Source organism: Heliconius melpomene, chromosome 10, assembly GCF_056956725.1.
Source record: "Heliconius melpomene rosina isolate 202511_hmr_F chromosome 10, ASM5695672v1, whole genome shotgun sequence".
Taxonomy (NCBI): Eukaryota; Metazoa; Arthropoda; class Insecta; order Lepidoptera; family Nymphalidae; genus Heliconius; species Heliconius melpomene.
This window is the reverse complement of record NC_140398.1, coordinates 12,168,046-12,717,061: the sequence shown is the minus strand read 5'-3', so window position 1 is coordinate 12,717,061 and position 549,016 is coordinate 12,168,046. Positions and strand designations below refer to the sequence as shown.

Sequence of the window (549,016 nt, the reverse complement as noted above, 5' to 3'; positions counted from 1 at the left end):
TGTACCTCCTTACTCTAAAGAATCGTCTTAAGTATATAACGGTTTGTCTCTACATTAGATAAATGATAACAAACATGTTATTATTAGTGCTCTTTAAATGAATACGATGTAATTACCATTGTATAGTATTTAAAATATATCAAAGTATAATATAAGTTGTGACTATTTTGGTTGCTGGTAACCTTTGGGCTACAAATATTCAATAATATATATATAAAAAAAGGTAAGCCACAGTTTGAGTAAGAAAATGTGACAACTTAATCAACACAACTAAAAGAAAAATATAACACAATGACAGAACTTATTAAGTAAAAGAACTGCCATTTTTTCAACTCCTCTGCGAGACACTAAAAGGTTGCAAAAGAAAATAAGCAAATAAATCAAACAGCATTTAAGATTTTAAATGTTAAGGACAAGATTAAAATGTCCAACTAAGTAGTTCAAAACATTGCAACTAGTGCATCTTAAAAAATATCTCTGTAAATGTAATTTAAGCATTGTGTAAGTACTAAATGGTCGCCAATTTACAGATGTATCAATCATATGTCAGTAGAATAGGTAAGATTAATGAGTGCAGAATAGTATGAGATTTTTTTCAAAGGTCATTGACACTGAATTAGACGACTTTTGTGGTTTAGATGTGTACAGTGTATATTGACTGACGTTACGGTATTTCGATAATTAAATACATGACACCGTAAAACTTTGCAAAGAGATTTTAAAAGGAACAAAAGATTTAGGTTTTAAAAATATTAATTGAAGGTACAAATATGTTATATTTTTAACACTTGTACTTGTAACTGTTATGCCACACATAGGAAATATGAGTACTTTTTTAGAAAAAGTGCAAAAGAAATACGTTCTCATCAAAATACGTCGAAATTCTTTCTTGTAACAACTTATTTATGTTGTTAATATCTCTGTACGGAGATATTTACGAACTTCCGCTACCCAAAGATAATTGCTAAGAATGATCATTTAGCAAGAAAGATAGTTATTTATAGAATATTTTACGATGACAATATAATTACAATGTTTTTTTTCCCCCTCTCTAATAGTAGATACTAAAAGGCAGTGTTAAGTTCATCACTAAATACGGAATGTTGTTTACCTACGGTATTTTAGTCAGATTAAATGTTTAGATTTAAAATGTCAGATTTCATACTCGTACCCATGTTGATTATGCAAAATGCGACATTGGAGTTCCGCCTTTCAAAACAAAATGCCTTTATTTAGGCGGAAAGTGGGCAAAGTGATAGCTGTGTGTTTCTGAATAATTAATGCCATATTTTTCAATAACTTACCCACTAAATTAATCACATATAAGTTATTTGGTAAGAATATTTATTTTTGAACTACTATTTTCATAAGTATGCAATGGTCCATGGACACTGATTATTTTTTAAAAACTGAACAAACTGTTCCTATCTCGAGGTGAAATTTCGGTATAAAAATATTTACAAATATGATAGAAGACCATACAAATTTTCACGATGTAGAAAAAAAGAACTTAAAATTAAATTCTCCTGTTTTACCGTTTCCGTCCATTTGGGGATAGCCTCTTAGGTGACAAGTTAACCGCCGTGCCAGGCCATCAATCTATCTATTAGAAGTACTAAAGTACTATTTCCCGAAAAGGAAATCGATTTACATTTTATCAAATACATTCCATCAGGTTTACGATTACGGTTAAATAATAACAGAAGATTTTAAAATACAATTCCTTATTGTGTAGTTTTTTTTTTGACTGCTTAATCTCTATCGTATGATCTACATGCATCAGCTTAGTTATTTGACCTTTACTGGCACGTAAGGAAAGGTATACCTAAAAATTTTCTAAATTGTAAAATAATGACTAGCAAATAATATTTTTTAAAGTTTCACGCTGTACCGTGTACATACCAGGGTAAGCTAAGGGGACCTGAAGACACTTCCTTTTCCATGAAAAAGACCGGAGCGAAGAAACGAAAATAAATATTTCATTTCCTCGTATGGGAATCGAACCAACAATCTGTCGCATTTATAGTCGGATGTTTGTGCCCCTGTGCTACGACTGGCCACAATAATAATTATTTTAGAATTAAATGTAATCGCAAAATCAAGATGTCAAAGGGAAAAATAAGTTGTACCAAAACATTTGAAGTAACCTTTCAGGTAACATAAAAGCTTAACAAAAGAACTTTTAAAGCTTCAGATTATAAAGTGATTGACATTCAAATATAACATTAATTTGAAGCTTAATGGTTTCGCAATAAATGCAATATCATTTTCGTTTAGTTTCATTTATTTTAGTGTCTCATTTACATTCAATTGAGCCCGATGGCGCAGTGGTATATCTTTAAAACTGTAAAGACAATGGCCACGGGTTCGATCCCACTCGAGGGAATGTTTATACTTAAATTATTTTCATTTTCTCATTTTCACTCCAAAGTGAGACAAAACGTGATTCCACTCAACAATCCGACTTGAATTCGTAATTTCAATCAAATTAAAATACGCACATTATTCCTTACAAACATAAATATTTTATCGTACCTTTACATTAATAACATTTATTCTTAAAAATAATAATTTCTTAATGTTCCTAAATTACGTTTACGAGTATCTCGATTTAATACGCCGCGCTGTACAGAATAAGTAATATTTATGCCCTCACAATAAAATTATGGTTCATTGATCCAATGATATTGGAAAATATTACTTTGTTGTAGGTATAGTAAAATGAGTGTATTGTATTTACTAATAAGGAGTTAACATTGAAGACAGCACTTAATATTTATTATACAAAAATCTCGACATAATGATATAAAACGTTTTGTATCGCACAGTAAATGTCAGTTTAATAACAAAAAGAGAAAAAGCTGTGTTATCTTCCAACCTAATGTAGAGCGACAGTGTAAAAATATTATAAAGGCGCAAGATCAGGTAGCCAAAGCATTTTGCGAAGTGACTCCTTGTCGGTCGCACATCCTCGGAACGTGTTCGCGAATTAAGGCGCTTTTTTTTTGTTTACAGTGAATGCATTTCTTATTAATTACATAAAATGATATTAAAATCAAATTATAAATATGGGATTTTGTTTGTAAATGTACTTGTCGGCTTCAGGATTGTTTTCGCAGATGTACTTGGGACTGGACTTGCAGAAAAAAATGAAGTGTACAGCACTGATGATGCCGTGTTTATTAACGGTAAGTTTAATGTCATTAAAATAGCATAGATTAAAAAAATATTGCCAATGTTTTTTTTGTATAATTATTTTAATATGCGTATTTTATTTTTATAATTTTAATTTATTTTTCTTTACTTCGAGATTCAATATAAAAATATACGTTATTAATATTATTTTCTATAACTATTTTAGTTGTGTATATAAAAATAATATTGAAAATAAATTATAACACACTCTACATTTGAGGCTAGAGAGAGAAACTAATTTACCTAAAAATATGAGGAGATAAATGAAAAAGTTTAGTACATCATTTACATATTTAACACACGTGGGTCATTATTCGGAAGAGGCTGCGTATCAATTCAATGCAAATGCTCCTTCTCCCACGCGCACCCGTCATTATCAATCACTCATTGTCCTCAACCCGTTGCCTCTAAAGCTTGTTACATTTTTTGCTCGCATCGACGCCATTCGTTAGAACTAGAAGAACGTTGTGACGCTGTTGACATTTCCTACCATCGTACTGAACCCGGAATCCCGATAATAATAAATTGTTTTTATTGACAGTGAATTGAAATTCAATATAATTACATGCGACATTTTTAAATGCTAAGCCGGTAATTGATAGAGATAGTCAAATATAATGGTTTGGCATTTATGAATCAGTGTATTAGATAGCATAACAATAAAAGTCGTCTTAATCTTAATGTAGCGTTTTGGTAATGGTAATGAAGTACGGTAGTAATTATGTATTCCTACTTTATTTGTTTATGATTATTTAACAAAAAGGTGTGTCTAGTAAATAAATAATCTTCTTTTTTTACGTGCTTATCTTTGTCAATCAATTAAGGTACTAATAATAAAATATAAATCAATAAAATGTTATAAATAAATTTAATGGTTCTTAAGTGCAAAAAAATCAGTCAATGTTTTATTACAATATAAAGTTTATGATAAAAGGACTATTATTACCTTCACGTTCTTGTTTAAATAAAAATAAATAGAATAAAATTGCGTTTATCATTTAAATTAATTATTAAATTCGTAATTGTTATAATCTACTATTTACAAATCTAAGAACTAAGAAAGATTAGTTTGGGTTACGTGGTAAAAAATACCTTAAAAAGATACTCTTGGTTATTGCGTGAAAAAACAACAGGTAAGCTTTAATCTCAATCGTAAAAACAAAAAATCGTATCATAATAATTAACTTTTAGGCACAATATGGATTTATCGCACCTCAAATTTTTAAGAAATTATTTATATCTTCAAAGTTTGTTAACCTGTGAGTGATCATCACTTGTGTGTCACCTCATCACCTGTCTCTCTTTTTTTTCAATAAAAAATAGAGATGTGGTGAATCATGTCTTGTTTTCAATTAGGTAATTAAGATCATTTGTAATTTTGACCTTGTTTACAAAAAATATTGAATACTTACTTACATTATACTTATTCAGTCGATGGATAGATTAGACTTTAAAGTTTACTTTACAGCGTGAAGTTGAAAGTTGAACTTCACGCTGTATCCCGCCGACAGCAAGGTAGGCAGAGGGAACCTAGATAGAGACACTTACCGCCGAATCCTGGAAGCATTGCGTGCTAAATAGCGGAGCTCAACGCCGCGCTTTGTCTCAACACCATACCTAAGGAATGAAAATATAAATTTCAACAAATATTTGATTTTCTCGAGTGGGGATCGAACCCACAACCTGTACTCGCGACTGCGCCACGACTGGGCTCTACAGTATATAACAATAACATGTATATAATAATAACAACAATAGATATTATCTATATAACAACAATTTTAACGTGAATTTACATATATTTTTTATTTTAAATTATTTCTTACAGTGAACAAGCAGAAAAAACCTAGAATTAAGACACTGCGTTCTCTACTTTTCACCAGAAATCGAGACATTGCGTGATATTCAGAAAAAAAAACAGAAATAAAGAGATCTGTTCTAGAAATAAAGACATCTGTTTATAAAATAAAAGAATAGGCTATATTTCTCATTGCATCTGATAAGTATTTATTTATAGGTAGGTACACAAAATTATTCACATCCAAGCTTACCGTTCATACCATTAAAATCAAATCAAATTCCAGTACGTTGATACTGATCGAACACCGTTATGTACCCATCGTCACAAAATAACATGTTTGCACGTTGGGATTGATGCTTTTTCGACGTTAACTGAATAATAAATAAGGCTTATTACTCACTGTAGGTGCTATTACAAGGAAAACCAAAAAAATGAATTAATTTTTGGATAAAATATTATTATGTATTAAAGTATTCATTTAATCCCGAATTTTGTTATTGAACGAATCTAGACAATAATGCCTCTGATATACACATGTACATATAAAGTATTTAATGAATTAGATTAGGATTAACAACCAAAATGAAATGAAAACTCCGATTTTTTTGTCGCTTGAGTTAAGTGGCGGAACTCACCGTCTTGTCATTCCTTGTTATTCCTTCAAGTGAGAATTGAATCTACAACATTTACGCTGTGCTTCTGCTGCACCATGACCGCCTCATGTAATAATGTCTTGATTTGATTTCTCGAAATATGGCGTTTCGAGCGTGCCAGTTGAGCACAATTCATTTCGCCAATGTCACGTTGTATGGAAAACACACGAAGGAAATTAACCGGTAATAAAAAAGATAAATATACATAATTATAGAATACATGTAAAAAAAGAGATCCTGTGTTAGTACAGCCTTCACCTAAAACAAAACAAACACAAATTTACAATATATACACAACACATTAGATTAGTAATAAATAATATTTTACATGGGGGTTAATTTAAAGTTTTATTTTGTTAAGTTTAATATATTTACATAAAAATTTACATAAAGGACTAAACACAAACATTAACAAACACTGAACATTTAAAGGACGAGGGACTTTATGAGGGAGGACATCATATAAGGGACGAGTTAACTTAGGACAAGAGAAAAGGATGTGGGAAGGGGAGCCGTCGTCCAGGCCACATTCACACAGAGAGTGGTCCCTGACCCTGATCTTAGCTAGATGTACAGGAGTAGAAGCATGCCCAAGACGTAAGCGACAGATTGTTGTAATAATCCTCCGTTCAATAAACCTTTGAGAATAAAACCAAGGTCGCCTAGGAATATCAGGTTGAATAAGGGCGTAATACTTACCTTTATGGGATTTTGACTCACTCCAGGAATTATTCCAGGACTTATGCAGATGAATATCCGCAAGGGACATCAGATCTTGGGCGGAATTGGAGAAATGGTCTAATGTGCCACACTGAATAGCTGATTTAGCGCAGGAGTCTGCAGATTCATTCCCACTGATTCCAGAATGTCCTGGAATCCACACCAAAGTAACATCCAAACCCTTTAGATGACAAGAGTACAATTCTTTACGAATCCTTAAAACAATTGAAGATCTCAATCTACTATAAAATGGGCTTCCCTTTAAGGCCATTAAGCAGCTTAGTGAGTCAGTAAAAATAACTGTCTGTTTAAAATTGTGGGAATGTGTAAACAGGACTGCTTCTAACAAAGCAACAGCCTCGCCTGTGAACACAGATGATTCGGGAGGGCATTTAAATTGTAATATAATTTTGAATTTTGGTATCCAGCAAGCTGCACCAACACAGCTTTCTTTTGAAAGCTTTGATGCATCTGTAAAGATGAGGATGTGATTTGAAAAATTTTCATTTACTATGGATTGAAATTTTGTGTTGGTGCCAGGATCTCCCTTGGTTAGGCCAAGATTTGTGACGATACAAGGAGAATGAACTAGGGCGTTATACGGTGTAAGGAATAGTGGATTAGAAGGAAAACAAGTCAAAGGATTAGGAAGAGAGGTAAGTCTAAGGAAGCTATCAAGCAGGTATGGTAAAGGTTTGCCTTGAGGAATGAGATCAGCTAGCTTAGATAGCTTAGACCGTAGAGGATGGGAAGACAGCTGCAACATTTTACTCACAAATCGATCGGAAAGGAATTGTCGGCGGATAGGAAGTGGAGGATCTACACACTCCACCTGCAATGCATTGGTAGGAGTAGACTTCATCGCACCTAGGATAATCCGAAGACATTTATATTGTATTCGGTTTAATTTTTCAGTAGGTAATTTATTAAAGGGGTCTAACACAAATAATCCATAGTCAATATGACTGCGAATTATAGCATTGTACAGCAGTTTTTGAGTATAAGGGTGTGCGCCCCACCACACACCAGACACAGCTCTCAAAGCATTAATGCCTTTTTCACATTTCCTGCTGAGATATTCAGCATGAGCAACTCCGTTCAATCGCTTATCAAGTATTATGCCTAAAAATTTGACGTTTTCTGTTAGATGAATGGGAATATTATCACACAAAATTTGAAAATTTGGAATTACTCTCTTTTTTGTAAACACGACCGCTTGACATTTAGCTACCGACAATGCCAGGCCATGCTCAGAGAGCCACTGGTTAAGATAGTGCAAGGCAGTATTTAAGCGAAAAGTTATGTCCTCCATAGAATTTGAGCTGTAATAGAGGACGATGTCATCAGCATACTGAAGGATGTTACAGAAATTATTAACAGATAATTCAAGGTCATGTGTGTATACGTTATACAACAGCGGACTAAGAGCTGAACCTTGAGGAAGACCTTTCCAGACAAGTCTGGAAGGTATAGTAAGAAGCGGATGTCTTACAGATACCGATCTCCCGGTCAGCAGATTACATATGTAATGGGACATCCTCGGCGGAATACTCAGCTGACGCAATTTCTGCCTGAGCACCGGAAGAAGAACATTATCATATGCAGATGCGACATCTAAAAAGACACCAACCAAATACTCTCCTTTGGCAAAGGCTCGTCGAATATCTGTAGTAAGAATACTGAGACTATCAATAGTACTTAGCCCCTTTCTAAAGCCAAACTGAGAGGGCGCTAAGATATTCCTACTTTCCACTATCCATTCCAGTCGATTTTTCAAAAGCCGTTCAACAATCTTAGATATAGTAGATGCCAGGGCAATGGGTCTATAGGAATTAAAATCTGAAGGACATTTTCCAGGTTTGAGGATAGGGATAACAATTTGGGACTTCCATGAGTTGGGTATATTGCCTGATTGAAATATTTTATTTATCATGTTTAGAAAATGGTGTTTAGATTTATCATTTAATTTTGTAATAAAGGAGTAAGAAATACCATCCTCACCTGGACTGGTATCCTTTAAATCCGTTAAGACGTTTTTAAGTTCTTCAAAGGAAAAAGGAAGATCCATTTCCTCCGAAGATTCAACCGGCGTGGATATAAATAAATCTTGGGATGGGACAAAAGGAGGAGCCAATTTGTTTGCAAAATCGTTGAGCCAAACAGAAGGATTATTGGAATTGGGACTGCTGACATTGTTAAGAGATCGGCGAAATCTCTTAACATTTGTCCAAACAAGGGAAGGAGAGGAACGAGGACTAAGGGATTCACACAAACTTATCCAACCACGTTTTTTCCTTTTCCAAATGCAATTTCTAAACTTCGCATCCTTGCGTCTGTAGTCGATAAAATTTTCCATAGTCATACAGGCTGCGTATGACTCCTCGGCAGATGTTCGCCGAAGGACAGAATCAGAGCATTCCTGATCCCACCAGGGATTGAAATGCATCCAATTCTGAATGGAGCGGTATTTGGGGATATGTAGGTCAGCAGCAGACATAATAGCAGAGACAAACCCTTCATAGTAAACAAAGATACTCTCATAATTACCAGACTCAGAAAGATTGCACAACATGCAATCCACAGAGTCGGCGTACTCGTTCCAGTTGGCCTTTTTTAAATTAAATCTATGGGGAAGGGAAGGACTAGGAGTGGAAGGAAGTCTATTATTTAAGGACAGCAAAATCGGGAAATGATCACTACCATGGGTAGATGGAAGTACAGACCATGATAGTTGGGAAGCAAGAGAAGGAGAAGATAAGGAAAGATCAATAGCAGACCTAGGGTTCTGATTTGGATTAACCCTACGAGTCGGTGATCCATCATTGAGAATGCAGAGATCCACATCATCAATCATGTCCAACAACCAAGGCGAAAATCCATCACAGTAGTAACACCCCCACAAAGTGTGATGGGTGTTAAAATCACCCAGGACCACCACAGGGCTGGGAAGCGAAGAGATAATAGACTTAAGCTCTAGAAAGATGGAAGGGGAAGGATGAGGGATGTAAACAGAAAGGAAGGAAATACCAAGGGTCCTCACAGCAACAGCATTCAACTGTTGACTATGAGAAGGGAGAGGAATACGGGAATATGGAGAAGAGTGCTGGATGAGGATAGCACTACCTCCATACCCGTCATTTCTGTCCTCCCTCAAACAGGCGAAACCTGGCACCCTGAATCGGGAGTCAGGCACCAGCCACGTTTCTGAGAGGGCAATAATGACAGGATTATGCAGAGAAATAATATAAAGTAATTCATGCTTTTTAGCACGAATACTTTTACTATTCCACTGTAGGAAGGATAGTGGAGCCATTGTGAAGGATTTTAAAGATTTTGAGTAGGTTTTGGGCAACGTAGGACGGTAAAGGAAGTTCATCAGCAGTTGAGATTATGCTCACAAGAGTGTCAGTCAAAGCAATTAACAGATCCTTTGTAGATTCTGCTGAACTGTCAGAACCTTGACTAAGTGCACAACCATTAGGAAGGGATGAGGAACAATTGCTAATAATGGACTGGTGAGCTTGTCTATTGTATCCCTTTGCCATAGGAGCGTGGGGACGGGGAGCTTGGAAAACTGTTTTAGAATAAGATTTAGGGGAAGAAGCAGCAGGTCTGCTTTGTTGGGATTGGGAGTTTGTGAAAACAGGAGGTGAAAACATTTCCTTAGCAACATCAGCATAGGAACGTTGGACAGATGGAAACCGAGAGGATGCTTCCATATAGGAAATACACTCTTGCGACATAACCGACTTAATGTTCTGTTGTCTTACATACTCAGGGCACCCTTTTTCAGTTGCAAAATGTTTCGCTGTGCAATGGATGCAGGTTGAATTTTCCTGCCGGATGTCACATGCGTCACCAGTATGAGACTGGGAACACCTATAGCACCTTGGCTTTGACCTACACTGTGACTTAACATGACCAAAACGACAGCAATTAAGGCACTGGATTGTAGGATATTTATACAGTTCAATATTAAGGACAGATTTATAGGAGAATACTCTTTCAGGCAATTGTTGACCACGTATAGTAATTACAACAGTTTGAGTTGGGACCCATGTAACTACACCCTCACTTACATTCTTCCGGTTCATTCGTCTTGCTTTTATAACTTCTCCGCATGCAGTAGGGAATATCAGTGAGCCAACAAACTCTTCCAAAGACCATTCAACGGGAATTCCTTTTACAATACCCATTCTTGTAATATTAAATGTCGGGATTACACAAACATATTTACATAGACTAAGAACAGGATTAGCCAAAAATCTATTCGCTGCATCAGCAGACGTAAATTGGACACTGATTTTATTGCGACCAACATTTTTAACTCCATCATTAACTATATCACTAATTTTATTTGTATGGAGAAATTGACCAAATTTAATAGCTCTTATAGAGGTCCCTGCAGATGGGTCAGGAGATTCCCTTGACACATACACAATAAAGGGACCTTTATCCGTACTAATATAGGATTTTGGGGCTTCGGACATGGCAGGGTGGGTCCATACATTTTGGATGGAAGGAGTAGCGGTGGATGGGTCTATTATAGTTTTTTTAACTATATCCTGGTTTGAGGATGTTTCCTCACCTTGCCTTTTTCTATTTACAGCTTGAACTGTGGAATTTACATAACCCCCCCCAGGATCAGGGGGGTCAGGTGGAGGATCAGGATCCATCTTAAAATAAAATAACCTAACTATAAACTAAAACTAATCTAAACTATAAAACAGCACAACTACTTACTATTACCAATCACCTTATTAGTATGGATCTATTTACATTATTATATAATGTTTCCACTAAGTAAATAAGGAGTTTCACCACTAAAAAGAGATATTTTCACTAACACGTGTGTAAACCAAAACAAACGTCCTAATAATGTCTTATAGAAATATTTGTATTTAATTTCATCATGTTTCATCATATTAAGTGTAAAATATGCAATAAAACAATAATACAATCAATAAAATGATATTTAAATAGATCAAGCAGAAGTTACCTTGACATACAAGTAAAAATTTATTATTAAGATCCGTCGATATAAAGGTTACATTTACCTAATAATTATGTCGTCAATAATCCTGCAATAAAAACTTCTTTCCCTTTACCATTGTGTACTTACGATCTAGATTCATATTAGCGAAATAGAACCTAGAGACCCGCCTCTGGACGGGTTCATATCTGGCTACGTTCAATTGTTTATATGATTTCCAAAAAAATTTTAATCAATTCAAGAGCAGAAGAAAGAGAGAGCAAATTAGTAGGTAATAATTATGTGATATAACATTAAATATGCCAATTTGTTGCACAAACAATTCTCGCTCTAATGTACATAGCGTGGCGTTAATATTTGATATAATATACCTAGATAATTTTATCATCTATTATTATAAAAAAATCGAAACTAACTAAATGTTATATATAACCTCTCCTTCAATTACTATTTAACTCTATATCTATTTATATACCTATTTATATAGCAATACCTGTTTTAAAAAAGACGGTGCGATAATGGCGTTAATTATTTTTGAAAAATGCTATATGCTTACTTATTTTAAATATATGTCGATATTCACATGGATGGTACAGTTGGACAGTTGTAAGTTGATCATTTTCATTATTATTATTATATTCATTATTGTTTAAACTTTAAAAAAAATAAATAGAGTGCTTGTATTCAACTCAAGTTTCTCCATAAAATATTAGTCTGCATCTAGAAACTTGGCATCTTGGCTTGGCTTTTTATACATAACTACATTATAATCAGAAAAATTACTTTACATTATTGTTTGCTGAATTAAATTCAAATTCAATTAAAAAAAATCTATAAAAAAAACTTTATTGGTACTTTGAAATATGTAGCTTCTATTGCATGTATATTTTATGTAATATTTCTTTTAAAAGAATATGTAGTAGCTTTTGTTAAAGTCAACACGCATCTGTCATCTCTTTGTCTCGACATCAGAGCTAAAAAATATTAAGTATTTTATTTCCTAGAGTTCACTCTAGGAATCTACCTCCACCAGGCCACGATTGTGTGGCTGCGCCACGACTGGCCTCTTATTATTTTTATATTTTGTAAAGTAATATAACAATTATGAATGACGAATAATGAATAATTCTTATTTTCCTTGACACTTTTGTCAGTAGCGTAGTGGGGGAGGGGGAGGCAAGGGGCGCCAAATAGTCCTCAGAACTATTTAAACATACATATGAAATTATATAGTGTTAGCCTGGGGGGCGCTGTAAAAGTATTTTGCCCCGGGCGCGAGTAAAGCTCGCTACGCCACCGACTTTATTATAGGTGTTTTTAAAATAAGAAAAAGAGGAATGTAATGGATTTGTTTTGTGCCTTATTGCAGTGAACAACGAACGAGTAAAACGCGAATCGAACAGCACTCAAGAAAATGGAAAACAACTAGTGTTACAATCTAGACAAGTAAGTCTATTTTTATCCTCAAAGATAGTTTCATTTTTATTATAACCCACGTTGTTTTGAGACCAATTACTTAAGATTATTTATATTATATTTTTAAATTTATTTCTTCAATAAAATTAATTTACTATATAGATAAGTTATTAATCTTAGCAGCTGATAATGATAGAAAACTGTATTGGCACTTTAAAGCTTAGAAATTCGAAGTAGAGTTCTAGTGTCAAAGTGGAATAAAAGTTTTAATTTCATATTTTAATTAGAGTGACGAGTGCCAGAGAGAAACCGGCGAGAGAGGGATATGCACGAGCTTTCGAAAATGTTATCCTCGTTACAGACAGTACAATCCTGAAGAAGGGGAGAGAGTTCCATATAATTACTGCTATTTCACATATGACAATCAACAAGTAAGGAGCAATATTCTCTTCTCTCTTTCTTCTATTTTCTGACAGTGAGAAAAGATAATACATTTAAAATTTTACTACGCCAATGTGATTCAAAATTATACATACCTATCGCTTGAATTATCTTATGCATTCAATTGGAGCCTGTTTTTGATATCGACTTCATTATGTATGGACAAGTTTTTATTTGTGTATTTATTTGCCTTTAATGAAAAATTGCTCGATTTACACAGCTTATGATATTATAGAGCGCTTAAAGAAATTGTGGTGATTTCATCATGAAATAGGGAAACTGTTCACTAATAGGTATGTTACTTGAGACTACTGTATTGTATTTTATAAGCAAGTTCAATTTTTGAAATACTTAATTTGATGAACTGTCCCCACACTAAGTCTGTTGTAAAGCTCAAGTACTGAGAATAATGCACTGCAATAAAAACATACTGTTACATTCTATAGACTTCAATGAAAATGATTTCAACCACATTTTAAAAAGTAGAATTTTAATCCAAACTATAATATTTAATTGCAAAAACTGTATAAGCAAAAATATTTTCTTGTCAAAGGAAGGAAGAAAATAATCAAAAGTAAGAACAATCCTAAAACTAAATCTGGTACAGCTAAATTCAGAACGACCACGACTAGTCACCTATTTCCGGAGACATTTCATGATCGGTAGTTAGACTGGGAAACGAAACCTTTTAAATATGTCGAATGAAGATACGGACTTCAAAAATATTTAGATCACAACAAAAGAAATTGTTTCAAGTACTTCTTGACTTACCTAATTTTTTTATTTTTTTTTGTGTCAAAATTTCCGTATAAAAAGAAAAAATGCGGTCTGGAAGGAAGCGGAATAGTCAAAATGATGAATAAACGTGATGACTTTTTTGCACTATTTAGAAAATTATACTTCTTGCTGTCGGTTTTTTACTAAAAAAAATAAAATAGTCTGCGATAAAAATAATTACATCTTCGATATATCAACCTGATGTGACAAGTTCCAGTTTTTTAACTAGTTATAAAAAAAAGTGTATTGAATGTTTCCCTTAGTAACTTGTAGCTTGTTTGCCTTGTGAGGATACTGAACCGAGCGGCTCCTAGGAAACTTTGCATACCGTCTTGTAATGTAGAGATTAATGAATGTATTATTACGATTCATGCTTATATGTAAAGAACTTATTCATATTTACTCTATTTATATTTGTGCTAAAAATATTTTTTTATATGAAATTAATTATTTTTTTACATAAATCCTATAATCATATAAACCTTAATTCTATTTATGTACTTTTGTTACTAATGTATTAGAGCAGTTAATGAAAATAATAAAAGATATTAATATCACTCGATTTTAAGGATGAAGCTGAAGTACACTGACGAATTATATCCATGCATATATATTTTTTGTAAATTGTTGATATTTATTAATTTATAGGTTTTAGGCGTGTGCTGTATAGACCCGGCCGTTCTACGCTACCGACGGCAGTCACCATCATTCCCGGTGCCATTAACTAAGTTAGCATTTTGTATGAGTATTAATTACATAAACTGTCGTGGTTAGGTATAATTAAAATAGTATCAACTAAACAAAAAAGTTATCATTAGTCGCTAATAATTATCAATAAACAACAAATTTAGAAGACGTTAAAATCAGCTTCACGCTATACTCCACACAACAAGGTAGGCAGAAGGATCCGTTCCACATTTTCCGCCGACTTTTCGAGGCATTGCATGTTGAGTGGCGGAACTCAACGCCGGGCTTTTGCATTGTTGTCAGAGCGGAGAAATGAAAATATTAATAAATAATAATTGAATAGATAAGAAATGCATATTTTTATAACAGATTACAAATCCCTGCGGGCTTGCCACAATGGTACACCAACTTTTATCGTCAGATACCAGCGCAATGGCCGCCAACGTTACCGCCGATACCAACACATCCACCAGACCATACAGCGCCTACTCATCCACCATCATTGAGTAAGATCTGCGGAGATATTTTTTGTTTTTTTGTTAATATATTTTTATAAAAAAAAACCTTTTTTATTTTTATTAAAAAAAAACCGTTTTATTCCTAGTCGCAGGTGTAACAAGCCCAAAACCTGTTGAGGGACCTTCAAACACGCCTCCAACTACCACATGGGGAACAAAGCCTCCAGTCAGCACTACTAAGCAGGTACATTTGACATTTAATTAAATATTTTTATTTGCTCATTTGAGTTTTTACCGAAGAAAACATATACATACATATCTAGTTACATTTTTTTGTAGACACATACCTACATATATTTATGAAACAGGTACTAGTAACTACTTGTTATGTAGTGCTTGTACTAATATATATTTTGATAGTATGGCCACTTAACTCACTTATATTTTGTGTTAATATTTCCAACGTGTGGCAACTTAATTAATAATGAACAAATGATCAAATGCCATCTCGGCACAGTGGCTGATTGCAAGCGCAACCGTTGCGGGTTCGATACTCACTCGAGGGAATGAATTATTCTCTCCATTTCCTTACTAAGGTCAAGCGTAACGGTGTTCTGTAACTCAGCAGCATTTTTTGAACGCATGGTTTGAATAATTAGTATAGTAAATGAATAATATAGTAAAATACCATTATTATATTTGGTATACTAATATGTTTATAGACTTGGCCTCCTATTCACCCAACACAACCAACTAAGCCGACGGCGCCACCAGGCACAGATTCCTCATGTGGCATCAAAAATGGACCACAGGTATGGACTAAATAAAGCAAATCATAGTCTTATTAATTAATCTCTTATATTTGCCTACTTACTAAATGAAAATATATTTTTTGGTGCAAAATTAAAATATATTTTCTGTATTAAAATCCATCCACTTTATTCTGAATATGAAAATTAAAATTTAACTAATAGTACTTGAGTCCAGTCGGACGCGGGAACTAGTGTGCGACTGTAAACGCGGCAGGTTGTGGGTTCGATTCCCATTCGAGGAAATGATTAATATTTTTATTTGCTGGCTCTCATAACGAGACAAAGCGAGGTGAGTTCCGCCAACACCACTCAGTGCCTCCAAAACTCGGCGTAAAGTGGGGAACGCAAGTATCTCAATGGGAACAAAGTGTCTTATCACTAAATTCCCAACTCTTAAAAAACTAAAACTATCATATTCATATCAAAATTTATTAAATATAGACATATGGCAGCACATACGAGTCGAAGGATGAGGAACGTATAGTGGGCGGACACGACGCGGATCTGAACGAATGGCCCTGGATAGTCGCGCTGTTTAACAACGGCAGGCAATTCTGCGGCGCATCGCTGGTAGACGACAGCCATGTCTTGTCAGCCGCCCATTGCGTTGCACAGTACGATATTTTAATTTTATTTGCTAATTGTCATTTTTACAACATTTTCTGCTCGAATTTGCGTTGAAAGAGTAAAAATAACGGTCGATTTCCACTTTAAGCATATTATTATATTTATTATAAGGAAATATGTTTATAAAATTTTTTAAACTTATAAATATAATACTTAATTATAAAATTTTATTGTCTTGATCTTTGCTCATTTTCACACCAAAATCTGTAAACTTTTCTTCTACTATTAGTATTGATTTATCATTCAAACGTACAAAAGATAAAAATGCACTAAGTATATGCATTTTTACAACTCAGTATGAGATTGTAAACCATTGTGGGTTAGGACAATATTTCATTTCCCCCAGTGAGGAAATTAAATATTTATTTAATATTTTGTTAAACACGTAACGCTTCCAAAATTCGGCGCAAAGTGAAGAGGAGTGGATACTCCTTCCCTCCTCCTCCTCTTCACTTTGCCTTCTCCTCTACTCATACATACGAGATACAGCGTGAAATTCAATCAATATATGTTAAAAATAATTTCAGTATGACCTCGTGGGACGTAGCCCGCCTCACGGCTCGGCTCGGTGACCACAACATCCGTACAAACAGTGAGACACAACACGTGGAAAGAAAAATCAAGAGGGTTGTGCGCCACCGCGGCTTCGATATGCGTACTTTGGTACTTTTATTTAATAATTATATTAAATTGTTGGTTAGAGACCAGTCGTAGCGTAGGGGCACAAAGTTTGACTGTAAACGATTCCCACTCGAAGAAATTTAATATTTATTTATTTAAATTTATATTTCCATTTCTTCGCTCTGGTGTCGAGGCAAAAGCGCAGCTTTGAGTTCCGTTACTCAACACGCAATGCCTACAGAATTCGGCGGAAAGTGGGGAACGGAGTATCTTAACACTAGGTTCCCTCTGCCTACCCTGCTGTGTATTCCGCACATAACGTGAAGATAAAAAAAAGAAAAAAAAAATGGTTGAATAAATTAATTATTCGAATCATTTTAACTTTATACTCGTAAATCAATCCAAACTTTTATAAAACTCGTTTTTTTTTAAACAGAGAGTTTATTTAAACTACATTATTATTTTTCAGTATAACGACGTGGCAATTCTTACGCTGGACCAGCCGGTATCCTTCACCAAGAACATCCGGCCAGTATGTCTGCCGGGCGGCGGTCGCGCGTACTCCGGCCTCACTGCTACTGTCATCGGTTGGGGAAGCTTACGAGAGAGTCAGTATACAGTACTTAATTCTTATTTTTCGATTACTTTATATTATCATCATTTACTAATTTATCTGCGTTCTTAAATTTAAATATATTATATATATTGTATATAATATATTTAAATATATTATATACAATATATATAATATATTTAATTTAAATATATTATTTATATATATAAATTTATATATATTGTGAAATTTACATAACATTTCGAATGTTTACGATATTTTAAACCGTATGTTGAACATAACCTTTTATGTTGGGTCTATGATATTACTCTTTTGGGCGTACAATGCAAACGAAATACGGCGTTGAGCTCAGTATATTGATTTTTGATCAAGTGAGATATGTTTTAAGCATTCATATTTCCAGGTGGACCGCAGCCTTCCGTCCTACAAGAAGTATCGATTCCAATATGGACGAACGGTGAATGTCGATTAAAATACGGTTCAGCCGCACCAGGGGGTATAGTCGATCACATGCTCTGCGCTGGAAAAGCCAGTATGGATTCTTGCAGCGTGAGTACCCAATAGTGAAGTAAAAATAATTTAATAACTCTCGTCTATATTTCTAAATTATGTTTTCCACCTACACCCCCTTTTACACGACTTTGCTAACAATATACATATACATATATAAATAAATATCTAGGGCGATAGCGGCGGCCCGTTAATGGTGAACGAGGGTGGTCGCTGGACGCAAGTGGGCATCGTCTCTTGGGGCATCGGCTGCGGCAAGGGACAGTACCCCGGCGTCTACACGCGCGTCACAGCCTTCTTGCCGTGGATACAGAAAAACTCCAAATAAGCTTAATTCTTTTGAGAAAAACAACCCAATTCGAGTTCAATTTCTCAAATAATTGGCTTTTTGTGCGATCAAATAAAACGATAATAAAATATCATGTGATTTATTTTAATTAATATGAATGAATACACCACAGTTTTACAGTATTTGAATACACAAAGATTATATTATTAATATTTGGTACATAATTCATATTAAAATTAAACTAAGATATACATATAATAATATCACGTAATTGACTAAAACGCTATTTACTAATCGCTTCACATATCGAAGTTTGACACGTGGAGATGCTGCAAGATGTTACGAGCTGGAAATGAGTAAAATTAATTTTAATATGTGATAATTCCATTAACTTTAAGGTTTACAACATTTTCTATTTTAAAAATAAAATACGGGGTAGTTAAAAATAAATATTTAAATATATGAGATAACATACTAAGTACCTACACCAGGGAGTTAGGAATCCATTTAAGCAAATCAAATGTTAACTATGAACATTTAAGTACTATTCCGAGCTTGAGTTCCGTGTTAGTTTTATATATATCACGATTTTGATTAAATTTTGTAATGAATATTTTTCTTGACATTTCTAACAAAATAGTTTACAGACGCCAGTCGTAGCGCAGACGCACAAAGTGTGAACTCGAGGAAAAGAAATATTTATTTACAATTATATTTCCATTCTTTCGATTTGGTGCCGAGGCTAAGAAAACCCATAAAAATGTATTAACTTTTTGGAGGCGAAAACTTGGCGTTTAATATGTTAATAGAGTAACCTTGAAAATATCCAGTATCATAAATATCATCGAGGGTAGGCACGAAGGGCGGGTCGGCGCCCAGCAGATCGTCCCAGCGCACGGCGCGGAACAGCGGCATAGCGCGCACGGCAGCGGCGGCGGGACGCATGGGCGCCTCCGCTGTCAGCAGCGCCTCCACCGCCGACACCGCCTCCGGTGATAGCGCTTCGTCCGCCTCCGGCCATTCTATGTCTGCGCATACAGTGGAAGCTCATTAGGATCTCTAGGGACTAAGGTTTTTGTGCCATTTAAAGAGGTTTTTATTGTGTGTTAAGCGACAGAACTCAACGCCGCGCTTTCCCTCTTTACCCAGGAAAATGCCAAGGAAATAAAAATATTAAATATCTCTGGAATGGGAACTTCTGTCTTTATAATGATTTTCTATATCCCACTAATCTTATAAACGTGAAAGTTTATGAAAATGGATGTTTGTACCACTTTGACTCAAAAACTACTGAAGGAATTTAGATAACATTTTAGAGTAAAATATCTTATAATACTACAGAATAACACAGGCTACAACTTATGTAAAGATTGAATGAACTATAATATAACAATAACTTCAAGCAAAGCAAGACATAATAAAATGTAAAGTATTCTATAGCCATATGAAAAGATGTGCTCTATGTTAACAAAAGCAGTATGTGCTTTTGTCCAAAACTACTTACTTCTAGAAAGTATATTATTGAAGACCGCTTGAGGTGTGTCATCATTAAAAGGTGGCACTCCCGTCATAAACTCATAAAGACACACACCTAGAGCCCACCAATCCACAGGTGGTCCATGGCCTTGTCTGCAAATAATACAAAAAATCACGTCAACGTCAAAATCGTCATAATAATATAAAAAAATATAAACCTATCGAAATTATAATCTAATGTAGCATGACAGCTTATAAAAGTTAACTAACTTAAATTTGCGGGCGTATGCACTCACTTTGTATGATATGAATGGAATGTAAGTTTATGTTTTTTCTGTGATATATGTATGTATAAAATATAATTTACAGTTTTTTTTTATATATATATATTGCGATGATGGGTGCGAGCGTTAATTAATATTTAAAGGGGCCTAAACTTACACTGGGCCTTAAGTCCCAAACAATGCTCTGAGCTCCTCACTCTGCACCCTACTATTTAAAAAAAAAGAAAAAACCTTAATAGCAATTCCGGTGCAAGATAATCGGGTGTGCCGAGTATTCTCTGGTCGGACACTTGGTTCCCGCGTCTCACGCTCTTCGGTGTCCTGTAAGGCGTGTGGGCGGTCGCAAGCGGCGTCTTGCACACGTCCGTAGGCGATTTACTGTCTTCACTCTATAAAATATTATAATTTATTTATTGACACTTTATTGCACACAATCATTTAAATAAAGAAAATACAAGAAAAGAAATAATAAAACACATGTAATTGATGCACTAAAGGCGGTCTTATCGCTATTCAACGATTTCCTCCAGACAACCTTTGGGTTAACAAATTTGTATGATTATGTAAGGGATAACTATACAAGTATTTGTAGCGACACAGGGACACTTTAAATGTTTTGTTCACGGGTTTCATTCCCCCTCAGGGGAAAGTATTTTCATTTCCTCACTAAAGATTTTAAAAAAGATAAGACAAGTCGCGGCAAAACAAAACTTGACAGAGAGAGAGAGAACAGAGAATTGAAATCTAGTGTAGTTAAGTGGTTAACTTGAGCGGAATTCAATGACGCATTTTGTCTTACCAGAACCGCGGAAAGAGAAATAATAGGCATGGTGAGATTTTGAGAAACAACTCTAGATAATTGAGAAATATATTATACTAACAAAGTATATCATATATAAATATGCAGAACATAAATGTTTAATATTAATAAAAAATAGTTTTTTATTTTATAAGTATAAAACCAAGCTGAATCACGTCAAAGTGTGACGTCAAGTCTGAGTAATCTGCCAATACCATATATATAAAATGTTATTAAGCAGGTAAGAAGAGATAAAATATATGTAATACTTTACTTTGCTCAATCTTCTCGTAGGAAAAATTTCTAAGCTTGTAGATATGTGTTTTCCAAATGTGTAAGATTTTTCTTTGGAGCTTGAAACTGTATCATCAAAGGGCAAATTAAATCTTGTGGCCTTCTTTTTCAACTCGGGCGATTTGTCGGCCACTGGTGTTGAAAATATCACACCTACGTTGAAATGGTGACTATCGTTCTGTGATACCCATCTGAAAATATTACATTATAACATTTTTTTGATAGATCCTCCCTGCTATGAAGCTATTAGAGAGATGCAGCATAAATAAAAATATAACTATAAAGTCTATACAACATACCTCTTTTTGAGCACCCCTTTAAGTGGATTTTTTCGCCTTTCCGGTGTAGGATGTATAGATATACGTTTTGGTGTGTTTTGACTGACTTCTAGTTCTAATGCCATGATTTCTTGTGTGAGACCGCTGTGATTTTCTTTAGATTCAGCAAGACTAGTCACACCTGTTGGAGTGTCTCCATCACAATCTAATATTCTCTTTCTTTTCTTGGCACGGAAACTGAAAAGGTATTGTTTCTTTTTTATCTCCGTCACGTTGTATCCCACATATAGCAGGATAAGCAGAGGGAACCTAGTGTTAAGACACTCCATCCTCCACTTTCCGCCGAGCTCATTCCCATTATCAGAGCGAGAATATAAAAATAATAAATATTTTATTCTCCCGAGTCGGAATCGAACCGACAACCGTCGCGATTACAGTTGTACCCTTGTGCTCATGCGCCACGACTTATTGTATCTAAACGTAGGGTAATAATTATGTTTTAATTCATTTCGTTTCGCTTCTTTATTAAGACACAATTTTGCAATGTGTTATCTAAAATACAATGTGAAATGTGGGGAATGGACTAACTTAACTTCAGTTTTCTGTGTAGCTATAAGCATATAAATAAATAAATAAAATAAATCACTTTCACACTGTATCCCGGATACAGCATGGTAGGCAGAAGGAATCTGTTGTGTTCAGCATTGCATGCTAGTGAAGCTTAACGCTGCTCTTTGCCTCTACACCAGAGCGAAGAAAATGGAAATATAAATTTAAATAAATATTTAATTCCATCCCCACTCGAGGGATCGAACCCACAACCAGTCATGTTTAGTTACATGAATGGCCTTCAGAAAGAAATAACACTGTAATAATAATATCTTTACCTTGGTATCCTTTTTAAAGAATGACCTCTACATAATGGTGATGTAGATTGGTCATGCTGGGAATCAGTAAAAATATTTGAATCAAGGGACGAGCCATTAGTACTTATATCTGTTGATTTGTTACTTTTAGTATTTGTACTATTTTTTGAACTTTCACATGTATGGTAGGAACTTAGTGACTCAGACCCAGAATCGTGACTCTGAAATAGAATTAATCATTTAGCATATAGGAATATTAAAATCTAATTTATTATTTCTGTTTTCAAATAATCTCCCGATTATTTCAGTTAAAGCTTATATTTATATAAATAAAATAAAGAAAGAAATACTTGCAGCAACATCATCCAAATTTATACTTTCAGCACTCATAAAGGGGTGTATCCCAGACAACTGAGAGTGGTCAAGCAGTGGTGAACTGAGACGACCATTTCCAAACACACTTTTAAACCTTGCTGAAAATATATATTTTTTATGAATCTAGCGATCCTGCAGATTACCCTAAAATCATCACAATATGAATGATATTTAAAAATAATTAATATAACATTTTTGACTTATTATTGATTTTATTATAACTATCTGCTTATCACTTTGTCTTGCTATTAAGAGGAAGAAAATAAAAATAATCAATTCCTCCCAGTGGGAATCAAACTCACAACTGTTGCATTTTGTCAGAGGTAATTGAATAACTTTTCTGAATTCATTAATCATGATTTCTTAAAGTTTAAAGATTATAACAGTACAAACCGACTGCCACTTATCTCTGATCAAGTCTAATTGTATTTTTAAGCCATCCATAAGGCACCCATTGTGCAACATATACAAACAAAATTACATCTTTATCAGTCCAGCTACTTATGGAGATATAAAAGAATTATGGATTATGTAAAAGAAACTCCTACATAATATAATAACTTCTTCAATAATAAAACAATTACAAAGTAGTAAGTTAATGCTGCCTATTCTTTACGTTTTGAAAGTATTATTCCACACTATAAATAAAAAATATTTAAAAATACATAAAAATTTAAACATTTTCAAGTTATGTTATGTTTTCAAAAAATATTAATATGCTGTCGCTTTACATACTAGTCTCCATAATTTCATCAAGAAGATTCTCACAAGTTTCAGTTTCGGTGATAGAGTTCTGTACACTTTCTCCACCTCCAGAACCAAATGACAAATGAGAAGTTAGCGAGAGCAGTTGTCCCGGTGTACGCATGTTGAGACTGGGAGTGCAGTTGACAAAATCAGAAATTTCTAAATCTAAAATAGTTACAGGTTTTAATTAAAATACAAAATTGAGCACAGCATTTAACCATAATAGCATAGCAATGATTTTTGGTGTGAACAAAAAATAGTGTGAACTTCAGCCACTCAATATGTAATGTCTCAAAAATTGGAGAGAAAGTTGGGAATGGAAAGTCTTAACACTAGATATTATATAAGCTTCACACTTTATGCATGATAAACTAAACTATACTCAGTAAAAAAATGTTTAGTAAATGTTACAAATTTACCTCTGTGTATTTCAATTTTAGATAATCCAAAATCTGTAAGCTTTACATGACCAGTTTTAGAAATTAACATATTGTCAGGCTTTAAGTCCCTATGAACAATGTTATGTTTATGTAAATAATCTAAAGCCAATGTCACTTCAGCTATATAGAATACAGCCATGGCTTCTTCAAAAAATCCATATACTCCAAGCAATGATTTTAAATCACCACCAACCATATACTCCATTACCTTAAAAAAATAGTATCTTTATGAAATAAAAATAAATCATAATACGCTTAAAATATAATGTTTCATATACTAGTTTCTAAAAACGAATTTCTTTACCAAATACACAGAAGAAGCAGATTGAAGGGAATAATACAAATGCACACAAAATGGACTTCTTGACAATGCAAGTGCATTTCTCTCAGTAACCACTTGAGCAACCATATTTTTATTTATCATGTCTGATTTTTTCATCACTTTTATAGCATACACTTGTTCTTTATTATTTTTTTTATGTGCAAGAAAAACTTTACCGAAAGCACCACGGCTAATCGGTTTTACAATAGCAAAATCATTTATATCTGGAACCTAGAACAGAATAAAAACAAACATTGAAATAATAAACATATGAAAATACTTTTAAGATAATTTTCATTAAATAATAAACACCTTGTTCGTAGAAGCATCTTGACAGTCAGAATTAATTTTTTCTAATATTGTATGATTAGCACAAAGTTTTGAATCATTCGAGGTCATATTGTATTTTGCAGTTATTATATTTTACTTGTAAACGAATAAAGTCTGGTCATTTCAACATCTCGTTGTGTTAAATTTTTTAATAACAATACTGACTGACAGACTGACACAATTTAAGTTTCAATTCAAACACAACTGACAAAACCACAGATTATTTACAACGTTGATGAACCGAACGCTACCGATACGGTACCGAATAATATTTCATACACAATAGCAGGATAAACAGGTATATGAATGTCATGAATCATCATAAATTATAGGAAATTATCATAAAGTTTTTATTATTTTTATTATATTTATTTAAATTAATAAAAATTGGCTAAGTTTACTAAGAAACAATGTATAGAAACTTCTTTTCTATAAATAAATAATATAAAATTTTAAAATACATTTAATTTAGTTAAAAGATCATTGAGTTTCGGCGTACAACATAAACACTTGTACTAGAATAATATGGACGTTAGTGTAAGAATATTTAACAAAAAAAACTTCATTAAAAAAAGAAACATGTTTACTCTATATTTTTTCATTTGATCAAGATAATTTGTTAAAATGGGAAAAAACAAATATGTTTATGTCCAAGTTCATTCAAATTTTATTGCAGCAAAGCATCAATTTTGTATTATTTACTCTTGTTGACATAATGAAACATAGTTTTTAAATGCTTCAACAATACTAGAACAAACCAAAGTCTCACGAGGGTTTTCTTCATAACATTTCAAAATCTGTGGAATTTCAATAAGGAAAAAAGAATTAATTTTGAAATAATACTATAAAAAAGATTATTATATTTTGACACCATGCCATCATCTACTTATTGATTAGTATCAGTAGAGTGTAATGAATAATGATGACTCGTCACAAAATCAATTATATTGATCAATATGCTTAAGCATTTTAAAACAGTCTTAATAAGAATTAAAGCCATCTCGAGGAAGGTGGTTATTTAGAACTGCATTTACCTTACAGTGAAGATTTTAAATTAAACCGAACATACATTGATTCAAGGACAACACTTTACGTTGACATCTATTTCAAAGTTTTAGTTGAAATCGAATAAGTTTATCGACAAATACACATGTTAAACTTATATTAAGTACTTTCACGTACAAGTGTATGACTGTTAACGCGACTTATTTTGGGCTCAATCTCCACTCGAGGAAATGAAATATTTCTTTTTTTTTCTTTATGCGACTATAATATGGGACAGGTCGTGGGTTCGATTTCCACTGTAGGTAATTAAATCTATACTAATATAATAAAGCGGAAGAGTTTGTGTTTGTTTGTTTATTTAAATGATAAGATCTCTGAATCTACTAGCCGGATTTACTTTTTGTTCGTTTTATATGAAAGCTACATTCTTCAGGAGTGCTATAGGCTATATAACATTACACTTTAATTCTTAGTTAGTCTTAAATAATGGAATTACAATAATTAGGAACGCCATCGTGTTACTTTAGCCGCGTGCGCTGAAGAAATAGTTAAATAAGTATATAAAAGTACAATGTACTACAAAAACATTCAGTTTTATTTGTTTTAAAATAAAATCCGTGACACCTGTATCTATCTCTTATAAAAAAAGTCACAATAAGACTTTTTGTGACAGAAAATATTTGAAAATTGCAAGTTGATAATTCAACATTTTTGATTTGACAAAGATATTGAAAATTACGAGCGAAAATAATTCCATCATCAAGGAAATTTTATGATGAAAAGCTTTGGCTTTTATAGCATGTAATTTGGAAGTATACTTTTCGAGAAAATGTAAAATTACAATAATTCAACGCTCTGTTCACGGCCGCAAGCATAGGCTACTCCCGTGGGTGGTTTGCCTTCACAAAATTATGAAAAATGATTGAATGTTTAATGTATACAATCAATCTTATGGCAAATGCAGCATAATAAAATAATTATAGGTGGCATGCGGGCGAAACTGCGAGTGGGCCGCTAGTATTTAATATTTTCGTATCTTCCCTTTGATAACGAACCAGAGTATGTCCTTGATTCCCAAGACTCAACACACAATGTCTCTAGAATTTGAAAGAAAGTGAGGAATGGAAGTGTATAAATGAAAACGGAGTGTTTTGAAACTAGGTTTTTAGTTCCTCTGCCTACCCTATTATATAGGTATACTGAATACAGCGTTGAATTAAAAAAAACAATTATTAAAACCTTTGTTTGCCACTCGAAGCAAGGTTTTAGCTTTTTTATTTTCTCTTCAGTGATTTTTGGTGATTCAAATAATTTATTTGTATGTTCAATTGTGTTCTCATATTCTTTTTCAATAATCTTGTTGATTACATAGTGTTCATTTTTTAGATAATCTATTCTATCAGCCCAGTAATCTTCACTCTCATCTATACTTTTTGTATATAATTTTAATTCGGAGTCCTTAGATAAATTCTATAATAAAATAAATATGTAAAAATTAATAAAAAAATACGAATATGAGGTGACAATAAACATTTTCTACTTTTTTCAATTCAACTACTTAAAAAAACAAACCTCATTTTTTAAATTATTCTCAATATAACCGTCCTTCGTTTTTCGTAATAGAACTGGGCGTACAGTAAAATTATTCTCGAAACTGATCCGTCTTGAGTCCTTGCTTGTGATTGTACCCATGATTGTTTTAAAAATAATTATAAAAATTTAGGTTACTAAAGTTATTTTTAATAAAGAATAAATGTTATAATAAATTAATAAAGTAATTAAAAATGACAAATGTATTTTTTCATTTAATTATAAATTTTGCGAATGGCACAGTATATTACCAGAATGTTATATAGAAACTTGTTTTATATTTTTAATTGTATTAATTCTCACTTTTATTCTTTAACGAATACAACATTATAGAGTAAGAATTAATGTAACTCTACAGTAGGGTAAATTTATATACCGTACGATAATATATATGTTTTAAAAAATAAAGGCCTGGTATTGCTGTGCTATATATAGATACTAGCGGCCCGCTCGCGGTTACACCCGCGTGAACTATGTTATTATTAATTTCTGTCTCCATGACTACGTCCTAGTGACGTCTATGCAAAATTTGAGACTCCTAGCAGTTTCATACAAACTTTCGACCCCAAAAACAACCCCTTAGAAATCGAATATTGCAAATTCCCGTCTTAGCGAGCACCTACGTCCTATAAGTAACTCCTATGCAACATTTGAGATTCCTAGCACTTGTAGTTTCTGAGATTTCGTGATGAGTGAGTGACCTTTCGATTTTATATATATAGATATATGTAGACAATTTTATAAAGTATATAAAAAAATATATTTTAGTTTAATGACTTTTTTGACCTCTCGGTATTATCGTATTTCGTCCAATTCGAGGTTCGAGTTAACTCGAGCTACTAACTCGAGTTGATCTATAAAATTAACATTGACAGCTTCATATATCTATTATCTATGTACATTTCTTACTCTTGTCAAATCTTGTCTACTATAGAAAATAAACAGTATATAATATTTTGTAATTTGTATTTTAATTTTATATTATTATGGATATTTTCTCTATTACTATTATGAGCAAAAATCTTATTTAATTTCACATTATACAATTACGACCTTTGCAATATTATAATTTATATGTAAAATATAATTTTGCCGTAGAAAACCATTCCAAAAATACTATGTCTCTATACGATGATCTTGATACAATAAAAGCACGTACTACAGAAAAAGTAGCGGAATGGTCTTCAGGAATAAAACTTTTACAATCACAACTACAATTAAAAAAAGCTGCAGTCACTCAACCTAAAAGGGAAGCCTTGCGTAGGTCGAATCAGGTATATTATCAAGAAAATGTCTACCTAAACACTTTTGTAAAGCTCTTCTATTTTGTAAGTTTATGTTACTTTACATCTTTGTTTTTAAGGTTTTGACTCCTGTAATTGACTTGAAAAGTAAACAGAAAGATGATGATGAGGCTAATTCAAATAGTCCTAAAGTGCAGTCAAAGACATTTACATCTTCTTTAAATGTTCGCGACTTTGATTGGAATGTTGCAAATGAATATGACCCAATGTGGCCTAATGACTATGAAAAAGTTGCTAAAGGTATGATTAAGTTAGAGAAGAAAAGAAGAAAGAAATTATTGACATATTCTAATAGATTTTTTTTACTGTATTATAGAAATGCAGGCCAAAAGATTAAATCTAGATGGGAGTGATAGAAATGAAAGATCCGAAAGAAAGCGCAAATCAAGATTTGGTGATGATGATGAACTTATTCCAGAGAAGACACTGGTACCAATGGTAATTGCTACATATAATATTAATACTTTTTTTCACCTTTACACTTATACTGGATACTTACCCTGGATAGCAAGGTAGACATTTGATTTCGTACTTTCTGCCCAAATTATGAGACATTGTGTGAGTGGAGGAACTCAACACCATGCTTTGTCCAGAGCAGGCAAATGAAACTAAATTCAGTTTAATTTTCCCTTTAAGTGGGGATTCAATTCACAACTTTCAGGTTTACAGTCAGTTGCTGTTCCACTGCACCACAAGAACCTTAAAATCTTATTACTAAAATATAAACTATTGAAATTATTAATTTCTTATAATAATTATTTTGCAGCAACCTGAGGAAGAGGAAGCAGAAGAAATATCAAAAAGAGCCACCGGTGTTGCCATAGCCCCACCACCGTCTCTTACTGTGGAGTCTTTATCACCACCTCCACTTAATATTAATACACCTTCAAATACAGGCTTTTCAATTGGTGGATATGGTGCCAGTTCTGTAGCTGCTAAAATTATGGCAAAATATGGCTTTAAGGTATTTGTAACAGTAGATATGAAGATAATCTACTACAGTGATGTATTTATCACTTAATATTAATACACCTTTAAATTCAGATTTTTCAAGTGTGGCATTTCATCAATTTTTTCACACCAAAAAATTAGGAAAGAAGTCCTCTCTTGGAAACAGTCCAAGTAATCTGACAACTAAGCTATATGTTCTTATCTAGATCATTTATATGTTGGTTATAACTTATTCATGTCTTTTTCTGTTTGGAGATTTTTGTAAATTTTCCCTACTTTAATGTTAAAAATATTTCATAAGTAAATAGCACTACTACTAGTACTACTATATACCAAATTATAATTCTTATAACTTTGATAAACCAAAGACGTTTATCAAAATTTATGAAAATGTCCATACACAGCTGCTAACAGCATAAACAAATTGTAACAAGTATAAAATAAAGAGATCATAATAAATAATGTTACAGATATTATACTTTAATATTATGATGGTACAATAAATTATTTTTATTTATTAATAAAAAAAAAATTGAATTATATCTTCTGCCAAATTCTTGAGACAGTACCTGTTTAGTGATAGTAGTGTAGGCTGTAGAAATGAAAATATTAAATAATTCATTTCCCAAATGGGAATCAAACCTATAAATATAGTGTTTACAGTAACATATTGTGCCTGACATTTGTGTGCATTTTATGCATTTAGCTATCATTGCTATAATGACGGTCCTTAGGTAAAATATTGACAATGAAAAATTGCAAGTATCTTTCTTTTATTTCTCTTTCAAACTACTAACAAGGCTGTTAAGGCTTTCTATTGCTTACACATTAAAACACTTCTTAGTAGTTTAAAAGAGTGATAATAGATGAATATTTGCAATATTTCGCTTTCAATGCTTTACAGAGGGACCATCAATAAGTGTATTCTAAATCATATGCAAGTTACATATATACTTTCAGGAAGGTCAAGGATTAGGTAAAAAGGAACAAGGAATGTCAGTTGCCCTTCAAGTTGAAAAAACATCTAAAAGAGGTGGACGAATTATTCATGAAAAAGACAATAATATGCCACCACCAAGCTTTGCTATGCCAGCACCTCTAGGATCAGGTAAATAGGAGTTAAGAATCCTTACTTCATAAAATATGTCAAATATGAATTGTTCTTTATTTTAATTTAATATCAAACTGTTATTTTTCAGATTCCCCCAATGCTTCAAATTCTCCACAACTTTCAAAACATGAGCCTTCAATTACAGAAATTATGAAATCGCCAAGCAAAGTTGTTCTTTTAAGGGTAATTGATTTGAAATTAATTTCTATTTATGTAATTGTTTGTTTTTGTTATCTTTTTATAATTTAAAGTACCAAAATACGACATTTTGCACATACATACAATTTTAAAGATCATTAGCCCAGAGTTTGTTGATATGACAGTCGTAAGGTTAATTCACACTCGAACAACAAATTATATTCATAATTGCAGCATTGAATTCCACAACATTAAAATATCTTGAAAATTGGAAAGTGGGGAATGAAGTGTCCTAATATTGGGTTTTGTCTGATTACCCTGCTACATATACTAAATACAGCCTATGGTTAAATATATAACAAAGTATACAGTAAACTGTAAAATATCAGTACAAAATTTGTGCACACATAGTAACTTTTCTATCAATTTTTGTAAATATTTTTAGAACATGGTCGGCCCAGGTGATGTTGATGAAGAACTTGAACCTGAGGTAAAAGATGAATGTAATACAAAATATGGAGACGTCATTAAAGTGTTAATATTTGAGATGCCAAATGTTCCACATGATGAAGCAGTCCGGATTTTTGTAGAATTTAAAAGAATTGAAAGTGCTATAAAAGCAGTAGTAGATCTAAATGGTAGATTTTTTGGTGGTAGACAAGTTAAAGCTGGTTTTTATGATGTAGAAAAATTCAATACATTACAACTCACTGAATAAAATATCTGGTAATAAATATTTTATTCTCTAAAGTTTTTTTTTTCACTGTCCTGCAAAGAAAATCTAGTGTTAGTTCACTCTGTTCGTCACTTTTGGCTCTAATTTTAAAAAATATATGAGTGATATGCTTCCATCATAATAATTTTCATGCAAAGGGGAAAAGTTGTATTTTAAATAAACATTATGGATCGAAGCGGAAGGAAAGGAAGAAGCAGTATAGCGGTTAAATCTGCAGGTATCAGTTTTCTTAATTAAACTTATATTAATGAATAATACATGATTAGTAGAACAGATTACACTAGGGTTGCCTAGAAGAATCCTGCCGCAATCACCTTTAATTAATTTTTTTCGTAAATTGCACTCGTATGTTTTTTATATAAATCGCACATCATTTGAAAGAAAATCGCATAAGGAATTGGAAAATTAAGATAAAAAAGAACGCATAAAAAACACGAAGTTATAAACAGATGAATATGCTCTTTAATAATATTAGTTCTTATTATCAGCTAAAATAAGACTAATATTCTTAATAAATAGTATTATCCACAAACACGCGCCCCCAAACTGTCGCCAATTTGTATACATCTCAAGGAACATATACTAGATACATCTATAGTACCGAGTGCAATATTTCATTAATAGACAATTCGCTAGACTTGCTTAAGTCTCTCGAGCAGTCGAGGGAATATTGTACACAAGTTCAGTAATCTTAACTTCAAGGTAGCCATGACTCGTCAACCGTATTGTATATACGGTCCATTTTAACCCAAAACTGAATCATGATGAAAGGCAATAATTGTAATAAGAGAAAAATAGTTTTCGTCTATAATAAATAAAATGTCAATTTGTTTATGATATACAATTTACTATTACAATTTTGGATCCCCCTATCTAATTTAAATGTTAGACACAATTTTTTTTATCGATGATTTAGCCAAAAGCAATACTAGAGTTATTTAATCGAGTCTACAACCCTACAGTATAGCTAGTAAATGACGTTTCACGGGAATTGACAAATCCTGTCATAATGACAAATGATAAAACACGAATCTAATGAACTTTCAATTTCAATTCAAGTGTAGAATTCTAGATTATTTTCGTTTTTATAGTTTTATCGTTTTGTAACTAGAGTGAAAGGTGGAGAACATTTCATATTTTATAGCTCTGGTTTCAGAAGACATATCATTTAAAAGTAATGATATATTTAAGAAACAAATAAGATGGCTTTTTATTCATGTAATCGATATAGATTAATAGTTTTGATAATGTTAGCACTCATCATTTGGCAATGCATACGTTTACTATTACCTGATAAGCCTAATAGTCACCTGATGGAGGTACAGTCGAATTATATTTATATAACTATATGATAGATATATTTACTATATAATAATAACTGTTCCTTTTTAGAGTAGTATAGTGGAATTAGAAGATGATAAATATAACAAACATAAAGAAGATAAAATAAAAATAAGGGTTTATTATGAAGCTCTTTGTCCAGATTCAAAACATTTCTTTATGAAACACTTAAGACCTGTGACAGAAAAACTATCAGAATTTCTTGATGTAACTTTGGTTCCCTATGGAAAGGCTAGTGTAAGTATTTTTTTTTTTAATTTACTTTTGATATGATTTTGTTAATTTTTCTTTCTTTCTTGTCATATTTCTTTTAAGATATATTATGTACTGTAATAGCAATATACAAAGTGTATACGATTATTAAGTTTATATAAAATTTACTGTCATGTGTCTAAGTGGAAAGGTTGGCTCTGATGGTTATGGGTTCAATTATCACTCAGGGGAATTAATTAATATCATTTTCTGCTCTATTAACAAGACAAATTAAAAGACAAGTCTAAAATTGAGAGAAAAATGAGGACGTTGATTTTTTACAAATAAATTTCAATGTATGCTCCTTGGCAGGTGATGCATTTGTCCTAATGTTGATTCCATGATTTAAAGATTTTGTTTCCTTACATTTTTTGTTTTTGTGAAAATTTATGTACAATTTTTAATATATTTGTTGATATTTTAGACCAAAGAAGAAAATGGACATTATTATTTCAAGTGTCAACATGGTGAAGAAGAATGTTATGCAAATAAATTACATGCATGTGCCATTGAGGCTCTTAATAATATGACTTTGGCTGTGAAAATTACAGAATGCATGATAATAGACAACATGGATGCTAATAAAGCTTTATTAAGGGTAAATATACTATAAAAATTTAAATATAACTTCATGCTTTATCTCCAATAGCAGAGTAGCCAGAGAGCACCTATTGTTGAGACAACCTATTCTACACTTTGTGTCTAAATTATATTTGTGTAATATAGTATATATTGCACAAATGGTAATGGGATTTGAAGCATTTTCATTTCATACATTTTTAACAATACTTGCTGTAATACTTGATATTTAAAAATTATAAATCCAACTTGTTCTTTTAGCTTTATTTCTAGTAAAGTCCCATCAGACCCATAATTGGCAGACATTTTTTTTATTGATTATTTTTTTTATGTTTCAGTGTGCAAAGCAAATAAAAATTGACCCAGAACCGATCAGTGTATGTGCATTAAATGAACATGGATCTGCATTATTAAAAAAATATGGTGATGATACAAACATAATAAAACCTACTTTCATTCCAACTATTACTATTGATGGATCCAAAGATAACCAAGGGCCAATTCTGAAAAATTTCCTTTTAGAGGTTTGTAAAAAGATTGACATGCCTTTACCTCCACCCTGTTTGTGACCCACGAAATTGCATAGAAGAAAATTCAATCATGTTTTGCTTTATTTTAATAAATTTTTCATGTAAATGTGACTTGTAACTTATACTTCTCAGATTTTACTAATGTGTATGTAACCGTTAAAAAAATCAAATTTAAAAAAATATGTGTATATTTTATTTATTTATAGTATTCTAACACAATATTAAAATATAATTTATTTTTTTAAATATAATATAAATATATATGTACATAGTTTCAAATTACATTTTTTTAAGTGTTACATATACATTTGTAAAATCTGAGAAGTCCATTCACAAGTCGACTCTAACTACTAGTGTACTAGTAGAACATAAACTCCTTTAATGGCTCACCACTGAGTTGAATGTATATACATATGTTTGGAGACAACATGACCTATATTCAGCATTGGAAGAGGACAAGTGGTTTATGATGATGATGATGATCCTCGCAGTTATGAAAGTATTTTTATTAGCTTCACAATGTATTCCGCATATAGCAGGCTAGGCATCGTGATAGCATATATATGTCATTATAAATTAATATGTTTGGCATAAATAAGTTGATTTATATAAAAAAAATTGTTGTTAATTTTATTAAATTGAATGAAAAGTATTAATTATAAATTATATTGAAATGTATTTAGTGATTGTTACAGAGGCATTTTTTGTATGATTTATAAATTGTTTTATTTAAAGTTTACTATTTTTATACTTTTGCATTATTTCTGGCTAATCATTATGGTTGTGTTTTTGCATTTATCAAAATACATATAAGCATAATTGGTGTATATACTATATTTTAAAGAAATATTTTATAAGTTTTACTGAAGAAATAAAAATAAGTTGTAGTTAGTAAAAAAACTATCGATTGGGGTGAATATTTGACTGCTTTAGATAATAAGCAGCATAATCCAAAACCCATTATTTACATATAAGGACACTGGCACAATGTAATTTTTATTTGTAAAACATAGTTTTTATTTTTTCCTTTTGTTTTTTACATACATTTGAATTTGAAATTAAAAAGTTATGTATACATATGGATATGGTTGATATGCTGTTTTGTATAACAACACTACAAAGGCATTTTTGACATTTTTATGTTTTTAACGATTTATTCCGACAATATATTATATTTTTAGTTACAATAGATTCTTTACTATATATGTAATATATGTGTTTCCTAAACATTTTGTTTTATTTCAAGTGTTTTTTATTCTGCATAAAAATCTTTTATTTTTGGTATTAATATCAAAATGAGAGAATATTTCACTACAATTATAGTTTAACAATTTTTAAAGTGTTATTTGACACTAGGTAAAAATATATTTTGTAAAGTAACCTGTTAAAAGCGTGTTCGTTATAATGTCGACTTAGTTCGATAAGAACATATAACGTTCTATTTATGCTTTTGACATTGATAATAGGATGAAGAGGATGCATACATACATGCCGATATACTTAATACTAAACTATTAACTAAAATAGTTAAAATTTCACTAGAGCACACAGCGTGAACACAATCGTTCACGATTGACGCACTTATCATCGAGGTGATGCCCTTAAACGGCCATAATTGATTGTTTAATGCCATGAATTAGACTTTTATTCGATATCCGGCAGATTTTATGATGTTCGACCAAATATCAAGTACTTTTTTTGCTGAAACCCGCATACGAGCCTCGTATAGTAGGGAAGGCAGAGGGAACTTAGCGTTGCGACATTCAGTTTCCTACTTTTCGCCGAATTTTCGAAACATTGCGTGTTGAGTGGCGGAAATGAAAGCCGCTCGTTGCCTTGTAACGAGAGCAAAATTAAAAACAATAAAAACCCTGGTAATCGAACTCACAACTGACGCGCGCTTGTGCCACTGTTCCACGAAGCCTTCATGTAAGCAATATTTTTTTTGTAGTGATATTGAAATTAGGAAACTAAAACCATGCTATTATAGTTTAAAAGACCTTGATATACCTAATATATGCAGTTTTCTAATTTTCTACAACAACACAAACACACATAACAACCAAACTTCATTTTGTATTTGTAATATAATCTATGTAATAGTAATAGTTTAGTATTATATAAAGGATACGTATATTTAAATATTAGCACAACTTTTAATTAATAAATAAATAAGTTTGCCGAATACAATTTAAAACTGAGAACATCAATTTCCTAGCGTCTAAATGGCTACCTTTGCTCCGAAAACCATTTCAAACACAACAATAAATCTTCACTGAAATCACGGTCTAATTTCGTAAAAGCCCCGTCTCGCTTTGCTAATTAATATGAATGGCATTTGCATCCGGCTTTTTCTCGCGTAGACCATTTCCAACTATTGTTTTGCAAAGATCCTCACAATTTATTCCTATTTTTATCAGACTGCATCGCGGCGGAGGAATCATTGAGAACAATAAACCATCTTTTCGGTTACGTTGAAATGAAAAGCTTTTGTTCACTCTGGACGAATTACACTTATTTGTTCTATGTAATTAGGTAGGATTTCTTTTTTGCTTTTTTATCTATTGTGTTTCATAATTATTATATTATTTTAGTTGTGTAATTGTAATGATACTTGTTTTAACAGTTTCATTAGACGCTATTGTCTGTAAGCCATTACTTAGTCCTACGATAAACGACGAATTGATTTAGGTATTCAACATGTACTTATAATTTGAAGTTGATGAAATAAAACAATTAAAAATAAATAAGTAGGTACATAAATAGTAAGGAAAATTTAAAACTTTGTTGATTTTATCTTTCTTGTACACTTTTTTTTTAGTTAAGTCCTTAAGTTTTTAATTACTAAATTAGTTTGTTAAAAAAAAATCATAGATACAATATGTACTACTTATTAATACATTAATTTTTTAATTAATTCAATTAAATTTGTATAAAATATTTATGGATTACGATTACACTTAGAAAACAATGCTATGAAGTGTTTACAAAGTGGTTTTTCTTACTTACCTAGGTAAGAAACAAATTTTAAAATAGTATCTAAATATGTCTATAACATAATGTATAAAAAATCTAAAAATTAAATTCCATGTTTCATTTAATAAAATTAAAATGTACTACATATATGAAGCTAAGCATTTCGATTCTAATGTCCTAACCTATTAATTACTCATTATAATCATTATATTCATTATAATCATTATAATCGCGCTAGAAAACCTAATATAGTATACCTAGTAGCGTATTATGAAATAAATAATGCATATCGACATCAGAGATACGTCGAACGAGTAATGACAGTCACCGGTCAGCCTGCCGATGTTGATTGCTGATACCTCGCTATAAATCCGTTTACACATGACCAACGTAAACTTTCTGCTACGCGGTGCCTATATTTGTTAAATGAATAGTAAAACGCTGTAAACAAATGATTGTTTTTTACAAAATGTTCATAAGGTTTTAAATATAGATTTTATCCATTATAGCAATACCTTTCCCTTGCCAAATAAAAACCTAATAGATGTGTAGCTACGCCTACGCACTTTAGGGCGTAAAACAATGTATATTATGAAATTTTATTCGAAACACTCTATTTATTGTTTTATTTTCGCACATTTCACTTAGTATGGTAGGCAGATATTCTGCTCTTTAAAAATGCATTGCATTTAGAATCGAATTTGAAATTGGAAAGTGCCAAGTGGTGTCGTCCTATGTATACCTGGGAGCTTTAATCTCAAAGGGTGGAGGTGCGAGGAAGCGGTGTATGGCAATTACGAGGACTAGAAAAAAAATGTGGAAGAACCACAATATTATAAAAGTAACAAGATTTAGCTGGTACGCACACGCATTATGCCTATAGTTCTATATTAGATAAAGAAAAATTAGAAAGCTTTTCTTCTGCCATGACACTTCGTGGACGAATTTTCGTACCGATGTTTTCATATTATATGTGTGAGAAAGTCCAAATAAGTAAAGTCGCTAGTGGACGGATCTATCTATACACGAAGGCATAAGATGGCGGGATAACTTACACCTACCTCTACGAACTAAATAGCATGTTGACCACGACCACTCTGCCAAGAGTGATACGAATTAGAACAAAAAGTTGCCTAGATAGATAGTTTGCTTATTAAAAATACAACGCATAGCACTGAGAGCATCAAATTGAGTTACATCAGGTGGGGGAAATAGAAAAATTTTGAATACAACCATTTCCCTGCGGAGGTTCCCCACCAATATATGAAGGTACAGTTATATTTTTTCCAAATGCACTATGATGGAGTCGTCATCAGAGTTGTATTGCTTAGTTAAAAATATTTTTATAGATACAAGTAGCGTAGGATATTCACCCTCCACTTTAAAGCTCTTAGTAATTTAAGGTAGCGTAACCACTAACGGCAGCAGTCCATATAAAAAATAATATAATCTAAATTATTTTTTACATATTATATATTTTTTATAATAGACAGTTGTTTTTATGTAGGTATATATTCAAAAAATAAAAATATTGTTTCATCAATGTAATAAATTCTTGAAGGTACCTTCTCTATTTTTCGCTACAGCAACATAATTAAATTCTTTAACGTGAAAAATTTGTTTCGTGTCTCTTCGTAAATAATATAAAAATTTTAGAAAACCATAGATAAATACTAAAAGAATAGAAAAATCTAATAAAAAAAAAAGTTATGTCTAAGCGGATGGCTTTGTATAACAAACACTGTAAACCATGTGTACTTACTGTATACATAATATTTGTCGGTGGAGCGAAAACCATGTAGTCTCATTAAAACTTTCCTCAGACTGGGCTCGCACGTGTTTTTAATTTTTATCGAGAGCACTCGTCGTTAGCGGGCACGGGATGCATGCTGTGGCTTGATGCTTTGATTGCGGTAATGACGTCTCTCCCGTTCCAACTCTATTCCTCTCTCTCCACTATCTTTAAATTATTTCTTTACAAATTGAGGCATCTTTTTTAATTAAGCAACCTTATGTCCATAAAAACTTATGACATAAAATTGTTAGAGCAGTAACATATGGTCCACTGCTTTCCTACAGACAAGTAAAGTCTCTATAGAATATCTTTTCAAAAAAGTGCTGAATAAATCTTGTTATGTTATTGCAATGTGACATAAATTAATTACACTTAATGGTAGACGGTGTTTTTTTTTCTAGGCTTAATTATTTTTCTTATAAAGTAACAACATTTTAAATATTATTGAGGTGACGTGGTCTCTTATACTATAAAACCACTGCTGTCGATTTTGAAATAACTTCGCTTACAACAATAGTTTTTTAAAAAAAAAATTTCTTTACCTCGGTCTCCAATAACTTTTTTTAGGGGATGAACATATTTGTCTGTAAAAATAATTAACACTGGGTCAAGTTTTATGAAAAATAGAGAATGAACTGTCTTAAATCTAGTTTCAGTCTGCTAATTCTACTAAACTCGAGAGATGCGTGTAAATAAAAAAATATAATAAACAAGTAAGGATTAATTGAAAATCATAATGTACTTTACTACCATTTATTTACACTTGTTTCTTCATATATATTTTTTAACTTAAATTATACAGATTAATTACAAGTAACAATGTGAAATATGCGTCACAAACGAAATCTAACTGAGGCCGATCGTGCGTCTCTATCGCTTGTTCTGCGCTCTCGCTTGTACTGACGGCTCAGGCGGAACGTGACAATAATTTTCGTCATGCTTACCGTGCTTGCATCCTTCGATTTATAAGATGTCATCACATCAAAACACGAGTTACGTAAATTATAAATATTTGATGGTTTATAGGTTATAATTGATAACTTGACAAGTCTATTGTAATAAAATAAGGTAAGTGATGATGCATGTTCGTGTTTATCTGCATAGAGAATGGATGCGGATGCGGATGCAGCGGACAGGGATGCAACAAATCCGCTTAGCACGGTCACTGGCGCCGCCTATGCTGTTCGCTACTGACGCGAACGGCCTTAATGGATTTTTCATGTCGATTGCACTCTGCATAAGTGTGCGTGTGAGATTATCGAAAGGCTTCAATAGAAAATTTATCTTATAAATTTTTTGTTTGCCAGAAACTGTCTAGAATTAATTTATGCTATTTTTATGCAGTTTACGCTGTGCGTCTGGATTTTAGCATAGATGTGTCATCAATTTTAATGGCGATAAAATGAAAATTCATTATTTGCTTTTATTGTAATTGCTAGATATATTTCTAACATTTTATATACACTCAGCTTAAAATGTCCACGTGTTAATTACGTCCATTCTTACATTAAAATGTAAATTTAAAACAAGAAAGTAATTTGCAAACACTTTATAAGTTGCAATAACAGAGTTGAGTTCGATGTAAGCGCAGCGTGATTTTACAATCTGTCCACAGACCATTAATAATAATTAGGAGTGATATCCTTTTGACTTACTTGTAGGCGGCGACAGCTTTACCGCCGTATATTTTGACGTGAAATTTATAATTATTGTAAAGAACACAATAGGGGTTTTCTTCATTGTAATTTGCTAATTAGCTTTTAAAAATAGTGTATCACTTTTATACATTTATTAGACACAGTCAATTTATGTTTTTTTTAAATAATACACATTTTTATTAAATATTAAATGCACGTTTATATAAAATATAGAACAATAAACCTATTATAGGTTTAAAACGCAAGGATTATATAAATAAACTAGCGGACGCGCGCAGCTTCGCATGCCTGTCTTCAATGAAATATTTTTAAGAGTCTCAATTTCAAATCTTATAAAAATCAGTGGCGATTTAAAGATTTTTCCATACAATTATTCACCCCTTATTTACATCCCTAGGGGATGAATTAAAATAAACCACAAACATGTGTTCAATGATATATTTTTTTGAGTCTATGTTTGAAATTTTATAAAAATACGTGGCGATTTAAAGATTTTTCCATACGAATTTTCAACCCTTTATTTGCTTCCCTAGGGGATGAATTAAAACAAACCACGAAACATGTGTTCAATGAATTATTTTTAAGAGTCTAAATTTCAAATTTTATAAAAATCGGTGGCGATTTAAAGATTTTTCCATACAAACTTTCAACCCCTTATTGGCACCCTTAGGAGGTAAATTCTAAAAAACTGTGAAACACGTGTTCAATTAAATATCTTTAAGAGTCTGAATTTTCAATTTTATAAAAATCGGCGCCTATTTAATTTTTTTTCCATACAAACTTTCAACCCCTATTTCACCCCTTTAGGGTAAAAATTTTTCAAAATACCTTCTTAGTGGATGTCCAGATTATGAAAGTAAACATCTGTTCAAATTTCACGTTTCTACCGTCAGCGGTTACGACTGTGCGTGCGCCTTACCTCAGTCAGTGAGGACAAGTCCTTTTATATATATAGATATGGGGCTCGTATAGGCGCAGGGGTAGTGGGTTCTAAATATTTAATATGTTTATTTTTTCGAAGCCAAGTGGAGAGTTGAACCCGCCACTCAATTCGCAAAGCCTCCAGAAATAAACTTAGTCTCCCTCTACCTATCCTGCTACATGCAGGATACAGTGTGAAGCAAAAATATTATAATTGCCCAATTACTGTCGGCAACGAGTGCTCATACGTACATATTATAATATTTTTGCTAATTCACGCGTCTGTCAGTTATTTCTTTTAATTGCACAGTTTTACTATAATTGTACTTAATTTAACCTTAATGGGTTCTTACTTTATAATTGTACTACTGTGCCTAACAATTTATATTTAAGATTTCACAGTAACAGATTATTGCAGTCACTTTATATAAGGTAGTTGAAGAGCAATTTAGTTTAAGCAGAGAAACGCCATGCAATCGGCGGCGCTTCTTGCTGCAGTGTTCCTCGCTTTGATTACGTTTGGTTTTGGACAAAAGGAGAAGCCGGTAAGAATGAACTTATATATTAGGTAATTACGTAATTTTTATATTAGGTACAATAAGTAAAAAATTTCCCTGATTCTGATAAATAATAATACCTACATAGTATATTAGTATTCTAATCTAAAAGTTTTTCTGTCTAAGATTTTCAATTTTTTTAATACAATTCTTACTGGCATTATAACAAATAATAATGATAAGATAATCAAATCGTATCGCAAGATGCAGTTAGTAGGTACGATAATAATTATAGAAAGACAAATTAAGTAATTACGTTTATTGCATTGTGAAAATATTAGACGATTAATATTCCCGAGCACAATGGATTATTTTTGAAAATGTCAATTTTTCATGATCGTGGACGTGTCGTGAAGCTTATGAAGCGTAGGGAAGATCAGAGTTGATGGATGGGCGACGATGTTGGAATGCACGCTACACTATTGCTCAATGTCGCGTCGCCTGCGAATAAGTGACTGACGCCAAAGCGGCTTCGTTACTACTTTTTCCATTATCTACAAACGCACTTGTTCATAGAGGAATGTAGTTTGCGGGTTTTCATTCTTCAATTTTGCTGGCTCACGCGTAACGTTACATATATAAACTTTTTTAATTTACAATATACAGGTTGATTTCCTTAATATGGGTTACTTACTTAAATATATATGGGTACTTACTTGGTACATAGTGATATACAACATTTTATTTGGTGAATACGGAGTTTATGTAAATGCAGATAGGTATGCCAGTGGCGCAGGGGCACAAGGCTGTGACCGCGAACGCAATAGATTATGGGTTCTATCCTCACTCGAAGAAATTAAATATTTAATTATTTTCTTTTCTTCTCTCTGATGTCGAGGCTAAGTGTAGTGTTGAGTTACGCTCCTTAATGCCAAATGTGTCCAGAATTCGGCAGAAAAATGGGAAACGGGGTGTCTTAGTACTAGGCTCCCTCTGCCTACTTTGTTATGTGCTGGATACAGTTTGAAACTAAAAAACAAGGAGAAGAATATTTTTATTTTATAAAAAGGTAGTTCTTTACTAAGTAATAATGAAATAATCAATTGAATTATAAAATTTAAAATTAAATATTGCAGAGGGAAATATAATGGAAACGATTCAGTCTCGTCTAAATTAATATTTAACGTTATGATACAACTTGATGTGTACTGGGTTGGTCCCCATGGAATCTCGGCTTAGTAATTTTCTTTTTGAATGTTATGTCATTTTTAATATTGAAGTGACTTCTTTGACTTCTCATGTTTACAAAGGGATCACGAAAGTCTAAGAGATTATATAATGACACTATATAAATAATTCATACAAAATTATTTCTATCGTAGTTACAATAAATATGCAGAGCCGTACTGTCGTATGTGAAAGTCTCAATCTGATATATTGATTCGTACACAAAATAGTTATGACTAGTCTATTTAATACTTTCAAATATATCTAATAAAAGAATAATTATAATAAAATAATAATTTGTAATGTATATCTATTTACAGCAGTAGATATTTACTAAAATATAAACTTATTATAATAGACGTTCAGTAGATAATAATTAGATATAAAATTTACTTTAGCAAGGTTTTATTTAATTTAAAAAAAGCTAACATTAATAGAGAACTGTGTTCAACATTTAAATAATATAGTTTTGTTCATCAATGATCAACCATTTGTCATAGATAACATTTGACTACGGTGGAGTATTTCAAATATCAAATATTTTTTTAAATAGATTTATTGGTTCTATTAAATCCATAAATGCGATATCTGTATATTTCATATGTCATATTTAAGACTAAACAAAATAATATTAATAGTAAAATAAGTATTTTAAAAATACAATATGCTTTTGTAGAGCTTTAAATTATATTTGGTTGAGGTGATCAAATATAATAGAAATTATTTCTATTTCATTATTAATATACAATCAATTGAAAATTTATAAACTTAACAATCACCTTCAAATTTTTCTAATAAGACCAATCAAAATAGGTAAAGAAAAACTATTTATCGAGTATATACTTACGTAATTGTCGAATATGAATGTGGTTTATAAATGTTATTTTAAATGTATATTAATTAGTTCAAGAAATAAAGAGATAAATTCAATACCAAAAATTCTGGAAGTTATATGATAATTATTGTCGTACCTAATAGGTATATATTTAATATAATTTTATAACAAATAAATTATAAATTGTATTAAAAACTTAATAGGGCTCAGATATTTTACGAATAACGTAATAAGTATCTATAAAAAAACTTTTGCATAAAACTCCAGGTGTTATTATAAAAATCAAAAACAATATAAAGCTAAAACTATTATACCGACTATCGAATGTTGAATAACAGACTTTATATTTGCATATTTGTTTCACGTCAATTTTTACTTATTATGATTTCGGTGGTCCTTTGAAGCATTTCTGTATGTTACTAAGAACCATAAAGGCGATTGAAAATTGATTTCAACTAAATTGTATTTTCAGGAATTTAGTGAGGAAATCAAAGAAATAATACAACATGTTCACAACGAGTGCGTTGCTAAGACTGAAGTGACAGAGGGTGAGTAAAAGAAAAATTTATTTCCGTTACCTTTGTTCTCTATTCGTTTGTGTATTACGCGATATATTCCCCGCTAAGCTTATTCAAAGCTATAAAACTATCAGAAACGGCATTTCGTTGTTTAAGAATTGATTTTTACCATATATGTCATTTTTTTAAATAAGATTGGTATTATTATAGACACTGTTATTATTATAGACACTGTAGCTAGAAATTTAAAATATTCATACTTTTATAGAAATATACTAACTACCCCTAATACTACAAGATCTGTAACATGGTTCTCGTAGAAACAAAAGTCACGCACGTACATACTACATAGGTATTTAGAGCACTTTGTCTACGACTAAATTATTTAATGTTAATTATTAGGAAATATATAATGTATTATTTTAAATAATTTTACTGCTCACGAACAATTACTTTACTTTCATATTTATTATTCATTAATAAACAAGTGTCGTCGAAATATATGTTTTGTTTGAGTTTTTAACAGTCTTCATTCCTACTTGCCCCCAGAGGACATAGCGAATTGCGAAAACGGCATATTTAAGGAGGACATCAAATTGAAGTGCTACATGTTTTGCTTACTAGAAGAAGGGAGTCTCGTAAGTTATTTACTTGTCCTTTGTTTACAATTTCAATTTATTTGACGTAATAAGTTTTGTATTACCTGTAAGATTCCCTTATAGTAGGAGATTTATCCTCATAAGATATTTTTTGTCATTAATTTTAATGTCAATCTGCAAAATTCACTGTCTATTTTTAATTCAAATACTGCATATATAGAGCACTCACTACAAATTTGTATCCTATGGGAAGCGATGTCATGGAAGTACTGTCAATTACACAATGCAATCAATACTCGTCTCGCTAACCTTGTTATAAATATATTTTGTATGCAAACTTAGCAATTACATAATTATATCAAAAATAATAAACAGGGTAATGGTACCAGTAATCGACAAGCACCAATGGTTGAATTTTTTTTAACTTTCGAAAATAAGTATGTAAATTTCTTAAATTGTGAATACTAAACTAAATGCGAAACCCATTTTTCCTCCCTGATGACAAAAATGATTTATCCTTCCTGATGACATTTAGCACAGTATATTTTTTTCCCGCCATTTTATTTCAAAATGGCGGATGGACATATGGATAATTGCTGAAAGCAGTTAGGCGCAAGGTATAGATTATTATTTTTATACTTTGACAGCAATTTTTTTTTGATTTATTAATTATATAGATAGAAGATATAGGTAGATCTTTTGACCAAACGTAAGGTTAATTAATGTTTTGTGTCGACAACTTATCTATAAATAATTAAGTAAATATATTCTTTATAACAGGTTGACGAAAACGATAATGTGGATTATGATATGATGATTAGCTTGATTCCGGATCAGTACACCGACCGAGTTTCTAAGATGATCACCGCGTGTAAACATTTGGGTAAATTTAAAAAATCGACGTAAATATTTGTAGGTGCCTACCTATAGACCATACCGTATAGATATTATATTATCTATATGATGTCCGCATCCGCATGTATATTATCTATACGCACGCGTATGTATGAGAATGAATAAAAGAGACGAACGACGAGAGAATAAAAATATTTGTTGTATCCCGCATATCAGGGTAGGCAGATAAAACCCAGTGTCAAGATTGTCTGTTCCCCACTTTTCGCCCAATTTTCGAGGCTTAACGCTGCGTTTTGTCTTGTTACCAAAGCAAGGAAAAGAGAATATTATTGTATTAATTTCCGCTCGTGGGAATCAAACTCACAACTGTGTCTCTGCGCTATGATGGCTTTTAAATAATAAAAATATAAGAAATGTGCTACTGCATTTCATTTGTTTCAAAAGTACAGCTTCCGTAAAATAAATTAGATTTCCAATTTTATTTTTACCAATTTATATATTTCCAGATACTCCTGACAAAAACAAATGCCAAAGAGCGTTTGATGTTCACAAATGCTCCTACGATTCGGATCCTAAGGTGAATTTCTAATCTACTATTAAAATATGTGTAATGTCTTGAACCATGTATGGTATAATGTTTAAATTAGGCAATTTTTTAATACACCTAAAGGAAATAATTTTTTTAGGCTGAAAAACTAAAGAGAGATCTTTATAAGATAACAAACTTATGTGATAAGTAATACAAATGAATAATAAACACAGACATAACTCTAATGTCACGACTTTTAATGAAACCACCTTACAGGTGGGACCGCGGCCGCCTATAATCGGTTGTTGGTTTGATTTCCACTTGAGACAATAAATTCGTTTTATTTTCTCGCCCTGATATGAGAATGTGCGGCGTTATGTATATAGTAGTATCTTATTTTTTATTGTTTGGATTTGTCTAAACAATGAGAACAGGTGGATAATTGTTATTTTTTTGGGTGCTTTTTGCATATTATTGTAATTTTAGCGCTAATGTGTGAAGGTTAATATAATATTAGTGTAATCGTATTATGATACTAATATTCTAAACCACATAACAATGATATAATTTTTATTTAATTTCAGTTTTACTTCTTATTCTAATTTTGAGGAGCGCTGACTTTGGGGGAAGTAAATATGCTTTAATTTGTTTTAATAAAAATATATATTTGCAATTAGCGAATTTTTTTATTGACAGATTGTAGATAAGTAGAAACATATCTATTTTTTTAACTTGGTACATGTGTAACAAACTGTAACTTATATAATTTTTTTTGATAAAATTTTTAGGTAAGTAATGAATAGTCAGTATTTTATAATTTATTTAATGTTATGAGGCTGCGCGTCCAGATAATATCGCTACTTCCCGGTAAGACGCAAATACTTGTAAATAACGACGTAATTTGGCGTTAGCCGCAGGCTTTCCGTTCTTCTATTTTTTATGAAATCTTTTCCAAGTTTATTCAGATTTTGAAAGAAGTATAATGCCACAGAATTAATTTGCTTCACCAGAAATAATTTGTTAAAGAAAAAATAAATGAGTTCGAATCTTGTAAAACGTGTAATTGTGATCTTTAGTGGATTGAAATTCAAAAGAAATCTCTCGTTAAGAGCTAATTTTGAAAACGGACTTTTTCATAATGTAAAGTACTTATAAAGTCATAAGCAAACGTATTTAAATTTGTGACTAAAACTCCAGAGACGAAAATATTTTTTTGCCGTCTTGATTTATTTTAATAATTTATTTCAATTGTTGCTGTTATCCCTATTTGCTTTTCACAAAATTAAATACATTTTTATTAAAATTTTACCAAAGAAATATTTTTTAACAGTAACCTTAGTTGTGGGGTTGAAATAAGTAAATGATGATGTTTGTAAGTACTTATATTTGTATGGTCGTAATATATGATGTATGTGTAACGCTTATTACACATATATGGTAGTACCTATATATGTGCAATATGATTTCTGTGACAAGGTTCGAGACTGTTAGATTGAAAACAAGTTATTTCGATTTACATGATACAAATTATAATAATAGAGTACGTTATTTAACAGCAAAACGACATTCAAAAGACGGAAAAACCGAGGGTCGAAACATCTGCACATAAAGAGGCAATTTGGAGATTGCCGGGGGCGTGCCACCGCCACAGAGAATTGTACTCAAATGTATTCAAAATTAAAAAACGAAGAAAATATTTGTAGGAAAATTCATTGCGGCAAAATAAACATCAGTAGCTTGTTACTAGTACAGACTACATAGCACAGCGTGCGCCGCGGGTCTGCCAGAGCCGCGGAGGATCGACGCTACGTCGCACAACAGATATTCGTCACAATTTCGCATTTAAACACGACGATGATGAAAGAATTTATGAATAGCGTATTCATTCCATATTAACCAGCGACTGCGGTTGCTTCTTTTTATATTTGAATGGCATTTATAAATTTTATTTTGCCAATTATTATTTGAATATCTAATACTAGTTTACGTCAATTCACAGATACGGAAATATTTAGAAATTTCCTTTCAAATTTTACACTAGTTTCACTGTTTTGTATGCGCCTGGCAGAATATAATCGTTAAAAGGCATTTATTATAACGAGGAAATAGGTTGAATTAGTCGGCGAAGGAGAGCCAGGGTAGTGCAGCGGGTGAAGGCTGCGGATGTCGCAATTTGGCGCGGAGCCGCCGTAATGACGGCTGGACGGTGAGCGCCGCGGACGTACGTGCGCCGGGTAAACGAATCCACCGGTGCCTGCTGCCTTCGTTTCAATAATCATTTTATCAATAGAGCTGTGCCAGCGTTCTGCTCCGAATTTTATGAGCTTTATTTTCAGGAGAATTTTATTAGGGTGTTATTCATTGTTAGCATAACAGTGGTATTGATAACGAGATAATAAAATGTAATGTATAAAATTATTTAATTTTACAAAACGATATAATATTTTTTTCAGCTATACGCTTTATCCAGGAGCAACCGGGTGGTCAAAAAGAAGCTAGTGTTATAACACTCCATTGTCCAATTTCCACCCGAATTCCAGATATTATTAGGTAGAAATCGAACCCATAACAAATCAAATTCCATCCCACTACGCCTCTATGAGCTTTTGGATATTTTATTATTAACTTATATTTGTAAGCTGTTATATACTCGTAGTAATGAACACAGTATAGTTTTAACATGAAAACCAAAGTTTCCTTTCTCGATGTATGAGACATAATTTATATGTAAATATAAGGGGTGCTTCGGAAGCAGCGAAGAGCACTTTGTCGGTATCGGCCGATCCGGCGGACCTTCCTTAAATTATACTCTATTAGACTCTGATTCAATTTATTGGATTTAGATTTGAGAAATTGGAATTTAATCTCTTAAACCTATAATATTATTCTTATAAAATATTATATGAATATATTTTTTAATAAATATAAATCGATCCTACTTAAAACATATTTGTTTTTTTCAATGGTGTTAAATTAATAATAAAAGTTTTAATTGAAGTATTTTAAGAATTTTTAGTATTTTTACACTATTACTGGCGCCTAGACTGCCTAATACCTATAATAGACATTCTGTATCTCGGGGTTCTGTTTTGACAGTGATGAGTGCCGTTATTGTGCATTGACGATTCTTGATCGTTTCTCATCAAAAAGAACTTTATATTTAGAATCGATACAACAAAGATTACATTTTAAACCTAAAACTTTTAACCTCGCAGATTGTATAGGTTAAGTTAAGTGATATATTAAATTAATTTGATATAAGTCGAGTTTTCTACTATGTATGCGCACGTGCTTTGAGCTCATATATTACAGCATACAATTCATATTAAGATTGTTATGACATTGGCGTAATCTATTCAGCAACCTAACAATTTATTGGTGTAGAGCGCGCTCGTGAAACAAGCCAATTATCTAAATAAATTGAGTTAGCCCCCCGCGCCGGCGGGCCGTCACCCGCGTCATAGTCGCCTCAAAGGAAGCGCCGTGTGCTACGAGGAAAGGTGTTTGTTTCGGAGGCGCGCCGACAAATGAATATTGATGATTCCGCGGGACCGGAGATGATTTGCTGAAAAATTAGCTTCTTTTCATCGTTTTATTGCCGTGTTCGAAGCTAGCCTGATGAAGACTAATATAGGTGTTAATTTAACTTAGTTATTAAGGATAAAAGGTAAATTTATTACGCCATTGTATTTCATTTTAATATAAGTCGCGATTGAGATGTTAATGTTTATTTTTTGGATATAGAATGAGAGCGAATATAAGTAGTTTAAGTTTTAAAACAAAATTATAGTTGTTCTTGTTTATAATTATGCAATTTCAGTTGTATTATAAACTTTTGGTTGGGGACACATCATGGACGTGTGTCATCTTGGCGGGCTTTCTGACCGGAAGACAATTTATATGCAAATTGAACACAAGATACAAGCCAGTGATATGCCGCGTGGAGCGCGCCGGGTGTGGCTCGGAGCCCCGGCAGTTCGTACCTACCGTCTAACTCTTATATTAACACTTTTAAAGTTAGTTTTTCTAGTCTCCACACATCGGTAAGGATGCTTATGCTTAGCTTTTAGGATTTTGATTTTTTTCTATAAAATTGTTATATATTATTGAATTTTGAATTTTCTTCTTGTAGTAGAACCAAATAGTACAGTTTACGTAAAGTGGAGAACGTAATGAGTATTTATTTTACAATTAGAGAACGACCGAATAAACAGAACCGAATCAAGAAAAAGCTACATTAGCAGAATAGATAAGCCAACTAGAATCTCTGTAATTCGAAATACAAATAAATAATACCATCTATTAAAACGTTTATTGAATTTGAATGCCAGTACGAAATCTTTGAAACATTTATTACGGTAAGCGGGGGAGATTTTGAAAGAAAAAGCCCGACATAATTAATATTTTCATATTTCATATATTAAGAGGACAGTACCTTAACCAAATTGTAACTAATAAGTGTTTAAATAAAGATATTATTATTATTATTCGTAGAAAGAAATACGATGAGGAATATTTACTTTTATTTCAAGCTCATTTCGTCGCAGTAAACTTAAGTGTGTTTATTTAAATTTTCCTTTACTGTGTTCGCTTGAGGTGTGTACCTAGGTTAGCGACTGCCTCGCGGCGTCTCCGAAATTACCTGGCTCTTATTAAATTTGTTTCTTTTCTCTTTAATGTCATAAAAATTAAATAAAGTATAGTAAAATTTAATAAATACCTATTTATTCTCTTAAAAAGATTATAATCTTCATGTACTCATGTAGATGTCCACCTAGCCAATAGAATACCATACAAATTATTTATACACGAGTATCGCCATACTTTTTTTGTTTGTACTTTTATGGTACAAACTTTGTTTCTTTTAAATATCTAATATTTATTGTGCAATTCCACAATTTATTGTTATTAAACATTATTTTAGAATTTATTTTTCATTAAAAATAGGTTTACTACATATAGTGAATTTAAAATATTATTAGGTAAAATTTTTCATAGCTTAATGTTAAAAGTAGGAAAATTGTAAACATGTTTTTCGCAGATAATAATCCTAAAACCTAAATCTATGAAAAGTAAGCTTATATATTGTCGCAAGTCACGTGTCGACGCAGGAATCACCAAATGCTTTTCTTTTAATTATATTACTAAGCTTATGTGGATGAGGCATATTTTTAAATGAATAAATATTTAAATCGAATATAATTCTATATGTACTATAAATATTTATATCCGAGGTTGTAATCCATTTGCCTTATTTTTTTATTTGTAATCAACTGGGAAAGTGGCATAGTTAACGCATAATTATTTAAATCACACAGATAAATAAAGGGTATCGTCGGTAATCTAATTTTAAACATTTCTTATAAGAATGTATTTATTACCATTCATATTAAAGTAACGTAAAAGTAATTTAAAAAAACTTATTATTTTAAGGTTACAGGTATAAATTTTCTCAGTTTATTCAGCTTGCGACAATCCAAAATTAGTTTTATAACACAAACGAGACAAGTGCACAATAAAGGTGATCAAAGCTAGCTTTAAAAATATTCGAACAGTACGTGTGAAAAATAGTAGAAATACCGTATCCAGTCGAAATACTGTGCTTAGAATGTTTTGTTTATCGTGCGACGACGACCGCTGGCTAAGCCAATTAGTGTCCACTTGGGCAAACACCGGCTCGTTAGAGGACTTGTGTGTTTTATTCAATTCAATTTGCTAACTTCACTGCCGCTCATTGATGGGACCTGGTCTTCTTTGTCCACTCTTCGTTTATCTGTTATTTCGCAACTAGTAAGACATTTGAAATTTTCTTGATCTAGTTAAATTTGTTTTTTTTACTTACGATTGTTGCATTTTTATCTTCTTTTCTATAATAATTAATTATTGTGAAAATAAATTCAAATTTAATTTAAATTAGTTTATCAAATTCAGATGTTTAGGAACTGATTGTCATATAAATAAAAGGTAATAAAAATGAGAAGCTGATAGGTGCTTAAAAATATTCCTCTCAACCATAAATATTTACAAAGCACTCTAGAATGCTATACAAATTGAATGCTTTAACTTAAATAAGATCTGAAAAGGTAATAAGTTTGAGCATTTGTTCTTTGGACCGATCGGGAGCTCGCGACGTCTTGTGGTAATCTAGTCCGTGACTTGCAAGTGAAGAGGCGGTTTTATTACCGCGACTGCGTGGAACGGAACGGCGGCGCGGCGTTGCACTTCAAACAAGATAAGCATTTCACCTTCATTGCCTTCCATACTAAAATTATCGGGTTTGTTTTGTAAAATTGTGTTTTTTATTTCGTAATTTGAAATATTAATAGAGTTAATCACTGTCAAATAGGTAAATACATTTATTTATAAAAACAAGATTTGTTTTACTTTTATATATATTTTTACATTCACGCTGTTTCCTGAGCGGTAGGTATAGCCAGAAAGAACGACGCGCTAAACACCTACGATCTCTGCATGTCTCTTTCGCCTCATACACTCTTCATACATGGCCTGTGGCGAGATCTCATACTTGTCCCTCTGCTTCTCTTACTACTCGATCTTAATTATAATAATTAGCATTAAATATTTTATTATGCTTTTTCTACATACCGGATTGACGTAACTGCACTTCAATTATTAATACCATGATATAAATATTTCAAGGCAATACAATATAATAAATGGATTATGTTTATTTTTCGACACGGCACGACAACCGCTGCGTTCAGCACGTCCACGAGACGGGAGTGTCTTGACGCTAGTTTCTCTCTGACCTGCTGTATTATGTAGGTAACAAGACAAAGCGTAATCTCAAATAAATTATATATGGCGCTTCTTACTAGTGTCCGAAAAATAATTCCGAAGAGTAATTCTATACATCTTACAATTCTAAAAATAAATATAATTTTCCATTAATTAATAAGATAAGATTTTTGAAAAACTCAAATCCTTGCATGTTGTACTAAAGAGTAAATACACGATAAACGTAAACTTTTTGCTTTGACTCCATTCATGCTTTAGCTGCACAGTAAACGTAGCGTTTATTGAGTAGAAAATTATATGCAAAATCACGGTGGTAGCCAGGCCCTGGCTGCCAGGGTACACCGCAGGAGCGAGGGAGAAATAATTAATGTAGCCCCGGAAACTCAGAAATTCAGTTTTATAAAACGGAGCATACTTTTTCGAAATAGATTATTCTAATTTTATGTAACAATATTGTAGTAGGGGATTAATTTGGATCGTGGGTCATGCGCTATGGAAGCCCGTTTAAAAAACATGGCGCCGCCGTAATGATTGCTTGATGAGCGTCATGCTGCCCGCCCAACTTGTGCAATATAAACTAGATAGATTTGGCATCAGTTGGTGTTTAATTGTAATTATTTCATTAATCTTTAATATTGGACTTAATATGTTAGGAAAGTAATAATTGAAATAATATAATGTTATAGTATATTATAACTCCTTCAGGCAATGCACTAAGACTTAATATAATTTAATATTTAAAAAAATATTGTTTTCTAGAAATTATTAAAGAAATTCCCTGGAACTCTCCAAAATTTTTAAACTCGACTGCTGCTTACGTCGTTCAATTATTGTTAATAAAAAAACTGAAAATAAACAAACTCTTGTTCTTTGTTGTCACTATTAGACATCCAGAATTTCAACTCTCACCGTTGTTTTCATTATCAGACGAACGGTACCTTAATACATTTATTATCATCTGATCTATGTATAATAAATTTTAATTAAAGTTACAATTCAACTTAAACTAATATACACATATAAAAAAATCTAAAAAAGCATCCAAATATTTACAAATACAATTTCAAAATAACAAAAACAAAACAAAAAACCAAATGCCACTAAAAGTTAAAAGTTAGACTTTAGCTAACTCGATACTCAACAGAGTTTGTCTGTGTACACTAACGCGTGTAGGCGAAAATTAGAGAGTAAACTAACGAATACTTACCAGTTCAGTTCAGTCATAGGCACTAGAGGCACGAGAGCTGGAGACGAGTTGAGAATGTCCTAACAAGTAAACTGTCCGGACTCGCGGCGAATAATAATGTTGAAACGCGACGACTACAGCCTTTACTGCAAACCATAACGACACTCGGAACTTCCTCAGATATCTTTGAGTGCTGCGTGCTTGTAATACGCCGATCCTAAAGTGTTTGCGCTTTACGATATCCCTATTTTTATTTTTTATTACTAGTGATGCATATATTTTATTCTTTTTCTGGGACGACTTAGTATTTTTTTCGGTAGCGTTATTTGTGAGTTTTAACGACATCAATATATGTACAAAATATAAGCACTGAATATGTATTGAGAAAGATATGATTATATGTTTTTTTTTTCAGATTCCTGCATCCCATATCCTGCATGTAGTAGTAGGCAGAGACAGCCTACTTTTAAGACTTCATTTCCCACTTTCCGCCGAATTCTGCAGGCATTGGGTGTTGATTGGTAGAATTTAAGGCCGCGTTTTTGCCTCGAGTCCAGATCGAAAGAAAATAAAATAAAATATTTCATTTCTTCGAGTGGGAATCGAACCCACAACTTATGGCATTTACAGACTTGTGCCATATTTTATAACAATTAAACATTAATGGTAGGAGTACAATTCCTTTAGATCTATTCTGGAACAGGTCATTTTAATAAAAAATAAAATAAATCTATCATTATATCATCTTATTTAATTTAAATAAAAACAAAAAAATAGTAAGATCACATTGTTTTCGTATAGTTTCGAAATGCAGTGAAGAGGCAGGAGGAACGGGAACTTTATAAAAAGGTTCGTCGTCCCAATGATACAATACATACTTATTTTAGTTTGCCTTGCAAAAATTTATACATACAACAGTACAAGTTGAGCGGAGTTTTCAAAAGTTTTCTTCTTTACTTATTTGAGGACGGTCGGAGCGGGCGTCGAACTCTCTAACTCGTGTTATTGAATTTAATGTACCTCCAGCTCGTAGCTAGTTCTATTCTGCGTCGATAATATCACTTGGATCGGTTAGATGTCGTGAGTACAATGCTTACAATCATTTTAATAAGTTATTTTATAATAATTTTACATAATAGTTTATTGATTATATTTATTAAATTATCTACACTTTAAATTTGTAAAAACTATAAACAGTTTGAAACATTGTATTATTTATTTACCTATTCCTTGTTAATAAATATTACCAATTCTGAGGGGTTGGTATTCTATGCCCTAATACAGGTCCCATATCAGAAAAAAATTTACTAATTTATAGCTATGTTAAGTTTACCTGTATTTATAAAACTTTAAATTGTGATAAATAAAATTGATCATTATTAAAAATATATAAGTTTTAAATAAAAATGTTATTGTATAGTTAGTATACATTTATATAATTTATTTACAGTACTAATACTATGATAAAAGAGTAAAAAAAATTGTGTCTCTACATTCAATATCTATCCGGAAAAAAGAAAGGGAGTTGTAAAACACTCATAGAACATGAATTTATGATGTTACAAAATGTTCCGTCTGTTTATTTATTTGTATGTTTGTCGTTAATGAAAGTTTTTTTGTTGTTTACCCGCTTTTAGACGAAGGGGAATCTAGGCTATAATTAATTTTGAAGACTGTCAAATAGTTGACACCTGATGTAAGCTATAAAAAATAATGTAAGCTATAAATATATTTTTTAAACAGCCTTTTCCGTTGCCATATAGATCAATATTTGGAAATCTGATGAAGAACTGCTACAGTCCAGCAATATTATATATTAAGTTGTCGCTTTGCTTCATTACAAGAGCGAGGAAATGAAAATATAAAATATTTCATTCCCAAGAGTAGAAATCGAACCCAGAGCAAATTATTATAAGAGCCTGTACATGTATGTACTCGTATATGGTGATTATATAAATCACACGAATTTGCCACTCCATGTTTACAAATCTTGTGCTTATAAATAAATTGTCTTTCAAAATACTACATTAGCTGAGTTAAAGCAAACATGGAATAGCGCTAACGTGTAAATTTTTATTTGGGTCTCCCGCAAAAGGTTTTCTTAGACCAACATTTACATTTGACGTCGCGTCGCCTTCCTCCCGCCGACTGTTTGCGAGAAAAGCTGTTTAATCACAGAAAACAGGCGAAGGAGCGAAGAAGCTAAGTAATTTTCATATTGAAATTTAAGTTCAAATATCGTTTATTACATAAATAAACAGAGGTATGGGTGTAACTTAACGATAATTACTCGTATATTTGTTGATGTGTATGTAATATATTTCTAAAACAGGTATGAAGTGGTTGCAGTAAAACATCTTAGGACACTAAAGTGTCCGTGAATACCTGCACGTATTCAATTTTCCTGGCAATATTTCACCCTACTGGTATTTGACGCGCTTTACGTGGTTACACAAAAATCTATATACTGGTATTTCTGCTACGAAAATATCTTGTTCATACTTTCAATTAATAAAATATTTATATTAAGATATACCTAAATATAAAAAAAAAAACTATTATAACTATAAAATAAAAACAGCCAGTATTTGTTCCACTACAATATCCGGCTTAGTGAAAATCAAATTTGGTTTGTCAGATGAGGATTTATGCAACGCTCTCAATTTCCTGCGACGACAGCGGAACATCCGGTATGCAAGGCCCCTCTCGCCCCCAAAACCTCTGCAACAGCGGCCCAGCGGAAAATGGAGCGCGAGCATTTGCATAGCGGCCCTGGAACCGAGCAGACCGGCAAATTGTTGTCGCATCGATAACTCGATCAATATGTCGTATTTGCTCTCAGATATTGCACGTTTTCTTTTACTTGTTTGTTTGTTTGTATAGTTTTCCATTATTTTTAATATTTTTTTTATTAGATTCAATGGCAAGTATATATATTTTCAAAATTATTCTTTATCAAGTGGCAGAAGTGAATGGTAGAAATTAACACAAAACTTTTTTTCCGAAATTACTTTAAACAAAATAATAACTGCCGACTTAATTTTTTGTCAATTTTATTATAAACGTATTGGTTATATAGGAATACAATTACAATAAATAAATATAGTATGGTTTGAAACTTTACTTTTAAACAATACTTGATTTGAATTTGATTGATTGTATTGTTTAATTCACCATATTGGGGTTGTATATAATAATTTATATTTATAAATTGATGTAATATATCGTATTTAGGTTAATACTGAGTGTTTTAACATTAAATTCTCTCTTAATAAATCTTATAAATCTTAAAATTGTTTTTCATGGGTATGTGCACGGCACTTTATAAGTAGTTTAGTTTATAAGAGTTTTTTAAAAATGTACAATGATAAAATTATAAATATTTTATTGAAACCATAGATACCTTCGATAAAAAAGGTAGAAAGGTCAGTTTAAGTAGTTTTACGAAAATCCATTAAGAAAATAACGTAAGCAGAAATAAACTATAAACATTAGTCAGTTATCGGCCCGAAAATATCGATTTCGTTTTATTTTTTTGAAAAGGCGAGACAGCAGAGTAACAATTTTAAAAATATTGATAATGTGGGCATATCATATTTTCGTAAGCTAAACATGGATCAACAGATCCTTGCTAAGAACACACGTGTTCAATGTGGTTCGTTACGAGGCTCTCTACTAGCATTTAGGGTTGGGAAATAATAAATTTCCAGGCATGATTAGCCTGAAAATTTATCAAGTTACAAATGTCCATTAAAAAAAATAAGTGGTTTATACTATATTTATAATACTATATCTATTTGCTATGATTGTGAAAAAAATAATACATAATCCTAATATCTAATTGTACAGAGAAATTTTCTATATAATTACTTTTATTTTTATTGGGTGTCTTAGTTAATTTGTACTTTTAAGACTACTTTATCATTGAAAAGCGACACCCCTGCTATATTAAAAGTGGCTACAGATCGAAAGCACGGGGTTGATTTCGGTTCGTTTAAGTTTGACATCCATAACGCGACTGTTTGTGTAGCAGCTCCTCGGCATGTGGCACGATGACAGAATTTGCAATGAAAATTTCCTTAGTCAGCGTACATTGCAACTGTGAACCGACATCTGCCTTTTGATTGGTTAATATTAACGAATACAACGAGCAATCCCGTTTATAATTACAAAAAAGGTTTTCCTTATTTTTTTGACGGCGGTACAGCCCATTTTTCAAATCACTTTGTCGCTGATTTAAAATATGAATGGTAATTTGGATGAATACAAAATTTAAAAATTGTTTTTATAGCGGAGTTAATAAAAAAGACTGTTTGCTATTATAAACATTGCAAGCCGAAACTCCTTAAATATTTAAAGCGTAAAATCTGTTATATCGCCGGCGTGAAGGTATGTTTGCTCTGTGATCCTAAGCAAATAACAGGATTTAATGAGAACAGGATACCGACGCTCACCAGCTGCATTTTAGCAATATTTTTAGCATATTACAAAATTAAATCAAACATTGTTAGCCAATTTTATGTATAAATACTTAATATAAAAAAATAGTGCCAGTAAAATGAGGCCAGTCTTGGTGCAGGGGCATAGGTGTGTGTGTAGTTGTGGGTTCTAACGCCACTCGAAGAAATTAAATATTTATTATTTTAGTTTCTTTGCTCTGGTGTTGAGCTCTTCACCGCTCAACACGCAATGCTTCCAGATTTTGGCGGAAATCGGGAACAGAGTGTCTTAACACTATGTTCGATCACAATCTCTATATTAAAAAGATATACAAAAAAAATGTCAATTTACAATTTCTTGCCATAAAAAAATATATATTAGAGTCTAATATAAGTTTTTTGCTACTCTAAGAATATTTCAAGATGGTAAGCTTTCATTAAAAGGAGCGTAGATTCTGAATTTCAATGCACGTAGCATTCTATAAGTTTATATTAATTTACCTGTAAACTTTAGTATTGCTTGTGATTTATTAGTATTCATTACGCCGATACGTTTTCCGCAGCCAGCGTAGAGGTTGCGGTCACTCGATAGGGGACTTACTTACCATATAGATAGATTTTTCCGTGGCAACAGTATTGCATAAATATACATGATTTAGTATCTCTGCAAAAACTACTCGAGCAACCCTTTTTCGTTGATGCCATAAATTTGATAGCTTCAAGAGTTTTATATATCAGGCTTCAAGTAAAATCAACGTTGTCTTAAACTAACCCTCATGACCTCATAACGCAGGCTATCTTAGTGAACTTTAAATAAAGATTTCACAAAAACTATAAGTTAATCAAGAAAAAACGCAGGGATAAGAAATCCACGGACTGTCAAAGACTGTGTATTACTGAATAAATCAATATGTTAAATTGAAAATTATGAAAAAAAAGAAATGATTTAAAAAAATCAATATGTTAAAGTATATTATTTTATTAGGTGCGAAGTGAAATTAATATATCCAAAGGTTAATGGATAGGCAATAAATGCGGCAATTGGCAATTTTAATTAGCTGCAAGTACCGTTGAGAATGTTCATTTTTGTGGAATCGCGAGACAAACCGCGAGAAGCGGTGCGAACCCAATTAAAAGCAACGGAGTCTGCTATGTATTGAAAAGTCGGGAAGTGCACTTCGTTCGTAGCACACTAACGGCATATATTCTTAGGGTTACCAACTTCTAATTTTGTAAGAGAAAATATTTTATTTTATAAGTTTATATTAGCTAATTTGACCTATTGTTTTATTTAAAATCATAAACAGTTTTAAATTATTTTATATAATTTTAAAGTAGGGTTCAACCAGCGTTAAACAGCCTAAAATCCACAGACAGATATAAAATCCACAGAAAATATATAAATCAAAAATTAAAATTTAGATTTTTAATATATTTGGAATGATTTTATATTTTTTATAATATTTTTACATATTTAACATAATTATGTTCAATATAACATAAGTGATGGGATAATTTCTGCGAAACGTCACCCCTAGTCGTACTCGCAGCAGCAGCATTCATTTTTAATTCGATCCAGTCAAAGTTTGGCACAAAGCGCGTGCGCCTGCGACGTGCTGGGAATAGTCACATTCGTTCTTTATTTAGCTCGCTTCTTGTTGTGCATAAATGTTACGCGGCGCAAATTAGAGCAACGATCTATGCTGTTACAAATTAGCTGCTACTGCCAACATGAGGAGATCATGTTGACAATTTTTTGTTTTTTTATTCAGAAATATTATTATTTTTGTTATATATATATACTAGTGGACCCGAACGCGGCTACGCCTGCTTGAACTATACGAATATTTATTAAATATATTTATGAAATTATTTTCAGTTTTCAATAGAGAGATGCGTTAAGCAACCTCATTTTGGGTGACGTTTTCTAACAACAACATTCTTTGCAAATCGTTGCTTAGCAACGGTCGCTTAGCGACGGTTGTTATTAACATGGCAGAATAAATTGCATGTCAAATTAATAAGTATTTTAATATATTGATATATATCGATAATATTACAAATATGAGAAAAAAAGTATCCTATGTTCATCCCGAGATCCCCCAGTATCTCTATATGAGTATTTTATCACAATTAAATTAGCGATTTGGCCCTGATTGCGTAAAAGACAGACAGACAGATTTACTTTCGAATTTATAATGTAGGTATGGATATATAGAATATTTCACGAAACACCTTAACGTATCACCTCGTAATATCATAAAATAAGTCACTATTAGAAGATTTTTTTTCCAAATATTACAATAGATCGTCAAGCAGCTCTTGGGAATATTTTTTTTTTCATCATCAAATAAATTTGATTACGTGAAATTTTAAAATACGCGTAGATTTTCTTCGACAGTGTAATTCCCTTGTGTGTAGGTTTCCAATAGGTTGGCAGGTCAGTCGGGAGTCAATGAAAAGCGGTAAAGTGGTGCCGCCGCGCTGATTAAAGCCTGAAGCAATCGCCCCGGAAAGTATTTATAGGTACACCTGTTCGTTAGCGGCGCGAGTCTCGGCCAACTCCTTGATTAGGCGCCGTCGGGCGTTGCTTCTTCTCTACAACAAATAAAAGTATTTTTCTCTTTACGGCCAACTGAAGAAATCATGGTGGATTGAAAGGAAGTGCAAACTTTCCAGATAAACTTTAAATGTTTATTTTCGTACCAAGCTAACTTTTTTAATTGTGGGTAGTTACGTGATCGATACCTTTTATGTTGTGTAACATGAAAAAACTATTTGGGTTGTTTTTTTTTCAGCTTCACTTATCCCACATGCATTAGGGTAGAAAGAGGGGAGATACTCTTCCTAGTGTTAAGATATTCCGCTCCCCACTTTCCACCGAATTCTAGTGGCATTGCGTATTGAGTGGGACAACTCAACGCCGACTGCCTCGACACCAAAGCGTAGAAATGAAAGTATTAAATATTTCACTTTCTAGAGTTGGAATCGAACTCACAACCTGTCGTGTTTACAGTCACACGCTTGTGCCTCTGCGGAAGGACTGGACCATGTTTGATTTGAATATAATATGTATAATATGTTATTTAATGAAAAAAATCACTTTCATCTAACATCACACCTATACAAATAAATTCGAAGTTCGTACAAAATTGATCGGCGACGGCTTGAGAGATGCGACACATAGTTCCGTAAGTAGTTGATTTTGCATGTGAATGGGTTCGTATTCGCACCACGCGTGGTGGTGGTGCGTGCGCGCGGCACACCCACGGCTCATCTGAACCCCGGTCACGGACCTCGCTAATAACATCACGTTTGATGCGCCTCTATTATTATATTTTCATCTCGAGACGGTCCCACGACTGGGAGTTGGGGCGTAGGCAATATGCGAATGACTATATTTTTGATCTTTCGCTATGATTTAATATGCTATGGTTTTAGCATTTGATAATATTGTTTTAAAATTACTTTCTGTAGGTTTTATATTAGTAAATATTGTATTATCGTGTTCATTATAAGTTTTTTAAAATGAACCATTTTGAAATTACTCATTAAATTAAATTATAATAAGCAATTATTTTATATTATACACTATTTTCCTCTGCAGTGCGATCTAACTAACCTGGTTTCAGTACGATGAAGAAAGTGCTTTAATAAGTAGGCAGCTCACGTTTCATAGAGAAGACGCTTACCTGAAACTTTTCTCAGTCCTTAGCACATTAACCAACCAATTCTGAATTCAACTTCATGAAGCCTACATTGAACACTGGCTTTTTGAGTAAATTTTACGAAGTTGAACATGAGTTAGTATTTAATTTATATTATGTATTACAAGGAGGCCATCGTGGCGCAAGGGCACAAGTGTTTGACTGAAAAGCGATGGCTGTGGGTTTGTTTCTCACTCGGGGGAATAAATCATTATTTATTAATACTTTCATTTCTTCACTCTGGTACTAAAGCAAAAGCATGGCGTTGAGCTCCACTACTCAACACGCAATGCCTCGAAATTTCGGCGGAAAGTGGAGAACGGAGTGACTTAACACTAGGTTTCCACTGCCTGCTATATGCGGAATACAGCGTGAGACTGTAAGAAAAACAAAAAGTAAACAGGGCAAGTTTTCGAATCTCTTTTGATGCGTATTATTTCTAGACAAAACAACCAGAATATTTTTATTGTAACACAGATTATGAATTCCAGTTATATTTGATTTTATTATGTTAAAACATATTTGGATGTTTGGAACTTACTACTACATTAACTTACACATGTTGTGATAATGGAAAAATGAGAAATTATATATTCCTTTGTAAAAGTCTTTGAAAACTTTTAACTAATGGTATTTTAGCATTATCGTATTACTGGAGTTCTTATCACTTACAAAAAATTAAGAAATGTAAGAAAAGAAGGTAAATAATCAACATATTAGGAAAGGACTCGAACAAATCTAAATGTGTAAAAAAATAAATACGAGACATGTTATTAAATGATGTGGCTTCGAATAATTTCTGTTATATTACGTCGATGTATAATGTAAAACCTCCACGAGCCAAGAGCCCCGCTCGAGCCGAGGAGGCGCAGACAGCGAGTTCGTTACGTGCGCTCCGCTGGTTTCGCGAGTGACACCGGCGAATCTCTCGACGACCAAATCTCACCCGCAAAATGTATTAAATAAAAAAAAAAACACCTTTTTCAACTTTCTCAACGAGTTCGAGGAGGCAAAATATCATGATGACTTTTGTAGTTCTAAATAATAATGATCGTTGCTGCCAATTGAAATATGACAAAATAACTTTATTGCTGTAGAGCTTTATAGCATTAAATAAATTGTTATGACTTGAAGTTTTTGCTTACTCTTACTATTTACTCTTTTTTGTCCTAATCCTAGGGAATTGTAAGGAAACATTAAAATTTGATAAAAAAAAGATAAATATTTATAATAAATCAAATTATTCGGGTATTTTTTAAACTTTTATAATATCTCTAAGAAATATTAGTTTATTGTGAGTGAAAAATCACGGATTTATTGTTATGTATATTTTAAAACTACAAATCATGATTTTATTAATGTAAGCATTCCCCGCGTGGAATAGTAATGTGGTTTGATTTCCATTAAAAAAATAATTTTGCCCCAAATCAATCATAAATCTAATTTGCCCAACTTTTCCTATTAGAATTTTATAAATTTATTCAAAATTCTGTATGGAACTAAATCATTTTCAGTTTACATGGCGTTGTTTATGGACGTCTAAACACTTTTAATTATTTACATTTCTTTCCTCTGGTGTTGTAGCCAAGCGGAACAGGAAATGTCTCCAGAATTCGGTGGAAAGTGAGAAAGGGAGTGTTTTAACACTAGGTTCCCTCTGCCTACTCTCTGTCCTCTCTGGCAAGAGTGCGCACTTTTTTGAAGACTCACTGTGCAATATAATAGTGAAATTAGAGAAATAAAACTATTATTTCGAAATAAAAAGAAAATAATTAAATAAAAAGAAAATCAATATATTTCTTAGTTTTTTTGGAAACATTATGCGTATGTGTGTATTGTTAACAAAAAATATACACATATATACACTTTTTTAAATAAACGATTACTTATGCAAGTATGTAGGTCTATAATTATAGGTAGTAGGTATATGTTGATGATATCGACACAAGTTCAATACTAGTTGCCTGGTGTTATCTGGTGGTCGGCAGATAGAACCAGAGCTGATATTTAGCGTCCCGCTACGTCACGTCAGCTAATTCTCATTTTCAACAAAAACGCCCGGAAATTGGATATAAGGATCTGCGCGTTGGGATCCGGCTACGTGACGTTTGTCGAACACGTCACTTCACTATGTGGTAATTTCCGCTCTGTGCTCGCGGAAAATTACTTTAGCCGCATTAAATTTCCGATCGCATAAAAATAATAAAAAATAAAAAGGGGATGTATGTAGAGATATGATTTTCCATCAATTTGGTTTATATTTTATTTATGAAATCAATTCATATTTAGAATTTGATAAGTATATTATAATTTAATTATAAACGTACTGGTATTAACAGTCATATTATAACATTACTTTAAATATATATCGAATAATAAACGCATCTGCCGACAAACTACGACCCTTCACTGGCGAAGTGCTGTCGAAGGGCGAACTGCGAGCGTTACAAGTACGCACTCTAATGAGATTTTCTATCGTACTGTGGTATAACTGTGTGATTTGTTTTCCTCATATAAGATTGTTTCTATAGTGTGTAATGTAACATGCGATATACTGTGGGTTCGATTCCCCCTCGACGTCGAATATGAAAAAAAAAAATTTTTCATTTTTTCGCTCTGATGTCGAGGAAAAAGCGCGGTTCCGCCACTCAACACGCAATGCCTCTAGAATTCGGAGGAAAGTGGGGGGAAAGTGGATCGTCTTAAAACAAGACTCCTTCTGCCTACCCTGCGACATGCGGGATATAGAGTGAAGCTGTAATAAAAGAAATATTATAAAAATATATAAGAGTAATAAGTAACTACAATGTTTGCCAAATTTTAAAGTAAACATGCAACAAATAAAATTATTATTAAGGGCTTACTTGTCGATATTATACATGATTGCATTGCGCACAGCACGTCGGTAAACACGTCGTCGGTGACGTGACACGAGGAAATAGATTTTCTTGTATGTTATTTGGTGATCGCACTGCGCTTTTGCCTGTAAATTAATTTTCGCTGTTTCTGAAATTTTCAGATGTTTAAAAATTTTAAATAATAAAAGTAGTTTCGATTACTGCTGGTATTTTATTTAACTTTCCCAATACCTTGTGAGGTTTCCTGTATCTTAACAAAATAATAAAAATTATATGGCATATTAGTAATATATTTTAGAAAAAGCAAAATTATATAGAACAACTGAAATAAAACTGAAATAATGTTCGCGGTGACGATATATAAATTGTAAAAGTATAATTTATTGAACTACAGCGCTTGGACGTGTGATCTCTATATTAACCCATTTTAAATGAAAGGGGTTATGAGTTTGACATGTACGAGTAAAAGTGTTGGAATCAGCTAATATTTGAGTATGAAGATCTATTTAGGCTTCTAATTTCGTAAAAATAAGAATGTTTCCTTTCAGTAATTTTTTGAAAACTCTTTTTTTGTAATTTTTTCGTTGTACTGTAAAGAATTATTATTCTAGTAATTATTTTATGCTTATATTATTATTGTATTATAGTATTGGTGACAATATACAAACCTTTATTTTATGCAAATTCAGTTAGAGCAAAACGATGAGAGCCACGGATCAGGTTATTGAAGTTTGTGTATTAATATTAGTGAAACAGAACAGGTTTCCCAGATTACCATAATTTGCTTCAATGCATTTGGATAATGAGAACGTGTTTCGCCCTCTCTTCTATGTTTCTATATCTATCTATAACTAATACTGATATCTATCATCTAGTTCATTGATACGTAAAATACGTAAACGGGCCAATTTTTTTACGGAATTTGACGTTGGAAACATATTTAATTAATAAAGTAGCTTTACGCTTTTTTATACATAGCAGGTAGAGGCATAGTTAATTAACGCTAACGACTTTCGCTCAATTTTCGCAACAATGTTCGTTGAGCGGCGGATCATAACGCTGCGCTTTTCCTTATTATCAGAACGAGGGACAGAAAAAAAATAATTTCCTGGAATAGGAATTGAACCCACTACCACGTTTAAATTAAACCTCATTTTTTTAAAAAATCAACCATTGAATCAGCTTCGCATACAGCAAGGTAAACAGAGAAACCTGATGTTAAGTCACTCCGTTCCCCACTTTTAAGGAAAGAGAAAAGTAATTTTAGACATATATTAACTTAACATCAATCTTTTCAGTAAAATATCTTAATAAGCTTAATAAATCGTAGCCGAAAGCGAAGAGGTAGGGCACCACAGCAGGAAGGGGTTATTGTGATGTTGCGGTATTTCATATTGCCGAGGAGATTTACGAGTTGGATATCATGACCATGGCCGTTCCCTTCAAAATCACGACCCGGCTTGTAATTACTATTATTAATATAGGAGTCTATATAATTCTATATACATGTTGCAAAGATTTTTTCAGACACTACTATGCAAAATAAATGTCAATCATGGCGCAGGGGCTCGAGCGTGCGACTGTAGCCGCGAAAGGAGTTGTGGGTTCAATTCCGATCATTGACGCTATTCAACAAGCAATGCCTTTAGAATTCGGCGGAATATCTTAACACTGAGTTCCCAAGTCTAGCCTACCTCGCTAAGTGTGGGATACAGCGAGAAGCTAAAAAAAATGAAAATAATAATGGCAATAATAATGACACATGTATTTAATCACTATTGTTTAATAATTATAATAATATTTCTTGAATTTTTTTTTGATTGAAATATCTTCTGATAAATTTGTAGCAATACAACTATATATTTAACGTGCCATGTTAGTTGTGAAATTGAAGTGAAATCTTGCAAGCTCAATTTAACCCACTTCCTTATGGTCGATTGAGCTGAAATTTGGATTATGACTTCAGTTACCGTCTCCCGCAGGGTACTTATAGGTATGTTAGTATATGATATTAGGAAAGAGAAAATAGAGCGGATTTGTCCTGCACGCGTACTTACTAACTAGATGAATGTTAAATACCCCAACTTTTTTCTATTAAATACTATTTCCATACCATTTTTGCGAGTTGTTCGAGCCTTGCAGATATACTAAATATACTTAAATTTTATTACACAAATATTCCTATACTTCAAAACAGACAGACCGCGAGGAGGTCGCATAGTAGACAATGTATTTAGTTCAAAAAAACATTTATATAATTTTATTTGTCTGTAACAATATATAAAATTCTCAAAAAGTACGATTATGAAACCCAGTCTTCTTCCGTTCCCATGAGACCGAATCGGACTGTTTTCAGTACTCCTCAACACATCCTTAACAGCGACAAACCCCATGCCGAACTTCAGATTAGCGTAATCTATTTGTTACTCAGTCCCGAAATAGTTTTAGTCTACACAGAATGACATTTCAGTTTAGTCAAAAATTTTCTAATTACTTTCTTTACAATTATTTAATCCGAGACTGTATCAGTTCATTTCACAAAATATACCTATTTGAAGATAAAAAATATATTTTTTTCTTGATTAATATGTGCCACATGTATAGGAAAACCGTTACAGACATTATAATATAATTATGTAAATTGCGTTGGGGAATCCTTATATTCAATTATAAAAATTTCATTATTCTATTGTAGTTGTAAATTTTTATACAAATAATTTTTCTCAAATGTTTTAACTTGTTGTAGCAGAATAAAAATTAGTATCAAAATTTGAAACTGTGTTATTTCCTAGGCAACATGCTACGATATTTGGTTGGCAACTTCCTCGAATGTATAATTCTAACTAAAACCCGATCAGAATTCTATGTAAACAAGTTGGCGGATTTCTAAAGCAGATTCTCGTAATAAACATAAAATCCATAACGAGTTGCATAACTTTATCAATAACATTTGAAACTTCCGACTTTAGAACAGGCAGTACTGTATTAAAAAGAAATTCATTAAAACTTTTTTATTTTCTAGCTTCTAGCGCCAAAAAATGGTAATCGATGCAAAAATCACAAAATTATACAATAATGTGTGATATGGACGACTAAAATAAAGGTATTTTCAAAGATAAGTAAAATAATTAATTACACCCATTTTACAAAACAATGTTAAAAATGTGGTAAAAATATAGTTCTCTTTACGTTTACAGCGTGAAATTAATATCAAGAATTTTCTAATCTTAATAACAAATTTAAGAATTTTAAAAATAAATATACAATGAACAAAAATAATGCACAATTATTATGTAAGTAGTTTATTTCATTAGTATGAATTAATGTTGGTAGATAATTTATTATAGTCTTATACAAAGTAGCTTCTAACTTCTACATTAAATTGTCTTAGCGAAATAAATTTGCATCTTCCTTGTACATTAGATTGCATTTTTCAAAAATATACAAGCAAAATAAATATAAATGGAGATGCACAGCAATGCCTGCCTCCGAATAAAAGTTTAATTGCAAAAGTTATAGCATGCAGACGACTAGGCGACTGCTATCAGCCTGATCTTCCTAACTCTAAACACGCTCCGAGTTGACATCTGATTTGATTTGATTTATTATGCGAGTACTGTTAGTTTATTTGGAAATTGTTTTGTGGGGAGGAAATCTGTAAGGCGACATTTGTGGATCCCTTCCACTTTCCTTCTTTGAAATTATATATAACTAAGTTGAAGAAAGAGAAACTGGTGCAATGTTTTATGCATACATATATTATGGATGTGAAGAAGAGAAAGAAAAGCAAGAGAGAGAGAGAGTGAGAAGAGAAAATTGATCCAAATAATACGAGTTTATAGCTGTTGTTACACATAACAAATTGAGGTCTCTATAAGTAAATATGAAGGTTTTTTTTATTTTTTACTGATACTACCACTGGTGGCATAATTATTATTTATTTACAAATTTCTTTTGAAAATCATCTGCTATCTATTCAATGAGCAATTTTTGATTTTAAATAACATATTATTATAAGATTTTCTACAATATTTAATATAAATATAAAATAACGTGTTATCCAACGTTGTATAAAGTGAGGTTGGTTAGGAAAATGCGCAGATTTATACTGTAAGCGTTTTGTCTAGAACGAGGTGACCGGCTTTATCTTGTTTACGGTAACATCGGCGTCGCGACGTCTCGTACAATAAGGTGACCGTCACAGACATATATTTCAATTTTTGTAGTTTTTATACAAGATATCTACAAATTGCTGTGAAACTTCACATTTATTAAAATGATTCACTATATATACAGTGTACATATATCTCCATTGTTATGTCACACTGTTTTATTTGACATAACAATTTTATTAATTTAAGAAATTGTGATTTGCAGAGAGGCGATATAAATGTGACTGATTTATCCATGTGATGAGGCCAGCCGTGGCGCAAGAGCGAGCAAGCGTGTAAATGTGACAGGTTGTGAGTTCGATTCTCTCACGAAGGGATTACGAGGATGATGAAGCCGGAAGGTGGTCAAATAGACTTCTGAACTAAGAAAGGTAGATAGGTCGTGCTTGGGACACGTTCGATTTCTCTTGACGAGTACTTTAAATTAAAATTTGACTAGAAAAATACTATAGTGTTGTAACACAAAATAATGTTTTTTTTACAAGAGAAAATTAAAAAAAAAATCTTTTAAAAAACAAGCTTTTTTCAAAGGTCACTTGTACTAAAATTAAAATTATAATTGCTAAAGCTTGTAGCACACGTAAAATCAGAGAAATAAAACTAAATAAATTTCTTACGTATGCTCTGCTTCAAAATGTATCAATGAAAAAAAATTCAAAATGTATGTTAAAACGCTCTGATCCCTACTTTCCGCCCAATTATCGACACAAGTGTTGTGGCGGAACACGACGACAAACAACAACGAGGAAATGAAAATATATAATTCATAACCTCGAGTGGAAATCGAACCTACAACGCGTTTACAGTCACTCGTTGTTCGACCTCTACAAAATTCTCTTCAAATAATATTTAAAATAAAATTGAAAATTTTAAAAGTCAAAGTACCCGAAATATCAGATAACATAATACTAAACAAAATTAGCTTCCATTTCATAACGTGATAATTTGTTTTAAAATGCTTATATAAAGTTTGTCTAATAGTAATGTTGTAAGGTCCTATTACGATAATATTTATTTGCAACATGAAGCTTATCTAGTCTTCTCAAACGGCAGAAAATTGGTGGTTGCAAGGTAGTTAACCCTTGCGGGGGAGAGCGCCTGGGGGGGCCGCGGCGACCGTAAGCCCCGCAATAGATAAAACAGTGATAGAACATGCACCGCACCATTTCCATGAATAATTCATTAGTTTCAGCCACTTTTGTTAGTATCGGTGGCTTTTCAGCGCTTCACACCCGAAAATATGCGTCGGTCCCCATTATTATCGGATCATGCGTATTCTTTCCCCCATCATTCTGATTTTATACTTTATGCTAATTTATTTGTAATTTATAGAATTTCTTGTGTACAAGGAATTTGTTTCAGGTATTTTTTTTATTTATATGGAATTATATTTTGTTTTTATATTATAATTACATAATTATGTTAAAAAAGTCAATAGGGAATACTTTCGTTCAGCATTATGAATATTTATTACGTGCATAAATATATAATTAGGTATATAAGTTTAATTTTGACATAAATTATTTTCTTAATGTTATTTTCAATATTTTTTTATATAGGATAAAATCCAGGGAGTCAGTGCAGGGGGATAGTTGCCTCGATTATGATTACGTTGGTAGTACTCGCTAGTACTAATTGAGCTTCACTATAATTGTAAAATCACTTGCCACACACCTAAGTGCCAAGGTAGCCCCAACGAGCCCCAAGGGCACACATCATCCACAAGTAGACATTATTTTTATTTTCTTTTCATATTTTTGTACCTCTTGTGACATTGTGAATAAATTGGATAATTTCTAACCGTACCTATTATTTATTTTATTATTGGTTTTACTTGCGTTATTAGTTTTACTGTTCTGAAACTGTTTAGGACAATTAATACAAAAAATGTTTTTGTATTAAAAAAAAAACATTATAAAGAACCTTTCTCTGCAAGTATCCTCTGAAGCATTTTTAACGATAAACAACTATCTTTTCATCGAGAGGTCAATTAAAACACACTTAAAATGTTTCTATTCACGTTAACAAAGTTATGAAAGACCTATTTTTTCATATACGAGTATATGCTGCATTATTATTAATTAACACATTCGTTTCTATTATTATTAAACCGTGTATAATATTTTTTTTATTTAATATCAATTTAATAAATATAAGTTAAAACATATAAATCAAAAAAGTTGTAAACATATAAATCAAAAGGATCCCGTTCAAACATTATGCAGTGCCGTGTATTTATTCCGTTCATACAAGACATAATGGCGTGTCGAGGAAGCCAACACTTTGGACGCGAGATCCGTTACCGCCTTCAGAGCTCCCAAACGGATTCGCTCATAATTTACGATCATCCCAAAAAATCCCGGGATTATTTTTATTCGATAACAATAAAGGTGCCGTAGAGGGTTACCTTTATTATCACTCAGTAAGGGACGATTTTTTTATAGCTTAACACGTGTTATGATGGGCATAATGTTCATTTGTTGTACACATTCTTTTGTATGTTTACAATTTTTAAAACCTATGGCTAGCGGTCATTTTTAGTCTAAAGATTATATAACAACAAAATGAATTATTTTCCTAAAGTGGCCAAATTATTAGTATAGAATAGAGATCATGTTTTTGACTTTGTAGATTTATTTTGTGATTATATTGAATTCCGAATTCATATTTATACACATCAAATGCACGTCTTTCATTTTTAACCGACTTTCAAAAGAAGGAGGTTCTCAATTCGTTGAAAATCTTTTTTTTTATGTATGTTCACCGATTATTCGAAAACGCCTGAATCGATTTGATTGAATGATGATGAATGATTGATTTCAACTTCCATATTATACAATCTTTTTTTAATTATTTTTGTTTAACAAAATCAAATTACATTTTGCTTTATGTTAAGTATTTTTATTTTTTACTTTTTAATCTATTGAATTTGAAGTCGGATTATTTTTTGTTAAAAAATAATTTTAAACAAATTTCATTGTTTATTTAACTTCGAAAATTTCGCAAGTTCTAAATGCTAAGGTCAGGTTATTAGTAAATTCCACTCCACTCTTTAATGTTCTAGTTTTTTTTGGCTTAGATATGATGATCTTCTGCTTACTGGAGCTAGGTGGTCGGCTTATAGACGAATGAAAGTGATCCGTTATAATTTGAAGAGTGGACAGCAACGGCTGGTACGCACAGATTAGCCCCTTCGATAAACAATAGCATTAGTATGCGAGGACGCGCTGACCGGCGCCGATCAGCCCGCCCGTGCCCGGATTAATTTGCCTCTTGGAAATTATGGGTATTCTATGTGAACGAATAACAAAACTCTATCTATCACATTGCTATGTTTTCAATATTGTGATTTCAAATTATTCATGGAATTGCCGCTACCTAAATTTTAATAGCGAATGAAACCAGGAAATATAATATTTTTTTCGAAATACAGTATATTTATTGATATATTTTATAGCACATACTTTTTATACGTATTTAAGTTGTAGGTATATCGAATTTGTCAATATCTTCAACAGTCTTTCTTTAATGGAGGTCATCTATCTTCTATTAGCATAATTCTTCTGAAACTTTTGGGTATCATAAATGATTGATTTAGGTATTTTATTGAATTATATAAAAAAATACAAAATACTAAAAAAATGTAGTATAGATTTTATATATGTAGAAGATTTATAATCTTTTTTGGGGTATCATTTAAAATAGAGACTACATATTTCTTAACAATTTCATCAATTAAGTATTATTGAATTTATCACCCGAAAAGAAACTAAACAACTAAGTTTGAAAAAGTGAGGGTGAAGTTTAATTTATAAAAAATAATTTAAATTCCGTGGATTTATGAATAAATAAATGCATAATCATCAATTTCCTCTTAATAAAATAAAAGTTATACAATAAAGGGCTTTGAAATGAGTCCCTCTTTAAAATATCTAATATTTACGAGTACCTACCTATGTAAATTCTACTTACAAATAATTGCATAAAATTTATAGTAGCAAATTTAATTTCAATTGTTATATTACAAGTGAAATTAAATGTTTCGGTCTGTCTAGTAATAGAAGACACCTAATTATTACGAGGAGGCCAGTCACGCAGGATAGACCTGCTGTGTGCGGGATACAGCGTGAACTGATTTAACTGTATTATAAAATATTTATGGGATATATAGTACGTGAAAGTTTACCATACTGTATAGTCAAATTTTATTCATTATTACCATATTTTTTTAAATATAATTATTATAAGTAACAAATAAATGTTATCAAAGTGTATATTCAAAGTTCGTATTTACGTAATGCTGTTTTTGGCAATGCGTCAAAACCTGTGTGCTCGAGAGATCTACTTAGATATAATTGATATAAATACATAATAAATTTGTAAAACACATTTTAAATTTAAAAATATAAGTATAAAATTTTTAAATTCGGATAATCTAAAATATGGCAGCCAATATGACAGTAACACACTGTCAATGAAACAGTTTCAAGTTCCTGAGTAAGCACATTGCATAATATTTAACTTTATAAAATTTTGATTTTTTTAAAATAAAACTATGAGCAAGTCTGAGATGAGCATGAGATGAATATACAGAATAACACTGCTTACTGCTGAAAATTACAGAGAGTAGATTAGTTAAAAATAATGTCGCAAAAAGTTTTATCGTTGATTAAAATTCAATTGCGGTCAGTCGTGGCTCAAGAGCAGCGGAGTGTGTTAACACTAGGTTCCCTTTGCCTACCATGCTAAATGCGGGATGCGGCGTAGAGCAGGTGTAAAAAATAACTAAATAAAATTCAATTTGTTTTAATTGCAGCTTAGTAACTATTTTGGTTTTATTTTCGATCTGACACTCCGTTCACCACTTTCTGCCGGATTCCGAAGGCATTGCGTGTTGAGTGGCAGAATCTAACGCCGCGCTTTGCCACGACGGCAGAGCGAAGAAATGGAAATATAAACGTAAATAAATATTTCACTTCCTCGAGTGAGGATCGAACCCACAACCGTCACGTTACAGTAACACCCTTGTGCCGCTGTACCACGACGGCCTATATTTGTAATTGTTTTATAATCTGTACAAATAGTCAAAAAATAAAAAAATAAAAAATCTATTTGCAAGAAATGTATTTAAATCGAATGAAACTCATTATATGGGTATTGACAATAATGGTATTTAAATGTATAGTAAGCAATCACCATAATTTTTATTTGTTCATTTCACGATATCCGGTTGTGGTGGAAATACAAATACGGCTCCGATTACACCCTCTAAGTAATGAACGTATTGTTTGTAAAGTATGTTTTTTGTTGAAAGGATATTAAAGTACACAATTAAAAAATATCTCTATGTTGTTTGAAATAGAGATTAAGTAGAAAGTAGAGAGTAAAATACCATATAATATTACCCACGTGAACGTGGGTAACATTATATGGTATTTTATTTTAATTCTTTTCCCATTGCTATCGCTTTTTATGTAATTTACGGAATGCAAAAATTTCTACAGTTTTTTCAGTATTATCACTATGTTTAGTAATAGTTTTAGGTGTTTAGTTAACTATAGTAAAATTATTATTGATAATTAATTATAAATTCAATAAACATATGTATCTACTAATAGAGATGTATTACACACGTATCAGATTTTTAAAAATTATAATAAAATTATTAAAAAACAAGTAATAAGCAAATTTTCTATACAACTCAAAGCGACAGCTCGTCTCATAATATTATGATGTTGACATCAAAAACACATTTAGAAGAAGTTAGATTGGCTACTGCGAGTTGGCGGGTGGCCATACGTACTACGTAGACGGGAGTCATGTCGGCGACCTAAAGCCGGCCCTAATCTTTGAAGATCCGCCACAGATTGTTTGTAAGCATTTCGGTCCATCAAAGTGAGATGGATGTAAACTTTCTCTACTTAAATTTTGATTACAGCCAAAACAAGTCTGTATTAAAATAACAAGATTATTCAGATATTATATCTGGAAGCGATTTAAATAATCTGCTATATTGGTTTTTGTTTAGGAATTTCACATTAAAAGACTCATATAAAACAAGCTTTATTATTTATTTTCTACTCAAGATTAGTATAGTTACGTGTAGACACGCAAGTCTTTATTACATTCATATCGTAAAATGCACATTGTGAACAATTTAATAGATACATTTTGTCTTTTAAAACACATTTCTTTGCTTTAGCTTAATTATATTTACAATAATATGATCTATGCACTGTTTTGTTATAAATTAACAATTTGGCAACATGTTAACTTTAACTTTCACATATTAAACGTATCTTATGTATATTACATATATTAATTGACAGAAGAATGATTTTTAGTAATGAGGGTAAGTGAAATTAATATTTTCTTAAGTTAAAAACAGCATTTAAGTACTTATTTTATTATTAACATAAAATTTCAGTGGTAAACAAATGGTCTCAACTAACGACATTTTGGCATTTTTTGGCAAACATCTGATATATTATTTAATATATAATTTTAGTATATATTTAAATTATAAATTACCTAATTAAGTAAAATCATCCGTCAGACTATCATGGCACAGGGGCCACGTAAACGCGACGGTTGAGGGTTCGATTCCCAGTCGAAGGAATGATGTATTTAAAATTTGCATTTCCTCACTCTAGTATTGCAGCAAAGCGCGGCGTTGAGTTCTGCCATTAAATACGCAATGCCTCAAGAATACTAGATGTCTAGGTTCCCTCTGCCTAGGGGGCAGACTACGTAGGTGGATTCCCATGTATTAAAAACGTAATGAAACTAAAAAAGAATGTTAAAAAAAATAATAATTAGTATAGTCTAATAACATCTCAAAATCTTGACTAAATGTGCTGATCGGTATTATAATTTTGGAAAAAAATATAAAAATTGCACGTCTATCTTGACCCTAGACATAGAGAAGCATATTAGTTTTATTTTTATAGTTAACAATTTTGAGATGCCATAATAAATTATATTATCACAGCAAATATGAGGCTCATTTAAAACATATAGATATGGCAATAAATTAAATGGCTTCAATTTTAAATAAATGTTTAGATTATCAGTCTCAAAATATATATGAAATATAAATTTTATTAAAACAAATTTGTGATATCAATAAATAAATAATTAATAAATCAGGGTCTTTTATATTAAGTTTTGTGATGTGTTATAAAAAATCTTTTTATTTTCTGACATGCATATCAGCAAGGCAGAGCTATTACTTACTTTTTCTTTAAATAAAAAATATTATCATTTTAATACCAAGTATAAACAAGAAAACTGTTCACTGGAGATTATTTTCTCTTAATTTTCGATATCTGTTTAACTAAATCAGATAGTGGAAATTCTTGAATTCTTAAAGTCTTGCTATCAGACCTGTAGTTATTTTTATATGAAATAATTAATTTAGTATTTACTTTTCACAGAACTACTCTGTCAAGATGTGAGCGTAAAAAAATAAAAGTTTTTACAACGTTCTTAATTCGTGAGTTTTCTATTAAGGAACTTTATATAAATACTAATGAATTTATTATTAATTAAATAACAACATTTATACACAATATACATATACAAATATCGCTCAGTATGTTTAAAACACAAGTTTCATCTATGCGATTAAACATGATTCTATTCGATTATTAAAACTACGTTACCTGTTTTCGAGAAAAGTTTTAAATTAACATACTATTATTACGATAATGCTACTTATATCTGGCAACTTCATTTAATCTCCTGATTGAGGCTCCCTTCATAGAGCAAATATTCTAAGCCATATATTTCTAAAATATACTAATTATTTTCCTGGTGATATAGTATAGCTAAGCAGATATTGTGCAAAATTAAAATCGATCTAAATGATATACTCGTAAGTAGTAACATTTAATTCTATTTATAAGTGCGTACAAATGTATATTTGTAAAAGTGTTGCTTTCAAAAATCATTTACACCTTTATAATTGTATCTTATATAAGATTTAAATGTGTTCAAGCTAGTTGATATAAATACATAATATACAATATATAGTGGACAGTGTTCGTATTTGCGTTTTATTATATTAAGGTGCATTTAAAACAGTTGTAAAAAATATATTGGTATATACATTGAAAATAAAATCCATGGATGGCATCTTCTCCAGTTGGCTCCATCTGTGAAAAACATAATATTTTTATTATAAACATATTTGGAATGGTTAATAAGTTGTAATCGCTTCGGTGCTCATTTATATTTATAGGTTCGGCCATCGAAAACTACGATTGAAGCTTTTTCGAGCAACTGAGGAAACTAACAAGGAAATGCAAAACTCTTTTTAAAATTTCTCGATATTTAAAGTGGCACTAAAAGCTTTCTCAAAGGATATATAAAATAACTTTGCATACAATTAACATACAAGCGTATTTAAAGTTGTATATGATTTCGCTTACGTTCAGTACTAAAAAAAATAAACATAAAGCGTTCTAATAATATTAAAAAAAAATAATAATCCTAATTAGACAAATAATTAGTTCAAAATCAAATGAGTTCATCAGACTAAATTCTCTAAATTTAAGCAAACTTGTAAATTCTTGCGATTACATTACCATTTTCGTTGGGCAGCCAGAACTTAATGAAGGTATTTACCTGTGACCTGCGATGCACCACCCACCCAGTTGAGATGTGTCTTCCCACCACCCTCGTCAGACTTTTGCTTCCCCTTATCGATCTCGTTCAAGTTCGATTGATACTTCGTTCCTGAGGAGACACATGATTGAAAATAACTTAATTTAATTGAAAGTTTTGCTGTCTTTGTTTCATAAACGACTTTTTATTTGTTTATATTATTTAAATTTCGTTTCCATATGTTTTTACTTAATTGTAGCTTAAATGAATACAAAATGTCGAGAGATATTATAAATAAAAATAATAATCTGAAGATTATTATAAAATAATAGTCTCATGTAAATGTCACATAAAAGACACGACCGCAAGTAACAGTCATTAGGCAAAGGGAAAGCTTCAATATGGAGAGGCAACGGGCCGGCCGGTCGCCAGCTCGCCACCAGATATTGAAAACTTGCGCAATACCGTCGAGTGGCTGGCCTACCCGTAAATTCGTAATGAAAGCAAAAAATAAAACAGAACAGCGGTCGATGTCCTAACCGCTCTCCGTCGCCACTCGCCGCCGTGCAAAAACAACTCCCCTCAACTTACAATGGTCGTGTCTAAATGTATTTTCAAGTTCACGTTCAGTGAATTGTTTTTAATTTAAATTGTTATCTCGTCTTTATAATTTGTCATAATATGTAATGATCCCTATCTAACAACACAATTAGGTAAACAATTCTTTTACAATAAAACTAAAATTGAACATTCATCAAATGCTTAATTTTCCTACAAATTCATTTACATAATTACTTTAAAGGACCACAAAATTAATGAAAAAAATGTGAAAAAATATATATTATAGAAACAAAAACTAAAACAGAATAAAACCCCCGTAACGGAAGACACAAGTTGACACTCGTCTATAATAATGTGTTGTCGCGCAAGATGTCGTAGTCCGGCGACCCGGCAGCGGCAACATGTCCGGGGAAATGCCGAACTTCCCAATAACGGCGGAGTAATGACGCGCACCGAACAACTTATGAGCCCCGGTATTACGAGACCGTAATACGATTATACTAATATAGAACGTAACATAATAAAGTCGAAACTGCGCTTGCTCTTAATAAGCTTTACACTTTTGTGTTTTTATTAAATATAAAATAATTACGTGTTTGTAAGTGATATTAGAGTGATTGCGGTGTTGAGTTCCGCTCGACCACACGCAATGCCTCCAGAATTTGGCGGAAGGGGCGATCGAAGTGGTTTCCAGGTTCCCTATGCATACCCTGCTATGTGCAGGATATAGTGAACATAAAAAAATAATAGTAATTGTGAAATTTATAAGAGGCAAGTGAGTTGCTTTTATATGACATTATTTTTTAATATCTTTACGCTGTATCCCGACACAGAAGAGTAGGCAGAAGAAATCTAGTGTAAGTTAATACATGACATTATATTTTATGTAATTGAATACATATAGACCGGGCTTATCGTTAATATGAATATGTAAATAACCGGTCCAGGTCCAGTTAGCACAAAAACTAGGTAACAATCATTTTCATAGTGACAGAATTAATGTTTGGAGCATTTAGAAATATTTTGTGAAGACTAACGATAACAATTGTAAAACAAAAACTATTTTTTTTATTTTTTGGTATGGTATGGTTCTCTGATTATGGCGTTCCGAGCGTGCCAGTTGAGCACATATCACTTCGCCAATGTCTCGTTGCTCTAGACTAGATTACTTTGACATTTACAGTGACATTTTAAATTAATTCGCATACGGCATAAAGCTAATAACGAATTATTACAAGCTCGCACGACTGTTTTGACCGGGTTAATATTTTAAATAAATACTTTGTCCACAGACGATTTGTACGTGCAATAGAATACTATAACTTTCAAAACCAGTTAACAGCTTCACAACAAGCAAGGCGTCGTTATAGCTTACGAGCTATAAACGTATATAACGACCACTAATAATAACTGAAACAGCAGCAAACAATGAAAATAAACTGAACGATCTCTGGGGATACAACTCGTAAAGGTATTATTATCTCTTAATAAACGAAATCACTGGCATAAAAATCTTGTTTGGATGCATTTTATTGGCAACGATATCAGATATAAATGAACTCATTTTACCACCAATTTTATTGATACTCTGAAATTTATACATATTTGTTTACGACGCCGGTTTGCCTATAATATTGACATGGATAACAAATTAAGTAGATTTATGTAGATATTACACATGGCAAATAATGAACTACCCGTGTAATAATCGAATAATTATTTTCTTTTCATCTTACTTTACCTAAAAAAATCTTTTTATTGACGTTTTTAATAATATAGATCTAAAGTTGACAATTGCAGTGAAACTATTCTCCCTTTTCCCAATGATGAAGGCAGTGAAATGGGAGCAATATGACAAGGGCACAAAAATTACACAAAAAAATCCAAGTAACAAAAACTTCATAATAAAAAAATATTCTAAATAATATTATACCTTTATCTATAAGTGGCGTATCACGTCGCGGAGGTCGTGACGGAGGTGGAAGTGTCACCGCTTTTGGATCTGGAGTTGTAGTTGGAGGAGACGAGGCTGAAGATAAAAATAAAGTTAATAAAATATTCACCGGTCTTATAATTAAACCCATCTAAGAATACTTACTGTACAATCTTATAGTTCCATCGGACTCCCCTCTTGGATTTTTTGCCACACATTTATAAGTCCCGTAGTCTTCGGTCACAATATGTCTAATAAGTAATTTCATATGAGTCTTATAAGCCGGAGCTCCCACGGTATTTTCCATGTGATATTTAGGGCTCTCGTGTATCATGTGACCGTCATCGCGGGTCCAATAGTTGAGAGATGTAGGATGAGCCTCAGTAAAACATTCTAATGTTACGTTATAATACAGAGGTGCACCAACCAGTTGATGTGGTATCCACAGCATGGGGGGAACTGTTGATGTAAATTATCCGTATAGTTATATTAAAAGTTATTATCCATAATAATGAATTAATGACTTTACAAATGATATGCTTACAATCAACGCTAACTTTGACCCTTTTTGAAACTGTCGGCGGCACTCCATTACTGGCAATACATAAATATGCGCCCATATCTAAACGTGAGATCCGTGCCATTTCTAATACTTCTCCTTCCCATTCAGATACTAAAAACAATAAAAACGTATAATATAATATATCCTATACAATGTTAATAAAAAATATTATTTCAAAACTTGAAAAATACCTGAATGTCCTTTACTGATCGAAATTTTCGAATTGTCGTCCCGTTTCCACTTGATAGTTGGCTTAGGAGAGCCATTAGCACGGCACGTCAGAGTGACATTGGCGCCCTCTCGAACGATGACGTCGCTGGAACTCAATGAGTCGTCAATCGACGGAGGCACTGCAATCATTGAGGCATAATTATATTTTTTTATAATTTGTTTTAATTATTTTAATAATTTAATTAAAATAATGGAAATAAATTAGAATTGAGGTCAGTCGTGACGTAGGTGACTGTAAATGCTACTAATATTTACTAAAATTTATATTTTCATTTGTTCGCTCTGTAGAGGTTTTGTTGGTGTAGAGGCAAAGGGGGGCGTTGAGTTTCGCTACTGATAAATATAGTAAAATAAAAAAAAATAAGGAATTTTACTCAATTTCTGACATACCTACAACGTGTAAATATCCAAATTGCGTTTTGGCAGTGACTGTGTTAATCTGGCACATATAGCGGCCTCTGTCTTCCTCCCGAACGTCAGATATATGCAGGAACCAGGTGCGATGCTTATCGTGGGTAACACTGACTCGCGGATTGCGAGTGATCACGTGGTTGTGGACAGTCAGAATAGCAGACTGTTCAAAGTGCATCCATGCTACCTAAATGTTCAAAAAAGATATTAATAGTTTTTTTTTACCGACTTCTGTAAGAAAAGGAGGTTATCAATTCGACTGTATTTTTTTTATATTTGTTACCTCATAACTTTTGACTGGGTGAACCGATTTTGATATTTTTTTTTATTTTCTATATGTATATAACCTTATTCAATTAATGAGGGAACAGGAAATTCTTAATTTCTAAGGATTCCAATATGAGTTTGGACGCATCGTCGGAGCAGTGCCCGGGACTTGGGACTTCAGATTTAAGAGGCACTTTTGACTGTACATTAACGCTTATCTCCACTCTTCAAGCTCTTCCTATTATCTAACCAAATTCGAAATCATTTACTGAAGTAAAGTATATATTTATTCTTGTGACTTTCCCAGAATTTGTATGAATATCTTTTGGCGGCTCTTAGGTGTTTGAAGGAGCTCAAATGATATTATCTCAACCCAACACTAGTTTTGTCTATAAATAAAGTGTAAATAGGTCCGCCGAATACGTAAGCCCTTGCCAAAACTACATTGTTTTTATGACGTTTACATATAACAATGGCTTAGTTATTTAGAGGGCTTTATTGAGGAATTATTATTTAAACTTTATTAGTATAATTTTACCAAAGTATTAAATTATTACTTTAAAATTCTTTAAATTTATTTGTAATAGTCGTATGTTAGTTACACTTTATTGATTTCTTTAAATGCTCTAATATTCCCTATATTTTGTGCGTAAACTGTTCTCTCTATGTAAAGCTAAATAATTGATTAGAGAAAATTATTTAAAAAGGAAATTTTATTTTAAAAAAATATATTCTAATATTTGCAACTGACTGTTTTTTTATTACCTTTATTTATTTTCATTTTATTTAAGGATTTCATAAAATCAATATCGATTTTATAAGTATTTATTATACCAAAAATATCAAATATCCATTTGTGGGGTGTAAATCAGATCGTTTCTGGGGTGATATCCAATCAATACTAAATTAGATGAGTGACATAACGGAAATTAAAGAAACGTTTCTTTTTATACGATTTTATTTTCGACAAGAAAAGTAATTTATAAAAAAACATGATCGCGCCAATGAGATTTGTCATTTAACTTTCAACATGAAACGGTATTTATGGAAAAAGAATCGGATGATTTTTTAAGAATATTAACATAATATTTGTCTTATTTCATTTGGATTACAATTTTTATATTAGAGTGATTAGTAAATTTTACAAACGGATGAAAGATGAATTATAGTTAGTCTTAGTAAAGTTAAACAGTAGAACAACACGGAACAGGAACTTGAAGGATGAGAACCAACAACTATACTTGTGTGGCATATTCTGACAACATGGGACCGTCGAGTTTTTTAATTTTAATCTATATCTATATGTTTAGGTAATAAAAAGAGAGAAAAGCCAATTCTGAACATGCAAGATAAAAAAAACATTGGGTCGGTTATAAATGCACTCACCAGAATTTTTGACTATTTGTCTGTTTGTCTGTCCGCCTATTTGTTCGCAAATTATGCAAATACCTACTACTGGACTGGGAATAGCTAGGATTCTGGAGTTTACTTTTATATTTTTCTTAGGTGTTGTCCTGCTTTATAATCTAGCTTCCCAAAAAATATAAAAAATGATAAAGTCCAATAACTTGAAATACTGATACTTATGGAAATGAATGAATTGAATGAAAACAGCTTAAAGACTAAAGTAACTATTATTAAAGTTTCATCCTGGTGTTTCATGTAGTTTTCGTATGAAAAATTAAATATTTACGCAGATACGCATAATTTCTCGTATGTTTTGATTGGGTTTACCTAAGTAGTACCTAAAACCTTCATTTTTTTGTAATCCAAGGGCTGAAGCCATTTGAATATAAGATATTAATTTCAGATTGATACTCCTAGCGATCTTGAGATAAATAGTCCCAGACGGTCAACAAAGTGATCATATAAGGGTTTCGTTTTTTCTTTTGGAGTATGGGACCCCTAAAAACTATATTTATATAATATTCTTAGACATATAAAACAATCTCATCTCAAAATAAAAATAAAAAAAAAACTTCGAAAGGCTGTTGTGGGATGCCCAAGAAGACTTTAGACTAGGAAAAGAGTATATGGATCCCATATTTTCCTCTGCATGTTAGCGGAAAAAAATGTAAAAGTTAAAGTTTCAGTTAAAAAAATAAAAGTTTTCTATGGTTCTGTGGACTTCTGACTGAGCTTTCCAAAGCTTGTTTGAAAGTAAATCAGTGTATTAAATAAATAGTCGTACAGTTCAAACGAGCGAATACAAATTAAAATTATATGTGTAGGGATAAATAAATTCTTTATACAATATGGTAATAGGTTTTTAAAAACTTACGAATAAAAAAAAATAAGTAAAAAAAAAGTTAGGTTCTAGTTTTGCTAATTTCAACAAGTGAGTAGCAGAAATGTAAATGCGGGCTTATAAGCAAGGGGCGCCGAAATGATAGGCGCAGTGGCTTAGAGGAACAAATGAAACAACATTAATAGCAGGCAAAATTGAACGTTTACGGCTCGCTATTAGACGCGGTGTTGGCGCTCCTCGCGACATCTGTGTAATTGCAGGGAGCTGCCATCCCGTCCCCGCTTCACACCAATTTCCACGGCATTAACCGCTTGAAATGCATTTCACTGAGATTGTTATACTGGAAACAATCCAACCACTTTTAATTTTCAGCCAGTGGCCATTTTTGAAATGAACAGTACCTAGTAGGTTTTGCAAAAAAGTTGCTTACAAAATGAAATAAATGTATGCAGACGTGTTCTTATTGTACACGTTCTAATATTCTACGAGATATCAACAACATATTTGAAGTGACGATGATATTAATAGCATTAAAATTTTATATATGATCTATCTCCAAAATATTTTACATAGTACCGATGTACGATAGATGTCTACAAATCATACACAAAATATATTAAAATATAACAATGTCATATTTTAAATAATTAATGTATAAGTAGGTATAATTAAAAAAAACTTGCTTTATATAATATTTATTTGTGCTAAATTTATAAAGACCTTATAAAATTAAAATTATTATAGATATAAATTAGATTACCTTTTGAAATAGATTGAAATTAAATAACTTTTATGAGGATTCTCTCACAAAATTATTTATTGATATAGGTACAATCAAATTATATTATGATTTTTATTTAAGACTAAAAAAGGTCATCGTCCTTGCTGTTTGATATAAGGGTACCAATATATGAACGTCATTGTGAATATAGCTACATGTAACTTTTAACCCATTAGTAAAATTAAATTATATCTGGTATACACAGTAGCGAACTTGGAGTTTTAAAACTTGCTCACAGACTCGTTCATCTTTTAATCCAGCTTTAAGTTTGAATCATGGATAGTTCTTTTTATCAAGATTGCGGGGGCAATATAAGGGGAAGTTTGTTAGCTCAAATTCGTGCCGGGTCATATCTTACCTATCTTAAGTGCTACGGCTCTCAGCCGCTGTCTAATTTATATTGGACTTGAGGAAAGTTTGCCCATTTTATTATGCAATGGGACGGTAACCCCTCTAATGATGGCGGCCTGACTCCGTTCCGTAACCTGAAGCTTCCTAGTTATTAAAAACTTAATATTGTTAAATATTCGTGAAACAAGTTTAAAAGTCGGGTGGTCAGAGCTAATAAACTGTTAGTGTTTATTAAGGTCAGTTCCAATTTACGAGAGCGGCGGTTGCGAGAGCGGCGGCGGCGACGGATGTAAATCTGATCTGCGTAATTGTGGCCGACGTCTAATCTAATCACGTCGGTGTGTCTGTCTGCAGCGCTCATTGAATTAGGAGAGCCACGCCGCTACGCCATAAATGCAAGTCTTATCGCTACATCAATATTTTGTTTACATTAATTGGCAAGACTGCGTAATTAATATTATTATTAATATAATTGGCGGTAATTATATGTATATTATTTTAGCTAGTAATCTAGCATATTAGAGGTGGAAATATCCAGGAATAATTTAATTAACAAATCGTAATATGCAAGAGCCTTGTCCGATTATGAATATAGTATGTGTATTGTCTTAATGAAATAGAAGGATACTATGTGGCTGTCAAATTTCTGTCTGAATGTTTTTTATTTACTCCCTATTAATTTGTAATAGGTATACATAAATAATGAATTAAATATATTTCCTTTTCTTTAACCGGCTTTATAAAGGACAAAAATAAACAAAACAAAAATATAAACAAAATGTATGTCTTCTTTTCCATTTACTAGGAGTAAGCAGTTTCAGGTGCACTAACTAGTCTTTGACTTCAGATGGAGATTAAAAGTACAGATAAAAAGATAATTTAAGCTGTTTACAATATTAAATTTTATATTGTTGGCACCGACTTCAGACATCTTGATAGGTAGTACACTAATAGAAGTATTGTATTAATATTAAACATAGTTCGATTTGCATAAGAAGTATTCTAAATAAAATCTTTATTGAATTATTTTATGCTTTGTAGTTCTTGATGTAGGTTCTTTTTAACGTAGATTTTTTATGAAAAAAAATATATAAACTTATTTTTACTTAAAAAAATCAACTAAAATCAATAAATATATAAGGAAGAAATGTTGGTAGAAAATTAATTCCAATACTGCTCTAAACAGACAAAATATGTAATAAAGCTGGCAGCTGCAAATATGATATTTGAAATGACGGCAGCGGCTAACTAATTTCATTTGCCTGCGGATCCTAAACGAGTTAGGGACAAGCTCGGAGACACTTATCTAAAGGATGCTTGTCGGTTATACAAAACGCAGTTAGTAATGTTCAAATTGAAATTCTTTTTCAAAATCCTTTACAAAATCTGGTACCCATAATTGCTTTGAAATTTTAATATGCTCTTTAAATTGAATTCTTGTACTTTTTAATTAAAAATACTTATAAATATTTTAGTGAAAGAAATTTTTTTTTATACTTGTATGTTACCTTATCATTAGGTTTTCTAGTAAGCGTTTTTGTTAAATATTCTCATTTGCCAGGGATCACCTGTTTCAAAGTTTTAGTGTTAGGGAGGCCTATTAATTCGTTATCTCTTAACCACCTTGAATTCAGACCCTTCTTTCTTTTTATCTTAATTGTTGAGGCATTAAAGAGGCAAAGTTGAAGTTGCGAGACCTGGTAGAGCGACGCGTCCCTCAAGACATGCCTGGGAGGCGTCGTTTGATTTATAATGGACTCGTTGCAAACTTTAGCCATTCTGCCGCGCCGCAGCGAACCTCCTTAACGACGGACCCCATCGCCGGAGGAGATGATTCGTAGACGTGTTTAATAATATTACGACAGATTTAATTATGAAACGTTTAAGGAGTTTCATCTTACGCTATTATCTTTTGTTCTTTAGTTCAAGGTGTTTTCCGAATGTTTCATAAATTTTGCGGCAATTGACGCTCTCGGAGCTAAGTCAGCTATGCTTCTATTAAAGTTATTATATATTCTAAAATGTCTCGTATTAATAACTTATAGAAATAATATTTCTCCGTGTATGATTTAATTTTATGTTTCAAAAATCCGTGGAGAATAATTGATTTACTTAGTTTTGAGCGTTCTTTAAAACTTATTAAATTACCTATGCAGTTATAACTTACACAAAGTTTTAAAAACCCTTAATTGATTAACAAACATATTCAAAAAATGCAACAAAACTAAAATATAAAGTCTGGCGTCTTTTCAATATAGAACTAAAGTAAAAACAAAAATGTTTCCAATACCGTAATTCAAAGCACAAGTTATTAAAAGAGACATGTGTAGTCGCAGAAAGGCAGTGTGGCAAACCGATGGGCCACTAAGTAATGCAATCGCGCACATAGAAATAAGTGAACATCTTGCGCGAGACGGCTTAGCTTACTTCTACTAAAAGCCCACTTAGAGATCTCTTCGGCTACGGATTTGTGTCGAGGGTCCTCTAACTTTGCGCCAATCTTCAGCCAATAAGCTATTTTTGGAATTGATGTAAGTAGTAATGCAAGTTTTGATAAAATATTTACCTGATACTCGAGATTTCATAATAAAACACAAATTACGTAATAGGTTCTTTATTGACGTTTGTGTTTGTTAATGTATCTACATTATGCTTCATTTTATTGAATTAATTTTATTTTTGAAAATTAAATAAAATAGCCATAAAGCAGTATACACTTATTTAGTTGTAAAATTAACTATAATATAGCGTTTTCGGTACAGTTAGCTAGATACGGATATTAGAGTAAGAGAAATATGTCAGAATTTGAACAGGCGGTGCTCGTATGTGGCACGAGTGTAACATAGCTACGACTCGCTGCGGCATGTTATTGCAAACCCACATACGTGCAGCGCCGACTATCTGACATTTCATGCCGATGAACAGGGTACGTGCGCATACTTCCTAGCATTCTCTTAAAATGGGATATGCAGCTTGTTATTTTCCTATGAATACTGTGTTATATTAAAAGCAATATCAACTTACGATTTTGATTTTCTATCACAAAAATATCACGACCGAGCACATTTCAAATGCTATATATTTTTTAAAAAAATTTGACGCAGCATCCAGACTACTCTACGCTTTTATTTTATTTGTAAAAAAAAAAACGAAAACAGGAATAGAGCATTTTGTCGTTTCATCGCAATATTTCGCGTGACTCAATAATTCTGAAAAGACGGACGGAGAGGCAAATCTTTTTAACCGATGCGGAAAACTAATGGCCCAGGCGAGGCTTTCGGGAAAATCCGCTTCTTGTTGTCAATACAGGGCAACTGTGATGGCTCCCTCCGTTAAGCCTTTATTTCAAAAGTAAGAGCACACTATCTTGACGTTAAAACACCCGCTTTGAAGATGGCTTTAGGTACAGACTAAACAAATATAGGACATACATACTGAACGTCTCTTAATAAGTGGTAATTTTGAAATAAATGTAAACTGTTAAAATTTATCAACTTTTTAACCAATTTTACTTTTACATTATATTTCAGAGGGTTTTTTTATTATTTAAAAAAATAATTATAATAAAAACGGCTGGTTTGAAGAAATTGCATATTGTGGTACCGAATTTTGTCTACTAGACCTGTAATAAATTAATGAATTTAATCGAAATTAGGTATTATGCGTATAAAAATGGAACTCATATATTCGCGTACGAAGTTCAAGTCAAATATTATATGAAACGTTCTACATATAAGTTAAGACATGTATTTCCGTTAGCCCAAGGTAATTAACCTAGAAGCAATATAAGTAAGCTGATATTTATAGATATAGATTTGTAGATTTACATAGATATGTATATATATCGAGTCCAAAACAAAGAGTATATAATCTACATATAAAAAAGTTTTCCATCACTGAGTGACTGACAGAAAAAATTAGTAGACTTTGAATTTTGAAGTTGATATTTGGCATATAGGGTAATTTATTAGGGAGTGTAGCAAAGAAGAAGCACTAAGAGCACTTCTCGAAATTCATATGAGAACAGGAGAGAATGAGATTTTACATCTTAAAGTCGTCAACAAAGTTGCGGGCACCATTAGTGTAATATAAAAAATCTATATATATAAAATCGAAAGGTCACTCACTCATCACGAAATCTCAGAAACTACAAGTGCTAGGAATCTCAAATTTTACATAGGAGTTACTTATAGGACGTAGGTGCTCGCTAAGACAGGAATTTACAATATTCGACTTCTAAGGGGTTTTTTTGAGGTTGAAAGTTTGTATGAAACTTCGTTACTACAAATGCTAGGAGTCTCAAATTTTGCACGGACGTCACTTATATGACGTAGGTAGTCATGGAGACAGAAATTAATAATAACGTAGTTCACGCAGGCGAAGCCGCGGGAGGGCTGCTACTATATATATATTTATAAAGACATGTCTCATAATACGTTCCTTTGTTTTTTATTAACAGTTACAATGAGAGGCTGCTAGTTTCACTCCACTGTATTTTTTGTTCTGTGACTGATGATTTCACTTTGTGTGTTTTGTAAAAGGAATGTTAAATAAAAAACCTTTTCTAATTATATGAATTTGGTGTCTACGATGCATCGTATATTTAAATGTGTACTATTACTCAGTACAAATATTTAATTATTATTATGAAGAATTTAAGAATGTAATTTTTATGAACACTAGGAATAGGTACAGTCGTTTTGTACATTTTCATTATCCTTGTTTTGCTCTTTTTCATTTCATATGTAAGTTTGAATGGCTGCTTTCACCCGTGTAAATGTTACTTTTTTTTTGTTTCTTTGCTTAGGTAGGTACGGGAAGCGTCTTCTGAACATAAAAGTTTATGCAGTTTAATATTAGATATAAAAGATTTATTATATTCAAGACATCATTAAATTATAATCTAGCATCTGAATTGATTTCTAACTAAATATTTCATAATAAAGTAAATATTAAAATGTTAATAGAATAGAATAAGTTAATTACCTACCACCTGATTTAATACAATTTCGATAGACTAAAATAAGTATATAAATATAGAGTATATAAAAATAGGAAAACTTCAAGAAATGCTAATTATATTAATAGAAATTTTAAGTAAAATTTCAAGTAAACAATTATAAGTAAAAGTAATTTTCAAGCAGGAAACATTTCGCGAGAAAGGTAAAAAATCGGCATACGGTTGTAAATCATATTTTCCTCCATTTATATGGACACTTTATTACTGCGCGGTGTTCTAAATCAAATGATAAAATGCTTCTTATTTTATATTTCCTTTTGCTACTCGACGCGTATTGTCGCCTTGCCGACTGCTGGTGGCATCTACAACCTAAGTGGTTTGCTCGTCTGTTATCATTTTGTATTCTACCATCTATCACTAGCATATTCTAATTTTGCAAGTAAAATAAGATTATAATCTTCAAATTCTCATTTTTTAATTAATTGATTTATTTATTTTTATATCCGCTGGATTCAAAGGGCGCAGGACCAGACGGAGTGGCGAGAATTAGGGGAGGCCTATGTCCAGCAGTGGACGTTGAAAGGCTGATGGATGGATGGATGGATTTATTTTTAATATAATATTCGAATAATATACTTTGACGAATGTGATACTTCACCTTGTATGATCCAAGATTCTTCACAGAACAAGCAAGACGTACGCTGCGGCCGGCAGGCACAGTGACATTCTGAATTACATCCGTAAATTCTGGTTCTTCAACAACTGAAACAAAATAAAAATCAACGCTTAAAATATATTACGATATGAGGAGTACGAATCCACTCAAAAATATTAAATTTTGATAAATGATTCCTTTCGTCGTCCCCTAAGGCTTATCAAACTGGTAAGACATGGCAGTTATGGGGACATTTTTGTGTCAGGAGATACGATTTGTAATTTTCAAATTATCAAAGCAAAACGCTTTTAAACAAATTGAGTGGGCGATAAGGAATAATGTCGTCGTTTATCAAGCTGTGAGATAGATGGCTGCTGTTCTACTCTACCCATTTTAAACGCGTTTGTCTTCGACTTGCCAAATTGGCTTTCTTTGTTATTTTTGCAAATTCGCACGTTAACGTCCCCAGTAATGAGTTTATGGTTGGTCGGTCAAAATTAAGAACCTTTGTATGCGATGTACGGGGACAAACAGAGCGGAAGTCAATTGTATACTGGATAAATATTTGTCATCTTACAGCGGACGCGTGAACGAGCCGCGTCGACTCGATGATGTATAATTGGTCTGGCATAAAGTCCGCACACGAATATTTTACCGCAATATTTGTACAGAAAGTGAGTTATATCGCGTTAATTTTTACTTTTATATTTTATACATACTTATGATGATATTCCGTAAAAAATGTGTATTAATATATTAATTAATTAATTAATGTATTATTTTTTATCATAAAACTTTTTTTTTCTCTTTAGGCGTAAAGTACTTCATAGTGGAATAAGGGAGCGATCGCTACTATATAGGATACGATCGCTTCGTTCATGTCTAATAAATAATAGAATATATTATATATTAGGTACCTACCTATATATAATTTTTAATAAAACTTCGATATAATACATGCATCCTAGTTACGGTCGTTTCGAAAAGTTATAATGAAAAATCAGCATCATTTTGTTGAAACGTTATTAAACACGACAGGAGTAGTGCGCGAGACAGGATCCCGTCATTTTCACTTTTCGTCAGACGTGGCGTCAGAGCTGCGGCAGAAAGCTTCTATTTATTAGATTGGCTTACCTTTCTGATACATGTAATATAACACTACATAAAACCTTCATACATCACTAAAGTTTACCATAATATATCTATAAATAATAATAATAATATTTATTGAACATTTATCGATAGCTTCTACGATACTCCTAGCCCAGTGTTAGACACTCCGTTACCCACTTTCCGTGGAATTTTTCGAGACATTCCGTGTGGCGGGGCTCAAGGCCGGAGTTTTGCCTTAACCTCCGAGTGAATAAATGAAAATATTAATAAAAATAATAATTAATTTCCCCGAGTGGGAATCGGACCCACAACCATCGCATTATAGTCACACCCCTTTTGCTCCTGCGCTACGCCTCCTATTATTAATATAAATCCCATCAAAAACATAAATGTAAAAAGAAAGCCAAGTTCTGTAATAAAACGTATGCTTTCAGCGATAAAAGAAGTGAGATGTAAATGTATGCCAAGTTCAATGGTCAGTCCTGAAATTTATTTTTAACAATATAAAATATTTTATAACAACTGAAAATGCCCATTCTTCTTACAACTTGGAGACTTTATTTATGTGTAATATCTGACTTGGCTAGTTTTCATATAAATTTACAATAGAATCTGAATAGCATAGAATATAATTTGAATACATTCATTAATATCGATGTAAATTAATTTGAAAACTAGCCAAGTCAGATATTACACATAAATGAAGTCTCCAAGTTGTAAGAAGAATGGGCATTTTCAGTTGTTATAAAATATTTTATATTGTTAAAAATAAATTTCAGGACTGACCATTGAACTTGGCATACATTTACATCTCACTTCTTTTATCGCTGAAAGCATACGTTTTATTACAGAACTTGGCTTTCTTTTTACATTTATGTTTTTGATGGGATATCATTACTTTTTGTACAGAAATTATAAGTAGGAAGGTTCATAATGTTATCAAAATCAAAATATTCTTTATTCAATTTGGCCATTACAAGTACTTTTCCTATAGGAAGCTACTATAACAAGAAACTCAAGAGTTGCTCTTTTTAAAACATAGTTTAGAGTAAGCGCTTCATAGGACATTTCTCTTCGCCGAATAAACCAAGTAGGACACCATTGTGATAATACACTTCTATCTTAATATTGTACAAATCTACTGCAGCCTTTATTTCGGAAGTAGCTCCGTACGTAGTTAAGCAAAGCATGTCTTCTTTAGAAGAGTAAGGATTCCCGTTTCGAGCGCTAGTGTAGATACTTAAATCATTCCAGTTACGACATACGTACTCTACTATAGTCTCGCGCAATTTATTAGTTTGTTGTATATCAATACGCTCAAACAAAGAATATGCAAAAGCATGGAAGAGACAGCTCCCATCGGGAGGCATTGGAACAATTAGGTGTAAGGTTCTTGTTTCACCCACAAGCAATTCTATTGAACGACTCATTGTTCAACATGTCTTGGAAAAAATATAAACAATAAGTTTATTAAGTGCTGACGGTACCAATCTGAATTGATATGATCCCAAGGTTAACTTCGTTCTCTGCCGTTTTCACAAGTGTTCCTAAAACCAGTAAAATCATGAAACCCAGGCCAAAAAAACCATTAAAATATGAGCGCCTTCGTACAATAAAATGTATCTAATATAATTAGGTATTTACTTTTTTTATTATAGTCAATAATATTATGTTTTATTACTCTTAAGATGATATTTAATTATATATGAATTTAGATTATATTTATCTATGAATCTCGACTATAGTTTTTATTTTGTTGATTAAATGACAGTTGTCAGATTAGAAAGTAATTAATGTATGCTGCGTTTAGAAATCTGATAAATTTATTATTATTTTTTTCTAATTTTATTATTTTGTTGGAATAACTCAACACGCAATGCCTCCAGAGTTCGATGGAAAGAGGGGAACTGAGTGTCTTAACACTAGGTTCCCTCTGTCTACCCCGCTATGTGTGGGATACACCGTAAAGCGGATTTATTTATTGGAACGAAAATCCTTACGGCAGGCTTGGAAGGGATAGGGATTTCGCTGCGTGAACGAACTGAAAAAAATGTGATAGTAAAACCGTAAGAAAAATGCGTGGAATAAAACCGTTAAATGAGACGTGCGCAGGCGCGACAGTCGCATACACAGACGAGTAATGTATAATACCTTTCTCTTTCTCCCTCTTTCTTTTTTTAGTTGATAATTTGAATTACGATGTTTTTTTATTTTAAGTAATTTATTATTTCCTAAAATACTGAATTTTCTAAATACTTTTTTGTACTTAAATAAAAACAAATCAGCAAAATTTAAGAGAAAAATCAAGAAAACCTACATAAAATTGAGCACGACTTTTTTTGCAATTTGTGTCGATTCTACATTAGCCGAAGGACTCGTCGTTCGTCGAACTTCGTTCCTAACTGGTGTCCCACGACACCACATTTTGTTTTTTTTTATTATTTTGTTTAAGTAATTTTTAATTTTCTCTTTTTTTCTCTTATTTTTTTATTAACAATTACTTAAATTTTTACTGTTAATAATTACTTTATAATTACTTCTGTTAAGATAGCTGGTAGGCTGACAATGTTTCAAAATAAAAATCAAATCAGCTTCACTCTGTATCCCGCACACAGAAGAGTAGACAGAGAGAACCTAGTGTTAAAACACTCAGTAACTAGTAACCAGTAACCAGTCAGGTTTTACAGTCACACTTTATGCCCCTGTGCCACGACTGACCTTACAGATAGTATATTATTATTAAATTTTATATATATTTCTATCAATATAATTACTTTTTAAAAGCTTTTATTTGTATTTATTTTTTAGTGTATTTTTTTCTGTTTTAGGATTCTGTACCTCGAAAGCAATAAAACAGAACCCTTATAGGACTTAGTACTTAAATATTGTAATAATAATTTGTTATTTGTTATCATTGTGCCGATAGTGGTTTCAGTTAACGGTTTAATAGCGAAAAGCCTCGACCAACACCTTCGCTTATCGCTTAGCTGTTGGATCAAGAACCGGATACAGAAGGCAGTATTACTTGAGACGGCACGTATTGTGCGGAGGTTCCTCTCTCTGGAGCCCTAGCCACCGATGGCTTGGACCCTTGTCCCGCCCTCGGAAGAGTGGTTTTTTTATATTTTTAAATGTATCTTTTTTATAATAATTTATATTTAAAAATGTAAAAGTGATTCACTAATTTAATAAAAGTTCTTCAGGTATTTAATATCAAATACGTTAATCGACTATGCAAATGCTCTTAGTATAATAAGTACTAAAATGTTTAAATTATCTATATATATAAAAGGACTTGTCCTCACTGACTGAGATAAGACGCACGCACAGCCGTAACCGCTGATGGTAGAAACGTTAAATTTGGACAAAAGTTTACTTTCGTAATCTGGACATCCACTAAGAAGGGATTTCGAAAAATTTTAACCTTAAAGAGATGAAATAGCGGTTCAAAGTTTTTATGGAAAAAAATTTAAGTCGGCACCGATTTTTATAAAATTTGAAATTTAGATTTTTAAAGGTATTTAATTGAACACGTGTTTCATCGTTTTCTAGAATTCTCCCCTCTTATTATTTCCCCCCTAGAGAAAACCTTTAGGGGTGCAAATATTCATAAATATTCATAAAATTTGAAATTCAGACTCTTAAACGTATATAATTAAACATATGTTGTATGGTTTTCTAGAATTCACCCCCTAAGGGTGCAAATAAGGGGTTGAAAGTTTATATAGAAAAATTTTTAAAACGCCACCGATTATTATAAAATTTGAAATTTAGACTTAAAAATATTTCGTTGAACACATGTTTTATGGGTTATTAGAATTCACCCTTAAATAGGCAAGCGAAGCTGCGCGCGTCCGCTAGTAATAAATAATAATGAAGGATGTTAATCCATTTATTATATTTTTATATTTTTACGTAAAGCCCTTGAAGTCCACATGATGACAGGCTTTCTCAGGACATAAATTAGAGTCATTTTCAGCTACAAATGGAGACATATCTTATCTTAAAATATACTTGAAAGCATCGTGTTGTTTGAGATGGCTTACGTAAGTAATAGTGAAGTTAGTCTACAAAACAAATAAAATATTTACTAACGTGTGACATAAATAAAAGCAAATATATATAAATAATGCATTGCTCTTATTTTGTTGGCAGGCGCTATGCCTAAAAATCAGTTATCATTAACTTTGATTGCTATGCTTTCATTACAGGTGCTATAAGTAAATGTTCCTAATTGAATCTATTTATTGAAAAATTATAAGAAAATATTTAAAAAAATACTAGTTTCGGATTTTTCCCTTGACATACACCCAATTACTTAACCGGATGCTAAATTTCACCATTCTAGATCATCTGGAACTTGGTTAACATTAAGGTCTATAGGTCAGTCACCCCCCTAAAAATTTACGATTTTTGGACGTCATTATCTAAATAACTGTTTGAGCTGTGTTTATGAAATTTTATGCACGTATACAGGTAGGGGGTCTAAATATTTGAGCCAAATATGACAGCTTTAGGTAGAATAGTTTTTGAGTTACGAATAGGTAAAAAGTGGCTTCAAATGGTTCGTGTAAAATAACACACGGTGCTGCTCGCCAGTTCTGAAACCCAGAAACTTGGCACGCGCTCCGCGCGTTTTAAATATTTTATACACATACATAAGCATTTTAGATAAAAATTTCGAAATGTAGAAATGTTGGAAGATCTGAAAATTCTTAAGCCTTATTATTAGGAATCATCTGAGTGCAAGCGTAGCACAGAGATACCTGACTGAAGATGAAAGCTGAAGCATGTTTGCTCGCCTGATCGTATTAACTAAGCACGATGCTTCATTTTCTACCCCGCTGCCTTCACTCAACTGATGTAAATCGCGCATTTCCAACCATAACGCACCCTATTAAGCATATATGCTTTCATCGAGGAATGGCTATATTGATTTAGTACGAGGGTAGCAAGACGATCGTGAAAGGCAACAATGTGAGTGTTCTATGACATAATTGTATCAATATTTTCTTTATTAATTGTTTATATCATTATTTACTGGAATGTTTAATTGATTATTTTTCTTGTATGATTAAATAAATAATAAAAAATAAAAAAATATATAAATGTCATGTTCATAAAACATGTTCCAATGGAACTTTCTACAATATTAACCTTTTTTTTAGCTTCACACTGTTCCCGCACATAGAAGAGCAGCCAGAGGGAACCTGGAATTAGCATAGCAAATCTAGCATTATGATACTATGTCCATTAACCCATAAATAATCATATAATAACAGCTCATTAATAATAAACATAAATGTTTACATTACATTTTCTATATACAAGAGATAAAAGGTAAAACTGTCTTCTTAAATATTCCTAACAATGACTTCCAAGTAAACGTACTTTAAGTTAATGAGGGCGGTGAGACAAGAAGTTGTTTGTTTCAATAATAGCATATATTAAAATGAACCAGAGTACCGTTCGCAATAATCTTACACACCGCATGGCGGTGCGGCGTGCAAGGGTATTTAGGGGTTAATTAAGAAACCGCAGACAGGCACGAAGGGAGGTAATCCCTTTGTCACTGAGGCCAAGACAGTACTCAGTCGACTGCTTGTTCACGTCGAGCACGTATCTATCATTATTATAATTGTGATATTAAGTTATTTTCTACTTGCAATGCAAGATTATTAACATATATAAATTTAGAGAGGGTTAATTATATTGTTTAATTAACTTTAACCAGTTTCACTTAGAGAAAAAAATGTTTCTATATTTATTTATAAGCTAATAAGTTACGAATTTAAAACGTCAGAGCACTAACACGTACATAATCTCATATTAAAGCTGGACCCTTATGCAAATCAGAGGCGGTCATTCGGAAGTCATCAAGAGAGTACGGCACAAACCGCCCGCAAATTGACAGCCTCCCAGCCGCTAAATTGATTGTGGACACTCCACCTCGTTATAATTTCTATGACATTCTGATGATAAATAATGGATCTCTTTAAATATGCTTCGGGTCCCAAATTTCATATGCTTAGCAGACCACATACCGGTGAAAGCCAGCGGATATGTGATATTGTTTTTTAAAATTTAACATGACTTAAAAATATACATTAAAAATAATCAATGATAATAATCAATTTAACGTAAAGAAATTAGTCTAATGTCTAAAAGATAGACTAGAATTCATTACTTTAACCAATTTTATTTTTATTTTGGCTGTAGATCCGAAAATCTCCATACATGGACATACGTACCTAATCAATTAGGATCACGGATTTTATTACTCAACACACTCCATTCCAGTTTTCGTTTAGTAAAACGACGATGGGAGAAATCCAAATGCATGTTACCACACTCATATAAAGTGTATTGTATGTAGCATTTGCATCATCTCATTTGTGTAGGAATGTACCTATGTGTACTCCTTTGCGTCTTAAATGTCAAAAACTATCTTCAAGATTTTCATACATTTTATAAAAAAAAAACACTTAATTTCTTTAAATCTATTTCTTAATATTTTAGAATAATTTAGAATGATTCACCTTTGAATATTGTATTGTTACGTTACAAAGTAATAATGCCTTCGCTATTTTATTTTAAAGTTTGTAAATCATTATTTTCAAAATAAACCAAATACTTATTTAAGTTTATTCGTCCCTTGTCACAGATGTTGGTTGTAATATTCTCTCATATGCGATCAAATTCTTTTAAGAGATCCTCAGATAAAGAACATGGCGCGGGCTGTTTGGTTGGTTTCGGACTTTCACTTATTTGTATGCTTTACCCTTCGCGGGACGAGACGTGACTATTCGAGATACATAAACCTTGAGTGAATACAGAAAATAGAAATAAAGTAACATATTATCCCGTACTGGATGGATTGAGACCGAAATAACTATTTGTTTTTATTATGACTCCTAAAAAGTGTTTACAAAGAATTTGTGAAGTTAAATTAACATAATTAACATTACGTGAATAAATCAGTTAGTTTGATGACAAAAATTATAAGATAAAAAAAATACATAGTATAATTATGTAAATACATTTAGAATGAATTTAAAAAGAATAAGATGTAACGCGAAGGTAGAGTGTTCGATTCTCAGTAGGGAGAAAGAATTATTATTTATTAATAGCTTCATTTATTCATTCTGGTAATGATGCTATGATTGCCATGAGGCATAAGCGTGGCGTTGAGTTCTGCCACTCAATGTACAATGAAAATTCGGCAGAAAGTAGGGAATATAGTGTCTGAACACAAAGTTCCCTCTACCTATTAAAAACTAAAAAAAAAACAAATGAAACAATTAATATTTTTTAAAAACTTATAAAAAAATCGCGTAGATACGTAAAGTTAAAATATTGTGCGTAACATGACGGAATATTACCTTATACATACATACAAGGCTACTGTCATGGATAGTTAGGCAAGAGTGCGGAAGCAGATGTTGACAACCTGAGACGCCCCTACCGTCCTCCTGTCACTATCTTTTAAGGAACGCCTGTTCGATATCCGGTTTCGATTCAAAAGAAATGAATCATTGGAGGTGAAAGTTTTTATAGATTTGGAATATTTCTTTATTATAATGTTTACTTTAATTATTTTTTTAAAATCTATATAAATTTTTCATCTATTAAATGTACACTTTAAAAACATTCAAAATATAAACAAAATGTGCAAGCACGTTGTCCCGTTTGCCCGTTACCTAAATAATGTTTGTAGTTTGTGTAATTACCGTGGCGCATCAGTGCCATAAAATTAAATACTTTTATATTACATATAGATACTACTGTGACTGTAACGCGACGGTTTACAAACGACATTAGAGAAAGTTTAAGTTTCATTCGCTCATGCACAAGTCCAGAGTTAAGTTCCGCCACTTAACATGCAATGCCTCGAAAATTTCAGCGGAAAATGGGGAACGTAGTGTCTTAACACTAGTTTAATCCTGCTGTGTGCGGGCTGTGTGAAGCTAATATTATCAATATATTTGAATTTGGAGTAGTTATTATTCACACTACCATCTCTCTACCAATTAAACAATTGCAATACGAGTACAGTTTCTTAAGTCTGATCACAAATTGAACAAGTGTTTTGGAGCTTACGGGCGTAAGGCGTAAGTCGAGTGATCTAATTAAAGCACCTACCGCGGCGCGCCGCAGAGCCCCGGTCGGGGCCTATTATCACGCCTCCTCCTCCTATTAGCATTGTCTCCTCGAGGGCGATACTTATCTTTATTTAAATTCACTTCTTGGTAATTGGGTTGACGAGTCGACAACGTGATTTGCATTGATGAGAATTGGCCAGTATATCCGTATCCCCTAACTTTGAGGGCACTTATAATTTGTTTTATTGCTTTCATAAAATTGAAATCATTTATCTATAATACACTAGGTACTAACGCTGATAATGACGAAATAATTAGTTATTATTATTAATAATACATTGAGAATTTCTAAAAAAAATAACAACATAGTTCTCGAATTCACTCGCTCCATAAAAAAAATATCTGTGTGCTACAATTACGTTGTACATTTCGCACAATATTTTGTGTCGCTTTATACAGTGCGATATAGAAATGTGAAAATTTATGAAACGTAAAAATATAACGGGTTAATAATGTACCTACGCCCGCTGCCGTTACGGCTGTAGTTCGCATCTCGCACGTTCGATACAGCGCACAGCGTACACGAGCCGAGATGTTGGAGCACTTTTGATAGCAACCACGTACGAGTGCAGTCAAAGAGGATGCGCTTGGTTATTTTTCATTAAGGCACACGCGATAAAATCACACAGAGTCGTTGCCTCATTAAAATCTTCTGGTGCGCGCATCTGTAAGCCTTTTGTGAAGGCAGTAACGCGGCGCTCTCGACGCCTTTCACGTGTCATTTGGGGCACAATGCCGCGTGGTGAGGCGCCCCGCCTTACAATTTTTGCTGTGACATGACGTCGTGGCATACTTTTTATCAGCTTATTGATCATATCCATTTTTATTTGTATTATTATCTTGTAATTTAGATAAAAGATAATTAATAAAAGTTACCTTAAAAATCATATTTTTGTTATGTGACTTAAAGCGCGACAGGTTGTGGGTTCGATTGCCACTCGAGAAAATTTAATAATTTCAATACTTCTGGAGTTAATTTAAAAGCGCGGCGTTGGGTTCCGCCAATCAACACGTAACGCCTCCAGAACTCGACGAAAAGTAGAGTGTGAAATGTCTTAATATTCGGCTGCCTCTGCCTGTTCGGCTACATGCGAGATAGACTGTGAAACTGAAATAAATAAGAAATTTTAAAATGTTCTATATTTATTATGTAAGTAATCTTACAATTTTTTTGAAGTATTCATTAAATATTCATATAGTTAATTCATATATTTATCTACTTTAATAATAAACACCGTGAACACCACCAATCATTTAAGCATTAAAATTTAATAAACCTTATGATTTACGTGGAAAGATGAGAAAATTTTAGGTTCAAATTTAGGTACACGGTTGTCCAATATTTAACGTAGCTCACTTTGCATATTCACAAGGCGGTCGGGCGGGTTACCGCTAACCTACCGACTTGGAATGGTAATGTCTCCCATTAGCTGTGCAGCGTGCTGGGCGCCCAACAAGAGTCGAATGGTTACTTACTGTTTTTTAATTTAGTATATAATTAATTGTTAATAAAAATGGCTTACTGATAGGAAAAATATTAAATTAAATTTTTAAATATGTTAAGTATTTGTTTATTACGCATGTGTGATATATTGCACAATCTTGTTGAAACCAATGTCGACATTTTCATACACAACGGGGAAAACTACTCAGAAATCTTGTTTCTATAATGATTGCCTTTCTTGGCAGTTAATATCACTTGGATAAGTTCCTCACATAAACACAATTGCCCCATGACAAAAATAAACATCAGTCACCAATGCAGACCAGACAACAGCGACGAAACGATGATCAGGCTGCTAATGGCCTGATTATCGGATAGCAAACATGAAAAAAAACACGGCCAAAGGATAAAATAGCACTAAATTTAAATTCCTGGACATCCTATGTAATAAAACCCCAACAACATGGTACAGGCGCTATAAAGCACAAAATGTGCGAGTATGCAATAGATGCAGGTCACGAGCGCGACACTAGCGGGACACAGTTTGACACAGCATTGATATTTCTGATTTCTGGTTATCAGTATTATAAAAAAATGAGGAGCCTGTAGTTATTTTTGCACCGTAAATTATCTTTTTTTGTTCATTGTGTATATTAGTTCGCTATGTCAGCGCCCCCAATCAACCTACGTACGAGTGTATGCTCTACCTGGACGGCAGGCCACCCTCGTAGCACAATCATTACGGCTCAGATACAAATATTGACTGCGGCACTGCTGCCTGCTGCTGCTACATAATTACTGGGAGGGTAAGTTTGTTGGCAGAAAACCACTTAAATTGACACTCAAACAAACTGTTATTAGGGCATTACTTTTTAATCTGATTCTTTTATGTGTTGTAAAACAAATATGTCTTTAATATTTGTACGTCTGCAAAGAATAAGTGATAGCACTAAGTTGTCTTTATTACAATGTATTACTTTATAATGTAACAAAGATAACACCTACGTGCAAGTTATATCAACATATCACAGCCTCGCACATTGTACACACTAAGTAATGACAAACATAATTATTATATGTATATTATTTTGAATATTCCAAGTCTATGTTTACGATTAGTTCAACTCGACGAAAGCTACCGAGTGTTGTGGCTTCAGCCACCCACATTTTTTTAGAATAAAATAGCAAGTACTTTTCGTATTCCTACGAGCATTAATAAAACATACAAACCGCAAACGTGTAAAACGCTTTGTCATTCAAAGTATTAAATATCTCACATACACAAGAACAAGCGATAGCAGTATTCATATAAAGGAAGGAGAATCATGCCACCACAAGGCTGACGAAGCGATTTCGCTCCATGAAAGAAATCTGTTGTATTAGATACCTTTGATAAGTGACTACAGTACAACATGTATATGTAGATCGATGCTTAGTGAGTGCAGTTACGTATTACGTATACGTCTGTCGTCAGAAACGGATCGTTATCTGTTTCCACTAAAGGAAACTGGCTTTTCCACGAAAGAACCACCCGACATTTTACCTCCTCCCCCCTTTCCTCCTCCCGCTGCGACTTCTCCTTTTTGCGTTATTTCATTTTTCTTTGCCAACGTGCACCTGCTAGTTAGCTGCCGCGGGCTCTCATTGCTCGTGCAATGTTAACTGGACGTTCATTCATAAATAAGATATAAAATGGTAACTCGCAATTTATTTGCCTTTTAATAAAAAAATGCAGTCATTCCGTTATGAATCTAGCTTAAGTTTTTAACAAATTGAATTTATTTTATTGTTTTTTTTCGGCTTCCCGCTGTATTTCGAGCACAGCAGGGTAGGAAGAGGGAACCTAGTGTTAAGAGACTCCGTTCCAAGTAAGCCGGATTCTGTAGACATTGCGTGTTGAATAGTGGAACTCAACGCCGCACTTTGTCTCGACATCAGAGCGAAGAATTTAAAATACATAATTATCAATAATACCTAATAACATTTAAAAAAAAACAATTAATACAGATGTGCACAATGAGTACCCTATGACGAAAAAATTTAATCATTTATAGCAGAAATTGTTATTTTCCTTCAATACTTTATGAATTTTGTACTATATTTTAAAACCTTTGCTTGTAGCTTATACGACTAATTCACTTTATGGCAATAATAATTCACGAAATATAAAAGTGTATTGTACGCGTGTGATACCTACTCGCCTACAGTACTGTTGTATCGCAAAAAAATAAAGCTGGTGTAGCGTCACGCGTGCGAAATAAAATAACAACGACAACATGGTGCGGATGGGGCATGATACATATTTGAATACATTACTGAACACGCAGATAATACTAGCGACATGCCATAGGTATTCATGACGCCTACTCGCGCCGCGCCGACCTGGAATATAGATATTGTCAGACATATATCGATCAACAAGTTTTTATTTGTATTTATGTACGTTATTAGAATGGCAATGACTAATTTCTCTGCTTCCCTCTGTATCCCGCAGCAGGGTAGGCAGAAGGAGCCTAGTGTGGAGACATTGCGTGTTGAGTGGCGGGACTCAACGCCGCGCTTCGATCGCTCGATGTATCGAGAATACCAGAGCGAAGAAATGAAAACATTATATATTTCATTCCATCGAGTGGGGTTGCCCTTATGCCACGTCAACAAATGTTATTAATTATTATTATAAGACAACTAAAATAACAGAGGCCTAATAAATATAACATGGATATTTTTATTTTAAAACGTGGCTGCTCAACACATATAAGCATGTAATGCCAAGGAGATTTTATAAATATATGTAACCTATAATATATAATAACCCATATGTTCATATGTACCTATTATATTATTACAATAATGAATTTATCATGTAAAATATATTCAATGTGTGGCGAGCTGGATCGAAGCATTCTCTGATTTCTTGTAAACACGTACATTGTGTCCCAGACGTGTTGGCAGCGTTTATTTCTTTAATATAAGAAAAAGCTACGCGTGAAATGTTTGTTACATTTCTAAATGAACGAGCACAAATATGGTAGGTATCTCTTCTGTGTTAAATCTTGAAAAAAAATATGATAAATAATTAAAGAACATTAATTTCGAGGCTGTCGTGGTGAAGTGGCACTAGCGTGTGACTGTAAGTGTGACAGGTTGGGGGTTCGCTCTCAACTCGGGGAATTAAATATTTCATATTTTCATTTCTTCGCTCTGGTGGTAAGGCAAAAGCGCGGCGTTGAGTTCCGCCACTCAACACGCAATGCCTCCCGAATTCTGCAGAAAGTGAGTGTCTTAACGTGAGGTTCCCTCTACCTATCCTAATGTGTGCGGAATACAGCGTATAGCCGATTTGTTTTATTTTGATTTAAGTGTGTACAGGCTCTACAATAAACGTATGTGTAAGCACACATACGTTTATTGTATAGAATTTCATAATAAAGATTATATTATCGCCAAATCGAATATCATAAAGCCAATTGTACTACTAAAGTACTAATAATATAATATTATACTGTTAGTATTTAACTAGTAGTAAGGTATTTGAAAGATATGTCATATAAGTAGCACAAGATTTAGTTCGTCATACAAACGTTTTCGTTTTGCATTTTCAATTCGTCTCGGAAAAATATTTATATATATTAAAGTATATGGATTTTATTTTTATTTGTTATGCCAGGAGGAAGAGAAAAATAAAGTATTACATGGAATTCATATATCCGATTAAAGAAGATTCTACGTTGAATTCCGCAAAATTCTGTGAGAATTCGTAGATAAACGATTTTTTTATAATATATACCTATATTTTTTAAAACTGCTGCACGGTACTTATTTCTTTAACAACAGGATTAATACAGATTTTTAAAAAATATATTTTTAATAATAAAAATTATAGTGTTATTTATAAATCTTGCTACACATTATACCCTACGAAAATATTGATAAGAAAAGCTTGAAACTACAGAGATTAGACGGGACTTGTCACCTTACGAGGGAGCCCTCTTAGAGAAGTGCCTCTCGAGACAAGCCTCTCCTTGCCGGAACGACGTTTGTGAGCAAACATAATTCACTCAAAATATGTAGAACAACGCCTTCAAATTAACTTTAATAGATAAACACACAGCTCTACACCGCAAAATCATCATATATGATAACATACGGTGCTACCTGCAAAAAGCGACTATATTACAGCACAATTTGTCATATAATGAACCCAGTCGCCGCCGGTACAGGCATACGTATTTTAATATTACATTCCTTGTCAGCATCTTATACGTATGCAAATTAAGCGGTGTGTTCAAGGCGGAACCCAAAAACGGAATTCGTAAAATCCTTTGGACAAATCCGTATTACAGCGCCAACATTAGAATACTCGACATCGTTTCAATGCCAAATTATCTTTAACAAAATGTTTTATTTGTATTATATGCTTAATAATGATAAATTCCTAATATATTTAATTGTATTAAATTGAGAATTATTCTTTCCAATTTGTTTTAATGTAGTTATTAATAAATATTACTAACAGCATTTTTTTTAAATAAAAAAAAAACCAAATACAATTTTACGACTAGCAACATTCAATTTTTTTTTCTAATATATGCCAAATATAAAGATTCAAAGCAAGCGAATAATTAGAAATGTTCAGGCGCAGCATCCGCGAGTGATTGATGTAGTGGAAGTCGGTTACCGCTTACCGCCTCGCCCTCTATTGCCAAAGCGACAACTTGGAGACATTAAGAATATTTAAATTGTAAATTGCACTCCAGCACTGAATATCCATTTTCTAAAACTTCAACTTTCCAAATTGCTACATTTTATTTTAAAACATTTTAAATACATTCATCGGTAAGTTCCAAGATTCACATGTAAATTAACATTTATTTACTTAAATATAGGACGACATTGATATTACGTAAACATTTTTTATTGTTATTGATCGTATCTCATCACACCATATTTTTTTCTACTATTGACATTAAAAAAATATATATTATCTCTGGATGTAGTATAAATTTTATTATAACAAAGTTTTACAACGTTACATATAGCTATTATTATTTTTTCTAGCACATTTACTAGAGAGTCGAGACTAGAGACTCGAAGACATGAATAAATGACACAAAGACAACAAGTTTGCAACAATAAGACTCATAGATAACGAATATAACAAACTAAAGAGCTGGCCTGATTGAATCATCCGGCTGTTCTTTGTCATAAATCCGACAACGACCGGCCGTCCAACAATGCGTCCTGAAATTGTTCCATTTCTCATTTTGTTACTCTCCCCTTTAATCTCGCATCCGTAGAAAAGTGGATCAGCGTTGCAAAAGGGCATTGCAGTGGAGACTCGTCCTGATTAATGTATTGTGTAAGTAGGTAGCCGCAGTATCGACTGCGTTTACCCCACTTAATAACATACTTAAATAATATTTTTTATATGTTGTGAGAGAATCGATTTAAAAGAACGGACAAAGGTATCGAATGACATTTAAAATTGGAAATCAGTATTTTTTTTATTTTGAATATCATATAGGTACATGTTACCTTATACCAAACATCACAATTACATAACTGGAAAATCTCGTAGAGTTTCGACTGTAAAAATTTGTCTTTAAATTAATGAATTAAAATTTTAAAAAGGTGCAATATTCGAAAAAAATCTGATAACGTCCATAAATCAGGCCGAATTAGGCTTTCATAAAAATAAAACGAGTACCTACGTAATCTTATAATTCCTGCAAGTCAAAAGTCGAAAACAACCATGATTTGAGACGCTAACCAACTGATCCCAGGATAGAAGAAAACAGAATGTCTTATGAGCGTGATAATGTTAAATTTATTACAGTGTTAAAATGTTTACGGATATCGCGCGGCGCAACGCTGCGCGGGGGGCTGCGAGAGGGGGGCGAGGGAGGGCGGAGAGCTCCACTCACCCTTGTAAACACGTTTTATTGGCTTTATAATATGTTTTACGCGTGACGTTTAACAAACGATCCCAGAACAGCGTCGAATTATTTTTACGGCACGTACTCGCGGAGCACGGAACATTGGGATGTTTGGTACACGAGGGATTTTGTAATTACACCTCTTATATAAACAGTTTCATTCTTTGATGTTTAGCGAACGCGAATTTTATTATTTACTCTATTTAATTTTAAATAAATTTTAATGTTAAAAGTTGCGAGAAATTCTTAAATAGGTAATGAAAAATTTCTTTCTAAAAAAATTGCAATTCCGAGCTAATTTTGAAAATCAGTGAGTAAAATATGTGTTGTGTTTGCTCTGGAATGCAGCGTAACGAACAATTGTTCGCTCTAATACCAGTCAACCACTTGATGAAGGTCCAGTCCGCACCCTCTAGCCGCCTATTTCCTGTCAGCGTTACCACATAAATGGTTAGTAAATAGTGATATGTCCTGTTATGGACAATATAACACATTAATAATTGTATTCAATTATACATTTTTGAATTGCCAAAATATATGTAGGCATACATACATACATACATTAGTGAATCCGTTCGATTGTGTAATATATTCACACACATGTGTTTCGCGTAATAAAAAATAACAATGACAATGTAAATAAGTATATCTAATGTATCTAATCAAATCAGCTTCACGCGGTATCCCACAAACAGAAGAATAAGTAGAGGGAGCCTAGAGTTAAGACTCTCCGTTTCCCACTTTCCGCCAAATTCTGAAGGCATTGCGTGTTGAGTATATACTTAAACATAAAAAAATTAAAATAGAAATAGTCTGTCACCACGTTTATTAAAGGTAGGAGCTGTTTATATAAATGCAAAACAGATCGGCAGCTTGTCAGTTCGGCTCAATGCAGATTCTGTCGATCGAATATGGATTTAGAATTTTCCCCATTTCGTACGCTCCGGGACTCACCCTCGTATTCTATAGACGCGGTTGGACAGCCGAAAAATAATCTTTACGGAAGGTAATTTGGAAGTAGGAATTTATATTACATTTTTAGAAAATTTTAAGTCAATGTAATAAAGTAATTTTTAATATTAAAGCGACTACGAAAGGTGAAGATTTGTCATAATATAAATCTTTTTATAAACATAGCGTAATGATAATATTTGTCAATGAATCTTAATCGATTAAATATGGAATTAACATTGTATTATCAATTCTATAAAAACATTAAGATAAAAACTAAACATGTCTTTGATTTTTTTGTATAAATAAGATTTTACAGAAGCACGTAGTTTCCGAGAAAATAAGATTAAAGCGCCATAAACTCGCAAATGCCACGAGTAAATCTGCGGTAGTTTCTCAGGATTTACTAAAACTCGTAGACTCGACTCGAAATGGCGTAAAACGTAAAAGGTAATCCAGTGCGTCTTAGCCTGATCTTCGGATATTTGAATTTGTGTTCGATGTTAAAATATTTCCCTTCAATCTCCCCCTACCTCCGCCCGACTCCCGAGTTGCGGCTGGATCTAATCGGAGGGATATTAAAACTTTCCGCCCGCACTACATCTTTTGTGCTAACTGGAGACCACGACCCTACGAGACCCCTGCTTCATTTGTTTGTCTCTTTTTAGATTTATAAACATTTTGTATAGCGTTGTAAGGAGATATTTGAAGTTAAGTTATTGATAGAAACTATAATTTTATTATTATGCCAGTTACATAAAGAAAAAAAAAAAACTAGAAGTTATTCCATAAAAATAATATAAAAAAACAAAAACTCGACTGCATAAAACTATAATAAGATATAACGATTAAAAGTCGGGATTCATTTAAATTTTACAGGGCTCTGTGTGAAGATTTAATTGATTGAACAATACTTCTCATTTTTACAGTTTTTTGTTACGATTTATTAGCTTCGATGTAAGATTATAAGACGAAAATTTCTTGTATTTGGTCACACAAAAAAATAATAATGTAAACATAAAATATTATGTTTCAGTAAAAAACGTTGTTTTTCACATAATATAATAAATTAAACCATATGTATAATTATTATAAAAATTAAGATACAAAATGTTTATATCCAAATAAAAGAAACATTAAGTACAATGTTAATGGCCGTAACAATAATTAAGAGGTGTTCGTTTTGAAACCGCATTGTACTGGCGAGATTTAATTAGTGAAACGACAATTCCGGGGCGACGCCGGGATCTCAACATCTTTCCTCTTCACTCTAAAGGTACGTACAGATGAAAAATATTGAAAATGTTAATTTTTTTAAAGATTATGTTGTTACTTTTATTTATTAAATTGATTTAACGTTTTACGTATAATAATTAATCTTATATACAAATTTAAAATGAAATTTCTAATTATTAAGGGAAAAAAAAGGAAAATAATATTCGTTAAAGAAATAACACAAAATTTCAAGCTTGTATGTACTCCAGTAAAATATGAGAATTAAAAATAAACGATATTCACCTTTCGTATTTACGTTGCGCTCCGTACGTGTACACACTCGTATAAAGGTTGTCTGGTATTATAGCAAATGTGGGATGAATCTAAAACCAAGAGAATTTAATTACGAAGGCATTACAAGCGTAAACGGACATCGCTATGGATTATATTACTTAGTTTTCTTTAAAAATATATATTAGAAATATAATATATAAGGAAATTAAAGGATTATATAGTTTCCTTTTAATATATGTATATACCTACTAGTTACATAGTATATAAATAAAAAAAAATTGCTATAGTAGGAGAAGTCTTATAATAATATTTATTTGATATTTCAAGAACCCTATGTTTACTTTAATATAAAAAAAATCACTAAAGTCAATATATAAAAAAAATATAACGTTGCTACGAACAATGTGTCTTACTGTATAATAATATGCTTCACAAAAAGACTCCGATAATACGACACGTCTGGGACTACTGGCAAATCGGATTTCCCTATCTCCCCATATTTGTATTCGAAGCCCGATCCATCTAATATTTCCTTCCAACTTCGCCGCCGCTATCTACGTTCCTTCCTGACACTGAATCTAATCGGAATAGATATTAAAACTTGCTACAACGGGCTCCTTTTTTCCCGAATAAGGCAAAAGTAATTTTGGCAACAAACATTTTGGGATGCCAGTGGAATTATTGTAAAATTGTTTGACATATAAATTATTTGTTACAATTGTTTATATTATTTAAATATGATGTGAACAAACTCTATGTTATTGTTTAAACGTATATGTACCTATAGTAATCGAGCAAAAATTACTTAAGTGAGAACTGAGGGACTAATGACTAATGGAGTTTTATTTATTTGTTTTATCTTCATATATAATCAGTCTATTTCTACGTTACTATATTCTCCATTTTACGTTACATAATGAAAGATACTTTTAATCTAATACATCCTGAAAATCAACTATGCCACACATTTTGTATTTGAACCCACAACAATACGGTAGTTCGGTCTGAATTTGTCAAACTTAGCATATTTTATTTATTTATAGCTGCATTATATATTATGCTTTCTTAATCAAATTTGGAAAATATTTTAGATATTTAATGCTTCATTAATTAATCAATTTCAATTAGATATATAACTTAAGATTTTAAAAGAACATTGCAATTTTAATTGAAAAACAATAATACTCTTAAAGAAAATTCAAAAGAATTATTTGAAACAATCTTCAAATAATTTCGCCAAATAAGCATTCCAAAACCACGCAAAATTAAACCCCTGGGGTTCAAATTTAAATTAAATGTAGTATATTTTTTTACATTCTTCAATGCTTTTTTTTAGTTACAGTGCGCCAGGTATGCTTATAAGAAAAAAAAGAGAAAAAGTCTTTGATTCTGAGTCTATTCATGCAAAATAGCAAACCTTGTTACGAGATATGCTCTGAGACTGTTCGTCTGAAGATATAAGAACAAAAGAATTCATCTTTTAGCTTTTGAACTTTACCAATTTAATTTATGTTAAATAATTATAAATATGTATATTGTTGTTAACTGTACTTAAGTATGTACGCACAGGAAGTTTTATTAAAATAAAAATAAAAACTTTATATTTTTTTTTTATTTTTAAAATATTAATTACCATATATTTTAGAATATCTATGATTTCACTCATCGCCGATCTAGCACCACCCACGTTTATGTAATGTTAATGTTTCCGATGTAATCAATAAATATGCAAATATAATATCTATACATGCGACTATTCGCAGCTTCGCTTGCGTTGTAGCAAGTAAATTAGATTGAGCATCATTTTAAAAAGAGACTTATTTTGTGGTAACGTCGATTTTTATTTCAGTCGCCGTAGAAAGTAGCCGTTCCCCGCAAAATTCCAGCGGGCCTTTCTTTAACGGAGTTGCTTTCAACCTGACCCTCTCCTTTTTGTAATCCCCTTGCCTTATCAAAAGAACTCTACAAAAATTAAAGGACTTCCTTCGTAAGCCCGGATTAGTTACTGTTACAAAACCAGAGTTAATATGTATTATAATTGAATAAATATAAATAAAATAAAAAAAAATAAACTTAAATTACCATAGTGAAAAATACAAATAGCTGGAATGACTTTTAACTTTACATACACATCAACTAAAATAACCTTTACTTGTTACAGTGTTTCAAAACTCATAAAATATTTAACAAAAGATTCCCGACTGCGCTCATCTCCCGAGAGACGCTTCCAACTTCACTACTTAGCACCTAAGTAACCATTTTCGTTTAGATTCTATCGACTCAACGGATGTCTACATTTAATAATAAAACGACTAGTAAATGGAAAATTGTGAAATTTTCAAATGTCAATTGTTAATTTGTGTGTCAGATATATTTTCATTTCTTTCCTCTATTGGTGAAACAAAGCGCGGCGTTAAGTTCCACCTCTCAACACGCAATGCCTCCAGTATTCAGTGGGAAATGAGTACCGAAGAATCTTAACACTAGGTTCCCTCTGCTTACGCTATTGTGTAATACAGCAGGAACCTAAAAAAAATTACAAAACAAAAATACACACAGCATTAAAGGCTAATGTTTTGTTTATTTTTGTTATATGTAAAAACACACGTGAGAAGTGTTCAATTTCAGCTTGTGCGAATTTGTTTCAATTTAAAGGTTGAGAGGCGGAAGCGCGGTGCAGCCGAGCGAGTCAATGGCCATAGCTGTTGCTTTGTACGCTGCCACTGTTTGGTTGAGTGAACCGTTGCTGTCCTGTCTCATATCACTACAAATACTTGTATGGACTGTAAGGTTATATTTTCAAAAAATATTTAATAAAATGTAACATATAAATGATTTGGCTGACATTTCTAGTCTCTTACTTTAGCTAAAGTTTTAAAATCTACCGTTAAATCATTAAGCGATCGTAAAATTAAATTCTTCAAATCCAATATGATGAAGAATAAACTGTAAAGTGTAGTTATTGCGATGCTTGAACGATCAAGTTTTGTCGAGCACTCGCTCAACGTTCATCTGTCCTCCGCGATTGTTGCGCTAAGAATAAATTGCTATCTGTAGATATCGTTCTTGTTGTTAAACTTTGAGGACCATTTATATATTTATAGTACAACGTTAGAAGCATATCCTTCTTGTTTTATGACAAAAATAACTAAGTACGTTACTTATATTAGTAACTAGCGGCCCGCTCGCGGTTTCACCCGCGTGAACTATGTTATTATTAATTTCTGTCTCCATGATTACGTCCTAGTGACGTCTATGCAAAATTTGAGACTCCTAGCATTTGTAGTAACGAAGTTTCATACAAACTTTCGACCCCAAAAACAACCCCTTAGAAGTCGAATATTGCAAATTCCCGTCTTAGCGAGAATCTACGTCCTATAAGTAACTCCTGTGCAAAATTTGAGATTCCTAGCACATGTAGTTTCTGAGATTTCGTGATGAGTGAGTGACCTTTCGATTTTATATATATAGATTACCATACAAATTTAAAAATATATATATATATACAATTTTTTACTTACTTTATATACATACATATACACATTACATTGTTTTCCAAAAATATATCGAAATAATATATTCTGCCTTTATAGTGCAGATTATAGTTTCGTAATTCACAACGATCTTCATTGTTTGCCACGCATACGATGTTGTCATAATATAGAACGGAGTGTCTTAACACTGAGTTCTCTCTGGTCAACTTTACATAATATATAAGACGAATGAATAAAAAAAAATATGTACGTCCAATACAAATTGATTTATTGAATGTCTGATATCCTGGTCACATAGAAACTTTACTTACAATATCTTATTCAGGAAACTTTCGATTAATAATAAAGTGGCGAAGTTTGTTTCGTTACTCCATGTATTGAATGTCGCGGAGTGCTCGTCTATTCACCGATCAGCCCTGAACTTTTTAATTAGTTTAACAACAATAATAGGCAGCCATCTTGTTAAATTGAACTATCACTTCGAATTTGGATCTTTGATTTAACAAATCTTTGTTATAATAATTTAGAATTGTGTGTAAAATATCTATGATATATATAGGAATAAATTTATATATATATAATTATGGAAAGACTAGTAACGACCAGCGACCGGCGTCCGGCGTCCAGTGTTCAATGCATGGCCATCGGAAAGTCATCAGTTATGTAGGGCGTATCGTTGCGCGCCATGTGGCCGGTACTCTTCTGCGTAATTTTTCCGCAGGCTGTTCCACAATTTCCCAAACAACGTCCGCCTCGCTGCTCACTCACCACTTTAATTTAAAAAACCAAATGCTAACATTCATAACGAGGCGAAAAATTTGTACGCATAATATATTTGATTGTTGTGATAATTTCATTCTCTGCTATGAATAATGCAATAATACCCTCTCTGAATATGTTTTTTTGCGTACAAACCAGCAAATTTAACAAAGCACAGTTTTTATTAACAACAGAATATATTATAATATAATATATATAGTTGCTATCGACTATACTGTAGTCTGTAGTATTGACGTCATACCCCGTCAATCCTGCATATGAATAAAACCGCGGAAACTAATAGCAATAAAAGAGAGTGAGAGCTGAAGCACTCTGATACGTACAAAATTTAATGCAAATTGAACGAAAAACATTGATGTTCGAAGTATTCTATAAATATTTTTCAGATACAAAATAAAATGCACTTTATTTAAAGTCGCACAGCATTCAATTAATTGACGTTTTTAAAATAAGCTTTACATATAAAAGTCAATTCATTATTATTTATATTATAAACATTTGTTGAAATGTTGTTGAAATAATTTAACTGATTAATATTTCTGATTTTTTCTTTCTGTAGGGTTATTGCTTTTTACATTATATATCGTGTTTCTATAATAAAAATATTCGTCGTACACGACAGAGAAGCCCTCATAAAAAGTTATGCTCCATTTAGTTACAGCCAAGGCATATTTAGTTTTGGGAGCCGGTGCATCATATTGCTTACTTAATAAAGTTAATAAGAAAGCAAATGAAAATTTTGAGATATGGAGATATTAAAATGTTATATGTATATATTGTATTATTTATAATATATATATAGACTAGTGGACCCGAACGCGGCTTCGCCCGCTTGTACTATACGAACATTTATTAAATATATTTATGAAATTATTTTCAGCTTTCAATAGAGAGATGCGTTAAGCAAGCTCATTTTGAGTGACGTTTTCTAACAACAAACTTTGCAAATCGTTGCTTAGCAACGGTCGGTTGTTATTAACATGGCGGAATAAATTGCATGTAAAATTAATAAGTATTTTAATATATTGGTATATATCGAAAATATTACAAATATAAGAGAAAAAAGTATCATATGTTCATCCCGAGACCCTCAAGTATCTCTATATGAGTATTTTATCACAATTAAATTAGCGGTTGGGTCCTGATTGCGTAAAAGACAGACAGACAGACAGACGGACAGACAGAGTTACTTTCGAATTTATAATATAGGTATGGATATACATATATGACGAAGGACTTATTATGAAGGTTTTTGAGTTGAGAGTTTTTCAGTAAAGCTTGTTCATATGAATTTATTATTTTAGATTATATTTAACTGAAAAATAGGTAAAGAGAATAATAAGTGCCATATCGATATACGTCTAAATAACTTATATTATTACCATATAATTAATGTTAATAAATTAATCTCACGTTCAGAAGACAAATTAGACGCAGCCTGCTCGACTAACGACGGACTATTTGGATTAAATGGAGGGTTGATGTTTATGATTTACGGAGGCTTGTATAATTGTGGCGCCTGGCGGCCGCAACTGTCGTGCCATACGACGACGCTACTTGTTTTAACACCTCTACACTTTGTTCGGAAGACTTACTAGCATATTTCGAGCTCTTGTTACTGTTAAAATCAATATTCTTATTTATCTATACATGTATTTAAAATAACAACTGGCCAATCAATCAACAACTATAATCACTTCTGTTTAATTAGATACATTTTATAGAAACTGAGCATTGCTTGCTTATAAAGATATAAATAAGTAATTATTAAAAAGGTATCAAAATGTTTCATAACCTATATTCGTTATCTGCTAAGACAATTTCTACCAGACATAAAATTATTAAACTCAAACAAGTAAAAATTTACCACATTAACATATGATTTAAATTCAACAAAGCCTGTACAGGTGATTATAACAACATATACAATACACATACGCGTAAAAGCATTTTACTTAATAAACAATTAATTTTCGCTTAGCTCTCCATTATAGAAAAGTTATTCTAAATGCTCCCCTTCTCATAGTGTAGTGGAGCATGGTGAAAATAGACGACGATAGCGGTAATAAAACATGATAATCAAGTTCAAAACGTGGAAACAACGCGACGTAGCCGGCATGTTGACTATTCATTATAACATCTCGCCATAAGACAAACAATCCTCTGTTATGTTATTAGATTCCCTCTATAGTGGAGGTATTCTGCTGTCTGTACTTATGTACGAGTAGGTTACCTATGTATGTATGTAACTGTATATGTTGTTTTTTATGTTGTTGATTTTCTTTTACACTTATATCATTCATTTAGACTTTACAGACATTGATTGCTGTTGGTAGTAGGGTCAATGGAAACAAATGTCTCATTTTGTCAAATACACTAAGACCAAGAAGAGTTTTTTATTTTTTATTTCTGTAGTGTTAAACAATTTTTTTAATTTTTTTTTGAGTTGAGCTTGTCTTCTTACCAGTTTTTTCCATGTGTGTAAATATCGTGTCAATAACTATTTATACGATATTAAAATACAAACAAATAATTTTAAAAGTTCTGTCTGTCTTTCAGTTTGTCTTGGCCCAGCTCCGGAACAGGTAAACCGAGTTGGGGGTTGTTGAGCTACATAAAGGCTACTTTTTATTCTGGAATTCCCACAGGATCGGGATTTCCGCAGATAAATACCGCGATAGTCGAGCGTGTGGTAGATACATACGCCTACGTAGATAGATATGAAATGACTAATTATGAAATAATAACTATTTATTTATTGTAACATAACATCTGTTGCGAGCAAAATCAAATAAAAATCCATATGACTTAAAATATGAATAAATATTTAGGGCATAACCCCATAGATAACTTTTTGATAAATATAATTAATTAAATAATCGTATAGTTCCGCCGCCGCTTGTCCAGATATCATTCTGGATTAGCGGCCTTCCTCCTTTTAAATATTTTAAATATATATTATGTAGTCAACAATGTCAAAGTCAACAGTATAATTGTGTCAATACGAATTTCTTTAGTATGCTTTTTCATAATTATAATTTTTTTTAAAATAATTTTAACGGTAACAGGGTGAAGCACAAAGTAAAAAATAAAATGATCATTGTCGCTTACACACACACGCAGTGGCACTAGAGTTATGACTTGTTTGTCTTCGCAGACTAATTAAAAAGTTTGTTTCGTCGACTTTCGTGTAGATATGGCGCCGGCGTAAAGTTACTATTAATTTGTTAAAGGGATGACAAAAAAAATCAGCTTTACGCTGTATCCCGTATGAACCTATCAGGGTAAGCAGGGAGGCATTCAGAAGGCATTGCGTGTTGAGTGGCGGAACTCAACGCCTCGCTTTTACCTCGACACCATAGTGAAGAAATGAAAATATTAATTATTTCATTTACTCAAGTGGGAATCGAACCCACACCTTGCGTTTACAGTCATATTCTTGTGCCCCTGCGCCACGACGTCAAAGGCCAGGCCTCTAAATAGACAATATTTAGTAAAGAATCCTACCTATCTGAATATTTTTGGGCAAAAAATGTTCGTAAAGTCATTAATATAGTGATGTAGCAGACGTATGACTGGCTGAACCTCATATGAATATTTATGGGCGGGTTGGCACGATCCTACAGATAATGGAATATGCAGACGGTAGTAGATCCGATTAGTTTGCTGGCACAATTAGCGGACGCAGGATGTATGAAAATATTATGTTGTTTATTTATTGTCAATCAATAATGTTAAGAGAAATAATAACAATAATAATAATGTGTTTTATATTTTTAAATGTGTTTTTTTTATAATAATTTTATTAATTAGTGAATCAATTTTACATTTTTATTTAAAAATGTAAAATTGATTCACTAATTTAATAAAAGTATGTTCTCATAATGAGTTTTATATATTTGGAACGGAACGGAGTTACTTAACACTAGGTTCCTTCTGTCTACCCTGCTGTGTGCGGGATACAGTGTTAAGCTGATAAAAAAATATTTTGTTTGTTTTTTTTTTTGGTAACGAAATGGTGGCATTTTTGTTTAGTATGTATGTACAAGTTAAATCCTCGGTAGAAAATAAATATATTTTTTATATAAGTTATTATTTATAGCTTTTACTATAAAGACAAAAAACACAGGAAAAAAATTTAAACTATCGATAATATAATATTTTAGGAGAACATCGACGATGCAATGTATAAAGATTTATGGTTGTAAAGCCAGCTGAAAACGTGCGATAATACAATCCTCTCATAAGCACGAACCTTAATAATGTCAAGAATAGCAAATTCAATTATGTTTTTTAATTTTCTTGTTGGCATAAACAAATATAGTTTCATCTATATTTATATATTTATTAATAGATTTGTTATAAATAGAGCTGTTTTATTAATTAATGTGAAAAGGAAGGTAGTTAATTAATAATCAAAGCTATTATTGTATGATATTATATAGCATAGGTTGGCAACGTTTCCTAGCAATTTCTTAATGAAACGATACATCGCGAAGTAATTAGATAAATTATTTAAGTTGTTTGCACAGTTGGAAGGGAGCGACAGTAAGGCGAGCGTGGTGTGGCGCGTCGTGTACTACTTTGTTCTGAAAGAAAAGTTTGTTATGTTTAATGCAACCCCTAAATTATATATTCAAGAAAAATGAATTATTGCAAAATTTTTGTTTTAAAAATATTTAAAAGTTCTTAATAGGTTATCTCTGCCTCTTGTTTAATGAGATGCATGATGCTCAGAGCCTTATGAAAGATACAGTTATTAATAATTATTTATATGAATGATTTATTGTTATATATTTGTTAGTTTAATTTAATAATTAAGTAGCATCATGTTCTCAAAGGTCAGCGCTGGAGAGACACATGGGTGCGACGGCGACGCGGACGCTCCGGCGCGCCGGCACTAAGCCCGCCCGTACGCCCTAATAAATTGCGATTTAAGTTGTCTCTCGGATAACGCCAACTTTTCCGCGTTTGTTCCGCGCCCGACACTTTTTCCGTCTCTTCATTTCCTATCTCTTACTTTTGTATTTTCCGTTCTTTCTTCGCCGAGATAAACAGGCGAGAAACGTTGAAAGGGGCTTTACAAATTCAAATTGAACTTATCACACAACTTTTTACATTTGTTTCTGGTCTGGAGTTCGAGGGAAAAGAGCGAAGACGCATTTAATAGTACAATCTCAGGGAAGATTGATGATTTTGTATCACACCTCGCTTCGGGCGGCTCGTAACGAGGTGGATGGCTCTCGACGTGGGTTGCGCTGTCTTATCTGGAATGGAATGTCGCTTTATCTCAAATTACATATATTACCTCGATCGCTCTCGAATCGCTCACTTTTATGTTTCTATAACGACCATTTCTAAGTTTTATTTATGTGTAATCCTAGTATCACGTGAAAATTAAAGGGAAGCACAAAAGTGAAGCTTATTAAGGAATTCTAGTTCCTTTATTATCCTAGCAGGGTACCGGTAAGACGGTTCCGCCGCATACAGCAAACAGCGTTCACTTAATTGAAGGGCCACGTGAGGGCATAACCGCAGCATATTTATCCCATTATGCACGGCACGACGTCCGCTGCGGTGATGCGAGTCACGTCGTCTGAAACGAATCGCATGTGACATTATTTGTGAAGATCGTGCTCTATCTTCGTCGGCGACATGCTCGGGACGTGGAGGGATTACTCACAAAGAAGTACGATTTCAACGATACGATAAAGAAGCGAGAAGTAATTTTAGGTATTCTCCTAGGGATTGACGCACGGTTAAACTTTTTCGCTTTGTGGCGCTGGTACGTACGTACCTACCTACGTATATGTTTATTTAATTTGTAACAATATTATACCAACAACACGATGTTTACTTGTGAAACTTGGACACCTACATATACGAGTATGTAGTGCGGCGGTGAATTCTCTAAATGTACAGTGCGCGTCTATGATAACATAATTTGAATATCACAACAAATTACTCAATCACAAATCACATCTTACTCGATTGCATTTCAAATTATTACAATAAATATTTGGATGGATTGTATTATTATGTAAATACAACATTATACCTAGCATACATTTTATTATAGATTCATTGTTTAATTAATAAAAAAATAAAAGTAATTTGTGTTTTCAATTCAGTTTATTCAATTTATTTTGTGAAAATACGATAATTCTATATATTTTAGAAAATTCAACTTTTAATAAATTATCTGTGCCTATTTACAATTAAATTAGTCTACATTAGTAAACTTCCATACTTATAATATAATAAATCAAAAACAATATAATGTGGCGCTTAATTAAAAAGTTCAGTGGGTGGTAGAAGGAAGTAAAAAGATAAAGGGGCACATTAGTTAGAGGTATGTGACTCAGCACAATATTGGCCGAGGCCGGCGCTCCTGCTTGGTATTCGCCACGCAGCCTCGCTGTCCGGTCGGCGATACCCTCGCGACTCCCACTCACACCAGCATTATCTTCAATATTACTATACAATGTACACTTACATGTGTCTAGATATTTTCCTTTTAGATCTTGATTTTACTGCTTTTCTCTTTCTGCTCGAGTATTTCGTATTGAGTTCTATTCACGTATATATACAAAAATACTCGTATATGTGCATATTTCGAATGGGCTCGCAATTATTGCAAAATATCCATTCATTTTTCCGACGGTTCGCGGCGCGCTCAACCATGCGTGACTTTGTTTTTGTGCGTTTGTTCAGTGTCTGGTCGCGCTTTACTGTGGTTATTTTGTTATTTCGAAAACCATTTGTCGTGAAATAAAACAGTTTCCTGATATTTGATCAACAATTTGTAGCGCAGAAACATTACCGCACATATTTTATATAATTGTTTGTAGTGTCCATCGCGCTGTGCGGCGAAGCTGGCTTGTTTGATCAATCGACACAACAATGCTAATGACATTTTGCCTGTTTATTTGTGCCCGAATATTTGTGAATATTCCGATACAAACGAGGTGAAAAGATTCAATGGATTCGATAGAGCAGTCCCTAAGTCCCAAATTAAATCATGAAACATTTCTGCACCTGTCTGAAGCCTCGCGAGGCACATTTGCTTGCTCTGTCGTCTCATTCTTATATTATTTTCATGAAATCAAATAAGAGCAAATAAAAAATGAGATTCAGATAGACAAAAATCCAAGTATTAAAAAAAATGAATAATAATTTTATGACATGATCATTAACAAAAATTGAAAATAAAATATTAATTGCATAAATTTTGGTAATATTTCTCTCTCGATCGTTTTGGTATTATTTATACTAACACACGTATGTATCCTTTAAAATATATTGAGAAACTATCTGCAACTTCCGAATTCGTTGAGTGTTAAGGATTTAGCCGCCCATTCGTTTCAAGGAACTACTATCTCTATCTGGTCCATCGAATGTGAGAAAAAGCTGCGGTTTTAGCGGACAAATTCCTTCCGATTTAGTCACGTAGCTGTGCGATGGGCCTCTTAACAGATTTGGTGAGCGTATGCTTAGGATTGGGTGAGCTATTTATTGAAAGGGATTGAACAAGGATGTAGCACACATTTTTCGCAAAGATTTTCGGTGTTTATTTAGTGTTAGGCTTTAACAGTTTATATACGTTATATCATAAAAATTAAACAAAAGATACCAACAAATAACTAAATATTATAACAATTCTATAGCAACATAAAATGTGTAGACAAACTAAATTACTAGTTGTACGTCATTTGGCGTGTAATTACAATGCGCAGCTGACGCGTCGGCAGCCCGGCACGTGCTACGCCGCTACGCCGCTACGGCTACGATACCATCGATATTGTCGCATAGTGCACCCGTAGAAGCGTGGCATATTGAACAATATTGCATCAATATTCCTAGCCAAATGGTTTATGCGACACAATGAATGCTTACTAAATCCGATTTTATAAAATAATATTTATTTAGTTTCATTTAAAAATATTTAAGAATTAAAGATTATATAATATTTTATCTTTCTACAAACAGATTACATAAACAATATGAGCACTTTTACATGTAGATAAAATATATACCGCATCCTTACTGAAACTTGGCTAACGTATGTATGTTACCTACATTTTATTTTTAAAAAATGCAAAAAAACTTGACCACAGCTAATGTAGCTTTGGTCTACAATCATTCATTTTCACATTCTCATGTTCCAAACTACAAAGCCTTTACTACCGAACAATAGTACCGGAAGATTTTTAAATGAGCTCCAGCAGTTTTATACTTTGGCAAGAAACTAATTCTCTTTGCGAATGTATTCAGTAAACTGTTTAGAATTCAAGCTGTGCTAATAAAAAAATAAATTTATTCCAACATATGAAACTTTTAGACGTCGTGCAAACATGGATAATTAAGAAGCGTGAAACCGTTTTGAATATTTCATATGTATGAGGACATGGCTACTAGATGAATATTATGTTAATTTACGTTTCTAATGAATGTCTTTGTGATAAAAATTATAATTTTGTTATATGTTTAATAATTTATTCGTATTAACATTTATATTAAATCAAATAACAATTTCTTTATAATTTTTAAAATTATAATATTTGTTTATGGCAAAAAATCAAATAAAAAAAAAATAAGCGTCCATCATAAAACAAACAGCGGACGCCCCAGTTCCCCCGTGTCATTTACTAAACATACGTTCGGTGAGTGATCGCAACAAAACCATGATGCCGCCACATTGCGCGTGTAATTGCGAACGACGAGCCGCCATTAATCTCGCTAACACTCGATAAAACGCAAGTCACCGTATAATGTAATTCTCGCTCTTGATTTTATAACGCATATTCTAAAATCACTAGATATTATTAAATAAATTTTGAAATTTGCTGATTAAAGTGAGGTGGTTGCACTTAGTGCAAGTTTGGCACTGTGTCAAGTTACGGCTAAGCTCGATTCGCATATCGATTAGATTGCTGTCTTATTATGCTTGTTGGCATTACTGGTATTAACTCTAAGTTCATATATATACACCGCATATTTCGTGTATAATATTAAATATCACTGAAAAAATGTAAATTAATAAAATAGTAAAATATAAAGTAAAGTGAAATTAATTTGAGCATAATTGATACATACAATTTTTTTATTTATTAAGACAATTTACGTAGATGTTTTTGTTTATTTAATTAAGTATCCTTTAGGGTTCCGTACCCTAAAATTACGAAACTGTCCGTCTGTCAAGAGCTTTTATGTTGAGATCACGTGGATGTATCTATCTGAAATTAATATCAATTAAATATAAATATAATTTACGCCATTATTCCATAAATTATTTTTAATACTAATAATAATAGGTAACCTACCCATATATAATTAACAATTATGTAAATAAATAAATAATAAATAAATAAAGTAATTGCAGGAAATTAAATCAAAATATTGATTTTAATCGTGTTCCAAGGAGAAATGAGGCTTGGGAAACTAGCAGCCTAGAGAAAACACATTTGTCTTGTCCCGGCCCGTTAGCGTATATTACGCCGCGCTGAGACATCGCCTGCTGTGCTGCTTAACTTTTCTCTTACATTAAGGTATTGTACGTTTTTCATCATTATAGAGAACCAGTGTTCAATTATTATTTAAAAACTATTTGAGACTCAAAGTCCTTTATATTTGTTATGGGTATACGTATATAACATATATAAATAACTTATTTTCGCGTCCGTTCGCGGTCTGTAGCATTTGTCACAATAAAATTTGGAAAACGTCAGTCTATAGTCCACTTTTCATCTTCATATGCTGGATTGCAGAAGTATCTATTTTAAGCCATAGAAACATTTCTTAAAACATTTATTTAAAAAACCACAATTAGGGATAACCCAATGTCTAAGAGGTATGAAGATGTCACAATCAATTAAGTATTTTAAATATTATATCTAATAATAATCCTTAAAAAAAACTTCAGTGCATCTTTCTCAATTAATATTTTTTTGTATAATTTAGTTTTAGAATGGACGAGGCGAAAGAGGTATGCAGAGGCCGTAGCGTTTGGAGCTCCATCCTCCTGGCTACCCCGCTAGGAATACAGCGTGAGCATTTTAACATCATGTACTTTATATTCGAATATTTGCGATTTTCCAAAAAACACAATAACTTTTAGAAACAATTAAAAATTAAAATATACAATACAATAACAATTGAAAACATCTGGTATTCCAGTAGAATATCTGTAAATTTTATCTACTGTCTACTGTGTTACTAAAAGTCTTTTTTTATTATTCACGTACCGAGCCAAGTATTTACATTTCTTATCAGAGAGCCATATTCGAACAATGTTTAATAAGAATTATAAATAAGATACATTTAATGGTTTCCTGTAAGAGATCACTTGCAGTGATAAGGCCGCCATTGCACATGTTAATTTAAGTACCTATGTATCCTTCTTTTTCTTTTTCTTTTCTTTCTTTTTTTTTTTTTCTGTGTAAATTTTATATATATATATTTTCTTTTCATGTGCAATAAAGTATTATTATTATTATTATAAGATGTTATGTTATCGAGAAATTTCAAAATAGCATACACAATACTTGGCTTGGAGGCGTATTTAATTTATATTTTCATTTCTTCGCATTGGTGTCGGGGCAAAGCGCGGCGTTGAATTCCGCCACTCAGCCTACCCTGCCGTTTGCGGATACACCCTGATTAATGTGTATAACTTTCATTACATATTTTAAAAGTTCTTAGGATACGTAGATAATAATCCAATAAAATAAGTAAATAATTCACATTCCTTTAACGAATCTAATTAAAGTAAGTTCTACAAAACATCTTATAAAAGGTGTAAAAATAAAAATACAATATATACTCGTAAATGTCGTCGATGAGAAATGTTTTGTCGCTCGTTATCTTTCACGCATGTGTGATAGTTACGACAAAGAAAGTAGCAAAGCTGGCGCCAAAAAGTCTCCTCACTTCTGTCCCCTCTAAATCTTATAGCAGCACGGTGTCATAATGCAAGCAAGGCACAAACATGTCTTCCTACGCCAGCCTTGTTAAGTGGTTTGGAAGAAAAACATCAAGAAACTTTTTCTTATTATAGTAACCAATTTCAGGCATATGTAGGAAAATAGGCATATGACACAAATAAGACGCTCTTATGATGTGATCAACTTTAATTTTGCTAATTTCAGATTCGAATGAAACAGTTTGAAAAGAATCTGTTTAAATATCTTTAATCTACCAAGGATTTAATAAGTAAGGAACAGCAAAAACCGCCAGATAACGCCCCTCAGGAACTTTTCAAAACATCCCTCGTCCGCAATTTTTGTAAAACAGACTTCGTAATAATAACCTTTGTAATTTCTTCAAGTAACTTTACAAGTTTTTGAGTGTATACCTCAAAGCGAGGTTGCCATAATTCTTCATATATTATGTACAAATCTATTCTGTTGACTTCGTCTTTGTTTATTTGCGTTATTATTTAGGAACTGTTACAATTTGCTGAAATATTTAATTTACACTGTTTTATTTCGAAAAGTGGGTAGAATATGCCTAGAGGGCAAAAGAAATGAAAGTTTTTGTGAACAAATGTTTTTGTATTTCATTTATTTTCGGTGAATCTTTATGAAACTCAGAATATTAGACTAAATTCCCTTGATTGAAATAAAACCCACACCCGTCGTTATTCCTAAGGCACGTCTCAACACAATTGGATAACGGCTGGTATTGCCATGAACTGATAGACCAAGTATCATGTAATTTTATAACGATGCGTCTCTATGTGGTTGAAACATTAAATCATTTTTAAACTTTTAAAATTTAGTTTAAAGTTTTGCATTTTTAAAATTGACGCACTAGCACTAGCATATTGCTTACCCTAAGGAACACGCAGACGAGACTACGGACACCAGCTAGTGATATACGAGTTCAAAGATATAGAGGCATCCCGTTACGTAGAACTCTCGTTCTCTTTCTCATGCGATATGTTATAATTTTGAAAACTTTGTAGTGATTTGATTTAAGTCTTTCACTCTTTAATAGTAATAACTCATTTTTTTAATAAAAGGTTGTAAAATACCATTCTAAAATCTATATAAATCTGGTATATTTTATAAATTATCATTAGTAGACTATGAGAAAATTTCATTTTAATACGTACATAATATATATCATTATTTGTACTGGATCCGAAGACTAATAAGAATAATATAAATTATTGGCGAAGAATATCGAATATATTTAAATATATTAAGGAAAAATCGAGGCCGATATGGATGCTGTCGGTGACGTCTGTCTCTTGTGAATTCCACTGCTCGACTATATTTAAGCGACCGGCGTCCCCCGTGCCCGACCCTAACCTCTCTACGACGATTTTTTTCGTGGGGACATCATAATAATAGCTCTGTATTACTTCAGGAGAAATTCCAAGAAGTTTATAACTCGAGATGAGTTTCGTGTTCCTTGTCATAAATAATAAAGCGGTCGTCGACTACAACGTTGTGCAGATTTTAAGTGAAGTAAAAATTTAAGAAATAATTTTACATTTTTGGGACCCCGAGTCAAAAGGGAATTGTTAAAAGTTCTTTAAGTTAATGAATCTTTTGGTTAGATCACCCCGATGCTGACCCAATATATTAAATGGAACACTTTTAATGGAACATCTGATTGAGGTTGTCATTAAAAAATTTTTTTTTTTACCTATATAATCACATAAAAAAGTAAATAAGTTCATATCAATTTAATTTAACGCTTAAAGTATCTAACGTGGCTGGGAACTAGCTACAGGCACTATTCTCTTCTGTGCTGTCTACAGATTCTACTTAAGTTAATGGATAAGTTACGAAGGCACGGAGTTTACTTTGTGTTTTCAGGTAGACGGACTTGATCGTGAAGTTTTCTTCGTTAATTTGAACAAGTTGGGAGATTCACAAACCTGTCAGTAGAATTTAAGGAAAGATGTTCTACGGTGTCTATTTTAATTATATTACACAAAAATAGTATTTACTAAATATTTCCGATGAACCAACTTTTGCACCAAGAATATTCTTTTATATTTGAAGAATATTTGTTAAAACAATACCTGCTAGTTACAATTTCACAGCTTAATATATAAAAAATAAGTAGTGATTGATATAAAGGGACGAGAGTAATTTCAAGCAGCCTTCCGCAGAGTCTTCATTAAAGCTAACATTCATGGCACGCAACACCAAATTACAATAAAGTTAAAAGTTATTTCCAAAAAAGCAACTTGTCCAAAACTTCCCCCGCCTAAAGAATTATGAAGATTAGCATAACAAAGTAAGCTGGAACTGTGTTCAGAGAATGCGTCGCCCTTTGGAACTCACCGATGTTGGGCACAATTTATGTAGGTTGTAAAGCAGAAGAAAACGTTAAAACGGTGGAAGTTTCTGTGTTATGGTTTAAAATATTAAAGATATAATTTAGTATGAATGATTGTGCCACAACCCACAAGCAATTGGAACAGGACCTGTTATGAAGCTACACAGACTTGGCCAATCATCTTTACCAACTACTAACCAATTTCACTAATGGAATTTATACTATTTCAAACTCATATTCGTTCAATTAAATACGTAGCAACTCTAAAAAGATTCTTGAAATATAAACTTAACTACATTTCATTTTAAATTATATTAATTTATTATTATTATTATTACAAAAAAGTATATATTTGAATATATTATATATTTCATTATTAGGATAATAACGAGAAGTTTAGAAGCTTTAATTTGCAACGAATTATAAAAAGCCTAATCTGTAAAGGTTTTAGGAATCGTCTAAGTTTCTATATTAGAACTAAAAAAGAGCCTTGCAGCTTGTACGTGTTCTTTGTCTCAAGTTTTACGCTCACCTCTGAGGGAGCTTCCCCTCAGCAACTAATATTAGTCAATTAGGTATTCAGGACGCGCGTCGCACACCCCGCTCTACGTCTAGTGACTGTGGCCTATACGAGCTCCAGCTTCCCTGTCCTGTAATTCCGCGAGCCTAGTACGATATTTCGCTAGTAACTATCAATTACACTTTCGGAACGGCCCAATTGTATTAGATTGGAAATATATTAAACCAACAAACTGTACAAGATTCCAACGTATCGTAAATGAAATAGGATTTGTGAAGATCATTTCTTTCAAATAACTAAACATTTTTCTATCGAATATGAGAATTTTTCGAAGCAAAGTCTATTAAAATCTCGAAAGATTTAAATTACGACTTATTAAGTGTAGGGGAGGGCGGGGCTACAAGTTCCGATTTTTGATTAAACTCAAATATTGTTATTGTTTCAGTATGCTTACAAACATACAAGAATGAAATAACACAATTTTTCAAGTGTGATGTGAGAGACATTTTAAAATTGTAAAAAATATTTAATCCAATAGAAATGCTATTTTACCTCTCGCTAAATGATAATTCTAAGTAATTAATTATCTTTGGGTAGCAGAAAAATCTGCCTACAGAGATGCTTGCAACAATTTTAACATAGCCCGATGAGAACGTATGGCTTATGTTGTTTGGTCAGAGCGCTTGGACGGTTTTCAAGAAGCGCGGGTTCACATCTCGCTACGTTCGTTAATTTTTATGTTTTCTAAAAAATATTTTTCTTAACTATGATTGGAATAGGACTTAAAAAATGTAAAAAAAATGAAATATCATGTGTCAAAGAACTATAACTGAACAATACTGAAATTAGGCAAAGTAAGATACATTTTATAATTCCTACAATTCTTATTAAAATAGTAGCATTGCACACCACTAAAATATGAGATAAGCCTCTGTCTATTTAAGCAAAGATATCTTATCAATGCTTCCGAACATACAAGTACAGTAAAATCTCTTTTAGAGTACTCTTGAGTGTTACGACTTTTATCGCAGGAAATCCTTCTCCTTTTTGCATAATTCATCGCTATGAAGTTGAAACCGAACCAAAGTCGTAAAAGAAATCGCTCTATGATTTCATATCTTCAAAAACTTTATACTCGTCTGTCTTTGGAATCAATGACCGCCTTCAGGCGTACGAGAACAAGTGCCTTCTAACGCATCCAAGATCTAAACTTTACGTGACTTTTTAAATATTGAAACTATGTTATATTAGTTAAAATAATTAATATTTTGATGAAAAAAAAACAATAAATAAATGTGTATACTCATTTGAGCCACACAGGAAAGAAGATAATGAAATAAATACTTATTTACGATTTTTGATTTGATATAATTCTTTCTTAAACTAAAAAAATCTCAATCAGTTGGCAAGAATACCAAGAATAATATTATGAACTTGTTTTTACTTAGCAATTCCAAGGCGTCGTGGGAAGCTCTTTGCTCAAAAGTGAATTCCAAAATTCCGTTGTAGCAGTAATTTATAAAAATATCCTTTGTATATCGAATCGCCTTTATATACGAGTACCTACTGCACATTTTATTATATAGAGATATTTTATTACGTAGAGTATTTTTCCTCTACTTTAGGAATATTAAACTGACTTTAATGTGTTTTTATCTTTAGTCGTCGTGATGGTTAGGATTACGATAGTTGATACAATAAAATTTCATATTTGATATATTCTGAACAATATAGAATATTGATATTTTCATAACTGTACTTCTTCTGTACTGTGTTTACCTGTATCCCTCACATAGCAGGATCAGAGAGAACCTCGGAACCTAGTATAAAGACATTCTGTTCCCATTAAGACACTTCCATTCCCTACAATATCGCAATCTTATAAATGTATCATATCCTTTATATATAAGATAAATCCTATAACAACTCGATTAGCATTAGAATTTAAATAATACACATACAACCCATACCATAGTCATTATAGGTTTTTTTGAATGCAATGTTATTAGAATAAATAAAGCCAATCTGCCCACAATACGGACCATGTGTCCACATAATCCCATAATAAATCATCATTTGGAAGGAATAATGATCATAAACCGAACGCGAATGGCGAGTGGCGAGTGGCGAGTGGCAAGAACGGGACGCAGATCGACGACGGCCGATCGCACCCATACATCATGTTGCTATTACACGTATTAAATAAACATTACCGATTCCTATTGTATTTTTCCGGTTATATTGTGGCTAACCAAAAACCCAATCTGCCAATTGTTGTCACATATGGTTTCTTTTTTCGTTTGTGAAAGGTTTTTTATATCTTATATAGTGTTACAAGTTTTCTGAGAGGGCTTCTCCCACGTGGACTGCTTTGATATGCAATAATCTTTTAAATTATTCTGTCTGTTAATGAAACTGCATTAAAATGAATTAAATACATTTTATAAGTACTACGTAAAGATATTTCATATAACACAAAAAGGTAAAAGAACACATAATAAATATTTCTATTTATTAATAAGTAATATTTTTTAAATATTTTATTTTTTATTATTTGTTAAATATACAAAGCAGGTTGAGAAAGAATAATATGGTATTATACGGGAAGAGGAGGCCGCAAGGCCAGCCCGAAGCGTTGCCACTGCAGCCTGCACCGACGACGCCTACACTGCGATTAGGTATTCGACAAGGGTTCGAACAATGTCGCGCACACTTCTTGCATCGAACTAGAAGTCCGCGTGGGTGAGGGGTGAATATGATATTGCATCGTGGAATAATTTTACTTTTAAATTAGAAATATCAAAGCTTATAAAATACATAATATTATACCGTGGACATATAAAAATACACACTCGTATAGAAATAAATATTATATAAAATAGTAAATTACTTTAATATTGTAATTTAATTAATTATAATATAGTACTAATATTTATTTATTTCAACTTTAGTGTATAACATGTTATAACGATAACAATTGGAGCTATTGATAGAGTTTAATAAAAGCAAAAAACTAAATCAAATGAGCTTCACGCTGGTTCCTGCATTTAGCAGGGTACGCAGAGGGAACCTAGTGGGAAGACACTCCATTCCCCACTTTGCCCCGAATTTTTCGAGGCATTGCGTGTTGAGTGGCGGAACTCAACACCGGGTTTTTTGCCTTGGCGCCATATCGAAGAAATGAAAATATTAAGAAATAATAATTCATTCCCTCGAGTGGGGATCGAGCTCACAGCCGCCGCGTTACATTCACACTCTTGTGCTCCTGCACCAGACGGGTTAATAATAACTTCCAATGTTATTAATAACAGCTCATTGATAAGATTATAAATTATAAAATATATTTTATGTATTTTTATGTCCATTAGAAGCCATTTGTGATTCAGAGATACAAAGTGTGACTGTAAATGCCACTGGTTGTGAGTTCGATTTCCACTCGAAGAAATGAAATATTTATTTAAATTTATATTTCCATTTCGCTTTGGTGTCGAGGCAAAATGCAGGGTCAAGTTCTGCCACCGAACACGCAATGCTTCCAAAATTCGGCGGAAATTGGGGAAGGGAGTGTCTTAACACTAAGTTCCCCTTGCCTACCGTGCTGTGCGCGGGATACGGTATAACGCTTATATTTACATTTAAAATAAGCTTTAATAAATTCAATTTGTTGTTCTACGTCAACTTTTATGCTATAGAAAGTATCTCCTGTTACGCACCCCTAATGCTCGCAAATTAAAAAGGCACGTTCGTCCCAGAAGACTTTTATTTTGTGTCGGTAAAGATTTGTGTGGGGTCTCTCTGCTCTAGACCCTTGACAAGCTACAATCGATCATTAATTATATTTAGCATCGTAACAACATTTACACCACATGTTGCTTTAGCCTCTAAATTCTGCGATATTATGTATTTTGAGACAACATAATTTAATTATTTCATTATTAAGTGTATATTTTATTTTTTTTATATTTAGTTTCTCATCATTTGTGTAGCATCACTGAATCAGGTTCGATTCGCCACGAATGAAATAATTCAGTGTTTAATATTGTCATTTATTCGTTCTGGTAACTAGACAAAGCGCGTCGTTGAGTTCCACTACTCAACCCGTATTGTCTCGAAAATTTGACGAAAAATGGGAGAACGGATAAAGAAAAATATGAAACATACGAAAATGGAATTTTATTTTTATACTACCGATAAAATGATTATAAACTTACAATTTCCGTTCATTTCACACAAAAAAAAATAATACATTGAGACACATGACAGAGGGAACCTAGTGTAAGACACTCCGTTCCCTACTTTCCGCCGAAATCTGGAGGCGTAGCGAGTTACAGAACTCAACGCCGCACTTTGCCTCGACACTAACAATATCAGCAATATTAATATATTAAAAAAACCATATTACATAAGTAAATCCTAAAGATAAGATAAATATATCTATTAATTATACAAATAAACTGCTATTCAAAGGAGCACACGCTTCACGCTAATTCATCAATGGAAAACTACAAGCTGACAATAATTTCCTGCAATCACGTACTCGCAGCGGAGAAGTAGAATTGCCAGTGAGCGAGTGTAGATAAGCATCTGCTGAGTGGTCCCCTTGTGTTTTCCGATCGGCGCCCGCTCTGTGTTACTATTAATTTCTGAATTTGTGACAACAAAGCTAATACAGAAGCTTGGACATAATGTGATTATATTTGCAAGGGAAATTCGTATAGCGATATATTATCACACAAATATATTGCTCGCAGACGGTGTGTTTAGGTATGGTGTGTGTACGGCATATTTCCGATTTCACTATTATCTCCGTAAGCCAGAGATTAGGTACTTATTTGAGTGAAACTGTAATATATATATATACTAGTGGGCCCGGACGCGGCTACGCCCGCGAAAATATAAGCCTAAATCATTAAAATAAGTTAAAAAATAATAATAAGTGGAGATTTATTATTAGAAAAAATATCTGAGTAACCGAAATGAACAAACCAAAGAAGTAAAAGTAACTAAAGGAAATTCTTAATATTAGAAAAAAAAACCTAAAGTTTGCTGTGCGCGCGTACTAAACATTTTTCTATATTAAATAATTATTAATTTTTGCGAACAATATTAAATAAAATCTCAAATGATTAAAATTACGATATTTTAAGTGTATAACATCGGTATAGATAACCGAACTGAGATAAATTAATTATAAGCAGCAAATAATTACATAAAAAATAATAGTAATTCGAAAATCTATAAAAATTTACAAAATCATCAAAGTCATCCGCCCGTTCGCGTCGGTCATACTCATATTATGCCGCCCGAAGGTTAGGTCATTTGGAATCAGTCACATCTTAATTATTTATTAGAATGTTATACAGTAAACTATAATTTCCATCTAGATGAAATGCTAAAAGTGACTATTATATTTATTTTCATAAGGATGAATATCAAATTATAGAAATCATCTAATTTTTGTTAATGATTTGTATAAAGAGATTTGTATAAATCTATATCGGCGCGCACCATGTATGCATTAAGCAAACTCACTGTGGGCGACGTTTTCTTAAAACAGCAAACTTTGCAAGCCGTTGCTTAGCAACGCGTAGCGACGATTGTTATTAACATGGCGGAATAAATTCCTTGTCAAATTAATTATTTTAATATATTGGTATATAACGAAAATATTACAAATATGAGAAAAAAAAAGTATCCTATGTTCATCCCGGGACCCTCAAGTATCTCTATATGAGTATTTTGTCACAATTAAATTAGCGGTTTGGCCCTGATTGCGGAAAAGACAGACAGACAGACAGACAGACAGACAGAGTTACTTTCGAATTTATAATATAGGTATGGATATATATATAGAAATATTATTTATTATATATATATAGTGTGTAGGTACGCATGTCCACTACTTGTCTATACAACGCATTCCAACTCGATTTACAGTTATGACAACCGCAGAATTTGAATTATCCCAAGTAATAATGATATAACCGCGTCACTCATCGGTCGTTGCCATCTCACATATTTTAATTTAAAAAAATATTTAAAATAATTAAAAGTGCTTTTAATTATTTTAAATATTTTTAGGTATAATATTAGGTATGTATAAATATTTATATTTTTATGTTGTATTAAATATACAGTTTCTAGCGACATTTTTACCTAAGGCTACACACCTATATGTTTATACCTACTTTCTTCAGAATAGAAATTCAACCTTCAAATTTCAAAGGTTGCATATTTCCTTCAACATCATTGTCAGATTGTTTTAAGTATCTCAACCGAAATCTATAAATGATTTAATGATATTTACAGAGTAGTAGAAATCGTAAATATAACTTCCGTTTTACAAAAGCAAAGATAAATTATAATTTCTGACTGTATTAACAATAAACAAAAAACATTAAATGACCTATATTAAAAAAATCTATTTTAAAGTCGAAGAATTTTTTTGACTTAACGCGGTAAAAACAATGAGGTAGAAAGTCCATTCCATAACAACAGAAGTGGCGTAACAAATATATTGTAAAAATGGGAGATCTCAAGATGTTTCCGTGCGAGCGCTGCGTAAATGGTTAAAACTACGCAAAACTCATGTATGATGGAGTTGTCCCCTCTTGAACTTGTTACAAAATAGCAGCAAATATTGTAACAAAATTCACAGAAACAGACACAAGGGCGCCGTTTGAATGAAATTTGAAGTTTGAAAGGTAGTAGCCCAAAAAAGTAAAATTAGGGGAAACATTAATAAAAATTCCAGACTGAAACAACAAATTAAACGAAGCTGAGCCACTCGAAAAACCATAAGTATCTACTCGTCTCAATTGCCATCGATAAGAAATCCAAGCCGTGCCAATGTATTCTGAGCACGTTTCGGCTTACGGTTTTTTTTTCGCTATGCTTCTGTGGCCTTTAAAACAAATTGACTCTAAAATTCTTCAGAATGAAATGTTGTCGGAGTTTTATTAAATCGAGTGTAACCATTCCTAACATTACGCAAATGGCGGATCCTCCCCTACATCTGTCGCAGGGATGCACCCCCTTAATAAGTGTTAACGCTCGCCGGCTGCGATGAACACTCCGTCCCGGCTCAAGCTAAATCTCTACAAATTCTTGAAACAAATTAATGCCGCAGGAGTCCTCCGAGTAAGTCTTTTGTAATTTCATTTTACAATGCTAGTTGTTGTGCCCCGTTCATGAATAGCTTTATTATGAGGATAAGCCAGAATTGTCATTTACTATGCCAATAATAATCAATCAGTTAAACTATTGGGATAGGGGATTTTATTTTTGACTATAAGAATATTAATATCTTAACTGCCCAGTTCGCCTTTTCAAATATATACTAACAAAATTAATACCTACTGCTAACTACAATAACAGCATTAATAAATATGAAATTATGGTTTTCTTTATTTTAGTTTGGTGCAAACAGAAATGCAACGTTACAATAATTGATACGGATGTGCAAAATGGCCGTCGGCTTTAAATCGTTTACTCTTAAATGTTTAGGAAAAATATATAAATTGTAAGTTTGATGAATGATTATATCTAGGTTTAAACCTAGATATAATCATTTGGCATCCAGATTATTATATATTTTTTTATTTGTAAAGTTTATATGAATTGCATAAAACTGGTCTTATATTGTAATCAATTAAAATTATATTTATATATTTACAAAATTCAATTCGTATTTTTCATTTTGAGGTACATAATAAATTTATCATTTCTAATGTCCTATTATCACTTTTAAGTCACAGTGAATCCACATCCATATATGTCAACCATAGCAAAATGTTTAATAAATAATTTATTGGCCAATTATACATTTTTTAAATTTGGTTCATATATTTACTTAATTTAAGTATACATAATTTGAATGAACGAGAAAACATGTGACAAGAAGTCAAGTCTCTTACATCACAGACACGCCACATTGACATTGTAGATGTGGCGATTCATTTCCATTTTTCAGACCATTAAGCGTCGACTATAACACGGCAGCGAGGCGGGCGGTGTAAAATGAACGGCGGGCGAAATAGTTCGGAACTGGTATCATCGTTGCAAATGTAAATGAACAATTAAAACGTTCGCAGTGGCCAGGGACAATGATGATAATTATTTTAGTTTGCTGTCGACGCGGTTGTCACCCGCCCGCTCGCTGGAATGCTCCTCGAACCCCATTTTCGCCATTAAACAGCGACACTTCTGCTGTTCGTAAATTATTATCAGCTAGCGCTTTCATTACTTGGCTCCCTAACAAAGGAACTCTACAAATGTAGGCACGTCGTGATTTAACTTCTACAACTTTGATTCTACTACGCCTTCGCGTCTATTGTTCAACTCGAAATCATAGTCCATGTAAGGTGCGAGGTGAAATCTTGATTAATTAATTACAATGTTATAGATTCCGTTCCAGCCGAACAACTTCTGTTAAAAGCTACTGGGTTCTATGAAATAATCACATTGAAAGTTTGACATAAGATGTTAACTTTGCGCTTTTGAATTGTTATATGACCTAACTAGAAATGGATATAATATAATAGGGTAACACAAACACCAACTACAACTATGTCACCAGAATTTGCTGATTCAGTCAATTACGAGTGTAACGCTACCGTATTTATATACGTATACTAGCGGACGCGCGCAGCTTCGCTTGCGTATTTAGGGGTGTATTCTAACAACCCATGAAACATGTATTCGATGAAATATTTTTAAGAGTCTAAATTTCAAATTTTATAAAAATCGGTGGCGATTTAAAGATTTTTCCATACAAACTTTCAACCCCTTATTTGCCCCCTTAGGGGATGAATTCTAGAAAACCATGAAACATATGTTCAATTAAATATTTTTAAGAGTCTAAATATCAAATTTTATAAAAAATGGTGACAATTTAAAAAAAACCTATACAAACTTTCAACCCCTTATTTGCACCCTTAGGGGGAGAATTCTAGAAAACGATGAAACACGTGTTCAATTAAATACTTTTAAAAAATCTAAATTTCAAATTTTATAAAAATCGGTGCCGATTTAAATTTTTTTACCATACAAACTTTGAACCCCTATTTCACCCCTTTAGGGTTAAAATTTTTCAAAATCCCTTCTTAGTGGATGTCCAGATTACGAAAGCAAACATCTGTCCAAATTTCACGTTTCTACGCACAGCGGTTACGGCTGTGCGTGCGTCTTATCTCAGTCAATGAGGACAAGTCCTTTTATATATATAGATTATACTCGTAATTAATTAATATTATGGACCAATAGATGGTTAAACCAATGGCACTAATATTCTTTTTTTCTTATCTTAGATATACTATTACTTTTTAGGGTTCCGTATCCCAAAGGAAAAGACAAATCCTTATAAAATAGTCCATCTGTCCGCCTGTGGAGATATCGAGCTCAAATTAATATCAAATATTCAGATCTACGGTCTACTTTTTCATATTTATAGTTCATTTTATACTAAATGAATTCATACGCCCATAAAGTTCAGCTTGTCAACTTTCGTAAATTATACTTCCCACCACCTAAAAACACCTACAAACTTGAAATTGGTGGTACCCTCGGTGGGCGATTCCGACTCTTACGACACGGTACACTTGACCGGTGTTAAGTTAATATTTTAAATAATATTTATGAATATACAAAATAATATTGATGCGATAAATACATCGTGAATATAATTGCGTTGATTCAAAGCTCATTTGCGAAGTGCGTCGCATGCCTCTATATTGGTGAGCGCGCGAGAGTTGCAGGGGAATGAATGTTCGTATTCAGTACTCACGGAATGCTTTTAGCGCGCGTAATTCAGTTAAACGTGTAATTTATGACTAGCCAAATTACCGACATAACCATATATGACCTGGTTATATAAGAGAGATCCTATCAATGTAGATTTGTATTCAATTTTAACATTTGTATAGGTGTAGGCGTAGTTAAACAGTTACGTTATGTAAATGGCGACTAATGAATAATAAAACATTTTTTTATGTACAGTATTCAACTAATTGTTCATGTGATCTTAGTAATATAAAGTTAGTTAGTGTCGGCATTTTTTGTAGCTGGTAATACGGCAAAGGCGCGTCGTTGAGTTCCGCCACTGAATACGCAATGCTTCAAGAATCCGGCGGGAAGTAAGGAACAGATGTGTCTTAATAGGAACGAAATGTCAGGTTCCCTAGATTAATAAAATTAATAATCACATAAATTCTGATTATGTTCCTACTTTCTCTATTTATTTACAATTGTTTTAAATTAAAGAAATTATGGATTAATCCATTCAGTCACATTCCATTCAAGTAAACACTTCCAAATAACATCGCATTATTTGCACTTTACGCTATATTTTAATTTTTTATAATTTTTATTTAATTTTTTTTTTCAAATTTGTATTAGTAATATGTTCTGTTTGAGACTGTATGGCTTAGTGGTCAGAACGATTACACCGTTTTCTAGAGGTGATAAGTGAAAATTTTATACGCTTCTATATTTTTTTGTATTTCTTAAGTGTGGAATATTACTTTAAAAATGTTAAAAATAAATATTTCATTTCTCCGCTCTGGCACCAAGGCAAAACTAGGTTCAGCGGACTAGGAGATACAGTGTGAAGCTATTTTTTTTTCTTTAAATATATTATGAAAATGCAACAAAAAAATTGTAAATAATTTTCAATTAATCTACGAACTACATATACGTATATCAAACAGGTATCTGAATTACCTACCACTAGACCGTTTCATTTGTTAGGTATGCAATTATGCTTTAATGACTGCAGAGATTTTCACTCAAGTTTTTTGAAACCAACCGCTAATGAACCAAAGTCAGGTGGTAGTTGTTAACGTTCGTATTCTATGCTGTCTCTATAGCTTTATAAGATTATTTGGTATTTTATTCATTGGACAATTTCACATATGCCATAGCGTCTTCTTTTTATAATATTACGTGTGCAATGTTAAATTTATAATGTACAGACATTGTATATTTATTATCTATATTTTTTAAAAATCGAATTTTATATTTCTACATCATCCGTTTATGAAGCGTCTAATTACTATATAATATGTAATTACGACGATACAAAGATTAATTTGTACGATTTATATTTTATAAATATAAATAGGTATAGTCTAATATAAATATGGTATTTTTATAAAAATGTAAGTCGTATCTTATACTTAGACCTAGTATGACAGTATTGTTAATTCCTATGAATTATACTTAAGTACATTTTATATATAACTCTATATAGAAAAAAGAAGCGAATAAAATTTTCACTAAGCCCAAGCACATAAGATAAAAAAAACTTTTAAAAACCATGGCTACGGTTCAAATGTAACATGAGAATGATATATTTAAGGATTTTTTTTTATAAAATTTTAAAAGCGTGATAGGAGCGTCACGGTAAATATACATGTCGAGAGATATAAATTAGTGATGAAAACAAGGGACAGAAGTGCAAGCACATTTTTCTTTCTATCTTTTTCTCATAGACATTATAAAATAAAAAAAAAGAAATTGAAAAAGCAGAAAGAAGTTTTACTTCAGTCATGTGATCTAATAATGTTTTTTTTTTCTAATTTTAAGCCCAAGAAGCCAATTCTCCTATATTCAAGGTAAGTAGAGGTAGACTCTGCCGAAAAGGGCAACAACAGTTTTTTTTAAAAATGCAACTTAAAAGTCGATAGCCATTGTTTGTTGCAGGTCAACGACGGCCTTCAAACTATCAGACCTAGTAAATATTACGGACCATTTTATCGCCTAAGGATATGAACCTTATGCTATGAAAATATTGTATTCTCATCGAATCAAATCGAATCAGACTGAATGAAGTGCATCAAAATAGCACTGCGATATTCTTTTATATTTTATATTATATATATTGATTGATAGAATGATAAAAATATTGGATAGTCGAACACAGGTAAAGTTAATAAAAGAATGTTGAAGAGAAATATTATCCTCCGGGGTAGGGATCGAAGCCACTACAATCGTGTGTAGAATTAGATAATTTCTAACTGCTCCACATGCTTAAATCTATGATGTATAAAATATTTTATTATTTATAACAAAGATCGGCGAGAACATTCGGTAGGAGTTGTTCTGTTTCGTCACCGCCCACCATCTGACTCTTAATGAAATAACAGCAAATAATGGGGAATGATTAAATTTGTTGAGTAAAATAAATCTTTATATTTTATGTGCTATATTTGTAATAGTAATTAACAGGTGCATCAACGTATTATAAGAAATATTTTACATTTTATTATATAGTATCTATATGATTATATTATGAAATAATCATCAAGTAAAACTAGCTACCATTTATATCTGTGAAATTCTAAAATATGAATGTTAAGAAAAAAAATAGTAAAATATATTTTTTTAAAAGCTTATCTTAATTCGAGTTGCTAAAAAAGGAAGTCCAAAAAATAAAATAGAGCTGCTATTGAAAGTTAAAATGTATCGCTCAAAACATTTTTCAATATTTTTTTTTATAATTTGTATTTAAATTTTTACTAAATATCAATGAACAATTGCTCATCAAATATTAAAAATATTCCTATATTATTACGTATTAGCTATAAATAAAAGTACACTTTAAAGTAAAAACAATACTCAACATTAGCGGATATTTTTTTGAAATATTATTCTTTTTTAGGGACTTTACTAAATGAAATTAATATTATTTAGTAGATACTTATACAATCATCAAGCGCAGTACCTCAATATTAAATAATTACATAGTTCAATAAATATATTTTTTAATTAATTAAAAATGAAGGCTATACTTAAAGTTTATTATATGAAAATACAACAAATACTAAGTACAGTACAGTAAAACAAATATCAACTTATTCTGTATTATATCTACATTTAAATATTTAAGTAGTTTTCTACATATCAAATTGGAGGTAGATTTGTAGATACTAATAAAATCAATAACCAACACTGATCTCTACCATTGCATCTTTACAGTGGAGCTTATTAAAACATCGATAAAATATATAATTCTTAATTAAAGCTATAAATCTTTTTATGAAACCTTATAAAGTCTAACTCCAATTTATTCGTGTATTACCATTCTTTATATAAATATTTTATATGTTATAAAAAAATATTTTATAAATGAAAACCTACCAGAATTAGTCAGAGAATTATCGCCAAGACCTGTAGAAGTATCAACATCAGCGTGCGCATCCGCCCCGACGGCTGCAGTCAGCGCGCATGCCCACGCGCATACCGATACTAGCCGTCGCATACATAGCAAAATTTTCCAGCCCCGAAACGCTCCACGCTTAGCCATCGCACATCACAAAGTGACTTTAAAAAAGTATAATTTATAAAAAAAAGACACTAATTAATATATTTTAAAAATAATTTAGATATAAACGAAAAATAACTAATCTATAAATAAATAGTTTTGGCAACAAATAACATTCGATGAAAATTGTTATCGAAAGTTTGTGTATTCGCAACTCTCGACGAACGAGGGCGTCGATCGTCTATATTTAGTACTGGGTGACGACAGTATGGCAGCGTAGTCGCGGTAGCACTGTCCGCGGGTCCACATCGCGGCCACGACCGGCTCCTCCGGAGTCTCGTCACCTCACGCCGGGTGCTAGGAGGGCCACTGCGCGCGCACCACTCCCGCTAACCAATGGCACCGCAGGGGAGGGACCGCGCGTAAGACGCAACGAAGTATATGCGAAGGCCTATGTACAATGATGATAGCGGACAGGTGGTTTCGTGGCTGTAATTAAGAATCTGATAAGTTATTGCTAACCAAATAAATACGCTGTAATCGCTAAATGTTTAAGAAAACATTTCAAACCAGTTTCTGGCAAACTTTTTTAAAGTTCATTATTCGTCTGCGTTCTCTGTGTAGCTCGAAGAAAATTAGAAGAATTATTATAATGTAATTTCTTATATGTCCTGAAAGTTTCAGTCCTTAAAAAACTAGCTGTAGCAGTCGTCAATAATGTGACAGGGTCACTTGCAATTGTACCACGTTATTTGTTAGTTATTACTGTTGCCGATACATAGGTGTCTAAACTATTCTTAATGTAATTATATTTTAATCGACTTTTCGACACAACGTAGGCCTTATTTATATTATATGTATGCTACTTACCTAATTAAAAATTTATATTGTCATTAAGGCTATTCGTAGAATTTATTTTTTTTGGGTTCTCTTGCAAGTATTCCTAAGTTTCTTAAATTAAGATAGCTCTCATGATAACAAAAATATTAAACAAAACATCAAACTAAATAAAGAGCTTAATGAAACTCGTACATTTTCATGAAAATACTCTCTTAGCAAAAGTTTATTATTATGATTTTAAGAAACAAATTTTACAGAAACTGAACGTAAACTCTTATTAATTCGTATTTTTATGTTAGGGGAATTGTGCTCAAGATGGCATACTATGATAAGATGACACACTACCAATATTGATGAAACTAATAGCGCTAAGTTCGATCTTGTGACGTTTTAGAGAGTGTCTGTAGATGCAGCTAGTGCTTAAATTCAGTATGGGTGCAAATTAATGCAGATGGGCAAGTAATTCATGTTTTCGTTATTTTCAATTGCAACAAATTTTTCTTTCGCTTTTGCTTGATGGCGAAAAGACATGTAAGATAAAGATTTTCTATTTGAACTAATTATAAATGTAAAATAGGATTATTATATGACACAACTAACGCTAAAAGCGCATCCTAGCCTATAACCTTTTGTCACAACGGTTAAAATTAAATTCATATATCTATTGGGTAAGATGACATACAAAACGTGAGTATAAGATGGCATACTGTCTTACCCTTATAAATAGAATCGATGTATTTTTTTTGCTTTACCGACAAAATACCTGGCAATTACAAACGAATATATATTGGTCACAAGAAGACATGGATAAGGCTGCTAGAGCAAGGGCATTCAATAGCCGCATGTGGCAAAGCTTATTTCCCTTTTGGAAAAGGAAGTGACTGATAACGGAATCCAACCTCATAAAATTTGCAACATGTATGAATCTGGCCTTAAAGCCCCCCAGCAAAGAAGAAACTATTTATTTGTGAACTATGCTCGACAAATAATGATGGCATTTTTATGCCACATACTAAGTATGTCATTTTACCCTGTAGATATTTCGTCTTACACTAGTCGACATAAGTGCGATTTTTGTTTATTTTTATGATGTTTGAAAGATGATTGTTCTGAAACTAAAATAATTTCGTTGATTATGAAATATATAATAGTATACGCAATATGCTGTTCTCAGATCATTTTATTTATTTGAAATATTTGTCTTCAAACAAAAAGTATGTCATCTTAAGCACAATTCCCCTATATCATCTAAAAGGTATAAATATATAATATTTGTAAATTAATAATTTATATGTAAAATTAAAAGCTATTTTAAAAAAAAATTAATCAATATGTGATAGTATCACGCTTAACATCAAAAATTCTAACAATTTATGATGGTCTACCATCTGATTTATTTTTAACTTCAACTTTCTTACAAACAAATTAAACACCTATATAGGTAATTGAAATATTAAAAATATTTATCTATATAAAAGGCTTAAAAAATATATTTTAAAGAACTATTTACGTAAGAGAAATAAAATGAAATAGAAACTGTGTCCGTACTCTGTAGGTACACTAAATATTTAACGTAATCAATAAATAGTAACATGACACGAATCTATGCTTTTTTATATTGCCGCCTTCGCAAACATAATATAAATATCCATAGATCGGAGTATATGGTTTGAATTTGAACTCGATATCTCCAACATCTCCTGAGACAAGAGCTCTTATCAGGCAGGCAGACAGACAGGAAGACGGACGGACAATAAAGTGATCTTATAAGGTTTCCTTTTTTCCTTTAAAGATACGGAACAATAAAAATTATTTATTGTAGTAGGCAGTTTTCGTAGAAAAATAAAAATTATGCCATCAAATTGACTCCATCGTGGTGTAGAGCGATAGCATCTAACTTTAAATCGGATGGTCGTTAATTTAAGCTATGAGAAAAAGCTTTTCCGTGAAAACAAAGCGTGGTGCTGTGTTCCGGCACTCAACACAGTGTCTTAAATTTTGGCTCTTAACTTCAATGATAACAAGAAGTAAATCAAATTAGTATGGAAATCATTATAAAGTCCGCGGAAAGCAGGCGGCCACTAGTAGAAAATAATATTTATTATTTGTTGCTTCACATTATTTAGATAGGTACAAAAAAATTACGACAGAATATTTTAATTGTTTGTTTATTTCATCCACTTTATTAATATTAATGACATCGTTATTAATTTTCTAAAAATATGGAAATTATATTATATTTTTTTATTTTTTAACCGACTTCTGTAAGAAAAGGAGGTTATCAATTCGACTGTATTTTTTTTTTTATATTTATTACCTCATTACCTTTAATATTTTTTTAATATTTATTACCTCAACTTTTGACTGGGTGAACCGATTTTGATAAAAAAAAATATTTGAAAGATGAAGCTTCCCGAGTGGTCCCATTTTTTTTTGGTCCATGTCTGACAATGGTATCTATAAGAAAATCATATCAAATCGGTTTTTCTTTTTGTTAAAAAATAATTTATATGTATAAATAGACCTGACCTAGAATGGCGCAGTGCGAGAGTAGAGTGAATATTTAATATTCTCATTTCCTCGCTGAGGCGTTGAGTTCCGCCTCTCAACACGCAATGCATCCAGAATTCGGCAGAAAGTGGGGAACGGAAGTGTTTTAATGGGAATGAAGTTAATAACATTAGTAGGTTTCCAAGTTCTCTCTGCCTACTTTCTTATGCGAGATACAATGTGAAGATAAAAAATAATAAAATATACATGTCTGGCTGATCTTATATATAATGCTCATAACGAAACACCAAAAGAATCACTTAAAGAGTTTCCATGGCATTGCCTAAAGTCCAAATCATAACCTCTAGAGGGAAAATTATTTTTATGGGCTTTAAAAGCTTAAATATGTAACAATATTTTTATCATCTATATTCTTAATATAATAATTTCTTAAAATAATAAAAAGTAATAAATATTTTTAATACACAATTCAGAAACCAAAATAAACAATTTACTGAAACTTGGTTCGTTTTACCATCCAAGTCTTTGGTCTTCTCAATTAAATTTCGAAAACTATTTTCTCCTAGGGCTTAGAGCCGTAGTTAAAATAAAAACACACGATTACTTACTATATAAAATTGGATTTTTTTTTATTGTGTATTCAAATAAATATCACAAAAAAGAAACGCCCCTCATGCATGACAGCATCGAGACAAAACTTTCAATTAACGGGAGATGAGTTGCAAAAGTTAATTATTTTTTTTCTGTGGATTTGTAATATAACAATCTTAATCGATGTTTTATTTAACTTGGACTGTAATATTAAATCTTTTGTCTTCAGTTACTAAGATTTATTCATTTCAAACTTTCATTACAAGAGCTCCAAACTTTCACAATCCAAACAATCCCAGTTCAGCACAAATCCTATAACTTACTCAGGAAATAAGCGTATGTGAAGTTAATTTTTAAACAGTTAAAATTATTACCTAGTGAAGGTATTTCAATTTTTATCATTATATACGTGAGAAGGCTCTATATACTTAAGTGTAAAAATGTTCATTACGCTAAACAAAATTGCTACCATCTTTTACCAAATTGAGTACTTATAGGCAGAGTAAGAAATCTTAAAGTTCCGTATTAGACATTCCAAATCTTTGTCTCTTGTACCATTAAAAAGTAATCATCGAGCTAAACAACTTTTGTTAAAATTATTTTTTTTGTCTTTCAGACCTCATCTGGTGTTGTATACCATCATAGATAGGTAACTACTTTTACTTCTTCTTTCATAGCATATCCTAGTATACAGGATGGAAGTGTCAGCACTACAATAAATGAAACCACAATTTTAACTACTCTATAAGAACCTAATACAATTAAAACAAAAGAGATTTTGAAAAAAATTAGAGTTATTTTTTCAAACAACATAATTAATAAAATTATCGTTGTAAAATAAAACTCCATTTGTTAAGAACGACCCACGCAGGCATAACCTATCATAGGAACACCGCCGCACACGCCTCATTCACGAAATCGAGTCGTAGGTATTGGCGGCAAAGTTCAAAGTTGTTTAACCTTTAGAAGTATTTTTGTAGTGTTTACGTTATTGGTATCTACTATCTATGCATAACTGCGTCACACGTAATATAGTATAGATAAACATCGTGAAATGAAAAAAAAATCCTACATCTACACTGTTGATGTATCTTAATTATTTTTTTAGGTATGGGTTTGAAATATTTTTAATTATATGCTGCTCCCGTAAAAGGAGTACAGACGCTACCACCCTGTATAGGTATAGAGCCACACACAATCGCAGACAAACGCTACGCAGTGTCCCCGGAGGAGATGAGGTCTCAATATTTCTGTGGTCCAACTCGGCGCGAGAAGGCCGCAAATAAAATTCCAAAAGGGCATCAAGAGCTCTACCCAGCTCGGTCTGAGTCTCAAGGAAGACGGCCTTGCGACACTGTGTTCTCACTCTTCTAGCTCGCCTACCAGAGCCTGGTGGCACTGTAGAGGCCAGTAGGGCCAACAGCATACTGCTCATTCGAAAAGGTAGCTATATACGAGGATTTTTTTCATTTCAGAATTAGAACCTCATCTTCATTATTTAAAGAAGTAATTATTTGAAATATGTATTAAATTAAAATATATTTTAAAATATAAAAAAATATTTCAACAGTTTTAAAAATATTATTAATATTATCAATGTTTAGATATTGAATTTTTTTCATTGCATAATACACTTTATGAATAATTAATAAAAAACGAAAATTTCCATAGCATATTTTTATTTTTTACAAAACCTATTAATTACACATTTAGATTAACATTAAACTATTACAAGTAAATAAGTAAAGTTATCCTCCTTTTTTCCACTTTTCCCCAGGTGTGTACTCAGTCATAGGCTTGCCAGATATGCCACAAGTCCCTATACCAACTCGGCCAGTCAAATTGTCTGGAGAAGCAAATATACTCTTATTCCTGACACCAGGTTTCCTTGAAGCTTTAGTGTGAAATGTAAGCCATTTATTTTTCTCTGATTCTCGTTCTTCTTCAATCTGTTTAAACCTCTGTTGTTTTTTCTGCTTTTTCTTCTTCAAATATTCTCTATTATAGCCTTTTCCATGTCTGGAAATCAATATAAATATTATTAAAAAAATTTAAATGAGCATTATTGATGTTTACAACAATAATAAAACGCAATGATAATTTCTTCTTTGCAAAAGCAAAAAAAAGTATTTTTTCAAACTTAGAGTATTTAATTTAACACTCCATTTTCTACATTCTGCCCAACTTTCGAGACATTACATGTCTCAACACCTATCAAGGTGCGGTTCAACTGGCACACTCTGAACACCATAATTAAAGTACCATACCATACCATACCAAATTTAAAGTAGCATAACTTTTTCATTAACTGATATTTTTTATTTTTTATTTTACTTATTCTTTTATATTTAATAAATAGAAAATTCATAATAAGCAAAATAGAATGTCTTAAGAGTAGATTATATTTGTATACCTTACTATAGACAGGATACAATGTGAAAAAAATAAACTAAAAAATCAAATAGATCTTTTGAAGGTAATACTCACTTGCTTTCATCTCCACTTGATGGCCTTTTTGTCCCAGAATTCAAGGATTTCACATCCAATATTGAAACTGTTTCTAATGAAGAATATCCATTAAATTTAACTTTTAGACTATTTTCTCCCACCTCTTCAACAGTTGCTTCATAAAACCTAGATACACAAATAAACACATAAGTCAACATATGCATATTACAAATTTAATATAAGGTCATTGGTGCACAATAAAACAGTGTGTACTAATTTTAAATTCAATATTTGTGGGCTTGATCCTCTCAGTTAAGGGAAATAACTATAACAGATATAAAATAAAAAAAATATTTTCCTTTCCCTGTTCTAGGAGACTGCTCAAAACAAACTCTCAAGCTCATAAATCGTGGGAAAAGCAGGGCATCTAAGACACTAAAACCCCTCTGCCTGCCCTGACAAGTTTTGAACTTACCATGATGCTATTTTTTTTATTTGCATACCTCATTTTATAAATATAATTATTCTACAATAAATATACTTTAACATTTAGAAGTATGTGTCTATATCTGCTTTGACTTTTTTTTGCTTTAGTTTTGATTTTTATGTTTGTAATTTGGTTTATCATCTTTTGTGTGAATTTTGTTAACAAGTCATAACTATAAATCAGTTAATGGATTAAGAGATCTAAATATATAAGATGTATCAATTAATTATAAAAATTAAAGAACAGATCAGACATACATGCCATCCGCTTTCCATTTCGCCATACATTTTTCGCTTATCCGCCACTTGGGAGCAGACTCGGCAACACCTCCGATGTCGGTAGCCAGCAGCGAAGCTGTAACATCATCATCATTACTAGAACTATGAATATTACTTTTTGAATCACCTTCTTGAGATTTTATAAGATCGCGTGTCAATTCTATTACTTCTTCCAAATCCGCTTTTAGTTTTAATAATTCCTCATTTTCCTGATCCGTGAGCAGCGCCGCCTCAACCTTTAATTGAAATTAAGTTAAAAATGTTATGACTACATCTCCTAACTCAAGGGCGTTATAATAAGCAAAGGTAGCTTACCTGCTGCAGTTGTAATTTGTAGTTTCTTAAATCATCAGCCATGTTGTAATCGTATTTTTATTGTATCACATTCACATTAAGTTTATATAAGAACTTAAATATTATTTTGCTTTAAAGATATTGTTTACTTTTTCTAACAAAAGTAAAAAATTTCGTTACAAGCAAACCAATTCTTTTTCTATTTTGTCACAAATCACAATTCCGAATTCACAGCCATGACTTTACCCACAGATTATACAACAACAAATAACAATACAAGCATAGATAAAATATATTATATTAGTTGTCAAACATCATTTATAGATTTTTTTACCGTATTCATTTATGGATAATTATATTAATAAGTGGTATATCTTAAAAAGTAAAATTTATTAAGTAAGATTTATATGATTTTCGAATACATTTCGATAATTAAAAATATTTACTACTGCCCCAAGTTATTTTACAAAGGTTCTGTTATTTGAAAGAAATGAAAAGAGGACGGAATGCAAAGTCAGTGTGATGATATTAAAACAAGTGAAAAGAGTGGGTTAACAGAGCCTTAACAGTAAAGAGATACAGAGAATGGCAGGTACTAGCGAGGATGTCGCAGTAAGAATGTAGAAGAACGTGCTCAGCTGGCTTGGGCAAACGAAAATACAGTATCAAAGATACTCGAGGAAAGTCACGTAAAAAGCATGCGGATCCCCCGGAGGGCATGTACGAAGAGGTTGATGACAGTGGACGAGGCGAAAGAGGTATGTAGAGAGGTAAATACCGTAGCGTTTGGCGCTCCGTTCTCTCTGACTATCCCGCTAGGGATAAAGCGTGAAGCTATGTATAAGTAAGTTATTTTAGAGAAAATGAAATAATGTCTTTGATGTACCTTTATCATAGTTTAAGTTAAAAAAGAACTAAACAACATTTCGTTCATATTTTAATAAACAAGGTTGACTTACTGCATTAAATGGGGTGAATAGAAATATTTTTAGGCTAAATTATATTTTAAATTTAACAAAGCTAATAGATTTTTAATATAGAACAATATTATATTGAAATATAATTTAATACTGGTACTACATTCACAATACAAAAAAAAATTCTGTAAATTTTCCAAAGCACAAATTGACACAGTCAACCCAAAAAATAGTTGTTCGCAAGTAGTAGCAAGTTTGGCAAAGGGAGCCTAGTGTTAAGACACTCTGCTCTGCACTTTCCACCAAATTTTGAAGATAGTGCGTGTTGAGAACTTAAGAACTTGCAGAACTCAACATCCCGTTTCATTTCCATACCAGAGCGAAGAAATTAAAACATTAAATAGTATGCGGGACACATCGAGAAACAAAAAAAACCAGTCTCCAAAAGAATAAAACACATTAAATAGTTGCAGTATATTAATAAAAAATATAACTTAATCACGAATTAAAATTAGTACAATGCAAAGGGTGTAATGCATAGAAAATTACAAGTTACTTCCTTATTTAAATAGCCGTTAAAAATAATATGTATTAAGTATTGCATAAAATATTTTATATTACTTTAATATATAATGATAATTAAATATATTTTTTTTATTTAAATATCAGTCAAAGCACAATAAAGCCTTAGTAATAATATTTATACAAATTTAGGCCTTTTTGAAAAAATACATGAGTGAATATAATTAAAATCTATTATATGATAATATCATATTTGAGTTATAATATAATATATTATATTATATCTTTTTTCCTGAGGGTCTCGGGACGGGGCATTTATTAAAACCGACTAAATCGTGAAAAAGTTGAGAAAATTATAATGGGTTTACAATATAAATTAAAATAAATGATGGAATAATAAAATTATAAAGATTAAATGCATTATCAAAGAAAAACATAAGAAAATATAAAATTAAAGTATTCAATCTATATTAATTACACATATCATAAATTATAAAGTAAAATTAGGTAATATTAATAATATAATACAATATACAATCAAAATATTTATTTTCAAAATTTTTTGTCAAAAATTTGAAAGGCATGTTAAAAGCTTTTATAGCTCTACAATAACATTATGAATAATCGAAGGATTATTATATATATATACACAGAGACTACGTGTTCCATGACGATAAGAACAAAGTACAGTAGAGCGCGACGCGAATCCCGAATTTATAAATCACAAGATAAAAACGGCATTTCAAGATCGATCTCAGACTTTATAAAAACCATCGTAAGTGTTATTATCTGCGCTAGTTTGTATGTATACAATTTTAGAATTGGGCACTCGATGAGTTTGACTCGTGCCTATGCTCACAATATCCATAAAGTATTTGTCGAGCTGTATTTATTTCTAATAATATTCTTAAGTATCTACACTGACAAGGTGACTTTGTAGAGCTGTGGACTGATGGTATCGGCGTCTGGATGCAAAGTCTTCGTTGTCATCGTTCAGCCGTTCCTGTTCTACTGGTATGTCAGCGTGCACTGGCGTTACAACTAATTGTTCGTATTCTAATGGACGTTTACTGAAAATATTACATACAAAATATTATTTATTTAAATACAGGACGATCGACGAGTCGTGGTTGATCTGATGTTAGGTTTTCTAAACTTTCGCGCGATATTAAAAAAAAGCCATCTGCAACTGACTTTAGAGCGGCCAGGACTTGTCGACCATAATATAGACTTTTGGTTGCAAAGTCTAGTTATCGGAAGGCAGTTCTAGGTTAATATTCAAAATATTTTTTATTTCAATATATTTTTATAAGTGTTAACTATTTATGGACTAAAGACTACTATCCCTTTAGTCAAGATTAAGTGAGCCATTGTGAATACACTTTTTGGACATATATTTTTGCCATTGTATGTAATATAGTATTTTTCGTATCCTGAAACATGATGATAGTAAAATCTAATATTAACTCTTACCCAATAGCTTGAAGGAAAGCTATTTTCAGCCAATGGAAGAATCTGAATTCGGAAGCGCGTCCGGGTTTCACAGCCGGATTGGCAGCACCAATATATAACCATATTAACCAAAGAATAGATAGGCATCCTAAAGCATACATCCAGTGAACTAAAACCATTAGTAATAACTTGATAGCTACCTGGAAATATAAATATACGCATTGTTTCCATTATTTTACGAATATATTTATAAAGAGTTTAGAGTGATTTTAGAGTGATCATAAACTATTTTTTAGCTCAAAGCGCGGCATTGAGCCACTCAATAAGCAACATCTCGATTATTATTATTATTAGTTTATGCGGTATTACACGTATAACAAAATGAATTATATTTACCCCAACTAACGACAGCCATCTATTGCAAAGATGCGAGTACCAATTCTTATTTTTCGAGTGCACGTTCACATGCGGTCTTCGCTCTTCCTCGTTAGATGTACGCCCATTCATTATCGCAGAATCTGTAGGGGACGGAGTAAAATCCTGTAAATAAAAGTCAGGTATAACATCTTTGATTTTTTAATACATATTTCACTTACTAGAGTCAGGGGCGTCGTCGCAGTCAAGCATGTAACTATAAACGTTAAAGATTTTGGATTCGATTCCATTTCGAGTAAATGAAATATTAAAAATATTCTCATTTAATTGCTTTGGTGTCTGGGTAAAGCGTGTCGTTGTGTTCCTCCACTCAAGAAGCAATGCCTCCGAAAGTACAGAGTGTCTTAACACTAGGCTCTGTCTACCCTTCTACATGCGATTTACAGCTTGAAGTAAAAAAAACTGATATTAAATTTTATTAAAATTTTTATACTACAAATAACGTGATAAATAAAAAAAAACGTAATATATACCCCAACAGTTTTATGCCTTATTCTCTCTGGAAAAAGCAAATCCAAATCACTTCCAGTCGCTCCATATATTTGTGTATCTCGTTGAGAATGTCCTTGAAATCTAAGTAAAATGTTCAAGTTTTATTTTGAAAATTAAGTAAATTTTTATATATTTAAGTATTATTATGGGCCAAAATAAAAAAAAGTTAAGCAAGAAATGTATGAATGAATACTTTGCTTTGAACTTCTCAGTTCTGTTCTCAGTTCACATTTACGGTGAAAAAATATGGCGTCCTGAATTATTATATTTATATGTATTTAATATAAATATAATAAAATATATTGTGTTTTTCGCCTACATATGTAAACACATATGGTCGTGACTTCGCGAAGGCTAAGCTAGCTTTGTATTTGTGTTTCTTTTATATAGTGTAGGTGTAAACATGTAACATGATTTACTTGACCTAAAGCAGCAAGAGCTGACTTTAAACGGTATCACAAAAAAACCTTATAATGTCACATTGTGACCAAATAGAACGAAAAAAAATTGTAGATACAACTCCAATTGATATAAAGTTAGATTCATGTTTTATGTTCTAATTATGTTATTATTGTTTCTGACTCTACTTTTATAATTACTCACACAAAAGCAAAGCTCAGCTTAAGCCTCGCGAACTGTTATTTCATGTAATATTTGAAATCGGGAAATTTAAAACGTGGACAAATATTGTATCACAACAATACAAAGAAAAAATAAACATATAATAAAGTCATACCTCATCTCTCTTTTATGTTGCAAATCAAATGTTTGTGCAAGAGCAAAATAAGAATAATCAATGCTAGCATATGTAATAAGAAAAGGCATAGTGACGATTGGTGCAAGCTTGTTTATGTCTCCAATAATGATGAATGTTACTGTCACTACTGCAACTACTACCATTGAATAAATAGGCACTTTGTTTGGACCTCTCTGTGAAATAATGAAGAAACGACAGTTATAATAATATGAAAAAAATAATAAATAATTTGTCGACCTTTTAAATGCTCATTTTTTTTCTTTCAGTACAGGACTATTAACGTTAAACTTGTTGGTTCGAGTACCACTTGGAGGATTGAATTATATTCATTATGTCGCTCTTGTAATTAAATTTTTTTTTTACTCACCCCATGTCCAAGTGCTTCAAGACCTGGTATGACTTTCTCATTTGCTATACTCTGTAAAACCCTTGGAGTTCCATACATGGCGCCGAGGCACGAACTCATTGAACTAACGTACAGACCTGCCAGAAGTAATATTTTAACTGCAGAAATATCTGCTGTTATTGAGAAATTTGTCAAAAGTGCTTCCCTTGTAACTGTTGCTGCTAAAGTTATTATAAACATTAAATACAGGAAAGTTCTGAAAGAAAAAAATACTTAAAATTAATTTATTTATTTATTTATATTTTATTAGGGAAACAAACAGAAATATAAAATTCACAAACATTACAGATTATTGTCAATTTTAAATTGTATTTAAGTTAAAAAAATATATTATTTTGTTTAGTATTGTCTTAAAATATACATTTCTGCAAAATCAACATCACAATTTTATTTAAAATCCAGAATATATAATATGTTTAATTTTTGGAATATTAAATAAGTTGTTTGGCAGACATAGAAAGATAAAAGAAACTAAGCAAGACTATTTCATCAGTTAGTGATTGGGGTAACAAGACAAAGAGCGGTATTGAGATCGCTCTTTCAACAGGCAATATCTCGAAATTGGACAAAAATGGGGTCTTATATGGCAGGATACAGCTAAAACCATAAAATATATAAAATTATTTTATCATACCCGGTTCCTATAGCTGCTAAAGACCCATTTGGAATATTAACAGAAGGATTTTTTAAATCCCCACTCATATTGATACCAGCTAAAATTCCAGTTATTGTTGGGAAAAATACCCCAAAACATTTAAACCAAGTGTAATTATCTTGATAGTTTGTCCAAGTATTATTTGCCATTGTTCCACCAAGCCAACCTTTAAAGCTTACATCTGTAAAATAGAATTAGAGGTTTATTTACTGTTCATAAATATTATTCTGCATATAGCAATGAGTAAAGGAAATAAATGCAGTGAGTGCTTGTTACCAGAGCAAGGTAATGAATTTATTGTATGATTATAAATATGAGCCTAAATCATTTATGGACCTAAATAACATTTTGGTTTTGGACTTAAATGTCCATTGTCCATATGATTATAAGAAGTATATCCTCTTACTATGTTTGAATGATAGGAAAATTCAAAATTTATAAAAAAAGCTGTTGTTATTATAGATTACAGATTCTCATTTATTATAGAAAACAAAAAACTATAAAACTGAACATAAACATTCACTTTTTTTACTTAATGTAAATTTCTTAATTCTATTTACCAGGCACTGTGGTGAATGATCCAACAAAGAAGTCTAATGCTGCCATTAAAATGACTAATAGAAGTACAAACTGCAATTTGATCACCCACTTCACTCCAGCTATGTTTATAGTGCCTAATAAAAGAACGGCAGCTACGGCAAAGCCTCGAGCTGCCCATGTATTTTGTGTACCAACTAAATCAGCCATGGATTCACCAAATCCAAATACATTTAAGGCACATCCCACAGCCTGAAAGAATAATTTTTTTACATATGGTTTTTGTTGCACTTAATAATTTAAGTTGATACACAGTCAAGAATATTGTTACCAATGCAAACTTATTTCTAACATAGATTTGTTCCAAACCTTTCCATAGATGAGATTGTAAAGATTTTGCAGGCCTAAATTAAAAATGCAAGAGCAAGAATATGTATGTGTTTACAATGACCTCATAAATATTTTTTTTATATATAAATTATACAAATATATAAAAATATAAAGGCATATGAAAACATAACATGGGTGTGGTATATAATTCATTAAATATATACAACACCCATATAAAATATGTATATAAAGATAATAATACAGTAAAAGTACTTCAATGAACTAGTACAATAACATAATTCAATTTTTTTTTAGCTGTATTATGTATATAGCAGAGTATACAGATGAATACGCAGGGATTAGGTAACAAAGTGTCTTACTAGGTGTAAGGTAACAAAGTGTCTTACACCTAGTAAGACACTATGAAACAACCAACACATTGTTGCCATAATTAAAGCTTAATCACCAATTGATGAATCATTCATATGAGGAGAATAATTTAATAAAAAAAGTATCTCTAAGATTAAGTAGATAAATGATTATTTACCTGGCCAAAGCAATAAACCATTCCTAAAGCACCTCCAAGTCTTGAACCTAAAGTATGTGCTAATAAAAAATATACTCCACCACTTTCTATCCTACATCTTTCACATATTCCTACAGCAGACAATACTGAGATCAATGCTACAAATACTGTAACAAAAGAAAATTAATTATCACAAACAAAAATTATATGTATTATGCCATTAATAATTGACTAGAATTATTAAATTTAATATGAATGTGACACAACTTACTAAGTTGCTTACCCGTAAATATTACTATGAGCACAGCATTTACAAGACCAGCCTGTCCCACCATCCAACCAGATCTCAAAAACACAATAACTCCAAAGATGTTTATGAGGCATGATGTGAAAACGCCATCCCATGTTCCAAAGAGGACTGGCTGTGATATGAAAAAGTTTGACTTCCACCAAGGTGCATCTCCCTAGTATATAAAAGTGTGTATAAAATTCAATATCAATTAAAGTAAATGTTTCAGTATGGATCAGTTAACTGTTCAACAATACCTGTACGTCCGCAAAAATCTCATTAGCTCCAGAAGCTTGATGCCCACCCGTTCCATATTGTGATTCATTTCCCAAATCGACAAAGCCACCGGATTGTCTTCGCATTCGAGCCCTGTCATATCCCGGTTCATCATTACGAAAGCTATCTACGTCCAAATCGATTCTTCTTGATCTATTACTCTGATCCATTGTATTTAATTTATAACGGTCTAATTTATTTCATATTTTTATTATCTGATTTATCATTTAATCAGATTTCTTAGTTATTAAAGAAAACGTAAACTTTTGAGAAAACATGACGTTTGTCATGTCTAAGCTGTCAATGTCAAAACACGAAAACCATTACCCAATACAAGAAATGGATTTTTTTATGAACTGTAGTCTGTTGGTTTTGTTCATGACAGACTTTTTATCTGACAACTTAAGAGGAAGTTTGTATGTCGATCACGTAAAAAGTAGTAGAAAGAAATAAATAAATTTTATCTGATGTTACATCTAAAATTATTGTTTCTGAATGTTGTTTTAAATAAATATTTGAAATATAAGAATAGAAAAGTATTCTTGCCAAGTTTCTAGCTCTACATCCCTCAACTCTATGGACAAGCCTTAACTTAACAAGCTACCTATATTTATTATATACCTTAGTCAAAATATGATTATTTAAAAATGTATTTGGGAGGAGAAATAGTAATAAAACTTGAATCTAAACACATATTCTGAATTTCTAGACAAATATTAGTCTTGGGCAGGAGGTAGCGTATTAACTATAATTGATTTTGACGCATTTGACTTGATTAGCGTTATTCATTAAGATGTAAACATTTAAAATTTTCAACATCTGTTGAAGAACACCTGAGGTTCAACAAACCTATAAGAAACAATGAAATACCGCCCTAGCGAAAGTTGTTCATCATGATAGGAATTCTTGATTGACATGTAACAAATAAAAATCTAAAATATTGGATAAAAGATCACTATAATATTATTTTAAATATTATAGTGGTATCCTCTATACCAGCTAAAGTTGACAAATTAAAATAAATGCAAATTGAGGTCGTTGTGGCGCAGTAGTAGGTAGTAGGTAGTAGGCACGGAGTCTGACTGTTAACGAGATGGTTGGAAGATTTTTACATCCAGGGAAAACAAAGTGCAAATGGAGTTTCCACCGCACAAGCAATGCAGATAGAAAATGTAAATAGTATAGAAATGAAAAAGCAAACAAGTTGCGGGCGGCCACTAGTAAGCGGGTGGTAATTATCCAATCCAATATATCAACACTCGCCTTCACTGCTCCAGCCCAGTGTTAGTGCCTTAATAAATAGGTGTTAAACACATTTATAATTAAAATAACAATAAATTAATCAAATAAATAATTGGCTAACAATATGATATTAACAAAACTGAATCCCCTATAACAAACAGTACAAGCGTTATAGATATTGTTACATATTAAGATGCGACGCTGTTTGCTATATAATATTATCAAAACTGCTTTTCAAACATTATCATTTTCCATCAAAAACAAATAAAAAGCTTTGAGACGTGTATTTTTTATAAGCTCACATTCTAGCTAATGAGCTACAAAGGTTAGAAAGCCTCTCATTAGAAGAGGCTTGTGGCCTGTCATCTGCGCCCACTAATAGGCTGACACTACAGCTACTAAACATTGCCAATAAACGATATCGATTCCAAAACAATAGCATTAGAGTACAAACCTTATATTTTCTTATATGAAAACATGTACGGTGTGTTTAAATTTAAATTGTATATTTTATTTCATAACACTCAAGTAAATAGTTGTCAGCAAAAAAATATTTTAATAAAACTTTAATTTTTAAAAAGATAAATAACACGCTTATTGCACATGTCACGAATACACAAAGAGCGCCGCTTTTCTAAGCTTTGTGAAGTCTACGCGTTCATGTTTTCCGTAAATTAATCTTATTGCCTTTTTATTTTTTATTGTTCAGTAATTCCAGCAGGAAATGAAGCCCGAACATAATATATTGAATATTTAAATAACAAATGAATTTCTCATAGAATGAACTCAAGTAGGGGCCCGATGACCTGGATCGTAGGAGATGGCCAGCAATTAGAATTAGAGGTGTGCGGGCGGGCGCGGGGGCGAGGGCGGCGTTGGGCGGGCGGCGTCACTCCGCTCCCGGCACTCGGCGTCGGCAGCCAGCGCTCGAGAGCCGCGCGTCCGTGTACTGCTGCCGCTCGTCGCCCGTCGGCCGACGCACGCCGGCGGCTATTATGCCGGCGCCCCGGAGCCGCTCTACACGCGCCGCGCGCCCGCCGCAGCCGCGCCGCGCCGCCTCTACGCGTCCCGCTCGTAGCTCGTAACACCAGATTACGCATTTCTCGTCTATATAGCGGAATGTAAATATTTATGGATGTCAGTTTTCAGTTGTTTAGATTGGCTGTGAAATTCAAGGTATGTAACGTTTCAGTTTCATCACAACAAATCTATGTTAGTCATGTATTTAATTGATATTGCTGGATAACCTATATGTGATCAATTCGGTAAATGACAGCATGCCCTTTGTGTCGCACTATTTTGTATTTTTATGATATAAACAAATGCTAACAGTACATACTCACTTAATGGCGCACAAAGTGCTCTTCTATATTTGGATCGATAGTTTACCATTAAACGTGTTGGGTTCAACTGATTTTTTGCATTAATTTAATGTAACTAAAATATTAACGGCATGCCACAATTATCTATATCATAATATTTTAATCATTTAACAAGAAAATGACTATATGATTTTTTTGAGGATAACACTAAGAAATCCTTTTACAAACTTTTCTACTGCCTTATTTACACTTTAATACTATACAAGCTTATAACGCGTTCCTGTACAAAATACGTAGGTGTTCCCTCAAAATACGCCGCTCACAAGTAAAACAGAATTATATCGCTTTGAACTAAATAAACAAATAAATAAATATATCAATTTGTAGAGAGTTTAATTTCGTATCTTTTAAATCAATAAGCTCATATTTGAGACACAAAAGTTCCTTTATAAGACATATTCTTGAAAATTACATACCTACCCATTGATTGGCATAAAATGTTTAGGTGAAATGAATGCAACAACAAGGCGGGTTCGGGTACATGAAGATGCTATACGTCATAGGTAATACATTGCATTATTTAAACTTTTTCAATCGTAGTCATTTAGTAGAGAATTATTTTATCAAATTGTTTTTGTATTAAAATATTTTTTGTCATTTCCAACGTTTATTTATTTGCAATTTAGCTAGAAAAGAATAATATAAAATCAATTAGTATTCCTAAAAATAGTTTACAAGTAAACACTCTCTATTGGGTGAGTTAAATTCCTTTTAAACCAAGCCTGCCTACCTATCTCGTTTCAGAACTTTCAATGAACGTCCTTCCTAGTGAAATCTTGAATTTTAGTACACTTTAGATACACGTTTATAAATATCAACTACATTATTTTTCTAATATTATGTGTATGTTACTTAATTAAGATTCAAATCTTTTATATATTTTTTATAAGCGTCACGACACACACTATTAATAACTTCCTTCTACATTATTTACACGATGTACAAAGAGAAATTAGTTTATTTTAATTTATGCATTTAGATACGTAGCTTTTACATATCACTTTCTTTTCGAATTAAAATGAAAGAAAAGCAGGTCATCCATAAAAAAAACAAAAAGGACAAGAACTTAATAAAAATGTATAAGCATACTGTATTAACTACATTATTGATAAAATAAATGTATATATTCGTCTTACACACAACTTTTAACTGAATATATGTACTTACTATATATTTTCTACTACACATATATTTCCTGGTGAAATCGTAACGTAACGTCCCATACGTAAAAATATGTGGGATATAATAAGACAATTCAACGTTATTAAATGTTTCCATTTACTCAGATTACATAGTCTAATATTTATTACAAAGATATAAACATATATTAAGTATTTTTCACTCCTATGTGTGGAATAATCCTTTAAAAATGTTAAGAAATATTAAAAAATAAACATATTTGTTACTTATTAGAATTTTTTCTGAATAGAATACATATTTTCCACAAATCACTAATATTTGCCATACTTTGTGCGAATTTCTAGTTCCTATACGTAACTTGCAGTCTGCAGTTAAGGCCTATTGCTTCTAATATTTTATATTGAGTGTCAATGCTGCATTTAATAAAGGACCTTAGAACGCGCCGTTCTGTTTATTTCCGTATATTAATAAATAAAACAAGGAAATGGGAATATTAAACATCATTCCCCCGAGTGGAAATCGAAAGCGTCGCACGCTTGTGCCTCTGCGCTACGATGGCCTCAAATCGTAGGTACTTTTTGTATGAATGAACTACAAATATAAGCTAATAATGGTTACCTAGAACTAAACAGACGTACAGAAAATTCTCACGTAATTACGTATAAAGATAATTTATTCTCCAAACACTAAATGGAATCCATTAGTATATTTTTATATAGTATATTTACGTACGAAAATTTTTTTATCAGTATTTCTTTTAATATTTGCTATATATTTTAAAATTGGTGTACATAGCTGTATGCTTCATGGAAAGAGTACCCTATACACACATTTGATTACACGGCGAAAGTAATGGAAAATGCAGCTAAAGCGATCCATGAATGTTCAAAAAACGAGCATTGTGTTAAATTACAAGCTTGATTTTTTTCTGTACTCCAGGAACCTGAATAATTGATATAAATTTCAGATTCATGCCTCCACAGGATCTCGGGATAAATGATCTTGTTAAATTAACAATAAAGTTAAACTATAAGTGTTTCGCTTTTTCCTTTTGAGGTACAGAACCCTACACATATATATTCAAACATCGTGATAAAGTTAGTCACAGAAATCAACAAAAAATATTTGGTCAAAATGCTTTTTTTTGACGCTTAGCATAATATTAATATTTTCAGTTACCTAAAACTAATTTCAGCTACCTTGAACTGAGCTTTAAAATTAATAAAAATATAGATACAGTGTATGTTCATTAAATATCATCACCACTGAGGCGTCTGTCGTCTATCAATCAATCTGTTTGACTTACGTGACACCTGCAAGTTACTTATTTTATTAATATTTGTTGGCAAATGTAATCAACGACTTCGTGACTTAGTTGAAATGAGTTTGGCTGCTGGCGATAACTGTGGGTACAAATTGCAACGACTATGCGTCGGTTTATTTACCATCTGCATTCTGATAAATACATTCCTCACTTTTTCTTAATAACCCTAACGTATTACTACAGACATACATACATATATAGCTTCACGCTTTAGCGGGGTAGTCAGAGAGAACAGAGCGCCAATCGCTACGGTTTCTACATACATCTTTCGCCTCGTCCACTGTCATCAACCTCTTCATACATGCCCTCCGGGGGGTCCTCATGCTTTTTACGTGACCTTTCTCCAGTATCTTGGATACTGTGTTTTCGAAGGTCAACCGAGGTCTCCCCCTTCCTCTCTTACCAATACTATAGAACTATAGATATAACACTATAGAATTATCATAATATCACATTACACAACCCTTTTCAAAGAAATTATAAATACATAAACAAAATAAACTAAAAAGGTTTCCCCGCCATTCTTAAACAATTGAAAAAAACTCTTGTAATAAAAAAATATATTTCCATAGCCTTAACGAAACTTTCACGGAAACTCATTATTGAGTACATATCTAATACAAAATTTCATGTCAAGAGAATTAACTTTGATATGTTATATATATTCATAGAAGGCAGAATAATTAAAGGTAAAGCCAAGAAACTTTGATGTTGCTTAATCTTACACCTTGTTAACATTATTGAGATCGAGAAAACTGTTTATAAAATAATTATTTTATAACATACTTATGCATCTTATAACTGGAATAACACGTAAAGGCCTAGCTAACAGAATTTATAACTTATTTCAAAATTATAAAATTTATAATTCTTCGTACTGCAAATACTAACAGAAATTAATGTTTTAAGTGATGTTGCTGTCTTGACTGTATTGAACCCAGCACTATAAGAAAAGTAGCAAATTTTTCAGTGTTTTTCATCAATTTATACGCGCGTGCTTTTGCTGATGCATGTAATAAAAGCATCATCGCTACTTCAGTACAACAGCTTTTACATGTTTGAGTTAGTCATGTGTTGATAGTAAAATGTTAGAGAAGACGTTAAAGGAAGTAAACAAAGTTCTTTACGTATAAATAAGGTAATTATTTTTATAAGAATATATTTCAAGCATATACTGAGTGGTGCCTAGTAGATGTCAAAACAGGAGAATATCAGAAGTTTTATTAATTTCTTCGTGTTAAAGTGTATTTAATAGCTTGGAATTTTTTATAATATAGAATGTAGATAATAATTATGTATTACAGCCAGAAGGGTAAAGAACACACAATCGCTTTTTGCTTATATTATTCATAACATCAAGTCAGACAGTAAAGTAATAAATAAATACTAATAATAATGACTATACTATGACTTCACAAAATATAATGTTATAAAATATTAAATGTAATATTTATGATATGTGCATGTTTATGTTTAGTGCATGCTGACACAATAAACTTCTTAAAATAGATTATTAGATGTATAATATCTTTTTTATGAATATTTTGCCTATTGATAATACTATAATTTACTTACTTTTGTATATTATAATTTAGTTATGTAAATTAAGAGCGTTAGTATGACAAAGTTTTACTGACCTCCTAACTAGATTACATAACGAGCTGTATTAAGAACCGCCAACCGCCAAGCCCCTTAGGACTTAACATATATGCATAATTCATAGTAATATTTAAACATACATATAATAATAGGTACAATTTTAGGGTTCCGTACCTTTAAAGGAAAAAAGGAATCCTTATAAGATCACTTTGTTGTTCGTTTATCTGTCTGTCTGTCTGTCTATCAAGAGCACTTATCTTAGATTAGATCTTAGATTGATGATAAACTTAATAGACAAACTAAATTTGAGCATATATGTAAATGGTTTGAGTTTCAACAGAATATGTCTATGTGTTCCTGAGATAAAGGCTCTTGACAGACACACAGACGGACGGACAAGAAAGTGATCTTAGGGGAGAACAAAAATTCTTGAGGGGAAACCCTTAAAAGGTATGTAACCCCAAAAATTTAAAAATATATTCTAGGTACTTGTATAAATAGTCAAGGTACTTTCAGATTTCATTTTAATCTTCTAATCACTTTGTCTTTAATAATATTAAGTTAAAAAAGTAAGTAACATTATCATGGGAATAGGGGTCATAAGTAAATTATAGGGCACGTAAACGCTTCATCCATACAGAAAAGACATAATCACTACGAGTATTCCACCGCCGCGCCGTCTTGGTTCTGAATAGGACCTTTTATTTATGTTTGTTAGAGCTTAACTCCTTCGTCTTTTCGTATTAATTATTTTAATTTAAGCGTTTTAAGTCTATACATTTAATATAAAACTTTTGTTTAGTTTTATTAGTCCCAATTGCTGTCTGTTTATCTTGAAGTCTTTATCATACTTGCTGGTTTATTATTGAGCTGAAATTTCAAATATATCTATAATGTTGATGAATATACTACTATGTTTACTATCAAATAATATTTGATATTACACCTAGTAGGTACTATTTTTAGAGTACAATTATAAATAATATTTCGTCCATACATTCACAACCTTTTTTCATGGTTGCTTTACAACTGAAGTGAATTTATTCCCCTCTTACACATTTCTCAGGTTCTTTACGGAAACATCTGATGTAACTATTGTCCGATATTATATCTTCCTTTAAATTATACTTTTGCAATATCTGTATTTATTTTTCATAGGGATTTTGCATTTTACTTTCACATTTATTGAGCGACATTATGTTTTCTTGTTTGTATCGGTCAGAACTATAAATTTAGGCGAAGTACTTTGATGTTCCCAGTCAGTAATTTTAAGCGTAAATATTTTCTTAAGCTAAAATAGCGTTCGTTCCTTGCCAATATTTGACTTTATTATCAATGCTGATATCAAAACGTTTAATTTTTACATTAAGATTTGATATACTAATTTCTTTATAATTCAAACACTGCGTTCATACGACTCAAACTTTATAGGCTTTTTACTCCCGAAGGAGTTCTCGTTCCGTTTCTAGAATTAGAAACTTGTATAACATTTTATTTAATTTGAAATATATCATGCAAGATTAATCGTATAGAAGATGAATTAAGTATTAAATTTATAAATATGATAAAATAGTTATTAAAATGCAAAATAATTTATACTAAACTAAAATGAATAATAAAAACTAAAATAATGATTTGTACTAGAGGACAATATAATTTTATTTTTAAATGTAAAATAATGTACCTAACCAATGCGTGATTACGTAAGGTATAAGTATATGTTGTTCTATTTACCAGATATCTATTAATTGAATATTTTAGAGTAATAATAAATATGATGTTATTATTTTAAATAATTAATACTTAATTAATGTTCCTTATGTATATAGGTAGCTTTTACTCCCACAAAAGCATTTAAAGCAATAACAACATAAAACATTGTTTTTTTTTTCAACGCCTACATTTAAAAATACTCGACAAATGACAAACAAGACATGTAACAACTCACAAAACGTAATATTTTTGGACCACGCAACACGCTACGGTTTGTTTGTTTTAATGAAATGTTCCGTTTCGAAGTATTGTACCTACCTATTCTACGCATTAATGGTATGTAGAAAAATAACCTAATATTTTAATAACTTAAACTTAACAATAATTACTAAAATTATTAAAACAAAGATATAGCTTATATTGTACAGATATAATTATGTACCTGACATTAACTAACTTAACTATCTTGCTAACCATCAAATAATAAAAATAAAAATAGCAATAGCTGTAACACTTAAATTTAACTGAATCATGGCGGTTCTTTAATAAAAAGAAAACAACGTTGCACGAGAGCTGTTGTCGCTTCGTGAATTAGCTAGGTAGATAGTAGAAGTTGGCTCGGTTCTATTATGTAAGACCTCAAGTGGTGCTTCTTTAAATATAAACATGTTACAAAAGTAAGCAAATATTGTGTATAATATAAAGTGTAAACAGATTAAACGACGTGGAAATGACTCGGACAGAGCTCTCCTTTATATTGAATGGAAATCAGCACCGGATATTAGTATATTCTTATAAGGTGAATCGGGTGTGATTGGTTGCAGTGAGTGTAAGCGTGGCGGCGACCGGCTGGCGACGCCGCGGATGTCGCTGCTGGGCAAGCCGCTCAGCTACCGCGCCACGCGACGCGACGCGCGCTATCGACGCCTACAATCAAAGTTCTACAACTTCCTTGAACGGCCAAGGGGTGTAAAGGCCGTCCTATATCATATGATTGTGTGAGTCTCATCATTAACCTACTTTATGTTTATAAGCTTTTTAGATTTACAATAAATATATATTTAATTGTTGTCCGTTCTCACAGCAGAATACATTTAAAGTGCATTTATTATTCATTAATCGCTTTAGTAATATATTTGAGGCCATTTAAAATATTAATATCAATAATAACCCAACGACACATTTCTTAAGAAAACTAGAAATAATTCCTAATTTCTCAGAGCCATTGCAACAAAATAACCTCGTTTTATTCGATTGAAAGCAAACTAATCCTAAAATAAGAAATAATATAGTTAAATATTATCTATTGTGTATAGCTACATGAATTAAGAAAGTGAGTATAGTATACAGTTTTAATATTAGTTCGATGTTCCGAATAATAGGTTCCTGATGGTGTTCATGTGTCTGTCGCTATCGGTATTTTCAACAATTGAAGAATACGAGGCGAAGGCTGGGATTGTTCTTTTCTACATGGAAACAGTGGTTGTCGTATGGTTCGCCATTGAATTTTTTTTAAGGTAATAATATCTGTATTTTGTGAATTACGTGTTGTTAAAGTACGTACATTATATTTAAAATACTTGTATATTTCATTATTTTTATAAACATAAAATGAATACTCACAACAACCACTAACAATTCAAACAATATACGATATTTAAAAAATCAACAATGTGAGTATTGCAATACTCGTAATATAATGTTAGAAATATATATGTGAATGTTAGAAACATAAATGAAATGTTAGAGACATTATATTACGAGTACTACTAGGTATACGAAAATGTTAGCGAAAATATATTACGAAAATATAAAGTACTTTCTCAAAATAATGCCGAGCAAATCTTTTTAATAATGATTAATGATAAACTCTGTACGAGTAACCACTGGCTATTAAACCAAATGTAGATAAACGTTAAGAGCTTTCGCACGTCAGGTAATTTATCACACACGTAGTATGACGGTGCCCTTATGTAATATTAATAACTAAAACTATATATAATTTATAATACCTCCAATTACAACATTTCAATATGTTGCGCTTATAATACCTATTAAACATACAAAAGAATAAAGATAGCAATCACGAGAAAAAAATATACTGTTAAAGCACGTTAAGCTTGGGCACTGAGCAGAGCTAAATTCATTGGTGATTTTAAAAAATAATAAGATTTGTTTTCTAAATACTTAATTAAGGAAATTAATCAGCAATTTATATAATTATAATTTCCCTACAGGTTGTGGTCTTCAGGATGCAGGTCGCGGTATCAAGGATCAATGGGTCGCCTCAAATTTTTGAGGCGACCTTTTTGTATAATAGGTAAATATATAAATATAGAACAATAAATTAGCAAAATGTCAGTGATATAAAAAAATAATAAGTGGTAGTAAATACGAATGAAAATTCATGTCCTTCGAATATCTTGATGACCTTAACATTTTCCAAGTTTCCCCCACGAAAATGAGTTCGTGCTATGCTATTGCCATTCAAGTCTCTAGGGGGCGGACCGTCTTGAGACCGTAGCGTAACCGACAAACATTGCGACACGATTCACCCACTTACATTTCTAATATTTAATATTAAATTGTAATTGTACTAGATATTTTAACTAAAATAAATATGTGTAGATATGCCTCGTAGTGCCAGTGTTATCTACATAGAGATGGAATTTTGTACAGTAGTAAACAATAAAGTATTTCGTAAATGATTTTCATCTCACCTCTCGGGTTTTCTGAAACAGCGTAGCATTGGGTTTCGTGAGATATTCAAGTCTTAATATATATAATAACAGTTCTTTTTATATTTATTATATGCAATACAGGTATATTTTTAATGTTTTAGAGTATTTTTTGATTGCCTAGGGACCAATTATATTTTTTATTTCATCTACATAACGCAGATCTTATTTTAAACTTTTCTACATAGATGTAACTACAATATTAGCATCCATGGTGGTGCTAGGCATGGGTTCCTCGGGGCAAGTGTTCGCAGCATCAGCGCTACGGGGCTTGCGATTCTTCCAAATTTTGAGAATGGTACGGATGGACCGAAGAGGTGGTACTTGGAAGCTTCTCGGATCTGTTGTATACGCACACAGACAGGTAAAATAAATGTATATTACAAATATAATTCTTTCAAAAAGACCAACAATGGCGTCAGTATATAAAATATTAAAGTTAATATTACTGTAATTAAGACATTCTTTATATTTGTAATATATCCTAAAAATAACGCAACTCATATAATTTATAAGGAAGTTAGATGTCTAAATTCGTAATGAAATTAAGCTATAATATGGCAGACGAACGATTTCTATAAAACAAATAATATTTTTCTCCAACAACTTTCTAAACATTAGATAGAGCTAAGTGTGTTTTAAGAGACATTGACACTACATTTTGCCCTTATTTATCGTAGGCGTAGGAAGAGTGAGTGAGTGTCAACCCCAAATTAGTCTGGTGTCCACCGCAGAATTTTTACTAACGCAAAATTTGCCCCTATAATAAAAAAAAATAGCATTTACACGAACATATCTATGGCAAGCTAAAGTCCAGGCCACACCCATAAAATATATCTAGATACAAAAAATATACCTAGAATTACACATACTTTAGTTTTTCTTGAAACCATTACCAAATTACAAACACGAATGATCTGTAAAGTGTAAATGAACTTAACCTCTTAGAATAAATATAGGAGCGATAAAGGAAGTAGGACGCTCTAAAAGAGATATGCAAATGAGCACCACAATGGCGGTTACGGCACGAATACAATTCTTTATAATACTATGCCTATAAAGTAACACGCAAATTATTGTGGACAGTGATGGATACTGTGAAGCTCATCAAAATGAATCATTATCATTAATGTCTACGCAACGGCGCTACACGAAAACATTAGTTGCTTAATAATTATTCATTCACAATTTGTTTTATAACATTTCTTTTACATAGCTAATCAAAAGTATCTTTATTTATTTAGTAACACACGAACTACGTTTTATTAAAGATACAATAATAATGGTAATTGAACAAATGATCATATTAAAAAGAATAGAAAAAGAAATAAAAAGTTCCTACAAAAAGATTATTAAAGTTACAGCTTAAGTACCTGTTACCAAAGTTATCTAAAGACTTCTTGTTGCCAATGGACTTTTATTCGCAATCAATAAATGTAATCACTGATTGTATTATAACAAGTTAAGATAACACTCCACTCTAACTCTATAATATAATTTTGTGTCCATAACAAAGTTCAATAGATAGTTGTTTATTGAATTACTTCAAAAAATATTTGAACAAATATGATAAAAAGTTGCTTATCAACTTGACAAGGCTAAAAGAAGCAAATAAAATTATGGGAATTTTGGATATAGATATATAGAATTGTGAATCGAAATCCTATCTACACAAAGAATTTTGATATCGTTTTCATTGTTTCTGTTTTCACTTCACGCTTCTCCTCATACCCATAGCAGGTTTTCGTTATTATAACAGTTAATATTTGCAGAAGAACGTATAGAATAAATAACAAAAAATATCTAATATTTTTTTATTATAAGAAATCGAAAATCTCTATGACATGTGTTCAAATATTTATAGACCTCGCACTGCACTAAAGTTTTTTTTTAAATGGTATTAAACGAGGACGGAGATAGATCGATATAGTAGTATTTTTTTAATTAAAGCCTTTACCATACCGCAAGGTACGCATCAAATTAATTATAAACAAGATACAAAGATAGTAGCAATATTTTATTCTGGGATTGGTTACTTCCATGCGGGAAATCCCAAAGGTGTCATGAGGTGTAAAATCCAACTTCTGTAGAGCCAGGTTGTAATCAATATGTATGTATGTATGTATGTATGTATGTATGTATGTATGTATGAGTGAGATAGCTCCAACTAGGTATATCATATATTTTTAATTTATCAAAAATTTAAAAACATTATACTATTTTTACTACTACTGTAATATAAATACATATTCTAAACTAAAACAACATCAAATAATATTGAGTACATACAGCGCGTGTTAGTAAATATATTTAATCTCGAAGTGGATCATAATAGAAATATTGATACAATGCTTACGTAACCTAATTACTTGGTCAGGTAAATTTAAACAGACGTAATATGTGGTCGAATGAGTTATTCACGTTGTTCTTTTATTAGTAAGCTAGTACGGTAAACTATGAAATAAAAATAAAGAAGGCTTTATGCAATATTTATAAAATTGAAACGTGAGCTTCTATCGACTTACAATCAAGATGTTAGTCTTACAGTTTGGTAATCTTTTTTAGCTCTATAAAATATCAAGATTATGTAATTCTGTCTGTCTGTTTTATATTCTTCTAATGATGAATAATGATGAATAAGCAAATTGGAACTGTTAGCAATTTCCTATGCTACCCAAACAAATTCAAACACAAAACATGGCGAAACTCAATATCCAACTTACGATTGGCTCAGTTGTACTCGTATGATTGTAATGCTAAACATACGAGTATAAGCTGTAACCAGCCGTGGCATTTTCGTTATTCCCACTATATTGGCAAGTAAATTGGTATTTCAAAATTCTTACACTATAGTGTTATTTATTTATTTATTTATTTATAAGTATTATATTTTATAATAATGAACTAACGTTAAACGCTTACAAAGGTGTTTTTTTTTTTGCGTGCATTGCGTGTTGAGTGGCCGAACTCAACGCCGGGCTAGCCTATAGACAGAGCGAAGATTAATGAATAATAATTCATTATTATTTAATAAAAAATAATTCAGTATAATTTTAGGTCTTCAACACCTCTAAAGATAAATTTTAATATATTAAAGCTTTTAAAGAAATAAGAAATTTTAATTATATAGTTAAGAAGTCAATAACGCATTTAATGATATAGTTACGTATAGAAATGTACAACCTTAAAAAAATACGTTTTACACACAAATAGCTACTGAAATAAATATAAAACAAAAGAATTCTTATTCATTTGATGAAAAAAATAAACAAAATATCTTACATAATTTGTAACAACAAAGAATGATTCGAATAAATTCTTTTGTCCGTTTCTCGTGACAACGATCTGTGGGTTCCCATTTTATAAATCACTGCTTTTATTACTTTCAACTTGTGTAATGTCGTGGAATAATCCCTTACACAGAATTGTCAGACGTCAATTTCCTTAAAATATTATTTAACATTCCATTTTTTGTATAGAGTACCAATTTAGAATAAGTCAATGCTATTATTGTTTTACATAAGTATAACATGAATTAACAACCATCGAATTGAATTAATCATTACTAACTTCATTACGTAATTATACTTTTGGTCCACATCAGTCATAATTAAGCATAAAATAACGTGATGTAAATTAATATTATCAAAATATATTTGAAACATTGTAATAAAACTGAAGTAGCCTTAAGCTATTCAACAAAAGAGCACAAACTTTTTGAGAAGTGAAAAGATTCATAAATAGAAAACAATAACGATTTATTTAAGACGACAAAAAGTTTTTGATTGTTGTAATTTTTTCCTGTGAAATATGAAAGACTAGAATTAACGTAGTGTTATTGTTGGCATAGTTTTTTTAGAATAAAAGAAGATTGCGATTCGTTGCGGAAAAACTCCTCACACTACTATCAAAAACAGACTACGTGAGAACAAAAACACCATTTTAAAATCATTTAACAAATACTATGATGTTTTATGTACAAAAGTTAAATATTGCTTATAATATATTTGTTTTCTTTTCAGGAATTAATAACTACACTATACATAGGCTTCCTAGGATTAATTTTTGCATCGTTCTTAGTTTATTTGGCAGAAAAAGATGTAGCGGATACAAAATTCAAAAATTTTGCTGAAGCTCTTTGGTGGGGAGTTGTAAGTTTGATATATAATACATATAACAAAAGAAATTAATAAAATTATACAAAGTAGACTACAAATATTTATATGTTATAAAAATATTTTATACATTGCCTGTTTAAAATGTTTTGCATATTGTCCTTTAAAGTCAAAATTAGTTATGGCTATTAAAATAGATTTTCAATACCTATTTAGATCTTTTAAAATAAAATAGCTCATTGTGTCAGTCGTCGCAGCTCTATAGTTCGTTTTTATTTAATTATGTACATATTACAGATCACGCTGTGCACCGTGGGATACGGAGACATGGTCCCGCAAACCTGGCAAGGGAAATTCATAGCATCCTTTTGCGCACTCCTCGGAATATCGTTTTTTGCTCTCCCCGCTGTGAGTAGTGACTACTCTATTAGTTTGTTTATTTATTCTAGATGTATTTTAATGGAACTCTTTTTTGTGCGCAGAATAATTTTTGATAATTGCCATAACATAAAGTATTTTATCTTTTATCTGTGTAGTATTAAAATATAGTTTAAAAAAGGAATATGTTAAAAATATTACATATTTTAAATGAAACTATTTAACCGGAGTAATCGCGTATATTTAGTATTATACATTTTTGGAAACCCGACGTTTCGAACACTTGTGTGTTAGTTTATACGCTATAAAAATATTTTTTCTGTAATAGGGTATTTTAGGATCAGGTTTCGCTTTAAAAGTGCAACAACAGCAACGACAAAAACACATGATACGTAGACGACAGCCAGCCGCTACCCTTATCCAAGCGTTATGGAGATGCTACGCAGCCGACGAACATTCGATGAGTGTAGCTACGTGGAAAATTCATCAAGTGCCACTTCCCAGTCCACAAACGAGGTAAATATACAATAAGTATCAGATACTCAAAACAATTCTTGTTTTTATTATTTTTCTTTTGTAGAAACATTTATTTATATAAAGTGAACATTCATACAACTACAATGAATCTTCATTAAGTACTATTGGAAAAGCTTTTTAAGGATTTATTTATTCATAAAATCTAGATCATGCATTTTAAATAAAGCCTGATAAATACAAACATATAGCATAATTTATAATATTTAGAATTAAAACTACTTAAATTTCTCGAATTTATTTTTATAAATATTTTATTCTTTTCATAAACATTATATTACATTGAATGATTTACCTACTTTATCATAAATTGACATCAAAGGACGTTAATTGGTGCCTGTTGAAATAATATTTTAAAGTTTGCTGTAGCCGTCAAATCCCATTTTACAACTTGACTTACATTTACCGCAACGTAGAAAATTCAGTCAACGCTTCTCGAAAAATATACAGCTTTTATATCTACGTATAATATCCTCATGAATATGCTTCAGTCATCAACTCAGAACTTTTTGTATTAATGTGTTCCAACTCTTATTTTTCATTTAAGAAAGCCACAATTTGAATATCAAGTCAAGATATATTTTTTGTTTAAAAATATAATACATAACATGAAAAACTGATTGTAAAAATATTATGCATTAAGTTATTTTGTAATATTTTTTTTCATACTGGCTGTACTTCACCCTCGTAAGTCCCAATTGTCAGCGTTAACAGTAATCTGTGATGTCCCAAACTACCCACTTACATATAAACCGATCAATCTATACGAATGTCATTATCTTTTTGCAGAGCACTTTATGATTTCCATTATATTATCGAAAACAAATTTAGTATAACGTCCTTTGGATGCAAGGATTTATGATTCTGTCGAAAGTAAAACTCGGTAGTTTTTTTATATAAATTATTGGGTTTAGTACAAAAAAAGCTGCTTCACGCTTTTTTTAACAAATCTTGACAATTCCTAACGATTTCCTTTTGCATCTAACTGATAAGTTGAAGTATTCGTAGTTGCGTTATAAAGGATCTTCCAGTCCTTCAAATACAGTAACTTCCATTTGACATTGATGAGGACTCTTCTAGCCATATTTAATTTACTGAGTTAATAATTCATTCACAAGCCACAATTTCATTAGGAAAAATACAGGTACAAAAAGACATACGATCAAAGTCTATCGCATAAAAATACTCATAAATAAAAAAAAATTAAAGTAGTCGTAAGGTGTTTTTAAAACAATTTCTCTAAAAATGATTGATAGTTGTTTTTGTTGAACAGTCGAGTTATGAGCGCGTCATTCAAGAACAACGCGTCCTTTGTATCGCGACTGCCGACGATACGCCGTCACAAGAGTACCTCTCTGCACTCCCCCGCGCCGCACTCCAAGCCAGCGCATCGATACGACGTCAATGCTAGTGCAGAGAACCTTGGTAAGCTTTTAACGTTATTTTAATCAGTTACGACTGACGACAAACGTGTCCACTGATTCAAATAGATAACCATTATTAAGCTTACACAATTTTTTTAACAATATTTTACCGTCTTTCTAACATCTTCACATAAAACAATCAACTAAAATATTTTAAACCACTTATATCTACTTATACGCTTACTTCATAATTTTAATACTTAAAAGAATTTACTTTTAACTTATACAAATATTCTACGGGTTCTTATGTAGATAAGAGTAATTTTTGTGTTTGTATTTTTTTGTATTTGATTAATAATCACCGAAATACAGGAAGCATACTAAATTATGTTAAAATAATTAACCCAGTTTGTTATTATAATACGATTCAACGACCATTATCCAAATTTACATTTTTCTTTTATACAAACCTATGAAAAACAATGATACACGCGGCATAACCTATCCAATCAATCATACCTCTAAACAATAACACTACGACGATGTATTCCAGTGCTCTACTAATACTTTTCAATTGACGAAGGTAGACACGAACAGGAGCAACAGTTTCGCTCGCGATATAAACTACATACAGAGCTCTACAATTGTTTTTATTTTGTTACTGGAATAGAGCGTGATATAATATTGCCCTGTTTCATAGATAATCGTACGTCGAGCGGGGACCATGCGTGTTGTCTACTGCATTGTTGGAAAAGCTGCTTTCAAGGTTCTATTCTTCATCTTTTAGACGGCACTATGGCATGACAGTTACAGTCGATAAACTTTGCTGCGTTTCTTATTAATTCTTATTAGTAAAACCTTTTCAGAAATGTGAATACACGAAAAGCGAATATATTATCGACGTAGCTCCATTGATACCGGAGAAAATATTCGACTTCCGGCGATAATGGCTGCGTCTTTAGCTCAAGACACGATTGCTCATATTCTACCTTCTATTCCTTTCTTTTTTTCACTTTTTTTAAAATAAACCTGCACCCGCGTAGTTCAAATACCGCTTTGAATCTACAATAAGACTTGCAAAGAGAAGCTTCAGATACTTCGTTTATTTGACAGGTGGCTTCTAAAATCTCAATCGCTTCCGCGTAAATGCTAAGGGTAGTCCTGTCGTTAAGGTTTGGAATGCATAAACTGCATTCTTATAGTATAGTGCGCGGTCTACACATTCATTTTCTTAAATATACAAAGCGATTTAGTGTACCTTAAGTAACTGGAATGGCTTCCTTTTAAGCTTATATTTTTAGTTCGATAAGATTTATAAAATATAAAATTTGACTAAATATTGACACTGCTTTGCATTTGTTATGCATGCGTTTAGTTATATATAGGAGACATGTATAATAATTGACGATGTCAAAAAGATGATGATCATAAAAATATACCTAACTTTTTAATAAATAATTGAAATATCGTAAAATCATATTCTTTAAAAATAAAATGTCTGCTGTCTGCCTGTCTCTACAACGTCTATTATGTCTTATTTAATAAAACAGGCAAGCGGAGAATATATATTTATTTTTATACAAATTTAAATACTTCAAAAGTATATATATATCTCTCAAATTAAAAAGATATACCGTAGAGGGACAAAATTAGTAAATATTACAATTCTAGCGACCTAAACGCGGTTTCGCCCGACTGATTTTATAGGCAAATTATACAAAGCCTTTACATAAATATGTAGTCTATTTGTTATTCTGATATATAAACTGTATAACTGGAAAGTTTCTTCTAAATTCTTTCAGTAGTTTTTGAGTGAAATTATTTGACTAAGCAAAGACACTACACTGATAGAGTGTAGACCCTAAACATTATCAAACATGTAATTAAGGAAGAAATCTCTCAGCTTTATAATAGCTAATTGCTGCACGTGAACTATGGCACGAGAATTATAAACAATAGTATTGCTTAGAAAACTTTTAATTAATAACATTGTTATAATAAACATTTCAATTTGGATTTAGAAAACATATTTATGTTTACTACACTAAATAATTATATAAATAACTTAACTTAACTTCATGCTTTATCCCTAGGGGGGTAGTCAGAGAGAACAGAGCGCCAAACGCTACGGTCTCTACATACCTCTTTCGCCTCGTCCACTGTACAAGTATATAAATGTTCGTTTATTTGAATAATAAAAAAATATTTTAATGCATATAAAAAGTGGAGGCATAATATGAACCTTAAAGTTAACAAAATTAAATAAAAAAAAAAAAAAATTTATAACAATAACAACACAACACGGCTTTATCAGGTACGCCAACTACGTATATCACTTTATTGATAGTAAGTTATTACTTTAAAAAAACACCGGTCAAGTATGAATCGGACTCACTCACTTTTAGGATTGTAGGTCAACGAGAAGTACAACTTATAAAAGTTGACAAACTTAATTTTGCTGGCCTCATGACAATGAGGCAAAACATGATTTTTTTTTCCTTTTTTTGTACTATAAGTTCTCGCTTCTAAAAAATTTATATTTTTTGGTCACCGAGAAATGCCCTAATAGATTTTAATTACGTAGCAAATAAAGTTGACAAATTTAAATTTGCGGGCCCTATGTATGCCCCTATATTGTATGAAATGAACTACAAATAAGTTTGTAATATCTTTTTCTATGATAGATATTTTCTATTGTATAGTTAGTTATCTATAGTTTATTCATTTTGGCTTGAGATAAAAAAATATACAAAGAAAACAAAGTCTCTCAAACCTTTATTGATAATTTTACATTTTTGATATTTTCAAGTTGCTTAGTTAAGGTTCACTCATATTTTTAAGAACGAAAACGTCAATATAACAAAAACAAAACAACCAACAAATAACTAAACAAAACAAAAAACGTGTAGTCAGTGGCGTAGCTAGGGTATTTGCTGCCCGGTGCGGCTCGGGGGACATGATGCCCCTTTCCTGTTGATGACTTCTAAAAAAAAAAACGTAATCATCAACCTTAACTTCTAAAAAAAAAAAAACAAAATCATCGACGTTGAGTTCTAAAAAAAACGAAGCGATCGTCAATGTTGACTTCTAAAAAAAAAACGAAATCATCGACGTTGAGTTCTAAAAAAAACAAAGTGATCGTCGACTTTGATGCCCCTTTTATTTTGATGCCCGGTGCGGCTTAAAGGACTTGATGCCCTTTAAAATGGTATAAAGTCTAAAAAACAAAGAAAACACACACTAATCGTCGACTTTGATGCCCTTTTCCTGTTGATGCCCGGTGCGACCGCACCGCTCGCACCCCCCTAGCTACGCCACTGCGTGTAGTAATAAGTTAAGTAAAAAAATCAAGTGCAGTAAATAATAATACAAAAAATATAAATATTCAAGCTACTCTTTATTATATTATTCTTAGCTAAATATTTAGCTCATAAAATCGACTTCATTCATTTTCCAATTATTAGTTTTTATTCGGTGACTGTACGTTTCTTTGTCTATGTATATTTATTTACAGTCTAACTCCTCGCGCAACATGCACAAGTCTTGCAATGATTATACTCTACTACGTAAGCTTTAAGTGTGCCGTATTCTACTAGTCAAGCTCTTTCAATTGATATCAATATTAACGTGGTAAATATGAAATCCGCCATTTTGCAGCGGCCATCATCGTTATAGTGTAACCAGCCAGACCTTTCATTAAAAAGCCCACAACAAGGATGTTTTAAAAGTATATAAAATCTGCCATTTTGTAGCGGCGGCCATTTTGGATTTGTAATACCGTAAATTATATATTATTGTATTGTAACCAAAACTATAAGAATACATATATCAAACTTCAAGGCAATCGATCAACACGAAGGGTGTAAAATGTTAATTTCTAGATTTGACCTACGAAGAAATTAAGCTAAATAAAACAGTTTAATGATAAAATCGATCAAGTGCGACTCTAATGCACCAAAAACTGTCTTTTAATTGAATTGAATTAGAAGATTTTTTGTGCTCTAAGAGACCTTAAAAAGATATAAAAAAGAAAAGCTTCTTAAAGTTAAGTATTGACCTTACAGATACGGCTCTATAGGTTACATTCATAAATCTTACCACTACGGCCACATTTTATGTGCAGTCCGACATTAAGTACACTTCAAAGGATATTGCACAGTGCGCTGATATATTTTGTACTTATATTTTCAACAACTTAATTGTTTATTTTACAACTAGTTATTATCTTAATTGTTTATTTATATTTAGAACACTGCAAATTAAATACAAAATACATATTGCCGTTTACAGTCCAGGTATAAATGGCAGCCAGGCCAGCGTATATCCATTAATGAGAAATGATTCAATGAATGCAATATGTGCAAACCTTCTTATAAATTTACAACTTTAAAAACTTATTCACTTTACTCATTACGAGCACCTGTGAAAGAAAGAGATATCAAATCGATCGATAGTTTGCTTAGACATTAAGTGGCAACCACTGCATTGACCTCATTATTTAGGTGTTTCTTTACTGCAGTACGACGAAATAACAAAGGTGAAAGAAACAATGAATAATATGTACCAAAACAACTCTAGATATGATGACGATCCACCATCAAAATGAAAAAAATACATGTACTTACTTAATTCAATTTTCTTATCAATTTTATAACTATAGGGCTTAAGATGATAATGCGACATGAGATGAAGCTTTTATTAAAATTTAATAATTAAATAAATGGTAGTTTTTGTAGTGAAAAAAATTAAAGTTTACCAAGTTAGGTATTTCTAAAGTAATGTTATAATTTTATATTATATCTTGAACCAAATATTTGTATTCAAAATGAAAAGGCAGCTAGAAACTGTGTCAAAAGTCAGAACTAACATTTATTCGATGCATAATAGTACAAAGCGAACTGACAGGCAGACGGGCGATAGGATTTGTATTGTCAGGATGACGTTAATTTAGGAACACCAAGGTAAAGACCTACATTGTATCTCGGTTAACATTAGTGTCAGCCTATAAATTTGGAAAACGGACTGGGGTCATCAGTAGGTTGTTTTCATACAAAAATGGGCCCAGTGTTGAAGTGAGCGTGTGTGCGTTGGCAGGCGCTACGAGCGGCCGCTCTGGGCGCACTCGACCCATCAACCCTTCATACAGCGAGGACTCGGTGGCCGAAACGGCGCTCTCCAAGAGAAACTCTGACGGTAAGAGCAAGAGGCTAAAAATAACTGTCTTTCTATGAAAACAAAAATTTCTTCGTCTAATGACACTCTCTCTTTCGCTTACGTGTAGTGATTTAGTCATTAAATGTTAAGAGCTAAACGACATTAATGTAGCAACATATTTCATTTTATAAGATCTATACTTTCAGTCACCTAATTACATTATCGATTAAAATATTCACTAATATTGCTATTACTAATGAATTAACCATAATTGATTTATATCTGTTTAATTTAGTTTAGGCTGCATTAATGCTTCTCTAGGTATTTATTTACATCATTAGAATTTCATTAATAATTATTCTTCAGTCCTAATGCAAAAATATACAAGTATATCACGTAATAGCAATAATCAATGTAGCTGTGAGCTTTATAATTCGTTAATAACTAATTATCTACGTCCATATTATGTGTAACGTAGTTGTAATCAGTGTACAAATTATGCAAATTGTAATAGTAAATTATATAAAGATTATTAAGCCAATTCTTACATTCCACTCTCATTGATTAGCAAATAGCAATACACATCACTTTTGTTAAATTACTTATAGTAATTGAATAAAACTCTATTAAATTACTTGTAGTACATACTTCCAAATTAACTATTATTAAAAAATACATTTTTGAATTACTATTTGCCGCATATATAACCTATGTCTATATGCTATGTAACGACACTCTAATATGTCTCGGGACAAAATAAATTAGTTAAATGTATTGTAAATTATTATAATATTCCGCTTCATATCCGTGTTGATGTTGGTTCCTTGGGAAATATATAGAAACAAGAGAGTATTTCCGATATATTGGAATAATATGAATAACGATGAGAACATTTATTTTACAAAATATTTTATGTCATAAGATTTTGTTCAATTGAAGTGTGATGTGGCATCCATCTATAAGAAACCATCTATAATTTCTGCACATTTCCAAAATAAATATAATAATATTTATATATATATATATATATAATAATATTTATATATATATATATATATATATATATATATATATATATATATATGGATATTTGTATTTCAAGTACAAACTACACAGTGCCTACTTAGCAGTCAGGATCACTGACTTCTAAACCAACCAACCGACTTCTAAACTAGATCTAACAAATAAATATTGATAATATTATAAATATTGATAATTAAAAAATAGGTGATATAAAAGCTTTATTTATAACATCTGTTAAGGAACTGCAAAATGCACATTTCATTGCATAAAATGAAACCCGACTTCACTAAATAAAGCAAAGTAATATTTTTTTATTAGATGAGGGAACCTAGTATTAAGACACTAAATTCCCCATTAAAACACTTCCGTTACCCACTTTCAGCCGGATTCTTAAGGCATTGCGCGTTGAGTGGCGGAAATCAACGCCGCGTTTTGCTTTGATAGTAGAGCCTGGAAATTAAAATATTAAATAGTTCTCACGAAGTAGGTATCCAACTATGACACGCTACGAATGCGCTACGACGACGGCCTATATTTTTCTATAATTATTTTTATAAAGCCCGCCTGCCTTACTTTATTAAAAAGTTAAGATTTTTTTTATTTTAACATCTTTGAAAGTGTTTCAAATTGAATATTGTTTAAATCGGAAAGCATGTTATTGATTTTGCAAAGTTATACGAAGAATGAAATTACTGGCGATAAATGCAACAATTTTTTTTCAATAAAAAAATATGACCAAGTAGACTGGGATCCGGCCGTTGAATCCTGCATATACGAGTTTTCTTAATTAAACCTATATTGATGAATAATACATGATTAGTAGAACAGATTACACCTGGGTTGCCTGGAAGAATCCTGCCGCAATCACCTTTAATTACATTTTTTCGTAACTCGTTTTTGGAGAAAATTGCACCAATACGTTTTTTATATGAATCGCATATCATTTGAAAGATAATCCCATAAGGAATTGGAAAATTAAGGGTTGCCAGCTCTCAGTCTGCCGCAAGTCTAGGGTTGCCTGGTTTAAACATGTCACTAAATGTTAATAATTTGCACTCATGTGTTATTTTAATGAATTATATATCAAATTAAAGCTTATTTTTTTCTGAACACTATAAAACAGGGTTGCCTGGAAAATTCCTGCCGCAAACAGGGGTTGCCAGCGTTTGAAATATTTTATTCCGGTTCCGTTTGACTATGAGAATAGACGATGAAATGCGCAGTCTGCCTTATGTTTTAAAGTAAAATATTATATAATAGATGGTCAATCTTAAAATCAATGTTTATTCTAATTGTTCAACTGTTAAATGATGATTTTAATCATATTAAGTACACGCAGAAAACTATTTAAAGATGAAATCATTCTTATTTTTCAAGTAAAATAATAATCCATAATATTGAGTCTTCGCAAAATTTATTTTATAAATAATAATATTTAGTTAAATAAAAGGGTTATTTAAAACAACTAAATTATCTAATTAAATAAATGTTTACAAATATCGATCTACTATAAGGTATTAATTACAACATGTTTCCTTAATATAATAAGAGGTGACAATTATCGCGGATATTTTTTTTATTAATTAAGAAAATGTGGAAAATTACATTTCAATAAACAATCTCTCTCTCTCTCTTCGCCCTCTGCTTGTTTGATTTGACAACGCCGTCCGTATCCGTAGAAAGAACTATGGCGCCCATCTTTTTGGTACGACTATTTACGTTTTTGCAAAGTAAATGAAAACTATTCAACTAATAAAAACTATTAAAAAATATAGATAAAAAAATGTCGCTAGCAAGAACTTCTCCGTCTATGCTGATAGTTTTTAAGGTATTTAGGTCTGAAAGAATTGTTCTTATAATTATAATAAAGCGTAATCACTCACTAATGTCCCTAACTTAGTATAATCAAAACTGAGGCAACTCCCACGGCCACAATTGTCTACATTTTATTAAACTATATAATATTAAATATTAAAGTATACTTACGTTTTGCATTAGAAAATAATTAAAAAATACTTCTTTATATTTTTGTTTTAAAACAATGAACTTTTTGTAATACTGTAAATGATAACTGTGCATTGTGTCACTATTTAAAAAAATGTCACTGTATTTAAAATTCATTTTTTGGCGAAACAATAACATAATTTTACACTTTTGGAGAGATTCCTTGTTAAATTCTATCACATTTTCACTCCTGCCGCACAAAAAACACATCTTCATTTTTGTCAAGTAAAAACGTCTTTACTCCAAAACGAAAGGTAAGTAACTAAGTAATATGCTCAAAAACAACTCATTTGGCCATCTGCACTTTCATTGCATTTAGAAACAATACATCTTCGAAAATAATTTTATTGCATTTGGTTTGCTTTGTATCGCGCCGCAAAATGTTTATCTATAGTAAAAAATAGCCAACTAATTGATATTTGCCGACTCTTGGTCATAAACCGTAAATAGCGTTTATTAGTCGGCATTACTGTCGGATTTTCTTCGAATTTATTTTGCTAACTTAGTTTTGTTTATTATAATTCTATTATATATATTTCTTTCCTATGCAAATTATTAAAAACTGCGTGAGAAAAAAAAAATGCGGCAAGCCTTGTCAAATCAAACAAGTAGAGGACGAAGAGAGAGAGTTCATTGAAATGTTCAATATAATTAATAAAAAAAATATCCGCAATAATGGTCACCCTTCATTATATTAAGGGAACATGATGTATATGTATATATATTAATAGTTTATAGTAGATCAATATTTGTAAACATTTATTTAACTAGATAATTTAATTGTTTCAAAATGGTAATTTAAATTAATAAATAAATATTAGTATTTAGAAAATAGATTTTGCAAAGACTCAATATTATAGATTCATTATTTTACTTTAAAAATAAGGATGATTTCTTCTGCCCCATGATCTTTAAATAGTTTTCTGCGTGTACTTAATATGATTAAAATCATCATTTAACAGGTGAACAATTAGAATAAACATTGATTTTAAGATTGACCTTCTATTATATAATATTTTACTTTAAAACATGAGGCAGGCCGCGCATTTCATCGTCTATTCTCATAGTCAAACGGAACCGGAATAAAATATTTCAAACGCTGGCAACCCCTGTTTTGCGGCAGGAATTTTCCAGGCAACCCTGTTTTATAGTGTTCAGAAAAAAATAAGCTTTAATTTGATATATAATTCATTAAAAAAACACATGAGTGCAAATTATTAACATTTAGTGACATGTTTAAACCAGGCAACCCTAGACTTGCGGCAGACTGAGAGCTGGCAACCCTTAATTTTCCAATTCCTTATGGGATTATCTTTCAAATGATGTGCGATTCATATAAAAAACGTATTGGTGCAATTTTCTCCAAAAACGAGTTACGAAAAAATGTAATTAAAGGTGATTGCGGCAGGATTCTTCCAGGCAACCCAGGTGTAATCTGTTCTACTAATCATGTATTATTCATTAATATAGGTTTAATTAAGAAAACTGGTATATGCAGGATTCAACGGCCGGATCCCAGGGTAAAGCTTCTTCTATGTTTTAAAATGTCATTCTTTTAATAAGATCTTTGATTTTCGCGATTATTATATATTTTAAATGAAGCTATTTAACCGGATTAATCGCGTATATTTAGTATTATACATTTTTGGAAACCCAACATTTCGGAACACTACACGGACAGTAGCCCGTGGCCACGGCTAGACTGAGGTGGCATTCGTCTGTCAGTCGACATAATTAAGTTGTTGGCGATAGTTTGACATAATAATTATGTCAACTGACAGGCAAACGCCACCTCAATCTATCCGTAACCAAGGACTACTATAAAGTTGAAGGAATTATTTAGTTTTGCAAATTATATTGAATTAAATATAAAGCGCTAATTTTGGATCTCATATATTGAATACCTAAAAAATCGTCAATTAAAACTTAATAAATATATTTTTACTTTATTTTTGCATTCTTAAGAAAGTTTTATTAAGTGTTATATATTTGTCTTCATATAATATTTGTTGAAATCTGCAACATCCCTACTTTATAGGAATGAGTGGCTATGGAAGGAGCGAAGCGAGCGAGCGGAGTGAGTATGGAAGGAGCGAATATTTGAAAGATTAGTTAATAAATGCATAGAGTACAGTAACTGTTATTATTGGGCAATATTGCACATACTAAAAAAAATTGTACGTAGTAAATTAATAATGGAATATTTTTTTTGACAAATTTGAGTAGTAAGCTTAGTTTCTATTTGCTCATATAGATAAGATATTCTGAGTTTTTTATATAAATATTCCAATTAACTACAAATCGGTTTAGCATTTCTGAATACATTGTAGATTATCAAATATAAGTATACAAAGGTAATAAGTGAAATTAGATAATTATATAATGCCTATATAAATGCTGTTGCTATAGGTAAAATAATGATAAAAAGCTATTGACTAAGCTTTCAATTATATCATTAACCCTTCAATTGCAATTCACCATTGAATAAAAAAATTGTGTAGTGCTAATAATGCAATAAAGTTATATAAAGTTGAGTAAAGTTTTAACGAACATCTATATTACAAGAGTCCACAGGCACCCGCGCGCCATCCGTCCGCGCCGCTCCGTTCCAAGTCCATTATCTTGTTTCAGAACTTTAATTGAATATTACGTTTTGATGCAGACGAGGACGAGGAGCCGCGTTGCGTCACCTTGACACCGCGTCACAAATCTGCAATAAGATTTATAAGAAAGGTATGTACAGATTTTTATTCCCACATTTTTTTATATGTAAATGCAAAATGTGCAATTAGGTACTATGTACCACTATATTAGAGGAAAGGTGTGCGAGACGATCCCAACGTTAGATCTGCAAAGAATAAACTATATTTTACGAGTTTGCCAACAAGTGTTCAGATAAACTTACTATGATAAGCGCTTTCAAATCCATTATAATTTTAATATTGTATATAATATATAATTCTCCCCTAAACATCTCGCACACATTTCCCTCATTTATACTTTGATTTTTATATGTGTATGTATATAAATATTTAAGCGCGTATTTGTTAATATACGAGTATATATCTACATTTTTTTATGGATTAAACTACAGTACAATTAGTTATAAGAACTGATTTATTTGCAAAAATTATTAAGAAAAATGCACGAACGTAATAATCCCAAATATGCGGACTGAATTTACCTTGAAGAGGTTAAAAGGCGGTAAACTAAAAGTTCAATTAATAAAAAAATATTATGAAAAACTTAAGTTTACGTTATAACACAAAAAAAATAGTAAGTAATATTATAATAACTGTATTGCTTCAAGTTTGAAACAAATAACAGTAATATAAATAACACGTAACTTCTTGCTCATTTATACTTTTAATTCTTACTGGTACTTGCAATTAAATTTCTAATCGTATCGTTTTTTAATATAAAATTGTTCCGACTTTACGTCTCTTTAATATTTTGCTGATATTATCTATACAAATGTGTACGAACCTAAGCTTAAAAGCAATAAAAACTGCATTAAATTTTAATGTTCAACCAAATAAGATACTTATATATTCAGTAATGCAACTGATTTTCTTTTGTAATTGTTTCAAACAATAGCTGTAACTCCAGTAAAATCCAGTATTAAAAAGCCGGTTCTGGGGTAAAGAGAACCCAGTTCACCTCCTGACCTTTACATAATTGATTAGATGGGTGAAGGAGCAAAATGAAGCAGTCATCGAGTCGCCTTGAATTATTTAGCTGTTTACAATGTCCAAATTTTGTTTGACTTGACCTTGCTTTTCTTTACTTCAGCTGTTGGATTATGTGACAGCTTTCATATATCCACACACTTTTTACGCCTCATCTCGCGACCAGTATTGCGACTGTTTTCATTAGCGTTTTTACGCCAGATGTTTTAAAATTAGTTTACAGTTTTATCTAAACAATCCTGCATCTCTAAGACACTGTCGATAAACTATCCATCCAATGTGATCGTATTATAATTCTTTTCAGAAGTATTAATTAAGTATTTTTTTATTATCATTTAGATAAAATAAATATATTCATTTAAAAATAAATTCATTAATTTAGAATATAATCATCAATGGTAAAGAACATTGCATCGGTTACGGCAATGAACAACAATTGACTTAGATTTTGGAATTCTGACAGATGAAGTATTTTGTGGCTCGACGTAAATTTAAGGAAGCATTAAAACCCTACGACGTAAAGGATGTAATTGAACAATATTCCGCGGGGCACGTCGATCTGCTGGGGCGAGTGAAAAACGTCCAGACTAGGTAGTACAATCAAGGGTTCTCAGTATTTTATATCTGTACGTATATTCGACTAGTGTATGAAATCAATAACCTAATGCTCGTCACTAATAAACTCAATATAAAAAATATTACGTATCTATCTATATTATAACACTATTGATTTTAAAATACTATTTCGCTTATCCGTATAGATTTAGCCCCCTATCTGATCACTACCAGCAACCATACGCGACTTGGCACTTTGACTTTCCTATTTCTACTTACTTTTTTCTCGTCTGGACTATACACTTGTTCGTATCTTTTGTAGAGGATTTTGCTCAAATTCTGATTCTAAAACTTCAAAGTAGTTTATTGACGTAGAGTGTGACACCGCTGAAAATCTTCCTAGAAAATGCAAGTTCAAAAATCTCACATAATAATGAAATAATAATCCGAGCAGTGGTTTATTTTTCGGTAATAGAATATTTTCAGTGGCGTAAGTGCATAGTAATTCGTGTTTGTATAAAGGAATTTAAATAAATGTTTTTCATATAGGTAGAAATCATTTCTATGATCTTAATCATTTGTTATTTACATCGTGTTCATTGTTTTCCTGCGCATGGATATTACCTTGTTAAACTATACCTATTCAAAAAAAGTATTCTGAATTGTAAGTAGGCACAAACATAATATAATACTGAAATATGTTAATTTTTATGCGTGGCTTATATGTTAACGAGAAACGTAAATTTAAGGAAAAAATATTATATGTACTTTGATATAATATATACTTATGATGTTGAAAATTCACGCGATAAATTATTATAAGGAATTTCCGTATTTAGGATCACTCCCAACAACTAAATTCGATATGAGGATTTCTTATTCCTGTATAGCTCAAGTATTTTGTCGCACGCAAGAGATTTAGAGAAGCCTTGAAACCTTACGACGTGAAAGATGTGATAGAACAATACTCTTCGGGACACGCAGATCTACTAAACCGAACAAAGAACCTTCAGTACAGGTGAGATGATAAAACAAAGAAATGCAAACAATCAAATCTGAAGAGCTAATTGTGCATCTTCAATTTTTATATGATATTCAATTTTACTATAAAATTAAAACATAATTTAAAGATTATGCTCTCTGTAATTTACTTCTTCAGAACAATTAAACCTATTTTATTTTTATCTATCCAATTATAATATTGTATAATATAAATAAAACTTCAAAAATTACTAAAAATATATATTTATTTTTATAATCTTACAAAAAAAGGAAAACGTTTGTTTGTTGTTTGTTCCTACTTATGTTTTAAATTGTATAGGTATATCACTAATACAGTGTTCAGCAATATTTTCTTAAATTTTTCTAGTGCATATTTTTTCCTTTTAACTTTTTTAGTAAACGCAATTTCGTCATTACGCTTGTTCTATGTACAGCTTATAGACTTACAAACACGAGTTCACTACATTATAATTACACCTTCATTTATACTTTTATTTCTCTATCACATCTTCTTTTGGACGATTGTAATTATTAATATTTATTTATAATTTATTATTTATTTAGATTAAAAATAATATCTTATACTTTTATAAGTACGTGAAAATATTAACATTTTAGTTTTTGAGAAATAAAATTATTTTTGCTTACTGTGTAGAAAATATAGAAAAACACTCTAAATCGATCGTTACATATTATGTTATACCTACATCGAATTGTACTTTAAATTTATACAAAACTAAAATTTATTTCTAGATCTGTTGTTGTTTTCTTATTAGAGTGAAATCCGCTTTTCAAGGAGCTCTTGTTTTATGATTAGTTTTGGCATACGAACGTAAACTAAATGTTATTATTGGCAATATTTTCACGTTCACTCACTTCAAATTTCATAATTACTCAATTTAATACTGTTTTCTAAGCATTCCACATGTCATACTTAATAATTATTTAAGTTTACTATTGTTAATCTTCACAGGTTAGACCAAATTCTTGGCAAGCAAGGTTCAAAGGCTAAAGATGTTTACGCATCTAAAATTAGTCTTGCTTCCAGAGTAGTTAAAATTGAAAGACAAGTAAGTAAATAACATATGCTTTTAAATTTTAATCATTTTTATTTAAATTTATGTATAAGTTAAGTTCCAAGTATTGCGAGTGAGATTAATTTTTCACCACCTAGTCGTTACTCAATATACTATTCAATGTTGAGTTTTGTAAGTGCAAGGTTAATAATTAACAATTTTTTGTCCAATCAATCAATCGCAGAAAATAAAATAAAATGCCCCAAAACATTAACAAACTCTATTTTAAGATTTGGGTAGTCTAAACTACAAAGATGAACTACATGCTGCAAATAGCTTTAAATGAATCTTTTTGGCCCATGAGTGTGTGACTTAAAATAAAGCGAACAGTATATTTTGCACAAGACTTTATATACCAGTAAAATATAAGTATTTTTATAAAATTTCAACCTGGAACCTCAATCTTTATAATAATAATTTTTCAATAATTGTTTTATTACTTCTGCTTTTAATTTTTTTTTTGCAGGTAGATGATATAGAGAGTAAGTTGGACCATTTATTAGAAATGTACGAAGAAGACCGACGTTGTATGCGTAGAATCGATAACGGATATAGCGGGGGGGCAGAAAGCGGAGCATCAGGAACTCTACAACTGAGAGCACGCCCAGCATTGACTGAAAAACAATGCTCCGAACCAAATTCACCAGTTTCTCGAAGCTTTGAACAGCCTATCCCGGCATCAGCACAACCGATAACATTAAAACGGCCCATGAATCGAGGTTATTCGGATTTAGGCACTAGATTTATGCGAAAGAAAGTTATAGTCAAGTAAGAATTTATTAGCCTAGCCTATTAATCTAGCCAGTATAGACATTTGGATATAAATAAAATAATATAAATGTTTTTATAGCAAATTATTTAAGACATTGTTAGGAAAAAATATATTTTTCATTTGTTGTATATATGTATATAATATACACATTGGTCATTTGATGAATATTTATTTATTGCACTAACAATTTATTTTAGAACCTCCTCAAGTCGCTGTGGCGAGTCTCCTAGAGATGACGAGGTGGTTATAGTAGTACCAACCGATCGAGGAGATACACCACCACGCTTAGCGACAGACAGTTCAGGTATTTGCAACGTCTTGTGTAAAATTTGAGCTGCTTAAAACTCAACTATTCCTAGATATCTTACTCTCATGCTGAACATAATAGCTACTTGCATAAAACATAAAATGAATTGATTTCTCAAAGATAAACGCTTGTAGCCAAATCTTTAACATTATCTAATATAAATATAGATGCTTACAGTATAAGTTTTTTTACTATAGTAGGAGAGCCCACGATGCTAAATCGGGATTTACTCAAGCGTCATCGAGAGCTATTGGGTTACAAAGCTTGGATAATAAAAAGAAATAATATATATCGGTGAGGGGAGCGGATATAGATTTTCAAAAACGTAAAAAAAACTTTATAAACAATACAAACTATATTATATTATTTATATTATATATAATTATATACAGATACACTTGAGCGCCTCAGTAATTAGTATCATCCATATGTTGTTCTGATTGTTTCCATGATGGAAGTAGTCGTACGTAAGGGTTAAAATGAAAAAATTAAATGATATACACATAATCTGACGATTATCTGAAGGGACTTGCCTAATATAAGTATTCAATATTTTTTTTAACCATTGATCATAATCAATTGAAAAGCTCAAGAAAAAGCATGTAAATAGAAGAGTATGTTTGAAGTAAAATATTTGTATTTATAAGAAAATAATTATAAACAATATTTTTTCTTGAATATTTTTTTAATTATCATATTCGTCGATAAGTGAGAGAGTAATAGATAGAGAAAGAGTGAGGGAGGAATAGAATCAAGCAGAGAGGAATATAGGCAACTTTAGTAAATCCCGAAATCCCCGCTTGGGCTCACCTATCAATAAAATAATTATGTCATTTGTATATTTATATGAAATTTAAATTCTCTAATGTTTTAATAAATATGAAGTAATGATTTTATACAATTCTAGTATTATATGCGAACCATTCAATAATAAAACTCATCTACATTTTCAGTATTTCTTTTTATTGAGCCGAGTTCTACATTATTCTCATATTTCATAAGGTTATATTAAAATTCATGAAGCGACCCATTCTATTCATTACAGCATACGTTTGAAACATAGAGGCAGATAAATCGACGCTATTCATGTGAAAAAATCTATGCACATATTTTATCTGTATTTGATTAGTGTACTCATTAATTTATTAGAATCTTACGTATAATAATGATAAAAAAATATTTTGGCACTAATAAACTATTTATTAAGGATGTACATTATAATCCTGTATCTTTCCTTCGATATAAAAGTTTTATATAAAGATAACTGCATAGTATTTATATAATATTCAAATCATAATGTTTGTATTATACTAAGGTGTTATGATTAACAAGCGAAGAAATGTATTTAACCAATTAAACGTCATTGCCATAGGTATAAATATGCGAATATTACAAAATTGCAGCATCTTATGAAGACTATTCGTCGTCGACATCTCTCTGACTGACAACTTGGGACAGCCCTATTCTTATCGGCCGCCGCCGGCTGCGTGAGTCCCGTCATCCCGTTTTGATGTGTGGAATGTACTCGTATTATAGACTCTATACCCTATGTCCTCCCATTCTCTCCTGTCCCATGAATGCTCATAATGATGGTGTCGTATTTAGATTTGTCACATTTCGCATCTTGTCATTTCTTAGTATTTTGTATGATTTGTTTATTATATTCCTTAAATAAAAAAAAAAACAAGATTTTAATCGTTGTATTAGCTATGTAAAAGTCTCGTTTTTAAATAGAGCTGAACCTGATTTGTTATAATATTTATCCTAAATCCAAATTTGTGTTAGTGTTTAGTTGGTACCAATAACATCAAACATTGGTACTTTCAATATTTTTATTTAAGTTTTTTTTCTTTAAGCATGTTGAAAATTAATTAAAAAAGTACCTCCTTTTTTAATATAAACATATTTTCAAAAATATTAAAAATAATAAAGAATAGAAAATTTTTAATAAAGTTTCGTAGTTGCATGCGGAATATTATGTGTTGTTTAAGTAAAATGAATATTAATAATATTTAATTTGCAATATTTGTACCTGAGTAACTGACGGATGTACGAAATACTCTATTATTAATAACTCTTTCTCTTGATTTATTTAATGTATTTGTATTGATATTTTAATATACATATGTGTAGGTAGATAATGTTATTATACTTATATGAAATAATAACTATATGTATTTCATAATAATTTTTACAGTTCCTGGTTGGGTCATATTTTTTGAAATAATTTTGTATTGGGTGCCTAAAGATAAACAACAGTCTGTAGTAGCATATATTTTACAGAGGTATGTGCGAGCTGTTCTGTAGAAGTAGAGACGGAAGCAGAGGCAGGCGGGACGCGGTCGGGCAGCTCGGGGTCGCCGTCGTGGTGCGAGGGCGAGGCGGGTGACGAGCGCGGGTACTGCTCGGGCGACTCCCTCGCCGAGGACGCGGCGCTGCTGGGCGACGCCGCGGCCCCGGAGCGTGCCCCGCGCCTCGTACGTCCTCAGAGACGAGACGTCGCTGTCGACCTTCACTTACTCCGGCCCGATGTTTGAAACACTACATTTATTTGTCTTTTATATGACCATATTGTATTGAATGTCCTATTTTACAAAAATTGCACAAAACTACACTGTCATTTTCCATTACAAGTTGTTTTTATGTTTGATGCGCCTCTTTGTGAACATACCGACATGGCGCTGTGCGACTGTATTATTAATTGTACAACGATATAACTACTGTGGTAAAGTTAAGATAACAATTCCACTTGTTTAAGATATTGAATAAAGACCAAAGACTCGATATAGACATGATAAATAAGTTACAATTATATTATGTATAATAATATTTTTAAAAATAAGATAACTCCGCTACATAAAATGCTCTATTGCTTATAAATAGCTTACGATACCTGTAGATGAGGCTTTTAACTCTACAACTCTATATATAAGATGTACATATTAAGACAATCTATAATTATGTCAGTCTCGATCTTTGAAATGAGTATATCCTTATTCAACTCGCAGTTGCCTAAACCAGTTCAAAAAAAATGAAAATACCTTCCTTTTCTGTTATTTTGTATAGCAGAAATTTATTAATAGTTTCAGGTTAATAATATTTAATTTGTAATGTTCATTTTTCAAGTAAAAAAACCCTTATATAAAAAGGACGTCATCAAAATTAAATAAAAATCACAAATAATATATTATTGGAAAAAGGTTAAAAAGAAATTCTTATTTAGTAATGTTTATTTATTTAAGAAATAGCACAAACTTATTTATTTATATAAATAAACGAACTGTGATATGTTTCCATTTCAGTTTAACTGCAGTATTTTACCTTGTAAAATATAGTGATGTAAATCGGACTAAGTCTGTATGTCAAGTCATTAATGTAACTTTATTATAAAACTTTATGTTAATTAACGTATATGACTTATTATACATTGGATAATTGTTGTATATTACGCATATAAATTAAAGTATCAACGCATTTTCAGTACAAAAACTAAATTAAACTTTAATATTATGTTATTCAGTGATAACGAACATAAACGTTAGAGTTCAAAATTATTATCGTCTTAAAGATGGTGGTCTAAAATTGCTTTTGGTTAAAATATATTTATGAAGGACGTTTACAATTTTATACCCTATGTCACGAACAAAAATCGTAGTTTAAAAAGCCTCTTTAATTTTTTTTCACTTTTGCTAACAAAAAATGTAGACGACTTATAATTACTCTAGGCCAAATCAGCTAAAAATAAAAAAAGTACCGTGGCTTAAATTTTTATGCGATGTATATTTTACACATTGTATCGGAAATAAATTATCTGTAAAAAAAACTGCATTGTGTATGTTATACTATTAAAAAAACTTACAGGAAATCAGTTTCTATAGAAGAAAAGAAATTATGTGAATATTATTGATTCTGTCCGCTACTTTTTCTGTCGATAATAGTTTATCTATGACTTGTTTTTCTAGAAACTGTTTTATGTTAATTTATATATTTTTACTTTCACACAAACAGACTTAAGTTAGAATAATCAACTCTAGGCGTTGAATACATAAGATAACAAATTATAAGAAATACATATTAGTTAGATATTATTTATAGCGCTTATTATGCAAATGTTATTATACAATTATTACTAGAAAATTGTGTGAACAGTGCCTTCCACACTATAAGAGTTAATTTGTTATCATTTGTAAATAAACACAATCAGCTAAAAAGAAACTAAATATCTAGTAGGTACAGTGTGAAGAACTTTCACTTTTTTTAAAAAAAAAAGCAACATTAATTAAATAATTTAATTAGCAAATTATAATAAAGCAAACATTGGTGATAGCTATGAAATTGCTGGATATAGGTAACATAAAGGCTACACTAAGAGTGTGTTTTTTTGCTAGTTTTCACTTCTATTCGCCAAAGTGCACGTGCTATTGATGCATACAAACGCACCGTATTGCTAATTCATCATCGCCTTTTTTAAAAAAGTCAGGTATTTTTCTAGCAATACATTTGGAATACATTTCTCCTTAAAAATGACGTATATCTCATGTGTCCTGGCAAGCCTGTTTAGTTCCTCTCAATCAAGCTTCTTTACTTTGCTAATTTATTATACATCTACCTACCGATATTATTTTTTTGTCAATGTCGTATAGTAGGACTCACTCAGTCGTAGATTGAATATCACCTGCTTTACCTTTGAATCTTTAAGGTTTTTATTTATAAACCAATTGTAATTGATTTATTAATTTATTTATAAAACAACAAATGTAAAGCAACACTAAATGTAAATCGAAGCTTGCCAGAATCCGATATTGAAAACTTTATTTAAATCGGTTTAGCTGTTCCTGAGATTAATGTTAACAAACGCACAGATAAACAGACAAAAACCAAAAAACATTGTTTTGGGTAGGTATAGCATTTACAATAGTAAATGCACCCAGCATTTATTATTGTAATATAAACGCGCCCAGCATTTATTATTGTAATAGAATATTTATTAATTATTTCAATTACCTATAATTATTTTCATTTAGAATGCATTGCCAGTCATATGTAAATAACACGTCAGATGCGAATTTAGTGAAATAAAAGATAGTGTTTCTAAATATTTTAAACCACTACTTATTCAAAATGTATTATAAGCACCTACTTACCTACCTTAAAAACCTAAGAAAACTGATTTCCTGTATAAAATTTTATGATTTTTATTGTTATTAGATATTTATCTTTCTTATTAAATCATTGTAGCTTAACTTAGAAAATATCTACTATTATTCACATTTTTCTTATACGAGCTTAAATACTTTCTGGAATGGAACTCCTTACCATGAACCAATTTTAGAAGATTTTGGAAGACACATTTCTTAAAAAAGCAGGGTAAACATTTGCCTGACATTCAAAGTAATAGTTATTATAAGTAATTAATTTATATACCTAAGTAAAATATAGAGTTACATCACGCGGCCAGTTTTACTCTGGTGTCATAAATTTTAAGGCTTTTGCCTAGATCTAAAATGAACAGCTATAATGGGACCTAGTCCAGCCTACGTATGTATAGGCTGAATTGAGCTAAATGTTTATACTAGATATAAAGGAAAGCTTTTCGAAACTAGATAACAACTCAGTATCTACAATAGACTTACATGGTCCAATATATTGGAGACAAACTATGTCTTCGTTTTAAAATTATACATAATATGAACTCCAAAAATATGATTGGAGAACATTCTGTACAGTTTACAAATTAAATATAGAATAGTTTATCGTTTGAATATAACTTTATAATATATTTAAAATGTTTTCTTGTAATATTAGGAACACCGCAATACCTACTGACAAATAATTTTCGTACCTAGTCCTGATAAGCACTATTCTTCGAAGTAATATAGGTAGCTTGTATTAATTCCTATCTACACAATTGTTTTGTAACCAAGTTTATTAATAGTAATAATATGCCTACTGATATATGTATTACATAGTTCACGTTTAGAAGTCCATACCAACTAACACATTTGTCTACCTCTGTACGAAATGAGGAATTGGTTTTATATGCTTATAAGTGCTTAGTGACGAAATGACAACATTTACATATTAAAATGAACCTATAATATTTAATCAATTACTAGTGACCTACAATCATTAGTAATATTTATATTATATAATTATTTTTCCATTATTTTTCAACTTTAAGCCCAAAAACGCATTACAGCCTCGAGCATGTCAAGTTTTATTTATTTACAAATCGTGATTGTTATCTAATTTCAAATACTTCAGCTGTGCCTGATTTTAATCATGAATTAAAAAAATTACTAAGAGTCACTATGTTATTTCACCAAATTTAGCCTCGCTTTTTATATATAAGTATAACCATGGCCTTATATAGATAATTTATAAAGACTTCCAATTAGCATTTTGCTTTTAATTAATTTTAAGCAGCCTAACTATGTATTTGTTTATGTTCCTCACAGTTGCTAAGATAGTAATTATATGCGCAAAAGTGTTAAAGTTGTAAGTATCTAATTAATTTTAAAATTGATATTTATATATATAGCATAAATAATTTCTACTTTCTAAATTGCTGGCCTATTTGTTGTCTAGCTATTAATATTTTATTTTCTATTCTATGATCAAAGAATACAAAATAATTTGTTACTGTTTGTAGCACATAGCGAAAAATCACTTTAAAACGATATCCCGCTGTAAATATACTGGTAATGTACAAATAGGATTACCTACTCTTAAATATCAGCCTAGTACCATTAGGTACATAAAAGTTATTATAATTTACGACACGTTAAAGAGAATTCCTAACTATTAATCTATTTTCAATGCTTATTGAAATTTAGCTGCTTTACAACTTAAGACAATGTAGCGCGTAGATATATTATTTGTGTATAAAATTATATAATTTATTTTGTTTGTTATATTATTTATTATTGTTATTTAGTTAAGCATTTTATTAATTTTATGTTTGGAATTGTTATATATTCAGTATTTTAAAATAAAATTATTAATAGTCTCTAATACTTTATTACTCGAAGATACCTGCTAGTTAAATTAAGAAATAAATAAAGAGGAAGGAATACTTAATTAGAAATCTGTCGTGGTGCAAGGGCACAAGCTTCCGATGTCCATTCGAGGTAATGAAACAATATTTTCATTTTCTCGCTCTGGTAAAGAAGAAAAGCGCGGCGTTGAATTTCGCCAATCAACACATAATGGCTCCAAAATTCGGCGGAAAGTGGGGAACGGAGTGTCTTTGCAAGTGATTTTTGTTTCCATGTTATTTCCAAGATTATAAGCCCATACTTTTGAAATATTACATTACCTATTTAAAAGGCCTACTATTGAACTACATTGAGAAAAAATATCACGAGCGCAGACCCAACAGTCGGGATGCATTTGTAAATTTTCTTCAAGAAATCGATTTTTACCACAAAATCACATTCTCAAATATTTGCCGAACAACTGAAAATCGGCTATCATACATGAGGGTGAAATGTATAGGTACTGAGGTCCTCTACCCATAAACAGCCGTTGATCCGTCGATCCAGTATACACAGTCAACTTCAAGTAAAAATGATGTAGTTAGCTTCCTGGACAGCTTGAGAATGGGCTTTTTGAAGTTGATCGTCGCTGCGATCAGTTGATACAGGTAAGGGTGCTAATGGAAGGCATTACCACAAACTTAATTAGCGCCTATATCCCCAGTCATCCCTAGTCTATCAGTCCCTAGAGCAGACCTTCCAAACGCCCAAGGCACCGCTGGTTGGATGTCGTAATGCAGGACATGAGAGCCAATGGTCTAACCACATGTGGAAACATATGTTTAGTAGGTTATTGAAGTCTTTCATTATTTACCTTCTATTTTTGAGAATTGCTTGTAAAACATCAAAATGTAAAATTTTTAAAACATACATATTTCAATTATTCGCGATGTGGCAACATTGAACATAGAGTATAATTATTATAAATATGATAAACCTATCTAATGTCAACTGCCAAAGTGAAATGTTATACGTTTGTTTGTTAACTTAGTTAATATTATGAAAAATTCTATTTAAGAAATCAAAACTAATATTTTTCACATTAAAGTAAAAGTTTAGTATAACAGTTAAAGTTTAATACAATAATGCCAAGTCCATATGAAGAAGAACGTGTCTGGGAAGGACCAAATCACACACAATACGAAGTAATGAGTATATATACAAAATTATCGGTTTCTTGGTTACCGTACTTAATCAGCTTCACGCTGTATCCCGCACACAGCTGAGTAGGCAGAGGGTGCTTAGTGGGACACTCCGTTCCCCACTTCCGCTGAATTCTGGAGGCATTGCGTTGTATCGCGAGACTCACCGCCGCGCTTTGCCTCGCCATCAAAGCGAAGAACTAAAAATATAAATTCAAATAAATATTTCATTTCCTCGAGTGGAGATCGAACTCACTACCAGCCTCGTTTACAGTCACACACTTGTGCCCCTATGTAACTTCGTATTTTGTTTTTTTTTTATCTTAAAAAATAGAACTATTAATATTGTACATAATTTCAAAATAGGAAGAAGGCACAGAAGATGTTATTGATAATCCAGAAGAAGTGCTTCAAGAATGCCTTGAAAAATTTAAAACCCCTGACTATATTATGGAACCTGGTATTTTTGGCCAATTAAAAAGATATTTTCAAGCTGGAGGAAATCCAGAACAAGTGATTGAACAACTTTCTATTAATTACAATGCAGTTGCACAAATGGCTAACTTACTTGCAGAGTGGCTAATTCTTGGAGGTATATTTTTTAATTTTATATAATTCTAATTGATTTTATACTTGTTTTAAATTAAATTTAAATACTATGAATTTTATGCATATACATGTGTTTCAAAAAATTTTATTGGTATAATTTTTTATATTCTTACATGGATTAAGACAAAGGTAAAAATTATTCATTTAAATCAATTAAAACATGCTAGCACAGTTAACAAAATTCTTGTTGTAAATTTAAATGTCTCTTTATGTTATTAGTATGTAGACTTTTTAATAAAGTTCTGTATTATTTATTGTCCGAGTAATATTTTTGTAGAAAAAAAATATTTTTGCAGTTTTTATATTTAGTAGTAAGTGTTAAATTTTACATTTTCTCATAATAAGACATTTTATCTTCTCTAAAGGAGTTAAAGTTACTGAAGTTCAGGCTATGGTGGAAAATCATTTAAAGGACATGATATTAAAAACATTTGATCCAAAAAAAGCTGACACAATTTTTACAGAAGAGGGTGAAGTAAGTACAAAAATGACATACTAATACAATATAATAAATATGTAATAGTTTTTTTGATAAAATATACAGACATTGATATTCATAATATTCTTTTTCTAGACACCGGCTTGGCTTACAGAAATGATTGAACATCCAACATGGCGTTCACTGATTTACAGATTAGCAGAAGAATATCCTGACTGTCTAATGTTAAATTTTACTATTAAGGTTTTCATTTTCTCTTATCTAATATTTTGTTTTTAATTAAGAATTGTAATATTTTTTAGAAAAGTACCTATCAATGGTCCCTACGTAGAAATAGACACTTCAAAATAACAGGTTTTGTGGAAAACAAAATAAACATTATCTTACTCTTAAAAAAAATTAAATCAGATTATAAACATAATTGCATATACATTCATTTTATTGTATTTAAGAAATTACTAATATTTATGAAGAAATATTCTCTAAATGTTTAATTCAGATAGCATAACGGACTAATTGGCTATACTCATAGACCTCGGCCTAGGTTTTCGGTATTTTCTGACTGTTGTTGACTTGTAAAAAGCACAAATACTTAATTACTTGCAAAAAATATAATAAAAATAAATTCAATTTTCGTTAATGATTTTAAAGTATTATTCCACATTAGGAAAGAAAAATACATTTTAGAAAACATAAAAATTTTTACGTCTTGCACCCGCGCCTCTTGGATATCGTCCTATGTTGGGTTATTTCCAAGAGGGAACGGTTTCTAATTTCGCCACGTTCAGATGTTGTCACATTTTTTATGTTTCTTTAATGCTATCTGAATAAAACTTTGTGTTATTTTTATTCATGTTTATTTGTAGTTATTAAAATACTTACTTATTTTATTAATAAACTTACTGGTGATAAACGCAAACACTTAGGTAAATACCTAAGGATTATAATTGATTTAAAGGTAGTCAATTCTCCTAATGAGGATAACAATTTTTTACTGTTTCATTATTCAAGAATTTTAATTAAATTTTGTAAAGAATTTTTTCTTTCAGCTAGCCTTATGAAATTTTAATTTTCTTTTTTTCTTTTTAAGATTATTTTACATTAAATCCAGTAGTTTTTAAAATTACTCCTGGAAAAAATCACCAATATTTCTTTTTCATTAGAGCACCTGAAAGTTTTTGCTAAAATGCAACTTTAAAAACCTATTATTTTTCGGTTTTATTTAGTATGAATCACTGAAATTTGGTTAACATACATGGGGGTGAAATGGACAGGTCATGGGATAGGTCAATTCATTGATTGAATTACACCTGTATATTCAATTCTTTTGTGAATATGGAGTAAATACTTGATTTTTTTTCAGCTTATATCAGATGCTGGGTTCCAAGGAGAAATAACTAGTATATCCACAGCTGCTCAACAAATTGAAGTCTTCTCTAGAGTGCTAAAGTCATCAATAGTTGGATTTTTACAAAGCTCTGATGAATGGCAGGATAGTGTTACAGAATGTGCTGTGAGTGATATAATTGTATTTTTAGAAACCAGAAGTGGTAAATATTAAAAGTTAGGGGATTTACTATGTATAGTACCTTGTTTCTCATACATTTTAGATTTAAATTATTTATAATGATACATTAGTTTGCGAACCAGCTAACTCATATTTCGTGAACTTTACAAGAGATAACAAAAACATTCTGTTATTTTCCACAGACCACTTATAAAAAAATAAATAAAGTCTTTAAATTTAACTGCATATAAATAAACAAATGACTATAATATTTTTTTTTAGTAAATGATCTGCAATAAATTACAAAATCTTGCCAGTGTCTCTTATAAATTCAAATTCAAATAAGGTTTCGATAATTATCTTCGTTTCAAAATGGATTCAGATCAAAACAGACAATTAACTTTTGAGTAAAGGGCTCTTGTCAATACATTTTTAAACCAATTACTGTTTTTTGATAGTCACAGAAAACTTATGTTTGCAAATCTTGATAGGCCAAGAACTGCTAAGATTCTATATTTATCTAAATCTTTACAGTATTTTTAAAAGTAACTAACTTTTTTTACTTTTGACTCCACTCAACAAGACAAAGAGCAGAGTTAGGTTCTGCTACTCAACACACAGTGTGACTTTTTCTTAACACTAGGTTTTGTCTGCATACACGATACAGTATAAAAATAAAAAAATATATATATATATTTTTTCACATCAGAAAATGGTTTGTCATGGTGCTCATACATATGTGTACAGCCAAGTTATAGTTCACATATTGTCTCAAGAGCCTAGAGGTGGAGCAATAATGAAAAGGCTGAGTCAGGAAATTACACGATGTGCACAACAGAGGTATTAACTTTACTATAGAATATTTTTCGACATACAGTTCCAATTAGCTATTGACTATTATCGACGCAATGTCTCGAAAACTAATGAGAAGTGCAATGTCTTAATATTATTGGTCTAAGGTTGCTTACAATGCTATATGCGGGATTTAACATGAAGATTATTCAAACATATGATGATATATATAAGAGGACTTGTCCTCACTGACTGAGGTAAGACGCACGCACAGCCGTAACCGCTGATGGTAAAAACGTGAAATTTGGACAGATGTTTACTTTCGTAATCTGGACATCCACTAAGAAAGCATTTTGAAAAATTTTAACCCTAAAGGGGTGAAATAGGGGTTAAAAGTTTTTATGGATTTTTTTTTAAATCGACACCGATTCTTATAAAATTTGAAATTTAAATTTTTAAAAGTATTTAATTGAACACGTGTTTCATCATTTACTAGAATTCTCTCCCTAAAGGTGCAAATAAGGGGTTGAAAGTTTGTATGGAAAAAAGTGCCACCGATTTTTATAAAATTTCTAATTCAGACTCTTAAAAATATTTTATTGAACAAATGTTTCATGGTTTTCTAGAATTATCCCTCTAAGGGTGCAAATAAGGGGTTGAAAGTTTATATAGATTTTTTCTAAATCGGCACCAAATTTTATAAAATTTGAAATTCAGACTCTTAAAAGTATTTAATTGAACACATGTTTTATGGTTTTCTAGAATTCTTCCCCTAAAGGTGCAAATAAGGGGTTGAAAGTTTTATGAAAAATTCGTTAAATCGCCACCGATTTTTATAAAATTTGACATTTAGACTCTTAAAAATATTTAATTGAACATGTGTTTCATGGTTTTCTAGAATTCACCTCCTAAGGGTGCAAATAAAGGTTTGAAAGTTTGTATGGAAAAATCTTTAAACTGCAACCATTTTTATAAAATTTGAAGTTCAGACTTAAAAATATTTCATTGAACACGACGTGTTTTATGGTTTGTTATAATTCACCTCAAATTAATTAACAATTCAACCTAAAGTGTGTTGTAGGTTTGATTCCCACTCAGGTGAATTAATATATTTATTTACCCGCTCCAATATCTAGACAAAGCGTGGCGTATAGTTCCGTCACTCAACATGCAATGATTTGAAAATTTAAACAAAAGTGGGTAGCAGGGTGTCATAACGTTTCCCTCTGCCTACTCTTCTATACAACCGGGTACAGTGTGAAGTAAAAATAAACATTACTTAGAGAATTACAATTACTACTTAAATTATAAAATAACTGATAGATAAACTCCTGAATTAGCATAACTATTATATCTGCTGTGCACTTTATTACATTTCAGTGGGCATGATGTGACCCCTATCACACTAGCACTGACCCCGGGCGAGTCGTGGCGCAGTGCTCGCACGGCGCTGGCGGCCATGTTGTCTAGAGGAGCTTTGAATCCAGCAGATATATCTGTTTTGTTCAGAGCGTACACACAAGCTGAACCTCCGCCAGTTCATCTGCTAAGAATACCTCATTTTCTAGGTAATTTATATATTTAAAATATATGATATATTTTTTAAAGATCACACGATATCTTCCGCATACAGTAGGGTAGGCAGAAGACACCCAGTGCTAAGACACTTTGTTCCTTTCTGCCAATTTTTCAAGACATGAGTGTGAGGTGGAACTCAACGCCGCGCTTTGCCTTGTAGACGAAAGTAATAAAAATATTTGATTCCTCAGAATGAAAATTGAACCCACAACCGTCACATTTACAGTCAGCCACTGCCCCGCTTAAGCTAGGCGTAGACAATAGAACTAAATTTAGTTACTTGCTATGATGATTAAAAAATGTATATATTTATTATTTATTTCAGAACTTCTTGTGGATTCTCTTTTCAAATTAGGAAGTAAATTAAATCCAGAGCACAAGTCTAAATATATGTATCTGTTGGCGTACGCGGCGAGCGTGTGTGAGGGCGTGACCCCCGGCCGGCCCGTCAAGGACGAATTGAAGGCGACCGTGCAGGCTATAGAGAAAATACACGCTGTGTGCAGCAGCTCGGCCAGCTCCAGTGAACTGATTGCAGAGCTACCCTCGCTGTATCATTGTATAAGGTATTTATTATTATAAAAAAACCGACTTCACGTTTCTTCCCGCACTGCAGGGTCCCATTGTTAAGACTCTGAGTTCTCAATTTTCGAGACACTGTGTGTTGAGTGGCGGGACTCAAAGCCAAGCTTTATCTTGCTACTAAAGCAAAGAGATGAAAAAAATTTACTTCTCAGACTGAAAATTAAAAACAATTCCTTATTTATTACTAGCGATCCGCTCACGGCTACGCCCGCTTGACCTACACAATTATTTATTTACTTATCTGATTTTCAATAAAATAAACGCTTAATATTTACCAAAATAAACTAGTGAAATATACATTTAAATTAATTAAGCCGTTTTTGATATTGTGCATTTGTACACAATCAAAGAACGTAAAGACATAGTTCCTTGGATTGAGTGTCTTAACACTGGGTTCCATCTGCGATCTGCATCCTGCTGAGTGTGGGATACAATGAAGCTGATTTAATTTTTGTTTACTTTTTTTTAACAAATTATAGGTTTCCCGTTGTCGGAATGGGTGTGCTAGTGTGGGTGGAATGTGTAGTGACGGAAAAATCATATTTTAAATTATGTACAGAGCATTGTCCAGTACACTTGGCGTTACTTGACGAGGTTGCCTCTTGCCACCCATTACTACATCACAGACTGCTCAAGTTGTTAGTGCAGCTGTTCGAATCACCACAAGATGAATTGGAAATATTAGTGCAGGTAATTTTAGTTTTTTTAGCTTCACGCAGTATCCCGCATAAGCAGAGTAGGTAGAGAAAAGTGTTAAAATACTCAGTTTCCGACTTCCTGTACAATTTTGGAAACAAAATGTTTGTGTTGAGTGGACTAAACTCCGCTCTTTCTCTTGTTACTTCTTCCTCCTGGCATTAATCCCGGCTATTGCCAGGGTCTGCCCTCCTACTCAGTTACTACTTTCTCTTGTTACTATTGCAAAATAATTAATTTTCCTCATTGGAAATCGAACCCACAACCGTCGCATTTACAATCACTCCAAAACAATTAAGGTTATTTATTATCCATTATTGTTATTATTCCTTCTACCGTCCCTACGTTTTATACTTAATAGCTCCTTCATCATATAAAATTGTTAGAACTGATGCTATATTCATAAATATATTCATGTAATATCAATTTAATTTACAGTTGGAATTAAAAAAAATGCTTTTGGACCGGATGGTTAACTTATTAAGTCGTGGCTGCGTGGTGCCCGTGTTACAATACATAAAGTTGTGTGTTAAAAATGGCGACGTGGATATATCACTTATTAGATATTTCATCACTGAGGTAGTAAACGTTTTAAATTTTAGGTATTCTGTATAAAACATATCGTAGTTGAGCAGTGGGGTCAAGGTGGCAAAAAATTGTGGGTTTGATCTCCACTTGGGAAAAATAATTTTCTGTATACCCTGCTTTATGCGGGACACAGCGTGAAGCAAAAAAAACTATAGTATATACATATATTAAAATTTTAAATTAATTTGCAGGTATTAGATGCTATAGCTCCACCATATACACCAGAATTCGTTCAGTTAGTGTTGCCTATGGTTGAAAACGAAGAGATCACTGGCACCATGCGAGCTGAGGGTGAAAATGATCCAGTATCTGAATTTATTGGTAAATAATTAAATATAGTTTCTTTACTTATTTCAACTATGTGAGTATAGAGCTAAGACAAGTGCGCAATTTTAAATAAAGGTATAAGGCTTTATTTAAAACTTTCAACTTGTCTTAGCTCCATTTACATATCACTTTTTACAGTAATTTACGTCAGGTTTTACTAAATCTGGAACTGAAATTTATTCGGTAATTCATTTTTTAAATAATAAAACACTTGACATAATATTGTACAGTTAGCATATTTCTTATAATTCGTCCGTTCGTTCAGCTTCCCAACATTCCCCCAAATCCGTTCCCAACTTTCCACCGATTTTTTTTGACGTATTGCGTGTAAAGCGAAGAAATGAAAATATTAAGAAATAATCATTCATTCCCTCAAGTGGGGATCGAACCCACAACCGTCACGTAACAGTCACAACCCTTGTGTTGATGTTCTGTAAGTTGTAATATTCTGTAATGCATTTGAAATATTTAGGGAATAATAATCGTGACATATAATGACTAGAAACGTAACCTTTATGTATCTATTTTTTGTTTCAGTCCACTGCAAAGCACATTATGTAGTCTCATAAACTAGAAGAAAGCATTAATAAGATATGTTGAATTGTAAATAAAAAAATGTTATTATAAAATGTATTTATTATTTATACCTAATGCTGATTCTAAGAAAAAATCAAGTGATAAATCAATTGTGTCAGACCATTCCCCTATATCTTATAAAACAAAGTCGCATTTCGCCTCTGTCTGGCCTTTCTAACTCTTCTTCTAAATTACCCAACGGATTTTGATGGAGTTTTCACCATTAGGTCGAGTATTTCTCGCTGCTTTAATGGTAAGTATAATATAATAATAATAATAAAGCCTTTTATTTTCCTATAAACAATATTGTACATATTTAACAGAATTTACAAAATTAAAGTTATAATTAAAGTTTACAGTAACTTATACTACTTATTACTATATTCCTTATATATTTATTTGTTTTATTTATTTTACTTATTACTATATTCCTTATTTTTTTGTTTTGCTTGTATATATGTATATGTTTCTCTCTCTTTTATTTACTTGTATTTTAGCTTAGATTATAGGAACCTCTTGGTGAGTATAGGCCTCCTCCATTTTTCTCCATGTTTTCCTATTCTGTGCTAGTCTTAACCAGTTTTTCCCTGCAATGGACACTATGTCATCTGCCCATCGCTTTTGTGGTCTGCCCACTTTTCTTCCTTGTGGGCCGACCCATTTAGTGGCTTTGAGAGTCCATCGCTGGTCAGTGCATCTCGCGACGTGGCCAGCCCAGCCCCATTTTAATCTTAATGTTTTATGCAATGCATCGGTCACTTTTGTCTGTTTTCTTATATCTTCACTTTTAATCTTTTGAATTTTTCTTAGGTGTAACATGCTCCTTTCCATTGCTCGCTGACAAGTTTTTATTTTGTTCTTTGTTTTGCTTGTTACTGTCCACGTTTGGGAGCCATAGGTCAAGGAGGGGAGAATACAAGTGTCCATGATGATTCTTTTCATATTCAATTCATAGTTGCCTTTTAGTATTTCCTTATGGGCCCAGTACTTTTTCCAGGTGCATGTGATTCGTCTGTTGACCTCGTCTTCGTTATTTGTTTTAAGAAATGAAACTTGCTTTCCTAAGTATAAATATTGCTCTACATACTCCAGTTCGACCCCTTCTAGCGATATTTTACTTTTTGAACCATTAGTCATTATTTTTGTTTTGCTGAGGTTCATACTCAGTCCCACTAGTTTGCTCGCTTTGTTTAGTTGACATATCATATTTTCTACTTTCCTGGGAGTCTCAGCGAAAATTGCGATGTCGTCAGCAAATCTCAAATGGGTGAGGCGTTCGTTACTGATAGGGATGCCGTCAGATGTCCAGTTCAATTTCGAAAAAACGTCCTGCAGAACAGCTATGAACAGTTTTGGAGATAATGGATCTCCCTGCCTGACCCCTCGGGCTATTCTGATCTCTTCGCCTCGAGTTTCTAGTTTTACTCTGCTTACACTATTCTGATATATGCTTTTTATAGTTTTTATTATTCTTAGGTCTATATTACAGCTGTGTAGAGTTTGCCAGATAGAGCTATGATAGAGACTGTCGAATGCTTTTGTATAATCGATGAAACCTATATACAAATTCTTGTTGAATTCTGAGTGTTTCTCCATTACTTGCTCCAGCGTATGGATATGATCAATAGTCGAGAATCCAGGGCGGAATCCTGCTTGTTCTACCGGTTGCGTTTTGTCAATTATTGAGCTAATTTTGCTTAGAATTATAGATGTAAATAACTTGTACACACTTGATAGTAGGCTAATCGGGCGGTAGTTAGTGATTTCCAGTGGATCCCCTTTTTTGTATAACAGTATTATGTCTGAATTCAGCCATTGCTCCGGTATCATGCCTGTTCTTAGTACCAAGTTAAATATGTATGTGAGTAGTCCGGTGAGGAATTTTGCTCCTTCTATTAATACATCATTCTTTAAGCCGTCGGGTCCTGGGCTCTTCTCTCGTTTAAGCTTTTTAATGTTGTTTAAGACGTCTTTTTCCGATATAATAGTCGTTTCGTAGATGTTGGTTTGTGAACTATTTGAGTGTAAGTCTGTGAGCGTGGTAATGTCTTGTGGCTCGTGAGAATATAGGGTTCTGTAAAATTTTGTGGCGCAGGATATTAAGTCTTTTATTGATCTTGTTTCTTTTTGTTCGTTCTTAAAGCTCTTAATCCAGTCTGTATGAGTAATTAGTTGCTTGTAGGCTCTTTTTGCGCTTCTATAGCGTGCTATGTTATTTTCTATTGTACTCTGCCTGTGCTGCTTATAATCGTTTCTTATTGACTTGTTGGCTTGTTTGTAAAGGTTTGATAACTCTCTTTTCATCTTACGTGATTTGTTTTTAGTTTTTATAAGTTCAGTGCGCCGTTGGATCAAAGCTTTAGTTGTTTCACTGAAGAAATAGCAGGTATGTTCGTTTTTCTTGTCGACACTCTCTGATTTTAAGCTGTTTTTTAGGTATAGTTCGAATTTATTATAGGTTTTTTGTATGTCATCATCATCGAAGTTGGTTAAGTCTGTAATGTTCAATTCTAATTTGTGTAGGTATATTTTTATTTCTTCTTTTGATTTCAGTGACGACACTGAATTTCGATAGTTTCTTCTACACTTTTTGGGACTTTTTAAGTTTAATGTTGCTCTAACTATTCTATGGTCTGACGGGAAATCTACATTGCTTAAAACTTCTATGTTTGTAATATTTTGAGGGTTGTTAGATGTAATAAAATCTAGTTCGTTTTTCGTTTTTTCATCTGGCGAAATCCATGTCCATTTGCGATTGTCTTTCTTATTAAAATGGGTGTTCATGATGGATAGTTTATATTCCAGAGCATATTGTATTAGCCTTTCTCCTCTTATATTTCTTTTTCCGTATCCGTATTTACCCATGATAAGGCTTTCGTTACTTTTCGGCTTTCCTATTTTGGCGTTGAAATCGCCTATTACCATAATGTTGTCGTGATTTTTTAGTAAATTGTGAGCTTTTTGTAGCGTATGATAGAATTTTTCTAAGTCTTCGTCAGCTGAGTCTGCTGTCGGTGCGTGAACTTGAATAGTTGACAGATTTGTATCCCCGATATTTAGCTTAATGAGTGCGACCCTTTCCGATAGGCCGCAAAAGTTGATGATGTTTTTCTTGTATTCTTTCCTGATGAGGAATCCTACCCCATATTGACGTGGTGTTTCCCCTATGTAACATAGTACATGTGTATTGTATTCTTCTATTTTACATCCTGTTCTTCTTATTTCCGCTAGGCCAAGTATGTCTATGTTCACGTTCCGTATAGCATGCATGAGTTCCATGTACTTTTCAGTGTTCGAGAGTGTTCTGACGTTGTATGTTGCAATTTTTAAATAATTATTTTTATTTCTGGGATTTTTATTTTTTTGTTTTGGAGTATTTGGAGGGTTTTGGTCTTTATCTTCCTCGGTGACCAGCCGTCTTGGAAGATGGTTTTTGTTTCTTAAATATATTCCTTTAGATATTTTATCCGTGTGTGAGGAGGGCATTGATTGCTATAGGTTATCTTTGTTGTTACTATCGTTATCTTGTTTGTGCGTATTGTTGACATTTTTGTTAACTAGGAAGTTCAGGATTCCTGGTTTTAGGACTCCTTCTGAGATACTGTTTGATCTGCGTGTTACTGCATTAGACTGATGGTGTTGTTGTATTTTGTTCTTTTTTAAAGGTTTTGTATTGTTACTAGTATCACTTGATTTTTGAGGTATAGACATTATAGACATTTAGTGTACAAAGGTGGACTTATCTCTATAAGAGATCTCTTCCAGTCAACCAGTGGAAGTGGATGAGTGAGTAGCGAGCAAAACAAAGTACAATTTAAGAAATAAAAATTATATACTAGTAACAAAATACAGCTTTTATATATATATACGTACATATATAAGAGTAAACTATTATAATACATATATACATAAATACATACATATACACACATACATATAATACATAGATATAAATATATATATATAAAATATACATACACTATTATAATATATATATTAGAGATGAAAATGCGGTAATAAAGCTTAAAAATTGTTTAAGATCTACGTGCTTAGGGAAGCAAGAAAATGTTTTTTTAATTTGGATTTAAAGGAGATTATGGATGAGCTTCTCTGGATGGATTTTGGGAGTTGGTTCCATAAGGATACGGCATGGACTGAGAAGGATTTTTGCAGGAATTTGGTGTTGCTCTTCGGAATGGCAAGCATCGGTATGACACAAGACCTCCTAGAGCGTGTAGGAGTGGGAAGTACGGTAAAGCGGGAGCGTAGATAAGAAGGGAAATGTTGATAGTTAAGGATTTTAAACAAAAGTGAGAGGATGTGCATATCTCGGCGAAGTCGGATTGGGAGCCAATTAAGCTGAGCTCGAAATTGGGAAACGTGATCGTATTTACGTAGACCAAAGACAAAGCGTATAGTGAGGTTTTGAAGTCGCTCTAGCTTGTTAAGTAGCTCCTCCGTCACATACGTGACCTTTTATTGTTAGATTTGAATATAATTAGTTTATCGTACTTTATTACTGCTCTATTGCCTTTCTCGCGTTCTAGAATTGCCTGATTGTTTAGTTCTCTCCTTTTTTCTAAAATATGTTTTGGATAATCGTCATTTATATAATACGAAGTATTTTTCAAAAGCCTTTTCTGTTTACAAATATTATTTTTTATACCGAGAGTTGAGAAAGTTGCAATCAATGGGCGCGGCTTGTCTCCTTTTCTTCCCACTCTTTTAATCGCTTCAATGTCTCTGTTTTCTAAATTTGTGGAAAGATAATCGCTTATAAATTTAATTAAGTTGTTTTCTAAGCTGACATATGATGTTTCCTTCTCCTCTATACCAAAGAAGACAATATTCCTTTGCCGTGCTTGTCTTTCCATAAATTGAATTCTTCTTTCTTGGTTTTCCACCCTTGCATTCAAGACTTGGTATTTTTCTTCCCAAGTCGCGAATTTTTCCTCAAGGATTTTGTTAAAATTAAGTGATATTTGCTCCGTTACATTTTCGCCGCTTTTTCTTATCTCGATTTTCTGTTCATTCAATTCTTTTTGTATATTGAGTAGTGCATTCATGATATCTTCCATGGCTCTAATTGATTCAAGTGGTGCCCTCTTGTATCGATAGCCGTATTACTTCGAATCTTGATATGGATTTATGGATTTTTGGGGACCAAAAAAAAATTTAATACGGCCTCTAGTGACGAGTTGCTGTACTTGTATGGTTAGCAATTAGTTTAATTAGAATTAGCTTTTGCTATTTGTTCACAGATGGCGCTGATTTGTCCGACCGTTATTTTTCCCTTCGTTTTGAATATTGAATGTTATGTATATATTTTCTTTTTCGTAAATAATTGTTTTTCCACTGGTTATAACACCTTAAGTGTACTATTACTGACCTTCTGTTACCAGTGTTGATGCTATTTTATCCGCAGATTTTTGTAATCCTTTGTTTTTCAACTGTGGTAGTAGACCATATATTTTGCAAGTTTTCTCTTACAGCTCATGGATTTTCGATTCACAAACACTAATCCTGGTGTTTCTCACTTTTACTCACAACAAAACACAGTCTTTATTACGTTATATTAGTTAATATTATTTTTAATTCGCAAGATAACACGGAGCCGATGTCAATAGTGGCACGGTAGCGCCCTCTCTCCTTAATGGTAAGTACTACATACAATGTACTGGAGTATTGTTCCTCTTAATAAGATCTACAAAAAAAATACAGTCGAATTGATAACCTCCTTTTCTTACAGAAGTCGGTTAAAAAGTCAGCGACAGCATATCGTATCTTTTAAGAATAACGTGAAATGATCAATTTATGTCTAAAACTAGTAATTTCAATATATTTTTTATTGTGAGGGATATTTTTCCATAATGATATTAATCCTTATCTTTTAAAATACTTTATTAATTTTCTATGTTAAACGAAGATAAAATTTGCTTTTCACACTATATCGAAATTGCAAATAGTTTTAGAGAGAAACGCATTTAATTGTTGACACATCACGCCGTTACCACATTAGCTGTATCGCTTCAAGTTTCACTTATCCCTTACTCTTAGCATATAAATAAGTATATTAGTTACGTTGGCTAATTTAGATCAAAACTGTCTTTTACTGTCTTTCATTTTAATAACGGCTCGCCACTCGCCATCCGTCCCTCCGCGCCCCGTGACCTTTCATATTTTTTGTAGTAATTATTAGTAGTATATAATTTCTTTAGTTTATATTTTCTTTTGTTTAAGTTTTCTGTTGTTTGTGTTATTTATTTGTGTTTTTTTAAACAATTGGAAAATCCTTATTAGAACTATGAAAATGCGGGTTGCATTAGAGTTTAATTAATTTTCACATTATCTTAAGTGCTTTGCAAACATACATTATATGAATAATTCAGTAGTTAAAGCGGGTGAAGCCGCGAGTGGTTCGCTAGTAGAAATATATATTTGAAATATATTTATTTCTATGGCCAGCTGCCTGAGTACGCGCGACGGTTGTGGGTTTGGTTCCCATGCGGAGGAATGCATCAATGCACTCTGATAACAAGCCTTAACACGGGTTTCCCCTGCGTACTTGCTATATGCAGGATAGAGTGTGAAGCTAAAATTAAAAACAACAAAATTTACGAATTTCAATTGATGAATGCCACTCAATAATTAAATATCACATTTGACATAATTTTATTGCATTTTTGTGTAAAACAGGTTACATTTTATAAATAATTTAAGCACATCTTGTTGCTTTCCTTTCATAATATCGTTTCAAGGCTATCTCAAACACTTCTCCCACTGTTCTCTTTTTCCATATATCAATTTTCACCTTTGGCTTTTCTTGTGTAACTGTTGGTGGCGGCGTTTTTTGCTTTGGTGCCTCATCATTTGATGCACCACGTTTTGTTACTTCTTCAAGAGTTTTGTCAGGAACCGCAAGTTCTTTTTTTTTGTCATTACATTCTTCATCACTAGATGAATCATCAATAGAAAAATCAGAATCGGCATCGATATTTGTAATTTTAGATTTCTTAAATGATTTTATTTCGTCTAAATTTGCAAATTTAATTTCATCTTCAGAATCTTCAATTTCACCTTCAGATAATTTTTTATCATTTGAAGACTTTCTTTTTCTGTAATTTCTCTGTTTCGTTTGTGTATTGATTAATTTGTGTTTTTTAGGTTTCTTAAGTGTTATTTCCTTATTTGTTTCAATGCATTTTGTGTTATCTGTAACATCTTCTTGCTTTCCTTCTTCAATATTGTTAGTGTTATTTTTTTCTAAAACTTTGCTACTTTTATCTAATCCCAATTTTTGCTCATACAAATGCCTATAAAAGCCACCTGTAAAGTAAAAGTATGGATAAGTTAATTTTATAACTATAATCTTTATTTAATATCCTTTATTTCAAGAAAAACACACAGTTTGGTGTTTTTTTCGATTATGTTCAAATTTTATAATATTATGATATGATTCAACTAGTATAACTAAACTAGGTAACTAGGTATACATTGTAAAGTTAAGATGAGGATGTGAATTTGATCCTCATATTTAAACCTCTTTATGTCGTCGGGTCGTTTTGTACGGGGTCTCCATTCAACGAGACGTCTGCCCCAGCGGCCGTTGGCTCTACGACAGATATGCCCCGCCCATTGCCACTTCAGCTTAGCAATTCTACGACGACGACATAAAGAGGTTGGCGGGAAGCGGATGGGTCCGAAAAGCTGAGGATCGAGTGTGGTGGCGAGAATTGGGGAAGGCCTATGTCCAACAGTGGACAAAAGATGGCTGTTGATGATGATGATGATGATATTTAAAAAAATATTCTACTCAGGTTAAATAAAGTTTAGTATGCATATAGAACTTCGAAATTTGTGGAGAATGTAAATTCTCTTTACTCTATTACACTATGCAGAAAATACACCAAAAATATAGTAACCTAAATCATTCTGCCGAGTCACATCCCCAATACTTTCCAAGTAATCTTGATATTTTTCTTTTTCTTCTTCTATATGCATTTCTTCTAATTTTTTTTTATAAGCTGATGTGACAAAAACTTCTTTGTCTGCAAATTCATCACCTTCTTTTTCTCTTTCTTTTTGAACCTAAAGGTATAAAATTAAATTAAATAAATAAATTCTAGTTCAAAATGTTTGACTCATGCTTTTTAAATTGTTCTTTACATACCAGGTACATTTTATTTTTTAATTATATATGCTATTCTTTACTATGATTGAAATAAAAAAATATTACAACTAATTGATAAGACTAATTAGAATGTGGTGATGATACATATATAAACTACAAAATGTCTGAGGATGTTAGTTGTTCATCGTCCAGACTGGATGTTTTCTTATATGTACTTTAGAAGCCGAAAGTGTGTAGTACTGATAGAACTTCCAGTTCCCAACAATTTTCATGGTATAAGTAGGAGATAAGAGTTGTCTAGACCTAATAAAAATAGCCCTTTGCCAATTGACAATCAGATTTACAGACCTTAAGTAAATCACAAATAGTTTAAACTAAGTGAAAGTTAGAGTTTTAAATAATAGTTTTAGTAATTTATTTTAGGTTAAGTAAAAACAGTTTGTAAATGCTGAATAAAGGCTTTATTGTTAATATTATAAAAGTAATCGAGAAATAGTTCTAGACCACTTTTCCACATACAAATTCACATCAGTTCCATCCTAAATAAATCTTTGAAAGCAGTCTTTAAAGTAGATACTAGTAGAACTATTTTAAATATGGTTAGGTAGATAGAGGCGATATAACAGTTAGGACAAGTGTTTATAAGCATTTTATCTTAATTGTTATCCCTAACCCTTCTTCTTTCTTTTAATCCCTTATGCTAATTAGTTTACATCACTATGGTTATATACTGGTTATTATACTGGTATAGGTACATTACACATAAATTTAACACAGGTGAAGTCATATAAGAAAATGTTTATTGTAACACAAATTGATAGATATGTAACATACCTGACGTTCTACACGGCGTTCATTTTCTAATTTTCTTTTATTTGCAGTTTTTAACAAATTTTCTATATATTTTGGCTTCTTATCATGAGACGTTTTCACTTTTTTTATTTCTTTTTCTTTTGTCATTGAATCATATATCTCATCATATTGGTATACTGTAGGATCTTCTGTGATCGCTTTTTCTTGAGAAAGTTTTGACTATAATAAAATGTTAAAATAAATACAAGAAAAATCGTAGTAAGTTAAAGTTGTTCATCTATATGAATATATCTATATATAATTAGTAATACCTGTCTCCTAGAGTTAGCATTAGACTGTAACAAAATGTTCTTTTTTCCTGCATCATAATCAGATTCATCGTCACTACCAAAAACATTGCGAGACGCTTGGAAAGTCAATTCTGTATTTTGTTTTCCACGTACAATGAGCCCATATCTAGAAATAAATAGTTCGTATGAACATAAAACTCGATTATAACAATAAACTGAAAGTAAATAAAAAAACAGTTTACTTTTTTTCACTTGACATTACGTTGCGCGTAGGTTAACAACTTAAATTGATGTTAATTTACTATAAATAAAAAATAAGTGTACTTATTCAAAATGTACCGAATTATAAAAAAATGTCTTAAGCTCAGATCACGTATGATATGCGATTGCGATATACATAATATACAAACATATACCCAAAGGTAAGTATAAGTATATTATATATAGTATAGTATATAAAAGGAACACAAATACTAGGTATAGTATATTAGAATGTAGTCTGTGGTCTGTGCAGACTACAGTACAGTTGAACTTGAATAGTAATGTCAATTGTCAATTCCATAAATAATTGAAGACGTAGGTTAACAGATTTGACATATTAAAATATTTTTTACAAAAAATTGAGTTTATATAAGTTACTAGTGGACCCGGACGCGGCTACGCCTGCTTGAACTATAAGAATATTTATTAAATATTATATAATATATTTATTTTTATAAGGATGAACATCAAAATATAAATTCATTTTGGGTGACGTTTTCTTAAAGCAACAAAGAAACTGCAAATCGGTGCTTAGCAACGACGGTTGTTATTAACATAGCAGAATAAATTGCATGTCAAATTAGAAAGTATTTTAATTTATTAGTACATATATGTAATGTAATATTATATAGCCTATAGCACTTCTGAAGAATGCAGTTTTCATACAAAACAAAAACATAGTAAATCGGTCCAGTAGATTCAGAGATCTTAGCGTTCAAACAAACAAACAAACAAACAAACAAACAAACAAACTCTTCCGCTTTATTATATTAGTATAGATATATTATAACCCTTGCTCAACTGGCACGCTCGAAACCACAGAATACATATACCCAAGGGAAAGAATATTCACTTCATACAAATAATGGAAAAACGCCAAAATCAAAGAACCATACCATAGATAAAACCAACTATACAACCTATACTAATATGCACAAACTTATATAAAAACTAAAATGTAGAAAATAATATTTTAATTACGGTACGTTACCAAGGTAAAAAAAATTAAAAATAATAAGTAAAATTATTGATACTTATATACTTATTTACAATTTTTTTTAGCTCCACGCTGTACCCCACACATAGCAGGACATGCAGAAGGAATCTAGTGTTATGACACTCCGTTCCCCATTTTCCGCCAAATTTTGAAGACACCAGAGTAAAGAAATAAAAATATGAAATATTTCATTTGCTCGAGTGGGAATCTAATCCACACTATCCACAACCTGTCGTGCTTACACTTTTTAGTAGCACGCTTTTGCCCTTGTACCACGATTGGCCTTTACTACTGTTTACTATTTGAAATGCACGACTACATAACTGCAAACCCCGGTTGTGAGTTGTGAAATTAAGTATTTGAAATTTTCATTTCCTGATGAGAAGACAAAGCGCGGTGTTGAGTTCCTCGGACAATGCTTACAGGGTAAAAAACGATATAGCTGTGTTATTCAAGCATAGATTGTTAATGGCTTCAAACACCTGGGTGTTAGTTAATGCAAATTTTCGGAGGCTGTAGATTTTTTTTTATACATTCATTAATTTTATTAGTTGAACGTATGCATGCACGATACGCTACGTTACATAAATAACATATTGTTTTTTTTTTTTTAATTTTGGGGAAAAAAATTTTTATTATAATTTTAAGGATGTGTACCAGACTCATAGAACACATTTACTGACCAGACTATTCTAAGGTCACGCCCATAAACCTATGGCTTAGGTTAAAGCGTTTGGTCGGTGTCCAAAAGGTGCGGGTTTGAATCTATATAGTTGCAAAATTTGCAGTAACTGTGTTCTATGGAATTCATATTTAGTTGATGAACAGTCCTGGGGCTTTTTGGAAAATAAAATAAATTTTCGAAAAAAAAACTGCGCATGACATGTAAACTTACTAACTACCTGCTAGGTCAAGTTTAAATATAAATTTACAGTATAGTCTGGCAAATATGTTATTGATAATGGGAAGCACGCGCGGCAAATTGCGCAGTATACGCATGCGCAGAGAACGTTCAATCAGTGTTACCCTGTTATGTTGTTTTACCCCACGCTTAGCAAATCACATTTACCTATACGATAATTAAAATATCTGATCATGTTTATGTATATATGTTGTAGTAAATTATACAAAACGAAAATTTTATGAGGATATCTAAATGTTCCATACATTGTTGTCGAGAATAAAATCAAGACTAGCCCGAAAAGTATAATATTTTTGAGTCAATAAATAATTAATCAATTCTAAGCTTCTGCTTATATAACTAATGGCACATAACATTTACGTATATGTGTATATACTATATACACACTTATGTACAACATAAACATTCAGTATGCATAATACAAGCTTATATACTATGCAATATGAATATAGAAATATCTGGCAATATTTAAACATCTTAAAGATTATAATATTGGGTAAATTATTTCAATAAATTTTGAGGTACAAAAAATGAGAGTGCGGTATCCCTTTGCCATAGTTTGCCATTTGCCTCAGTGTGAGCGCTACGTCCTTACAGGAAATTCGCACCCACACATCTTTATAGGTACAATCGAGCTCACACTATATTGTTCAAACAAGAATATAATTAATTGTAAACAAAAATGCCTTTTTTTAATTATTTGCTTTATTATTTGTCAATTTTTATTTTTTACTTTCATGCATGCATTAATTAACGTTTTAAATAAAACGGTAATAAAGTTTTGATTGAATTGGAGATATTATTTATTAACATAATTTATTTGTTAAGACCTATATTTCCATTAATAAAAAAAAAATAAAAACTTACCCATAAGTTGATTTTGCATGTTGCCTAACGCCAAAATCTTGTATTTGTTTGCATGTTTTATATATTAAATTTACTTTTTAAATTTAACTTTTTTTATTGAATTTGGATTGAGAAGATTTGTATGTGGCCTCATTATAATAATTTAATTCAATTTTTTTATTTAATTTTTCAATTTGCTTATCCATATCTTCATTTTGTATGTTGCTTTGGTGTTTTTTACTAATTATTATACTACTATATTACTAGATAAATGCTCTACTACGCCATTCCGTATATATGATGCTATTATATGATATTTTATTCATATTTCATAGTAATGAACTGATAGCGTTGCGCTCGACTGTACCGTAGCCCGGTCACACCCCGCACCGATTCCCCGCGAGCCCTTACGGGGAATCGGTCCGGCGTGAGCGGGTGTCTATGTGCAGACATCAAAATACGCTTTCTGCGCAATTTGCCGCGCGTGCTTCCCATTATCAATAACATATTTGCCAGACTATAGTTGTAATTCAAAACAAAAAAATTAAATGTACCTACAACTCGCCTCCGTCATTTTACTTCACACGGTCACATCGGTCTCTAGACTCTAGAGTGAGTAAATGTGTTCTGTGCTCTAGAGAATTGTACTCCACTGGACTACTGACACGCCTAAAAGCCATAAAATAACATAGATATTTTGATCTTCAATTTATTATAATTTACGTTTAAAAAGGCACTTGAATTCTTTTGATATTTATTTTTCTATAAAAATGGACGATTATCGAAGAAGTTTGCCAAAAAGTGCCTTAGCATATTATATTCAAGTATATTGCAAAAAAAGAGAAGAAACCAAAGTAAAGGTATAAAGAATTTAATAGTTAAGTGCCTTGGTTTATTATTATATATTCCAGTATTTAAATAAATCTCTATAGTAGTAGCGTATAAAAATTGTTTATTAATAAAATAAATTATATATGATGATATAAATTGGTAAATTGCAATAGTAAAAATTTTTTGAATAAGTATTTCAATTTACAGAACAACAGGGTGCTAGCTGAAGCAGTAAAATCTTGGGCATCTTTAAGTAAAGATGAAAAACAATATTTTATTTTTAAATATCAGGAGCATAAAAAGTGTTATAGAAAAGCTATTGCTGAGCAACTAAAGAAAACAGAACCTTACTTATTAAAAAAAAAAAATACAGAAAATAAATCTGGATATAGGTAAATCTTTGTGTAAATGGAATTTATATAAATAGTGTATTGTCCATCCCATCCCATATATACTAAAATTGTAATTGTAATTTATCGCTTTTAGTTTCTGGAGTGAAAAATGTAAATATAAAATACATTTTAATATCACTAATTCTGCAGTTCGGTAGATCTAAATGTTTAATAATGTAGCACCAAATACTTGGGAACATCCAAGTAAAGGTACATAGGCAATTTTCATAGCAACATAAATCAAAGATTGTTTTAAAACATACTTTATAAGTATTTCAATAATTAGCATTAAGATCTTAGTTTTTTTTTAGTATATATTAACACCACACTTTCTCATCACAAGTGAGGATATGAAAATATGAACTATTCAATTTCTTCCAGTGGGAATCAAACCCAAAACCTGTCATGTTTATAGTCTTACACTTTTGTCCTTGCACAATGACTGGATTGGAAGATTAAAATTTATTTTATTAAATATCTATTAAAAATATCACTTTCTAAAGATTTAATTTACTATGCTATCTATTTGTTACTTTTTTTATTTAAAATTAAAAAACTGATTACTTTTCAGGGTACAGACCAAATATCTGTAACATTTGCTTTGTACTTAACTTCATACTTTATCCCTAACGGGGTAGTCAGAGAGAACGGAGCGCCAAATGCTTGCTTGGTTTGTAACCTGAAATTAATTTAATTACACATAAGATATTCTAAGTTTGTAAGGTTATTTTCCCAACAGGCACATACAGATAAAAGTAATTTATGTTAGGTATTTTAGCATAAATCTTTCCTCTATAAATGGACTATCCAACAGGCAAGGATTTTTTCTCCTTAAACCAGTAGTTCCTGTTGATTTGTGCATTCATGATCACTTTCAACCAAACACTCACTTTAGCTTTATAATATTAAAATATAGATTTAAACAAATGTAATATTTTTTCACATGCAAGAGTAATAAATAGTCCTAGTGATGTTGCTATTTAAAAAGTCTACCATTATTTTCAGTGCAGTAACTGCTCAAATAGATAATGACACAAATGATGACCAACAACAAGCAACAGATTGCAAATTGGATGAATCAGAAACAATTCCATTATGCAATAACCCTAGCAATGTTACACATATGTCTCTCTGTGATTCAATTGGAAGCCCTTCGTAAGTAAACAATAGTATATATCAGTGCTTTACTTAAATTGTTTACATACAAGCATAAGTTACATTTTTAAAGTAGAATTTATATTCTCCTTCTACACATGCATCTTAAACTTTAAGCCGTGGGCTTACTCAGTGAGATACTAGTTGATTGTAATGCAAAGTATATGACCGCACACTGGCAACCTTGCGGTGTCCCAAGTCAAAGAAGACACTGATTATAAGTCACCGAAGTTGAGCCCAGTCCAGCTTGCCTTGTCCAACCTTAATCAACTTCACAAGTTGTGTATTGGGCACTTTATTTAAAGTTACTGTTGTTTGTTATAATTTTTAAATATAAGCCTTGAATTTTAAACTCAGGTATCCAGTTGATAGTCATGGTTCAAAAGATATGCAAAATCATGAATTGCAGATTGTAGAACCTGCTCCTCCAAAGTTGTTGTAAGTTTTTGTAGTTTACATTTAGTCTTTTTCTTTTTAATGTAAACAAATATTATTTGAAATATGATAATACACCTAAGTAGTTTTTGTCTCTTTGTATAATGAAATATTTGTCTCTAGTATAAAATTAAACAAAAGGTTTAAAATTAAACTTTTTTAGGAGAATCAATGTTTATTGACTATCAAGAAATACATTATCTATCTTTTTTTTCAGATCAGGAAAAGATTTGTTTAATTTGATTAATGAAAATGATAATAATTTATGGAATACATTGCCAAAATTTGAAAGGCGGCGATATCACAATGCTGTTTGTACCATCAAAAACAAATATCTAAAGGATTATAAGAATTTTTTAGAGCAATTGCCATCAGAAAAATTGTTCCATTACCATAAAAACATTGTTAAACTACAAGAATAAACTCTTTTAAAAGGTTTTTTTGAAATAAGACAATGTTTATAATTAATTGTTTTATTGTGATTAGTAATATGAAGAAACACTTTTCAACATGTTTTTATTCACATATTTAATTGTTTTAATAATGGTAATCATATGTATTTATAACTAGAATATTAAAAATCCTAAATAAATTAAATATTTATAACAACTAAGAAAACATTTAATCACTAGTGAAATTCTAGAAGGATAATAGAATATTATGAGATGGTTACCTAAAAATTAAGAATGCAGAAAGATAACAATATCAAACAAACTATATTGTTATATGTATCTACTTTCCACAAATAAGACCTACTGCCATACCAGCAATGAAAGATGCTAAAAATACATGTGTTTCTGTAGCACGATATTGATCATCACCAATAAAATTGCCATACCAACGTTTGGCCTTGTATTCTTTCTTTTTTAATAATTCCTCAGCTTTGTCTAATTTACGGTCAACAAATCTCTCCACCTGTAAAAATAGACATAATATTGTCTAATATCATTAATAGTAATATATATATTTAAAATATAAAAAATGTAAAGAATTTTAAGTGTTGTTTCAAAAATCTTACATAATTTTGTTTTAAAGCCAACAACTAAAATTGCATTTGATGTTCATTTAAGAGGTTCACCTCCAATCCAAACGTTTATATTAAATACATGAACCTACATTTGTATCCATGAAAAAATAAGTAAAACTTTCATGTTTTGTAACAAATCTTATAACAAGTGAATCAAGTAAAGAACACACTTCTGTATTTGACCTTGTAACAATTTAAAATGCATTGAAGAGACTCACATTATAGAAGTAAAATTTTAATAAATTATGATGAAGCTATGCCAAAAAAGAAGCCTCCTGTAAAGCCAGCAGAATAATATGAATTATCTTTGACAAACAATAAAACCTGGAACAAAAACATTTCTTTGAAAATTGTGTGGCATATAGGTATTGAAAGCCCAAAAATTCATCCCTTGTATAAATCAAAATATCCAATAATATGTTATAAATAAAATTGGTCAAATACAGATGTGAAATAAGCAACAAAATTAAATAGGGAACACTTAAATTAATATTGCTTACTTTTTCAAACCAATCAGGAGATTTTCCAGTGGTCTCTTTCTCAATTTTATCTGATATTTTGTCCACTTTTTTATTAATTTTATCCCAGTTAATATCAATATAACCCTTTTGACTGGCAATATGTAACAAAATAACACCACCTCCAATTCCTACAGCAGCAAGTTTCCCAATTTTCATAGTCATAAAGCCAGTTATCCTAAAAAATAGCAACTGACAATGAACATATATAAAATAACATCTACATCAACACTTGTAAGCAAGATATAAAAGGTATATAATATCATCACAAAGAAATATGCGAATCTATGACTAAGAGTTCAACAAATTGAATACCATCCTGACGCAGTTCCTAAAATTAGCTGCTTTGTTGCTGATGTTTTTCCAATATCTGCAATCGCTTTTTCAATGAAATTTTTAGCATCATCTACTATCTTTTTCGCATCTTCAGATGTTTCATCCTTCTTCGGCTTAGCCATATTTTCTTATTATTTAGAGATATATTGTGGGATATGTTCCTGATTAAAATAAGATTATATAAAAGATAAATAATAACTTAGTTTACAAATAATATAAATAATAACTTTAGTTAAATTTAGGTAGCTATTAAAAAAATAGAAATTATAAGAATTAAAACGTAGTACGGGTTACAATAGTTGACAAAAATATTAGTCACTCGTAAGTTGAAAGTAAACTCAGATTAGGAATTGACAAAGAAGAAAATTCAATAAAATGAAAAATCATAATCAGTATTCAGTACCCATAGACACTTTCAAGTTTCACACCAATTAGTATAAATAGACACGAAAAAGTATAGATGCTTTGTTGTATCGAGTATATTGCCTTTCGATTCCGATACTTTTGTACTCGATAGTTTGTTGTTGTTGTTTTGATACTTGTACTTATCAAGTAGCGAATAAATTACCAATTTAACTCATACTAATGATAGCAACATGTCACTCACACGCACTCTTCCTTTGGAATCCTTTGTATGCGAGAATGGTAGATCATAATTACGGAATATTTTTTAAAATCTGAATTATCCTCGAATTACTATTTGATAAGAATTTTAATAATAATGAGTACTTAAATTAGTTACACTACTACTAAGTACTCGTAAAAAAACTCTGAAACACCTATCACCAAAACGGCTCGAAAAACTTTTATTATTGTGGTATGGTATGGTTCTTTAAATCTGGCGTTAAACTTTTATTATTAAGCGATTATAAGGACGAGTAACAGGATTTATAATATTTTATGTTTTTGATACTGCTGACATTGACTCTTGACGTATACGATTATTAGGATCTAACAAAAGTACTCAATATTTCGAAGTATTGATACTTTTTTTCCGATACTACTCTTGAGTACAGTATCGAAACTTTCTATTCGATACCGTGTCCCTAAGTATAAACCAAAGAATGAAGTAAAACATAGTGAAATAGATTACTTAATACTTATACAAAACTAATAAGTATAAATATAGAAAAATATCGATTTATAGCTATAGAAAGATATAAGTATTTTATCATGGATCATAGCAGGGTTTTGTAATTTTATTACGTGATCAAGAATAATAAACCAACTGTAAGTTTAAAACAGTCGAAAAAATATTTATTTATAAGGCAACATTAATGGTTAATGTCAACATATAGTTTAAATCAAGATTTACATTATATAAAATTTTGTTAAGAATAAGAATTAAGAAATAAAAATATTTACTATGTAAACATATTGTTTAGTTACGAAAAAAGAATTAACAAAATTTGACACATATACCTTAAAAACCATAACAATATATTTTTCTTCAAAAAATTAGAGCGGATCTGAAAATAAAAAAACCGCTTACTCAATATATTGATATAATTGTATGACCAGACTCATGTCTCATAGTTAATTTGTTACATTTATAAACAGTGCTCATATAAAAATTCTAACCACAAAAATAATTAAAGGACAAAAATATCTATTCAAGCACTGTAAATCATTTGACAAAAAGTAATGATAACAATTTTCATAGCATCCTAAAATGGTATTTTTAAAATTATATAAATATCCAACTGCCAAAGACAGACCTTTACTTATATGTATATTAAGTAGATATAAAACATCTTTGAATTTATGGGTCAGTATTGTTTGCTTAAATGTGTATATATTTTTGTCATACATTATCAATAATTTGATTTACTCATAATTTTTTGTGGCCGTGCTGTATCATTTATATAACAGGGTAGACTACATAATCCTAATGTGAAGGCACTCTTTGTTTTCTTCCCAAAGCAAGAAAAAAAGTCATTCTCATAACAGGGAATTGAACCCACAACTATCATGTGTAATTTACAGTTCAATGCTGTGTTTTAACACCACAACAGCTAACAAAGAATATATTGACTGGCTAATTATGTTTTTCCAGGACTATGATTTAGATACTGAAAGAAAATTAAAAATTGAAAAACATTGGGCTAATGAGGTTTTACATTATGATACAACCAAGGCAAAAAGCAAATTTTATGTATTACCTATGTTCCCATACCCATCAGGTAATCTACATATGGGTCATGTAAGAGTATATTCAATTTCAGATGCAATTGCGAGATTTCATAAATTAAAAGGAAAAGAGGTTATACACCCGATTGGATGGGATGCATTTGGCTTACCTGCTGAAAATGCAGCAATTGAACATAATACTTTACCTCATATATGGACAAATACTAATATATCAACTATGAAAAAGCAACTTTTGCAGTTAGGTTTCAATTTCAATTGGGATAGAGAATTTAGTACTTGTGACCCCAAATATTATAAATGGACACAATACATATTCCTAAAGTTGTTTGAAAATGGACTGGCTTACCAAAATAAGGTAATGTATGTTAATTTAAAATATATATTTTTTTTATTTAAAATACATTACATTACATTTTTTAAAATCAATATTACCTAATATGTTGTTCTTTACTGTAGACATTGTTAGATAATATATTTAGAACCATGTATGACAATGTGTGCAAATTATTAAATCAAAATAATATTAATAAAATACACTAACAAGTTATATTGTTTTAATTTTCCATATTATGTATATATGTGCCATTTCATTTTCCTATATTTTTTATTCCTTTTCCCTCATGTGATATATATTATACAAGTTTATATTTAATATTACAATTATTTGGTTTAACAGGCAAAAGTTAATTGGGATCCCATAGATGGTACTGTTTTGGCAGATGAACAAGTAGATGATAATGGATGTTCTTGGAGATCTGGAGCAAAAGTTGAAAGAAAAATCTTAACTCAGTGGTATATAAAAACAACTAAATATGCAAAAAGTCTATATGATGGTTTGAATACTAAAAAACTTGAAAACTGGAAAGATATTATAAATTTACAAAAACATTGGATTGGTGAATGTAATGGCATTATTGTTAACTTGACTATAAAGAAAGGAAAAAAGGAAAAAAATATTGATATTTGGTCATCAGAGCCATATAAATTTATTCATGGAACTTTTATAACCATAAGCACAAGTAACATAATATTACAAGAATTATCGGCAGAAGAAATTAATGAACTAAAGTGCTATAATCCAATTACTAACTCAGAGATGAATGTTTATGTTGCTGACCATGAAAACTATCCAGAAGGTAGAGATATATACATTGCTTGTCCTACTTATGATGAAGGAGATAGGAGATTGGGTTCATTGTTAAATATTAAAAATCTGTCAATTCAAAAGCAATTTCTTGATATAAATTCAGAAAATGAGAAAGCTATTAAAATTGCTCAGGATAAAAATTGTGGTGGTTATTATGTCAGTTCCAAACTGAAGGACTGGCTTATATCCAGACAAAGATATTGGGGTACACCAATACCAATTATCCATTGTCCTGAGTGTGGAACAGTACCTGTACCTTATGAAGATCTTCCAGTCCTTTTACCAGAAAAAACATCTGATAAAACTCAAACTTCTACATTATCAAATATGCTTTCATGGTTAAACTGCAAATGCCCCCAATGTAAAGGAGTTGCCCGAAGAGAGTCTGACACAATGGATACCTTTGTTGACTCTTCTTGGTATTATTACCGTTTTCTAGACCACAATAATGAGGAGAAGCCATTTGATAAAAAGAAATTAACTGGAATTACTCCAGTGGATTGTTATATAGGAGGCAAAGAACATGCAGTCCTACATTTGTATTATGCAAGATTTATGAGTTATTTTCTTCATTCCATTGGACTATCACCAACGGAAGAACCATTCAAAAAACTGTTAGTTCAAGGTTTGATTATGGGTCAATCTTATAAGGTTATATCATCAGGAAAGTACTTGCCTTCTGAAAAAGTTGATAAAGTTGGGAAAAACTATATTGAAAAAGGTACTGGTAAATCAGTTTTGGTACAATGGGAAAAAATGAGTAAATCTAAGTACAATGGGGAGAATCCTCATAGGTTATTAACAGAATATGGATGTGACACAACACGTTTATTAATATTGGCTGATGTTCCCCCGGAGACAAGTAGACATTGGTCAGATGTTAGTGAGTATATATATATATATATATATATATATATAGGATTCAATTGAATTACACAAACATTGTAGCTTGGTTGTGTTTTTTCACATAATTTTAATTAATTAACAAAAACTAAACAAATTAACTACAATTTTTTACAGCTTTACCAGGAGTACTAAATTGGCAACATAGATTGTGGATTACCATAAGAGAATTTCTAAAACAAAGATCTATTTATAATATAGAAAATGACAAGAAAATGACCCCTGAAGAATTTCAAAATATAGAATCTAAATTATGGAATTCAAAAAATTATTTTATTGCTACTGCATCTTATCATTTTAATTATACCCAAAAGCTCAGTGTAGGAATATCACGTTTACAAAGTTTAACTAATATATTAAGGGTATGTATATTAATCTATATAAATTTTTAATCCATATAATTTTTTCACATTTAAAATATAAAATTAGAAAAATTTATTAGGACGAAATATTATTAAGATTTGAGGCCGTCGTGGCGCAGCGGCACAAGGGTGTGGCTGTAACGTGACGGTTGTGAGTTCGATCCCCACTCGAGGAAGTGAAATATATATTTCCATTTCTTTGCTCTGGTGTCGAGGCAAAGCGCGGCGTTGAGTTCTGCCCCTCAACACGCAATGCCTCCAAAATTCGGCAAAAAGTGGGTAACAGAGTGTCTTAACACTAGGTTCGATCTGCCTACCCTGACGTGTGCGGAATACAGCGTGAAGCTGATTTATGATATAAGGAAGAAAAACACAAGTACCAACAAAGAATACCGTTGACTACTAAAAAAAGATCTAAAAAAAATATTTACTTTAGCTAGTATTACTATCTGGCTCGGAACCTTATTGTAAACAATGCGGTTGTGAGTGAGAGTGAACTAAACTTGTCATACATAATTCCAACTTACCCACTTGAATTCACTTTATTATTTAACAAAGCATGTACCTACATTTAAATCTACATAACAATCTTTGACAATTCATTACTTTATATATGACAATAAGCTAAACAAAAACCAAGTAAACAATATAATTTCAGAATAACATTCCATCTGAAGTAGTAGCGAAAAGTAAGGAGTATGAACATTCATTAGCCTGTTTGCTTATAATGCTTTCTCCTATTACTCCACATTTCTGTTCTGAACTCTGGGCTGGATTTCAATCCGCACCTAACAGAATATCTAGTAATGCAGGAATTAATTGGGATGAAGGAGTTTTTAAACAGAACTGGCCTACTGTAGATGAAAAGTTTCCTTTATCTTTTCAGTGCAAAGTGAGTTCTGGTTTTTTTTATTATTTCTTCAATTATTTATATTTAAAAATGTAATTTTAACACTTGACTGTAAACAATGATTAATTATCTGTAAATAATTTTCACCTTTTTCCTCACTCTGATAGGACAAGCCAACAAAGTATGTCCTCACTATCTGCTCCACTATGTGGGATAACCTATTTTGCTATTTGAAACTTACTTACATACTTTTTCATTATTTCAGGTGGATGGAGCTGACAGATGTGATTTAAAAATAGAAGCTCAAGAACTTCGCAACTTAAGTTCTGAGCAAGCTCTACATATGATGCTAAAAGAAAAAGCAGTAACCGATAGAATTAAGACAGATATAGTAAGAACAAAATACGAGCTTTATCCAGAATGTCGTGCGATATTACATATATATACAAATAGGAAATTGAAACAAAAACAAGTACAAACATTATAACTTTTTCTTAAAATGCCAATAAATGATTGAGTTAACAAAAGGAATAAATTACACATTTTGGACCATAAAATACATATTGTAGTATTTATGACTGTATTTTAATTTTGTTACAAAATCGTACAGAGCGTGAAGAATATTATATACTTATTTATAAACATCTAAACTTATAATAAAATCGTAAGTAGGTGTCGGTACGACTTAACCGACAGTAATGGAGCTTCCACTATTAGAATCTGGCAAGCTTCCATTAACATTTAGTATTTGTTTTATTACAATTGATTCATAAATAAACAAGTTATATCAATTTAAAAATAAATCAAATATCTCAGCTTCACGCTGTATCCCGCACACAGCAGGGTAGGCAGGGGCCACCTTGTGTTAAGACACTCCGTTCCCCACTTTCTGCCAAATTCCGGAGGCATTGCGTGTTGAGTGGCAGAACTCAACACCGCGCCTTGCCTCGACACCAGAGCATCGAAATGGAAATATAAGCGTAAGTAAATATTTTACTTCCTCGAGTGGAGATTGAACCCACAATCGTCGCGTTACAGTCACACCGTTGTGCCGCTGCGTCACGGCGGCCTCTAAAGAAATATTTTATACTTGAAATCCTATATACACGTAAAGTAAGGGAAAGGTTAAATAAACTAATCATTGTTGTATGAATATCATCGGTTAAACTGTGTTAATTTGTGATTCAGAAAAGTTGCTTATTTTTTTATATTATATTTATAAACGTCGTAATCAGTGATAAAAAACTTCTTTTACTCATAAGCAATGCCTCCAGAATTCGGCAGAAAGTAGGGAACGGAGTGTCTTAACACTAGGTTCCCTCTGCCTACCCTGCTGTGTGCGGGATACAGCATGAAGCTGTTTTTTTTTAAAAAATAAATATTAAAACAGTAGATTTTCTAAAGAAAATCATTAGATATTTCGGTGTAAAAAAACCTTCTTGGTTTTGTGTCTAATCACCCCGTGATTTATATTCCCATCGCTTTACCGATATCTTATTTCATGATCCAATGTAAGATTGAAGATGACAACACTTTTTTCAATGTCAAATGTCAATTGTTAATTATAAATATTAAAAGAGAAACAAATGGTAATGTTGATTGTTGATATCTCTCACTGTAATCTATACAAAATACATTTGAATATGTCAATAAGTTGTTAAACCAAAATAATAATTAGTAAATATATATATATATATTCATTTTAAAATATTTCGTGTTATATCTATTATATTCTAATAAATAAGTCAATTGAAAAATGTCAGCTGAAAGAAATCAATAGGAAGAAATGCAAGCGAAGAAACGCTATTTTTTTTTAGTTCTGTCCTGTTTCTGCATTATATACTGCGTTATAACAGGATATACCTTAAAACATGCTAAAACACAAAAATCTCGTAAAGATGAGTTACCGTCCTTTGCAAGCTACGAAGAATTAAATGAATCTCCATCTCGGCATAAGAGAAATCCTCAAACGGTTAAAAAACCATGCCGTATGCAAACATGTTTTGATTTCTCTAATTGTGGAAATGATCCGAAAGTTTATGTATATCCTACTGACGGACCTGTAAGCGCTACTTATCGTAAAGTTTTATCAGTAATTCGTGAATCAAGATATGCCACACATGATCCGACAGAAGCATGTTTGTTTATACCTGCTGTGGATACATTAGATGCTGACCCTTTATCTCCAGAACACATTCCAGATGTAGCTGCAAGGCTATCACACCTCCCATACTGGAAAAATGGCAGAAATCATTTAATTTTTAATTTATATAGTGGGACTTGGCCTGACTATGCAGAAGGGGCATTAGGCTTTGATCCTGGAGATGCTATTATTGCTAGAGCAAGTGCATCTGAAACAATTTTTCGAGATGGATTTGATATCTCTCTTCCCTTGTTTCACAAAGAACATCCAGAGCGTGGTGGTATTCCTCCTGCAGCTACAGGTAATCCTTTCCCAGCACCTCGTAAGCATTTACTAGCATTCAAAGGAAAAAGATATGTGCATGGAATAGGTAGTGAAACTAGAAACTCTTTGTGGCATTTACATGATGGTGATAATCTTATATTGGTGACTACCTGCAGACATGGCAAATCTTGGAAAGATTTAAGAGATGAAAGATGTGATGAAGATAACAAGGAATATGATAAGTATGAATTTTGAATTTGTTATTTTTTGCACAGTTGATCAATAATGTAATAAATTAAATTATTATAATTTATGATTGAAGTAGCTTAAGAAATTTTATGAACTATAAATAAAAATTATGTGTGATTTTCTAAGTATTTTTGACATAGATCTAACTGTAACACCTATATATAAATGTTAAATTTTGGTACAATGTCATGACATTATCATTTAACATTTTAAAATTAAATAATTAAGTTCCTTATAATATGGTCTTGTATTTTAAATAAAATTTAGCTTTTTTAATTTAAATAAAATTGTTTATATTGTCAAAACATTAAATTATACAGGTGGAAGCATTTATGCTCCTTTTATGGGAGCAGCATATAGGGTAAAATATTTTAAGATCTGTCAATAGTTGAGATATAGGATTATTATTATCATTTCATGATTTTTATCCTTACTGTATTACATGTGACGCAGTTATGAATAGATACCAATAACATAAACACCTACTACTACAAAAACACTACTAAACATTGCCAATCTGCCACTTTTCATTCTCAAATGACATACCCAAACAAAAATGGATATCTATCGTTTTAATTTACGCAATTACCTACAATAAACCTAAACAATGTTCAACTTACTCTTATCTACGACTCGATTTTGCTAATGAGGCGTGTGCGATGTTGTCGCTTTGATAGGTTAGTTTCTATATAAATGGCGTTTTATTTAAAAAAGGTAATTTTATTATTTATTTGTTTGAAAAAATAAGTTTTTCATTATTGGCAAAATTTCTTTTGTTTTAAATGTATTAAGCTTCTATAGAGTACTTAAAACTGTGCATTCATTTAAAGTGGTGAAGGTACAAACACTTTGGATATCTTTTTTTTTCTATTTTGGCTAAAGGCAAGAGTACAGTTATAAGTTGAAGTTGATAAATTGTTGTAAGTATTTAAAAACATAATATTTTGTTACAGATATGATTATGAGCAATTATTGGCAAATTCAACTTTTTGTCTTGTGGCTCGAGGGAGACGTCTGGGATCCTATCGTTTCTTGGAAGCCCTAGCAGCTGGCTGTGTTCCAGTGTTGCTAAGCAATGGCTGGAGATTACCATTTGATGAAAGAATAGATTGGCGGCGCGCTGTAATTTGGGCTGATGAGAGACTTTTACTACAGGTTTGAGAATGATAGGGTATTATACCAATCCCTAAAAAGCTTACCAACTAAACTCTGAGTTAAGTACCAATTAAACTTTGCATACCTAAACCTAAACAACGATCAACTTCACCGCCAATACCTACGACTCGATTTCGTGAATGAGGCATGTGTGGCGTTGTCGCTTTGATAGGTTTGTGTCTGTGTGTCATTCTTAACAAATGGCTATAATTTTATTAATTATTTTGTTTGAAAAACTGTGATACTTATTGCACACAAAAAATCGACTTTTCTTTTAATATTGAATGTTTAATCTAGGTTCCAGAGCTTGTTCGGTCTGTGCTTCCTGAGCGTGTTCTTGCTTTAAGGCAACAGACGCAACTATTGTGGGAACAATATTTTTCATCAATTGAGAAGATTGTTTTTACTACAATTGAGGTACTTTTGAGAATATTAAAAATATTTATTGTTACTAAAAAAATCCAGAAATTCTCTATTCCTTTTTTCATTTTCAACAATCAACATTAGTTTCAATTCTATTTTGGCAGATTATATTAGAGCGAATAACGGCCCATAGATCGTCGCGTCAACGTGAAGCATTGATATGGAACGCATCGCCGGGGGCGCTCGGCACGTTGTCGTCGTACGGTGACTCGCGCGCGCACCTGCCGATGGGCGCGGGGGCAGCGGGCGCGTGTCCGCCCGCGCCGTCCGCACCTGCGCCGCCGCCCGCGCCCCTCGCTGCGCCCGCGCCGCCCTCCGCCGCTCCGCCGCCCACGCCCGGGGACACCTTCACGGCGCTCTTGTACGTGCAGGCCACGTCGCCGGCTTTACACAAGCTACTTGCCAATATAGCTAGTAGCGAATTGTGTGAAAAGGTACATTATTCACATTAATTTGATTTCTACTTTACTAGTTGATTTTTCATTTACATTTACCCTCTTTTACACGAGCACGCTAACAATATATTGATATTATTTGTTATTCTCTGAGGTGGTACTGGTGTGGGATAGTGAGCGTGCCGCACCTTCCTTGAAATCGCTGGCAAGAATGGCCGGAGATCAGCGGGACCCTCTGCCTGTCGTGGTTATTGACGCCACTACTCATTATCCTGGGTAATAAATTCTATATAGTGCCAACTAGTTTTTGTCACTACTACCAAACATATTACTGCCAACTAGTTTTTGTCACTACTACCAAACATATTACTGCCAACTAGTTTTTGTCCGTGGCTCCGTTTTCGTCGTTTAGCGGTTTCGACTCTATCCAGAAATACTATAATCTTCAACATCTATTTCACATCCTGTAAGAATTCATTCAAATTATTACATATACATATATAGGACTTTAAAATAGTATTTTATCATAATCATAAAGGTGATATTCAAATTAAACATAGTTGAATTGTTAAACATTGATGTAAGTATATAAATATATGTATAGAGAGACTATAGCCTTACAAAACTATTTTTTTATTATAGTGAAGGTGTGTCGGCAAGATGGCAGCCGTTGTGGGCTATTCCCACTGCAGCGGTATTCTCTTTGGATGGAGATGCACCATTACTTGCAGAGGAATTGGACTTCGCGTTTCGTGTGTGGCAGCATTTCCCGGAACGAATTGTCGGTTATCCTGCGCGTAACCACTTCTGGGATGAATCGAAGGTATAAAAAATAACATAAGACATTTAACGATAGACATGTTGTATAATCTTATGTAGCTGTTTTAAATTGAGAATAAAATTAAATCAGCTTCACGCTGTATCTCGCACATAACAGGGTAGGCAGAGGGAAACTAGTATTAAGACACTCTGTTTTCCACTTTCTGCCGAATTCTGGAGGCATTGCGTGCTAAGTGGTGGAACTCAACGCCACGCTTTTGCCTTTTGCTTTTATTATAACTTAGATCAAATAAGCAATTTGAGCAATCGGTATTTTCTTCAAAGCATATAATGTTGTTGTGTGTGGGGCAGGGCGCGTGGGGCTACAGCAGCAGGTGGGGCGGCTCGTACTCGATGGTGCTGGCGGGCGCGGCGCTGGTGCACCGCGCGCTGCTGGCGCAGTATGGCGGCGCGGCGCCGGCGCTGCGGGCAGCCGTGCGGCGCGCGCGCAACTGCGAGGACATCCTGCTCAACTGTGTGGCCGCGCACCTTACGCGCCGCCCCCCGCTCAAGCTAGCGCAGCGCCGCCGCTACAAGCCGCAGCATCACAGGTATCTTGTGCCACTACGACACGACGATCTCGATATAGTTCATGTAAAGAAACAATAAAAAAAGCAAATACATCATTATAGCCAATATTTTATATATCTTCATATATATAAAATATTGGCTATAATATATAGTTGGTTGAAGAACCAAAGATGGTCTTATCGCTTCCTAGCAATTGCATCCAAACCATCTTAAGGATTTTTTATGTAATTTGTTTTCCATCCGTAGATCATCATGGAGCGATCCCGAGCATTTTGTTCAACGTCAATCGTGCCTCAACACATTCGCAGCAGCGTGGGGCTACATGCCCCTAGTGCGATCCGTATTACGTCTAGACCCCATATTATTTAAAGATCCAGTATCTACATTAAGAAAAAAATATAGAAAGATGGAATTAGTTACTTCGTAATTTTATAAAGACATAATATTTATAATTAAATCAAACTCTCTATAATACGTGTCTGACATATGTATATTGTGTTACAATTATAAGACTGTAGTATTGATTATAATCAATTCATAATTTATTTACGGTAGTGCACTGTAATATTCACTTATAATATATAGCTAGTTCACCGAAGAAAATTATATTAAATAATTACAGAGCAACTTATTAAATATTTTATTTGTTTTATTTATCCATTTGTACTCAAAAATAGAAAAAGCGCGTAGTTACAAAAAACAGGTCAAGTGCGAGTTGGATTCACATTATAAATTGTACTTATAAAAGTTGAAAAATGTAGGTTTGTTCATTTGATGATTCAAAAGTACTTCCAACAGTATATTTGAATAAAGAATAATTTTATTTTGTGGGCGTATGCACTGATTCAGTATGAAATCAAGTACAAATATAAGTTTGTAATGACTTTTTTAATAAGAAATACCTATAAATATTCACTTTCCGATTTTTTTTCCTTTATTTGTTTTGTAAGTTCTCCCTTCGTGCCAAATTTTATAACTGTTGGTTCACGAGAAGTATTCTATATTTTGGTTTTGAATATCACGAAAATTCATACATAAATCTTTACTGAACTTACAAATACAAAAAAACAAATAAAAAAAATTCCAAAAATGAAAAATATATACATACAAAAACTATCATTCATCCAACCAGTAGTTATGAAGATGGGTACTGTGCGTGTACAAATATACAAACACAGACAAAACTTATTAAAAACATAGATTCATATATTCTATTAGTAATTTTAAACCTTTCTATATTGTTATTTCGCAAATATACTCCCGTACAGACACCATTTATTTTGTTTTATTATAGTATACATGAAAATAGTTTTTAATCATCGTGCAGTTGGGAAGCGGCTGACTGTATATGCGATGATTGTTCAATCATTACTCAGGCAGAAAAATATAACTTAATAATGTACAAAAATATAATGTTTCTAAAATTGGCGGTAAGTACAGGACGGACCGGAGGCCTAAATTTTATTTGAGATATAGATACGAGTACGTATATACTTTAATTAATTTATTTGTATTGTACAACTCAAATTCGAATTAAAATGATTTCGATCACATGGCTTACATTAATTAATATTCATTATCCCTGGAATCGTTAATGGTATTCGAAATCATTTTTTTTGGATTGTATGACTATAATTGAGTAATTATTGCTCACATTGAATACAGTGTTAATTTCCAAGGCTTTAGATTCTTATAATAGATTATTAGTTAACTATTTCTTTATGGCCCATTATGCTAATGTGACCAGTAATGCACATACTCGTACATACTATGAAGTGTTATTAAGTACTGTTTATCTGTTAGAGGAGTAAGCTTGAAGTAAGTTGTTAAAAATAATTAAAGTAAAAATTATTTTGCTTTTGTGATTTTAACATTAATGTTCTCGATTGTACTACGAATACGACGACAGCCATTATTATCATAGTGAAAGTATATTACCTATTTTATTTCCGCGGAACCTGCAAACTACTATTTGTCATCAATATTACGTATTTTGATTGATGTGTGTCCTATCGATCCAACTTCCATGAGGTATTTCTCGTTTACTGATCATATTCAAGGAAATTAAATATTATTTATTTTGATTTATTGAAATTAGTTAGTTTATTTGAATAAATAGGTTATCATAATAATCAAAGTTTTTTAATACATAAATGAATATCGGTTTAGGGGCCTCAAATTAAGTTCAGGAGATGATCTTCTTTTGAAATAGTGTTTAAAATAGTCTCTAGTGTAATAGTAAAAATCTATATTATACTACTCAAATACGAAACTATTACAATAAAATATCTATTTCTCTTAAAATCAGTCTTTTATTATATGCATAATCTCCTTAAATATTAGATTCACTTTGTCGATGGGGTCATCTAAGTGCATTAAATTGGTAGGCGTTGCATAAGTAGAACGCGGCTGACATAACGAGTGCTTCGCAACTCGAGCGTCCTTGGCCTCGTAGTGTAGTGACTGTTCGAGTAAACACGAAACATCGCATAGTACAGCTGACTGTGCGGTGCGCGTGTAGCCGGTGCCCGACTCTAAACATTTGTAAAGATTTAAGATTAATGAAAATTGTGAATGTTCTTTATATTACAATATATAGTTGACAACAACAACACTGACTAACATCAATGTTGTAGGTATTTGGGTAAGTGGTACATTTAAATTTTAATCAAATGTTCTATTAATATTTTATTGCATTAAAATAGGTAACATTTTTTTATACAAATTAAAAATAATAATATTAAAACTTTCGTAATACATCCATATGTAAGACCATAGCTAACCAAGCCTTTCCACTTGTGACCTTACAGTGGCGCAAGAATTAATTAAGTGTAGGTTTTGGCATTTGTTTTAAAAATATACTTATATGTTTTTATTTCTTGTGTGACGACATTCATTAGAACAAACGTTCTTTACTATAAAATACATCAACGCAATCAACCTAAATATGTTGTTCGAATTACCAAGATCTACTTAAGAGTTAACTATTCATTTCATTGTAGGTACCTAATCTAATATAATATGATATAAGATATCAAATATTATTCAAATATTTGAAATTAGAAACATACACAGTAAAAATTTGCGTCGATTAATGAATCTACTGTGGTTTAATTTGTCAAATATATTTGCAAATAATATAATTATGTTTTGAATATTAATTTAAACTTACAAAATCAGAAATTATGTCTAACGTTTGCCATATTTTGAACTATTTATAAATTTATTTGTCTCAAGGTAATAAATTAATTTATTGTCTAATCATCATCATCATCATCAACAGCCATTTTTTGTCCACTGTTGGACATAGGCCTTCCCTAATTCTCGCCACCACACTCGATCCTCAGCTTTTCGGACCCATCCGCTTCCCGCCAACCTCTTTACGTCGTCGGCCCATCTGGCAGGGAGTCGTCCCACCGGTCGTTTTGTACGGGGTCTCCACTCTAAGACACGTCTGCCCCAGCGGCCGTCGGCTCTACGACAGATATGCTCCGCCCATTGCCACTTCAGCTTACCAATTCTTTGGGCTATGTCGGTAACCCTGATTCTCCTACGGATTTCATCGGTGATTTTATTGTCTAATACAGGGGTTCCCAACCTTTTTCATCTCGCGGCGCAGTTACAAGTTTGGTATTTTTTGACGGCGCCCTACCCAAGCTAGTTCGCTATTAGAAAAAGAAACAGTCGAAAGAAATAGATACCTACACCCAAATAGAATCAAAAATTAAAACATCCACAATATGAAATTGAGTTTTATTTATTTAAATGAGAAAATTACAATTATGACATAAGAATAATAAAGTACGACAGTTCTTAGTCAATTCAATGTGACGGTTGAGCTTGGTGGTCTCCGCACTGTTTCTCAAGAGATTTTGAGATTTCCGATTTCAGATTTAGGAACAACTCACGGCGCCCCTTTTTACTTTCTATGGCGCACTAGGGCGCCGCGGCGCACAGGTTGGGAACCCCTGGTCTAATACATTTAAATTTATTTTATACTAAGATAGATAATTATATAGTTATTATCTTATGTCTTAATCTAATCTATTTTTTAAATTATGTCTTAATCTAAATTTTACCTTTTTTTATCGAATCATTTTTTTTTGTTTTTTTAAATTATTTTTATGATGCGGAATATATAAGGAATCCTTTTCTAAGAGCTATGACGGAAGTTAAATAATATATTACTTCGCTACCCGTATAGGAATTGGTAGGTTTGCGTGAAAGCTACATGATAATACCAAAGATAAAAGAAGGCAGACAAGTTACTGGGAGCGCAAGTCGAGTTTTTATAAATATAACTAATTTTAAAACTAAATGATTTGAACATGAGCTTATGTTCGAACTCAAGTTCAAAGCAATTATAAACTTCATTTAAATTTATTGTAATTAAAATAGTGAAAAGACTAAACAGAAGCAAATGTTCGCGTCAAATGAATTAAAAAATAGAAAAGTGTCAAAGAATATTTCCCAAAATATAATAATATTCCTGCGTTAATATTCCTGAAATGCCGATCAGGCGTTTTTCATCGTATTGTTCTTATACCTTGAGTGAATATAACAAGGCTTCACATTATTTTTATAATTATTTTAGGCTGTCATAATATTATGGCTTAGATAATTCTTATGACGAAGTTGCTGACTAGAAATGACTGTTATAAAAAAATACGCATCTTTTAAATAAATAAAATTAATAGGTCCATTACCTACCGCAAATAATGGTAGGAAATTAAATTTTATAGTTATCGTCTACGTTTCTTTAAAGCATAATGTGAAAATTGTTTAGTCTTAAATTACGATAATTCTTGTTATTTAATTACTTTTTAGTTATGCCATAATAGCATATTGACACATTAGGTTGGTACATAATAAACTACTAGGTAAAATTATGATAAATACAAAAACAGAATTTTCCGCTTTAGATAGGCCAACAAAGTTACAAAATTGTTTTCAAAATTTCTCAGATGCGACTCGCAGTTACGATTGCGTTTGCGGTGTGATAAGCCTCAGAGAGCGAGTAAAACTGTTGGCTCTCCGCCTTCTCTAACTTCAATCATTAGAATATTTAGAGATATATTTTTGGGGGGTGAGGTCGTTCTGGACTTTAGCTTTGAACAGATATGTTCGTGTAAATGTTGATTTAATTTAATTTTTCGGGGCAAATGTTGTTGTAAGTAAAATTTCTGCGGTGGGCACCAGACTTTTCAGGGCTACGTTTGACTGATGCAATATTATGAGGCAGATCTTCAATACCAACATATAGTGCAGAGATTCAATTACATTAGCAAAATTTTATTTTAATAAAAAGAATGCAACAACATATCCGTTTAATTGTTTAAAATATAGATTCACCTATTGGCAGATTTCGTAGATCAAAGTAAAATATTTTTTAATTTTAAAATAATGTTTTGCTTATTTATTTAGGCTTCAGGAATTCAACACTTACGAGGAGAAGATGGAATTTAATTATAAACTTGTTTTATCCACATTGATCGTCGCTGCTGTCACACTCCTAGTCTCTGCACAACCAGTCAGTATACGTAATCGTTACATATTATGTGAACAATTTTCTTGCAATATCTTAATATTATATAAGAAGTTTATGAGAAGCAAAACAAAAACATATGTTAGGATATAATGATTTTGTTACTACTTACGAACTATCTATAAATATGCTTACCCATATAGGAAATCACCGAACTTCAGCAGTGTTTTCGGGACAACGTAGCTATACTTATATGGTTAGATATTCAAATAAAATAGTTCATATGTTTATATTAAAAGAGCAGAGGTAATATACTAGTCATATGTTTAACATTAAATATTATTTTATTTGATTGTAGCCCTTAGCCGACGATTCAATTGGAAAAGACAGAATTCTACGACAATCATTATTAAGAGCCGGTAAAAGTGTAGCAGTTAAGCCAAAATGGGGTTTTTTTGGTACAGTATTCAACCTTATACTAGAGGTAAAAAACTAAATTAAAGATATACCTATTACTTGTAGTTCAATAACTTGGAAGTTTAAAAGTATTTTATTTTTTAGCAAATTAACGACACAAAAAGTGCTTATGGACAAATATCTGATATGGTGAATAATCAGTTTTCCGATGATAATGTAAGTATGGATATTGGTTACTACCCGGCCAGATTTTTTTACCATGGACTTGAGGAGGATCAACAAATTTCTTAAAAGCCGGCATCAATAATTCCTCTGGTCTATAATTAGGTATCTTAACTGCAGGTGACCTACTAGCTCGTTTGCCCGGTCCGTAAATCTGGTAATTTAAAAAAAAATAGTTTTATAAAACATTATCAAAACGTAGTACGTATAGACTGAGAGGTCATGGAATCAGATTAAGCAAATTTTGTTAAGGTACTCTATATTTATTTTTTATAGTTTAGCTGGTCTGTTACATTTCCACATTAGATGGAATCGGATTTTATATGCTAATCAAGAATACTTATCAAACTGAACAAGTTTTGTTACAAAACCATATCTTTTATTCATATACCTTAGATGTCTATTATGCTGCTTCATGATGTATACCGCACACAGCAGGGTAGGCAGAGGGAACCTAGTGTTAAGACATTCTGATCCTCATTTCATTGGCTATGCGTGTTGAGTAGCGGAACTCAACGCCACGCTTTGCCTCGACATCAGAGCAAAAATATGAAAATATAAATTTAAATAAATATTTCATTTCCTCGAGTGGGCATTGACCCCATAACCATTCAAGTTTACAGTCACACACTTGTACTCCTGCGCCACAGATGATCTTTACGAATATACGTAATGTTTACATTATGATATCTCTGAAAAGCAACCACTAAGATTCAGCAATCGGCATACCAACTCATTTCACTTGTAGAGACATCACATTTCTAATCGGTACTATAACTGGCCATTTCTCTTACAGCTTTGTTTTCGGCAAACTAACTTATTTGATCTGCGTCTATATTATACTTCTTAGTCGGTACTATGATGATAACAATATAATAAATATTACCAAAATTAAAAATCAATTTCAATAGTACAAAAAAAATAGTATCTTAGAGGGTCATTCATTAAAGATTTTATGAGAAATACCATGACAACTTCACAAATGAATAGTTTAAAAAATACATTTTATTTAACAGGCTGTTCCTGCTACACCAGAAAAAGTAGACAATGGAACAACGCCAACACCAAAAATAACAAGATCTGAATTTTTAAAGATACTTGATCGAAATCTTCAGGGATTAGCTCGTCTCCGCAATGTGGAATGGCGTGAATCGAGAAAGGTTATTTTCGTTTTTACACTTGTATTCAAAATTGCCACTCTGCCCAATCTTTAGTATCTACCCCGCTTTAGTACTCCGCCACCGGCAGCCACTGTGTGCATGTCTAGCAGTCCAAACCGTTAAAATGGAGGACCCTAAGCGATTTTCTCTGTTCATATTTTATTTATATGTTAATGTTTTTACAGGATTCATGGACTAACATACAAGGATATTGGAATGAAATTTTTGGGGGAAAGAAATCAAACAGCTAATATATATATTTTTTTATCATTATTTTGTGGGAGGCTTAGATTTAAAATAAATTATATGTAAAGAACTTATAGAGCTTTGTTTTATTTATATACAATTGTAGGTATATCTCTATTTTATTTATATCGTTTTAATAATCTATTTGTATGAAACAAAGTCAGGTAATAATTTTCACTGAATCTATTAATCGTATATTATTTTCTTGCATGTCTATATAAATAAAAATAAAAAGAAATAAAAAGGTTCCATATAAATGGAAATAGCTTCTTTTTTGCTTCATGCCGTATTCCGCACATAGACGGTAGACGGAGGCAACATTGGAACCTAACATTAAGAACTCTCTCCATTAGGATCCTTCCGATCCCCACTTTCCACCAAATTCTCAAGGCATTGTGTGTCGAGTGGCGGAACTAAACGTTTTACCTCGGTACCAGAGCGAGGAAATGAAAATATTTCATAAGTTGGCGGGGGAAAATTAAATTTTGATTTGTTTTTGCTTATTCATCGTTTCTTGGTTGGTAATAAAAGTTGTAACCTTGCAATTGATTAAAAGTTCGCGCATGCGCAGTGCGATTTTTTTCTTTTTTTTAACAAACGTTTTCTTTTTGAGCGAACTAACAATATCTAATCAAAATTTTAAAAGAACATAAAAAACAGGCACACATTTAAGAGCCAGGTTAAGGTAAAAATTTTGAAAATGATTTATAAACAAACAATAAATTTGTTCGGACAATCAGTAAAAAAAAATCATTTTTTTTTTGCCCAGTGTGTAAGTGTACCATAAGACCTTCATTTTTTTATGATAATTATAAGAAAGTGCTAAAATATATACATTTTAAACGATTTTTATGTTCGTAACTAAAATTACTACGTGAACATCGAAAATCGCGAAATTAAAAATGTTGATAATTATTTTAGAAAAATTAATAATAATTTGGGTAGATATTTTTATTTTAACTTTATTTTCTTCATAAATCTAAAAGTAGTTGTATAATTTTTAATGAGTTATGGTATTTTACTGTTTTCTACCTTTTTTTGAAGTTCCATTTGCTTTCCTGAGGTTGGCAGCACTGTCTGTAAGCGTCTCATAATTTAATGATATTTCCGATTTTGTTCTCGGCCGCCATATTGTCTTCATTTCGTGTTCACGTTTATGTATCAAATATTTTGCTACCTACATAACCACATATTCCACATTTAAGTTATTGGAACGTAAGTATTGTATTATAAATATATCATTTTATTATATTTTGTAGAACTACACGTATGACATTTGTGATTATCCATATTGATGACGGCAAAGCCGGTGGATTATAGAAACTTACAAATTATAAAATAGAAAAAATCTTTATTTTTCCTTAATAGTAAACATTATCCTTATAACAACTAACGTCTATCATATAGATAGAAAATAAAAGTAATAATAATAATTAAAATAATTTAAAATCTTGTTTTATAATACAATCAATCTGGGTAACTTTGACAGACAAGCTATATTTTCCACTGTCTTAAAATTTACAGAACATTGCAAGTGTTTTTGTTTTATTAGTGCTCTCATAATACTTTTCACCCATAGACATTTACATAAACCTTTTATAATACATCAATATAAAAGAAAATCTGAATATTGCAGTTTTCCCTGTGCTGAGTCTTAAGTTTCTTCTTGTTTTTTAAATTAACATTTATTAATTAAAATAAATATGTTAAATAAAAATAGTCAATAGTATTGTATTATACAGAAAAATGATTGGTACTAGTTTGAGGTCCCAATATCAATGTTATCCGAAGAATCGAAGTTACCCAAATTGACTATATTTGTTATTAGCCAATTTATTGACATTGTAAAAAATTTTATTTTGCAACAGTAACACCAATTTTTCCAAAAACAGTAAAACAAACTAAACATGCACTAAATTATTAAGTTTGTTTCTAAAATTACTATGACTGGGCTTACGCTTAGACCTTGTTCAAATTGTGATAATGTCATTTTATATTTATAACAAACCACATGACAATATTTTTAATTTCTTTTGTTTTCAGTTTGCAAACAAACATTTACAGAAATATTTTTTTATATAGTTACAAGAAATGCATATACACTTGCAAAATACTTTTTTTCCTAATCAACATAATTTTTACATTTCACAAGATTATTATTCTTCTATTATCAATATAAATTATTTTTATATAACTGTGAAAGATAAATGTATGCTATGAAAGATTTGTCTTTTAAATTGTATTTTTTTGAGAACAGAACTCCCTAGTAATATTATGTTAACTGCTTTGTAATATAATTAAAAACATGTTTATCCTAATCTCTAACTTACTCATCATATTCAATTTTATTTGTAATAAGTACCACTGAATATTAAATAATTATTATTTTCTGAATTTATATTCAAGTATAACTATTTTTTTACTGCACTTACACTTTTTTTGCTGCTCTTATAGAATGGAAAACTGGTTGATACTTTTTTATTTTAGCACCTATTCCTAAATTGAACCGATGGTTACTAATTTACATATCATTCTGTAATAGGTAGTCTTATAATCTATGTAACCAAAAATTTTTGTACATAATAGATGTCGTCTCGTGGTCGCGGGTACGGCGGCAGAGGAAGTTACAATAGCCGGGGGAGTAGTTACAGAGGATCATATCGTGGTAATAACCGAGGTGGTTATGAAGGCGGGCGCGGAAGAGGCGGGGGATATTCGTCCTACAATAATGATTCCCGCTATAACAGCGGCAGCGGAAATAGATATGCTTCAAGTCGTGATAGAATAGATGATTCTTATAAAAAACCTTATCGATCAGTAAGTTCTGTTAAAATTTGTATATGCTATGAGTAGTTCCATTTTGATACATATTTTTTAATAAATGAAAAAGTACATGACTGAACTACAGTTGAACAAGAATATGGAAAGTATATGTGGCAATATGAAAATAGAAATTAAACTATCAATAATAATTAATCATACAGATCATAGAGCATATTATAATAAACCATATTTTAAAATATATTTGCCTTTAGCTCTGCCATCTATTTCTATAACTACTACTAAATGGTTTTCTCATAAATAATGGCTGGACAAACAAAGATGTGAAGTGTAAACATTGGACTTTCAGGAAAATTCTGGTAGTTATTCAAATCGTGACTATGGTGGTAGATCAGGCTCACCAGATCGCAAAAGGATGAGAATGGAGGTTAGTTAGTGAAATTTTCAGACAGAACAATATTCTACATTTCCTTGTGAATAGTAAGATTACCCATTAAAATAATAATTGGAGGTAGACATTAAAATGCACAAACATTAAGTGTGTTTTGAGCACAGATGATTTGGTTAAACTCGGAAACATAGTGCATGATTTCCTTAATATGAAAAGCGTCATGATATCTCATCTTATATCATATGACAATATTACATAAAAGGAATATATTTACAAAATAAATATTACATAAAATTAGAGAGATTATGGAGGTCGGAAATATGTATCTTATGATAACTTAACAAACACTTAAATATAAAGTAAATAAACTTGACTGAAATTTTATGTAAAAATTTAGAAAATATTGATTTTGAATCAAGACCAATGAATATGTGGATTTTATTATTTAAATTGGATAATACAATGGATGTAAAAAATAGATATGTTTCACCTACAAAGGGTAAAATCCTTATTGATCTGGCTATATCAATGTACCGTTAAATGGTTATTTCAAAATATCTTAATCAGTACTATAACCTACTGAAATAAATCCGTATTAAAACTAATAAAATGTATGCTTAAGATGGACAGTGTAATGTTGACGGTCATCAATTAAGGCCTCGCTTAGAAAAGGAAAAATAAACTTAATTCATTTTATTGTTAAGATTTAGAAAAATTGCAAAAGCAAGTTATGTACAGGGGTCGTCGGGCGATAGACGTAGTCACGACGGGGGCCATTACGGCGGGTCGTACGGCGGCAGGCCGGAGAGTTACGGAGAGCGCCGCTCGTTCGGCGGCGAGGAGCGTAGGCGCTCCCCGCCGCGCGAGACCGCCCACTACCGCAAGGCTGGCGGCATGGGCCCGCCGCGCGAGCCGCTGCGCCCGGCCCTGCGCCCGCGAGCGCCGCGCCGTGCTTTCCGCGGCCGCACGCTGCGCACGCGCGCCTCCTACCGGGGGGCGCCGCGCTCCAGAGGCTCGTTCGCTTCTAGACGATTCGCGGACCGCTCACTGGCATACGCCCGACCATTTAGAAGTGTAAAAGCCCGAAGGTAAACTGACGCAACTTAAATTCATTAGGTTTTATTGCTCTGGATATATAACAATGATGGCAGACAGCTTGTTAATGAGCATTCAGACTATTGGGAAATTGTTATGCTTATTATACACAAGAGATAATCAGTAAATTGAATATCCACATATCAGGTTTTAGAAATTATTGTATAACATAAAAGATACAAGTTGGGTATTTCAATGAAAAGGAAGTAGAAAAATATAAGAGAAATTGTTGAAAGTTTCGGCAATTGATAAGTAAAGATATAAAATTACAGTAATGGAATGCTCACCAAAACATGTATGAAATTATGTTACATCTCCAATTTAGATAAGCTGGCTAAAGGACACTAGAAAACCCAGGGCTAGAGCTCTTTTTAAAAGATTTATATGAGTTGCCTTAAGAAGTAATGATTATTAGACTGAATATCAGGTGAATCTGTGTAGCTCATATAATATAGCTATTAATTATTTTCATATGTATCTTAAAATATAATTTCAATTGCTGTAGGTTTGGTTTCTAAATAATAGCTTATATTCAAAATTGTACACTAGCTCAGTTAAATCAAAGGAGGAAGAGGCTTCTTCGACAGAAGAAGATTGGGAAGCTGATGAGAAAGAAGAAAGTGTAGAAGAAAAAAAAGAAGTCAAGGCTAAATCACCAAAAGTAAGTGATAGGGAAGTTACCATTAAATAACTTATTTTTTTTTTTCAACTCCACTCTCTGCCAAAGTCTGGAGGCATTGGGTGTTCAATGGTGGAACCTAACGCCTAAACGCCTAACGTGTTGTCCCTCGACACCAGAGCGAAGAAATGAAAGTATTAATTATTTCTCGAGTGGTAATCTCTAATCTAATTAATCATTAGTAAAATATTAATTATAATTGAAAATAACTTAATTATAACGTTGTGACACTAAGGCGGAGCCTGAGGCATCAGAAGGTGAAGCTGGCGATGGCGGTGACGACACTGATAAAGAACCAGACGCTGCCTCTGACGCAGCACCATCACAAACCTACGTCCACCTCTCTTGTGTGCATTGTAAGGAAAAATGCGCTACATTTGCTGTAAGTACTTAACATAGAAACATATTTAACTAAATAGTACACAGATATATAAGTTTCAGTTTACTTTATATTTGTGCCTATAGGGGTACGCGAAACACTTGCTGTCTAGCAAGCACCGCGCGGCGATGAGCGCCGTAGCGCGGCGGCACAAAGCGCAGCTGCTGCGAATGCGCGTGGCGCAGCGGGGCGCGCAGCGGGAGCTAGAGGCGGCGGCGGGCGCGGAGTTGGCGGCGCGCACCACGTTCTGCCTGGTGTGCCGCCTCAACCATCGCACCACGCGCCACGCACACAACCTCACCGACACGCACCGCGCCATGAAGCGCTTCCTCATGCCCTTCTGCCGCATCTGCCGCACCACCTTCCGCTCGCCCATGATCTACGAACATCACATTTGCTCCATCGACCATCTGAAGGTACGTCGTCCGCTTCGAGACCCTTCGAGCCGCTCAATGCGTAATCGTGTCGAAAATTGAGCGGGAAGTGGCCTACAGAGTATTAGTACATGTGTCGATATATAAAAAAACATCTTAATATATAATGCACATTACTTAAATGACACTGATTTCCCTGTTGCCATAGAAAAAGGCTAGCCAGACCGCACGACGCTCTAGCCCGAAAGCAGAGGCAAGTGGTGATGAGGGCATGGATGTGGACTTGGACAACTTTATGACATTGGATTCTGTGGGTGATGTAGATGGTAATTATACCTCAGTTTATTAATTTTCATTATTATTAACAAATTCAAATCCTAACTCGAATACTGATTATACCTTGTGTGTTCAAAATGTTATACTTCTATATATTATAAGCAAAGTGTAATTTTCAAATGATAAATTAAACTGTTAAATTTAGAAGTTGAAGATGATGACTCAGGTGGAGAAAAGAAAGAAGAATCTTCTCCAAAAAAAGTAAAAGTGGAAATTAATATTGGAAGTGAACATATCAAAAAGATGGAGGTAAAATGGCCATAAATTTAATAAAGTAATATTAACTTTAACATTAAAAACATAAGCACTATTTTATGAGTTATATAAAACAGCAAACATGTTTTATTTTAAAAATAAGAACAAATTCATACTAACTTAGCACTTTGAGTCTGATGACCCCCTTTGTGGATTGAATTATTTTTACCACCCACCTGTGATGCATTAAGTGCAATGTTGGTTTCTAAGCACAGTATCCTCGCTTTGAGTTAAATTTAAATGATAACCAGAGGTTTTTTAATATACTCGAATGATGGTCCCCTTGACATCCTTTTCTCCTCAACGTAAGTAAAAATAAAAAATCTTACTATAATATTGTTAAGCTAAAATACCTAAAAAGCAAAAATACTGGTGTAAAAACAGGTATGGTGGTGCGAGCTCTGCCGTGTGTACCTGCCGCGAGCGGAGACAGGCAGCTCTGAGGAGGCGGAGGCGCTGCGCCGTCACTGCCGCCTGCGCATCCACCTCGGCCGCTACGTGCAGCACCGCGACACGCGCACGCTACGCCGCCACGCCGAGCGCATTCACCGCCAGTTACACCAGCAAAAGGGTTAGTTCTCTTATTATTACTTTTGTTATTTCTTAATTTCAGACATTGAGACGCTGTATCCTCCCACATAACATGGTAGGCAGAGGGACCATGAGAACCTCCATCTAGTGTTAAGTTACTCCATTGTCATTAAGAGGCGCCACAGACTTGTTTTTCGTGCCTTTTTTATTCTTGATTGGTTAAAGTTGTTGTTTTAGGGTTTTTTTAATGTGAAGTGAACATTTATATTTGGAATGGTCTGCATTCCTTTTGTCAATATTCGAGTTTTGTAGTCGTCGGTCATGTTGATGCTGATTGCGGTGCAGTTAGTTGGTTTCGTAATATTTTATTGCCTCCTCATCTCTTTCCGAAATAGCCATAGCCAAGACATTTCCATTCCTCAGTTTCTGCTGAATTCCATCTCAAAGTTACCAGAGCGATGAAATGAAAATATTATTTTTTTCATTCCCCCAAGTGAGAATCGAAACCACAACCGTACAATCACTTGCTTGTGCCCCTGTGCCAAGATGGCCTCTAAAAGTTATTACAATTGTTAATTATTTCAAGATTATATACAATATGCATATAAGCGTGAAAAGAATATGTTTAGTTTTACTCTCAAAGTATGTGACATCACCTTGTCTTGTCTTGTGTTATTTTTCTCTTGAAAGCATATAACTTTATGCAATATTTCGTTCTAAATATGAAATTTGATTTTTTAGAAGATGAAAAAGAATCCATCACTGAGGATAATTCCGAGAAAAATAAAGAAAAAAATGAAGCTGTATCTGAAAAGAAGAACTTGGAAAATGGTACCGACAATGCTAATATATCTGGTATGAGATCATATACATATCTGATTATTACATTTCCTGCTATGTCAATCAAGAAATAATTATTACTTTCATTCATTCATTATGATTCCAGGTAGCGAAGACAAGTTGTGGGCAGATGTTGATAAGGATATAGGGGAATTGCTTCGAGAAGTTGATCCGCAAGGCAATGAACCTAGTGACGACGAAGAAGACCTTGGAAGGTAATTTATTTGTTTAAATATAATTAATAATAAAACTATATTTTCTTATAAATATTATTTCTTTAATTTTATTAAAGGTATGATAAGTTTCGTAAAAGTGATAAGAAATCAAAACCTGGTGATGGAGAAGAAATTTCTGCGAAAACGGAGGACGATGCTGACGAAAAAGTAAAAGTTGAAGAGACAACTTCTGCATAAATGCGATTTTCCAAATGTACTACATTTTTATGTCCCCCATTTATATATTGCTAAGATAATTAATTTTATATACTTAAATAAGATAATGTTACATAAAATATGACTCAATAAACTTTGATTTTAAAACGTTTTTATTTTATTCAATTGTGTCTGACCTTAGTTTTAAAAGGACACATTATAAACAAGGCAAATACAGATTGTCTTGTATCAAGTATTTTGTTAGAATATGAGCATTAAAATATTACATACATTACCATATTAGTGAAAGTTAGTGAAACCAATTAAAATAACAATTAGGACTTAGGAGCATATTCGATGCTCCTTAATTAGATATAATAATGTTAAATATAACCTATTGTTTGTTTATTTATTCTTAAATCTGATTATTTTAATAAAATTTTGAAATTATTTTATTGTACCATTTGATATAAGGATTTTTTAAAAATTTATCAACTTCAAATTCTTAAATATTTATAATTCATGTGAAAGTGTGAAATTTATTATTGTTTGTGCTATGTTTATTTTTAAATTATTGTTTGTTTTTTTTTACAAAATTGTTATTGCATGTAGAGCCCACTTGTAAATGATTGAGCAGTAAGAAATGATCTACTTTTTTCCTTCCTTTTAATTACTTGCATGTAATAATTGTGTCAATTTGTATTGGTAGGCCTTATAAATCAATAAATAACTCAAGACTCCATACTTCACTATCTACCTTGCGTGTTGAGTGGTACAGACCAACAAGAAACCCTATGTCCCAATGAAAGTCAAACGCCTCTTACTGCACCACAATGACCACTTTTTTTAATATAACGTTTACGGCGACGATTAATGGGTTAAGAATCGAGCCCCAAATGTTACGTCGGCCACTAAGTACTATGCCGAGATTCTTTAGTCTCGTCCACTATCATCAACCAGCAACCTTTTCATATATGCCCAAGCCACCTGAGCATTTCATTCTCAGTATGACATCCTCGCTAGTACTTCCCCACTGTCTCTTAATTCTAGACTCGGTCATATAAACTGACTCCAAATAACTCCTGAGTAGAAATCTCATCTCTACAGCGTTCATTTTTCATTCTTCTGTAATGTTGCATTGTGTGCGGCTAATCGGGCAGCTATGCTGACGTTTCGTTATCTCATCAATGCAGCCAAAGCACCGTTAATACTGTTACTGGCAGCAATACGTCTTAAATCCATTTCTTATCTACCAAACGTAGTTCCCGGATATGGCAATGGCCATGGCCAATGAATTATCTTTGATTCATAAAAATCAAAAATGATGTCACAAAACAAAAAACTCCTGATCCTTAAATATTTTATTAATAGTAGTAATCAAATCTCGATGATATAAACGATTATTCTATGGAGAAAATTACCTAAGTATTCAGCTAAACGACATGTAAATGAAATTTTTGAGATTTTACTTAAAATATATTTTAGTGAACAATTGATCAGATAGCATATTTATTATTTAGTGAATTTCGATGTGATTATTCTTTTTTTTTATTTTTGCCATTCAAAAATAAATTACCGTTAATGTTTGAATTTGAGAATTCAAAACCATTATTATTATTATAAGCTGTAGATTTAATTTCACTCATCTCTTGATTTGTAGAGTAGGCAAAAATCTATACTGGCCACTTTCCACTTATTTTAGATACCGAAAAACGCCATTATTCAAAACTAACATTTAAAATATGTTGATGTAGAATTTTAATAATAATAAGTGATGTGCTAGAGAGCAAAATATTGTTTAATGAAAAGTTTTTTTAAGATTTTACTTGTTTATTTTAGAAATTACTTCTTTTTAGCTTCCTTAACTGCAGACGGAGCTTTAGTGACATCATCTGGGTTTTCGGCTGCATCCTTCAATCTCTTAGCCCGGATTCCAACAAGTCTTGCAAGAGAACGAGCCTGTAATTAAATGTATTATGTTAAAAACATATTATATATATAGCAAAGAAAACCATAATAAGCTTTTATTTATCATAATAATTTGTGTTCTTTTTTAGAAAATAATCAAATAATATTTTGCTTGGTGTCACTGGTTAGAAGTTCAGTTCTATTTTTTTAAGTGATAATTTAAAGCATTTTATTTTACCATTACACTAATCAACGAGGTTTAGTGAATTAATGCATGGATAAGGAATAACATTGCTTTCTCATAAGAATAGGCTAGAAATCAAAATCACTATAATTATCTATTTCATGAAACCTATTAATCTTTAGTTTTTAAATCTTTTAATGTTATGTTTACGTTATACATTTCTTTTAAAGTAATTTTATTATTTATTACTTAATTATGTAGAAAAAATAAAACTACAAAATATTACAAGCCAATACAATAATATGTTGTAACACCAATCAGAGCGATTGATGTCACTTCTTAGTAAAATTTTGTATTATATGTTACCAGCAATTAGTATAATTCAGTATTTTAGTATTCTATACCATAAATTGACAATGTAAATGTCCCCATAAGATTATAAAAACCGTCAGTAGATAATTTTACGGATATTAGGATGGTATGGGAAATGATTAAAGTAATATCTTACTCCTCTGAGGTATTGGTATGCTTTGAAGTCCTTCTCCTCCTCAGTGATAACACGGGCAGAAGATTTAGGTGCTGGCTGTTCTACGGGCATGAGAGGTCCACGAAGTTGCGTTGCTACTTTACGTTCCTCCTCGGACGCTTCACCCTTCAGTACCTTAAATGTATTGTTAAAAACAATCTTAGCTAAATAATTTTATAATTTCATAAACATTCTTAACTTACATTAATATATTGGCAACAAACATATATGCTATTCAAAATTTGTTGTTTCTCTTTTTGAATAAAATCTCTATCTCATTTAATTAAGGTCTTCACAAGTATGCTAAATTAAGTATCAAGAATTCAGCTCAAAAATGGGGAATGGAAGTATCTTGATGGAGAATGGACACTATGTTCTCACATTACCTCTGTCTACCTGGCTATGTGATAAATACATATGAGTTTAAACTAAAACTACTGTCCATACTTCCAATAATTCATACAGTCCTTGTCAGGCTATACATATTTGCTTTATATTTCTAAAATGTACATACTTGATAGTAAGTAGCATAAAAGTGCAGTTAACAAACAATATCACTTACTTTTTTCTATATTGAATAGTTTTATTAAGGATGTGAACAATATAATCAAAATGCTAGAATCAAAAAACAAAGAGGTTTAGTGTGATTGTATTGAAAAATTTTGACATTTATTTTCCATAAAAGCTGGGCCAGAAGTTAAAACAGGTAGTATAGAAAAGAAAACAGTAATTACCTTCTTGCCCTTAGGGAAAAGAATGAGACGGGCACGATATTCCTTTAATCTTTGTACATTAATCTGTAGTGATTCCACAGACTTGTTGCGTCTTCTTGGGTCTACAGAAATTCCAACAGTCCTAGCAAAAGCAGGGTTCAGGCCGGCAGCCTGAAAGAGGAACATTAAAGGTAAAATGATAACAAAAATTTTAGCACACATTACAACATTATTTTGTTCTCTGTCTAGCGATAAAATTATTAAAGGTGATGAGAATTTACCCTAATCTCACGAAGAGTAAATCCGCGCCCGGCGCGAACTTTTGTATGGTATCGCACAGTTGGACAGCGAACAACTGGGCGCAGGGGTCCAGCTACAGGACGAGGTGCAATAGCCTTTGCTTTCTTAACTCTGTTTTGCCTCCTGCGGTGTTTCCGAGCAGGCTGATTGAACCAAGTTTTTACGAATCTTTGCCAATCCTTATGGAAATGGCCATTAGGAATCATATTATTTCCCTTCCCCATGATTGCGATAACCCCACTTCACCTAAAATGATTAATACCGAGTAAAATATTAAATGTTATATACAATTAAACTCTTTAGGAATAAATACAATTCACAATTTCACAAAATTAAATAGAGATAGTCAAGGAAATTTCAGATTAATAAAATAACTAACCACAGGGTTAAAACTTCAAGTCAAAAAGAAATATTTAGCACCGCATTCACAGACTATATAAAATGTCACTGTCAAATGGACTCAAATGCTTCCTAAGTTCGGTTTAGCATCCTAATTTTGTTTATGATTATTAAATATAATTTGACAATTCTAAAACTAAGGACAATTTTATTAACTTACTGTACTATTTGTTAACTTTACATATAGTATGTATATTTATTTAATAAGTATATAAATAATTTGTTTGTTTCAGTTATTTTCAGCTTTTAATATTCATACCTTTTAGTACACATATTTTTTAAATGTATTCCTTGAAACATTGGTAGATAGTAGTGGCAACAGTATTTGCAGCTGTTAAAAATGTTCGTGTACAATTTTTTTGCAAATGCTCTATCATATTTTTTCTGTAATCATACGTTATAACTTGAAAAGTTAGTATATGTTCTTTGTTGAAAAGGTTTTTAAACAATTTATCATAGCGGTGTCAGAGCTTAAGCACCACCTTAAAGGCCACCAACGCACCTGTATCTACTCTGGTGTTACACGGGTTGTGGGCGGCGGTGATTACTTACCATCAGGTCACCCGTTCACGCTAGTTTGTATTTTTCTCTAAAAAAATTTTTTTTTTTTTTTTATCATATCTAAAACATTACTGCAACACTTTTTATGGTATTACTAGTTACTGCCGCCGTATAAATACTACACACAGAAACCGTAAACTGTTTGACATAATCTAAATCTATCGAAACTCCTACTGATCCTATATATTCATATAAAATAAAAATTTTCTAGAGCTATGCTCAATGGATAGTGTATATGCACCTACCTCACTCCATCCTACCTCCATCTACCTACTTTAAATAATTTACTAAAATTGATAATTTTTGTAGTGGCAGGAGAAATTTTGACAACCCATTTATTATAAGAAAATATATTTTTTAGAAATATATTTTGGAATGTGGAAATAAAATAAAACAATATTTCAGGTTACAAGGAGAACTTATAGATGCTGTGATTATATTATTGTCACGGTTAGACCATGATAATGATATGATATTGTCATTATCATTGTCTAATGATAATTCATTATTAATTTACATATAAATATAAAAACTCATAAATTTACGTACATATATTACAATGTAAATAAAACATGCAGACAAAATATTTATCAATATTCATATAATTTATTCTGTTAATTAACTCTATAGTTCCAAATGATAATTGCTACATATTGTGAAAAATACAAAATTTTATGAATATCATTCATAATATTTACTCTATCACAAATGCTTTACTGGAGTACCAAACCAATTTTATTAGGGGTTATACTAGGACACCGCCAATTATATAAATAGTACTGTAAATTTCCATCACCAATTCCAAACTTAAGTGGTTCCAAAAATTCTTTATTCTCCATTAGATCTAAAGCATTGAACACATCAAATCCTGAATTTTTTGCTGTAATCAAAGCATCTAACATTAAATCAATCCATGGAGTTTTGGTTGAAACATTGTAGAATGAATAAGCAGCTTTTAAGGTTTTATGTACAGGATGATACACAACTGTCGATGGCAGGGTATAATAACTAACAAAGTCAGTAATAGAACCATCAGTTGCTTCTACAATGTAGCCATCAATTATACCAACTTGTGGGGTAAACCAATGTTTAAAATCCTCTTCTGAAAATATTGGCACCAAGTCAAATTTTTGTAAATAGTCATTTAATAACTTAACAACTTTTTCAGAATCTTTAGGCTCCATTTTGCGAAATCCTGGAGTTTTTGGTAAGTCAGGTAGTTTAAATAGCTTTAGAGTTCTTTGCATAGTCATATTGCGTGATAAATGACTAAATTTAATGTCAATCAATTTCTTCGGGTTAAGTGACCTGTGCCAGTAACGACAGGTACCAATAGGTTTTGGTAATACAATTCCAGCTGTATAAACACCTTGAAAAATTCCTGTCAAGTTCACTCTTCTGGTTATTTCTCTTATTAATACTGGCGCAACGCGTTTTGAACGAAGCTTCTTATGAACACACAAAAAATTAATTTCTACTACAGTTTGGACATGGTCATATATTCTGAGTGTAGCTGGTATAGCAGATATAAAACCAACCAATCTACCTGATTTCACTACACGCACTCCACAATGCCACTCCATTCTCCATCCGGGAGGTTGAAGGGCCCATTTTAAAAAATCGGTTTGGTAGTCAAAACGAAACATGCAATCGTCATCTTCAACATAATTTTCATTTAACAGAGTGTATAATTCTTTAAGAACCAAAGGTTCGTTTAAATTAAGCGTATCCCATTGAAATCCATCTGGTAAAGTATACGATTCTGATCGTATTTCATCACGAGATTTAGGTGGTTCTATTGATTCATTTGTGACAATTTTTTCATCCCATTTAGGAACTGGTTGTGTCGACCAAAACTGATAAGATTTATGCAAAGCTTCCTCAGTAGTTTTTGCGGGCTTTTGTTGTAAGTTAAGAACTTCCATCGCCATTTTCAAATCCTTAAAAGAAATGTTCTGATGAACATCTCCGGAATTAGGAATAGCAATTCCATCGCTAGAGACCGAACCGCGATTATCGCCATCTCCTCCACTACGTTTTTTTTTGTTCTTATTTTTTTTCTTAGGGTTTTTATCATCAACTGATTTTTCATACTCCAAAGATTGTGTTATTTTATTATCTTCCATTTTAATTTTTGGTTAAATTAAAAGATCGAGTTTTAAAACTGTCTCTCCTGCTTTTTGGGTAGGTAAATGGCCACAGACAGTAGGGGTGGACGATATACATAGATGTATTAAAAACACTCGATATAATGTATCGATGCATCGAATCCAACACTTATTCATGAAACTAAGTTATTTTTTAAGCATCGAGTAAGCATCGATCTAATAAATGCTGTTGCTTTTTATTCCACAGAAACCTGCGTTGAATGACTGCTAAGGTGCTAAGTAAAACAATATGGTGTTCAACAATATTATGCTATTAACTATTTATAGTAAGCGTGATAGCACGCACTTGATACAATTGATTTAAGTGACTTTCTTTTTAATAGGAACCTGTTTTTGTGTATCTCCTTCTCCGCCACGTAGATTCAACTTATAGAAAAAACAATAAATGTATGGAAAACATCGATATGTTTATTGATACACCGACCAACATCGAAGCAACCTTCCGATGCATTACATCGAAAAATACATCGATGCTTTTTTTCAATGTTCATCACTGACAGACAGACTATATAAATTATCAAATACTGTATTATTGAATATTGTGATCACAGACTATTAATATATGGTATAAGAATCACAGATTTTATATGAGAACGCAAACAAAAGTACCAAAGTTTATATTTATTTTTTCCCTAACTATGATATTTAGCAAAAGTGAGATCTTACAGTGAAAACAAAAATATACATATTAAAATTAGTATATAGGCAACTTTCGCTTTGCTAAGACATACAATAATGGATTTGGTACAGAATCGTCGCTGTGCGAGTCAATCTTCTTTTTGACGGATTTTTAAATAAATCTTTTATAAATATATTAGTTACCAATTTAATTTTTTGGAGATCTGTTTGTCACTGATTGTTCGCAATATATAGGATTTTTGCGTTATAGTTAGTGTCTAACCAAAACAAGGTTTCCAGCCGAAAACAAAGCTTCGGCTTTCGTCTCAGTTTCGGCCGGAACCAAGATCTACACTTTCTAATATACAGTATAATTAAGGCCATCGTGGCGCAGCGGTACAAGGGTGTGACTGTAACGCGGTTGTGGGTTCGATCCCCACTCTCTCATTCATCTAAAATGAAATATTTATTTACATTTATATTTCCCAGGTGCCAAAACGCAGTGCCTCTCGAATTCGGCAGAAAGTGGGGAACGGAGTGTCTTAACACTAGATTCCCTCTGCCTACCCTGCAGTGTGCGGGATACAGCGTGAAGCTGATTTATGATCAAAGACGAACTGAAACAGTCGATAGAGGCTCTTAATAAGAACGTATGGCTCAGTGGAGAAAACATTTAGAGGATCTGCAATTTGCGCGGGTTTGATTTCAGCTATGTTCTAATTCAAATTCAAAATATTCTTTATTCAAATAAACTTTATAAGCACTTTTGAATCGTCAAATTGATATTTAGAATTTCCTTCTAAAAATGTTTTTCTATCCTTACAACTTACATATAACACTTAAAACAATAAATATAATTCAAAACTTAAATTTTAAATTTATATCGTGTAGCGTATCACATAAATGTTATTAAAGCTCTCAAATTAATGTCTGAAGTGTTTTTGTTCAAAAAAAGGCAATAATTAACCACGCTCTTACCCTATCATCCCCGAAACTATTAAAGCTATCTTATAAAATGAACTAATTTTGTTCTTGTTTACCTAATTGCCGTTTTTGTTTGAATTAGTGGGATTTAATGGGAGGGAAGGGATGTGGATATATCGAGAACGATACAGCCAAAGTTTACAGAAACGGTGTCATATGGCGGTGAGTTAGTGATGTTATGGAGTGGCATATGTTTGGAAGCACGTACCGAGTTAGTGCTTATCGAAAATGGATATCTCACCGCACAACGATATGTAACCGAAGTCTTGGAACCACATGTAATGCTTTTACCCCATTTATAGGCCAAAATTTTAATTTTATGCTATGCGTCCCCGTACTGCAGGTACTGTGAGTAGGTACCTACATGAGGTTGGTAGCACTCAACATTCTGGGAATAAGAGTTCGACGGCGAAATCCAGCTCCCAGGAATGTTGAACAACTGAAACAGGCATTAGTGAAAGAGTGGGACAATTTGCAAATTCAAAATATTCTTTATTCAAATAGGCAATTGTTATAAGCACTTTTGAATCGTCGAATGAACATATGAATAAAAAGCTACCACCAGTTCGGAAGGCAGTTCTGCTGAGTTTCCCAACTCAACAGTTGCCTCAATAAATTGTCGAAAGCACGGCAATACGCATTCAAACTTTGCTAAGAACCCTAACCCTTATAAAAAATATATAATTTGAAATGTTAGTCGTATTGAAATGTTACATTACCTTATATGGCAAAATTTTATAATTTTGATTTATTTTCTAAAAAGTTTGAAAAGTTATCCTTTATTTATTCCTCTAATGATGCTAGTGTGTATTATAGATTCTTTAAGGGAGAAATAAAACAATAATGAGTATTGTGAATATTTCAGAATATAATGTGTAACAATAGTACATCTTATAATCAGTCATATTAGAGAGACCAAGTTTACAATACAAGGTATGCCCTTCACATAACTGATAAGAAAATAATAAGAAAGACAGATACCGCAAAAAACAAAATAAGCCAACTCCATGAAGGGAGAATAAAAGAAAAGATTAAAGACTAAACTTAAATTAAACTTCTTCAATCAAAGGTCAATATAGCAAGTCAAAATTGCTTACTAGCATAACTGTTTCATATATAGAAATGTTGATAGTTGCTATATTTTTGTTTGCAGATATGCACTCCCAATATTTATTATAAAAGTAGTATAAGTTGGATTAGTGCAATCCACATTTTTCTTTATTTTTCAATTTTTATTCATATATTTTTTTAAAAGACCGGGACTCTTATCAATATATATAAAGATGTTCAAAGCATAATATAAAGTATATATATAGCAAAAAAAGAACCCTCTGTCAATTTTATCAACTTAATCCTTCTTTGTGGCTTGCTGTTTAGCTTGGTGAGCTTGCAAAACAGCAACAGCCTCATCAACCTTTGCTTTAAGAGACTCTCCGTGCTCTAACATGTGAAGCAGTTCAGAGTTATCAATTTCTAAAAGCATTCCAGTTATTTTACCCGCCAAATCAGGATGCATTCTTTGAATAAGCGGGAAAAGGCGTTCTCCTAGCATCTGCTTCTGCTCCTGCAGAGGGGCTGCGGCTAACATGGTAGCCGTCAGTGGCTCCTGACCTTGGATGTGCACTGCAGGTTGAGGAGCCGGCGGATTGCGCATATTAGCAGTGTATTTATAACCAGCTGGACGTCCACTTGTAACAAGTGGTGCACGGATAGATGTCGCTGCAGCAACACCTTGTTGTCCAGTAATGGGCCTAGCTCCGAGAGATGTGCGTAGAGTTGTTTGAGTTGGGCCTCGAGGTGTCGGACGGAACTGTGGCTGCATGTTAGGATATGCAGAAGCAGCAGACTGGGCACTTGGTCTAACAGATGGTTGGGCAGTCCAGCGTGGAGCAGGTCTTATCTGAGTCATTTGGGCTGGCCCATAGTATCTTTGAGCTGGAGGAATAGTAGGTACGAAGTAGCCACCTGCACTTCCAGGTTGGAAAATTTGTCCCATTTGTTGCATTCTCATACTTGCCATTCTCTGCATATATTGAGATGTTAAGTGAGCTTTGCGATCTTCTTTGCGTTGAGCCAAAGCAACATATAAAGGTTTTGTTCCAACAATCCGTCCATTCATCTCAGTTACTGCTTTAGTAGCTTCTTCAGGGGATGAGAAACATACAAACCCGAAACCTTTACTGCGACCATCTTCTAACATAACCTGTAATAATAAAATTATTACATACATATACATATTACTAAATATTTTTAAAAATTACATGTCCATATAACTCAGTATAAATGTTAAAATATAAGATATTTTAGATATTTTGCCTTTACATATAAATATATTAAATTTAAAAAATTAAATGAAAAATGTCACATTCAGTAGGGTAGGCAGAGGGAAGCTAGTGTTAAGACACTCTGTTCCCCGTTTTTCCGCAGAATACTGATGGCATTGAGTGTTGAGTTGCGGAACTCAACGCCCCGCTTCACTTCGACACCAGAATAAAGTAATGGAAATATAAGTAAATATTTCATTGAATACACAACCAGTCGCGTTTACAGTCACACTTTGTGCCTGGCGCAGAGTTATACCTAAAATATAATGGAATGGCTTGAAGTTGTCATGCTGCAAGGGCACAAGTGTATGACTGTAACGCAATGGTCGAGTGTTCGATTCTCACCCAGAGGACTAAATTATTATTTGTTAATATTTTCATTTCTTTGCTCTGGTAACGTCAGAAAAATCGGCGGAAAGTGAGGAAAGGAGTGTCTTAACACTAGGCCTCTGCCAACCCTGCTATATAAAGAAAAAAAAGGAAAAATAATGGAAAATAGATAAAATATTAATGAAATTACCTTAGCAGAAGTAATAGTGCCGAATGGCGCAAATTCTTTGCGAAGTCTCTCATCATCAATAGTGTCATCTAAGTTCTTAACATACAAATTAACACCTTGGTAACGTGTCAAACGTTCAGATTTCAACTGCTCAAATTTACGTTTTAATTCCTTTTGACGTTCAGCCTTTTTCTGAGCACGTCCTACATATAAAGGTTTACCCTCTACAAGTTCTTTGCCATTAAGTTCCATACAGGCTCTTTCTGCAGCATCAGGATCCTCAAATGCTACAAATCCAAAACCTCTAGATGACCCATCATCCTTGTACATAACCTTATGGCTAGTTATTCTGCCATATTTTTCAAACATGTCTCTAAGCATTTCATCAGAGAATTCTTCGCCAAAGTTTTTAACGTATACATTCGTGAACAACTTGGCTTTCTCCCCAAGTTCCTTTTCACGTTCCTTACGGGGGATAAACCTGCCTACGTAAACTTTTTTACCATTCAAGAGCATGCCATTTACTTTTTCAATGGACTTATTTGCGGCTTCTTCTGTTTCAAAATGGACAAAACCATATCCTTTAGATGCTCCATTTTCATCTTGGGCTACTTTACAACTCAAAATATTACCAAAAGCTGTAAATGTGTCATACATAGCTTTGTTATCTATAGTTTTATCAAGGTTTTTAATAAACACATTGCCTACACCTGACTTGCGCAGGGATGGATCTCTTTGGGACCACATGATTCTTATAGGCCTGCCCTTAATCATATCAAAGTTCATGGAGTCTAATGCTCGCTCCGCTGAAACAAAAACCAAACATTTCAAAAACTATATTAAAGAATATATTTATATGGCTTCATTCAGTTTCTATAGTGCGATATTAAAATATTGTAATGATAAATTTAAAATAATCTCTGAAAGTATAGTTTTTATGGAAAATATTCAGACTAACTTTATTTCATTCATTTCATTTATTTCAAAGTGTTTCATAAATAAATCTATATAGATTACAATAACGAATGTAGATTATAATTTACTTCAAGGCCAGTCCCCACTATCTGTCTAGGTTTTAGAAAGTCGCCATTGCATTATATTACATTAGTAATCATTTTACGATAATTTATAATAAAATGTTAACTTTTCAACAATTTTCCTCAAAAAAGTAGATTTTTAAAATTATTGCTTTAAATGAATTAATCAAACGAAAATTTACATCAAAATTTTATTTTATAAAGATATAAAATACTTACCATCGGCAGGCTGCTGAAAATTTACGTAAGCATATCCCAAGGATCTGCGTGTTATCATATCTCGACAAACGCGAATGGAGAGAACCGCACCAGCGGTAGAAAATTTTTCAAACAACATGGCTTCAGTAATATCGGAGTGTAGATCTCCAACATACAGCGAAGCCATGGGATAGTTTGGCGGTCCAGGATTCATTTTATTATATTTATTGTGACCGATTAACAAAATTCATTAATTAATAAAAGCTGCTTCACTTTCTCTTTACGATTACCTATCGCATTCCTTGAGACCACGTTGCACGCTTACGTACACTAAAACTTAAAGGCGAGTGATTCCCGTTATTTTTTAAATATTTTACTATTTTTTTGGATTTTTATTAATTTTGTGATTTTTTTTTATATTTTACAAGAATAATTCACGAAATTCTGAGGATTGTGTGACCTATTTCCGTGACCACACAACCTCACGTGAACACACCTTGCTCACCAAAGGAAAGGTGACGTTTGGGATTTGTGACTTGTAAAAGACAAAAAACAAAATGGCGTCGCGTGTGTGGCCCATTAGTAAAACTAATAATGTCGAAATACTTTCATTATAAGGTTCTAAGAAACATTACAAAGGTATATTAAACATTTATTTAATAATGTTTCCAACCTAGCAAAATAAAATTAGTAAATACTTTTTAAATATGTAGGCATTGTTAATAATATTCACATGTTAATTCAAATTCCGCAGATAAAGCTATAAAAAATATATAGGTTATCTATGCATTGAATCATATTTTATTTTATATTGTTTTGTTAAAATAAAACATATTATATTTATGAAATGTTGTAATTAAGTAATATTTCAAAGAATTGAAAAGATCTTACATAAATTAAAATAAGTAAGAATGTTTTGTTACTTAATTATTCAAAAGTGTATGGTATGGTATGGCTCTAAATTTGGCGTTCCGAACGTGCCAATTGAGAACATATCACTTCGCCAATGTCACGTTGTGTGGAGAAGACACGAAGGAGGTTGTACGGAATCCGGAGACCGGGAGGTATGCGGAAGTGACACTTTGAATTAATAAAGTATTTCTCATTGTTTGTCAATCGTTGCTTGTCAATCATACATGTCGGTGCTCAGTACCTGTTATTACTATTTATTTAAAAACTTTGTTTGGCGAAGTGATTCGTGCTCAACTGGCACACTTGAAACGCCATAAATTAAGATCTGAACTGAACTGAAACTTTGTTATTGAGTCTGTTTACAATCTTCTTTACTATTTTGAAAGTTCTTGTTTTAAGTTGAATTCAACGCACATAAATATTGGTAAAGAAATAAAATAGGAAACCAATCTATTCGAAAACACACGACATATGGTAGTATAAATATTTTTTTTAGGTCATTCAATATCTTTTTAAATATTTGTATTAAGGACTGTACTGTAAATGGGGTCAATAAAACAAAATTAGGATTTTTTGTCGCATTTTTAAGCAGTTTCCGTATTTAAATATAGAAAAATATATATATTGAAATATAAGATTTTATTATAAGATGTAAAATCACATCTAATTTATATACTCCACAGTCAATAATGTTATAAACTCATAAATTATATAAAAATACGAAGAAAAATAGTAATTTCAATTTGGATTTTACGTGGGTTCAATGGATACGACGATTTTACATAATAAAGTCATAAGAAATTGTAAGACATTGATAAGAACTTACTTATTCTTTTTTGAATTAAATATAATTATTATCATTGATTTATTATTATTTTGTAAACTGTCTTTCGATAAATTAATATTTACTTGATCTCGTTAATTCAATTTTTGAATTAAAGCTGTAGCTTTTTTTAAACTCAAATTATACAACTTAATTTTAAGTAACAAAGTGTACATTTTTGGCGATCGTGTCTCTGTAACGCTTGCTCCGCGCTTTTGCTTGGCTCATGCGAAACTGACGTGATACATACATGATTTACTTATAAAATCATTTGATATTATGATATAAAACTTTTTTATTGTGTGTTTTTGATTTGTCTTGTATAGTTATTCATCTTTAACATTATTTATTATTAAAATATTTACTGTACTCAAATAATTATATAAAGCTTTCTTTGTGTAGTAGTAGTACAGGTTTTTCGAGCTAGTAGTAGAAATTGAAAAAAGAAATGCATGACTATTTTTATACGTACGACAAGCTCTCTTATATACTGCCGTAACCATAATTTAAATTTATACGGCAATATATTAATCCGAATGAAAATTTAAGCTATTTGACTTGTTTTTATCTTTACATTATGTAGAGTTTGACATTCAATTTTTATTTTAATCTGTATGAAATATAAGTTGTCAGCTTATCGTATTGTCAGAAAAATGTTATAAAATTGTTCTTAACTTTTATGTTGTGACTTGTGACTTAATTGTGAGTGATTTTCATAAACTACCGAAATATTTTTATTTTAAAAAAACATTACATACTGACTATAGTGGAAATTGTCATATTTACTACGTAATAATTTATTGCTTTTTATTTTAAAAAACTTAAAACTTATCTATCGTTAAACGATGGCGAAACAGATTTCCCTTTGCATACTCAAACTTTAATAGCAATTTATTCAAGAGTTAATTTCTAATTTCTTACAGAATTACCTCCGTTTAAAAAGATTAATGCTCGAAAGTGAAATGTAATTCGCCTCTGATTCTGCAACACCTCCACCGAGGTAGAATATTGCTGACGACTACATGTTAAAATTGGTATATGTGGTAAATTGGTATATACAATCGCAATATGTTCCTGTTTATTTTACGTTAAATTTTAATCAAATTATATAACTAATATATGAATGCATTATTGTTTGTGTATAATAATATTCTAGGTTAATTATATTTTAATTGTGAAAGAAAAATATTAACTAATTTCAGAAAAGAAAAAAATGGCAGATAAAGAGCAAGTAATACAAGCTTTGAGAGCTACATTAATTTCAGTGAAAGGAGCATTAACTATTAAACAATGTAACCGTAAGTATCTATATGCAGTAAGAAATGTATATAGCTATATACATTTCTTATTGTGAACATCCTTTCAGTTTCTTAAGTAGGATGCTACAGTAATTGTATTTTTGGAATATTATTCTGTCTTTCTAGAAATAAGATATATTTTTTTATTTATTCTATGAGAACTTCTAGTAAATTTAAATTAATTATTCCCTTTACTATATCATATCCATGTCATTATTGAATATTCTTTTTATAGGTGACTATAAAGAATTACAAGGAGAGTGGATTCCATATAAAAAATTAGGCTATGCAACCCTTGACAAATTATTTCAAGATGTCCCTGGTTTTAAAATTACTCAAGTAAATGGTGAATGGGTTGTTGATGCTATAGCAAGCCAAGACACTCAACATATAGCATCCATGGTGGCACGGCAAAAAACCAGCAAAAAGCAAACATTGAAGTTAAATTATTCTGTAAGTTAATAATTACATTGTATTGATTATGACAGTATGTCTGTATAATGTGCACATGAATCGAATTATCATAATATGATGTATGATTGAGTGTACTGTCACAAGCGTGTGACTGTTGACACAACAGTTGTGGGTTCAATCCTCATTTGGAGAATAAGATATTTAATATTTTCACTAGGTTTTTTTTTAACACTAGGTTTCCTCTGCTTACCCTGTTATATACAGGATACAGCATGAAGTTAAAAACAAAATGTATGATGTAGTTTTAAACATGACTTCCAGGTATATATGAAGTTGTTATAAAGTAGTTATAACAATAATAACCATCAAAGTTACTTAAACTGATATATTTTTTTATTCTGCAATTTTCAATATTTAGTACTTCATTGTATCACAATGTATTGTGTGTACACATTAAATTATATTATAATTTGAATATTGTAAGTCTAAAAATTTAAAAATTATATGCAGGGTGTCCCAGGAGTCAATGATAAGACGAAAACAGGTGATAAACCAAGTCGTGACAGTTATAAGAAAAATATTTAAAAAAAATCTTTGTCATGTATTTTTCATATTATATTGATTTTAAAAAATGTCAGAAAAACCGACACCCTGCGACGATTTTTCAAGTCCTAAGACTACAAATATTACTCTCTCTTCATTTTTTTTTCTGTAATGTAATCATGAGTAACCCTTCTGTAAATTACAGTTTAAGATTTAAACATACCTGCAGTTCAATAAAATAAAATCAGTTTTCAATAAAATGTGGTGTTTATGCCAAACAATAAATTCAAAATATTTACTACACCCAACTTTAACCGACTGCACTATAAAAAAAATGTACTACACTGTTTTTGCAAGTAACTTTAAAAGTTTGCGCATTTAATCTGGATTCCTAAATGGTACGATACTTGCTGGATTACTTTTTTGTTGAAGAGAGAAAAATCGAAATACACGATAATCGGGATGACGTTCAGCGTTTTGGTATCTTTTCCGATACATTCTAGCTGCAGCATTAGCATTACATAACCATTCTCCATGGATGAAATGCATATTGGCAATGTGTCAAAGACCGAGTATATGGCCTGCGACAGCCCGGACTCGAGCACTATCGTTATAGGTGCTGGGTCAGTGTTACAATATCGATTCTGTATACTTCCTATATGGCAAAAATGTAAAATGTCCTGGGCCAGCCACTAAGTCGGAAAAGTTCAGGTTTGGACGGTATCCTGCGATCACAGACCACACCAGTGATCTCCCGCCACTTAGTCCAGGCAACGCTTATCCGACCATGGAGATCGTGATCGATGCCTCCGGACTCGTGCTAAGATACCTGAACTTTTCCGACTTAGTGGCTGGCCCAGGACATTTTACATTTTTGCCATATAGGAAGTATACAGAATCGATATTGTAACATTAAAATAATAAATAACACTTAGTTTAGCTTTGCATTTAAATGAGGTGCAGTGTGAAGCATCCACCTACCTCTTGCTATAGTGGGGGTAAATAGACAGGGCCTAATGTGCATAGCATTCCACACTTTTCTCCTAATTTAAAATGATAGAATGAAATACTATGCTTTTCCTAGCAGAGTGAGGAAAATAAAATAATTCATTCCGCTGAGTAGGAATTGATCCCACAACCTTCATGTCAACAGAATTTAACCCCCATGGCCTCTATGTGTGGATACTCCTTCTTTGGAACTATTTAAATAATAATAAACTTAATATAGTTGTATAATATATTTTAGAATCGGTTTCCAAAGAAACAAGGCTCTTGGAGGAAGCCTGCACCATCTTCAAATTACCAATCTAACTACAATAAACAATATTCCAATCAGTATTACCAGGTAAATAGATAATTTAAATTAATAATTGTTTTAGTAATGTCTATTTCAATAAGGTAGCATAATTAAGATATATTAATGAGCGTAATCTTTATTATGTGTTTTTTTTTTTATTATAGTACAATAAGCAAAATAAATCTAATGACACAAGGACTTTGGCTTATACTGGAAAGACAGCATCAAAAATAATAGATTATCATGAAAAAGGAGGTATGAACATAACTAAAACTTTAAATACAACACAATTAATAAGGAACACATTACCTGATGAAGTTAGTATTTTTCATTTATTGGCATTATTTTTTATGTTTTGATTATTAACATTACTTAAATTTATTAAATTATGAATTAATAAAATAAATTTTCCTTACCAGAATAAACATTCCATAAATAAAGAGAAAGAGTCTGAAGGCAGGAGCATTGGAAAGGTTTCAGCATCTCAACGACTGTTGAATTTACGTGATAGACTTAATACTGTTGATTTAATACCATTGCAACTTCCAGCTCACAATGATTGCTTGGTATGAGTCTTTGAAATAATTTGAATACAAATAAATAAATTTGGTTATTTATTAATATGAATATTTTTTTCGTATTTCTGAAGTGGATAATGAAAGTGAAAGTTATAATATAAATAAATGTATTTTTAATAACTATCTAAAAAAACATATAACTTTATTTCCTGGTTTGAGTATTCATTTAATGTAAAAAAATTCTAAAGTTTGCTTTTCATTCTTCATATACACCTAGTATAAATATAGACACAAGTTACACACTGCCGTAAATATTAGTTTTGTATTAGTATAAGTTTTAATTCAATTTACTTGCGTAGATTAACAAATAAATTAAATAATGACTTGCTCCGAAACTAATTAAATATGAGTAATTCCTCCAGGAATAGAATTCACAACCATAGTGTTTACAATCAGACACTTCAACTGCACCAAGATGGCTTCAATTTTAATAATCATAATAATATGTTTAGGACACAAGTCAACTCATAACTAGCATGGTACCGGCACACAGCTTGGAGCCGCCGCCCGACTCCACCTCGTCCATAGAGAAGTTAGAGTGGACGTGCCGCAAGCTTGGCCTGCCGCAGCCCGTGTTCAAGTCGTGTGACTTGCGACCCAAACACGGCCCCGTCACCTACGACTGTAATGTGAAGGTTACTAGCTACTTACTCTTATATATATATATATATATATATATATATATATATATATATATATATATATATATATATATATATATATATATATATATATACTAGTTTCACTTCGCTCATCCCTTCGATTTCAATGATCAAAAAATAAAATCTCTATCGTCGAGGCAAAGCGCGACGATGGGTTCCGCCACTCAGCACGCTATGCCTTCAGAATTTGGCGGAAAGTTGGCAACGGAGTGTCTTAACACTAAGCTCCCTCTGCCTACCCTGCTGTGTGTGGGATACAGCATGATGCTGATTGTATATAGTTTAAATATGTATTCAGGACGCGTTGTGGCGTAGCGATGCATTGCTACAGCGTCTGACTGTAAACGATGGTTATAGGTTCGGTTGTTTTATTTTCCTCGTGCGGATATTGCAGGTGGGTAAGTACTCGGCGGGCTCATACCCAGCGTCGTCGGCAACGGAGGCGGGCGCGCGTGAGGTGGCGGCCGCCAAGCTGCTGGCCGTCATCGAGGGCTCGGACGCGGGCGGCCTGCCCACCTCGCCCGCCGAGCGCGCCCTGCGCGGCCTGCGCGACATCGTAGCCGACCACGAGGCGGGCATTTGGGCCAGCACTGTGCCCCATCTCTACAGGTATATCAATTTGTCTGTACCTGTAAGCTAGATTTCACTTTTTATAGAGGCTTTATGGACAGTTTTTAAGGTTTCGTACTTTTTAAGGAAAAAAGAAACCCTTATGAAATCACTCTGTTGTCCGTCTGTGTGTCTGTCAAGATCTTTTATCTCAGGAACGCTTGGGGATATCGGGTTAAAATGCAAACCATATACTCAGATCTACGGCTCCATTTCTTGATAAAAAACATATTTCTATATTCACTTAAAATGCGTATTTCGACACTATGAAGGGAATCAAAATTAATAGGGTACTTCCAAATAACCGACAATTATGAAATTTGGCAGCTGGTACCTATAGGTAGTACTCGAAATCATATGACTCATATAAAAACTATATAGGTCGAAATTCCACCGCTTAAATCTGCAGGGATCTGGTTTCTTAATTAAACTTATATTAATGAATAAAACATGATTAGTAGAACAGATTACACTTGGGTTGCCTAGAAAAATTCTGCCACAATCACCTTAAATTATTTTTTTTCATAACTCATTTGGAGAAAATTGCATTTATATGTTTTTTATCTGAATCGCACATCATAAAGGGTTGCCAGCTCTCAGTCTGCCGCAAGTCCAGGGTTGCCTGGTTTAAACAGGTCACTTAATGTTAATAATTTGCACTCATGTGTTTTTTTAATGAATTATATATCAAACTAGCGGCCCGCTCGCGGTTTCACCCGCGTGAACTATGTTATTACTAATTTCTGTCTCCATGACTACGTTCTAGTGACGTCTATGCAAAATTTGAGACTCCTAGCATTTGTAGTAACGAAGTTTCATACAAACTTTCGACTCCAAAAACAACCCCTTAGAAATCGAATATTGCAAATTCCCGTCTTAGCGAGCACCTACGTCCTATAAGTAACTCCTATGCAAAATTTGAGATTCCTAGCACTTGTAGCTTCAGAGATTTCGTGATGAGTGAATGACCTTTCGATTTTATATATATACTAGCAGCCCGCCCGCGGCTTCGCCTGTGTGAACTATGCCTGTCTGTCTCCATGAGTACCTACGTCCTATAAGTGACGTCCACGCAAAATTTGCGACTCCTAGCATTTGTAGTAACGAAGTTTCATACAAACTTTCAACCCCAAAAACAACCCCTTAGAAGTCGTATATTACAAATTCCCGTCTTAGCGAGCACCTACGTCCTATAAGTAACTCCTATGCAAAATTTCAGATACCTAGCACATGTAGTTTCTGAGATTTCGTGATGAGTGAGTGACTTTTCGATTTTATATATATAGATAGATAAATTAAAGCTTATTTTTTTCTGAACACTATAATACATGATTGCCTGGAAAATAACTGCCGTAAACAGGGGTTGCCATCGTTTGAAATATTTCTTTCCAGTTCCGTTTGACTATGAGAATAGACGATGAAATGCGCGGTCTGCCTTTTGTTTTAAAGTAAAATATTATATAATAGAAGGTCAATCTTAAAATCAATGTTTATTCTAATTGTTCACCTGTTAAATGGCGGAGTTAAATGATGAAAGGGGGCAAAGTTTGGTATTTTGCCATTTTTTAGGCTTTACAGCAAGTTAAGTATCAGAAATAGCTCGAAACCCTCAATTATTGTACGGAACCCTCCGAGCGAAGCGAGCCCGACTCGCCCTTGTCTGGTTTTTTTATATAAAAATAATGGATGCATGTTATTCTGTTTGATTAAATTTATTATTTTTAGATAGTTTTATAAATTTTAAATTATTTTTTCTATAAAATAATATTAAATTAGTATTGTTTCAATCTAACTGTGTAATGATGTAGTTTATGTTTCAAGACAATGATTAATATATATTAATTATTATAAATAATTTCAGAGTGAAATATGGAGAGAATTTACCAAATAACTGGTTGGAATTGGCAGAAAATTGTCCTCATATTGTGAAAGATAGAGTTGTGAATGGTCTTTTAGTACTGTTACCTAATAATGAGGTATTTTTTTTATCTACAGCATCATTATAATAAAATATAAATAAAAATTAATACTTTATTTTAATTTTTTTCAATTTATTTATAATTTTAGGAGGTGAAATTACCATTGATCGAGACCATAACACTTGATAATACAATTGAAAGTGAATTACCACCATTACAATTTCCAGAAAAAGACTTTTGGAATGTATTTATAACTGTGGCTAACTCCACCCTTGAAGTCTGGCTTAGAATAATAGGACCACAATATAGTGTAAGTGTTTATTTATAACAATATAAAGAGTAAAGTTCTGTAAATGCATGCAATGTCTCCAGAATTCGGCGGAAAGTGGGGAACAGAGAGTGTTAACACTGTGTTCCCTCTGTCTACTCGGCTGTGTGAAGCTGTAAAGTTGTATAAACTATTAAGAGTACTGTTCTTTATTTGTAAGTTAATTTAGAATTGTGTAAATAACAGATTTCCATTTTTTATCTCAGGATGCTTTTGAAGTCCTCTTGGCAGACATGGCCGCTTATTATGATCATGGTGGTACTTCAGTGCATAAATCTATGATTATAAAAAATGCATGGTAATTATATTTTTTAATAGTTCTTTTAATTAAATTATAATTTACGACATTTTGGTAAAATTTTTTTTTGGGAAATTAACAAAAAAAATTAAATAATTAATTTTCATTGTCTATTAATATAGTAATAAATTTAAATCTAAAATATTATTATATGAAAGTAACTTGTTTTACATATTGTCATAATAAGGTATGCCGTAAATTTGGACGACGGTGGATGGCAACGAGCGAAAATATTAGAAATCGACGACGAAAAAGCGACCGTGTTCCTCGGAGATCACGGAGACGACGACGGTGTCCCTTTCGCCAAGATCAAAATACTAGAGCCGCAGTTCCGCAAACTGGCGGCTCAGGCCATCCTGTGCCGCCTCGACGGCTGCGAGGAGCTGGCCGCCAGTGACGCCGGCGCCGCCCTGGCCTCGCGCCGTCTGCCCGGCGAGGTTCTGGTGGCCGCGCCCGGCCCGCGCGCCGACCCCACTGACCCCGCCGTGGCCGTGGTGCTCTATGACACCTCCACCTCGCGCGACCTCAATCTCAACACCGAGCTGCTGCACGACTTCTGCATCGCCGGCGCCTTCTCCGTTACGCAGAAGCCCTGCGAGGTTAAGGTGGGCTGCGTCACCGACGAGGGCCGCGTGTGGATAGCGCGCGCGGGCGGCGCCGATGCCGTGCGCGCCGCGCTAGCGCTACTTACGGCCGGTCCCTACCGCCGCCCGCTGCCGGCCGCGCCGCACGCGCCGCCCTCTGCGCCCGGAGCGCTCTACATCGTGCGCACGCTGGCGGGCGACTGGGTCCGCTGCGCCGTCATCAGCGGGCTGGACGGCGAGGGCACGGTGCGCACGCAGCTCGTGGACAGCGGCCTCATCCTGCGCGCGCCGCTGTCCTCGCTCGTGCCGCTGTCCAGCTTCTCGCCCGCGCTCAATGCCTACCCGCACCAGGCCATGCAGGTCCGGCTGGGCACGGCGGAGCGCGCGGCTGGCAGCATGGTGGCTCGCCTGCGCGAGATGCTGCTGGGCGTGCGCGTACTGTGCCGCGCGCAGCCCACCCCCGCTGGCGCTCCTGCTGCCGCTGCTGGCGCGCCCCACGTCGAGCTGTTCGTGCGCCTCGGGCCGCAGCACATCCTTACCTCTGTCAACAACTCCATACTCATGGAGTATGAATGCTTACAGCTGTTAGTATTCTATTTTTTTATATATAAAATATTTTTTTTATATATATAAACATTATAGAAGAGAAGCTTAATATATTACTTATTATATGATTCTTTTGTAATATGTCCTACTTTTTCTCATTCTTATAACTTTTTTTAAAAATAATAACTATATGTAGAGGCAAAAGCGCGGTGTTGAGTTCCGCCACTTGACACGCGATGCCTCCATAATTTGGCGGAAAGTGGGGAACGAACGTCGTGTCTTAACAGTAGGTTCCCCCTGACTACCCTGCTGTGTGTTTGTAATATAGGATCTAATCCCAAAGTAAGTGCATGTTGGCATATCGTATTATATTCTTGTAACCTACTTTTTAAAAGAAAATAAGCACGTTAGTGAAATCTATTTACAATTAATGTGTATTTGTTACGCATAGATTTGTATTCATGATTGGTTTCAATGCAACGGATTAAGTTTATTTAGAGCGTGACCGCGACTTTCACTGCGCCGGCGTGCAAGTGTGAACGGGGTCAATGAACTGACGACCAATGACCTCAAGTTGTTTGCTTTATTCTAATATTCGTTTATTACATAATTCTTAAAACTACAATTGAATTTGTCTTTTTATTTTATAGTTATACACAGTATAGTTACAGTGATTATGGGTTCAAATCACAATTATGGGAATAATAAATAATTAAATATATTTAATAAAATTCCACAATTGATTTTAGACTTGCAACTAGAACAATTCAAATAAAAGTAAAAATAATATTGATAATAGTGCGTGGAATTAATTGCTGTTAATATTAACTCGGGAAGCTAATGATAGTTGAAAAGAGCAACTGTTGAGTTTCTTGCCGGCTCTTCTCAGCAGAACTGATACTTCCTTAAAAAATATTTAGCTGAACCCGGTAGTCGTGGGACGCGATTTTAATCACTGAAATGGCATATTGCTTTGTTCGTATTTTTTACCGTATAGTTTTTACTGTATAGTTAAATGGGATAATAGTAAAAGATCATAAGAATCATCTCGTATTAGTAAGAATCCTTGAACAGAGGTTACAATGATGAGATGATGTGTTTGCTTACAGGACCGTATATCACATATGAACGTCGTCATGGAAGACGTTTTTTTTTTAGCTTCACTCTGTATCCCACACTAAGCATAATAGGCAGAGGGAAAGTGGGAACTTAGTGTTAAGACACTCCGTTGCCATCATGACTTCCGTTTTCCACTTTACGCCAAATTTTAGAGGCATAGTCTAGTCTAAGGTTTGCCTCGATACCAGTCCCCTGTCCCTGCGCCCTCTTCTCCTCTTCTCTCGTTATGAATTATTGATATCTCGTTATATATATATACCATATATGGCAACAGGGGCAAAGTCCAAGAGGAGGAAGGGGAGAGCGAGTCGTCAAAGCACCTGGAGGCGCTGCACAGGAAGAAGGAGCGCATCTTCCGCACGGCGTCGTCGGGTGCGGGAGGGGGCGCGGGAGCGGGCGTGGAGCGGGGGGAATTGCCGCCGCCGGCTCTTCCCGCGCCCTATGCCTGCCTCGACGTCTATGTCGCCATGGCCGCCAACCCATGGAACTTTGTTGTGACTATATTTACTTTTTAATTTTTATATTTTTAAAGTGCTTACTCCAAATCGATTTTTTAAAGAAACATAAAAATTTGAATGTAGCGATACTGCGCCTCTAGGAAACCATCAAAGCATTCTGACCACTCAGCTACATTCTGATTAAGCTACATCTATATTCTTTTACACTTATAACAATTATTACTTATTATTGATATTAGCATCTGTATATATTATACCCAAGATTTAGCAAGAAAAAATGCTATTCATTGAATATTTTACGAGGAAATGAAATATACCTAATTACATTATTTTCATTTCTCCCTCTCTAAAAAGGACACAGCACAGTGTTAAGTTTATCACATATGGAATGTCTTGAGCACAGACGGAAAATAGGGAACGGTCACTCTGTTTGTACTTAAATCTCACTCTATGCCCATTAGTTTAATAAATTTGTAGGCGCGCCTGTACGGTAATAAACATTGAGCTCGGTATAATGTAACTTTTACATAAATAATTAAACAAGAGTAACCCTACACCTACCATACACTTTAAGCAAAAGTAAAATAAACAATTTGTAAATAAATAAATAAATAAATAATCTTTGTATTTAAATCAATCATATATTGTGTTATAATCTTTTAGACTTATACGGTTGAATCGCACTATTTCGGCACAATTTGCAGACTGGACTACTGAATTATTGAAATATTGGAAAATACTGGATTTACTTAATAAAGCGATTCATGAAAAAAGATCATGTTTTGTTCTATAGTTTTTTTTTATAACTATGACATATCTCATTTTATTTAATTATATTTATAATTCAATGTTGTTACGATTTTTTAAACTTTTTATTTAAATTTTTTCCCTCATGTTACTAATAAACATATTCGACACTCGAAAATAAAGATTTCGATGTATCACAGTGCAAGATTAGTGACATTGTACTTATTGTAGAAAGGGAAATTAAACAAAATTAAAATAATTTCAATATATTTTTATTATAATTAGGTGCAACCAAATAACACGAGATACACTCTTCAAACAATGATGGCGTCGTTGCAAGTAGAGTGTCCCAAAATCCCAGAGTCGGAAGCTCCCACTAACCCGAGCAAGGGCGAGCTTTACACAGCATATTATGATAAAGATGACTCTTGGTACAGGTGAGTTGGGACGACAGTTGAGTAATATTTCATAACATATATATAGTGTTTTTAGATGACAGTCGTGCGACGATTCTACACGCAATGTCTCCAGAGTTCGGCGGGAAATGAGTAATGGAGTGTGTGAGAGAAATACAAGGTTCCCACTGCTCCAAAAATATTGACATATAAAAATTTATGTCTTTAGGGTTTTAAATTCGCACTTTTGAATTTCAATTACAGTGTTTGACTTTTAAATCTATTTTATACTTATTATCTCTTCAAAGTTTTATGCATAAAAATCATGCTTAAATAAAAAAGAATTAAAGCCGTTCAAGAAATATCTGCTTTACACTTGACCGTTTATTGCGGGCGCAAATTTTTGTCGGAATGCGAATGCCGTGCGGTTGTATTACGTGGGCTACATGTTTTCTACACTCGCCACGTTGATCATTACGTTATATCGTCTTAAACTATCGTCTAAGTTATTGGCCATTTAGGGATTTCAAATGCAATGTCAGACTAAAATATTTGCAGGGTGACGATCGCGGGCGCAGTGTCGGCAGAGATGGTGTCGGTGTACTTCTGCGACTACGGCGACTTGGCGCTCTTCGCCACCGTACAGCTGCGGCCCGTGCCCGCCGCCGCGCCGCTAGCGCGCTCTCTGCCACCGCAGGCCATCAAGGCGCGCCTGTACGGTACGTGCGTGCTTTTGTGTATCAATTGTTTTATTACATTTTTCCTTTATTTTTCTTATTTAAATATTTTAATATTACAATTTATTGTACACAGTAAAGAGTAAATAAATAAACCTATTGCATTTATAGTCGCACGCTGGTGCCCCTGTGCCTACGACCAGCTGATTGTTATAACATTATAATCATTTAATTGCTATCCTTTTAAAATAAAAAAAAAATGAAACTCCATTTGTTCAAAATTCTATTTTACAATATATTACCTACATCCACTTTATCTTATCTCTATCCAAAGCTTTATGTTCATTAAGAAATAGATTATTTTTTAAATTAATTTATTATAGAAAATTGCAATTGTTAGTCCCTATTTTAAAAATATATTTTTTTGTTCTATAAATATAGATGTTAAACCTCTTCATCAAGACTGGTCCGTAGAAGATTGTATAAGATTCCAAGAGCTGTGTGTTGAGCAACAATTTGTGGGTATATGCAAGGAAGTGGGCAAGGACCCTCTAAATCCCAGCGAGCCACTACTGACGCTTGACCTTATAGATACATCCACTGATGAGGATATATACCTTAATAAGCAGCTGGTGGCTGAAGGACGCGCACGTCTCGCCTCTACACCCACTTCTTAAACTGAGACCCCAATGCTTGTATTCTTTTCCTTTAGCATGAGAACATTTATCTTATTGTTGTTTTATATCCATTTGCTATGTTATTATTATTTATATTATTAGGACACACTTGTTATTTATTTATGAAGACAGTTCGGTAGTTATTGTTGATTTCCATTATAAAAATTTAAGGTTATGTTTTAATGTTTTTATTTGCCTAAATTTACGTGTTAATAAAAGTAATACTCATGGCTCACATTTGATTTTGTGAATTAAAAATATATATTAAAGTGCAAGGTTGTCTTATCGCTATCTTAAAGTGTAGCGAAACATGACAAATAATTGTAGTTTAAACACTTGTTGCATTTATTGTAAACTGTGAAATACTTTCAGTCAAATGTGATGAAAACAGGACTGAACAGATCTGATCTCACAATGACTTTATTTAGTAAATCAGTCATATTTTCAAAATTATTCCAGTGGCCAATAATATTATTTCTTAAAACTGTAAGTTTTGTGAACAGCTAAATAATTTTGTTATTGCTTAACATAGTTTTTAAGGTAATTGTACTAAATATATATTGTTATGTTTCTTCATGTTACTTGTGATATTATAAAATTCTGTAGTGACTATCTGATTTCTATTTTATATTAAAACTTTACCAATTTGTTAACCAAAAAACTAAAAAAAAAATAAATAAAAAAACTTCATATAAAGACAAGTATGGTAAGACTTATTTACTCTTTGAATACAGACAATGATATCATATTTAAACTTAAAATAGAGATAATAGGAAACATGAGTAGTTTGTAAAACCATATTTACACATTTACATTGGTGGTCATAGTAATTATTATCTGTATGTATTTCTCCTGCACTTAAAATAAAAATACAGTTTTATCATAAATTGTTTCATTTATCTCCAATAATTTTATTTATTCTCTAGATGTAAATATACACATTAAAGTGACATGATTATATGATACAAAATAAAATTAATTTTTGTTGAAAAAAAATCATCCATACACACTATACATCTACACATCATTTTTATAGAAGTGTACTGATATTGTAGTATTTAATTATTCAAATATATAAATGGTTTGGGATGTAAAAAATATAAGCAAGAAAATAGAAAACATTTATTTGTGAAGTTCATCAGTTGAAATACCATATTTTTTCTTAAGAGTGTCTAATTCTTCTTGTTTCTTTTCTATATCTATGCCCTTAAATGCTTTGTTTGATCTATAATATAATACTACTAAATATCTATTGCAAACATTAAATCCAGATAAATGGTCACAGGCATTTTTAGCATCAAATATGTCTTCATAAACAACAAACGCTGTTCCTCGTGTTTCAGGTGTATTTCCACTGAAAGCAATAATTACAATTATTTACTAGTCATATAATTGAAATAAATTATATTGTAATGTTTAGACAGAAATAATAGAGACCAACTACTTACACTCTTATTTGACGTATAGCTCCATATTTACCAAAAATATCATACATTTCTTCAGCTGAAATCTTGTAAGGTAAATTTCTGATATATAATATTCTATTGACCTCTGGCGGTAGTCTTACCTGTAATAAAGAGAATACTTAACAAATTGTTCCACACATGAGTCATTAATAACGTTTTTAATTAAACAAAACTTACATTTGCCCTTCTTTGCAGTGCTAGCGCCATTTCGCTTTGTATGTGCTATATTATTTATTTATTCATATATACAAAATTACCAACTGTTTTGATCAAATTACAAAATTCCCAAGATGCAACGAAAATTTTATTTTATTTAATAAATGCTAGTGACAATTGACAAATGACAACTAACAAGCAAAAGTAACTGCATAGCGGTACAGATTATAAATAGCTTACTAATGATAAGGACCGGTAGGGACTTTTAGATTTTACATCGATAAAAACCATTGATTCTATTACAAAAATAAAGCTATATACTTTATCCTTGGTAAATTTTTAAATAGATAAATATAAACAAATATTAAATAATATCCCTATCAGCAGTATTTTTTTGAAAATCTCGAAACTAAAATTATTATTAGTTTAAACATACTTTTTTTAAAACAAGGAGTCACTATATTTGTTACCTACATTGTCGACGGACAAACATAAAAACATGTAAATCGACGGATTCCTCTATTATTTTTGACCAATTTTGAAAACAATTTTTTTGAGTACATTCTTCCCATTGATTCCATTTACTACAGTGTGTTTCACAATTTCGAATTTTATTGCCACCTACTGTGTGTTTCATATAATATTCTCAAAAGCGCGGCGTTGTGTTCTGCCACTGAGCACGCAATGCCTCCAGAATTCGGCAGAAAGTGGGAAACGGAGTGTCTTAACACTAAATTCCTTCTGCCTACCCTGCTGTGTGCGGTGATTTTTATAATACTCTTTTGCGCCTTGACTACTAGAGTATACATGTAATTTTCAGCTAACAACATATTTGGCGACCAACAATTATAATATGACATGAAAATATTTTAGTTAAGGAAAATTTATAATAATATTTGATCTTGAATTTTTTTCACATGTGATTAATTTTCATTGTAATAATTTTTCAGCACACTACAGAAGGACTTTATATGATTGGTTTATTATATTGTAAAAAATAATAGACTCGTGTAAAATATGTATATAATTTATGTTATTAATATTGAATATGATAATTCAACTTCTATAATTTAGCAACATGAGAATCTATATGTAATGGTCGACGAGTGCGCCATTTATATATAATTACAATGCTAATAGCTAATAGTAAAAGGAGCATAACCGTAATTCCACACATCGCTAGTACTCCACCACGAAATCTGCTGTCACCTAAAAAAAGTTGTTATTAATAACATTTTACATCTTTATAAATATTTAGTGAACCACTCACGGCTGCCTGCTGGAAATACACAATTATTTATTTACTAATTTGAATTACTTTCGTGTTCTTATAACATTGCCATTTTAAAGACATTAACTATAAATTGATAACTAAAGTTTCAGTCAATTCAAAAAAATATATATGTTGTAGCAAGTTTATCCAACCAAACACTTTATATTGATATAACTTTTTATTTATTAAACAATTTAAATAAAACAAACACTAAATATTAAGGTTAGTTTGCCAAAATAAAATAGTGAATTTAAAGCACTCGAGCCGAATCTGAGTTTGACGTGAACAAACGCACAGACCAACAGATTAATAAACTAACAGACGAACAGAAGGACAGACTGACAGACGGACAGACGGACAGACAAACATTTTTCTTTTGGGTTCTATTACATTGATAAATGCTCTAGTAATAGATTTCCTCACATACCTATCTACCTACCATGATTAGTTACGATTTCGTTATATGTATCTATAGATTAAATAATCATAAATACAAAAACAAGAATATTGCAATTTAACCTACCATTTGGAGTAGTAATCTTTTCAGCTTGTTCATGGGACATTAGCTTATTAGATAGCCGAGGTAAATATTGAAGCCAAAACGCTACCTCTTTGACTTTTCTATCCACGTTACACTCCGAAAGTTGAGTATTGCATATTTCATGTATATATGAGTCACCCGCTATATACTTTGGCCATTGTAAGTTACTATCTGGTGACCTTTGGATATAAAACATCTTTAATTTAATGTATGCATGACATATAATATATTGTATTCCAAGAGCCTGACATTTACAAAAAACCACACGAGCAAGAAAAAAATATATTTATAAGCTCATTACAGATTGACATTTTATTATATTTACAATATCTCCATAATAAGATGGAAAGTTGAGAACGGAGGGCGACACTAAGTTTTCTTCTACCTACCCTGCTTTATGCGGGATACAGTATAAAGCTAAAAAATTAAACAAAAACAGTCTGTACCCAAATTTAACGAAATTTGTAAGATATTTTCTAAATTTCTTAGACATTTCTTTTTCATTTTGAGACATAGGCCGACGGGCAATTTGAAGCATTAAAGAATCGCCTAGTAAGGCAATTAGTTCAGCTCCATGCACTGCTCCTTTAAAAATAGAAAAATCACTTCTTTAAGATATGCTTTTTTTTTCTAATTAAAAAGATAATAAGTATTGAATCCTTTAAGTACCTGTAAAGTTTAATCTTCGACCATTCAAATCTACACTTGAGGCGAACGAATAATGATAAACGTATAACTGTGATACTTTTCGGGCGAGTCGAGCAGCAAGAAGCACTACTCCTGCTCCCCATTTTGCTGATGTTTCCATTCTTACAATAGCTTGGATTAAGTTGAAATTAGCATTTTCATTTGGTGTATATTTTTCAATTCCCAAGAATTCCCACTGAACTATTTGTGTAAGCTGGAAAGGTTTAAAAATTTGTTAGTAAATCATTTACCTATCACTAAGTTTGTGTACAAACTGGACGTAGAATAACAGTAGAAAACACATTTACAAGAGTGGAACTTTCTAATCGGTCAAGAGACAGCAATTTTAAAAGATTAGGAATAAGAATGGAAATAGTATAGTCGAAAATATTATCACGTTCTTCCTTTAGGAGCTCTTCATACTTGTACCCTGTAATAAAAAATACATATATATTTAATTTGGAGCAATAAACTTTTAGATATTTAAAAAAAAGAGATTCAGTTCGCTGTTCGTCACCTTGGTTAATTGCCTCTAAATCAGTCGTTCCTAAAAGAACATCGAGTGCGATTACTGACTTTGAAGAAGATAATGTTGATGATAAAGTATCCGGTAAATATTGTTCAGATTCTGGCAGAAAATAATCAGGAGTGGGTTGAAGACCATGGGTCCAATTGGCCTATAGCACAAAAATAACATACAATAAACTAAATCTGAAACTAAATAGATATATAAATAAATTATTAATTTTAATGTTTTATGGCTTTTAACAATATTGCGAAAAGAAAATCCAATCATCCTGTTTTGTACGACTGACATTATATATATATGTACAACATGGATAAAAATATGGCATCTTAGTTTCAGTCAGTCATCAGTTGTATGGTATATTAGTTTTTTTATGTTTTTTTTATGTATATACTATACTTTTAGACAATGTTAAAATATAAAGAATACCGTGTTTAATGCCATTATATCCGTGAGAGGCATCGTTTTCATACATTGAAGGATATCATTGTGGTTATTACTGGAACAACCCAGAAATTCCACTATTCTTTGTGATATCATTTCAACTGTAAAACTATTAGATGAAGTTTGTTTTCCAATTGCCTTCCAAATATTTTGTGGGGACATTATTACCGCTCGGTGGAATAAACCTAATGTCAAAAATTAACACGTTAAAAGACCATATTTTAATTTATATCCATAAAATTTTTGTTTACAAATTCAATTTATGACTATTAAAAAAACTTACCAATTGCTCTGGGTGACGCTATGTGAAGAAGAACACTATCTGCACCAGCGGAATGTCCCAGTAAAGTTATAGAATTAGGGTCACCTCCAAATGCTGCTATGTTTTCTCTTACCCAAATAAACGCCATATATTGATCTAAAAGTGCAAGATTTCCACGAGCTGTTAAAGTATTTAGCGTAAAAAATGATAGAATATTTAGCCTGTAAGCTATTGTTACAACTACAACACCCTCTGCAGCCAGCTCTTGACAAGGTAAATTAATGCCGTTTTGTAACCATGATTCACTATACAATATAATTACGACTGATAGCAATTTACTATCCGCTGTCTACCTAGAAAGAGTAAAATATAATAGTTATTACATAAATTTATTTAATAACCAATTTATTCGAAACCAATAAAATTTCTAACCCTAGGTGTCCATATATTCAGATATAGGCAGTCTTCGCTAACGTCAGTATCATTGCCAGAATACGGACAGCGTGGGCGCATTCGATGAGCAAATAAAGTTCGCCTCCAACCTTGGTGACGTTCTGGTGGCTGAAAATACAACATCATCTATTATTTAAAGAACAAAATATTTTTTGAATTAATTTTATTCACAGTACATTGTACTAGTTCAAGGTACTTACAGAAAAGCGCAGCCTTCCAAGTGGTGGCGCCGCGTATGGTATCCCAAAAAATGCCTCGATTGGTGTAAATGAGTTTTCAGTAAAAACTTTTATCTGAAATAAACTAAATTGCAAAATCAAGTCAGTGGTAAGTGCATAAATAAATTGTAGATTGTCCCTTACCCCGACAATGCGACCCTGAGGTAAATTTGCAAATGGATCCTGAGTGGTCACACAGCCTATAAGACAAATAACTAAATAAAAAACATCCATAACGATCATGGTTTTTTTTTAAATTATTATAATAAAAGTAGCAGAATCTAACAGTTTACAATGAACGTAAAAACATGCGAAAGTCAAAGCTACTGTATGCTAAATGTGTGGTTGGACATCTCTCTCAATGAAAACAGATCGGACAATGATTATGCTTTAGCGCATGACGAGTGGAATGTAACGGCAAGCGGACATATTGTTCTAAAATAACTAACATCCTTTCATAATTAGATAATAATCATCACTATTCGAATGATATCTAATATGGTTTTGTTATTGTGGGTTCAATTCTCACTAAAGACCATGGATTACCTATATTTATTTATCCACTCGGGCTTGAGCTGCTTGTTATTAAGCACGCAAATGAATTTGATCGAAAAGTGGAAAATAGATTTTCGTGATATTAGGTTTGCTCTGATTATGCTATGGTGGCTATACCTCACCTACCTCAATTTTTAAAACATTTATTTCTAAGCTTTGCTATTCTTTAAAATAAATAGAGAATGCATATGGCGCAGCCAATTAAGTACCTACGAGCTTCATTTGTAATTTAATTTCCAATCACTCCACTAAGCATCGCTGCTATAGTACCTAAACTATCCAATGAATGGCTAACTGATACTTTGGCTGAGATACATAAAATTTTTGATAAAGACATATACACCTATAGGTACCTACTATTTTTACAGCAATAGGTTTTGAACTTCATTTTCTTAGTGGGATACAATGAATATTATCTATATATAATTATACAACGACTGTTATAGGTATATAATTTTAGGCTATACTTTTTTTACGAAACGATTTTAGAAAATGGCTTGTCATTTTTGTTTAGAACTATTTTTTATTAAATGTTTTATTAAAATAATAATTGAATTAGTTTTAAAATTGTACATACTTTATTCCCAAAACAAACAAAGACTTAAAAAACATCACACTTTCACATTGTTTAACGCCATCTCCAGTTTCTTAAGTAAAATTTTATAATAATAGTTTATTGGTTGATTATTTGCAAATCCAATGGTGGCCAGCATTAGTCCGTAACCAAGAAGTATTGAAAGTAATTTATATTTAGCGAACCATTGTCGAACCCCGCCAGCTGTAAATCAGATAATTGCTGTAGATATTAACAATCAAGAACGCAATGATACTATTTGGCTTCATAGCTAGATTTTAAAGGAACCTGGTTATGAGTCGGTTACACTGGATAAGAAATTCGTTAATACAATAAGAGTCTGGCGTCTCATCATGGACGTGGATCGAAGTGTTTTAATGTTAATAGCTTCATTCCGCTGCACGGTCGACGTATATTATTCACTCAGGAAGAAAATAATAAAAAATAAGAAAAGTCAAATCAAAACTGTGCATCAGGCATCTAACATCTAACTTCAAGGAGGCTGCGAGTCGCCGACCGTACTATATACCTACAATTTATTTATATATACCTACAATTTATTTATCGGTATGCTTTACTGTAAGATTTTATACTTTAAATAAATTTTTACCTCCTCTTGCAGCACTAGTAGTAGGGAAGCGCATTGAAGTGGGTTGCTTAGCGTAAACGAGCAAGTAACGTAGGCGTATTAAATCGGCATTGGTAACAATATAATGTACAGCTCTACCGCCTAAATTTTGTTCTGACATATTTTTAGCCTCGTCATCTTTATAAACACCATCACCTTGTGAAATAAAGTTTAAAGCTTTACAATAACTGTTAGTAAGTATAAAATTTTAGATGTGCTCATCGCACGGTACATGTTAGGGGTCTCATCGTCTCTTCATTTTTATGTTTTGGATTTTTCGACTGTCCTTGTCAATAAATTAACTTCAGTTTACAATACAAAAATATAACATCAATATAAAACTTTTAATTTTATTATTATTAAAATTTTGCATTAAGTATGTCCGCGACAAATGGACGAATAACTCAATATCACGCCAACCGATTTTGCTGACTCTTTTTTTTGGAAAGGATACAATTCAAACAAATAACTTGCTCTCAAGGATTAAACCTCTTCCTAAAACGGCAGAACACCTTGTAAACTACCAAAGGAGATGCACAAAAAAGTAGTAGACAAGAAGACTAGATAAGATATTTAAAAGGCTTCGATGAGGCTTGTACGACATTAGCAGTGTAATAAATATATATATGACCTCTGAACATTTTAATAAGTAGGTACTCTTATACAAGATTCACTTACTTTTATCGATATAGATGCGTACTCGAGAATTTCCATTTACGATAATTTTCTTAATTTTAAGAGATAAGACTTAAATGTATCTTTTTTATGCTATTTTATGAGAGATTATTAAATTGTTGACGTTATAAATGCGTTGTTATTATTTTAATCCATATATTTTTTTAGGATGAATTGAACCTAAAGTGCTCTCCTAGACCACATTACGACGAAAGGATAGAAAAAAGATTTATGTAGAATGAATGTGTGTTACGAGAGGCAGAAGGACAAGGAAGGTTGACATTCGAGAGTACAGTATTGTCGATACTGAAAGAGGAATGCAGACACCGTAGCGTTTGGCAGTGGACTCTTTCTGTTTCTCGTAACCACGCTGGGGTAAAGCGTGAAGCCATAAACACTAACAAAATATTACTATTTGTAATAAACTGTGATTACCTTCATTAGTAATGGGTTTATGATAATTTATGCCTTCAGGAGCATCGATTACTTCACACATGGCTACACAAGAGAGATGACCTCCGATACAACTAGCTCCCCAGCCAAACCCTCCGTGACTATGTGAAAGGCTTATATTTAACTCAGGGGAAAGACAAACTCCTTTTCCCATTAGTGATGTCTAAGTAAGTAAAAATATAACATTAGCTCAGGGTGGCCACGACCGCCACGATTGATCGTACTGTAAATATACATGTTAATGCAAGAATCTTTTTAAAGTATTTGTCGCTATTTTTATAATTAATCTTAATACAACTTTAGAAAATGATACCTTATTTAAATGTACTTGTAAACCAAAATTTATCATTGCATAGAAATTTTCCAATCTATTTCCATGATATCCATAAAATACTTTATGATCTTTAGATAACTCCTTCCATTTCAATTCCGTGCCAGATTTATTAGAACTAACAACTTGAAAGATGTACTGAGGCTTAGGTGCTGGTAGTAGTGAGTGCGCGTTAATTAAAATTTCTTCATGCTAAAAAATATTTCTTTAAAATTAATTGATCTTACATTAAATTAATTTTATTATGAAAATAATAGAACATACTGCTTCTTGGGGTACAGTCTTTAGATTTGGTTCCTTTAACCTGACCAGTACGTAAAATAATAAATCAATAATGTCACTTATATTAACTAAATTGTCGAGATCATCTAGTTGTTGTAATACTAAGTCTAGAGCAGGAACGTCGGTTATAACGCTCAACTGAAATCAATTAAAATACAAAAGCTAAATATGTTTTAATAAATTAATGTAAATATTGTATTAAAATAAATATTAAGTAGATATATATACTAATTCATCCATGTTTTTAATTCCGTTCTTCATAAAAACTGGTGGAAATGGCCTCAGGCAGCTTTCATATCTGAAGCTAAACGCTGCTGCCACAAATAGGCTCCATTTTATATCTGCAGCCTTAAAATCTTTTTCTAAAATTAGCCTGTAATGAATCACCGCCACTATATTTTTAAATAAATCTTGTTGTCAAAACTAGTTTAGGTGTTTACAAAAGCCATTTAATCTGGGTAAACGGAGAATCCATCTTCTAGTACAGAAGTCCGCTTCACGCTGTATCCCGCATACAGCAGGATATGCAGAGGGAACCCAGTGTTTAGACACTCCTTTCTCCACTTTCCGCCGAAGATTCCAAAATACAAAGAAATTAGAACTTTAATCTGTCTATAAATAAATTCAACGATAAAAAATATATGTAAATATTTTAATTTTATTTGTTTCTATTATGATAACACTTCAACCATCCAAAAAGTACAGAAAAAGACGAAATATTATATTTTTTAAAAATATTTTTTATGTATTCATTACCTTAGATGAACGGCTTTTTTTTCTAAACAATCTAACTTGGCTTGGTAGTTGTCTGAAAGTGTTTCTGAAGTAGAGGCTAGATTACAATTTGTAGCTGTGTCAGATAATAGTTCAGACTCTCCGTCCATTGCTTTTTATAATTTTATACTCAGTAGCTTATGTAACAATCATAATTTTGAAAAGCAAAAAATGAGGTAGTCAAGATTATAGGAGTTATCCCTTTGTCAAAAATTTCAAACAATCGGGATAGGAAAATATAACCAGTAGTAAAACGTTATAAAAAGTATTTAATATGTTATATGTTTTACCGACATTGTAACATATATTTTACACCATTTACCGTTGTGGACAGTGTACTTTTTATATATGTTTTCCAAATTACTTTCCTAGACTAGACGAAAGCAATAGATATAGTAAGATGGAGTAAACCCACCAAAAGTAATGCTTTACCTTTAGGGAGACTATATATTCCGAGATACTTAACTGTAAGGTCTTAGTAAAATATTTTTCTCATGGCAATCTTAAAGATAAAAAATATAATCTGGCAAGTTTTTAAGATTCTGTGGTTGGCAAGACAATGTCATGTCATCTAATAAATGAAAAATGGCGCCTGTGTTGTGTTGAATAATTACTATAAACATACATAGTGTTTTATTAGTACAAAAATACGTTTATTGAGAAATTTGTCTTAAATTTTATTAAAGCCTAGGGTAAAAAATCGTGGACTGATGAGTTTATTGACCGATGTCTGCCGTGGCTCCCACTATCCCCGGTTAGTAATATTTTACTTGTTGCAGATTATTTGTCCCAAGGTTTTCATAAATGAAACATTTATATTTATTGTTTTTAACTTTAAGACTCAAGTATTTCACATGTCTTATATACATCCTAATTATGTAAGAAAGAGATTGATGGTGTTACCGACCTATTTTCTATTGACGTTGCTCTTGCGTTGCTCCGCGTGACGCGTTGTTAGCGAAATTTTACTACAAAACATTAACATCACTATAGTACCATACACATACAATATAAACTATACAAAAATAAATAATCATAATGTAATTCGAGTTTTTAGAAGACTGGCATAAATGTCAGTATTTTACTATTTAATATAAATGTTTCTTTTTTCGTTGTTACTTAATTTTTAATGTAAAGCTTACTACTTACGTGCACTATTGTATTCGTCTTGTGTATTAAGTTTAGCATACTAACTTTTGAAGAAATAATCAATACCTATAAATGTGACAACATATAGGTAATATCTATTTTATATAAACTTTTTAATTTATTACAACTTTTGTATTACTAAAGACTTATTATGAGCTTAAATGATCTATTATACAAAAAATTATGAAGTTATTTGCTTGTATTTTTCTGTTAATTTATTTTATATGATTTTATTTAAGGGGTTTAAAATATATCTTTTTATGTTTTAGGGGCTGACCCAACCAAGGACATACAAAAGCGTCGTGCTGGTAGTATTGGGTAATAATAAATAAAAAAATTGTGTAAAGCAATCTTATGTAAATGCAATAATGTTTTTAACAGTAGACAGTTTCAATTGATGTCAATACTGTGGTACTGTGGTACAATGGTACTGTGATTGAACTGTTTTATCATCCCAGCATTTATTTTTGCATGACTAGATAAAGGGATATTTCAAATAATCATATACAAAAAAATCTTTTTCAAAAATAACAAACACAAGGTCCTGCAATGACACTGACAATATATAGTTTAGATTTAATAAGAAATATATATTTATAATTTACATATTCCCATTTTCCAGTGCTGATAATAATAAAAGCGAGCTGAGTTTCAACACATAGTGTCTATAGCAGAGTAGCTATAGGCAGACTAAAGTTTGTAACTTAGAAATTAAATATAAATAATAATTATTAAAAATAAATTATGACAGATCCGATGAAGACGACGCAAGTGGGGGAAAATACACAAGGATGGAGGAGGATAATATTCAAGACAAGGAGAGATTTGCAAGGTAATATTTTTTATAATTATTGGTTACCAAGTTTGGATTTTAGGTTGCCAAGAAAAAATATATTGTAGTCATAAAGATCATAATAGAGTTGTGGTGCAACTACACAACATCTGTAGCGGGTTTGGTCCCCATACTAGGAAAGAGTTATGTTAATTTCCTTGCTCTTGTGACAACTCAAAGCACTGTGTTGAGTTTTATCGTTCAACAAATTCTCAAAATCAATTGAAGGTGGAGGACATAGTATCTATACTAATATAATAAAGCGGAAGAGTTTGTTTGTTTGTTTGTTTGTTTGAACGCTAAGATCTCTGGATCTACTGGTCTGATTTACTTTGTTTTTGTTTTGTATGAAAACTGCATTCTTCAGAAATGCTATAGGCTATATAACATTAAATTACACATATATACTAATAAATTAAAATACTTTCTAATTTGACATGCAATTTATTCTGCCATGTTAATAACAAACGTCGTTGCTAAGCACCGGTTTGCAAAGTTTCTTTGTTGTTTTAAGAAAACGTCACCCAAAATGAACTTATATTTTGATATTCATCCTTATAAAAATAAATATATAATATGATATTTCATAAATATTCTTATAGTTCAAGCAGGCGTAGCCGCGTCCGGGTTCACTAGTTTTAATATAACCAGTGCCACTATATTGAGTGGAATATAATAATAATAAAATAAAATATATTTGCTTATGGAAAATGTTATAGTAACATCATCTTCAAATGAAATTAAGTTTAAATTATATATTTAGTAAGATAGGTTAATATTAAAATAATATATTAGTATATCACCAAAGTTGATGTGGCACCTTAAAATGCTATTCATTTATTATATTTTTTGTAACAAATATTACAACAATTTTGTGTCTAAATATAAATAAATAAATCTACTACTGCTCTCATGAGGCCTCTACGATTTAGCGGAAAGTGCACCAAATGTCTTAATGTTTGACAGAGTGGCTCGACACTACATTACCAGTTTCCCTCGCCTACCTTGCTAAGTGGGGGATACAGAGTGAAGCTTTACTACTGCTAAATTCACAACGATAGAGCTTTGTTATTCTTGAAATTTAATTGCATCCAAAACTAATGTGTTCAAGACACTTTAGATAAATATTACATTGTCATAGGGAACTGAAAATATTAAAAAATATTGACAAATGTTATAGGAATGGAATTGAATGTCACTTAAAAACTCTAAATAACAAAATTATAAAGATAATTATTTACAAAATAAATTGAGTGAAAACATAACTGCATAATAATACTGTAACAATTGCAATTTAATACAAAAATGTAAAATTAAAAAAAGGAAAATGCCTTCAAAATTCAAAAAGTAAAATTTCATACCAAAACATATTCTTTAAGAAAGGCATTTTTTTAGTCATTTACTAATCACATACATACATTGCTTATTATTTTTTATTATAGCAATTTTACCATTTAGAAGATTTTTATAAAGTTACATTAAAGATTCTGTAGTAAAATTTTATTACTTTTGTCAATGTTAACATCTAAAATTTTCTCATATTGAGTAAAAAATATTAACACAACAATAGCTATTAATGATAGATGATTATATCCATAAGAAACATAATTCCCATAGCAATGACATCGATTCAGTAAGACAATATAGAATATTGTGATGAAAAACGTGACCTATCAATGTGTATTACGCTCACCTCATTATTGCTGATATTTAATAATATAAAATGAGATCCTTATTATGATATGATAATTTTATGATTTTTACTTGTAAATATAAAGTGTTAATTGAAATGTTATCAAAAATGAGTATGTGTGTACACTATGTACAGTTATTAATTTATTAACAGCATCTGTATCTATTATTGCTCGTTGGTGTATGCGAAATACATGTATTAGAGCATTCCTATTCCAGGTAAACTATAGATATCAGCCTATCACATAGATTGGATTGACGAGTTCAACTCAAGTTATCTTTTTAATAAATATAAGAAAGAAACTTCGAGTGGAAGCAAAGAGCCGAAGATCGAGCTGAGTGGCGTGTTTTTGTTGAGGCCTATGTCCAACAGTAGATTAAAACCGGCAGATGATGATGAAATATATAAACATATCATCTAATTTATTTAAGAATGTTTTTTTTTCTATTGTAGTCGCGAAAACCATTGTGAAATCGAGAGACGCCGAAGAAACAAGATGACAGCATATATCACGGAACTATCTGACATGGTTCCAACATGTTCCGCTCTTGCGAGGAAACCCGACAAGCTTACTATACTGCGTATGGCAGTAGCGCATATGAAAGCACTAAGAGGTAAATCATATTATATGTTTTTTAAAAATTACGATAATTAAATAAAGTTATTAAAGAAATCTCTTCTTGTAATAAAATTATATATAAAAATTATATGAGAAAATCTATTATTAGATTGGGGTCTATTATTAGATAACAACAAACAACGATTTTTAAAATTTATATCTGTTTGTCTGTGCGTTTGTTCACGCTAATCTCAGAATCACCTTAACCGATATAAGTGCAGTTTTCTTCAAATTTCCTTAACATTTAGTGTTTGTGTTCCATTTAAATCAGTACATAAAAAAATTATATCACTAAATCCAAATACTTTATATTTGGCTCAGCAAAATTGCGACAATCTTTTTATTGAATTGGTTGAAGCTTTCAGTTTTGATGTGTGAAGTTATAATAATATTATTAGAACACGAAATTTATTCAAATTAGCAGGTAATCTGCTAGAACTATAAATTATATAGTTCTAGCAGATTAAGCCGCGAGCGTATTGACAGTTAAAAAGTAATTTACGAAGTTTATAGTCATTTGTAGAAAGAACTAACAATATATTTCCATAAAATAAATACACTTTTCCAATACCCTATAAATCAGAATATTCACATTTATTTACGTTTATATTTCCGTTTCTTCGCTCTGGTGTCGAGGCAAAGCGCGGCGTTGAGTTCTGCCACTCAACACGCAATGCCTCCTGAATTCGGCAGAAAGTAGGAAACACAGGATACAGCGTGAAGCTGAAAATATTCACACATTGACACTTTTGATATAAACCATACAGCTCAGAATTTTGTTTTCACATATTTTTATACAGGTACTGGCAACACATCAACAGATGGAACTTATAAACCTTCGTTTTTAACTGATCAAGAGTTGAAACATTTAATTCTTGAGGCGGCAGATGGATTTTTATTCGTAGTCAGTTGCGACACTGGTCGAATTATCTATGTTAGTGATAGCATAGCCCCAGTTCTGAACTATTCTCAGGTAAGTGTTATTCAATATCAATATAACAAGTATTAATGGTGACAGACTGATTTATTGTTTTAACATTTTAGGGAGAATGGTACTCATCCTGTTTTTATGACCAAGTTCATCCAGATGATGTGGAGAAGGTGAGGGAACAGTTGAGTACACAGGAACCCCAAAACACTGGCCGTATTTTGGACTTAAAAACCGGGACCGTAAAGAAAGAAGGCCACCAATGTAAGTCAGAAAATTAGGAGAATATGTTTGATCATATTCTAGTGGATTTTTTTATCTTCATGCTGTATCCCGCACATAGCAGGGAAGGCAATTGGGAACCTAGTGTTAAGATACTGTTTACCGCTTTCTGTCGAATTCTGTAGGCAATACGTGTTATGTGGCGGAACTAACCGACGTGCTTTGCTTTGTTTTTGAGAGCGAAAAAATTAAAATATTAAATATTTAATTTTGTTGAGCACATAATATCGCGCTCTCTCTTGATACCAAAGCACGGAAATGAAAATAATCAATTCCCCTCCATCCCCGGTTGTTAATTCCCCCGTGGAAACTGAACTCACAACTGTCGCGCTTACAGTCAGACGCTGTCCCGCTGCGCCATGGCGACTTTTTTTATTACAATATGAAAATTAATTGTATTGAAATAAAAAAAAAGGTAGAGAATGTTTTTTTGCGTTTTTTATGTGAGTTTGATGTGGTTGCGCGCGCAGCGTCGATGCGGCAGGTGATGGGGTCGCGGCGCGGGTTCATCTGCCGCATGCGCGTGGGCGGCGCGGCGGAGAGCGCGCACCTGGGCCGCCTGCGCGCGCGCAACTCGCTTGGGCCCTCGCACGACGGGCACAACTATGCTGTCGTGCACTGCACCGGCTACATCAAGAACTGGCCGCCCACTGGTGAGTGTGCTGCTGTGGCTTGATGCTAAGAGGAAAAGTTCATATGTTTTTCTCAACATGAAATACATGATTTTATGTGTTTTGGGAAATCAGATTTGTTTCCAGGTATGCAGATGGATCGACCGGTGGAAGATGAGCTTCATGCGTCTCATTGTTGCCTCGTCGCCATAGGTAGATTACAGGTGAATATTATAATGATTATTAAAATAACATTTAAATTAAAATTATTTCATTTTCATTAAATTAAAATAATAATAATATTTGAAGACAGTCGTCGCGTAGGGACACAAATGTGGGACGATAAACGCGACAGATTGTGGGTTTGATCCCCACTCGAGGATATTATTAATATTTTTATTTCTTCGCTCTGGTGTCGAGGCAAAGCGCGGCGTTAAGTTTCGCCACTCAACACAACATGCCTCCAGAATTAGGCGAAAAGTAAGGAATGAAGAGTTTTAAAACTGGATTGCCTCTGCCTACCCTACTATGTCCTGGATACAACGTGTAGCTAAAAATAATAATATTAAGTTGTTCTCTTGTTATCACGAAGATAGTAAATAGGCATGTTTGGGTGTGCGTGTTTGCGCAGGTGACGTCAACGCCCAACAATGCGGAGGGCGCGCTGTGCGGCGGCGGCGTGGAGTTCGTGTCGCGACACTCGGCGGATGGGCGCTTCACGTTCGCGGACCAGCGCGCGGCGCAGGTGCTGGGCTACGCGCCCGCCGACCTGCTCGGCAAGCTCTGCTACGAGTTCTACCACCCCGAGGATCAGCAGCATATGCGGGATAACTTTGACCAAGGTGTGTAAAAGGGTGTTGATTTCCATCACACATTGATACCTTAATTAGAACTTTACAAGAGCCTCTGAAAACGTTATTTTTTGCAGGCCACTTATTATTTTTAAAAAAATCGGATAAGCGCGTTAGGTTCGTACATGATGAGTGTAACGATTATTAAAATAATATAAAAAATCAGCTTCATGCTGTAGCCTGCACACAGCAGGGTAAGCAGAGGGAACCTAGTGTTAAGACACTCCGTCCTCCACTTTCCGCCGAATTCTGGAGGCATTGCGTGTTTGACGCCGCACTTTCCTGGACACCAAAGTGAAGAAAAGGAAATATAAATTTAAGTAAATATTTCATTCCCCCGAGTGGGAATCGAACCCACAACCTGCACCACGACTGGCCTGAATTTCATGTTTGTATCTTTTGCGTCTTGTGATATAATTTAGCTTACCATATAACAAGCAAAATGCCTAACTTGGCATTTTACTTGTTTACAAAATTTAATTTATTACTGTTAGATAGATTTAAGAATAAAAATTTTGTTATTAAGTATAAACACTGTTAAAATATTATTCTAATATATATTTTATTCTATTTCAGTCCTAAAATTGAAGGGTCAGATTATTTCATTAATGTACCGGTTTCGCACAAAAAACAGAGAGTGGGTGTGGTTAAGAACTTCCGCCTTCGCCTTTTTAAATCCGTACAACGATGACGTGGAATATATTGTCTGCACAAACACACTAGCAAAGTAAGCGCTTAATGCTTTCTTTATTAATAATGATTATGATGGAAAGCAAAATTATTACAAAATATATAATTATATGACTAAACGCGACTGGTTGTGGGTTCGATCCCACTCAAGGAAATGAAATATTTATTTAAAGTTATATTTCTATTTCTTCGTTCGTGCGGGATGCAGCGTGAAGCTGATATTATATTATAAGTATCTTTCTATTAATCTTCCACATCATGCATTAGACTTTACTTCACTATATAACTATATTTTAATTTATGTTATGTACACTCGTAACAGCCGCACACTTGGAGGTAGCGGCGGCGAGCCCGTGGCGGAGGAGAACTACGACTACCACCTGCGCCAGCGCGACGTGTACCAGGCACCACCGGCCCTTCACCAGCAACATCATGCACCACCCGGTAACTTGAATTCCACAAATTGCTATAACTAAATAATAATTTTTAAGATTGTCCAGATTACGCGTTTTTCTCTCAAGTCAATAATATATGGACATGTTTAGAAGTGTAATAACGTTAATTTCAAACATTTTAAAGATTACTTCATTAATAAATTATTTACAATTTTTGCTGCAAGTTAATTGAATAAGTTATAGTAAACTACCAAGTTATTTCAAGGAAAATTTGTATGAGAAATCTGAGCACCATTTATCCTTTATTAACAGTTAATAATGTTCGAAAATGTTTGAAAAGTGTTAAAAGTAAAAGTTAAGTTTGAAAAGTCTTAAAGAGGACACTTTTGCAGTTGGCGCGGTAGGTGGCGTGGGCGGAGTGCGTTCGCCGGGCGAAGGAGGCGCGGCAGGCGTGCCGACGGGAGGCGCGGCGCCGGCGCCCTACGCGCACCCGCCGCACTATGCACCCGACTATTCGCCGCACCGCCCCGCCAACACGCCGCCGCACACCACCTGGACCACGCTGCGCCCGGTCAGTTTACCTTGTTACTACTTACTGTTAAGGATAGTGTACCGAAATATTGTAGTGAAAACGGTAATTAAATAGGTTTAACTATTTCTGAGATTAGAGAACACAAATGCGCAAATAAACACGAAAATTTTATAAATGACTTTGAATTTTATTAACTACATTGCTAAATATAATAGACGCTAAGTGCCTTAACAGTAAATAAAGCATTTTTATAGAGTACAGCAGGCACGACGAGCGGCAGCGCGGCGGCTGGCGGCGCGGCGAGCGAGGGCTATACGTACAGCGGCGAGGGCGCGCCCAGCCCCACGCGCTCGCCGCCCGCGCCCGCCTACCTGCCACCCGCGCACTACCACCACAATCACCACCCGCCGCACCCGGCGCCCCACCCCACGCATGCCACGCATCCCACTCACGGTATGTTTAATTAATTTCTAAACAACCAACGTAACCGATGATGACTGGTACATGCTATGGTCCTCACTCAGGAAAATGAATTAGTTCCATCGCTCAATATGTAATATCCCAAGTTCAATTGAAAAGAGGAGAATGCAGTGTCTTGGATACTAGATTTTCTATACCAACAACTAATCATGATATAGAGAAAATCGATCATTTAATTTTGACAAGCTGTCTATCCTTACTCTATGTTTTATTTTAAATTAATGTAAAATATACTTTTTGACCCAAAAAGTATATTCATGTACTCATTAATTATCAAAAATACATTGAATGTTCTTTTATGACAGCGGGGATGTGGTCGTGGCAGGGCGGGGCAAGCGCGACTGGTGGCACGGGCGCAGAGGGCCCGCACGCACCTCATGAGCTTTCCGAAATGCTCCAGATCTTGGACCAGGGCGGCGCGTCCACATTCGAAGACCTCAATATCAATATGTTCAACTCCAGTTTTGAATAGTGATTGCCACTTATTTAAAACCTACAGTGTAGTATCTATCTTAAACTGGTTAAAACATAAGGCACGTTTGTTATTGCTATGTGTAAGGTGGTGTTGACGTACTTATACTAGATTACGTGTTGATTGTGCATATTTGCCGGTATGGACTTCACTAAATTTAAGTGGGTAAAAACTGCGACATGTAAAGCAAAGCATCGAAATTATGACGTTATTAAAAATATGCCTATGGATTGATTAAATAAATTACCGTTATAGTTATGGTAAATGAAGTAAATAATAATTGTATACAGATATTTCAGAAGTAAAGCCTTGAAAATTAACTGTATATAATTTTTTTGTTTTAGAATATTAAACAAGTTGCAGTTTGAAATATTAGCCACCACAGCTTTCTTCATACATCTAATACATACTTTAATATTTTTTATTTGTAAATTCAGGTTGGCAATCAATTTTATTACACTGATATAAGAGCGGGCCTCATATCTTTAATGCCATTGAGGCCATAAGCATAAAGTTTATGTATATCCCTAATATTTAATATAAAAGAAATGTTTATGTTGATGTCTATAAAAAATACAAACCAATCTTAACTGTAAAGTTATAAAACATATACCTGCTATTGCAATATATTTTTGCATACTTAAACTGCCATATGAAAAAATATATATCATAAGTTGCAAATAAAAGTAAATATTGTGAAAAACTTAATACTATACAAAATTTTTAAAAATGTGTCTACAGTGATATGACACTAATTGAGCAATAAAGTGTAAACATCGAAAACTTACTCTGTTACTCTTTGTTATATCAAGTAAAAAGATATGTATGTAACTTATTGTTTCAATATTTTAGGATTCAACCTACAATTTATAATCTAAATACTTTTTTTTTTCAACTTTATTTTTAGTGCAATTATAGTAAAATTTATGCTGTCCCAATTTTTATACCTTTAATCAACTTTGAAAAAATTAGATCATTGGCGGCTATTTTTATATTTTTTATTTTCTTTTTAAATTGACGATTTAAGTATTATTATTAACATAACACATACATTTTAAATATTGCGTCATATAATTTCGACGTCCAATGTATAATAAACCTATCACGATAAAATTTCAAATATTATAATTTCTTAGTTGTTAGTGATATGATGAAATGTGCTATTAAGATTATTTTTAAGTGATTGATCGTTTATTTTTACATTTTATAATTATTATTAGAAGACATTTAGCTGCATAGTTATTGAAATTTATAAGCACTTTCTAATACATATTTTTCTATATAACATAAAATGGCTTTCACTCTGGTCACTTGTTTAGAGTTGAGAGCATATATTAATCGGAATGTTTTATTATTATCACGATTGTGGCAATTTCATTAAAAATTAACGTTCAGTCACGTCTACTTTACTAAGAACTTAACATAGCTTTTATTTATCATTCTTTATTGAAAGTTTTAAAATTAAATAATAAATGAACTGATTTGAATGGATTGGATGAAAATAAAAATAAATATTTTTTGTAAATTTGTGAAAAAAATTGTGATGTGATAAATTTTTGAATCTCATCATAAGATAAAAAAATTATGTGCAAATTTCTTAACATTCCGCCAATTATATGAATCCAAAGTCTGTAGTTAGATAATTCACTACACTATTTTAATAGTTCTTAAAGTATTAGAAAGTGATCTTAAGCAATCATTGTTGTTTTATATTGTGTATTAGTTTTCAATTTTAATTTTTATACAGAAAATTATTATGTATGTAAGTAATGCATTTAAGATTTTTCTTTATAATTACACTTATTTTTTTAATTCAAAATTAGGTATACCAAAATTTTGTAAAAGATTTTTTCATTAAATATAAGCAACATGCACTTTTGTTGTTCTTTATTATCTATTCAGTAGGGTTATGTATTTAATTAAGTTACATTATATGGGGAAGGTTTGAGTTGGTGTCGGAATCGGGGATTAATTATATTTAATTATTTTTTTGTTTCCCTGCTCTGGTAAGAAAAAGTGAGATTCACCATTTACAAAATACCCTATTATATGAGATAAATTAGTGTTTTTCGTTAAATAATAATATATTTCTTGTCGTAAGTATTCAACATTGTGTTAAGGATTTAAGTAAGTAGGTACTGTAAAATTCAACATTGCACGAATATATTGAAATTTTACGGAAGTAAATAAATCTTTACCCTTTAGGAGTTTTATAAATAGACAAATAGAAAGTACCGATAGCTAAATAAGTTTCCACTGTAGTAAAAAGTATCAGTCCACTGGACTTGCGAGTGTCGCGATTATCTTTTAAGCAAGTCTTAAAGAAACGGCGTCATCGGCAAAGCGAGACAGTACTTTACGCCAAAACATTGATTGCCCCTATATAGGGCCCAGGTTTGGCCTCGTGGAGTACGGTTCTCATCTCTGAGTTGGTGCACCCCTGTATTAGCTTGAACAATTTGATCGCATACAACGTAGAGCCGCGGGCGGCGGTAGTACGATCACTAACCCATCAAGTGAAACGATCGATTGAATTTTCTTTCATTTAAAAAAATAGGCAGAGTTGAAGAAAACACTATACTAACACTAATATAACAAGGCTTAAAAGTTTGTTTATTTATTTGTTTAAACGCTAAGATCTCTGGATCTACTGGTCCGATTTACTTTGTTTTTCTTTTGTATGAAAGCTACATTACAACTACTACAAGGAGTGCTATAGGCTATACAACATTAAGGTGTAAGTCTTAGTTAGCATTAAATAAGGAATGACAATAATGTAGTAATGAACGCCATAGCGCATGCATTGCAAAAATAGCTAAATATATGTCTTTATCGCAAAAATATTCTGTATATATTTTATTACTTCTAAGTCTAAGTAAATATTTTTCGAAAAAATGAAAAATTAAAATAATTCAACGACTGCTGGCTTTCAGCCCAGGTTCAAAATTCGTGAAGGGCGCCCTTGACGCTGATGACATGAAGCAGCCACGTAGTGAAATGAAAACAAATTGTTTATGATTGAATGAATCAATCTGTTGGCAAATGCAGCATAATAAAAATGTTAGGTATAGCGCGCACTAGTGATTTTCGTCACCGTAACTGTTGCGTCACTGTCCCCATGTACATTAGGGGTTGTCCATTAATCACGTGAGGCTTGAAAGGGGGGGGGAGGGGTTTGATAAAAATCACGAAAATAACACAGGGGGGGGGGGGGGTTTAGTAAGATATCTCGTGTATTTATTTTTTCGTCTAACGCGCGATGTTGATTTTCAACAAAGCACAGTGCCAACAACTGACCTGCAAGATGCTTATCCAGTTGTTAGTGTTGAAGAATGTCTTGCTAATCCGTGGTCCGAGGACAATATACATTAAATATATTTATGTACTAGTACAATACATGTTTTTCCTATGATTAAACTCTTCGTTTATTATTATTGTTATGGCAATAAAAAAAAACTTGCAACCTGGTGTAGACATTTTTATTATGGTCCTTAATTTCAGAATAAAATACGATTATAGTTTATACCTGTATTTAAATTAAGATAATATTCAGAAAATTTTAAGATTCGTTGTAGGTACTAAAAATACACGTGATGTTGAGAAGGGGGAGGGGTGGTGGTCTTAAACCTCACTACGTATCACCAATGAGGGAGGGGGGGTTAAAATATGCTAAAAAAAGATCACGTGATTAATGGACAACCCCTTACACTAAATGAAGGTGCGCGCATTTGGATACGTGACAATTGGGTGACTTTTTGTCCGCGGAGGACGGCAACACGCCGGTGACGCAACTGTCACCGCGTCCATAGATTTGATTGCCCGTGCGCGCATTAGCAACTAAATGTCACTTCGTTCCTCCTCCCCCTTGCGGTTTCCATACTAGTCGTCTTCCGCATAAACATGAAACAGCAGCGTGTTGCATTGCAGTACCGAATTTTAATTTCAAGAATGGCGTCAAGTTCATCATCAAGGCAAAACGTGTGTTTTCATGAAGATGAAATAGACAATGACAATACTAATTGAAGAAATTGAGTTGAGGCCATTGCTCTAAGACAAATCCCTAAAGGATTATTCAAATAGTAATTTGAAAGCCAATATTTTCTACGTTTGCTTTTTTTTCTATTTCTTAATATAAATGCACAGACTTTTTTTTCTATTTCTTAATATAAATGCTCTTCGAGATCCATTTTATCAAGTGTAAAAAATTTCGTCACTGTCATCGCAAGTGCGCGCAGTCGCGAAAAGTATGGTGACATGTCAGTGACAAAAAATTTATTGTCACCGTGACAAAAGTCACCATTGCGCGCTATCCCTTATAGGTGGTATTCGGGCAATGCCGCGAGTGGGTCGCCAGTACCTTTCTAAGCCTATTTACGTACAAAAAAAGCAAACTATTTAATTTTTAGGCAATGTTGAATTGCAAGCATGACAATATAGTAATTTGTAGCACTTCACGGCACCTACAATATATTATATAGTACTCTTTGAATTTATTTTGTGACCTCCGGTGAAGTTATAGAAGCCATCTCATATCAACTTGACAGCTTTAATAGCTCATCAGAAAAAAAAAACAATTGACATTTGAGAAAAGTGACATTTGTGTTTTGACAAGTGACATTTCTTATTCTAACAAATATCAATATTTATTATGTTTTTCCAGTAAATTTAGTTCCTGATTGATTGTAAAATCTAAATTTATTGAAGAAATATCCTATGTATCCTACTTAATTATTGAAATTCATATAAAAGCTTAATGTTGTGTGAAATAGAATATGCAGTAATATTATCTTGCTCGAACTCTACGTTTCCCATTTTGCAAAATGGCTAAGACTGCTCAAGAATTCATACAAAGTTCATTTTCTCCAATAATTGCTACGCTTTGCAGTACAAAAGTGGAGAATGTAGTGTCAAAAAATAATTTGACTCTACCTGAATTATTGCAACCATTTTCAAAGTTAGATTGGGAAGGTATTTTCTCATACATTGTTTATAGGTATATTCATTTAACAAAATAAAAAGCAGTAGTTTGTTACATATTAATTAAAAATTACAGGACAATTTCGTGACCCAGGAGGAAATTCTTGTACTGTAAAAAATTTTAATTTAGTCATAAGAGATGTAAACTGGAAACCTCTCCAGCCTACTGATGCTAGAAGACAATTGAATAATGCTGTATTGCATAATTATGATGAAAAAAATGTTCCACTTAATACAGGTTTAATTTATATTCACTTTATTTTAAAATTTAACTTGCTCTGGTGTACATGTTTGTATCAGAGACTATGTTTTTTACAGGAGGGCAGAAAATTGATATACCACAAGCCACACCATGGTTTGATGCTTGGAGAGAAACTTATCTAGAAGTGCAATTCCCTTCTGATCATGAATTTACTAAACATTTCTTAGCTTGTATTATTGTTGCAACAACATTGGATGACAATATAGTTGATATTTACAATAGCTTGAATCAACAATATGCTCAGCTCCAGAATGTGGCCCCACCCAAATTGCCAAAATGGTTTAATAGCTCAGTTCTTAAGTCTTATCTTCTTTTACATGATGTGTCAGCAGTACCTAAGGAGAAGTAAGTCAGTACAATATTAAAAAAAATATATTTAAAAACGACGTAGAGGTCCTCAATTCTGTGGCTCTTGAAAACTGTCCACCATTTACCTTATTACAACAGCATCTAGAGAATTTTCCAAATCTCTTCTACCCTAAGATTATGCTAAAAAAAATCATTCATTTGTAGACTGAGCATTCTTTTTTATTGATGTATATAAACAATAGTTATTACTAAGTTTATTTTGTTACCTGTAACAATTAAAATTATTCCTGAACAATAATTAGAATTTACTCTTATGATTTTATATTCATTAATGATTCTTTTTTTTTATAGAACCTAATGTTAAGACACTCTATTTACATTAAGACACTTCCATTCCCTTCTTTTTGGCAAATTCTGGTTTCTTGGTGATATCAATGTTGCGGTTTGCCTAGTTACCAGATTGAGGAAATGAAAATATTAAATATTTCATTCCCTGAGAGGGAATTGAATGCACAACCTGTCAAGTTTACAGTTGCACCATTGTGCCCATGCCCCACAACTAGCAGCATGATGCTTTGTTAAAACTTTATCTAAGCGTCAAGCAGCTGTCAACACGCAGGATAATCCATTGAATGCTAAGTAGTTTCTTCTCATATATGTAATATGCTATAGTATATATATAATAATATAGTAGTTAGTAGTTAGTTAGATAATACACCAGCAACTTGCTCTTCAATATGGCCTTGTAGAATTGGAGGTGCCTTACTACAGGTACAATCCCATGTCTGTTCTTGAAAATAGCTGTGCTTTGCTCTACTAGGATCGGTCTATTATTACTGACAGGTATATTGTTGCCAATAGACCTGATATAGTACTAGTAGACCGAGTGGCGCGCCGCGCAGTGATTGTTGACGTTACCATTCCACATGATGACGATCTCGTGAAGGCCGAAAAAGAAAAACAATCTAAATATTTGGACCTAGCCCATGAGATTACCGCCATGTGGGATGTCAATGCGACTATCATTGTGCCGATAGTGGTTTCGGTTAACGGTTTAATAGCGAAAAGCCTCGACCAACACCTTAAGAGGCTATCGCTTAGCTGTTGGATCAAGAACCGGATACAGAAGGCAGTATTACTTGAGACGGCACGTATTGTGCGGCGGTTCCTCTCTCTGGAGCCCTAGCCTCCGATGGCTTGGACCCTTGTCCCGCCCTCGGAAGAGTGGTTTTTTTTTATATTTTTAAATGTATCTTTTTTATAATAATTTATATTTAAAAATGTAAAATTGATTTACTAATTTAATAAAAGTATATTCTGTATTTAGTAGTTATATACTTTTTAACATCTTTCGCAGTGCAGAAAAAGCTTTTGATATCATAAAACAGACTTTTGGAGCTTCAAATTGTTTCATGTTATCCATTAATTCAAAGCAACCTTCAGATCCGAAACTACCAACTGATTACTGGAATCAATATCTAAAGAGGCCAACTGATTTACAGGTGCGCAGTACATATTATTATGAACATTTATACGGGTTTTTATTATTTTTATATTTAAAAACACCATCTTGTATATTTTATAAGAACTTCAGTATGTTGTTCACTTTTATTTCTATGTATATATAGTTTACGTTATACCACGTATATTAATAACTAGCCGCTGACCTGGGCAGCTTCGCCCGCATTAACTATACGAATATTTATTAAATATTTTTATGAAATTATATCCAGTTTAGGGAGGGAATTCTAATAAAACATGTAACACATGTTCAATGAAATGTTTTTAAGAGTCTAAATTTCAAATTTTATAAAAATTGATGCCTATTTAAAAAAAAAAACTTTCAACCCCTATTTCATTCCTTTAGGGTTAAAATTTTCGAAAATTCTTTCCTTTCCAAAATCCCAAATTTCACGTTTCTATGCACAGCATCCATGCATTCATATAAAAATAATATATTGAAGATATTTATTGTCTTCTGTGGAAATTCCAGTTTACTAACCCTGTTATGCGCAGGATAAATATATTAATATTATTTAGCTTCAACCCAGTTTCAAGACATTCTAATCTCAGTTTTCCCGCCTGAATTATCTTACACTGATACGAGATAATACGTGTTGGGTGACGTAATGAAAATAATTCATTCTCCACAGTAGGGATGATTTAAATCATTCAATCCATAACCTTCATGTTTAAACTCAGATGATATCCTACATCGCTCCACTGGCCTGAATAATTTCCATGTATAATTTTCGTTTTATTTATAAAATAGTAGTTTTTATGTAAAATATTTATAATGGTATTTTATTTTGTATTATTTTTATAGAGTGATTCACAGTCTCTCTCCGCTTTTTCGATACCACCCCTTGAATCACAAGTAGGATTTCAACCAGCAAATGTTACTACACCAGGTAATTATTCGTTATATTCTTAAATTATTCATTATTTATTATTGTTAGAGTCCAGTGTGACAAGTTGTGGGTTCGATTCCTACTCGACGAAATAAAATAAAACACTAGAGCGAAGAAATGAAAATATTAAATATTGAGCAAAGCGAGCAGAGCGCTCTACTGGAGACTTTTTACACGCTTTGTCACCAATAGGCTAATCCAGCAAGTATCGTACCATTTCGGAATCCAGATTAAATGCGCCAACTTTTAAAGTTACTTGCAAAAACAGTGTAGTACATTTTTTTTATAGTACAGTCGGTTAAAGTTGGGTGTACTAAATATTTTTAATTTAATGTTTGGCAAAAACACGGCATTTTATTGAAAACCGATGCAGGTATATTTCAATCTTAAACCTTAATTCACAGAAGGGTTACTCATGATTACATTACAGAAAAAAAAAATGAAAAAATAGTAATATTTGTAGTCTTAGGACTTGAAAAATCATCACAGGTGTCGGTTTTTCCGATATTTTATTAAATCAATATAATATGAAAAATACATGACACAGATTTTTTTTTATATTTTTCTCATAACTGTCACGACTTGGTCTATCACCTGTTTTCGTTTTATCGTTGACTCCTGGGACACCTGTATATGTACATATATGGTGTACAAATAAAATATAAAAAGTAATGATTAAATTATAAAAGAAATTTCAGACGAAAAGCAAAACACCCCAAGCACCATAAACCCTGAAGGTGGTCATCCGCTCACTACTGAGAATGATGTTTATGATAATGCTAACAGCTTGCAGGTATATTATATTTTAGTATTTTTACTGTAATTATAAAAACATAAATGTAAAGGCTGTAATATGAAGCGGTTGTGTTTTACTGTAAATGAAACGACTGTGGGTTCGATTGCTATTCTACAATTATCTAATTGATCAATATATGTATTTAAAAAAATAAATTGCTTGTTACACAATTGTTGAAAAATCCATTTCTATTGGATATGAAATATTGTTTATATTTCTTTACAGCCTTACTCATTCTCTGGTAGCTCAGAAAGTGTTAATGTGTATGGAAAACAATATGACAGTATGTCTGAAATACATGGAGCAGCATTAAATATGAAGGACATAGAGGCCATTAAAACATTCTTACAAGAATATGTTTCAAAGGCTCTTATTTTACACTTGGAAAAACTAATAGCACAATTATCTGAACTTGTAAGTATTTTTTTAGCTTCACGCTGTCCTGATATAGCAGGTTAATCAGAGGGAACTAAATGTCTTAACATGCCAGTGTTAAAACACTGGGCACCGTTCAGTTTTCGAGACATTGCCATAACGCCACGCTTGGTATCAGAGCGAGTAAATTGAAATAATTCATTCCTCTGATTATTCTGGAATATTTGTTATTAATTATAAAGTAAATAGATATATATTCATTAATTATTTAAAAATATATTTTTTTAAAATTGTTTTCAGTTTTCTGCTTTTCAAATAAGTAAGAAATAGAGAAGGCGTTGCTTCACATGTTTTTTTGTTACCTGTTTATAATTATATTGTTATAGGTCGCAAATAAAAAAGGTGTCAGTAGATCCTTGTTGTCAGCTACGAAAAGATGGTTTACAACTGGAAAGTCTGGGAATACAGCTGTCAATAACACTGTTATGTATGTACATGTTTGATTATTTTTCTCATGCATTATTATTTACTACATTAGTATATTTTATTATTTATCAGTTATCTGATTTATTATTATATTCATAACTAGAGATGTGAACAATTTGGCAGCAGTTTCACGCTTAGCAGGTTAGGCAATGAAAACGATTATACGTTACGTTACGTTTATAGTAATGCGCAAAAAGACAAAATCTGAAAATGATAAATTAAGGCCGCCGTGTCGTGACGCAGCAGCTCAGCGTTTGATTTTACACTCAACGGTTGTGGGTAAGATGCTCACGCGGGAGAACGAATTACTTTCTTAATTAAATTATTTAAAAAATTGGCCGGAAAATCGACAACGAAGCGTCTTGCCACTAGGTTCCTTGTGCCTACCCCGGTATATGCGGGATACAGTGTGATTAGGACAAAATTTCATGTGACTTCAGCTACTCCAGCGACTGTCCAGAGCTGCAGCTGCGCCGCCTGGGGGACGTGTACTTCATGTGCGGGCAGTGGCAACGCGCGTTCGACGCCTACCACACCGCCAAGCGCGAGTTCTACACGGATAGCGCGTGGCTGTGCTATGCTGGCGCGCTCGAGATGGCCGCCGTCAGCGCCTTCATGGCGGGCGACGCCACACGCAAAACCTTTGGATATATGGAAGAGAGTATTGTCACCTATCTTAATACGTGCAGGTTAGTTGGTTGGTCGTAATAGCTAATATTATATGTATAAATTTTATGAATTTTATAGATAATTTACATTTTTATATAACGAATACAGAGTCATGCAGAGATGCTAACAACATAAATAAGTTGAAACAAGCTAATAACAATTTCGACGTAGCTCGATGAGAACGTATGGCTTAGTTGATCATAGCGCTTGGACGGGGTCCAAAGATACGCGGGTTCAAATCTCTATTCGTTCAATTTTTATATGTTTTCTTAATAAGTATTTGTATATTATATTTTTTATAATAATTATGATTTCAGATAATTTAGGACCTTTCACACATCTTGTGATATAATGTCACTATTTCGACCCCCTCCCCTCTTAACGTATGATGTGATTAATAGTTGAATCATAACTTAAATAAATGCATATTATATGTTTAGGATGGTACAATACGCTGTACGTGCAACATTGCTTTCCGTACCGTGTTTAATCAACGCGGGCTTATACGGCGAAGCTGCTAAACAACTAATACGTATGACGTCTGAGGATAGCGACTTGCGTAGTGCCATGCTTCTAGAACAGGCAGCTTTGTGCTTTCTTAAAGGACCCAGTAACAAGATCATGTCAAGGAAGTACGCCTTTCACATGGTGCTCGCAGGTCATAGGTTCTCGAAGGCAGGCCAAAAGAAACATGCTTACAGATGCTATAAACAGGCATATCAGGTAATTTTATCTTTGAATCAAATCAATTTAATGTAGTGTAATTCTCGTAGCTTTCGCTAAATTGTCAATGATGCTTATGTCAATATAACAAAATTATAAAGTGCATAGTACACGTTCATTTATCTTTATATATTATGGTGCTCAATGAACATGTTTTTTACCATTTTAGCAATGAGTTACCGATAAAAAGAACGAAATAATTACATGAGCAGCCTTATATTATAATATTATAAGTGTATTACATTGATAAGTAGCTTTGTTCTCTTTCCCACATAGTTAGATAGGGCTCTATCTGTCTTCTCTAGGACCTAGTGCCAGACACTCGTCTTCACTTGCCACCTAAATTCGACACGTTTGCGTTTTGAGTGGCAGAACGTTGCTGTTTTTTTTAATAAATCCGTGAAATAATAATGTTGTACAATTGCCCCTGTGTTGATACAAAACTATGCAGTTGCGCCACGTCGGTCACTTTTTTCTTCATGCTATATTCTACTTAGAGTGGGGTAGTGTTATAACATTTCATTCCCCAATTTTCGTCCAATTTTCTTGACATAGCGTGTTGAGTCGAAGAACTTACGTAATGAGTATATAATACAGGTGTACAAAGACAGCGGCTGGCGGCTGTCGACGGACCACGTGCAGTTCGCGCTGGGACGGCTGGCGGGTGCGTTGCGAGCGCCGCGCGACGCCGCTGCCTGGTTGCGCGCGCCTCTCGCCCCCGCGCCTGCCGCCGCCGCCGCTCCGCAGCCCGCCGCCATGCAGGACGCCTTCCTACGCGAGTTCATGTTGGCGCACCAGGCAAGTTGCATGCCCTATTCTAACAGCCGGTCCAGATGACACTTGTTTACGCGAGTTAGTTGACTCGTGCGCAAGTCACCGTCATCTGGACATGCCCTAATACACACAGCCTGCTACGGTGACGTCACTTGGTGAGAATATATGTCGCAGAAATGATTTGTTATTGAATATCACAAGCTGATAAAACTTTCGTAATAAGAAAATGTTGATTTAAAGACCAATGGATCTCATATGCAAATATGTGTGATGTGAGTATTTTTTATATTTTGTAGAAATATAATAAAGATAATGTTTGGACTTTATATTGTACAACCTTTGATATGAATCATTAGTATAGCCTATTTCTTAAAATAAAAAATCAAATTATATTAAAACTATCCATATACTGAAATCTAAATTAGTAGGCACACAAGTAGAATTATCGAGTGTCATATCTTTCATATGCTTTATCTTTTTGTCAATTATTCGGTATAGCTGTTATAACGTGTTGTTTGTACTTGTGATCTTTTATATCTAACCAAATAATTGTAACAATTACATTGAATAGATATATTTCTTTTGTTTAATTTAGTTTATTATTAAACTATTTGTTAAGTCGTATACACTGTAATATTTATTTATATTACCTTTTTTTATTAAACTCCATTCAATAAAATTGATCTTATTGTATTTTCTATAATCATGTTTTAAAATAACTTGAAGACTAATTTGGTAATAATAAACAATACAAGTGGACGGACACGCAAGAATAAGTAACGTATCAGTATATTTTTATCAAGCATACCTTAATTAAATTCTAAATGTTGATATATTTGGCGGTGTACTGGTTACAGCAATGGGTAGAAACATCAGAAGAGTTTATAGAACGACTTCCAGTATTGCCGGTGCCTTTACTATGTATTGAGGATACGGCAGTACTTTGTGTGGGCCCCGCGCCCTTGTCGTCCCCGGGCAGGACGCCCGCCACCTCCCTGTCCCTACCACCGACTGATACAACTGAAGATGATCTGTATTGGCACAAAATGGAAGAAATATTATTACAAATAGCCCAAGGAACAGTACCAATGATCTTTAAACCAACAACGGACTTGTACACTAGGAAGACAGACGCCAACCCAATTGTCGCACAAGGAGGTGAGCACTATGCAGATAATTAATAATTATAACCCTATTCTATTCTTATACGTTGGTGACATATTAGTACAACATTATATTTTAGATTTATTCCATTCTAACAGATAACAAATTAATTTCAGAACCAATACAAATTTCCATCACATTGTTCAACCCGTTAAAAGTTTCGCTACTTTTGAAAGATGTAGAGTTATTATGGCAATTTACCCCCAGTGAAGGAGACGCAGTGACGCCTAGTGATGAAATATTAATCAACGAACCATCACTAGCTTCAGGCAGAAGTTTGGAGAATAATATAATAATAGGACAAAAGATCAAATCAATTCTCTTAGACGGTGATGGTAGAAAAGCATTGAGTTTTATCATAACACCTTTAAAAATTGGTCAATTGCTTGTACAAGGATTAGTTTTTAAGTAAATATTTGATATCATTGTTTTATAAATTATAATATTAATAAGTTTATTAAGTAAAAAAAAATTTTTGTAGATGAAAGATCTTCTAGTATATAAATTTTAACTATATAAATGTATTGTCATTTCAGGCTTATTAATATGGGTGAGGGTAAAGAAAACGAAAATGGCGTTGCAATTATTGGGAAGTTAAATTTACAAAGTGGCATCAGCAACTCTGATAAGCTTTTAAATATAACAGTCATTCCAGAGACACCTTGTATACAGGTTAATATTAATCTCGTTGAGATACTTATAAAGAAAGAAGATATTATAATTGAATTATTAAAATCTAAAATATATATTTCGATATAATATTTCAATTCAAACTGCAATAGTGTATATTCTTCTAAAGTTTTTAATTTTCTTTGTAGATGACTCTCTCGGAAGTTAGTGCCGACGTAATAAGTGGTGAAATTTTAACAGTGGATCTTGATTTCCGTAATGTTGGTCCAGTTCCTATGAAAAATTTATATATAGCAGTTTCTCATCCTGATTGTATGAGTGTGGTCAGTGCGATTGATAACAAAGATGACTTCAAAGTGCTCTATGAAGAAAAATATTTTGAACCACCTGATTACTCTGGTTAGTCAAAAAAAATCTGTTATAAATACTATGTTATATATTATTTGTACGAATGCGTTTTTTCTAAAAGTTATTTAGTAGTTGTACAGTGTATGTTTAGTTAGAATTAGAAGTGACCGCTTCGTTTAACCCGCACAGATGAGCGGGCGGCGCGAGCGGCGGCAAGGGCGCGCGCGGCGGCCCGGCGCGTGACGCGCGTTGGCGCCCGCGGCGCGTCCCTATTGCTGCGGCCGCAGGCGCGCACGCCACGCCTCTACCTGCTCGCCTACTACGAGACCGGCCAGCGCGCGAGGCCCCACCGCCTCTTGAGACACGTCTTCCGGTTCGATCCTACTGTTAGTATAACCTCATTTTATCCATTATGATAAGTTAATCGGTAATTACACGGCACGGCACATTTTGTAGTGTACTCCGCTAGTATTCTATTTAATAGGAGGTTTTTGTTTACACCTTTTCATTACATGTGAAGATCTAGGACCATGATACTTACACATATCTATAACCTTGTTAAACACATGGTACCTAAATCTTGTGACGCAGTGCACTAGACGTAGTGTGGTCGCTGCTATCGTTTATTTGATGTGTTATATTTATACAAGTGCTGACATACTTATTTATGCTAGTTACAAAATGGTGAAATGAGTCACACCAACACATAAAAAAATACTATAACAGTTACTACATTGTAAATATAATATAAAACAAAAAACATGTCTCATTCTTAAATAAAGTTTAATGTTTCTAACACTTTATTTCTTCTCTTTCACCATCCTCCAAGGAGCACAATTTTCACAAACAATAAAATAAATATTTATTAGTCGATGAATAAAGTATAACATAACATATTGAGACCACGAATTGGAACCACAACCAAAGATGAAGCAAAATTATTAAATATATAACAAAAATTTATTACATCATTAAAAAACCTATCATTATCTAAAAAATACTTCGCGATATTATATACCCCGACTATTGTAGTTATGTCTATATGAGTACTATTTATATTTCAAAATTGACTGAATGTCAAAAGCAAAGAATTATCATTATGGATATTTTTGAACCTGTAATATATCACTTATCTAATATCGATTGTGTTCTTAAAATTTTGTTAAAATAAATTAATTATTTAAAAAATTACGCCACTTCTTTTTCGTCCCATAATTTATGAATATATAAAGTAAGATGATTTTTATTATTTTTAAATTGGCTGGCACCAATCCATTTAAAATAAGTAATCCGTTACATATAATATACAAATGATATATACAGTCGAATTGGCGGTAGCTCTCCAGCAGAAAAATATATGTGCCGAACTTTTCGTAAGCATATTATTATTTATTAATTTTAGAAATATCAGTAACACATTTTTCTAATAAGACCTTATAAATGTATAATTTGAAAAGACTTATTTCTTTCTTATAATAATTTTAATTAATTTTAAATTAAAAAATTTTTCATTACAGGAATCAATTGAAATTGTAGCTACACCTCGACGTGGCATGAAAGTTGTTGGTGAAAACGTTTTAGAAAATATGCACTTATCAGTAGAGGTAAAGAACATATGCAACGAAAAAGAAGACGATATTAGTATAGAAATGTTGGAAACATCGTTATTGAGTCGACAATGGAAACTGACAGATCTCACTAGTCCATTACAAACGAATAATAGCCTCATTTCGCGTGAGAAAGTGCATTTTATTCTAAAGAGTGTCAGAATAATCGACACGTTACCTGAAGGCCACATTGAGTATTCTTGCCTCAAACTTGCTCAACATTTAGCGGAAAGCAAATTAAATATCGATAGTCCGCCCTATTCAAAATTTGTTACAGATGAAATATCTTCCCTGTTCGATACACCAGATCCCATATACGACACTGAAAAGAAAGCTGGCTTAATACAATCGATGTTTGTTTTGAGATGGAAAGCGTATAATAAAAAATCTGGACGTACGAGTATTGGTCAAAGTTGTCTTTGGCTTGATTGTTTCACTAAAACTATTTCTCGGCATAGGGAAAAGCTCCTTATGGATTTACCACATGCTATCCATATCGATGATGCAGCAGATGGCAGATTAGATTTGCACGAAAATAAAGGGAAGACTGAAAAGAACAATTTTATAATATTCAGACTGGAACATTCAAATTATATTGATCATAATTTTAATATTAACAAATTATGTATGATACCTGTTATAATTAACATCGTGAATTGCTATGGATGCCCTGTTTCAGTATTTATAGAGATATCGAAACAAAAAAACAGGTAGCTATGAACGCAGTTAAGAAAAAATATATAGTTATTATTTATATTCTGTTATAATTAAGATTTATATTTAAATATATTTTACAGAGACACTTCAGGAGAGCTTGGATGGGCCGGTGCTTTGAACAATGGATTAGATTTGGATTCCAAAGAAATAGGATTGAATGTTAATCTGGAAAAATTTGAATCCCGTCGCCTTCAAGTAAAATTATGAAACAATTGATTTAAAATTGCGTTGCCCTATAAATAAGACACTCTGTTGTCCATTTTCTATTCTAATTCTAGATATTTGCTTGGAAATAAAAAAATATATTCCCCCAAATGATAATAGCACCCTGAATGTTGCGTTTGCGAAATATTCTTTTATTCTTTATTTTTTTTATTTTTACGTGTGTCCCGCACATGGCCGAGTCGACAGAGGGAACCTAGGAAATTATTGTTACAACATTTCGTTCTCATTAAGACACTTCCGTTTCCGCCGAGTTCTCGAGGCATTGCGTATTGAGTAGCGGAACTCAACGCCTCGCTCTGGTTTATTATCAGAGCTAGGAAACAAAAGTGTTAAATATTTCATTCTCTCGAGTAAGAATTGAACCTACAACCGTCGTGTTTACAGGCTTATTCCCTTGCGCCCATTGACCTTTCAGTAATATTTAATATTAATAAAACTGCCAAATAAATAAAAAAAGTAATATTACAATAGGTAAGTTAACTGTTATTAAAGAAATTTCAATAAACAATAAAATTTGTGATTTCTTTTTATTATATATTTTTCAATTTATTTTTTATTGGTAGTGTATTATTTCTTTAATATTGGTATTTTCAATATAGGTTCGTGCTCTGTGCGCCGCCCCTGGTACATATTTGGTAGGTTCAGCTTTCTCCATAACTACAATTTGGGACATGAACAAAAAGGCCACTACGCAATTCCCTAATGGCACGTCATTGTTAATTGTAAAACAAATATAATGAAAACAAATATTTATGAACTATTACTATATTAAAAAATGTTGCATTATGACATTTTTATTTTTATTTCTTCAAACCAATTCCAATAAAATTACAGCCTTGCTTTGAAACACTGGTTTTTTATGTATATTTATTTATATGTATGTAGTTACAACTTGATTGAATGTACGCAAAATGAAGAGATTTAACGATTCCTGTACCAGTGTTTTACGATTGTTTCTTTTCTTACATATTTATTAAATATACATATCATTTAACAAAAATATCAATCGTTGATTATATGCAATCCTTAGAATTGGGCTAAATGTTTCTAATATATATATTCTTTAGTAAAATCCTATTGGGTAAGTTATTTTGTACAATATTGCACTAAAACTAATCATTATTATACTGAAAAATACGATTCCTTTCATCTTGACGCTATCCCTTGCAGCCCGTAGCAGGATAGGCAAAACTAGACCTAGTGTTAAGACACTCCGTCTCACCCTTTCCTCTGGATGAGGCATTACGTGTCGAGTGGTGGAACGCAACACCGTCTGGTGTCGAGGCAAAGCGCGGCTTTTAGTTCCGCCACTCAACACGCAATGCCTCCAGAATTCGGTGCATAATGGGGAACGGAGTTCACTAGGATCTCTCTGCTTACGCTGCCGTGTGCGGGATACCTTATGACGAAAAATAAATTAATTTTTAACAAAAAGAAAAACCGACTTCTAACAACGAACTAAAAAGTGAAAAATAAATATACAAAGATTTTATAATTTTGAAGTCTGTGCCAAGTAAAACAAACTGGCTTAGTAATTAGATATTGTAGTAAAGGTGTTGTAGCATTAGCTTGACACCGAAATATCTTTAATATTTTTCGTTTATTAAGTATACAAAACTAACCAAATGGTTAGTAAAAAAATAAAAGTAAAACGCATAAAACATTTACTACTCTACTTTGATTAATTAACAAAAAAACTAACTGTATAAAACTAAAAAGAAAACGAATCAAGCCCAACATTACATTATATTATTAGGATTAACATTCGTGACCTATTTTAAATTTAAAAGGGTCCTTGTAAAGAATATATTGTTTGAAGAATAGACTCGACTGTATCGACTTCCCCGATCCTAATGAACTTTTTTTTTAGTTTTATGTAGTAGTTTTATGTTTTGATTTATATAACATTTTTTTTAACTTTTTTGTATATAATTATTTGCTTCTAGTAAAGTAATGCCGTGGGAATTTCAACCCGCTGTCGCAGCCCAATATCAGTAGGCTATAAAGATAAACTAAAGAATTATTAAAATATAGGGGAAAAGTGTACAAGATGATCCCATTAACCCTCTTAATAGGATCATCTCGTACAGTGTGAAAAGTAAAGTTTCTTATTAATAATTTTATTTTTAGAATTTGGAATTAATAAATAGATTTTATTACTCGTGGACGACAATAATTAGCAGAGTCACATTTGACAAGTACTTAGTTTCGGCACGGCCGAAGGTTCAGCCCGTTTTTTGACCGAAACTATGATTTTTAGCTGAAACCGGCCGAAACTAAACCTTTAATCGATCACTAAAAATTACCTTGTTTCGTTTATCACTGTATAGCCCTAGTTAACTAGTCGGCTTGTAGGGAACACCTGAAGTCGGCATGAAAAAAGTATGTCTCAAAATTTACCTGCAATATGGTATCAGTACGTTTTTGCCACATCACCGATCCCTAATTAACCTTAAGTATGATATATACTAAATAAAAAAAATCATAAAAAGGGCTTATCAATAATTTTTGAATATTTGCTAATAATACTCCACTTGATATTTTTTATTATATTATTGTTTTATTTATATTTTTTATCATTTAATAATATTTGGCGCTTCTTTTCAAAGTTACCCTGATGCTAATGTGGCGCCACCCTAGATTAAGTTCAGTTCGTTTCTTAGGCTAACACACATACAATAATATTGTCAATACAATATTGACAATAATATTGATAAATATATGGCCCCGCATAATACGCGATATTGTTGACAATATTTTGTCGTAAAATCTGACAAAGTCGATCAGTAGTTCTATTAGTATGCGTGGATAGAAAGAAAAATACCGTTGCTTTAGTTATTGCATTTAGCTTACTTACAAAAAAAGGCAATAAATAAAGGTTGATTAAAGACCGGATGAGAAAAATAACTAATTTTAATAATTTCAATATTACCAATGAATTACAGCTAAAAGAGGCCATTCGTAGCTCAGGGGCACAAAGTGTGTAAATGCGACAGGTTGTAGGTTCGTTTCCCGCTCGGGGAAATTAAATATAATAAAAAACGTAAGTGCCCACACACGACAATATTATGTCAATAATACCCTGCCTTCCCCCGACATTGCCGTGGCAAAAATAGATTTTTTTAGAAATCTACAATAATATTGCACAATATCGAAAAACGCAATATTATTGACAATACGTACTTTATTGATAATGTGTTGACTATTGTACGTATGTGACCAGGCTTAGTTTACAACGTTTCGAGCGTGTCGCGTTGTTAGAAAACAAAAAAGAAGAGAAAATTAATAAAATAATATTTATTAATACAAATCGTTATTAATATAGTATAAATTTTTAGTTTTTATCCATTTTTGTGTTTTCTTTTTTTGTTGCACTATACTTCTACTAACTTTTATTTTAAAAGTCACAATCTGAAATAAAAAAAACCTAAATCTATTCCTTTTATTTACTCTATTCATAATTTTATCTATTTCGTGCTCTTTGCGCCTAAAATTATATTTACCTTTTTACTACAAATTGTAGCTGAGTATAACATTTTTTATTACAATATACAAGCATACTTATATACATTACATTACATATACATTATAAGGTTATTTATAAAATATATGTATATTTAATGAAGTGATTGATATTCAAAATAAGTTATATCATATAAAATTTATTATTATATAAATATACTGAGAAATGTTTAAATTATTTTATTTATTTTCTAACTATTTTACGTTTTGACCATAATCAAAATTTATATTTTTTTCTGTACAATGTCAAACAAACAACAAGTCGACAAAATGGTGTACCTATAGTAGGGGCGGGAGGGAGAGAGACCAAGACTAGAGCAATGGTAGATGGATGGATGGGCGTCCATCTTGAAATTTGCTGAATTTGTGCCGGTTGTGTGATAAAAGTGTAATTTGTATATTAGACCCCCAGTTAATTGTTATTTTTCAAGAAGTTTATGTATGCTTATACTATTTATTGTTTGAAATAGGATAATCTACAGGAATGTGTTAGGTATGAGAATGTGCCTGATTCATTTGATCATTTGACGAGTAATGGCGTGCGTTTTTCTCTGAAGACTTTCAAATTTTATAATAAGTCATTTTATAGCACACGCTATATTTCTTATTTAATTAGAAATACGGCATCATAAGTCTTTGAAAATTGTTAAGTAATCGTAATTACTGAATTAACCAGTCGCAGTTTGATTTCAAATGATTGAGTTGGATGTCGTTTTTAGGTTATACATCAATACAAGTGACTCGTAATCGTTCATAATCGCTAGTAATGAATCCCAGTGACGATTTCAACTATTTAAAATTACTATAGTCAAGTGTAATAGTGATAGTCTCAAAGTGACGTCGAAAAAATTTTTATTCACAGTATCATTACTCAAGACATATGCGATTTCCGGTAAGAGTGTCGTCGACAAGACCTTAGGTTGGCAAAGATATAATACGATGTCAGTACCTAGTAGAGCTCGTGTATATGCCGATGTTAACTCACAAAAGCCTAGAGAATATTGGGATTATGAGAGCTATGTAGTGGATTGGGGCAACCAGGAAAACTATCAGTTAGTTCGGAAGCTTGGGCGCGGAAAATACAGTGAAGTATTTGAAGCAATAAATGTCATAAACAATGAGAAATGTGTAGTTAAAATATTGAAGGTGAGTACTTCGATTTTAATATTATAACGTTATACTTATTATTTTAAAAGAAATTAAATCCTTTTAAAAATATTTTTGTTTACCCTCAAATGCAATATATTTATATAGTTAACATCGTGATCTCTGTTTATTATATTACCACATGTCAATAACTTTTAATCAACCCTTATTACAGCCTGTCAAAAAGAAGAAGATTAAACGAGAGATAAAAATATTAGAGAATCTAAGAGGAGGCACAAACATAATTACTTTACAAGCTGTTGTAAAAGATCCAGTATCTCGCACCCCAGCTTTAATTTTTGAACATGTGAATAATACTGATTTTAAGCAACTATATCAAACATTGTCAGATTATGATATAAGGTATATATATATATATATTCATTTTAATAATGCACATATTTGTTTCTAAATATATATCTTTTTTTTTATAAATTTCTAATAATTGTTTTAGATATTACTTGTATGAACTTTTGAAGGCTTTAGATTATTGTCACAGTATGGGTATAATGCACAGAGATGTTAAACCACATAATGTGATGATTGATCATGATAATAGAAAACTACGTCTTATTGACTGGGGTTTAGCTGAGTTTTATCATCCAGGACAAGAGTATAATGTCCGTGTTGCTTCTAGATACTTTAAGGTTAGTAAAAACTGAAATCATGTATTTGTGTTGTGCATAATGATTAAGCTATAAATACATTTTAAATAAATTTCCTTTCAGGGTCCTGAACTTTTAGTGGATTATCAAATGTATGATTATTCATTAGACATGTGGTCACTAGGATGTATGTTGGCTTCCATGATCTTTCGTAAAGAACCATTCTTTCATGGTCATGATAATTATGATCAGCTTGTACGTATTGCAAAAGTGCTGGGCACTGAAGAACTTTTTGAGTATTTGGATAAATATCGTATAGACTTAGATCCTCGGTTTAATGATATTCTTGGAAGGTATGTTATGACACATCAAAATTAAATCAAAATATGTGATTTTAATTTTACATATTGTTAAATCATATTTCCTGTACAGACATTCTCGCAAACGATGGGAGAGATTTGTGCACTCTGAAAATCAACATTTGGTTTCACCTGAAGCGTTAGATTTTCTTGATCGTCTTCTGCGCTATGACCACTATGAGCGTTATACGGCTCGCGAGGCAATGGATCACCCTTATTTTTGTAAGCAATATTTTTTTATATGTTAACTTATTCTGATGCCTTAGTGTAAACCTAATGCCCTAAATAACCACTCAGTGAAATGGGTTATTTCCATATTTCACTCTAGTCATAACAAATCCCAGTATTGACATCCACCACACAACATGCAATGTTTTGAAAATAGGGGAGAAATAGAGAATAAAATGTGTACACTCTAGGGTGCACACATTTCCCCTGTGTCTACTCATCTATTTTCTCCTGTAAACCTTCTCTTTTATGTATCATGGCCCATGGGTTATTTGAAAATAAAATGTGACGTAAGTCATATCTAAACCATGTGATAAAGAAAGTTATTAGCATGATGGGTTTATTTGATGAGATATAGAAATCATTGGTCAGGAATATCTAATAAGGAACTATGATAGATGACGATAAAAAAATTGGATAAGGCAATTTAACTTAAATATATTAGTACTGTTATAATATTCCCTTTCCGGACAGAATATTGTATTGCTAGTAATTACAAAAAAAAGGCCAAAATCGTTCTGTGGAAGATTGATTGATTGTGGGTTGAATCCTATGTTAAATTATATTAATTTCTCAGCTCTTGTAAAACAGTGGGGAGCTGAATTTCAACATTAGGAACACAATGTCTCATATTCTGGTATGATAATAGAGTATCTAGACACTAAAGTCTCTGTTGTCCCCATGTAAAGCAGTGATTTTTTCCTTACTTTATATAAATAGGGTTAGTATTCCATAAATAAACTATTTACTTTGATTATTTCAGACCCAATTGTAAAGGAACAAGGCCGGATGGTATCTTCTAATTCTCCTAGTCCTAATGCATTGGAAGGACCAATAAATGCAGCAGAATAATTGTTGTTAAATTCCATAATGCTCTTTATAACTATATTGAAGTATTTACCTATACAAGAATTCCTGTCAAAATAAAAGGAGCTGAGACAAACACCAAATACACTGTCTACCGCCAAGGCAGAAATAATACAGCTATAGGAGTAATTCTGTTCAATTTAAAACTAATGTATTTCCGATGTTCTACTAAATGGGAGTATCATTTGGAAAGACAATATAATTTAGTGTTTAATATTAGTAAAATCTGGTTTATTAATTGTTTTTAAAGTGTTTTATCTCTGGTACAAACCACCATGTCCATGAAAACCATTCATTATTGTTACTTATAAGTATATTATGAGTTTAAAATTTAAAAGATTTTAGATTCAACATCAATCTTTTATGTAAAGTTCAATATGAATTATTGAAATAACAAAACCTACCTGGAGTTTCATTGCACTTGATCTTTTGCATTTATTAACCTATGGTATTGATATTGTAATTACTTGTATAATATAATTGATAACACCTATACCACTTGCGAATACTGGTTAGCAAACATTTTGTTGATACTTCAATTAAAATTTTGTATTTATATTATAATAATAAAATGTAGATATGTGTGATAAATACAAAATTTTAAGATGTAACTGTTTTTTCATTACATCATTTGAAAATACCAGTAAAATTAACAATTAGTTATATAAAATAAAATATTGCTTCTGTTTAGTATATTTTTAGTATGTTGTGTTAATTTCCCATATAATTAAATGACGTTGGATCTTATACACTTAAACAATGGGCCTCATTGATTATAATTTATTATTTAATGTGATAACTTCAAGTTGTTGCATCAAAATTTTCTTAATAAACAGACTAACTTTGCCTGGATATCTTTTGAATTTTTATATTTAATCAATTTTATGTATAGTGTACATTTGGATAAAATCCTTTTCGAACTTACTATTATAATTGGACGTACAGTATTTTCACTTGTACTTTGCAATGTTTAAAAATTAATGCATTTCAATTTGCATTTTTGTAACAAATACAATATTTTTTGTATGAAAAAAATTTATATATTTTAAAAAATACTACAACATGATATAAGAAAAGTTTGCAACAATTGATCTGGTTCGGTATTTTGAAACTTTATAATCAGAAATATGAGTTATCAAGAAATTAAAATTTGACATGGTGAATTTTCATTCACTTTTCATACTAATTTTACAACAGCTTCGGCTGTTAAATTCTTTTCAAAGCAATTTTGTCATATTAAAAACAAGAAAATAATTTGTAACAAAAATAAGTAAATGGGTTCTGTAAGGGAATCTTTCTTTATAATATTAAGCACAATTAACACTATCCTGATATAAATGGTAAATTTAGTTTTTGAAATTGCCGTAAGCTTTAATTAAAGTATATCTCTCTCTCTTTACGGCAACGAGATGGTGAAAGTTAAAACTGGTGTTAAAAATAAATAAATACTGTACTTAAAAAAATGAAGTTAAATTAGTGCTTTATTCGGATCTACTAAAATTATATATTCGTTCATGCGCAACTTCGTCATATTAAGAATAATTATAAATGCGACATGCGTTACACTTCCATTGTTAAAACACTTCATTTCCCACTTTCCGCGAATTGCGATACTTTGCGTCTTGATTGGAAGTATGCGGTACTCAACGCCGGGCATTTAATTATTACCGGAGGTAATGAAAATATTAAATAAATCGTTCAGCCGAGATGGAACCCACAACCGTCGTGTTTACAGTCGCACGCTTGTGCCCCTGCGCCACAACGGCGGCAATGCATATTCAGGTTTACCTAACGGTTCGAGCTATGTCTAAAAAAAGGTTTAAGATCATTATCCAAAGGATGATAAAAAGTCAACCTTTGCTCTACATAAGGCTTTTATTGTACCCACTATGTCGCACATAAGCGGCATGGTACTTAAGTTCAACACTAATAAATTACTAAATAAGATTTATTGTAGATAAATTTACTTATGTCTATACTTAAATTATAACAGACTTCATGAAGGAATATATTTTCAATTCCATTCTATTTTTTCTCCTATGTATGTTACATGATTATTTCGCGAATTACCCATTTTCATCCGACTTACTTAATAATACAAATATTTAATATTTACATTTCTTCGCTCTGTTTACAAAGCATAGCGCGGTTGAGTTCCTCTCAACACACAATGCAAGTGTCGTAATGAGAACGGACTCTTAAAACTAGGTTCCCAGGTTTCATCTACCTACCCTGCTGAATGATACAGCGTGAAGCTGATAAAATTTTGTTTTTGGTCTTAATGTCCTAGCCCGATCAACGGCCGCGAGCCTAATTGGAATCGTCTAACAGCATTAACCTACAAGCTCGAAAAAAACTAGCGAATACAAGTGGAGAACAGTAAAAAGCCAACGTTGGGGACGGCTGGACTCTATACTGGATATTAAATTGAATTATCTCGAAATTTGTTTTTACCTAAATTCCTGGTTTCAAGAGATAAAGTAATAAGCCATCTTGAAACTAGATACCTTGATATAAAATATACTTATTCGAAATATATTTTTATTCCGTTTCCTATTCCTTTTACCCATCATTGAAATGTAACAAAATCTTACAATACGTACGTACGTACTTAAGTATCGCCGCGCTTGCCATCTGTACCCAAAGGGTAAAACGGAACCCTATTACTAAGACAGAAGACCGCTCTCTGCCTCCGCTATAACAAAAAATACTAAAATTGGTATAAAAATAAATTAAAGGGAGCTCCCATACATTCGTGCGCAAGTCTGATATTATTTTATCTAAATTAAAAGTTTCATTCAAATTCGTTGGACTGTTTTCGTATATTTGATTAACAAATATAGACACCAAACATACATATCTTTCAGCTGTTCTTTATGTGAATGCTCCAGTTGGTAGATTTGTAATAAGAAATTAAACCTATGAGGACATCTCTAAAGCCCTAAAGCCTACGATTGCCAGTGGAATGAGACCTAAATATATGAAATATTTTATTATAAGAATTTATTATATTTAAGTTATATAATTTATTACCACCAAGTCCGCGTTCACATATAGGTATACAGAAACACTAAGTTTCATTGTAGTCAAAGGTCCATTACGCAATAAACATTAAATTAAAATTTTACTGGCTTAAATAGTTTATTTAGTTTTTATTTATTACTTATTAATATTTATTTACAATTTTGTAACTCAGCATAATTTCGACTACAACAATAACACAAACTATCATATATAAATGGAAATATTGCATTAATTTCTTTATTATCAGATGCATTGTCCATATTACTCTCTTCTCCATATTTTTTGAAAGAAACTTTTTTGGAAAACATTGTAGCATCAACAGCACTTATATTAGGAGGATTGTTATCAATTGTACTCTGAAAAAAAGAAATTATAATTTAGTGATAAGGTATAAAATATATATTTTCTTTACAATCAGGAAAAGTATTAGTGCTCAAATAATTATTTTTTTAATTTTGGCCTTTACAAATTGTGTCAATTTTTTTTCAAAATGTTATAGCCTATTATAGTAGTACTGTAGACAGAGAGAACCTGAGAACCTATATGTGTTAGACACTCCATTCTTCACTTTCCTAGAATTCTGGAGGCATTGCATTTCTAGCAATGAAGGCAGATAATTATTTTTAATTCTCTTCCTGCAATACTTTCATAAAAAGGATACTTTTGGATATGACCTAGTATTAACTTAGTATGAAGATTCTCCATTGTCAATTCTCCTCCTGGATTAAAGACATTGTGTATGGAGTAGTGGAGTTTAAAGCTGCACTTTTTAACAGAGCCATTGCAATGCAGTAGCATAGCATTTCATTAAATACTGGCTGTGTATTCAACACGTTTTATTTGCTGCTCTGGTGACACAAAATGCCAGTATATGTTATGTTTTATTATATCTTAATGTTTTCCATGCTATTAAAATATATATATATTCAAATTACATTAAACTTTACCTTACATATAGCGCATTTTTTTGCATTTGCAATGTCACATGAGCTCATTTTATCAGCAGTTTTGCAAATTGTTGATATTGTAGCAGGATAGTTTCCTTGTAGATCCAGAACAAAATTCTGAATAATTGATTGCAAGCTGTTATCTTTTTCTTGTTTTGTATAAGGAGGATTTAAATTATTAATTCTTGTATAATGTTCTACCTCTTCATTACTTATATCTTTCATAGGTCTTAATATTTTCACATCCTTGTCACGAGTGTCTGCAAAGCCCTATAAGAAATATTATATAAATTATATTATATATATATAAATATTGTTGATGATTTTTTTTTATATACTGCTATTTTATATTTTTTTAGTTTATGCTGTATGTAGCAGTGTAGGTAGGGAATACCTTATGTCTTCAATACACTTATTTGCAAGATTCTGCATAAACTTAAGACATGTTCTCAATTTTTGTAATTTTTTTTATTTACAGATATTTAATGTTACTTACAGTGTCATGTTCCACTTGTGAACCCCGTCCGATAGCTATGTTAGATAATAATTTTTTAGCTAATGAAGTATTTGTTTCAGCTGTAAATATTATCTTACATTGCAATTCTTTAGCAATTTGAAAAAATATGGATCTTTTGATATTTTTCTGAATGTCATATTTTATGGTAGATGGATAATTAACGTTACTTGAACAGTTTGACTGATTATTATAAAGATTGTTAGTTTTTAGATATTCATTAATATTTATCACTTTAACACTAAAACCATAATTGTTGCAATGATCATTTATTTTTTTAATATTTACAGTTGTATCATCGTCTGTAAAATTCAAGATAAATTAATTCAAGTTTAATTTCAATTCATAATCGAATTTAATAAGATTATTGATAATGGTATTACTCACCAACAATATGTAAGAAAAAAGGAATTATTCTTAACTTTTTGTGGTTATTTAAAGAAATACCAATATGAACTAAGTCAAGCAAAACTATAGAATTCACATCTCCTGATACACAAACTAAAACTTTATCATTTGCTGATAATATTCTGTTTTTTCCAATACATGCTCGAAATTTGTGGTTAGTGTTAATGTTGAAGCAGTCATTACAATAACAATATTCTTTTCTTATTAATATTTTCCCGGGAGAACCACATTTTCTACAAATCATTTCAAATAAATATTTATTTTTTTCTCACTGAGGAATTGAGGATAGTTATCAATATCAAAATAAATATATGTTCCTTAGATTATAACGCGACTGTTATTTGTTAATGTTACTCCGATTACTCGTCAAAATCAAATGTCGTTATGTCAATGTCAATGATATGTCAGTTCTCTACAATTGTTATTTTTAACCATACTTATACCGTACAATCTCCTTTGTGTGTTTTCCATACAACGTGACATTGGCGAAGTGAATAGTGCTCAACTGGCACGCTCGAAGCGCCATAAATAAAGAACCGAACCGAACCATACTTAGAAAACGGAAGCGGTTAACGTTTTTAAAATAAACACGATAAAAATACATACCGTCTATGTTTTTAACGTACTCGGATAGAGGTTCCACGTAAATATAATAAGTGACATGTATCACTCCATAACAACACTACACACTAGATACCTTCCAATCAGGGCTTGAGCCTACAAGCAACTGTGTCCGTTTGACACAATTCCACTGCTTTTATTGTCTTTTTTTCACCTAAATCTACCCACTTTTACACTTGTACGCTAACAATACTATATATTTTTAAACATACCATAAATTAAGAACAGAACTGAGTTTTAACTAAAAAAAATTTCATTTTTAAAACCAGCGTGTACTGCTGAAATTTTGCTGCGAGATAGACGAATGAAGTACCCCTATTTATCTAAAAAATAGATTTCATAAAAAATGTGCTGATACGGACAATGACCATTAGTGTAGAACTATGATATAGAACAATGATATTTGAAGGAAAATGATGCTGTGATACCAACAATGATATATATATGTAAAGAATTGAAATTAAACAGTTTCTTACTTAGCGTCACTCTGTAACGCTGTATTACTAGCGGGAAAGTTAGAGAGAACGGAGCGCCAAACCAAGCCAAACTCTTTCATCTCGTCCACTGTCATCAACTTCTTCATATATGCCCTTCGGAGCGTCCTTATGCCTTGTGTTTTCGAAGGTCATTCGAGGTCTCTCCCTGCCTTTGTTACCGCTCACTTTTCCTTCATAAATATTTTTTGCTATTCCTTCATCGCCGATCCATTCGCACGGCCTCCGACATTCTCACCGTGAAAAGTATAATTGACTCATTCCTAATGGATCAGTATATTTAAGGTTAAGTTATGGACACGCTAGGAACATATCAATATGTAGTCGTTGCTACAATAAGGCGTCTGTTTTCATTTAGAAGTAGCCGCACGAGACGTCGAACGTGAGAACTTGCGATCGAATTATCGCATAGGAAAGCTGGATGTTTTAAGATCCATCGATTATTATATCACTTAATCATTAAACTTACCTAGACTACTTACTTGTTTATTATTTAGTGAAGTACTTATTTAATATGTTACTCATCTTCTTAAATCCTTTACTATTAATGAGTAAACATAAAGAAGAAATTTTTGTTTCGAAGAAATATCAGTCTACAAATTATAATCAGAGTTGCCAACAAAGTTTATTGTAAAGCAGTGATTTTAATAATAATATATCATAAAGTTGGGTGAGATAACAGACCTTTTTTGTTTGTATAGGCTCCCTATAAGAATCATAAAAATATAAATGTACCGAAAAATACAATATAAATAAAGGAAAAAACCCAATTTGTTTTTTTTAGGTTCACGCTGTATTTCGCAAATAACAGAGTAGACAGAGGGAATCTGGGAACCTAGTGTTAAGATACTCCGTTTCCGTAATACATTTCCGTTCCCTACTTTCCGCCGAATTCTGGAGGCCTTGAGTTTTGAGTGGCGGAACTCATCACCGCGCTTTTGCCTCGTTACCAAAGCGAGTAATTTGTTAGTTTCTCTATTGGGACTTGAGAGCCTGCACGTTAAATTATAGAGTAGTTAAAATCGTGGTTTCATTTAAAGTGATGCTGACAAAAAAACACAATATTTGTAATAAAACTTTTACTTGGAAAAAATAAGAGAATATCGTGGATTTTTAAGTTTATTAAAACAACTTTCTTATTCACATAGGCCCACTGTTACACTTTATTAAATGCAGCAATATCCACACTTTGTACCTGGAATAATAAAAAAAAATTGTAAATGTTAAGCAGCACTTACATATTCTATTAAGAAGGCACTACGCTTGGAATATACTATATAAAACTTTTGTAACATTTACCATTTTTTTATTTAAAAAAAGATAACCTGCTTTTTATTAAGTTGGTTAAAAATGTGTTAAAATGTAGGAAAATCTGTTTTATTATAAGAAATATGCATATATGCACCCTTGTATACGAGTTAGAAACTGTAATATCTCTATCATATATAAATTTTGTGTTATATTGTATGTCCTCGATGGACTTATAAACTACTGAACTGATTTTATTCAAATTTGCACATTGTGTGCGGGTTTGATCCAATTTGTAATATATGATAGCTTATATCTGAATTTATAATTGTAATATTACTATTTTATTACAAATTATTTGTTTATTATTGACATTAATGTGTAACAATCATTTTGGATTATTTGTTAGCTTCTAAACAGATGGTGCTGTCTGTTGACTGTATGAAAATAGGTAAGGATTCAATAGATGGTGCTATGTTAAAAGTACAATAGTTTCATATCACTATCAATACATAGTTACAACAAAGAATATTATATATTAAAACTCAAAACTTCAGTGTAATAAGTAAATAATTCAGTAGTTTAAGCGGGCGAAGCCGCGACGGGGTCAGTAGTTTATACATATATGTTATAATAACCTAAAATGGACGGATGTTGTGTCCAAGAAGATATTGATTGAAGATGATAATTGAATATCACAACATTTTCCTTCCATACTTAAAACATGGAATACATTAAAAGAATATAAAATATACTTACAAGGTCTTCAAATTTTTCAATTTCTTCTATCAGCCAATCAACTGATATTTTTTCATCTTCTACAACACTGGATATTTGGAGTTTTTTTATTCCAAAAGCTAGAGGTACCAGTTTGGCGGCACCCCATAAAAGACCATCATTACTGATACTCCTTACTGCATCTTCAACTGCTTTCATGTCAGTTTCATCATCCCAAGGTTTCACATCCAATATAATATTGGATTTTGCAATAAGTGCTGGCTCTATAATATTAAATGTATCAGGTTTACTCTTACATGTCAAAATTTAGTTCCATCAAAAATTATTTTATGTGCATATTTTTAAGCTTTATTGAAAATACAAACATAGAGATAAAAAAGATAATATGTAAATAACCTTTTTCCTTATAATAAAAATATATTAGAAACAAATTACAGTAGTGCGAGGTTAAAAAAGGTGGGTCACTCAGGATGAATGATGGCATATGAGCAACAACACTCAATACCTGGTTCTCAATGGCCGTATTTTTCTAGATAGCCATGCAGTTGCAGTTGCGCATGAAACTATCTAATAAACATTGAGAAAAAGAGATTCCTTATTTGACATTGAAGATCCAAACTATGTATGTAAATATGATAAGACTGTTGTGCCGCTGGGGCACAAGCATGTGACTGTAATGCCATGGTTGTGTGTTCAATTCCCAATAGAGGGAATAAATTGTTATTTATTAATATTTTTATTTCTTTGCTCTGGCACTAAGGCAAAAGCCCAGCATTGAGTTCCACCACTCAACATTCTGCTAAAAATTCTGCTGTATGTGGGATACAGCATTAAGTTCATTTATGTAAGAATGGTTTTTATTAAATATGTACGAAAAATCTGAACATTCATGTCCCCTAATAATTTTGGATAATGAACAAAAAAAAAAATCACTTTTGGATTTTTTGGCATTATATGCAGCAAGGCGTTCTTCTCTTATCTTAGCTGCCTCTGCACTTTCTTCTTCATCATCTGAACCGAATAAATCAACTCCATCATCTGAATCTTCTTGAGCTTGAGGCACTGGTGCCTGTAATATTGTAATATTTTAAATTTACCATATTTAAATTATAATTTTTATTTTACTTATAGTCTTAAGCCCGATTTGGCTTGTGTGACCACTGTACATTCCTAAGTACATTAGGTTAAAGAAAACATAAAAACTATACAAAGATACAAATATTTCTAACACAAAAAAATAATAATAATAGAACACATTCTTTAACACAACAATGAGAAATTAGTGTTAAGACAATATGTTTGCCAGCATCCATCAAAAGTAAAGACATGGCTTTTGGGAGAACTCAACTGTATTCTTTCTCTTGAATGAACAAAACAGTAGTTAAAATATTTTCATTATAACTATAACTTTTTTTTTCATACCCCAATTGAAATAAAACAAACACTTAATGGGCTAATTACCTTAGGGGCTTCAGCTTTATTTCCAGAATTAGCTGATTCAATTGACTCAACTCTGGCTTGTAGACTTATAACCATTTTCCGCAAATCATCAACAACTTTTTTTAATTCAAAATTTTCTTTTTCTAGGCTGTTTAACTTGTTGTTAATTTCAGTATTTGGAACACCAGCTAATGCCGAAACACTATCCATCTATAAAGGAGCAAAATATTTTATAATTTTTATATTTTAAATCTAAAACACATTGTTAATTAAATTTTCTTGTCTATAATTTTAAGAAATTTAATATGGGTATGTTTTCTATTAAGATAAAGGATAAATTACTTACACATTCCAGTGAGTTTTTAATGTGTTGTCTAGCTTTTGCAACTTCACTAGCTAATGATGAGCTAGCTATACCCGTTGCCTGTTTCTAACAAAAATAGAATATATTGTTAAGAAAAAAATGTTTATATTTAGTTTGACAAAAGGAAATGTTTACACATTATATTAAAAAAATCATTTAAAGTTCTTATTTCACTTACTTTTGATAGAGATTCGTAATAAGCTCGTTCGGCATCATTATAGACATTTTTGTCAACCCAAACTCTTTCGTGGACTAAGGCAGACATTTTCTGTAATAAATATGAGATTGTATATTTTTAAATAAATAATAGTTTTGCAATAATATATTTATAGTAATATAAAATTCACTGTATATAGTATTATCTTTAAAATATTTATTACTAATAATAAAAAAAAAATAAGATAAATTTGTACGATTTTTTTAAAAATTAGGTTAGGAATTCGTTATAAGACATAATATAAAAATAAGGCAAACCTTAAAATATCAATAAATGAAATATGAAACAACTGCACTTGTATGAAAATATTATAGAACTTTATAAATATAACCTATCTTACTTTAGTTTCTATAACATAACTTTCTTTAAAAAATTTAAATTTACCTTTCGAGCTAGAGAACCAGAGATAAAAAGAATTGTCTATAACTTTTTTGTACCACGTAGCTCTATTGTTGGTCAAAATGACAGCAACTTTTAAACAGATTATATAATCGTATCGTGCTATCCATAGACACAGTATAACTGTAGAAAACAATATGTATTGTCGTACTGAACCCGTGAACCGTCTCATTTGACCGTCTCACCCAAGAATATCTGTTTTTCGATTAATAAGTAATTGCAGACGAAATCTTTTATTAATTATTTTTTTCTTGAGTCTAGTGAACCGAGCGTTCGGTTTCGACCGAAAAATTTTATATATTTTTGGCTACAATTTTATAATAACAATAGTTAAAATACACATTTAATAATATTTATTTTATAATTCTCTGAGTTTTCATAAAATTCACTTATAAGAAGAAGATTAATGTGTAAATTATTTACAATTATTTATTAAGTGCGAATAAATCTTGCGTGGAGAGATTTTCATTATAGATTATCTTCGTCCTACAGATTGTTTAAATCTAATTTGTTTAAGTAAATGAAAACAGTTTTTTTAAAGTCTAGTCTGAGTAATTTCGTAAAGTATTACTCAGACTAAACTTTAAAAAAACTACTTTAACTAAAGTAGAGTGTAAATAATTTTTGTCTTCTAGTTTGATGATTGAAGATCCTACAGCAAATCCTTTCATTTGGATTGCCACGCGGTACAGATTCAACCCATTATTTTTTTTCTCTTTTATCACTCCCTCTCCCATATTCTAGACTCAGTTGTACGTTATATCAGGTCATTGAGTATACGCCCAAATTGTCAACAGTATGTTAACTATTTCGATTTCGCTATGGTTCCAGAACTTGTTCCTGGTAATCACCACTCTTCGATTTATTTCTTCAGTGTTTGTTTCTAATAGAAATCTATTTTTTTTACAAACTCATTGTTAGTTTCTAAGATTACAACTCCCTCGAGTTTGTAAAAAAATATTTTACTGCACTTTCACTGCGGTTAGCCATAACTTTCGTTTTTTCTAGGTTCATTACCCATCCAATTTTCCTACTGGCCTGGTTCAAGTCGTTTATCACTTAGTTTTTTTGGTAAAAGGTTCCTTAAACCAAAATTATATCATCAGCAAATCTGATAATAATTCTGAGATGACTTAAAAAGTTCCCATTCAAAATCAAAGTCAAATAATTTTATTAAAAATAAGAACTTACATGCTTAATTTATTGAACGTCAAGCAATGTACCACCAGTTCACTAAAGTTAATGCCTCAAACCCGAGAAGAACCGGCGCAAGATACTCAGCGGGACTTTTTTTAAAACCAATTTTATAAGTACTATTATAATATTGATATTTAATTCCTATGAAATTATCTGCATTTTTGGCTGCCACAGCTTCGGTAGTTCCTATTATACGAGTATATTGGACGAATTATTGAAAACTGAGATACTAAATACTGTTAATGTGATAACTAGACATCGGATTATATGCACTATCAAAATGCCAAAATATGCGTGCCAACATGCTGATTTGTTATTAGTGCATTAAAAAAGGGCGAAATATGCATAAAATATGCAAAATTAAAACAATATTTATTATTAGAGCTTACGTTTATTTTCGCAGTATATTTAAACAAAATTAATGTTAGAATTAGAATGACATATATTAACATATGATAAACGACAAATTATAAGAATTATACTAATCATAATAATAAGTGATAATATGCAACAACATATTTTTCCAGGTTTTTTGTAGTACCTAAGTTTGTGTTTGTCACATAATATTAATTTGGAGGCTGAAAATGATCTTTCAACGTCAATTGACGTACTTAACTGGATAGAATTCGGAATTTGGCGCGATTTCTGCATAACCTCTTCACAGACAGAGTTTATTCGATGCCGTTGATAAATACATCAATTTTCTTTATTCCTTCGTGGCAGAGTTTGCGGGGGGTTTTGCAACTCAGGGGGGCTTTTTTAAAAATCAATTTTATACAAATACATATTTAATTATTTATGACAATGATACCTTTGAAACAGACTGAAGCGAGCATTTCATTCCCGTGTTATCATTTACAAAATTATTAATTTGGCAATAACCTTTAACACACAAACGTTTTTTTTCACATTTTTTTAAAATCGTGATATAGAAAAATCTTTGACGTTTTCTGGGATCCCATTGTAAAAGCGTACATATTGTCCCATAAAAGAATTACGGTTTCGGTGCAATCGAGTTACAGGTGCAGTAAATTTTATTCTATTTCTGGTATTTATATTATGAATATCACCAATTTTGGTAAAATCATTAATGTTTTTCTTAACATACATAACATTTTCAAAAATGTATTGATATGCAACTGTCAATATATTAATTTATTTTTTGATCACTCATGATTAAAAGCCTTCAGATTAAACTTTTGTGTTTAGGGTCTAAGTTATAGATTGCACAAATAGCTCGCTTCTGCAGGACAAATATTATTTGATTACCGGCTGCATTACCCCAAAGTAAAATGACATAGGACATAATACTATGGAAGTAGCTGGAGTATACAAGTCTAGCCATTTCCACGTCTAATTGTTTTGACCGTGAAAGCTGCTGAGCTAAGTCTATTCGCCATTCCTTCCATATGAGGTCCTGTATCGGTATACATAGAATCGACAGGATTCACGGGTTCAACAGTACATCGGCTCTTACAATTTTCGTGTTAGGTGTTCTAAAAATCATCATTTCAGTATTTTTACTATTCAATAGTAAGTTATTAATACTGAAGTGAACCAATTTACTACTTTCGAGAGAGCATTGTTTACATCGTAATATACTATTTGTCTTTTTATTTTAATAATCAATGAAGTGTATCAGCAAACAGTACTATCTTATGGTTATTTTCGCCTAGATACGGTAAATCATTTATGTATATTAAAAAGAGACCTGATTGGGCATGTTTTAATGTAATAGTGATAATGATATTTAAAAATTGTGTCTGTTTGATTGTCAGTTGTTACTATTGTATTTTGACAAATTTTCCTTAACGTTAATAGTGTTAGTTTTACTTAAATCGGTTCATAAATAAAAAAGTTACGCATCCGACGATATTGCTACAAAATGTGTTTTCGATGTATGGATATTATCTTGATTTGTAAAATGATAAATTATTAGATAACGAAATTAATTTAGATGATAATTTTGTAGAACAAGCGGGTGAAGCCGAGAGCGGGTTGATAGTTATAAATATTTTAAATTGACCTTTAAAAATTATAGATCTGTAATATTCTATGAAACACCACAAAAGCCAGCCTTCCATCTCCAGTATGAATAATAAGGAAATGTCGCCGAATGAAAAGTTGTTCCGTAGAATTGTACAAAATATTTAAGCCATCGTGACGCAATGGACAGGGTTTGATTGTCATTACGATGATTAAGAGTTCGATCTCCTATCAGCTTAATAATTGTTAAATGGTTTTTATTAAGACTGTTTCGTGTGTTTCGTTGAGTTACTAACGTTTTAAGCAGAGTTTCTTGACACTATAATTTGAAAACAGATACGGTTTTATGTGTTTTATCAGGTATAAATATAAAATGTTTGACTATCAGGTGTATGTACCTAAGTATTGCTGAAATGAATATTTTTGAAAATGAATATTTTTCATATTTCAACAATTTTTATATTCAATATTTATAAAACAAATATTCACGTACTATTTAAATAATGCAAATTTCGATTTCGATGTCACAAGCACAATTTTTACTTATTTTAATGAGAAATAATTAGTTGTGGTACGGTGTATTAAGATTTCCAAATGCACAGAAGAGTGAACTGCAGTGCATGTTAAGCCATTCTCTAAAAAAAAAAATCAGCTTCACGCTGTATCTCGCACACAGCACGAGTACACGGGTACGCAGCGAGAACTTTCTGCCGAATTCTGGAAGCATAAGACTCTAATGTTTGCAAATTGGTACATTGGAATTCAACGCCGTTTTGTCTTATTGGACTGGAAATAATAAACTTTCTTTGGGAATTGAATCTTAAGCCGTCATATTACACCGAAAGTATTATAGCATAGGCATACTATTTACGTAAGAGCTAAATATGGCCTTCTTAGTTTTCCAAACAACTAAAAGTATTTTCTGAATTGCGTTAAAAAACTGCAAATTTTATAATGACTCATCAAAACGACGAATTAGTTGAAGAATGATTATAATAAGTTTTTATCACACGGGCATCCCGGGTAACGTCCTCATAGCCTCGGGTAGGAGGGCCAACATGCACGGAAGATAAATTCGTCGTTTTGGTGCGTGGTCTCGGCTGGAGCGCAGGCGGCGAGGGCGCGCGGGGAGGCGGCGGGCGGGCGCCGGCGCGCGGAGGCTGTCGCGCTCAGAGCACCTGCGCCCGCGCTCCGTAGCGCCGCTCGCCGCGTGCTCGAGTCCCCGCGCCGCGCCCGGCCCGCGCCGTCGAGACGCCGCCCACGGCACGGTACGTACGCTACGTGGCGCGTCGGGGTCGGTCGGCTGCGCGGTCACCACTGCGCCCGTGCGCCGCGCCGCCAGTGCCTCTCGCGGCGGCTCGGGCTGCCCGGCCGGTTTTGTAATTTTGCCGGGCGGGCCGTGACGTCACGAGACTAGTTTGACGCGCGTGCGTGACGGTCCGCGCCAGGACGCCCGCGCCCGCCGCCGCCCCCGACTGCCGCTCCAGTACAATGACGTGCTCGTTTACCTTTTTTCGGAAGTGATGAAAATAATATTAATGTACAACAGTGATATACGCTTTGACCGATTTAGGTGTATTTATTTCCTATGTTCCATCAAAGTACCGCAAACATATACGAACGAACAAAGTGAATAATTGTTACAAAGCTTTTAAAGTAAATATATAATTAACGATTCACTCATAGTAAGAGATAGTATACGATATATATTTGTATTTACTGAAGTGAGTGAATTACGTGTATTACTTCTTGTGTTCTTATATCGATATATCGAACGAGCCTCATGTGTCAATGTGTGTAAGTGTGTACACATTGACATCCCAGCTTCGCGGTGAAGCCTTTTTGTCATTTTATTTTTCCCTCTCCAACGCGGCAACAGAACCAAAAGATTATTGTTAATAGACCTAACTTAAGTATTTTCCCATTGTTTTACTTAATAAAATATTTATCAATCTACCCTCATTCTGCTTTCATTGTTTCTTTTGTTGTTTATTCTTTATTTACTAGTCAAAACAAATAGTTAATCTTTAATTGGTATAGGATTTCTAATACTGTTATTATAATCGGCATTTATATATTACAAGTTACGATGCGTTTGAACTAATTGATTTCTATATTTTTGAAACAAAGAACAAGCATAAAATAAGTATCTCTTAAGATATCGAATTCTTGTATGATCTGAACAACTTTATATCGATCCTGCTTGCACTTATAAGATGATATGTCCAAAGAATGTCTGTCTCTTTTATACGATCCTCTCAGCCTCCGCTACCTTAATGACTGCGTGAAAGCTTTAAAGTATGACAGGAAAACTTAAAGTTACTTTGGTATTTCGACGATAAAATGAAATCGATTATATCATGCAATCGTGGACTTCGTATTGACGTTAACTTTTAATACTAAAATAAATTATTAAATAGTTTAGTTAAAATGTTACTACGATAACTATAATTTATTGAGATTTATTAAAAGGAATATATTTTTTAATTACGTGTTTGTGATAATGTTTTTCGCGAGCAACCTCAGCGGGCACGTGAGTGTTACAATGTGTATCCAGTTTATACCGTTCGGTGGTGCTCTCTGTATACCCGCGTCTCAGCAGTGCAGTTCTTGAACAAGTTCGGGCACTTCTCGCCAATCAGGTGCCACTGGATACTTGTTATGTTCTAACTGGACTTGAATCAGCTGATACTATTGTTACCATCTTAGATATATTGTTATATAAAAGCTTACTAAATTCACCTAACACAAGGTCATAAGAATAATATTTATATACGGAACATTTTTCATAGATTTTCTTATAAGAAATATTATTTCATTACTTGTTTAACGAAGTTTAAGAAATTTAAAATTTTGTAGTTTAAGAAATTTAAAAAAAAACGAGCACGTCATTCAACTGGAACAAACTTATTAGCTTATAAATATATTCAAAATATGGAATGCTCTGAGGAATGTATATTTCAGTTAACAAAGTTGGGGTATTCAAGAGAAGAGCGGGGCGCTCTGTAGAGGCGCCTCCGCAATCCTGAAATCGTCACTGTGGGAGAGCAGTGCGGCGTCATGTCCGCGTCGCCTCAACCTACCGTGTGCGAGGAGCGCCCGCGCACCCCCAGAGCTGCCGCGTCGCCGCCCTCTGCGCCACGTTCGCCTGCGCCCGCTCATGCTGTTCTTGCTACGATGACCCCAGTTCAACCTGCACATGATTATTATCCACACAAAGTGGAGATGGATTCTGATGATGGATATCCACCGGAAGCGCACTCGTATCGCCACTCCCCTCATGAGCTTGCCGCTTATGCTCCTGATAATAAAGTCCCTGTACAACCGGATGTATACGATCAAGGAATGGAGTCTATTGATGAGAAAACTCCAATAGATCTTATTTATGAAGATGATAAAGAAACTGTCATATACACTACAACACCTGATCAGAAGAGAGTGGAGATGATAAGCGGCCAACTTGAAGATGGACAGTTAGTTAGCGGGGCGGGACAGTTAGTGGACGGAGGCGTTTCTGTGGTGGTGGGCGCCCCTGGACAGGGCACAGTTCTGGTGCTAGCTGATGAACTCGGACAAGTCATTACAATACCCAGGTAATAACTGTTTACATATTAATCTAACTATATTTTTAATCGTATGACAAAGTACCAATTCAATTTTAGACGAGTTCTTCACAGCAAACAAACTATAGTGCGGAATTATTTAAAGGTTATTAAAATATTTTTTAATCATTAAAGGTTTTAGAATATAACAATCGAAAAAACTTTGCATATTCCGTATAATTATCTTTTAAACAGAGCTTAGGTTACGCGTGAAGTGAGATATTCTAACTACCTATGTGTCGGAGGTCCATTCTGGCCGTGTTCGGTGTAACGGTTGCGGGCTCGCTAGGAGCGGCGCGTGTGGGTGGAGCGACGTGCTCACCTTGAACTTGCCGCGAGAGCGTGTCCGGCCAACTCCGGCAACTCTGCACTACACTCTGGTTACCATAGCCACCTTCAAATCATCGTTTTCAGCTATCATATTTAATTACGCGTATATTTTGTTATTATTTTTTGTTATAATAGTTCGTTTTCTTCATTAAAAGGACAATCTATAGCTATATTTTAAAATCGTAACGGTTTCTGTACGTGGAAATATATACAAAGTTGTTGGCGGCGGAATATAATGACGCAATAGAACCAAAAGCAATGATTTTTAAAATTTGTCGGTTTGTCTCTGCGTTTGTACACGCTAATCTCAGAAACGACTTAATCAACTAATTGCAGTTTTCACTATTGTATTTTGGAAAGCTTCCCTTAACATTTAGTGTTTGTTTCTAATCGGCTTATAAATAATAAAGTTATACTATTTTAAAAAATGTTATTCGACAAAATTGGTATAAATAATGGTTTTATTGAATTGGCTGAAACTTTACTTTTTAATATAGATACAAATGTTAATGCAGATAGATAAATAATTATATAGTTAGTATAGGTAGATTAATAATTATATAGTTTAAGCAGGCTAAACCGTTGTATTGCCGCCGCCAAATTGTAAACAATGCCTTTGATAATTAGCGACCCGCTCGCGCCCGCTTAAATTTATTGTTATATATATTATACCCAAATTTTACAAATGTAACACATATAGTGTCATTCTAATGTATAAGCTATATTAGTGTATGGTAACATTTAATTCCGTTCAATAGTTATTGCGTGAAAGACGTACATATATCCATCCATCCTCACAAGCTTTCACATTTATCACAATATTGTAGAATTGATTACTATATTTCATTTAATAATTCGAATAAATTTAAAAATTACTGCTAATGTTGTTAAATTTATATAAATATCTGTTGTTCAAAACTTTATTGTCAGTCTCTACTGGTAGATGGAAATTGCGCAAATTGTACGTACTATCTAGTTATAGTTCACGTGCACAAAGAGTAATTGTTTATTGTATTCATTTACGCCATCAATGAACGTATAAAATTATGTTTAATTAATATTTTAAATAATAAGTACAGGTAAAATGATAAACATGTTTTACATGTTTTACACTATCTAAATTCAAAATATCTCCATTAAATGATTATAATTACATAGATTACATCACTAAGAAAGTTACAGAACATCACTAATATAATATATTTAACAGTTAAAGAAGCAAGTTAATCCACGTCGTAGATTCCACGTGCTTGTCATTCATAATTTGAGGTTAATATCACTTACGACTACGCAAGGTAAATACAGAATAATGAACCACTCTTGACATTACTAAAAGGTTGTTATTGCATGGTAGATTTACAGCGCTCGCAAAATTTTTTGCTTTTACAAAATATATTTTAATTAATTGTATAGGTTTATATAATTTAGGTTTGTATAATAGTTTATGTAGGTTTATATAATTATTAATATGTAATACAATTAATGATTAGATTCTCTACTAAATAATAATCGAGGTATTTTCCTATCGTATCTGTTTCGTATTGTATTTATTCTAGTAGTCATATAAATCAGTTTCACGCTGTATCCCGCACACAGCAGGGTAGGCAGAGGGGACCTAGTGTTAAGACACTCTTTTCCCCATCTTCTGCCGAATTCTGGAGGCATTGCGTGTTGAGTGGCAGAACTCAACGCCGCGCCTTGACACCAGAGCGAAGAAATAAAAATATAAGCATAAATAAATATTTCACTTTCTCGAGTGGGGATCGAATCCACAACCGTTGCGATACAGTCACACCCTTGAGCCGCTGAGCCACGGCCGCCTCTGCCTAGTAGTCATTTTGTATTTAAAATCTGGAAATATATATACATATACTAGCGGCCCGCTCGCGGTTTCACCCGCGTGGACTATGTATTATTAATTTCTGTCTCCATGGCTACGTCCTAGTGACGTCTATGCAAAATTTGAGACTTCTAGCATTTGTAGTAACGAAGTTTCATACAACCCTTCTTCTTCTTTCGACTCCAAAAACAACCCCTTAGAAGTCGAATATTGTAAATTCCCGTCTTAGCGAGCACCTACGTCCTATAAATAACACATATGCAAAATTTGAGACTTCTAGCACTTGTAGTTTCTGAGATTTCGTGATGAGTGAGTGACCTTTCGATTATATATATATAGATGTAAGCATAGAGCGTGAACAAAAGACCAATTTCATAAAATAACCAACAACATATGTCAATATTTCTAAAAAACTGAACTCCGGTGAGGTTTCATTTACGTTAACGTGTCAGAGATACGCCAGAAATTAATTATGACATTGGTGCTAACTAACGCTTGAGTTTCTAAGTCATAACTTACCTACTTGGAGGCAAATTATTTTCTTTCTGCTTTCAGATATTTATTGTTATTATAATATATAATAATATATTAATATATAGACAATCTTTCCGATGCATATCAGAACCTAGGCTATTTAATAGAGAGCTAGTACCTAAGCTACAGAATATTATTAGTCAATTTTAATTAAATTCTAAAAGGACGTAATATTATAATTTTTCATATAACTAATATTTTTGTTGATGTTTTTGACAATATCGGATATTGGGTTATATAATATTTTAGTTAAAAGGATAAAAGGAAGCAAAAATTCTCTTTGTGTTTTTGGTGATATTTTTATACATACGTTGTCGAGAGATATAAAATTTGAACTTATATAAACAGTTACTTGTTTCATATTTTTGGTATAATTGGAATACCGTGTCGAATTTTCTTCCATTAAGATAGAGCAGAGCTATAACTGAGGTAAAGTTAAATTACTGAAGTCATAATTGGCATCCAACTAATAGTATTATACGGCGTGCAGGTATTAATGATAAGGATGTATAAAATAAAAAAAAGGTTCTTAGTAAAAATGTATAAATAAACTCGATATGGATTGGTAGGTAAGTGATAAAAAGTCGACTGAATCGTTTAGGACGCGGAGCGAGAGGCTGTGCTGCCTCACCCGCCGCGCCTCTGAGACTTTAATGATGAGTTTTTGTTCATCTGCGGCCCCAGCCACGAGATGTAAGCGGATATGAAACACACGCAGCTTTGTTTTATTAATGACATATATTTAAAAATATTAATAAAATAGATAAATATAAAATATGTAGGTATATTACATTGAATAGATTATTTTTCTTTCTATATCATTTTGGGTTTTAATATGAAAGTTCTATTCGCGTATAACTTAAGACGTGGTCCAGCAACAGCCCCCCGCTTCCCAACGGAGTCTTATTTTATTGCTCCGCACTCGCCGCAGCGAGCCCTCGAATTGAGTTTACTATCGGTTGCCTTCTCGGCCAGATCATTATTTAATGTAATTATTTAGTCCGTAAACTGCTTTTTTAGAAACTATAAACGTTATATAAATTTTGGTTTTATAATTCGATTTTGGAAAAATCTAATGGATTGATTACGTGTTAGTTGTCTATTGCGATTTAACAATTTATATGAGGACTAAAATCATTACTTACAAATAGGGCATAATGCGAGGTATGAAAACATTGAACAAAAGACATCAACGCGCTCGACTTATTCCCGAAGCCATCTGCAGGTTGCTACATTCGTAATTGTTTGGTTTAAGCCTAATACTTGCAATAAGGATTGTATAATTATAAAATATATATTATATGACTCTATCATGCAAAATAAAAAAAGAACCCATTTTAAAAGTATATGAGAGCTGATACTGACCGTGTGGGTAAACACAAAGTTCAGTGTGTCCTTTAAAAATTAACGATCATCCTTTCTACCTGATACCGCTGTCCGAGTGCAAATAAAAAAAACGGTTTCCCTCACGTAAAGGGTTCATTTCCCATCACATGCTCGAAGCTAAACACACATGCACATACACACACACACGTACATACACACGCACACACTATTAAGCACATATTGTAGGCAGCGAAGCGGCAGCGTCCGACAGATATCTCAACGGGGGATAAAATTTCTTTGGAACGTAAGAATAGTATGGATTAGCTTGAAATATAATGTAAAATTATAATTTTATTCAGGTTTATTCTTATAAGTTTTATATAAAGTATAATATTGTAAAATTTCAAGATAAATATAAAAATAAAGATGCTATTTAATATACCTACAAATTGCTATTGCTTCTTGCTATACATATTTTATATTCATAATATTAAAATATAATTCATAATGAGTATAACAAATAGACTTGTTAAATTATAAATGAATACTTACTATAAATATATAAATATTATTTTAACCATGTAGCTCTTACTACCAGGTTCTTACAAAAAATTGTAAATATGTAAATAAATAATTATTCCCTTAAAACATTTTTAATTGTACATAATGAAAACCGTATTTAATAAGAACCGCATAAGAACAACATATCCATTTTATTATCTTATATCGAAGCTTGGGATTGTAAGGCATCACCATTTTATAAAGGAGCCTCTTTGAAACATACGTTTGAAATTCATTTTTATGTCATACTACACTACGTTTTAAATTGCGTGAGCTTCGGCCAAACCTTATTAATTATTCATAGCGATATGCAACCTTTTTTATGTTTAGGTATCTCTCTGTGGTCAGAATCTCATGATAATCGGCGCCTTAGATTTTAATCCATTTGTCTATTATTTTATATAAATTCATGCAATGTTTAAAGAGAAACATTATTTACACTACGTAGTTTAGCATTTAAAATATAGCAGATATTTAAATTTTAATAACATTGATTCATTACTCAGTTTTATCAAATTTCCCACACGCTAAAAACGCAGACACTTTCCTTGATAGTTGTAAAAATTGTAGGATTTCCTTAACTGAATATATATTTTTTTATTAAGTAGTAAGTACTATCCTTATATTTACTATTTTATTGTGCTTTAAATCAAAGCGTGAGCTATTAAAGGAAAATTTACTTGAGAATTACTTTAATGAAATGTATAAGCCATGTTGGCATTATCATGTGTGCGCTACGTTTAGTAGAAATAGGATGCTGGAGGTCCAGAGTCCAGCCCAGTTCATCCAGATAAAGTATCAATAACAGAAAGAAAGCATAAATAAGTTTACAGCTTTAAATATACATAAATTGTTATAATATTGTTTCATACTTTTTTATACCTTTATGAATATGATTGTTATGTTTGGGCGAAAAGAAAATACATTTTAAAGTATACAAGTATATAAGAGATTAAATGCTATGCGTACGTCTCACAGATTTGTAAATATATTAAAAAAATATATGCTATGTTAAACAGCAACTTGTGAGATACTTTATAGCTAATTGAGAAAAATAATCTTACACGGGATATTTTGCTGTGCGAGGGAGTATTTTTTTATAATTTATTATAATTTTGTTATTTTGTAATATCACTTAATATTTCAAAATCATTAACCAACTTTGCATAGATAGGTATCTGTAATCATTGAATCGTAAAATCGGAGAAACTGTTTATTCATCGCATTGACATGACCGCACACTTACAAGCGTGTGAGAGTGTGCGTCTTATATATGTATATCGTGCTTATTAGTCAGACAAAGACAGAGAATACAGACGTAACGTGTGCGACTGAGACAAACTGTCGTCAACAAGGCTAGCTTAGCCATGTACATAAGTTTATTATAAAATTATGAATGTTCACTTTTATAATTCGATTCGTTATATTTACTGCACAACATTTTAATATTGAGTTCATTCGTTTTTACTCACATAATATATTTATATACGTAGGTATGAAGCTTATGTTGCCATGCACAGTAACTAACTGTAGATAAATATTTTAATATATCTGTCTACTTTATTTTTATAATTTTCCATAATTAAATAATGACGGATAGAAATTATGGCATTTTTAAATATTTTTTTACCTCGTTTTTACTTAATTAAATTCCTGCAATGTTAATTTAACGATAACAAAATAAGGAATAGTGAGATAAGAGACAAATGATTCATATTTAGTCGCTCACAAAAGATTGGTTTCTTAACGATTAAGCAATATTATTAGCATTTGGTTCGTGGTTTTTGTTAATATACTTTGAATTGATTATAGAATGATTTGAAATTCAAATGATAGTAAACTTCTTGATGAAGATAAACATTTTTATGTTATTCAACGATGTATTCTATTATCGGTTTTTTTACCAGGGAGGGCAAAAAAGATTATAGTTTTGAAATAAACAACTGAATTTTATTTTTTATTCTAATTATTTGCCACCGTCTATCATTGATTATGAGATTTTACATTTTAACTCAAAGTACCGTACAGGTATGGTATTTAATTTACAGCAAAATTAACTTCTAGATTTATATTGATTTAATTAAGGATATTGCAAAATTACACTACGAGTCTACATGTCAAAATTTTATAGTTACGTATCTACTAAAATATATAGGTACCTATCGTTTAATGCGTTTATGGACATAAAAGTTTACATACATTTGTTAGTGTTTCGTTAGAAACTATTTAGTTATGAAATAGTTTAGTTAATATAGTAAATGTCAACTATTTTAATAATGAAAATGTAACTAAATGTATCAAATGTAAATTTGTTCGTATATTTAAGGCATACCGGCATAATTATCTATAATAAACAGTTTTTTTAAAAAAAAACAAAAGGACTTTTTTGTTACATATAGTAAAAAATACGCTTAACAATTTTTGTGCATAAGGAAAGACACGTTTTCATGTACGTTTCTTATGTGAACTGCGTAATTTATGCGATATGGAAGGCGGCCGCTGCGCTGGTGTCATTACTCTGCACATTCACCAGCCTCGCAGGGTGCGTGGACGACTGGACGGGGGCCGAAAACGACGACATTGCGGCAAGGACTTACCGCCACAAGGGCGTGCCTCTCACTCACGTCGCACCAGTGTTTTCGGATGCCAATGTAATTATTGCACTTAATCGAATCCAACAACCTACTGCAGTTGCAATAACAATACTTTAATTAATGCTTTAATTATTTTTAAATCGATAAACGCATACAAATTTAGTTTTTCAAGACGGCTAGGAGCGAATATATTTTTATTTACTTCATTAAGTATATTATCGTAGTAGCGCTTTAATTGGTCGACTTACCTAGATGGTCAGGTTTACGCTTGATAAAAATAACTCTAACCTTTTATTGTTTCGAATGAAGGATTTTGGTGTACGTGGGATAAATAATATCTCGGCATCTCATAATTATCTTACGATTTTTTATCGAACGCTCTGCAACAGAATAAACAGTTTCTTTTAGTGTTCACTCGAAGAATTTACTGTTTATACTCATATTAAGAAAAAGCTCGTACGATATGGTATGTTTTTTTCGTGTCACAGTAAGTGCCGAGCGCGCCGCTGACTACATACAAGGAGTCGCAGTCCACCACGTCTGCTGCACTGCGATGTAAATGATCCCCTTGAATAATGTATCCCATTCTTGGTCAACTCTTCTACCATCATATAAGGCACAATGCAATTAACCGTTATTTCAACTTCTTTCTATCTGCATAAACTTGCAATGAATTACGTTAATTACCAAAGCCGTTGTATGGTTAATTATTATTATTATTACCTATTAATACTCCATTAATTGATATTGTAAATAATTAAAAAATATAACGTTGACACAATTATTAATATTCAGTTCTATAATAATCTGTGTACGAGTTACATACTATATTATATTTATATAGTATATTTATTTAAGCACAGTGGGTGATTTTAAATAAATTCTTGCAAATAAATGTAATAATTCTTAATTTAAATACTTATTATTCATATATTACATGACTAAAATATTAGCAAATTTAATAATTATGTTGGATAAATATTTAAAATTTAATAGTTAATTTTTAATTTTTTTAGATTATTTTGTATCCATTCATCGTTTCAAAGTTAGCTATTTCCAAAAAAATTAAAATTGTCAAAATAATACATATTAATATAAATAAATACAAGTACCACAAATAATAATAAGAAAATATAAATGGGATAATATGTATGTTGTACAAGTGGCCGCTCTTGGCGAAACTTAACGCTGCGCTGTATTTTGTTTAGCAAGTTTTTTTTTATAGGTTAGCTTAACTATTAGGGTTCTTGATAAAATTTTCCGGTTCTTCAATTTGTAGGTGTTTATGAAAAATGCTGTGCTTAACAACTTTCGTTGAAGTTCATTAAAGCAGTAGGTAGGTTTCATTATTCCTCATAATTTAACTGGAGTACTACGGGTTTACATTAGGTGTACCATACTTCAAAAGTACTTATAGTCTAGATCTTACTCAGGCGTATTAGTAGTACCACGAATAAATTTTATTTGAATCCATCTAGTAGTTCCAAAGATATACAAACAGGAAAATACACATAAAAAATTCAAAAAGTTAATTAAAAAATGAAAAATTCCATTATTTTTTTGTGTGCTGTCATTATATTTTCGCAAGAATCGTTGATCTACAACACAAGTATTTTACTGTTTTCTATAGCGTAGTAAATATATTATTTAAATTGTGATTTTTATACAAGATTCAAAATAAACAACATTGTATCTACTGTGTATGGAATTATTATATTTTAATGTTATACATATGTTTAACAAAAGTTACAATATTTTGATATGTAGGTACTAGGTAGGGTTCAAGAAATATTTTACTATCATGGAATTTGCATGAATTAAACTATATAAATGAACTATAAAATTAATATTTCTGCAAAGTTTCTATTTACAAGTCAACTATGATCTCAGAATATTGCTATTTGCAGTAAGCGTGCGGCGTAACAGTTTATATTTTATATTAAACTAGAGGTAGATACCCTACGAGCTGTTTATCGGAGCCATTGCAGTCCTGTGCTCGAATAATATAATCAAATCGCATCATATAAATGAACGCAAAGACTTTGAACGACGTTATTACATAGTACATAGCATAAGACAGTGTCAAAAGAGGTTACAAATGATAATGAACTCTAGAATCACTTAGCGTGGTGTGATATTTGCGTAATTGTGGTATTGTAGTACGCTAGCGGGTCACGACAGAGTCGCACGCGCGTTCGTGACCTTGCTTAGCGCGCCGAGGATAGGTCACACTCTTGAGGTGATGCGCATGCGCTCGCATATTAGACCAAACCTAAGAGTCTTGCTTCACTGATATTTACTAAATATTTTTTATGTTCACTTAATGTATATATATTTCATTTTTCTATAAGTAGCATTTTTAAAAATATTATTCGTTAAATAAAACGTAAAAGTAAATTATTTAATATACAATAAATTTATACTTTAAAATTATATTTATAAGAATCACTTTTATTTGTAAAATAAAGGGAAAAGTTTCTGAGGAATGAGAAACACCGCCATAACAGGGCGTTGCTGACTTTCTCTCGGAGACTCGCTCTTGGGCGCGGGCCTCAGTTACGAGTATCTTAGTCGAACCTTTAATAAAAGCATTTAATTAAAAATATAAGCTTTCTTGTCGTATTCACATTATTTATATTTTATATTATTGGTATAATATTTATAAGCAATAATTTTGAAATAATATTAATAAGCACTTACCTTAAAACATTACATATAAGTAATTTGTGAAGGTCTTACTATCCTTTACTTTTTCTAATTAGTCCAGGAAGGTAGGACACCTTTACCGTAAGGGCATATAGAGCAAATATAAATAATTTAATCTAAAGTGTAACTCTATAGTAAGGAAAGAAAAATATTTTTAGAAAATATATAAAATCTATACTTATAATAAAATCGTAATAGATCATCGTCTTAATATTGCATTTAATAACGTAACAGAATCAACAACTGTCTATACTTTTGTTCTCGCTAATCTCAGAAACAGCTTAACATAATATTTAATTGGAGTTTTTACTACTGTATTTAGCAAGATTTACTTAACGTTTAGAAAGTAATGCAAAAGAGTAAATTAAGAGTAATGGAGTTCAAACGGGCGAAGCCGCCAGCGGGTCGCTAGTTGAAAATAAATATGATGTAGTATGTACAAACGTACAAGAATTTCGACATAATGTGTAACTTATTTTTTTTTATTTATTTTAAGAACCTTAAATCTTTATTTTTTTATTATAAATAATAAATAATTTTAAATGTTTTATTTGGTATCTACTAATCAGTTTGCTTAGAAACTTAGTAAGGAGGTATAAAAGATTACATTTATTTCGAAATTTAAATAAAAATAAAAATGTGTCTCATTAGAACTGACAGATTCAAATACTTAAATTAACAAATTTTATACATATTATCTATACTATTATTTATTTATTACCATTATTTTGAAATGATTTTACTAATTAGAAATTTACTTCCTTAGTGATAATAAACTATTGAGTTTAATTGACCAATTAAGGGAGTTGATTTTAATGTCACATTTTTAATACATTTTATAGTATCAAATGAACATAATACTTATATATGTATATGGATAGTATTATTTTTATATGAATCTAACAAAAAATAAATATTGTTGTTAGTTTTAGCAAATATTAACACAGTTTTTAATTTAAGACACTGTGAGGATTATTAATATTCCAATTCCTGCTATCTTAGCATAGCGGATACTTCACAAAATTTGCCAGGAAGAGTACAACTGAGTATTTTGGTTTTAAATTTTTCTCTGCCTTAGCAGATTTGGCGCTAAATTGGAAAACACAAATAAATATTTTACTTCATATTTAGCAAGATATTAAAATTCATAGGATTGAATTGACGTTGAGTGGTTCGTAAAACGCAACTAATTCATCATCTGTCAGTGTGTAGATCTTAGATATAACATTAAAGGTTATGTATGTCAAATGTGGTCATCTATTATGCTAATTAGTGTAGTAGGTAGGTATGTATGGTAAATCTCGCTATAAACCATTCATTTATTTTATTATTAAAATAAAGTGCTTTATAGTTAAATTAAAACATAATATTAATCTCTAAATCTAGTTTTAGGTTAAAGGCCAGTCGTCGCGCTGGGGTACAAGGGTTTGAATGTAAACGTGACTGGTTGTGGGATCGATCCCCATTCAAGGAACTAAATTTTTATTTAAATTTATATTTTTATTTCTTCGCTTTGGTGTCGAGACAAAACGTGGCGTTGAGTTCTACTCAAATACTTCCAAAATTAGGTGAAAAATGAGGAACGCAGTGTCCTTACACTAGGTTCCCTCTGCCTACCCTGCTGTGTGTGGGATATAGCGTGTGAGTTTTACTTGTGTGTAGGAAATTTTACGTTTATTTTTAAATTATGTTTTTTCATAATTTATTTAATTTTTATATCCAAATAGTTTACTAGAATAATATGTTTACGTTTAGCAATGAACTTTAGATTAAAAAAAAAAACAATGGCTAGGATTATCGCGTGCTGTTAATAACAGTCGGTGTATTCTACATCAAAATTACATTAGGAACAAAATGATACACGTAATAAAAAAATTACGTAGATAGAGATCGTGAAAATAATGTAAATTACAAGATATGACAAATATATATATATTAAATATAATATATACAAATATATTAATTGTAAGTTTTTATAAAAGTACATGCTTATAACATATAAAAACTCATTAGTAATAACCAAGGAGCTAAGAAGCTGTTACAGCTAATGAGACGACAGTTATCCCTTAATAATTTTGATACCATTATATCGAGATTACATTTTGTTTAAAACAATAGGGGACGTGCCTGGCATAAAGCTCCGCGGGCGGTTATGGCTGCGCCTGTGCCTGCGACAATCCAGCTATGCTATTCTCGATGAACCTAAAAGATAATCATGTTATGTATTTCTAGCTATTATATATAACAATTTACATCAGTTCATATTCGTTGTATAGTCTATTTTATGTTTAAGAAGATTTAAAGAAGAAAGACTTAAATCTTATTGAGAAAAAAATATCAAAAGATGTCTCTGTCAAATTCACCAAGCAAGCAAGCGTTTGTCTTGGTCATTTCGTTTGTTGCTAACAGATGGCGTTAGCTTCTCTACATAACTTCCTGCGTTTTATTTTGTAACTAAAGTTTTATAAGAAAGTAACTTATAACGTTAGACAAATAAACTTCGAGGTGTGTTTTTAAATAATAAGAGGCTTTTTATTATTTTATTTATTAACGCTGGGGTCTGTTTTCATTTTAATTGCTTTGCAAGTTTGAAGTCTTTGAAAACTCTGATATCAAGATCCTTAAATTATTAAATTTCCTTTATATTTTTTATATTTCGCAGGCAAAAAATAAAAAAAAAACAATGTATTAATTGATGAACTTAAAAACACTCAGAAATCAACAAATCACAACGCTTTTCGAAATAAAAACTATACTTAAAAGAAAAAATAAATATTTGACTTAAATAATTGCATTTATCATAAAAAAAATTATGAACGACATTTAAAAAGGTAGTAACATAATTTTTGTTACATTCTTTACAATATATTTTTTGAGAACGCGTACAATTTTTTCGGGACCAAAACAAGCTCTTTAGAATATATACTTACATTACTTAGGTAATTTGATAAGCAGTCGGCGCCGACGTAATAACGGCTGTAAATATACTCAATTTTGCAGTCGCAGAATATTGGAAATTTTGTTATTTTTATAAAGCCTCATTGAAGACACTTTCGATTTGATAGTTGTTTTAAGATAATTTACATATGTATTGCATTGGCATTTACTTATCGTGTACGCCTGCAGTTAAGATACGAGGATGTATTTGCTTCTTTCTGAAAAGGGTAGTGGACAGTGGTGGACGCTCTTATAATAAAGCCAGTGAGATCGCTAGTGCAGTCACGTTCCCATTGTTCGAGCGGCTGATAAAAAGTTCACAGAGAACTAATAATTAGTTTCAGTGACTATAGAGTTGATTCGCGAAACAAGAAGTCTAATTAGGACTCATAAATTCTCATGCCATTGTTTTTACTGTAATAATGATACGATACGATATTTGAGTTAAGTTTAATATAAAAAAAAATCAAATATAATAATTTAATTCTTTATTTACTTCTACTACTTCATATAATAATTTAACTCTTTATTGAAGATTTTTTTAATTACTTTTTATTTAAAAGGGAAAAGTGTATAGGGATTCTTCTTAACACATATAAAAATTGATTGGTTAAAATAAATATTAGGATTTTAGTGTTAAGACACTTCTTTCCCATTAAGACACTTCTGAAATCTGGAGACATTGCCGATCTTTGCCACCTTTCATTTCTCCCAATCGATCCTACAACCTACGATGCGATTGGTTCCAAAATATACTATAAAAATACAGGGCACACGAGCAAGCGTGTTCTGTTAGGCTGCTCGCTTAAGATACTAAGAGATACCTACTAGCTCCGCCCTTCGCGCTAATTTATGTAGTAGATCGTAAATCTCGTTCACGTGGTTGTACTCTAATGTTATTCGTCACCGTTGTCCAGCTGCCATCTGAAAAACGAACGTGATTCGGTTATTATGGCGCACTAAACATACTGCTTAGATGCTTCATTATTGTAAATGTGCTTCGCTTAGTTGTGATTCGATGCGATTGTAAATCTCAGACCTGAATTGATAGTCGGGGTATGTCGCAAGTCTTAAAGAATAACTAGGACGATATTTTTTTTTGTTATAGATTCATTTTCTTGTATGAAATTAGAATAATAATATGATGGTCTCTATGTCGGTTGATACAATGGACTTCAAAATGAGGGCAAAGTATTTTTTGGGTTCAAGCGCCACAAAGTGCTCAGAAAATTATGAAACCAATCTCAAAAGACGCAGACGGAGACGGAGTCTTAACATTAGCTTATCTCTGCCTGCTATGGGAACAGAGCTGAAGCAGCAGCATGAAGCTGATATATAATTTTCTATATTTCCTATACAACATTTATTTATCTACTTTAATATGACAGTAACTGTAGATACCTTCAATTCGCTCACTATTTTAGTTTTATTACGCTCTCACGGTAGAAATTTTTAATGATCAACACATTCTTAATTTAGTTTAAAATAGAGCCTTCATAAATTTTATAGCGATGTCGAGGAAATTGGTGTTAGGTATAGGTATAAATAAATTAGTTGCTAGGTTGTTGACATCGACAACTAATTTCTATATATTTTATTGGCCACTATATAAATTTATGTGCTTTGATTAGTTCTTAATTAATTTTAGAAGTAATTGAAAAAAAAATATATTTTGCTTATTGGGGTTATGAAAACATAAAAAAATAATCTTTAGATGTGTGTAAGAGAGGCCGTTGTGGCGCAGCGGCACAATGGTGCGACTGTAAGGCGACGGTTGTGGGTTCGATCTTCACTCGGGGAAGTGAAATATTTATTTACTTTTATATTTCCATTTCTTCACTCAATACGAAATGCCTCCAGAATTCGGCAGAAAGTGGGGAGCGGAGTGTCTTAACACTAGGTTCCCTCTGCTTACCCTGCTGTCTGCGGGATACAGAGTGAAGCTGATTGTTATTTTTTTTAATTTTTAAATATGCAATATGATACAAACATTTTTGATTGAACCAGCACTATTTTTGAATAAGGAAAGTGCTAAAATATTAAAGTTTAAATTTAATTTGGCTAGGCTACTAACTAAAGCAGTTAGTCAATCTAAATAATTCATATTAAATCTTGAGTCAAAAATGAATGAATAAATAAATCATATTTTATTTAGTTTTTGTTACACAATAAAGGATTGTTATTATTCTAATTAACATGTTAAATATAAAGTCGTTAATAATAATTGTTAATGCTAATGTATAGGTATTAGGTTAATTATTTTTTGCAACACAAATAATTTTAAATGAGGCAAACTTTTCACTATTTTGTTCCGCCAAAGTTCTGAATACTATAATTATTAATTAATTGTTGATTTCCTTTTGGAATCCTATTGGAATTTAAGCATTTTTTTTATAAAACAACTACAAATTTCTTATATGATTATTATTTGTATAATTATAAGACAGAAATATCTACTTATTAATAATACAAAAGCTTTAATTACCTGTTTATAACACCTGCGAGAGCTTAAATTTCGCAATTTCTTTTAATCAGATAACATTTTAGACGATGAAGGTAAAGGTAAGCAATGAACAAAACATAACCGACGAATAGCAAAAGATATCTAGATTGATATCTCTTTATTCTCCCTCTGACTGGATGCAAATTTTGTATAGGAAATGATAGAAAAGATACTATAAAAATATAATAAAATATTTATTTTGTATCTATAGATTATATTGATTCATTATTTTATTAAATTTTATTGTTTTGTAACAATCCTTGTTTTGTTTATCCTCGTTTTTATTTCTTTAATTGACTACATTTAGATACTGCTTAGACATTCATAATAATTTACCGCAAAGATAAAGTACGGATTGAGTCATCGAAATTGACCAACTGGATCATTCGTGAGGTCGCTAACTGGAGCAATGTTTATGTACTTATACTTATATATTATTATAAGTATAAGCAGGTAAGGTTAGCTTGAAGCTTAAGCATAAACACTTAGTTTGTGCAGTTAAGAGTTTCCTTTGTTTCTTAGAATACTTAGATCTGTGATATTATTCAAATGTTACATTCCTTAAGTGTATCACAGGCTATTTTCTTTGACCCCGGCCTCAGTATCTTTCACGGATATAAATTATGTAGTAAAAAATATGTTTATATCGTTCTTACATCTTACCATATAATCCTGTTGGAGCCATTATGGATATACTATGCCATCTTCAAACTACCTCGTAAACGTGTTACACGGCTACTAGAAACGTAATTTAGCGGTACTAGGAAAGAGTGATGACTATCTTTAGATGAATGAGCTATATAGCATTGTTCTTACATTTTTTTTTTGTTAAAATGTGAAGAAAGTTTTCTTTTATGTTTGCATATAATTCTTATAAGATAAGAATATAGGTCTACTATTAGTTTTATTAACAAAATATGCAAGTGAGTAAAAGTGTACAACTGGTCGTGGTAGTTGAAGCCGCCGGTTATATATAATATTCTTAATATTTTAGATAATGTTTGTTATATAGATAATATCTGCAGTCCGCAGGTGTCTGTTTATTTATTTTTATTATAAAACTAGCGGACCCGGACGCGGCTACGCCTGCTTGAAATATAAGAATATAATATCGATAGAAATATAATATCAATCTAGATGAAATACTAAAAGTGACTATTATATTTATTTTCATAAGGATGAATATCAAAATGACGCGGTAACGAACGCGGTTGCGTAGCGACGACGGTTGTTATTAACATGGCAGAATAAATTCCATGTCAAATTAGAAAATATTTTAATTTATTAGTATATATGTGTAATGTAATGTTATATACCTAGCCTATATCACTTTTGAAGAATGCAGCTTTCATACAAAACAAAAACAATGAAAATCGGACCAGTAGATCCAGAGATCTTAGCGTTCAAACAAACAAACAAACAAACAAACAAACAAACAAACAAACAAACAAACAAACAAACAAACAAACAAACAAACAAACAAACAAACAAACAAACAAACAAACAAACAAACAAACAAACAAACAAACAAACAAACAAACAAACAAACAAACAAACAAACAAACAAACAAACAAACAAACAAACAAACAAACAAACAAACAAACAAACAAACAAACAAACAAACAAACAAACAAACAAACTCTTCCGCTTTATTATATTAGTATAGATTACTGCTCCTGCCGTTCCGCTGCGTGATACGCACAATTATAATATAATCAACCCATACTGATGTTATAGTATATACTTAGGCAAAGCCAAGGTACGGATCTAGTGAATAAATTAATAAAAACGTTACAAGTGTATAGAGCTTAAATTAATCAGAAGCAATAACGGCAATTTTATTTAATATCCTTTTCATATATTTTTATTTCAATAACAAATAAATAATAATTAAAATACGCAATCCGTGATAAAAATAGTAAAATTAAAGATTTAATTGGTCCACACGAGAGTGACATTCGAAGTTGTCAGATTTAAGTCGTGTTCAAGGTGATAGTGTCTCTCTCTCGAGTAGCGTTAAAATGGCGTCTGAATTGGCATTTAAATGCCATACATTTTTAAATTCACATTAAGTTAATAATTAACAATTCTATTTTGATTAGGTGCTACTAAGTAAAAACGTATGCCGGTGTACTCGTATTATGCGCGTAGCAGAGCTTGAAAACAACAGAACGTAATAACATATTTAATTGTTGTAATATTTATTCTAATATGACTAACTGATTTACTTAATAAAAAACCCGGAATCATACAATTTACTTTACTTTCGATAATGGTATAAATTGTAAAGATTACTGAAGTTGATTTACTTTGACGAAGCTCGAAGCTGGTTCTTATTACACTAATCCCGTTTTATATCAAATAACTTTTCAAGGCTTGTATAAATTGCAAATTATCAAAGTATTTTTGTCCATAGAAGTAAAACCAGTTTAAAGACTAGTTGTGCAACTTTTTCTTTCTTTCTTTAAACAAAAAGTTAATTTGTGAAAATAGTCAAAATCTTTCTGTATGGCCAGTTACACCACCTTAAGCTATCACAATTCAAGTTAGAAGGTAGAGTATACGACAAATAGACATGTTTGTCATTTTCGCTAGGCGCTAGGTGCATCGGGTCAATTTATCAATGCTTGTCAAATGACATGATTTACTGCGGCACGCTCGAGCCTGAGAGACCGTGTATAAAAGTATAATTATGTATGTTGTCTTATGGGCACACCCATCAAACGTTATTGATATTTTAACATAAACACAAAATGTGGATATCATTTCTAAATTAAATTTATTTTTCTTAAACGTTCTATTACAAAGTTTAACCCAGCAAATATAATAATTTAAATGAATTGTAGGCAGACTTTATATTTATTTATATTTATTTATATATTTTTGTATTTATTTATGTTGAATTATTCTTTAATTGCTGCGTAGCTAATTAAATAACTATTTTCTTCATAAATGATTTTATTAATCTATTTTTTTTTTTTTTTTTTTTTATTTTTCTTTTATTGAATAATCTATAAATAAATAATTTTTTTTATGTGCGCTAGACTCGTTATTAGGACTTATACTTTGTTGCAAATTGATATTAGAATTAGAAGAATTTATACAAATAAAATTATATAATACATTTATATCTTAAATAATTCTTCAATTATTAATTCTGACAAATTTGTACATTGAGAATTTTCTATATCCAAACCAACCATCCACGAATCCATAATAATGAGCAATTATTTTTTTAGCTTCAATTTTGTTCGTTATTTTCTCGATAAGGGTCAAATCAATTTGTCTGCGGCCTCAGGACAAATACGCAAATTACAGTTTACGCCTGTCGCAGGTTTTGGTATTTTTTATAAAAAAATATAAAAATGTTTATTCGTAAAACATATGCAATATTTTTTTCTATGGCAACATATTCTTTCATAGATATTAACATATTGTACGTATATGTGTCTATAAAGCCTTTTTGATAAATCGTTGAAAAGAAACAAAGGGCACATAAATTTATTGTCAAGGAGGCCTTATCATGATCATGATCGTTTCTACTTTCTCCAGTGTCGATAAACCTTCTGTTACCTATTAGCATTATGTCAAAGTTTACAGAGTTTTACACTGATATGTGCATGTGTGTGTTGTTTATGTGCATTCAATTTCTAACTAAATAAATGTTTGATTCGTAAGATAATTAAATAATGAATATGGATATACTCGTATGAATAAAAATAAAATTATATAACTATAACATTATTATTTTAATACTGTATTTGAATTCATTCATTTTATTCTATATTTATTTATTATACTAAAATATTAGCTTCACTTTATTTTGTATAACAATTTAAGATATAAAATTTAAGATTGTTAACATTTTGTGTTAACATACTTTCAAGGTTTGGTGGCATACTTCATGCAATAAAATATGATTTTTATTGATTTAGTTTTCTTGCTGAATATCAATATAGCGTACACACTGGTGTGGATTATGTTATACATATTTTATTTATCTGTCTGCCTTGCCTTTCATAGTAATTATAAGTCATTTAATTTAAAAATATACCTACATTTATAAAATCTAAAGGTTAAAAATAATGTTTAGGGAAAAATTACATACCTTTTTTACAGCCTTACAGATATAGCGGATACAGATGCGAATGCAATATTTTAAGGCAAATATCCGCGGATACGAATGCGATCGCGGATCTTAGTTTTACACTTAACAAAAATTTCTTAAAACAATTAATAATTTCTTAAGTATTTAATAGGTGGGACCATAATTGATACATTATATTTAATTTAAATTAGCATGAGAAATAAAAAATCGGTAAACTGTGAGTCCGATTCGTGCTTCGAGAGCTCCCGTATTAATTTCATAATCCTATAAAAATCACCTATTTTGTATGTAATTACTTACAATCGGTTTTTTTTCTATAAGCATGTAAATAAGAACCAATTATCTACAAGAATCCACAATGACTTAGATATCTGAAAAATAAACTAAGATACGCTAAGGCTATTGCGCAATAACGTAAGCATAAGCTATGCGCATTATATCATTTTAAAAATCTATAAAATATAAAATTAGATAACGTAATTCAAGTCCCCATAACACATATAGCCACACCTGTGAGATTGGCTCACACGGCGAATAACCGTTTTACTCTCTTCAAAGGGGTGTCATACATTTAAGTTGTGTCTTTAAAAACTTATGAAAAGCCAAAGGGGTTGTTTTTTGTGCAGTAGACAATATTCGAACAAAGCATTTGATGACCGCCGATGACCAATGCTAGGGATAGCTGACCAGTGTGGGAAGAAACTGTTTTGGAATAGCTCGAACCCATCGTTATAATATTATACATATTTTTTACTTTAGTAAAAGGGGGTCGATTTATACAATACGTTCGGTAGCATAAACATTTATCTTTTTTGCGCTTTGCAACGGTTAGGTAAAATAACAAAGATAAAAATCCTCGCCGGCAAATTTCCCATGAATTTATTTTTCTACCTATAATTAAGCGCACTCGGCATGGACTCGAGATATTTTCGTGCGCACGACGTGAAGGGCTTGCACAAGAACTGTTCAGGCATTTCGGAGAACAGTGATGTGATAAATCGGACCCTCCAATTATTATTTCATTCGGTACGCGAAAGTACTCGGTATACTTATGGTTATTATTGACCAAATTCGGTGCCTGTGCTCGTTATGCCAATCATAATATAGTCACAGTCTTCAAAAGGCTAATTTATAAATATGTATGTATGTACGTGTGTACATATCTGCTTTCTTGTATCAAATGTAATGTGAATATGTGCAACAGTTTGAAGCGTTCGCTTTTAATGTGTTCTTAATTCAAATATTCCATTAGACATTTTCATGACTTCAACGATAACGTATTTGATTTCTTAAAAAATAACATGACATATTATCTATGACAATTCATCTCGGTCAAATGCGCTTCTCTGATTTTCTTATTAGCCGCTTGTGAGTGGGCGAGGAACCGCAGGGTTGGCAAAAAAAACGTTGTTATTTTTTATTTAACTTTTGATAATATAATAAAATTTAATATAAAGTTTTGATTAAAACAAATAGTGTAAAAAAAATTAAAACTCAAAAATATGCTTTATATTTCAATTAAAAATGTAAAAAATAATGATCACCAACAGTAGGCAAAACACATTTTAATGATTATAAAAAGATAAAAAATAAAATAAACGACTTACAAATACAAAATAATGAAATGTTTATTTATATATTTTACAACCCTAGCCTAGTATATTCTTGGCATATAAGATATAATTTTGTAATTATGTAAAGCGGTAAAAAACAAGTTTAAATGGTTTGTTATCTGTAACGCAGTAAACATCAATAACTGTTATAATAAACCCTAATATTTTAATTTACTAGTTAAAAAAAGAATATAGGTGATGCAAAATATATTACTGCTTTAGTTTTATTTTATCTATCCTGTTTTAATTGCATCCTATTACTTTTTTCCATATCAATCTATAAATAAGTAAATTATCATAAGTAAGAAGTTTTAATTAAAGCAATCTATAATAAAACATGTAAGAATGTCATGTTCAACTTTCACTTGATATATATAATATGTAGAGGTACATGTTCATAAAATATCTGTAACTGAATATAATTCAGCGATCATTTTGATATTTTTTATAGAGGAGAGAGATTAATAAAATAGTGATATATATATATTTAAATACAATAAAGTTTTAAAAACGTTTAGAACTATAAAAAACACACGAAATAATAATGTCAATAAAGTGTCAGTGTATAGTGATTATATCCTTGTAAAAGGTCCTTCATACAATGATTTCTTTTATCTAACAATGTGCCCCCTTTCGACCATGGAACAATTAGATGAGCAGAATTGCTACCCTTCTCTGGGCTTACTAGCTGCCGTGTCTGATAGCGGGGTGCGGACAGTAGTGAGCTGCACCGCAACCGAATCGCACCGCCATCGGTATCCTACTGAACGATAGTACCGCGAGTTGTCGTGAACCTGTTTACTCCGGGACGCTCGGACAAAGGGCTGGGCCGGACATCCCCATTGTGAGCAACCCCATTTCGTTGACCGACGAGTGACCAGTTCGATAGCAACATGCAAAACGCCCTCGAATGCTAATTCGGGGTTACCGAGCTGCCCCTTCCGCGGCCGGTTCTTCTCAACCTGTTTCGCAAGTATTTTTCATTATTATTGTTTAACAGATGATCGACAAATACCTATATATTTGACAGTTGCAAAACTGTTTTAGTATAATTATAATTTAATTACATTTAATCTGTTTACTCTCAATCTGTTTACTTGACTTTAAGATATTCTATTTATATTAGCGTATATAAGTTTTTTCTCCTACGTATGTACTGTTTTCGAAAGTAATTATTTGTTAGAGACATTTGGAGATAAATGGTTAAAATATTTTACTGATAGAGATTAAAATTGAAGTAGTACTAACATCACGTTTCCGCGTTGTGGCTCAATCCACACACTTTGCGCTCGTTAACGAATTTATAGCGAGTTTGACCGTGAGACCTGAAGCGTAGCTATTTTTTGCTTAATGTGTTATTTATTAAAATGTGGACGTAAAAAATCGAACTTAACGTTGATATCATACCTACGTCATAAAGTAGCTCAAAAAATATAAATTAATGAATGTATAACAAGGTATATTTTTAATTTTATCTTTAACATACCTTCATGTTACCGTGTAAGACCGTATAAGAGGTTTTAAATGAGTTTAATTTCTGATAGTGCAATTATTTTTTTACACAGTCTGTGTGAATATTTTAGCAGGTGGTATGATTATTTAAACATAACAAAACATTATTATTTAAAATATCCGAATGTCGGAATATGCCGGTGCAGGTAGATGTGGTGGTCTGTTTTCCACGACACACATAGAATAGTATTTTAGAATATCAAATATTAGTAATGGCGGCGGTCGTTATGTAAACACGTTATGTTTATTCCTCTAAAAACGTTGACATCGGCTGCGGCCACTCACATTTTTTGTTTAGTTAATAATTATTTTTTGTTTACAGCCATATAGAATAGTAATAATGTCATACGTTTTCATTCATTTTAATAATATGTAAGTGATATTATTTGTTTATGATTTATATTTCCATTTCTTCGCTCTGGTGTCGAGGCAAAGTGCGGCGTTGAGTTCTGCTACTCAACACGCAATGCCTTCAGAATAAGGCAGAAAGTGAGGAACGGAGTGTCTTAACACTAGGGTCCCTTGCCTATCCTCTGCCTACCCTATATATTATTTGTTTAGTTTGATTATTTTTGTCTGATAATATCATGATGTAAATAATGTAAATTTAAAAGTTTTTACAATCACCGCAGAGAGCAATAAATAAAGCTTCGCCGAAGAACGGGAGCAATTAATGTGGGTGCGCCCGACTCACGTGAAAGTAGCCGACTTGTAGTCTACATGTGTACGTCGTGTGTGCACATGATTTATATGCTATACTTACCGTTCTTTTTAATAACAATTTAGTCTGTTTTATTCTTTAAAGTAATTTACTTTTTTAAAAGAAACGTAATTGTGCTAGTCTGCATTTCAAGCATTTCTTATTTTTTTCTATATACTCCAAATTGTTAGTATTTTTCAAATACCTGGTATATATGTAATATATGTATATGTATTTGTATGTAGATTTTGCATTACTGTTTATAAAATTCAATATCTATTTCCTACTTGTATCTACCTAATAATAAAATTGAAATTGTGTTAAAATGATTTGATTATAAAATGACTGAGTATCACATAAATGAAAAAATATAGTAATGAAATGGAAAACATATTTCTAAAATACCTTTAGACCAAAGTATACAAAAATATTCAGTTTTTTTTAAAATTGGAACTTAACATCTTTCTAAGAATCCAATGCTTGCCTTGTAAAGTTTTTTCAATTACGCGTGAGTGCGTTAGGAATGTGGTTCAGAAATCTACGCTTTGCCATATTATGTCTACGGTCCTCCTCTAAAATAAATTTCTTTAGCGATTAAAAATTTATACATAAAAAATTATATATAAACATGAGGAATCTACTAAACTAGAGTTATTTTGTAGCAAATCTCATAAATGCTTTTTACATATAAAATGCATAGTAGCTACGGGCTACGCGTCGTAGATCATAATCGAACGAGTATTATTTATTGGCGCTCAAGCTTTCTAAGGCTTGCCCTCTGGTTAAGAGTTTAAGACCGGTCGCCTGCAGGCTATGAGTGACACACGTGGAGGCTAGTGTGTTTTATTGTTTTCTCACAAGCACAGAATCAGTATTGTCATGTCAATGTCCATAATATCGACTATAGATTCATAATACTAAATTGTTCAGAGCCTTTAAATGACGTTCACTATAATACACGCCAGCTATAAATAATCAAAAACCAATTTTTCCTTTCCAATAAACACGTTCATTAGAATAAAGAAATATTTATCCTACTATACCTATATAAAAATTTTAATACATATATTGAGCGGGTTCAGTAGGTATAATTTAAATTGTAAACAGAACAAAAAACATTTCAATTTACATAAATATAAGGTAAATAATTAAAATAAATTCACACAAAAAATATATGACTATCATTATCGTCTGTTACGTATAAAAATAATCAAATTAATATATAGTAGGAGATAATTTCATCGTAATGGGAGATGGAGCTTGTGCAACTTGGAACTTGGAATGTTAATTTATGGCGTTCTGTTAACTTTTCTAAATGGCTTTCAATTCCGAAACACGGCGTCGGTTTTAAGCGGACCCACTAACATATGCCTGACCTTAAAGTTGTTAAACCTCCATCTTGCTTCAACGCACGGTTAACCATTGCTATATACTATACAGGCGTCGATTAATTAACGGTATAAATAAATCTCGACACAGACACCCATAAAATTAGGAGTCTTTATTATTTTTATTATTAAACAACTTTTTGACGTTATTAGTCAGTAATAATATATGCTAGTCATTTAAAACATTTTGTACAATAATAGTGCAAAAAAATATTAATTATAATATAGCTTTGTTATTCATAATAATAGAAAATACGAACACAATTTTTAATATAGCTATTAGCAATGAGCAGCTACAAATTGCAATTTGTAGCCACCATTCATTCGTTTCGTTTATCAAAATTGTTGAACAATTTATGTCCATTTACAAAAGAACCAACTAATAATAATCATATTATTAGCGATCGTCTTGCTCAAACGGTGCTGCGTGTAGCGCCGAGCGCGTCCGTCATGTAGCGGGACAAACAAATCTTGACACTTGCGTTTCTGATATTAGCTAATTTGATCTACCATGACATACTCCAAATAATGTTACATATATTATACACTCTTTTAAATAACGTTACTCGTATACTTTAAGGTATCATAAATAATTTATGTATCTAATTTTGTTCAGTGTGTCAGTTACGACACTGTTTACGATATAATGTGTTTTTATTTTTTAAAGTGCACCGTTATAATTATTTATGAAGCTGGCTGAATTTGTTTATTATACTTTTAGATGAGATTAAAACATTAGACAATTAATAACTATCTATTTTCTTTTATCTAAAATTGAATTAAAATAATTTGGAAATATTACAATTAAATTGCTTCCACAACATTCAAAATAGCTTATTGCTATTAATACAAAGCGCCAGGGTGAGCGCGGACGGGGATGTCGCTGTCGGTACCTGCCGGGCTCAGGAGCGTGTGAAGTCCGGCGCAGGCAGGGGTCCTCACAAAGGCATATTCAAATGCGCTCCTGGACGTGGCTCGCATGAATGTGCAACCCTATGACCATATTATTTTTAACATGTGAAGATAATGGCTCATCGGGTGATTCTTAATTTTTTGCCGCTTTCTTACACTCTACCCTTTATTAGGGTCCGCAATGATTAAGGGTCTTTATGCAGCCGGTGTCGTATGTTGTCATTAACGAATATTTATAATTATAAAAACAGTATGTAAAATTATTTTTACCGCAGGCGAATTTTAATAATGACGAGTTTGATTTGAATCTTTCTTACTAGGATACCTATATGATATTTACCTTTTTTATAAAGCGCTTTCTTAGATAGAGGCAAGTCATGGCACAACGGCACGAGCGTGCAAACGTAAACGCCACAGGTTGTGAGTTCGACTCCCACCATAGAAATGAATTTATATTACATCGCCTACCCTGTTATGTGCGGGATACAGTTGATTCTGAAAAAGACAATTGAATAATATTATATTAGCAACAATGTAACTTATTTTCTTATTACTGAAATATAATCAATATTTAGCAAATAAGAGTAGATAACTCTAAGTGTAATAATAATAATAAATATCTCTCTTTACAGTTAAAACACATGTTTATAACATTAACCCTCTAATTTGACAATTAACAGTCATAACCTCACCACCGAAATTTAACTCTATTGTAAGTAGCGGTGCTCGACTTCGCCCGCTGTGAGTTGTGACCAAGAACCTATAATTTTGCGGTCGTTTGCAGGTATTTATTACTCGCTAGTGCTCACCTTGATGTTATAATTTATTTAATATTTAAAAGCTTGTATTACATTTTACGGCATGGTATCAGACATTTTTTTGTAAGTTAACGCAAGGTTTCTTAGGGTAACGATATATACCTACTTGTTATTATGAAGATCTATTACTACAATGAAAAAATATACTCTTTATCTATATCAGATACGATTTTGTTTTTACTTTCTATATTAATTTAATATTTCACTTTTACTTTAGTATTACTTACAAAATTCGCTTTGAATAGGTCAAAAAGTGATGCTAGAGCACCTACAGATATTTTACGTAATGAACATATTTAGAATAGAATATGCAACCCTTATAGACGATGCTATTTCTGCACCCTTTCTCTTTCACGTAGTGTCCGTGAGCGTCGTACCGGCCTATATGATAATATCTCACAAGTTCAATAGGGAGATAGGTATTGTTTCGCAGACTCCGAGGGTCCTGCCGCGAATTTATACTCGCCTGTCATAACAGAATGAATTTACGCATTGTGATTCAATATTGTGATTTGATCTATAGCCAGCTATTGTTTCTGAGTGTCGAACTTGCACAACGTATTGGAATATTATTACAAAGAAAGAGAAGTATAACCCTTACTATTGTTAACGAAATTGAATCGCACGTATTTCGCCATTATCAATTAGCTCGTATATCAATTAGAATAAAAATTTAAATAGTTCAGTGTTTTTAAACAAAAAGATTTAAGGAATTGACATAATCACGCGGTTAGCTGCTATCAGTCCATGTTTGCCCTCAATACTGTAATTTCATAATTCAAGCGTTTAAATGCATAGCTTTCTGTAAGCGCACCAAAAAAATGCAGAGACTTGCTGAGGCGGCCATTACGGTCCTTAAAATAACATCGTACGTTTAAGTTAATGACAGACACACCGACAAAATGCACTTATAATTGCATATACAAAGAATTTCGTGAAAATTATTATGTACATGCTTTGGTAGTTTTGTTGCTGACATACGATTTTAATAGAATTAACATTTCTGAAAGATAAATGCGATATCTTTAAAGCATTATCTTCTTTTTTTATGTAAGTTGGTGAAAATGGGAAATGAGTATAAATTATTAAACGTGATCCTTATTTTAAATTAACCTTTTGGTTTTATCAATGACATAGAATTTGGTCGTTTTATTATAATTGATTAATCTTTAGTTAATACAGTAATAAATAATCGATTAATTCATTCATAATCGATTGAAAAAAATGTAAAGGCAATTTATAGTAACTTATTGAAAAAAAAATTGCTAGGGCTACTGCTACTGTGTATTAAAAGTAAAACTATAAATTCTTGCAACTAGTCTGTAGTTACTACGCCATAATCGTCGTTGTATATTTGCATAATTGTATCCACTAAGTGTTCATATCTACATAAAATTGCGAATTTTTATGAGTCTCCTATATTTAATCGTTATGAAAATCGATTACATTTAAGGTCATTTCATCTTTTGATTAATATCTATTAATAGACGACGCAACCAAAGGTAAGGTAGTCATGGTGTTTTGTTTATTGCCTAAAAATTATGATATGATATACATATATACCTATAGGTGCCTATGAATATAAAAACGTATGTCTGCACTTATCTAAAAATATAGACATCTAAATTTATTTAACATATTAACTCTTTGTATCTACATAATGTTAATCAATATTTACAATAATATTTTTTTTATATTCGATCGAATCATTTTACATTAAAATTGGCTGTTTTTATAATGTTTATTTGTTTATGTGAATGCCCACTAATTCATGAACCTAGTTCATTAGTTAATGCACAAAACATAGTTTTATTTAGTGATGATATTGGAAGGAATATGGGTTCAATTTTGAATTCTTGTTTACCGGGACAGTCAGCTGTTAGTTTTTGTTATCCGTCAGCATCCTTTGAAGTTCTCATGCAGAGAAGTTTAAGTTATAAATTTAATAAGTGTGACAAACTTGTTATATTATCAAGTAATAGGGGAAATTTAAACAAAAAACAGTTAAATGAGTATTGTAAGTCATTATTAAACTTAGATATAAGTAAAATAATTTTGTTTACATTTCCTTATTGTAAAAATCAGCCAGAAGCGGAAAATAATTACAGATATAAGCTAAACTCTACTCTGCACACAATAAGTACATATAATGACAAATTTCATTTAATTGACACTAACAAAATAGTTAGTAAAACTTTATTTTTGACTCAAAGTAAATATTATTTTGGTCATAGGTTTAAGAGACAGATAGCTTCTGTGCTATCCTATTATTTTGACTTATCAGCCAAGAACTTGGCTACTACTTCAACTGCTTCTATTGAGCAGACTGACATTCCAATTTATTCTGACATTATGTCTAATAATTTACACTCTGTTGACATTTCTCAACATTTAAATTAATTTCTCAGACAACAGAGGTAGCAACCTCTAGCTCTAATTTATTATTAAATATCCATTTGATCCAGCCAGCTTTACAATTAAATTACAATAATCACGCACATTGCACATCATCACAATATCCGTGCAAAAATAATAATAAAAATGTTAATTCTATTAGATTAGTTCATCAGAACATCTGTTGCTTGACGGGGGGCAAGCAGCTAGAGCTGGAATTATTCATGAACTCGGAGGAAATTAGTATTTTGTGTATTACTGAACATTGGTTAAAGGTGAACCAGCTCATGTTTAATTTCAGAAACCACCGGGTAGGAAGCTCATTCTGCAGAATCAACACAATACACGGGGGGTCGCTTATAATATTAAACAAGAACCTTAAGTTCAAGGAACGGAAAGATATTGTGTCCCTTTCTGTAGAATGTTCTATCGAATTAGCGTGTGTTCAATTAGAGCAATTCATTGTTATATGTGTATACAGACCTCCCTCCGCCAATTTAAAATTATTTTTAGAAGTAATGGATGAGGCCTTAAGCAAACTTACCAAGTCGGGTAAGCCTTTGTTAGTGTGTGGGGACTTTAATGTTAATATTTTGGAAAGTTTTAGTCCCACCATTAATTTATTAAGTCTTTTTAAGTCACACAATTTACTTAATTTATTTATGGAGCCAACCAGAATAACTCCTACGACTAGTACTTGTATAGATAACATATTTACTGACATTATTCCATGCTACAAAAGCATTATTAATAAATTGGATTCTGACCACTCTGGTCAGCTAGTAGAATTCTATAGTAAGAAAAAACAGGTGGCTAAGAAAAGAATTGCTGTTGTACCTGTCACAGCTAGTCGTTTGGAACGTATGAGAGTTAGTTTACTAACTAATTTACTAGTTTTAGATATAACTTTACCTCCCAATTCTTTGTACAATTCTTTTTTTTACTCTTTTATTAATAAATTTCATTCAATATTTACTCCCAAAGAGATTACAATTACTGATAGTCCTATCTTTGGAGACTGGGCCACAGCAGGTATTTATAAGAGTAGGGAGACACTGTATATGTTATATTATGAAAAACAGTTTAATAGTGGTGAAGAGTTTAAAGAGTACTTAAAATCTTACTCTAAAATTTTCAAAAGAGTTTGCAAAATTGCTAAATCTTTATTTATTAAAACAAAAATCAGAAATAGTAATAATAAAATTGAAGCCACTTGGAAGGTTGTTAATGCCGAGACTGGGAGAACTAGGGTGAAAGATTCTAATTTTAAACTTAGTATTGACGGTCACATTGTTGATTCCGATTTGGAAGTGGCCATTGCATTTGAAAAGTTTTTCTCTACTTTCCCAGTCAGTCTAACAAACGATTTAGGTTCTTCCACCACTATTGCAGAATCGTTAATTAAAGACAATGTTCCCGAATTTTATAATGGTTTCGTTTTCCGTCATGTAAATTATTCAGACATTAGTGTAGCTTTCAAATCAATTAGTATGAAAAAGACAGCCGACTTGTGGGGTGTCTCAGTTAATATCATAAATTCTTTAATTGATATTTTGATTCCTGATTTAGTTACAATTTTTAATAGATGTATTGATTGTGGAGTGTTTCCTGATTTGATGAAATATAGTAAAATAACTCCATTGTTTAAATCAGGTAGTACGCAAGACCCCACAAATTTCAGACCGATTTCAGTACTACCTACGTTTAGTAAAATTTTTGAAAAGCTGATACTCAGTCAGCTTCTTACTTATTTTAATAAAAATAAATTACTGCACACAGGTCAATTTGGTTTCACTCGTGGAAGGTCAACATCTGATGCTGGGGTCAAATTATTAGAGAGTGTATTCGCGGCTTGGGAGGAGTCACGTGATGCCTTTGGGGTGTTTTGTGACTTATCCAAAGCATTTGATTGTGTGCAGCATAAAACTCTTATCAGGAAGCTACACCACTATGGTATAAGAGGCATTGCTTTGGATCTTCTCACTTCTTATTTAAGTGATAGGATTCAAAAGGTAAATGTCAACGGGAAACTATCACACGGGTCACCTGTAGCATTGGGGGTGCCACAAGGCTCTATTCTGGGTCCGTTTTTGTTCCTTTTGTACATTAATGACTTACCTCACCTTATGAGAGATATCTGTGAAATGGTGTTGTTTGCAGATGATACATCTTTAGTTTTTAAGGTTAATAGACAGCAATTGGAAATTGACGATGTAAACAATGCTCTTTCTAGGATATTGCACTGGTTTAGTGCCAATAACTTGCTTTTAAATAGTAGTAAAACTAAATGTATCAGGTTCTTTACTAAGAATGTTCAACAAGTAGAAACCAGGGTTTTGATGAACAATAAGGAACTTAAAGTAGTTAATGAAACTGTTTTCTTAGGTATAACATTAGATGCTAAGTTACAATGGGGTCCGCATATAGAAACTTTATCTGGTAGACTTAGTTCGGCAGCGTATGCTATCCGCAAGATTCGTCAACTGACCGATGTTGACACCGCGCGTTTAGTATACTTCAGCTATTTTCATAGCATTATGTCTTACGGCCTATTACTTTGGGGTAGTGCCGCTGACATAGATACCATTTTTGTGCTCCAAAAACGGGCTGTCCGAGCAGTCTATAAAATGGGTTCACGGGAGTCACTAAGGAATAAATTTAAAGACTTTAACATCCTCACACTACACTCCCAATATATTTACGACAACTTAGTATATGTGCGTAAGAATATTAATAAATTTAATAAAAACAGTGACCTCCATCAATATAATTTAAGAAATAAAAATAAGCTTGCTGTGCCCTTCTCTAGGCTCCATAAAGTGTCTCACTCATTCGTAGGTCAAAGTATACACTTTTATAACAAACTTCCAAACGACGTGGTTAATTTATCACTGAACAAATTTAAAAAAGTGGTAAAGCACAGGCTCTGCCAAAAAGCTTATTACTCTGTTAAAGATTATGTTCGCGATAAAGATGTTTGGAAATGAGTTGCTCTATTTCTAAGTTAAAATTGTTAATTGTGATTTATAACAAATGTTGGCATTTAAAAAGAGTGGCCATGAGTTTCTTTGCCTGTATCTTCTCATGAGCTCAACCATTTGAACGGGCTTTTTTCAAGTCAAAATTGCACATTTTTTTTGGTTATTTTGTTTTCCATTTTTTTTTTTATCTTTTATGACATGTCCAAGTGAATGTTAAGCATTTTTATGGAATAAAGATATTTTGACTTTGACTTTGACTTTGCCCATATAATAAACAGAGTAGGGTTAGGTACCCCTTATAAAAAACTTTTTTCATTATTCAAAAACAATTTTAGAAAATGAAAATTACCCATAGGCAGCTTCACCGTTATTGGTACCAAGATAAAGTTACTAAGCCGAATAAATATTTATAATAAACAGAATTAAAATGTAAATTAATGTATAGAATTGTTAATGAAGGTTCGATCTACATTAAACGAGAATATGCTAACGTGTTTCCATTTGTATCGATTATACTAAGTAACATTATAATCCCTAGAAAATACACTCTTCTCTTTATAACTTTATGAACACCTAAAAGAAGAACGGAAATTCCGTCAATAAATTAAAAAAAAACACGTAGAGTGATTAAAATTTATTAAAACGATAAAAGTTTATATAAGATTAATAAAAAACATTCTATTATGTTTATGTAAAAAATAGAAAATTGTCCAATTAAATGTACAAGCATTTATAGTAACAACTTTTTCCATATACACCTAGAAATTATCCGATTAGATTCTTACTAGATTTAAAAAAGGCAATGAAGGTAATGAATAAACATTACCACATATAATATAAAAAATATGTATTTCTTATTTAAATTCAAACATAATATATACGCATATTACATTTTATGTACAATCCGTAGACACCAATATATTCGCAATAAAATTTTACACAATAACCTCATTTTTAATACCTGCATGTTTGTTTGCAAAGAGAAAATAATGGTATCCACTTTAAAAATAACCGACTATCTATTTCTCCATTCGAAGAAGTGATTACCTATATTTAAATTATTTTCGTTTCCCTGCTCTTGTAAGATAAACAGTCTTAATAGAGGTGTTTCAACCGTTTTAGTTTTGAAAGATATCCTTAATATATAATATAAGATAATTATATTAATTTATCTAATTAGAATATTATATTTAGATTAAAATATTCATAAACTAAGAAAAAAATTAAAATAAGCCTTTAAGGCCAAACAAGTACAATAACATTTTTTTTAGATTATGTCTATTTGAATTTAAAACACACAAAAAATCACACTTGTTAAATTTTAATCAATTTCAATTAAAAGATAAGGCAAAGATTGTGGACTCGATTCCCAATCGAGGAAATGAAATCTATATATATAAAATCGAAAGGTCACTCACTCATCACGAAATCTCAGAAACTACAAGTGCTAGGAATCTCAAATTTTGCATAGGAGTTACTTATAGGACGTAGGTACTCGCTAAGAATTTGCAATATCCGACTTCTAGGGGTTGTTTTTGGGGTCGAAAGTTTGTATGAAACTTCGTTACTATAAATGCTAGGAGTCTCAAATTTTGCATAGACGTAGTCATGGAGACAGAAATTAATAATAACATAGTTCACGCGGGTGTAACTGCGAGCGGGCCGCTAGTATTTTATATTTTCATTTCCTGGCTGTGGTAACGAGGCAAAACGCGACATTGAGTTCCGCCACTTAACATGCAATGCCTCCAGAATACGGGGGAAAGTGTACGGAGTGTCATTGCACTAGGTTCCCAGGTTCCCTCTGCTGATCCTGCTGCAGGATACAGGGTGAGGCAAAAAAGGTACTATATTAATATCGTGGAAAGTTATAAATGTATCTAAGTAGAAGATAATAGAAGACTTTCTAATAGAAGACCTCTAATTATAAAGGAAGAGAGAATTAATAATGATTATGTAAAATCCTATCAAGCGGTAAGGATCTTATAGCAATATTTTAAATTTAACATGAAAATATTATGAAAACAATAACAAAATATATTTTTCTACACCTATTATTTTACTCCTATGAACTTTAATGATTTGCTATAACAAGTTGCGTAGCGATGTGCACTACGTTGTTATTAATATACGTTCATTCATAATAACGACAAATTGCATTTGCATTTTATACAGCTGACTACCCCGCAAGGGATACAGTGTTAAGCGTTAAGTTAGTATTTTACACAAAAAAAAACAACACGTAAAAGTACCTAGTCTACATGGTTTTATTAAGTTATACGTGAGTGAATATAAATTTTTGGAGATGGCAACATTTATGGATGTACTAGTGGGCCCGGACGCGACTACGCCCGCGAAAATATAAGCTTAAATAATTAAAATAAGTTAAAAAATAATAATAAGTGGAGATTTATTATTAGAAAAACTATCTGAGTAACCGAAATGAACAAACAAAAGAAGTAAAAGTAACTAAAGGAAATTCTATATATTAGAGAAAGTACCTAAAGTTTGCCGTGCGAGCGTACTAAACATTTTTCTATATTAAATAATTATTAATTTTGCGAACAATATTAAATAAAATCCCAAATGATTAAAATTACAATATTTTAAGTGTATAACATCGGTATAGATAACCGAACTGAGATAAATTAATTAAGCAGCAAATAATTACATAAAAATTATAGTAATTCGAAAATATATAAAAAATTACAAAATCATCAAAGTCATCTGCCCGTTCGCGTCGGTCATACTATACCACTCGTAGGCTAGGTCATTTGGAATCAGTGACATCTTATTTATTAGAATGTTATACAGTAAACTATAATTTCAATCTAGATGAAATGCTAAAAGTGACTATTATATTTATTTTCATAAGGATGAACATCAAGTTATAGAAATCATCTAATTTTTGTTAATGTATACAAATCTATATCAGCGCGCGCCATGTGTGCATTAAGCAAACTCACTTTGAGTGACGTTTACTTAAAACAACACACTTTGCGAGCCGTTGCTTAGCAACGCGTAGCGACGATTGTTATTAACATGGCGGAATAAATTGCTTGTCAAATTAATTATATTGGTATATATGGAAAATATTACAAATATGAGAAAAAAAAAGTATCCTATGTTCATCCCGGGACCCTCAAGTATCTCTATATGAGTATTTTATCACAATTAAATTAGCGGTTTGGCCCTGATTGCGTAAAAGACAGACAGACAGACAGACAGAGTTACTTTCGAATTTATAATATAGGTATGGATGGATGGATTTAGATGATCTACATTCTGCTTAAACTAACAATAAAACAGTACAATTATTTAGGGTTGACAGTAGTACTAAATAGTGTCGGTGCGCGGCTCAAGGCGCGGCGGAAGGCTGATGGCGGCGCGCAGCTATTCAGGCTGCTCGTAAATTACAGACCTCCGCAATTAGCAGGCGCCGATTTGGCGCATTATACATCTGGGTACTATAAGATCTAATATTCGAATCTAAATTTATACAAATTGATTAATATTATTGGCTATATTTGTTAATTTTGTATTAATTAGTGTTAACCGTTTGAATTTCTATAATTCTGTTTTATTAATTTATTATTTGCGCTGTAACTTTCTATGTACTCGTGAGTTTCTCTGTTTTGATTACTTATCTAATGTTATTTTGTATAAAGAAAGCATAAAATGTTAGTGACTTCGAAAAAAAATATATAACTACAGCAAATTTTCATAAAAACCAGATATGCCCTTTGTAAGCTTCAAAATAAATATAAATGGAGTACATAATTATACAGTACATACTATAAGACAATATTTTTATATTAAAAAAATAAAATTCCTTTAAAATGTACACACAAGAAGGTATACTTTCTAGCCCTGAATAGGAAAATAAGTATACCTAATAACATACATGGCATAAGCCAGTAAACAGCATTAATATATGGTAGTATAAAATTACTAATTTGCAAGTTAAATATTGATGTAAATTTTATTATGAAGATAGGCATATATTATTAAATGGCTTTAATATAATGTTTCTGAATATTTTATTAAACAGAAATGAGACACACTGCCACGGTGCTTAATGTCGCCGTCAAACAAACGTTATCAGTTGCAGTGAATGAATGAACTAACATCAACGTATAAAACGAAGACTTATGCGGCCTTAATTGCGGTACCTACCTACATCCGTCAATACCTTCTACAATATGTAAATAGGCGACGGTAATTAAAAGTTATCTCGCGCCCTGCTATCGCAACATTGCCATCGCGGCATCGCTGATTGCTTCGTAAAATGATCGACATGCTATTTTAACTTCGAATCTTAATGGAAACGTACCCTACAGTGCGGCCGACGAGTTGTGGCTACCCTGAAGTTAGCTGTAAATGTAAGCAGTAGCAAATTGTATATTCTGATTTCTCTTACTTCTACTCTTACCCACCTAAAGTGAACCATGCGCAAAGCTTCAGAAAACCCAGCTTCACGCGGCCACGACTGGTTGACCGTACTGTAGTTAACATATACCGTATTTATTATTGACAATTACGATTTGCAAAGGAATAATTGATCGGGTTCTCACAATTGTCAAGTACGTTGACGAGTTGTTAGCAACTTTTGCGATATTAAAAGTTTGTTTTGTTGCAAAGCACCGCCTGCCGTCAGAGATACCAGTTACTTGTTCGTAAATGATGTCTTTTTGTTTTACACAACCGTTTTTCATAATATGGTTTTCTATGAATTATCTTAATACGACAAGTATTTATATAGTCTTGTAAATTTGTGTTTTTACATACATTTTGCGATGTCTTGGAAACATTCCGTAAATTTTATTAGTTCTTGCTTACAATAAGGACGGACCGAACGGTATTTAAGAATTGCGCGTGGACTAATGTATTTACTATTTATATATTTCAATAAAGACAATTAAAAGTGAAATATTTAATATTTTAAAAACAATTTTCTATTCTCAATTATTATGTATGTTTATCTTAGATTCCATTTTTAATCAAAGCGATATCACAGCTGGGTGTATTAAATCATTCTCGACTCGTAACCGTGGGCAGTGTCGCCAATCTTTCGGGCATACCTAATAGTCTCGATTTAATTATAGTCCCCGTAGTCCCGCATAATCGGCTATAAATCACACTATATAGATACCTGTCACACAACCTGTTTCAATTCGCACGGCACAGAACGTAGTAGAACCGCGTTGTGCTTTGTGCGAGCTTTGCTTCTAATTTATGCCTTCATGCTCATTTTCAGATACCATTCGAATGCTAAAATCAGAATTATATTTCTTTTTTTACTGCCCACCCTAAACGTCATTCGTTGATATTATTATTTTTGTATTCTATTATCTATATCTATCTATAAATAAAATTCTTTTTTACGAGCAACTATAATTTATATATTTCTTCGTAAAAAAGAATTTTACATTTTATATCATTTCAAATGTTGACGAAAATCCGTAGTTTAAGAGGAAAATATGTTTTTTTTTCTTCATTTATTATTTCAAATCTTTTGTTCTTATTAACCTTATTATATCATAACTAAAAAGTGATATTAGCGATGAAATTGTTATTTTGAGCAAATATATTAGTTACTTAAAATACGTACCATGGTACATATAAAGCCAAAGCCAAATGTTAAGTACAAATATCATTAAACTTATTACTAAAGCATTTTTTTTATGAATAAGGTATAATATCAATAATAATTTACTTCATAATCGCATATCCTAACGCTACTATTAGACTATAATACGTATTTTATATTTTTCGTTAAAAAGAAGCGCGTGGGCACCACGGACGTCCTGTTATTACTTTAGCTAAAAGCTAAATATAATAAAGCTTAACGTCCACAACATCGATCACATGTTTTTTGTAAGTTGTAAAGTTTCAAGTTTCATAGGCGCCCTAAACATGAAATATTAATATGTATAATATAATAACAGGAATAACTTTCAATAGCGTTTACTTCGGAAAACATATTTTGTGAGATGAGACGATAATATAAAATTAAAAAGGTAGCATTGGAGTTATAAAAATGAATTATATCCATTTAGTTTTTATTTAAAACAATGGGCAGCATATAAAAATATTTTATTTTAAAATGATCTATGATAAACGTCGCGAAGTTTTTGTCGATCTTACTCGCCGGAGTAATTGCAAGTACAATAAGCGTAAAGAACTCGGCACCGCCATTCAGTTTCCATCAATAGACATCGAATGACCTTCAATTATTATTTTTTTGTATTTCCTCTCCCTCGTTCAATATTGTTATCGACACGACGACAAGGGTTAATTTGTGGACTTAAAAGTGAACATTTTATTTAATTTTAATTTAATTTATTCTTTATTAATGGCGTTTAATACAATAAGTGTAATTATATGATTAAAATTGACATATGCTTATAAGGAAATATACAGTTCGAGACACCTTTTGGGTTTTGCATAGAATTATAAGAAATTTTACTGATGACAAGACATGAATTGGCAATTCTTTAACTTGTAAAGAGTGCGAAAACTTACCTGGATTAAGGACTTGAAAGATTCCACCGAGTGCATCGTCAAATGAAATTTTCTGAATAAAAATATATTAATAAATTTTATTGACATGATGTCAAGATTTCGAAGTGTCAATCAATGGTTTTATAATTGTGAAGGGAGCATCAATAGGTCCACGCGAATCTTATAGTTTACTTGTATTATATTTTATGACACACATTTATATCAAGATATATGTAACTTATATTCCATTTTGATTATGCCAGAGAAATTGAAGAAACTGATAGTCCTTTACAAATTTTACAACCTCTTGTCGTACTTACTGTATTACTTAATATTAAACATACGAGAAGATGTTGTTTGTAAAATGGAAGATTATGAATAAAAAAGTAATAATTGATATTTATAATGAACGTAAATTAATATTTTCATGCCAATGAATTATTTAATAGTCAGACATATATTCATTTGAGAACAGCTTTAAAACTTTATAATTACTTTTCATTTAACTATTTGAAAATAATAAAGATTTACTAGTTACGCAGACGGACGCGTGACTTATTTAGAGCCCAAGTAGCATTTCCATCTTTAATCTGCGTGGGCGCATATTTCCAAGAAGACATTTCTTGTCGTCCGTACATAATGCTGGCAAGAAAACAGAAGTAATAATGTTAGGTATACTTATACGGTGAAGATGTCCGTAAATGAATCATCTTATATGCGTTCCTCGTCATAGCACAAAAAATATTTGTCGAAAATGCCTTTCGCTTGGTTTGTCCTGTGCTCGATACTGTCACGGATGTACTCATCCCTTATTTATTTATACTGGCCAGAAGAATTTATTTTTTTGCTGGCTCTCAACTGCCCGAGTACAATGTAACCAACCTCATTTCTTAAAGCAAAATTCTTTTACTGCCTATACTAAAAGAATTGCTTCGGGTGCTTTCGGGTCGTTCTCATTTTAATGATTGACTCTATTAATTGATTTACTATGTAAAGAAATTGCATATAAAAATATCAAAATTCGTTGCTTATTGGCATATGACGCATTTTAATGGACATATGTATGTATATTAAATAATTACATTTATTAAATAATAAACATATAATGTTCACTAATGGTAAATTATTATACACAAAATGATTCAAGGGCCAAATCAGAGTATTACCATAGAGATGGTTGCTATAGATTAGTTTATAATTTCTTTATTTTAATAATAACATACAATTTTTTACTATATCCTAAAATTGTTTGTTATGAATACATTAAAAGATTAGATTTATTTAATATAATAACTCATTATTGAGATTGATTCTAGTCTCTTATCAAATGATAAAACGTAGATTTAACCGCTCCCAGTACTTTCCCTCGCGCCTGTTGCACCTGCCGTGCGTAACTGCTCAACCCGACAAAGCTGGTTCCTTACTAATGCGACAATTCAACTCAATAAACTTATATGCGACTTTCATTTAATAAATAGAATTAATACTACTTTGTTGGTTAGTTTAAAGATAGTTTAAGATTATATTAATCTTTAGATAGGTTTTATGTTAATAAAAGTAAAATGGCTTTTATTTATGTATTTTTTTGGAAGTTATTAACTGTTTTTTTTAACATACTGGAAGAGTAAATTCAATTTACAATTGAGGATTGGTTATGTTTAATATGTATCGAGACGGTGGTGGTTTTAATTAAAAGATTAATAATGAAGCAATCGAGTGGCGAGGCAACGACCGAAGGAGGATAAGCACGCCAGGCGGGCGCACGCAACCCTACGAGACATGCGTGTCGCTCCGTTACGACACCTACACCAAATTTTTCCACATGCCCGAACAGCCGAGATAAGCAACGGACAACGCCGACGTGTTATTTATTAACGAACCGAATGATCGATAGTTGGACGCGACACCGGACGTCGACGTGGACGACGGACGAGCGCCTTTCGAAACACCGCCGCCCCACTCCGCTCAGTCTCACTTCTTGTTGCGACCTCAGATAAAAATGACTCATGCTTCATTAAATTCAGAAATTGTTGTTTCACTTATTTATGAAAACATTAAAGGTAACAAATTATTGTCATTTACAATTCCGTATTTGTTTCTTCGTTCTTGCTCACTTAGTAAAGCATAAGAACACGAAAGACTGACTACATTTCCGTTTTATACCATTTTACAACAATTAAAATAAATAAATCAGCTTCATGCTGTAACCCGCACACAGTAGGGTAAGCAGAGGGAACCTAGTTTTAAGACACTCCTCACTTTCAACCGATTTCTGAAGGCATTCCGGGATCGAACCCATAACCAGTTTACCGTTTACAGTCACACTTTGTGTTCCTGCGCCACGGCTAGCCTCAATAATACTTAAATGATGGAAATTCATTGAAAGCTGAAAACAACATTTTTCCATACATGTACTGTAATGTAAGTATTGTCACTGTAATGTTAAGAAACGGTTTTAGATGAATGGTCGTAACGAATGCTTTGTAGACACTACGGTGATTCCCTCAACCCTTCGTTCAGAGCCATCCGTTCCGCTCTAACGTGCGTCACGTATTGGTGACAGCTGCGCGTCATACTTTCTAATCGCTTTATACAATAGTTAACCCAAACAAACACACGAGAAGGCAAATTGCGAAATCTAAATGGCATGAACAATTGACAATAAGAAAAAGATTGATCAATTATTTCATTTGGAGATTGGTACGAATCGAATATTTTATACTAGAAAAATATTTAAAAAAGTAATATTTTAATATACCTATCAGTATTCAAATTCAAGTATGCTTATGGCTTATCGGTTATAAGTAAATGTTATAGGAAACGATCGGAAATTTGAGGTTCATGTGCACAGGGCAGGTTAGACCAGTCCCGATGGCCTCGCAAGGACCCCAGCAAACCTGTTAGATTCGTTGCACGATTTTTACGTGCGCACCTACCGGAATCTCATTCACGTGGTGCAACCCGCCGCCCGCGCCCGCAGCCCCGCCGCCAGTTAACTCGTCAAATGACTCACGCTTTGCTTGGTTAAATACCAGAAGCTGGCTTTTCCAGTTTTCTGAACTAATTCGCATACTCTATTTTTATTTGACATTCTTGATTAATCAGCGGCATTTTAGTTATGCATCTTTGTTTCTAATAAAAGCTTTTTAAGCCTGTTGTCCAAATATCTCTGTCAAATAGTCTTGCGTCTTTATTAAGACGCGACGGCAGTAAAGACACATGTCTATCGCCGTAGTAGCGCAGTGTTAAAACATCTGACTATAAATGCACTGGTTGTGGGTTCCATTCTCATTCATGCAATTAATTATTTTTGTTTTCCCGAAGTCCGTCTTGTTCCCCACGGCGCGGCGTTGAGTATTGTCATTCAACACGCAATTTACTTTGTCTTGTTACTACTCGAGCAAAATCGAACTGACAACTCTCCGTGAATAACGTCATAATGTTTTATGAAATGTTTATTTTATTTTAATTACCATCCTTATATTATAAGAACATTGATTTATAAAAATTAAGTGCATTAATCAAATGTTGCAAAACATTTTATGTTAATAAATTGAGCTGTAAACTTATAAATAACTCGGTACTAGCCTAGTAAGTTTCAAAATTTATTATCAATTTCGTCCACTTAGTAATGAAATAACCTCAATTTGCACGAAAAAGCAAGTTTAGCTTGATTTGAGAAACAAATTTAGGTAAATGGGTAGTTAAATAGGTAGATATATAATAAATTAATTAGTAGTGTCGACCTTTTAAGATTTTCTATATTATGTTGGTACCGTATTATCGTATGCTTCTTTCTTAAAACAATGATAAATGAATAAATAATGACCTCCTCTGATATCAATAAACTACCAGGAACAGAAATCAGGTAGAACTACGATCCGGTAAAACTCGTCTGACGCGTGCTTCCAATATTTTTTATTTATTTGTCTGCATCGTCGGATACCGCTGGTTGTGACGTCAGACAACCTAAACTGGTTGGTAAGGGAACAGGGATTTGCCTCGTATCCTTCCGGTTCTGCAAGTGGTTTGGACCTGTTCTACATTCAGGTTGTGCAGAATCAAGTGGCCAAAGTCGTGTGACGTACGCCCATCCAAATATCTGTAATAGGTATGCAGCATCAGAGTTAGTCGCTCGCAGGGCCGTTATAGCAATCATTTAGACAGCCAGCCTGCCACCTGGTTTGCTGAATCACGTTTGTGTACAACAATTAGCGTACGTATTATATCGACATATTATACGATGACGACCGCAGATGAACACCATCAAAGGTCAGTATCCGTACCAAAATGGTCACGCCTAATAACTGGTTCGTAAGATGTAGTCGATCCAGTTGTAAAACTACAGGCTTGGGGTACCAGTATCTTACGTTTTCTTCATTGATACAACAAAGTCAATGAAAATTGACCTTTTATATCGCACGTCATAATTAAACATAGGTAACCAAGTATTGCGATCTCCAAATAAACGTCCTTTTTTGTTCGGAGTAATTTAATTTATAACTATTACAATAAATATGGCGAAAAAACGCTTTTTTTAAACGAAAAAATTAAAAAACTGTTATAATAAGATAATTGCTCTTTTCATGCTAATAAGTATATATTGTTTACAGGAGGCGCAAAGAAGTAATGGAAGTGAGTGGTGAGTCCTGGCGAGCTTACTACACCGGAGGTGCAGAGCATCCGTTGAGCGCAGCTACATCTGCTGTTCTAGGCGTCACAGACGACACTCAGCCTCAAGCTCTCGTCACCGAATACTACAAGTTGCCTCCTTTAGCGCAAGAGTCTCACCTTAACCTTCACAAGGAAGTTTGGCCGTAAGTTTAAAATGATGGTAGGCCTTGGTTAAATTATTATAGCTACCTTATTATTATAAGCGAGGAAAAATATTCACTAATAATAATAAATAATAAATAGCTATTACAATGCGGAAAATACAAATATATCAAGGTTAAAAAATCAACACCAAACGTAAATAAAATTTTATAAGTTTGATCATCATCCGAATCGTTGTCGATTCCCGAAAATCAATCATCGATTCTCACGGCCGTATTTTACGTCGAAGTTCGTGTATAGAGGCAATTATCATTATAATCGACGAATATCGAAGCACTGTGAATACGGAATGAATTCGCTTAAAATTTATTTGTAAACTATGATAATATTGGGTCTGTTATTTTTTATAAGAGTTCAGACGGGGTGCTATTTTAGCGAGTCTCACGGCCGAGTACCCAGAGACAGAGGCCGCGTGGCTTCCGCCCTAAAGAAAGGTGTAAGAATAACAAATAATAAAAATGTTAATGTTCCACTCAATAAATCATAGGTGCTCATTTGAATATGTATGGCGGGATTATCGAAATGAGAGTTCGCAACTGCAAGGAACGTCTTATCCTTTGCCCCCACTTCTGTACACCAACCAATATCATTTTTAAATTAGCATATATTTAGCATTTTGGTATAAATTTTTTTAACTTTGACTGATTTAAGATTATTTTATGGTTTTTTTTAAATTTAATTTAATTTTAAGATTATTCCAGAAATTCTACCTATCTATATAGGCGTTAGTAATATGAAAATTGTGAGTTAAATAATCCAATAACAACAAAAATCAGGGACCCATCTAGAGATATCTTTTAGGGTTGAACTTAAACTTTGAACATGTATATTACATAAATAAATAGTATGTATAGATACTTAAATATCTTACGAAAAGTGGAAAATAAATATACCTACACATTTTATATAATTTAAAATGTAAAAAAAGATAACAGTGTTAAACATATTTCGTAAATGAAATTCTTTTATTCATTATGCTTATCTTTTGCCGTTAAGAGTATAAGTTGAACCGTAGAAACGATATTCCCATAGAAATGTGACCCCGATCAAATTATACTCGCTCTTTGAAAGATGTTGTTAACAGCATCCTTTGAATGGTGGCGCAAAATGAACAAACGCTCTGTCACATGCTTGCTAGAAAGAATTTATATGTATAATGTAGGCAATGTTAACTTTTTATTTATTATTCTTTTATAAAAAAACATTGATAAATAGTCACGTGTTATAAATTAAAAGGCAACGGCTTCAATTAAAAGTTATGAATTAATTTGTTCAAATAAATTAATATATATTTTTTTAATTATTTTTTTTTATTTCAAAATATCATCCATCGCTTTTAAAATAAATTACCTACGCCATTTTTCATTTCTCTTAATGTTTATTTATAATAATGGATTCAGAGATAATTGTATAATAATTTTGAACTCGTCATGCCCGTCACTGTTTACGGGAGTGCATAAACACAAACACTGACAATAGACGGATGTGGCTGGAAGTCGCTCACATTGACAAGGACGCCCAGGACTTGTCTGCGTACATTGTCGACACGCGGCCCACGCGCCGCCGCGACGTGAGCAGCTACTTCTCATTCATACATTCAAAATTATAACGAATGCACCAACTCGCCCGCGCCCATCCGAGAGGCGAGAAGCGAGAGGCGAGAGCACTGTCGCCGCTCGCGTTTGTATGCTAATCCCATATGTAGTTCAGTGCCATAGCATCGTCAGTTTCTGAGCGCTGTGTTTGTCTAAATCGCTCGTAATATTTGAATTGAATGCTCGATAGATGTAGAAATTAACTAGTTCGGTCTCTATATTATGTTGCTTTCAATTCGTAGGCGTTAAAATATTTCGTAAACGCATTACGAGTGCGGCTGCGGGTGTCAGTCGCCATCTTTGTATAATCGTTGTGGACTCGTGGAAATTACTAGTATTTTAATTAAATATACACAGGCTATAACTGTTAATAGTGGTCAGATCCTTTTCAAGCAAGCTTTTAGATTAGCATAGAAATGCGTCAGGATGGCTTCATAGAGGGCCTCGACCTCGCGACTTTATCTACGCCTATGCTGCAAAGTAACGGGATAATTATTGCTCCTATCTTCTTTTAAAATTATTGCAAATTTTAATTCCATCGATAAAATTTTCATATATTCTTAATTTTCAATTGGTTATTAATTAGTGCTAGATTAATTAATATAACTATTTCATGCTAGAAGTTTTTAAATATACTGTCTAAATTTAAGACTTCTAAATAATTTGTGCGTAGCTAGCATCGTTTCAGCTTCACAAAGTTGCTTAGCAAAAACCGTGTGACCCATTTAGGACTAGAACCGGTTTCCTCTTGAAAATATATCTGCATTGTTAATGCCACAACAGTTAATACTATTCATTTTCTTTGAATACATCCGACCCTCTTATAAAAATAATGCATAAAAAGACAGTAACATCGTTACGTTCCTAAGCCTCGGCCATCGCATGGCGAAATATTAAATCGGGGCTTAATTCTTGACCATTCTTGACCATCCTTTATCTACAGCACATATCGTATTCAAATTTCAATTATTACCGTTATAATGGACGTTGCGAATTATTACTTTCAGCTGTCCCTTGCGTTATTTATAAGTACAGTTGTTTGATAAGGATTAGATTTTAATAAAAATAATTATGTGTTTGCCGTTGATGATGTACCTACGCAATCAGTATTTTAATGGCTGAGACAAATGGCGAAATCGCTTTCAATTAAAATGTTTGATAATGTATTAGTTCCGTGAGAAAAGTAGTAATAAACCTACATTTAGTCGAATGATATATTCAAATAGAATGGAATAACGTTTCTCACATCCGCTGCAAGCGCCTTCTTCATCTCGCTTTAATGCTCGATAGATTTTAATCTATTCGTCAAAAGATGTATAAACTGTCGTCGCCTTTGATATTAATCGCGATAAGGGCAACCAAAGTAACTTAACTGTGTATCTCATGCGTCTGTGGGATAAGAAATAACTATTTTTAAACGATGCTATCTTGTTATGATAACAGAATAAGTAAAGGTAGGAATACCTACAGCCGTGATTGCCGTATTGGATAGCGAATCCGAATGCCACCTTTGTGGTGTCAGAATGGGTAAACAAATATAATACGAATATTATCATTCCTCAATATACATATTTACAATGACTGGCATCAACTCTAACTGTAATTTGTGAAGAAATATATTTAATTTACATCATTTATATAAATTAATTGATATATACGAATTGAAAAATCTATGCATTAATTAATATTAGCAATAATTAATTCAATAAATCGTATTTTAATATTTATATATATTTTAAATATGACTCAACTTGATAATTTTTCGATCCACAGTATCAGTTCCTCAAGTACCTACCGCTTACCCCTCCGTTCAGTGCATTGTGAATGTCTCATCACGTGTGAAAGGGTGTTAAGTAAACATTGCAAATAATTACAATACGGTCGATGAAGGTAGATATTCAGAATGTGTACTGATTCTAATTTTTGCATTTAAATGCAAATATTTATTCGGAAGCTTAAAATGGTTTTTTTTTTTCAAACCATTAGGGGAATTGTGCTTAAGATGACATACTTTTTGTTTGAAGACAAATATTTCAAATAAATAAAGTCATCTGAGAACAGCATATTGCGTATACTATTATATATTTCATAATCAACGAAATTATTTTAGTTTCAGAACAATCATCTTTCAAACATCATAAAAACAAACAAAAATCGCACTTAGGTCGACCAGTGTAAGACGACATATCTACAGGGTAAAATGACATACTTAGCATAGCATTTATGTGGCATAAAAACGCCATCATTATATGTTGAGCATAGTTCACAAATAAATAGTTTCTTATTTGCTGGGGGGCTTTTAAACAGTATTAAGGCCAGATTCATACATGTTGCAAATTCTATGAGGTTGGATTCCGTTATCAGTCACTTCCTTTTCCAAAAAAGGAAATAAGCTTCGTCACTTGCGGCTATTGAATGCCCTTGCTCTAGCAGCCTTATCCATGTCTTCTTGTGACCAATATATATTCGTTTGTAATTGCCAGGCATGTTGTAGGTAAAGCAAAAAAAATACATCGATTCTATTTATAAGGGTAAGATAGTATGCCATCTTATACTCACGTTTTGTATGTCATCTTACCCAATAGATATATGCATTTAATTTTAACCGTTGTGACAGAAGTTTATAGGTTAGGATGCGCTTTTAGCGTTAGTTGTGTCATATAATAATTCTTTTTTACATTTATAATTAGTTCAAATAGAAAATCTTTATCTTACATGTCTTTTCACCATCAAGCAAAAGCGAAAGAAAAATTTGTTGCAATTGAAAATAACGAAAACATGAATTACTTGCCCATCTGCATTCACTTTCAGCCATACTGAATTTAAGCACTAGCTGCGTCTACAGACACTCTCTAAAACGTCACAAGATCGCACTTAGCGCTAATAGTTTCACCAATATTGGTAGTGTGTCATCTTATCATAGTATGCCATCTTGAGCACAATTCCCCTAATACTAACAGTGTTATGGTAATTTTGAGAAACATGATACTGATATAAGATTATAGATGCATATAAAAGCTGATTTGAAATTTATTCAACGCATTTTTGTACATTATAGGGAAAATATACAAAAGTTATTTATATCAGCTAAGAAATGTTTTCTTAGTCTTATGTTTTGTATTGCAAATATAGCGGAATAGACAGAAACATTCTTGAGCACTCGAGACACTCAATAGGTATTGAGTGGCGCAACTCAACGCCGCACTTTGTCTTAAATGAAATTAATTCCATTTCCACACGTCGTGCTTACAATCAGATCTAATTGTACTGCGCCACTATGGCCTGTAAAAAAACTGTTGATTTTATACAATATAATTCGTTTTTCTTAATCCAATTCTTGTTTAGTCATATAATCTAGCTTAACAAAAGCTGGAAGACGTAACTCATAGATACATTCCATCAAGTTGATAAAATTTGAAAGACGTATTTCATCGGAGCTATCGGTTAATCTATCGCTTAGCATAACGCGTTCACATACTCGTACGTACGTAACGCCGAGGGCGCAAACTACGAACAAACAATCGACATGTAAACAAAGCATTTGTATTACGATCACATGAATATCAACCGAACCTCGCCTCTGGCAGAATTTAGGTACCAACATTATTGCAAACTTAATTTACATATCTTCTTAGGATTGTCTATTGCAAATTTAATATAGTGGTTAAAAGAGATACTTTTTTCGGTACATGTTAGTTCCAATGTTCCCAAAATTCCGACATATACTTATTGATAAATAAATATACATTGATTTAAATGATGACGTCTATTCTTTTACATTACAATGTTACATACAACTTATCTAAGATTTTTGTCAAAAAGGCACATGAATAATACAACGACGTGAGCGTTGACGCTAAAAGCTCACGGGAGGTCGCGTATCATGACCGATTCAGACGCATGAAATAGTGCCAAGAGAGGTTCTTATCTAAAATAAACATCTGAACGCCAATGAAACATGTCTTCAATTATCATAAATCGGCGTATACTGACACCGAGCGATGAAAGCCGCGCCTCGCGCCACTTGCGGAGGTGGTTCTGTTCATTTGCACTTGAACAAATATTTCTTCTCCCATACATTTGTAATGTTTAAAACAATTCTTGCAAATACATGGGTATATTTTAAATCATTGAATAGCTTTTATATAATACATACACTACCACAACCGTGCTCTACCATTCATATAAATAAGAAATATACTTGTAATTTTGTATTTATATGTTGATATTTATAGATATTAGGTACAATTATTTATCCAATACTGGACATTTTTTCCAATTTTGCTATTGTTTTGTGTAAATTTGTAATATCTCTATATTTTTGTGTAGTTACCCTTATTATATTTAAAAACACTGATGATACAATCCTTATGAGGCAAGGTAGATGAAGCAATACTATAAGAATATTTTGGTCTGGAATATGAATGGCCTTTATGCTTACGTTTGAGATGTGGCCTGTATGTCTTGTTGGGCTACTCTACCAAGCTTACACTGTATGAAACCGTATACAAATATATAAAAGCTTAAAATATAATAACACAGTCGAAATACAAGTATAGATAGATAGATGCAAAACTATCTAGGACGTGCGTCAGCACACGCATATGAATAAATTAGACATAAATCACTTTGTTTTTGTGTATTGTGAATTGATTTAATACTCTATATTTAGCATATTTCGGTATTGAAATATTATATTAGCTATATTATACTGTATTGATGAATAATAAATATAAGATAGCGATATTATTTCTGAAATTCTTTTCTCGAACTTTCGGTACTCCACAAATAACATAACCTGCGTGGTCTCCAATTATAATTAATTATAATTTGTTAGCAAATTTGTCAAAAAAATAAAAATAAATATTTATTTAGAATACAAGCTATGTGCTAAATACATGTACAGGTATCTAAATGTTGTTGGATTATTTAATAAATGTGTCCCTTGTTTATATACAGTATCAGTAGAGTGAGAATGATAGTGTAGAGACATTGCGCGCGCGCAACGAGGTCGGTCGTAGAAATAGCAGCGCGCGCGCACTGTCGCCAATCACGTCCGTCTCCCCTCCGCAGGGCCGGCGCAGCACTGAAGGCGGCCAATGGCGCGCACGGGGCGGAGCTGGGCGAGCTCTCGGGGCTGCTGCACGCGGGGCTCGTGAAGCGCGAGCCCGAGGACCTGAGCCGCAAGGTGGTCGACGAGCCCGAGCCGCACGCGCTCAAGCCGCCGCGACACAAGGTGCGTCACACGTCCGTACGCCGCCGCCGCGCGCGCACGCACTTACACACTTTCCTTACCGGTTATCCATGTATCATTGATCGCAGTCAGCGTACGATGTGCCGAGCGCCTCGCTCGAGCCCCACTAACCGCGCCCGCCCGCGCCCTGGCACGGCCGGCCAGCGCTGCCCGCCCAGTGCATGTCGCAGGTGAACCGCAGGACTACACGGACAAACTGGATTTATTATTCTCGTATCGTGATTGTGTTATAGACCGACTTAGTGTATTCGAAACAGTTACTGTGTCTTGACGCGGTATGTACGCGTCGACTTTGCGAAGCGGACAACTGTCGTGGGAGAACGCGTGTAACAGACGCGTGTGTCCGCAGGTGGCGGTCGGCGAGCCTGGTGAAGCAGCATCGCCGTCTCCGGTACCATCACGGGCGTCCTCGGCTGGTTCGCTTCTGCCGGACGCGGCAATGTATGCAGCGCAAATGTTTGCACCTCCAGGCACACCCAGCCCCACACCCTATGGCGAGCAATATCCACGCCAGACGGGCTCCTTTGCCAGCGAGCCCTACTATCGTGAATACTTCGTTGGTGACAGCTACCAGCAGAGGGCTGCACCACCTTACAGTGACACCGAGTCAGCCTCAGCATCGGCTTTCGGGGATCGGTACTCGGCCCCTCGCTACCATAGCAAGAGTGTAATTGCTGCTGCTGGTCTAACTGTGGATCTGCCGTCTCCAGACAGCGGCATCGGAGCTGATGCTGTTACACCCCGTGATCACACCACCGTTCAGCAGGTCGGTCCAACGAGAGTAAAGGGCGCGGGCGGGCGGGCTTCACTTATAACACACATGCACACACACATTTTATTTAAAATTAGTACCAAATTTAACATAATGAAGGTTATAGGAACACTTCAAAACATATAGTGAAGACTATGATATCTCGTAGCTTTTAAGGCAGTTCCTTACTTATTTTCACAATAATTCATTACTATAGTATTATCAACACTTGTCAGGATCACTGTTGTCTATTTAGATATTTTCTATCTAAAATGTGGACTATCACAAAATGGTAGAGACTTAGCAACGAAGCCCTCCCGCGCTCTTATCTATTATCTGTTGAGTACATCTCTTCACATTTAACCTATATATATTAGTACATACATATAGTAGGTACTATACCAATACAATTTTTATGCAATTTCATATTATTTAGATTAAGAAGGAAAAGTAGAAATGTAAAATAAAATTAAATGATACTTTAAATATTAGCGACATACATATAATAAAACTAAGGTCTACTTTAGTGAATAGATGATTAGCATTAAGCTAATTGGATTGCATAGAAATAATGCTAATATAATAACAATTTGACTCTATTAGAACAAATGACGATGATTCAAATGATATATTACGTCAACATTATATAATTGTATAGATCTTCATTGATGCCATGCGAACACTTAGATACAAACAATAGACCTGACGTGACTAATATAAGACAACAAGGAACAGTTTTCATTTGTTTTCAAGCTATAACTTAGCATATTTTAAAATAACAAATTGACACAACTCCTGTATAATCAGTCTTAGAATTAAGTGCGCTTGAAGGACTTGCCATTTTAAGGTGTGGCACTCACGAGCTGGTAGCCGTTGTCAATCTAATTATTTTATCTTTCATTGTGTTGCAAATAAAATGAATATCTACGAACACAAGTACTGCGTAATTGGATATTTGTTCTATTGGAAACATGAAATCAACAAACGCTTTAAATATTAAATTCCTCTTAAAATTTTTATGTCTTTTATATACTTACATATAGGTATATTAAATGTTTAAATTAAATTAACGATAATAGCGATATTATTTTTACCTCGTGAACTAAGCGAGTTTGTAAAATTTGCTAAAACAATTTACATAAATTATAGGTAATTTATAGTTTTATTTATTATGTGTACAACTTAAAAAAATCATATTACAATATATAAAGAGGTATGTGGTAGGTACGTGAAACCACTAGTTTTATTAATTATCATGTGGGTAAGGAATTTAGTTAGGTTATTATTTATTAATTTATATATTTATGAATATTGTGGAATCAAAAATTTTAAAATATAATTATTAATAATTAAAAACTTATAAATTCTTATTATTTTGTAATAATAAATCCAATTGGAATTTGTCAAAGTATTTTTTATATTATAAAATATATTGCATGAAATAAAAGAATAGTATTACAAGACATCATCAATAACAAACTACCACTCTTGTCTATTTCTAAAAATTACGAAAAAGTAAATTACTTATATATAGTAAGAAGTAATAAATATATAACTTTAAACTTTGATCAGTTAACTTCCTCAGTTGTTACTAAACGGAGATCGTTTGTATATATTTATGGTATCCGTACCTCTATCAACCTGTTCAGATAATTATGCAAAGTTTGATACACGTGTCACGGTGATGATCTTTAGCTAAATTTAAATTGATATTGATATATATTTAGTTGGCTACTTGTATGTATATATTTCATTAGCTTTATTTTATAAAATAGTAATTATCTATGGCCATAGAACGAATGACACCGTGGATCGATCGAAAAAACGATAGGAACTAAAATATACCAAATATAATTTTAGAAATATAGCATTAATTTATTAATTTCAAATGAACATTACATGCACAATGAACCTTTGATTACATTCTAAGTTATGACAGTTAAATAAATAGGAACACACCTAGCGGTGTTTGTAAATTTATACAACTATATAATCATCTATATATCAATATTAGTAAGAAATGACATAAATTAAGTAAATCAAAAGCACAGTTGAAGAAATCATAAATATCATAACTGATGACTTATGCCTGTAATACCATATTAAACATATTGGAACATAAGATTAAGAAGATAATAAATAAAGAAAATAAGATTTCTTATAAAATTCCAATTATGCGGTCGTGAATGTTCGTAGATATTAATTTTATTCATAATGTTACACGGTATGAATGATATGGAAAACGATATTTCTTTAATGTTCTAAGCAGTCGTTCGAGTACACAGTAATATGCCAGCAACCTGGCGTCGGTGAGGATGGACGAGGCACCCCCTCGGCGCATCACTCCCCTGCACAACCACCTCGTACGCGCCCTTGGCACGACTTCGGCCGCCAGAATGATGCAGATAAAATTCAAATCGCTAAATTGTAAGTACCAATGACCAATCTTTACTGTATTACACACGAATTATACGATAAACAATTTTTTTTATAAAATATGATATACAAATAGATTAAAAGAATGAAAAGTCTGTTCAAATAAGAAAATTTCAAAACAAATAAACTATATTAACCTAACGGTAATATAAGTAATACTTCAACACATCCAAATATTTGTATTTAAACATTACTTTTCATATACTTCCAAATACAGCCATACCTATTCTCTCGCTATTCAATTCTAGCAGCTTGTTTGTATGGAAGGTGCTAAGTTAAATTTCGTGATAGTTGAATACAACAGAAAGTGTGTGTTAATTGACAATTTCCTTTTTCTAAAACTTAATTGCCTTGTAAAAAAACTATTTTTACTAGTTTTACAAGTACCTATACAGAATATTCGATTGATATAACATAAATTAATATGTAAGTACAAGCAATTGTTTTGATGAATTTACATCTAATATAGCTGTAATTATGAACGATTATTTACAATTTATTCTTTATAAATACATCAATGTTTTTCAAATTCTAGATTCTGATTTCTTATTCATATATATTTTACTTTTACGACTTCATTAATTAATTCTACTGCTACCGCGAAAGTTTTATCGTATGGCCTTAAACATACTATGACTGCTTCATTAATAGATTTTTGATTAAAATTTTTAACTTGACTAAAACTAGATTCCGCTAACCGTCAAGGTATTTTTATGTGACGTTTACTAAATTCTTATTCGAAAAACGTGTATTTCGATTTCTCAGAATACCCACTCTCGTATACCTACTGATATATTTGCTTAGAATTTCTCTCAATTGAGAAGGAATATTACTGTCTAGTGATTTAATATGCTATCGGAATCCAGTAACGATCGCTTTGCACGCACCTTATTTGGTAACTATTGAATAATGATAAATATTTTATTTCCACGTTGGCTCATACCAAGGAAGGCGTTATAAACTATGTAAGTATCACAGTTTAAATATATAATATTTTATATTAGACATGGTAAAAATATTAAATTGAATAATTTTAATATTTATTGTATTAGTTTAAGATTTATAAGTTTAAAATAAAAAAATGTATACTAAGTATTTTTGTTATAAAACTTATAAATTAAATTTTAGCATTACGTTTCGATACGAAAACGTCTTGTACGACTCACCGGAAACAGTCGTCAACATGATAAGTGCATTAGCATTACTATCTCGATAATTACTTGCTTGCATTTGGCCCAAAAAAACTCAAACGATTGTATGTATTATTTAGTTCTACAGAACTACTCGTATACTCTCACCACCTAAATGTTATATTAAGACATCATCTTTAAATGTGTTTGTCTTTTTACTTATCATTCAAACCGAGATGGTTGCTAGTAGCCCCTAAAATACAGTTAATGTTTACATTTGTAATTATCGGTACATACAACCATTAAACAAAGGCAATACAAACTTAATGAATACATTATTTACGTCTTCATCTAGAACCATTGGCTTGTTATGTTTTATAGAGGTAGACCTACTTTATAAATACCTTGTGTTCCGCTGTTCACGCTTTATCCCGCATGAGAACATTCCGTCCCCCACTTTCCGCGGAATTCTGGAGGCATTGCGTGTTCAGTGGCGGAAATCAACGCCGCGCTTTGCCTAGGCACCAGAGCAAAGAAATGAAAATATAAATTTAAGTAAATATTTTATTGGCTCGCCTGAGTATCGAACCCACAACCAGTCGCGTTTACAGTCACACTTTGCCACGGCCCCATATGTTATACACACACGCCACACATTATTGACCTTAATCTATTGGACTCTTCGTGTATCTGATCTTGATAAATTCTTAGCGCAAATTCTAATATAAGGCAATGGGAAGTACCCACTTACAATAACATGCACGCAATCATATCATTTGTAGTTCTAAATAGTTTTTTTTTTCAATCAATTGTAATCAAAAATATAAAATGGGAAAAATCGGGAAAAATTTAATGAAAACTGTAAAACTGAAAAAAAAAGATATAACGAAATACGTGTACTTTTTGTTTAAAGACTGTATGTGGCTCACGGAATATTTTATCATTATCGGTATCCGAGTCGAGGAGCACAATGGTCCTTCAATTTCCATCAGCGATTGATCCGATGGACGTGCACGCACTTTCCTCCATATAAAGAGTCTTAACATTTATTTTGTAAATTACCATAACATTATTGAAAATAGACTAATGTACTTTATCATTTGCAATTTTGTCATTATACAAAATACTTGTTAATATATTGAGGCAATGGCGCAAACGTACGACTGTAAATCAGATTGTGAGTTCGATTTCCACTCGGGGAATGAATTATTTTTATTACTTCGCTCCCGCAATACCTCGAAAATTCGGTGGTAAGTGGTGAACGCAAGGTTCTCATGCGGGATACAGTGTAAAGCTGAAAAAAAAGTGTATAGGCAGGCAGTTATTTATAATAATTATCATCATTTAATTTAGACATATCAATTAAAAGTTAAGATTGATAAAAGAAACAATTTAATTATTTTTCAATTTTATAATACAAATATTTTAATATAATTGATCAATAAATTGTATTAATGTTTAGCAACAAGAAAAACCTTAGTTTTAAATTATAATAAGGTATATCACTAATATCAAAGGTTAATAAAATATTTAAGTTCAGAAGTCGTTTACTAAATAAATAATAAGTAAAATATGTAAATTCCTATCAATTAATAACTGGCCATAGACGAGAAACAAGCATTAATCGTTTATATTATTTGACATTCTTAAAAATACGTAGGAAGTTAATATATTCAGTTAATAGTACGGTATCGTAAAACACATCTCTGGTAACAAGGTGTTTGTGGCACAAAGAATGGTGGTCAATAATAGTATTGTAAGCATAGAGGGTCAGATTTATGCGCATCTAATTTGGTGGCGCATCGCAGACTCCGCGGGACGTCGTACGTCGCCTTATCACGGCTCGCGTTTTTACTGCCGTCACTTTGTTGTCGCTACGTTCCAAGGCTTTTTGCGCACTCATCAATTTCCGCGCCTCAACGATTGATTTATTCATGAAAGGTCTCTCGTCTTCACGCAGGAAGTCCCTTTTTTCGGATGCTGTGCTGCTGAAATTTGTAATGAAGCTCATTCGAAAACAATACGTTATTTATTATTGAGAAAACATATAAATGTATTTCTTGGTAATATTATTTTTTAATATCGTATGAATTCAATTCAATTATTCAATGACTATTTTAAAAAAATTGTAACACTTCAGAGGAATTGATTACATTTTATGTTATTTAACCAATGTAAATTTACTGATATCGACCCTCGATATCGATCTTCGAAGACAAAATTATAGTACCTATGTATTCATAGATAAAAAAGTATAGTTGTAATTTATACTTCAGAATACGTAGTGCGTATTTATTATCATTTAAAATTACATAGGTACTGAGATATTTTAAAAAAGAAAATAACATTTGAAATAACTTGACTAAATCAGATAGGCGAGAACCGTTGCGGCCGATCCGTCAATGTCCGCTGAGTTTGCATTACGTCGACTTTATCAGCTCATGCTCGCTTCGAATCGCTAGCATCAGCAGAACTGTTTACCAAATTGTTTTCAATAGGCTTTAAGTAATAGTCGGTCTTCAAATCGAATATTAAGGCGAAATCAATTCTATCTACATTCCACAAAGAGATTTATTTGTGGATTAAATATTCTATAACGATTTATGGCTGTTTATCTCGTTACACAAGTAAAAGTCGTAAGTAAGAGTCGAAGTGAAGGCGTGCTACAATGGAGTGGTCTGATAATGACGTTTGCTATTTCCTGGTTTCGCTGTATATTTGCAGAGGTGCGTGAATTTGTCCGGGCGTGGGTCGAGATCGGCGACGACAAGATGTCGAGGTGCGCTTTGAATCGTGTCTCCGTGTCGCTAGAGTCACGCGCGGTTGTTAACGAGCCACAGCACGCAACGCATAAAGCTAAATTAGAGAGATTTTCCTTCCGTTGATCCCGAACGCAGGAAATCACTAGAAAACGTCGTTTTTTAATGTGCGCAACGAACTGGATTTCAACGCTTTTATGTAACGATGCTGGTGACAAGCTTCACTCACTATGCAATTAAGATTTCCACTTTTTGCACATTTTATTACTTTACTTCATGGAAAAATTCACTGTCGAGACTATATAGCTGTAGATAACATCAAAGAAGTTTGCCACTTTTGTAAATTGTTACAAATTACAAAGCATTTACACAGTTATACAATCTGCTCTACATGTTATCGTAATTAAATATACTCTTTTAAACATACATATTATATTAACTATATTAATATTAATTGTACACAAAGAAATACTAGAAAAATTTAATGATTTACATTTCTTTCATAGGTTTTCACCGTATGGATTCAAATATCACCTGGAAACGGCGAGTAGCAGTTCACAGAGACGTGAAGACGATCGTATAACGTATATCAATAAGGGCCAGTTCTATGGCATCACTCTGGAGTACGTCCATGATCCGGACAAACCACTTAAGAATCAAACTGTTAAGGTAAGTAAACGACCGGATGCATTTCTAACATGATTAATGTAATAGTCAAAATGATGTGTGTCTAAAGGTTCATTATTAAATATTTATAAAAGTATCAACGCATATATGTACGAGTACGTATATAACGACGTCCATATATTTCTCTGAACCGACATTTATATATATTAATCAATTTGGCCGTTGATAAATATATATTTATTATCATTACGCATCTTCTTTAGTTAGGTTAGTATTTAGATTCATCTTCTTTAGTAGATAGCAAATCCTAACGCCGTTCCTTGTATTACGGAACTCGGTTCATAGTGAAAAAAAATATAGTGATATCATCTAGTACAAAATTGAACACAAAACCTGATGGTAAATAAATCTAAAATGGTATTAGGCCAACTGAGCTACAATTAGATATTATATAAAGTATATTTATTTAAATGCAGCCGTTGAAATATTTATTATCTATTTACAATATGTTCACATTTCAAAATTTCTTGATTCATATAGGTAATGTTATTTAAAAGGAAATTCTATTATATACCTCAAAAAAATATTTTTAATAGGTTTTATACATATAAAACAGATTTTTCGCAAAGTTGTGTTAGACGAAATTAATTATTGGTAATCAACGGCGTTACCGGGGATTTGTATATGTTTGATTTAGCTGCAGCGCGCCGTAAGTTAACGGTTACTGACCGGATGTTTACTTCAGACCTTAGAAAGCTCAACCACGTACTTTAGAGACACGACCAATCGTAAAACACACACACATATATATGTTCCCATAACGACTCTATTTAATTTGTATTTCCTTTTAAATGCAAATAAAATATACAAGATTATTGCAATATGCACAAAGACATCGGAATCTATTTAATATTCTGTAATGTAATGAAAGTTGTATTTATTTAAAAATATATTGCTTTTGTTATTGCTATTGCCCAGTTCCAACAAGTTGGTGACCGCAAGATCCTCGTGTAGGTTTCATTGCACGCAACTCTCGGTTAATGTTTCATGTTCTCCTTCTAAAGCTTCATTTTTTATAGTATTTTTATTAATTTTCAAGGTGACAATTATCTCAGTATACAATTAATGAAATTTCGCTACCATATATGTTTTTCATTTTAATAAAAATATCGTTGTCTAAATATATCACATTCCATTAATGTAATAATGATGCTTGATTAGTAATAATAACTTCGCTTTGGTAGTATTGACATTTATGGATGATACATATCTAGCGTGATGGAAAACTATTATTTTCATAATCGTGGGGAAACAATTAAAAGTAGACAACAATAGACAAATCATTATGGTTAAACAACCTTCATATTTCTTGCTAAGTAAATCGGAAATCCCGTGGAATTGTACTTCCCTAGAAAAGTGATATAATAAATGAGATGATGGTACAATAAAATTGCATTAAATTAACAATTTATTAGAATATCTTGAGAAACTAGAAAAGCAGGCTTTTTCGATCAGGTTATTCCTGTTACATGAATAGTAAAAATTAAACATAGCATTGTTTAAAATGGAATTACCTAGGTTTTTCTAATGATGTGAACTTAGAATTAACTTGCACTAACCAGATACATTATTACCCCTTTTGTTTTCACTATGTTATTAATAAATAATACATCAGGAATATTATCTTATTTACGTCGCTTAGTTTTGTTTAGGTTGCAAGCAACATGGAAACATGGCTTATCTCTATTGAATAGGCTTAGATCGAAATAATCAGAAATACAATGCGACATACGTTTGAAGTTATTATTAAGGCAGTAAGTGGTCCGCGAGTCCGGCGCATTCAATACCACTTGGATAGATATAGAGCGCTTATCTCGCCGCGATCGGGTCCGCATTGTATGGCCGCACCCGATAATTAAGACGACGCTTTTGACATTCGCCATATAGGAACACAATGACCGCCGCTAGAGCTCGGATCGCTCTTTGGATACTAGTTTTCTATAAACAATAACCTTACTGTATTATGATAACATAATTTATGTTATGTTTAAATGAAACATACTAGATTTTTTGTTATTAACATATTTTTATATGAAAGTAAGTGATGGCCCGTTATATATGAGGCCAGTCGTGGCGGAAAGTGTGAAATACAGCGTTAAGCTGAAAAAAAAAATATGTACACAAGATTCGATAACCTGTATTTGCATTACCTAAATCATAACAACTATTGCCATGTCATATATAATGTTAGTTAAGATCACTTGTTATACTCCCTGGCTGACACCTTCAAATTTCCTACAAATATATTTTGCGTGCCACTAAGCGGTTGAGGATAATATGAATATGAGAAAAAAAAGAGAGATTTGGTTACCCGCGTTGTTGGTTAGCCGTGCAAGGCGAGACTGTAATTACGAGTTTGTACCGCCAGTGTCTGAATTTTACCTTCCCGAGATATCATCTATCTTGCGATTTCCGTCCATTCCATACTTGTATTGGAAATTTTGCACTTAATTAAGTATCATTTAACTGTATCAAGTACATTACATACATACTCTAAGTTCTTGTTGAGATGTTCGCACGCTATACTTGCTGGGAGAGCTATTTGCATTTGAATTTGGCATGACAAATATCATTTTAAAATATTCTCTTTGTTCGCTGCATAACGTCTTATGCACACAAGTACTTCTTTGTGTAGTAGATCAGTTTTGTAAAAAAAGATCTATCATAGAAATATGTGGCAATTAATCATCATCATCCGCCGCATCATCTCAGGTCCCTAGTGTGTTTTTAATTTTTAACCGTAACAGGGTACTATTATTACACACCAGCATATTGAATTGTATTTGCATAAAATTAAAATTATCCTCTTAATTAATTTATATACTTAATATTAAATAACCCCTCATATGGCATACAGTTATTGAAAGTATTTATAGTAATGTCATTTAAACGCAGAGGCACGCCATTGAATACCTTTAAAGTATCTTGTCAGCTCTTTTTGAATTTCGAATATTGTTTTTAGGTTGAATTTTATTAAATAAATATTGCGTTTTTTTATCTGTCTTCTTTTTCTATACCAATACGTGAGAGACATTAATAATTAAAATCGATTTTCTGTAAGTGTTCTGCTACATTTTTTTAAATTAATTAGGAATTTAAGATGTGTTAAACTAATAACAACATTAATAAAACCCAGGTGTAGCGTAGGTACAAATATTAGCGCTATTTTGCCTTTATTTTTCATAATGTACGTACACTACTCTTATTGTGTTGTTCACTTTCGTAAAAACAGGGACTCGTGTAACCAGCTCTGCCGTTGTTTTATTTATTTTTTTGCCATATTTTGCGATTTTAATGATTGCTCCGGTTAAACTTTTTAAGGCAATCGTTAATGATGCCTTTTACACTTAACATGTTACGCTTGATGAGGGATTATAACGGTCGACGTTCAGAACGAACATACCCTACCGATGTACCTACACGCGTCTCGGCCGACATCGTGGACGCCGGCAAGTGAAGGGCCGTCATATGAGACAGATCGAATATTTCTCACAGGGTGCATTCGTGTGGAATGTTTTTAATAAAAAGATTGACTAAATAATATAATACAATAAACTTTAACTTTAAAATTAGCATATATCATTCATTAATAATTAGAAGATGCCGATCATGTTAGCAATCAATCACATGTAGTAGTACGAGTATGTCTCAATTAAACTTGCACCCTTATCCGAATTGCGCTGCTCCGCTCGAGGTGCCCCCTGTTCCCTAGGCTAAGGTATGAAACTTATAATGATTATTAATTGATTATTTATACGTGACTTTAGTTATTTAACTTTTAATTTGCATATTTTTAGCAAGAATAGTTAAGAGGAAAAATAGCGAATAAATCATTTTGTAAATATAAAAAATGACTTACTTTGGTTTAAATTTAACGTTCATCGTAACTTCAGTAACTTAATAATGATATATAATAAAAAGTAACTTACTCACTATATAGAAACAGTGAGTAATGACTTGGTCCTCGCTGGATCTTGAATAATGCACTTTTTGTTACTTTCTTTATTTTGAAAGTAATTTAATTTTTTTAGACTCGGCTTACTTCGAAGTTGCAATTTTGTTGACAGACAAAAATGTAGAGACGGTTATCATATTTATATTGTTTTATAAAGATTTTCTTTTCATTTAATTGTATATGCTGCTATATGTTATCACCCATTTACACTATTACCTATATGTATGTACGCTCGCGTCGCTCGACGGAGCGTGAATTTTCCACATTCGATTTCAGGTTCGCGTAACGTTACTCGATAACTATTATGCTTTCGAAACATTACGTATTATTCGGTAATGTTAACGTAATGCTAAAATCACTCATTGAATTACGATCATAACAGTAATTTTCATACTTTATTTGTACTTACCATGTATGTGTATTTGTACGTACCAAATGAACATGTAAATGTATTAAAGATAAACTAAGTATATGAAATATTTAAATTAACTTTCACTCAGTTTTAATTCCATCAATGAGACACAGCTGGCTGGACGCAAATAGCGTTGCATAACACAAAGTTCGTCATTGTTTCGATATTGAAACTGTCACAGCCCGCGCGTATTTAGCGTCAATCTTCGATAGCATCGGTTACGGACAGAGGACCGTAATCAATGACATTAGGCGCTTTTGGTCCTATTGTGTAACAAAGTCGAAATCCATCTCTAAATATTGTTCTATAGGTACCAACCAAACTTTATCTTAGATTAATATTAATCTATATATACGAGGGACTTGTCCTCACTGACTGAGGTAAGACGCAAGCACAGCCGTAACCGCTGTGCGTAGAAACGTGAAATTTGGACAGATGTTTACTTTCGTAATCTGGACATCCACTAAGAAGGGATTTTGAAAAATTTTAACTCTAAAGGGGTGAAATAGGGGTTCAAAGTTTGTATGGAAAAAAATTTTAATCGGCACCAATTTTTATAAAATTTGAAATTTAGATTTTTAAAAGTATTTAATTGAACACGTCTTTCATCGTTTTCTAGAATTCTCCCCCTAAGGGTGCAAATAAGGGGTTGAATGTTTGTATGGAAAAATCTTTAAATCGCCACCGATTTTTATAAAATTTGAAAAATATTTCATTGAACACATGTTTCATGGGTTATTAGAATTCACTCCTAAATACGCAAGCGAAGCTGCGCGCGTCCGCTAGTATTATATATAGTCAAAGTATTTACTTTAATGCGCTTTTTCACATTTCTCTTGTTTATTATAAGCAGATTCTTTATCTTAATTTCATTACATTCTTGCGAAAAAGGAATTGCATTGACTACTACAGTGACTGTGGTTCTAAGCCGTCTCACCTCATCCTGAGCCCTGCACGTTTCAATCTGACATTTCCTCCCGACATTTAAGCAGATTAGTGCTACAACGTGACTTTGGATGTTAATCCGACACCGGGTGGATGCGAGAATCACTCCATTTAATCGAGGTTTTGTACTTACTGACTGCTACTGATAATGCAATCGAGTTAGCATGCGATATAATTATATATCAGCTGTTTCCCGCACACAGCAGGAGAGGCAAAGGGAACCTAGTGTCAAAACATTCTGTTCTCCATTTTCTGCCGATTTCTGGAGGTATTGCGTGTTGAGCGCTTTGCTATGTGCCCCTGCGCCCCAACTGGCGTGCTCCTAACTAATATTTAACGATACTAATTAGATCAACCTTCCTACAAATATTATGTAGATAAATATTTTTACAACTAAAAACCTTTATTATCATAATATATAACATCGACTCGTATAAGATAACTAAAGGCACTTCAGTTACACCCACTGCTGAGTTCAGAATTTGTGTTGAAACCGGCATTCACTGCAAGAACGTTCGAAGCAAATAACCGGGGTGTTAGAACAACTAGCACAAACAATTGGAGCACTTAACAAACGACATATCCGTATCAGATACAGCAAATCGAAACGAGGCATTACTTCTACGCTATCGATAAAGCTCAACGGCGAGTGAAATAGTTTAGGTACGCCGCGAACATAAATAATTGTCATAAAAGAGATAGGGCTGATGGATGAGAGACGAGGCCAGTCGTGGCGCAGGGGCAAAAATGTGAGATTGTGGGTTCGATCTCGACATAAGGAAAGGAAATAGTTATGTAAATTTATATTTAAATTTCTTCGCTCTGGTGTCGAGGTAAAGTAGAGTTCCACCACTCAAAACGCATTACCTCCAAAATTCGGCGGAAAATAGAGAACGGAGTGTCTCAACACTAGTTCCCTCTGTATAATATTCTCTGTGATACAGCATGACGACTGACGAGAGACTAGTGCTAACGAGGAAACTTCTAGTAACAAAAAGCGAACACAAAGAAATGTGCACTAGCGTTTTACGCTACTGCGTAACCTACCTATTATTCAATAAGTTATGCCTATTATGTGCATACACATTAGTTAGTAGATGATGCGATACGTAAAATTTCGTTCTGGTACAGTTGTTGTTAGATTATATAAAATACTTATAATGTATTAGGTATAGATTTAAAGCTGCAAATGCTCAACAATACGTCGTTATATACAATTAAGATTATAAATACGGTTGAAATAAATGGAAATATAAGCGTAATAAATATTTCACTTCCTCGATTGGGGATCGAACCCACAACCGTCGCGTTACAGTCACACCATTATGCCGCTCCGCCACGAGACGGCCTCACTCGTTGTATTTTACACAATAATATTGAAAAAAAAAAACAAACGGCATCTATTAATGATTGAGAGTAAAATTGTCCTAAATAATTATACCTAATATGGTTATTTATTTAAATTGAGTGATGAAATAGCTTTGGAGGCGGCTATAGCAAGTAGCAACCGAACTCGGGCACTCACGAGCACTCGGTCAGTCGTGTGCGACATACGCGCGGAGGCAAGAGAAAGCGTGCTTAATCAGATAAGTCAGATTGTCAACCGAAGTTGGGCTCCTGAAATCGGGTCGAATGTCGATACATTCGATTAATTAATTGACGTACCGAAAAGATGGAAGTAACTGGTCCGAAAATATTAAAACTGTTGTGAAACTTTCAAAATGTATTTATTATAAAATTATGTTATTGTACCTATATTTGAAATTTTACAACTAATAAATATAGTTATATGGTTAATATTTAAATTGTTTCAAAAATCAATAATTTTTTTTTTTTTTAAATAATAGGAATAATTGTTTTTACATTTGATAGCGACTTGTTTAAACCGAGGCTTGTGTAATTGTTGCCTAATTCAGACGTTTAAGATCGTTGATTGTAGTAATGTATCTCTGTCGGGCGACAATAGCGACATTGTTCATTATCAATCGCAACTTTAAAATAGATAGTAAATTACGTAAAGCATTACCAGTCTGGCTCTAAATTACTTGTCTAGTATTATGAATCATTTATTCGAGGTTGATATTTATATTATTCTACAAAGTTGTTTATATAATAATAATTACCTACCTAACTTAAACGTACTAAAAGAATGATATGGCAATAACCATAAAAATGATATTTTAATAACACAACAGAATAAGCGTCCGGCGGTATAGTATGTACAGTTATATATGCATTATGTATAATCCGAAATACTTGTATCTTAGGAATTCTTATAAAGCAGTAAATGTTTATATTTATTAATATCGACGCAATGTGTTTACGCAGAGGTGGGATACACCGTTATAATTTTACACTTGGAGTATCTATTAGTATGCGTGGTTCCGTTGAGTTTACGCGTTCCTCGATCTACGGAGAAAGCCCGTGTCCCCCTTATTGAAACGTAGAACTATTCGCCGGCACAAATTACTTATAAATTCATCCACTCACAGTAAAATATTGTGTTTATTGCCCGTTGCTAACACTGTAAGCACGGGTCCTTATGTATTTAATTGCAGCGAAAGATAATAAACGATTTGCATATCCCGATACCTACTCTATACAGCCGTGTATGTATATGTATATTTATGTTCTCTAATAGAACTTTTTTTTCGCAAAATATAAAGTTTGTATTGCATCATAATAAAAAGAATATTTCGTTTCGAATACGACATGTATTTATAATACTGTATTGTACGTAAATGGCTGTGGTGTAGAAGAGTAGGGTGCGGCCGACCGTCATCGAACAACGCACCGATACATCAATCAGAGACGGCGATCGAAGGTGCTTTCTCGTCGTTAGCCCTATATGGCCCGCCTGGCACCACGCCTGGCATAAACCATTTCTTTTTCACTTAATTTTCTAACCTGTCTGTAGAAATCGTTCTAACAGCATATTTCACCGAACATCTGTACAGAAATATATCACTCATTTGTATCTTATGTACATTTGTATATATTTAGTATTTTTTTTTGTTTAAAAAATCCTATGTAATAAGTTTAAAAGATGACAATAAATAAATTAAAACATTTCTAAAACGATCTTGATGAAGATTCCTCTTAGTTATAATATCACCATTTTATGCGGTTATCACAATTTTTATTTCTAATGTTAAAACAATTTCCAATTTTCTAAACTATAGGCCAAAAAATCTTTATTCGTAAATAATAATGAAAGTAGGTAGTGTCCATATATAAAATTTTATTTCTTAAATATGTAAAAAATATTATTTTATATTATACTTTTATTACTGTCAAATATTTTCTTCACTATATATATTTTAAACTTAAAGTATGTATACTATAGACTTATTATTTTTACAGAGCGTTGTAATGCTCATGTTCCGGGAAGAGAAATCACCAGAAGATGAAATAAAAGCATGGCAGTTCTGGCATGGAAGACAGCATTCTGTAAAGCAGAGGATACTTGATGCTGGTAAGTTATACTTATTATATTATTGTAATTCTCAAAGCGTTCATGTCATAAACGTTTAAATGTAAAAACGTGAAAGTATTCTTTAGTAAGTACATTATTTATTATACTGATAAATAATATGTAATTTTTATAATTATGTTTTAACTAGAAATATGCGTAAAGCAGTAGCTTATTAATATATGTATGGAAGTAAGTTATTTGTATAAAAGTAGTCGAGGCGACACGGCTGTAGTCGAGGTACAGGCAGGCAGAGGCAGGCAGAGGTTGCGTGCGGCGGGCTCGGAGGCGGCACGCAGGACCTAATTACCGTGCTGCAGGCAGATAGCCGGAGACGTAACTGCGCACCGCTACCCACTATTATATGTCGTTAGGACATTTGCATAAATAACGCACAACGCGCACATCCTCCACACCCTACGCCGACCTATCAATTCTCACGACTAAAAATAAAACCAGTGGCGCCGCACCTCTCGGTATATACGAGTATTTATACGTTTCTCCAATGGAGCCTTAAAAAACTTTTCATTATATCTAATTAAAATTAAAAAATAATGTTTTCATTTCCGAGTAAAGTTGGTAGGTAAAACGATATATAATAGAGATAGAGCCGAGTTTATGGACTTCAGAAGAGATTAACAGGAAATCATAAAAATTCGTGAGAAATCCTCATCTAGTAATGATGTTGAAGCACCTGTTGAAATTGTCGGCACAAATTTTTGTATATAAATATGACCGTTTGAAGACGTCCGTCAGTTTCATTGATTGCATGATATCTGCCGAGTTGTCTAAACCGAGGAGTCAAGATATAAGTAAGAGTACGATATAGACGCGCGCGGACATAATTACTGCGATGATATCTGGGAGCGTGTTCATTAGCATGTTAATTGCGCAGTGCGCCTCCCTGCCTCTCTGCCTCCCTGCCTCCCTGCGCCCGCGCACCTCTTGTAGCTACTACGATAATATTGTATGTAACTTAATTATTATCTTAATATTTAACTGTTTATTTCAGCGTATAATATACAACTATTTGTTTTATCACTATGCAAAAACTAACTTAAATTCCTACTGCTATAATAAAGTATGGCGTCATAGACGAATTATTAATCCCGAGACACTTATATTGAAATAAACAACGTTGATATATGACACCTAACAGAATCAAACATTACTTAACTGAGACTCGTAGCATTTGTAATGAGTGACTCTACGGCCACAAAGAGTGCCTATAAATTTAATCTCAAGGAAAATAAAAACATGGAAACCATTAATTCGCGCGGCCAGGCCAAGTTTAATGTCAAGGTTCCAAGCTTATCTCGATGTTAGTCAAGTTTTATTTTTTACTTTGTCGTGTTATTATTATGTAGAACGAAATAATATCTAAACACAAATATTTTTTTTAAAAGTCTCTTTTATTTACCCAATTTTGTGGGCAATGGTGATATATAAAAAGGTAAAAATTACAGGAGTGCTCAGTATAATGCTAATATTAATTAAAGTAAAGTTAAAACATACATTAATTCTAATTCATAAAAATGGATGCAGAACAAATGCAACGAACTTGGAATTGCGTCAAGGGCGATATCGGACACCTGTGCGCAGGCGTGTGAAAGCACGGAGACTCACAAGCTAAAGGCCCGGGGGTGAGGGGGGATGGGGGGAGGAGGTCCTGTGCCGCAACGCACCGCGCTCCTATACAATACCTTCTCCGGTTACGTTCATGTCTTCTTGTATCGCGTGTCCACTGGCCGTTTCGGTGCGGCGATGCTCCTTGGTTTACCCATTTGTTTTTTACTCAGTTTTCGTTACACCATGCTTCAATGATTACTGATTAGGCCCTCAGTGTACGCTATTTTGACACAAATAAAAAATAACGTTAAACGTCGGTTATTTAACTACTGACTTTGCATTATCAAGAGTTTATCCTCTCCTTTATTACTGTTGATAGAGCAATAGTAACTTTTTTGCTGTAGTGTTCGTCTAAATGCGGTCGGTTGTAATTGTTTTACATTTCCATTTTGTAGTTTCTCCTCAGTTGTTAATTTAATACAGTGCATGAGGGCGGGCGGCGGTCCTCCTGTGCTCGTAAACACGTCAGCGGGGCGCGCGCCCGCACAGATTGCACGGCGACTGATAGCGCGCCCACGCGGCGGCCGTACTCCGTCCATCGCTCCACACCAGCCCGCCCCACGCCACAATTACTCACTAGCCTCTAAACACCGCTGTCGCATGATCCAGCAGCCTTCGTTTTCTAAGTGTAACGAAATAGGAAATTAACATTATCACTTATTCAAGACGGCGCACTTATTACTCAGCACACCTGCAAAATCTAAATGTAATTTATTTTCTATTATACGAATGTTTTATGTTAATTTTATAATATAAAAGCATAATAAAAACGTAATAACGTGATCTGACTCATTTCAATAAATGAGTATGCAAAGTAGTTGTAACATTACTTCTTATTTTATTAAATAAACAACATAGGCGAAGCGTGTTTATTCCATTGAACATTTTTAATATAGAGGCTTGTCTGGAATCCATGTCCGGGCACACTGGCTGGAAACAGAAATGGCAGCAGCGATCGCCGATGAATCGGCTCTATCACATGATTATTCACGCCCCGCAAATAAATATCCGTCGTCGATGACGTATTGTGTGTTGATATCTTAATCGAAATCTCCGCAACCCATTAGTACGCAGTTACCCGAGGACAAGATTAATGAAGACTTGTGGTTTTGTTACAGACACTAAGAACAGCATCGGACTGGCGGGGTGCATCGAAGAAGTAGCTCACAACGCCATAGCTGTCTATTGGAATCCACTTGAGAGCGCTGCCAAGGTAAATCTATATATCTTTTAACTTCAATCTTTTTTCTTCATAACAGGGTAGGCAGAGGGAACCTAGCGAGAAATTGCTGTGTTCCTCACTTTAATTTGGAGACTTTGCGTAGCGACTTGCCAGGATAGGGAAATGAAAATAACATATGTATAATCAACACCATAAGCAGTAATAGAACCCACATCCGTCGCGCTTATAGTAGTTAGACGTTGTCCCACTGCACATAGACAGATTTGTTAAAAAACAAGTACTTTCATTATTCGAAAGTTATAAATTCGTCCTGGTAAAACACTTTGTAATTATTTTATTATTTTTATAAGAAAACAATTTCTTCTTAAACAATATTCCAAAGTTTCCTGAAATTAATTCGATTAAAGTAATCACCTGTGTTAAAAAAAATTGGATACAAAATGTGATTAGTATAATTCAATATATTATAGGTAGTATAGCTGTAAATAAAAATTATAGCTTTAAGGCGTGAAACGGAAATTGTATGTGCTCGTCGTGGCCAGTTTAAAAATTCTAAAATTGGTTTTGGTTCTACTTGGACACATTATTTAAGCGTGAATAATCGGTTATCGATACTAATAATTATTTACGATTGCCGAGAGTGCCTGTGCCTGTGTGCCTGTGTGCCTGTGTCTGTGCCTGTGCCTGTGTAGCGGATGCGAGTAGTTTGCGACATGTAATATGGGCACTGACAGTGATCGGTAGCGGCGTTGGCGGCTCGGAAAAACGCAAAGGGTCATTTGCATAGCGCGCGATAATGAGTAGGTTACCTGCGAGTATACGTACCACCGTGCTCCGTGCGTACTTATCAACTCTCATTTACTTTTTTACTATTATTTTTTATTAGTCATGTATGTAAAATTTTATATAGAAAACTATATAAAGTTATCTATGTAATTTTTAAAGTATTTAAAATGTTATTCGACGCTTAGGAGAAATAAATATTTTTTGGCACGGGTATAATTGCCGCTTCGTTCAAATTTTTATACGTTTTCTAAAAAAAATATTTATATTTATAGAATACTATCGTATTAAATTTTCTATTGTGTGAACTAACCCATTGTTCATTTTCCCTATATTTTCAAAAATGTTCTAATTCAATCAACTTACATTCGTCTTAAAATAATTACATACTATTAACAATTTTTTTAACAAGTTTTAATAAAATGACCTCTTAATTTCAGATTAATATAGCAGTACAGTGCTTGAGCACAGACTTCAGCAGCCAAAAGGGTGTTAAGGTTAGTATTTACTTAATAGAAGTATAGAGACAAGTTACTTCTCACAACTAATTTATAAAAATATTATATTCTATATATCATTGGTTGCAAACATAAAATATTTATAATGCAGAAGAATATTTGCGAATACATTAATGCTAATATGATGAAAATATGAGCTGTGTTAAAATTAATTTGTTTTTAAAACTATTGTAATTTCGAACTTTGAAAATGGATTATTACTTTTTTTTGTAAAACAAACAATTTTTCTCTGAATTGTACCATTTTAATTGAGTTTGCCGCACTGAAAGTACTTAAATTAAAGTTACTATACGTTGATGGCATCAAGACTCGAGGTCGGTAACCGCGTTGTCGCCTGAGACTACCCGATAACCAGTGGATGACGTAAGGGCGTGTGCCTCGTGGAAAATATTTAACTTGATGCGTACATATATGTTACTTGGTTAAGTTTTAACCCCCTATACTTAACCATAATAGTTTAGTTAAAAAACTAAACGAATATATTGTCTCCGTCCGCCGCCGTCTTCACATCGATGGCCTCGAATCGACGCAATTAAGACGTTTTATAGCAATTCGATGCAGACACGTGCATATTTTTTCCTTATTCGTGATTTTTTGTAATTATCCCTTATATACGTTTATTAAAATAGTTTTTTGCTCTAACACAGTTGGTCATAGATTTCATGCGTAAAATAGCTTTGGTAATTTGTTTGTTTTAGTATAACGAATGAAAGGTTTTAGACGCAAAAAAAAAAAAAATCTTCAGTCGTGCCATGAGAACATAATATTTTATGAATAAAAATAATTTCATATATACAATATGTATTTTTGCAGGGTTTGCCGCTTCATATTCAAATTGATACATTTGAAGATCCACGAGACACACAAGTCTATCATCGGGGATATTGTCAAATTAAAGTGTTTTGTGACAAGGTAAATTTATAATCATAATAAAGTTTTTTAAAGATAAAAGCTAAATGTTAAATAAAGAAAAGTGAAATATTTAAAATATATCAAATTATTTGAAGGGAGCAGAGAGAAAGACAAGAGACGAAGAAAGAAGAGCAGCAAAGAGAAAAATGTCAGCTACAAATAGAAAAAAATTAGATGAGATTTATCATCCTGTTACGGAAAGAAGTGAATTTTATTCTATGGCTGATCTAGCAAAACCACCAGTCTTATTTAGCCCCGCCGAGGACATCGATAAACTAGCAGGAATGGATATACAGGGATTCTACGGACACGACGAAGCAGCTCTAGCTGAAGCTCACCTAAAAGGAGCTTCACCTTTCCTTTTGCATGCTGCCAAACCACAGGCACCTGCTCTAAAGTTTCACAATCATTTTCCACCTGATGCCCCAGCGTAAGTATTATTACCGCCGCTTACGTTCAAATACATACTTGCAATTCATTTCATACACAATTAATTGTAATTTATAAATTATAACAGTACAATAAAGTCCAAGGCAGGCAGGACAAAAAACTAATAAAATGAATAAATAACTAAATAACATATTTAATTTTTTTCATATTTTTAAAATAGTTGTGCTTATTATAGATATCGATCGGACGTTGGAGGATTATCACCCTACAGCGACAGGAAGGATTCATTGGAGTTAGAAGGTGTGCTAGGGAAACGCGCGCGCACGTCCACGCCGCCCCTGAGCGAGCGCGTCATGCTGTACGTGCGCCAGGACACGGACGACGTGTACACGCCGCTGCACGTGGTGCCTCCCACCACGCAGGGCCTCCTGCACGCCGTAAGTCCTCACTCGCTACTCAGTAACATTGACGCGCCACCTTAACCACCAGTTAAAGTGACGCGTCAAGGAATTCGGTGAGCACTAGAATAACCTTGGTGATGTCGGCTAACCACAGATTGCGAGCGAGCGAGGTATGTCCCTCGTTTGCTCGCAATTCGATATTCGTTTATGGAGATATTCACTGATAACTATAAAATAACCTAAACGAAAGGAATCGAGACGCTTCGTCCGCGCCACGGGCGCCCGCCGCCGTACGGCCGGCGCCCGCGGCGCGCCGTAACCGAGGTGGCGCTTCATAACCCCGTCTAATCAACCCACACGATCATCATAACTGCATGTCGTAATTAACACCCGCGGTCTGCCACCGCCCCGGAGCCCGAACTCTCCGCACTTTCCGCGCGACTTACTTTTTTGTTCTTGTGAAACCACTAGACCGGTTACGTGCCATCGTTCGATCCGTTAGACGAGACGTCTCGGTTTAAAGACAAAAGGCCCATTGTAATTTGTTTTGTTTTCTCCTCATTTTCAGATTGAGAATAAGTACAAAATTTCAAGTTCGGCAATTAATAATCTTTATCGAAAGAACAAGAAAGGGTAAGTGGTTTTCATTGGCCTATAAAAATTTCAGTAGGCACTTACCGGGCGCCTCGCGTTGATTACTGCCTCGCTGGTTCAGAGGCCGTGCCACTAACTTCACTTGCTTGTAAAATAAAAGAAAATCGGAAGATTCCTCTGTTTGCTTATTAAATAATTTCATCACCTGTATCCCTGGCGAACCTAAAAACCCGTAATTCTTACAGGGCACTTTTAATATACCCTACATTAATTAAATATATACACCAGATATAATATTAATCCTTTAATTAATTATATTTAGTTTTTTTTTATTAATTTTATAACATAATAATAATAATATTATTTTTTAATTAACTATTCGAATATGTTATTTACGTCAAGTAACGAAATATATGTATTTTAGGATTACGGCCAAAATTGACGATGAAATGCTGGCATATTATTGCAACGAGGACCTGTTCCTTCTGGAGGTGCGACCGGCGGGCTCCAGTGAAGACGAACCACTCTATGACATAACCTTTGTCGAACTATCTCTTGAACATTAGCTAGTATATCTATTTTTATTCTCTCTTCGTAATGCAGCAGCAATCCCACGCAGATTAATATATAATTTATATTATTTACATTACGTACACAATCTGACAGAATTTGTAGAGTTAAATTTGTGTTTTATAAAATAAATTAATATTTTTTTCTGCGTTGGACGTTTCACCACGTTTTTTATAAACCTTTATCTTTAAGATAAGTGCTTGCATACAATTCTTATTTAATATCTTTCGTGGTGAATGCAAACAATCCGTGTCATAACATTCCATATTTTTTAGCGCTCAATATTTATAATTAAGGTTGTCTATGAAGTGTCGATCTCAGATTGAAATTTATTATTAGGGAAAACATGAACGTACATTTATTTTTCTATGAAATGTCACAAAAACGTTCGATCGTTTTATAAACAATGTTGTATATATCTCTTAGTGCCTTACGCAACATTCTGGTAGTTGGTGATGGCGAAGCTTGCCAGAGGACGTGACTCCTTTTAATGATGGTTGTAAAGAATGTCTTGCACTTTTTGAAGATTTTTCAAAAGTAAAATTGAAATATGTGTGCCATTAACTCGGTTATATATAATTTAGTTATCGTTTTAACAGGTACCTTTTAATCTTGCCATGATCATAAAGTAAGAAATTCTTGTCACAAATGTACTACTGTAGATTAATAGTATCTAACATATGAGAGTAATAAAGTGCCTTTATCGTAATTATTTTTTATATGTTAATGTAAGTGAGTTAAGTCATATGAAATGCCATCCAACTTGTTAAGTTTTATGTGGATAAGTTTGCTTTATAAGCTCGCTCAATTCATATATCTAGTAAAGTTGATATTAGTTTTAGGTCCAGTCACAATCGCATCATTGTGTAAAATTGTTTCATAAATGTCACATTTTATTAAAACTACCTTTCCACGGTTAGTTTTAGATATTTGAATCTTATAACAAATTTCAATTGATGTGGACTCTGCTCTTGGCTTCGAAACCTAAAATGGAAATGATTGATGTTAATGTTAAAAAAAACAATAAACGTGAACTAATTCTAATTGTAAATGAGATAAAATTCTTTATAATAAAAGCTATGTTAAATTAAAATCACCTCGTAAAGGAACAAATGAATTTATATTTTACATTATTTTATGAGTTTATAGTAATTTTAGATTTTCCATTATTGGTTTTGATTCATTATATTGTATGTTTTATACTAAGTTTTTTTCCATGACATTTTAGAATAATTCGAAATATATTCGTTTATATTCGTTCAACTTACATATATTGCATTATATGATTTTGAACTCGATCCGTTCCGACTTTTATGTAGGTACTTGTTAATGGACTGTAATTTGACAATATGTTAGGTTGTATCCACCGATTTTATAGCAAAATTCAGAACGAGGTTCTGGCCCTTAATAGGAATCATTTAGACAAAGTCGCCCAAGATTATTATAATTTTAAGTGCCTAGTGCGGACGGTTCGAATAACTGCCATATTAAGACATAATTTAGTTTATTTGAGTTTAGCGTAAGAAATTATAATATAAGTCATTTTTTGTCACAATACAAATAGGACTCGTTTTAATGTTAATGTAAAACCTTTTACGTAAAATATATATTTCTATTTACGTATATTATGTAATATGTTGTTTTTATTGTTTATTATAGAACGACCAGCGCTAGATTAGCGAGTCCTGTGCGTTATCGATATCTTCCATATAATGTTAATGTTTTTTACTCACTTGTTGATATCTTTCCACTTTATTTTAAGAAATTTGGAATCTCTATAAATGTTATAAGTGTAGAAAATTTCATTGCTCAAAGTCTGCATTTACCTTGGAGTGGGAGCGGACTCTAAGAACTTGTCTACATTGTACTTATACGTCTCGATGTAATGATATTTATTTATGTACTTATGGTATAAATTTTACAGCTTTAATTTTACTCACATTGATGTTAGATCGTGATTCTGAATCTCGTCATAAGTCACAAACGTCAGTAGCAATAAAATACGTAATTCAGTTTAGTAGTAAATAGGCGTGGTCTCGGTGGTCTCGGTGGTCTCCGTGGTCTCGGTGGTCTCCGTGGTCTCGGGAGGTCGCAGCCGGCGTGCGGCGTTGTTGTGCAATGCTTAAGTTTATCGAAATTACTAATAAATATGTGTATATTGAAATAGACGACGAGATGTAAATCGGCGTAGTAGTGTGGTACGCGTCTACGAATAATATCATGAATAAATAACTTGCTAAAAAAGAAACGTATGGTTTCTGTCAATATTTGTTATATATTTATTAGTCAAACATCTTTTCAGGCTTAAAATATTTTAAATATAAAATGTTATACAATTCGTGGTCGCTTACCCAGAGATAGAGTATACAGAAGGCGCGCCGGCGCCGGAGGACGCGGCCGAGCCGCCTCGTGAATATAGTCACATTAGTTATTATATGCATCCCGAAAGTGGTTACACATTTTCTTTATTAAATTTTAATCTACCTATGTTTAAATTGAATAGATGTTACGTTATTCTCTTATATTATTTGTAAGTTGTCATAAGAATATTATTAATATAATTATTTTTATCAAAGTTTATAATCTAAATAAAAATGTTTTTCTTCAAAACATTCGAATTGCATTTTATTAATCATCTATCTTATCCCAATTCCTATCTACATGTATTACAAAATATCTTTAAAATAGTTATTAGATTAAATAAATTATAAGAAATACTCGTGTAAGCCATTGAAGTACATACAAAAATAAGGGTTTAAGTACAGTATGGTCGACGAGTCGCCGCTCTGAAGTTATGCCTTCAGAACTTTAGCGCATTGTTCTTTCAGAAAGAAAATAATTAAAAGTAAGTCAAATCCAATCCATCAGCTCAACCATCTATAGCTAACTACTGTACTGTAGGATGCAGTAAGTCCATTGTGATAAAGTTTTAAATGATAGACTTAAATATTGACACAAATTCATTTATTATCTATATTATTGCATTTAGACACATATAAGCCACAAAAGCGTAAATTTGAAAAAGATTCGTAAGTTATACAAATACTACATAATGTCTAGTAGCGATTGAACCATTTACTTGGAAGAACATGTATTTAAAAGAGAAAATAAGAAAGTACGATAGGTACGCATGTTCTGTTATTCGCATCAAACATAGCATCTATTTTGAAGGTCAGTCGAATCATTTATATTTAACCACTAAACAACTCCTTACAATATACTTAAAAATTATAATAAAATGCTAGATATCGCAATAACAATTTGTAAATAATAAAGTACTTTTTCCGAAAATATCATTTAGCACATATAAGGGGTGAAAAATTGTGAAAATTAAGCGACAGGAATTAAATTTTTTATAACTATAATTTAAACTAATGTAAAAATTACCCGTAAAAGTTAACTAAACACGCATTAATTGAATACTATTCAGGCACTTGATTCATCAAAATATTATCTTGCTTATTGAAGATACTGAACTACAAAGGTAATAAATTTTGCCTCTACGGTCAAAGCAAAGCCATTTTCTTTAATTAAAGTTTTAATTATGTACTATTTTTAAGCACATACATAAATTTGTGAACGATAAAAGGGTCATTCTTAATGCGAACTTTAAGTGATTATAAATGGATTATTTTCCAAATGGGAGAAATGTACTTCCAGTATGTATTCCCAGATATTTAAAATATTTGTTCTTTTTTTAAGATGTCTAAAGAAAATTTTATTTTTTTAAGTGTTAAGTGAATGCACATCTAGGGGATACACCAATTGTAGTTTACTAAATATAAGGTAGAAGTTATCTGCTACAATTTATAAATAGAAGCCTTCGACAAGTAGAGACCATAAAAATATCGTAACTACTGTTTTATATTTTCCAATGTTGTATATTTTCCAATATTTTAGCCAATCAAGTTTTAAAAAATAATTCTCACCTATATTTATTTCTTATTGGATTTTTTGATATGGTTGTCAAAGAATGTTCTTTTCGTCTTTTTCACGGTATTTTTACTGTTTAATATTGAATAGAGCATACTTTTTATATTGGAATAAAATATAAAAGTCGAAATATCAAAGATACCGTAGCAATATATTTAATTTTTACTAATTCAGCAGTCACAAAAAAAGCGAACTAGCAATGGGTGCAAACAAGCAAATATTTAAAAAAACAATATCTACTACTATATGACCAGATTTTTATTTTTCTAATCTATGAGCACACATGTTGATTAAACTAATATCTGATGTACTTGACGACTTATCAAATATTGGCTCTATTTGTATATATAACTAATGTTAAGCATTAAAAAAGTAGAGCATATTACTACTTTACAGTAAAGCATTTTAGTACTTTATATGAAAATTTGAATTTTTGAGTAGGTTTTGTGGTATATTAAATTCTAATGATTGACCTTTTGAATAATTTCTAAATTATTAAAAGGTCAATTTTGTGGTATATTAAAAATATATAGAAATCGAAACATTATTAAACCATATTAATTTAGGTTATTGAAAATTATAGATAATATAGTGATAGGAAATTTGATTATATCATGACCTTAGTAGAAAGTTTATCGAAAGGAACATACATAAAAAAACATTTATTTTTAAATAAAAACCTTTCATACGCGTTTTAAAATCAGTTAATTTCTAATAATAATTAATTTATGTTCCTATCTATCATGAGCTGAAAATGATATTTTTTAACTTATAGACGTTATGATATTTTATAAATATTTATTATTATTTATTGCTGCAGTGTTCAAAATTCACATATACTTTGTGCAATATTTTTTTTTGTTTTAAGTTAAATTCCATTCCATATATTGTTTTATTTATTATCAAATTTATATTAAACTGTTGTTATATTCATCTATTAAGACATTGTCTTTATTTTAGATATCCATTGCATCATTACTGAATTTATTAATTTAATTTTGGGGTAACGACGTCATCAGACAATCCTCAATTTTAAAAACAAAATACATTATTAATTAAAATTTAAAAAAATGAAAGGCCATTAATAGACCTGTACGTAATAATAATAGCAGGTAAAGTTAAAATGTATTTGAATATTCATATTTGAATCTTGAACCGTTCACCCTCGGAACAGTTCGAGACTGATGGCTATTGTATGAGCGGAGAGCTCTGACTGTCGCTGAAGTCCAGGGTGTAGTACATGTCAGTGGTGTCAAGAGCAGGTGGGTGGAAGGCCGCAGGAGGAACTCGCTTGTCTTGCAACCAGTGATGTGGCGGGCCCGGCTCAGCGACTCGGGAAAGACGGGATAATATGCGCGAATAGGTTTTATTTACTCGACAATGACACGCTGTTACCTGAAAATTAAAATAAGAATATTTAATTGATTGTTTATATTGAACGGGAAATAATTAAATGCATTAGTATAATTTATTCCAAAGTATTTAACACCCGGTTAAGAATTATCGATTTTTATATCAAAGTTATTATTTCTTATTTAAAAAAGAAACTATAAAAAACAAAATCGAGAACTAGACTTGATCATTTTTATTTCAGCTTCTTACCACAATACCGACGATAGCGATGGCGGCTCCAAGAGTACCAGCTGCAATGTACACGTTGTGGAGACGGTCGTGGTAGAGGCCTAGAGGCAGACGCATTTCCCGTACAGACCCGCCTCCGCGAGAATCATCACTGCTCTCGCTTTCACTATCCACTACAGATTCAAGAATGAAATCTTCTGAAATAATTAAAATATACGACGATTTAAAAATAAATATTTTGAGTCTGGGCGGAAAGCAGATAACGCCACAAAGTTCTCTATACCGCTACTATCCATGAAAAAGCATATGATGTTGTTATTTCGAATAAAATATTTTATTCAAAAGCTAGGAACACCACACCACATTTACGGATGAGAACTACAACATATATTCTTTACTGTAATAATAAAGTAAAGACGATATTGAAACATTTTTTATTTTACACTAGGTTCCCTCTCCCTCCCTCCCTCTGCCTATCCTGCTACATGCGGGAAACAACGTGAAGCTAAAAACAAAAATTGTCAAAAAATTAGATTTTCTTACAGTTACTAGAAAAAAATCGAACCTTCGCAAAGTCTTCCTGTATATCCCGGCCGGCATGAGCAGTAGTAAGAATCTATGCCACTCCAACATGTTCCACCATGAGCACAGGGGTTGTTATCACATATCTGTAGAAAATAACTAGATAAATAAATTGAAAATTATAGTTAACACGGAGGATTCGTAGTCATATGTTATTTCAAAAGTCTTATTTATTTCCATTTGACCACATTGGCAAATCTGCAGTTAAAAGCTAGTCACTATGAGTATATAAATATAATATTTATTAACTAAATATAATCCACGTTGTATCTGTAAAGAGTTGTATACTCTCTATATAGAGTTTTATACGCATTTGCACTTTAGACAAGTCTTAATTTGTCAACACTAAGCAAACCACGAATAATATAATAAAAAAAATTCCAACGGTTACCTACTCAAAACGTTCTCTTAAAGTTTTAACAATGTTAACGTCAACTACGCGGCTTGCATGTAGCTAACAAATATTAACTAACTATACGGAAAAATCACCGAGATTTCTACTGACCCATTTATTTAATTTTTAATTGTGCATTGCGTAGTACATTTCACCCAAATATTATATGCTAATTAATTTATTTGATGTCTACAAGTGTATTTAACGTGTCGACAATAATACAAAAAAATTGCGCAAGTGTGGCCAGTCGTGGGTTGTGGGTTCTATTCCCACTCGACGAAATAAAAATAATAATATTTTCATCATTTGGTACCGGTACCAAGGCAAAACCGCAAGGCAAAAGTGTATTAACACTAGGTTCCTTCTGCCATATGCGGGATACAGCGTAAAGCTAAATAAATATTTATTTTGTATAATTTTAATAGTTTTAAATAATTTGAACTTACCGACGAAGCTGTAATGTGACATTCTTCCCCACCATAACCATTAGGACATTCACATGTGTACGTGTTTCCGTGATCCACGCAATACCGCGGTGTCTGACAGGGGTTAGACGAACAAAGGTCAACCTAAAAACCATTATTTAACCTCATGTAGGATCTCTTTTATCTCATAACTATTTCTAATCGAGTTATTAGTACAACTTTATTTTTGGCTTGTTTGTGTTGTTACTTGTGTACAAGTAACTTGTATTCTAGTTATTTATTTACCTTTGATTGACAAGTATTGCCCGTGTAGCCGCGTCCGCAGGAACATTCAAATCCACCAACCCTGTCGGTACAAGTGCCGCCGTTCACACAAGGTGACGATTCGCACTCGTTATACTCTAGTTCACATCGGTCTCCTGTATAACCTGTATTCAAATAGAAACAATCATAATAAGTTACAGGGTGTATTATCTTTAGGAAAATTCAACCTGAAAGGATAATATTAAAGAACTGATTTATTTATAGGTCTCTAAATAAGTCAATTCTAAATATATAATTCATAATTCAATATAATTCATAATTTCATTTAAAAGTACATTTTGAAAGATTGACGGTAACGATGCAAATTGCATATGTATTTATTTTTAAAACACACATAAATACCAATGCACTAAATGTAGCAAATCTCTTATATTTTCCGTGTTATAGAAGCTAGAGCATATATATATATACAATACATAGATAGGTATGCAAAATGGATCCCTCGAGACTCGATATGCTAGGTCTTGGGCAATTTCGCTTAATGCAAAGCTTATAAAGGCACCATGTTTACTCACATTACAAGAAAATAGAAAAGATTAAAACGGAAAACCGAAACTAAAATCTACTTATAAATATAAGTATTATTAATAAAATTACGCTAAGATATATATTTATTTAAATATGTATATAAAAAAAACTATGTAGTAGGATTTAAGCCCGCATACCGCTCTAGCCAATTAAGGTAAACGTTTAAAATTCTTATAGGCCTGTTACCATTTTGTTTTTGTTGATAGTCTCAACTAATAGATTTTTTTAAATTTCCGCTACCCGAAAAGTAACAACATAATAGGTAGGTATCTATTAACAATAATAATTTGCAATATTTATTGATAAATTATATAAAGTAATAAAGTTGAACATTATGGTAGCATAATGTATTCATCTATTCTTTTACAAGCTCAAACTTATGTAAATGAAAGCTTATAATATGGCGTTCTGCCAAAAACAAGATGAAAGCACAGTTTATTGATTAACTGAACAGAAGAAATATTGAACAACAATATTGGTTGAACTTGTATTTTCAAACATTTTGTATGTGACGACAACTTTTTACTTACACTTCTTATAATGTATATTTAATACAACAATGTATATGTATATTTAATATCGACTTAAAATTTATTAACTATATACTAAGAGTGCCTAATAATAGACACTGTTAATTTTATAAGAAAGCTACATTAGACCAGGTGTGAGAATTCAGAATTTGGTTCTGAAAACTAAACATTTTGCTTAAAAGTGAATAGAAAAGTACACGAACTAGTTAGATTTTTTTTAATTGAGTGTCACCATGATTGTGAAACAAATTATATTAGTGTTTATGTCGCGACTACCACATATATACACAGTAGAATTCTTAGAGCCAAGTAGGCTGGCATATGTAGGTTGCATTTCGCGCGCTCCTCCGATTAAGCTGACAACATACTCACTGACTCAACGCCACCCTTTGTCTCGTTATCAGAGCGAGGATATGAAAATATTAAATATTTTATTTCCTTGACTGGGGATCGAACTCACAATCTATCGACTGTATACGATAGTCACACGTTTTTGCCGCTGCGTCACGACTGACCTCATATATACAAAACCTATACGTATCATAAAAATAACATAAAGATGAATTATTCCCTAATGTAGCTACTATAGTATGCAGGTACTCGTATTTACGTGGGCGCGCAATAAAATGATTGCATTTGAAATACAAATGAGATCTCACGCAGATGAGAATACATATTACTTTGGCACATAACTTTTTTGTTTAATAGAAATACCTTTATTTATTTGTCTATTTTATATAGTACAACTTTCATACAATATATATTCCACAACTTTATAGTGCTGACTTTTTAGTATGACTGTATTGCAACTGGTTGTGGGTTCTATTCCCACTCCACTCCATTTTTTCGATTTTAATCTTGAAATAAACTTACCTGGTTCACAAAAGCAACGATATGCCTGGCCTTCTTCGTTATTTACTTCTTCAACACAAATTCCCTTAACACAGGGTTTAGCATCACACGCGCCCCCACTGGCCGCCACTTCGCAGTTAGTGCCAGTCCATCCCTCGACGCACGCGCAATGAAAAGTCGTCGAACCATTCAGTGCCATACTCATGCAAGAACCTCCGTTAGTACAAGGCTCCGAATAACAAGGATCTTTTTCACATTTTCTGCCCGTAAAGCCTGTGTACGATAATATTATTCTTATTAAATAATAGATTTAAAATATTGTGTACATTCTCACTGTGAATTCTGCAAAAGATCAATATAATGACTTATAGCCAACTTATAAAGACTTATAGTCACAGGGATTACATTTTTTTCATTTTTGACATTATCTCTATAAGACAATATCATAGAAAGTAGCGTAGAAAGTAAGCGCGAAAGTAGTGGTAGAACGCACGTAGAGACAGGTAGATCATTATTTGGTGTTTGTCTGTCATTAATAATAATTATATTTAAACAATTCTAATATGAGAGAAAGAAATAATGGCAAATAAAAATACATTAAATTCACTCATTCATTCATTCAATATAAGTTACTGAAAATTTACAAGTTGCATAATAGTATACGCATAATATTTCAGATTGCGTAACATTGAAGCGTTCATTTAGCCGCACTAGGGTTGTATGTTAACAGTAATATTTATTTTAAATGTTATTCTACCTCAGCTTTCTGGTCACTTATAATTGTCATTATAAAGGATGAAAGCCCGAAAAACTTAATGGATTCTATTGATTTATGTATAACCAGTTTTGGACCAGACACAGCAAAAAATTTAATTAAGACATAATGTGGTTTTACCCCATTATTAATTGTTTTCAGGGTGATCATTTCAATTTAATGTATGATATTAATATAATAAATAATAATTAAAGTAATAGTCCCAACAACACAGTACAAGTTAATATGTGAAATTTCATACCGTATGGACATAAACAATGATAGTTGACTCCGTTGAGAGGTTGCGTGAGGTCGACACATATGCCATTATTCAAGCACGGTGATGGACTGCACGCGACTTTATCTTCGCAATGGGGCCCAGCGTACCCATGACAGCACTGACACTCGTAACCTTCCTATGTTTAATATATTGTATTGGATTAATACTTTCTATTATCTTACAATTTATTGGTATGTTATTTTTATGAGAGATGTGTGTATGGCATTTATGTAGGGGGTGAATTTTTTATAAGCGCATTTTTGATATTAAGTTGTCTGTTCTATTATCCATAAATGTAAAAGTGAATAATGAATTAAATACATTTTTTAAATTCAGTAAAAATATAATGATAAACGAAGCTAAAATAATACAGTATTTTTAATTATTTTGTAATTATCAACGTACCATAGAAACATTTGTGTAGCATACGCCTTTTCCGGTGCAATCTTGAGAGTCTCCACAGTTATCAGATTTTACGGTTACTTTTAACCGGACGCACTGCGGCCCCCAGGCCACAGATACAACTGTAAACACACATTTTATTGGTATCGGCTATTATCCCACAACGTGTGCTACAAAAGTCGAAGCATTATATAAAATAATATTTGTGATATACAATATGAAAGACATGAATTAAAAGCCAAAGTAAGGATTACTAAACCGATACTGAAAAAATTGATAATGTAAACGTTAATCGTCTCCCTTTTACATTTTTATAAGTGCGCACGTATGTTAGAGCATTTATGTTGTTTATCAAGAATCAAAATACAAATTCATTTCCACTATCATTTAATAGAGAGCCGCCCCAACTCCCATATACCATATAATGTACGAAGTACGAACACAATAAAATTCCTGCTTCCGGCGAGAGTTGATGTACTCGTATACTGCTCATTTCTCACGCAATACCATTACCATTACCATTTCAAAACTTTTGTGATATACTAACAACATAACTATATTGTAATGTAGAGTGATTTCTCTATAAATAGACGAAATTGATGAAACTATTTTTAGTCCGGAAAAATTCAATAAAAAAATGCACAATATTGAGAAATATGACAATAATTCTATTTATAATTTAATTAAACAATATGTTCAAAAAATATTGAAATAGAAATATAAAATGAAATATTATATAACGAAAATAATAGACTAATAATAATAAGGACTGCTATAAGTACAAAATTGTACAATATACCTAACATAATTTTCTGAATGTACTATATAAACTTAAATATATAAAAGATGATCACCTATTAATAAATTTACGCCTTCAGTTAGATCTTTGTCGTAAAGTGTAAAAATTTTGGCCCCATTTTCGTCTAGCGGGGTGATATCAAGTAACATGCCGTCGGTGACATCACAATGCTCGTGACCCTGGCGCGTCACTTGATACACTGCTGGCTGAAGCGTGGCATGGTGTGGCCTGAAAATAAACCTTGTACAAACAATTATCTAATGAACCCTATGAAGAATGAGCAACTGCCATGGGTCAGTGAATAATCACCGGGGCTGACAATGTGAAAATGTCGTATAATAAGAGTTGACCTATATAAAAAGAGAGCCGAGCAACGAGGCCGTCATGGCGCTGGGGCACAAACGTGTGAATGTAACGCGATGGTTGTGGGTTCGATCCCCACTTGAGAGAATAAATTATTATTAATTTATTAATATTTTAATTTCTTCTCTCTGCTACCAAGGCATAAGCGCGGCATAGTCTTGCCACTCAACACGTAATGTCTTGAAAATTTTGTGGAAAAGAGGAATGGAGCGATCCCTCTGTCTAAATTGAAAAAAAAAACACCTATATTTAAATAATACATTAGGTTACCATACCGTATGTGGTAGTGGTAGTGGTACGGTACAGAAAATATATTATTTTATATTTGAGTTCTATATTTCATTTATACAATTTTTAGAGAACAATTTCATTTTGGGTTATTCCGCACACAATGTAAAGCAAGTAAAAAGTTTTATGATTTCTATTAACTCCTAACTGCTAGCTGCAAGTAATGTATTACTTACTATAAAATTTTATTGTCTTTTATCTATGGATTTACAAAAATTATGAATATGATACAACATATTTTTACCTTTCAGTTTGTGAGGATATATTCGTATTTGTAGTCTCGTTGGCTTCTGCATGAATAAAAGTATCTAATGATGAGTCTTCTATGCGGACGATAAGAATATCTCCGCTTTGAATGTCAGCAGACCCCTCCCACGACACGATGACCGGGGGGCAGTCCCCCCCGTCTCCTCTAGCCCCAACACACTCCTCCGATATCCACAGGGCAAAATAAGATGTATTAATTATTACAATTAAAGAACCTGCGCTCTTTAGAATAATCCTCAAATACATGTATGTAAGCGCGGGGTTGAGTGGTATTATGGGTACATGTCTAGAAAATTGCGAAAATTGAAAACGCATTTGTGAACGCTATGTTACCTCAGCTTATCCTGCTATGCGGGAAAAAGTAATAATATGTTAATTTCGTATTTAGCCTTAGATTCACTAAAATAACAAAATTTTATTATTTATGTTATGAAGCTGTTCCCATCCTCTATTCTCGATTTTCTGCTGATTTGCTATTATATGGAGATAATACGGACTAAATGGTTAAATCTAATGCCACCATAGAAAAGAAAAAAAAAAATTTAAAATAAAATATTGCCCCGAGTTAAATTCCTACTCACAACGTTGCACAGTACACAGTAATTTAACTAATTTTTCCGCAGTAATTTATAACATCAACTTTAAATACAGATTGATTACATTTTCTAGAATCAGATATATGATTTAGGACTTTGATTACTTTGTTTATAATTATTATGTATAGATTTAATTTTATGCATAACTAAAATTTAATATTTATTAGAACTAGATAGAATTAGCTCATGCATAAATTCCACTAATGAATACATATTTATGTAAAAGCATTATCATAACGGTAGATTTGTCTAGATAAAACCATTTTAATAGATGAAATGAGACGAACGTCGCTCAATTTTAGGGTATTTGCTAATAACAAAAACTTTTTATTAACCTACTTGAAGGCAAGAACACTTTTGACGATATTCAATTGGCCGATACTAAACTTATTAACATTTTTTAAATATTAGTTATAGCTTTCACTGTAGTAAATTTGTATATAAGTACTTATTAACAGTTTAAGCTTGGTTAAAACTTTGGTTACAAAAAAAACTAACTATACTTTACTTTAACCATATTGGCATGGTCTCGAAGGAGTTGTTATACATTTTTTTTTTATTTTCACTCTATATCCTGCACACACAGGTAGGCAGAGGGAATCTGGGAACCTAGTGTTAAAACGCTACTGTTCCCCATTTTCTGCCGAATTCTGAAACCAGTGCGCGTTAAATGGCGGAACTCACCGTCTCGCTTTACCAGTGCGAAATAAATATAGCGTTAAATATTTCAATTCCTTGAATAGAAATGATACGCACAACCTGTCGCGTTTACGTGACGCGACTGGCCCCGAAAACATCGACGGTCTTTGGATAAAGTATCGATAGTGAAAAATTACTAATTTCTTTTACTGCTGTTTTTAACCACATTGAATTGCATAGAAATACATAAATATATATATATATTTAATTTAAATTTTTTTATTAAATTGGCGATATTTAACTTTCGTTACTTTATCTAGGGACTATCGACATATTCGTATTATTTAATAATTAAAGGAAAGTTGTAAATACGAACTGAAAAAAAAATACATTTTCCAACAATACTTACTTAACTCTTTAATCTGAAAAGCGCTACAGTTTGTGTAACTGACTTAAACGCGGATCAGACATTTTCCTTTTATAAAAGTAATAAACAGAGCTGAACTACTAAAGCAGAAAACCTTTTCTCCCCTTCTTTTGCGCTAGGAGGATTTATGGTTTATGTATTTGACCTCGTTGTGTTGTGCTTTCGCGATTAATGTTATAGTAGAGAATAAATATAATAATATTTCTTATAAAAAATCTGTTCGTAACATCTCTTTTGTATTTAGAAAACCGGTTTTACATTGTATGTGCATGAAAGGTCATTGTTTTGCAAAATAAAAACTACTCACGAAAGCTCATGAAAACTAAAACTGTTAGTTGTCTAATGTTGTTTTTACATAGACGAAGACATTCACTAAACATTCACTAAACACAAAAATATATGAAGATTTAGATCTTATTCTATGATATAAATATGAAATCAGATTGTGTTATTTCATGTGTTTTCAGGTTTAAGCGCTCTAAAAAGAAGAAAATAAAGTTTTTCTTTTAACTTTAAACTATCTACTCATAACTTTATTATATACATTTTAGATGATCATAAAAGCTTGTGTTGAAAATTGTATTAGCCTTTTACAGTTATTACCTATATTGAAAAAATACTGCATAAGGTTTAAAACTTACCGTAACGGGTAAATGCAGTTCATGCGTTTCATTACCGCGCCACAAGCGCGACTCTCTCGGCAGCACAGGCAGGTCGCAGTCTATAGCACCCAGCCGGTCTTGTAGCCGCGTTGCGGAATGCACAGTACTCCCGGGTGCACCAGATGTAGTGTTTAACTTTTGCCTTCTTGCACTTTTCAGCAAGCTTTTTGTGCTCGTCGAGTACACTTGAGTGGTTGTTTTGCGAGTGGTGGTCGTGGAGTCTGTACTAACGTACCCTTTAGTTGTTTTAAAGGCTTTTTGTGTGGTTTGAGTAGCTTGGAGAGGCACTGTAGTTTGTAATGGCTTTGAGCTTTGAGACTTTGTCGTGTGCATAAAGTCTGTATTTGGTGTCTGCAGCGTAGATGACGGTTTGATCTCGTTCGTCTCATTATCGTGCAGTTCGCAAAAGCAAACTCCGACAACAGAAATTAACAAAAACGTTGGCACAAAATGCATGTTGTACATTTTTTTTTCTGATGATAGTTTAAAGCCTAATTTTATTTCATTTTTATAACTTGTACGTCCTTGATTTATTTGGCACTCGTTCAATAGCGAAACCTATTTCCTGCCAAAACAAAACATGGGTTTATATTCTTCACTCTAATGTACCTACATGTATGTATAATAAAATAATAAAGTGTGCTATCCTTAAAACATTTAAGGCCGTCGTGGCCCAGAGGCAAAAGGTTGTGACTGTAATGCGACGGTTGTGGGCTCGATCCTCACTCGAGGGAATGAATTATTATTTATTAATATATTCATTTCTTCGCTCTGCCACCAAGGCAAAACTTCGGCGTTGAGTTCAATCACTAAACACGTCATGCTTCGAAAAGTTCCACGGAAAGTGGAGGACGGTGTTTCTTAACACTGGGTTTCCTCTGCCTATCCTGCTGTGTGCGGTTTATACAACGTGAAGTTGATCCTTAAAACATAACATAAAACTTGTTTACTGAAAGGTGCTGTGCCAAGCAATAGACTGAAATAGTCCAAAGAGACGTATCTGGTGACAAGCACTCTTATCGTGAGATTTTAAAAGATGACCCAGGAGTTTTTATCTCCTATATCATAAGAGCTTCTTGATGAAAATATCTATAATTGGAAGGCTGCAGCCTTTCCTATAAGTGGCGACCCTCTTAATGTAAGTATTACTTGTGAATCTATGTTCCTCATTTTTTATGAAATGTGTTCAATTCGTCTAAACAATACGTGTATAAGGTATATTATAATGTTATATGTTAAATACTAGTTATAGTTTGTTGTTGTATAATATTTAGTTTTGATTTTGTCAAATATTTTTCATTTGATATTGTAAAATCGAAAAAACAAAACGTTTATCATTAAAAAACATAGGGCGGATATCAATATTTAAATATATGCTATCTACAGCTTAAAAGTTATAAAAGAAAAAAATATTATGTTAACAAAATAGCGAGCAGATCGCCTGTCTTATAATATACTGCAAAATCTTCAAAATTTAAACTTTACCAGTATTCGAGATATGAATAATTACTAGTAATTACATTACTCAAATTATTCCTTAATATAAGACATACAAACTTAAACTAAGCACAAATAAACATAAAAATAATAAATTAAATACATTTAATTCTACAAATTGATAAGCCTGATATTATCACTATCTCACTCACATTAGTTGCTCACTTTGTTTATCATGTATTAGTGTATGGTAATATTAAAATAACAATGAGATGATGTAGAATTGTTGTGAAAGGATGAGAGCGCGGCACAGGGCGGGCGGCGTCGCTGTCCGCAGCCTCCGTGGCACTGAGGGCGGACCGCCCGCGCCCTCCCGCGACCCCCCCTCCACCCGCTGCGTCCTCGCACCCCCGCTAAGGCTCTATCTTTACTTAATTCTACTCCATGCCCGTAATATCAACGATTTCTTTAACGTGACACGAGTCAAGGCCATGCTGCCACGCTTGAGTAGTCCCAAAGTTGATTTCAAACTTTGTTTGAGACTCCCGCTACGTCTTATACATAATTTATCTTACCCTACTTACGAATCCGCTTTGACTCTCAAAAAAAGTATTCCTGAAAAAAGAATATTAACGAACGTCGCGAAGGATTTAAATGAAACGTGCGTAGGTACTTGTTCTGCGAATTTTGTTCTATTATAAATGTATAATTTAATGTAACTCATGCCTTGGAATTTCGAAATGCCTAACTGCAATGTTGTGGTTTCGATCTCTACTGGAGGGTTTTTTTAGCATATCCCCTGCTCTGGCTGCCTTGCTAAATGCGAGACAAAGCAAATAAAATTGAAACATAAATTAAACTAGCACAGCCTCCTGTGAACCGAACCCTCTATTATTCCTACTATAATGCGTTTATAATATTAATAACAATATGACATCATATAAATTAATAATAAGTTATTAATCATATTAATAATTCAAGTCTACATAAATTACGCAAATCTACCCACAAATTAATTATTTAGTAAACGTAGATTATCCTTAATTAAATATTAATATTCAATGTTTATAAATGAAATATTATTAAAGTGAATAGTTTTAACAACTTATAGAGTTCCATTTACTATGGAACTCTGGGTATAAATCATAGGAATCTACCTTACCTACGCTTATATGTATAAGCGTAGGTTGGACGTGTATTACGTCATATGGATTCAGTTCGTCCACGACTATCAATAATGCTTGGCATATGTATCCTAACAGCAGAAGACTTTTTTAAAGGCTATTGACAAACAATAGATGTGCGCATAAAAGTAATCGTAAATTATGACGTATGAAAAACAAAAAAAAACGTATATTATGTAATTATATAAGTAAATGTTAAGTAGACGTAAGTGATTCATTTTATTTGAAAAGTTTTCAAAGTTTCAAAATCCATCCATCAGCCTTTCAGACCACTCAACTGCTGGATATAGGCCTCCCCTAATGGTCGCCACTCCGTCCGGTCCTGTGCCCATTTACACATAAATAAAATAATTTAAAAAATAATCTGTTTTGAAATTATTAAACTATTTTTAGTTGTTTTATCATTTACCTATAATGTCTTCAATTAGAATATAATAATTATAATGTACTGTAGAGTCCAGTGTGTTGTTGTAATTTATTGTAGTGTTGGAAAAATCGGATAAAAGTCATCAAATTATCAATATTTCTATGTAATCTGTGTTACGATTTTATTCTAATACCTCAGTCTAGCAAAAATAGATCGTTTATAAATTAAAATGAAATTAAAACGGATTTTATGGGTGCGGAACAATAAATTAGCGTAAAACTTCGTGACGTAATGTATCGTTTTTACAACGTTATGTAATTTGTTAAGCGTAGAGCAGGGTGCGGGGGTGCGGGAGTGGGGCTCTGACGGAAATTGGCCTAGCGCCAGCTGACAACCGACCACCCTTATCAAATCATGTATCCGCCTATATTTTTTTTGTAAAAATTAAGTTTTCTTCACTTGACTTATAATATCCCACGTGTTTGGCATATTTCCAATATAACAAGGACAACTCTCTATATCACTTGAAAATCTTCTCTTAAGTCAGCGAATCAGTCAGTTTATTTTATACAATAGTTTTTAAAATGGATATTTTTCATAGATTGATGACACAAACTACACATGCTTTTTTTAGCTGTACGTTATAGCCCGCAAGTCTCTGGCTAGGGGTGTCCTGGAAAGCTAATGTTAGGACACTTCTGTTTCCCGATTTTCTCCGAATTCTAGAGGCATTGTGTGTTGAATGGCGGAACTCAACACCCCGCTTTGCCTCGCTACCAGAGCGAGGAAATAAATATATTAAATGTTTCATTCTCCCGAGTGGAAATCGAAAATACAATCGTCGTTTAAAGTCACACGCTTGTGCCCTCGCGCCACAAAGGCGTCTCGTTGGTTTTTTTAAGACTATTAGTTTTTATATAAGTTTTCATCCATATTAATATTCAAAAAGTGAAAAACAAATAGAACTTAATTTTACAAATTTTAATGATTGAAATGTTTTTTTTGTTCGCAAATATATATTCTTTATTGCACTTTAAAAAAACATATAAGTAAAACAAAATTGAAAGATTAGTTAACAACGGTGGCCTTATTTCTAAAAGAAATTTCTTCCAGCCAACGAATGGAAATTATTAAATTATTTTTTTATTAATCCCCAACTCCTCATACGTGGTCGTGGCTGTACTTACGCTACTTAACTTAAGCATTGTTAGTGTCTCTTCTAGTGAATTACTATTGCAGATGTCTAATAACTTGTAACTCTAACAGAATTAGTTATTTTTATTGGCATTAACTCTTACTAATGTAATATTATATTTATAATGGAAATCTTACATCCAATATTTTTTTATTATATTTTGGGTTTTCTCCTTTCTATTTTCGATTTGACTTTTCAGGTTACTTTAGTTCTACGTCTAAATTAATTTTATCTTAAACATTAATTTGCTGGCACTATCCACAATCGCAGCCTATTTGGCGATCTAATATAATACCTAACTCGTTTATGATTTTGAAAGCTAGAAAGTAATTATAGAATGTTTCATATTAATGATGTGTACACTACCTACTATTATAGTTTTTATTATTATTTCACCTAATCACTCACATAACCCATATATATTTGTTAATTTTTTTAAATTATTACTTATATTTAGTGATTTTTCTTCTTCCTAAATTAATTAACTATTTCACACATAATTTTTCTTCTGCTTCCTAAGTTAATTAACTATTATAAATATACTATAACTATTTAGAAAACAAAGGTTTCATGCAATTTTATGTAAAAAAAAATTTTTCGTAAGCAATTAAAATGTTTTTTATGTGAAATTAATTTATTATCGTAATAATTTGACCAAAAATAAAAATATTACAATAATCATTCAGGACAATTTTGTAACTGTCAAATAATAAAATAATTATGATAAAAAGACAGTACAACGACGTTATATCGCTTCCACGTCGCTTTTAGAAGGAATCGGATCATTTTTAATGTAACCCTGTAACAAAATAAACAAAATCAATTAATTAACCTTATATTTATATCCTATATATTCTTAACGAACTGTAACACTTTTTTTGTGTATAAAAACAAATAAAATATTTAAGCGCGGGTTTAAATCCCATTATGTTAAAATGTTTATGTTATGTTTTTGTAAATAATATAATAAAGAAAATATTGGGTTATTAGTTACAAGTGGTAAACATTTTATTATAGTACGGGAGCCAACGATGCTAATTCGGGATTTGCTCGAGCGTCATAGAGACCTATTGGGTTGCGAAGCTTAGATGATAATAGTTAAAACAGAACACATAATAAAAAATAATAACAAAAGACCTGTTGCATGGTGGCGGTGTACCCGGAGTAGTGGCCCGCCATCTTGTCGGGGTGGCAACGCAGGCGGTGCGAGCGCAGCGTGGACGCGTACGAGAAGCGCTCGTCGCACCACTTACAGCTCAGCGGCTTGTCGCCCGTGTGCGTATACATGTGCACCTGGTGGTCATAAAATGTAACATAACCCTAAAATAATATAAATATAATATAACCATAACCCTAAAATAATATAAAAATAATATAAATATAATCGCGTCATAGTAAAATACCCATGGTTCTTTTGTTTGATGTTAATTAACCAACAGTTGAATTAATGTACAGTGGTAGTTTTAGCACTAAAAGCGGTCTCTAATAGTAACTTCCACCTTTTTCGGACAGAGGGAACCTAGTATTCAAAAACTCGGTTACCCACGCACGGGAAAATTTTCGAGACATATTTGGGTATATATTTTTCATAGACATCTATAAAAATATATAATTATTAGAAAATATTCTTTTATTACAATTTAACTTAGTAATTAAAAATTATAATTATATTGCCTTAAAGGAAAACGTTAAGGCATATTACATATTACATCCCAAATATAAGTACCATACCTTTAAAGTTTGCCGTCGTTTGAACGCCTTATTGCAGTACGAGCACACGTGCCGACACTTGTCCTCGTGGACCAGCAGGTGCTTGCGCAGTGTGCGCCGGCTGTTGAGCACGCGGTTGCACACGTAGCACGCGTACGACGTGTCCTCGTGGGTGTCCATGTGGGTTTTCAAGTTGGAATACGTTTTAAATCTGTTAAATATAATCATAATTTACATATCATAGAGAATCCGGTATAAAGTGCCTCGTTTTTATTTAGAGATATTATGCCTGATAAGCGGTGATAGACCAGCAATGCGCATCAAAGAAGTTACATATATTTATTTGCGTTGACTGGCGAAACTCAACGCCGTGATTTGACTCACTCCACTTACCAGAACGACGAAATGAAAATATGAAAACATATTTTATTCCCTCAAGTGGGAATCAAACTCACACCCCTATTTAGTAGTTTATACTGTAAAGTACACAGGTACTCACGGCTTGGAGCAGGTGCGGCACACGAAGGGCTTGTCGTCGCTGTGTATGGCGCGGTGCTGGCGCAGCTCGCCGTTGGTGCCGCACGCGTACCCGCATAGGTCGCACACATAGCTCTTGATCTTGTCGTGCACCACGCGCTTGTGCGACGACGCCGACGACCGTGTCGTGAACCTAAGCGGGAAAATTTAAATTATAATAAAAGTAAAATACATAATTATTGCCTGAGTGGACATCAAACTTACAATTAATTACCTTGATCACAGTTACACAATTCACCATCATATTTTATTACACATTCTATTTCAAAATAATAGCATCTGTATAAGAGTGCAGAACAGCAATATTTTAGTTTAACATATACTTTATTATTGCTGATTTATAGGATATTTTGTCTAAATTACAAAACTTACTTTAAATCACAAATTTCACAGCGATATATCTTCCTTTCTTCTATGGGTATATGCGATCGTTCGTGGGACTTTAATGTATCTTTAGAATTGAACACTTTATCACAAGAGGAACAGCAAAACTTTCTTTCTGACTTTGGTACATGTCTCATTTTGTGCTTGATCATTGCTGCCATTGTTTTCGTTATTCTTGGACATTTGTCACAACTGGAACAAACGATATATGCATATAATTTGTTTAGCTCAATTCTTTATCTAAATGTAAATTTTTCTCTTTCTACCCAAATTCTACAATACACTTTACACAATTTGGAACATTTACTTTTTTGTTAATATAATAATTGTTTATTTTTTTTCAGCCTCACGCTGTATCCAACACACAGCAGGGTAGGCAGAGGGACCTAGTGTTAAGACACTCCGTTCCCTACTTTCCGCCGAATTATGGAGTCATTGAGTGTTGAGTGGCAGAACTCAAGGCCGCGCTTTGCCTCGACACCAGATCGAAGAAATGAAAATATAAACGTAAATAAATATTTCACTTCCTCAAGTGGGGATCGGACCCACAACAGTCGCGTTAAAGTTTTAGTCCTAATTAGTTAGTATAATAATTCTTACCATATAACATTCGGATTTTTATGATCTTGCACATGTTTATATAAAACAGATTTAGATTTAAGGCTGATTCCACAAATGCAGCTGACAACCGGCATAACATTATGTTCCTCTTCACAGTGAGCTCTTAGACTGTACCAACTCTTGCATTGTTTCTGACAAATTGAACAAGCAAAACTGAAATAAAATAGTATTTACTTTTATTTTACAAAATTTTTACCAAATCGTGTTGGGAATTGATCTAAAATTTGTATAGTATTGAAATATCTAGAATAGATGTACACACATACATATGCTTTATTTTAAAAAAACATAATTACATTTGTATTCTACATGTATCTGTGAATATGGTACACACAGAGATACATTTGGAACAATATTATCTTGTATATTATTTATTTTTTATGAATTTGAGGGACACCTAGGATATACATTGCAAACTTCACATAACTAAACCGGACTGACAAAAACAATAAAAGATCATGGTTTCGGGTTCTATTACATTAACAATAAATTAATCTTCCATGTACAGTGATTACATGTATTGGTTACAATTTCATTATACATAGAGATTAACTCTACTGTTGGCATCACATGTATCAAATGTGATACATTAAGCAACTAAGAATATAGGATATATTCATATGTTATCACATTTTTAGTATATTGAATACTTTATGTATAAAATACTAAAAGCAATTTCATTTTATTGTTCTTGAAATTTGTTTGATGTTCTTCAATCAGTGTGTATAATTTTTTCTTGACTTTACAACAACTCTTTATAGCATCATAAAATGCAGTCCCTTCTGTAAACATAGTTTATATGTACTTGTAAGTTCGAAAGTGCAGGTTTAAGTCCTATTTCAATAAAATTTGTACATGGAGGTTTAATATTTTGTGCATATAACATATTATTTAACTTCAACATGGTAACCTCAAGAATTTTCCGGAATGTAGGGAACAGAAGTGTCTTAATGGGAATGGAGTTTCTAAACACTAGGTTCCCAGGTTCCCTCTGCCTACTCTGATATGTGCAGGATACAGCATGAAGCTAATAAAAAGGTAACATACTTGACAAAGTCCGTAACATTTAGACTTGAATATTTCTCATCATCTTGTTTGTCTGAATCGGAATCAACAGTCTTTTTAAGTTTCCTACTTTCCACTCTATGATCTGATACATGTTTGTAAAGAACACTTTTGGACCTTATAACAAAGCCACAGGCACAACTCAACATTGGTTTACATTTGTGAAATTTTGCATAATGGATCCTTAATCCACTCCATGTCTTAACACTTTCTCCACACAAGTCACACTGTAATCTAAAATAGGTTTTTTCATACTAAATAAAATATGTAAATAAAAAAAATATACCCATTTAATAATATCATGGAAAAAATAAAAATTAAACTATCAATATTTTAATTATTTATTGTTCAGTTCTGCCAATCAACATGCAATTCAGCAGAAAATCGGGAACAGAGTGTCTTAAAACTAGAAACCCGCTGCCTACCCTGCTGTGTGCAGGATACAGCATAAAGCTGATTTTAACTTTTAATTTAAGTTTCTGTAGAAATTATATACTTTATTTTATTTTATACTTTAGTCTAAAGTCTATAGACTAAAGTATTCAATCAGAAATAAATCATATACTCTACTTACTTTACAAAGTCTTTAACATTTAAATTAGATTTTTTTAATAATTTTTGGAATTCATCTTCTTCCTCTTCACTTAATACTTTTCGTTTCACTCTTTTGGCTTTAGTTTCCTTTAAAGTGGCTAATGTTACATCACTTAAGTCCCCATCACTGTCATGTTTATTATCACTGTTGTAATCATGACCTTCGAAACCGGACATAGATTCATCATTGTTTATAGCACCTGAGAATTTATGAAAGCAAAATGTATATATCTCGGAGCCATTGTGGCGCAGTGGTACAGCGTTCGATTGTCAATTATTTCAAGTAAATGTGAAGGGAGAATGAGTAATTTGTATCATATACATAAATGCTAAATTGTTATATAATGGGATTAAATTTAATAATATCAAAGTGTTTAACCAACTTTGAAAAGGTAGAAGTAGGTTAGTTTCATTGTATTTTATGATTTTTAATTGTATTTTGCCTTTTTATTGTTTTATGAAATTAACATTAATGGTTTCAACTACCTATTATCATACATTATCTACAATACATAAATAAAATACTCACTCACTATGTCTGCAGCTGTTAATTCATCTTTAACCTGAAAATTAGTTAGAAATAAAAATAAATATTAAGAGGACTCTAATGCAGTAAAATTTAAGTTGTAAAATCAAAGAATTATTTTTTACAGAAGTTATTAATTAGTTATATACTCCCATCTATTTTATTAATGTTATTATTTCTTTTAGGTCTTGTTATGATAGAAAAAGACAGGTAATTAAAATAAGTAATAATAAAATGAAGTTGTAATATATGGAATTTTACAAAATATTTACCTCTGACTTTACACCTGGTATTGTTACATCAAACTCAACCAAATCTTGTTCAATTTTAATGGGAAATTTATTACATGACTCTATATACATTTTTCTTAGTGTTTCTTGTACTTTCAGACATTCTAATACAAAAAGTTGAAATGATACCACTTTATCTTCACAATTCAAGCATACTTTTGAAGATAATTCTTCACTTTCTAGAACCTATATGTAACGGTAATAAAAGGTTAACATCACATTTTAAATCTCTTGTACATACAAAACTACGGTGCAGTATGAATATTTCGATATAAATAAATAAAAAACTATTTCAAGTCTTCTAAAGAACTAAAATTACCGGTATTTGTATAAATTCTTGTATCATTTTTAAGACATTTTTATTAGCTTCATCAACTAAATCCTTAGAAAATTCATCCTTTTTGGCACATAATCTACATAATTCTTTTATATTCAGAGCCATTTTTAATAAACACAGTAAAAAATCATCATGAAAAGCTCAAAATAAATTGATTAAAATCACATCAAAATGTAGACTTATCGATTCAAATACAGATATATTTTTTAGCCTTTAGGTATTCATAATTAATATTATTTTCTATACACAATTAACATTAGTTGAAAAGAAGTTGAAGTCAATGTTAATCAAAATTATTCAGATTTCAGATAAACAATGTCATAGATTCATAGAGTAGTGAAATTTAATAATGATGAAGTGATGTTGCCTTCAACCTTGCTAATACAGATACAGAATTAAATTAGTTTTATATTCCATAAGCTAAGGATACTCTACCATGCAGTATCCCAATGTACCTTTTATACCGCACCGTAGCCGCATCACATAAGCATTTCTATCGTTGCTAATGAATGATATTTTTTTAAACATTAAGCAAATCTATATGTATTATAAGATTTTTGCATTGTATGTGTATTTATAATATATTGTACGGTATTTCAACAATTAATGTCTATAAATAATGCAAAAACGGATTAATTCACATCTTTAAAATAAATTCTCGTTTGTATATTTTATTATAAATAATATACAATATATCCTTATGGATATATTATATATTATTAAAATTTATAAATTTCAAATAAAACTCATAATAACACATAATATTTTTTATTACTTTTACATTAATATCAACATAAATTCATAATGTTAAATATTTTTTCACTATCTTCTTCTATCTACTATCTACTTCTTTATTCTTATATTTTTAATTTATGAGTCTTATGATAAAGTGCTTGTCACGCAAATTATTATAATATAACTTAGTAAATTGAATTATTGCACTTTATTTTATTTCCTATTTCGAACATAAAAAAACACCAAGTTCAACTTTTATTATCTTTTTTTTTCATAGTGTACCGTCTATGGTCGTTTTCGTAATGATTCTGGCTTGTGCATAAATGTCAAGAGCAAATTTTGTAGCTTTAGTTGATGTTTGTAAAAGTCTAACGTAAATAATTGCTTAATATATACCTCTCACATTTAAAAAAATTGATAGATTTTTGTAATGACACGATTAAAGTTAGTTAACTGGCAAAATTAACTATTGAAATGACTCCTAGTTAATGAATTGTGCTAAACGTAAATTTTCGAAGGCTTTAAAGTTTCCTTTCAACCAACAATGGATATTCACCCAGAATTGAAGGAACCTCTTACTCCAAAGTTATCTTATGAAAATGCACATTATTGGAGATGCGAAGATAGTGGTTATCATACTTCCTTTACACCTGAATCGCTAGAATGCTCAGAAATATCTAATTCCACAAAATATACCCATAAGATTCGCTTTGATTACTATGGTATTTCAAACGAAATCACATATGGATCAGCATGTAAAGATGGGCATATTAGGCCGAATGATAATAAACTATCAGTACAAAACCGGAGAGGTATAAAACGAGCTTATCAAGAGGAACCAGAAGACATAAATGTTAATGATACTAATAAAACACCTACCTCGACAATTTCAAGTGCTATGCGCAAAATGAGATTTAAATCAATTGAAACCAATAAAATAACCAGTTTTAATTCAATAAAATTTGGCAGAGATGCCTATTATAGCAATGAAAATACCAACCACACCGAAATACCAACAACACCGATAAAAAAAATTTGCAATAACAGCCGCAAACCATGTAGTCCTGTAGATGTTAAGAAAAAACTTAATTTGGAGATGCATTCTTTGTTTTGTGACAGACAATCTTTGCAGCCTATAATTAAATGTTCTGAAGAAAATACCAAAAGATATAATTTTAAACCAACTCAAAAAATTGACATAATCAAGCTGTTATATACTAATAAAGTGGTGCCACCAATAATAGAAATATTTAATTATTTATTACCTCAAGATATTATAAATTTTAAATCAGTTAGTCCATATTGGAGAAAAATTTGGAATCATCTAAGTATTAAACAAAAAAAAGAGGAATATCTAAACTTTTTAGAAATTGTAAAAGAAAATCAAGAAAACAAGTCATCTACACCGAAAATTAACAATACAAATCACAGGAGGCCCCTCGTGGAAACAAATATTTCATATAATCTAAATCAAAAAAAATCTTTAAATAGTCCTCCTGGTACCCCAAGAACTACAAAATTTAAGAAATATGCTAAAGTAAGTAAATTTAAGTAAAAAATCTTTTTATTTTTATATACTACAAAAATTTATAAATAAATGTTTTATTATGAATATTTATAATTTTATCACATTTATGCATATACCAGCTTGTTTTGGTGAAATGAACAATGTCTAACTAAACAATGTTGTTCTTTGTCCTGTGATCACAAATATTAATTTCCTGTGGCATTCAGCTCTGCCACTTGATACACAAAATCTGTAATTCATGCAAAAAATCAGATTGGAATGCCTTTGCACTGGATTTTCTATGTCTAAAATTGGAAAAAAAATGTTTATAGCTTCACTAAGTATTATCACTGAAAATTTATGTATGTAATTAATTAATTATAATGAGGCATTGTCGTCATTGTTTAAAATATTATAAATTTACACAATAGTTATCTTATACACTACATACTATAAGGGGTACATTTTTGTTGTTTGTTTGTTAATTTTTTTATGGCTTTTAGGCATGCTAGTGTATATTTTTACAATAACTATCAAAATAAAGGAACAAGAGAGTGGAAGACTTGATTTCCTCAATTTCCATTTGATTTCTGAGACATGTCATAAACATGTTGTTTAGTGGTGGAAATTAATGTTCATCCTTTGTCTTGTTACCAGATAAAAGCAATGAAAATAATTCCCTCAAGTTGGAATTGTACCCACAACTGTCACATTTATAATTATATGCTGCCTCTATGCCCACAATAGCCTAAAGTGAGAATAATGTATCTATTTCTAAAATTTGAATAATAAGCCATTAATTAATTTCAGGCAGCATTGGTGGATTCCCGCAAGCAGTTGTCTTGTGTAAGATGTTGTCAACCGGCCAAAGTTACAGAAGAAAGTTCAGGGGAAGAGTGGGTGGAATGTACGAGTGAAACATGCTCTTACCAGTTTTGTAAGTTTTGTAAATGTGAACGTCATCCAGATAAGAAATGTGTTATATACGACTTAGATGGTCCAAGTCCTTCTAAAAGAAAGAAGAATTCATGTGTTGTTGGTTCCAAAAAGAGCAGGAGGAATTTAAAGAGACTTCTATGATGTAAAATTTTTAGAAGTTTTATTATATAATACCAGTGACTTATTTTAAGTCTAATGTTTACATTCCAAAGATATGATGGTTTTTAAAATCATCATGTATAGGAAGTTTGTCTGAGATAAATTAGTTGTCTCATAATTTAAGGCTTTTAAGATGTGCCATGTTATATGTGTAATCATTTTCATCTACTGAGATGCATTTTCAATTATTTTTTTTGCATTCCTGAATTTATATCATGTACTGATTATTTAAAAAAAAGCAATTTTTTCAACACAAATCAACAGCTTATATTATTCTTTTTTAATGTGTTTTAGGGTTTTATGACTTTAAAGAGATTCATTATGATTATTAATTAAAATATTCGTTTTTAAATATAATTTGAAAATTAAGACATAAAATGTACAATGTAAGCTCTCTTAGAATTTTTTTGGTGTGTGAAATATAGATTAATTGAAGATAGAATAGTACAACTGACTGATTTTTTTAGTATTTTAAACACAATTTATTATGCAGAATTTTTCATTTGTAACAAGGCTTTCACAATTAGCATAAACATTAATCAAAATAAGTACAAAGGATAAAAACTGTGATATACCTACTAATGTGCATGACAAAACTCACATACTACTTATAAATAACAAAATCAACTAAAGACTAGTAATAAAGCTCTGGTAAATTTTATAAGTAAATCTAATTTTACTATAGTAAATACAGCTCGCGATCCTTGAGCTGACCTTTGCATTTGTGTAATTCTTGTCAAATGGCATTTTATTTTACAACGATAATTTTATTATTTATTTTATTTGAATAAAACACTTTTTCATTTTTGGGAAAAAATATATAATTGTATTAGGCTTTTATAAAGTACTTAAAACTGTGGTTTCGTTTAAAGTGGTGCTGACAAAAACACTGTACACATTTTTCGATTCTTGTAGAGTGAATGTGCCAACTTTATCTTTCACTTTTAATAAATCGAGCACAGAAATAAAATTATAAGAATGTGACATTGCAATTGCATCAGTACAAGAGGGATAGGCTGATGACATGAAAGCAGTAGCAACTGGTTTAGGCCAAGTAAAGGATACCCCTTGCTTGACTTTACACCTATTTTTTATAATTTACGTACATAAACAAACACTCACACAAATGCAAAGCCCAGCTTAGACCTCGTGAACTGTATTACGATTGATTTTGATCAATGATTTTAGTAACATCACATTTTATACCTAAAACTGTAAGTTATATAGTTAGCGTTTTTAACGAAAACAAAAATAAAACTTTTGCCATCTCAAATAACGCCATATTTAAAAGACTTAACGAACGTTTTTGAAGATAATAATACTCTTTTTATTTTCTAGTCTAATATTTTTTTAAAAATTGTGCCGTATAAGTTAATATTATGATGATAATAAATAATTATAGATACTGCCACCTCATGTGTGTGTATGGAATGCATTTACTATAATGATAAATTTAATTGAAAAGGAAAAAAAACATAAGAAGCTGTTGTTTCAACGTTTCGGTAGGTATTGAAGCTTTAAGAATGGCAGAGAAACCAGCTTAATGGCTTGTGCTAATTTCCAGACAACATAGCATTCAAAACCTGTTCTTAAAACGGCAATACTTAACCAGTACAACGGTTTCTAATTATATTCAACAACTCAATCGAATATTTATGTAATCCATTTTAAATTTTTATTGCTTTAATAAATAATGTGTAATTAGGGAATATTTTTTTAACAATGATTGAATTATTTGGACAGTATTAATCTATCCATATACCTACTAGTACGCTAGTACGCATTGAATATTAAGTTTTTTACTATTATTGTAATACAATTTAGATGTTCAAAAACATACAATGGATTACACATAGGTAGATATAATGTTATAAAAAAAACATTTTTTTAATTTAAACTTCGATTTTTTTTAGTGTTTAACGATAGAGCATCTTACTTAACGTCCTTAACTTAACGATTACATTACATTAAAATTTCTTTGACAGTTGTCTGAAAAAGTATTTAAGGAAAAGGAAAAAGGTGTAGATAATATCCGAACCATACCCTAACTTATTTTTGATGTCAATGTTTATACATTTCAGAATAAAGGTAAATTATAATCAACTTGTTGTAAATACGATATGAAAGAATTCATCACACTGGATACTTAATAGTTATAGGAATGTCAAAGAGTTAAAACCTAGTTGTTAAGATTGCTGTCACAGAGCGATTTTAGGGGACCTTAAAATGTCTTCGTAGTTATACTATTCATTATTTTAAAGTGAAATTAGTATTGATGGAATGTCATTTAGTAATATTACATTAGTGCCTTTTAGACAGTATATGAGTAGTAGTAGTAAGCAAATAAAGCAATCTCCATTGAATATTTGGAATACAAAACATTTTCTGTAATAGTACTTGTAACTTTTGAACAAATAATATTGGACCACTGAAATTCCAATTGAAATAACCACTTAATACGACAGCACACGCGCCCAGTCAAAAATTACATGAGCACTCGCGTATAGAGTACTTTGCTCATATTTTGTACGGAGTAAAATTCTGCATAGCACACAAGTAATTACATATTTTGTGACTATTATAACAATCAGACATATTTAATAGTAATAATCTTATATAATCAAATAAATTGTTTATTTAAAAGTTCACAACATTTCTTATACTTGCTATTTTCAATAACAAACTAAATTTCTCATGGCGACACGTACTTTTGGTATAAACTAAAAATAATTAACTTAAAAAAGAAAGATATGACATGTCAACAATTTTCATCATATTCACGAGCTTTGCATCTACCACATGATGTTCGGTACATAAAAAAAAAATCAGAAAATATGTCTTTTTTGATCTTGCGACTTTTGCAGCTCGTTAAAACTCCATGTTTATTTGTGAATCTGTTAACAATTTGCTGAATAGGATATGACATCTTTGGCAGCCAGATTGGCATTTTGGCATTTGGCAACCAGACTGACTGTAATACTACTTAGTTAATTTGTTGGTATCTGCCTAATTAATACATATTGACTTGGGGGACGTAGAAAATTCAGCTAAAGTGGTGGGGTGCCGGCATGTATCGCTGCGTAGGCATATACTTTGCTAGAATTGCGCGAGTTTTAAATTCAATGTGAGGAAAATGCTCATGGCGCCGGTGCTCGCGGTTTAATTATGTAAAAACATCGAAAAAAATTGTAGATATTGTTGTTGAATTTAAATATTATAAATAGATATTGCTATATTTGCTTTCTATATGACTCAATAATTATTTGATGATCTATTGCGATGTGTACCGGACTTAATGAGTTTTGGTAACTTGCTCAATGAGTGAATATCGTATATAATAGTACTAGCTTAATATTAAGTTGTGAGGTGAAAAATAATGATATTTTTTTTTGTAAGTTATTATTATGGTAATCTCTACCTCATAATAACTTATTAGTATTTTTAATTTATTAATGAAAATTGACTATCTCAAGTTTTAGTTTTTTTAATTTATGTTAAGATTCTTATTTTAATGATTTGTCTTATAATTAATATGTGTATATACAATGATTGAATGTAATGAAAATGAGTCTCTAGAGAAGTTCCATGTCTCATTATTTTTAAATAAACAATGAAAATAAAACACATTTTTTATTTTTTATCATTTAATAAAATAAAAAAAATACTTACAGTAATTACATTAGACCTAACATATATTAAACAATTTACAGAATATATTTACAATAACCTAATAACGATTAGAAATTAATCAAACAAAATATATTTGACAGTAGATAATTTTATGTCTAACATTTTATTATTTTTTAGAACATTCAAATATTTTTTCTAATATGTGGTGAAAATTTTGGTTTGTAGAGTTTTTTTTAAATTATAAATCTCATGAATATCCGGTGGTGCAGGTTTAAATCTCGGCTCTTCTATAACTCCTGCCTATTCATCCGAGACCCATTACGAACTTTGGTATTTGGTAAGCCACTTGGGGTATTTGCATTAACATTGATACTCTGCAAAATAATATTGTGTTAGTAACGCTTTACATCATTTTCAAAAGGAAATAGTAAATAATACTATACCTATAGACATCTTAATAGTAAAGAGGTCAGGAATGTAAAGAAGCTAACAAATCTGAAATATATACATAATAAATATTAAACATGCACTAGGTATATTAGTTTCAAAATCTTTACCTATTTACTGTTAAATATTATTAAATAACATTAAGCGATATCCATCACCAACAATATTTAATGATTGCACAAAATTGTGTCCATAGGTTCTACTGCCCGATGCAATATACAAGTGGGCGATAAATAAAAAAAAAAGATTTATGTGCTACTTTTATACAATGGCATGGCCAAATGTTACTTTAGTCGTTTAATTTTTTTATACAGCTTCATGCTGTATCCCGAACACCGCAGGGTAGGCAGGGGGGAACTAGTGTTTTAACACTCCATTCCCCATTTTCCGCCGAGGCATTGTGTGTTGAGTGGCGGAACTCGCTGCGCTTTGCCTGGACGCCAGAACGAAGAAAAGAGTATATTAAATATTTGATTTTCCCGAGTGGGAATCGAACCTGCTACCTGTCGCGTTTATAATCACACACCTGTGAGTTGTGTCCTTGCGCCACGATACACGGCTAAATTTCTCAACAAATATAAAATGTACAATAAATTTTAAATTTTCTAAACCAAAAAATACTTGGCTACTACATGCTTGATTAGAAAAAAAAGCAAATAGCCTAAGGTGCACCAACCTTTATTCTCGAAGCATCTAAAAGAATTCCACCACCATTAAACTTGCTGTACAGAAGGTCTGTGAGGTATAAGATAGTATTATTATTTTAATAGGCTTATCTATTCATATATTTGACCTAAACGGCACAAAATATAAAATACACAGTGGACACAGTGTACATTATTTATTAAATACATAACTCTTAGAACGCGTAAAGATCTTGTTTTTTTCTTTCTGCTTTGTTGTAAACAAAGCATTAATGGCGGTAAGATTCAAGAATGTTATGACTTTTTTCTAACTGTGCAAAACTTAGAACACGGATAAATATTTATTCGTTTTACTGTTGCCTCGTTATAGTTTGTGTTACAAAGCTATAAGGTGTTTTTAAAGAAAGTTTATTGTAACAACTTCTTAATTTTTTGAATGGTCCAGGAATCAGGATTTCTAAACTGTTAAAGAGTTCAAGCTGTGTAAATGCGTAAGCGCATACAAGATGACTTATAGCAACTAACTTATAGTATTAGCATTAGCAGTACTTACGAGACAGAGAGGCCATTGTAGAGCCAGGCGCGCCACGTCTGCGGCGCGGGGGTCGCGCCGTCGATGCGCGCCTCGATGTGGCCGCACAGCGCGCGCCGGTCGTGGGAGCGACCTGATCTTGCGTCACAAATGAGCCGCTTCCGGCATTCCCCGTCGCATGTGCCTCGACGTGGACTGTTTTTCCAGTAGTTTCTGAATTATATTTAAAATTACATATATAATGAAGTTTGTACAATTTCTTTATATTAATCTAGTTCAAGAGCTTTCAAAATGAACAGAAAGTTTGCCCACTACGCTGCGAATGACGTATAAGGTTTTAAGCAAACACTAATATTTTTTTAGTGAGAAAGACATTGAAAATCTTACCAAGAACCATAAAAGACCAGCTTAATTTCGAGGAAATGGCTCATTAGCAAAAGCCACACGAGGGGGGATTATATTAATATTGATTACTTTTATTAATTTAGTGCTGATATAAAATTATGAAGAAAATTCCTTCTAAGCATTTGTAAAAAATGTAATATACTTGTGATATAAGTTGAACAGGTCTTCTTTAGAAGTCATGTCATCTATAAACTTGTCCCAGTCTTGCGGGCGAAGTGATGGCATCATGTAGGCAGAGCGCGCCGAATACAATTTATACCAAATAGGATAACCAAACAGATTTGCTTCTTTGAGGTTCATAATCCATGTTTCGTGGTCAACAACTAACTGGAAATTAAATTATGTAAAGGTTATTAAAAAGAAGGCTATTAACGATAAAGATGTTTTTTTAACTTCACACTACAACGTGCGCCGCGCATGGCGCATGTAGAGGGAATCTGGGAACTTAGTGTTAAGACACTTTGTCCCAAAGCGCGGCGTTACCAGAACGAGGAAAATGAAAATCTTAAATATTCAGTGAAATATTTAAGATTTTCATTTTGCTCGACGACAAGAAATGTCTTCGAGTCGGAATCGAACTCACAATCTTTCGCGTTTACAGTTTCACGCTTGTGCCCCTGCGCATATTCTGACAAACAATATGGTGAGTATTGTCAGAACTAATGTTTGTATTTTTAATCTTATTAGTTGACTTATTGGGTCAGCAACGTCTTTGAACTATTTGTAATTGATTAAATCATTGGCGACAATAACTTAAATTAAATAATTGATATTTTTATTTACTCACTCTAGTTGTAGCATCGTGATCTCCGTCTACATAATATATTCGATATCCCAAATTTAAATCATAATACGGAGAAACTGAGGGTCCAACATACGCTATGCTTGTTGCTCTTCCTGTAAAAATTAGCAACGTTAGTTATGCATTTAATAGAAAATCATATGTTATTCTCGGTTGCCTCATAATTTTTCAATATACTTAAGTATTATACGAGATTTATTACAAACCTAAATCATTTGGATCGTAAAACACCTCAAATTCATCAAAATGTGTATGCCCAAAAAATTGTGCTGTTATTGTAGATTCATAGCGATTGATTATAGCGTAGTAATTTCTACTCCAAACTTTAAGGCAATCGGAATGTCCTGGTGGAATGTGTCCAATAATATGAACTTTTTCGCCGCTGAACTCCGCCGACTGTAACTCGTAAATAAGCCACTGCAATTCTGTTGCGGGATCCGTGCTATTTAACAAAAGCCACCTGTACACGAAATACAAACACATCGTAATAATATTTAATTTAGTTAATTAAAAGGTGTTGTTAAAATCGTGAAACAATTGAAATAGCAATGAGGTACATTTTCAGAAATATTTATACGGGTTAACATACAATTTTATTGTCCAATATCTATTTTTTAATAGCACAGTAAAATGTTCGTAGTGTACCTAATAGCTTAATTACTTTCAAAACATGTACCTAAATAGATAACGTTTTAATTTATTCCTTTTAAGTATAGGTATAGATTAGATGATTCCTCTTTTCAAGTCTTCAAATTACTCTAATGTTTCTAAAATAGGCGAAGAGTAAAGAAATAGGCACAGTGCGTTCTTAATTTCATTTAAAAAGTAATAAGTTATTTAATTTCGCACATTTAAATACTTCTACATTGCTTTTAAACGACAAACATTATAAATAATACACGTAGCTATTACTGTTTAAGATAATATTAACCAACGTAGAGGCCTCGACCCGCGCAACCTCCTTGCTACATCGTAAACCTCGTGGGACTTACTTATAGCATTATAAATGATTTTAATGATCATTTTTTTAATGTTTATTGAGAAGTCTTACCAGTTTTTATTATTACAATAGTTCATATTAAGGGATATTATCCGAAAGCCTGGACGAACGAGGACGGAATAAAATGCACCGCGGCGGACAGTGTGAGATACGCCAGCGGGGAGCCACCGGCGCCACTGTGCGTCCAACTCGTTGTAAAGCCACGCAATGTTAGATTCAGGTGATGAGATGTATGGAGGTGGGAAACTGCAAAATAAACAAAACGGTGTCATGTTTTGGTAGTAATTTATTGAATATTTAATGTCAAAGTTCATGTATATTAGCGTAATGCTATTCTATGAATAAAAAAATCCTCCAAAAAATGTACCTACATATAAAAAACTAAACGTGAAATTTTAAAGTAACTTTTATATGTTATCAACATAATTTAATGTTTGAACATAAGATAGAAGAAAGACATTATAATTTATAGTATATTTTAATACTAAATTTCAAAATCATTTCACTTATACTTCGGACTATACAGCTGTATTTGCATAATTCTTGCGTTGGACAGGTTCTTACATACAAAATTATTTTAAGAGGGTATTTAATATCTAGTAACTTCTATTTTGCATCTTTTTAGCAGAAACACACAAAAACTATTACACACTGTTTAAGCGCTTAGCAATCTTTATTGCAAAATCTTTTCCGTAACAGGTCTAGTTATCGCCTTGTAAAACAAGCTTCCATCCAAGAAGAATTTTCAAACTTTCCGTGGATATCTCGCTATCGGCGCGCAATTGGAAATGTAGCGTTTACTATTTGTAGACTTTGCTTAGGCCACCCGTGTATCTCTTTATATTTTAGCTAGATATAAAGACATACACGGACTTAAGAATTAGTTTGATCAGAGTTGTGAGTGTGGTTTGGATGAAAGTTGTGTTTAATTGTCCGGAACTTAAACACTTTGTTTATGATCCTTCCAGCTAATTTTAAATGCGTATTAGCTTTATAGCCGATGATCCCAGGGACCCCAGATCTAGAATTATTTTGTTGTATACGTACGCATACCGTCTTATCTATATATTAGACTAATAATCCTCAAAATTTCAGCTTTGTTAAAATGACATAAGTCTGGAGGGCCTAGGATCTCAGTCTATTAGCTTTTAGACTAAAAAAACTTTAGACTAGGCATTAAGTTGTACTTATTTCTTTAATTATCGTTGCATATTTAATTTTAAGTATTGTTTGGCACATGTCGTCGCAAAATCAGGTCATTAAAAAAAAGAGAAAACAATTAAATGCATATTTATTTTTAAGATCTTATTGCCGTGACTGTTAACGCTTAACTATCATAAATTAGTGACGCTGATAGAGTTCAAAACTTTTTATGTGTTTTTTTATAAGGATGTCGCCACTGTCTACCGACCTTGTTATTATATTTCTCGTAGACTGAAATTACGTTTATATAGTTATGTACTTAAAAATATCTTTACTAGAGTACATTATAAACATAATTGGATTTACTAGGTTGCAAATTTTGAAAAAATACCAAAAATGATCCCATAACAATCTAATCCAACCTTATATTAAATAAGAAAATATTTTAAAATACGTCATCTTGAATCGAAATGCACTAGGTATCGGTATTTTTAACAAAATATGATATAATTTTTTATCATTTTATTGATTGATATTCTCATAAGTTTAGCTACTAGTAAAGAATTATAAAAGTACCTGTTCACCGGCGATGATTCGTGATTTCCGAGTGCAGGGAAGATAGGTACACCTGGAAACATGTCCGACATTTGGGCTACAGTTTCTTGGAGAACTTTCAGGTTTTCCTCTTTTGTTTGATTCCAAACATCATGTGGTGGCAAATCTCCTGTCCATAAAATATAGTCAATATCCTGAAAATAAAAAAATATATTGTAATTAATTTATAGTCCGTGATCTAATTTAGCTATACTCGTATATGTTATTATTTATACTAACGGTATGAGTATCTGCAATATGTTTCAGCATGTGATCGATGGTTCTTTTCGGTGTATCACATTTTCGGTAATCTCCCCATCGGCCCGCACCACCACCTGGGCTAATAACGGGGCCGCTAGATACGCGGCAGCAAAGGGGTTCATTACATTCAGCATTTGCCCCTAAAATTATATAATTATAAAAATTGGTATTATTTTCAATCTTTATTACATTATTCTATAACATATTCTACCTAAATAATGTATAACTGGCAGTTCTTATCAAGAACTGTTGAGCTAAAACTTCTTAAAGAGATGAAGCAGGAACTTCTTTGTTATTATAATAACATTTTATGAGCGTCCTTTATTAAGACATGTAAATGAACGGCTATTTTTTTACTAGTGACCCGCTCGCTGTTTCACCGGCTTTAACTACGCATTTATATAGTTTTACTTTATGTATAGATTTAGAATCAAGGGTTTTTGAAATAATGATATTTATATATCGTCCGACTGTTCTAATTATTTAAAATATTATAGTATATAGATAAAATATTTACAACAAATTCATCACCTTCTGCGTAGTAAGGATCAAAATGTGTATCAGATATTTGTAAAACTTTAAAAGATGGAGCTTTTTCTATAGGTGCATCAAGGGCACGCGCTGCTGGTTTTGGTACAGGTGGAAATGCTACTTCCCATTCGTGGTATGGATTATAAACGTCGCCGCAAGCATCACCAATCACAAAACTGCAAATTTCATCTGGACCAATTGTTATACGTTTCAGGACATATACCACTTCACTCTGAAACAAAGTAGAAGATAATAACATAATAATTATAAAAATTAAAATCAACATTGCTGTATTTAAATAGCACCTTACCCCGAAGAGTCGTGTTATGCCTTCGCAAACTCTAGCAGACTGAATATTTAATGAAACACAAAATTGGTAGATCATTTTATTTATCTCCTCTTTACTCTTTCCAAGTCTCATGTAGTGTTGCAAGAGACCAGCACCAGCTTTACACGCTGTACATGAAACTTTTGACATAACAGAATGTTCAACTTCATAATAAACCTGTTTTAAATTTAATAATTTTAGCGCCTTATCTACGAAGAGGGGTAAATTTGAACTTTTATCACTGTCCCATAATAATCGGGAGTAGTTTCTTTTTAAAGCAGCCATGTGTGCAATTAATTCTGTTTCATTGGCCGATGGAGGTAACTTATGAGTAAAATTTAAAGGCATGAAGAAAGGTTCATCATTGCGAGGTGTGTCATCCCAACTCCATGTATCCGTTTTGGGACTCCATTTTATTACTGGTTTAATATTTCTGCTAGATTGTTTCTGCAAAAACAACGGACTACCTACAAAACAAAAAAAAACAGTATTATTGTCATAATTCATTAAGCAAAGTATTATAGCAGATATTGCCAACATTTTTACGAGTTCACGACATAGATTTTAATGTTGAATTCAGTAATGAATTTCAGTTTACGTTTTCAAAGTAATTTTTTATATAAAAAAATACAGAAAAATGAAAATCAGAAAAGTATTATATTATAGATGAATATTATATTTGTTTTTAAATTAAAGAGGATTACAGTCGCAGTTTTATACCGTCCAGTTGACAGAACTTAAGCCACGTAAAGTGATAAAACCACTTTTGTACTAACCTGATGTCATAGTTATTGTAATTATTGCAACTATTTGAAGTAGCCATGGTATTCTTATAATCATAACTGGGAGCCACGGATATAGACTATCTGAAATAAATATATTTAATTTAATTCATAGTAACAAAATATTATGAGGCCGTCGTGGCGCAGCGGCATAAGGATGTGACTGTAACACGACGGTTGTGGGTTCGATTCTCACTGGATGAAGTGAAATATTTGCGGTACGGGATTGAGCGTGAAGCTTATTTTTTTTAATACTTCCGTTACTTTGTTACTTATATATATTTATACAGCTGGATGTATTTTTTTTGTAGTTTTTATATTCAACCCTTTTACAGTTTTAATTATATCTACAGATATTCTACCCACAAATATCTATTTCCACTTCGTAAACGGTACACGGCATATGTACGAATGGAAAAGATCGTTTCTCCAATTGTAATAAAATGTCTTTCACTTTAAGAATGCTTATTAAATAACCACTTGTAAAGACTAATAAATTGTACACCATAAAAAAATCATAAAATGCTTCATTTAAATAACACGTATGTTAATAAAAGTCTTTTAAGAGGCGCTTTTCTATGAAACTTTAAAAAGTTCATTTTATTTACTAATAAATGAAATAGTCCTAGAGAAAGTAGGTTAAACGGACAACGAGCTCGTAAATAAATATAAAAAAACAAATGTGAACATCTATGCGGGTACTTACTGCGTAATAACCATCTCGCATATGCGAGTAAAAATATCTTAAACTTTGTATTTAAAAACTATTTTATTAAAATAAAATACAATTATTATTAAAACTAGTTCTTAACTATAAGAGTGCTGGTAGTGGAATCGCCATATCCCTAAGGTTGGTCGGCTTTAATACAAATTCGGGTGTCCCCACCCCTTTGGCTCGTTTCCCACGATGCTTTGTTTCTCATGGAGTTATTATATGAAATTCCCTGGAAGTCGGAAATCAGCGAGCCTATTGTCATCGACATCCAAATGTTCATGTGCCCCAACATGTGCAGCAGGGTTCTCGTAATGCTTTTATAGAACTTTCTCTCGGAGTCATAAATCTACCATAGGCCCACATGCCGTCGAGCTCTTGTTTTATATTTATTATCTTTTATTTAAACCATTTGTTACAACAATGCTAGACTAGGTTGACTGTCCCCCTCCAAATTCGAAGTACATGTTTCGAACGAAACCTGGATCTGAGAATTTAAGATCAAATTAGGCATATCAATATAATAATAGTTATAATAGTTGTCAACCATATTATACTATGTCGTGATTTTCATAGTTAAATGTTGGAATTTCATTTATTCTCCATCTTCATCAGCTGTAATTCTTTTTTTTTTTAATATTTCCTTTGCATATTAATGTTTTAGTTCAGTATAATCTTCGACATCATATATTTCATTTCCATTGTATGCTATAATTACCGTTCGCATTATAGGATAGGGACAGGGAAGGTTGTATTGGATAAAAGGTACAATATTTCATATTTTCTATATACTACTTTACACAATTAAAAAATTGATATAAAAAATAAATCAATAAAAAATCAAATTAAGTTTACAATACAATCTAGTATTTACTAAAACAATTTTATTTTAATATGTTCTAAAATAATATGTATACTTTGATATCTGTGATTTACATCTTTCTAACTTATGTATAATAATTTTTATTTCTAACTTTTATATATTTATTGTATAGCACTTTCCTTCTAATATTCGAGTAGGTTTTACTACATTTTCCGAAGGGTCTAACTACTGGAACTTATATCCGAAAGAATAGAGGATTCTGAAACAATTAACTCCTCTACGTGATAAATTTTTCCATTGCTTATTTTATATTTATTATGCGGTTCTATACTTAAGATTTTGTATGGATCCAGAAATCTTGATTTCGTTTTGTGCCTATCTACCATTGAATTTTTTAAATAAACCTTATCATCTATTTTAAATAACTTTGGAGGCTTAATTCGTTTATTCAATCTATCATTCCTATAATTCTTTTGTTTCCTACATAATTCACAATTTACGATATATTTCTTAATAATCTTTCGCATATTTTCAAAATAATATTTTTTCCGTAATTGCTTATAAACACTTTTAAAACCTGCATGTTTATTATTTAATAAATGACACTCTTTAATTAAATGTAATTGTTCCTTTTTTTTATCTATCTCTATTAAAAACTTAGTATATCTTATTGGCTTAAACTTACTATGATCAAAATATTTCCTATATATTTCTGAAACTTTAAAATATAATTCTTCATTAGGAATTATAAACGCATATTTTTCTTTACTTAAATATTCTAACATAAAATTTTTAATAACTTTTTCCTCATTATTTGGTGGAATATAAAAATACCACATACTTTTTTCATATTTCGCGCTTTCGTTAGGTGCACTTTCAAACACTACACGTCTTAAACATTTCGGTGGATAATTGTTAATAATTGGTATGCCACTTTTTTTATTGGTATTACTTAATATTTTATTATCTGAAAGCAATGAATTGGACCCTGTATTTACAGTAGAGTCCGTTTTACATGGTGTATTGTCTAACGATATTTCCTCACCACAATGAGATTGTAATGAATCCGAACTTGTCTGGAATATTTCAATTATATTTAATGCATCTGCAACTTTATTTTCTTTACATTTCACATGTTCTATACTATGTGATTTTTTGTCGCGGTCGGCAACTTCGCGAAAATTTAAATTATTATTATCAAAATTATTTTCATGGTGGAATACTTCCTCAGCAACAATACCTTTCTCTAAACTGACCTGACCAGAACGCAATGGAGGGGCTGATTGCATTGAAACATCCCCCATTTCCTGCGGGATCCTATTTGTATTAGGATGATATTGGTTTCTTTTAAAATAACTATTCTGCGGCCTAGTAAAAAAAATATTTGCATTCGGAGTCCATTGATTTTTATTATGGTTGTAATTATTATTATTATAAAAATTATTATTATAATTATGTCGCATCGGAAAATTATTCGATTGCGATGTAGACGGATAAGCACGTCTCTGGTTATAATTAAAGTTCGAATTATATTGCGAATACGCATTTTGAAGTACATTACGCGGCAGCGGTAAAACGTTATAAAAATTTTGTTTAAAATTATCATATCTCCCTTCTGCTTCTAATTGCAATATTTTAGTTGCCGTTTCATTAAAATTACAGTTAGATACATATATTTGGTCATGATACGGTAAACTTTTTCTTAAAGTATTCTGGGCGGTATTTATGTACGGCTCCATTACCTCATCTACTAAAAGTTTTTCACTATATTTACCTAATAATTTATTTCTAATAAAAAATAACTTTTGTTTTAATTCGAATATTAAATCTTTATATAAACCTTTTCTCTTAACATTTCCTAACTCTATTAATAACGTATTTAAATTTCTATTATCTCCGCATTCTCTTTTTAATGCTAATTCTATATTATTCCATTTAAAATCATGCTCAATCATAGATATTGATATAGCAGCTTTAGATTCTAATTTACTTAATAATAACATAACATTTTGTGGTGTATCTCCACCCACTATTTGTAGCCATTGCTTAGCACAATTAATATAATTATATAAAGTAAATGCATCGCCATTATACGAAGGGACGAACGAAAGTAAGGTTTTTGGATCCATTGTTTAATGTAAACACGGGACTCTAAAATGGTAGGACGACTGACTCGCGCTACTTTCACTACTCTCACTATCAGAAGGAGAGTGAATAACACTACTAGTATTCCTATAGCTATTTTATACAAAAGTTGGGAGTTTCAGATGGGAAGGAATGGTGACAAAGATAATGCTACTTGGTACTTACAGAATGCTCACGACGGCAGCTTCCTTGATCGTTTTCTTCCACTGATAACAGTATTTTTACGTATTTATATGGTTTCGTTGCCTAGCCATAGTCTTAAGAGACTTCGCGAAACTTTTGCGGAATTACTTATGATTGCGCGTTTTGTTCACTTAGCTAGGCCCCACGTTGGGCGCCAGTAAAAATATCTTAAACTTTGTATTTAAAAACTATTTTATTAAAATAAAATACAATTATTATTAAAACTAGTTCTTAACTATAAGAGTGCTGGTAGTGGAATCGCCATATCCCTAAGGTTGGTCGGCTTTAATACAAATTCGGGTGTCCCCACCCCTTTGGCTCGTTTCCCACGATGCTTTGTTTCTCATGGAGTTATTATATGAAATTCCCTGGAAGTCGGAAATCAGCGAGCCTATTGTCATCGACATCCAAATGTTCATGTGCCCCAACATGTGCAGCAGGGTTCTCGTAATGCTTTTATAGAACTTTCTCTCGGAGTCATAAATCTACCATAGGCCCACATGCCGTCGAGCTCTTGTTTTATATTTATTATCTTTTATTTAAACCATTTGTTACAACAATGCTAGACTAGGTTGACTTGCGTTCAAACTTAATAACGACTGCTTAAATATGTAGGACATAAGTTAATAGTTATTGCACAGCCTTACTTGCCTCATGCTTATTCTATTATTATTCACCAAATATTTTATAACAATTGATCTAATCTAGTCTAATCGAAGTGCATGTTACTTGTTAATATTGCATAGAGTATACCTAATACTAAAGAATATGAAAATAAATGATTGCATAGCTTAGAAAGAAACTTCCTCTTTTACAATACTTTTAAGAATAGAATTAGAATGATTCTAGTCAAAAAGGCTTTTGAAATCCTCCATTTTAGAATCCTTCATCTTTCACTTTTTTACTTACTCTTCAAGGTTAAGAGTGTTTGAAATGTGCGAATCAATATAAATGAATTATTCAGGTTTAGGTCAGTGTTAGTAATTATTTTATTGCCTTGTTTATAGCACGATTATGGTGCTTATACTAGGTTCCGCCTGCCCACCCTGTATGTGCGGGATACAGCATGAGCCTGAAAAAATGTTCTATTGTTTATGGAAATATGGGTTCAAACTGTGCAAAAACATTTATTTCTTTTGAATATCCCAAACAAAAATACTTTAAATTCGTATTATACTGTAAATATTATATCAATAGCTCGTTTTTAATATGTTTCTATAAATTAATGAGTCAGCGGGTTTTACAATCACAGTGAGCAGTAAGCACGCGGACGTGGAGGTCGCCACTTTCTCTGCGCTTCATTGACTTTGTTGGAAAGAAAGTGACGGTGGTATTGCACACTGTATATTACTTACTAGCGACCCGCGCGCAGCTTCGCCCGTTTGAACTAATTAATTCAATTGATTAATTATGTATTTATTTTCTTACCTAAATTACTTTCGTAATCTAAAAACGTTATCACCTGAATGACAATTTTTAAAATAGAAAACTTTTGTAACAATTGTGTCGAAAAAAATATATTTCGATTTTAATAAAAAAAAAACAGACAAAAACTATAAAAATTATTGTGAGTTTTTTAGTTAAAAGTTAGAATTTTTTTTTTATTAAATAATATTTCATTATTAGTCTGGCGGATGAACCAATTTTAATTAAAATAATCATTAAAATATACCATTTGACTTGAATCATATTTATTTAAAGATATCGACTTGTGCAAGAACTAAAAAGGAAGTAAAGGATCACGCGGAAACCACTTTCATCCGGCATCTTGCCAGCTCTTATACAAAACCGTTTCATCTTATCCACTTTCACTAGATTGCGCGACGTCCTGTATGCCGAGAATTTTTGATTATTTCTCTCAGATGAATCATATATTTTTAAATATTTTAGCATAGTTATTTTGAATCAATGATACCAAATATAAGAATTCATTTAAAAGTTCAGTGAAAAATAATATAAAAAAAAATCATAGAGGATAGACAGAGGGAACCTAGTGTTAAGATACTCCGTTCCTCATTTTCCGCCGAATTCCGGAGGCGTTGAGTGACAGAACTCAACGCCGCGCTTTGCCTCGACACCAGAGCGAAGAAATGGAAATATAAATTAAAATAAATATTTTACTGCTTCGAGTGGGGATCGAACCCACAACCAGTCGCGTTTACCAATCACACTTTGTGCCCCTGAGCCACGACTGGCTAGAGGTCAGAGTGAGGAACTTAACACTAGGTCTCCTAGGTAGGCAGAGGGCCTAGGTCTCCTACCCTGCTGTATGCGGGATACAGCGTGAGGCTGAAATAAAGTATTAAACGGAAGGATAATAATGTCTACGCGAATGAAGTTAAGGGCTACACCTTGTTTCAATATAAAACAACAATGTTGTACTCGTATTTCCTGTGAAAATAATTGCGTTTCGCTTCCCACTTTAGTTAAGATTTCTAAAATAAGTTCTTGAAATAACGGGTTTGCAATAATATCACTAGAAAATAAGTAAACATAGACATAAGATATATTTAGGTACAACTATTGCTGCACATTTTACTCTACTTATATTTGTATAATATTACTTTTTTTTTCTCAACATAATATAAGGCTTAACTTTGAATGGTTTAAAAATAGTAAGAAATAAAGAAAACATATAGGTATTGTGTAGAAACGGTATATTTAGGGTCAAACTCAAGCCGTTTCTAAAGGGGCCAGCAGTGTGTAGAATAACGGGCCAGACTGTGTTTTTCTAGGCTTTGGTGTTGACGTAGAAATAAATGAAGAATATAGTTATATTTTCCTTTATGAATCTACAATTTAGATTTTATCAAAGGGTAAATTTATTGTTATTAATTATAAAATGTTAATCCACTTGGCCGCCACCGTAACTAAGTTTGCGTGAATATTGTGACCTACCCGTACCCTACCCTACTTCCATTCACTACCCGTTATAGTTGAAATTCAGATTAAAAAATTGGGATTGTTTGGGTATGTTCAATGGCGGAACTTAACAACGCGTTTTATTTTACCGGAGCGGGAATAGGTCAACAATTTAAATTTAATCCCACAAGTAAAAATCGAACTCAATATCATCCCCTTTACAATCACATGCTTTTCCACTGTAACTGTGCTATTCTATTATTATAAACAACAATGCAATGCGATTCCCAATGAAAGATAGTCATGTAAATATTTATTACTGTTGCAACATCACAATGATAACTTACATTAATATTAATGCAACAATGAAATAAACGAAAAAGAAAGTTTTATTTGTAATCAATTATATTCTATTTTTAAATGGAAAATTTGTTTGAAGTTAACAACACAACAACACTAAATTGTATAATGTTTTTAACATATAAATATCTATTATCTCCTTTCTTAGATCTATTTTACAATAATTATGTTTAATTAAAATATTTATTTCTTTTTGACACTCAATTTATTTTGTGATTTAAAACAACAACAATAAAACAAAAACAACAACAATAATAAACACACGATCCGTAAAGTTCATCAATAAACGAAGGATATATAACACATAGATTACATATATAACACTGATACCCCAAGTCTGTCACATTAAAAAGATGAATATTTAAAACTATGACTGGGTACACCACTCCATTAAATTTAAGTACTATTACTCAGAACGTTAATACTCGAAGTTCGAACTTACAACAATTACTAAGAGTACCTAATAGATCATTAGGTTCGGATCTTCAGTTGGTATTCTAAATATTCAATTATGTAAAATGGGTTGTCATTTGCATTTAGCTTATATTAAGACATTTTCTTTAAATCATAATCCAGATTCCCTTTGTCCTGGATAAATAGGTATCAACATTCGTTTGGTTCATCGAACTCACTTTCACCTGCTTACAAAACTCCATTGTCGTATGCTCTCATCGGAATGCACTTCTATTATATTCGTTAGCAGCTTCCACATGTTTCCCAATGTAATTGAATACAATACGCTACACCGTTCACGACTCACATATTCTTTACAAAGCTGTTTATAGCTCTGCCACTAAAGAACATAGACATAATATTACTTTCGAATATTTAAATTTCCATCGGAGTGAATCTTCATTACTTAAAAAAGAAACACTAAAACGATAATGTCAAATATCACTGAAATATGTTATTGGTAAATAAATCACTTTTATATATTACCTACTATATCGTACTATGTTACTTTAATAAACTTGGTCGAGACTCGAGGGGCAAGGCTGTTCACTGAATGTGCGTAGATTTTCTCATTTGATATTCGCTGCTCAGGACGGTATGTGCAAGCTATCTATAACGATTGCCTCTGGTATATTAATAGTGTTAGTTGTCGGCCGGGACTACAGTGAAACTTTTTATCGCTAAATTAATTAAATTACTTAAAGTTAATTAATGCTTACAAGACGGTTGACTACTACAAGCTCATTTATGAAGGTAAGGAACCAATGTTATCGAAATATCACAAGACAAAATATAAATATTTAGTAGCATAGAACAAACAGCCGCGTTCTTTCTACGGTCGAAACATATTGAATGTAAAGCATGAAATTATTTTATGTGCGTCCACCGGTTGCTAATACACAAATATACGGATACACTTTCACCTAATACATATTATAATTTTTAAATTAAAATGTTATGTCGACGCGATATTAAAACAAAATATTTACCTCTATTTTTTACAACGCTCTAAGAAACACTACTGAACTGTTCGAGATATAATGTTCATTTAAGATATTTGAAAATATATCTATATATATATTAGTCTTATACGAACTTGCAGATTAATAAAGAACAATTATAATGGCGCTCTTATGATGCTCTAAGAATATGAGACGATAATTGACCTCAGTGGCCCGCAACGGTGATAATAAGTACTGGCCTCTGAAAAACATAAAACACGAGTTCCATTTTATATTTTATAGCAACTTCACAATACTTATCTATATATATAAAATCGAAAGGTCACTCACTCATAACGAAATCTCAGAAACTACAAGAGCTAGGAATCTCAAATTTTGCATAGGAGTTATTTATGGGACGTTGGTGCTCGCCAAGGCGGGAATTAGCAATATTCGACTTATAAGGGGTTGTTTTTGGGGTTGAAAGTTTGTGTGAAACTTCGTTACTACAAATGCTAGGAGTCTCAAATTTTGACGTCAATTCACGCAGGCGAAACCGCGGGCGGGCCGCTAGTCATTAATATTATGATAAAATATATATTATATAGATAGGTTGTTAAATAAATATTTAGTTTTGCCAAAGAAAAATAACAAACAAATTAAAAAAAAAAAAATAATTGTATAGTTCAATCGCGTGAAGCCGCGAGCGGGTCGCTAACGTATGATGTAGGTAATTGATCATTACAAGTAACTACCCGTAACTAGTTCCACATATGGAGCGAATACAACTTTATGTAAGCCGTCGTAGCGCAGAGGCACAAAGTGTGACTGAAAAACCGACTGGTTGTGGGTTCGAGCGCCACCCGAGGAGGTGAAATATTTATTTAAATTTATTCCCTCAATTCCCTCTGCCTATCCGGCTGTGTACGGGCATGAATGATGATGATATATAATTACTTATTAAGTACCTACTTTATTTGTACTGTACAAATAAATATCTTTACGCAAAAGCTATGCTTAGGTAAATAATATACCTATTAGAGATGAGTATTTTATTTATTTAAAAAAAATCTTAAAACATCAACTTAACTTAGCTTCTCGCTTTATCCCTAGCTGGGTAGTCGGAGAGAACGGAGCGCCAAACGCTACGGTCTCTACATACCTCTTTCGCCTCGTCCACTGTCATCAACCTCATGCTTTTTACGTGATCTCCAGTATATTTGATACTGTGTTTTCGAAGGTCAACCAAGATCTCCTTATTTACCAACTTACAACATATTTAAGTTAATCAGCACTAGGTAAAGCAGAAAGTTAAGTCTGAATGTTGTAAAAATGATTTAAAAAAATGTATCATACTTTTAAAAAAGTTGTTAGATGGCATCCTTAACTTATTTAGGGAGATATTTGCTATATTAAAAAACATTTCATATCTATTACGCAACAGAGAAAATTTAAATGAAATTGAAAGTATAAAGTGATGATTAACCAGATAAAAATTAAGTATTTGCTTAGTCAGTTTTCCTTTCTATATAAGAAATATTTGAAAGGTATTCGCATCACATTATCTTATATGTATGACTCATACTGAATAACGGATAAATCCTTATGCATTCCAATATACATAAGTACAATACATTTTACTTTCAGATGAGGGGTTTTCAAGGAAACTATACAATCCTATATCTTATAAAACAAAGTCGCTTTTCGTGTCTGTCTGAACTTTCTAACTCTTCTTCTTCTAAACCACCCAACGGATTTTTATGCGGTTTTCACCATTAGGTCGAGTGTTTCTCAGGGAAGGTTTATATATAGTTTATTATTTGTACATTCTTATGTAAATTAACATAAATACGATAAATGTGTCTAAAGTCCTACCCGTTGAGACACTTTCGCGCATGCGCTGCTTTAATGGTAAGTACTACATGAAAATAATGTACTGAAGTATTGTTCCTCTTAATAAGATCTACAAAAAAGTCCGCGATGGCATATTTTTATCTTTTAAGGATAACGTGTAGTGATCATATTTCTGTCTAAAAATAGTAATTTCAATATATTTTTTATTGTGAGGGATATTTTTCCATAATGGTATTAATCCTTATCCTTTAAAATACTTTATTAATTTTCTACGTTAAACGAAGATAAAATTTGCTGTTTACACTATTTCGGAATTGCGAATAGTTTTAGAGAAAAACGCATTTAATTGTTGACACATCACGGCGTTGACTCATCAGCTGTGCCGACTCAAGTTTTACTTATCCCTTACTCTCAGCATATAAATAAGTATATTAGTTACGTTGGCCATTTAATGTAGATCAAAACTGTTTTTTACTGTTTTTCATTTTAATAAGTACTTTAGAAGTTGTTACAATATCAAAACATCCTTGCTGCGAAACGCGCCCCGCGACGTTTTGCTTATACAAGCGCGTCATGAGCAGTCATCGGTGGTTCAGTGGTAGAATGCTCACCTGCCTCGCGGGCGGCCCGGGTTCGATTCCCGGCCAATGCATTCTATTTAATTTTCTTCACAGGCAGCCACGTAGTGCTTGCTTTTCATCAGGGACAGAATACCCTCTTAAGCATTAACCACAAGCTCGAAAAAAAAAAACCCGCCTGCCTCTATAGCAACGAAGATTTAGATGCGTTTGCACGTATTGGATAATCGGAGTTGAATGTATTATTTCAGCGCGATATATTTGGTTTCATATTTTTTGTAGTAGTTATTAGTAGGTAGGTTTTTGTTTATAATTTCTTCCGTTAAAAAATAGTCATTTAACTATCTAAAAATAGTCATTTAAATATATTTTAATAAGTACTTGAAAAGATTAGTAGCACAGATTTAAAATTACGGTACCTACTAAAAAATCCTTGCCGAGTAAAACAATTGGAAAATCCTTATTGAAACTACGAAAATGCGGGTTGCATTAGAGTTTAATTAATTTTCACATTATCTTAAGTGCTTTGCAAACATACATTATATGAATAATCCAGTAGTAAAAGCGGGCGAAGCCGCAAGGGGGTCGCTAGTTAATTTATAAAAGTACAAGTTCCTGCGAATCGAGGTTGATTCCATTTCAAATTTCGCATACCTACTTCTATCACTCATTCTATTTAAATTTAAATATTTTATCTGAAAACCTATTTGTGCATAGATCTCAAATTTCATTACTATTATTGGGGCGGAACGAAAAACATACTTACTACTTTATGTATTCGCCTCGTCACTTGACCTCCGCTTTCCTTTGCCGGTCAACGTGATAGTTACATAACATAAGCTTATTAAAGAAACCTTTGTATGTCTCGCAGTTCTCAATTGTGTTTTATATGAGAAATTATGTCAACATATACGTTTAAATGGTACTCTTTAAAACTTATGCAACTAAAATGTTATGTAGTGTTAACGAGGACCTATTGTTGGATACCGAAATGGTTAAATAATCAATTAATAAATAGTATGTCAAAAGGTACGTTGGGGTAGGTTCTGTGATGAGGAAAAACCGTACTGATTACCGGCTTAGTAGACATATTTTTTTTCTGTTAGTCATACTGGAGGCGATGCCATTTCATGCGATTTGTCGATCAATCGTCGAAACGAGCTCCGATAAGTATACTGAAACCAATGCTATACGGTGATAAATGAAACAAGGTCATTTTTATAAATTACATGAGGAACAATCGGGCAAAACACTTCTACAAACTCTATAACTAAAGCAGCAGAAACATCATCATCATCTACAATTAAGGCCATATGACACAAAAATAGGATAAGCTGCGAAAATATTGTTTTTATTATACTGTTCTAATACATCAAAATCCGCTCGGTATTATCCCAATTTTCTCTACAATTTATAAAAAATGACAAACTTAAGTTTGCAGGTGTATGCACTATTTTTTTTATAAAATTAAGTGGGTAAGTACATAAGTTTGTAATGGTTTTTTATGTAATAGTAATTTCTATTTTACAGATTTATTCTTTTATTTGTACAGTACAAATAGTTACTTCTTTCCAAATTTCATTAGAATCATATAGAATTACTAGCGGCCCGCTCGCGGTTTCACCCGCGTGAACTATGTTATTATTAATTTCTGTCTCCATGACTACGTCCTAGTGACGTCTATGCAAAATTTGACACTCCTAGCTATTGTAGTAACGAAGTTTCATACAAACTTTCGACCCCAAAAACAACCCCCTAGAAGTCGAATATTGCAAATTCCCGTCTTAGCGAGTACCTACGTCCTATAAGTAACTCCTATGCAAAATTTGAGATTCCTAGCACATGTAGTTTCTGAGATTTCGTGATGAGTGAGTGACCTTTCGATTTTATATATATATAGATTATAACTTTGTTTGACAGCTACTATTTAGCGATACTTATGTGTGAATAATAAATTCTATTTTTGAAACTACTTATCAACATAAATGTACTTCCTTATAGAATTATTATCCCTATAACATTATTATGCGACATAGAGTCTAGATAAGAATTGGCTTCCAATTGTAATTCTATAGTCATCGAAAAACGCCGTTAACCTCCTTTGGACAATTGAAGAAAGTAGGCCTAACAAAGGATGAAACTACTTTAACGAAACTAAAACTTCACGAATAATTCTAATAGGTATATTTTAAGGAGAAATTAAAATTACTGCTGTCATCCCAGTTTTAATAAGGTTAAGCTCGTTTAGCAATTATAATGCAATAATCAAAATTTAAAAAGTGTTTTATACCTAATGTCTTCTTCTTCCTGGCATTAATCCCGGCTATTGCCAGGGTCTGCCTTCCTAGTCAAACTACTCCATTTTGCACGATCTTTTGCGTCCTCGGTGGTTAGACCATTGGCTCTTATGTCCTGCATCACGACATCCAACCGGCTTTCGGCGCGCCGGCGCGTAACGTGGCCAAACCATCTCAAGCGACGCTCTTCACGGACGTCACGGACCCCAAGACTACCTCGAATGAATGTGTTGCGTATGCGGTCAGACCGCGTTACGCCGCACATCCACCTCAGCATCTTCATTTCCGTGACGTGAAGCTCCTGAGTGTGCCGAGATAGTGCTGGCCAACATTCGCTGCCGTATAAAAGAACCGGTCGGACGATGCTCTTATATATCAGCCCCTTGAGCTTGGGCGGTATTCTGCGGTCGCAGACCACACCAGTGACCTCCCGCCATTTGGCCCAGGCAGCGCTTATCCGGCCATGGCCATCGTGATCGATGCCTCCAGACTCGTGCATAACGAATCCAAGGTACCTGAACTTCTCCGACTTAACGGCTGGCTCAGGACCTATAAGGATGGTGCTCGAGTCCCGGCTCCCACAGGCCATGTACTCTGTCTTCGACACATTTAGTTTAAGACCGCCGTTCTCAAGCGTACCCTTCCAGAGGTTCACTTTACGCTCCAGCGTCAGTCGGTTCTCGGCAATGAGTGCTATGTCGTCGGCATACATCATCAGCCATGGAGGCTGGTCCTGGATGTAAGCCGAGACAGTATCGAGCACTACATTGAATAAGAACGGACTAAGAGCCGAGCCCTTTTATACCTAATGTGTAACACTAATAATAAGTTTTATTATGCAACAAGATTTAGAATTCAATCAAATTGTCAATAACAAAATAAAAGAACTAAAAATATAGTGAAACTTAAGAAATATTTATATTATTAATTTATACTTTTTTGTGAGTACTCTCTATTTTACAAAAAAATAATACTTTGATAATATTTTATTACGAAAAAAATACATTACATTGTAAAATATAACTTAGCTAACTTATAAATAAACGAATAGATTAATCTTTGATCCATAATTATGTACAGATTATAAAAAGTAATCGAGAAAGTAACCATATTGGTGATTATTGTATATTAATCTGTAATCGTAAGCTTATTATGATAACAGATTTCTTTTTCTCATTAATTAAGGCTAACATCATACGGAGCATTTTGAAATAATATTATTTCGAAATTATTAGGACTTCTCAGTTGAAACTTAATTATTAGGTATGTGTCGTCTGTAAACCACTTTATGATTTTTATACAAATTTTAACAAAAAACAGATTATTCTAACTTTTTTTAGGTTTTTATTATTTTGTACTACTAAAAAAATAATTTGCCACTTCTTTTGACATATTTTATTTTAATAAAAAAGTATATAAAATTATGTCGTTTAAGAGAAATCGGCATATCCTTCGGCGTTTCGTGTAAACGACTCTACGTGAAATCGAATGATTTGTCATTTCATAAAAATGATAAAATTATAAAAAATTGAAGAAGGGAACAAATATTTAAAAATAAAAATATTTATTTTGATTATGCTTTTTGGCTGAGTCAATAAAAAAAATAAAAATGAGGTTAAATATTGGTTTAAACTTATTGTTATTGTAACATGATCTAAAATTATACGGTTATGCGAAATAACTACATCGAATACAATTATATGAAGGTATTTCCTGTATGTATGATCCATCATAATATACTCGTAAACCTAACAATGAAGTTTTAAATGAAACGAACTTGGCCCTAATTTTATTCAGGAACTTATTTGCCCCCATTTTGTACATAAATATTTTTTTTCAGATAAATCTATATTGTTTTTTATATTAATTTCATTTATTGTAATTCTTTAGTTAGTTAACTCTTAGCATGCTGAAAATTCACATGGGTTCATATGAGATAAGTAAACATAAGAGCAATCTTCCTATATTATATATATATATATATATATATAATTGTCATATACAGCGAGTTGTTTTTAAACAAGAACTTAAGACGCGCAAAAATTGTGAATGATAAACCGACTCGGAAAACCTTCACTTCTATATTCGATGTCGTTCGATTACTATTCAAAGTAGGCCAGAATTCCATTGGCCTACTCGCATTTTGATGACATCAAGTTGACGAGAAAAAAAATATTAAAACTATTTGTTTAAAATACTTAGATGTTTAGATTTATTATTTCTTATTTCTTTACATAATGTGAAAATGTAAAATTCTGTTAAATTGCAACTTCAACATTAATGAAATATTATTTTACTTGTAATTGAAAGAAATAAATAAGATACGTAGTGAATGGTTAACGGTTATAGTATGTTATTGATTATATCAGTCACCTCAGATTTAATATTACAATCCTACTTTCTTAAATATCTTTTTAATATTGTTTAATAATATCACAAATACTTTTATGTTTTATATTAGTTTAGAGGAAAATGAAGAGAGAAAGGAAACCTACACACACAATATAGCGGTTCTATAATTTAACATACAAATTGTTATTACTATTATTATTCATTCAAATAAAAAAAAGATAAACGTTTCTCATTAAACAGTACACTGTTTACGTACGCAAGTTATTCACAATAGAAAGTACCCACACAGTGCTAATATTCTATGGAATTTGCAAAAACTACGCATAGTGTTTGTAGAGTTCTTATAGTCCCATTATATATATATTTTAGTATATATAATTGAACAAAAATCTAAAATAATAACTCAATATAAGCAATATAATTATAGTCATTATGTTATTCAGAGTACGCAAGAATTAATTTCGCTCACCTTAAAAGAATATAAACAACCAATTCCTCATGAAGGTTGTTCAAAATTGTAGAGACGCGAAGATTGTCAGTGCGCGAACAACGGTTGCATTTCACTAATTTTCACGCAGAACAAGTAAAAAATTCGCATTCACATACTAATTATTTTCGAGAGAAATTGCACGGCCAACGTTCGTAACGCGCATACGGATGGTTACGTAGAACACTAACTTGTCAAGTCACTAAGCAACGAAGTAGACGACTACACGCGGCGCGCGCAGTGAGAGTTGTGCCTTCCTCCGGCTGCGACTGGCCAGCGTGTCGCAGACCGCAGCCTGGCCGGTGAGCAGTCAGTGCCGCACCAGTCGCACTGGAGCGATGGAGACCGCGGCTGCATCCGCGAGATGCACATTGCACAGACACCTGTGCAGTGGTGCACTACGGCCACGGTCACTCGACAGACGTTTGTGTACTTACATTACGTATAAACTGCAAAGTTACGATATAGGTATTAATGTAAATTTTCATAACATCATGTTAACACCGTATACAGTTCGTAGGCGCAAAAAAATAGGAACTTTCAGTACGGTCAACAAGTCTTAGCCCTGAAGCTAGCTGCAGATGACTGCGCAGATATGATGTTATAATTTTTCTTACTTTTGATTATTTTGTTCTCGAGTGAACAATACGCAAAAAATCAGAAACCCAACTTCAGGGCGGCCACGGCTTGTTGACCGTGCTGTACCTAATATGTATTTGAAAGCGAGGAAACGGCCATCTGTCAGGCTGGCAGGCAATATTTTTGTAGTTTAGTTTGTATTAAAATATATATATCATACTGAATTAAATACAATCTGCAAATATATATATGTATCAATTTGAGAGATACCACCGAAAATTACAACTTCAAGTTACAGTTCATAATTCGTAGTCCGACGATACGTGTTGAATACAACCCGAAATCAAAAATCTTTCATAAGTAGTATATACTTAATAAGTAGTATTCTTTAATAATTTTCATAAAAGTTATCATAATAATTTTAAAAAATGTTGATCTGGCAAACATTGCCAATAGCATAATTTTTAATTTATAAATGCAAAAGTTATATACGAGTACTAATAACTTTTTTTTTACATTTTACAATAAATATTCGACGTTATCCTTACAGTTATTTTTTATAAGTACCCACTATTTATAAATTATTGATTTCATCTTAATAGTATAAGTATAATTCTCTACTGGCACGCTCGGAACATCATAATCAAAGGACCATGCGTCCATGCCATACCATAAGTTAAAATGCTGGGTAATATAAATGAAGATTTAATTAGTAGAAGAATGGCTCTGGACTGTTAATCCTAATGAACCATTTGTCGTATTTATCTATTAAAAAGTACTAATACTAAAACAATATTCTTATTTGTATAGACTAAGCTACTATATAACTCTACAAGAATAAAACCAATGATATTTATTATAGAGGTTGAGTAACTGTGAAACTTCATTCACCTTTGGCGAAGTTTTGTCGATAAAAACTGCAGAAATAAAAGAACAAGCTCGCTTTATCATATTAACGGTTTGTTGGACTTTAAAATAAAATTATATAACTTTTATAATATTCCTGTAATGTGTTGGAGGTTTATATAAAATTTAAAAAAAAATCTAGATAAATTTCACTAATAGATTTGTATATATTATGTATATTCGACGTGTATTGGAAGATTACTATTTTTACATATAAAAACAATTTAATTATCTTCATATATTTGTATTCTTTTATAAGAAAACGATATGGTGGTCCATATTTATGGAACTTAGTCTACTTATATTATTTCAAATATACCTTATTTATTACATTATAATTTATGAATAATTGAATACTTCATTAAATAAACCCATTTATGTATACAATACATGTAGGCATGTGAGGGGTTGTGAAGGAAACAGATGCTCATTCAGTTGCAGGCTGTTACTCTTGGGTGAACACGAGAAGAGTTCGACACCGTACACTGTTAACCCCATTGCTTCTCTTTTTCCCACTTACTGTATTATCGTATTGTCATCTCTTTTATCGCTTAGCTACGGTACTCAGGGTGCTGGTGTTGGTGCAAAGTTGTTTAGACGTTGTCATCGGCAACGGTAGTCCGATACATAGCACGCCGCGCTGGAACATTTAGACGTGTTGAGGGTTTTCTTATAGTAGTGTCGTATAAATTAACACATGAATTTTAATAGTGATGTTAAAAAACGCCGTCATCTTCGAGCACGTGAGTCTCATTAATAATAGTAGCTTCTGCTTTTATTTTTTATCTTTGCACTTTTCAACGACTTACGGTTTTAAATAATCATGATCTGATCTCTATGTAGGTACTGCTGAATATTATCAATTAAATAGTATTTTAATATAAAACAAGTAAACTGTTAATTGAATGTATTTTTAGATAGAGCCTTTTCATTTCTTTTATAACTCCAATATGTAAAATACAGTATAGGACTGGAATATTAAATTTGTGAGTACGCAAATGATATTACGCAATATCTTTAGATACTTATCATAAATTAAACAATATAAGTCTAGTCTTCAATGCAGGATATATTACCTAGAGGCACTTGTATTTCTATATGGTCGGTATAGTCCTGAATAGGTTTTTACGTTAATAGTTAATACACTAACGGAAAATCCTTCGTATTTACATTTAAAGAATACCTAGGGAAAATAAGTTCTGAGTAATTTATTTACCGATGACACGAACATTTTATGTATACATTTTTAAATGTCGTGAATATTCAAGTTTTAGTTGCAATTGCACGATTTCTGACTATTATTCGTTAATATGTAGAGGTAAGAGTTTATTTCTAAAAAAAGACATATCTCATAATGAGAATACAAAGTAAACAATTATCAAGCAAATTCTGACCAAAAATACTGTCGTCTAAAAATACTGTCTGAAAAAAAATAGAGTCGGATTTAGATCAGTTGCATAAAAATACCTTATATATATATATATACCCACTAAAATACCTTTTTCCCGAGTAGGACCTGAGTAAGCTGATCTTAAGAGTCCTACTAAATATTTTATATTTTTTTATACTTTATAAAATGTAGGACGTTAACCTTTCGATTGTAATCGAACATTATCGCCTAAAAGTTTAAATTTCAACGAAACAAGTTGGGTCATATTACAGAGGTTAATTAAGTTTTACACGCATAGTACTCCTAAGGCTGCGCTTCCAGTGGAGCGAATACGAGAAAGTCAAAAATAAGATAAATTAATTTATTGTAAATAAAAACTTAATAATATTTACACGTAGGTACAATATTTTGTACTGTAATATTTTACCCTAACAATTGAAATGCCTTTTACCTCTTCCATAGGTAAAATTGAAAAAAAATGGTGGTTATTGAATACCAGTAACTCGCAAGTCTTAATTATTTTTTACATTTTGCAATTTTTTTTGCAATATAATCAAAATAAAAATGTATATAACCAAAAAAAATATTGTTGCAGGTAACTTTATAAGGACTCTAACAGAAACATGATATTTTCAAAAATATCTATCTAAATAAGTTAATAAATATAATGACGCTTATAGGCAACTTAAATCAAGAATTAGCGCAATCAAGTTCAGTGCACGATAGTGTATCAATTTTGTACTGCTCACACCAGTGGTCTAATAGTAATTTAAAACAGTCTAATATAAATCCAGTATCCAGGGATAATAAATTAACTAAATATTGTTATACGTGCAGAGGCAAAATAAGGAGTTATGGCATCACACCAAAAAAAGAACATTTTCTACCTATTGATCATTCTACTCCTAAAATAGAAATAAAACCTGAAAGAACGGAGGAATCATCCGGTCTTTATAGAAAATGTGGTAATGATTCTAATAAGTTAAATGATAATATTAACAAAAGAACAACATCAATTAATGATATAAATATTAGTAGCTTGGAAGTTACACAGTATATACCTACAATATCTAGACAAGTCGACTTGAACCTTTGTCACAAATATACTAGTGAACCCCATGAACAGCTTAGTAATGACGTAAGTCAACGAAGACTGAGGAAAAGCCTGAAAGGCATTGGATGTATTGTGAATTGGTCTCTGACTGAAAGTCCAAAAAAGAGGCGAACGCAAATACAAGCTTGCTCAATAAGTGTGATGATAATAGCTATAGTAGTAATTAGTTTGGTTTTAGTTAATGTTACTACATTTAATTTTAATCATATTAGAAATGATACAAGTACAAGTTCAGTGCCAATAGAAAATGTAAACATTAGTGAAAACTCCTCGGCTATTGTAAATTTTTATACAGATCTTACAGCCCCTGAAATAAAAACGATTTCAATAGCTGAAACTACTACTCCCACTATGCCTGTATTGACCACTACGAAGAATAATTCTTTACTTAACAATGTTATTTTAAAAATTCGTAAAAATATAAAGACTTATCCTAAAAATGATCATAAGAGACAAGAAAGTATTGAACCAAAAGAATTAGTTATAAACAAAAATGTATCTCAGAGATTTTGTTCGTGCCAAACAAACCAAGTATGCATGCTAGATGAAATAAGTGGAAAATCTGTCTGTAAGGACGCTGTGGATGTTGATGATCCAACAGGTATTGTACTCTAAATAACTTATTATATGTGAGTTCAGCAACGTAGAACATTATAAAAATAATCCAGCTAGTCATAGCGCGTGGGCACAAAGAGTGACCGTAAACGCGACAGACTGTGAGTTCGATCCCACTCGACGAAATTATATATTTAATATTTTCATTTATTCACGCAATGCCTCCAAATGCCACGCAACACGCAATGCCTCCAAAATTCGGCGGAGGAATAGATTGTAAAACTAGGTTCCCTTTGCCTACACTGGTGTGTGCGGAATATAGCGTGACGATAAAAAAATATATTTTACGTAATAATTAACATTTACTTTATGCCTATAAACATTAAAAATATCAATAAAATATTACAGGTTGCGGAGGGTTGTGCGCCTTGGAAACGGAAGCTTGTCATCTGGTAGATAAACTTCGAGGTGTACGAGTGTGCCGCCTTTTGACTCAAGTGACTTGCTCATCTCACGATTGGCGGTGTCGTAATGGATTTTGTGTATCTTCAGAAGCCAGATGTGACGGATACATTCATTGCTATGATCGATCAGATGAAATGCATTGCGGTATGAATATTCAGCTTTATATAAATAAATTAATGAATTAATTTTATACATGTAGGTAATATATTTTTATAAACTATTTAAAATATTATTTTTTAGAATGCGATCTTACGAAGCAATTCCGTTGTGGACACTCTATATCATGCTTTCCTAATAAAAAAATATGTGATGGACTCATAGATTGTTGGGACGGTTCTGATGAACTTAACTGCACCTTAGGTACGTATAGTTTCTTTTTGAATTAAGTTACTCAAACATTAAAATTATAAAAATATTCACCATATAATGTAAATTATTGTTATACCGTTCAGTAGCCCACATAACTAGATTACGAGATCGTGCTCGTTCAAGACTAACGGGGCTTTTCATGGATTGTCTGTAATATGAAATATATTGTATATTGCGTATATTGTTAATATATTTTAATCGTTTTATAAGTAATTTTTACAATTTTAATTAGAATAGTAGTAAGTTAAAAAAAATCATTATAATATTTTATATTTTGTTATCTTTTTAGAATGTCCGGATAATCAATTCACTTGTACAAACGGTCAATGTATAATGTCATCGAGATTTTGTGACGGCTTAGCTGATTGTTCTGACAAAAGTGACGAACCGCAAGGTTGTGACGGAGCTTGTGGTACTCATGAAATGCAATGCAATAACCAAAGATGTGTTCCACATGCTGTCCAGTGTGATGGACGAGACGATTGTGGGGATGGTACTGATGAATATCAGTGTTCGTGAAAGAAACTTAATTTATATGTTGACCAAATTACTGTCTCTTTTTATTGTTGTTACATTAAATTATTTATTTTAATTTTTATATCAAAATAAAAAAAAACTGCATTTGTGTTTCATTGTTAAGTAGATCATTTAAATTAGTGTCTATGTAAACTTATAAAGCGAAAGTAAAGGAATATAAATTTATAGTCTTTCGATGTGTAAATAAATTGACTACAACATGAATTTCTGGACTATTTAACGAAATTTTGGAATTTTGGAAATCGCTTGGTTGGCTACTTAACAAACCAAGAGTCAAAAGAAAGTATACTGATTACTGACCTTTCAAATTTGAGTCGCTGAAGACGCTGTTGCCATTTTGAATTTAATGGCGCATAAAACCTAGTCTGCCAAAAGTTACGCGAATATATGCCGCTGCCTACTTGCATTAATGCCAGTTTCGATTAAAGTTATAACAATCAGTCAATCAATCTTTAAATATTAATTAATAAAAACTCGTGTAATTTACCTGGGGAAGTAAATTTTTGATCAGCACAATACTTGCTACTACACTACTACGGTAAAAAAAATCTTTTAAAATTCAAATGAAATTTGATTTGATTTAAATTTAACTTACGGTAATACATAGTCTTTAACTAAAAATGCATAAAATAGTAAGCTTACCAAAGAAAATAAATGAGTGAATATTTTTGTATAAAACTTTCCTGGCTTTGTATCCATACACCCCGCTGTACCGTAACTAATTTTTTGAAATCTTTTTTAAAATTTTGTCACATTATAAAACAAAAAATAAATCGTAACTAAATTTGACTTATAAGATCTGCTTTCAAAATTTTACTATATGACAAAATAATAATAAAAACTTGTTTTATCCATAATATTATATGTGTATAATTAAATTTGTTTATAACCTATCATAACCTATGGTTCATTGCTATTGGCTTATATTCTACGCTTAACGCAATTGCCAATTTGTCAACTTTGCTTCGTCGTCTTCGACTTTCTGAAATTTGTGTAATAATTATTCTATTCGTCTATGGTAGTGGTACTTAGACATGGGCAGTAACGTCTTTTAAGCATAACCAGTGATCACTAGTTTCGGACACACGCGTAGCTAGTTTCAGAAACTAGTTATTTCTGTAACTAGTTACAAATGCTTCATAAGCAGTTGTAAGTTTAATACGACTACTTTTATAGTTATGACTAGTGGACCCGGACGCGGCTACGCCTGCTTCAACTATAAGAATATTTATTAAATATATTCATGAAATTATTTTCAATTTTCAATAGAATTAGTAAGAAAATATAAGCTTAAAAGCTTAAAAAGAATAATAAGTAAATACACATTATTAGAAAAAAATATCTGAGTTATTCTGAGTTATTGAAATGAACTGAATGAATGAATGAAACCAACAAAAGGATTAAAAGTAACTAAAGGACAGGTATTCTTAATATTAGAAAAAGTACCTAAAGTTTTCCGTGCGTGCGTACATAGATATCGACTCTACGAAATAACTAAATATTTCTCTCTATTAAGCAGGATAATTTTAGCGGGTAATATCAAATAAAATAAGAAGAGAACCAAAGTGTAACTTAAATTAATTATAAACAGCAAATAATTACATAAACATTTACAATAGTTCGAAAATGTATGAAAATTTATAAAACTGTCAACGTCATCTGCCCGTTCGCGTCGGTCATACTCACACTGTGCCGCCCGAAGGTTAGGTCATTTTGAATCAGTGACATCTCCTTAATTATTTATTAGAATATTCTGCAGTAAACTATAATTTCAATCTAGATAAAATGTTAAGAGTGACTATTATATTTATTTTCATAAGGATGAATATCAAAATGTCGCGGTAACGGTTGCGTAGCGACGCGACGGTTGTTATTAACATGGCAGAATAAATTGCATGTCAAATTAGAATGTACTTTAAAATATATTAGTATATATGTGTAATGTAATGTTATATAGCCTATAGCACTTCTGAAGAATGCAGCTTTCATACAAAACAAAAACAATGAAAATCGGGCCAGTAGATCCAGAGATCTTAGCGTTCAAACAAACAAACAAACAAACAAACAAACTCTTCCGTTTTATTATATTAGTATAGATTACGAAAACATTTTAGGTTAAATTACAATATCTTGCTACTAAAATGTAATTATTTATTAATTTATTTTATATACAATTATTTTTATATATTTTTTTATATACACTTTATTGTATTATATATTTTTAATATACAGAATTTTATATAGTTTTTTCGCTGATCGCCCTTTAATAATATTTGATATATTTAATTACGGAGTGAAATTAAAATTCCAAATTAAGTGAAAAAAAAATTAACACACAAAACACATTCAAAAAGAGGGAATAATTTTACACTTACAGAATTGAAAAAGAAATTTAATAATACAAAATAAACATAAATGCGAAACTGACACGTAATAGCAAAATATTAAGGTTTAAAACTGAATGAAACTTGATACCAAACTTGAGGTAAAAACCAGCTGGTTATGGGTTCGATCCACACTCGAGGAGATGAAATATTTATTTAAATTAATATTTTCATTTCTTCGCTCTGGTGTCGAGGTAAAGCGCGGAGTTGAGTTCTGCCACTCAACACGCAATGCCTCCAGAATTCGGCAGAAAGTGGGGAACCTAGTGTAACAGAGTGTTACACTAGGTTCCCTCTGCCTACCCTGCTGTGTGTGGGAAACAGCGTGAAGCTCATTTATTTATTTTATTTTTTAAAATTGAAAGTAAGCACAGGGTACAATAGATTAATTAATTTATTTATTAGAAAGCCAACGTTACATACTACAAAAACAGGCTTTTAAACTTGTAACATAAACACAGTTATAAATGTATAACTAGTACTTAAATTAAAATTAAATGTTCAAATTTTACTACTGAATATAAATAAATAATAAATAAATAAATAAAGCCTTTATTCGCTGACCATTTCAGAATTTTTGTTTGCATAATTAAAATAAAGTATACAATAAAAATTTAAAAGACTTAAAATTAAAAACATTTAAAAAGTAATTAATTTTAGCAGCCTGCACTATTGCTATATAGCTAACCATAAAACAAAAAAAAATAACAAAATACAAACCCAAAATTAAGATTTTAACTTTATTACGTATATAAAATATTTTTTCTTTTGCTTTATACAAACGTAAGGAATGATTAAAAACATCAAATTCAGATTTTTGCGCTAATTTATTATTAACATTCAAAGTTCTATTAAGTGGTGGACTTAGGCCTCAATTTTTTGTAGCGAACCTCGTATTGAAATTTTGCATACATGATCTTTCATTCAATCTAAGGGTAATAATATTAAGTTCACCTAAAATCTTTGAACAATCAAGACATTAATTAGTGTAAAAAGCAAAGATCGGCAGTATTTCTGCGATATTTTAACATATTATAATATTTTAATAAGTCATCGTACTTCGTGATCTCTGGAAGATAACATTTTTAAAAACTTTTTTGAATTCGTTCTAACCAGTTTTTATGTGTTTCATAATATGGATTCCAGACAGTTAAACAATATTCTAATTGACTATTAATTAATGAATTAAATAAAATAATAACTGAACTGGAATTCTTAAAAGTCTTAGTAGATCGAATAAAAAATCCCAAGTGCTTAAGATATACAAGTGTGAAGTGAACGTCGCAAGCCATTGTAACCGAACCTATTTTAGTAAATAATAAACATTAAGAAAGCTACGCCACGCTAAACAAAAAAAACTCAGAATTGGTTAAAATCCACCGTCGTGGCGCAGCGGCACAAGGGCGTAGCTGTAACGCGACGGTTGCGGATTCGATCGCCAATCGAGGAAATTAAATATTTATTTACATTTATATTTTCATTTCTTCGCTCTGGTGTCGAGGCAGAGTTTTGTTTCAATTATCGATATAAATTAATAATCGATCGAATTGCATTAATGCATACATATTAAACTACTGTCGTCTCTTTTTTTCTTTCGGAACGTACTAAAATAGAGCAAGATGCAACTATATAAGTGTCAATGTAGCTATTAACAATAATATGGTTTTTTCTTGGAATTTAAAAAAAAATATATATAAATAATATAGTTTAACTTCTGCATTTACATTTTAGAATCGCTTTTTCGTTTCATTGGGTGTTTAATACAAAAAAGTACGATGTTTGTAGCTTTTCAATCAAATTCGCCTATTCTCGTCTCTTTTTTTCTTGCGGTACGTACTATAATAGAGCGAGATACAACTGTGCTAGTGTCGATGTAACTTGATTAGTGCTTACTGTTTACTCTCATGAAACTACGTATGTGAAATAATGGCTATGTGTAAAGAAACATAATCACAACGTAACATGTGTGTAGTTTCGAATAACCGCGTAGCTCCGAATCACGGCATAACTAGTTTCGACGACAGCCCGAAACTAGTTATGCCGTGATTTGGCTTGTAAGCAGTTTCTGAAACTAGTGACGCTACGTAACGCCCATGTCTAGTGGTACTATCTTACATTGATCTGAATTGCCTACAGTACTGATTATAATTTCACTATTCAATAAATATATTCTTTTTGGTGTATATTAACATAAAATTGTAAATTAGTACTATAAAAATGGCTGACAGTGATGATGAGTACGATCGTAAAAGAAGAGACAAGTTCCGCGGTGAAAGAGGAACAGCGGAAGGGAGCAGCTACAGAAGCAGCGATAGACGGGAAGAAAGGAATCGAGGACGTGAGGAGTGGAGTGAAAGGTAAACGTTGTTTTATGTTGTGTATACTAGTCTATATTCAGCTCCACAACAATGTTTTTTCGTGTTACAAATGATTTTCCATATATAACCTGTTACAGAACCCTCCCTCTACCTTTAGAATCCTCCAAATTTACAACTCCTGCTCCTAAAACCTTGAAGCGCTCTTTTCCTCACGCTATGAGGTAATTTTTCAATTATTTATTGTCAAAAAATGAAGGTAAGTAAGTTAAACTCATATATATGAAATTTTACTGATATTATCATAACAGAAAGTCAAACATTGCCCTTCATTTGTATAAGAAGTATTATGCCAATAACACTTATATGAAGTATAAACAAAATATTTAAGCATTTATACATAATGCTATAAAATTCCATCAGATCTCGAGGAGGCCGGTCAGGGCCTGACTACAGAGATTATCGTGGAGGAGCTAGTGCAAGCCGAAGCTACTCTCCAATAAGAGGAGAAGGTCCCCCAACTAAAAGAATCAGACCAGATTGGCCTGTTGATGACAGAAGATATGGAGGAATGCCACATGATTCTTATGGGTCTTATGGCTGGGCACATGATCATTTTGGTCCACATCCAGCCCATCAAGGTTATGGTCAGCCAATGCCTCCAGTGCCTGCAAGGTAAGATTTGAGTATCAATTATTTACTTGAACTTTTAAAAAAAAATAAGTCTAAAGAATATTAAGTTAGTGACATAAAACAATGGAATAACAAAATTTCAATAGATAGAATACATGTTTTTGAATATTTTAATATATAGTGCAGAATCTATTGATACTAACATTGTAAATTAAAAGTTATCTTAACCTTTGCATTACTACTTATATGTTTGATGTATAATTTATATTACACAATGTCATTAAATTTGGTCAAAATATTGAACAAATTTTTTGATGTGTACAGTGATTATGATGTTAGGGATGCTGTGCTGCCAATGGGCCCAACAGATGGGCCTCCCACAATGATGTCCTTCAAAGCGTTCTTGGCTGCTCAAGATGACTCTATAACTGTGGATGATGCTATCCTGAAATATAATGAATACAAACTTGAATTTAGAAGACAGCAACTAAATGAATTTTTTGTTGCCCATAAAGAGGAAGAATGGTAAGATAAAAAACCTAATATAACTTATTACTAGTAACAATGATAAAAATCTCAAAATTTATAAATATAACAAATAGTACAGATTATTGTTATATTAACAATTTGAATAAATTTCTGATGTAGATAAATAACTTTATTAGTTTGCTGAAACTTAAAAGATTCTATACCATAACCAATTATAATGTGAAAAATAAAATGTGTAATAATATATAAACACAGGACTTAAGTTATGGTTAGAATTTTTTAAATGTGCAAATTTTAATAGAAAACTTTTTTCCCAACAGTCTACAGCATATTCAGATGGATTTGCCGGACATCATAAAGAGAAATAATGCAAACTTTATGCAAATGATAAGTGTGTAGCTAGTTATGATCGCGTTGACCCGTAGCGCGCAATGCTACGGGTTTCGTTTTTGTTAGGGGTAGGGTTTATATATTCCACAAAATGTGGAACAGGTGAGATTATGAAGATTTTTTAAATATTTTAAAGCAATATTAGTTTGTGTATTAATTTCACAGGTTTATTTTAACAGGTTTATTAGACCAAATTCCTGGGAGTGCATGGTGGATGGAACCATTCCTGGAAAAATTCACTAAGAACACTAAATCTATAAACTTATTAAATGTTTTCTTTGGAAATTGGTCTTTCTTTCACACACTGTTTGTAGCAATATTTAATCATAATATTATAATGTAATAATTATTGCATTGTTTGTTTTATAGGTTCAAGATAAAATACCACCCTGAAGAGTCAGTGAAACGTAAAGACGAGCAACTTGCAGCATTAAAGGTAACATATTCACTATGTAGACAAATAAAAATAGATAAAAATCTATACCAATATAATAAAGTGGAAGAATTTGTTTGTTTGTTTGAACGCTAAGATCTCTGGATCTACTGGTCCGATTTACTATGTTTTTGTTTAGTATGAAAGCTGCATTCTTCAGAAGTGCTATAGGCTATATAATATTACATTACACATATACTAATAAATTAAAATACTTTCTAATTTGACATGCACTTTATTCTGCCATGTTACTAACAACCGTCGTTGCTAAGCAACGGTTTACAAAGTTTCTTTGTTGTTTTAAGAAAACGTCACTCAAAATGAACTTATATTTTGATATTCATCCTTATAAAAATAAATAGAATATATAATATTTCATAAATATTCTTATAGTTCAAGCAGGCGTAGCCGCGTCCGGGTCCACTAGTATTTATATAAAAAGTTGTTGTCTCTTGCCCTCACGCTCGAAAAGTCTATCTTATGGGTAGATTACAATAAAAGTGTTTGTAAGAAATTTTTTTTAGACATAATATTAAATAACAAAAATTTTAGTATTGATAGGTACGTTATCAATGTTGGCCTACTGATGATGTAATTTAGTCTCTTATGTATGTAAAATAAAAACCTAGATTTAAAATATACACCATAGAGACCATTGTTGAGAATGATTTGACTAAAAGTGACAGTCATGAGTTCTATCCTTGTTTAGGGGGAATGATTACATTTACATTATTATAATTTCCTGGCCCTGGGAGACAAAATGAGGTGTTTAGTTTTAATACATCTAAAATTGAGTCACACTTGTGAGTCTTTGAAGTGACTCTCTCCTACCCTCTTTATATGGGAAAAAACGTGAAAACTGTTAAAATAATATGAAATATATCTATATGTGGAACATTAATTTAGCTTTCATTATAGTGTAATAAAAACCCGTCATTTGAGATTCTTTAATTTTGTGGTTTTAGAATCGCCTCCAAGTGTTTCTTGAGCTACTTGACCAGGGGGAACTGGACAAGGTGACTGTGGATGTGGACAAGTCAGACAAGTTGATAAGATTACTCGACACAGTAGTCATCAAGCTGGAGGGTGGTACAGAGGAAGATCTAAAAGTTTTAGATGAACCAACAGCTGTGGAAATCACTAATGATAAACAAGGTAGAGGGCTTTAAATATTTTCTTAATGCTCTTTTTATATATGCATATCTGGTAACATGACAAAGCGCGGCGTTGAGTTGTGCCACTCACCACGTAATATATCGAAAATTTTGCGGAAAGTAAAGAATGAAATGTATTCTCTCTGTGTATATATAGCATTAAGCTAAAAAATCGTATTGGTTGACCACAACATTGAAAATGGCTTATTTTTTCTTTTAGCGGAAATCAAACCCATATCCACAAATTTTATATCCGACTAAGCTTAAACAGATGTTTACGGTTGAAGGCTAAGCTGTTGCGCCGAGACTACCTATATAAATATATTTTTTTATATAGGTAGTAGTAGTACTTTATTTATTTAATACTTCTCATATGTTTTCAGACAAAAATGACGCTGAAAAGGCTGTTGTGATTGATGTAGATGCAGTGAAAGTAAAAGATGAAAAAGAAAATCCACCAAAAGATAAGGTAAGATTGTCTTTTTTTTAATATAAAAATACTAGCGTTATTATTAATTTCTGTCTCCATGAGTAATTACGTCCTATAAGTGACGTCCATGCAAAATTTGAGACTCTTAGTATTTGTAGTAACAAAGTTTCATACAAACTTTCAACCCCAAAAACAACCCCTTAGAAGTCGGATATTGCAAATTCCCGTCTTAGCGAGCAGCTACGTCCTATAAATAACTCCTATGCAAAATTTGAGATTCCTAGCACATGTAGTTTCTGAGATTTCGTGATGAGTGAGTGACCTTTCGATTTTATATATATAGATATGCAAAAGACAGATCTTGTGGAAATGAACAAACACTTTACAAATGTTAACATTATTGTAACAAAATTCTACTATCAATTTTATTCCCACCATCACCTGTCTTTCTACTTTTTATTTATCTACTGTTTCCATTGATGATGTGAAGAAGCATGTGCTGGCCATTAAATCCTATGCTGATACTTCTATTTTTTTATTTGTTTATTTATTTTTCGCGTCGTTTTGCACCGCATTATGCCCGCACTTTTAGTCCTTCGCAAAACTGGTTGCATAGAAAAGATCACTTGTATTGATAAGGCCGCCTTTGTGCATTTTGTCTTAAGAATGTACTGTATTTTATCTTTTCAAGTGTGCAATAAATACCTTTTATCATATGTTATGTATATTTTCGATAATTACAAAAAACTTGTAATTGTAAGTACAATTTTGCAATATAATATAACTAAAGAGAACTTAAATTACAAATATTGGATGATATTCAAAAAATAATGAAATAGAGACTACACTGCGATGATCATGAGGTTGATTCCATATCAGAGGAATGAATTATTTTCATTTTCGCGCTTTGGTAAGACTAAATGCGGTGTAGATTTTCGACGTTCAATACGCAATGTCGCGAATATAGTGTAAAGTGAAAAAAATATATTTTTCAGAAATTAATAAACAGTAGATAATAAATTATACTTAAATATATTTGTAGGAGAAAAACGACGAGGCTCCAAAATCGACGGCCCCACTGACAATGGAGATTGATCCACATCTCCGGCAGCTGCAAGAACAAGCGAAATTGTTCTCACGCTTCAATTCGGCCCCTGGAACAGAATCTGGACCGACTGAGACAACTGAAAAAGAACCACGTTTGTATTTTATTTCTTTTTTTAGATTCGCAGTGTATCCCATACATAGCAGGGTCAGTAGAGGGAACCTATTGTCAAGAAACTCCGTTTCCCATTTTCCGCTGAATTTTTAAAAGATTACATGTTAAATGGCAGGACACAACGCCGCGCTGTGTCTTGTTACCAGAGCAAGGAAAAAAGAATATTATTAATATAATTGAGCGTATGCCCACCCCGGAATGGTGTTGTGACCATCCCAGTCATATTAAAGCCAAAAATTTACCTTTAAAAAATAAAACAAAATCCATAAAAAGATCTGTACAAAGCTAAAGTTAAGACCCTCCCCCCTGGAAAATATTCTCTAGATGCTGTCGCCATGTACACTTGTGAAGCTGAAAAAAAATCTATCCTACTACTAACTACTGTGTTTAAAACACAAAATAAATTACTTGTGAAAAAAAAATATGTAATGAAATCCCTATTAACTGTAAATATTTATTTCTTTAATAATTCACAGCACCACCAGGTTCCTCATCAAGCTCCTCATCATCAAGTTCGTCATCATCAAGCTCCGAAGACGAAGGTGAAACGGAAAAGCGGCACAAATCTAAATCGAAATCTAAATCTAAAACTCCTGATAAATCTCCTAAAAAGAAAGAGCGTTCCAAATCTCCTGTAGAAAGAGAGACAGTTGATGAGAGTAAAGAGAAAGATGAGAGCAACGACAAGTCTGAGCAGTCTAATGATGTTGTCGTCGAAAAGAAGGAGTCTCAAGCTCTGCATAAAACAACTTCCATTTTCCTAAGAAACTTAGCACCAACTATAACTAAAGCAGAGGTTGAAGCTGTAAGTGCTGTTGTAGTTTTTTAAATCTCATGAAGTATTCTGTCACCGGCCATATAGGAAAAACTTTGATAAGAATATTAAATTTAAACTATTTTATGATTTTTCTGAATACTGGGTACCTAAGCTATCTCAAATTTATAATAATCAGCTTCACGCTGTATCCCGCATATAGAAGAGTAAGACACTCCATTCCTCACGTTCCGCGGAGTTTTTCGAGGCATTGCGTGTCGGGCGGCAGAACTCAACTTTGGGCTTTTGCCTTGGTGCAAGAAATGAAAATATTAATAAATAATAACTCATTGCGCTCGGTGGCTTCTCGTGTTTTTATGTATACATATTAAAGTATACAATTACATATGATTTAGATGTGCAAACGCTATGGTGGGTTCCTGCGTGTGGCGCTGGCGGACCCGCTGCCGGAGCGACGCTGGTTCCGCCGCGGCTGGGTCACCTTCCGCCGCGAGGTCAACATCAAGGATATATGCTGGAACCTTAACAATATACGGGTGACTATTATAAATAAATACTTTGAACTTACCGACAAACTAACCAGGAATAATATTTTAATTAATATTTTGGTTCACATGCTGCAGAGTAAAGAAAGAGGAGATAGGGTCAAGACAGAGACCATTCTCATGTACCATCCAAGATAATATAAAACAATTGTTAACAGCTGCGCGAGTGCGAGCTGGGTGCGATCGTAAACCGCGACCTGCAGCGACGTATCCGCGCGGTGTCGGGGGTCACGCTGGAGCGTGCCGTGTTGCGTGCCGACGCACGCCTTGCCGCCCGCCTCGCGCACCACCTCGACGCACGCTCCCGCCTCTGGGGCGACGCGCACCACGCCCCCGCCCACGCCGCTGACGTAAGTACCACTAGATAGATAGATAGATTTTCTAATTGTATGTTGTGATGTTGAAAGTATACTTTATTTTACTTCTTAAAATACCTTGCAAATTTTTAATCACAGAACTTCAGCTTGAATTCGAAAAATCCAGTGCTACACAAGATTACAGAACACCTAATAGAAGAGGCATCAACTGAAGAGGAAGAGTTGTTAGGGCTGGAGGCCTCCTCAGAGTCTGTGAACCAAGAACAACCTGACCCGGAGCTAATGCGTGTTCTGGACCGCCTCGTGCTGTACTTGCGTATAGTTCACTCAGTGGATTACTACAATCACTGTGAATATCCCTATGAGGATGAAATGCCTAACCGGTGTGGAATTATGCATGCACGAGCTGGAGCACCTGCTAATAAGGTATTCATTCTTATATATCAAACAGAGTATACTTATTTATTATCTTGTTATACAATTGTTAATATTTTAGCATTTCATTATTTTTCTTTAACTTGACACTGCATCCCAACCTTGTGTTAAGACACTGTTCCTACTTTCAACCTAATTTTTGTGTCATTGCGTGTTGAGTGGCAGAAGTCAACACAGTGCTGTCTTTTTACAGGAGCAACAGAACAGAAAAATAAATAATCTTGACTGGAAATCGAACCAACAACCATAGCATTTACAGTCAGATGCGTTGCCGCTGCGCCACGTCAGCCTCTTATTATTAAATTATTACCCCATAACAATGTTTATATTTATTATTTTAATAATTCCAATTCTTCTCAACAGCCCACTCAACAAGAAGTTCAAGATTATATCAAGACATTCCAAGGTAAAATGTCAGCTTTTCTCCAAGATGTTAAGCCATTAACTGACGATGAGCTGCAGAAACTTGGTATTAAGGTAATTTGTTGCATGATTTTGTAGCTTCACAGTGTAAATCTAAAGTTAATACACTTTGTTACTCATACTCCGCCTTATTTTCGAGATTAGAGGTCATTGAGTGTTGAGTAGCGGAACTGTTAGACATGAAAATGATTCATTCTCCTAAGAAAAATTCATTTAATAACAAAACATTCCATCTAACAACCAAGTTCCCACTGCATACTAGGGCGGAAAGTTGTTTAGTTTATTTATATAATAGAAACTTCTAATATATATGTTTCAAGTTACTTTATTTGATAAAGCTTGTTATCATTGACTTATTTTCCTATATAATTAACTACCCTCTTGTTTTACAAATTATAAAAAAAAATTGTATTCATAATAATTTTTAAATATTAAATAAAAATATATTAGGTGTTACATTTAATACAATAATACATGATTTGATTATCTTATAGTCAACAAACAAATCACAATATTTAAGATATATGACATTACTGCTTTAATTTTGTCAATCCAGGACCCAGATGCAGAAGTGGAAAAATTCATACAAGCCAATACACAAGAATTAGCTAAAGACAAATGGTTGTGTCCACTTAGTGGGAAGAAGTTCAAAGGCCCTGATTTTATTAGGAAGCACATTTTTAACAAACACGGGGAAAAGGTAATTCTTTGTTATATAAGGTATTATTTAGTTTATTATAAGGAAAATAACAAAACCTACTTTAAAAAGTGATAAAAATTCCGATCATCTTATAAAGAATAACTGACTATAAGTAATGACTTACATACATTACTTATAGTCAATTATTATTGATAATTATAATAAAAATATCATTAAATATTAATGATTTTAAATCAGTCCATAAATTTATTCTCATTAATTTTTATTTTCATGTAAAAAATATAAGTGAATATGTTTGTTTTTTCACAATATATACACATCATTGGGTAAACCCAACTATGAAATAGTAGGAAAACTTATGATGATTTTTAAGAATGTTTATTATGGATATAATTCACACAATATATTTTTTCTAGAAATATGCCATAATCATTTCATACACTCACTTTTTTAACATATACAAAATGATGTGCATGTTACAAAAACTTTTTTTTAATATCAAGTTACTGCAGCGGATTCTAAAAAAGGATACTTTTAGGCCATATTTAATATATTTTGTAAAACTATCGAATTATGTATAATTTTTATAAGTATTTTTTTTTTCAATTCATAATATAGCCTATATTCTTCACTAATAAAAGAAATTTTAAAATTGGTCTTCTTTACTGAGCAGGTCTATCTTGATAATTCTTTTTTTTAATAGTCATATATAGCGAGAGTGGTATAGTGTTTTCAGACAGGATAGGTCTCTATAGTATGGACGCCATTCGACGCCATCGATCTCAAAATTTCCTAAATTAATATCAATTATATTATCATAGACTCCGTCAATTGCAGTTCGTGAGCCCTGGCTCAGCTGTTAGCTCGGTTTTATCCAATATAGTGCTAGACACTGTATGACTCACTCGCAAGATCAGGCTGGAAAAGTCAAGCGCACGACGATTGAGTACAGGTCCAGGCCTGCTGAAACCAGGACTTTATCAATTCATATAGATCCTGAATAAGCCAATACAATATAGTTACCGTTATGCACCAGGTGGACGAGGTGCGCCACGAGGTGTCGTACTTCAACGCGTACGTGCGCGACGTGCGACGCCCACAGCAGCCCGAGCCGCCTGCGCGCGCTCCGCCGCCCGCCATGTACGCCGCGCCGCCGCACCCGTAACTACACTAGATAAATTTTTACATTTTTTAAAAAGTGTTTTTCCAGCCATACTTAGAAAAGAAAAATGCTTTATTAGATAACGTACCAATACCGTGAACGGGTTCCAAGAAGCGCGGGTTCATCCCGCAATATTTTTTTTTTATTTGTTTTCTAAAATTATTTATTATTCTTATTTTAATTATTCTTGCAACTCAAGAGCCGTTCATAAATTACATGATCCCTTAAGGAGATGGGAAGAGGTCGACGAAATGTAAAATTGTGACAGGAGCCTTCTCCTTCGCCTTACACGAATTTTATGATATTTTACCCTTGTAAAATATCATAAATTCGTGTGAGGCGTTCGTAATTTGTGGACAGTCCCATATTTGTGTTATTAGCGTCATATAATTATCATATAATTTGGCAAGAGAGAAATAAGTTGCAACAAATAAACAAGAATTTCGACATCGCTTCATAACTGCGTATGGCGTGATTCGTGGTCAGAGCGCTCGGTTTCCAAGAGGCACGGGTCCCACATACCTTCATATAGTTATATTTTCGGAAAAATATTTTTCCTTGAGTGTGGAATAACACTAAAAATGTGAAAACTATATTTAACATTATATTTAACATATATGTGAACAGGTACAGTGGTGCGAGTTCCGGCGGCGGCGGTAGCGGCGGGCGCGCGTGGGGCTGGGGCGGCTGGGGGCCGCTGCAGCCGTACGCGCCCCGACACCCACGCTTCTCACGACCTAGGTATACTTCATATTTGGAACGTTAATCAATTACAGTAGAAACTCGAATCTTAAAAAATTATTAGAAAATACATTTGCCTAAATATAATCTATTGTTAGAAATCGTAAGCGGTTAACGATTTTTTTTAAACACATATTGTCTATATGTGTCTAAATTAATCGGAAATAGATTCTATGTAATTGTAATAATTGATATGTATCACTCAATGCTTATTACTTCACACGAGTTTCCTTCTCCTAATCGTGAACCCATATAACTGATCATCGAGTTTCTCTTGTTGTTATATATCACAGATTAATTATATATTTTTCTGTTTTTAATTAACTGGCTTGATATAGAGCACTAAAAAGTATCATCACATTGATTTACCTTCATTAATAAACCAGTTCTAATTATTTATTATACCTTTAAATGTTGCTATATTTAAGTCAAAAGTGATGACAGTGCTTTCAACAAGGAAAAACAATTTTTTTCTGTTATTTTTTGTAGTCTTTTAGTTTAAATTACTATGCCTTAGTTTAAAATAGTTATTTAATTTTTTATATGCTTTATATTGCTTATCATTGGTGCTATTATATGAAGTAGTATATTTTAAACTGTAGTAATAATGTATAAATAGTGCATATATTATAACGATTCTTCGTACACGTGACCACTTGTAACATTTTTTTCAATAAGTATTTTATAAATACATAATATATGTATAAGATTTTAAGCTACTTCATTAACAAAAAATTCTTATCCTAAAAACCTTTACAACTTTTTTCACTATAGGAAGAATTTGTATCGTAATTATCTTTTGCCTCTTTAATAACTGAGAAGAGCAATAAACATTTAATAGATAGCAATAAATTTTCCACGCAGAATTAAAATTATATGAGTTACTGCTCCTTTCTATGGCAGAAGCAATTTATTGGTTACTATAAATGTAAAATCTCTGGAATTCTCATATAAAATAAATTTAATAAAATGTTATGACCTGGTTAAAGTAATACAAAAAATAATATTATTTAATAACGCACGTAGTAGGTGAAGTGACTTATCATATACATATCATATACATATCACATACTTGTCATCACCAAATATGGTTAGACATAGTGTGGCATTGGACTACTTTGAATTGGAATTAAAAATATATTTTTTATATTTAGAATATCAATTTTGTATATGTTACTTGGCCATTCTCACTCTCCTAGCTTTTAAATCGAAATATCTTTTAACAAAAAAAAAATTGTGGACATAAAATATCTGTAAATATTTTTTAATTTCAGCAACTCCAAACATATAAAAATATTTATTCTTTTAGTGCAGCAGTAGCCTGGCCTATTATTAACTTAGACCATTTTTTACTTATGATTATAGTTATTAGTTTATCAAACAAACATTATACATAAAAGCTTTTGGTGTGACTCATTTAAACGCCTTGAAAATTGAATCGATGTGTTTTGTTCACATTTTACATGCATACTATCGCTCACCATATTTGTATTTTATATCCATTATTCAAAAGCTTTGAGCCTGTCTCGTTTGTAAGTTATTAGAACGTAAAGTTAACCAAGGTTTGTCAGTATACGAGCTCGTATACGTATCTAGTTTAACTTTGGATATGACGCACTCTTTACTTTAACATTCCCAGTCATTATTGCTTTATATATTATTTTTATATTTATATTTTGTTTTTGTTATTAATATGATATTATTACATATAATTTTAAAGTATTAATAATGTATTTTTTTTTCGCATACACATTTTTTATTTGATATCTGACCTTTGTCAAACATTGAAATATTATATATCACTCCGTCCTTTATTATTTGTAGCCTGATATAGAGCACTAAAAAGTATCCTAACATTGGTTTGCCCTCATAAATAACGCAATTCTAATTAATTAATAGTAGCCTAAACATCGCGTATCTGAGTGGCAACAACGATCGCAGTACATAAAAAAAAAACGAAAGAAGCTTTTATTTGTAAAGTTTTATTATCCTTTTGATAAACGTCGTGTATGTGTATCTTGTATCCTTTACATTAAGAATATCTGAATATTACAAATTTTATCTTTTGTTAAAGTTATTTCTAACAGGACAAAGTATAAAATGTTAAAATGGTTATAGTAATGAGGCTTCTGATTTAGTTGTACATACTTTGTATGATATATAAAATTCATATAATATTTGCAAAAAATAATATAATATTTGATATTAAATAATAAGATATCCCAAAAAACTTTATGTATTCATTCTGTCTTTAAATGTTACAATATGTCATTCAAGGAAGAGACAATAACCCAACCCACCATTCTCGCGTGACCTGCTTTATACACGCTAGTTTTGTATTGCATGACCTTAACATTTGCCTAATCAGATACATTGTTTATGCACTATTTAATTTATTTCGCTTTATGTTATTAATTTAACACCAGCAAGCCTTAATATTATTACATTTGTGAGCTTTCTAGTATTGTTGTTGAGTTCGTAAATAATTTGCAGGGAAAACGTCGATCGGTCCCGGCCGATAATTGCTTACAACGATCTCGACTTCCCGGAAAGTGGCGACATTTTTTAAGACTTTCTGAAACTCCATGACGGACACGAATGCATACATATACAATAAATTTATCTTCTATTATAATATTCTCTTATCTTCTATTATTTGAACGTTCCTTAAACGAACCAGGTGCAAAATGTATTGATTCTATAGATACTAATATCGAAAAAAATATATTAGGTATTCTAGACCAAATTTATAGCTTTTTGTCTTAAAATTGTAAAATGTTAATTGTATAACTAATTTATATATAAAATGAATATATTGTAAGTAAAGATGATGTAGTGCCTATTGTTATAATAAATACCTATGCAAAACTTAAATTAAATTTTAAATATATAAAAAAACGAATACACAATCATGTATAAGAAGTCTATAATAAAGTGTCCGTAAAACGTAATCTCTTTTTATTCCTTATTTCATATAACCCAAAATCCTTCCGCTTTCATAACTCCATTCTATTCAAGATTATTATGCCCTTATTTGTCGGGAACTTATCTCCGGGAAGCTGAGATTTGTGTCATACTTACAATTGATTTAGCAAGTGTGATTGTGAGTGTTGTTACATTTGACCGTAAAACTATATATATGATTGGCCACTAATGTGGTTGGTTGTTGTTAAAGGGGCGGCGGCAGCGACTACCGTCCCGTCATACACTACCGGGACTTGGACGCGCCCCGGGATCCGGACGAGTTCATTTAACTACACAACTGTGAAAACTATATGAAATGTCAAAGTGTACTTATGTATGTACTGTGTTTAGTCGTTTAAAATTCACAGATTCAAAATTATTAGGATACAAATATTTTATTAGTAGGCACTGGAAATAAAAATATGTTGATATATAAGCAGTTTGACTTTACTACAGCCCAACAAACAAAAAATATTGAAATAATCTTTTAGTATTTGTATTTAGTAAGAAACATAGTCTATTACGATGTCAGTAAAAAAAATCTAATACAATATAAAAATTTTGGTTTTAGGATTTTATTTGTCCTTTTATTCTTTTAGTATCAAAGTATTAAAGATTTAATGAGTATAATAATGAAAATTTAAAGCTAACTTATTCAGGAAATTATAAATAGGATGTTGAAGTGATACACCGAATTGTAGATTGTGGTTATTTAAATCATATAAGGTAAAATCCAAATCGTGCAACCTTTCTATTAATGAGCAATAAGAAGCCTTGTACCTACAGTGTTCTCCGAAATATTGTTCGGAAGGTGAAGAGGAAAACAATATTTATTTATGTATTGAGATGATTATATACTATTTATGTTATTATGGCCTAACTTACATTTTTCAAGAATAACTCTTGGTTATTATTTTATATAATTTACAGATAAGGAATTTTTGGGACAGAAAGGCATAAGTTGTGTTTGTTTGTTTAGTTTTCCATGCATAAATATTTTAAACTTTAATATAATTGTTAAAAGATATAAGTAAGAAGTTTCAATTAAAAAGTCGTCATACCTTCCTGATTCAATGAGAAAAAATGTTACTATATAAAATTATTATTCATTCATAGCTCGGAGCAATAATAGGAAACGTTAAATCACAACAGATATAATGTCATATCCTTTACAAGTGAACCACTCGGTTGTAAATCCTTGACCTATAATTAAACGTTTAGCGTTGAGTTGAATCGGAGAATAATATTCGTTATTATGAACAGTTTAAGGCTTCACCTTATTTTCTTTATTATTATTTATTACTGTAAAATGGAAAATTGTGCCAATATTTTATAGTAATCATACCACTTAAGTATATAATATCGTGTATGATATATCTTATAAATACTTATATAATGGAATGTGAGGACTAAAAGGATGTACTACCCGGATATGCGAGTGTTAGGTACAGCGCTTACTCCGTGTATTTTTATATGCATAATGCCTTCTCACGACATGTAGGTGCCTTAGGTGCCAAACGTGTGTCTAACAGCGTTTGTACGGTTTACTTTGTATGTTCTATTAATAATAATTGTCAAATACCTATATGTAATAGGTAGGTAGGTATAATGCAGATCCGCTTGCGCGATATTGTATTATAATTAGGTAGTATTGCAATTTACTCAAACAAACACTACAAAAGATAACCAGTCTAAAAGTCCGTCATATACCTACTTTTTTACACGATTTTGTTACAAAAAGATTAAACTCAGTTTTTTGTACATGAAAATGGACAATTATACCCAAGTCATCAATGATATCTACCATCTAGCTGTTCTGATGAAGGAAGCCGAAGGTGGGAGTCAAAACCCTGTGATGTCCATTAATCAAGTTTGCGTCTCCGTTAGATTCGTCTTCACATATTCTGTTTGTTGATTATCTTGAGAACTGCAAGATATCGAATGGAACTCTACTACTACTACTAATTTATTTTGGGTAAGTGTGAGAAGCGTAATAATAAATTGTGATAAAGAAGCTTTTGTCCAAATACCTAGTGTTAGTCGAGCGAAAGGAGATGCTTTCTTGTTGGGCGGTGGAATTTAATGCAGCGAGAGACATTAAAATTATTTCAATATAACTGTGAGTGTAAGTAAATCGATTTCGTTTAGTTACTTACTTAGTTTATTTTTATTTGCTTCGCTAATAAAAATAACGCAGCATCCCGCACACAGCAGGGTAGGCAGAGGGATGAGAGGGAACCTAGTGTTATGGCACTCCGTTATTGCGTATGCGTAATGCGTGGAGGAAGAAAAAAATTACACTTAAAATACAACTAAAGTAAAAAACCAGAAAAGTGAAAATTAATAGGTACTTCATAAAATAAAATCATTATTAAACTTAAACTTATATATGCGCGAGCCCGACTCACACTTAACCAATTTTTTTTATAATGGTACCAACGATAAAAAAGGTAAACGAGCTTAGAATATTTAAATACTTTACAAATTTAGGTAAGCATCTAAACGAGGCCGGCTTAGCAACAAGCCGAATTCTAAGTTGATTAGTATCTCAATCACATTAATAAACCACAACATTATCATACCATTGTAAATTGCATTACGCACATTACACGGACAAAGTATTTTCCAACGAGTGTAGGTAAAGCTAAGTTGTAAGAGAATTATAATAAAAAAAAAACATGAGTAATAATTTTGGCGTGGTCGTCTCAAAAGCCATTACTATGCGTATGAGCGGGGAAACCAGCGTCATCGTCAGAGACACGAGCACAAGTTCAAATTCGCAGTAAACGCCAACAGGTTTTTTTTTGTTGAATACAGAAGTGTCTATTTGTGTATTGCTTTATAAAGACTGGCGGCGGCAAAACAATAACATTGTGACCGCCGAGCTTCTCCGAGATGGAGCTCTCGGGTGTAATTGCGTTTGCCCTTGTGGGCTTAGTGACCGGAACTCCTTATGGATATGGTGTTAAAAGTGGAGCATTAGCTAAAGGTCAGTTACCCTCAAATATATAATTGTTATAGTCTATTTCAACAATCAGTAAAATATTTACATCGATAATTAAGGATATTTTTTTTTTACTAATTTAAATTTTCCATATGAATGGAAAAGGTTGGAGGAGGCCTTTGCCGACTGGCAAACTGACCCGCAAAAGACAAGCAAATACCAAATACTTGATTAGTTATAATTTAGGTTTGTGAGTTTTGGTTCATTTAAGTTTGGATTGTCAACTAAAATTGTAATAGAGGATAAGCAGTTCAGAATAAAAGGCTTTATTATTTATTATTATTATTATTATTATTTAAATTTTCATCTAAAATCAATAGATCACTCGTTTAGGATAAACATTATTAAAATAAAATAATTCTCTAAAATACGAAATAATATATATGGCTATAATGTTATACCTAATATAAAATAATTTAGTAGCAAACAAAGAGAAATAGCTAATTGTTTTAAGATACTATGTAGTTCACTTATTTGATTACATCATTATGTTATAATTAATTGAGGCCTGTCGTGGTTCGATTTCCACTAAAGTAATTGAAATAATGAATATTTTCATTATTATTAATCTGTTTAGAAGGCAAAGCGCGGGATTGAGTTCCGCAACTCAACATGCAATGCCTCCGGAAATAGGTGGAAAGTGGGAAGCGAAAGAGTCCTGATGGGAATAGAGTGTCTTAACACTAAGTTAAGTTTCTTTTTGCTAAAAAAAAGTTATTTCCACATAAATAATCTAATTTATTTGTTGTTTAATTTTTCAATGAAACAATTTTACTATACTTTAATATAGGCCTGAAATGTCTTTATGCAAATTATATTTTTTTTTTAAATATCAACATGAGTGAAATATAAAAATAGCGAAATCGCTTATTATTAAAATCATAGCTGCACCTACTTATATATGAGTTATATATTTATCTGGTTGTTCCTTCTTATGGTTTAAAGACTTCTCAATTGTTATTTTGCCAATATTATAATATGCCTCCAGAATTCGGCGGAAAGTGGGGAGCGAGGTTGATACTAGGTTCCCTCTGCCTACCCTGCTTTGTGCGAGATACAGCGTGAAGCTGATTTAATTTACTTTGATTTTTAAATATAAACATTGTTACTTTTTTTTTAGATTTTTATTAACAAGTAATAATTTTGTAAAATGTTTTTTTTTTTAGCTGAGGCCAGTGCTGGAGCTGGTGCTTTTGGTGTGGCACAACCTATTTCTTTAAGTATTCCAAGTGGCACAGGATTTTCAGGAAGTTTCTCCAAGTCCTCCTCATCAAGCTTTGCATCATCAAGTTCTAGTTCAAGTTCTAGTTCGAGTTCATTCACTTTTAGTGGTGCGGGTTCTAATGGAATACCTGGCATCGGATGTCAATCTGGTGGATGCAAAAATAATGGAATAATAGCTCCCTCTTCATTACATGATTCAAATAATGGAATTCAAAATGGAGCCTTTGCTTCAGGAGTGGCTGGAGCAGTTGCAGGATCATCGCTGTCACAAAACAATGAAAAATGCTCATCGGGAAAATGTAATTTAAATGGCAACTTACAACCCCAGTCTCAATCAGTTTTACCTTCAAACAATAATGACTGTGCGTCCGGTCAATGTATTCCAACTTTCTCAGGGAATATACCAAGTAAGGATGGATCTGACCAACAAGTTCTTAATAATGGTGACTCTTATAATAAAAATTCCGAAAATAATGAAAAATCTGCTTATGAAGGATCTGATTGTTCTTATGGAAAATGTGATTCAAATGTTATTTCCAACACGGCATCATCAGGAAACGACCACGATATTTTCATTCCACTTTCACCTTCTTCCAATTCTGCAGTACCAAAACCCCAAAAACCTTCAGTATTTTTAAATACTCCTAGTTTTGGGCCTGCATGTACAAGTCATAACTGCAATCCAGGTGATTCATATTCTAATGGCAAACTTCCATCTAGTTATAACGTGCCTATACTTGGCTCAAATCCAAGTTTATCCAATAGTGATTCTTCTTCATCGGTAAATCAGGGATCTGAAAATTTGTATCAACCAAATTCTCCAGCGAAGTTCCCAGCTACATCTCCAGGTTGCACTGAATCGAATTGCGGTTCGTCAAATCCACACGCTCCATTAATTCCACAACAACCTTCGTCTTGTAGTGGTCCTTATTGTGCCGGACATTCAGCAAACAATGACGTCTTTAATTCAAATAAACATATAGGCTCATTGATCACTCAGGAAGAAAACAAACCTACGAAGATAAGTACTTCCGAGCAAGGTCCAAAACAGGAACCTAGTGGTGTTTACGTTAATTCTTATGATAATAATAATAATTATAACAGTGCGAGTCCATCACCTAACAATATTCATTTAAATTCACATCCTAGCCAACCGTCTATACAATTAAAACCTAATTTAGGATCACAAAGTGTTTCTACTCCGACAGACTCTGGTTTAAGTTCTCTAAATGTTCCGGTCCCTAAACAAGACACTCCTAATTATAACAATGGATTTGGAAGTTCGCCTTTAAACAATAATGTGCATGGTTCTTTATCAACACAATCTGATTTAGGAATATCATACTCTAACCCAAAATTACAACCTGACTATTTACAAAAGGGACCTGGATCCATCGATTCGAGCAATGATAATTCAGCTCATGTACCTACAAGACCAAGCGTAGGCAGTGTTACAGCTGCTCCTTATCCTACACATATAACTGCCTCCTTCCTCCCAAACCAAGGAATTGCTCATATTCCTAAAAATACTGGAGATATTAATGCACCAAAAACATCGCCTCCCAATCATAATGCCCCCGTATATACTGGTGGTTTTGGTGGTCCTAGTGGATCTGTAAATGGAAACATTGGACTTGGCTCTACTGTTGCATCTCTAGGTTTTAATAAACCACAATTTAGCGTAAATTTACCTGCCAAAGACTTACCTGTCTACACTGGAGGCTTTGGCGGACCAGCTGGATCTATTGACGCAAGTTTTCCAGCTAATACAAAATTTTCTCCAAAACCGGATACAGTTTCATCTATTGCACCCAATTCACAAAGCAACAGTTATGGGAAATTACCACATTCTTCAAGTCAGCCTGAAATTATATCAAAGCCAAGTGTTAGTTTAATTCCCCCGATTCATAATCCATCCACGAGTGTATTACCAGCAATGCCTGGCTTATTAAATAATGACGACGAAGCAAAGCTGCCATCATACTCGGGTGGTTTCGGTGGACCAAAAGGATTGCTAAAGCCAAATGAGTACAATTTACCAACAAAATCAGATTCATCAGGATCAAGTAGTAATAGTCCCTTACCTTGTAATTCTGAAGCTTGTGGTACCAAAGATAAAAATAAAGAGACTATTGGAAAATCCGATGGTTCCATAAATACAGCTTTCGCTTCAGCATCTGCATCGGCCAATGCAAAAGCAGTCGCCTACTCGGGAGGATTTGGCGGTCCACCAGGTTTTTTAAGACCCTTCGATGACAGAAAGCACTCCAAAGCTAGTCATACTAGTGGTATTATTGAGAGCCCACCTGGATCTGATAGTCACGTACCTACAAGTGGTTTTGGCTTAAGCGACAAACCCGTAAGCCCTTCTTTTAACCATCAATTTGGAGCACAAGCAAATGCTGGTTCTCAAGCTAATGCAGGGGCACATGCAAATGCCGTTGCTTTCGCTAATGCCGGTACATTCGGTGCTAATCCAGGTATCAGCATCCCTGGATGCAGAACTGGCTGTGAATCTGCTTCCAATCATGAAAATGGAAACAGTTTTGTCCATGGTAACAGTCAAGGTACTTCAGGAACAAGTGGATTGAACGCCGCCGGACATACCGGCGCTTTAGCGGCTGCTCAAAGTATCGCAGGTGCAAATGCTGGGAGTTTTGCGGCGGGAAGAAGTTTTGCAAGTAGCTCAGCATCTGCCCATGCAACTGCAGGAATCAAAGGAGGTAAATAATATCAATTATTATAAAAACTTTAAAAAATTATAAACACTCACCACAACTTGTGAATATTGATGTTGAATATTTTTTGTTGTTTTAATCTGCAATGGTTACACAAACATATGAGAATATCTAATGTCATTGTATACGTAACATAATATTATTGATTGGTACCTTTTTCTATGTTATATCTGTAAAATTCTTTGACTTTATCTAACAAACAAATTTTTAAAATATGTAAGTTTTGCTTTATGTATCGCGCCACGACAATGGATTTAGGAACTAAATGCAATACGCAATAATTAACCTTTAATATTAAACATTTACTTTATAAATCATTAAATAAATAAAAATAAAATAAATCAGCTTCACGCTGTGTCCCGCACACAGCAGGGTAGGCAGAGGGAACCTACTGTTAATACACTCCGTTCCCCACTTTATGCCGAATTCTGGAGGCATTGCGTGTTGAGTGGCAGAGCTCCACGCCGCGCTTTGAAATGAAAATATAAACGTACATAAATATTTAACTTCTTCGAGTATCGAACCCATTACCGTCGCGTTACAGTCACACCCTTGTGCCGCTACGCCACGACGGCCATCATTAAATGGATGTTAATATTGTTGAATCTTTCCAGGTTACGGAAAATGAACATCAACGAATTTACCTAATTAACACAGAAGATGTAGGCGATCAGCATTTAACGTTTCGAAACAAGACTATTATAATTTTTTGATAGCAAGTTTTAATTACATAATTACTTGTGATATATTTCATGTGAGATAGATATAAGCATTTATTTAGAAAGTATGTAATAAATATTTTTATAAATATACGAGTATATACTTGATGTACAATGGATATCTACTAGATATTCCAGACAGAGGTGTTTTAAATGTATTTTTTTCTAATTTTTTTATTTTTTAAAAAATGTTTTTTTATTATTTACAAACAGCGCAATTTTAGAAAATGCCGTACTGGTGATATCGCGATGTCTATAAAAAAAACTGTACTTTATTTTTAGACTCCATTTTTACTCAATTTATAGACATTAAAATATTGTATAAACGTAACATTTTGACTAAGATACAAAAAAAATTGTGATGATCAGACCATAAGCTGCAATAAAAACCGACGGCTTAATGTATAGAACCTTCACCTTGTTAAATTATAGTTTTTTCAACAAATTTGAGGCACCTGAGACAAAACGATGTATCATTCCTAAGTATTGTACGTATGTTACAGAGATTAACAGATTAGTAACAAAATAGATTTTATATTTTTAATATAGACACAATCGTTAATATATATTTTTTTCTTTCTTCAATATACTTAGCTAAAGGTCGAGTAAAATTTCCGAATTTCATATTTATGCCTTTGATGTTTACATAATTATCTTCCACCTATTTACATAGTCTATACTTAGACAAAGTTAAACATTATTATACATTTTTTACTGATTTCTGCAAAAGGATGAGTTTATCAATTCGAGTGTATTTTTTTATGTTTGTTGCCTCGGATCTTTTCATTGAAAAAACCGATTTTGATATTTTTTTTATCTGAAAGATAGTGCTTCCTTTTCCTTTCCTTTCCGTTGCTTTCCTTTCTTTGGTTAATTATGATATCAATTATTATATTATAATTATTTCAATCCTATTCCTTCTAATAATTAGAATTAGTATTATAAATGTGAGGATAGAGGGATGTTTATTAGATTTTCACGCAAACATTACTGAATGGATTTTGATTTAACTTTAAAGTAGCATAACTTGAATGTACATGAGAATAACACATTTGACTATAATATCTTTAGGCAGGCGAAGCCGCAGGTGGGTTGCTAGTTTATTCGATTTGTAAACCGTCTGAGTCACCTGACATCCGTATTCCAAGTATATAAACTTGATCCTCAATGTCAGTGACATTTGAGTGATGACGAGCTTTAATAACTTACATAAAATATTATACACGTACTTACTTAAATTATCAATAAATAAATTATTATTAAAAATCTTTCTTAAAAAATGCATCATATTTGGAAATGAATCTTATTTTATTATGCTGGGTAATGTTTATAGGATAAATGGAAATAACTGATGTTAAACTAATAGGCATTCTAAGTATCCCTAAGGCATAAAAAGATTTCAGTTATCTAACGGAGTGCCAGCCGGCAAGTGTTATGTACATATATTTGTACATAACACTTGCCGGCATATGTTTTGAATCAGCATCATACTGTATCTCGCACATAGTAGGCAGAGGAAACCTACTGACTGAGAATGACTGAGAAAGAATGTTAAAACACTTAGTTTCCCATTTTCCGCCGAATTTTTCGAAGCACTGCGTGTTTAGTGGCGGAACTCAACGCTGAGCTTTTGCCTCGACACCAATCAAAATATTAATAAATAATAATTCATATCCTCGAATGGAGATCGAACCCATCACCGTAGCGTTTCACGTCAGTCACACCCTAGTGTCCTGCACTACGACGACGCCCTCAAGGTTACATACCCTATAACACGTAATTTGAAAAAAATATATATAATAAATATCTTTTATCTATTGATTTAATTTAGTAAATATTATATAAATACTAGATTGTTAATCTTGTGAACAATTTCCGTAAATCACCTCGTTGTCTAATATATGCAGATAAAATCATGCGACTCATCCATTGTTCACGAGCGCAAGAACGTTGTATATAAGAAATAAATAATTCATTACAAAATGCTGTAATACACCGCCCACGTATGTTATTTGTTTACTATTATAAATCAAAATATATTTTTTTATTCATCAGGAAAATCCTAAATATTTCAAGCCTGATAAGACGGTAGTTGCCTTGTATGACTTCACCCTCGCTAGCGAGTGTGTTAATGTATTGATAAATAGTTTTTTATTCCAAAATATACTATGTCATATTTATATTTCTTAGTAATAAGAAAACAAAACAGTTATTAATAATAATAAGGCAAATTATTAACCAAAATCTGAGACATCAAACTGTAACGAGGGAATACAATAATTTTTCATAAAGCTCAGAAACAAATTTACATTAGCATTTAAAATATTTAAACGCTACTGCTATGGTTATAATTGATCAATTATGTAAATTCCGAAACACATAGAGCAGGAAATATCTCCATTTTGTGACAAGCTGATATTTTAAACATATAAACGTATCTACTCTATACTTATCTTATTGCATAACATTATATTTTTCAAAATCATTTAACAATTAACTATGAATTTAATTTATTTTTTCAATGCATTCGGTCCCCACTCGAAAGATTATACTTAGGTACATATATTTTATGTGAGCACTGGTTTAGACTCCGATGACGCCATTACTATAGCGAATGCCCCGTATGTAGGTAGGAAACACACTACTCACACACGACACAAACACCGTCGTCGACGGAATCGACGACGAAGTCCAGCTTATTCAACGGCTCGGTCGCGTCTCGGCGCGGTCGGGCCCAGCGGTTAGGGACCGTTAGCTCCCTTAGAGTAGTCTAATTTGTCCCCAGTCGCGACTTCATGTCGCGGCTAGTTTGCTTAGCATAGGTGAAATCCCAGTCCGCTCGACGGCCCTTACAGTCGTCGACTTCCTCGCAGGCAGCCACTTAGTGCTTGCATTTCTTCAGGGACAGAGTACCCTCTTCCCTACCCAACCGGTGTCGCTGTAAAAGCCAATAGGGCTAACAGCATTATCCACATGTTCGAAAAAAAAAAAAAAAAGTGAGCACTGGGCTTTGTCTCGACATCAGAGCGAAGAAAATGAAAATATTAAATATTTTATTTTCTCGAGTGGGAATCGAACCCACAATCGTCTTGTATATGTATATTGACCTAAGAAGTTTTTGAAGATGTCAGGGCCATTCTAATTATGCGATTCGTATTTAATAGTAGTAGTTGTTGTGGCTTAAAATATATTGTATATGGAATGAATATTGTCCATTTAATATATTTTCTTGTTTTATTTTTTGTTTCATTGTCGAGTTCACATGTAGATTCTTGCATGAATGATTTTTTACAATATTGAATGTATTCGAAACATCACATCCGGATAACTTTTGTTTGCTATCGTGAAAATAGGTGGATTTGACAAATATAGAATTTTTTAAGAGTTCTTTAACCTCTAATTTGTAATATCATTATTTTTGATTAATCTTTAGAATAGTTCTAGATTTATATTTTTAAATTGACTTGATTTACTGACTTGTTTTAAATCGAAGTGTAAATAAGCGTCTTGATACTAATGGTTTTATAAACAGATTTGTCATTATAATAATTTTGTATTATAACTATATGATATGGTTATATCTGATAATATTTATAATATTCTTAGAAAAAGTAATTTAATTTACACAATGATTGACATGACAAACTTCGATGCCAGTCGTGGCGAAGGGGCACAAGCGTAGACGCGGGAGGTTGCGGGTTTGATTCCCACTCGAGGGAATAAAATATTAAATATATTATTTTCCTCGCTTTGGAAACGAGGTAAAGCACGGAGATGAGTTTCGCCACTCAACACGCAATGCCTCCAGAATTCGGCGGAAAGTCGATAACGGAGTGTCTTAACACTAGGTTCTCTCTGCCTACAATGTACGGGATAAAGCGTGAAGCGAAAAAAAAAATATTGACAAAAATTTGCTCCTCTAGCTCTACATTAAAAAAAGTTAATATTTTCCTTAATATAAATTATGCGTACTTACAACATTGGTATGAGAAAGACAAACAATATTATTCTACTTCAAATAAAACTAAATAAATGTTAGACATTTTATTACTTACAACCAATACAAATATCTATACGCATTTGCAATTGGGCAAACTTTTAACAAATTAAAATAAATAAAAAATGTAAGACGTAACCGGCGCAGTAAATACTCGTACAATCTTACGTGCTAAGAATTTAAAAAATTCTCATTTGTCTGAAAAATGTTAACGAACTCATACTACCTTCTCACTAAATTTTATATACCTAGTTATATGAAAATATGTATGCGTAATGGCTAAAGTACATAACCTAAAATACATGTTAAGTATCCGTCGTGGCGCAGCGGCACAAGGGTGTGACTGTAATGCGACGGTTGTGGGTTCTATCACCACTCGAGGAAGTGCAATATTTATTTACGTTTATATTTTCATTTCTTCGCTCTGGTGTCGAGGCGCGGCGTTGAGGTCTGCCACTTAACACACAATACCTCCAGAATTCGGCAGGAAGTGGGGAAGGGAGTGTCTTAACACTAGGTTCCCTCTGCCTACCCTGCTGTGTGCGGGATACAGCGCGAAGCTGATTTATTTATTCGATTTTATAAGTATATTTAATTTCATTGTTTTTAGAACATGACATTGGCTATTCGAATATTTTACGCTGCTCCTTTTGTAATCTTGTACCTATTACATAAAGCCAGCTTTTAACTTATGGTGTTTCGCCTACTTAAAACACTCATTGCAAAATAAGCTGATCGAAAGCTCTCTTGATAATTTTGGCATTTAATATGTCATAAATAAAAACCGTATGTGGTGTACCGTATATGTTATACGCACTTGAACTTACACCAGTGTTAGTAAATTATGCAAGTAATTTACATGAAGAAATATGTATTTTTTTATAATATCTGTTTTATGTTTATATAATAACACGAACAGCTTGTTCACAATTGTGTCCATAATTTTTTTCTTTCTTTTCTGTGAAGATTTCGTACATTTTTAACTTAATTTACAGTGAGTTTTTTTATCTACTACTTTTGATACATCAATCGAAAAATTAAATATTAATAATTTAATATGTGAGCCTGCTTTCGATACAAGGGTAAGCCGGTTGTTGTCAAAAAGCAGTTTGCGCCAAGCAAATGACACATCACAAATACACAGCTTAGACCTCGTGGACTAGAGTTACCGGAAAATGCTATTGACCTTAATCAACAATATTATTTTAGTATATTTTAATGTTTTATTAAAACTAAATTATTTCACTTTTGATATTATTTCTGTAACATGGATTGAATTTCCCTTCCTGAAATAAATATACATATATACGAAATTATTAGTATGACATTAATTTATGAAATTAAGAAAAATATTTTTATTATACTTATATTTTAAATTTACAAATAAAAATAAAGGTAATTTATGTTTTTCTGGTTATTTATTATTTCAATAAATTAATAGACATGTTAAAATAGTTGAATTAGTGACCCATTGACCAAATTCCTAATTTGCTAATCTTAGCTGAACTTTTAACTTGATTTTGAGATAAGAATCTGATTAATGTTTCGGCTTGTATTTAGTAATAATAACGAAATATGGACATGTATGTTATATGTATGTCCATAGATGTACCTATTTGTAACTATAAATTGTAATATAACTAAATTTACAATGGGCATAAAATAAGAGAAAAATACATTTATGTACTTAATTGAATAATAAAAAAAATCAAGTGGGAATCGGCATCGCCCATCGAGGTTTCCGAACCAATTCCAAGATTGTAGGTACGAGAAGTACAAGTCGTTACTTACAAAGAAGACAAACTCAAGATTGCGGACGTAAGCACTCATTTTGTATGAAACTAACTACAAATATACGTTCGTAATGATTTATATCCATGATATAATTTTCACTTTTCAGATTTTTTCTTTAGTTATATTGTAAGCTCTCATTTCCTGCCAAATTTCGTAACTCTTTCGTCCTCGGGAAGCACCCTAGTCTTTGATTACGCGGAGAATTTCATACAAAATACAGCAAAATCCATGTATAAATGTTCGTATCTTTTGATTGCGGCGACTAGGAAGCCTGATTTGTTCTGAGCTTTTAGGGACCGTAGACCTAAAAATTTAATATTAGCTAACTTGATACTTGCACGCGATATCAATATAAATGTTTTTGACATTTGAACAGATGGACAACAAAATCATCCTATAAGGGTTCCATTATTTAATTTTGCCTTTTGAAATACTGAACCCTTTATTTTCCTTTTGAGATACTGAACCCTAAAAAGAAAAAGTAAACCAGACCAAAAACACAACACCGCCTTAACAATTTTGAATGATTACTCCAAATCGTGAGTAAAACTGTACCTATTGGGCAACATTTCAAAAAACGCTTCTATACTACGTACTACGACAACACCGTGACAACTATCAAAGACAAATACTTGTTATCTTATGAATAATGCCGATTACGTTGAGCAAACACACCTACACACTTCAGTGCATTTTTCATATATTTTTATGGTACACAGGACGTGCAAAAATATTTATTATAATTTATTTATTTTTATTCCACTTATCTTTTTTTAGCTTTACGCTTTTATATAGTGTTGAAATACTCCGTTCCCCATTTTCTGCCAAGATTTGGAGTCATTGCGTGTTTTGTGGCGGAACTCAACGCCGCGCTTTGCCGCGCCACCATAGCGAAAAGATGAAAAAAAATATAAAATACAGTCGAATTTATAACCTCCTTTTCTTACAGAAGTCGGTTAAAAATATCATTTCCTCAAGTCGGGATCGAATCTACAACCTGTCGTGGTTACAGTCACACGCTTGAACCCCTGCGCCACGAGCCACAACTAGCCTTAACTCTATCTACTTACTCATCAATAATATATTAATGAGAAATTAAGTGTAACGAGCTTTTAATGCAACAAAGATCCGCTACTTTTACAGATTATATTTACTTATACTGAAAATGCTACAATTGCTCAAATATTTATTGCCAAGATTGACGTCCTGATTTTATTGCTTTCATGACTATTAAAAGAAACTTTTATAAGATAACATTTGTACGTTTAATATAGTGATATTTAGATGTAACTGCTATAAATTATTAGCCGTCGAACCTTCTCACTGCAGTGGCATATAAGATTATTTTAAGCAGTTACGTAAGTTACGCAACTGGTCCTCTCCGATTTATTAAGTACATGACAAGTTTAGCGTATCAATCGAAAAAAGTAGGTACGTTTTGTCACAGCCTGTGCATGCAGACGGCGCACGAGTCACCTAGATGTCGCGCCTATTGTCCAGCCGTGCCATCCGCTGGGTGAGCCGCTACCTCACCATACATTACCTCACACTTTCAATATTGGGTTACGAGAATTTTTCTTCAAGGTCCACTTTTAGGAGTAAACAGAGCCAGTATAAAGGCCATCACTAGCAACAATGATACACAGTTGAGGCTCAGTAACTCGTGCGAATATGTATGCATCAACCGCCGTCTTGTTTTGTAGTATGTTAGGTACGTATCTATATGTACATATTAGGTTTATAATATTAATACAATTATTATTATTTTTAATATAATTTGTGATATTTACTGATGTGTGATTTCATTAATTTTTATTCTATTTTAGGTGTCGTTGTATGCTACAATATACGACGGGAGTTGCCTTATAATGTAGGGCCAAACGATCCATTTGCGGTGGAAGTAAATCCAAATTTCGGCTTTGAACCATCTCAAAGAATATTTTGGGGCAGCGGTCAAGGAAGCAATCAAGTTGGCGGAAATCCAAGCCTATGGACCAAATTGACAAATAAATTTCCTTTCTTAGAAAACATGTTTGGACGCATGGAGCTACCAACACAATATGGTGTACCACAACAACAATATGGTGTGCCCCAACAACAATATGGTGTACCTCAACAACAATATGGTGTGCCCCAAAATTTTCAACCACAATATTATAATAGGGAGTATCGCCAGCATTTGTTTCCAGCCGGCCGCGATGTGGGGCTGACGGACGACGCTGTGATTGTGACGCCTCCGCATGTGCCCATAATACCACAGCCAGCACCACAACCAATACCTCAACCTCAACCTGCTCCTGTGCCTTCTCCTGGATACAACTACAATATACCTCAGTATAGACTGGAACTGCCACGAAAATAAATTCTATTACATTTTTATGTATGTGTAATTACTTTTTTACATTAAATATTTTCTTTAATTAACTTATGAGGTTAGTACTTAGTTATGGAGCTTTTATAGAATTAGAATATGATAAGGAGGCTTGTTCAGCAGTATTATGATTATATGTGTTTAACTAAATAAAAATAAGATAAAAACTTTCTTTTGTGCTTATTTTATTTGAATATTTATTTGTAAGAATCCTTTTATCTTATAGGTACCTAATAAAGTTAGTGATGTTTTAATATTTTAGTAAAATTTCACAAGGAAATACATTAAAATTACACTTTGAAACAAATGACTAACGACAATTTTATAAGCTCATTAATTAGAAACGGAGGCATATTGATCATAATATCCTTTGCCATAAGAATCAACGCCGACGGATGTGCTCGCAGATACCGAACGACCTGCAACGGGCCCAAACTGACGTGTAGATTCCCCAGCACTGAAAATAAGAAAAAACAATAATATTATTAACTTATAATAAAAAATATATGAATATCCTTCTTACTAATATTATAAATGTGAAAGTTTGTGAGGATGGGTGTTTATTCCACTTTCACATAAAAAGTTGTGATATGATGAAACTATAATAAAATAGCTTATAGCGTTTTAGTCACTAATTTATGATGAAATGTGATTGATTGATGCGCCAGCTTATAATAAAATATAATTATTACTTTTATTGCGCCTATTTTTTGTGCCCTGGCAAAACAATGACCGTTGTCCGTGATCCATTGATCCGCCACAGCGAATTCGGATGGAAAACGGAAAACAGGGTGACTTGACACTAAGTTCTCTCTGCCTGCTTTGCTTTATGCGGTATATGCGCTTAACAATTATCTCTAGCGGGGTAGTTAGGGAGAGCGCCAAAAGCTACGGTCTCTACATACCTCTTTCGCCTCGTCCACTGTCATCAACCTCTTCATACATGCCCTCCGGCAGGTCCTCATACTTTTTACGTGACCTTCCTCCAGTATTTTTAATACTGTGTTTTCAAAAGTCAAACGGAGACCTCGTCAACCCCCTACCTCTTTTACCACTCACTTTTCCGTCATAAATCTTTTTTGCCATTCTATCATCACTCATTCGTTCGACGTGACCACATTCTTCTTCATTGTCACCGTGACATTCTCGCTAGTAGCTGCCACTCTGGAGGACTGAGCGACAATTAGAATTTTATTTCCCTTACTTATGTAAGGATTTTATATAAATAGTTTTTTTGTTTTTATATTCACGATAAAATGTAAATCAACCTCTTTGTTTAATAAAAAGATATATTTGAAAATTTATACATAGAACTAGCGCGAGTTGACAATTTAAAAAAGACACTTGATGTGATGAAAATTCTGATGCGCACTTTTAGATTTGGAGCTGAAGAGGAAAGAGGTCCTCTAGAATAAAATATTGTATTATAATTTAAGATTGTACAAGCCTAATGGTATCTAGCCCTGGAAGAAGTATAAGTTCTGTAAAAGTCCTGAGATATAAATTGTACAAGCCTAATGGTATTTAGCCCTGGAAAAAATATAAGTTCTGTAAAAGCCTCGAGGTGTTTGATTTCTTTACACTTATATGTATACTTATTATTCTTTTTCGATTTATTTTAGATATTTCTTACTATTTTTTTATAAAATTGAAAATATATCACATAAATATCCGCTACTTAAATTACTTAAGCCGTCAAAGTGTATGTCGCTCATTGTGTTTCTTTTATTTCCTTTCTACTTTCCAATCAAGCTAGTATAACGTGAAGGTGAAATTGATGCGTGATTAATTAGCTTAATAGATGTTTTTATAATGGAGTGCAAGAAATGAATAAGACTACATAACAATTAAAATATGTTTATTAGTATTTAGTACAGAAAATTAATTATAATAAATATATCTTCCGGCAGTTGCACGGCGATGCGCAGGCTCGAGGCGGCGCGTGCTTGCAACTGGTGGAAAATGCGTCTGAATGGATGAGCCCACACCATGGAGTTATTTTAGTTCCTTAGAGAACTATCAGTTAGTGCCTATGAAAAATAAAACAAAAAGTTTAATGAGTGTTGTTGATTATTGTATTTTTTCATTTTATTACATGAATCGGAATGTTAAGTAGGAACTTTTATTTACTAAAGCAAACATTTTTCGTTACAATACAGTTTTGTAGAAAATTACTATGACGAACGAAATAACTTTGAGTATACTAATCTAATAACTACATTGAACTAAGCGCAGCATAATGGTAAATTAAAATAATTTAATTTAATGATATGTAAATAAATTGTATAGATCAAAGTGTAATAAAAATTGTATTAATTTATTTTTTCAATTACTTATTCAACTGTAACGCAATGGCGTGCAACTAATACTCAGTTACAATTAATGTAGTGTTACCTTCACTACTAGCAGTAGACGTACAATATGTTATAAGACATAAATAAGATATATGCTTTTGTATTATATAAATTATATAATCAAATAAAAACTATAGGTTACATAAATTAAGGATAATGTCACCCGTAGGTAACTGACAATTACCAATGATCGCAACGTTTTTTAACTTGCGAGAAAAGCGATATATTTCTTAAATTTGAACACTAAATGCAGTAATCTTATTATATTATACTTCCTGATGACATTTAGCACAATATATTTTTTTCTCGCTATTTTATTTAAAGACGGTAAATTGAAACGTACATACAGCGAAATTATCTGCATTTAAAAATTGCAGCTTAAAAATTGTTAAGAGGTCAAGCGCAAGGTATTGCTTATTTTTTTTTATCAGGACAGTTATATATAATTTATTTTATGAATTGCTAAATATATCTTTTACATAACTTTGTAATGAAATTATTATTTTTGAAGTTAGCTTTTCTTTGCCGAATGTCATTAACTGGTTCTTTTAAACTGCATTTTTCCATTTGCCGCAAAATATAATTAACAATTATTTTTATCTAATATAATATATACTTACTAATTATATTTTGTAGCTTAAAATTTATATAATTATTTTTGTTCCTAATTATTGTTTTAAACTTTATACTTATTTTTTTATTTCTGTCTGTGTCGATTATTGGTGGCAATACTCTATCATTATTTTTGATAAATATACAACAATAACATTAAATAATCAATAACATTATTGCAATTACCTTAAAGCTTTAGGGTTGGATGCGCCGTATGACCAGCCAGGAAGATCCCAACCGCCATTTCCACGCGCATAAGCGTTGGCATTAGCGTTTGCATTAGCATCTGGAAAATAACAAAGTGAAATTTGAGCGCGTACTTCCTTATATATTATTTATGAGTATTTATAAGTATTTATAAGTTTTTATGAGTATTTATGATATTGAGAATTTTTACTATCAAATTTTGGTAGCGTATTGCGAAAGTATCTAGTTAAAATAATAAAAACGTAACTAGCGATAAATAACTGTATTAATTTTATTTGCATTTGTGTATAGTTATTTTTATTCTTTATCGCTTAAGAAATATATCACACAGCTAAAAACTGAGCTTACTCAGGTCTCAATTGTATATTTCACTAATTACAAAAAGTAGTTCATGCAATAACAGGTCCTACAAAATGTAACATACAAATTCTCTAAGTTATTTATAAGTGTTCTACATGAAATTAGAACAGATCACTTGCTTGGTACAAATAGCCGATGACCGGTGTTTACGGACCGTTAGACGAACGGAGACGACGCCGCCGGCAATTGAACTTGCTTTACACGTCCATTTCTACTGTTAATACTTGGTTAAATTATGCAGTGGAAATGCAACGTTGATTTACATGGAACCTATCGATATAAGTATCGTACTTAATGCATGAAATACCTATGTACTATATGTGTTTAGCATTTTGATATTATAATTTATTAAGTTAAGGAAAAATATGTAATAGAAATATTATATATTTGTTACTTGATTTAATACTTGCAGCTATAGTAAGTTATATGAATTAAAAATGTTAGTATGTTTCTGTAATGTAAACATGTATGTAGGTATAGTTATAATATTTAACGTAAGTTTACCTATAGGCTTAATCAAGTATCCCGTAAATATATATTCGTACATATTCAATTAGGTATGCCTATATAATAATAAATTCGTAATGAATCTTATAATATTCCAAGCTTATTTTTTTTCAAAATATATCTAATGATAAAAAAAGTATTAATTAAATTATTTAATGAAAAAAGATTACCTCAGTACTATACAGAATACTTCACTTAAAAAATATCTGGTTAAAGACTATAATAGTTATTAGAAAACTATGTTATAATAGCCAAATGCTAAACGTAAAGCTCTATAGGCTCTATCTCAAAGTTTGATAAATAAATTATAAAATATATTTTTAAAGCTTTATTCCACGCTTAGAAAAGAAAGATACTTTTTAGAAAACATGTAATAATTTGAACATAGCAGGATTTGAACCCGTGCCTCTTGGAAACTGACCAACTGAGCCATACACGTTGATATCAAGTTATGTCAAAATTCTTATATTGCTTATTACAATTTATTTTTATTGCTTATCTGTTTTCTAATAAGTAAATAATAAAATATTTGTTAATGAACTCACTTCCGGTTCTAAAGCAGCTAGTAAGATATAGTACTTCAAAGGGAAATGACTAGTAGCAACAAGATTTCCGGCAAACGAATCTCATTTTTTGCCATTTCATTTCCTGCCATTATTTAAGATGTTACGCTTAGTTTAATAAATTAATTAAATATTTATGGTTGTCTTATATACATTGAAAATATCTTCTTGTAATTCTCGAGCTTTTCGTATGATAGCCAGACAGAACCCCATGACAATATCATTAGAGATATTAACATATTTTATAGACTTACTATGTGGGATATATCTAAACTAGAAAAACCCCGGGTATGAATTACGATGGAGTTAACACTAATTTGTAAATACTAATTAGCCCAAAGGCTTTTTGTTTATTTTAAGCCAATAAAAATATTTAAATCAATTCGATTTGCTATTAAATACTTGTAGGTAAGTAGGTACATCAAACATATTTATCGATCCGTTACGGAGCTACACCAGGAAATATAAAGTGCTTGTTAATATTTTACGGTTTTTAACCTTTTTACTTAATGCATTTTAAGTGATTCCAATAATTACAAACTATTTATATCTATTTTTTTTTTATTTATTTATATCTATACTACGTCTTATGGATAATACACTTCTATTTTAGGTTGATATTTAAGTATTTAGTTGATATTAACTTTTGAAAATCATTGAAGTTTTTTAATATTTAAATATTTTATTATTTTCTTTAATACCTACTTCATTATTATTATGAAAAAAAAACAATGAACAAAATATGTCCCTTTACTAAGTTAGTATGAAGCTCAAACAGAGCTCTTGGTTTAGGAGCTTTCGTGGAACTTATTAACACCCAACAGGATGGAGCGTCTCGACAGACACGTACATACGTTACTGGTAGTCAAGTGCAAACAATGCGCAACCATAGTATTCAGGTCTTTGCCCTTTTAATGAGAAAGAAAGTCTTTCAAATTTCGTAATAGTAAAAATTAGCAAATATATACTTAACAGTTTTATTAAAGATCTCCAAAATTCAATGTTCAAGTTCAATAAATAGAAAATATGGTGACAATTAAGCGAATTATTCATAATTAATAATATTTTAAATACATATGTATATATTTGTGTAAGTTTTTAACCTTTAGATTTGAAACAATAACATATATAAATGTTGAATTCATTTATTTTAAAGTTTAGTATGTTTTTTAATATTATCTGTGATAATAGTTATGTTGCACTTTGTAATTAAAATCAAACTATACTACCTCCTCCTCCAGAATAGGCATTTGCGTTGGCATTGGCATTAGCATCTGCGCCTGAATACGCTGGGTACGGCGCTACCGACCGGCGCAGCCTACGGAGCGGCACCGGGGCTGAAGCGTGACCTTCCGCATCAATCACATAGTACGCACGAGGCACGTAGTATTGGCCCTCTGAAATATTGAAAGAAATGTCATTAATCTGGTCCATATTGAAGTCAAAATTAATAATTAATTCTCAAATCTTATATGTTAAACATTTTATGTATTTTATGAAAATGCCGCAGCGTCGTCAATAATATTCTAATAACACGCAATATCAGTATAATGAAATTTATATATGCTTTATTCAGCTTTCATGAAAAGTTGATTATTGTGTAAGCTACTTTATTGTAATAAAATTTAGTCTGTGATATCGAGCGAAGAATTCCTGCTAAGCTGAAATTGTAGAATAGTTCCTCGCGCTATGAAAATTGAGCAAAGCAAAGTTTATATGTTATAAACAGTGAATTCCATAGCAAGTATAAAAAGAGTTGCGATTCAGTGCGCTTAAGTGGAACTGCAAGAGGTTATAAGCCTTTCAAAAATAATTAAAAGCATTAAATAATGGAAGCAAAAATTTATCTACAAAAATTTCGACTGTCTAATTCTAACTTCCATCCTACAATAAATAAATTTTCTCTGCTCATCCTTTAAACTATTACGTCATCTACATATAATTCAATAGTAGGTAAATACACTAGACTATTCATGATTTAATTGGAGATTTTTTCAATAGGTGTTAATCATTCGCCTTGAGATCATCACTGCCAATGAATACTATAATTCGTGATCTTTTATATTCCGACCTCAGAACATGACTTCATCAAAAATCACTTTAACATGAGCTATGAGAATTTAATATAAATTATCAATGGTTGAAACTGGACTCGAAGCTAAGTTCAATCGAAAGCTCTTGAAATTGAAAAAAATAACCTTTTATCACGCTATCTAAATCTATGCATTGTTATTTTTTAATTTATTGATAAAATCTATATATTTATTAATATAATTTGTATATTAATAAACCAATAGTAAACTAAAATCTATGTCTAAGTTTTAAACACACATTTTTCTCAAAAGTCTCAAAGACTGAGTATACAATAATTTCAAAAATACAACAGGTCATTTAAGAATTTAAATACTTAAATGACTATATTCTTTTTTAACTGACTTCAAAAAAAGAGGGCAAACATTACAAAACACATTATACTGCAAACATGTATCCTTTATTTATATTTATAGAAAGAAAAGCTCTAGAGTAGAGCTTTTCATTGGTAAAATTATTTAAGTTTACTGATAGATCTTATTTTTTATAGAGTACATCGTTATCGTCACAGGCAACGCCAGAAATTCCGAAGGCTGTCTGGCTTATACGCCATTCCGGGATAATTCACATTATTTGACAAAAAATGTAATGAAGATGGAAATGAGTAAGCGATTTTTAACAACCTTAACTATAATAAATCGGACATTACTCATACTCTCCTTGAATAAAAAGGGATATAGTCGCCGAGTCAGCTTAAATGATAGCAAAAACAGGAGGGCACTAACCTGCCAGTGCCACGGCTGCGATGGCTGCGAGTACGAGCAAAATAGCGCGCTGCATGTCGACGTTGTATCTCCTCAAGTGCTGGGATGAAACTGGCTTGTGTCTCCATTCTGACCACTTATATACTTTATACCTATGCCGGCTCGTCAGACGCCTTGTGTGAAGCACTTAATTTCATGAACACCCGCGATTACTCGTGTAACGGTTCAAATCGGCAAAAAGTTAATAAACAAAATAAAAAACGCTATAATTGTAAAGGCCGCCTAATAACTAGGTTACATTTAGCTGTATGTAGTCTATGATCTAGTTCATTTTATTATTTTAACCCATTTTCTAACGTAAACGGAAAAAAAAGGAACCCTTATAGGATCACTGAGTTGTCTGTCAAGACCATTTATTTCAAGTTTGCGTGGAGCTGAAATTAACATAAAAGCTGAAATTAGTATAAAATATTTAGAGAAAAAATCAACGCAATCAAAAGACACGAGCATTTATGCATGGTATTTGCTGCATTTCGCATGAAATGCGCCGCGTAATCAAAAGCTAACATTCAATTTAAAATATCAGATTTGCTAGAACGTAGTGAAAATAAAGTGTAAATTTGTTTTACAATACTAATATAACATACATACTAACATAATATACTAACATAACATATACACGTTTCTTTTCACATAGCAGGTTTGAGGGAGAACCTAGTGTCAAATCAAATGAAAATGAAAATAATTCATATCCCCGAGTGGGAGACGGAACTCGTAACCACCTATTATAGTCAGACGCCGATAGAAGATAGCTTCATATTTAAATATGAGGTTATTACTACGGGTACTATTTGCTCTCTCAATTAAACGTAAATATTTATGGAAAAAAAACCGATCCTCGGTCCGACTCGCATTCCGAGGATTCCGTAACAATTTCAGGACTATACGTCTACGGGAAGTACAATTTATAAAAGTTGACAAACTTAAGTTTGCAGACGTATGCATCCATTTTGTATGAAATGAACTAGGAATTTTAAGTTTATAATATTTTTTTGTTTGTTTCACTTTTTGTATTTTTTTCTTTATTTGTACTACAAGCTCTCACTTCTTGCCAAATTTCATAGTTTTAGCTATACCTACCCTAGGTTTTATAATCGCGGCTAATTTCATATAAGATGATTTAGAAGCTTGATTTTTTCCTTCAAGTAATGTTTTATGGTTTACTACTATCAAAATAATCTTATTCTTAATATACAGGGTGGAATTGTCAGCGCCACTTTAAATGAAACCACAGTTTTAACTACTCTATAAAAGCCTAATATAATTCGGAAAAAAAATAATTCTCAAAAATGAAAAAGTTTTTTTTTCAAACAAAATAAATAATAAAATTATCGTTTTAAAATAAAACGCCATTTGTAAAGTATAACATAGGCACGCACACACTTACCTGTCAAAGCGGCAACGTCGCATACGTATGTGTGCGTCACACGAAATACAGGTATGGATAAAAATCGTGAAATGAAAAAAAAATCCTACGTCCAAACCGTTGAGGTACCTTGATTATTTTTTTTAATTCTGGGTTTGAAATATTTTACCCTATATGCAATTTCAGTAAAAGAAGCGCTGCCTCTTCCACCCTGTATATTTTTATTAGTAATAGATGTAAGTACTTAACTACGTAAGTTATCTACGCATTCAATGTTTTCGAAGTACAAAACATATTCTTATCCAAGGTTTATCTTGAATTATTAAGAGATTATAGAAGATACAGAGCACAATTGTTTTTAAATAAAATAGATAATTAATCTTCCATTATCACATTTTTTCAAATTTAAGGAAATCCATTAACTTTTTGTTTTAGGAAATGAATATTTGCCATGTCTATGATTTATGAAGCTTAATTGAATTATCAATTTTAATATCAATTTGTAAATGTCTTACCTGACTCTTATTAACAACAGATATGGACAGGTACTTGGGCTCACGGGCGTGGTAGGGGTGGTCCGTGGCCACCCCAGAATAGTCTTGTTACCCACCCCAGAAATTTTACTAACAAAAACTTAGCGCAAAATTTTACACCAACAAATCTGTTCAAATCTAAAGTCCAGCCCAGAAAACATCTCTAGATACCCCCATGCTTGGGTTACCACCAGTAGAACATAGTCAAAATAAAAAAAAGACACAATAATGTTGCTATTTTATTAATAGAACTCCTAATACTATAAGCTGGAAAGTGTTAAGTAAGTAAATCCAGATCGAATCGCTAGTGAATACCTAGATTGTTTAAGTTCAATGAGTACGATAAGTCACAGAGAATGAACATAGCATTTTATTACATTACTAATTGTATTCTTAGGAAAAACCGTTAAAACTGTCGAGTGGAAATCCTGTAATAACTAATTTAACACTAACAAACAATATATTTATTTTCTTGACGTACTTATTTTATAACCTATTATTGATTTTCTTATTAATATAACTAACATTTACTGTCTGTAACAATAGACCATAGCATAAGCTAAAGTTTTAATTCATAGGTATAACATAAGTAATCCACGTAAAGACTAGTCACATAACACATGTGCTAAGTACTTAATTGTACATTTATTTTTTTATCTTCTGACATCTACATGCAATAAGATGAACAGAGAGTATCTAGTGATAGCACACTCCTTTCTCAATTTTTGCGGTTTGACACTATGTGTTTATATGGCGAAACTCAATATTAGTTAATAATTGTGACCCAGGAGGTCACCATTAGTTGATTGTATTTATTTTGACAATTTAATCGAGATAAAATTTAAGCTCTTTCACTCAACATTTTTTTATATACCTACAGGTTTTATTATAAATTAAACCAACTCCACGCTGTATCCCGCACACAGCAACGTAGGCAGAGGGAACCTAGTGCTAAGACACTACGTTTCCCACTTTCTGCGGAAAGGTTACACTAGGTTCCCTCTACAAAAAAAATCTGTTCATCATTAGCAATAGTTGTTTAGCGTGATGAACAATTTGCAGTGACATACCTATAATATATAAATTTATTGTAGCCTAAGATCCCAGGACCCCCAAACCTACGTCATTTTAGCAAAGCTGAAATTTTGAGGATTAATATTTAAGACGGTATGTGTACTTACTAACTTGAAGGATCCTTTAATAGGTAACGCCAACTAAAGGTTAATAAAATCCACGCTAATGTACGTTGAAGTTGAAACGCTCGTATTTAATTAAATATGTTTTTAAGAATATTGTAAAAAACATATAATTATTATTACTACACCCTTTTCGTAGGCCTTTGCCTTTACTCTCGCCAGATGTCCTCAAGATTGTTTAAAATTGAGGCAAACTATTACTACGTTATCTCTCGGTCTCTGAAAACGTCTACAAGCTAACCCTTAAAACAAAATAAACGTTCAGCCAGTATATTGTCATTTGGCTATGAATAGAGTTCCTACTCTCTACATAATGTACCCACTATAATATAATTAACGATTTCGGAAAAAGCTCTGTATTGTAAATATAAATTTAACAATAAACAACACTATTTAAATTTAAAAAATATTAGAGTAGTATTTTGTAAATTGCCTGACAAATAAATTATCAAAATTGATCAGGTCCTTTAAAAAAAAATATTACGTACACGACTTACCATGCTCCAAAAAAAATGAAACTTTTCCCCACATTATGTTAGTAAAAATTACAGCTGAAAAAAATGAAACCACACAATTCTTACAAAATTTTATTCAGAAATAAAAATAACATCAAGCTTTAAAAATTGACATATCTCATGAAAATTATATAATAATTTATGAGCACATTTTCATTTTAGGAAGAATAATAATTATATTAACGTCTAATACCGATACGAGTATAACAACAATCATGGCTTCATTCTCGCAAATTGTTAAAAATTAAATCCTCTTGGAGTTGCTGCTTATATATTATACATTATATTTTTATTATAATTAGGTCCTGAATCGTTGACTACGTGTATATAAATAGTGTATAGTAAGATAGTAGTATAGAGATGAAAAGCACCGAAATACATCATGAAGTGCAATAGAAAATGTCTATTGTCATACAAAAATAGATATGGTCAAATTGAAGTATAAAGTCTATAAAAATAAAATATAAATTCAAAAAAAGCTTGGAATTGCACGTTACGGCTATCGAAATGCACAAAATTACATGGAATTTTTTTATTAGTGTACGAACACAATGTACTGTAAAATTCTTATCAATATATTCATATAAACAACATTTAAACCTATAATTTTAAGTTTTTCATTTAATATTTTAAAAAGATATTTTTACAACCCTGTATCCACTATACGTAATGACAATAGTGCGTTTCATACTAAATATCGGGTGGAAGGTACCGCCATCAATTCACACATACGTATAACATCAATAACAATCTCGAACAAACGAAAATTTCCATTTATTTTTCTATAAAGAACTAAAATTTAAGTGTTTATAAATATCAGACATCGTATTACATGTCGAAGAAGAGAATAGCAATATAATAGATTTTGAGTGTAAAATAAATTGTCGTATTTTTTAATAATATGTTTCATATAATGCGATGTCTAAGCATTACATTTCCTTTTGTGCATTGACATTTAAGGAAGAAAGTAATAGGAGATTAAGGTTACATTTAAATTTTGATAGTTTATTTGTCATGTGCGTTTATTTAGTCTTGACGGCTTGTCGCTGTCGCAGCGTTTTGTTTGTATTCTGGTCCACCTCTGGCAGGTCAGAGTCTTCATTATAAACTTTCTTCACTGTAAATATTAGATATTTTTTATTAATACTATTAAAAACACAAACTAATAAAAATTAGTTTTTTTTATTAACTAAATATATAAATGTATAATGGAATGTTGTAAGATAATCAATCACTTTAAAACTTCCAAATCTTTGTTTATTATTTTGTATATTTTATGAAATAAAATATGATTTTCATGTTTACCTTTTTCTTTCTTAGGTTTCTCTTTCTTTTCCTTTTTGGGTTTAGCCAGAGCGAGTTGACGTGCTTCTTGACGTTGCTTAATAGCTTCATTAATAAAGTTGAACATAAGATAAACCTGTACAGAAATATTTAAGCAAATTACTGCACTGAATACTATGAAGGTACAACAGCCTCCACCCTATTCCATAATATTTATAATTATAATATTAAAATATGCATCCAATTTCCTATTAGAGGCTTATTGGGATAGGTTTGCCTGTCACCATGTTATGGATTCTATCCTCATTCCCTGAGCTAGTAACACAAGATGCGGCGTTAAGTTCTGCCACTCAGTACCAAAAATTTGGAAAAGGTATTTTTAGTTATTTTAAAATGAAAAAAAAAAATACCTGGAATGACACAAGAACAGATAGGGCCGCCACTCTCAGTAACAATGGGGCAGCACCCGCCACTCCAAAGTAGAATGTCAACACGCCAAGCACCAGTGAACAGAGGCGCACAGTCACAAAGACTATGCCATTTAATAAGCTGAAAACTGGAAATAAAAATATGCATTATCAATAATAATATGCATAACATAGAAATCATAAATATGTATAAGATATTTATCTCATATAAATTATTATCTTATGTATACAAAAAAAACTAGATTAGCCATTATTTAGCCTTAGGTTTAAGGTAAATATTTAAAATTTTTAAATGTTAGAAAATTAAAAATTATAAAATAGTTATTAGTTTTTAAATGGAAACAAAACTATAGAAATCATCATAAATTAAAAGTAGTATCACTATACATAATTTGTGAGCATGTTATTTGCGGGACACACAGTATAGCAATAAAATTAACATTCACTTACATTTATCCAAATAATCTTCCCTTTCTCCTCTAAGGATAGTATTGAGACGGTAGCTATGAGCTACAAATTCTGCTAAAGAATGTAAGACCACTAAGCATACTCCCACCCTTTGGAATCTGTTGAAAAGAAAACAAAAAAATTATAAAGCTAATAACTACAAAAACTAAAATTAACCACTTGCCTGCCTTACGGCTTTTATTGTAACTTATAATATTTATATTAATTAATTTATCTTACTTGAAACCATAAGCAAGAGCTACAAATGCAAATGCAGCTGCAGCATGTCTTATGCGTCCTGACCATTCATCTTTCTTAATTCTTTGGAAGTATAACTCAGGGATGGTGTGAATCCAATAAGAAGCTTGGACAACCCACCATAACTTCAATAGGAAACTCATTGGGTGATTTGGATATCCTAAAATATAAAAACTCACATTAATTATTTATTTTATTTTTATAATATATGGAATGTTATAAATCTGTCTGACTATGTGAGGCCATATGTCCTATGTCTTCATCCTTGTGGGTTATTTAGTGGGTAACTAAACTATATATATGATAAGAAAAACAGCCACATTAAATTCTACTCACCATCCCATAGCTGAGAAATATTGAAAATAAATCCTTCACGTAGAATAGCATCTCCTCCCCAAAGCAATGTAACTAGTTGGAATACTACAAGCTGGCCCGATTCATTGAGAGCACTTAATCTTGACTTTGATAGATGAAATTTCTTTGATATTTTCTACAAAATAAAATAGTATTATTTATGAACATGCCTTTTAAACATAGAATTGGTGCAATTATGAATATTTTCATACATAAAATATAAAGAATACTTACATCTAAGAAATATTCTTGTAAAATTGCATGCATTACAATGCATACAAGTGAGTAAAAGAAAACAGCACAAGCATCTTTCCAACCAGCTTCATATGAGAAAGGTTCGCCTTTAGGAACATCGCGCGTCGGTTCTACTCCAGTTACATTATGGTGCAAGCTGATGAATAAACTTGCAACAGGACTTGTGGCCTATATAATTTAACAAATATATTAGTATTATTAATATAAATACAGCCCTACTAGCTTCATAAAACGATAATTTTTCACACTACGTGGCACTTACCTGTACCATAAGCCCCACCAGGAAAACCATTACTACACATGAAACAATATCTGCATGGTTCTGGATAACAAATTCATGGCTAAAAATTGGGGGGTTCTTGTTAGATTTCCTTCCAATTGCAGGTTTAACACCCATCTTCCCGGTATTAACCTAAAACTAGAAATTATAATAGTTTAGTGCACTGAACTAAGCTAAGCTAAGCTTCTAGCGTCCGCAAAGTTAAATTATTTATTTATAATTTTCTTAAATACCCGTATGTTAAATAAAGTTGGCCGATAAATAGAGACGTTTCAGAAACCTGACAGCAACACTACTGACGTGACACTTTCACTTGCTACGCGGTCAAACGTCAACATCTTGAAAAATATAGTTTTTGCTGATGATAATGTGTTGGCACTTCAACAGACAAGTAAGTGCGTAATAAAAAAATTACCTTGTTTAATACAAATGTTAATATTTATTTTTTTATAATATTTTTGAACATTAAATATTTAACACGCTTGAAATAATAATACTATATTCATACAAAAAGAATTGGCACTAATGTACTAATGAAATTGTCTATGGAAACGAGTGAAACCTAACAAAATAAAAAAATATATAAAAAAATATTGAAGCCTAATTTGTAGCATAGGTCTCATATTATGTATTTCTGTATATATTTTTCAGCTTTATGCTTTATCCTGCATGTTACAGAATAGACAAGAAACGGTTACTCTAGTCCAAGTAAGATATTGTTGGGTAAAATAAAAAACTGCTTATTTAGAACACTTTACTTCTAAACACTCATACTAATATTCATTATATAATACGACATCGTTTGTCTTTCTTGGGTATAATGTATAATAATTTAATAAAATGGCATATTTGTAAATACTGCTAATATAATTTCATATTAAGAAAAATTATCATACAAGTTTTTATGAATAAAGCTGTGCTTAAAATATTTAAAAATTATTACAAAAGTAATTTCATATAAAATGTAAGTAATTTATATAACAATTGTATACTGTGATATCAGCTTTTACTTAAAAATATCGTTTACTATTTTTTTATGCAGATTCATTTCACAGTAAAAAAACACATAAAATAATAGTTCTTATTACTTACTTATATTCATGGTCACACAATAAATAATATCTAAACACTAAAATAGTCTAGCAATAAATACAATTACATAATTTTTCTAAAATATAATTAAGCAACTAATTCATTTATTATATGATGTTATAATACTCTACATTTTTAATTAACTCACAGTAATTAAGCAATTTCAATTTAAGACAAACTGTAAAGAAATATATGGCAGCCATATTTCTAGAATATGAGCAATACTACAAACAGTTTATAACGACTAAGCTACAGGAAATAAAATATTTTACATCATTAATTATAGTGACACTATAGCAAATAGACTATTAATTAATTCAGATAGAAATGTATATGATAAAAAAGTTGTGACAAATATTTCTTATGTTTTAGTTATATACTTTTTTTTTATTTTTATCTGCAAGTTATCGTATGACTAGTATTATGTATAGCTATATTATTAAATTACATTTTCAGAGTCAATTTCTCCCTGTTCCACTGTCATGTACATGCCTTCCTCTTCATATGTGGAATCATGTTTAGCCAAAATACGTAAAAGTGGACGAAGTTTCATCCACCATTGTTGTTTCGGTATTCTTTGCCTAAAATATTTAAAATATATTCTTATTTGTTTTTAAGTACTAGTTAAATAGTTAATTGTTTTTTAATTAGTAAAGTCTAATAAAACATATTTTTTTAAATAAAATTATTTTTATAAATAAAATACTTACGCAAAGTTTGTCTGGGATTTCAACTCTTCAAGAGGTGTGAATTTGTACTGCCTCTTTACTACACCAAGTAAGCAAGCAGAGTCTGGTCCGTTTGCTGGTCCCTTGTGGATGGACTCTGCTAGCCAGTGCAAACATTTAGCCGCCATTTTAGTTCCCATGTTGCGGTCGAAGGGCGTCGGTGAGCCACCTTGTTGCATGTGACCTGAAAAATGTATTTATTATTATGTGTGTATTGATGTCAATTGTTTTTATAATTCATTGTAGAATTAATATCATTTTTTAGCTTCACACTGTATCTCCCATAAAGCAGGGTAGACAGAGGGAGCCTAGTGTTAAGATACTGCGCTTCTCACTGTTCGCCGAATTCTAGACACATTGCGGGTTGAGTGGCGGTACTCAACTCATTATGCTTTGACACCAGAGTGAAGAAATGAAAATACTTAATGTGTCATTTCCTCGTGCGGGAAACGAACTCACACGCATATGCCCCTGCGCCACGACTGGTCCCTAACATCACTTTAATGTTAAATAAACGTTAACTCATTACGTGCCTGAGTCCTGTTATTGCTTCCTATGTTGCACCGTACATTTGTATCAAATTTCCTATCAGTTATAGACTAAAAAGGCCAGCCAAGAAAGTAAGCAAAAACTTATACAAAAGAATAACAAACTTTATGTTCATACTAACCAAGCACATTCATTCTAGCTGTAAATAGACCTTTCCCCTCTTCCGAGTAGAGACGGTAAATAAAATCAGTATTATAATTCTCATTTGCTTTCTCGTTACGTAGAATGAGACCACGTTGGATGCCGCCGGTCATTTTCGATGCCATATGATATACATCCTGTTGTAGATCCTTAATTGAGAACTTCTCTTCGTAAATGTATGCTGCGTCCGCTCCTCCCGCCAAACCTATGGAAAATTTAAAATAATTATACTATTTTTTAATAAAATTTAATTTATACTTTTTTAAGTGCGGGCATTAAAAAAAATTATGACTACATTTTTTTTTCAAAAACTGTAATAGATCCCTTTGCTTATTCTGAAACCGAAAAAACCAAAATAATATGCCTGCTAACAATTTAATCGTATTATTTTGTCTTCTTATGAAACTAATTTCAAAAATTAATTAATTACTTTTGCATTTAATGGTAAAAGATATTACCATTAACTACACCATCACAAATTTGTAAAAGTAATTATTAAGAGAAATAAAGAATCTCAACAAAACAAAAAAAATATAATATTACAATAGAGAAATTAGTACCTGCTAACGTGGCGAGGTAACCACAATAACCGCCCATAGTTTCAACGACGAAAACACGACGTTTGGTGCCCTGTTATATTCAATAAGTTCAGCAAATATTAAACAGTTTTGGTCTGATAAAATTTGACGTTATGTAAGTTTAACGTTAACATAGTTTCTAACGAAAAATATTAAAAATTGTTGTATACTACTTAAATTAAAATTATATATTTCATTCTAAATCAATAGACATGATACATGTATGTTTTAACCTGAACACTATGTCTAATACGATCACATATCTTAATGATCTCGTTTATTAAACACGTAAATAATAATAAAATAAAATATTTTATATAACTATACTTAATATAACTTCATCTTGCTTAGTAAATAGTAATGTATACATCCTCTAAATCAGAATAAAGAAATGTTATATAAATATATACAGATACCTGAGCACTCTGTCTAATACGATCGCATATCTCAGTGATCTCGTTGAGGGCAGTATCGGCCCCCAGTGAGAAGTCAGTCCCCGGCACGTTGTTGCTTATAGTGGACGGTATCACCACTAGCGGGATACAGAACTCTGGGAATTGTTTTCGAGATTCGTACAGCTCGACACCAGCTTGGTATGCCTGTTGATTAATTAATTGATACGCTTTTCACTATTTATTTTCACGATTAATTAATTTAGTTTGCTTTTACTTATTCCGCCAATAGAGGCCGTCGAAGTGCAGCAGCAGTGTTTGACTATAAATGTGGTTATTTGTTACAAAAGTTTGGCAAAAGAAGTTGGTTAAAAATAATAGAAATACATAGAACTGGGTAATAAATATTGAAAAAAAAATAAAATGTAGTTACCTCAAAACCACCGATAATCAACAACCCTTGTATATTAAATTGCTTGATGCGTGCCGCGATCTCGCCCTTCTTGTCACCGGGGAGCGTGCGTTTAGTTCCCAAGAATGCGCCGCCCTGACCCACCCAACCCGTCACATCTGACCTGAAATTATATTTTTTTACTTAATTAGCAGATTTTAGTGATTAGCAGGGTAAGCAGAAGGAACCTAGGCATCCCGGTAACCACGCAGATAATTGTAGAATAGGAAATCGAACCCACCGACGATGCAATTATCGCTTGTATAATTAGATAATTACACAAACGGGTTCACATAAGTTTCTCTGCCTAAACTACAATAACATACACTCACCAGTCCATCTTAACGATGTTCCCGCTGATGAGCCCCTCGACGCCGTCGTGCACGCCCAGCACAGTGTCGCCGCGATAGATGCCGTTACGCACGAACGAGCGCACCGCCGCGTTCATGCCGCACGCCGGCGCGCCCACGTGCATCACCGCCAGTGTGAGCCCCTCCTGTGTGACACATTTATTAAATAAAAATCAGCTTCACGATGTATGCCGCACTCTGCAGGGTAGGTAGTATTAAGACGCTCCGTTGCTCACTTTCCCCCAAATTCTGGAGGCATTGCGTATTAAGTGGCGGAACTCAGCGCCGCGCTTTGCCTCAACACCACAACGAAGAAACGAAAATATACAATTAAATAAATATTTCATTCTCTCGAGTATACACTTTGTGCCCCTACGCCACGACTGGCCTCACCCATTTATTAAATAAAATTAAATAAATAGAACACTATTGAAGAAAGTCTGGCTGTTAACGCGACGGTTGACACGTGAAATAGATGTTATGGTACATAACTTCGTAAATATAATTAAATTTAATACTGTCCGCTTCTCTTAAATCTATTTAAAGAAAAGGAACTCATAAATACTACTTATATAATTAAATAATAGTAATTTTCTCACTCTACATATGTTGTGTGTACATGAAAAATCCGGAAATACACAGGTAATCTTACCGCAGGTTGTCCAGATTCATCAAATGCTTCCTTAGGGGGCTTCAGGCGAGTCAACATCTTGTACGTTTCCAAGTTTCGTGCAAAACTGCGCCCCCGCAGTTGTACAGCGAGGTCCCAATTTTTATCCGCCATAGCCTATTACATAATTAAAAATTTATGTGGATATTATATTACACTTTATATGACATTAAAAGTATTCAATATTTCCATTTGATTAGAATTTATTCATAAAAATTGGGAACGATCCCTTTAAGAAATCATCTGAGATGCTACATTCAAAACTAAAGAAAATATAAAAATAAAATTGATGATTGTTCCTTGTTATTTCAAACACACGAAAGATATTCAATATTTTCCACGTTCAAAGTAAATTCTATCACCGTTTACGAGTATGTACGTATTTACGACGAAGCCAATCTAAATAAAACTGTTTAATAAAAATATATTATAATTTAAATTAAAATAATAATAGTTCTTTACCTGAGACACAGCTTTTGTTCGACGTACACATTCCATAAGAGGTAGACGTACAGCCTGGTTGCCGTCCAAGGAGACCACGCATGATTCAGTTTCAGGTGTTGCCTCCATTAGAGCCATCACCGCTTCTGCGCCCATACGGCATCCCTATTAGTTATAACACGGTATTGTTAAAATTGCTTAAACAAAAAAAAATCAACATCTGGAACACTTGATGAGGAACCCCAACAGTTCGGCTAAACTAAGAAAAATTAAAAAACGCCGCCTCGATAAAAATTAAAAGGGATCAACGTCATTGCATAGTTTCCTTTATACGTAACTTTAAAAATAATAACTTTTTAAAAAAACTATTTTGTCTTAACAACAAATATGTACTGTGATCATAAATATAAAACAGCGTATTGGGATCTAGCGTAACTACGCAGTAGATGGTTTCTTTAAAATGCAATGCCAAATTTCACATTATTAAAATTGTCTTCATAAATAATCCATACGGTAGCTCAAAATTAAATGTCAATAATAACTAACTAAAGGTCACCAGATAAACGATAACAAGAACGTCTAGGCTCCCCCTCGAAGACATCTCTAGATACGCCTATTTAATCACGTATGATAATATACCAACAAACGTAAACGTTTACAATCTGTAATTACTTATGTGCTGTAAAGCTAATAAAGAAATATTTTTTGGTGATCCAGGCTGCTACTACATATGTAGTTAAATAAAATTATATATCCATCTATCTATTGGCCTAGTATGCCAGAGCTTCATCCTTTAACAGTACGCATTTCCTTGGGGGGTCAATGAACCTATTTTTAATGACCTACGAGTTGTGAAGGTGACTTCGGTCACGTCTAACTAAATTGGTATACGTGATTCAGTACTCGTAATGTTTCAAGTTTTCTTCACTATTATAACGGGCAAAAATATAAGGGTATTTGCTGGCCTTATCAGTATATTAAAATAAAAAAAGCGTTCAAGCATGTGCCATTGATATAAAAAGGTTATAAATATTCTTTAATGTTAAAATGAAACATTAAATTTGCACAATGAAATATTAAGACATTATAAATAAAAAAAATAATTCCCCTGCTTTTCCGGCCCGTAATTATAAATCGCTCTCAATATTCTCATTTCAATACTTATGAAATCACATTTCAATACTTACCAAAATTCTATCGAAGGCCGAAGGTGACCCTCCACGCTGTACATGGCCGAGGACGGTAATCCGTGTGTCCTGTTGCAAATTGTCCACTACCACTTTCTTCACGAGTTCCGCAGTTATCGGCTTGCCCTCACGATCTATTGCACCTTCCGCTACTATTATGATATTCAGACGCTGACCGGATTTACGCTCCTGGTGTATCACAATTTATATATTTATCAATAAAAAATTGTCAAGAAATGCTTAAGGCAATATGATTTAAGCATCTAGACAACTTCATTCTGACTCGAAGTGATAAATTATTGTAAAATATAACATTTACAGTGTATTTTTCGCTACTAGAAAGATTTATACAATACTACTAATACGAGAATCCGGATACGGATACGAGAATCCGATAAAAAAATTGTGTGGTCAACTATTTTATTATTAAACAAAGATATAAACAAACACCTGAACATGCAAGAAAAACTACTACTAAGCATAATAACAAATGTTATGTAAAGAAATTATTGCACTATTATATGTATAGTATTTATATTAACCATTAATCAACTGCTAGGAAGATATATCATGCATTAGTAGTGTTGATAGCCTGATATACATTTGTATGTAATATGAAAGACAGGTTAATTTACATGCATTTCCATTTCCTATTAACTCAACTATACTATAAAGACAGAAGAATGCCAAGAAATAGAACAAAATATAGTGTTGAAAAACACAAAAGAAAAATAGCCAAGAATTAAACTTAGTAAAAAAAATAATAATCTCAGCTGGCAGTGGACAGTAAAGCATCACGAAATTAATTGTGCAAATGGCCATATCAACATAAAATATTACTGACTGTTTTAAATAGTAACATAATACTAATGCAATATTCCAATGTTTTAGTAAAAGAAAGCAATATATTACCTAACAAAACATTCAGACCACACATGGTAGTGTAAGAAGTAATAAAAAAAATGAAAAGAAGTAATAAATAAATACAGCATTGTGTGTGTTATGTGTGAACAGTGCCACTCAATGTACCTGCTGAAGGCGTTTGCAAAGTTTTTCAACCCAATTATTGGGAACAGGGTCTTCAGGTATGAAAACTTGATCAGCCTCACTCGCCAGAGCGGCCACTAATGCCAGATAACTGCAACAAGCAGTACCCCATGATGGACCAAATGACACCAAATTTTGCACTTAGTGATAAATATTAAATGAAACATTATTTTGTAAATATGTAACAAAGATAAATGTTGCCAATTCAACAAAATTGCCAATTCAATATACAATGAGATGATAACTAAAGTGATCCTGCTCCCACATGAAATCAAAATAACGGTCTTGCCTCTTTTATCTTTTGACATAATTTTTTTTCCCAATTGAGAGGCGCTGGTTCTTCACAAATAAAACTATATGTAGCATCAGTACAGAGTGCCGTGAATACTGCAAGAAAACTAAGGGTTTTTTTGAATTACGTGCAAAAGTATAAGAAGTCAATACAAGGTGGAATTTCACACAAAGTATTTAAATTATGTGCGAAAATATAGTGAATCATTACAGGGTAAAATGGGATTTCACACAAGGGTAATAATACTGGCAAGATGTTAATGTAATTATGTTGCTTGCCTGTTCTAACTTATCACAAAGTTTATCTTTCCAATCCACTGATGGTGGTGCCTCTGGGAGAAAGACAAAATCTGCTTCAGATGACAAGGCTGTGACCACAGCAAGATATCTATACCAACAAACTTATTTATAAATAATTATTTACCTTTTTATTTTGACTCTGTACTTTATTGGCTTATATTTATAGTTTGTTTAAAATTTTTAATATTACAAATTAAGCTTACCCACAATGCCTTCCCATAACTTCCATGATAAAAGTTCTTTGATGAGAATATGCAGTACTGACAATAGCATCAATAGCTTCAATAATTCGATGCAGAGCAGAATCTGTACCTATTGTCATATCAGTACCACAGAAATCATTATCAATGGAACCAACCTGTATAAGAAAAGAGGTCCTTACAAAATATTTTATAATATACTCATACAGTATATTTTAATAATTTTGTTAAAATATATTTACCATTCCAGCAATATGCAAGTATTTATACTTTTCCCGCTGATCTTTTGTAATTTTATTATTTTCTAACAATTCATCAAGCAAACTTGACCACTCCTGCCGAAACAAGTTTGCACCAGTAAGGGAACCATCACCTCCAATTACGACCAAATTAGTAATACCCCTTGTTACCAAGTTATAAGCAGCTTTAAGACGACCTTCACGCTTCCTAAACAAAATTGCTGTATTTAAATTTATATAAGTTATACTTATCCTTAGTGTTCCCACTTTCTGCCTAATTTAGAATATATTGCATGTTAAATAGTGGAATTCAATGCCACACTTTGTCTACCAGAGCAGGAAAATGAAAATCATTGAGATCAGAGTGAGACATGAGATCAAACCCACAACCATCCCATTTGCCGTCAGATTTGTCCCATATTTAACTAGATAGATAGATTCAAATTTGATTAGGTTTTTCTATCAAAAACCTCTTTATTGCATACATAAGCATTTTACAAACTTTTACAAAATAATAGAATACAAAAAACGTAAGTAAGTTAAATATGTGTTTCGTACATGAAGGTAGTATGCAAAGGTGACCTTTTACTCTATTACTAATCTCTTACAGGTTACCATTAGCATAAAAATAATAATGATAAAATATAATAATAAATAAATAGTTTGTTGGCACATAATATTTTAGGTAAATGTTATATACTTTGTTGGCAACTTACACGAAATCCATACATCTAGCTGACCCAATTATAGTGCCACCTTTGTGGATAATAGAACTGACCGATGACCAATTGGCTTCTTCAATATTGTCTCCTCCATCGACCATCCCCTGGTATCCCTCACGAATAAAATACACTTTGCACCCTAAATAAATACCCATTCGAACCACAGATCTTACAGCTGCATTCATTCCCTGAGAATCACCACCACTTGTAAAAACTGCGAGGCCCTTCCCTTTATGAGAACCTCGCTCTATAAATTTTTGTGTACTTGATACATCCATTTTTTTAAAGTTAAGATATCGAAATGCCTATAACAAAACAATAACAAATATAATAACAAAGTTATGTAACTTAGTATTTTTTAAAATATCAAGCTATTATAACTCAAAATATACGTAAAAATTCAAGCTATGAAATCTTTTTAACTTACTAATAAATATCATATATTTAAAAATAAACTTCAGTACTTCAACTATTTGAATGCCGCAGAAGGTGAACTTTATCAAGGTGACCTTTAAATTGACAGATTTGACAGTCCTTTATTTGACAGGAAATTAATCAACGAAATTAGTAGATACATAATTACTAAATATTTTGTGCTGTTTTTCTAATTAATTCTCTAGTAGAGATTCTTATAATACATGCAAGATGTAAAGTTTATTTAGTATTTTGTTAAATATACTAATACAATCATCAGCGTATACGGTACGGTACTGACTACCTTTGGACAATTAGGCATTGGCTTTAAATATTAACTTTAGCATTAAATATTTAAGCTATTTCAAATTTTGTTAAGTATGCTTATAAAATGAAATTTAATGAATACATTACTCGATGACTTACATCAGCCACCATACATGACATTTCTACAGTTATTTCCAGGATTGCAATATATGGTAACACATTTTGACATTAAAATCTTAAAGTTAAACATTTTTTTAATCTATATTTTATGTTGTGTATGTACAATAAATTAACTTAGTGCTCATCTAACAAACAGTTTTTAATCTATTTGTGTTTTACCGTTTTGTACTTTATATTTCTTCTTCGGTTTAATATTATTCCATTTATTAACACTATCATTTACATATAATTGACAAACATAGATTTATTGTTGGGCGTAAGGAGTCGCCAAAATGTCTGCTGAATCAGATATGGACTATTCGGATAATGATGGTGATGATTACGATTATTATGGTGGACAAGACGATTGTGACATGGAAGCAATAGATCGTAGTAAAACTGATCCTGAATACTTTATATATTCTTGTCTAAGAGTAGAAGAAGTAGAAAAATTGTTAAACGAATCGATTGAACTCTTGAGTGATAGCCTTCAAATAACGCCCTCACTCGCTAAGGTAATTTTAGATATCTTTTGGTTCTTCAGTTAGGTGATTTAAATATTTTACTTGTATGAGTAAATATTTACTGCATTTTAGGTAATTTTACACGCTTATGGATGGAATGCTCAAGAAATAATTAATAAATATAAGGAAAATGCCAACGAAGTTCTAGTGTATAGTCGTGTAAAACCACGAATGCCATCAATTCAAGGAAGTTCTAGTCGTACAGTATGTGCGGTATGTGCAAGTACTCCATCAATTCAAAAATATAGTGCATTAGCTTGTGGTCATTATTTTTGCAATGACTGTTGGGCAATGCATTTTGAAGTACAAATAATGCAAGGTACAGTATTTTAAAGGTATTATATATCTCTCATGTTTTATATTTATTAAATATTGTAATATTAAGTTTGATTTATGTCTGCTTAGGTGTTTCAAATACAATACAATGTATGGCTCAAGAATGTGAAGTTAGAGCCCCAGAGGATTTTGTTTTATCACATGTTACAAAACCAGCATTAAGAGAACGTTATCAGCAATTTATGTTTAAGGATCATGTAAAATCACATCCACAGTTGAGATTTTGTCCTGGACCAAACTGTCAGGTGAATATTATTTACATGTTAAATAGTAATTTCAGAAATTATTCAGTAATAGTAATTTGCAATGCTATAAATTAAATGAGATTGGCAGGTTGATAGAGAAATCTATTTGTGGTGTGTTTTTTTTACAAACTGTTGGTGTTTATGTTTTCTATACATTTAGTCATGTCACAAATTTGTAAGCATTTTATAACTCAAATATATTTGGAATCTTTTAATTGATATCTCAAAAATGGTAAAATTATGGCAATAAAAATGGAAATGACCCCTCTACCTGTTGCAATTTGTCTATTTCCCTGCCAATTTACCTGTATAAATATAATTTTTATCTACAGTGGATTTATCAAGCCTGGGTAAGGGAAGGTGCACGAAAAGTGGAATGTCAAGGCTGTGAATTGTTGACTTGTTTTTCTTGTGGAGCTCCACATCATGCACCAACAGACTGCACAACTATTCGTCGTTGGCTCACAAAATGTGCTGATGATTCAGAAACTGCAAATTATATCAGTGCTCACACTAAAGTATGTATTTTATGTGTTTTTTAATCATTGTGTTATTTTATGGGTGTACTTTGTGCTTGGTATAAAGTGTGAGTGTGGGGGTTATGGGTTTACTTCCTGTTTGAGGAAATGAAACATTTAATATTTCCATTTTCTTTGCTCTGGTGTCGAGGCAAAGTGTGGCATTAAGATTCAACACATAAGTACCTCCTAAATTTGGCAGAAAATAGGCTGGGACTGTGTGTGTGAGATAGTGTGACTAAAAAAAAAATATTTGTAGTGTCAGGACAACATTTTGAGCTTTTTAGTTATAAATGAACTTTTCTATAATATTGTGATCAATAGAATAATGTAGTCAATATTGAAGACAATAACTTTAGATTTTATATGGTTTACATAGGCCATCTTAAAAAAAAAAACTTTCAATGTTGCAAACCTTCTTGATTCTGAAAAATAAAGTATACTGCGGGATGAAAATAATTCATACTACTTTTAAATCAAATTCGTGTAATAAGTAATTTTTTACAAATACTATCTAGTAATTGTTTTTGTATTGACCATGGAACAAAAGTTTGTTTTTTTTGTACTTCCTTAAATAGTAAAACTATGTTATCCCTTTTTTTTCAGGATTGTCCTAAATGTCAAATATGTATTGAGAAAAATGGTGGTTGCAATCACATGCAGTGTGGTGCTTGTAGACATGACTTTTGTTGGGTATGCCTAGGCGACTGGAAAAGTCATGGTTCTGAATATTATGAATGCAGCCGCTATAAAGAGGATCCTAATTTAGCAAATGACAGTCAACATGCTCAGGTTGTATTAAGTCAAGTGAAACATTATATTTACAGCAAATAATTTAACTATCGGCACAGTGGTACTGCAAACACAACATTTGTACATTTAATTTCTGGTACACTATTTTCATTTTCTCGTTTTAGTAACAAGACAAATCATTCAACATGCAATATCTCAAAAAATTTATGGAAAATGATCAAGCTAGTGTCTAAATATCAGATACAATTACCCTGCAATATAGAGTGGTAGACAGAGATGCTGGTGTAAATTGGAATATAACATGAAGCTTAAAATAATCTACTAATTAAAATTTTCAATTTCATGTTATAGGCCCGAGAAGCTTTAAAGAAATATTTACACTATTATGAGAGATGGGAGAATCATGCCAGATCTTTAAAATTAGAAGAGCAAACTCTTGCAAGTCTGAAAAGTCGTATCAATCAAAAGGTATGTCAAATAAAAGGTACTATCTAAGTTAAGTTGTTTTTAAGGAGACGTTATGACGACTCAGCACAGCATCAGAGTTAAATGCGATTATCGCATTCCCTATATAAAATAAAAAAAATCATTAACTATGTTATATCTAAAATATTTACACTTTCATGTATTTCAGGTCATGGCCGGAGAGGGTACCTGGATTGATTGGCAATATCTTTGGGATGCGGCTAGATTACTTAAGCGCTGCAGATATACTCTACAATATACCTATCCATTTGCATATTACATGGATGTGGGTCCTAGAAAAGAACTTTTTGAATATCAACAGGTATTAAAAGAAAATTATTTAAAAGTAAAAAAGAAAGTAATTTAATTAAAATATAGAAATAGTACATAAAACTGTTACTACTACATTGTATCTTAAATTATTTCAAATTCTTCACAGGCACAGTTAGAAGCTGAAATAGAAAATTTGTCCTGGAAAGTAGAAAGAGCAGAAACAACAGACAGAGGTGATTTAGAAAATCAAATGGATATTGCAGAAAAAAGAAGAACCACATTGCTCAAAGACTTTTTAGAATTTAATATAAACAATGCCACTAGTAGCAAAGCATAATAGCAAGAACAGATGACAATTGTTACTAAATAGAATGGATGTCAAGCACATTTGTATAAAAATTAAGGAAGCTAGATATTTTCTTTTGCCAAAGTATATTTATTAACATAACTTTGCAATAAAAATTATATAGGTAAAACTATTTTCATTTATATCCCGCCACATCACTTTCTCTTTTTTATGATTTTATATGATTTCATTTAAATATATCATAATCTATTTATTGACCTGAGCGAAGCAAAGCTCTTACTGGTCAAAAGTGTGTTTCGTTGTAATGCTACTCCTAGACCGTTAAGCATAGAGCTCTGAAATTTTGCAGCAACGTTGTGGACGACACGGTAATCCCAGCGAAGTAGTTTTGGTGATAATTGTAATTGTAAATCGTCAAAATGTGTGCCATAGAGTTAGCTGTGGATCAATAAAATTCATTTTCGCGTACGGACAAAACAGGAAATGTCGTAAAAAATTCGCAAAATTTTGCGCAACATAGCTTCGCACAACTCCACCCGCCGTGCACAGCATGTGGCAGATCCTAGTATATCTGTGAAGGCCAGTCGTGGCGCAGGGGGACAAGTGTGCGACTGTAAACACTTTGAAGTTCATTTGGTCGCTCTGGTAATATCGCAAACATCGCAAGTGTTGAGTTCCGCTACTCGACACGCAGTACCTCCAGAATCCGGCGGAAAGTGAGTTACAGAAGTGTTTTAAGACACAAGCGTAGCTTTGCCCGCTTCAACAGTCCTATAGGCTTTTACGGCGACATCGGGTGGGTAAGGAAGAGGGTAGGGCTAGCCGCACACACAATATTATTGTCAATACCATATTGGCAATAATATTGTTCAATACTTGGCCCCCATATTACGCAATGTTATTGACAATATTATCCCCTTGTATTGTATTGTTATCCCCAATAATATTGACAAACCTGCCGCACACGCACAATATTATTGATAATACGTACTTTATTGACAATATTATTGTGCGTCTTTGGTAAGGATATATATGTATGAACACGTGTTATATACAGACTGCACAGTACTGCTTTTAGGAATTTTATAATATAACAATTCTTTATAATTATTTAAAAATAAACAAAACAAATAATATATTATATTGTAAACAAATAATAATATACCATATTGTAAATTGTAACAAAATATATTTTGAATTTATACTAAAAATTAGCAAAACCTAATTTAAATTCAAAATATATTTTATTCCAATTTACAATATGCATAGGCTGTTAAGTTACGATCTTTGACATCTAAACAAAAAAATAATCAAGTTTATATATAGGAGCTGTGTCAACAATGAATGTCACTGGTCGTCTAAAATGGCGACCACGAACGATTCTAAAGCGCCTTTGCGCCAAGTAAAACGAGTACAGTTTGGGATAATTTCTCCAGATGAAATTGTAAGTTTGTTATGAAAAATGCTAAACTGTTTTAAAACAAACATTTGTAAAAACTTACATTTGGATGAAAGAAAATAAAATATTGTGCAAGTGTAATGAGGGACGACTGCGTCGTCTTGTCTGTCCTGTTTATTACGTTTTCAGATAATGTTTACAATGAAATCCAACATAAATATTGCTCTAGAAATGTGTTTTATAGTATAATCATAAAATATATCCTAATAAATATTGATATTACGTCCTTAAATGTTTAAAGCTTTCAAGTTCAACATGGTTTATTATGAGTTTTACGTTAATACTTTACGAAATTTTAGCGACGGATGTCAGTCACAGATGGAGGCATTCGCTTCCCTGAAACTATGGAGGGCGGGAGGCCTAAGATTGGTGGGCTTATGGATCCTAGACAAGGGGTGATAGACAGAAGTTCCAGATGTCAAACATGTGCTGGCAATATGACAGAATGCCCAGGACATTTTGGCCACATAGATTTAGCAAAACCAGTTTTTCATATAGGTTTCATAACTAAAACAATAAAAGTTTTAAGATGTGTTTGCTTTTATTGTTCTAAACTGCTTGTTAGTCCGGTAAATATCAAATGATGTTGTGACAGTTAAATTGATGTTAATAACTGATAAAATGATCCACTAATTTATAAGATAATTATTACAGACAAACCCAAAGATAAAGGAAGTGGTTATGAAATCAAAAGGACAGCCTAGAAAAAGATTGACTTACGTATATGACTTATGTAAAGGTAAAAATATTTGTGAAGGAGGTGAAGATATGGATATTGGTAAAGAAGGGGAAGAAGGTAAAAGGGGTTCAGGTCACGGTGGTTGTGGGCATTACCAACCATCTATTAGACGACAAGGGCTGGATTTGACTGCAGAATGGAAACATGCAAATGAAGATACCCAAGATAAGAAGATCATTATAACAGCTGAGAGAGTATATGAAATTCTTAAACACATTACAGGTATGTGATTTTTTTATTATGTTTTTGCAGATTGACTGGAGCATATGTTATGGCCCACTCATATTTGTCTTTAAGTAAAACTATAGTAAAAGTATAATTGGGATCCCTTCAATAAGCCCTTTCATGTTATGTATCAAACCATACAATCTGTGGAATGTTTTTTGTATTTTATTACACCATAAAGTTATTTTGTCTTTATCTTTTTGCCAAAGCAAAGAACATTAAAATTTATTTCAAATCATTGAGCTTCTTTGTTTTGGATCAATTGAAGTATACTATAATGTGAAGAGACTTAGCATTACATGGATACTCCATGCAGGTGCAAGTCATACTGAAGGGTTGAGAGAACAGAGCAGTGCTCAGGACTTATAACCTGAATATTGAGGTTTAAGAGCCTCCAAAAAAAAATTAAATATAATCTCTCTCAAATTGGAATGAAAGCCAAAATTAGCTCTCATTTAAAAATAGATTATGGCATAACAGCCTCTTAATTTTTTTGTGAAAATATGAAATCAAGTAAGTATTTATATATTTGTGTCTTTTGTAGATGAGGAATCATTTATATTGGGTATGGACCCTAAATTTGCAAGACCAGATTGGATGATAGTTACAGTTTTACCTGTTCCACCATTGGCTGTAAGACCAGCAGTAGTTATGTTTGGATCGGCTAAGAACCAGGATGATTTAACCCATAAACTTGCTGATATAATAAAAGCTAACAATGAATTAATGAGAAATGAACAGTCAGGTGCAGCTGCTCATGTTCTCACAGATAACATAAGGATGTTACAGTTTCATGTGGCTACATTTGTAGACAATGATATGCCTGGAATGCCAAAGTAAGTATAATTACACAATATAAATATAATAATAAAGCTATGCTAGTGCTATGCAAGTGGCAATAGAGACAATGGAGGTGTTTTGATTTATTATTATAAGAGTTTTTTTTTTGTAAATTTAACATAGCCTAGTAGGCAGGGAACTCAATGCTGCTATTTGCCTTGGTACCAGAGTTATGAAACAGAAATATATATTTAAATGAATATTTCATTTCTTCGAGGATTGAACCCATAACCATTTGTGTACAGTTACACTTCATGACACTTAGCCACAACCATCTGGATGAATATTACCACTTGAAATAATTCTTGAAATGATTTCACTATTTAATTTTGTTGAGGAAAATCAGTAATGCATTATTGGATATATTATATTTATTTCCTCATTTGTCATCTTTGGTGAAGTTGTTATGTAATATTTAAAAATGTGTATAGAAAAGATGAGGGTGCTATTTTACAGTTTTGGAGATTAGTAAAGATTTACAAGATATTCATTTATTACCTAAGTTCTTTTGCTACTTCAATGAGAAAAAGGTAGTCAGATATGGGAAATTTCCAATAAAAAACCTTTGCACTTATTTCTTGCAATAGTAATATTGTTGCAAATTGAAATAAATTTAATTAATTGTTTCTGTACAATTTTCCAGAGCCATGCAAAAATCAGGAAAACCACTCAAAGCCATAAAGGCCCGTTTAAAAGGTAAAGAAGGGAGAATCAGAGGAAATCTTATGGGAAAGCGAGTTGACTTTTCTGCCAGAACCGTAATCACTCCTGATCCTAATTTACGTATTGATCAAGTAGGAGTGCCTCGCTCTATTGCTCAAAATTTAACATTCCCAGAACTAGTAACACCATTTAATATAGACCGAATGCAGGAGTTGGTTCGTAGGGGAAATGCACAGTATCCAGGTGCAAAGTATATAGTCCGAGATAATGGAGAAAGAATAGATCTGAGGTTTCATCCAAAGCCATCAGATTTGCATTTACAATATGGATACAAAGTGGAGCGTCACTTGAGAGACGACGATTTGGTTATTTTCAATCGACAGCCAACTTTGCACAAAATGAGTATGATGGGTCACAGGGTGAAAGTATTGCCGTGGTCTACATTTCGTATGAATTTGAGTTGCACTTCGCCGTACAATGCTGATTTTGACGGCGACGAAATGAATTTACATGTACCTCAATCTATGGAAACTCGCGCTGAAGTAGAAAACATACACATAACACCCAGACAAATTATAACTCCACAAGCAAATAAACCTGTCATGGGTATTGTGCAGGACACTTTGACTGCTGTAAGAAAAATGACAAAACGAGATGTTTTTTTAACCAAAGAACAAGTCATGAATTTACTTATGTTTTTGCCAACATGGGATGGCAAAATTCCGCAGCCCTGTATTTTAAAACCACAACCACTTTGGACTGGAAAACAAATATTTACTCTAATCATTCCTGGAAATGTAAATATGGTTCGGACACATTCCACTCATCCTGATGAAGAAGATGATGGACCATATAATTGGATATCTCCTGGAGACACTAAAGTTATAGTAGAACATGGAGAGCTACTCATGGGTATTCTGTGTAAAAAATCTTTGGGTGCCTCTGCAGGTTCCTTGCTTCATATTTGCATGTTAGAGTTAGGTCATGAGACTGCTGGACGATTCTATGGTAATATTCAAACAGTAATCAATAATTGGCTACTGCTGGAAGGTCACTCGATTGGTATTGGCGATACGATTGCCGATCCTCAAACATATCAAGAAATTCAGAAAGCTATAGTCAAAGCTAAAGATGATGTAATAGAGGTAATTCAAAAGGCGCACAACATGGAACTCGAACCAACTCCAGGTAACACTCTGAGGCAGACATTCGAAAATCAAGTAAATCGCATTCTGAACGACGCTCGTGACAAGACTGGAGGCTCAGCTAAGAAGTCTTTAACTGAATACAATAACTTAAAGGCTATGGTGGTGGCTGGTTCTAAAGGTTCCAACATTAACATCTCACAGGTTATTGCTTGTGTAGGGCAACAGAACGTTGAAGGAAAGCGTATTCCGTTCGGTTTTCGTAAAAGAACATTGCCACATTTCATCAAAGACGATTACGGTCCAGAATCTAGAGGTTTCGTCGAAAATTCATACCTTGCCGGCTTGACACCCTCTGAGTTTTATTTCCACGCCATGGGAGGTCGTGAAGGTCTCATTGATACCGCTGTAAAAACTGCTGAAACTGGTTACATTCAGCGTCGTTTAATAAAGGCTATGGAGTCAGTTATGGTACATTATGATGGAACTGTCCGTAATTCTGTCGGGCAGTTGATTCAATTGCGGTACGGGGAGGATGGTCTCGCGGGTGAGACTGTAGAATTCCAGAATATGCCGACAGTCAAACTATCTAACAAAGCATTTGAGAAGAAGTTTAAATTTGATCCGACCAATGAAAGATATTTGAAAAGAATATTCAATGAGGAAATTATTAAAGAGCTTACAGAGTCTGGCTATGTTATTGGCGATCTAGAAAGCGAATGGGAACAATTATGTAAAGACAGAGAAATATTGCGGCAAATTTTCCCCAGTGGTGAGTCTAAAGTTGTACTGCCTTGCAACTTTAGAAGAATGATTTGGAATGTACAAAAGATTTTCCACATTAACAAGAGATTACCTACTGACTTGAGTCCAATTAAGGTTATACAGGGGGTTAAGGATCTTTTGAAAAAATGCGTGATAGTAGCTGGTGATGATCGATTGTCAAAACAAGCTAATGAGAATGCGACATTACTGTTCCAATGTCTAGTAAGGTCTACATTATGCACAAAATTTGTTTCTGAAGAATACAGGCTTTCAAGTGAAGCGTTTGAATGGTTGATTGGAGAAATAGAGACAAGGTTCCAACAAGCGCAAGTGAATCCTGGAGAAATGGTTGGAGCCCTGGCCGCCCAGTCACTCGGAGAGCCCGCCACTCAGATGACACTGAACACTTTCCACTTTGCTGGTGTGTCATCCAAAAACGTAACTCTCGGTGTGCCGCGTCTTAAGGAAATTATTAACATTTCTAAAAAACCGAAAGCGCCTTCACTCACAGTCTTTCTTACTGGCGGAGCAGCTAGAGACGCAGAAAAGGCCAAAAATGTACTATGTAGATTGGAACACACTACATTACGTAAAGTCACTGCCAATACTGCTATTTACTACGATCCTGACCCACAAAATACTGTTATTAGCGAAGATCAAGAGTTCGTTAATGTTTATTATGAAATGCCTGACTTTGACCCAACAAAAATTTCACCATGGTTACTTCGTATCGAATTGGACCGTAAAAGGATGACTGATAAAAAATTAACTATGGAGCAAATTGCAGAGAAAATTAATGCTGGGTTCGGTGACGACCTTAACTGTATCTTTAACGATGATAACGCAGAAAAACTTGTGTTACGTATTAGAATTATGAATAATGAAGAGAGTAAATTCCAAGATAATGATGAAGAAACTGTTGATAAGATGGAAGATGACATGTTCTTGCGATGTATCGAAGCTAATATGTTGTCTGATATGACATTGCAAGGTATAGAAGCAATCGCCAAAGTGTACATGCACTTGCCCCAGACTGAAGCTAAGAAGCGTATTATAATAACTGATCAGGGTGAATTTAAAGCAATAGCGGAATGGTTATTGGAAACTGACGGTACTTCCTTAATGAAAGTATTATCAGAACGCGATGTAGACCCGATAAGAACCTTCAGTAACGACATTTGCGAAATCTTCCAAGTGCTCGGAATAGAAGCTGTACGTAAATCAGTTGAAAAGGAAATGAACGCTGTGTTGCAATTCTACGGTTTATACGTAAACTACCGTCATCTTGCCTTACTTTGTGACGTCATGACGGCTAAAGGTCATCTTATGGCTATCACTCGTCACGGTATCAACAGGCAAGACACTGGAGCTCTCATGAGGTGCTCTTTCGAAGAAACTGTCGACGTCCTGCTGGATGCAGCAAGTCACGCTGAAGTAGATCCTATGAGAGGTGTATCAGAAAATATTATTATGGGACAGTTACCTAGAATGGGAACTGGTAAATATATTTTTTATTTACATATTTTACATAATATGTTATTTACATTTTTAATTTATTTAATATTTTAGTTATTCTATATTTTGATTAATAAAAAGAGCTATAAATGAGTTTAATATTTTTAAAATTTGTGTTAATTTTTTATTTAAAATTATAGCTGTGATAAATTGCTACTTAGTTAAAATTTTACTAATAAACCACTGTTTATTAGTAAAATTTTACATAATATCACTATATTACAGGTTGTTTCGATCTGTTATTGGATGCGGAGAAGTGTAAACATGGTATGGAAATGGGTGGCCTGGGTGTTGGTATGGGAGTTGGAGGCGGCATGTACTTTGGTGTAGGAACACCATCAATGACTCCACTCATGACACCTTGGTCCAATCAAAACACACCTGGATATGGAAGCAGTGTTTGGTCTCCTGGGCAAGGTAAATAAGATATATATATTTTGTTAACTACAGGACTTTCTCTTATGGGTGATCTATGATTTATATAATTTGTTTATTTTCAGTGGGTAGCAGTATGACTCCAGGTGGTCCTTCATTTTCGCCATCTGGTGCTTCGGATGCGTCAGGATTATCACCAGCTTACAGCAGTTCGTGGTCGCCTCAACCAGGATCTCCAGGGTCACCCGGAGCTCCTTTGTCTCCTTACGCTTCGCCAGCTGGAGCCTCTCCGTCATATTCACCAACAAGCCCAGTGTATGCCGCTCCATCGCCGAGCCTTACCCCCACGTCCCCGCACTATTCCCCTACAAGTCCTTCATATTCGCCGACGTCACCTCACTATTCTCCAACATCACCAATATATTCTCCGACTTCGCCCAGCTACTCACCAACCTCGCCTGGTTACTCTCCCACATCGCCATCCTACTCGCCGACGTCCCCCAGCTATTCACCGACGTCGCCAAGTTATTCACCGACGAGTCCGGCATATTCGCCAACATCACCTAGCTACTCTGCTACTTCTCCGAGTTACTCGCCAACAAGTCCCTCGTATTCACCAACTAGTCCGTCCTATTCGCCAACCAGTGCCGCTTATTCTCCTACATCTCCTGGTTATTCACCGTCTTCACCGAGCTATTCACCAACGAGCCCGGCGTACAGTCCAGCATCTCTTAGCTATTCTCCATCTTCTCCAAATTACACACCAACAGCTCCGGCATATTCTCCAACCAGTCCTTCATATTCTCCAACATATTCTCCTACTTCACCCAGCTACTCGCCATCCTCGCCGAAGTACTCGCCGTCACCGAACTATTCGCCGACATCTCCGTCACTCGCCGGAGGAAGCCCCACGTATTCACCAACAAATCCTCAATACATGCCAAAAAGTCCTCAATACTCGCCGACGAGTACTGCATATTCGCCTTCTTCCCCACAACATCCAGGAAGTACCCAGTATTCACCTTCTTCCCCAAATTATTCACCTTCACCAAATTACTCGCCATCATCACCAGGGTATTCACCGTCATCAACGAAATATTCGCCAACCTCGCCGACGTTCACTCCTACATCCTCAAATTATTCTCCAACATCACCAGCTTATTCACCTTCTTCGGCAGGTCCTTCTTCATACTCACCTACTTCACCAAACTATTCACCGACGTCACCATCTCATGACGATATGGATGATTAAACAATAATAGAAATTACACATTATTTTGTTTCAAATCATCTTTGACAATTTAAGTGTTATAGATATTAAAACGTTTAAAGCGCAAGACTTATTACCTATGTGTAATTAAAATGTATTGAACGTCTTTTTTATTAATAATGATAATAATACAAGTCTTGTAGTAACCAGTCCTTTAAGGACAAAAAAAACATAAATAACAAAAAGAACATAAAAAACTGTACTGTACTATGTGTATAACATTTAATGTGGCACACACTTAGAATAAGATGTAATTTATGTAATAATGTTAATAAAAAGAAAATAAATGTTTTTCTTATACCAAATTTGTTAACGATAATGAGGTATCTTGATTCATCCAAATATTTATAACATTAAAATTACATAAGTATATTCAAACAATATTTTTTTAGAAAAAATAAAACATTTATTTTTCATAACTTTTCTTACTTTCTTATTAGTTTGATTGGTACAAAATATTCAAATTAAATGGTTTTAAGTTGCTACATTGTATTATCAATTCTTATTGTTTATTAAAACATACGTCAAGTACCTTTTTGTGCATTTCAAAAGAAGTTTTTAATTATTTTTTAAGTTTAATTTAGATTTTAAGATTTAGAAATAGGCATAACTTTAACAGAAACCTTTGAAAACTTTATGATTATTTTTTTAATAAATGATTAAAAGTTAGATTCCGTGTATCATTTAATCTATTATGTAGAATTGTAATTTTATTTAATAAAGTATACATAAATACACGCAAAGGAGTTTTATTAATTAGCACATAGCAAGGTATGCAGAGGGAGCCTCAGACACTAGTGTCAAATTCTGGAATCATTGCGTTTTGAGTAGCTTGCGCTAATATATTAAACTAGCGGACGCGCGCAGCTTTGCTTGCGTAATTAGGGGTGAATTCTAATAAACCAAGAAACATGTGTTCAATGAAATATTTTTAAGAGTCTAAATTTAAAATTTTATAAAAATCGGTGGCGATTTAAAGATTTTTCCATACAAACTTTCAACCCCTTATTTGCACCCTTAGGGGGTGAATTCTAGAAAACCATGAAACACATGTTCAATTAAATATTTTTAAGAGTCTAAATTAAAAATTTTATATTAATCGGTGGCGTTTTAAAGATTTTTCCATACAAACTTTCAACCCTTTATTTGCACCCTTAGGGGAAGATTTCTAGAAAACCATGAAACATGTGTTCAATTAAATACTTTTAAGAGTCTGAATTTCAAATTTTATAAGAATCGGTGCCGATTTAATTTTTTTTCAATACAAACTTTCAACCCCTTATTTGTACCCTTAGGGGGAAAATTCTTGAAAACAATGAAACACGTATTCAATTAAATTCTTTTAAAAATCTAAATTTCAAATTTTATAAGAATCGGTGCCGATTTAATTTTTTTTCCATACAAACTTTCAACCCCTTTAGGGTTAAAATTTTTCAAAATCCCTTCTTAGTGGATGTCCAGATTACGAAAGTAAACATCTGCCCAAATATCATGTTTCTACGCACAGCGGTTACGGCTGTGCGTGCGTCTTACCTCAGTCAGTGAGGACAAGTCCTTTTATATATATATGTATACCACTCGAGTGGGAATTGAATTCACGTTTTTGAAATTTCTTTGAGTGGGAAATGAATCTATTTTATGTTTTTAAATTTCTATCTCGATTTAAAAAATGAGCGCCGTATGGATGTTTGGGTACATATTTAATAATTATGCTTAAGCCTCTACTTCATATTTTTAAATAAATAATTAGAAATATTATTTTAGTCATAGAGTATAAATGGAAATAATACAAAACGAAGTGTTCAATTACCGTATTTAATCGTAATCTAAAAACCATAATACAATCAGTTGTATTACATATACTTATTTCAACCAAATAATTATATTTATGCTTCTTATATTAACTACGTATAATACATATCAGATATATTAAATTAATTTGGAAGATATTTGACGTGAAGGGTTATACTTCCTGCACCTACGTAATATAAAATTAAATTCCTACCTAAATAATTGAGCTGCAACATTCACAATATTGTCACATATACATATTTGTCGTCATCTATAATAATTATAATATAATGCATTTAATAATAAATTAGCCGTTATAATTAATTATTACTGCATCGATTTCTTATTATTCTTACAGGAATCTAAGTAACGGTAAAATAAATCCATTCCATGAGACCAGGAAAAATACAGAAATACTTAGTCTGCGCTTTTGGCGCAATAAAAGTATGGAAAGAAACTAAAAAAATGCCTAATAACATTATACAATAATTTTTTAAAGAATTTCAATAAAGCTTCAAAAATTTCTACGCCACTTATTTTTTTAAATAAACTTACTTTTTTTTTTTAAGTTTTTTTTAATTTCACGCTGCATACGAAAATAGTAGGGTCGGCAGAGGGAACCTTGTGTTAATACATTCCATTTCCCATGCACAGTTATAAAGTTATTTTTTATTATCCTAAAGTAATGTTCAATAGATGATAACTTCTTCACAAAATGGAACTTAGAGTCAATTAATGGTGCCATAGCAAAAATTAATTTCGTAATTTACAATATTTTCTATGGGTATTATCTATTTTTTTTTAATTCTAGGACTTAGGGTAGGACTTACAATCAGTTTCATCGTTGACAATTTATAAAATTACGTAAAAATTTAGTTAATCCAATACTATTGTGCTTTCCATAAACATCGAACACAGCCATTTTATAATTCTATATACCTAAGTATTTTTCAATTATCTACGACACGATTAGGTTCATACAATTTCTAATATAAGTTTTTATATAATATAATTATGTGAAGTGAAAGATATTACAGAAAAATAGAATGAGCTCAGTGAGTAAAATAGTAAGTAATAATTTTTTAGTTTGTCCAACGTGTAAGCTTTTTATTTTAAGGATTAGGTACTTAGGTATTGCACAAATATGTTATTGGTGAGATCTATTCTTCTTCAGATTATTATCTTTTAATTATTTTAAGGAAGCATCTAAATGTGTTAGGTAAACATTATCGTACTTGCTTACCTCTATTTTTACTATAGGTACATTCGCGGTAATATTTCACTACAATATATTAATATAAATATTTAACGAAGATACAAATTTGTTATATTTATCAATAAAAAGGAACTATGTGGATCGATTTGTTTTGTTAATAAAATTATATTATACAATTATATATTCCAAATAATATTAAATTCGATTAAGAATATTTAGGTAGGTACTATCCATATGTTAGCTTATTTTCCTCTATAGATTTCAATGATGCGATCCTGATCGACGTACTCAAATATATGAGGAGCATCCATTAAGATACCCACAGTGCCGGCAGTGGTCACGAGAAAGAATATATATAATTGCAGTCTATCAATAACCATTGCTACATACTTCCAGTCCTCTCGAGTCTGAAAAAAGATGTCACATTGAAAAACAAAAACTTTATATGTAAATATTTCATAGCGTCAATTTTTATAAACAGAATTTATAACCTGAATGTAAAGATCTTCATTGCGTAAATGTTCTGCTATAAATTCAACTGCTTCAGTGGCTTTGGCCGCTTCAGGAGATAGTAAAAGTGAATCTGAACTCTCCGACTCACGTCTTTCACCGAGGCCGAGTCCCCCAAGAGCACCAAGTCCACCGAGTGCTCCCACTTCGCCTCCACCGGATGCACGATTTATTTTGCAATTGGGATGATGAAGATCTGATAGTTCCATTGCTTCCATTTTACTTTGTTTTGCTCCTATTGCGCTATGTAATTGAATTTAATTAAAATGTTAAATAAGTTTATAATTTTCTACATTTATTCTAGTAAGGATTTTTATGAATTATACTTATACATACCTTATATGTTTTGGTAAGTCGTGGGGTGCCGCTGCATGCGGTGGAGCTCCCATACCAGGCATCTCCATCATCCATCGCAAACGTGTCTTACGAGGACGACGCATGAGAAGGGCTGCCGGTAAATAGTGCAAGAAAACACTACGAATCCATAATGGCATTCTGCAAATATAAGAATATAATATATACTTTTATCTTTAAATTTTAATTGTTAAATAAATATTTTTTATCTTCTGTTACCTATGTGTTCTCGGGCCTCTGAAATTCCAGTTAATGATAATTACCGTAACAAGAATACTGACTGTATTCATAATAAACGTAAAAAGGAGATATTTCGCGATAAGTGGAAGTACAAGTGAAGTTGGCGGAAGAATTTTCGATACCAATAACAGAAACACGACCAGTGACAGCAAAATGCTTATACCCAGAGTCACCTGAAAGAAAAAACAATATTATAATCCGTCGATTATTCGAAATATATCAAATAAGTTAATGCCTTGAATATAGTGCTTACTTTTTCTCCAGCTTCCGCAGGTAAATAAAAAACAAGAACACATAGAAATGAAATCAAAACTGTTGGCAAAATTAAGTTAACTGTATAGAACAGAGTCTTCCTTCTGATAATAATATAAAATGTAATATCGGTTTCGGTTGGGTGGTTTCCTTCGTATATATTCAAGTATGCAGGTACTTCGATTATATCCCATGTGCCAGACTTCCAATAGTCAGAAAGATCTACGAAATTTTTATTATTGTACAAAGCAAGTGACACTTGATCACCGTTAAACGTCCACGATCCAAACTTCATGATACATGTTTGCTGGTCAAACGGAAAGTATGTCACGTCGATGGTGCAAGAACTCTGGAACAAAACATATTGGTATTCAATAAATCTTATAAGGGCACCTTACAATAAATTTCACGCAATTACAAACAAGTCGTTCTTTTTTACCTGGTAAATAGCAGGGGGAACCCATAAGACTTCTCCATTTGGATAGATTAAAACGTTAGATTTATATCGTACTTCATAGTTTCCATCAGCGCTATAATAAAAATAATGCCATTATAACATTGTTTATACTTACAGTATCTAATAGCATATAAATATATGTTTAAATTCCTTACTTATTAAAAAGCACAATGTCAGGTTTCCATACTTTGTCAGGGGGCAGTCTCAGCACACCAATACCACCGTAATCGGCTTCATCCCACATAAGTTGATAATCCATCCATACCAGTCGTAGCCAAACATTTGACTTCATGATTTGATTTTTTTCATTCTGTAAAAAGACGATTTCTTTTTATATTGCACGTAGCTATCTCCTATTATGTATTATTATTTTAATTAATTTTTAAAGTATGTTTCCTTGTGAAATAAAATTGTAAGAAAATCACTTACAACATTAATAAGTTGAACAAAGGCAAGGCCAAATCGTACATCCACTTTTTGTGTCATGTTTTGAACGGGCCGGATGAGCTTGTTGTACCCACGGAACAGATCTCGAACTAACCTCTCTTCGTCCTCTGAACACCATCCTGGGTAAATAAAAAATGGGTCATCCAAATCTTTCTAACAAGAAATATTCGTTAAATGTTTTTTTATTATATAGCAATAAGAAATTAAGAATCAAGTAAAATAATAAACGCCAAAAAACGTATAGAATTATTATTTTTAATTTATCTATTGATATATATGAAATGAATGGAAACCAATTAACTGGTTCATCAATAAAATTTAAATTTCAAAGTTCAAAATGTCTAAGGAGTGTCCGCTGTATTACGCTGATGCTGCAACTACGATCAATAAGGACCACTTCGTGAGATGTGAAGGTATCAATGTCGGATCAAAGGTTTTAATATTTTTTTTCTTCTTTCACAAAATCTAATGCACTGTTAGAAAATAATACTTTGTAAATAATGAGATTCGTATTTTATATACTTATTAAAAATATTGATTATAAAATAGACGGACAAGTATTTAATAACTCTTTGATATAATATACATTTTGATTTAAAATATGTTTAATATTATTTTTATTTTATTTGTAGTTTTAAATTAAATATTGTTTTTGAACTTTGCTAATTACTTTGCACGGTTGTAGAAATTTTAGGGCTGCATATCTAATCATAATGTTGAATTAAATAATTTGAATATATGCAGTAGCATCGCATACCTGAATAGAGAGCTGCAAGAAGAGCAATAACCAGGAATCGTACGCGCGACCCTGCCGTCATGGCGGCCGCCACTGCCGCACGCGGCACCGCGTCACGCCAGCGCCCTGCGACCGCCGCCCTCGGCCCGCCGCCCGCGCCCTCAGCCCGCCGCCCGCCCGCCTGTCCGCCCGCCTGTCCGCCCGCCTACACCGCGTGCTTGCAGATTACTTCGCTCTTTCAAACAGGCTCGTACCGAATGTAGAACATTTTCAGAACCCCATATAATTACTTGTAATCATGGACATAGTATAATTATGTATCGAAAATTAATTTAATTTCTAAATATGTTTTTTTATTATATTTATTAAGTTACTCTGTTATCATATATATTTCTAATATTTCAAATTAATTATATACTGGTATGTAAAATTTCTTTCGAAATGTGCATAAAAGCTAATTAAGTTTTCATTAAAAATTTGTGATATTTGTTTTATTATTTTAATCAAAACCGCAGCCTTAATAATGAAAAAATGTTAATATTTTTATAATATGGTGTGGTACAATATAACTGTAAAATATT

General features: G+C 32.3%; 47 protein-coding genes and 1 long non-coding RNA gene across 97 annotated transcripts; 24 read left to right on the top strand and 24 right to left on the bottom strand.

Annotated features, from left to right (window-relative positions):
• The first annotated feature begins 2,934 nt into the window (after positions 1-2,934).
• On the top strand, positions 2,935-18,704 carry LOC146535722 (trypsin-1-like). Of its 2 annotated transcripts, XM_085191427.1 has the most exons (12): positions 2,935-3,188; positions 12,732-12,808; positions 13,066-13,209; positions 14,645-14,724; positions 15,053-15,189; positions 15,288-15,385; positions 15,864-15,953; positions 16,395-16,567; positions 17,108-17,243; positions 17,671-17,809; positions 18,179-18,324; positions 18,458-18,704. In XM_085191427.1, exons 1-12 carry the CDS (start codon positions 3,044-3,046, stop codon positions 18,611-18,613), a joined length of 1,521 nt encoding a protein of 506 aa, XP_085047553.1. In that variant the 5' UTR covers positions 2,935-3,043; the 3' UTR covers positions 18,614-18,704. The 2 variants fall into 2 exon arrangements, with proteins under 2 accessions (XP_085047553.1, XP_085047554.1); XM_085191428.1 differs by lacking the exon at positions 13,066-13,209.
• On the bottom strand, positions 18,698-24,999 carry gwl (serine/threonine-protein kinase greatwall). 2 transcript variants are annotated; one of them, XM_085191425.1, is made up of 12 exons: positions 24,768-24,999; positions 24,438-24,686; positions 24,113-24,341; positions 23,682-23,858; positions 22,926-23,044; positions 22,593-22,792; positions 21,727-21,942; positions 21,408-21,618; positions 20,566-20,723; positions 20,079-20,203; positions 19,390-19,602; positions 18,698-18,920 (listed from the first exon to the last, which is right to left on the bottom strand). In XM_085191425.1, the coding sequence occupies exons 1-12, from the start codon at positions 24,852-24,854 to the stop codon at positions 18,874-18,876; spliced, it is 2,031 nt and encodes a 676-aa protein (XP_085047551.1). In that variant the 5' UTR covers positions 24,855-24,999; the 3' UTR covers positions 18,698-18,873. The 2 variants fall into 2 exon arrangements, with proteins under 2 accessions (XP_085047551.1, XP_085047552.1); XM_085191426.1 differs by having other exon boundaries at positions 23,715-23,858.
• A 443-nt stretch (positions 25,000-25,442) lies between these two features.
• LOC146535720 (uncharacterized) lies at positions 25,443-27,503 on the bottom strand. The gene is made up of 3 exons (XM_085191935.1): positions 27,363-27,503; positions 27,030-27,260; positions 25,443-25,582 (listed from the first exon to the last, which is right to left on the bottom strand). Exons 1-3 carry the CDS (start codon positions 27,480-27,482, stop codon positions 25,484-25,486), a joined length of 450 nt encoding a protein of 149 aa, XP_085048061.1. The 5' UTR covers positions 27,483-27,503; the 3' UTR covers positions 25,443-25,483.
• A 757-nt stretch (positions 27,504-28,260) lies between these two features.
• Positions 28,261-31,634, top strand: Spf45 (splicing factor 45). 3 transcript variants are annotated; one of them, XM_085190589.1, is made up of 8 exons: positions 28,286-28,324; positions 28,479-28,654; positions 28,744-28,924; positions 28,980-29,122; positions 29,451-29,648; positions 30,596-30,743; positions 30,835-30,929; positions 31,330-31,634. In XM_085190589.1, exons 2-8 carry the CDS (start codon positions 28,499-28,501, stop codon positions 31,600-31,602), a joined length of 1,194 nt encoding a protein of 397 aa, XP_085046715.1. In that variant the 5' UTR covers positions 28,286-28,324; positions 28,479-28,498; the 3' UTR covers positions 31,603-31,634. The 3 variants fall into 3 exon arrangements, with proteins under 3 accessions (XP_085046716.1, XP_085046715.1, XP_085046714.1); XM_085190588.1 differs by having other exon boundaries at positions 28,290-28,338; XM_085190590.1 differs by having other exon boundaries at positions 28,261-28,654; positions 29,001-29,122.
• Positions 31,635-32,622: 988 nt separating this feature from the next.
• Positions 32,623-35,549, top strand: LOC146535718 (gamma-interferon-inducible lysosomal thiol reductase-like protein). Its single transcript, XM_085190591.1, has 4 exons — positions 32,623-32,939; positions 33,013-33,198; positions 33,638-33,811; positions 34,131-35,549. Exons 1-4 carry the CDS (start codon positions 32,823-32,825, stop codon positions 34,359-34,361), a joined length of 708 nt encoding a protein of 235 aa, XP_085046717.1. The 5' UTR covers positions 32,623-32,822; the 3' UTR covers positions 34,362-35,549.
• Positions 35,550-42,084: 6,535 nt separating this feature from the next.
• Positions 42,085-47,408, top strand: LOC146535717 (general odorant-binding protein 83a-like). Its single transcript, XM_085191547.1, has 6 exons — positions 42,085-42,217; positions 44,704-44,779; positions 45,299-45,387; positions 46,129-46,231; positions 46,710-46,780; positions 47,317-47,408. Exons 1-6 carry the CDS (start codon positions 42,143-42,145, stop codon positions 47,332-47,334), a joined length of 432 nt encoding a protein of 143 aa, XP_085047673.1. The 5' UTR covers positions 42,085-42,142; the 3' UTR covers positions 47,335-47,408.
• Positions 47,409-49,972: 2,564 nt separating this feature from the next.
• On the top strand, positions 49,973-51,246 carry LOC146535716 (uncharacterized). The gene is made up of 3 exons (XR_014878367.1): positions 49,973-50,399; positions 50,553-50,775; positions 50,865-51,246. It is a non-coding gene; the product is annotated as an uncharacterized LOC146535716 (long non-coding RNA).
• A 24,659-nt stretch (positions 51,247-75,905) lies between these two features.
• On the bottom strand, positions 75,906-142,236 carry LOC146535715 (lachesin-like). The gene is made up of 9 exons (XM_085191214.1): positions 141,763-142,236; positions 91,424-91,527; positions 82,138-82,345; positions 81,708-81,866; positions 81,499-81,627; positions 81,120-81,413; positions 80,955-81,050; positions 78,482-78,592; positions 75,906-78,009 (listed from the first exon to the last, which is right to left on the bottom strand). The coding sequence occupies exons 1-9, from the start codon at positions 141,926-141,928 to the stop codon at positions 77,930-77,932; spliced, it is 1,347 nt and encodes a 448-aa protein (XP_085047340.1). The 5' UTR covers positions 141,929-142,236; the 3' UTR covers positions 75,906-77,929.
• Positions 142,237-147,490: 5,254 nt separating this feature from the next.
• On the bottom strand, positions 147,491-149,603 carry Spf30 (survival of motor neuron-related-splicing factor 30). The gene is made up of 4 exons (XM_085191213.1): positions 149,357-149,603; positions 149,021-149,277; positions 148,316-148,462; positions 147,491-147,847 (listed from the first exon to the last, which is right to left on the bottom strand). Exons 1-4 carry the CDS (start codon positions 149,396-149,398, stop codon positions 147,577-147,579), a joined length of 717 nt encoding a protein of 238 aa, XP_085047339.1. The 5' UTR covers positions 149,399-149,603; the 3' UTR covers positions 147,491-147,576.
• Positions 149,604-150,710: 1,107 nt separating this feature from the next.
• LOC146535713 (solute carrier family 12 member 8) lies at positions 150,711-157,243 on the bottom strand. The gene is made up of 11 exons (XM_085192065.1): positions 156,911-157,243; positions 156,648-156,828; positions 156,386-156,531; positions 155,532-155,760; positions 154,951-155,152; positions 154,278-154,512; positions 153,890-154,083; positions 153,135-153,234; positions 152,623-152,766; positions 152,248-152,426; positions 150,711-151,844 (listed from the first exon to the last, which is right to left on the bottom strand). The coding sequence occupies exons 1-11, from the start codon at positions 157,097-157,099 to the stop codon at positions 151,682-151,684; spliced, it is 1,962 nt and encodes a 653-aa protein (XP_085048191.1). The 5' UTR covers positions 157,100-157,243; the 3' UTR covers positions 150,711-151,681.
• A 1,835-nt stretch (positions 157,244-159,078) lies between these two features.
• KCNQ (KCNQ potassium channel) lies at positions 159,079-197,049 on the top strand. 9 transcript variants are annotated; one of them, XR_014878369.1, is made up of 18 exons: positions 159,079-159,347; positions 159,999-160,056; positions 166,154-166,327; positions 166,712-166,846; positions 167,567-167,649; positions 168,256-168,431; positions 172,090-172,218; positions 172,480-172,590; positions 172,889-173,076; positions 174,368-174,519; positions 179,553-179,651; positions 185,302-185,372; positions 187,774-187,901; positions 188,859-188,955; positions 189,428-189,729; positions 189,931-190,037; positions 191,413-191,527; positions 192,324-197,049. XR_014878369.1 is itself a non-coding variant. In XM_085192064.1 (18 exons), the coding sequence occupies exons 2-17, from the start codon at positions 160,004-160,006 to the stop codon at positions 191,479-191,481; spliced, it is 2,043 nt and encodes a 680-aa protein (XP_085048190.1). In that variant the 5' UTR covers positions 159,079-159,347; positions 159,999-160,003; the 3' UTR covers positions 191,482-191,527; positions 192,324-192,461. The 9 variants fall into 9 exon arrangements, 6 of the variants coding, with proteins under 6 accessions (XP_085048190.1, XP_085048185.1, XP_085048186.1 ...); XR_014878370.1 differs by lacking the exon at positions 187,774-187,901 and adding an exon at positions 186,792-186,919; XM_085192064.1 differs by having other exon boundaries at positions 191,444-191,527; positions 192,324-192,461.
• Positions 197,050-198,019: 970 nt separating this feature from the next.
• On the top strand, positions 198,020-205,969 carry TH1 (negative elongation factor complex member TH1). Of its 2 annotated transcripts, XM_085192055.1 has the most exons (12): positions 198,020-198,222; positions 198,586-198,811; positions 199,194-199,303; positions 199,403-199,510; positions 200,631-200,780; positions 201,484-201,614; positions 202,947-203,134; positions 203,470-203,710; positions 204,209-204,419; positions 204,864-205,004; positions 205,205-205,334; positions 205,878-205,969. In XM_085192055.1, exons 1-12 carry the CDS (start codon positions 198,163-198,165, stop codon positions 205,907-205,909), a joined length of 1,728 nt encoding a protein of 575 aa, XP_085048181.1. In that variant the 5' UTR covers positions 198,020-198,162; the 3' UTR covers positions 205,910-205,969. The 2 variants fall into 2 exon arrangements, with proteins under 2 accessions (XP_085048181.1, XP_085048182.1); XM_085192056.1 differs by lacking the exon at positions 204,864-205,004.
• A 445-nt stretch (positions 205,970-206,414) lies between these two features.
• On the bottom strand, positions 206,415-209,195 carry LOC146535710 (uncharacterized). The gene has a single exon (XM_085191176.1). The coding sequence runs from the start codon at positions 209,193-209,195 to the stop codon at positions 206,415-206,417; it is 2,781 nt and encodes a 926-aa protein (XP_085047302.1).
• A 1,031-nt stretch (positions 209,196-210,226) lies between these two features.
• On the bottom strand, positions 210,227-211,122 carry LOC146535709 (uncharacterized). Its single transcript, XM_085192058.1, has one exon. It carries the CDS (start codon positions 210,992-210,994, stop codon positions 210,377-210,379), a length of 618 nt encoding a protein of 205 aa, XP_085048184.1. The 5' UTR covers positions 210,995-211,122; the 3' UTR covers positions 210,227-210,376.
• Positions 211,123-212,571: 1,449 nt separating this feature from the next.
• On the bottom strand, positions 212,572-215,555 carry LOC146535708 (nuclear speckle splicing regulatory protein 1). The gene is made up of 5 exons (XM_085192057.1): positions 215,393-215,555; positions 215,172-215,316; positions 214,882-215,079; positions 213,839-214,004; positions 212,572-213,242 (listed from the first exon to the last, which is right to left on the bottom strand). The coding sequence occupies exons 1-5, from the start codon at positions 215,407-215,409 to the stop codon at positions 212,632-212,634; spliced, it is 1,137 nt and encodes a 378-aa protein (XP_085048183.1). The 5' UTR covers positions 215,410-215,555; the 3' UTR covers positions 212,572-212,631.
• A 3,189-nt stretch (positions 215,556-218,744) lies between these two features.
• Positions 218,745-221,844, top strand: LOC146535707 (uncharacterized). Of its 2 annotated transcripts, XM_085192046.1 has the most exons (5): positions 218,748-219,036; positions 219,215-219,399; positions 220,405-220,554; positions 220,912-220,992; positions 221,207-221,844. In XM_085192046.1, exons 1-5 carry the CDS (start codon positions 218,947-218,949, stop codon positions 221,409-221,411), a joined length of 711 nt encoding a protein of 236 aa, XP_085048172.1. In that variant the 5' UTR covers positions 218,748-218,946; the 3' UTR covers positions 221,412-221,844. The 2 variants fall into 2 exon arrangements, with proteins under 2 accessions (XP_085048173.1, XP_085048172.1); XM_085192047.1 differs by lacking the exon at positions 220,912-220,992 and having other exon boundaries at positions 218,745-219,036.
• Positions 221,447-222,992, bottom strand: LOC146535706 (FUN14 domain-containing protein 1-like). Of its 2 annotated transcripts, XM_085192050.1 has the most exons (4): positions 222,850-222,992; positions 222,517-222,712; positions 222,235-222,340; positions 221,447-221,904 (listed from the first exon to the last, which is right to left on the bottom strand). In XM_085192050.1, exons 1-3 carry the CDS (start codon positions 222,990-222,992, stop codon positions 222,260-222,262), a joined length of 420 nt encoding a protein of 139 aa, XP_085048176.1. In that variant the 3' UTR covers positions 221,447-221,904; positions 222,235-222,259. The 2 variants fall into 2 exon arrangements, with proteins under 2 accessions (XP_085048176.1, XP_085048175.1); XM_085192049.1 differs by lacking the exon at positions 222,235-222,340.
• A 975-nt stretch (positions 222,993-223,967) lies between these two features.
• LeuRS-m (Leucyl-tRNA synthetase, mitochondrial) lies at positions 223,968-228,858 on the top strand. Of its 3 annotated transcripts, none has more exons than XM_085192038.1 (6): positions 223,968-224,100; positions 224,927-225,376; positions 225,698-227,051; positions 227,189-227,433; positions 228,092-228,325; positions 228,549-228,858. In XM_085192038.1, the coding sequence occupies exons 2-6, from the start codon at positions 225,035-225,037 to the stop codon at positions 228,768-228,770; spliced, it is 2,397 nt and encodes a 798-aa protein (XP_085048164.1). In that variant the 5' UTR covers positions 223,968-224,100; positions 224,927-225,034; the 3' UTR covers positions 228,771-228,858. The 3 variants fall into 3 exon arrangements, with proteins under 3 accessions (XP_085048164.1, XP_085048165.1, XP_085048163.1); XM_085192039.1 differs by lacking the exon at positions 223,968-224,100 and adding an exon at positions 224,166-224,638 and having other exon boundaries at positions 225,096-225,376; XM_085192037.1 differs by lacking the exon at positions 223,968-224,100 and adding an exon at positions 224,166-224,638.
• A 148-nt stretch (positions 228,859-229,006) lies between these two features.
• Positions 229,007-234,900, top strand: ttv (exostosin glycosyltransferase 1 ttv). Its single transcript, XM_085192040.1, has 8 exons — positions 229,007-230,932; positions 231,893-232,094; positions 232,392-232,511; positions 232,622-232,951; positions 233,067-233,188; positions 233,555-233,735; positions 234,044-234,282; positions 234,509-234,900. Exons 1-8 carry the CDS (start codon positions 230,070-230,072, stop codon positions 234,687-234,689), a joined length of 2,238 nt encoding a protein of 745 aa, XP_085048166.1. The 5' UTR covers positions 229,007-230,069; the 3' UTR covers positions 234,690-234,900.
• A 1,913-nt stretch (positions 234,901-236,813) lies between these two features.
• LOC146535703 (uncharacterized) lies at positions 236,814-241,866 on the top strand. 3 transcript variants are annotated; one of them, XM_085192051.1, is made up of 6 exons: positions 236,814-236,906; positions 239,687-239,792; positions 240,106-240,231; positions 240,309-240,380; positions 241,403-241,546; positions 241,732-241,866. In XM_085192051.1, the coding sequence occupies exons 2-6, from the start codon at positions 239,718-239,720 to the stop codon at positions 241,795-241,797; spliced, it is 483 nt and encodes a 160-aa protein (XP_085048177.1). In that variant the 5' UTR covers positions 236,814-236,906; positions 239,687-239,717; the 3' UTR covers positions 241,798-241,866. The 3 variants fall into 3 exon arrangements, with proteins under 3 accessions (XP_085048177.1, XP_085048178.1, XP_085048179.1); XM_085192052.1 differs by lacking the exon at positions 236,814-236,906 and adding an exon at positions 236,984-237,260; XM_085192053.1 differs by lacking the exon at positions 236,814-236,906 and adding an exon at positions 239,951-240,003 and having other exon boundaries at positions 239,681-239,792.
• A 980-nt stretch (positions 241,867-242,846) lies between these two features.
• On the top strand, positions 242,847-249,992 carry Ciz1 (Ciz1 zinc finger protein). 2 transcript variants are annotated; one of them, XM_085192043.1, is made up of 13 exons: positions 242,847-243,007; positions 244,379-244,609; positions 244,923-245,000; positions 245,703-246,052; positions 246,609-246,720; positions 246,974-247,120; positions 247,204-247,533; positions 247,700-247,817; positions 247,973-248,076; positions 248,467-248,653; positions 249,355-249,444; positions 249,560-249,668; positions 249,746-249,992. In XM_085192043.1, the coding sequence occupies exons 2-13, from the start codon at positions 244,379-244,381 to the stop codon at positions 249,864-249,866; spliced, it is 1,977 nt and encodes a 658-aa protein (XP_085048169.1). In that variant the 5' UTR covers positions 242,847-243,007; the 3' UTR covers positions 249,867-249,992. The 2 variants fall into 2 exon arrangements, with proteins under 2 accessions (XP_085048169.1, XP_085048167.1); XM_085192041.1 differs by having other exon boundaries at positions 249,355-249,468.
• A 1,641-nt stretch (positions 249,993-251,633) lies between these two features.
• RpL13 (ribosomal protein L13) lies at positions 251,634-253,983 on the bottom strand. Its single transcript, XM_085192048.1, has 5 exons — positions 253,835-253,983; positions 253,437-253,701; positions 253,177-253,326; positions 252,425-252,577; positions 251,634-251,783 (listed from the first exon to the last, which is right to left on the bottom strand). Exons 2-5 carry the CDS (start codon positions 253,677-253,679, stop codon positions 251,667-251,669), a joined length of 663 nt encoding a protein of 220 aa, XP_085048174.1. The 5' UTR covers positions 253,680-253,701; positions 253,835-253,983; the 3' UTR covers positions 251,634-251,666.
• Positions 253,984-254,999: 1,016 nt separating this feature from the next.
• Positions 255,000-256,640, bottom strand: Nmt (N-myristoyl transferase). The gene has a single exon (XM_085192045.1). The coding sequence runs from the start codon at positions 256,539-256,541 to the stop codon at positions 255,129-255,131; it is 1,413 nt and encodes a 470-aa protein (XP_085048171.1). The 5' UTR covers positions 256,542-256,640; the 3' UTR covers positions 255,000-255,128.
• A 2,393-nt stretch (positions 256,641-259,033) lies between these two features.
• pAbp (poly(A) binding protein) lies at positions 259,034-262,779 on the bottom strand. Its single transcript, XM_085192044.1, has 3 exons — positions 262,265-262,779; positions 261,030-261,814; positions 259,034-260,388 (listed from the first exon to the last, which is right to left on the bottom strand). The coding sequence occupies exons 1-3, from the start codon at positions 262,455-262,457 to the stop codon at positions 259,534-259,536; spliced, it is 1,833 nt and encodes a 610-aa protein (XP_085048170.1). The 5' UTR covers positions 262,458-262,779; the 3' UTR covers positions 259,034-259,533.
• A 1,778-nt stretch (positions 262,780-264,557) lies between these two features.
• Positions 264,558-278,014, top strand: tapas (tudor domain-containing protein 7 tapas). Of its 8 annotated transcripts, none has more exons than XM_085190631.1 (17): positions 264,558-264,680; positions 264,902-264,978; positions 265,181-265,276; positions 265,512-265,729; positions 267,480-267,578; positions 267,695-267,847; positions 267,950-268,096; positions 268,561-268,743; positions 269,165-269,379; positions 271,241-271,355; positions 271,447-271,608; positions 271,833-271,924; positions 272,112-273,092; positions 274,448-274,667; positions 275,664-275,815; positions 276,332-276,492; positions 276,892-278,014. In XM_085190631.1, the coding sequence occupies exons 3-17, from the start codon at positions 265,192-265,194 to the stop codon at positions 277,125-277,127; spliced, it is 3,219 nt and encodes a 1,072-aa protein (XP_085046757.1). In that variant the 5' UTR covers positions 264,558-264,680; positions 264,902-264,978; positions 265,181-265,191; the 3' UTR covers positions 277,128-278,014. The 8 variants fall into 8 exon arrangements, with proteins under 8 accessions (XP_085046757.1, XP_085046754.1, XP_085046753.1 ...); XM_085190628.1 differs by having other exon boundaries at positions 264,902-265,012; XM_085190627.1 differs by having other exon boundaries at positions 264,902-265,021.
• A 221-nt stretch (positions 278,015-278,235) lies between these two features.
• On the bottom strand, positions 278,236-278,950 carry Sf3b6 (splicing factor 3b subunit 6). The gene is made up of 3 exons (XM_085190634.1): positions 278,771-278,950; positions 278,576-278,694; positions 278,236-278,481 (listed from the first exon to the last, which is right to left on the bottom strand). The coding sequence occupies exons 1-3, from the start codon at positions 278,798-278,800 to the stop codon at positions 278,250-278,252; spliced, it is 381 nt and encodes a 126-aa protein (XP_085046760.1). The 5' UTR covers positions 278,801-278,950; the 3' UTR covers positions 278,236-278,249.
• Positions 278,951-279,760: 810 nt separating this feature from the next.
• LOC146535696 (carboxylesterase 1C) lies at positions 279,761-283,525 on the bottom strand. Of its 2 annotated transcripts, XM_085190971.1 has the most exons (11): positions 283,298-283,525; positions 283,136-283,228; positions 282,915-283,043; positions 282,504-282,831; positions 282,206-282,405; positions 281,768-281,927; positions 281,559-281,680; positions 281,233-281,464; positions 281,010-281,148; positions 280,546-280,742; positions 279,761-279,958 (listed from the first exon to the last, which is right to left on the bottom strand). In XM_085190971.1, exons 1-11 carry the CDS (start codon positions 283,394-283,396, stop codon positions 279,813-279,815), a joined length of 1,845 nt encoding a protein of 614 aa, XP_085047097.1. In that variant the 5' UTR covers positions 283,397-283,525; the 3' UTR covers positions 279,761-279,812. The 2 variants fall into 2 exon arrangements, with proteins under 2 accessions (XP_085047097.1, XP_085047096.1); XM_085190970.1 differs by having other exon boundaries at positions 281,559-281,927.
• Positions 283,526-284,194: 669 nt separating this feature from the next.
• Positions 284,195-287,974, bottom strand: Parp16 (Poly(ADP-ribose) polymerase 16). The gene is made up of 7 exons (XM_085190972.1): positions 287,408-287,974; positions 286,880-287,024; positions 286,634-286,789; positions 286,352-286,561; positions 286,021-286,201; positions 284,893-285,066; positions 284,195-284,486 (listed from the first exon to the last, which is right to left on the bottom strand). The coding sequence occupies exons 1-7, from the start codon at positions 287,533-287,535 to the stop codon at positions 284,320-284,322; spliced, it is 1,161 nt and encodes a 386-aa protein (XP_085047098.1). The 5' UTR covers positions 287,536-287,974; the 3' UTR covers positions 284,195-284,319.
• Positions 287,975-287,999: 25 nt separating this feature from the next.
• tgo (Aryl hydrocarbon receptor nuclear translocator homolog tgo) lies at positions 288,000-298,833 on the top strand. Of its 2 annotated transcripts, none has more exons than XM_085190968.1 (14): positions 288,000-288,179; positions 288,844-288,892; positions 289,326-289,406; positions 291,553-291,713; positions 292,519-292,691; positions 292,763-292,910; positions 293,399-293,581; positions 293,687-293,763; positions 294,171-294,381; positions 294,967-295,117; positions 295,403-295,524; positions 295,868-296,046; positions 296,262-296,460; positions 296,793-298,833. In XM_085190968.1, the coding sequence occupies exons 1-14, from the start codon at positions 288,152-288,154 to the stop codon at positions 296,957-296,959; spliced, it is 1,929 nt and encodes a 642-aa protein (XP_085047094.1). In that variant the 5' UTR covers positions 288,000-288,151; the 3' UTR covers positions 296,960-298,833. The 2 variants fall into 2 exon arrangements, with proteins under 2 accessions (XP_085047094.1, XP_085047093.1); XM_085190967.1 differs by having other exon boundaries at positions 293,675-293,763.
• Positions 298,834-301,274: 2,441 nt separating this feature from the next.
• l(3)76BDm (trafficking protein particle complex subunit 8 homolog l(3)76BDm) lies at positions 301,275-314,221 on the top strand. 2 transcript variants are annotated; one of them, XM_085190623.1, is made up of 19 exons: positions 301,275-301,927; positions 302,013-302,174; positions 302,255-302,543; positions 303,865-304,009; positions 304,834-304,918; positions 305,608-305,711; positions 305,940-306,128; positions 306,476-306,576; positions 307,016-307,264; positions 307,685-307,967; positions 308,565-308,765; positions 309,599-309,899; positions 310,022-310,313; positions 310,442-310,577; positions 310,724-310,934; positions 311,073-311,269; positions 312,401-313,200; positions 313,288-313,402; positions 314,032-314,221. In XM_085190623.1, exons 1-19 carry the CDS (start codon positions 301,780-301,782, stop codon positions 314,167-314,169), a joined length of 4,146 nt encoding a protein of 1,381 aa, XP_085046749.1. In that variant the 5' UTR covers positions 301,275-301,779; the 3' UTR covers positions 314,170-314,221. The 2 variants fall into 2 exon arrangements, with proteins under 2 accessions (XP_085046749.1, XP_085046750.1); XM_085190624.1 differs by having other exon boundaries at positions 301,276-301,927; positions 305,617-305,711.
• Positions 314,222-317,188: 2,967 nt separating this feature from the next.
• Positions 317,189-320,767, top strand: CkIIalpha (casein kinase II subunit alpha). Of its 2 annotated transcripts, none has more exons than XM_085192034.1 (7): positions 317,189-317,447; positions 317,817-318,100; positions 318,276-318,463; positions 318,555-318,747; positions 318,829-319,058; positions 319,138-319,286; positions 320,056-320,767. In XM_085192034.1, the coding sequence occupies exons 2-7, from the start codon at positions 317,894-317,896 to the stop codon at positions 320,142-320,144; spliced, it is 1,056 nt and encodes a 351-aa protein (XP_085048160.1). In that variant the 5' UTR covers positions 317,189-317,447; positions 317,817-317,893; the 3' UTR covers positions 320,145-320,767. The 2 variants fall into 2 exon arrangements, with proteins under 2 accessions (XP_085048160.1, XP_085048158.1); XM_085192032.1 differs by lacking the exon at positions 317,189-317,447 and adding an exon at positions 317,475-317,673.
• Positions 320,768-323,275: 2,508 nt separating this feature from the next.
• Positions 323,276-326,623, bottom strand: Ctu2 (Cytosolic thiouridylase subunit 2). Its single transcript, XM_085192031.1, has 5 exons — positions 326,150-326,623; positions 325,032-325,285; positions 324,627-324,946; positions 324,131-324,400; positions 323,276-323,539 (listed from the first exon to the last, which is right to left on the bottom strand). Exons 1-5 carry the CDS (start codon positions 326,254-326,256, stop codon positions 323,333-323,335), a joined length of 1,158 nt encoding a protein of 385 aa, XP_085048157.1. The 5' UTR covers positions 326,257-326,623; the 3' UTR covers positions 323,276-323,332.
• A 608-nt stretch (positions 326,624-327,231) lies between these two features.
• Positions 327,232-330,703, bottom strand: LOC146535690 (putative elongation factor 1-delta). Of its 2 annotated transcripts, none has more exons than XM_085192036.1 (7): positions 330,559-330,703; positions 330,136-330,225; positions 329,940-330,023; positions 329,615-329,803; positions 329,087-329,222; positions 328,175-328,416; positions 327,232-327,362 (listed from the first exon to the last, which is right to left on the bottom strand). In XM_085192036.1, the coding sequence occupies exons 2-7, from the start codon at positions 330,220-330,222 to the stop codon at positions 327,324-327,326; spliced, it is 777 nt and encodes a 258-aa protein (XP_085048162.1). In that variant the 5' UTR covers positions 330,223-330,225; positions 330,559-330,703; the 3' UTR covers positions 327,232-327,323. The 2 variants fall into 2 exon arrangements, with proteins under 2 accessions (XP_085048162.1, XP_085048161.1); XM_085192035.1 differs by having other exon boundaries at positions 330,432-330,591.
• A 4,223-nt stretch (positions 330,704-334,926) lies between these two features.
• On the top strand, positions 334,927-413,446 carry grh (grainy head). 4 transcript variants are annotated; one of them, XM_085192027.1, is made up of 15 exons: positions 334,927-335,024; positions 336,721-337,349; positions 380,234-380,437; positions 387,125-387,287; positions 387,655-388,071; positions 390,326-390,483; positions 394,888-395,050; positions 403,744-403,855; positions 406,600-406,694; positions 407,888-407,944; positions 408,779-408,877; positions 408,973-409,307; positions 409,503-409,704; positions 410,237-410,301; positions 410,687-413,446. In XM_085192027.1, exons 2-15 carry the CDS (start codon positions 336,817-336,819, stop codon positions 410,826-410,828), a joined length of 2,745 nt encoding a protein of 914 aa, XP_085048153.1. In that variant the 5' UTR covers positions 334,927-335,024; positions 336,721-336,816; the 3' UTR covers positions 410,829-413,446. The 4 variants fall into 4 exon arrangements, with proteins under 4 accessions (XP_085048153.1, XP_085048152.1, XP_085048155.1 ...); XM_085192026.1 differs by having other exon boundaries at positions 390,323-390,483; XM_085192029.1 differs by lacking the exon at positions 387,655-388,071.
• Positions 413,447-413,779: 333 nt separating this feature from the next.
• On the bottom strand, positions 413,780-427,245 carry wry (delta and Notch-like EGF repeat containing weary). Its single transcript, XM_085192030.1, has 12 exons — positions 427,108-427,245; positions 425,438-426,023; positions 423,112-423,296; positions 422,272-422,444; positions 421,421-421,539; positions 420,998-421,151; positions 420,003-420,254; positions 418,033-418,175; positions 417,769-417,891; positions 416,912-417,014; positions 416,368-416,543; positions 413,780-416,160 (listed from the first exon to the last, which is right to left on the bottom strand). The coding sequence occupies exons 2-12, from the start codon at positions 425,921-425,923 to the stop codon at positions 415,954-415,956; spliced, it is 2,121 nt and encodes a 706-aa protein (XP_085048156.1). The 5' UTR covers positions 425,924-426,023; positions 427,108-427,245; the 3' UTR covers positions 413,780-415,953.
• Positions 427,246-430,256: 3,011 nt separating this feature from the next.
• Positions 430,257-436,302, bottom strand: LOC146535687 (uncharacterized). 2 transcript variants are annotated; one of them, XM_085191602.1, is made up of 11 exons: positions 436,161-436,302; positions 435,351-435,554; positions 435,082-435,115; positions 434,533-434,752; positions 433,941-434,192; positions 432,873-433,046; positions 432,261-432,464; positions 431,851-432,021; positions 431,373-431,562; positions 430,779-430,934; positions 430,257-430,440 (listed from the first exon to the last, which is right to left on the bottom strand). In XM_085191602.1, the coding sequence occupies exons 2-11, from the start codon at positions 435,438-435,440 to the stop codon at positions 430,387-430,389; spliced, it is 1,545 nt and encodes a 514-aa protein (XP_085047728.1). In that variant the 5' UTR covers positions 435,441-435,554; positions 436,161-436,302; the 3' UTR covers positions 430,257-430,386. The 2 variants fall into 2 exon arrangements, with proteins under 2 accessions (XP_085047728.1, XP_085047727.1); XM_085191601.1 differs by lacking the exon at positions 436,161-436,302 and adding an exon at positions 435,688-436,025.
• Positions 436,303-436,619: 317 nt separating this feature from the next.
• On the top strand, positions 436,620-442,667 carry Rca1 (Regulator of cyclin A1). The gene is made up of 2 exons (XM_085192025.1): positions 436,620-437,977; positions 438,758-442,667. The coding sequence occupies exons 1-2, from the start codon at positions 436,985-436,987 to the stop codon at positions 439,025-439,027; spliced, it is 1,263 nt and encodes a 420-aa protein (XP_085048151.1). The 5' UTR covers positions 436,620-436,984; the 3' UTR covers positions 439,028-442,667.
• Positions 441,917-466,499, bottom strand: LOC146535685 (sphingomyelin phosphodiesterase). Of its 6 annotated transcripts, XR_014878368.1 has the most exons (14): positions 466,174-466,499; positions 450,139-450,228; positions 449,345-449,829; positions 449,035-449,266; positions 448,483-448,643; positions 448,225-448,397; positions 446,557-446,751; positions 445,712-445,965; positions 445,491-445,600; positions 444,846-445,030; positions 444,320-444,511; positions 443,799-443,857; positions 443,119-443,170; positions 441,917-443,049 (listed from the first exon to the last, which is right to left on the bottom strand). XR_014878368.1 is itself a non-coding variant. In XM_085192020.1 (13 exons), exons 2-12 carry the CDS (start codon positions 450,200-450,202, stop codon positions 443,836-443,838), a joined length of 2,073 nt encoding a protein of 690 aa, XP_085048146.1. In that variant the 5' UTR covers positions 450,203-450,228; positions 466,174-466,499; the 3' UTR covers positions 441,917-443,049; positions 443,799-443,835. The 6 variants fall into 6 exon arrangements, 5 of the variants coding, with proteins under 5 accessions (XP_085048146.1, XP_085048144.1, XP_085048141.1 ...); XM_085192020.1 differs by lacking the exon at positions 443,119-443,170; XM_085192018.1 differs by lacking the exon at positions 443,799-443,857.
• On the top strand, positions 458,260-472,193 carry LOC146535684 (uncharacterized). Of its 3 annotated transcripts, none has more exons than XM_085192021.1 (5): positions 458,260-458,435; positions 469,662-470,781; positions 471,144-471,344; positions 471,441-471,560; positions 471,859-472,193. In XM_085192021.1, exons 2-5 carry the CDS (start codon positions 469,734-469,736, stop codon positions 472,086-472,088), a joined length of 1,599 nt encoding a protein of 532 aa, XP_085048147.1. In that variant the 5' UTR covers positions 458,260-458,435; positions 469,662-469,733; the 3' UTR covers positions 472,089-472,193. The 3 variants fall into 3 exon arrangements, with proteins under 3 accessions (XP_085048147.1, XP_085048148.1, XP_085048149.1); XM_085192022.1 differs by lacking the exon at positions 458,260-458,435 and adding an exon at positions 466,526-466,659; XM_085192023.1 differs by lacking the exon at positions 458,260-458,435 and adding an exon at positions 468,074-468,419.
• Positions 472,194-473,013: 820 nt separating this feature from the next.
• Ars2 (arsenic resistance protein 2) lies at positions 473,014-490,012 on the top strand. 5 transcript variants are annotated; one of them, XM_085192010.1, is made up of 17 exons: positions 473,014-473,135; positions 476,599-476,847; positions 477,229-477,480; positions 477,763-477,963; positions 478,687-478,753; positions 479,716-479,905; positions 480,288-480,373; positions 481,377-481,533; positions 482,030-482,358; positions 482,724-482,864; positions 483,032-483,223; positions 483,329-483,616; positions 483,989-484,102; positions 484,605-484,748; positions 485,746-485,870; positions 486,499-486,612; positions 489,788-490,012. In XM_085192010.1, the coding sequence occupies exons 2-17, from the start codon at positions 476,708-476,710 to the stop codon at positions 489,864-489,866; spliced, it is 2,619 nt and encodes an 872-aa protein (XP_085048136.1). In that variant the 5' UTR covers positions 473,014-473,135; positions 476,599-476,707; the 3' UTR covers positions 489,867-490,012. The 5 variants fall into 5 exon arrangements, with proteins under 5 accessions (XP_085048136.1, XP_085048138.1, XP_085048139.1 ...); XM_085192012.1 differs by lacking the exon at positions 473,014-473,135 and having other exon boundaries at positions 476,571-476,847; positions 477,778-477,963; XM_085192013.1 differs by lacking the exon at positions 473,014-473,135 and having other exon boundaries at positions 476,571-476,847; positions 485,746-485,849.
• A 2,331-nt stretch (positions 490,013-492,343) lies between these two features.
• On the top strand, positions 492,344-497,357 carry LOC146535682 (uncharacterized). The gene is made up of 3 exons (XM_085191327.1): positions 492,344-492,565; positions 493,747-496,527; positions 497,157-497,357. The coding sequence occupies exons 1-3, from the start codon at positions 492,472-492,474 to the stop codon at positions 497,168-497,170; spliced, it is 2,889 nt and encodes a 962-aa protein (XP_085047453.1). The 5' UTR covers positions 492,344-492,471; the 3' UTR covers positions 497,171-497,357.
• A 7,194-nt stretch (positions 497,358-504,551) lies between these two features.
• On the top strand, positions 504,552-505,564 carry LOC146535681 (uncharacterized). The gene is made up of 2 exons (XM_085191609.1): positions 504,552-504,763; positions 504,879-505,564. The coding sequence occupies exons 1-2, from the start codon at positions 504,724-504,726 to the stop codon at positions 505,412-505,414; spliced, it is 576 nt and encodes a 191-aa protein (XP_085047735.1). The 5' UTR covers positions 504,552-504,723; the 3' UTR covers positions 505,415-505,564.
• Positions 505,565-505,727: 163 nt separating this feature from the next.
• On the bottom strand, positions 505,728-512,982 carry LOC146535680 (uncharacterized). Its single transcript, XM_085191610.1, has 4 exons — positions 512,843-512,982; positions 511,256-511,423; positions 508,576-508,675; positions 505,728-505,880 (listed from the first exon to the last, which is right to left on the bottom strand). The coding sequence occupies exons 1-4, from the start codon at positions 512,895-512,897 to the stop codon at positions 505,757-505,759; spliced, it is 447 nt and encodes a 148-aa protein (XP_085047736.1). The 5' UTR covers positions 512,898-512,982; the 3' UTR covers positions 505,728-505,756.
• Positions 512,983-516,550: 3,568 nt separating this feature from the next.
• TRAM (translocating chain-associated membrane protein 1) lies at positions 516,551-520,167 on the bottom strand. Its single transcript, XM_085192009.1, has 9 exons — positions 520,031-520,167; positions 519,780-519,935; positions 519,497-519,685; positions 519,245-519,398; positions 518,891-519,068; positions 518,654-518,769; positions 518,186-518,331; positions 517,797-517,911; positions 516,551-517,608 (listed from the first exon to the last, which is right to left on the bottom strand). Exons 2-9 carry the CDS (start codon positions 519,912-519,914, stop codon positions 517,514-517,516), a joined length of 1,128 nt encoding a protein of 375 aa, XP_085048135.1. The 5' UTR covers positions 519,915-519,935; positions 520,031-520,167; the 3' UTR covers positions 516,551-517,513.
• A 370-nt stretch (positions 520,168-520,537) lies between these two features.
• Pfk (ATP-dependent 6-phosphofructokinase) lies at positions 520,538-529,723 on the bottom strand. Of its 3 annotated transcripts, none has more exons than XM_085192006.1 (15): positions 529,603-529,723; positions 529,170-529,480; positions 528,457-528,661; positions 528,218-528,372; positions 527,994-528,102; positions 526,377-526,565; positions 525,211-525,354; positions 524,731-524,865; positions 524,061-524,224; positions 523,711-523,852; positions 523,302-523,484; positions 522,868-522,937; positions 522,288-522,512; positions 521,600-521,801; positions 520,538-521,470 (listed from the first exon to the last, which is right to left on the bottom strand). In XM_085192006.1, the coding sequence occupies exons 2-15, from the start codon at positions 529,451-529,453 to the stop codon at positions 521,329-521,331; spliced, it is 2,349 nt and encodes a 782-aa protein (XP_085048132.1). In that variant the 5' UTR covers positions 529,454-529,480; positions 529,603-529,723; the 3' UTR covers positions 520,538-521,328. The 3 variants fall into 3 exon arrangements, with proteins under 3 accessions (XP_085048132.1, XP_085048133.1, XP_085048130.1); XM_085192007.1 differs by lacking the exon at positions 527,994-528,102 and adding an exon at positions 527,713-527,821; XM_085192004.1 differs by lacking the exon at positions 527,994-528,102 and adding an exon at positions 527,406-527,514.
• Positions 529,724-530,098: 375 nt separating this feature from the next.
• ari-2 (E3 ubiquitin-protein ligase ari-2) lies at positions 530,099-533,605 on the top strand. Its single transcript, XM_085192008.1, has 8 exons — positions 530,099-530,530; positions 530,612-530,858; positions 530,945-531,120; positions 531,453-531,638; positions 532,245-532,430; positions 532,743-532,859; positions 533,026-533,178; positions 533,296-533,605. The coding sequence occupies exons 1-8, from the start codon at positions 530,309-530,311 to the stop codon at positions 533,464-533,466; spliced, it is 1,458 nt and encodes a 485-aa protein (XP_085048134.1). The 5' UTR covers positions 530,099-530,308; the 3' UTR covers positions 533,467-533,605.
• Positions 533,606-534,761: 1,156 nt separating this feature from the next.
• Polr2A (RNA polymerase II subunit RpII215) lies at positions 534,762-543,101 on the top strand. The gene is made up of 7 exons (XM_085190948.1): positions 534,762-534,880; positions 535,195-535,464; positions 535,550-535,856; positions 536,404-536,695; positions 537,343-540,770; positions 541,013-541,204; positions 541,288-543,101. Exons 1-7 carry the CDS (start codon positions 534,800-534,802, stop codon positions 542,412-542,414), a joined length of 5,697 nt encoding a protein of 1,898 aa, XP_085047074.1. The 5' UTR covers positions 534,762-534,799; the 3' UTR covers positions 542,415-543,101.
• A 1,130-nt stretch (positions 543,102-544,231) lies between these two features.
• nAChRbeta1 (nicotinic acetylcholine receptor beta1) lies at positions 544,232-548,538 on the bottom strand. Its single transcript, XM_085192001.1, has 9 exons — positions 548,457-548,538; positions 547,682-547,818; positions 547,408-547,562; positions 547,235-547,325; positions 546,797-547,144; positions 546,523-546,716; positions 546,286-546,444; positions 545,931-546,192; positions 544,232-545,846 (listed from the first exon to the last, which is right to left on the bottom strand). Exons 1-9 carry the CDS (start codon positions 548,515-548,517, stop codon positions 545,682-545,684), a joined length of 1,572 nt encoding a protein of 523 aa, XP_085048127.1. The 5' UTR covers positions 548,518-548,538; the 3' UTR covers positions 544,232-545,681.
• Between the last annotated feature and the right edge of the window lie 478 nt (positions 548,539-549,016).

Bases quoted from the DNA above. Each gene is read 5' to 3' on its own strand.
- LOC146535720 (XM_085191935.1), bottom strand. From the start codon at position 27,482: ATGGGTACAATCACAAGCAAGGACTCAAGACGGATCAGTTTCGAGAAT. The intron at 27,261-27,362 runs GTTTGTTTTTTT...ATTTTATTATAG, and splicing joins AGAATAATTTAAAAAATGAG to AATTTATCTAAGGACTCCGA. The intron at 25,583-27,029 runs GTTTTAATAATT...GAAATTCCACAG, and splicing joins GCTTCGAGTGGCAAACAAAG to ATTTTGAAATGTTATGAAGA.
- Pfk (XM_085192006.1), bottom strand. From the start codon at position 529,453: ATGGATGTATCAAGTACACAAAAATTTATAGAGCGAGGTTCTCATAAA. The intron at 523,853-524,060 runs GTGAGTGTATGT...ATATAATTTCAG, and splicing joins AACATCGTTAAGATGGACTG to GTCAGATGTGACGGGTTGGG. The intron at 521,802-522,287 runs GTTAGTATGAAC...TACATTTTTCAG, and splicing joins AGCTAGAATGAATGTGCTTG to GTCACATGCAACAAGGTGGC.
- TRAM (XM_085192009.1), bottom strand. From the start codon at position 519,914: ATGGGTGTTAAACCTGCAATTGGAAGGAAATCTAACAAGAACCCCCCA. The intron at 519,069-519,244 runs GTGAGTAGAATT...TTTATATTTTAG, and splicing joins TATTTCTCAGCTATGGGATG to GATATCCAAATCACCCAATG. The intron at 517,609-517,796 runs GTAAACATGAAA...TAATATTTACAG, and splicing joins GAAACCTAAGAAAGAAAAAG to TGAAGAAAGTTTATAATGAA.
- nAChRbeta1 (XM_085192001.1), bottom strand. From the start codon at position 548,517: ATGACGGCAGGGTCGCGCGTACGATTCCTGGTTATTGCTCTTCTTGCA. The intron at 546,717-546,796 runs GTAAGCACTATA...TTTTTCTTTCAG, and splicing joins CTGCGGAAGCTGGAGAAAAA to GTGACTCTGGGTATAAGCAT. The intron at 546,445-546,522 runs GTAACAGAAGAT...TTATATTTGCAG, and splicing joins AGAGGCCCGAGAACACATAG to AATGCCATTATGGATTCGTA.
- LOC146535707 (XM_085192046.1), top strand. From the start codon at position 218,947: ATGGACGATTATCGAAGAAGTTTGCCAAAAAGTGCCTTAGCATATTAT. The intron at 220,555-220,911 runs GTAAGTAAACAA...TTTTAAACTCAG, and splicing joins GATTCAATTGGAAGCCCTTC to GTATCCAGTTGATAGTCATG. The intron at 220,993-221,206 runs GTAAGTTTTTGT...CTTTTTTTTCAG, and splicing joins CCTGCTCCTCCAAAGTTGTT to ATCAGGAAAAGATTTGTTTA.
- ttv (XM_085192040.1), top strand. From the start codon at position 230,070: ATGCAAGCGAAGAAACGCTATTTTTTTTTAGTTCTGTCCTGTTTCTGC. The intron at 232,512-232,621 runs GTACTTTTGAGA...CTATTTTGGCAG, and splicing joins TTGTTTTTACTACAATTGAG to ATTATATTAGAGCGAATAAC. The intron at 232,952-233,066 runs GTACATTATTCA...TTATTCTCTGAG, and splicing joins GTAGCGAATTGTGTGAAAAG to GTGGTACTGGTGTGGGATAG.
- LOC146535680 (XM_085191610.1), bottom strand. From the start codon at position 512,897: ATGCAGCGCGCTATTTTGCTCGTACTCGCAGCCATCGCAGCCGTGGCA. The intron at 511,424-512,842 runs GTTAGTGCCCTC...TCAATATTTCAG, and splicing joins CGCAGCCGTGGCACTGGCAG to AGGGCCAATACTACGTGCCT. The intron at 505,881-508,575 runs GTAATTGCAATA...TCTTATTTTCAG, and splicing joins TCCAACCCTAAAGCTTTAAG to TGCTGGGGAATCTACACGTC.
- Ctu2 (XM_085192031.1), bottom strand. From the start codon at position 326,256: ATGAAGAAGTTGATGACAGTGGACGAGATGAAAGAGTTTGGCTTGGTT. The intron at 325,286-326,149 runs GTAAGAAACTGT...AATGATTTGTAG, and splicing joins GCGTTACAGAGTGACGCTAA to AAAATGTGGTTCTCCCGGGA. The intron at 324,401-324,626 runs GTAAGTAACATT...TATTTCTTATAG, and splicing joins CACAAGTGGAACATGACACT to GGCTTTGCAGACACTCGTGA.
- LOC146535682 (XM_085191327.1), top strand. From the start codon at position 492,472: ATGGAGCTCTCGGGTGTAATTGCGTTTGCCCTTGTGGGCTTAGTGACC. The intron at 492,566-493,746 runs GTCAGTTACCCT...TTTTTTTTTTAG, and splicing joins AAGTGGAGCATTAGCTAAAG to CTGAGGCCAGTGCTGGAGCT.
- gwl (XM_085191425.1), bottom strand. From the start codon at position 24,854: ATGACCTCGAATGATTCAAAACTTTGTGCTAATCATACAATATTAGAA. The intron at 21,619-21,726 runs GTATGTTGTATA...TAATATTTTCAG, and splicing joins AAAGGGGTGCTCAAAAAGAG to ATGGGTATCACAGAACGATA. The intron at 20,204-20,565 runs GTTTTTTCTTTT...TATTATTTGCAG, and splicing joins GCACCGGAATTGCTATTAAG to ACAAGGCCATGGACCACCTG.
- tgo (XM_085190967.1), top strand. From the start codon at position 288,152: ATGTCTGCCGTGGCTCCCACTATCCCCG. The intron at 292,911-293,398 runs GTAAGTCAGAAA...TTGCGCGCGCAG, and splicing joins AAAGAAAGAAGGCCACCAAT to CGTCGATGCGGCAGGTGATG. The intron at 296,047-296,261 runs GTCAGTTTACCT...GCATTTTTATAG, and splicing joins CCTGGACCACGCTGCGCCCG to AGTACAGCAGGCACGACGAG.
- Parp16 (XM_085190972.1), bottom strand. From the start codon at position 287,535: ATGGACGGAGAGTCTGAACTATTATCTGACACAGCTACAAATTGTAAT. The intron at 286,790-286,879 runs GTATATATATCT...AATTGATTTCAG, and splicing joins TTAAAAACATGGATGAATTA to TTGAGCGTTATAACCGACGT. The intron at 285,067-286,020 runs GTAATCACAGTT...TTATTTCACAAG, and splicing joins TAAACCCATTACTAATGAAG to GTGATGGTGTTTATAAAGAT.
- LOC146535687 (XM_085191601.1), bottom strand. From the start codon at position 435,810: ATGGCTCTGAATATAAAAGAATTATGTAGATTATGTGCCAAAAAGGAT. The intron at 434,753-435,081 runs GTGAGTATTTTA...ATAAATTCTCAG, and splicing joins AACAGCTGCAGACATAGTGA to GTGCTATAAACAATGATGAA. The intron at 432,022-432,260 runs GTAAGTTTTGTA...TTTCCCGCTTAG, and splicing joins TGTGAAATTTGTGATTTAAA to GTTCACGACACGGTCGTCGG.
- pAbp (XM_085192044.1), bottom strand. From the start codon at position 262,457: ATGAATCCTGGACCGCCAAACTATCCCATGGCTTCGCTGTATGTTGGA. The intron at 261,815-262,264 runs GTAAGTATTTTA...TTTTTGTTTCAG, and splicing joins TTTTCAGCAGCCTGCCGATG to CGGAGCGAGCATTAGACTCC. The intron at 260,389-261,029 runs GTAATTTCATTA...TTATTATTACAG, and splicing joins GCACTATTACTTCTGCTAAG to GTTATGTTAGAAGATGGTCG.
- ari-2 (XM_085192008.1), top strand. From the start codon at position 530,309: ATGTCTGCTGAATCAGATATGGACTATTCGGATAATGATGGTGATGAT. The intron at 530,859-530,944 runs GTACAGTATTTT...ATGTCTGCTTAG, and splicing joins TGAAGTACAAATAATGCAAG to GTGTTTCAAATACAATACAA. The intron at 531,639-532,244 runs GTATGTATTTTA...CTTTTTTTTCAG, and splicing joins ATATCAGTGCTCACACTAAA to GATTGTCCTAAATGTCAAAT.
- LOC146535681 (XM_085191609.1), top strand. From the start codon at position 504,724: ATGTATGCATCAACCGCCGTCTTGTTTTGTAGTATGTTAG. The intron at 504,764-504,878 runs GTACGTATCTAT...ATTCTATTTTAG, and splicing joins CTTGTTTTGTAGTATGTTAG to GTGTCGTTGTATGCTACAAT.
- TH1 (XM_085192055.1), top strand. From the start codon at position 198,163: ATGCCAAGTCCATATGAAGAAGAACGTGTCTGGGAAGGACCAAATCAC. The intron at 198,223-198,585 runs GTAATGAGTATA...ATTTCAAAATAG, and splicing joins CAAATCACACACAATACGAA to GAAGAAGGCACAGAAGATGT. The intron at 199,304-199,402 runs GTAAGTACAAAA...TTCTTTTTCTAG, and splicing joins TTTTTACAGAAGAGGGTGAA to ACACCGGCTTGGCTTACAGA.
- LOC146535708 (XM_085192057.1), bottom strand. The intron at 214,005-214,881 runs GTATGTTACATA...TTATACCTTTAG, and splicing joins AACGCCGTGTAGAACGTCAG to GTTCAAAAAGAAAGAGAAAA. The intron at 213,243-213,838 runs GTTACTATATTT...TTTACTTTACAG, and splicing joins GACTCGGCAGAATGATTTAG to GTGGCTTTTATAGGCATTTG.
- LOC146535696 (XM_085190970.1), bottom strand. From the start codon at position 283,396: ATGATCGTTATGGATGTTTTTTATTTAGTTATTTGTCTTATAGGCTGT. The intron at 282,832-282,914 runs GTTAGAAATTTT...CTTTCTAGGTAG, and splicing joins TGAATATATGGACACCTAGG to ACAGCGGATAGTAAATTGCT. The intron at 281,149-281,232 runs GTACTTAAAGGA...CTATTTTTAAAG, and splicing joins TCGAAGATTAAACTTTACAG to GAGCAGTGCATGGAGCTGAA.
- Spf30 (XM_085191213.1), bottom strand. From the start codon at position 149,398: ATGGCTGATGATTTAAGAAACTACAAATTACAACTGCAGCAG. The intron at 149,278-149,356 runs GTAAGCTACCTT...TTTCAATTAAAG, and splicing joins ACAAATTACAACTGCAGCAG to GTTGAGGCGGCGCTGCTCAC. The intron at 147,848-148,315 runs GTGAGTATTACC...ATTGATTTCCAG, and splicing joins TCAAGTGGAGATGAAAGCAA to ACATGGAAAAGGCTATAATA.
- LeuRS-m (XM_085192037.1), top strand. From the start codon at position 224,543: ATGGTATTTTTAAAATTATATAAATATCCAACTGCCAAAGACAGACCT. The intron at 224,639-224,926 runs GTCAGTATTGTT...ATGTTTTTCCAG, and splicing joins AAACATCTTTGAATTTATGG to GACTATGATTTAGATACTGA. The intron at 227,052-227,188 runs GTGAGTATATAT...AATTTTTTACAG, and splicing joins TAGACATTGGTCAGATGTTA to CTTTACCAGGAGTACTAAAT.
- LOC146535690 (XM_085192036.1), bottom strand. From the start codon at position 330,222: ATGTCTGCCTTAGTCCACGAAAGAGTTTGGGTTGACAAAAATGTCTAT. The intron at 329,804-329,939 runs GTAAGTAATTTA...GCTCCTTTATAG, and splicing joins TTAAAAACTCACTGGAATGT to ATGGATAGTGTTTCGGCATT. The intron at 327,363-328,174 runs GTAAGTATATTT...TTATTATTCCAG, and splicing joins TTGAAAAATTTGAAGACCTT to GTACAAAGTGTGGATATTGC.
- LOC146535685 (XM_085192015.1), bottom strand. From the start codon at position 450,202: ATGATTATAAGAATACCATGGCTACTTCAAATAGTTGCAATAATTACA. The intron at 449,267-449,344 runs GTAAGGTGCTAT...ACTTTGTTTCAG, and splicing joins GCATAACACGACTCTTCGGG to AGTGAAGTGGTATATGTCCT. The intron at 443,050-444,319 runs GTAAGTACTGCT...ATTATTTTGCAG, and splicing joins TACAATGGCCTCTCTGTCTC to AGTATCAATGTTAATGCAAA.
- LOC146535703 (XM_085192051.1), top strand. From the start codon at position 239,718: ATGGAATTTAATTATAAACTTGTTTTATCCACATTGATCGTCGCTGCT. The intron at 240,232-240,308 runs GTAAAAAACTAA...TTTATTTTTTAG, and splicing joins TATTCAACCTTATACTAGAG to CAAATTAACGACACAAAAAG. The intron at 240,381-241,402 runs GTAAGTATGGAT...TTTATTTAACAG, and splicing joins ATCAGTTTTCCGATGATAAT to GCTGTTCCTGCTACACCAGA.
- LOC146535715 (XM_085191214.1), bottom strand. From the start codon at position 141,928: ATGGCTAAGCGTGGAGCGTTTCGGGGCTGGAAAATTTTGCTATGTATG. The intron at 91,528-141,762 runs GTAGGTTTTCAT...ATTTTGTTTCAG, and splicing joins TAATTCTCTGACTAATTCTG to TTGTTGAAGAACCAGAATTT. The intron at 81,867-82,137 runs GTATGTCAGAAA...CAATGATTGCAG, and splicing joins TGGATATTTACACGTTGTAG to TGCCTCCGTCGATTGACGAC.
- Nmt (XM_085192045.1), bottom strand. From the start codon at position 256,541: ATGGAAGATAATAAAATAACACAATCTTTGGAGTATGAAAAATCAGTT.
- Polr2A (XM_085190948.1), top strand. From the start codon at position 534,800: ATGGCGACCACGAACGATTCTAAAGCGCCTTTGCGCCAAGTAAAACGA. The intron at 535,857-536,403 runs GTATGTGATTTT...TGTCTTTTGTAG, and splicing joins AATTCTTAAACACATTACAG to ATGAGGAATCATTTATATTG. The intron at 540,771-541,012 runs GTAAATATATTT...ACTATATTACAG, and splicing joins GTTACCTAGAATGGGAACTG to GTTGTTTCGATCTGTTATTG.
- Ciz1 (XM_085192041.1), top strand. From the start codon at position 244,379: ATGTCGTCTCGTGGTCGCGGGTACGGCGGCAGAGGAAGTTACAATAGC. The intron at 246,721-246,973 runs GTAAGTGATAGG...TGTGACACTAAG, and splicing joins TCAAGGCTAAATCACCAAAA to GCGGAGCCTGAGGCATCAGA. The intron at 249,669-249,745 runs GTAATTTATTTG...ATTTTATTAAAG, and splicing joins GACGAAGAAGACCTTGGAAG to GTATGATAAGTTTCGTAAAA.
- LOC146535722 (XM_085191427.1), top strand. From the start codon at position 3,044: ATGATATTAAAATCAAATTATAAATATGGGATTTTGTTTGTAAATGTA. The intron at 3,189-12,731 runs GTAAGTTTAATG...GCCTTATTGCAG, and splicing joins TGATGCCGTGTTTATTAACG to TGAACAACGAACGAGTAAAA. The intron at 13,210-14,644 runs GTAAGGAGCAAT...ATTAATTTATAG, and splicing joins TCACATATGACAATCAACAA to GTTTTAGGCGTGTGCTGTAT.
- grh (XM_085192026.1), top strand. From the start codon at position 336,817: ATGTCCGCGTCGCCTCAACCTACCGTGTGCGAGGAGCGCCCGCGCACC. The intron at 337,350-380,233 runs GTAATAACTGTT...TATTGTTTACAG, and splicing joins CAAGTCATTACAATACCCAG to GAGGCGCAAAGAAGTAATGG. The intron at 408,878-408,972 runs GTAAATTTATAA...AATTATTTGAAG, and splicing joins TTAAAGTGTTTTGTGACAAG to GGAGCAGAGAGAAAGACAAG.
- wry (XM_085192030.1), bottom strand. From the start codon at position 425,923: ATGTACAACATGCATTTTGTGCCAACGTTTTTGTTAATTTCTGTTGTC. The intron at 420,255-420,997 runs GTATGAAATTTC...TATCGTACACAG, and splicing joins TCATTGTTTATGTCCATACG to GCTTTACGGGCAGAAAATGT. The intron at 417,892-418,032 runs GTAAATAAATAA...AATGGTTTTTAG, and splicing joins GCAATACTTGTCAATCAAAG to GTTGACCTTTGTTCGTCTAA.
- Rca1 (XM_085192025.1), top strand. From the start codon at position 436,985: ATGGATATTCACCCAGAATTGAAGGAACCTCTTACTCCAAAGTTATCT. The intron at 437,978-438,757 runs GTAAGTAAATTT...AATTAATTTCAG, and splicing joins AATTTAAGAAATATGCTAAA to GCAGCATTGGTGGATTCCCG.
- KCNQ (XM_085192059.1), top strand. From the start codon at position 160,004: ATGAATGCAACAACAAGGCGGGTTCGGGTACATGAAGATGCTATACGT. The intron at 166,328-166,711 runs GTGAGTCTCATC...TCCGAATAATAG, and splicing joins GTCCTATATCATATGATTGT to GTTCCTGATGGTGTTCATGT. The intron at 179,652-185,301 runs GTAAGAGCAAGA...GTTTTGATGCAG, and splicing joins CTCCAAGAGAAACTCTGACG to ACGAGGACGAGGAGCCGCGT.
- LOC146535710 (XM_085191176.1), bottom strand. From the start codon at position 209,195: ATGGAACTCATGCATGCTATACGGAACGTGAACATAGACATACTTGGC.
- Spf45 (XM_085190589.1), top strand. From the start codon at position 28,499: ATGTCTCTATACGATGATCTTGATACAATAAAAGCACGTACTACAGAA. The intron at 29,649-30,595 runs GTATTTGTAACA...ATATACTTTCAG, and splicing joins TGGCAAAATATGGCTTTAAG to GAAGGTCAAGGATTAGGTAA. The intron at 30,930-31,329 runs GTAATTGATTTG...AAATATTTTTAG, and splicing joins GCAAAGTTGTTCTTTTAAGG to AACATGGTCGGCCCAGGTGA.
- CkIIalpha (XM_085192032.1), top strand. The intron at 318,101-318,275 runs GTGAGTACTTCG...CCCTTATTACAG, and splicing joins GTGTAGTTAAAATATTGAAG to CCTGTCAAAAAGAAGAAGAT. The intron at 319,059-319,137 runs GTATGTTATGAC...TTTCCTGTACAG, and splicing joins TTTAATGATATTCTTGGAAG to ACATTCTCGCAAACGATGGG.
- Ars2 (XM_085192010.1), top strand. From the start codon at position 476,708: ATGGCTGACAGTGATGATGAGTACGATCGTAAAAGAAGAGACAAGTTC. The intron at 480,374-481,376 runs GTAAGATTGTCT...ATATATTTGTAG, and splicing joins AAAATCCACCAAAAGATAAG to GAGAAAAACGACGAGGCTCC. The intron at 483,617-483,988 runs GTATTCATTCTT...TCTTCTCAACAG, and splicing joins CTGGAGCACCTGCTAATAAG to CCCACTCAACAAGAAGTTCA.
- LOC146535706 (XM_085192049.1), bottom strand. From the start codon at position 222,992: ATGGCTAAGCCGAAGAAGGATGAAACATCTGAAGATGCGAAAAAGATA. The intron at 222,713-222,849 runs GTATTCAATTTG...GCTATTTTTTAG, and splicing joins TTAGGAACTGCGTCAGGATG to GATAACTGGCTTTATGACTA. The intron at 221,905-222,516 runs GTAAGCAATATT...CTATTTTTACAG, and splicing joins CTCCTGATTGGTTTGAAAAA to GTGGAGAGATTTGTTGACCG.
- LOC146535718 (XM_085190591.1), top strand. From the start codon at position 32,823: ATGGCTTTTTATTCATGTAATCGATATAGATTAATAGTTTTGATAATG. The intron at 32,940-33,012 runs GTACAGTCGAAT...GTTCCTTTTTAG, and splicing joins CTAATAGTCACCTGATGGAG to AGTAGTATAGTGGAATTAGA. The intron at 33,199-33,637 runs GTAAGTATTTTT...TTGATATTTTAG, and splicing joins TTCCCTATGGAAAGGCTAGT to ACCAAAGAAGAAAATGGACA.
- RpL13 (XM_085192048.1), bottom strand. From the start codon at position 253,679: ATGGGGAAGGGAAATAATATGATTCCTAATGGCCATTTCCATAAGGAT. The intron at 252,578-253,176 runs GTAATTACTGTT...AATACATTTAAG, and splicing joins TTTTCCCTAAGGGCAAGAAG to GTACTGAAGGGTGAAGCGTC. The intron at 251,784-252,424 runs GTAAGATATTAC...ATTTAATTACAG, and splicing joins CATACCAATACCTCAGAGGA to GCTCGTTCTCTTGCAAGACT.
- LOC146535717 (XM_085191547.1), top strand. From the start codon at position 42,143: ATGCAATCGGCGGCGCTTCTTGCTGCAGTGTTCCTCGCTTTGATTACG. The intron at 45,388-46,128 runs GTAAGTTATTTA...TCTTTATAACAG, and splicing joins TACTAGAAGAAGGGAGTCTC to GTTGACGAAAACGATAATGT. The intron at 46,232-46,709 runs GTAAATTTAAAA...ATATATTTCCAG, and splicing joins CACCGCGTGTAAACATTTGG to ATACTCCTGACAAAAACAAA.
- Sf3b6 (XM_085190634.1), bottom strand. From the start codon at position 278,800: ATGGCGCTAGCACTGCAAAGAAGGGCAAAT. The intron at 278,695-278,770 runs GTAAGTTTTGTT...TCTTTATTACAG, and splicing joins CACTGCAAAGAAGGGCAAAT to GTAAGACTACCGCCAGAGGT. The intron at 278,482-278,575 runs GTAAGTAGTTGG...TATTGCTTTCAG, and splicing joins GCTATACGTCAAATAAGAGT to TGGAAATACACCTGAAACAC.
- LOC146535709 (XM_085192058.1), bottom strand. From the start codon at position 210,994: ATGGAAGATATCATGAATGCACTACTCAATATACAAAAAGAATTGAAT.
- tapas (XM_085190631.1), top strand. From the start codon at position 265,192: ATGGCAGATAAAGAGCAAGTAATACAAGCTTTGAGAGCTACATTAATT. The intron at 271,925-272,111 runs GTAATTATATTT...TGTCATAATAAG, and splicing joins ATGATTATAAAAAATGCATG to GTATGCCGTAAATTTGGACG. The intron at 274,668-275,663 runs GTGACTATATTT...TATTATAATTAG, and splicing joins CCAACCCATGGAACTTTGTT to GTGCAACCAAATAACACGAG.
- LOC146535684 (XM_085192021.1), top strand. From the start codon at position 469,734: ATGACGCTTATAGGCAACTTAAATCAAGAATTAGCGCAATCAAGTTCA. The intron at 470,782-471,143 runs GTATTGTACTCT...AAAATATTACAG, and splicing joins GGATGTTGATGATCCAACAG to GTTGCGGAGGGTTGTGCGCC. The intron at 471,345-471,440 runs GTATGAATATTC...ATTATTTTTTAG, and splicing joins ATCAGATGAAATGCATTGCG to AATGCGATCTTACGAAGCAA.
- LOC146535713 (XM_085192065.1), bottom strand. From the start codon at position 157,099: ATGGATCAGAGTAATAGATCAAGAAGAATCGATTTGGACGTAGATAGC. The intron at 155,761-156,385 runs GTAAATAATCAT...TTATTCTTTCAG, and splicing joins TGGTTTATTGCTTTGGCCAG to GCTGTGGGATGTGCCTTAAA. The intron at 154,084-154,277 runs GTGAGTAAAAAA...ATTATTTCACAG, and splicing joins TTGAAGCACTTGGACATGGG to AGAGGTCCAAACAAAGTGCC.